Below are 576,716 nucleotides of genomic sequence, written 5' to 3' on the forward strand. Positions count from 1 at the left end.
AGATGATAGATAATAGATAGATGATAGATAGATAATAGATAGATGATAGATAGATAATAGATAGATAGATGATAGATAATAGATAGGTAGACAGATAGATAATAGATAATAGATAGATAGATATAGATAGATAGATAGATAGACATAGATAGATACATAGATAGATAGATAAAGAAATAGGTAGATAGATAATAGAGAGATAATAGAGAGATAATGGATAAATAGGTAGATAGATGATAGATAATAGGTAGGTAGGTAGATAGATAACGGATAGGTACATGGATGGACAGATAGATAGATAATGGATAGATAGATAGATAGATAGATAGATAGATAGACATCTGTATATGATACCCATATGATGCATAGTACTGCACTGAAGATCATAATTCCTCCTCCCGGTATATGCTTCTACAACCTGCTTCTTCATTCAAAACATATATTTTCAATGTGTCTGTTTATCTGCATATTTGTCATCGGTCAACCATAGCATGAGACTGAGTGGATGGTAAAATATTCAGGCAGCAAGTATCTATATTTGATCTCCACCATTACATTTTGCCAACAAACTGATATATTTAAAAATCTTAGCTTATGTCCACTGAAACCCCATTTCCAGTAGCAAAGGGCTGAAAAGATATGAAGGAATAAACTGATCCAAAATAAACAAAAGTCACCTTGAAAGGGGGGAGAGAAAGAGAAGGGAGAGGGCAGGGATGGAAACTTGACTTCTACAAATACCTTTGTTTTATAGTTAGATTGGTCATAATAAAAAGCTGTTTCATAATTTTTAAATTAAAATGTGAAACAAGCAAATGAGTCTAACTGAATATCAAATTGGTGCACAAGCACATAGAGAATTTTTTCAAGTAACTATAAAGCACATATTTTGATTATTCATCCCTTGGGGGACATGTCCTGGGGCGGAAAGAACTACAAAAAGATCTTTCAATAGTTTTTTTTTGAGAGAGATTTGGGTATTATTATTTTGGAATTATTGTACATACCTTGCAAGATTAGGCACCTGGGAGATTGCTTTAGACTGAGTTCCTAGAAAGCTTAAGGCCAAAGGTTTTGTGTAAATATTTAATCTCAGAGCACAATCCTAGGAAAGCAAGAAGGCGTGGATGAGGGAGCGAAGTTAGGAAGGAGAGTCAATGTGAGAGAATGTATTCTAAGAGCAGCCAAAGCTTTACGACATGCTACTTTCTTGGTCCTGCAGAGCATCTTTAAGAAGTTATTGTGACGCAAATATACGAGGGACTACATCAAACTAAAAATCTCTGCAAAAGGAACAGCCTACAAAATTAAAAGGGAACCTACGGAATGGTAGAAAACATTGGCAAACCATCTATCTGACGATAGGGGTTAATATCTAAAAGACACAAGGAACTCATACAACTCCTCAGCAAAAAAAACAATGCGATTAAAAACGGGCAAAGTACTTGGATGCATATTATTTCCAAGACATACAAATAGCCAAGAAGTACATGAAAATGTGCTCAACGTCACTAATCATCTGGGAAAGGAAAATCAAAACCACAATGAGGATATCGCCTCACACCTTTCGAATGGCTATTATCAAAAAGACAAAAGATAACATGTGCTGGTGAGGAGGTGAAGAAAAAGGAATCTTTGTACCCTGTTGGTCACAATGCAAATTGGTGCAGCCACTATGGAAAACAGTATGGAGGTTCCTCAGACAATTAAAACTAAAACTACCAAATAATCCAGCAGTCTCACTTCTGGGTATATTTCCAAAGGAAATGAAATCACTTTCTCGAAGATATCTATGCCCCTATGTTCACTGTAGTATTATTCACCCTAACCAAGACATGAAAGCAGCCTAAATGTCCACCAATGGATAAATGGATTAAAAAGCATGTAAAAGGGGGCACCTGGGTAGCTCAGTCTGTTAAGCGTCTGACTCTTGAATTCAGCTCAGGTCATGATCTCACGATTCGTTGGGTTCGAGCCCTGCATCGGGCTCCATGCTGACAGTGCAGAACCTGCTTGGGATTCTCTCTCTCTCCCTCTCTCTCTGCCTCCCGCCCACACACACTCTCTCTCTTTCTCCCAAAAAATTAAACCTGATTTTTTTAATCAATAAAAATTAAATGATAACATTTTAAATGTAAGCATATATATTGAAATTATTTTTGTAACACACGGTCTTGAATACCTTTCTAACCCCTATGATCATAATCTTGACATACAAGGATAATGTGCAGTTAATTCTCATCCTTCCACAAGAATCTTGCATAAGTGGCTTGTACGACCCAGTCCTTTTTCTGGGTTAACTTAGGCAAGACATCTTCATTCTGTCCCCAACAGAAATGGAGGCTGGTGCGGGCATCACAAAAATCTGCAACCCACAAGAGCACAACTTATGTTTCACTTTGTCGGCGGCCTCATACACGGAGTCATCAGATCATAGTTGGAAAAGAAAACACAGCTACTGAGGCTGTTTCATCTGACTGCAACTGTAGTGTTCAATTTCAGGGCCCGAGGGAATTCCAACTTGAGAAACGCCACTGAGAGTAGCAATACTGAATGAATGTTTTTCTCATTATTCACTGATTCTATGAAAGCATATGCGAGCGTAAAGTGATACTTGTATGACTACGCACAGAGGTAGGCAAAAAGAAACATACTTAAAAATATTTTTTTAAGTTTTTTAACATTTATTTATTGTTGAGAGAGGGAGAGAAAGACAGCGCATGAGCAGGGGAGGGGCAGAGAGAGAGGGAGACACAGATCTGAAGCAGGCTCCAGGCTCTGAGCTGTCAGCACAGAGCCCGACGCGGAAAAAATATGTTTATTAAGACAGTTGTACCAGATTTCTAGTTTTGAGCCAAGCATGATCTTACCAATCTTCCAGTTCAAGGACAATGACGGTTCAGCCATGCAAAGTTTTACCACGTAACGCCACACATTTCTAGCCATTTGGTAATTACCTACAATTTGGAAATCGGTTGTAAGTCGTCTCAGAAGTGAGGGAGAGGAAGGTGGGAGGTTTGCTCCCACTGATTCAATTTAAAACAAAATTTGAATAATTGATCATTTCAGTTCTCTTCACAGATTACACAAGCTCACCATTGGAGCAGTAATGAAAATGGTACATATTCACTCCAATCGAATAGAAGGAGTAAATATTTTAAAACCTAGAAAGAGTTTTCTAAATTTCTCAGAAATTTGATCCCTGTGTCTTTTATTTTTTTTCTTTCTCTTCAGTAGAAAGGGATAGAACCAAATCTTCACCAATTATTCTAGCAGTGCCTAAGTCACTGTTCCCAAATTTTAATGCACATTAAAAAAGAACTTTACACAGACACCTACTTTTAGCAAATAATTGAAAAAAATCAAACGTCAAATATTCAAGGGTTACACATATGTACAAATTTTATTCCTCTCTTAACAGTCAGAGGCAAAGAAAAAAGAAAAGAAAAAATGATTCACGGTTTTGAGGGGACCTAGTCCTTATTGAGCAATGGAAGTCTCATCATTTCTGTTTCCAAGCCCTGTAGGTGAGAAGCCAACACTGGAGTCACGGCATTTGGAAATGGAAGGAATCTTAGAGGAAGGAGTCAGTTTCTATCAGAAAAATAGGGCACTCGCCCTCGTCATTCAATAGAAAAAAATCGATGTGTAAAACTAATTCTCTAGGTGTGTAAAGAGCCGTACAAACCAACAGGGGAAGGTAAGAAACCCCTGAATGTCACAGCTCCAGATGGTTTCTTTACTAGACAGTTTCTTCATCAAGCCTGAAGGGACAGAAAAAAGGAGATAGTGTTGAGTCTAGGAAGTGGCCAGAAGAAGCCAGCTCCCCAGAGGGGGGCGGGAGGGTGGAGAGGTGGGGGGTGGGAGGACGGGTGGGTTAGAAGAATTGAGACTACCAGCTATGGCTAAGAGCCACACGCATGAAGGAGATCTATGGCGATCTCTCTCTCTCTCTCTCTCTCTCTTCCTGGTCTCCAGGTTTTCACTGACATCCCTTCTCCCTAAAACCTAACCAGAGGTTAGCTGGCAACTGGGGGCGTGTACTGTTTACAGACCAGTCCTCTGAGATACAGGACAGAGCAAGGGAGGCCCAGGAGGTGAATCTGAGGATCAAGAAACCAATAACCCGTAGATTTGCCAAAGAGCTTGGATTCACGCCCTGGCTGTGGTGCTGGCGGTGTGATAGAGGGTGAACTATTGAACTTTACCAACTCTCATTTTTTGGAACGGCAAGATGAAAACAATATGTGTGTGTATCTCTCAGAGTTACAGCGGCAGTTAAGTGATACAGGTATGTAAAATCCTAGATGACATATAAAATCAGTGACTGTGGGCTTGGGCCGTGTCTCGCCAGTTCACCGCGCTGCAACTCTTCCTGACACAAGAGTTGGGTGAATGAAGCACTGAACAAAATCACACAGTCCACTAGGTGATCGGTAGTTATTTTAGGTAACCCAATCTCAACTATATCCTGGCCATCGACTTCCAGAGGGACTGAAATTCCGGTTTAAAGCCATCTGAAGAATCTACAGTTTTCACTGCTAACAGAGAGTTGTAGGGCAGGCATTCGGCCGAGGAATCTACGCCATGAAAAAGAGGATACGGGGGGTGCCTGGGTGGCTCCGCCGGTTAAGTATCTGACTTCGGCTCAGGTCATGATATCACAGCTCATGGGTTCCAGCCCCACATCGGGCTCTGCGCTGACAGCTCAGAGCCTGGAGCCTGCCTGGGATTCTGTGTCTCCCCCTCTCTCTGCCCCTAACCCACTCGCATTCTGTCTCTGTCTCAAAAATAAATAAAACATTAAAAAAAAATTTTTTTTAAAAAGAGGATACGTCAATGGAAGTGCAAGTTTTCAAAGGCATGAAAATTTCCGTGTTGTTTTTTTCTCCCCAGATCTGAAAGAGAAAACTCAGTTTGCACTTTTTTAGCAAAATTGCCATGCATTTGAACGTTGTTAATGATCGTCAAGGATTTTTTTTTTCAGAGAAAGGAAATTATCAGGGAAGTGTCCTGATACATAACTACCTGCTTCCTGATGAGAAGGCCCTTATGCATGAGAAAACACTTACAATGGAATTTCGATTTTATTTAAAAGAAAAGTCCCATTTCTAGGTGGCACCTTTTAAAATTCTTTTTTTTTAACGTTTATTTATTTTTGGGACAGAGAGAGACAGAGCATGAACGGGGGAGGGTCAGAGATAGAGGGAAACACAGAATCCGAAACAGCCTCCAGGCTCTGAGCAGGTCAGCACAGAGCCCGACGCAGGGCTCGAACTCGCAGAGCTCAAGATCATGACCTGAGCCGAAGTCGGCCGCCCAACCGACTGAGCCACCCAGGCGCCCCTAGGTGGCACCTTTTAAAAGATAAATGTTTGTGTTCCCTCTTACCACTCAAACAGGAGCATTCCGGTTCTAAAATGGAAGAGGTGAGAAACCAGTTGCCTAGGCCTATCCCACCCCAACCAGCAGAGAGACAAAGATGGAGATAGAGAGATTTTAGAGAAAGAGAGAGAGAGAGAGAGAGAGGGAGAAAGAATGGAAATCAAAAATGCACATTCCGTTTAAAAGGACACTGGGTCTGTAACTCCAAATAACAATACACAGGGAATCAGTGACAAATTCAGTAAAGGAGAAACAAAGATGTGGGAAGATGTCAAAAAAAAAAAAAAAAAAAAAAAAAAGACGGGACAACTGTTCTGCAGATCTCAGGCAAAGCTGACAGCAAAATTACCCAAAGTGTTATTGGCAATCCTGGAGCAGCAAATAATGTATAGGCTGGCTCACTTAGCAACCACGCCAGCCCCCTTTGCCAACGCCCAATGTAGACAGCAAGCAAGGGACTCGGTCCCTCACCTCTCAGAAGAAACATAAAACAATGGAAAGAAGGAGGGAGGAGTATCAATGAACAAGGGCTGTCATCAGGTTTGGAGGTCTGAAGTATACTCAAGTATACTCAAGTGGTTGGTGGCTGGAAGAGGGGAGACCTGGAGGTGGTCACTGCTCTGGGCTGGGCAAACAGATAGAATTTACCAGAAGGGGGTGGGAACAAAGATTGGCCTGAATCCCTGGCGATTAGCCCCCGGAGCCTGTTTACCAAATGGCTTCCCCAGTGACCCCTTCCAGTCCCTTCACAGGCAAGAAATTAATGCTGCCTCTGTGGCTTTGGGTCCCTTGGGGTGGGGGGCGGTCCTCAGCCTCGTGGCCCAGGCTCTCTCTCTTTCTCTCTCTCTCTCTCTCTCTCTCTCTCTTGCTCACACAGCAAATTCTGGTGGCCAAGAAGCCCCACCCATTTTGCAGAGCTCCACAGCAGCCTGCAGAGCCCAGATCTACCTACGCCAAAGCGAAGGTGACCCAGACCGGCCACTGAGACATCGGACATTAGATACAGACGGACAAACCATGACCAACAACAGACACATGAAGAAAGCCAGAAACCAGAAAGCAAAAGGCCCAGGTAAATAAATAAATGACTGAGCCTAAGAGAAATAGATGCATCAGGGAACAGAATAAATTCATTAGAAAATTACAAAAACAAACTCCAGTTCCTGGAATAGGAAGTTACAACTAGAAGTTACAACATCTACGCATTTTACTACGTGTAGTTGATACATTTAAGAGACGTCACTGTATTTAATGTAATACAAAGCAAAAATATAAACACATTTTTTTTCCTCATGAAAAGGGTGAGGACATGGCCCTGGTTTTGCTCTACCACTTACAAAATGCATTTAAAACAATTATAGTGAGGGGCGCCTGGGCGGCTCAGTCGGTTAAGCGTCCGACTTCGGCTCAGGTCATGATCTCGAGGTCCCTGAGTTTGAGCCCCGCGTCGGGCTCTGGGCTGATGGCTCAGAGCCTGGAGCCTGCTTCCGATTCTGTGTCTCCCTCTCTCTCTGCCCCTCCCCCGTTCATGCTCTGTCTCTCTCTGTCTCAAAAATAAATAAATATTAAAAAATAAAATAAAATAAAACAATTATAGTGATTTATAATGTTAACCTCACATCGTTGTTGCACTGATTAGTGAGCTCCTCTGTGTGCACATTTATGCCTCCGCGACTCCAACTCTGTATAAGTGTGGTCTGTTACCGTAACATTCACGGCAGCTTCCGGAACAAAAACCAAATGGCCAAGAACATGAGAGAAAAAGGGGAGAACAGGTCAACGTCATAAAGGATTGTAGTTGAAGGTCCAGCCTCCGACTGATAGGATGATCCCACCCTTTGTGCCATATGTTTAATGTCACCCCCTCTCCCAAGCATAGTGATAGAACTTAGGAGACAGAAGTGAGAGCAAAGTTGGAAGAAAGGATAGGAGTATTCACGCCTTCAGCATCCTTGGTGAGGTGTCAGATGTCGGTAGAATAAGATATCCAGGTTAAATACTCTATTTTGTTTTATTTTTTAAGGTTATTTATTTTTTCTTTGAGAGAGAGAGCATGAGGAAAAGGGGGAGGGAGGGGGGAGAGAGAGAGAGAGAGAGACTGAGAGAGAGCACAATCGGGGGAGGGGGAGAGAAAGGGGGAGACACAGAATCCAAAGCAGGTGCCAGGCTCTGAGCCATCAGGGCAGAGCCCAAGGCAGGACTTGAACTCACCAACCTTGAAATCACGACCTAAGCCCAAGTTGGACGTTCAACTGACTGAGCCACACAGGTGCCCCATATATGTATTTTTAAGTTTATTTTCCAGAGGGGGGGAGGGGCAGAGAGAGAGAAGGAGAGACCCAAGCAGGTTCCGTGCTGCCAGCGCAGAGCCCAACACGGGCTCGAACCCACAAACCGTGGGATCGTGACCTGAGCTGAAATCAAGAGTCAGGCACTTAACTGACTGAGCCACCCAGGCGCCCCTAAATATTCTATTTTAAAATAAACAGGTGACCTGTTTCCATTATCTAGAAATAATAGATTTATCAGAAATTGGCAGAGAGGAAAAAAGGGAGAGCAATCAGTGGTGAAAACCCATCTTTCGTTTGGATTTGCTAAAAGACCAAGAAGTTATAGTGTAAACACAATCAGTGTATAGTAAGTAACCTCCCAAAAGAATGAAAATTGGAGTTGAAATGGTGGCCTCTGGTGAATGGAGTGAGGTGGGAAAAGATGAGATGGAAAACTGGCTTTTTGTTACCAGCTCGTCTGTATTCTTCGGTCATTTTTTTTCCTTGCGTGTCTATTACTTGATATGAAGTGTTATAAAGGAGCCACGTTCTCTTTGCCATAAACTTCCGATGACAGAGCGTGGGTCTCATGCTTTTCCTTTTTCATCGTAATTTTCTTTCTAATCTTAAAAATGCATCTTGAAATGATTGTTTTCCACTTTTTTCCCCCAATGCTATCATTAAAATAATAAGCGATTCTGTGCGTAAGGAATAAATCATTCAAGGGTTGAGACACTGGAATGGCATGATTCAATCACCAGGGAAGAATTAAGGCTGTAATTTAGCTGCTATATATGCAAGAATATCCAAACTTTAAAACCATACGAGTTTTTAAAAATTATTTGTGGATTTCACTGCATTAATTACAAAGTGTTGCTCGTGATGAGAGAAGTGATTCTATGTTATTTTTATCTTATTTTTTCATCTCGTCTTTTTTCTAATTTTTGTAATGTTTGTTTATTTACTTATTTATTTATTTTGGGAGAGAGAGAGACAGAGAGACAGAGAGGCAGAGTCAAGCGGGGGAGGGACAGAGAGAGAGAAGAGGGAGGCACAGAATTTGAAGCAGGCTCCTGGCTCCGAGCAGTTAGCACAGAGCCCGACGCGGGGCTCGAACCCATTTTTTTTTAATCTCGTCTTAAATGTAAATGATGAAGGATTAATATGAGCAGATACAAGTAAGAATATTCAAACTCCACGAAGTAACATGTTTGTGTTACAATAACACGTAGATGTCCCTTCCTAAAAACTGATCTCGCTACCCTGCCTCCGTTTCTCCCCCAGATGCACCTTCCTCAACATTCCTTAATGGTCACGGTTTCCAGCGAGCTATTCTTTGGTTCCTTGTCCTCCTGTGTCTCTCAGTCAGCAGGGGACATAACTGGCCAGTGCCCACTTCTCCATCCTTCTCTGCATGCATAAGGCATGCAGCCTGAGTTAGCTCTTTATTTTTTTTTTTAATTTTTTTTTAAAGTTTTTTTATTTTTTTTTTGAGACAGAGAGAGACAGAGCATGAACGGGGGAGGGTCAGAGAGAGGGAGACACAGAATCTGAAACAGGCTCCAGGCTCTGAGCCGTCAGCCCAGAGCCCGACGCAGGGCTTGAACTCACAGACCATGAGATCATGACCTGAGCCAAAGTCGGCCGCTCAACCGACTGAGCCACCCAGGCGCCCCTGAGTTAGCTCTTTAGACAGAATGAGTCACAGGCTACATCCACCATGATTCACCCGTTTTCTCAACTTCCAGATTACTGCTCGACCACACCACGATTCCACAGTTCCAGATCTTTCCAGATTTTAAGTTCCTCAAATATTTGACTTTGCTTCCTTCCCACGTGGTGACTAGTACAGTCCCGGGGAAATAATAGATCCATTAGCTATTACTTTTTTGTGTGTTAAGCTTTATTTTAAACAGCATCCTGCCCATCTGTATTCTCCATCAGTATCGCAGTCCCAGCCGGCCTACCAGGCCAAAAAAACAAAAAAAAAACCAAAAAGCAAAAACAGCAACAACGATAACAACAAAACAAAAACCAAAAAACTACTCTCTATTTTTGTCATTGTTTTCTCCTCTTTTGATTGATTTTATTTCACTTGTAACTTTTCTCGGTCACCTAAGTGTTTTCAAAAGCGTGATATTTTTCTGGTGGTGGTGCGTACAACGTATATTGATTTTCTTTTTCAAAACCTCACCTAAAGCGATATGCAAATGCAAGTCCAAAACACCAGAATACACGTTAATTTATGACATTCAAAACTTTGAAAATGTATAATGTACGTCCTCATCATATTTTCAAGGCCCTGAGGTCACTTGCAATAAAAGACTCGTATCTAGTAATGTCATTTAAAATGCAATAGGTTTCAGAAAGCCTTACATTTTAGACCAAATACTTAATTTGCATTCTTTTGGCGAAGGCAAGCTTTGGCTTTTCTCTTTTAGCTTGGAAGGATATGACAAAATTCTCATTTAGGAAAACTAGCCTTTTGGGGTTAAAATAGCTGTCTATGGATCTCTAATGTATCAAGGACTTTCAACCTGTGGTCTGCACATGAAAAGATTACATTTTTTCTTTCCGTAAGTGTTCTCGAATTGTGCTAATCATCATCCTACCTTTCCCACTGTGTGCCTTAATGACGTTTTGGCAAGATTCAGTCATTTTCCACTCAATTTCGCCTATTTGAAAAGTCTCATTTTCATCTTTAAAGAGTCAAGACTCCAGCAGCTTGTGGGTAGGGCTGGTGGGGGACCAGCTGGGAGGAGAGGCCTAGGTGCAAGGAAGGACTGCTTTGGACCTATCTGCCCTGTTCCAGGCACAAGCTAGACGCACGTACTGGGGGGATAGGGAGGCAATGGTTAAAAAAAAAAAAAAAAAAAAGTAAACTTCTCTCACCTGGGTAAGCAGAGGGCAGCCCTCTCCTTTGGTCGACTGATACTCTCCTCTGCCAAGGTCCTTCATGTCACTGGTTCCCAAATGTTGCCACTCTTACTAGCAGGAGCCTCTGTAGAGGCCTCTACACTAAAATAGGTAGTTTGAGGGGCACCTGGGTGGCTCAGGTGGTTAAGTGTCCAACTCTTGATACTGGCTCGGGTCGTGATCTCATGGTTGTGAGACTGAGCCTTTGGGCTCTGCACTCACAGCACAGAGCCTGCTTGGGATTCTGTCTGTCTCTCCCAGTCTCTCTCTCTGACCCTCTCCCACTCGCGCTCTCTCTCTCTCCCTCAAAATAAATAAATAAACATTTAGAAAAATAACAAAATAAAATAGGTAGTTCTAACTCTGGATAGCCCTCTTTCATCAACATCTCTTACCACCACCAAAAGAAATCTACCCACTGCCTCTGGATGGTGGGTTTTCCTTATCCTGCAAGTGGCCTCTTGCATGGGGTACCCTAGTGAAGGCTTAAGCTTAGCTATCGGTAGTGTCCACTTGATTTACAGTGAACTTGTATATTCTTGGCATGCCTCTCCCAAACTTCTTCTCTGTAACCTCACTAACTCGTTTCCTGCGTTCTGAGGACACACAAAAAAAGTCATGTCTCCTTGCTAAGCAACAAGGACCACACCTAGACCCAAGTAACGGACAACTCGCTCGTGGATGGGAGGGAAGAAGACAGGGTTTTGACCTTATTGGACTGTGTTTTCAAATTTTCACTCTAGTTAGAGTCTGGAGAAAACTTAATGAATGGGAGCAGACAAAGAGAGAGCGAGTTCCATCACGGTACCGAGAAGTAGCCATCCTACAGGGATATGATTAAAAACAGTTATCCTAACAGAATATAACGAGCAAATAATTGGGTAGATACAACAATAATAAGTCATGATGAAGAAAGACCAGCTTATGGCCAAACGTGAAAGGACAGGTTGCAGATACGATCCCAAACCAGAAAGGTGAGTGATTTCAAGCTCAGGACATAAGGGATTTCTCCAGAAAAAGATCTGAGTGGTGAATCCAAGCTGGTGGAAAATCCAAAGCCTGAGAGTAACAGGAAAAAAAAATGCCTTTAGGAAATCAGAATATGTTTGTAATACGGAGGCTATGATACGAGGCAATAGAACCTAGGTCAGATGGCAGTCTCCTACATGATTCTAGCTGGAAAGAGAGCCACATCCAGGATGTGGCTCACCCAGGAAGCACACAGAGACAGCCTGCTATGCCTGCGAGGTCCTGACAGCAGGCATAACAACGTCAAAGTTTCCAAGGTCATTAACAGAAACAAGGTGAAAACAGAACTCTGCAGAGGGGCATTGTTATCACTCATAATTACACATTTTAGATGTTTCAAACTACCAACGCATTCCAACAAGGAAATTATGAAGCTAAATTAAGGGTTTCTCCTGAGGAGAATGAAGATAATGAAGTCTATGTTGAATATAAACCAAAACCAATTAGCTCCTCAACGCTGCAGTGCAGATTATAAATTCCACTGATGCAGTCTGAACCAGCAAAATCAAAAACTCTATAAACTTATTTATTAACACTAAAACAAGCCAGTCGTGGGACAAACAAGCTATCTTAACATTTAATGGCCCGTCAAACAATAAATCTTTTATTTGCATTTTTGCTCTGCTGATGAAAGAAGCAAATCGCTAATAATCAGATCTCCGGTGACCACTCCAGAGCTCCATAACGATCTCCTTCCCCCGATATAAGTCTATCACAAAAGGGAAGCAGGAGTCTCTAAATTTTTATAAGAGCTAATTGTTGCTCCACTGACAAACTTAGGAGATGCCTCCTGCGTTATTTAAACTACTTCCCCCAGCTCTTAGTTTGCAAGGTGTTTGTGGGAGCCCTAGGCAGGATGCAAGGGCAAAGCGTGTGACCTTGGGCTAGACCGTCCGTTACTTTCTTTACAGTGGTTGGCTCAAGGATGGAAATGTGACCCGGTATAGCCAGAGAAGGAGTGAATACTCGGGCTTTCATAGGAACTACCCAAAAAGACTGCTCCATGGGAACGAGCCAAAAAGACTTCCAGTTGTAGGGGTAAAGTTAAGGCAGCTGCAGCCTCTGGTGACCCCAGGCTCAGAAGCCTATTGCTAATGGAATCAATATGGAAAAAGGGCTGAGAGAGGGAGAGAAACATGGTCTGAAGCCAAACATACTCCTGGACTTTTCAGTTACATGAGTCTGAGGAAAGTATCTTCATTGTTACGGTATTCAATACAAGTGAAGGTGCCCAGTGGACATGACCTCACTCGTCCCATTTACATACTACCTATTATCCATGAACATGGTTCTCAATCGTGGGATCTCACAGGCCACTTGGGGTCAGGGCCCGTGCCACTTGGACTAAACAACAACACAAGCCAAAGTGGGGTAAATGCCAGGTGAACCACACCAGCAACGTGGTGAGTGCCAAGGTTAGAAGAGTACAAACATGATGCCTGGGATACAGCAGCGCCCTTCACCATCAGAGCTGGTAAAATTAGCAAGCCTGACTGTAATGTTTATCTTTACATTCCATGGAATTTTGTGTTTGCTCTATTTGGCGTATAAATAGATCAACTATTAACTCCCACACTGTATATGCATAAAAATCCCACAATATCACAAGGTATCGTCTAAATCCTCTCGACTCAATGCATCTAAAACTTCTAAAAATAACCTAAAGCAAAAAGAGAGCACAGGCAAAACGACATATAGTGAGGACTTGGGTTTCACTTCCTTAAATTCCCCTGAAATTTTCACTACCGCACACGGGAAAATGATTTCTTGGAACTTTTTATTCTGAAATAATCACAGATTCAGAGAAAGTTACAAGACAAAAAAAAAAAAAAAACTATATTGTGAGATCTCGTGGATCTCAGCCTCCCACAATGACGATATCCTGTACAACTGGGGTTCAATGTCAAAACCAGGAAATCGACACCACCGCAATCCACAGAGCTCGTTCAGATTTCATCAACATTGCAGGCACATGCTTGTGGGGGGTGCGCCTGTGTGGGAGAGAGTCACTCTATGCGATTTCATCATCTGTGTAGATATAAGACACAGAACCTCTCCACCACCATCCTCGACAGCCACAACCACGCCTACGTCTATCTTCACTCCCTGGCCACCACCGATCTAGTCTCCATTTCCCCCAATTGTGTCGCTGTAAGAATTCCACACAAATGGGGTCATACTGCATATGACTCTCTGAAACTGACTTTGTTCATTCAGCATAACCCCCAGAGATTCATCCACGGTGCCACAAGCACCACTGGCTTATTCCTCTCGATTGAGCCATGTTCCGGGGTACAGTCTATTTAGTCATTCACCCATAGAAAGACACTTGGCTTCCTTTCAGTCTGGGGCCATTGTGAATAAAGCTGCCGTGAACTTTCATACGTAGTTTGCACGTATGAGAAAATGTATCTTCATTTCTCTGAGGTAAATGCCCCAGGGTGCAGGCAGGGAAAGACTTTTGACAGATTAAATCTTTTAATCGTCCCAAAGACCCCCCTGTTCCTGCCAGTAACATTCTTGGGCTTCAAAAGGCAATGCCACTGCCCGTGCCTTTAAGTTCTGCCAGATGCAGCATCATCTTGGCTGAGCTGAGTGGGACAGCCTGTTTTTCTGATTTTGAACTCAGTATATCGAACATGTGCTGAACCTCCAGCCTAGTAACAAGCAGCTGAGAATGGAACGATCAGATCTCTTGCTCACTCAGAAAAGCTTTAGGTGCCAGCTAGGCTCATTTTAGAGGCTGGAAACAGCCACCAAGCCGGGATTCTTGCTTCACAGGCTGGTAAATAGTTCACAACATCACAGGCAGGTATGATATTTTTGCGATCCTTTATCCAAACCACCGTCTAATATTTGAATTCCCAACACAGTGTATGGCAGTTACCTGGGAAGCTCAGTTCTTTATTTTGTGTTACATCTCCCCAAACTCATGTTTATCAGAAAAGGGGCAAGTCACTGAGATGTGACTCCAGTTGTTGAACCGCCAAAAAATGTCCATTCTATGTTGTGTTGATTTGTTGTTGTTTGTTGTTCCCCTAAGAGACAACAAGTTTCTCGCGCATTCTAGGGGAAACACATTCAATAGTCAAAGGAGGAAGAAAATGCATCTCTTGAAGGGCACGTGGAGTTTCCACTTACTTTATTAACAAGGCAAGATGGTCTCTCTCAATCCTAGTTTTCTATACTTGTCTCTGAACATAAACACACACACAGCAGAGCCCTGGGGTAGGACCCATGTAGGGAACTTTCCGCATTCAGCGACATCTGTCCAAAGTCCCAAGTCATGCAATATCCCCAATGAAAAAGGAGAAAACATGGATCCAGTCACTTCTTCCACAAGTGATAATTGAACACGTATGATATACAGGCTCTGTGATACAGGAGGGTGATTCACAGTGGTGAAGGCAACTGATAAAACCTGTCCTTCTGCAGATGAGACAGGGATCCATGTAGGGTGTTCTAATATCCAGGAACAGAAGGACACAGTGCTTTGGCTGCATGGAGGAGGGGCACAAACTTAAGTTAGGCAGGTGAAGTCTTCCTGAAGGCCCTGACGGTAAGCTGACTCCTGGGAGAGGAGTAGGGAATAGCCAGGTAAAGGGAGAAAAATGGGGCGAGGAGGAAACACATTTGGGTCAGAGGGTGTAGAAGGCCCAGGGGAGGGGCTTTTTCAGCAATAGAGCAGGGGCTTCAGTATGGGGAGCGGGACGGCCTGGGAGATGGCTGAGAAGAAGCTTTTAATCTGTTCCCCAAGGATGGGTTTTTTGGTAGGGTTGTCTTTTTATTTTTAAATCAGTTTCCTTAAATGTATCTTCAGTGTTTTATATAAGTACAATGTATTTACTGGAAAACTCCAACCAAGATGAAATATTGATACATTTTCAGTTTAGGGGCGCCTGGATGGCTCAGTCAGTGAAGCAACCTACTTTGGCTCAGGTCATGATCTCACCGTTCGTGGGTTCGAGCCCCGTGTCGGGCTCTGTGCTGACAGCTCGGAGCCTGGAGCCTGCTTCGGATGGATTCTGTGCCTCCTTCTGTCTCTCTGCCCCTTCCCCCGCTTCGGTGCTTGCTTGCTCTCTCTCTCTCTCTCTCTCTCTCTCTCTCACTCTTTCTCTCTCCCTCTCAAAATTAAATCAATAAACATCTAAATAAACAAATGAATAGATTGTCAGCCTAGATGAAAAACCAAAGACTTAATGGGCAGAAAAGAAATCCACAGGTCGAATTCTTTCAAGGGGCTCCATGAGCTCCCACATCTCCGTGTGTACTTCCCCGCCTTCCACTTGCCTCGTTCAGCCCCAGTCCCCCCATCCCCCAGGATGAGTCGCCCCTTTCTGTGCACCTCCGAAGCATCTTACACATTGGTATTAGTTACCCTAAATACAATAGTAATAACAATAAGTGTGATACTGGGGTACTTGGGTGGCTCAGTCAGCTGTCAGCACAGAGCCCGCCTCAGACCCTCCTTCTCTCCCTTTGCCCCTCCGCTGCTCACATGCATGTTCTCTCTCTCTCTCTGTCTCAAAAATAAATGTTAAAATAATAATAATAATAATAATAATGAGATCTTAACAATTATTTGTATGATTCAATTATTAATAATGATGATGGTTACGATAATATGGTAATTAATTCATTTAGTTAATGAATTAATGATATTCAGATTACTATTGCACACACTTGCAGAAAGTCTTCTGGCTTCTACTGACCTTCATCTTGGCATCTCTGCCTTCCCTGAGAGCTGAGCTCCTTAAAGAAGGACTAGATGTGTATAAGTTCTAGATCTCGATTCAATCATTCATTCATTTACTCACTTAGTATTTATTGAGAACCTGCTATGTGCCCAGTTATGGTCTCAGTTCGGGGCATGTATCAGTGAACGTGTGGTCAACATTCCCTGCCCGCTTGGAGTCGCAGAGTCTATATTACAAGAAGCACACAGTTCATCACTGGAAGGTTCAAAAGGCAGTTGATTTCCAGGAAAGGAGTCAAGAGAGACTTCCAGTTGTCCACCACTGCTGGGCGGAGTTTCTTTGAGGAAGTTTGAGGCTATATGTCAGTATTCTGTTCAGTCTACACAGAGGCATTTTAAAAGCTATGCTCCCTCAAAACAGAGCAGCTCTCTAATCCCTGTCAAAACCCCTCCCCTGTCTTCCTTTCCCTTCCTGCTCTTCCCTTGTGAGAACTGAGGGTCACCATCTCTTAAAACACATGTGGAGTTGGCTGGGTCTGGAGCCAAACTGGGCAGCGGAAGATACTAGCACACATTTCTCCTCACCTGCAAACTGCTCTCTCCCCTCATGAATAATGAGTCTAGGCCCCCACATATGTCTTTAAAAACCACATACCAAGTTGGTCAAAGTTCTTTGGATCCTTTTGAACAGCCATTTTGTTGGTGAGCCAGTCTGCCCCTAGGGAAGCCTGGAACAAAAGGAGATTCAGCGTCTGTGAATTTGGAGCCTTGACATTCTAGTCTGCGGATCAGTGAGTGGACCAGCACACTGATCTCTGTTTCTACCTGTATGATAGTTTAATTTTAGACGCCTTATTGCCATTCTTGGCCACCAGCCTTCTAAAGGACCCATGCGTTTACCTCAATAAGTTCACCTAAAATTTAAATCTCCCATTTGAGAGTTTGGGAGCTCACTCCTTCTCTCTGGGTTCCTGGACTCTTATGCCATTTCACCTGACCCCTCCCCCAGAGCTCCACATTGTACTGGGAGAGGCAACCTTTGCTCAGACCTAAAGCAATGGGTGCCAGATTTCCTTATCCTTATGTAACAAGAGAGATCATCCAGAATATTCCTATTCCAGATTAGTCCTCTCCAAACTGGACTGCATTCTGGATCTCCAGACATCAAGAAGACAAAATAGTTGTTTTCTTCTTTAAAGCCCACCTCATAATACACCCTGATACAATTTCCAACCAGTATTTTCTAAACATGTCTAATGACAATAATCACCCAGAGCACTTTAAAACAGGTTCCCAAACCCTTCCCTAGGTAGAATGTGGCTTACTAAGTTTGCATGGAACCAAAGAGCCCATACTTTGTAACAGGCTCCCAAGTGATTATTACCACCATGTCAGTTTGTGAAACACGGTCTTAACTAGTCATGTCTTGGGTATTGATTTAAAGCTTCCAATGAGGATGGAAATGAAGAATGTTTATATAGATGCATTTGAGTTTAAAACATTTAAGAGGTCAGATTTCTCTTCAAGAGACTGATGGAATTTCCTTTGTGTATATACCCAGAGGTGGGATTCCTGGATCAGATGATAGTTCTATTTTTAATTTTTTCAGGTATCTCTATACTGTTTTCCATTGTAGCCTTACTATGCACATTGCCTCCAACAGCATACAAAGGTTCTCTTTTCTCTACATCCATCAATTTTTATCTTTTGATTTTTGATAACAGCCATCCTTGCGGGGGTGAGGTATATCTCATTGTGGTTTTGATTTTCACTTCCTTGATGATAAGTCATGTTGAGTATTTTTCACATATCTTTTGGCTATGCGTGTGCATTATTTTGAGAAATGTCTATACAGGTCCTATGCTTATTTTTAAATCTGGTTATTGGTGTTCTTGCTATCCAGTTGTTTCGGTCTCTTATATATTTTGACTATTAACCCCTTATCAGATGTATGGTTTGCAAATCCTTTTTCTGTAGGTTGTCTCATCACTCTGTTGATTGTCTCCTTAGCTCTGCAGAAGCTTTTTAGTTCAACGCAATCCTATTTGCCTATCGAAGAGGAATTTTGAAAAAGGCTTCCCAAGTCTTCAACTTCTGAAGTGGACGTGCAGTAGAGAGTGCAAGGGATTTACAGGTAGGAAAACCTCGATCGCTATTGTACGACTTTAACACCAGCCTCCGAGGGTTCATGGTCCAGTGGGAGACAGGAAGTAACAACGATCACTATAAAATGTTGTAGGGGCAGGAATGAAAGCATGCAGTGGACTTAGGGGGCTCACAGAGCGGTTTACTAGGTTGTGGAGATCAAGGAAGGCTTCTGGGAAGAAGTGACGTTTCAGCTGGCTTTCTGGATCTCCTGGCCCTCATTTTCCTCATTCTGTAAAACGGGAAGACAAGCTTTATTGCCCAGGCCTGTTATGTGGATTGAATGAGTTAACCTAGCACATTACCGGCGCTCAACAAGTATTAAACAACCTACCCTCTTTTCTTTTGGTTAAGAAAACCTAAAAACTGTCCATGAAAAGGAATATAGAGAACATAACCTAGAGAGAAGTTTCTCCAAGTATAATGGGGTATAAAGCAATAATGACTAATGTACCTTAACCTTCCATTCTGCATATAAAACAAAATCTCCCCAGGTGCTGCTTCCTCCATTTGGAATTCCTCCTGTAATTATATGTATTTCAGAGCAAGAATTGTCTCCTCTGTGTTCTGTGCGGTGCCGGGCCCTGTTTCCAATATGCAGTTGGATGGGACGAAGTACATTTTATTTAAATTAAATTGACACCCTCACATGCACATTCTCTATTTTGCGAGTCATGTATAATCATTAATCCAATCAAGAACCTTGTGAGGAGGTTATATTCCTTCCATTTAATTATCCTGGGTTTATAATCCATGGTCGAGGAAATCCGGAGATTGAAGCTCTCTTGTTGGCCTAATCAGTAGCTAATGAAGATTTAAACGAAGGCTTCCTGGTTTCTTTTCCTTTAATAGAGATGGCAGACCATTTTCTCAGTTGATGGCTAATTTACTAAGAAAAATCATTTAAAAGACTTAACAATTCCTATCTTCCTGTGATAGACACATATTACATTTCACAAGTAGACTTTAGATTGCTTCTTATAAGAACAATAGATTATTTTTAAATCTGCATCCTGAAAAACAAGCCTAGATTTTAAAGTTGCAAAAAAAACCAAAAATCCCTTTACTAAGATAAAGTCTGTTTCTATTGTTTATGTTTAAGTGATTTATTTGTTATTTTTTAAGCTTCGGAAGTAGCTTCATGAAGATTTTAGGTAGCTGGGGATTTTTGGTCTTGTCTGGGTTTCTGTTTGTTGCTTTTAGCTTGTATTCTGTGACCATGTTTGTAAGATATTCCATCAGGGATAAAAGAAGCATGTTTTGTGATATTTTTAAAGCAAAATTTGCCAAGTTTCTTATAAAGGAAACATGACCTTGGATGAGCTGGAGCACACTGCAGACTGGCAATGCATCAAGTACAATGATTACTGGGGATTAAAGCTGATAGGGACCTACAGACCAATCCAGAGATTACCAGGGTTATCTTGGGATAGATACATCCCACCAATACAGGGTTCTACAAATGCTTAAACAGTTCTGAAACTTAAGTTTTGGAGATTCCACGTAAAAGAAATCCAGATTTCCAACTTCTCATGAAACATAGCTGAATCTGACAATACAATGCCTCCATTCGTGCACGATCGCTTCCGGCTGGAGCTGAGGGACGGTTACCTTCTCTAGAAGGGGTATGGGATATGGCATCAAAACACCATCCCCCTTCCCTCGTTTACTTTTCCTTGCTGCCCTGATGGCAATCGGAATTTGGAACACCAGCCCTCTCCTAACACCCTCGTGTTGCAGAAGAGGAAGTTTATCCAGGGTAAACAGAGCAAATTAGTTCTACGGCCCTCATAATGCTGCACAGTCAACAACCCAAAAGCTCAGCAGCATACAACAATAAGTGTTTGTTTTGCTCACGTATCTGGGGATCAGCTGGGTGCAAGGAATCTAGGCTGGGTTTAGCAGGGGTGGTTTGGCTCTGCTCCAAATGTCACTCGTGCCCTTCTGCCACCGGCAGAGCAGCTGGGCAGCTTCTTTTCAGGAAGATGACAGCAATGGAAAAGGGCGAGGGGATCACACAAACCCTTTTAGTGTCCAGAGTCGTAACTAGCAAGGCTTCACGTCTGTCCCTCAAGTGGGCGAAACAAGCCACCGTCTGAACTAAAGTCAAGGAGTGGGGAAACGCAGACTGCCCCTTTAATGGGGAAGACTTCAAAACCAGGGCATGGACAGGAGCAGGGGCAAGGTTAAATAATGCAAGCCAGCAACCTGATCGGCCCCCGAAGAGGTCTTCAGTCACCCATTGCACAGTTTCCATGAAGCCCCACGTCACGGCTTTGCCTTTCGTTTCTGCCCCAGAACCATCTGATTTGGAGAGAGCTGATCTAACCTTACTATACGGACGGGAACACTTGTGCAGAGCCCCAAGGAAACCCTGCCTCCTAATCCAGTGCTCCTTGCATTTCAGTCTGATGGGGAAGCACTCTTATCTGACTTGAGTGAGACAAAATGATCACTCGGTTTTGCTGATAGAATTCCAGATTTTGAAGGTTTTAACAAAGCTTGGAAGCCAATAGAGAACAGAACTACAAATCACTCGTTAGGATGAGTTCTAAGTTTTCAAAGCAATCTCTTCCTTAGTAATTCTCAGAGTCGCATTTCACCTTATATAATGTATAGAAATATGGCACTCGAGACCTCCATCAGGGAAGCCCAATCATCCTACAAATTAGGCAGCCTTATTTACTTTAACTTGAAAATCTCAACAGGCTTCTCTTTCCTTTCAGAACTGCCTTTTGTCTTGTTCTCTGCTTCTAAGACTTCATGCTATACTCAGAAAGCCAATAAACCAATTGACTCTCTAATGAATGGAGGAAGGAGAAACAAAGCTTAGTAAATGAATTTTAAAATGCTTACTCGTAATGTCATTAAAAAAAATTGCCATTGGGATCCCATAATTCCTTCAGGGAAGCTCCAAACAGGTGCTCATTTTTTTCTGTACCAAGCAGTCCCCCAAAAGCCTGCAGAGCTAGGTGAGCAGTACGCCAAAGGCAGCAAGGGAAGGATTGCCATGGGGCTCTGTTAGCTGAGCCTAGAACTACCCCCAAATGCCCAGCTCCTGGTGTCTTCCTAAGACCTTTGCCCTGTAGCGTAGCTTTCTGGAGGCACTATTGTCATCCAGGCAACATCTACCTTCCATCTTGCAAAATGAAGAAGTACAAATGTGGAAATCAAAGCCCTCAAAGGTGCCAACAGCTCAAAAGCCCCAAAAGTCCCCAGGCCATCTCCAATCTTAAGGTGTACAATGTAGGGGTGCCTGGGTGGCTCAGTTGGTGGAGCGTCTTACTTCAGCCCATGAGTTCATGAGTTCAAGCCCCGCATTGGGCTTTTGCCTGTCGTCATGACCCTGCTTTGGATCCTGTGTCCCCCCTCTCTCTCTACACCACCCCCACTCATGTGCACACACTCTCTCTCTCTCTCTCTCTTTCAAAAATAAACATTAAAAAAAATAATAGTAAAAGTGCAAAATATCAACCTCCCTCCCCATGACACGCACATCACAGTGATCAAACTCTTACAATGTTTTTTAAAAATGTTTTTTAACTTTTTTTTAAATTATCATTTATTTTTGAGAGAGAAAGAGACAGAGTGTCAGTGCGGGACGGGCAGAGAGGGAGACACAGAATCTGAAGCAGGCTCTGTGCTGACGGCTCAAACCCATGAACCGTGAGATCATGACCTGAGTCGAGGTCGGACACTTAATGGACTGAGCCATCCAGATGCCCCTAAACTCTTTCAGTCTTTTGACCTATGAGCCCCCCCAGGCTTATCTTATTTCCATGGAGGAAGGGAGACCATGGAGGAGAGTTTTTATGTCTCTCTCTCCTCCTTCCAAGTCCAGAGTAAACTATTTTTCTTCCTCTAAAGTCTTTCCTATCCATAATATGCATATTTTGTTGACTGCTTTGCTGATTCAAGTCTTTCCCATTTAGCCAACGAGTGGGTGATGCTAGATGTTTCCGTGGTCCTTGGTTACCTCTTTATCTACTGTGAGTGCTTTGTGTTTATCGGGACTGTTCCCCAAGGAGAGTGAAGTGAATAGAGATACAAAGTTTATGTAACAGCTGGGTATTAAAGAATTCCATAAAGAGTGTCTACCTCCATGGATTTCAACATATCCTGTAGGGATGAGAAAAAGAATTTACAGATAAAGCACTTTATTATGTGCTCTCAGGGATTTAAAATCCTTTAAGTCTGCACAATCACAGCCATGCCGAAAGTTTGCACTTTCATTTTGTGGATGGGGTGGGGGGGGTGCTCGGAGTTGAGAGAGATGACATCACTTTCTCAAGGTCACACTTAGGAGCTAACAGAGCTAGCGTCGCGGGGGTAGAGTCGTGGGGCATGTGAAGACCTTGGACACTGCGAGGCCTCTTTGTCCTTGATTGAATTCGACAGTCTCAACTCCTTCTCAGTTCTCCTTCCAGCGCCTGTAAATCATACATAAGAAATTAAATCAAAGTTATCTCCCTCACAAAATGGTTGATTGCGCCATTACAAGCTTCTGCTTGTTTGTTTCTCCGTGGTAGTTTCTGAACATACTTTAAAGATATTTGAGAAAGCATTAACACTGCCAGGCTTCACTTTTCTTCAAGAATTCTTTAGGACAAATCGACTGATGCCAAGAAGCATAGGCTCCAGGACCAGGATACGTTTCCAATGTCTTGGTTTTGGATAATTCCAGAAGTTGTGCCAATGAGTATAAAACCTGCCTTCCTCATCCAACTGTGAGAGAGATAGACAGAGAGGGAGGTTGAGAATGCTTGTGTGCAATAGGCAGGCTTCAGAAAGGCTTGTCACACATGCTTTAGATTTCCATTTGTGCCTCAGCTGCCAGGGTGACCAGGGAAACCGATGACCAAGCTCTCCTGGGCATAGTTGCAGTAAAACTTTCACCATTGCCTCTCCTACTTTTTTTTTTTCTTCCATTAAGGATTAAAAAAATGCTTTTGCAGGGAAAGTAATAAAATATAAAAGTCTGTGATTCAACAGACTTTGTCCTAGTTTTTGGGTTTAATGGGAAGTCTATTCTAAAATCTAGTATCAGCCTCTCTAGTTCTTACAGTTATTTGGTATGCTTTATGAACTTTGCACTCTCTGAATGCAATAAACAGGTTGATTAATAAGAATGGAAACACATCATCATTTGTATGATCCCCTCCCCTTGACTGTGGGCCGGCCAAGTGACTTGCTCTTAACCAACAGGATACAGAGAAGATGATGGGATGTCACTTCCATGATTACCTAACCTAAGATAGTGACTGCTATCTTGCTTGAAGATTCTCTCCCTTTTTGGCTTCGATGAAGCCAGAAGCCATATTGGAGAGGCCCCCGTAGCAAGGAACCGATAACTATGAAGGAACTGAGGCTCCCAGTCCAACATTCTGCCAGAAACTGAGTGCTGCCAGTAACCATGTGAGCTGAGAAGTAGTTATTTCCACAGTACAGCTTTGCAGATGAGATCCCAGCCCTCATGACATCTGGATTGCAGCTTTATGAGAGATCCTGAGTCCGAAGCCCCTGGCTAAGCTACAAGTGGATCCCTGACTCGCAGAAACTTTGAGACAATAAATGTGTGCTGTTTTAATCCTGTAAATTTGGGGGCAATCTGTGAACACAGTAATAAACAACCAACGCTTAGCCTTTAATACTACAAAGGACATAGCAACTACCTTTTGAACCACTAGGTCGTTAGTATAAGCTTCTCTATACTGTATTTTCTCTAATACTCCCGAGAGGAAAAACAAAATTAGTGGAATTAAGTAACAGATGGAAAAATGGAGACACCTGGGTAAGCGGAAATGTTGTAAAGCACGAAAATGGATACGGACAACAGCAACAAGTGAATGCAAAACTTTGGTGTCAATTCACTGTTTGGACACTGAGATGCATTTGGGCAATGCACTGTGAATTTTAAGACCAACTGTCCACTACCTTGAAGTGATATTAGTGGGGCTCTGATGTAAATTTTTTCTGTCAATAATGCAGTTGAAAAATAAACCTGATCCTGACATTCCTTGAAAAAAAAAAGAAAGAAAGAAAAAAGAAATGTCCCTCAGTTTTATTCAGTCCCAACCCAGAAATTCTACTCTTCCTTAAAGTTAAAATAAACACATAGATAAAAATATCTTAATGGTTAATGACCCACATACATCAGGATGAATAAACCCAAAGATGTTTGAATTCTTAACCTCTGGATTCAACAGACGGTTTGCTAGAAATGATGCTAGACCGGCTTGCGAGGGAAAAGTTTACACATCTATTCTCAACTCTGTGGTTAGTGTCCTCATGGTAGCTTGAATTTGGCCATAAAAGGATTCTCTGCAGAAAGAGACTGGATCGTAGGTAATACCTTTGAGCCACTAAGTTACATGAAGCCTGGAACCTGCTTTCTATCTGGACCTACATCCAATCGTTGAAACAACCAAAAAAAAAAAAAAAAAAAAAGCTCCTTATTCTTTTTGTACATTTGAGTTGGATTTTCAGTGTCTCAAACTGAATATATCTCAACTGGTGCCCATTTTGGAGGGAAAAAAATTGGAGATTTCTTCTGCCTTTTGGGTAAGTTCCAAACCACTATGTGCTCTATGCAACCTGCCTTATTCATTGCCTATTCCAAGAAAATAATTTCATGCTAGCTCACAGTTTTGATGAAAAAATATTAAAGATACTTAAAGAATAATGGAATCAGCCTTGTTTCCAAAAAAATAAACATAATTTTTTAGTACTGGAAAGTTGTAGAGCGTTGGTTTGGCATGGATATTTTCACAATTTTTTTCTCCATTCGTGGTACAATTACTTCCATACTCTCAAAGAAATGGGTAAACAAAATTCAGGAGCAGACAAAAGGATCAAATCTTCCCGTGGGAGAAGAGAGACTATAGATCTTGGCCTTGCCACGTTTCGTCGTAGGAGTTTATGAAAATGATAGCTGTCAATCTCATGTTCTACATGACAGCATGATTAACAACTTTCACTGTTATGCAGCCGGCAAAACAAAGCAAATGGGCTGCTAATTCTCCTCCAAGTGGAGACAAAGGGAAGAACTTTCTTATCAGGGAGTTAAGTGAGAGAAACGTTGAAAAAATAATTCAGAATATATTGTGACATGACAAAATAAAACCAAATTGTTTGGGCTGCTCACAGAGCTGTAAGCCTGCAGGGGAGGAAAGAGGTATGTAGAGGTAGGCTGAGAAATGCCCCCTCCAACCCCACCCCCAACCCCACCCCTCTCCAATGTGACCTTGTTACAGCAAAAGTGTTCTTGCAGATGTGATTAAATAAGGGATTTGGGAGATGGGAGAGTTGTGCTGGGTTATCTGGATGGGCCCTAAATGCCGTCACGTGTGCTCGTAAGAGAGAAGCAGAAGATTTCAGACGGGGGAGAGAAGACGGTGAAATGCAAACAGAGCAGAGAGAACTTTGAGACACTCCACTGCTGGCTCTGAAGATGGACGAAGGGGACAGGGACAAAGGGAAACAAGAAATGCAGCTCTAGAAACTGGAAGAAAGTGGAAGCCCTGCCAAACCATGAGTTCAGCCCGGAGAAACTGACTTTGGACATCTGACCTCCAAAACCGAAAGAAGATAAATGCGTGTTGTTTTAGCTAGAACTGGAAACCACATTAAGTTTGTGGTACAACAGCCACAGGAAACTAAGAAGTTTCTAAATGATTTTTTTTCTGAATGCATACTCTTACTACGCCTTAAGATTTACAGCACATTACTCTTCAGGATCCCATCAAATGACTTGACTTTACCAGAAGAGATCATTAATCCCCTGATTGGGCAGAGAAGTAATAACCATGTTTGGTATATGCCGTTCTAAAATCCTTGAAAATATTTCTTCATGTGACAGCAATATTTGCCTCAACTGGATTTTAAGTAATGGGCCAGAAAAGGTGATTTCTTCAAAAACATCTTTCCACGTGTTCACCCTTGGTTTTGGGTCCTTGACAATGAGACACGTGAACTACCAATTTTAGAGTGTTGTTGATGTTGACTGTTAAAGCACACTGGTGAATATCTAAATCACGCCCTTAACTGTTCATTTAACTTTCAAAGGCTGTGGTACAGCTTTAACTTTTAAATGATTGAATTCCGAAAGTCGAGAGTATCTTCTCCCATGACTCTACTTTTGCAGGTGAATGGTAGCTTCGCTTACTTACTCCAAAGGGGGTGCCAGACTCTTATTTCTGACTCCCAAGAAACAAAACAAAAGATAGGAGCTACCCCTAACTTCACAGGAGACAAGTTCAGATTCCACTACTTAGCAATTCTCCTTGACAATGCTTCCCATAACTATAACTAATAATCAATTATGTAATTCCTGATATGATGTCTTTCTCCTTCAACTAGGATCCATCCCAGGAGAGGAGGTTTTATATATATATATATATCTCCTCACCTTCTAGCTCCTGTACCTAACATTGCCTGGCTCATAATAAGTATCCATTGAATGAATGAATACAATAAATGTAGGATAATATTGTTTTTATTGTGCTCGCTAAGTTATATGACTATTATTTTCATATAATTATATTAATATATTTATATTAACTATTACATAACTAAGAAATCTACATCATATGGCATATTCCCCACTGGAAAATAAGTCAATCTTAGTAATACACTTTAAAATAGTTTATTTATAGTCCTTGAATATTACAAGGAGGATAAAGTCAAACGTATTGCGAGTAGATACTAAATGCTCTATCACCAAAACATGACATAACATAGAGAATACAACATCGGCATCCAGCAGTCTGAATATTAAAATAAAAATTAAATTTATAATTTAATATTGTTAATATTAAATTAGTATAATTACCATATAAGAGTTTTTCTCTCAAATAACTTACATATTTACATATCAAAATAAATGAGAATGATATCACATTTTTTTATATATCATAAGAGAAGAAATTATTTTATCTGCCTTTGAGATAAGTAAAGAAAGCTCCCAGAGTAAACGACTTTCAAGTTGTTGTCAAATTCTGATCAACATAATACGTATTTCATTAATAACTACTCCATAAATGTAATTGGTTGAAAATGATACAAAACGGTGCTGCAGAAGATACAAAGAGAAATAATATCATTCCTGCCACAAAGAAACTCAAATTACTCTAGTTGGAAGGGGTTCCGAAAAGCAGCCCTAGGGGCTCTATCCTTTTCCCCCAACTTCTTCCCTATCTCCCTCGGCACCCCCCATCCCTACCCTGCACACCTCCCCAAACCTACCACTGCTAGATACTAAGCAGGGTCTGTTGGTCTGGTCTGGGAAGGAACCAAAGGAAAAGATGGGCTTGTGCCGTGATATGAATGATGGTTGGAAGTAAGATAGGCAGAGAGGAGGTTTCAAGCCAAGGAAATGATTCTGAAACAAGCTACAGAAAGAAGAAAGAGTCATCAAGCGTATTGAGTAATGAAGAGGCTTATGGGACCGTACGTCTCAGTAAGGTTGTGCAGCATAAGCTGTTGAGAGAACTTCTATCCTGTAACAGCTGTTTCAAGACCTGTTTCCCCTTCCTGCCCAAGGAGAGCATCACATTCTTTGAGCCTTTCGGGGCTGGCCTCGCTATTGAGGGTTGGGGCTGGAATTGTTCCAGGCTGAAAAGCTGGTACCTGGATTCGAAACAGCATTCTGCACTGCAAAAATGACACGAGCTTTGCTGTCTTGTGAGGTAAGGAGCTCCATAGCCTGTTCCCGTGCCTCCTCATGCCTCCTCAAATCTGACCAAGTTCGCCTCCTTTCCAACCCTGCCATGGGCCTCCCTCCTTTGTACCGTGGCTGCCCTTCCCTCCCTGCCCCGTTCTCACCTTGACCAAACCCTTTTCGGAAGATCTTGTATAATTTTGTAATTATTTCTTCTGTGAATGTGAGAACTGCCTAGTGAAGTCAATTAGACCTGGAATATTTTTTCAGTGATGGATTCAAATAACTTACCTTAATGACCGATCACAGGACTATTGTGATTTCCTATTGCTTACTGAGTAAGCTTCAATAAGCTATATTTTTCGAGAAATTTTTCCATTGTACCTAAATTTTCCAGTTTTTGCCACAAGTTTGCTTACTAATGTTTTTTTTTTAACTTTTTTAATGTTTATTTATTTTTGAGACAGAGAGAAACAGGGTGAGAGCGGGAAAGGGACAGAGAGAAGGGAGACACAGAATCGAAGCAGGCTCCAGGCTCTGAGCTATCAGCACAGAGCCTGACGCCGGGTTCGAGCTCACAAACCGTGAGATCATGACCTGAGCTGAAGTCAGACGTTTAACCAACTGAGCCAACCAGGGGCCCCATTGCTTATTAAGGTTTTAAATTTCTGGTGGGTCATTAGTAATTTTCTATTTCCTATATCTTCTAGTAACCTACCATGGTCTTATTACAGTGCTGTTTGCACACGTGTGTTCTCTTCTATTTGATCTCCTCAGAGATTTATCAAATGTATTTATTTTTTCTCTTTAAAGAACTATTTTTGGGAGCGCCTGGGTGGCTCAGTCGGTTAAGCGGCCGACTTCGGCTCAGGTCATGATCTCGCGGTCCATGAGTTCGAGCCCCGTGTCAGGCTCTGTGCTGACCACTCAGAGCCTGGAGCCTGTTTCGGATTCTGTGTCTCCCTCTCTCTCTGACCCTCCCCCGTTTATGCTCTCTCTCTCTGTCTCAAAAATAAATAAACGTTAAAAAAATTAAAAAAAAAAAACATTTAAATAAAGAACTATTTTTGGCTTTGTTGAGCTTTTCCATCATACTTCTGTATTCTATTTCGTTAATTTGTGCTGCATTTTTATTATTGGCTGCCTTTTACTTTCTTTGCATTTATTTTGCTATTTTTCTAATTTCTTATAAAGGTGCTTGACTTGTTAATTTTTAATTTTTTAAATGAATATAAGGATACAAGTTTCCTGCAAAGTGCTGGTCTAACCACATCTCATAAGATTTTATGTATAGCATAGAGGTTGTAAGTCAGTTTCACCTATTTTCTAATTCCCATTATAATATTTTGATATCTAGACTATTCAGAAATGTATTTCTTAATTCTGAAACATATGGGGACTTTAAGGTTATATCTTTACCATCAACCTGTATCATTTTTACACCATGAAGGGAAATAAATGTTGTAGGATTCCAAGTCTTTGATTTAACTTGTGTATTCCCTTTTGTCCAAGTATCTGTTAATTTTTATACATGTTCGATGTGTGTTTTTAAAACTGCACAAAATACAATTTACCAAAATTCATGGGACGCAGCAAAAACAGCCCTTTAAAGGAAACTTATAGCATCAGATACATATATTAGAAAACAAGGAAGATCTAAAATCTGTGATCTCAGCTTCCACCTTAGGAGAGTAGAAAATGAAGAGCAAATTAAATCCAAAGTAAGCATAAGAAAAGCAATCACAGAGAAACAGAAATTATGAAATTGAAAATAGAATATCAATGGATAAAATGGATAAAATCAAAAGAAGGTTTTTTTAATTAATTTACTTTTTTTTTAATTTTAAATAGGCTTCATGCCCAACGTGGGGCTCAAACTCATGACCCTGAGATAAAGAGTTGCATGCTCTACTGAGCCAGCCAGACACCCCCAAAAGCAGTTTCTTCAAAATTATCAATAAAATTGTGAAGCTTCCAACCAGGCTAACCAAGGAAAAAAAAAAAAAAACAACAAGATATGAATTACTAATATCAGAAATGGAAGAAGAGATGTCAGTATAGAGCACACAGAGTTTCAAAGAATAGTACAGGAATGTTATGATTAATTCTATGCTGACAACTTTGGTAACCTAGATGAAGTGGACTGAATTCTTGAAAGGCCAGTCTTCTAAAACTCACACAAGAAATAGACCATCTAAACAGGCCTATATATAAATAAATTTAATCAATAATCAATAACCTTCCAGAATAGAAAGCTCAGATGACTTAACTGGTGAATTCTACAGGACATTTAAGAAAGAAATTTCACCAACTCTCTACAACTTTTTTTTTTTCAGAAGATAGGAGCAGAGGGATATATCCAAATTCATTCTATGAGGGCAGCATGAGCCTAATACCAAAATTAGGCAAAGACATTACAAGAAAAGCAAACTACAGACCACTATCCCTCATGAACAGAGATGTAAAAATCTTCAACAGAATATTGGCAACCAGTCAGGAAAAGGGAAAAACTATGGATACAGTAAAAAGATCACTGGTTACCAGGCATTAATGGAGAAGAAGGGATAAATAGAGCACAGAGGATGTTTAGGGCAGTAAGACTATTCTATGCGATAGCATACTGGGACATACATGCCATTACACTTTTGTCAAAACCCATACAACATTCAGTGTGAACCCTAGTGGAAATTCTGGGTTTGGGGTGATAATGATGTAGTAGAGACTCACCAATTGTCACAGATGTATCATTGTGGGGCAGGATGTTGAAAGTGGGAGAGGTTGTGAATTGGTGGGGACAGAAGGTCTACAATAACTCTCCACACTTCTCGCTTAATTTTGTTGTGAACCTAAAATGGTTTCAAAATTAAGTCTATGGATCAGCACAGGAGCTTTGATCGGTTGGGTTTCCACCTGGGCTGGCTTAGGCAACCTCATGGTCCCCCACTCCTGGGAGGTTACCATATTGAAACCGAAGTTAGTGTGGACACCCGATTGGCATAGCACACTACAGCCCAGACCTCCTGGGCTCAAGCAATCCTCCTCCTTCAGCCTCCTGGGTAGCTGGGACCACAGGCATGGGCCTAGATGGGTGATGGGTATTAAAGAGGGTACTTGGGATGAGCATCGGGTGTTATATGTAAGTGAGGAATCACTGAATTCTACTCCTGAAACCAATATTACACTGTATGCTAACTAACTTAATTTAAACATTTTTTTAAAGGAGGGGTGCCTGGGTGAATCAGTCGGTTAAGCGTCCGACTTCAGCTCAGGTCATGATCTCTTGGTTCATGAGTTCAAGCCCCGTGTCAGGCTCTGTGCTGACAGCTCAGAGCCTGGAGCCTGCTTCAGATCTGTGTCTCCCTCTCTCTCTCTGCCCCTCCCCGGCTCACTCTCTGTCTCTCTCTCCTAAAAATAAACATTCAAAATTAAAAAAAAAAATTAAGGGGAAAAATATAAAAAGTAAATGCAAAAAAAGAAAGAAAAATTTAAGTCTACAAAAAAAAAGAATGTATATTTTGCAGATGGGTGCAATGCTGTCTTCAGATGTGTAGGCCTTTTGTTAATTACGTTGTTCAGATCTATATCCTCGTTCATTTTTTTTTTGTCTATATATTACAAAATAACACACACACACACACACACACACACACACACACACAAGCACGTATTTCACCTTGATTTTTCGGGTATCTTTGCCCTCAGTGATGCATCCCACCATTATTGGAAGCAGAAGTTTGTGCTGTGACACTTTCCTCATAAATCTATGCTATTCCCTTTTTCCTTCAAACAAACCTAGTCATCCTATCAAATTCCTACTAAGCCTTCAAGACCTTCTTTTAGGCTGACGTTTCCTAGACCGCTTTCCTGACTGCCTAGCACAGACAGTGACTTCCGCTATTGTACTAATCTACACTCTAGTATTGTATTATTTACCTCCTCAAGGGCAGAACTTTATTGTGGCAAGCACCTCGAAAGTTTACTTTAAATACTATACCCTCAACAATTGCTTGCAGCATAAATGCACGATAAAATTCATTTCGCAGAATTATAATGGAAAAAGGAGATATTTGGCTTATCTCACACCTGAATCCTTTCTCCTCTTGATGTGGAGCTCAGATTTCTATGGTTTCTGTCACTTGTATTTCTCCTACTCAAATACAGAATTGTATCATTTCTAAGCTGGGCGACCAATAGCAATTCTGCCTCCTGCTCAGGTCCGGAAGAAAAGCCCACCTGGAGAGAGGGTCCCCAAGGAAATGTATCAGGGCACCTCAGCAGACATGTGAGGCTGTCTCAGATGTCCCAGCTCCAACAGAGCTCCTGGCTGAACACAGCCACTTGAGTGTTCCTAGCCAGCCATATGAAGGCAGAAGATTCCAATTAACTTCAGAATCATGATAAATAATAAATCATTGTTTTTTCAGTCTACAGCTATAGCAATAGCTATGAGGAATACCCCTGTGTCACTCTGAATGATTGAAGCCAAAAGAAATGTAATAAAAGCCTTACTTTTACCAAAGCATTGGGAAAGCAAGGTAAAGCCCCAACTCAGGGACCCCTCTTGGACTATCAAGTCCAAGGATATGGGTGTACCTCAGAATTGTGATCCAGATGCCAGGAAGCTTTCGAGCCTGCTACCACAGTGGTTACCACAACTGCCTCTTTATCCTCGAAGCTGGTTTCTGGCCCTGGATCTTTGGATCAGACCTCCCTGACTGCCTGCACACGCTCACATCGCCACTGTCTTGCTTCCCGGCCGCCACAACAGCTGGAAGATGGCCGGCACGTTACCACTGCCCCCCAAATCTCACACAAATGTTTCTAATTGCATGCATTGCATTATCTCCAGAATCCTGAACTCAAGAGAGTTTTAAACATGTAGGTTTTAGCTTTTCAACCTCAAAGGCTAGCAGAGAAGTACATTGGATAATGAGAGAAGTCTAGTATCTATGACCACAGTCCTCTGACCCTGCATTTAATCAGTATGACACATAGGAATGACGCACTATTGGGAGTCTGACAAATACGATTTCCTGCCCTGGCTCTGCTGCTTATTAGGTGTCTGACCTTAGTGTCCTTGTCTGAACCTCAGTGTCCCTATCCGTAAAAACGGGAGTGGTTTTCAAGAACTTACCATAGTTTTCATAAAGTTCCTGATAAAATGCCTGGCACATAGTAGGTACTTAGTGATTGATAACAGTTATTAATGGAGGAAGAATAAGTGAACAAAACATTATAGTATGCAGAGGATTATTATTTGATCATGCAAAAGGGACAGCTAACAGATTATGAGGGAAGAAAAAGCATCCTTTCAGAAGGTGATTTCTTATCTGAATATTGAATATGAGCACAGCCAGGTAAAAAATGGAGCACAGGGCACCTGTGTGGCTCAGTGGGTTAAGCGTCCAACTCTTGATTTTAGTTCAGGTCATGATCTCATGGTCGTGGGATTGAGCCCCATATCGGGCTCCGCGAGGAGTGTGGACCCTGCTTGGGCATCTCTCTCTCCGTCTCTCTGTCTCTCCCTGGCTCATGTTCTCTCTCTTTCTCTTTCCCTCTCCTCTCCTCTCTCTCTCTCTCTCTCTCTCAAAAACAAATAAACTTATTTTTTTTAATTTTTAAAAAAATGTTATTGGGGAAAATTGATGGACTATGATGTTTCTCTCCGGGTTCACTATTTTTGAAAACTGACCTCTGTGCTTTGGAGCCAAAATATAAACGAGAAGAAAAAGTTTGGGATAAAGAGGAACAAATAGCTTTATTGCTTTACTGGGAAAAAGAGGCTGCCGCAGGCCATGGCCTTCAAAAACGACAAGTCCTCCAGGGAAAGGGACTGGGGGAGGGGGGCAGTTAATAGGGAAATACAGGATCTAGCCAGTTTTGATGGGAATTGTATACTTGCTACCAGCCTCCTTCCTCATGTCTTTAGGGTGGTACCGGGTTCCTGAAACAAAAGGCTAAGAAAGGAAGAGTTTTGCAGAAGAGAGGAAAAAGGTCACTTAGTTTAAAATCGATCTTTGCTGAAGCATTAGAAGCAGCCATTGGAAGCAGCCATTTTGATTTTTGTTCAACTTTATGCTTTTACGTGGTTTCACTGCCCATGACTCTACAGATAGGACTAGGACTCCAATGGTTCTGTGCTATAAATCTAGAACACTTCATTAAAAGGGTATTTAATTTAATGTCATTAGCCTCTAACTTTCTCCCTTTTGTCTTTCCTTCTATGTGGTACACTGGAATGCAGATTGGATAAGCAATATACCTGGGTAGCATTCTGAGCTTTGCCACCAAGTAGATTTTACTAACTAGCTGATCCTGGACACAACACTTAGTTTCTGGGTTTCTGCTTCCTCTTCTAAAAACAAAAACATTAACAATGTTTTTAAAAAGCAAAAACAAACAAACATGACTTAGATAATTTCCATGGCCATTTCCAGCTTTGAAAGACTCTGAAATGACTTGATCCATTTATATCCAAGCACAGCCCAGCAGTTGTTACCAGTTGACTTATCATCCATACATTAGGCGCTCTACCCCTGTTCAAACTGTGAATCCAACAAGCGAATACACATCCAACAACTGAAATAAAGCCTATCAAGTAGATTTCCATACCAACCACTAGGTTTGGCCTTCATGGACAAACTTCAAACTGATCAACATTGGTTGGATAAATCTTGGAACCAAAGAAAGCAGAAAAGGGTAGTAAAAACCTGGTGCCTTTATGGAATATTTTATTGAGCTTTAAGAATCATCCTCATGTGCTTTCAAGTAGTTTCCAACTAAGCATTTCTTCAATGGAAGACAGGATATGTGGCAGGCGTCAGAAAGGCCTTTTGTTAATGTGAACTTGGGGCTTTGTGCACGTGATGATGCCAATCGTACCCTTGAAAAATATACAAAAGTACTTCGACTTTATTAGGATTTTTTAGACTAGTTGCATAACAACTCTCCTATTGCTTTTAACATTTCTATAAACACAGCGATTTTACTTATTTTTGTCCCTCTAGCAAATAAACAAATAAGGAGAAAGGGGAAAATATTCATTATTGGCTTAGAACAGAAACACACTTTAAAGCTTACACATGAGAAATTGCTAAAAGATAAAGCTATGAAAAATCCTAATCTAGTCATATTAATGAATTCTTGTTTTCTAGTATTAATAAATTCTAATGAGCATGCTGGGAAAAACAAAAGCCCACTAGCTTTCATTTGAATAGATATCCCCAAGACCAGTCAGTCCGCCATTTTTGTTTTGGGCTTCAGAAATGCATGCATAGTGTGTAGTGCTTTCCTTTCTCTGCCTTATCCCTTTTCAAAAATGGAGCTTTGTGCAATGCTATTATATTTCTATTTCACTTCTTTTTACCACAGCGAGAGCAGAGGCAAACAGAGTATATGCACAGGAAATGGTTAGCACGAATGCAGGCTCACACAAAAACCACAGTCTCGAGAAAGGGCTGGGACTACAAAGATAGATTTTCTTAAAAGAAAAATTTCCTGAAATAAAATAGTTTATTTTTATCACTTAGATCCACCAAAAACATCTTTCTCCAATTACCTTCTGCCCACTCGATCAGGGTATGGAATTAAACCTTCGAAAAGCTATACACATAGATTCAGTATTAATAGGCTTCTTCTGACGTTGCTTATTAGGAAGAAAAAAAAAGACACTTCCTATCTCTTTTGGAAAGTAAACAATCACTTGGTATTTGTTAAGTATGTATGTGGTGTAGCATTCTCTTAACTTGATGAAGAGAATACCAAGTGATACCATGACATCTGATTGCTGTTAGCAGAAGGCAGTAGTAAAAAATAACAAATTATATACACATTTAACAAAGGGCTCTACTCAACTACATAATTTGCGTAATGGCTTTTTATTATAGATTTTGCCGTAATGAAGATTTAGGTCTTTATGTATTAAAATATTACAGTTTTTTCTTCTATAATATCTGGGATTCCTGTATTAAGAGAGTATCACCCTAACAGTGAAAAAAATAACAGTAAGATATAATCAAACTAATAAAACCCAAAACCGTTCCTGGAAGAGACTAATAGTTAATTCCCCCTTGAGAACCCAGTTAAGGAAAAAAAGGGAAGAAGTAAAAAAAAAAAAAAAAAAAAAATCCAAGATGAAGAATAAGAAAAACCTGGGCACCTGGATGGCTCAGTCTGTTAGGCATCTGACTCTTGATTTCACCTTAGGTCATGATCTCAGGTTCATGGGTTCAAGCCCCACACTGGGCTCTGCATTGACAGTGAAGAGCCTGCTTAAGATTCTCTCTTCACCCCTCCCCCCACTCATGCTCACCCTCTCCCTCTCTCTCAAAATAAATAAATAAATAAACTTAAAAAAAAGAATAATAAAAACCTTTAGATAAAAAGGAAGAAATTAGGGGCATCTGGGTGGCTCAATCCTTTGAGCTTCTGACTCTTGGTTTCAGCTCAGGTCCTGATCTCATGGTTCCTGGGTCCAGCCCCATGTGGGGCTCTCTACTCTGTGCTGACAGCTCAGAGCCTGCTTGGGGTTCTGTCTCTCCTCTCTCTTTCTGCCCCCTCTCCTCCTCCCACAACCCATATCCCTCACTTGTGCCTACTCACTCTCTCTCTCTCAAAATAGATAAACTTAAAAAAATCCAATTCTTCAAAAAACAAACAAACAAACAAAAGAACAAATTAAATGTCAATAAGAAGAAACAAAACATGTGGGACTACTGGGTCTCTTTAACCAAAGCCATTACCAAAAAAGAAGAGGGTAATGGTTTTAAATTAAAGGCTTAAGAAACATGACAACCAAATCAATACGTCTTCAGTGATTGAATTCTGGATTGATCAAATTAACTATAAATAAAAGGTACTTGGGGAACAGTAGGAGAAGTTTGTATGTAGTGGGTGATAAAAGTCATTAAAAGATGATTGTTGATTAAGTTTAGTGTATTAAATGATATTGTAGTTATATAGAAGAATGCCCTTACTTCTTAGACATAAATGCTGAATTATTTAGAGTTGAAGGGTCATGATTTCTTTAATTTAAAATGGTTAAATATAGCTGGGTGCTATATGGACATTCATTGTTTTCTTTTTGGTACTTTTAAGGCCCATTTAAAATCTTTTTATAATAAAATTAAAAAGAATACACACTAATGGAAAATACATAAATCGACGTGTGCATTTCTAAGGCAAATGTTTCTAAAACATGGAAAAATGGGTGATATTCTTAGTAAAATATAAATTATTAAGAATTAAAAGAAAATGTGGTGGCAACTGGATGGCTCAGTTGGTTAAGTTTCTGATTTCAGCTCAGGTCATGATCTCACCGTCTGTGAGTTTGAGCCCCGCGTCGGGCTCTGTGCTGACAGCTCAGAGCCTGGAGCCTGCTTCGGATTCTGCTTCTCCCTCTCTCTCTGCGCCTCCCCCCACTCACATTCTGTCTCTCAAAAATGAATAAATGTTAAAAAAAAAAAAATTTTTTAAGAAAATGTGTAAATCTTTTTTTTAATGCTTATTTTCGAGACAGAAAGAGAGAGATAGAGCGTGAGTGGGGGAGGGGCAGAGAGAGGGAGACAGAATCCGAAGCAGGCTCCGGGCTCTGAGCTGTCGGCACAGAGCCTGACACAGGGCTCGAACTCATGAACTGTGAGATCATGACCTGAGCGGAAGTCGGATGTTTAACAGACTGAGCCACCCAGGTGCCCCAAAATGTGTCAATCTTGAGTAGGCCAATTATGATAGAAGGGATTTGAAAGTGATCATAGATCTCCCCTTAAAAATGCACCAGGACCAGCTGGATGCACAGCTGGGTTCTATTTCAACCTTTGGAGAGCAAATGATCCCAACGTTATTTAAATCAGTGAAGGCCAATGGAAAGGGACAGAAGTTGCTCCAATCCACTTTAGGAAGCTAGCAAAATCTTCCCCGCAACATGCAATAAAGTTCCTTCCAAAAAAAAAGAAAAGAAAGAAAAAATGGCCAATCTCACTCATGCATATAGATACAAAATTCTCAATAAAATGTTAGGAAACAGATTTATTTTTATATTGCTCTCTTTAAAAAATAAAGGAAATAATTGTTATAATTTTAACACATGTCAAGGTGCATTTTTATGAGATTAGTGGATGTCTGAGGTTATCAATACCTCGGAGAGGAGGGGGAGAAAATCAAAATATCTAGAAGAGTAAAGTAAATGCAGGGTCTAACTATGCCTGGAAGAAATTGAAAAGTTCCCATTCTATACTTGCTAATCATTTCCTTCTTCCTCATATCAAGCCAAAATCTGCCTCCAAATAATTTTTACAGATGGAGAAATGAAGGTCCCGGGACATTAATTCCCTAAGGCTAGACTACAAATTAAAGCCAAAGCAGGATAAAGAACCCAGAGAGTGGTTTCCGGTTTAAACTGTTCTTTTCTTTCAACCATGTGCCTCTCTTTGACATATGCACGCCCCCCCCCCCCTTACAAGGATTCCAGTGGATTAACAGTGCTAGAACACTGTACTGCATGTGGATTGTGGGCAAAATGCACAGCCTGGCAGAGAGCTGCGCATTCAAATCATATTATCTTCAGTGTAATTTTCTCCCAAGGAGGGATCTGTCTTGTAAACACAGTAACAAATCCATATCAAATTTAATATCGTTGCCCATAAACAACATGGAGGCACTCAGCTTTGTGAAATGGCTCTGGCAAGGAGTAATGGATCCCCATAAAAATCACACCTTTCAAACCATATTTTACAATACTGATACTTTCTTTACTTGTTGCTGAATAAGACAAGTTGTATCCTTTTAGCAGACAAATGAAGTTATTTTAATTTACCTAAATGTATCAGGGCAAGCCACCTGTTTCTTTGGACTTGTTTTCCTATTATAAAAACACAGGATAAATACAACTTTTCCTCAATTGGGAATCATAAATGAAGTGTTGATACAGTATTAGAAAATCATTTTAACCTGGACATTTGTATTCCTACGCCTTTGTCCTTCTATTAATAGCAAAATACTCCTCCTAATTTCCATGTTATCAAATTCCCTCTCAGCTTTCTCTATGCACGGGGGGGGGGGGGGGGGGGGCAATATTACCCGCACGTATTTGCCTTTTAGGATGAATGATTTGAGAATCAAATGATATAATGAGTATACTTTGTAAATTGTACAAATTAGACAAACTTGAAATAGTCAAGCCTCCGGACATGCTGATTGATGTCCAGGTTGATACCCAGGGTACTGGACTTGGTATCACTTAGGAAAGGTGGTTCAAGGCCATGGGATTAGTGCAAGGGATATTTGTTTCTGCAATCAGTTAGTATCAAGACTTGAACTGACACCCAGTTCTTCAGACGCCTAAACCAATGACTAAATTTTCACACCACTACACTGCTACATGTTTGGGGAAAGACAGTACAGTTTTCACATTTATACTTCTTTGGTTATGAAAAATGTCCTTTCCTTACAAGGAAATCAGCTTTGGGCAAAGTCATGGAGAAGATGACAGGTGAGGGCTATGGACAACTTCACGCTTTCAGTTGCAGAGAGCTTTGAACCAGGGCAGATAATTAATGCTTACTGCCTCTTAAGAAAGCCACTGATGCTTCTGAATAAGGAGGAAAAGTGCTTGAGCTTTAAAGAGGGAAGGAAGGAAGGGAGGAAAGTAGAAAGGAAGGAAAGATGGAAAGGAGGGAGGGAGGAAGATGCAAATTCCGTAGTATTTTGGACTTTTTTTTTTCAATATTAGAGCCATAAGAATATAAAATATGAACACAGGTCCTAGCTGATATATTCCATTTCCAAAAGCTTACCTCCCACCCACTAATGTTTTATAAGTCAGTTTCTCTGTTACAAATTAAGCCAAACGGCACAGACCATTTGTTTACCTCTAGGCTCCCATGATTTATGGTAACACCCTGCTTGTAGCTGATATTCCATAAATGTCTGTTGAGCGGGGCTATTTCTTTCTGATTGAATGGCTTGCTCCATGCCAACCCAAACAAGGAGGAGACTTACAACTCGATAAAACTTGATTGCAGCCTATGCATCCTAAATACTAAAAACTAGAGAATGTAAAAGCTTAAATTTGAGGTCATGGAACGAAATTTGCTACCGCTGATTCCTAAAATGCCTCTTCTGTGAATTTTGTTTGGGAGCACCCATCTGGAATTACGATCCATCTGAAATTATAGACAATGAGGCAAAAGATCAGTGGGCTGAACAACCCCATTTTACAATGTGCTAACAGACAAATGAAATAATGTGTCATGAAATTGTATTCCAAGCTGTAGCACACTATGGGATTAGTGGACATTATTACATAATAATGGATCAATATTGTAATATATGGATTATATTATTGTTGTAATTCATGAAATCCCAGAGTCATTGGTTTGCGTTAAGATAGTGTCTTCAGAGGGGCACCTGGGTGGTTGAGTCCGTTAAGCATTCGACTTCGGCTCAGGTCATGATCTCATGGTTCATGAGTTCAGGCCCCGCGTCGGCTCTCTGTGCTGACAGCTCGGAGCCTGGAGACTGCTTCAGATTCTGTGTCTCCCTCTCTCTCTGCCCTCTCCCACTCATGCTCTGTCTCTCCCTCAAAAATAAATAAACATTAAATAAAATTTAAAAAATAAAGATACTGTCTTCAGAATGCCCCTGATGTCCAAAGTGTTCTTTGTAAAATAGTATCCTGCTCACTGCAAAGGTTCTTACGAGAAACAAATGTATTAATGTCTGATTACATGTATTGATACATGTATCAAATTATTACAGGAAAGATTTAAAAACTCATCACTTCTCTATGACTCTAGTAACAATGACATTTACCGAAGTCTCTGTGCTAGGTTCTTTTGAAGAAAGTTACGCTGACTTACAGAAGCATCAGTAGCCTGTCATTATCCCTACTTTTCAAGTAAGGAAACTGAGGTTTAAAGAGTTTCTATGACTTGCTGAAGGAAGAAGGAAAATTGGGATTTGAGGCAGTCAGAGTCCGTAGCATATGCTTGTAACCACTATTCTCGATACTGGATGCCACTGAAGATCCACTTGTTTTATTAATGAACTCTTCTCTGAGAAACGGGAACCACGATGAGCATGTTTCTGTATTGATATCTCTTAATTAAAAAAAAATTAATTGTTTATTTATTTTTGAGAGAGAGCACAAGCAGGGCAGGGACAGAGAGAGAGGGAGACAGAAGATGCAAAGGAGGCTATGCACTGAGAGCGGGAAGCCCGATGCGGGGCTCAAACTCACGAATCGCAAGATCACGACCTGAGCTGAAGTCGGACACTCAACCAACTGAGCCCCCCACGCGCCCCTGTGTTGGTATCTCTTAAAAGGAAATAGTGCAGGAGCAGAACGCAGCAACGTGAGGTGATTGAAACAAAGTGGAAGGGGGAAGATGAAGTCCAAACAGAAATGTGAACCAAGAAACCTAACACAGTCCACAACGTTTCTTGTTCGTTTTTTTTTTTTTTTTAGTTTTGAATTTGTATTAACTCTGTAGCCGTGGCCCTTTTCTCACCCTTAATTTTGTATAACGTATTATTTTGTTTATTTGTGATAGGTGATTATTATACATGTGATACAAAACCCAATAAGCACATAGGGTATATAGTATAATACAGGGAATATAATATAATATAATATAATATAATATAATATAATATAATATAATATAATAAATATAATATAATTGATATAATATAATTAATATAATATAATATAATATATATAAATTATAAATATAATAAATATAAATATAATAAATTATAACTATAAATATAATATAAATGTTATAATTATAAATATAATAAATTATAAATATAAATAAATATAATAAATAAATATTCTATATATTATATTATATTACATTATATTATATTATATTATATTATATTATATTATATTATATTATATTATATATTGCAACCTATTATAACATATTATGTTATATGTCTCCCAGCTGTCAACTTCCCCTTCCCAGAAGCTACAACTGTAATCTGTTTCTTTTGCAACCTCGACTACAGTGAATTTCAGGACATTTCATCACCCCAAAAAAGAAACCTTTTATCCATTAGCGGTCACTCCTCATTTTCCTCCAAGCCACTGTAGCCCTACCTAGGCAAGCACTAATCTACTTTCTGTTTCTAGATTTGCCTATTCTGAACGTTTTGTTAAAAAAAAAAAAAAAGAAAAAAGAAAAAAGGTATCATAAACATATGGCCTTTTGTGTCCGGCTTCTTTCACTCAACAAAGCATTTTCAAGGTTCATCCATGCTGCAGCCCATATCAACACTTCATTTTTTTTTCAAGGTTAAAAAACTGTCCATTGCATGGGTATACCATATTTTGCTTAGCCATTCATTAGCTGGTGGACATGTGGGTTGTTTCCACTTTTTAGCTGTTATAAATAATGCTGCTGTGAACATTGTTGTATAGCTCTTTGTGTGAACAGATACTTTCGTTTCTCTAGGACTGGAATTGCTGGGTCACGTGGTAACTCCATGTTTCACATTTTGAGGAAATGCCCGACTGCTTTCTAAAGCAGCTATACCATTTTACATTCTCGCCACCGATGTGCCAGGGTTCCCGTTTTTCCACATCTCCAAACACCTTTTTTTCCACGCTTTTCATTATGGCCATCTCCGTGGGTATGACATCTCACTGACACTTGGATTTCCATTTCCCTACTGACTAATGGTGTGGAGCTTGCATATTTTCTTTGCAGAAATGTATGTTCACCTCCTTTGCCCATCCTTCCGTTAGGCTCCTTGTCTTTTCGTTGTTGTGTTACCTTGATTCTTTGTTGTTTTTTTTAAGACCTTATTTTTTAGAGCAGTTGTAAATTCATGGCAAAATAAAGCAGATACGAAGATCCCGCCCCCACCCCCACCCCATGTTCATAGCTGTCACCATTATCGACATTCCCCACCAGAATGGTACACTGGTTACAACTGGTAACTCTACACTGACACATCACAATCAGCCCAAATTGGTAGCTTACATTAGGGTGTTCATGGCATTTTCATAGATTTGCCTCTACAAAAAACATCTTAGGCAAATCTCTCCAAGGAAGTGAGAGATTGGTGACTGCCAGAGACTCAGAGAGTCCCAAATGAGCAGACCTGAAGGCATGTTCCTGCAGTTAAAGGTGTGTGTGTCTATGCCGTGGCCAGGGGGAGACACTCAGTTCTCTGCCCTTGGCATCCAGAAGGGGACACGACTAAAACCTACATGACTGTCGAGGGCTTAGGAATATCCCAGTGTGCACTGTTATTGAAATGTCTTGAGTGTAAAGGCCACTTACAGCCACCTTCCTTCTAGTGTGACCCATGGGATGGACACCATACAGGGTAGGTATTAGAGCAAATAGGTACTTGTTCATCAACTTTATTCATCAAATCTCCTCACATCCATGCTCTGGGTTGATCCTCTGAAGCTTGAGAAAGTAAGATTCTTAGTAATAAAAATACAAGTGATATTCTGTTACTTGATATGGTTGCAGTTGAAGAACGGGTTGTATAGGTTACTTAGGGTTTTAGATCAGTTCAGCGAGTTGCCCTTCCCTTCCAGCACACATTTCTCTCCTCCTTTCTGTCTTTCCAGGCCTCAAGCACTCTGACCTCTCTGACTGCACCAGCTTATCTAAGCTTAGCCTCCGGAAAGTCATCCAGAAACTGCTATTTATTGAGCGTCTACTTTGTGCCACGCAGTGCTCTGAAAAATCAGGGACAAAGACTAGCCATCTGTTCCTGGAAAGTCCCAGTGTATTTAAAAATGCTTGACATATTATCTCTCTAGAGAGAAGGTGCATTTAAAGGGATCAACACAGACCACACTTGTTAGGGGAGAACGTCGTTGGAAGGAGTTATCCCCCCAGAGATCTTCATTTGCCACCACAGAGGCAACTGCCTTCTTTGCTTACCTTTAACCGTGACACTGTTTGCATATGTGTCCAGCGATGTGAAATCACATAACGTGAGACCCAGTCTTTTCTTATGAAGGGTACTACAGAACCAACTGACATTTCAGATGGTTCTTTCCAAATCTTACAGTCTCTGCCCACTTTGATTTCTAGAATGTGCTTCAATGATGCCCAGTCAGTACCTCTGATTAACTAAATCCCATATAGCTGAGAGCTGACTCAAGTCCATTTGTCAGCTGCTCAAGAAGTTTTTATACCCAAGTGCAACCTTGTGTTAAAATTATATACGGGCTCTGGAAACATGTCAGGATCATGGATCTAGAAAAGGCTGTTAAGGAAAACCTAGAATACTTAGGAGTGGTTGTCCTGGATCTCTCCAGAGGAGTATCCTAGAGGCCAGCACTGCTCATCTACCCAGCCAGCCCCAAACTGAGTGGAAGAATTATTCTGGGGGCGACTCAAAACGAGAATTCTTAGTGGACTTTAGTCAGCTGGCTGGAGACAATTTGCAGACCAGAGTGTGTGGCAAGAGTGGGAGCAGACCACCCCGTTACTGTGTTAAGACCACCCCGTTACTGACCACCCTACCTGGTCACCCCACGAGTCAGCTCTAGCCCCCTCACCCTATCAAACACCACCCCCACCAAGCCTCTTACACTACATTACCCTGCTTTGTTGTTGTCGAGCTTCTATGATCTGAAATGCCCTCGGTCACCACTTACATTCGTTTATTTAACTCGGTCATTTGCTGCCTCCCAGCCTTAACCCAAAAATCCTATCAGCCCCACACAGCCTTAGAGTAGGCCTGATAAATCCCCCTCCTCGTCCCCGGTTTCCAGAACGGTAGGAACCGGCACAGAGTGGGCGCTTAATGAATACCGGTTGAAGGCACGTATGAATTTGTAAGGCCCTGAGGGAGGACTTTGGGCAAAAAAAAAAGACTTCTAAAGGCTGGCTCCTGCGAGGCTGCGGAGCTCCGAGCCACCAGACCCCTACTGAGCCTCTGACCCTTTCCTGAGAATGGAAGGACCATCTGAGCTGCGCCCGCGCCCATTCGCCAGCTTCCGAAGGTAGGGACCGAATCAGGAAAGGCGGCCAGAGCTCCAGCCCCGCCAGGAGCCTCCGAGTGGGGGCCAGAGGCGTGGGCGTGGGCGGGCCCCGCCCGGGGCCCCGCGGCGGCCGCCCCCCGCCTGCCGATCCCTCGGGCGACGGGGACGGTCCCGGCCGGCCAGCTGGAGCCGCCCCACGCGCGCCCCGCGGCCCCCGCAGCCGAGACGCCGCCGCCGCCGCCGCCGCCGCGCCGGGGCCGCTCGCCGAGTTGGCTGCGCGCGCCCGGGGGAGCGCAGAGTTTGCAAAGTCGTCGCGAAGCTTCGGCGGAGGGAAGGGGGTGGGGGGAGTGGGGGTGCGCGCGCGAGAAACCCGCCTCTTGCGAGTAGAGCGAGGAAGAGGGGGGGAGAGGCTCCGAGTTCCGCTTCCTGAACGGCGGGTGGGTAGACGAGGTTGGCGCGGGGAAGGCCGGCGGGACGCGCGCTCCGGGCCCCCGCGCGAGCGGCGCGGCAGGCGATGGCCGGCGAGCGGACCCGCAGGTTCACCCGGAGCCTGCTGAGACCCGGGCAGGCGGCCGAGCTCCGGCACAGCGCCGCGTCCGCCGCCGCGGTGGCCGTCAGCAGCCGGCAGCAGCAGCGGGGTGAGTGTGGCGCGTCCTCCGCGCCTTCCCGCGCGCCCCGGGGCCCCGAGCCCGGCCTCCCCGAGCCCCCGGCGCGCCCCCAGCCCCGACCCCTCCCGCGCCCCCTCCGCGAGGCAGCGCCACCGACGCTTCCCGGCCAAGGGCGCGCTGGGGGGACCGGGGACCCTCGAGCGCAGCGTGGGAGAGGATGCGTGTGGGTTGGGGGGGGGGGGGAGCTGGGGAGCCGGCGGGAATGCCTCCCTAGTCACCCCGGCGCCAGGTCGTGGGGGTGCCGGGGACCCTGACGGCGGGGGAGTCTACGGGAGAGAACCCTTCGGGCCACAGGTCTATGCGTCTCCCTCGCCACCGCGACTGGTGCGCGGCGAGGAAAGGATGTGCCCCGAGGTCCTCGCTCCAGCTGAAGCCGGGAGCTCCGCGTTAACGCTGTCGCGGAAATAAATGGCCTGCGCCCGGTCCTCCCTCCACGCGGTTAAAAAGCCACAAACCACTGTACTCCTCCAGAAAGGGCCCGGGTGGGAGGCGGGAGGGGGGCGGTGGGTACCGGCTGGAGGAGACGTGGGTCATTAAGCATCGAGTGGTTTCTGGTGTTTTTCTAAGATGTTCACGGGGTTCTCCCGCCAAGATCGCTTTACTGGTTACTTCCTTGTTGAAATGCCTTCTAAGTTCTGGGTGATTTCCGCGGGAAATCCCTGGGGCAACAGCCAGGCTTTCCGTCCGATACCCAAATCGTATCCCTATCTCTCCCGATGCTCATAAGCTCCAGTAGGTGTCACACTCTGGGGTGGAAGTGTCAGGAGAGAAAAATCAACGCGGGGGGGAATGGGGAGCGAGTGGGAACCGCGTTACGGTAAGACGTGGGCTCACCAGCCGCACCGTTGGCCTGCCTCTTGCTGGACCGGAATCCCATGCTGTGGGTTTCATTTTCCTTATTGCCAGGAAATATCATTAGGAATTAAATGGCTTCCTTTAAGAGTGTCAAAGAAAGTGTTACTCTTGCCAGTCACCCATGAAGAGGGAGCCAAGAGCTGCCCAGAGCCAGTTCCCACAGCCAGGACTTTTCTCCAAAGCCAGAGGTCAGAAAGTTGAACGGAAGCTAATTGCCTGGCAGAAGGAAGGGGCATCAGATGCCCAAACTGGTGGGGGTGACTGGAGTGTGGCCAGGGTTGGTGGCCAGGGTGCCTTTTCTTTCACTTACCAGTGGCTGTAGCGCGCAGTCACCCAGAGGTGATTCTGACTGTTGGCCATCGCCAGGCCAGGGACCCCCCGATATTCTGATAGCAGCATGCACATTTTTCGGTGGAAAGGATAAACTGCCCCCCCAAAATGACGTTTGGGGGTGGGAGGGGGGAAGGTTCAATTCGAGTAAAGGATACAGTCAGAAAATCTTGAAGCAGGCATAGAAAATAATTTTTACTATGGAATGATCATTCAGGTGTGTGGATTTGTCATTCTCTGCCATTTACTTTATGATTACTTCTCAGATGATTCTGAATCACTTGATTTCACTGAATCTCCAGAATGATCTGGTAGAGAAGTGCAGAGAAATAATTGGTAGGGTGCATTTTGAGTAAACAACCCTAGATGTTGTTTTTGATGTTTGTTCTGTTTTTAGGTGGGTTCCCCTGAGGTTTGTAGCACTGGAATGTCTATCAAGAATATGTATCCTAGAGACCTTTCTATCTACGCACATTACCGTCTCCAAATTTATGTCAGATTTGAAATCCTAGGGTATCTTGTCAGAATGAATAAACTCAGTGTCTTAAAAAGGGCCGGGGAGGGTGTGATGCATTGGCAAAGGTGTCCCTGCTCCCCTCCCCTCACTTCAGCACCTTGGCCAACACTCCTGAATTAGCTTTTGCCAAGACTTTTCACGGGATGTTACACATCGAATCAGGCAGTTTGGGCAGTGATTTTGGCAGCAAGAAGACACGTGCTTTGCATTTCATTCTATCAGATAACTCTTAAAGGGAACCAGGAAGGGGATGAGTTCTCTGATTTGGCACCCAAATTCAGTGGGCACAGCATCCCTTTTGAACCTAAAACCTTCTAATTGAACTGTGTGGAGACTAATCCTGGCTTATGTGATCCAATCCCTTAAGATCCTTTATGTTTGTTGCTTCGAGTCCTCAAATCCTGGTTGTCAAGGGAGAATATTAATAGGATAGAGGAGGAAGATTATGGGTAGCCCTCTTCAGTACAGTCAAGTAGCATTGTGTGTATTCGAGGAAGCTGTCATCTATTGAAGAACATTTGAGAGACACTAGAAAGTCCTGTTGAGAAAAACTGTCTCACCGCTAGATTCATACAGTGTCCTTTCCAAAGTCCCTGTTTGGGGGACCAAAATCCTGCAGAATGTTACAGAGAGATTGTTGTAAGGTTGGAGCACTGCTTCGTCCAATGAGAATAGGCAAGTTTCTTAGATTAACAGGGTAGTTGTGAGTTGTGGACTGAGAGTGGGATACACACACACACACACACACACACACACACACACACACGGCAAGAAGGCTTCAAAATGTGTGCGGCTTATGGAGAACACAGAGCAAAGAAATGCTGAGTGAGAACAGCTGACCAGGGGCCCAAGTTTTAAGGCAGTTGCTGGGGAAAGTACGGGCATGTGCCAGAGCAAACTTGATTTCGGTTTTAACCCAAGGCACTGTGGCAGGCTCATGTGCAGGCAGACTCCTAGCCAGGACCAACCTTATTCTGCATCCCTCTTAAAAACAACGATGAGAAGATACCTACACTCCCATGCTCACTGAAACATTTTCACGATAGCCAGGATACAGAAACATGCCTGAATGTCTGTTGAAGGATGAATGGATAAAGAAAATGTGTGTATATACATATATAGTATATATATATATATATATATATATATATATATATATAATATATGTAATTTTTATATATTACATTATAATCTCTATCCCACACTTAAAAAAAAGAAAGAAATCCTGCCCTTTGAGAAACTGGTTGGATCTAGAGGACATTATGCTCAGTGAACAAGTCAGACACAGGAAGACAACTATGGCATGAATTTACTTACATATGGAATGGAAAATGGCAAAGCTCATAGAAGCAAAGAAGACTATGGTCGTTATGGGGTGCCGGCAGTCAGGGGTGGGCCGCAAATGAAGAGATGGTGGTCAAAGGGTTCCACATTTCAGTTATACAAGATGAATGAGCTCTGGAGATCCAATGTACGGCATGGTGATGACGTTTGACAACAATGGATTGTATACTTGAAAGTTGCTAACACAGACACACAGTGGTAACTATGTAAAGGTGATGGTTAAGTTATTTATCTTCATCTGTGGTGATTTTCACAATGTAAACCTGTCTCAAAACCTCAAGTCGTACTCCTCAAATATATACAGTTTGATACGGCAAAAACAACTCAGGGAAGTTGTTTAAATGGAAGAAAGCGATCATAATAACACATAACCGTTATGAACAAAAGCCATATATTTTTAAAAGAGAAATAGTTGCTCCTCAGTCATCCTAAGTTTTTTTCATGGAAAACAAATGAATCACAGCTCATGCCAAGGCCAATCTGAGGATCAGGTAGAGTTTAAGGAACTTTCCAGACACTCCATGCATGGTAGTCCCACAAAGCAAGCTTCTTTAGAGCAGACTGTCAGTTCAAAAATGATTAGAAACATTTCTCCCATGTCAGTGGGATAGTGTCTTATTGAGTGTTTTATTACTTTTATTACTTAAATACACATACTGTATTTAACCAAAGCTGTAATGCCACTAATTAGAAATTCTTTATAGGAAGCTATTCTTTTTTTAAATTTTTTTAATGTTCATTTATTTTTGAGTGAGAAAGACAGAACACGAGCGGGGGAGGGGCAGGGAGAGAGGGAGACACAGAATCCAAAGCAGGCTCCAGGCTTCGAACTGTCAACCCAGAGCCGGGTGCGGGGCTTGAACTCGTGAACCACGAGATCATGACCTGAGCCGGCCAGACGCTTAACCGACTGAGCCACCCAGGCACCCCTCTTTTAAAATCTATGAAGTGTATTTGTGTTTTTGCATGAATTAGTTCATTTAGACAGCTTTCTACAATTCATTAAGCTATGAACCTAGGATCTGTACATCTTTCTGCATATATATTTGGTAGCACTTCAAAAGAAAAATACTTTTAAAAAATGTAGAGATGACTTTTCTGCTAATACCACGTCAGGTCTGTCACTTGGAGACAAATGGAGCTTTATTTGCGGAACGTGACTGGGTGAGTCAGAGAAATAGAAGACTCTGAGGAACAAATAATCGTTTGGCCAATTTTTGCCTAAAGCCTCTTATGTTATTGCCCAGATCGGAACCACTTTATTAACATTTAGTCTTTAACTCATTTATGACATTTACTCTGTTGTTACACAAAAATTTCTCTTCAAGCCATTTTTGTATTGTAACTAACTTTATTAACTTCTTTTATTTATCTTTACTTCTTTATTACTAAAGTATAATTGACATACAATGTTATATTAGCTGTAGGTGCACAACATAGTGATTCAACAATTCTGTACGTTACTCAGCGCTCACCGCGACAAGTGCAGTCACCATCTGTCACCATATGTCCTTCCAGTGTCACTGACTATGTTCCCTATACTGTCATTTGCATGTCTGTGGCTTATTTTATAACTGGAAATGTGTACTTCTTAATCCCTTTCATCTATTTCATCCATACCCCCATCCACCATCCCTCCTTGTGTCTAAGAGTCTGCTTGTCTGTTTGTGTTTGTTCATTTGTTTTGTTCTTTAGATTCCACATATAAGAAGTCGTAAAGTATTTGTCTTTTTCTGACTTAATTTCACTTAGTATAATACTTGCTAGGTCTATTCATGCAGTCATAAATGGCAAGATTTCCTTCGTTTTGTGAGTGTAATATTTAATTGTGTGTGTGTGTGTGTGTGTGTGTGTGTGTGTGTGTGTATCACATCTTCTTTATCTGTTCATCTATTGATGGATGCTTGGGTTGCCTCCATATCTCGGTTATCGTGAATAATGCTTCAATATACAAAGGAATGCTTGTGTCTCTTTGACTCTGTGTTTTCATTTTCTTTCGGAAAATACCCAGTAGTGGAATTACTGGATTGTATGGTATTTCTGTTTATCAACTTCTCTTAAAGAAGACACATCCTGCCAGAAGTGATTATACTTAACCAGAGTGTTTTCTCCCTCGCTGCTTCCCCAGAAAGCATAAAGGGTAAGTGGTAGAGAAAGGTCAGTACGGACCTCAGGAATCACCGGAATTCCGTATCCTCACTTTGGTTTGATATTTTCTAACTTCCTGTGTCCTCCAGTGATACTGATTTTGTTCTCTTAGGGAGCTTTGAAGAAGCAGCAGCACCTTTGACAGACCAACGATCTGTGGTTGAGAAGTAATGAGTCTGTAAACATGTTTACAGGAGCAGGAGGAATTTCTAGAAGGGAGAATGTTCCTCCCCTCGGAACTTTGTGGTATTTAATAGTTGAGAGTAGTAGGGGGCTTCAGAAACTTGAGTGGGAGATACTAGAATTTCCAAAAAGTCATATGCTGGGAGGAGTAGTGAGTGACAGATGCAGAAAGTGATACTGAAGGAGAGCAGAGCACTTGTCTTACTGTCAGCAGCCGGGGTCGAAGCAATAGGCAGAGCGAAGACCTGTTTGTTTGGCACCCAGAGCCCGGTCTCCTTGGGCTTGGTATGGGTTGGTTTTGACAGCACTCTTCATATCGAGGGTGTTTACTCTTCAGCAGAAACCACAGCCCTACGGGTTTATGTTGTTTACAGTTCTTTGATAAAGAAGGTTCGTGGCCTGGGGAAGAAGTCAACGTGAACTTATTTTACAACCTCAAGGTCAAATGTAATTGATTGTATCAACTAATGTGTTGCTGTTGTTGCCGCCTTACTTCCCAAGGGCATTGCAGAAATAACTTTGAAAATAAATGGTAACAGGGGACCCAGACAACTTCTAGAAAGAACGAGTGTGGTTCTTGGCCGTCTTGTTCCTCACAACCATTTTCTCCGAAGCCTAGCACAGAAAAAGAGGAGTAATACATGTGTTGGGATAAACCATTGGTAGAGAACCCACACGGTGCCTGGCACAGGGTTCGGGGCTTAATTCTCAGAGCCATCCTATGAGGACGTTGCTATTGTTGTTACAAATTACAGAGGAAGCCATTGAGACTCACAGGGTTGAAAACCTCGCTCTAAGTTAAGGAACGTCTCTTGCATCCTGAATAGTAAGCAGCAGAGCATTATGTTCCAGGGATGTTGTGGCTTCAGCAGCATCTCTAAGTTGGAAGACGTGAGGAGTTGAATTCGCTTGATGTTGCCTCCTGATTGTTAGCTTTACCTTGGGAATCCTGTCCTTCCCAGTGATAATGCAGAATGCCCATCAGTGTTCACTTCGGCTTTCCTCTGAGGTCCAAAGCCACAGCAGAAGGTGTTCCCGGTACCCCTAACCACAACAGACCCCCTTAAGGCAACCAGAGCTCAATTAATTGTTCAGTCCTTCATATATAAACTTGGTCAGCCGTCCCCAGGCCGTTTATCTGGCAAAGTCATAAGCATATTGTGAAAGAGGGTGGGGTTATTTCTTCTCAGGCCTGCGTCTTTCTAGGACAGGCTGCTTCTCCATCTCAGTCACTTCACCCCACTCCAGCAAGTGCCTGAAATTTTCCAGTGCATCAGTGTGTCCCTGAGCACGTATTTTCGTTCAACTCGGTTGTGTTGGGATTCGTTTTTTGCACACTTTCTTATTCAAAGGAGTGATTCCAAGTGTCTTACAAGGAAAATGCATGTAAGACACCATTAAAAAACATAGTAAAGGGGCAAATGGCAATATCAGCAACAACAAAAAAGCAATATTAGGAAAGTTAGATGTAGTCAAGAGTATGTCAATGGACTAGGATCAGTGAATATAACCCATAACCGTTAAGTGCTACAGTCTTGCTAAGACTGCTTCCTAACGGCCAAGTCAAAGAGGAATACTTGATCAGCCCTGAGATTAAGAGGTCTACAGTATACAAGAAAATAATTTGCTCTATGTGTGCTCAGCTTTAACTTACACCGAGACTTAAAAGACATTTTTTTCTGTGACTTTTCGTACTGGGCAGTATAGACTTTCAGCTCTTAGAATGTGGCCCATGGGCCGGGAGCATTAGAATCCCATGGAGGCTTGCTAGAAATGCAGAGTCCCAGAGTCCCCTGGGGACGCCGAATCTCCTGGGAGAGAACATGCATTTTAATAAGATCCTCTGGTGATTTGTAAGCACATTAACATCTGAGAGACACAAAAATAAGGTCCGACGTCAGCCGTATTTTTGGTATATATTGTCAGGTAAAGGCAATTGCATGAGGGTCCAAAACAATATAGTTTATTCTGCGACTCCTTGAAAGAGTTGCTTGAGGCAAAAAATAAAGTTCCAATCACCTAGAAATGTATGGAAATGGGATCGGTTCATTGCTAAGTGACTTTGGAAAGTCCCTTGATGGTTTCTGTTATATTTTCTCCTTCATGCGGCACCTTAATTGTGGTGTGAACTTACGCGTCCAGGTTAAGTAAAAAAATTCCATAACGTTTATGAAATGGTTACAATACGAATCTGCACAAGTCTTCACCCTGGTTATAGTCATAAAGATGTGTTCCAGGGTGAGGCCGGTGTTATCCGGCTTAATGAGAATTTTTAAGCAGGATCACTGCAACTCATGAAGGACTCGGAATAAGGATTCTTCGTTGCTATCACTGAAACCCTTAGTGGTTTGAAAATAATTGGTTGTACCGGAAAATCTGATTGCTAGAATCATAAAATCATGCAAGTTTTTTTTTTTCTTATAGTCATTGAGTCTCAGAAAAAAACATGATTTCTCTCCTTCACATAGGAACGCCCTAAGGATTAAATTCTATGCACTACATGCAGGCATATGGTCCAAGGTCCCTCTGACTGGCTGTCCTTCACCCCATTTTGGGATGCTCTTTCCTCGCCTCCACTGGCCATGAGCACTTTGAACCATGTGGCCAATTTGGGAGTGTAGGGAAATATCAGAGACCAGAATTCCCTCCCTGGCTCTTTGCTAAATCATGCTTCTTTTTGAAGTTTCGATTCCTCATCTTGGAAATTAGGGGATTAGATGATGAGGTTCTTGCACTTGCTATCCCTCTGCCTTACAGTTCTCAAGACTCCTCCTTCTCATCCATCAGGTTCTCAAACGTCTCCTTCTCAGAAAGGTCACCCTGAGTCGCCAAGTTGAAATGTGTTCCCCAGCACCCCTGCCACAAACCTCTGTGCCCTGTTACTATCCGTCATTTCCCTTGTAGCTCTGGCGACCGCCTAGGATGATCTTTTTACGTATTTAATTCCTTGTTTCTCTTTTCCAAACTTCTTGCTTTCATGTACATGTGCCAGTGAGAGAAGGAAACTTACCTGTTTCACAGCTTTTATACTCTATTTACTATATAGAAGTAAGCACGGCAGATGAGGTGCTAACAGGAACATCAGGAGGGTGGGCTGGTTGCACATCGGTTAAGAGATTGTAATGGAATGCTGCCTTATGAATGGCTGGTTTGTTCGTATCTGCTAATGATGTTCCTGGGTCACCTTCTTCGAAGCTGTGGAAATGCAATTTATAGAAAGGTATGGATTGAGCACATCCTATGTGCCAGGTACTTGACTCATATAATCTCTTTTAATCCTCCTGACGACCGCATAGCAAAGGATTTTCATTCCTATCATAGAGATGAAGAAGGTGATGTCTAGACGTCCAGCTTGCCCCAGATCCAGAATCTAGTACACGATGAATCCTGGAGGCACGTGCAGGTAGCCCAACTCCGGAGCCTGTGGTCTCCACCGATGCTCGGACCTGCAGACCAGCTCTACCAGGCAGGCAGGCTGGCCTCATTAAACATGCAGTTAGCATCCGTGTAAGAGAGCAAGGACAGAAAAGGAAACCCCAGGGCCCCAGCCATAGGAAGGGGTTTGGAAAAAGAGTTTCTTAACAAGAGATGTGCAGCTCTGCTTAACCGTTCTTCATTTATGACATCTCAGCAACGCGGGATACCAGGAATGACTCCAGCTTTGGACACTGTCCATGCTCAGACATTCCCCTGGGGCGGGACGGGCACAGAGTGGGTTAAGCTTTGCAAACAAAGGCTCCTTCAACTCTGCAAGGGACACCATTGGCTTCTTCTTCTTCTATAGAAATACATTTCTGGCAGATCAACATGGGGTAATTGGGTCGCAACAGTACATCTGTTACATCGTCCACTGTAGTCTTGATTTTGATGTTCATGTTTACAAACGAGAGGAGTTGTTTTTTTTGTTTGTTTGTTTGTTTTTTGGTTTTTTTTTTTCCACTGAAGTGAGATTTGTTTGCCTCTTATCTTTCACAGCAGTGTCAGTCAACTGGAAAGAAATGCTTGTTTTTGCTGGACTCGACATGTTGACCTACATTCAATGATGTAGAAATAACGAAATTTAATGAATGTGGCTGAGTTTGTGGCAATAGAGAAAAACCCTTGTCTTTGAAAATGTTAATATTTGGCAACCTGACTGTGAGGTGGAAACGCCTTTGGGACTAGAAGAATTAATGGACCCAAATCAGCCAAAGTTCCTTTAATTGTGCTGCTAAATGTGAAAATAGTCAGTTTTTCTAATGCAGTTTCAGGAGACCGCCTCTCTCCTGACGTAAGGAATTTGGGAAGCTTGGCACCAAAATGGCCGAGTTTAACAATAGGATCGGGGGGGGGGGGGGGGGGGGGGGGGGGTGTCTTTTTAAAAAAGATGACACCATTTATGATGGCACAATGAGCTTTTCTTTATGTAATGATTTCAGTAATTACAATTCAAGTGACTAATTAAGGCCGTCAAAATGGCCAATGACTTTGGCCTTTCAAATCCCTGCATTCTATATAAAGAATCCCGGCGTGAACGCTTGAAGTGGCAAAGAAGCAAACAAAAAAAAAAGTAACAAAATTCGCTACTCAATGAAATGTGATAATTAAATTAGTTTTGAACATCCGTTGTTTATTTGATTAGCTCTTAAAAGTCCCTTTGTCACTGGTCTTTAGAACAGAGAAAATGGAAATGGATTACAGCTGAGTAACGTTCACGAAAATGAAAAGTGACGTGAGAACCCAGTGACTTTTATGAAGAAGAAAATTTAGATATGGATAAGTGATATTTAAAGTCATTTACCGTTTGTGGGGGTTTTTTGTACATTGTTTACACATCAGACATTGATTCAAAAGAGGATTTCATTTCCAAATGAAAAGTATTCCAGTGTATATGTATCTATGCTTTACTGTATCTATGTACCTAGCTATAAGGTTGTCCTGTATGTGAAAATAGTAGTCATAAAGTTTACCAGCATACTGATCTGGATAGATAAGATTCTTTCAGGACTTTTCTGAGTGCTCACAGGGAAGGTTCATTCGTTAACTTCAGTTTTTTTGAAGTCAAGAGCCATTATGTGGCTGGTGTCCAATCACGTTGAAAAAATGTATCTTTTTACCGCCAGGAAGCAGTGGTTTCCAGGCTGAGTAACCTTGACCAAGTCTTTAAGCTTCCTTGGGTTTCAGTTTTCTTGTCTTTAAAACAAGTAGGTTGGACGGTAAGACTATTAAAGATGTTTCAGCCCTAAACATCTAGGGAGTTCTTACTTTTTAAAAGAGGTTTTCATACGGGATTAAAATATGTACATTTTTTTTTTCATTACAGTAACACCATTATTGATTAAGATGTCTGGTTTTAGCAACTGGAAGAATCAGTTCAAATGAATTACAACCAAATGTGTATTTCAGTGGTGAAAATGGCAGCACCGAATGGCTAGCTGAGGATGTAATGGAGGGAATGAATGGCTTTTTATACATTCTAAGGACAGGCTTAGGGGCTAAGAATTGGCAAAAGGACAGTTAGCAGGGACAAAGATGTGCGAGACAGATTTTTCTGACCTAGTGGGTGCTCCGAAGCGAGGTTGCAATCTCATTTCCCTCTTTGCCCCCCTGCTGAGAATAGAAAGGTCCATCTATGTAAAGAAAGAGAGGATTTCATGGGGCACCTGGATGGCTCGGTTAAGGCATCTGACTCGGGCTCAGGTCATAATCTCACGGGTTTGTGAGTTCGAGCCCCACGTGGAGCTCTGTGCTGACAGCTCAGAGCCTGGAATCTGCCTCCTGATTCTGTGTCTTCCTCTCTCTCTGCTCCTTCCCCTGCTCATGCGCTCTCTCACTCTCTCTCTCTCTCTCTCTCTCTAAAAAATAAACATTAAAATTAAAAAGAGAGAGAGAGAGAGAGAGAGAGAGAGAGGATTCCAGTTGTGTGCCCAGCCTTTGTAATTACAGTTCTTTGGCTTACAGTCCAGGTCCCACGTGACCGGAATGTAGGTGAGTTTGAACTCTCCTGCAAGCCCCACAGCTTCTCACTCCCATCAAAATGGCAACAAGGACCTCTCTTTTTTCTCGTTCTCTCTCTGTCTCTCTGTTTTGCCTCTGCCTCTTCACCTCCTTCTCACACCTGACAAAGGTAGTATGACCTGTCCTCGCCCTAGTAGGATTTCACAGTTGTTAGGAAGACAGCAGAGTCTTTCCCAGATCGTCCACCCAGCAGCCTGATCCCTCACAAGGTCCAGGGTATTTCATTCAGCAGTTAGAGACCAACCTTGAATATATAAGATCGCCATGGACTTATCCCCCCGCAGGTATCCCTTTTGAAGGTCCCCTGATCCCTTGGGACAAAAGGCATAGAAATGGGAGACTAGTGGTATCGGAATAACATTTCATCACTTCGCTGGTGGCCGGTCTGATCTCTGGTACAGTTAACCACAGTTCACATGACCCCGGTCCCCGTTGCCTCTTCTGGACCGGGAGGACAGAGCATGGTTTTACCCACACATTTCCAATACCCTTTCAAGGACCGACACTGTGGTTATCATTTCCATATTTCCAGGGCAGCAAAATGTCTGGCACATAGTTAGCTGCTTGCTAAACGCTTGCTAAATGTAAGAAGGCACGCCCCCCTTAGAGATGGCGGAAGTACAGGAGAGGCACGTTCAAGGCAATCTGAGTGCCTGGTTTGCAGCAAAGAAAGTCCTAGGTATGTCCAAGGAGAAATACTTAGGCAATCCAGTATCAGCATAGAGTACCTGCTCAGTAGTCACCAATTGAATTGAAGTGAACTGAACAGAGTTGAAGATTCCCACGAAAGGCTATCCAAAGACGAAAACAAACAAACAAACAAACAAACAAACAAATAAATAAATAAGTGTTGGTTGGCATGAATGTAGACTCTTGAATAAATAAGATTCAGCTGAGCAGGTGTTAATCATTGTTCCAACACCAGCTCCTTCTCTCGTGGGCGCCCTGCTGGCACACACAGGCCCCACTGTTTGGCCAGGGATGTTATTGTCGTTCCCACAGATGCCGGGAGCAATCACGAGTCCGGGGCAGAATGGAACTCTGAGCTGGGTGCAGAAAATGATTGATTAAAATTCAGGAGCAGTGGGCGACAGAGTTTTGACGGCAGTCCGTTCCCAGTCCCATGATGGAGAGTGGTTTATATTTCCAAGAAAACCCTCGATATATTCACCAAAGCTGTACGATTTTATCAGTGAATGTTCATGCTGTTTTAGTTCTCAAAAACTCTCTATTTCTTTTTTTTTTTTTTTCCTTTAGGTCAGGGGGCTTTCCTGACACCGTTTTAGGATACAACTGCTCTGTGTGGTTTTTGTTTTAATTCCGCTTTTCACTTAATAGTCTCTTTTTACATCTGTACTTTTTAAACTCTCGGGGCTCTTATTAAATTAATAACTCAAAGTCTAGAACGTAAGGAAGAAACAACTCGTGGTAACAGCTTGTAACAGCTTTCGGTGTGTTCATTTGAGACAATTTGTTCACAAAGAAATACTCGTTGGCGTACGTTGAAGCTAATGTTGAACGTTTCAATGTTTGATGTGTGTTAGCTGATTCAAGCTAAATTTTGTCCTGAGGGTTCTGTGTTCTGTATACCAACACTGCCTGAAATACATGTATTGAATAAGGAGAGAGGACTGGAACTACATTCCTTGACGGTTAAATGTGTGCCTCTGGCTTGTGAGTGCAGGGAAGGGTAGAGTTGTGTTCTTGGCTTGTGTCATTTCCTGTAAGCGGACATGATGCCTCTCGTAATCTGAGTGATGGCATGTGATTCTGGGGTCCTCTGAAGTGATCAGAACTTGACCCACTCTGGGTCTCCGTGACTTCGTAGGGATACAAACACTGTCACTAGATTTCCATCGCTGCTGTAACGAGATTACGACAGATTTCACACAGATGTACTATCTTACCGTAGTGTAGTTGCAAAGTCCAGCAGGGATCTTACTAAGCTAAAATGAAGGCGTCTGCAGGGCTTCGTCCCTTTTTGCAGGCTTGAGGGGAAAATCTATTGCCTGTTCATTTGGGTTGTCGGCAGAATTCAGTTTCTTGCAACTGGAGGGCCAAGGTTCTGGTTTTCTTGCTGGAGGTAAACTGAGGGCCATTTTCACCTTCTAGAGGTTACCACATTTCCTGCTCATGGCCCCGTTCTTCCATCGCCAAGGCCAGTGATGGCGGGTCAAGCTCTTCATGCATCTCTCATCCCTCTGCCTTTCTTTTCCGCTGTTAAGAACTCATGTGACTAGATTGAACTACTTGGATAATCCAAGATAGTCTCCCCATCTCAGTGTCCTTAACCTTAGTCCCATTTGCCAAGTCCCCTTTTCCATGAGAGTTAACGTATTCCCAGGTTCCTGGTATTACGATGTGAATATCTCCGAGGAACCTACCACAAACACTTGTGAGGATTATTAAAAGGAGCAAATCCTCCCCAAACACTGTTTTCTGATCCTACTATGAAGTGGAGGAAACAGTCTTTTGTAGGAGACCAGAGCTCGGTTCCAAAACCTGACCCTCTCTATTTGTGTGGCGTTGATGAAGTTAAAAAACCTTAGCTTTTTCTCTTTGTAAAATAAGGAGACACACAATTCTCATGAGGTTTCAATGATATCATGCCTGTGAGTTCCTTAAGCTACATTCATGTTCATTGTCATAGGTGCCGTCCATCCAGGGAGAGTGTTGCTCATTTGCTTCTGTGCCTGCATGCCTAGGAGTGGGCATCCCTGTAACTTAGTAGACAGTAGACTATCACCAGATCTGACTGGAGTGGGGTCTGCTCTGGGTATTCAGGGGAATCTGAACTCTGTCTGAAGCCTGCTTTATCTCTGACCAAGCCTCGTTATCTTTTTCTCTGAGAGTAGCTTGACCTGTGGGTGATCTCAAGCCTAGCAGACCCTGAACTTCCTTTTCTGTATTCTCTCTAGTATCGTGTACGGGAGAGCCTGGTGGATGGGACCAAATACTCTGTGTGTCAGAGCCAGACAAGCTGCCTACAATTTGTGTACATTGGCTCAATGACCACTACTCAGAAAGATAGGCTGAAACTATCCTTTATCTTTTATCATTTAACCCCACGGTTAAATGAACCATTTAACACGTGCAATTTTATTCAAAATGGCATCTTTGATTCACTAGTAAGGAGAGACTCAGTACATTTTTGGTCATAGAGAATGGATCACGTATTACTTAATATATTGTCAGCTCACAGAATACCTTAAAGGAAAATGAACCACTTAATGGTGGGGTTTACCAGGGATCTAGCCTTAGATCTTCTCCCTGCCTTTCCTGAAAAACCTCCCTACAGGATTCATCCGCACACACAGGTTTGCTCTCACCTGTGCACAGATACCTGTGGTTCCGTCTCCACCTTGTGCTCAGCTGCTGAGCTCCGCCCCTTGATGGCTCCATCCTGGAGCCCCAGGGTTGAAGGGTTTTATCCCTACCTTCTAACTGGTCTCTGGTCTCCTCCCACCGTCTATAATCCACCTTCCACACTTTGCCTCTATTAACACGTGAGCACACAGCTTGGATCGTGAATCTTTTATTCCTGAATGCTTCTAATGCTCGTGATTACTTCCTCAAGGGATCCTATCTCACCTGGCTCCAACCTGCCTTTCCAGCCTCACTTTCTAGGACATTCTTTCTTCAACTATCCCCACACTACAGCCACCCAAGGTTCTGGGCATTTCCCACATATGCCATGCACGCTACCAGCTGCCTAGAGAAACCTGCCTTTCTTTCTCCTCTTGTTCAGCTCCTACTTGCCTTCCAGATCCAACTCATTTCTTCCTTTACCCGTTACTTCCCCTCTGAGTCCGTTGATAGACAATCCCTTCCTCGTCTCCATTTCCATAGTACTTCTTGCACACATGGTTTTTTGTTGTAATTATTTAGTCATTGCCTCACCTCATCAGACAGTTACAGAGTTTTCTTATAATGCAACAAACGACTCTTGGTTGGATGGATGGAGAGAGATATGTGTATTTTTATAGTTTTTTGAAGTATGCTCCCCACCCCATGTCATTTTTGAAGGGGAAATGCCCTGCAGATATTGGGGGCAAGAGGAACAATATGGCATTACCTTTCTCTTCCTTACTTAGATGCTTAAATATTACCTAGCTCTGGAAATAATAGCCTGGCATTCAGGTCCACTGCTTTTGACAAAATGGAACAGGTTCCGAGATTTTTTTTAAAGGACCCATTTTAATTATTGCCTTTCAGTGATCTGATGTGACTATAAGGAAAAACTGTATTTTCAGTGTGATTTCTTTGTATTTTGAAGTTGACACCCTATTATCGTTCATTGGAATTTTTAGCGCCCGAACATTTCTACCATTTCTAACATTTTTTTTCCTAGTGGCACATTAAACCGTACATTAAATTTTTATGAATTATCCAGTTTGCTGGGAGAAATAGAGAGACATTGAATTGTACCATTGCTAACATTGAAGACCTTTGATCTAATAGTTCCAAACCCCATCATGCCCTTGCTGCCCAGGTTAAAAGACCAGTGGCCGCCCTTGAGCACCTGGCATGCAATGTGCATCCGTCAGCCATAGGCTTTTGTGTTTGTTCTTTCCCAGCCCAGAAAGCTCTTTCCGCAGTCCTTCCTCAGCTGCTGTCTCATCATCTCCTTGAGGAACCCTTCCCTGATCACCCACCCAACCCCGGTCACTCTGCTTTTCCTCATCCCCAAGTACCCCCCCCACCCCCGTAGGTAACCAACCCCTGGACACCGTCCCCATCAGTCCCCTGCTTCGCTTTACCTTTTCCTTTCTTATTTTGAGGAACATTCAGGTTTACAAAAAAAATCTAAATATATTTTGTTTGTAAACTAGTATAAAGAATCTCATATACCCTTCCCCCAGATTCCTCGAATGTTGCCATTTTACCACACTTAAAATTAATCACCATCTCCCTCCCTCTCTCTCTCTCTCTCTCTCTCTCTTTCTCGCCCGTCTTTCTGTCTCACTCTGTTTCTCTCCCTGTCTCTAACACAAGCGCGCGCGCACACACACACACACACACACACACACACCTTTTGTTTTTCTGAAACATTTGAGAAAAACCGCATATGTGATATGCCCTTTGAAGAGCTCAAAGTAGTTCAAGTATATTTTTTGAAAACACTTCTCTTTTTTAAATATGTTTCTACTGTTTTTATTTATTTACTTATTTTGAGAGAGAGACAGACAGACAGAGCACAAGCAGGAGAGAGGCAGATACCGAGGGAGACACAGAATCCGAAGCAGGCTCTGAGCAAGCTGTCAGCACAGAGCCCGACGCGGGGCCCGAACTCACGAACCTCAAGGTCATGACCTGTGCCGAGGTTGGACGCTCAACTAACTGAGCCACCCAGGCGCCCCTGAAAACACTTCTCTCACATACCTATAACATGATGATCAAAATCAAGACATTAACATTGACACAATAATAAATCTAATTCGTAAACCTGATTAAGATTTTTCCAAGTGACCCACTATTTTTTGTTCCTGGTCCGGGATCCAGAGATTACATTGCATTTAGATGTCATATCCCATTGGTCGTCTTTGATCTAGAAGAGTATTTAGGTCTTCCTGTGTCTTTCTTGAAAGTGCAATTTTGAAAAACACGGGCCCATTGCTTTGTGGAATGGCCCTCAGTCTGGTTTTAGACTGATGCATTCTCCTGATCAGCTACCAGCTTTGCTGTTTGGGGCAGGCATGTCACAGAAGCCATGGGGTATCTTCAACGCAGCCTGTCAGGGGGACACGTCTGCCTTATCTTCTACGAAGTTACTAGTTTCCTGCCTTAGTCAGCCGGGACTGCCAGACCTACGTACCGGAGACCAGGTAGCTTAAATCACAAACACTCGTTTCTCATAGTTCTGGAAGCTGGAAGTCCGAAATGAAGGTGCACACAGATCGGTGTCTGGGGAGGACCTCTTCCCCTTTAGCAGACGGTCATCTTCTCCGTGTGCCCTCACATGGCACAAAGCTGGGAGCGTCCCTTATAATGGCATTAACCCCATCAGGAGGGTTCTACCTTCATTATCTAATTACTTCCCAGAGGCCCCATCTCCAAATCCCATCGCAATGGGGGATCGGGGTTCCAACCTAAGAATCCAGCCACCCATCCAGTTCCTTCTGCAACCCACCAGTAACTTGTAGGGAGATCCTCTGAGACTCCCCTGCTTCTCCTCGGACTTTTGCCACTGATTTTAGCATCTGGAGGTACTTCCTGAAACAGCTATTACTGCGGATGGACTTTCAGGGTTTTTTGTTTTTGTTTTTTTTTTCGGTTTTGTTTTGTTTCCTCGTTTGCTCTTACAGATCTCCTGGTGCCCGAGTGCAGGGCCCTTCTACAACTTTAGCGATGCTGCCGGACTGTTTCCAAAAACACGGTGCCCTTTCGCGCCCTCATATATGCACTTCCTCAACAGTACACGTGTTGTCAGACTTTCTGACTTTCGTTGGTTTTCTGGGTGGAAGAGGGTATCATATTGCTGTGTTCAGCTGTGTTTCCCTTTTTGAAAGTCAGGCATCTTTTTATATGTTTACTGGCTATTCCTGTTTCCTTTCACACTGACAATTTAGCACATATTTGGAGATTCGAGGTCATATCAGCAAGGGTTTCAAAAATTAATGGTGGGGGCACCTGAGTGGCTCACTTGGCTAAGCATCCAACCCTGTTTCGGCTCATCGGGTCATGATCTTGAGGTTGGTGAGTTCAAGCTCCACACTGGGTTCTGCGCTCACAGCATGGAACTTGCTTGGTATTCTCTCTCTCTCTCTCTCTCTCTCTCTCTCTCTCTCTGTCTCTCTCTCTCTGTCACTTCCCTGTTCTCTCTCTATCTCTCTCTCTCAAATAAATAAACTTTTAAAAATTAATGGTAGGGGTGCCTGGGTGGCTCAGTCAGTTAAGAGTCCGACTTCAGCTCAGGCCATGATCTCACGGTTCGTGGGTTCAAGCCCCGCGTCGGGCTCTGTGCTGACGGCTTAGAACCTGGAGCCTGCTTCTGATTCTCCGTCTCCCTCTCTCCCTGCCCCTCCCCTGCTCACGCTCTGTGTGTCTCTCTCTCTCTCAAAAGTAAATAAATGTTAAAATAGTTAATGGTAGGATGATGATTAGAAGGGTTTTTTTTTTTTTTGTAGAAAGAAATTCGTTGAATTTATTTAAGTTGCATTTTGAAGTTTCGTTAGCTTTTTCTCAAAACCACATTGGTAATCAGGAACAGTGCCCTCCTGTCATCAAGCTTATGGCCTTCATTCCTCACTACATGAGTGTCCTGTTCAACATTCTCATGGGATTCACAGTAAATGCAAGCAGGTGTCTCCATAGAGGAAAATATCAAGTGTTTGCACTTTTCCCAAATCTCGGGACAAAATCTCGGGGCTGTTTGGGCCCCAGGCACTTCTTGTGCGAGTGTTTCAGGGAACTCAAACTCAATTATGCGGTATAAAAACGCTTAGTTCATTCCATTTGAGTTGTAGTAAACACCCAGCCAGGAAGACAGATAGAATTTTCAGAATCTCCGATTTTTCCAGGCACAAATTCTCTTGGGGGTGTATAGGTTTTAGAAGGTGCTTTTTGAATCACGAAGTTGAGGTGAACAGCTAAATTCTACGCTTGGAGGAAACTGTGGTGGTGCAGGGGAGTGTGACCTAGAAGAACGACTCGTTTACGCTGCCACAGGGTCACGATCTCACGGTTCGTGGGTTCGAGCCCCGCGTCGGGCTCTGGGCTGACGGCTCGGAGCCTGGAGCCTGTTTCGGATTCTGTGTCTCCCTCTCTCTCTGCCCCTCCCCCACTCATGCTCTGTCTCTCTCTCTCTTTCTGTCTGCCTCTCAAAAATAAAGAAACATAATAAAAAAAAAAATTTTTTTTTAAATGGTGCAAAGAGTACTTGAGCTCCAGAACTCGCAGTCTCAGCTGCTGTAGTATAAAATAAGCTGTGGATATTTGTGTGTTGTGGGCCTGTGTGGGTGTGCCCCTGCGTGTGTGTTAGAACATCACGTATTGTAGGGCATCATGGGAAAAATGCACATTTAGGAAAATGCAATTTAATGTTATTCCGGCTGGATTTGCGTTCTTTCTTCACCTGTTAAATGGAGGAGCAATTTCCACAAAAGCCTATTTATTGTAGAGAACTTACCCAAGTGAAAACGTTTGTAACGTGGTAGAACAGCCTGAATTATTAAATGTCTGGGGCCCATCTTCTGTTTTATGGGAAACTTCCAACTGGCTCACGCGTCCCCAAGGAACTGTACCGCGTCGTCGTACTGACATGACTGTTTATTTCGAGGAGGGGCTTTACGAATACTGAAGTATGCAAGCCCTCGGATTTGTCTGCCTTGGAGAAGAGCCGGGAGGGAAATCGAGCAAACAAACAAAACCACCACCGCAAACTCCAGTGCTGCTTTCTTCTCCCTCTCCCACCCCTCCACCCCCCCCCATCCCATCCGAATTAGGAAATCGAACTGCAAATTCATAAAAGCTAGAATGGACCGACAGGTGTGATCGTTACAGGAACCTGCTGCAGGTACTTGATACGCCCAGCTGGCCCGGTGGGTGCAGGGTCCTATCTTCATGGACAAGTTCCTCCCTGCGTTTATTTTTTTCCCCACATCCCTGCAACTTCATAAACAAATGAATTGGTAAAAACGGGGAAATCATCATAAACGGGCATCCTGATGTGCGGACGTAGGGCCACAGATGGGTGTGAAGACACATGAGTATCTGCTTAGCTTCGGTAGAAATGAAAGACTGAGGAACGGGTGATTTACTCTGCCACTGTGTATAGCTTTCAGGTTCTCTGATGGCCCCAGGGTATGCTGTGGAACAGGGCACTCGTGGGCCCTGCCAGTTCGGTTGCTCAGCACAAGGCGAAGCTCTCCGACTCCCTTCCCCTTTAGCAAACTGCTTTGATTTTTGCCCAGCTGTCCCCAAAGTGTAGTTCCGGGAACAAAATGCTGATTCTTCCATCTTTGCAGATGTGTTTAAAACCAATGAATATAAACAATGTAGTTCTATGGCACACCATGCATTCCATCACATTTATGGAATTGTTTTCATTCAAATGCAAGAGGGGTGTGTGTGTGTGTGTGTGTGTGTGTGCGCACACATGTGTATGTGTGTCTGAAACCCAAGATTCTTGGGAATCGAAACCAATTTCATTTTCCTTACCAGGACGAAATGCTCTAGTGTGTGACAGAAATTGGATTTCTGAAGGTGGAGATTGTCCTAAATGATAGCAAGTGCTGTCCCATTCATCTCCTGTTGAGATGCTCCCAACACATTTTTAGAAAGTTACGTCATCTCATGATTGCCATTAAGTTGACAAATTGTCTTTTAGAATCTTAAAATAGCTACCTCCACTCAGAGGAGAGAAGCCCCCCAGAATATATCCCATCAGTCAGTGTCACTTTTGTTCATCCAAATAATGTCATAAAGCATGCGTGTTTGGAGAACAGTCAGAATAAACAAAATATAGGAGAAAGAAGCCTTTAAAATATCCTATGCTGCTGGGCTAAGTTGTTCGCCAGAATGTAAATTTTTGCTTCATGATTACCTCATTATTCCTCCACTGTTTTGCCAATGTGCTCACCATATTTTGTCACGGTCTTTGCTGTGACTCATTTGTTCTGCTCCATAGACTCTATTGACAACAGACGACCCTAAATGTGTGTCTCATTCTCAACAAAATATCAATGACATATGGTTACAATTTTTATGACCCTCCTTTAAAAAATATTATATACTTTGATATTGATTCAAGACTATTCACTGATGAATCATCATTAATGGGAGTGCTCTAGAATGGGACAGTAAAAGGACATGAAACTGTGGGCAGTTTTAAATTATGAAAAGCCATAAAGGGAAGTGCTCTGTCTACCCAGGCAAATAGTTATGTGTATGTTGAGTCGGTATCTCTGAGCTAGATCCATAAGGAATTAGGTCCAAGAACAACATATGGATTCAGACACGCTTGTAATCGACACCCGTGTCTTCAGGGCTCCAGTTTGTTGGTTTAGCTTTGTCGTTGGGTCACACAGCTTGACGGAAAGCATGGGAACCCGCTAGCTTACACTCGGATGTTGGCTGCTGATCTTCAACTTAACAATCATGCAATCAGTAGACCATGCCTTACAGAGTAATAAGTAATCATGAAAAACTTTCAATCTTCTTGTTCAACCCTCACATCCCAGCCTGATACCAATGCCAGAGCTAAGGGCCGTGTCTGCAAAGGGACTCCCAGCAATGAGAGGGTAAACCCCTGCTTCAAAATGGAAGCTGGGTGTCGGGTAAATGTGTAGCAGGCCACTGTGTTTGACAGAAAATCATAGGCATTGAACAGCTGGATCCAGATGGGAGCCAGGAGGGAGGAGATGCCAGGACTATTAAAAACTGGGTTTAAGGACGAAAACCAGGCAAGAGCATGGGACACTGAAGTGGGTTGGCTTGAGGATTTGTATCGTAGCCAGGAAAAAAAAAAAATTAAACTACCATCTCTTGAGCTTTGAAGTTGTCAGCCCCCAAATTCACAGTTGTCTTCTTTTTCGTCAACCATGAGAGTCTGTTTCAGATCTTGGAAACCCAGAGCCCGGATTAGTCGGGAGTGCGGCATTTCTCCCTATCTGTTCAGGAAACGATCACATCGTGTGGTCAAGGATGATACACTTTACTCATTCAAAGGGCCACACATAAGGCCGGGATCCTGAGGGTCTGGGGGGCTGTGCAAGCGGACAACCTGAGGGACAAAATGTGAGCCCATTGGTCTCCACTGGGGCCCCGCCCATAAGGCTGTTTCCTCTCTTGCGTCATCACCACAGTGTTCTGACCAGTTCAGAAAGAAAGGTTTCGAACGAGCATGGCCCATTCAAAACTAGATGGTTGCTAATTGGTAACAGAGTTTTACATACATTTACAGGACAGCGTGGAAAGGCCTGGGGCTCCCCTGGCTTCAGCAGGAGGTAACAAGCTGCAAGCTCTGTCTTAGGGACAGAGTCCTGGTGTAGGTGGGGCGCACTTTGCTCATTTCACCCAGACCCCAGCTCAGTCCCGCAAGGAGCAGCCCGCTTCCTCCGCCCCGATCTCCCGGTCACTGTGTCTTCCTGCCTGGTGTTCAGAAGCCGAGATCCCAATGGTCCCTATGATATGCAGAATAGAATAAAGGAGAGAAACACTGTTAATAATCGTGCTTCCTCGTGGGCTGCATCTTTCTTTGAAAACGACAAACACTGCATTTGGGAAGAAGTTGTCACACTGGTATCGTGTTCCTTAAAGCTCACTTCTCTGTCATGAAAAATCCAGTCCAACAGGAGTTGTGGGACAGCTCTAACCTAGGGGGCCAGCACCCCCCCCTCCCAACCATGACTGTGAATTCATGTTATTCCAACAGAGTAACTGACACTGAGAGGCAGGGAATGGGGGCTGGCAAGCAGACGATGGCCTCTGTTCTCTGTTGGCAGGGATAAGGAGGAACCGATGCAATTATAAATAGAATTATAGCCCAAACCAGGATTACTTGGATAACTCAGTCGACACAAGGTTTTGTTTGATTCAATTTTCTAGATGATTTCATCAATGATTAACCTAACTTTGTTAGTGGAGATCTAAAAAGAGAGCCAGCTTAAGCATATTCAGCAAGGCCAGCATTTACTTTTTGCTTTTTTTGAACCTTAGGCATATGTCCAGTTATTGACTTCTTTGGCTAGACAGTGCTATCCACATTTTTTTCTTTTTTTGACAAAGCAGGAAAAATTGCTTAGAGACTCTGTTTAGAAACCTGAAAGAAAATGGACAAGCTGGAGAAGTATTCATACTGAATAATGACCTTAGATGCCTTACACAAATGGCATATCAGGTCAAACTGCCGAATCAGTCCGTCCGTCCTTGTCCGTCTCTCTCTGTCTGTCTCACAACAATATCATTTTACTTCTGTCTCTCTCCATATAACATGTAATTCTGTGCCTATTGAGTAGTGGCTTTTGTTCCTGTGGCTCAGCTATCTTCAAAAATAAAATTAGGATGGTTGTTTGCATTCTAAATTGATATCTTTGACTTACCGGAATGCATAGCCTTTGGAGATGCCTATCAAAGGCCCAACACTCGATTGCCCAACCCATCCACTCTTGCCATTTCCTAAAAATGAAATTACTGGATAACAGATTTGATTAGGAAATTCTTTCGGAAGGTTTTCTTGGTTTTAGTCTTATTTGGGCTTAAGCTTGTAAACTTAGAAACTGCAAGTAAGAGGATTTCTTATTTGGGAAAGAATGTACGTTTAGATAATGTCACCTTCTAGATTTCTGATAAAATATTCGCCTTCTTATATCAATCGAAACAGGAAAACCCTCTTTTTTAATCAAAAGCTTCTAAACAAATGCAAATGATAATCAATTAATAAGAGTGGATCTTGAGCATTAAATCTAAGAAGTTTTCTATATGATGTAAAAGTTCAGATAAAAGCAGAGAATCTTAATATGTAGACCACTATCTTATTTTTCACTTTTACTTGCATATTTTATATCAAAAAAGTCATAGTAAGACATTTAAAAAGCGAATTATATGCTAGAGATCAACCTTTTAGCCTACTTGCACAAGGTACCCTGACTCTAATGATGCAGCCATGATAGGCTAGATGATAAGCATAAATAGTACATAATTTTGTGTCTTTATGTTCGGCAAAGAAGTTTAAGATGGGATTATCATAAAATAATCCTATCGCATTTAAGCCGCACTGAAACTCAAGACGGGGACACTGAAGCCTAAAGAGTTTGAGTGAAGTTTCTGGCCAAAATGTTCTTGTTCTAGCTGATTATTTTTCTTTTCAGTGAGTGACATTTTATTGCATTTAGTTGACATTTCAAGGCTTCCCCTCCACCTTTCCTATTCCTACCAAGTGTAAAGATTTTTTTAAATCTTTCAGGTAAAAATAGAAACTAAGCAGAAACAAAAAGCAGTCAGAGGGACTGAAAACAAGGAGTAGTTAGATGGCAGGGATAGTGCCTCTGAGCATCAGATACCGAATGAACCTTATTCAAGGCAGGCATCTGAGACCAAGTTCAAAGCTGGCAACCAGGGATTGGAATGGAGAGTCTCCTTAAAAAGGTCTGGAAAGAGCCACCACCACATTGTCCCATTCCTGACAGCCAGATTCCAAAACACAGCCTCTCAGCCCCGGCCGAGCTACCAGATGGCTCGGGTCTGGGGTCTGTCCAGTTACCTTGTGATGGAATCACCAGTCTAGGATGAAAAATCGGATGGCCCTACCTTCTGACTCAAGATTCGTCGGCGGACTAAAATTTCAGAACAGATGAGGAAAACAGATCCTAAGACAAGTGCCTCTTTAAATCAACAATCAGAAGACAAATGTGGTTCTGGTAACATGTAAATAATAATGGCGATCCTAAAAAGCCTTCTTTAAAAGTACACTAAAACACAGCCATCTTTGAAGAGTGGTTATTGAATAAAATTTCAATCACACAAACTGCCAAGGTGCAGTATTATGAAAATAATGAAATCTATTTTGGCCATCTTCCAGATTCTATTCCAAAAATGTTTTATTTTGGTATTTTTATCATTGAATAGATTCGTAAGTTTCTTTAAAAAAAGAAAAAAAGCAGATCCTGTTCGCAAATTTTGTGACATACTGTAAATTAAGAGAATCTCAAATAATTAGAAAATGCTCCACCCAGACTCCCCCTCCCCGGGAGCTAGTGATTTTTACTCATCCTTCAAATGAGAACAGGTCAATGGTAGAGATCAATCACCAGTTACATTAAAACCACATTACAGTATTTTGCATCCCCTCATAATGGAGTTTGCATTAGAACCTTCGGCAAGTAAAGGAAGCAGGGGCTTCTAATAAAACAAAGCAAATTAACCAGTTGGAAAATCATAGAAATGAAAATAATGTCCCCTGGACTTAATCAGACTGGATCCATTTCAAGAGAGAACTAATGTATTAAAAAGATGGCACTGAATTCACACAAAACAAAATTCAGAGAAATTGGGAGATTAAACATATGAAAGGGGGAAAAATGATGACTTTAGATACAGTAAAATGAGGAGGAGAAATAAAATAGTGAACTTCTAAACCAGCAGAGGAGAAAAAAAAAATTAAAACATATCATTTTGGGTGCCTGGGGGGCTCAGTCGGTTAAGCGTCTGACTTCCTTTCAGCTCATGATCTCACGGTTTGTGGGTTCGAGCCCCAGGTCGGGCTCTATGCTGACAGCTCAGAGCCGGAAGCCTGCTTCGGATTCTGTGTCTCCTTCTCTCTCTGCCCCTCCCTGCTTGCACTCTGTTTCTCTCTCTCTCAAAAATAAATAAAAAATTTTAAAAAATATATCATTTCAACCGAGCATGTAATAAAAAAAAAAGATGAAAAGCATGATTAGTAGATATCTTAAAATAAAATTACAGATATTAATCTAAATATGTCAGTAATCAATTACAATAAATATAAGCTGATTAATCTCACACACTACAAACAGAATATAATTTTAGTAATTTACCAGTAACATAATGTACTATAATTAATGTCCTATAATATTATAACAGAGTTTTATTTTTTATAAGGAGATTTTCTCCCGCTTACTTAGAATTTTGCAGCAACTAAGCTTTTTCTCAATACAGACAGATCCAAGATATCATCTCAAAAATTTTCATTGTCTCCAGAAGATATATAAGAAAATCATTCGGGCTCCCATAATATCTAGTTAGCCTGGGAAGTAGGTGATATTATTTTAAAAATTCCCAGAGGCAAAATGTGGGTTTAAAATTTACATTTTGATGTAAGAATTTTTTTTTTATCCTGCCACAGGCATTTGTATCCAGTGAGTTTTTTAAGTTGTATTTTTAAAAATAACTTTTATATGCTGACTTTTGGGAATTTTTAAATGATATCACCTACTTCTTAGAGTTATGAAATATCATAGTAACCCCAAAATGCCTTCCTCATCTATCTTTTGGAGACACGGAGACATTTTTGAAATGATATTTTGGATGTCCCTGTGTTGAGAACAGCTTAGCTGCTGAAAATTCTAATTAAGTGAAAGTAAATTTCCCTACAAAAAATAGCAAAGGATTTTATCAAAAACTGCTGTAATATGGTAAGATGGAGAGATGATGCCCTCATATAGCTTAATGCTGAAGTTTGATAGAATAAAAGTCATATTTAAGGAGGAAAGAGTCCCAAGTACATCTAAAATTGTGACATGATGATTTCTTGACAGATGTCATTAAAATCCCGTCATTATTACTGTGGAGTCTTTTCTTGAAAAGAAAAACTTTTTTTCCACAAGGAACCATGAGGTTGTGAAAGAGAAAGGGAGCATTCGTATCCAGTGGGAAATCAAACTGCTGTTTACTTTCTGTGCATTTTGGTGAAACTCGGGCAGGGGTCCCTGCTGGGCCTAGTTAGTGATCTCCTACTGGGGCTGAGCTGAGCCAGTCTTCTGCAGGGGTCACTGTGGTTCTCTTACTGGGCATCTCTCTCATCACTGAGAGCGTGTCACACCCTGGGCTTGCACATGGGCGGATGACTGGACTTGAGCCAGCAGGGATTGGTTTGATAAAGAGATTTGCACAATGTCCTGGTAAGAGGAATCAGACAGGGATCTTTCCTAAAGATCTTTAAATTATGGCTGCTGTGTAAGTGGCGGTTTGCTAAAGGACACAAAAAAGAGAAGGAAGAAAAATACGTAAAGGTCTTAAATGTTTGGAAAGCTCAGTATTTCTTGAGCGACTCTACTTTTCCTCATCTATTATTGTTTCCTCCTCTCTTCCCGCTCCCTCTCCCTCTTTCTCCCTCCCTCCTCCCCACCTCTCTCTCTCTCTCTCTCTCTCCCACACACACACACACACACACACACACACACACACACACAAAGCCTTGCAGCCCGCACTGAATTTTCTATCTCAATTCTGTGACATCATTGGTGATTCTGGGGAGTCAGTAATTGAACCGAAGAGCACCCCAAGAAGCTATAAATTCCTCTTTCAAACACTGGCATTAAACACATGTAGGATGCCATCATTGATGCCTATTCCTAAGTAATGTCAAGCACAGATAGATTAGGTTGCCCCAAACTGATCATAGTGAAGCATTGAAGGGTTTATCATCTAAGCAATTTGAGGCTCTAGCTTGATTGATGCACATGTCCCAACTCTCCACTTTTGCTGCAGTGATCTGACCTACATAATTTTATTCATATCAGAATCACGAACTTTCTCTTCATGATCAGGCCAGATAGGAGAAACACAGATTGATGAATGGGATTTACCCGTATTCCTCCTGGAGCGGTTTCTGAGAGTTAATACTTTAAAATACACTAAGCCTTACCACACTTTTTAGACCAGCACATTTAACTCTTCAAGCAACAACAAATGTACTTTGGAGTGATCAGAGGCCTTTATATTTAAGGGGTTTTGATAATGCATGTTATCCAGCACGTAAATGATTATTTTCTTATTTGTCTTTAGGGTACTGAAAATTCCGTGTATTTTCAATAAAAAAGACTGCGAACTGATTTTAATAAATAAATTATCTGTGTACTTTCTTTGATATGAATGAACTCAGAGTATTAATCAAGACTGAATTATTATTTAACTCTGTTGTAGCTAACCAGGAAAATAAGTTTCCAAATATTTTGATATGCAATTAAGGCTCAAGAACGGTAGTGTGTGGGGTCACCTGGGTGGCTCAATCGTTTATGTGTCCGACTTCGGCTGCAGTCATGATCTCTCGGTTCATGAGTTCGAGCCCCGCATTGGACTCTGTGCTGACAGCTCAGAGCCTGGAGCCTGCTTGGGATTCTGTGTCTCCCTCTCTCTTGGCCCCTCCCCTGCTCACACTCTGTCTCTGTCTCCGTCTCTGTCTCTCTCTCAAAAATAAATAAACATTAAAAAATTAAAAAGAAAAAAAAAAAGAACAGTAGTGTCTGTGTGACCTGAGAGAACCTTCCATTTTTCTCCCCTTGTAGAAATGGGCACAATAATCACACTTGCCTTATACGATTTTCTTAAAGATTAATTTTTTAATCAAGTATTTTTAACATTTTCTCTTTTCTCCAGTGTTCGCAATTTATAATTATTATTTTATTTCTGTTATTCGATACAAGCATGAAGCGAGATAAAGGCTTTGGGAATGGGAGGTACCTTGTCAGGTACAAGGAGCGATATGTCCTGGTTTTATTGTTAATATCTCTCCTTTTGAGATCTAATGGGAAAGACAACTTCTCTTGGTGCTATAATTTTTTGAAAACTGAGTATGAAACTGAGAAAACAGAAGTTATTACACAAGCAGATTAAAGGATTTGGGAATTGTCTTCCTCTTTTTTTTTTTTTATTTTGAAAATAAAGTGGAAGCAGATGGAATTTAGCGTGAAATTAGTACTGAAATAAAACGAACTTGGAAGTATATTTTGGAGGTTTTATATAATTGTCATTCATGCCTCCAGAGCTTTTCCAAAGCTCCTCATTTAGCCAAGAGATCATTAAGGATACTTTGAGTCTTTGGGTCGTGTGAAAGGAACATGCCTGATGACTGTCCATTACTGTCTGGTCCAGAGCAGAGTCAGGAAACCCGGATGGGGAGCCTTCGACCTTTCATAGAACCTGTGCAGGTTGGGGGAGCGGGGGCTCACATTACTCTTGGTGAATTCACAGGTGACGTCTTCACTCCGCGACCGAGGATTTCAGATTCTGAATGAGCGGGTCCTCATTTGGGGAAATCTGGGGCCGCGTTATGTGTTGAATTGTTACTGATAGTAACAGTACCAGGTAAAGCCATTTTCAGGTTCTCCTCCCTGCTTAATGGATTTGCCAGTCAAGTCGTCTTCCCCACGAAGCGCCCATGACCTTGAGCTTGTTCCAGGGAGCCACTCTCCGTGGGCCTTGTCTCGAAAGCAGCTTGGGCCATGTTGACACTGGCTCGTTTGGCTCACACTGGAGCTGAGAGCAGCTAGACTTTCCTCTGAAAGCCTGACATTTTGGGTGCCTTTTTATAATGCCTGCACCAATTTGCATATTGACACAGCCTCCCTGTCAGGAGCCAGGTGCCCTGCGAGCCCCCAAGTGTTTCTCTCACTCAGCTCTCCCCAGCTCTGGACCTGACTTGGCTGAGTGTCCTTTGCTAAAGGACAGAGGGCCTTCTGTCTTCTTTTATTCTTTAAAGATCAGGCTCAAGTGAATGCATTTCATTTTAAAAACCACACCCTCACAATTTTATTATATGGGAAAGCCATACGTACACCGAAGTCCTAACTGCAGACCTGTCTTTCCTCTCCTCTTGGCTGGTGACATTGGTCTCAGGAGTTGACACCCTGTGAGAGCTAAGTTAGATTAATTTTCTTCAAGCTGTCTCGATTTATCCCACCTCCTTCCTCGCTGACTAGTGAAAGGGAATCACTTCGAGAAGCTGGAAGTTTCCGGTGCACCTTACCGTTAGCAGGTTTGTCTGTGCGGCAGATATGATGCTTTTATTTAAATTTCTTACCAGAAGCAACCAAGGAATGTGTTACCTGTGACTTCTCTACTTTCCATAGAAACCACAAGTCCTTTCTGGAAACTTCTGCAACATCATCTCTCTTTGTTTTTTTACAGTAGTCTTTATTGGCATCAAACCTTTGAACCCCATCATTTGACAGGAGTCGCTTGCTGTGCAAGAGTCTGGACTGTACCCATGTGCTATTACTGATATCCTATCAATATTTTTCATCACGACTTAACTTTATCAGAGAAAGCATGCCCTCCTGTTAGGCGGAGTGAGTCACGGTCAGGCTTGCTTCTAAAACCTGAAACATTTCAGTATGTTTTCCTTCAAAGTATTTGACTCATCAACCGAGAAGATATAGGCCTCCTTACTCAAGGTTTGGTTTGATTTAGACCAGTGAGGAGGATGGGTCCTTATGCCCTTGCTGTGCTATTTAATTTATTTAAATAAAGCTTAAACTTAAAGCGTACATTTATTTGAATAAAGCTTTATTTAACACAAGCTAGATGCTTCATTGGAAGAAAAGTCTCACAGGATTTAGTGCTGTGAACTTAACTGTTTCTAAGCCTGGATTCATTGACTTGTCTGCTATGAAACCCTTCTGTTTTCTTTTCTCTATCCATTTTTCAAGATTGAATCAATATTCCCAACTCCATTTGGTTCTTTGAAAATGTGGGCTCCTAAAACCGGATGAACTGACTTCAACCAAAAGATGAAATGCTTAACCGATGTTGGAACAAAGAAGTGCCTAAAACCCCTTTCTGGGCCCCACCGAGGCTTTCTATAGCAGAGGTTCCCAAGTGTGTGCCCCCCTAACCCTTCCCACAGTAGCAAGGGCATCACATGGCCTGGGGACTTGTTGGAAGAGCAAATTAGCAGGCCCCACCCCTTCACCCAGCAGTGTGTTTTTCTGTAAGCACCCCCAGGCAGTCCTGGTGACCAGTAAGGTTGAGAGCCTTAGAGTTGATTATACCCTCCCTGTATTCCCCTTCTGAGACTTTCTTTTGCTTTCTTGGTCTTTCTTCCCCTCCTCAAACCCCACTCTTCCAAAGAAACCGCTGTCAGGCATGCGGAGTAGTGATTCATACCTGTGTCTGAGGTATTGGCTGTGTGTGCCTTTACTTCCGGTCAGACCCTATCACTTCCCGTCCCCTGTCCTGGTAAATGGATTGCATCAACCTCCCTGGTTCTTCAAAATCCCCTCAATCCAGGACTGTCGGGGATGCCTTCCCACACTGACTCTGAGCCTGGTGTTCTGACTCGCCGTGGCCAATGAGACAGGAATAAACTTCACCCACATACAGAGGTGGAACAGCCTCCCGGGTGCCCTTGCTTACTCTTTTGTTCCTCCGCTTTTATTTGGAGAAGACGCCTGGGCCAGCTTCTGGAGGATGATGTTTACTGGGAAAGAGGGGCGTCTGCCAAGGCCCCAGAGATTCACACAGCTTCCTGGCCGAACTGTGGCGGATTGCAGACACGAGAGTGAATCCCCGGCTAAGCTCCTTAGCAGTAAAAAATGGTCGCATTTCCGGTAAGGCCCTGAGTTTTGGGGTGGTTTGTCACTCAGCAACGACTAACTGCTACACCTGTTAAAGGAGCCTTAGTGTCTCAGCTAAGAGGAAGAGGGCAATACAGAGGCCCCTCTCAGTGTCTTGGAACCCATATCCGTCCATTTGAGAGGCTTGACCACATCGTTCAGTGTGGGTAGAACCCAAGCATACAGTTGAGTCAAAATGAAAATTCGTGGGTGGGTCTTTTAAGTGGCCAGTTTGAATTTGTGGCTGTTGCAGAGTTTTTCTTGTTAAACTCTGAATATAGTTTGCCAGACTTTTCTTAAACCTCAGGAGTTGCCTTTGTCCCTGTGTCCTTCACACCCTCCATCTGTATTTCTTCTCTGCAGATGTTCTGCTAACATTGCCACAAACCACCCAGGGTGAAATGAGATTTGCAGGGAGACACTGGGATGGATTAAACAGATCTTTTATAGGAAGGACGATTGCAAAAGTAATCTCTTATTTGGTTGAAGTAAATAAATGGATACAGTGAATATTTTAGACTCTTGCTTTTGAAATCTCAAAGAGGGGAATTCCCTAATACTAACTTGGACGTTCAGGCGAGGGGCTCCTAGGTGGCGCAGTTAGGCATCCAACTCTTGATTTTGGCTCAGGTCATGATCTTGCAGTTCATGAGTTCGAGCCCTACTTAGGGCTCCGTGCTGACAGTGCAGAGCCTGCTTGGGATTCTGTCTTTCTCTTTCTCTCTCTGCCCTGCCTACACTCTCTCTCTCTCAAAATAAATAAATAAATAAACTTTAAAAAAAAAGTTTAACTGAGACTACTTTATTCTTCAGACAGCTTCCCTACATAGGTTTCTCTCTTATAGAGCTTCATATCATCTATTTTTAATATTTTGATTCAGCGATTGATGTTTTAGTTTTGGTAGAACATTACACCTTAGCTAAAAATCTAATTCTTAGTTTAGTTGAAAGCTTTCAACCGGTGACATGAAATTTTAACGGGACTATTTAAACTCAGTCATCCATGACCCCTTACTGAGTAGACTTGACTTTTCAAGCAGTCCTCCCTAGAGGGCACCATATCCTCACTTCCCAACTGGGTCCTTCTAACGTTGGCTGCTGGCCCCAATAACATCATGTGAGGCTGAAGTCACTTAGATTACCACATTGGAATCTTTTCGTAAATCTATCTGCAGTGGAGCCTTTATTTCAGCATGATAAATGCATATCTTCTGGCACGTATTTTGTTTAAGCATTACAAGTGAGACCTTGTTTAGGAACAGAGGCAATGGTGTTTATTTGGCATGGTTGGTTGTTCAGTCAGTTCATTCCATCTCTGTGTCCACATACAGTGGCCTGAGAAACATTATGGACCTCTGATGGGGTATCAGATAGAATACTAAGGACAGATTCGGTGGACCTGTGCTTTCATATTGTGTATGTCACTACAGAAGGTACTTACCCCATTACATTTCAGTTTCCTTATTTGTAAGATTGGAGAGCTAGGCTTTTTTTTTTTTTTTCATGATCCCATTAGCTCTGTAATGTGATCTTTGGTACCTAATAATAGTTCTGTACCGTTTGATAGAGGAAGCGATACTAATGCTCCTAACTGCTAATTCTAAGGAAATTTAGGTATGACCCACTGAAATTTAGGTCAGCCTGAAGAAAATATATTAAAGAAGAATTACAGCTGATTATTGAAAGGCATAAATGCTAGTAAATATGTTTTTTTCTTATATGAAATTTATTGTCAAATTAGTTTCCATACAACACCCCGTGCTCATCCCAAAAGATACGCTCTTCAATGCCCATCTAAATGTGTTTTTATGTCTCTTTTAAAAACATGAATGTTTTCCTGAAATCAGCATAAGTTATTGGTTTAAAATACTGGCTCAGAAGAATATGTGTCAATTACCCAGTATCTGTCACTATGCATAACAGAGAGTCTTCACTCAAGAAATAGTTGTTGAATGAATGGCAAGATGGCTAATTCCATTTTTATTAGCCATCAACTTTTATTACAACTTTTAGTACAACTTTTATTTCTAGAACATTCCTTATTTGCGGAATTGGAATTTATTTCTCTGGACTTTGACAATGGCTTTATATTTACTCCTTTGGGTTATATTGAGTATATTGTATTTGCTGGATTTTCATCTTTTCCCGTCCCACTACTAAAATAAATGGTAAGAGTTTGTCAAAGCATAAGATACATGTCACTGGCCACGCTTGTAATTAAGCATAAGTCTTTGTGCATGCTATTTTTAAGTTTTGTGGTTTTTTTTTTACAACAATTAGCCTGTCTGATATAGTCTTATCTTTCCAACTATAATCATCATTCTTTAGAACTTCCTTATGCACATTGTTCAGCATCCTCATTACTGTCTCCCAAATCGATCCTGGTTTGTCTACAACCTTCATACTCTGTCAACTAAGAACTGAACACCATTTTCAACATTTATCAATGTCAAGAAAACCAGGATTACCATTGCCTTTCTTATAAATACTGGTTTTCTGCCAATACAACTTAACTACATGCTGGTTTATATTAATACCAAAGTCTTTTCCATGATGCACAGGTAGATCACATCTCTATAACATCATGTTTGTTTGTTTTTTGTTTTTTTTTTTTAAGTTTAGTTATTTTGAAAGAGAGAGAGTGTGTGCACATGCACATGTGAGTGGGAGAGGGGCAGAGAGAGAGGGGGAAACAGGATCCCAAGTAGGCTTTGCTGAGCACAGAGCCTGACATGGGTCTCAATCTCACAACCACGAGATCATGACCTAAACTGAAATCAAAAGTCGACGCTCAGTCTACTGAGCCACCCCGGTGCCCCTACCATGGATTTTTCGAAATTTAAATCAAGATCTACTTTTACTCTTCATTGAAGTTCATCTTCTTAGACTTAGCCTGCATGAGGGAACATCTTGGATTCGGGATATGCCAACCGATTAATTACTTTTGCTTCTACCTTTATGTCATCTACAACAAACCAGCCTCATGACTTTGTCACATGTTCCATTCACGCATGTGTCTAATTCAACAGAGTCAGGAGAGAGCAGTGATACTCACTGCTAGAAACCACGTTCCAATGTGTCTACAAAAACATCTCTGAGGTCTTATCAGATACCTTTAAAAAATTCATGCAGTCATCCCGTTTCAGGCCTAAGTAAAAGGAAACAAGATTGTCATGACCTGATTCAATGCACATGATTTGTAGTGACTCTTCATGACCAACTTTTCCTCTCCCAAGAGCCAACAAACCATCCTGTTAATATCTACTCTAGAAATTTGCTGGAACTAAACATCAGGCAAGATGGTGGATGACAGAATCTACTTTGCATTCTTTTTATAAATTCTGTGATGCATATGTGCATCTCAGGTTTTGTGGCCTGTCCATAGACCCTCGGAACCTAGGTTGCAGGTGAATGAGCTCTTGCCATACAGTACGGTGTGATTTTCCGGGCTTGGAGTTTGGATCCTCCTGGCTTCAAGTCCTCTACTAAAACCAAAGGCTTTACTTTCCCCTTTTCAAGGTTTGCTTTATACTTGTTAGGCCTAGATCATTGATGTTGAGAAGACACAGACAATAGGAGATGCCAACTTTTATATCCATCAATATTTTTCCTCCACCCTAGCTATAGCTTCCTTGACACTTTTTTTTTCTCCACACATAAATTAAAACTATCAATACAAATAAGAAGTACCTCCAAACAATTCATGTTGGACAGTGTGCAATGGGTATGATAGAGAAAATAGAAACACAGAATAGACAAATTGCTTTGATCACAGCACCTCCACAAATGTGCTTTTTGAGCTGGTCTTTGCAAATGAGTAGGATTTTGACTAGAAGCATTGAGAGTGACTCTAAGTGCAAAAAAGTGACAGAAGCAAAATCATAAATGAGCAAGTGCTTAAATATTTAAGACATGGCGAGGACACTATTAGCTTACCTAGTAGAGAAGAGTTGGATTAACAAGGGCCTTATAGTTTGCTCCTCATTTGAAATCATCTGATAAGGAAGGTGTGGATGTTTCCAGTTGTGATATGAGTGACGTTTTTTAAAGATGTTCTTTGTAAGTAATCTCCACACCCAACGCGGGGCTTGAACTCACAACCCAAAGATCAAGAGTCACACGCTCTGCCAACCAAGCCAGCCAGGTGCCCCTGATAGGAGTGAATTTGTAAACTTAACCTGAAGCAGAGAAAGATTGCAGTGAGAAAAATCAGGAGATTTTACAGTAACCCGTGCCACTCGAACAAAGACTGCAATAAATAGAAGGTATAGAAACAGTCCATACAGCAAAGGTGGGGGGAAAAATGAAGGTGGATTTCATATTAAACTTTTAAAGTATACATATATTGTATTAAAATTACTTGACTTACCTGCTCCCCCTTCCCCCCCCAAATTAGCACTCTTTCCCCAAGTGTGAACTGCCTAGAGCTGACCGTACTCAGGATTTTTTCGGGGGGATTTCATACACAGCTTTAAATAACATCGGCCCCCCAAAAGAAAGAAATAACGTCAACTCACGCTGTGAAAAGTTACTTTCTTTTTGATTCTCTTTCAATGCTCCTGATTACACCAAGGATAAAGTCTCGGCTTACAGTCCGTTTGGCCTTAACCACCTGCCTAGCATTGGCCAGTCTCCCCTTCTCACAAAGAGAGTGCGGGTTTGGGCTTAAACTTTGGTAGGCAACATTTGGTCAGTAGAATCAGTAGCACGGATAGAATTTGGTAGGTAGAATTGAATAGCAGCACGTACTTAATTTTGTCCTTATATTTTCAAATTGCTTTTCATTATTCTGTTTTTGACCACTGATACTCCATTTCACTTATGGTCAAGGCATACGGTTTTACTTGAAAATAAAATTTTATGGAAAAAAAAATAAAGACACTGACTCAAAGGATGTTAAGGATATACTAGCAAGTGATACAGCCGTTTGGCAAAAATCAAGTTGCCGACCCATAGGTAAGTAGCATTCAATCAACATTGCTGGAGTGGAGATCTAATTGGAATTGCATGAACTTTACATGTTTTTTGTTTTTTTTTTAATGTTTATTTATTTTTGAGAGAAAGAGACAGCGTGAGCGAGGGAGGGGCAGAGAGAGAGGGAGACACAGAATGCCAAGCAGGCTCCAGACTCTGAGCTGTCATCACAGAACCCGACGCGGGGATCAAACTCGGGAACTGTGAGGTCATGACCGGGGCCGAAGTTGGACGCCTAACCGACCGAGCCACCCAGGCGCCCCAAAACTTTACATGTTTTAAAGATTTGTTTTGTCCCCTCCATGGATTTACCACTGATTGAAATCATGTGCTGTGTCCCTGAGAGCTTGCCTGGTGGCCCGTGGATGATGGATCGGTGACTGCTGCTCTTCAGGAGGGGGGAGGGGAGCAGGGGAAGCCTGTTCTTAGAGCATCAAGTCACGACTTTGACTACTAGAGACTTGCTGTTTCCCTAGGGCAGCTGTCCCCGATGTAGAGGCAAGACAGATTCTATCTCATGACAACGAAGTTCTTTCTAAAGACAACAGGAAGCCCCATTTCTCAGTTCTCTTCCAAAGTGACTCTAATATACCTGCTGACCTCTTTTCTAAAATTAGTTTCATGGAAGGCGTGATTGATTTCAAGCACTTTATAGATTTAATTTAAAGTTCATTCCCTCTTGTCTTATTGCCCAGCTTGAGTAGAGATGATCATCCGGATGATTAGAGAAAGAAAGCAAAGCCCTGACGGCTACTTTGGGGGCCGAATGCAGAACTCTCTTCTCCCTGAGTTGGAAGCTGGGCCCCACAGAGGTATGGATTGCTGATGGATAGACCCTAATGGCTCTTTTAATGCAAACAATTGATTCTGGAGGCAGGAAGCTGCCGGAAGGGGCTGCTCTGAAACTCTGATCAGCACACTAGGCATTCATGGTTTTCACTTAGGAAAATAAATGCTCTCTAGACTTTTAAGCCAGGCCTGTGGCTTTATGCTTAGAACCCATGTTCTTGAATCAGAACGACGCATGCAAACATGGCTCTCCCATATATTAATACTAGCTGTGTGGCCCTGGGAAAGTTGTTTAACCTCTCTGAGCTTCAGGTTTCTCAGCTTTAAAATAGGGATGCGTTCATTTCCTAGGGGTACCATAGCAAATTAACACAAACTATGTGGCTTACCACGGAAATTTATTCTTTCACACACTGGAAGACTTGAATCAAGTAGGTAACAAGTCGGTGCTCCTTCTGAAGATTTTAGGGGTGAATCCTTCCTTGCCTCTGCCGGTTTCCAGTAGCTCCCTGGAGCCAATTCCTTGGCTTGCGACTGCGACATCACAATCTCCGACCCATTCTCAGGTGGCCCCTCTTCTCTGCGTGTCCTCCACCCTCCTTTTATGAGGACGCTTGCCTTTGGATTTAGAGTCCACCCCGATAATCCAAAATGATCTCACCTTAAAATCCTTAACTTCATTCCATCTGCAAAGACTCTTCCCAAATAAAGTCACCTTCACCAGTTCCACGGATGAGGATGTGGACACGTCCCTTTGAGGGGCTACCATTTAACCCACTACCAGGGATAAGATGACACTCACATCACAGATGAAATGAGAAAATGCTGAGCATTCAGGCCATGCTCAAGAAATGTTAGTCGTCATCACTTTTATGATTATTAAATAGCTCCTTGGTTTTGTTATGATAATATTTGCTTTTGGTAGACCTGACTGAACTTAACAGTGGCTTCTATTATCATTAGACCTGAAGCAACAGTATAAGTGAGACTTCCGTGGCCTTTGAGCAGTTCATGCAACACAACACGGTTTTTCTCCCCCAAGTGGCTTGGGAATCACTGACCTTATTTTATCAGAATAAGTGCATATTACAGAATTTTAAAGGGATGATATTTTTTGTAGTTTCATAGACAACGAAGGCCATTAGGGATGAAAGATGCTAATGGTATACCAAGAACTCCGGTCCATAGAATTTGGAAAAAGGACTTTTACTAGAGAAAACCTTCCCTGGAAACTAACAGCTATGAAAATGTTTTTCTCTGCTTTAGACGTGCCATTCTTGAACGAAACGCTTATTTGATTCAACCCGAAGTCAACAACATCAGTGAAGCATAATTTCAGGACTGTGGGTCTTTTCTCTGATTGTACTTGAGAAAGTTGCACTGCCCAGGGGGTAGTTCTGTTCCTACGATCCGTATCCTGGTGAATCGGTAAAATAAAGGCCTGCTACCTCCCACCAGGGGGAATTCAAACCCTCCTGAGGTGGTAGGTGTGCGGCAAACTCTAACTCAAGCCTGTAACCTTCTGAAATTCCTTTCCGTTCTTAGAGATGGCACTTAACCATTTTCTCTAATTTTTCGTTCTCACTTGTCCACACCAGGGCAGGCCACACTGATACGGTTCATACCACTTATGTGGTGTGCACTGAGCATCTAACGATACCACAGGCCCATTCTGGGAGGGGTGCGTAATGAGATTTCATCTACTGTTTCTTTCCTTTGAGACTGGCTGGTCTGGCTATTCACATACTGTGGTAACTAGTCACTAAAACACTTCCTGTATCCCGTTATACTCGTAAGTTAAAGAAACCTGAATGGTAGACAGATCTCAGCCTTTAAGGCCAAAGAAATGAATGGAAATAATTCTCTTTATTGTCTGTCATCTAAGAAGAAGCAGGTTTACTTCGTGTGAACTCACTGAGAAAGACTCATACGGTTGTTATTGTAGGTCTTGGTCTGTGCTTCCTCTTATTCACCGTGCCGTTCAGGAACAAAAACTTGGATACATGATGCGATGATTGAATAACACCAAGGATGACGGTTTGGTTACTTTTATAAAACAATCTGGCAAAGACGATGAATGAGGGTTCTAACTTGAGGCCTCTTTTCACAGTGGACACCAGGGGGCGACACTTACGCAGGCATATCTCAGAGACCATGTGGGTTTGGTTCCAGACCCCTGCAGTAAAGTGAATACGGCAGTAAAGCAAGTCGAATGAATATTTTGGTCTCCAGTGCATATAAAAGTTATGCTTACACTAAACTGTAGTCTATTAAGAACACAATAGCATTGTGTATTAAAAAAAAGCAAACACAATGTATATACCTTATGTAAAAAAAAAACCTAACTGCTAAAAAATGCTAACCATCATCCAAGCTTCCGGCAGGCTGTCAATCACTTGATCGCAGATCACCATAACAAATACAATAATGAAAAAGTTTGGAATATCGCAACAATTACCAGGATGTGACACAGAGACGGGAACAAATGCTGTTGGAAAAATGGCACCAGCTGACTTGCTCAATGCAAGGTTGCTACAAACCTTCGGTTTGTAAACAAAACAAAACAAAACACTATCTGCGAAGTGCAATAAAACAAGGTACCTGTATTTAGAGATTTCAACATTTAACAGAGAAGTGACATCTGCCTCCAGATGTGGCCTCCAGAAGTGGGATGCCTTCATGAGGGACATTGGTTTTTATGTTCGAAACACTTTTCCTCACTTTACCTCCCAAGTGCCGTTTATTCATCCTTCACGACACAACTCAAAGACTTCAGCCTCTGAGGAACCATAACTAACTTCCCTGGCCAACTTAACTGCCTCTGTCTGTCCTGCCATTGACTTTGAATACAACTGTGTTGTAGAAACCCTATTGTCTACCGTTGCAAGCCTCTGTAAGCCCCACCCATGACTTGCCAAAGCGTCTGGCATCTACTTATTGCTTCCTTCATACTTGTTGGTAAATACACATCACTGTGAGAGACTGCTGAGTCTGTTACCATTATTTCCCCTCTTACTTCTACAATCCCTGTAAAGCCAATAACTTTAAAATACTGATAAGATATCACTGCCCGTAATATTACTTGGCTGCCCACTGTTGACCCGAAACATCTTTTTGGTAGGTTAACTCCTTCAATGCCAAAGTAGCACAACAATTTCTAGTGATCGATCTTCTTTCCAGTAATAGCCACAGCCCTGCGTTGGCATCTTTTTTTTATTTTCCGGAGGAAAGACACGGAAGCCATGGGTGTCTCATGGCGTCTCCATTCGCAATCCCTTCGTCCTTCCCTACTGTTGGCAAAGACGCCCTCAAGGCCTTGGGAACGTGTTGAAATTCTGTTGGCCTCCTGGGGGGATTAGCGTTCTTCCTTGCCACGAGGTGTGTACAGGAAGTCCTTAATACGGTGTAAAAGTGAACAGGTTGTTCTAAAAAAAAAAAAAATAAGTCACTTAAAAGAAAGTACACAGGGGAGGAGAAGAGGGAGAGTCATTGATCAGTGGGTATAGTTTCAGTTCTGCAAGATGAGTAACTTCTAGCCATGCACTGAACAACATCGTGCCTACAGACCATACTGCGAGGTACATTTAAAAATCTATTTAAAGAGTAGATCTCATGTTAAGGGTCTTGCCGTACAATAAAGAAAAAGAAGAAAGAGAGAGGGGAGAAAATGTGGACTGTTTCTTCCTCTGTTTTAAATCACTTACGGTTTGATCCTCCACACGCGGAAAGCACAATTCCATTAATGACTGTAATGAACAGAGTACGTATCTCCAGACACTAGGAGCTCCTCAGAGGTCATGATTTTTTCCTTGTGTTTTTAGAAACCAGCCACACAGACCATTAGAAAGCACAGCAACCATGCATGAAAAGCTAATCATTGTGTGTGTGTGTGTGTGTGTGTGTGTGTGTGTGTGTGTGTGCAGGTGCATGTGTGCGCGTGTGACCTGAGTGATCCCAGTGCTTTATTACAAATGATAGGACATAACTTTTGTGGCTTCAGGAAACTCACCACGCTGAAGCCACCCTGAGGAAGGTTTTCACAAAAAATTTCATACCATGAATGAAATGCCAAGAGCAACACGTTTGTAAGAGAACAAAATACATCGAGAGACTTAGGCCATCTCTGTTCCTTACAAAACCCGTGTCAGAGGGCTGACTGGTGACCCTTTGGTGGAGTGAGTTCAGTGAAGCAAGTGCCAGCAGTAGATTGCCCTGGGTCAAGAGCAAATGGGAGAAGAGGAAGGAGAGAAATAAGGTCTTTAGATGATTCTTTCCAGTTGTTTGCCTGGAAGGGAAGGCGAGAGAGAGTGCTGTAGCCATAGAGATTCCAGGGCTGAGGGAGGTTTTATTCTTGTTTGTTTATTTAATACGCGGGAGAAGCTTTTATGCTGCTGAGGAGAAGGAGCCAGGGGAGGGGAGAGGAACCATCCAGAAAGCAAGAGCCTGGAAGCGGCGATCTGATGAAGGGGAAGCTCCCCTTTGCCTCTGACACCAGAGGGGGTGAGGAGGATGTTGAGTAAATATTTAAAAAGGACAATAATACAAATAACACCAAGGTGCTAAGCCAAGAAAAGCCAGATGCTTCTGAATCACTTTAGTAAGTTGGTTTGCTACTTATTCATTCATTTTTATTCATCCGCTCATGCTGACTCAGACACACAGTAAAAGAGGCACATGTTAAGAAAATACACGGAAAACTGACAGTCGGCAGAACTCTAACCTACATAGATTGCCATTGGGGGGGCGGGGGGCATCTCTATCTGGCTCTTGGATACCCTGAGATGGAAAGCGGCGAGAAGTAGCATCGGGCAGGCGGTGGGGGTGACGAGAGGAATTGCAACAGGGGAGTGTGTTCATGAGTCCCCGGGAGTTCTGAGGGTGCGGAACTTCACAGCTTTTGGAATCCGCATTGGGGAAAACACAGACAGGAGACAGCTGGAGCGACATGTGCTTGTTTACAGAATGTTGACCATGTCCCATGCCTGCACGCTCACATCCTGCTCACCCTTCTGGAGTCCCTTTGGGTTCTTCGCTCTCTTTTGGACGCCCGTCTTCCCTCTGGGAATCTGTCTTCCGATCTAATCCTCCCTGTAGCTATGGACTACATGGCACGTCTACAAATGACTCTCTTTCCAGCTTCCCCTCGGTCCTCCTTGGCTTGCTGGAAGCTCTGGGCTTCAAGTCTTAGGCTCACCGTTCCTGAGAGCAGCCGCCTCTGGCATCAGGCACTGGGTCGCATGGAAAATCCCAACACAGGCTGCTCTCTGACCCCGTCCTCCATCAGCAGGTGCGTGTGACCTGTGCTCGTGCTTGCATTCCCGTTGCACATGGGCGGTAATGTAATGAAAAAGGAGGCAGCAGAGATAAATGGTGCAGCAATTAAAAGCACTAGGACCGTTGCAAGGCAGAGCTGATTCAGAAACAAAGCCCAAAGGCAACGTTGGATTAGTGGGGAGCAAAATATCTAGAAGGAAGTGTGGACCTAGGCATTTGGGGGATGGAGGAGATTTGGAAGCTAGAGGTGAGGTTTTAGGGACTCCAGCTATAGGGCAGACCAAGTTCATGGGTGGTCATATGAACACTGAGGTGGAACTCCCCTTCCCTTCCCTCCCTTCCCTTCCCCTCCCCTCCCCTGCCATCCACTTCCCTTCCCTCCCCTCCCTTCCCCTCCTTTCCCCTTCCCTCCCCTTCCCTCCCTTTCTCTTCTCTTCCTTCCCTTTCCCCCCAGATCCGAAGTCGGTGTGGCCAGTGAAGCTTCAGATCCCGTTTTGTCCCTCGCTCCAGCTTCTCTCCAGGAGTGCATGCTGATCTTAATCTGCTTCTGCCTGCTGCACCCCATCCGTGCTGGAAAGTCGCCTCCATACCTCCCCTGATGTCTGGGGCCTGCAACCCCTCCCATCCTGAAATGAAATGCAAGCCAACCGACCTCCGTGCAGAGCCAACTTTGAAAGCTGCTCAGTGCTGCTTATTTTTGTGTTGTTCACATTGGATCCCTTGACTCTCAGCCCCACTCACACTGCTAACTGACACCCTGGATGCCCAACCCTTGAGTAATTAATTTCGCATGGCTTGGCTTCTTTGAGTTTCACGTTAGAAAATATTTCTATACGTTAGAAAATATTACCCAAATGACCATGTACCCCATTTTGTCTGTGTGTGGCCCCTGTTTATGACCGTAGTCTTAGCATAATTAGTAGTAACACCCCCTTTCACTTTCAAAGGACCCTGATTTGGACAGTGGGTTATATGATCACCCTAACTATTGCTACACTTTCTTTCCTCAGTTTATACAAAAGACACGGAGAAGTTAGATCCCTTCTCCATTGTCACACGGCTGATGCATGGCTGAGCCAGGACTGGGACACAGGTGTCAAACCCTGCTTTGCCAGCATGTAAATCACTGTGTCTGGATTCATGTTTACTAGTCCCTTGGAAGTTTTAATGGATGCCTGACCTTTAAGGATTCATTTCTACTACTAATTTAGTTCTGATATTTCTGATATATTTCAGTAGCTTATCCTCTCTCACCCCTTCCCCACCCCCGGTGGCCATCAGGTCCTACGGTGCCTGATTGGAGACCAGACAGAGGGTGAACTTTCACCACATGGGGCTGTAATAGAGAGGGAGGTGAGGTGCTGGCTTAAGTGGATGGGAGACGTAAGAGAAATTTATTTTTAGAAATGGAAGATGTGGGGGTGTCTGGGTGGCTCAGTCAGTTAAGTGTCCGACTTCGGCTCAGGTCATGATCTCACGGTCCGTGAGTTTAAGCCCCACGTCGGGCTCTGTGCTGACAGCTCAGAGCCTGGAGCCCATTTCAGATTCTCTGTCTCCCTCTCTCTCTGCCCCTCCCCGTTCATGCTCTGTCTCTCTCTGTCTCAAAAATAAATAAACGTTAAAAAAAATTAAAAAAAAATAGAAATGGAAGATGTGGGCAGTTAGGTGCAAGAAACTTGCACGGGATTTTTATTTAAAAAAAAAAATAGTTAAGCCAAGTCATGGCCTACCCCTCTTACTTTGGACAACCTACCAGTTGATTCAAATTATCCCGTGATCGATTCCAGCAAAGCAAATGGTATTGATTATGCAACTGGCTGAAATGCCTCAGACCAACTATGCCAGGTACAAGTCTATCTAGTATATCAACAGACTTGGTTGTTGTAAAAATTGAGGTTGGGAGAATCAATAGTGTCCTTTTCGTGCTAAAGCAAGTTTAGGGCCAAGAGTGTCAGCAACACGTGTTTTAAAACCTTCAAGCTGATGCAACACCTTGTTCTCAAAACAAAACAAAACAAAAAAAACAAAAAACTAACAAGAAAACCAAACAATGCAAAAAAGTCCGAAATGTAGCCATGGTTACTTTTCACATCTCGAAAACAGGGATTCTACGGACATTCACGGTGAGCCGCGCTTTCTTCATCAATGTATCAATATGCATGTCCTCTCATAACTAAAAGTAGCATGAAACCACTCCCCCCTGATTGCACACCGTCTTGTCCAGAGTTTGTCGAAAGTGTGCAGATCAGTCTTTAAATAGAAACAGGTAGTAATCTGAAGCCATGGCTGTATATCCATGCCAGGTGATCTCGCCTTGTAGCAGCGTTCCAAAACAGCAGTTGACATAGGAGATGTACGCCTTTTTAAAAGTTTGTATTGCAATTCCAGTCGGTTAACACACAGCGTCTTATTAGTTTCGGGTGTACAATGTAGTGATTCAACACTTCTGTATAACACCCAAGGTTCATCACAACAAGTGCCTGTCTTATCCCCCATCCCCCCACCTACCTCCCTTCTGGTTAACTATCAGTTTGTTCTCCATGGTTAAGAGTCTGTCTGGGTTTTATCATCATTAGCTCCTACAAAGGCAGCCGTAATATAAATGGATGAGCACTTCTTTTAAAAATAAATTCTATAGTGGCGCCTGGACGGCTCAGTCGGTTAAGCATCTGACTCTTGGTTTTGGCTCACGTCTTGATCTCGCAGTTCCTTGGATTGAGCCCCACGTCGAGCTCTGTGCTGACCATGCAGAGCTTGCTTGGGATTCTCTTTCTGCCCCTCTCCTGCTCACGCGTGTGCACGGGCTCTCTCTCTCTCTTTCGAAATCGATAAACTTTAATAAGTAAATAAGTAAATTTTATGTAGTAAATGAATTATAAAGTGATCTGAAATGTCAATATCCTTATTCGCAGATTACAGTAGTAATCATTTGTACTTTAAAAGCCAAAGTATGTTCATAGGAAATAGCTTCTTTTCATCCCTCTGTTGAGTAGGAATTAGACCTTTATTTATTTTTTAAATTAAATTTAATTTATGTTTAATTTACATCCAAGTTAGTTAGCGTCTAGTGCAACAATGATTTCAGGGGTAGATTCCTTAATGCCCCTTACCCATTTAGCCCATCCCCCGCTCCCACAGTCCCTCCAGGAACCCTCTGTTTGTTCTCCATATTTAAGAATTAGACCTTTATTAAGATTACACTAAGGGGCGCCTGGGTGGCTTAGTTGGTTAAGCATCTGACTTTTGATTTTGGCTCAGGGCACGATCCCAGGATTGTGGGATTGAGCCCCACGTCTGGCTCCACGCTGAGTGTGGAATCTGCTTAAGATTTTCTCTCTCCCTCGCCCTCTGCTCCTCCCCCACTCTCTGTCTCTCAAAAAACAAAACAAAACAAAAGCCCACCTGATCACACCAATATTTCTAAATATCTAAGGGCACATGAAGTTGAGTTTGGGAAATTTCATGTACGGCCAGGTTTAAGAACTTATCAAAGGAGAGGCAATACCAACACGATGGCTGGGATCTCAGCCCATGTAATCCTGCAGCCCTGAGAAAAATCTCCATGCAGGAGCAGCTTTGCGACCAGAAGCTCAGCCCAGTAGCTGGGCTACTTCCTTCTCCGGGTAAGGAACCAGTCTAGACTGGCAGGAAGCCGGCCACAGGCTGATGGGACATTAGTAGCCTGTCCTTTGGTGAAGGGCAGGGCTCGGGTGTCCTTGTTGTGTGGGGGTCAGAGTGGGGTAAGGGGAGGGAGGGTTATGTTCTGTAGTCAGAATTCAGTTCCTTTCCTCACGAAATATGAGTTCCCCTCCTGTCCCTTTCTGCTCTTAAATAGAAAACAGGATGACAATACTTTGCCTAAAGGGTAAACATGAACATCCTGTATTCTGTCTCACATTCTTCTGTTCTAAAATGCTGGGAGCTCAGAGATTTCTTTTTCTAAAGGAGGTTTTCTGTCTTTCCATGACTGCTAATGCCACCCAACAGTGAAAGGGACATTTGGCTCTCTTGGTATATAATCGTCAACTATGGAAGTCCCTGTGTTGAGCTTGTCAACAATAGAGCTTTTCTATTTATTGGGGCCTTCCTATGTCCCCAGGAAGAGTGTTCAGTGTTTTGTTCATATTATTTCATTTATCCCACCATTGTGTAAGGTAGGAATAAATTCCTATCATCTGCTTTCACTGAAAAGGAAACAAAGCCCAAAAGGTCATTTGCTGGGGTGCCTGAGTGGCTCTGACTTTGGCTCAGGTCATGATCTCGTGGTATGTGAGTTCAAGCCCCACGTCGGGCTCTGTGCTGACAGCTCAGAGCCCGGAGCCTGCTTTGAATTCTGCGTCTTCTCTCTCTGCCCCTCGCCTACTCGCACTCTGTCTCTCTCTCTCTCTCTCAAAAGTAAATAAACATTAGAAAAAAATTAAAAAAAAAAAAAAGGTCATTTGCTCTGGGTCACAAATCCAGGTAATGGCAAATTCGGGTCTGTGGCACAGCAGAATGATCATACCTGCGAAGAAATACCAAAGGACCCTGTTGTTACCTTCCCATCAATCTGCTCCTGCTCCAGAAAGCCTTGCTTTGTACCCAGTAGAGCTCACTGGGGTGACGATTCTGTCAATCGGCTGGATCAGGGCAGGGAGCCTACAGGTTAAAGTCCTCCTGGCTTCTTTGGCAATGACTTGATCTCCAAGGAAAGGAAATGCATTTGGCTGAACTTCCTTCTACTGCCTCATTTCTAATATTTTCTTTGTCCTTCTAGCTCTTCAGAGCACTCCTACCTCTTTTTCAGCACTGCTTAGGATGTCCAGTATAGCCTTTTAAAAAACACTGGTCAGGGGGAATGTGGTATATATCAGCAACAAGTCTTCCTGTCTCCCCCTCCATTCCGAAGTCTGGACATCAGTTATTCTTCTCTCGGAATCTTGTGGGTAGATAAAGCTGTTGGACCCTAGACCTAGAAGGAGCCTGGGATCGTCCGTTCTAACTCTCTAATTTTATGGACAGGTACACTCAGATCCACAGTGAGAAAGGTGATCAGATTTGCCTGGAGTCACAATTAGCATCAGAGCGCCAACTCCAGCCACTGCCTCCCCCTCTCCCCCCAAATGGGGCTGGAATGTGGATTATACGAGTCCTCTTGCTGAACCACAGTGCCTTGTTCATCTGTCGGGAGCAGAGACGGGAGATAAGAGGAACGCAAACTTTAAGAATCCACATCCTGCAGTTTAGGGTTTAAATAAAAGCTGAACATTATCTTATCAAGTTAATCCTTTGACTATAGCCCTGCTCCTCCTACTCCTGCTGGGTTTAAACCTTGCTTTGTCCTCCTTTCTTTCAAAACTCTGAGCTGGGTGCTTTGTAGCGACCCTAAAATGATATGTTGGGCCATTCCCCGGGGTCCTGGCAAAGATTGTAGAATTGAGATTTGCTCAGGTTGACAGAGCCCTTTTCATCCTTCCAACTGACTTGGGAGGCACGTTTGCAAATGACTTAAAACACTGCCATTTTCATGTTTGGAGAACAGTTCGTGATTATTGTAAACTAGATTTAACTTGGAATGCTTAGGGTGTGGGTGGCTAATTCCTGCCACAATTCAAAGGGGAAAAAAATGAGCATAGAAAATAAAATAGAACAAGTACTGAATGTACAGTTAATGGCTCATTTATTCAGCCTCAGCTGAGACTATTTTTCATACAGTTAACTTTTGAAGGGAACTTAGTTTACCCCGTTTAATCAGAAACTTGTAAAAATGGAAAGTGGTCAATAGAAGGGTCCCTGAAATATTTCACAGGTTCCTCTTCGGTCTGAAACGGTGGCCACTGGACATAATTTGATGTTTCCTTGAGGCACCAGCACCATGCCTGTGATCGCTCATCATTGTCTGAGTGTGAACACCGTGCAATTTACATCCTTTATGGTATTATGGCCCCCAACATGGTTTGCCCCAGATATTGTGGACATTGGTTTCTTCTCTTTCGTTTTGTCAGACTGTCTTTCATGAGTCCCTCCCTTCCTTTTGTGGGGGGCTCATACCTTCAAGTTAATCTGGCCCAACCATCAACCCAAGACTCCTTGGCTGATAAAAAAGAGCCAATAAGGGGCGCCTGGGTGGCTCAGTCAGTTAAGCGTCCGACTTCGGCTTAGGTCACGATCTCACGGTTCGTGGGTTCGAGTCCCGTGTCGGGCTCTGTGCTGACAGCTCAGAGCTTGGAGCCTGCTTCGGATTCTGTGTCTCCCTCTCTCTCTCTCTCTCTGCCCCTCCCCTACTCATGCTCTGTCTCTGTCTCTCAAAAATAAATAAACATTAAAAAAAAAATAAAAAATAAAAAGAAGAGCCAATGATACTTCCTGTCTCACCTCTCTCTTGACCTTGCCATTTCATTCTAGCACCAAGGCTCTCTTCTCTGTTTGAGTTACTTTGTTTACATGTGACTGTGTTAACCTTAAGCCTTGATTTGTGGGACTGTTACTTACCCTCTTTGGCACTTTCTTAGAATAACAATGATAATGAACATAATAGTTGTATCAGTAATAGTGGCAAAAGAATGATGAGATACCATTTATGCCGGTATTTTATACATAGTGTCTTTTGTTATAATAACTTTGCAGAAGAGGTCATCTTACTCCCATTGTACAGCTGAGAAGACAGAGGCTCAGACAATTCAGACTCCATCCTCATAGCTCCAGAGCTCATGTTCTTTGCTCTGAATCACTTTCTAGAAACCAGACTAGAATAGCATGCCCTCATTCCTGTCCCGGATACAAGCCCCCCACCCCATCTGGTGACTGACACTTGGTGGGCCGATTTAAAGGTTGAGTCTGTCACAGTCCTTTGGAGAAGTCAGACAGCTGTCTGTACTCCTGACTTCAGCAGGGGCATCCTTCCAGCTCTAAGTGGCTACTCCCTATTCCCACTGGGCCAGGGCAGGTCAGAATTATATTGCTTCTGGTCAAAGGCCACCGCAAGTTTTGTTCAGCAACCTCTCTAGAATCCTGTGTAACGTGGTTGTACGTGGCGAATGTATGAAGAGCCCTTCGCCAAGCTGCTCCCATAAGCATCGTGGATTAATGAATCGGGTGCATCTCTTTCTGGCTCTGCGAGTCTTTTCTTGTTGCTTCTCCGGAATTGGCTGTGACGAGAAAAGTTAAGGTTGTAAAATGAATGGCCTCTGAGTAAGTGAGGTATTATTCTATTATTTCAAAGCTGTTTACTCATGGGAGAGGACACAGAAGGGGTTATGGAAATTGTCTCAAGTTACCATGGGAGCTAACTTCAAAGCACAGAGGAGGCATACACAACACCCCCGTCCCTCCATCACCCAGAGAACATTGTGTGTCCCTGAGCAAGAAAACATCAAGAGATTTTTTTTTTTTTTAATATGATTTGTAGAAAGGGGGGGAAAAAGCAAGCAACGTCTGTAAACCTTTTATTTTCTACTGATAACTGACCTGTACTGAATACTCACCATGTGTCTCTTACTGTGCAAGCACCGCCATGGGCATTAGATCCTCATGAATACTCATCCATTCAACAGATGAGAAAACCGAGGCTTATCATTTTGCCTGAAGTCACAAAGGTAGTAAGTGGCTCAACTTGGGATCTGAACTTGGCAGGCTGCTCCCTGAGCCTTTGCCTAACTGCTGCACTATTACGGCCTTCTATTGAAGATGAGAACGGTTTACTCTGACCCAAGAAGAGTTCAGTCAAACATAGAAGCCCGCAAAATGTCAGGTATGATATTAATGGGACATTGAAATTATGCACGCAGTCTGCAGAGAGCTGCTGATGGGGAAGCTACCTTAGCACCGAAGGAGGATTTTCCGACGCATCCAAATGTACCCACGACAGAGCAATCTGCTTTGAGCAGCACCTGTGCCAAAGTTCGGAAAGTGAGGGTGAAGAAGGGCTTGGCAACAGCACCTGGGTTTTTAAAGTGGAAGAACCGTGCGCTTGTTTCCAAAGTGATTAATTGTACAATTCAATAAATGTCAGCAGGTGGGAAGGATGCCTATAAAGAGGAGGCCAGTATAACTAAGTGGAAATGAAGAGACAGACGCTGAAAGAAGAGAACCCTGCAAATCACGGATGTGGGAAAAACAGGTCATGAGTTACCACTGAAATAGACTTGGGCCCCAAGCTCTTGAGTAGAAAGAAGGAGCACCAGGAGAGCAGAGGTACAAGCGGATAAAGGGCAGCCAGGCTCAGGGAGAATCACATCCTTGGCTTGTGTTTTCCACTTTTTAGCTAAGAAAGCACCGATTAACTCCCTACTGGCCATTTGAGTTCCTATATTTAATGGGACTTGCCCATCTGGAAATGATAGAAGTTAAGAGAGTCTCACTGACCCCTGCCCTGGAAAATGGTCAAATCCGTGACCTGGTTTTCCTCAGTCTGGGTGGGGTACATCTGTACTTTAGTCTGGGGGGGCGTGGGGAGGTCTCCTCCTTTGGGGTCATTTTCACTTGGGAACAATTGGTGAGCCTCTGGAAAATTTACAGAGAAGCCCAACAGGACTCGGACCTTGATGATGATGAGGAGGAGGAGGGGGGGGGGGAAGTGGGGGGAGTCGATTTTTATCACCTGTTGATTGATTCACTCCTTCCACGAGTCCCCGAGTTCCCATGTAAAGGGTGTGCTACAGCCTACGTAGCACATGGGGCTTTCTGTCCCCTGCCTTGGCCTCCGGGCTCTTTCCACGACTCTGCACAGATTACCCCTGGTGGTGGGGAAGGTGCAGCAGAGATGTGAAGCAGACGTACTCCCACCAGCTTGTCAGTCACCCCCAATTCTCACCGCTAGCCCAGAACTCCGGCTTCTTGGTGCCACCACAGTGACGCCTCCACCCGGTCGGCCTCCAACGGACTCGAGAATGAGCCGCCACCGCCTTCCTCTTTGACATGTTCTGGCACAAAGGATATGCTGGGGTGATGGCTTCACTCTTGTTGGACCTAAAGTAGCATTTTCTGGGGGGACATCGCGATGCTAACCAGTACCTTCTGTCGCGTAAGGGCAGATGTTGTACCAAGACATTACAAAGGGACCCAGTCATTTTTCTGTATCCCAGCAATAGGCTCCTACGGCCAATTCGGATAGATGAGTCATTTCTGCCAATGAACACTATACACAGTAAATACATTTTAAAATTTTTATCAAATTCATTACATATAAAATGTTTCTCCCCCTCCCTCTCTTTCTCTCTCTCTGTAAAAAAAAGGGAGGGGCGCCCGTGTGGCTCAGTAAGTTAAGCATCCCACTCTTGATTTGGGCTCAGGTCATGATCCCAAGATTGTGGGATCAAGCCCCGCATTGGGCTCTGCATTGAACATGGAGCCTGCTTGGGATTCTGTCTCTCTTCCTCTGTCCCTCTCCCCTGTTCAGCTCTCTCTCTCCTCTTAATCAAAAAAAAAAAAAAAAAAAAAAAAAAAAGTTTTAAATCCCCATCAAAATGCAATGCAAAGTATCACCCCAAAGCAATCTTTTAAAACTGCTAGCTACTTTCTAAAAGTGTCATCCAAAGAAGCATCACGCATTTTCCTGTGAAAGACATAACGGTTCTTGAAGCGGATTTTCCAGGGTTGCCTCACTATACCCTGCTGTGTGCTAAAGATTTTTCTGTTTTTGTCCACCTTTGGAAGACACAAGTGTTACTGGGGGCAGATGTGACATTTGGATTGGTTAAAAGTTCAGACTCTGGAGCCAGACTGGCTAACTTCAAATTCTAGTTCTGCCACTCACTAGCTGTGAGTCGATGAGCAAGTCACTGAACTTCTCTGTGCCCCAGTTTCCTCAGCCGTAACATGAGGATGATCAGAGCCCTGCCTTGTAGAGTGAGGGGTAAATGAAACAATACACCTAAATATTATTTAGAACCCTGCCTGGCCCATAATAAATGCTATGGAAGGGCTTGCTTTATGATTAGTATCATTAGCGACATGATTATTACTCACTTCATGGTAGGCACCGGGCATAGAGTGAACCACGTAATAAGCACAGTCCCGGTTCTTACGGACAGGGGAAGACGTCACATAAAAATTAAATCCGTCAGAATGTAAGCTCAGCTTGTGTGTTAGGAAAGCCTCCCCCGGGGTGCAGTGGTAAGGAGTGAGGTTCAGGGCTGTGAGGCAAGGCCGGCCCGGGGAGGCTTCTCCAAGGCAGTGGCACGTTTAAGCTGAGCCCGGAGGCCGAGAGGGAGAAGACCAAGCCTGTAATGCTCCAGTAAGTGGAAGTGTAAAGGATTATCTTCATTTCACAGTGGATACCTGTGGAGGCCCAGAGAGGTTAAGCAGCTTGCTCAAAAGCACACAGCTTATACGGGGCAGAGCCTGGATGGCAGCAGAAGCCTGACTCCAAAGCTCATCGCGGGCCTTCCCGCGGCGCTCCGTTGGCTGCCTCTCCGACCGAGCTGCCTCCAGGATGACGGTTAGACTGGAAGCATGTCACTCACTATGAACGCTGTCAGTTCTCTATAAATTAACCCAAATATGAAAAGAGATCGACTTCGGGGCGCCTGGGGGCTCAGTTGGTTCATCTCAGGTCACGATCTCACAGTTTGTGAGTCTGAGCCCCACGTCGGGCTCCCTGCTGTGAGTGCAGAGCCCGCTTCGGATCCTCTGTCATCCTCTCTCTCTGCCCCCATCTCCCCGACATGCGCACTCTCCCTCCCTCTCTCAAAAATGAATACATATTTTTTAAAAAGGGGGGGGGATCTGCTTCGTTTGGGTGGCCACAGTGCCCTACCTTCTGGCTCTGGGGGCAGGGGAGGAAGATCATTTAAGGTCCCCTGCTTCACTCCATCAGACAGACCACTGACGGATGAGCTTTTAGGTAACGGGGATACCAGTTGCATTCTTTATTTCAGGGTGTGTGGACCAGGCAGGCAGGCTGAAGGCAAGCCCACCTCCACCTGCCAAGGCCAATGTAATGAGGGTGTTTCTCAGAAGTGCTGACACCTATGCTGGGTGTTCTGGGAACATGTGCCTTCTTCAGAGGGCTGCGGTCCGGTGCTCCAGTGTTTTGTCTGGGCTGGGCATGGGCGGGACAGGGATTCAGTACTCCTCACTCACATCCGGTGCCTACTTTCCTCCAGCTCAGAGCCCCTCTTGGGTTTTGCCGAGAACATTAGCCTCTCTTCCCGTGGCCTCCTTCTGCTGTGTAAATTGTTGCTAATCCTTCATCTTTGATTATTGATCAATATGATCCCATTCACTTTGAATCTTTCAGAAATACTTCCAGAAAACTCTCCTCTACGGAAAGTGTCCCCCTGTCCCCTGCCTTTTTCTCACTCTTGTAATCAATATCCTCCCTCTCATACTGCTTCGTTGACATTTCACTTGGATTTGGGGAAGAAGGGAAGGACACAAGCATACTTCATCCACCACCTTGAATTTGAAGTCAGGCCATCCGGACTCGAAATATGGCGGAAACCATGTTCTGCTGGCCTGGGCCAGGCAAGTCCAGTGAGAAGCAGGTTCCCAAGTGGCTTCTGAACCTTTGTGTCTGGATGCAGGCATAAAGGTGGAGTTAATATAACTCCTCGGGCGAGGAGTTGAGAATCTTTCTCTGGGGAGATGATGATTCATTGGTGGAATATGGTCGTTCTAGACAAGGCCTTCTGTCAAAATCTCAACCATACATTTCTTTTCATAAGTGAGTTCTAGTCATGGCCCTGTTCGCCTCTTGAAATAGTGCCCAGCAAGTCGCAGCAGGTTAAACAGAAGGTGAGGTCGTGTCGGGGGCATCCAAGAAGCACGTAAGCATGTTCTTTGTTTCTCAATTAAAGCATTTTCATCTGAGCTTATGTTGGCTTTTATGAGATAACATGTCATGATCAGCAAGAGCTTTCAGTGAACTTGACACAGGAAGATGGCAGAAAACCTCACTCGTTCCAAGTAGATTTATCACTGAGCGTGAGGAGACTCAGAGGCCTGGGGGCACATGTACAGGTCTTATGGGTGGAAAAGAACATGCACTTCACCTCCATAGTGCCGAAGCACAGTCCAATCCAACCTGGTCTGCATCTCGAGATACGTTTAGACATCCAACTCTTGCGTAATTTAACCACGCTGGGAAAGTCCAGCACTTTCAATAAGCATCATTTAGTTAAGTTAAATATGGATTTTCCTTTCCCGTGGTAAAAAGATCCTTGGACGTTTTATTCCAATGTCAGAGACATCCACACCTAGAGTCAAATGATTCTTAGTCCAAAACATTTTAGAAAACAACACTAAAAATGAAATTCATTTGTCCGGACTTTTTAAAGAGATGCGAGCCTAGTGTTCAGGGATGTTTTGGAGATGTTTTTACTTCTGCGCCTTTGTTTTTTCTTCATTTTGTTTCTCTCTCTCTACACACACACACACACACACACACACTGTTCACTCTCCAAAACTCTTTACGTTTTCTTCCCACATTTGACTGTCAGGTATCCCTCACCTTTTCCATGATTGTGCCTTCCCTCTTCTTTCCACTTCCTGTCTACGCTAAGGCTACTTCTTATCTACACAACACGGCCATCCCTGCCTCGAAGCAAGAAGGTTTTTCACTATACCTGCATTTAAGATTTCATAAGTGCCGAGTGAATGAATACATACATAAAATAACGTTATAGGGGCACCTGGGTGGCTCAGTTGGCTAAGTGTCTGACTTCAGCTCAGGTCATGATCCCGCGGTTCGTGAGTTCGAGCCCTGCATCAGGCTCTGTGCTGACAGCTCAGAGCCTGGAGCCTGCTTCAAATTCTGTGTGTGTGTGTCTTTCTCTCTGCCCCTTCCCTAATCGCACTATGTCTCTCTCTCTCTCTCTCTCTCTCTCAACAATAAACATTAAAACTATTTATTAAAAAAATAACTCAGAATGAAACCTAGTTTCCAACACTTCTTTGGAAAATTTAGTCTTACAAACGTTAGTGACATTATTTCCTCATCTATGACAATAGGTGAAAAACCTTACTTTTATCATTTTACATTTAATAAACATCTTAGTGAGTCGTAAAGTAAAACCTAGCTAGGAGAAGAGGCAGACAAGACCAGAGAGAGTCTCCAAATGTCATTGAATAGTGAGGCCACGCACATTTGATGCTTGAAAGCCAAATTAATAATTTGTCTTATTAATACTTCAAATGAAAATAGCAGATACCTGGGAAGGGCTTTTACCTCATTTTTAAATATTTCCTTTCCTCTGTGTAACATAACATGTATGCTAACTACGAGGAGGGAAAGTGTCCAGTCTCTTCAGGTTGATTGTTATCTCTTCCCCACCCCTAACTTAACTTGCTATGTAAAACTTGGACCTCAGAATCCAACTCCTTTCTGGCAACTTTGCTACACATTTGACACTTTTTCAGAAGAAAACGCCGGGCTAAATGTCTAACCGTGATCCTTGGTTGTTGTCCTCATGGTCTCGTGTCCCCTGGGTAACTGTAGTATATATTGAATTCCCAAGAAACTAATTTTCGGAGATTGTCTTTCCTTGATGATGGAAGTTGAAAGAGAAATCAAGAGAGGGAAGATTGACAGCCCCACAGCAGCCCATCAATAATAGGGGTGAGTCCCTCAGAGGCAACAAAGGGGATCAATGAAGACAGGACTCTAATAGCTAGAAAGCATCTCATTTGTTTCCCCAAAGACTTTGACATCTGCCAAAACATCTGACTCCAAAAGCCACCCCAGAGGTGAGCCGGATTGAGAGAGAGGTGCCTAGATGGGAGTCTGGGATGGCGACGTCCTCTTCCCTGCCAAGCCCATGGGGTATGGTAAGGGGTCCCACTCCCATTGCCAGCCAGAGCTGGTGTTGTGATTAAGTGCCTCCAGCAAGAGCCTTGCTGTTCATTCATGAGCAGATAACCAGAACCTAAGGGAACAGCTGGAGAGCACCTTGTCATGCATGGGAGTGGGTGGGTGGGGTCCCCAAAGAGCCCCGGAGGAGCAATCATACTCGAAGTGACACCTTCACAATCATGGAAGCTCGAGCCATGCTTTGCCTCCCGTGGACACCATTTACATATACATTTTTTTCTTTTTCTTTTTTTTTTTAATTTGTTAATGTTTGTTTATTTTTGAGAGAGAGAGAGACAGAGAGACAGAGTGTGAGCAGGGGAGGGGCAGGGAGAGAGGGAGACACAGAATCCGAAGCAGGCTCCAGGCTCTGAGCTGTCAGCGTGGAGCCCGACGCGGGGCTCGAACTCATGGACCGCAAGATCATGACCTGAGCCGAAGCCGGACGCTCAACCGACTGAACCACCCAGGGGCCCCGATGTCAGTTTTTTTTCAATGCATACAAGCCAGATAGGTTAAACTGCAGCCTGTCTTCAGTAAATGCCCCAGTTGTTTGCAGTAAAAATGGTTTAGATTAGCACCCGGGCACTCTGACAAAGGTCTGGAGGGGTTAGGGCACTTGCCAGCACCATTAGCATTTTTTTCTTCTTTTTCCAGCAGCACTAAAATATGTTTGCTCAAAACAGAGGGAGATGAAAAACTACTGGCAGCCCGTACCTCTTAGAAGAAAAAAAAAAATGTTTTACTTCTCTGGCAAACGTACCAATTAAATAATGCTGTGTTGTGACAGATTACTGAGCAATTAATGCCTAATTGAGCCGCGTGCTAGACGCTCCTGGGAGAGCAACTTCCCCGGAGCTGGAGTGGCCACACCTCGGAGCAAAACCAGCCTGCCTTCACACTTCCTGCAGCACCCTGTGCACTCAGGAGCCCAGAAACCAAAGAAAACATTTTTCCTTTGAATCCCTGAGAGTTACACGGGAAGGATTAGCTTGACAGAAAAGATCCCGGCATTGCAAATCCTACTGGGGATTTCATACTCTCCTCGTTTGTAAGCAAAATCCATTTGCTGTGAGATATTTTTAGTGCAAGCATCCCTTGTTGTGCTATTCTCTTACAGTATACCATTAGATCTTGAAGCCATTCCAAGCAGGTCACGTGATTTCTAAGCATCTCTTCGGTCCCCTCCTAAGTGACTAGGCTCCCAGGAGCCAGGGAATACTAGACTCTTAACTACCGAAGACCTCAACGTCCTTCCTGAAGCCTTGAACGCTTATTGATAGGATGTGAAAATGCTTTACAGCTGCTTTTTCTGAGAGGTCACTTGGCAGAGCTCGCCGAGTGACCTCAGTAATAGAGATATTTTCAGCCCCACGAGCCGCCTATGTAAATATAAAAATGTATTAGGCTGCAGAACTGCGTGTGTGGGAACAGAACAGCCCTACCATTGAAAGGAAATCGCAGGGGGAACACTGGTGTCACTCATGTGGGTTTGGTTAAGGCGCGCATGCTTCTGATAAATCGTTCTGATTCAGCGGCTCCACGTTTCGGATGAGCCCATTTCATGTCTGGAACTTAAGGGCTATAAAAAGTAACACCCCAATCACTTAGTGAGGTGTCTAGCAAAATATCCTTCCCGAAGTGTTTACGCTGAAAAAGAGAGCAATCATTTTCACTCTTTATATGACACTCATTTGCCTTGGGAAAATGTCAGTGCGGAGTTAGATTTCCAGTCGTTTGGTTGAAAGAGAGTTATTTATTCGAGTGTCTGGGTGGAAGTGATGTGTTTATTCCGACCTCTGAAACTAGAATCGGAGAGAATCGTTGCAACGAGCAGGAAGCACGTTCTCGAGATGAATTGAGAAATAACTCTCCGGGCGAAACGCTCTAATATTCCTGAGTGCATTCAGTTTCAGTGGATCAAATCTTTCCCATCTCTGCATCCAAGCTATTTGGCGGTGATCAGATGATCAGAGCTCAAGAAAGCGATTGGAGAGTCAGCTGGCTGCAGCTGCAATGTAGGCTGCTTTCAGGGACAAGGAGCCACTGTTTTTCCAACATAGCATCAACATAGAAGTTACTTTGTAGGCTCCACGATGCAGCTATGGGCTGCACGGCCAGCATTGTTCTGCTTCAGGCTTTCCGCTCTGTGGTCCAGAGGAGCTGTCCACACATTTGTAGACGACGCCAAGAGGAACCATCCCACGAGATTGTGCCTCTGGAGAGCGAGGACGAGATGAGTAGACCCAGAACCCTCATTATCATGGTATGGTACTTGTGGCAAAGGAGCCGGAGTTGATTGAACTGTTATTACCGAAAGGAGGTTGCAATTTAGGGTTTGGGCTGTTCGGCTTTAGATAAAGGAGTGTGCGACCTAGGGTTTACTCCTGTGCTTTGCCATGTGGGGGGAAATCTTTCAAAGGATTTCTATCATTCAGAGCTGGTTTTCTTTCTCTTAGATCTGCCCCGAAATGCGCAGTGTATCGGTCTATTAGACATGCTCTCACATTGTGTATGATGTTACTCACATTGTGTATGATGTTACTCACTTTTGTGCAGAGAGAACGAGGAAACTTGCGGAGTCTGGTTTAATTCAGTGGATTTGATTTTGCAACTCTAGTTTGAAAGAAGAGCCCCAAACGCAGTTTTGGATCGCATGCCACCAATCAGGTTGTGTAGCTGTGGGGGGGGTTAGATGTCTGCCTTCGAGGTATTTAGACTTTTTGTTTCTGACTCTGCAACACAAAGGGCTTTAGAAAATGCTGAACTTAGGCGCAAAATCAGAGTGAAGTTTCTGAGGATTTGGTAGAATGCATGGCATTTTCATTGAAAAGCTGTTTCTGGCACACGTCTGTCTGTGCTTTAGTTACAATAGACAGTGTCACTCCCTTATTTGTACACCTGTTTTGTCAGGAAGAATAAAGTGGAGGGTGGCATCTTTCCTGACTTTGAGGTGCAGTGAGAGATCTGCTTAGTCACTGAAATCCCACGTTAGGATGGTGGTAGGCGTGCTAAAGTTTCAAAAATTGGGGAGGCATTGCGTACCTTCAGCACAATCGACTTTTTTCCTCTTAGATTTTAACGTTCAGATTTCAAGGATGTGGTAAATAATGAATGAAAACCACCTGTTACACTAAAAGTTTTGAGATGAAAGTCATTTGGTTTGGCCTGCGACTCTGAGGGACAGAGTACTGAGCTATACCGTTCTATGCCAACTTCTTCCACAAACTGATATTAGGTGTTTAAAAGGCAATGCTGGGGTGGGGGTGGGGGGGACCTGGGTGGCTCAGTCGGGGAGGTGTCTGCCTTCAGCTCAGGTCACGATCTCGCGGTCTTTGGGTTCAAGCCCCACATCAGGCTCTGTGCTTGACAACTCAGAGCTTGGAGCCTGCTTTGGATTCTGTGTCCAGATTCTGCTCTCTCTCTCTGCCTTTGCCCTGCTCGCTCATACCTTCTCTCTCTCTCTCTCTCTCTCTCTCTCAAAAATAAATACACACTTAAAAACATTTTTTTAAAAATAAAATAAAAAAGCAATACTGTTCTTGAACTGTTGTGCTATGGTTTTCTCTAGGAGGAAATGCTAGTTAGGAATAATTTCATACTTATTATTCCCGTAAGTTTTTCACAAATTAGGTTTTAAAGGGACTGAGACATGTCCCCCCCCCCAAGTTTAACTCTTGTTTATGATGTTAGCATTCTATAGTTATGTGTTCTGCTCATGCCGTCTCGATCATTTAACAGCCTCCCCACCCCCAATGTTACCACTTATACTATAAAATTTAGCAGGTGGAAATTTGCAAAAGAAAAATCAATAACAATGTCTTATTGTTTCAAGGTTTCTATTCCTTTATATGATATCATTATGGACATTAAATAGAGTGATGTTGAATTTACTGGTGAAGGAAACAGAGCTTCAGAACGGTTGCATATCTTGTTCATATCACACAGCTGCCACATTCCAGAGCCTGAAGTCACATTTAGATCAAGGATTACAAAAGCCAGTATAATTTCCACTCTGTTCGTAACCTCTAGAGGAGATAATGATAAAACTCAGTTTTATGAGAAGACTGATGGAAATCTTGGACCACTCCGGGTTAAATATGCACAGACAGAATCACTGTGCGTCCTGAGAGTTTCCTATGGGCCACTCCACATTCATGCATTCAACAGCTATTTATTGGTGGCCCACCATGGGCCAGCCGCTGTTCCAGGCATTTGGAATCCACCTATGAACAAACTCATCAAAGATCCCCGTCCTAAGTTGCCAAGTTTTACGTTGATAGTGTGTTTTCCAAGTCTTATTGTTATGGAAATGCCATATGAGCATTGTGATGTTTAGTGTACAAATTTAAGTCAATGAAACGATTCCGCATCTTTCAAGATAGTAGCTCAAAAGCTTTAATGTGTTTTAAAGTCACCTAGGAATTGTGTGTGAGTCAATCCTTGGGCGCCTGGACCCAAAGGCTCTATATAAGAAGGTGTGGGGTACAGCCTGGGCATCTGTATTTTTAGTCAACACCTCCAGGTGCTTCGGATGGAAGAGCCCCATGGATGGACACCCAGAAACACACAGCTCTGGAAACTGATCATCTACACCTCTGTACCTCACGTCCTTCTTTCTAATCATTTTCTCTAATCATTTTCTTTCTAATCATTTTCTCACTCTGGCTCTAAGCTTCTGAACAAACTGACTTTTTTTTTTCTCTCTCACTTTTCCATCACCTTTTAGTCACCAAATTTGTATATTGATACTGTGTGTGTGTGTGTGTGTGTGTGTGTGTGTGTGTGTGTGTGTGTGTTGAGAGAGGGGTGGGGAGAAGGGGGGGGGGGGGAGAGAAATCACAAACTCTGGTGCCAGAGCCCCTGGGTTGAAATCTTGATTTATCACTTATCAGCCATGTGACCTTCCCCGCACTGTTTAACATTTCGATGCCTCTTTTTCTCACCTGTAAGATGAGGATAATAGTGTCATCAATGCAGAGCTGTTGTGAGGGTTTGATAAAGTAAAACGGATGTTAAGTGCTTAGAATCGTGTCTAGATATATTAGAAAGATGTTCAATAAGGGGCATGTTCAGTACCGGAAAAAAGTGACATTTGGGGAAAGACCCAGAGGAGGTGAGGGAATGAATCATGCCACTTCTCTGTGGGGAAGTGTCTCAGGTGGAAGAACCAGCCGGGGTGAAAGTCTGTAATACGGGGAAAGGCCAAGGGCATTTGAGAAAGAGTGAGGAGGCCATTGTGGCCAAGCAAGTCAAAGAGAAAGGAGTAGCAGGTGAGGTCACGGAGGTGATGGGGGACAGATCACAAAGGCCATCATGAAGACGGAGAGAAAGCTTTTCCCAAGAGTAAGGAAGGCATTGGAGGGAGCAGGCACAGAAAGTCAAGAGCCTGAGCTGTGGAGCCAAAATGTCAGGGTCTGAGTCCTGTCTCTGTGACTTACCAGCTGTATGACCATGACAAATGACTTGTCCTCCCGGTGCCTTCATTTTTTCACTAGTAAAACACAGACAGTAATGGCACCTACCATGTAAAGTTATTGTGAGAATTCAGTAATACTTGCAAAGAGCTTAGATCAGTGCCTGGGGGACAGAAAGTGCTCTTTTAACGATAAGCCCACTAACCCGGAGGCCCTGGCGCAGGTGAGTAGCAGGATCCACGGCTGCAGTGGGGCCAGAGCGGAAGCAGGGACACCACTAATCGTCAAGCTTTGCAGCGGTCCCAGCAACAGAGCTGAATGGTAGTTGTCGAGGTTGTGAGAAGTGGATGGATTCTTAGGATTTCAAAGTAGGGCCAATAGGGCTTGCTTTCAAGTTCAGCCTGAAGTGTGAGAGAAGGAGAGGACTCAGGGATGAGTGTGAATGTGCGGTCATTTGGTTTCGGTCCTGGTTTGTTTGTTTCGTTTAGCCTTAACAGCCAGAAGACGGAGTTGTCATTCAGGTGGGGAAGACTATAGGAGAAGATCTGGCATGACAATCGAAGTTCACCGTAAGACATGTTAAGTTTGAAATGTCTGTTAGGTCTATCTATACATGGAGATTTCAAACTGGAAATGGGATATACAAGTCTGAGTTCTGAGGAACCGTCTACAGAGTAGATAATAATGCCAGACACAGTGTGGATACCAATGAAATGGTTGACAACGGAATAAGTGATCTCTTTTTCTTGTTTTCTGTATTGAACTCGTACTTACTTACTTTCATATATTTTTCTTATCTCACTGGCAGATGGGGGAACCCCATATAGATAGGAACCTCTTCATGCCCCAGGGGTGCCCAGCTCAATTCCGTTCATAAAAGCCTAAACACTGAACATAAGTATTGTTGACCCTTTGAAGTTTTTACGTAATTGGCTGATATGAAAAGCCCCATTGATAAAGTTGCCTACTTTTCATTGAAATGGTGTAAGTTAAGGATGGAGAAAGCTACTACGATAAATACAAGGTGGTGAACATTGATATTCTTCAGGAGGCTTTGGCCCTCAAGACTTCATTATACCAAAGAATCTTATTCCTGACGTCCGGGCTCTGAATTCATGCCTGGATAAGCTTTGGGCTGGCATCGACTGTAGTTTGGCTGTGTAGTCCACAGTGGAAAGCCCTGGTAAACATCAAAATAAACCATTGTGGGTCCTTGGCATTTACAACTGTTTAATAGACAACAGTCTACTAAAATGCAGGCAAGCTGGGGCGCCAGGGTGGCTCAGTCGGTTAGGCATCCGACTTCAGCTCAGGTCATGATCTCACAGTTTGTGAGTTCAAGCCCCGTGTCGGGCTCTGTGCCGACAGCTCAGAGCCTGGAGCCTGCGTGGGATTCGGTGTTTCCCTCTCTCTCTGCCCCTCCCCCGCTCTCATTCTGTGTCTCTCTCTCTCTCTCTCTCTCTCTCTCTCTCTCTCTCAAAAATAAGTACATGTTAAAAAAAATAAAATGCAATCAAGTTTAATGGGGGGGGGTGGAATGAAATTCTTTCAGAGTTTTAATTTCTCTCACTAAAGTTTTTGTTCTGATGGGAGAATTAACAGAAATCTTTTTGTCAATTATTATTTTCAACTTCCTTTATAACATATTTCATTAAAAGGTCTCAGATACTGCCTAATTTAATTTATGTCTATCTGCTGCTTTCTGGGGAATGTTTATAATTTCTTATGTTATTTAGAAGTGGGCCTCCATTTTAAGGCCTGTGCCCTCTCCACCCCCACTCCCCTCCTCCCCTCCCTGCCCCCACCCCCCCGGGCCGAAGAGTAACTATCCCTTCATATATATAGGAGGGTAGAGATGACCCAAGAGGAAGTCAAGAAGCAAGTGCCAGGCAGGCTGCTGGCCTCTCTCTCCGGCTGTATAACAGGAGAAAATGACAATAGCCTAAACTTGTGGTAAGTTAGGGAGGTGAAATCTCTTCTGTGAGTCAAGGACATATGCTTGTAGGTGAACATTTGAGAGCCAGGGTACGTAAGTTACTTCCAGGAGGCCTGTATTACCAGTCCCACTTTGGCACTCTAGAAACTCTAGCACACCAGGTCCGGTGCTAGGGTGCACGGGTCAGATCCTGCCCTTGGTCTGTTTTTGTACGGCCTGTGAACTAAGAATGCTTTTCACAATTTTAAAATTTTATAAAACAAAACATAAAAGAGAGAAGACTGTGTAATGGAGACCATCAATGGGCCACAGAGCCTGAAGTATTTACAGTCTTGGCCCTCTACCGGACCAGTACGCTCTGGTGAATGATGTGGGCTCAACCCAAAGGGAAACTCTGCTGGTTTGTACCTTTGACCTCTGCTTTGTATTTGCGCTTCTGCCTAACACATACAAAGGAACTAGGGTTTTTCCTGGGTGCTTTTTGTTCACCTGAATGCCTGAAAACTGCTGAGAACTGGTGGTGAATTTGAGATTTGGAGTCAGAAGCCCTGTGTCGGCCTCAAGCCTGTCACGTGAGCATCGGTGGGGGCACCTGGGTGGCTCAGTGGGTTAAGCGTCCGACTTCAGCTGAGGTCATGATCTCATGGCCCATGGGTTCGAACCCCGCATCGGGGTCTCCGCTGTCAGCACAGAATCTGCTTCAGATCCTCTGTCCCCCCCTCTCTCTGTGCCCTCTCCCACTCATGCTCTCTCTCAAAAATAAAATAAACCTTGAAAAAAAGAAGCCCATGTGACCTGGACGTGCTGATCCATTGAGCTAGGTTTGTTAAATGGGGAACACTATCCTGTCTGGTGGAGGCACCAGAATATTTATTTTTATGGAATCGTTTTGTAAACTAGTGAGTGTTGTATAAGGATGGAGTCCTGTAGGTTAGTTGGCTAACTTATAGCCCCAAAGATCCACTGTCGGTCACCATGCCCATGAGAGTTCATTATCCTCTGGGTGACTCACTTAGCGATGAAGCCATTTACATCAAGGTTTTACTGGGGCTCCTGGGTGGCTCAGTCGGTTAAGCGTCCGGCTTCGGCTCAGGTCATGAACTCACCATTCGCGAGTTCGAGCCCACGGGGGCTCCTGTGTGGCTCAGTCGGTTAAGCGTCCGACTTCGGCTCAGGTCATGATCTCACCATTCGCGAGTTCGAGCCCGGCATAGGACTCTGTGCTGACAGCTTGGAGCCTGGAGCTTGCTTCGGATTCTGTGTCTCCTCTCTCTGTCCCTCCCCCCCTTGTGCTCTGTCTCTCTCTGTCTCTCAAAAATAAATAAGTGTAAAAAAAAAATTTTTTTTTTAAATCAGGGTTTTACTGTATGTGTTCCATATCTTCCCCAAAAGAGTGGTACAGTGGCCAGGAGAGAGTGGGTGGGTGTGGCCAGAAGAGAGACCTCAACGAGGGTCCTACGATTAAAATCGGGAACAGAGAGGGATATACTATGGGAATTAGTTCCAAGGAAATAAAATGATCTGTCTTCTTATTCTATAATAAATATTCTAGTTTAATAAAACTTTATTACCAAAGGGATTTTAACATGATTTTCCAGTTTCATCTTTTTGAATGGATACAGGAGGAAGAAACAACTTCTAGACATCCTAAATCCTGAATTAATGTTCTTATTTCATTTGAGTGAGGTTGAATCTTGAATATACTAATGTAAGATTTCCCGGGGAAAGGAAGCTTCTGTAATGGAGTGTGATTTTAAATGGTCTGCCTCGGATGATGTAAGCACAGAGGATCTTCAACAGTTATTTTTCCTAGTGAGCTGGTTTTGAGCTGAATTTCAAAGGCGTAGAAGATGAACAAATGAGTTGAATGGCTTCTCCATGGGTATAAGAATTAATTGAATGTGATCAGAGACTTAGTAATTAGCAACAAGAATCTTGAAGGCAAAGGCTTACTAAATTCAGATTACATCTGTTACCAGCTTGTCCAAATGATCGTGCATCTTTCTAGTTCTCCAAATGATAAAGGTTTAGAAATAATAAAGAACAAAGAAAAAATGGACGGAATCTAAAAAGTAATGTTTAAAGTGTAAAGCCACCAGCAATGATAAAGAAAAGCCAAAAATCAGGTGTGGTGGGGTATGCAGAAACTTTTCTCCAACACCAATTAGCAAATTCAACTTTATAGAGATATAGATAGATATAAATATACATCAGAATATAGAGAACTTCATACTTTTAGTAGATGTGAGTGTTTTGGGAGAGGCCATAGTTTGAAGATGAAAAGATTAGACTACCAAGGAAGAAAACGTCGTTATATGACTAGAAAAAGCACAGACTCAACAAATCAGTAGCAATAAAAAGCCCCTTAACTTTTAAAGATAATCAAATATTAAAAAAAGCCTGGTTATACTTGTTTTTGTTTTTGTTTGTTTCTTTGCTTTCCAGAAGAGTGTATTTAAAGCTTATCCCCAAGTACCAGGCTTCAATATAATGAAATCTTGTGAAAACTGAGTAATCGAGTTGAGGACAAAATGCATCTTTTGGCACACTGAACAGGAATACGATTTTTTCCCATCCTTCAACAAATTTCTTCTGGATTGTTGTTTCGTTCCCTCAGATTTCATTTCCACGGAGCTGATTTGCTTAAGGGGCTAAAGTGTAGGATTTTGAAATTCATTTCCCCTAATCTACTTTATCCCACTGGAATGTAGTTCATTGCTTAAAACCTACACATTCCATATGCTTATGTAAACCTGTCATCGTTACATGGCCTACACATCAGAAATTCAGTAGACAACTGAGGGCCAACTGTCCCCTGCATCTAATAGTCAGAAACAGCAGCATACGGTTTCTGGCTCCTGCACTCTGGAGCTTCAAGTTTGCTGGTGGAGACAGAAAGGACTGGAAAAATGTAAAGTTGTAATCATAAGAAGTGCTTCAAGCAAAGAGTTCCCTTCTACCTTATAACTGTATCCTTTGAGCATCCAGCCTCCACAAGCCAGTTGGGGAGGGCTTCCCATAAGGAGGTAGCAATGGATTGGGGACCTGGAGAGCACAGAGATGCTAAGAAGAGAGAGAGGATGCCATGTGCAGTCCTGACTTTTACTGTGTTGCCAGGGGTTGAGAGCCAGAGTGCATTTGCTTGCTGTGTGATCTCTGGATCAATTATGTAAATTCTCTATGCCTTGGCTTTTCATAGAACGGGAATAAAGAGGGTACCTCTCTCTGTCAGTTTCCTACGCTTGCTGAAACAGGTGACGGCACACTTAGTAGCTCAAAACAACATACGTTCGTTATCTTACAGTTCTGGAAGTCAGAAATCCAAAATGGGTCTCATAGGGCTAAAACTGGCAGGGCTGCGTGCCTTTCTAAAAGAGCCTCTAGAGGAAGATCTGTTGGGGTTTTTGGTTTATTTTTTGTTTTATTTTGTTTTGCTTTTTGCCTTTTGTATGTGTGTGTATGTTTTGTTTTGTTTTGTTTTGTTGGCCCTCTTCCATCTTCAAAGCCAACAGCAGTACGCTGTCTTCAGACATCTCTCTGATTCCCACCCTGGACTCTCCTACCTCCCTCTTTCACTTCCAAAGGATCCTACCTGGACAATCCAGGATCCTCTCTTGATCTCAAGGTCAGCAGATCAGCAACCTTAATTCGGTCCACAGCCTTACTTCCCTCTTGCCGTGTAAATAACACACTCGTAGGTTCCCAGACTTTGCACATGGACAACCTTGGGGGGCTATTACTCTGTGTATCCTAGTATCTCATAGGACTCTTCTTAAAATAAAGGTATTCTTAAACTAGGGGACCCATGATACTTCTAAGAACCTGGTAAGAACTAAGTTCTAGCTATTATGATTTCTTTTATTGTCTTGAAACAAAGAAAAGTTCACAAATTTAATAAACTTGTAAGGAGTTATTTTAGGAAAAAGAAATTAAACTAGCAGAAGGAAACTTAATTTGTGCTTCATAGAATGTGGCAAAATGGAAATTCAAGGTGTGTTTATTTCCTGGAGTGCTGCAATACTTACTGAATAGACTATTCACATAAATAGATGGTTCAAAGAACATTTGTGTGCATTGGATACTCTTTTCTGTGTTATCCACCAGTTGTGACTCTTCTGAAATTTAACTTTTGGTTTTTTCTTGTTTCTTCATTTATAAAGGAATATTGCATCTTTCCAATTCTCCAAATTATGCCACATTTCAAAATGATAAGGGACAGGGAGCCTGGGTGGCTCAGTCGGTTAAGTGTCTGACTCTTGGTTTCGGCTGAGGTCATAATCTCACTCTTCATGGGATCGAGCCCCCTGTCGGGCTCCACGCTGACAGCACAGAGCCTGCTTGGGATTCTCTCTCTCCCTTTCTCTTTGTCCCTTTCCCACTCGCACTGTGTCTCTCTCTCTCAAAATAAATAAATAAGCTTTAGGGGCACCTGGGTGACTCAGTCGGTTGAGCATCTGACTTCGGCTCAGGTCATGATCTCACGATTTTTGGGTTCAAGCCCCACGTTGGGCTCTGTGCTGACAGCTCAGAGCCCAGAGCCTGCTTCAGATTCTCTCTCTCTCTCTCTCTCTCTCTCTCTCTCTCTCTCTGCCTCCCCTGCTTGCACTCTTGAATCTCTCTCAAAAATAAACTTTAAAAAATAAATAAATACATAAATACATAAACAAGTAAGCTTTAAAAAATGATAAGGAACAAAGAAAAATATGCAGGATCTTAAAATAAATGATTAGAATTTAAGACCACTACAATAATAAAGAAAAGTAGAGGACCAGGTATTACTGAGAAAGAAAGAGAATGCATTTTGAGTTCAGCAGGGAGAATTGAAGTTATTAACTTAAAGATGCAGCACAGTCTGTATCTTATTTGTGATCTTAAAGTTATTTCAACGTTTGTAGATGCGAGTAGGTTTGCTGTTACAGATTTGTAACAGTTAAGGAACTGAATTCAAAATTGTGGGAGCTGGATTCTTCTAGAAATAGATACTCAGTAAAAGGTTTGATGAATGAATCAATGCACATAAGCCATATCTTATGGGTCATGACGCTTACAAAGTCAGAACCCATGAAATAAAAAGAAAATATGGATTTATTTGGTAGATTCTCAGCATCCCTGCCATTGGTACCTCTGTGTGGGATCAATGGCCTTCTTGGCTTTCATGCACTTCAGGGGAACAGATAGAATATCCCGCAGGATATGTCTTCAAATTCTCCTTCCTGTGTCAGAGAAAGCAGAAATGGAAATGGTGTTCACAAAATAATAGCTCTTTGGAGGGTACATCCAGTTATTTTTTAGGCACTTTCCTGAGAAATTCGCAGTTATCTTTTCTTGTTGTCACAACAACTGCTGTGGAGACTATTTTTTTTTTATCATTGAGGGAGATATTAAAGCATAGCTCTGTACAATTGAAATATAATGCAAGCCATGTAATAGAAAATTTCCTAGGAACTGTATTTTAAAAAGTAAAAACAACAACAACAACAACAACAACATTAATAGTACATTTTATTCAACTCAATAAATCCAAACTATTATTATTTTGACATACAATCAACATAAAATGGTCAATGAGGTATCTCACATTTTTATACCAAAGTCTTCAAGTTCAGTACGTATGATTGCTTATAGCATATGTCCATTTGGATGCTCAGTATTTATCCTAAGAACTGGTTCGGTATATAGGTTTCATAAAGTTTACTAGTTGAAAGAGTAAATTGACATATCTCAGTGGTTTCAGAACTAGTTGGATATTCTCAGATAACTGGAGAGAGTATCCGTTCTTCAAGTTAAATCAGAATTAATTGAAATTAGCCGTCATTAAAAATTCACTTCCTCAGTCACACTAACCACATTTGAAGCACTCTGTATCCTCCTATGGCCAGTGGCTGCTGCCTTGGACCGTGTAGGGGTAACAGCTGGTGAACTTGCGGAAGGCCACTCATCGAGTAACTGTGATTTGAACCCCGAACCATTGCTTGTGGCCATTAGGCCGTCTGTCTCTTGAGACACCAGAGCGGTGAGTGGTGCAAGACTTCTGCCCGACTTCAACAGTGTATGCTCTGTTGCGTTGCACGGGTGTTTTTGATTAAGACAAAACTAAATTACACAAAACATGCCACTTAGTTTCTTTAAAGCATGTAGGGAGGGGCAGGGGAGACCAGGGTATCCATTAATATGACGAAAGATTTGAGATGAATTAAAACTTTATCTTTTCTCCCATCCTTAGAAAATCTTCCTAAAGTGCATAAATGTCATCCTTATCGAATTGGCCAATGAGTCACATAAATAAACAAAAATGCAAAAACTAAAAGTGAAAAGACTACCAAGGCTAGAGATGGAGTCAAGGACAACCCCAGGGTGGCCCTTGTCAAACCTGTGTAATGTCCCTGTGGCCCAGACTTGCCCACCTCTTTAACCCCACTCTCCTTCTCTCCTCTCCGACAGCCTGGCCCCGCTCACCTCTCCCACCGAACCTGCCTGCCCTCCCCTCTCTGTTGACTCAGGTCTGGGATCACTTTCCAGGACATTCTGCTCAGTGTCCAATATTGCAAGCTGTTTGGTACTCTTCTTAAAAATTCAGGGTTTTCCATACATATTATAGAGAATAATAAAATATTAGGGATTGGGGATCATAGAATTCCTCCCTCACTTGAAAGGTGAAACTCAGGCCAAAGAGATAAATTGACAACTGTGACTTTTATAAGAGTTTGTGGCCGAACAAGGACATTTTCCTGGGTCTCACAATGAAAGACGTGCACCCTTTTTAACTACATGCTATTCCCTCCTCATTATCCAAAGATTATGTGTTTCCAGAGTATGTGTGCAATTTCCAGTGAAACCACATATATGCTAACTGCAAAATACTAACAAGTATAGCAAATATTATCCGGTTCCTGACTACTTTTTTCTGATCATTTTAGAGGAATAAATCTCTACAGGGATGAAAGCCGATTCTGTCCATTCTATAAATAAAAGGACTCTTGCTCCAAACTAGTCTCTTGGGGTTGCTTTAAGGATTAAATACAAAGAGCACGAGTCCCAGTTACTCTGTAGCGTAAACCAATAACAGCAGATGCTACAGAAACAGAATATGAGTGTGTGGGTCCCAGGGGTCCCACTGAGGAGAGAACAAAGGGGGAAAAAATAAAGGCAGATCACTTTCTTGTAATCTCTTCAGATTAAAGAGCTCTGTGTTGGGAACAGAAGCGTCTATCTGTTGCCTTCCAGAACCCTCACTCCCCAAATGCTGTGCTGTAACAGAAACAGCACTGACACGTGGGATTCCGTACTGGACCCGTGTCATTTGAAAAACTTGGGACTGTGGGAGGCTTCCCTGAATGCTTTGAGCCTCCGAATCCTGACGGGCAGCATGGTGGTGATTCCTTGCAGTGCCATTGACCTCGATGAAAAGTGAGCCCAGCGTGATGCGTGCCACACCGAGGGAACGTGCCTCTTACTCGTGTGTCAAATGAGGAAAATACTTCCTGCCCACCTGCGTCATAGAAATTAAAGTAATGACTTCTGTATGCGACCACATACTCTGTTTATTATTTTGTGCTCCTGCTAAGGAGACGTTTTGGTATGCATGATGGCCCCTCGCTTCTCCACCAGATAAGGAAGCTGGCATATTAAGAGACTCATCAGGGAAAAAGTTATTCAAAAGGGGGGACTTGGTGGACGAAGCCCGGTGAACCAAGGCATTGTCCAAGTGCACAAGCCATTGGAAGAAGTAAGCGGAGCAAAATGTAGAGATGGGGATCAAGGACAAAGAGAGATTTAAAGTAAAGAGCAAGCTCACTGAGCAGTAAGAGAAATGAAGCGTGAAATGTGTTTTCCTCTTCCAGATCGAAGCGGCACTGGATTGTTTTTAAAAAGGCCTTTTAGTAAGTAAGGCTCGCCCTAAAACCAGTGTGCTTTTGCGCCACTCTCAGACAATGGGACATCTCTGTGCCACTTTTGTGACTCTAGTTTTTATTCCCTTCAATCTATCTGTTCCTCATGGCTTACCATATTTTGTCCCATTTCTGCCCATGCTGTTCAAAAAGAATGCCGATGGGTCTGAGTTAAAGATTGTATATAACGATGTCGTTCTTTTACCTCTGAGTTTGAGCAGAGCCTGGACGGTCTGGAGCTTTCGAAACTGGGGTGGAATCACCCCTCAGGGTCTGATGCGATAGGCAGGGAAGGCTTTTGTTTGGACAAACAAATGAACCACTGAACATTTCTAGAAATGACGTCTCCACAAACAGCCCTGGAGTGCTCATTGGCGAAGAAGTAGGGTCAGAGTCGAATCACAGATTCTTTTTGCACAGCTGAAAAAGTAAAATAAAATGAAAAACTCTGCATGAATTTATCACAAAACAGTAAGGACCTTTGGAATCACCTAAGATATCCTTCAAGTGCTTTCTGAGTCTGTTAATTGGGGAAAGTGTATTTCACTACCCATGGGCTGAAAGTTACTAACAATCATCAAGACTTCAGATGACTTCCTTGAAGACGGAAGAATTGAAAGGAGAAACAGAATCATGGAGATTATCTCTGGGTACATTAGAAAGGACCAGAAGAAGCTTGCTCCCTTAATTTGGGAAAAGTGCTACTTCTGCAAGCGACTGCTCATTGTTTAAACTTCCCCGGGCCAGGCGGAGAACCCGATCTCAAACTGAGACCATGAGAAGCAGAGAAATGGCAGCTGAGGAGATTCACCCTGGGGTTCTGCAGGAGACACTGTGCTTCTCTGAAGGCGTCACTGCCCACATTTGGCAAGCCCTGCTTTCATTGTTCCCTCCCCACCCTCTGCTGCCATTTGGTTGAAGTTGGTGGGGGTGGCTCTGTAGGCACATGTGTGTCTCTGGCTCTGTTTGTTCTGCAGTCAAAGAAACTTTCCAACCTTGTGTTGCCTTTAAACATTCGGCCCCGTTCTATCCATACAAGCACAGTTAGTGTCTGCATGGATGCACGCCGTGTAGTTCTGCGCTTGGATATGGACTCAGCTACGATGTCATAGCCATTAGCCTGGTAACCAGAGTTTTAAATGGAGCCCTGTACGTATGGGAAAGGTAATCTACTGTCCTATTTCGCCACCTACCACTGAGTCTGCTATTTTATTCAGAACCTTGTGCGTACAAAGCCAGTGAGGACAAAATTTGTGTAGTAGAATGCATAAATCTTGGCAGATGTTATTTCGTTTAATCTCTTACCTCCTAGCAATCAATGTCGATTTGTTAACGTCGCACAGAGAATGCTAAATACGCCATACCAAGTGGATTTCTCAGGACCGAGTGGATTAAAAGTAGCTGTGTGCTAAAGACCACAGAGGAAGCAGGAGATTGAGACTAAGGCCTGGGTAGGATGCAGGAGGTGAGGACCGTTGGATGGAGTTGAGCTCTAGGCTTCACATCTCCAATGGCAAAGCCCTTTCTGGCAGGGAAGGGCTTACTTAGTCCCAGAACCTGCCCTGCCTTGAACTCTTTTAGGCTTAGATTCTAAACCGTATTCTTGCGGTTTAACGAATCCAAAGCTTAAACTATTCTTAGTTCCTAGAGGTTATTTTCTGGCACTCTTCTTTAAATACCACATGAGGATTATTTCAGTCAGTAAAAATACTAAACGTATCATTTTCTGTTAGCTTCCTCCTTGCCATTTCGGTTTCACACACGCTTGATTTCCTAGCTCATGCTCTCTTTTCGGTGCACAGTCATGGTCGTAACTTAACAGTGTTTTACCGCCTCAGTGGTGATCTGACTCCCGTGCTCAAAGGTGGAGGTTTAGATGAATCCATTCAAAATTCAGCTGGTGATTCCTATTTAGATGTCTCCCCGAAGTGGGTAATGAATAGGTGTTAGAAAACCGCAGTTACGGAAGAGGAAAAAGCAAGATAGAATAAAGCTTCTCGGTTTTTCCTTTTTGTATTTTTTTTTAAATTGTAAAAGAAGCATGGATTTATGTGAGTTTTTGTATGCGGTTCAAGAGACCTTTTTAATCGCACACTTAACCATGATCACGACCCAGGATGTGTGGGTACAGAGCCAATTTTTGGTTTAATTTCCTACTGTAATTTGATAAGGAGATCTATTATAATCACTGATACAACCCATTTTGTGTCATAGCCACGAAATAAAATGGCAAATTCAGATAACTGATTATAAAATAATATTTGGGGTATATCCTAGCCAATGCCAAGCCACCAGGAAAGCACTGAAATTTTTTACTTACTATGTAGATCAAGTTGTATAAAGGCAAACTTTTTTAATACTGGAGAAGACTAGAGGACAGATGGAACTTTATCTGGGATCATTTCATGAGCTCATTCTTGTTTCAGCACCTATAAGATTTTAGGCTTAAAGGAGTTTCCAAAGATATCGGTGATGCCTGCCTCTTTCATCACAGATGTGGTTAAATGTGAGCCTCTATTTTTTACCTGAATATCTGCGTTAGGATGATATTTAACTTTATATCCACGAGTTAACGGGCATTGAAGGGTTTATTCGTGTTCGTTCACAGCCTCAATAAAATATAATTGGCCATAAACCCAGGAAGTGTCAAGGTCTAGTCCAAAGAGACCTGTTATTAAATAGATAAATAAATAAATAAATAAATAAATAAATAAATAAATAAATAAGTAAATAAAGCTTGTTATCTAGCCCATTATACCCTTTGTCACACTTAGCATTTTTCTGCATCTTTTCAATAAGGGTCATTCTGCTTTGTCTCAGGAATGCTGTGTGGTGACTGCTCAGATTTAAAGCCTGTATGATCAGTTTTATGATTCGAATAGCAAAGGCAGTAGTCCTATTGACGCGAGGGAGGAAATAAACACTTAAGGTTTCTAGAAAGTAGGAGTGAAGCAAACATTTATTTCCCTTTTGCAGTCCCAAGCAATTACATGCGGGAACTTAACAGTTGCAGAAAAATAGAAATTCAGTGTCCCATAAATCTTTCTTTTTTTTTTTTTTAATTAATTTTTGAGAGAGAGAGAGAGACAGTGCAAGTGGGGGAGGGGCAGAAAGAGAGGGAGAGAGAGAATCCCAAGCAGCCTCTGCCATGTCAGTGCAGAGCCCAGTGCGGGGCTCGAACTTTCTATAATGAATGTCAAGCAAAGAGCTAGAGCCATGATCCAGCATTATCCATCTATGCTTTCCTAGCTGCCCAGGTAATTTTTACTTCTCAGGTATATGCAGACCCTTCAGAAACGTCTTTTAGAAGAACTTGGAGGGAAAGAGCAGGCTGAGACTGGATGATGTATGGGCTCAGCACTCTATTTGCCAAATATCAGAAGGCATCAGAGAGTCAGTTGTGCCCACTTGTGTTTTTACAGAGTAACGTTAATCAATTAGCTCAATTCTGCTATAGATAGTAAGTAATTGCATTCACTGGAAGCCACGACGACATGATTAATAATACATTCCAACTTCCGAAATTAGCATTCACTTGGCACTTAAACATGGCTCTTTGAAAAGAACGTTTTTTGGTATGTAAGACACATGGTTGGATCAAAAATTATTTCTCTGAAAATAATCCAGTGAGAACATTCTAGTTTTATATGATGCCCAGGGCCCTTCCTGCATAAATGAGTACAATGCAAGTTTCTTCTTTAAGCATTTTCCAATAAATTCTTAAGAAATAGCACTTTAGACTTCAGACTTAACACACTCTATGGAAGTTTTAGAGACGCCAGTTACATTCTTAATAATTAAGGAGCATCTGCTGCGTGAGAGTTCTGAAACTAAGCTCTCTCAAGGATGGGAAGGTAGTTAAGAAACTAACTATGTCTAAGAAGATACGGCAGCAATAGGGCAGTTGGCTCGTAATAAGTGAATACCACCCAAAGAGAAGTAGGCAACTGTCACAAGAAGAACGTGAAGCAGGTGCCATGGGAGTTCGTCAGGGGGATACCAGGAGGCAAGAACCCGTCCAAGGAGGGCTGCATTATGGGCTGATTACAGGATCATATTGGGAGATGAGGGCAGAAAAGCAAATTGAGGGGTGTCTGGGTGGCTCAGTCAGTTAAGCATCCGACTTCGGCTCAGGTCATGATCTCACGGTTCATGAGTTCGAGCCCCACACTGGGCTCTGTGCTGACAGCTCAGAGCCTGAAGCCTGTTTCAGATTCTGTGTTTCCCTCGCTTTCTGCCCCTCCCCCACTCGCTCTCTGTCTCTGTTTCTCTCTCTCTCAAAAAATGAATAAACGTTAATTTTTTTTTTTTTTAAAGTAAAGCAAACTGAGGCTCGCTTGGGTCTGCATTGACCTTGCCGTGGAAGAGTGCTTAATAGTACCTGTTGTTGGGCATGCAGTCAGCAAATATTTATTTTCACATTTCCTATATGACAGGCTCCACTCTGTCTTCTACACAACATGAAATTTGGGCACTTTTAGGATTGTAGGTCCCCTTCAACTTTGCACACACTGTGAAGTTAAAGCACTTGGCACTGAACAGGCCATTTATTCCACACACTTAGAAGGTTGAATAATTATATTTTCGGGAAAATTCTAATCATCAGATCTGGAATATGATTATTTTTTACTTCCTTCTTTTAACTTGTTTTATTATTTTTTTAAATTTACATCCAAATTAATTAGCATATAGTGAAACAATGATTTCAGGAGTAGATTCCTTAGTGCCCCTGACCCATCTAGCCCATCCCCCCTCCCACAACCCCTCCCCTAACACTCAGTTCGTTCTCCGTATTTATGAGTCCCTTCTGTTTTGTCCCCCTCCCTGTTTTTATATTATTTTTGTTTCCCTTCCCCTGTGTTCATCTGTTTTGTCTCTTCAAGTCCTCATGTGAGTGGAGTCATATGACTATTTTTTTAATAATCAACCTAAGGCCACCTGAGTGGTTCTGTTGGTTGAGCGTCCGACTCCTGATTTGGGCTTAGGTTGTGATCCCCGTGTGGTGGGTTCAGGCCCCATGTGGGGCTCTGTGCTGAGCGTGGAGCCTGCGTGGGATTCTCTCTCTTTCCCTCTCTCTCTCTCTCTCTCTCCCTCCCTCCCTCCCTCCCTCCCTCTCTCTCTCTCTCTCTCCCTCTGCCCCTTCCCTGCTTGATTGCACTCTCTCTCTCTCCTCTCAAAACAAACAGATAAACTTAAAAAATCAACCTAATAATTACTAATATTTTTTCTGAACAATTAAAAAGTCGATTCGTAGGGGCGCCTGGGTGGCTCAGTCGGTTGAGCGTCCGACTTCGGCTCAGGTCATGATCTCATCGTCTGTGAATTCGAGCCCTGCATCAGGCCCCGTGCTGACAGCTCAGAGCCTGGAGCCTGTTTTGGATTCTGTGTCTCCTTCTCTCTCTGATCCTCCCCCGTTCATGCTCTGTCTCTCTCTGTCTCAAAAATAAATGAACGTTAATGAAAAAAAAAAATTTTTAAAGTCAATTCGTAAAAGTTGTTGTCTTCTACCAAAAGAGTTTCCCTTTTAACTGTTGCAATGGTATTGACATAAACCATCAGGGAGAAGCTTTTTCACTCTGGACATCCACCCTAGAAACAGCTTGGAAAGGTAAGTGGGAAGAACTGCCCTGTCTCTCCACTTAATCTGGAATTCTCCCTCTCCTAGTCCTATGCCCATGAGGTGTGGGGTTTTTTTTTTAATATTTATTTATTTTTGAGAGAGAGAGAGACAGAGCACAAGCAAGGGAGGGGCAGAGAGAGAGGGAGACGCAGAATCTGAAGCAGGCTCCAGACTCTGAGCGGTCAGCACAGAGCCCGACACGGGGTTCTCATGAGCCTTGAGATCATGACCTGAGCTGAAGTTGGACGTTCAACCGACTGAGCCACTCAGGTGCCCTGGTGAGGTGTGGGTTTTTATAAAACTGCCCATTAGTCCCTTCTAAGAGAGAAGGAAAAAAAGAAAAAAATACAAAGCAGGGATGCTGGTCTCTTGAGGATGTATTTCTCAAAGGGGAAATTTAAACTTTAATTTGTTGAGGATATTCACAACCAATAATTGCCTTTCTTAGAAATATTTGAAGGCCCAGATCCGAACCTATGGAAAAATCATGTTTTATTCCTGGCCCCTTGGTTCCTAGGCTTCTAGAAATCCTGCAGACGGAATTATTGATGAGTGAGGTGGTATCTATTTCAAAGAGATTTTGTTTTAAAGACCAGGCTATATTAAAGAATTGTTTGCATTTGGAAAACGAATGGCACATTAAATTTTGACTGGTTATGAAAAATATCTTTTATATTTATAGCAACTTATCATTTGAAGAGTTTTCCTAGTTCATTTGAAATTCAATGATGCATTTTTTATTACATCCATCTAAACGCAGGTAGTTGGGGAGCCTGGGTGGCTCAATCGATTGAGGTTCTGACAATTTAGGCTCAGGTCATGATCCCAGGGTTGTGGGATCAAGCCTCGTGTTGGGCTCCTTGCTGAACGTGGAGCCTCCTTAAGATTCTCTTTCTCTCTCTCTCTCTCTCTCTCTCTCTCTCTGCCTCAAATCTAAAAAATAAATAAACACAGGTAGTCTTCTAAATTTTACCAAAGAAAACACCCACAAGAGGCTTAGCATCTTCTAACCTTCAACATCCTGCATTTAGTCCTTCCAACTATAAACTTTTAAAGAGGTCCTTTGAAAAGTAATATATAGGAAATAACTTGTTGAATTTCAGACCAAATTGTAAAAGCTTGATGATGCTGACCCAAATAATCTTTAGGGCCCCGAGATTTTGCGTGGTTCGATCACACACACATCCCAAGTGCCTCCTTGCCTTCCTGAACCTTTCCATCCCTTTTTCCTCTGCTCTGCGATGGATGTGAATATTATATTCTCTCCTAACATTATTTATACATTAAACCTGGCTTCCCACGTATTATGAAACTAATAGGTTTTGTAATAAACAGTGCTAGATACCTTCCAGAGCCAAATAGTTCTTTCCTGAATAAAAATATAGGAGTGACCTGTGCACCCTACGTGCAAGCCCAACCTTGTTAAATCTTATAGTAAGTTCAAGCCTGGGCAGTTACTAATTGTTCGCTGTTAGTCATATATCAAAATAATTTGGGGAAAATGGGCTTGCACCTGCACTGGAGAATTTCAGAAATTCATTATAACTTTGCCTTTCCCTCTTCTCAATCCTTCCTATTGTGATTGCTGTTGTTTTTGAAATAAAAACATCCCATTTGATGGTTACACTATGTCAAACCTTTCAATTACCCATCTTTCGCAGTTTAAGAAAAGCTAGGGGCAATGCCAGATTCTTCCTAACATTCTTCATCTTTTTCCTGATTCTCTACATTTTTTCATTCTTTTTTTCCCCCCCAAGGGGGCAGAATTTGTGTACGGTCCAGCTATTGGACAGTGGGGCCAAGCTATAAGCATTTGTCATTTACTACAAAAGATGTCAGCAACAAAGTCTTGGCATCATATTTGGATTATACTCCTAGGACAGTTTAAAAGTTACATGGTTTCATGTTGAGATCAGAGAGGCCAGAAAGGTGGGCGACTGCGAGATGGATGGGTGCATCAGAGGTGAATTCTCTGCCCAACTTCAATCATCCTAGAAGGAAAACCGTGACTGTGGAAACAATAGAAGAGCTGAAAAAAAAAACGGTGTGGGTGCTTTGGAGGGAGGATTTCGGGGATAAGTCCATTACTAAATAATGTCCTCTGACAGCAGGAGGAAAAATGTCAATACCACTATATGTTGCTAGAGGGTGTGAAGTATGGCAGAATCATCTCTTGACCATCTTACAACATAGAAGAAAAATGCGACCATAGCATTATCTGGAAATAGTATTATGAAATTACTAAATTATTTGAAAGATTCCTCCTACAGTCTTTCGTCATGACTTACGTGATTACCAGTACAGGGACCTTCTATGAAGACAGAGGGATGATATTGTCATAGTTTTCCAGGGATAAATGGAGAGAATAAAGGGAAACATTTGTTAATCTTTCCATTAACTACGTTAATGGAAACACAGTGAATCTCCTCTAACATAATAGAGTTTTGGAATTATCAAGTGTCTCCAAGATTAATTCTAATCTGCCATCCGTATTTTATTGAATGAGGTGCTGACTTTCTTCTCCAGATCTGTGATATGTTCTAAAAATGTATGGGGGAAATAATTTTAAATTATGTATGTATAGTTAAGTAACTTAGTAATATCATTATAACCTCTTATATTAAAGCTCTTAGGATCTTTCTTTCATTGTTAATATAAAATTGCTCATTGAAGACTGTTTGTTTCCACTTTAAAACAAATAGTTTGTCACTTCTTCGAGGTTTTGCTAAGCATCGTGTTCCCATCATTTACATGAAGAGGTGTTGAACCATGCCATTCACTGCCACACCAGTTTTTCACACGAGCCCCAAAAATTGAAAAGTTAAAGAGGAAGTGTCGTATACTCTAATGCTTTCGATGGCTTAACCAATGCCAGAAATACTCTCTTGCCCCATGCACTCAAGGTAGGGATGTTCTGGTAGGAATGTGAGAACAGAAACAGTTTTATTACTACATTAAGGTATCAGTACATTATTCATACTTGGGGAATCTTCAGGACTACGTTATGGATCCCCCATAGACCCAGATTAACTGCGCCCATATTGGCAGTAGAAATCTTTAGGCTTGTTGTTTAATGTAAAGGGATCCAGTAAGGCTTAGATCAGATTCCGAGTTACAACAGCCTTACTAAAAGATAAGATCGTGAATGTGACTTCATGTCAGGGGACTTCCAACTCAGATGCCTAGGGACCACACAGGCTAGACAAGAAGACGATGGGAGCAGTGAGGAGCATGGTAAATTAAAGAAGGCATGACCCACACAAAGGGTGTGGCCGTTATGACACTTGAGCAGTTGTTCCCATGTTAGAAGGTAGGATCCACATCCTACCTTGAATTTTTTTTTAAGAGAAGTCAGTAGCCGAGGCTATTATGTAAAATCTTTTTTATTTCTAAATGCTGTCGACTATTTCCAATGTTTTAAAACACTAGTGGCAGGAAAACACAATTGTGGAACCAAGTTGAGTCATTGGCTGCCTGATTGTCACTATCCTGTAAGTTTTTATTAGAGTTTCACTTTAATTCAAGGTTCCAGTTTCAAGGACCCCATGAGGATTCTGCTGCTTGTAATACATTACAGCATGTTTGACTGATATGAGTGGAAAATGATTCTGATGTTAATGTAAATGTAAGGCTGAGGATCGTATTTAGGTTTCGAAAAACGTGTACTCCGACTCTTAATTAAGAAAGATTTCCACAGGTCTAATTAAATAATACCAAGTCAAATTATCCTTTCTTTGCTGTAAAAATATCAAAGGGGAATGTGGTAATACATATCTGACACTTAACTTAATTTTCAGCAACATAATGCAAGCAGAAGATATGGAAACTAATGCACCGAAAGCAATAAATCCTTTTAAAACTCTGTTTACAAACCACACTAGAGTATCACCAGTTATTGCAGGGAAGGGGCGGAGGGTAGGGACGGAGGGAGGATTCAGATGTCCCATATTTTCACCTTAACTGGGTCATGAATTATTTTCCATGCCAACTCCAGTGCTTATTCAGTGCTTACTACACAACCACAAAAATCTGTCCCTGCCTCATCCTATTAGGCTGAGATTTCACAGAAGCCCAGTAAACCCAGAGCCACATCCCTAAGTAGATGTTGCCCTTTGCCCAGTTCAAGCAAATTGTTTTAAGTTCTGTATCTCCCTTGCTGATGTGCATGAGCGTCTTGATTATTCTGCTCTGAGCCATCATTGCTGGGAGAGGTGGGCGATGCCTGGTGCTCACTCTGGGACAGGAGCAGGGCCAAAACTGGCAGAGGGGACAGAGGTCCTGTCCTGAAGCAACCAGCCACCCTTTGTTTAAAAACATTTTTTTTAACGTTTATTTATTTTTGAGAGAGAGAGGGAGGCAGAGCGTGAGCAGGGATGGGGCAGAGAGAGAGGGAGACACAGCACCTGACGCAGGCTCCAGGCTCTGAGCTGTCAGCACGGCGCCCGATGCGGGGCTCGAACCCACGAGCTGCGAGATCATGACCGGAGCCGGGGTCAGATGCTTAACAGACGAAGCCACCCAGTGTGCCCCGTGCCTTCCCTTTGTTTTAGCACCAGTGCGACCTGGCATCTGCCCCTGATTCAGACTGTCCTGCTTCCTCACATCAACTCCTATGGTTTCCATCTACCCTGGAAAAGATGCCGCTAACGTTTACTTTTTTGAAAATATTTTTGATTCTGTCTCCCCGGTGTCTCACTGGATGTGCGGGTTGTGGAGACCCTTCCCCAGACTGTGTGACGCAGAATATGAGTGCTCTGTAAGAAAATGCTGCAGTGCCCCGAGAAATATTGCCTACGAGACACTCCTCGAGAGATTCCCATTGCATGTTGGCGATCTAAAGCTCTGGGGAGTTCTCAGTGAGGATACCAGGTTAGGTTTGCTCAGTCGGTTGAACGTCCTACTCTTGATTTCAGCTCAGGTCATGATCCCAGGGTCGTGGGATTGAGCCCCAAGTCAGGATCTGCATTGAGCATGGGATCTGTTTGGGTCTCTCTCTCTCCCGCTCTGCCCCTGTCCCCTTCTCACACACACTCTCTCTCTCTCTTTAAAAAAACAAAAATACTTGGGAGAGAAAACAACGAGATTTCTATTTGTTTAATTTTTAGTACTTTCCGGTGCAAACTTCCCTTTACAGCACTTGCCAAGCCAGCCCTTCTAAGCTCTGTAAAGGCAAAGAAGTTGTTTTCTTTTTCTGATCGTCTTAAATACGTAGCACAATATCTGCCCCTGTTTTTGCAGAGTACATAAACAAGTGGCTGCAAACAAATGGTTGCAAACAGAAAATAGCTTTGCCTAAATCAAGGGGAATGAAGAATGAAGGTGGAGAGAGCCCATCAGATTGAAGGAAGAACTCAACAGCAGGTCTTAAGAAGCACAGGAAGGAAGGAGGGCCTGAGAACTATAATGTGCAGGGCTCAGGGCAGCGTTTGGTATAAATCACATTTTCTGCCCTTGGGTCCTTTTTCTCAAGGTTCCCGTCCAGGTATAGTCGTGGCACTTGTTGGATACGCTCCGGAAGGTGAGGGGGTAGAGATGTTCCCCCTAGGAAAATCAAGGAATATCAAGAAAACAAGTGGGTGTGAAAACAGTGCCAAAATTCTCTTCCATGTTCTGTTTATAAACCATGTCAAGGACAATGTCATCTAGTCAGGAAGCACAGCTGTTTACTTCTGAAATGAAATCTGGCTGGGAACAGGGAGCAAGGGCCAGGTAGCGTTGGATGTACCATCTGGACTAGGTGTGGAGAAAGGCATCCGATTACAGATCGTCTTTCTTCTCTAATTGGCACTTGAGGTTCAAAAAAAAAAAAAAAAAAAAAAAAAGAAGGAAAGAAAAGGAAAAAGCTTTTTTTCTCAGCCCAGTCACTAGTCTATCTGGAAATGGATGAGACAAACTGTTTTATTTAAAAAACACAAAAACAGGGGCGCCTGGGTGGCTCAGTCGGTTGAGTGTCCATCTTCAGCTCAGGGCGTGATCTCGTGGTTCATGGGTTCAAGCCTCGTGTCGGGCTCTGTGCTGACAGCTCAGAGCCTGGAGCCTGCTTTGTTTCTGTGTCTCCCTCTCTCTCTGCTCCTCCCCTGCTCGTGCTCTGTCTCTCTCAGTCTCTCAAAAGTAAATAAACGCTAAAAAATTTTGTTTAATATTTTTTTTTATTTTTATGACACAGAGAGACAGAGCATGAGTGGTGTTGGGGCAGAGAGAGAGGGAGACACAGAATCCAAAGCAGGCTCCAGGCTCTGAACTGTCAGCACAGAGCCCGACGCAGGGCTCGAACTCATGAACCGTGAGATCATGACCTGAGCCGAAGTTGGACGCTCAACCGAGCCACCCTTTTTTAAACACAAAAACATAGAATTTTAGAGATGAAACAATGCTCTAGGACAACGAGGGCCAGAGAGGTTACTGTTTTGCCCAAGGTCACTCAGGCTATCAGTAAGTGAACTGACTATGGACTACACACCTCCTGTCTGCCGATGCTCCTTTCCCTGTGAACACAAGTGCACACTGCCTAGAAGAAAGAAGGAAATGACTTCTCAATGGCAGTCTCCCCTCAGTAGTCATGGGCTCGGAAAGATAAGACGTGAACACAAATTCAAAACTGCTTTCTGAAAATATAACCCTGAATGCCAGCCACGCAAGAGAAATGCCAATTTTCAGTGCCACCAAAGATCTTTTGACACAATCTAGGTAATGGATCTGCTTCCCAATCCATGACACCCTTGCAAAAGAGGGCAAAGTCAGATTAAATGTCTCCTTGTCAGTGTACTATGATATCTTGCGGTGGCCTTGAAAAGTTGTGGAATGAGAGAAGGAGAAGATGGAGAACAGAAAGTGCAGTGCCCTTTTCTCCTGTTCACAACGTTGGATTGGTAATTATAATGTTGGTATTTGCCACATGCTGGTAGGAGGCCCGGCACAGTGCAGACATAAAGACGATACTGTTTATTGCTCTGGGAATTTACAGTCCTGCTTGGGCAGAAAAGTAATCATGAAAAGATAAAAAAGCATATGATACTGGTTAAATCTTGGCTTTCTCAACTTCCTTGGCATTTGGGTCTTTTGTGTGGGAGATGAAGGGAGATGACAGAAATAGGATAATTGGAAGCTTTTGTAGATGTGCACAGTGGGGATTCAAAAATGAAATATGTGGCATTGCCAGGAACAGTGAGCACAAAGAGGTCAGTTGTGGAAGGGTCCAAGGTGCATTGGAGGAGGAACCATGTAGCCTAATTGTCCACATCCAGGCCAACGGGGTCTTCTGGGCTCTCCCTTCATTTTGGAATGTCTTCCCTTTCACTACGACTTTCAAAGCTCGTACCCTTCTAATACCCGCCCCCGCCGCTCCTCCTAATGTTCAGTTCACAAGCATCTACGACCATCCACACCCTCAACACACAATACGGCGGCCCAGCTTATGATCACTTATCTCCTCAACACAATGGCCTCCTCATCAAACTCGTAGTTAACATCCACGGAGCATTTGATTCTATTCCAGGCTCTGTGCTAAGCTCTTCATAAATCTTCTTTTATTAAGCCTCAAAACACTCGGTGAGGTAGGTGTAATAGTTACCCTCATTTTACAGTTGAGGAAGCTCAAGTTCGGAGAGTTTGGGTAACTTGTCCAGAGGCTCACAGCTAGCACATGGGAAGGCCAGGAATCACACACAAGCCCACAGACTCCAGCCCAGTGGTCTTACTCGTAAGGGCAAAGACCACATTCCCAACCTTATCCTTCACACTGCTGAAATGTGCTTGCCTCTTGAGTTCTATCAGGTATAAATTAGTGAAGATTATAATGGCTTCCAATCTTTTCCCAGCAAGTGATAGCTGTGCTTTAATAGGGACATCCCAGAACAGTAACAGAAACCCAGACCCAGACTCATTCCAGTAGTGGGGTTTTGAGGGATGGAGAAGTGAAAGAGGGAGCTGACTTGAAGGCCAGTAGTCCTGAGTTCCTTCCCATCAACCGACTGTCAACTTGACTTTCAAAAGGAGCTAGCTCTGATCTTAAGAGAAACCTCCATTATCTGCCAGAAGGTCACTGGGCCTGAAAGCCATCACCAAGGAAATATTGAGGCTGCATTAGCATTGGGACCAGAGATTTTTTTTTAATTTTTTTAAGCTTATTTATTTATTTTGAGAGAGAGAAAGAGAGAAAGAGAAGCAGGGAGGGGCGAAAGAGAGGGGGAGGGAGAGAATCTCAAGCAGGCTCTGCACTGCACTCAATGCAGGGCTCAATCTCATGATCCATGAGATCATGACCCAAGCCAAAATCAAGAGTCAGATGCTTAACTGACTAAGCCACCAAGACTCCTCTGGACCAGGGGTTTTCAAGCAGGTGTGATTTTTCCCTCTTCCCCAAACCCTCCAGAGGCCAATTGGCAATGTCTGAAGATGTCATTGGCTGTCACAGCAGGGTGGGGTGGAGGGGATACTGGTATCTAGTGGGCAGAGGCCAGGGATGCTTGTAAACATCCTGCAGTGCACAGGACAGCCCCCTACGGAAAGAGTGATCTGGCCCAAATGTCAGTATGCCAAGTTTGAGAAAACCTGATTCGGATGATAACTGAGAAACGAGTATGGCCAGAGTTACAAAAGTCCAAGAGATGGCCAACAAAGAGGACACAAAGTCAAATTGACGGACAAATGAGGCCCATCTTAGGCCCAGTTTTCAATGGCTGGTTTCACTCCAAGGTTTTCTCCTCGGTCCCCCAAAGTTCAGGATGATGTAGCTAGTTCGTTCATTCTGCCTTATTGAGTATACACGAGGGAAAGAAACATTTGATTTTACAAATAAGACTTTAGTATGAAGAATAATTTGCACTGGGAGGTGGGGCCCCACGGGTCACTGTTATATGATTTTCTGCCTAAGAAAACTATTAGGTGACCCAGCTTCTGAGTCATGGTTTCTCAAAGTGTAGTCCGTGGAGCATCCAGATGAGTCACCTGGAGGTTAGTTACAAAACCAGATCACCAGGCCCCCGTCAGGCCTGCTGAGGTCCTAGATAAGATCCAGGAATCCATGTTTTTTAGCAACCTCCCCACGTGATTCATGCACTCACAAGAGAACCTCTCCCTTCAGCTTCCTATGGTGGCGACTTCCAAAGCCCTAGTATTGCCCAGGCCTGATTCACATCTCCATGCCTGTCTGAAGTCTTTGGACACCTAGCTTCTGCCTTCTTGTACTTCCGTAGAGTGTTTGATGTGTACCACTGGCTCTCATGAGGACTGTGGATGAGCACTCCGTCTTAACTCTCTCTACCACTGACACCTGGCGTGGACCAGGACCTAGGAAGTATCGACAAAAGATCAGAACCTCTCTGCATTTGCTGCCATTCTCATGAACCAAATTAAACAGATACCGGTGCCCCTGTTAGGGTTGCCCAATCCTTGTTCGCCCGTTCCTCAGTCCTTCCTATGCACCCAACAAGAACAGATAGCAGAGGGCTAATTTGTCCTCTAATGTGGGACCTTGACCTATCACACATCAAAAGGTCAACAATTTACCACAGTGCACGTAGCTAAATAAGGGAAGTCCAACAATTAATTCTCTGAAAAACAGAAAGAAGCTCCTGACGGAAAAGCCAAGACCCTTCCATTATTCTCCCATTTCTACCTTGCAAGGCATTAAACACTTAAAATAAAGTATGCTGTTAGCTTTGTCTCCTCCTGGCAGAGGCCCTAGAAGATATGAATGCATTAAGATGCCATTAAAGAAATGGCTTGTGTGCAGACTGGTTGCCGAGTTACCCTAGGCCGTCTGTAGGACCCACCAGCAAGCCTCGTTAGTCTGAATATTTTGTTGCACATATGCTCAGGGTTTGGCATTTACATGACAATGCTTCCTTATCAAAATTGCTTAGGTAAAAATGCTTCATTGCCCTCCCTTTATAAAGACACATCCTTCTGCAGTGAAAAGACCACCAGGAGAATAAAATACATGCAATGCCAATGTCATATAAATTAACCAGTTTTTCCATCAGAGCTCAAAAGGTTTGAAAGACCTTGGCCTCTCCATAAAACTTGTGTACAATGTGATTTTCAGGGTAATTATTAAACCGTGGGTGACAGTCGTAGTGAAAGCAAGGTAATTAGCAATTGGAGTGACTATAGGAGGCCAGTTTTGGGTGCTTGTTTTATTTTAAGTGAAATAACTCTGGGGTGTAGTTAACTTTGCCAGCAGTGGGAAGCTCCCATGGGATCCAAGCCAGCCAGCAGAGACAACGCCCGTCTCTGGGGGAAAATGGCTATTGGGCAATAGTCCATATGATCAAAGATAATAGCATCGATTCAGAGTCCCTCAACTCCCATCTTCTGGGAGGCTATTGAATGTTTTCATCTGATCGTTTGTAAAAGAAATCATCTGCCTCAACCCAGAATGCCTTTCAGTCTTCTTTAAAAGATGGAAGAATCATTGTCCAGTAGAAACTATGTTGACTTGGGGTTGATTATTTTTTAATGGGAGAAGAACACGAGGTGAAGAATTAGCTGCCTGGCTTTTTAAAAAGCGTTAACCATCCAGCTATATATATTTGTGTGAAACACAAGCCGAGAACACCATATAACAGCTGTGTATGTTTGCTGTTGTTATCGTCAGGTTGTTATGCTCTGGCTTTGAGCATGATGGCAGGGAATCTGGATTAAAGCACGGTCTCCATAAGAACGAATGCTTGCTTCATAGGGGTTCTCCACTTTGCAATAGACCAAGCTAACGCTGAAGTCTTGAAGCCTTTCCCCAAAATTTCAAGGTGAATGATAAATAGCTAACTACCCATCAGGAAATTGAGAAAAGGGCAAACATTAAATCCAGTGTTCCTCATTTCCTGTATAATGTATTAAGAGAGTTTTGGGTGAGATATATAAATATCTCCAGGCTATAGTGTTTCTTCCCTGGAGAAGTTGGTGACCAACGTTAAGTCCACCATAGAGAAGAAAAAAGCTATCACCGCTTCACTGATTGCCATTAGATTCTAAGATGGGCTCATGAGACTCTGTAAGGAATGAATGTTTTCCTCCCTTTCGGTCCCACATCAAATCCTGATTAAGTGGGAAACTTTGCCTCCTAAGACCCATTTAAATTCAGTAATATAACAATATCATTACCACTTGATACATGTTTGAAGGGCTATGAACGGAATACTATCAATTATTTTAATGCAGTGAAGATCACTTACGCCTATGTACACGCACACACACACAACATACACACAACAAACACACATCACGCACACGGTACACACCATACCCACACACAACGTCTGTTTCTCTTTGGGGCAAATTTACATTCTCCCTCAGTGAGATTCATATTTCCCGGCAATATGAAATGCCTAAATCATTTCTACTTTGCTACTGGGAGCGGAAGTTAGGGGATAGGAAAAACTATTGTATTCTACAGACAGAGCCCACTGAAAGCTCTACACTTAGAAATAAGAGGCTTTGTTGTGTTCATTTAAGCCCCTCAAGGCATTCTCAAGGTAACTGAGCTGTTCAGTCCCCACCTTTGCAGCAGGAAGTAATGAACTTCAGTAAAGAGCCCTGCTGCCAGGGGCCAGACTCAGGAGCGACCACAGAGAAGGAGGAAGTAGCTACTTGTGCTTTACTTCCTTGAAACAAGGTGGACGGTGGTGAGCTGAACCCAGAGGTGCAACCCTTCTTTGTCCTCCGTGAGCGAAGCCCGGCAGCGCAGAAACCTGCAGGCAAAGGGGAAAATTGATTGGAAGTGGAAGAGAAAACATGAAAGGAGTTATGTAAATATCCTCTAACAAAGCAGGAGTAATCACGGCAGATGCTGAAAACTTCAGCGGTGGAATAAATTGGAATAGAGAGATGGGCCCAAGAGGCAGCGTGGAGACAGGTGGAAATGCACAGGAAACTGCTCTTATCGTGGGTTCGAACCAGGCTTTGCGGATTCACGCATGGCCTCGTGTGTAGCTGTCCAAGACTTAACCATCAAGGTTCCAGTTACTCTGCAGTAATAACGGTAGTTTCGGGGTAATTTTTATCAAGTTGGTGCAGATGCAGTGTCCGTGAAACCCAGGTTTCTGCCCCCTGGATTCTTAGATTCAGTGAGGATATCATTTGCCCATCATGCAGCGTATTCAAATGTTGTGAAAACGGAGTTAAATGTTTTAAAGATGACCTCATAGCTTGTTGCCTTAGCTCAGCGCCTTTCTTTTCTGTGTCTCTGTGTCTGATTACTTCTCCACCGGTTTTCTTCTTCCGGATTTGTCTCCTTAGCCCTGATGCCCCTCCCCACAGCTACCATTGTCTTTCTCACTCTTATTTCACTGCTAGTTTTTTTTTTTTTCAGGAAATGATCCAAAAGCCATATTTCTGTCGCCTCTCAATCATTTCTTAGCTCCATTGCACCCTGCATCTACACTGCTCAGTGGAGCTGACAGTCAAATGCCAAGTATTGTCCTCACCTAAACCTTCTTCTCAGTACATTCATGATGTTAACTTATTTGTAAAAGATTAAGCACAGGGGCACCTGGGTGGCTCAGTTGGTTAAACATCCGGCTTTAGCTTGGGTCATGATCTCAAGGTTCCTGAGTTTGAACCCGGCATCGGGCTCTGTGCTAACAGCCCAGAGCCTACTTGGGATTCTGTCTTTCCTTCTCTCTCTCTGCCCCTCCCCCTGCTTGCCTGCTCTCTCTCTCTCTCTCCCTCTCTCTCTCTCTCTTTCTCACAAAAATAAATAAATAAACTTTAAAAAACAGAAGATTAAGCACAAAAACCAAGCTGTACTCCAAAATAAGACTGTGTGGGAGACACTTTTCCAAAGATGTTTTCCCAGGACTCTAAAGAGACCATGAGCCAGAGAATGCAGGCAGCCTCCAGACACTGACCATGACCCCTGGCTGACAGCAAGGAAATGGGGACCTCAGTCCTGCAATTGCAAGGAACTCAATTCTATCAATAACCTGAATGAGCCTGGACCCAGATTCTTCTCTAGCACCTCCAGAAAGGGACACAGCCCTGCTGACATTTCGATTTCAACCTTGTGAGACTCGAAGCAGAGAATCACATTGTACCACATTGCACCCAGATTTCTGACCCGCAGCAACTAGGAGATAAATAAATGTGTGTCGATTTAAGCCACCAAATGTATGCTACGCTGTTACAGCGACAATAGAAAACTAATACAGACGAACAGATCTGTTTCTCAAATCTCTGATGTCGTAGCATTCAAATTCCTGTTTCTTCTAAAGTATGGTTAATGTTTCCCATCTTAACTAACTTCTGAATATCCAGACTCTCATGTATTGAAAATTGCAAACTTACTCTCTTTGGGCACCACGGAGCCAGACTTTTGTGCACGTATCTACACAAGAATTTGTGTGTTCGTGTATTTTGTGTGTATATGTATATGCATATATAGGTGTCTCTGTACATAAATACAACCTATGTAGACCTGATAAATACTAACCATACTCAGTAAATGTTTATATATGCAGACATATAGGAATTATGTGTGTGTATATAAAATATAGTTTTTTGCTCAAGGCCAGGTACTACCATGTATTACTTCACAACAAACTTATAAGCTGTATACTCACAGCTCCACTGAATATATAAAAAAACAGGCAGACAGAGGTCAAGTAACTTGCCAGAAGTTATCTGATCGATGGCTGAAGAGTATTCAAATATAGATCTGTCTGGATCCAAGACTGAAAGGTCTTTATTTTTCATCTTGCTTTTCTTTCACGCTGAATCTCTTTGGACATTCTCAGTCCTACATCCCCCTCTGCCCAGATGCCCTGTACCACCTTCCCTGAACTCCTTACCCCGTGCACCTGGGTGCACTACCCTGGTAGTTTTCCCCCTTTATCTCTGTGTCTTCTCAACTTTCTAAATTGCCTTCCCTCTACCATATGCAAAAGAACTTCAAGGCTGTGTTCTCAGGTCTGTGGTCCAAAATTTGATTTACTTTTAGACTTCTCAATTTTAATTCTCCTGATGACTTTCAGCTTCACATCTCCCACACCGACTGTTTTGTGAGTTCCAGGCACACATACAGCAATGGTGCTGGACATGTCTGCTTTCCTATCTTCTTGACCAAAACTCCAATATGTCTACATCAGCATTAGTAGGAAAAGAAGTCCTCTCTCCTTAGTACCCTATGCCCCACAGTCATCCATCTTGATCGCAAACTCAGAAACCTGCTAGCATCTTCAAACCCCCCTTCTGGTTGAGAGCACGGGCTCTGGAGCTGGATTGCTTTGGTTGAAATCCCATCCACACTACTTATTTCCTTTGGGACTTTGGACCAATCGCTTAACTTCTCAGGACCCAAAGAGCTTCCTCTGTAAAAGCGGGGTGATGATAACAGTAATAATAATACCTAGCTCACAGGGTCACTGCATGGTTTGAAAAGGTACTATAAACTTAGATCAGCACCCAGCACCCAGTATTTGCTCAATAAGTTTCACCTACCATTCATTTTCCATTTAATTGCCACATCTTCGTTTATGATTTCTGTGAGACCTAGAATTATGTTTCTGTTGCCAAGTTTTCTACCCTCCACCATTCTGTGTGATCATCTGGCTTAATACAAACTGCCACCAAATGAATCTTCCAAAGGCCTTATTTTCATTGCAATGCAGAAATCCTTCAGTGGTTTCCCATGGCTTTCTGGATACAACGGGAACTTCCTGATCTTGGCATTCAAAGCTTTCCATGAACTGGCCCCTTGCTTCTCTTTTCAGTTGTTCCTACCTCTCTTCTGCCACTGAACCTTGGCTGTAGACAGGATGGACTTCCTACTTTTTTCTTAAACACACTGTTTAGGCCTGCTTGATAGCATTTGTAATAAGTAGTCGTTATGCTTACTGTGTACGACACAATATGTTGACCCCGTTAAGTGTCACATCGTTTACCCCCACCAAAACTCTTGGAGGTAGTTACTGGGCTATCCCTAGTATATGAGGGACGAGATGAGAAAACTGAGCCCTGGAGAGAGTGAGTGACTGTCTGAAGTGTCTATAGTGAGGAATCTGCGAACGTGGGATTTGCATCCAAGTTGATTCCAGATCCCGTGAATGTAACCATTCTGTCTTATGCCTTCTTTATGCTACATTCCTCTTTCCTGGAGGATCCTTAACCCTTCTCCCACCTATTAACCAAAGTCTTCCTTAGGTTCTACCTTCACTATAAAGCTTTCCTAGATTCCTTCAAACTCTGGCGAACTCCTTGGTCAGGTTCAAGCTTCTTCGGGCTAGGAAGGGCCTGTTGTATTTCTCATGAAGCTGGCAGTTCCTTGAGTGTAGTACTTAATAAATTCTGATTATGAATTGGTACCAGATTGCTTTACTGATGAGCTTGACAGTGAGTCCTGGTGGTTGAGCCAACTAACCTCTGATTTCCCTTTATTCCTGTTTTTGCCCTAGGTAGCCTTTTTTTTTTTTTTTCACCCAACACATATCTGAACCAGTGGAAGTCCCCAGTGGTGCCATCCTGTGGGACACCCCACTCCGTGCTACTGGATTTCCCCCTCCTTTGCAGTCACCCCAAGTTATGTCTATCTGACAACTTCATATGTGGCCCGGCAATGCCTCCTTCTGCCAGTACATAAGGGAGCTGCAATGAACAGCTAAGCAAGAGGAGAAATGAGTCATTCTCATTTTGCAGAAGTTGAGGAGTGGGAGGGACTCCAGGATAAAGAGCTGTGGCGCCTGAAGAGGAATAGAGGAAAGACTGGATGCAAATATTGGAAAGAGAGGAAGTCACACAAGAGTTGCTCAATATCATTAAATGCTTCATTACAAGACAACATTCCTACCTTCTAAAATCATGTGTTAGGGATATAGGCTACCATGGGTAAGAGGGTCCGTGGATGGACTTCCAAGATTTGTGACCTCCAACCATGCATGCACCTTTCCTTCTTTTAATTTATTTTTGTGTGTGTGTGTATTTATTTTTTGAGAGAGTAAGAAAGGAAGAGCAAGGGAAGGGCAGAAATAGTAGGAGAGAGAGAATCCCAAGCAAGCTCCAAACCGTCAGCATAGAGCCCAGTGTGGGGCTCAAACTCATGAACAATGAGATCATGACCCGCGTTGAAATCCAGAGTTGGATGCTTAATTGACTGAGCCACCCAGACACCCCCATGCATGCACATTTTCTGAGTACTTACATCTTTCTGTGAGTGAGTCTATAGTTTTTATTAGTTTCTCAAACGGGTCCATAAAAAAAAAAGGGTGGTAAAATACTATTTTCAGATCTTAAAATAGAAACATAATCTTACCCCGGGAAATCAGGTGACCCAGAGGTGGACTCTGATAATGCCGTATAAAGAAAAAAGTAAAAAAAAAAAAAAAAAGTTAAATCTGAAAATTCTCCATGTGCTATGATATGCCTGCTCATCTAACAGTTGCTGAAGAGTTACGTAGATGGTATAATCTGTTTAGAGCTAACGACATACAGTGAAATTGCTAAATATTCAGTGACCACAGATCAAAAGGGCTTCTGCCACATGGAATCTTTGTTTGCCTACTTAAGCCAGTTTTAAAGTAATGATACAGTTTACTTCCCCTTTTTTTATTTTTATCGTCTCTTACTATGTTTCTCATAGTTCTTTAAGGAATCTTCCTCAGTGCCCACACTTGGACAAGGAAGGATCGGCATCTCTCTCTATCAGTTTGCTGCACGACAAGGTAGAGATAAATGAGTTTCTCAAGTCTGAGGTATATGTATGTGCTTCACTTAAGTCCGGTTATTACTGGAGCAAAAGGAGTGGCCTGTGTCAGTAAAACAGCAACTTCTATAAAGATGAAGGCTCATTAAATAAGCAGATGGCTTCTATTTAGGCCATTGGTGTTTGGACGAGCCGGTTAAGTGAGAGTTTTCCTGAAGATCACCACCTTCGCTACAGAATCTAGAACCATGTTTGCAAAAGGGGCTTCTCAGGGTCAGATGAGAATGTCTTATTCCAGTTTCTCGGTGCCCAAAACAAACAAACAAACAAAAAGGGGGGGGGGCAGAAAGCAGAAAGCCACAGTTTTAAGTTGATGGTCAAAGAGTCTTTTCTGGGACCACTCACTTCTGGGTGGCTTCATGCAAGGCAGCCGTCCTGCACCTGGACTCTTAAACGTGTTGAGCACTAGAGAGAGAAGACAAGGCTCTGGAAACAAAAGCCTCGAGAACAACCACAGTGTATTTGCTCCTCGTCTCCCGCTGCCCCAACTCTCCCCCTTTCTGTCTGTGGCTGAATCCTACTTCCGGCTAGGGCAGGAGCAAAAGGTATCAGTGAGTCAGCAGCCTCGTTATTTTTCTTTCTTAAAGTTCAAAACTCTCAGAATACTGGGAACCCTTTGCAAAGAAATTGCTCTCCCGGTTAAGTGTCGTATCTGTATCCGCAGTGCATGTCATATTGGACTCTGCACAGATGTGCCCTTGACAAATGCCTTTGGAACTGACCCTGTCTGTTATAAAAGCATGCATAACGACTCTTCATAATGCTTCTCCCTCAGGACTCACTGCCTGGGAAGGTTGGCAGGGCTTGCTTCTGTCTTGGTGGTCATGGAGATCAGACCTCAGTGGAAATATTCCTTCGACCATCTTTATAACCCTCATAATGTCTCACGGGCAAGCAGTGGTTTCATCAGACTGGTGGGCACCACTGGAGAGTAGGCTCATCCTGCAGTGAAGAAACAAAATCTTTTCGGATCCCATCTTTCAAGTGTCTAATCAATTAATTCCTAGTCCCATGGCCTTCAAATATTTCTTACCTCATGCACCTAGTAGACAAAATTTGCCTACACTCCCATAGTCTCTGCGTATGTATACGAATTCTGTTGTTCTTATCAATAGCTAGTATTTCAAAACACAATATACATATGGGACAAGGTTCATTGTTAGGCATAATAAATGTGAGGCCCTCATTTATTCTTTCATTAAACTTAAGAGTTTCATACTGAGAAACTTCTGGATGCTGAGCTCTGTTGTCATCACTGAAGATATGGTGAATGAAAACAGACAAGGGGCACCTGGGTGGCTCAGTCAGTTAAGCGTCTGACTTTGTCTCAGGTCATGATCACACGGCTCCTGAGTTGGAGCCCCCCGTCGGGCTCAGTGCCGACAGCTCAGAGCCTGGAGCCTCCTTTGGATTCCGTGTCTCCCTCTCTCTCTGCCCCTCCCCAACCTGTGCTCTGTGTGTGTGTGTGTGTGTGTGTGTGTGTGTGTGTGTGTCTTTCTAAAAAATAAATGAACATTTAAAAAAGAAAACAGACAAAAATTCCACTCTCATGGAGCATAGAGTCGAGTGCAGGAAGAGAAATCATAAGCAAAATAAATAAGTACAATGTATGGTAGTGTCACAAGCTAGCAAGTGTCATGGAGAAGAATAAAACAGGAAGGAGAATTCAGGTGCTTCTGAAGGGAGAGTTGCATTTTAAATAACCCCAGAGAAAATACAGATTAGGGAATTAACTATTTAACAGTTTGTAACCATCTGACTGAGAATCAAGGTATCCTCATCAATGTCTATTACATTACATAGCAGTCAAGTACAGTTTCTTTTTTTTTAATTTTATTTTAACCTTTAATTCATTTTGAGAGACAGAGAGTTGCAGAGTGCAACTAAGCGTGGGGCAGAGAGAGAGGGAGACACAGAATCTGAAGCAGGCTCCAGGCTCTGAGCTGTCAGCACAGACCCCGATGGGGGCGTCGAACTCACAGACCATGAGATCATGACCTGTGCCGAAGTCAGGCACTTAACCGATTGAGCCACCCAGGTGCCCCTCAAGTATAGTTTCTTTATTTAGATAACCAATATCAGTAGAATTCTAAGTTCTCCTTGTGTCCTAAAGTGATCATCTTGGAAGACCACTAACTTAATCTACACTTACCTGTGCAACTGCTTGAAACAGATTTCTCAGATCCTAGGTATATTATGACAGTTTACCTTTGGGATCTAGCCAGGATGATGAAGTTAGGTGGCTGTTTAGGTGGCAGACGTGGAGGCCTACAGTCAATCAGCTCTTTGATCCAATCTTGATTTGGTTCCACAGTTGATTTTTACATCATATGGTTTGTTTGGGTATGAGCAATTCTCTTAAATGTCCAAAGCCATTTTTATGTTATTGTCTTACTTTAGACAAGGTGATTAGGGAGAATATACGCACAAAAGCTTACTTAACTCAACAGCTGGTAGTTACAGGAAGCGGTAACTTGGTTTTCTTTTCCTTTCTGTTGAGTTCTGTTAGTGTAGCATGAGCATTTCCCTTTTTACCAGAGAAGGAGGATTTGTTCGGCCTGGTGAAGCTTCAGAAGGAAGGTGTTTAACGAAATTGGTATTGTTAAATATTTCACGACTCGAGGAACAGGATACAATGAGCTTCCGAGGAAAGGTCTTTAAACGGGAGGCCAGTGAATTTCGGAAGAAGAGACGAACAGTGAGGAGAATAAATCAAGAAGAAATCCACAGATTTACCTCTGTAGGTATCCACATGTCAATGTTTGTTTTTCGTCTTTTCTTCAATACTTAAAAAAGAGAGCTCGGTCCTGGGGTGGTGTTCTAACATAGGCTGTGGGCACGGTCCCAGACAGAACAGAATATTCCCTTTGGCTCATGAATATCCTCTTTTACTTACATCATTATTTTTGAATTACTCGTATCATTGTTTTAAAACATATGGAGAGAGGATTGAAATGGCTAAACAATTACTAGAATATTTTCATTTTTAAGGAAAAGCCTACAATGACCTCTATTAAGACTTTGACCAATGACTTGTATGGAATTGTGGTTTGTTTTTTTTTTTTTAAATTACTGCTCTATTTTGATCACATATCACTCATTTGTTTTAAAATCCTGAGAACAGTCCAAAGTATGAAAGAAAGCATAAATAAATATTTGATTAAATGAGCCAAGTAAGAAAGTAAAAAACAAAACAAAACAAAAAAAAACTAATAGGTTTCAAGGGTTAAAACAGTTGGGTTTGTTTATGGCTAAAAATGTTTCTGCCTGATTATTGTTTGCAAAGAAAATGAGTGCTCTGGAAATGTGTACTTATTATGGAATTCTAGATTTCTATCTGTAAGAGCTACCACTGTTGAATGTCAGAGCCTGTTGCCGGAGTGCATCTGTGACCCACATGGAACGCGGAAGGCCCACTTTGTATGATAAATGGCCACGGCACATGACCAGGCAGCTCTTTTTACAGAATGTTCTTTTACAAAGTAGTTCAGGGTTTTTGCTTGCTTTCTTCAGGGTAAGGGTTCTCGACCTCGCCACTATTGCCTTCTTGGATCCGAGATTTCTTTCTTGTTCCAGGCTTCCCTGGGCGTTGTGAGATGATGGTTAACGACATCCCTATTCTCTACCCACTGGTTGCGAACACTCCTCAATTGTGACAATCAAAAATGTGTCCAGACATTGTCAGATATCCCCTTGGGCAAGGAGGGTGATCGTCCTGGTTGAGAACCCCTGCTCTAGGGGTAAAAATATTTTTTGTTCATATAATCGTCTTTAATCTAGAAACGGAGCAGCTTTAAAAAACATTACATAGGTGATGATGTAACGATTATTTATGAATAGTCATTTAATGCATATGAATAATCAAATTAATAGTCACTTAACCCTTGATAGGCCCAAATCAGGTGCCAAATATGTCTCCAGTAATAGTGGTTCTCTTTATATTTACCATCTATTTGGTAGTCATTTAACATGAATAGCATTTATCAGAGGTCTGGCTCATAGCATTGGCGACGTGTTGTTGTTCGATCGGTTTCTGTCTCTGTGTCTCTGTAGTGCATGTCTCCCGTTGAGAAACACGGGCAAATGAGCCTTTCCACCTTGTTCCCATATCTCTCTACCCAGTGTTTCATAACTGGAATGTGCAGAGTCCTGAACCCAACCTCTGGGTCACCATGGGGCCCCCGAGGGTCCCCAGCTGTGTCTTGTCTACTGGCCCCCCAGTAAACATCATCAGTTTTTTACTTTTAGCCTGTGAAAGAGGATAAGTGTTTGAAAAGCTTGTTTGGTTTGGGATTCGTTTAACCTTCAGAACAGTCCAAAAACTATACTTTCCCAGTTGCCTTTCGCTCGGTGGAATTCAGAAGTTCCGTGGACGATGCCACTGTGAGGGTGACTTCCTGTGACCGCTAGGAGATGACATACTGGAGAAGAACATGTCTATCTCACGCAGACCACCCATACAGCTTGGCAATAGGACAGTCCCCAGGGTCTTACCATATAATGAAGCTAATCACTCTAGGAATGATATTAATTGAATTCGAAGGCATTGCTACTAAGCACTATGGGAAAAGCAGCCTGTAAGGACAGAGTTCTCCCACAGCGGTTAGTAGCTGTGCATTCACATTTAATTAAGATCATTCATACAGTGATTAGCTTTCTTCGGTGGAAGGCACTGGGGACTTCCTGCTAGCTACCGCCACCAGCCTTGGTCTTCCTGAGATAGGCTATCTCCTTTTACAGAGTGTCTCTTCTGTTGACTGGGGTGTTTCTCAATCCATCCTGAAGTCTCATTCCCAGATGTCGTTTTTATTTTTGGAAAAAAGAATCCAAAGAAGTGAAGCACGTGATTAGATAGGGGGTCGGTCATTCTGTCCGACCGTCTCACCTACTCTCCGTAGGACCTTGAGTAGATTACAGAAATTACCCTCAACCTCGGTTTACTCTGCCCCAAGATGTTCGTCACAATACCTGTCTATCGTAAGATTGCTTATTGGATTTCAGTTTGACCATGTGCCTTCTGAACGTGATGTGAACACCGTAAAAAGTGGGGAGTAACCGTGTCACGTCTGTCGTATTAAGAAAACCAAGTAAAGTACTTCCATTTCCAAGGGCAAGGGAAGAGGGATTATAATCGTAGTGAGAATGCCTTTTCAGTGACTGTGTATTTACAGCCACTGGACTATATAGGTGACTCCTTCCTCCTGGGGGCCTTGCACAAAGATGAAAGGTGACAGAGCCACTCAGTAGACAAGATGGGCATTCAGGGTCCCAGATCCCTCTATGCATTGCTGGACCCTGCCTTAGGAACGTCTTGTGTTTTTTTTTTTTTCCCCACCCGTGCACTAATGCACACAAAGCCACATTGGACTTTCCACAGCATGATTATCTAAGCTTTCTAAAAGCTAAACCAGTATCTCTAGACAAGCTTCAGAGACAGTTTTGATCGGTGATAAGGAAGAAGCAATTCAAGTGACAAAAGGCCCAACACGTGAAGACATGGCCTGAGGTTATCTCAGAGAATAAAAAAAAAAAACTTTCTTTTGAATTTTTTGGATATACTCATATTGTAGTGAAAGGAGAAATAATGACTGCTCTGGATAATTATGATAGGTTATCTGTTTTTAGAATGGTCATGTAGATTTCGAATGCCACAAACCTTTTCCTGCTCTAAGGCAGATTTAGAAATGGTTTCATTTCACAGTAATCTAGAATACTTCACCAGAACACTGTGACTTCCTAAAACGCACACAACCCAGACTTGGTACTCTCAGGACACAGACCGACAGTTGTGTGTATTTTGTTTTCTTCAGATGCTGTTCGAAGCTGTTTATCTAACTCTGTTGGAATTTTTAACTGTTTTGGAAGTTTCCCTCATTAATCCTGTTTTCAAGTGTACTGGCTAAGAGATGGCGTCACATATTTTAATCCACTTGTCACAGTCAATATACTGTATGAGAGCAACTGCATTATGAGAGAAGTTCAAGGAAAAGGAAACCTCTTTGTTAGATTGTCAAGTAGAGCTACTTCTGTTGATTTTTCTAGTGCGTACGGTACTCTGTAGTTGTTTTTTTAAACTGCCTTTCTACTTTTATTTATTTATTTTTTTAACCAAATCATTCGGTGTGATCTCTGGTACATCGGAAGTCAATAAAAAGATCACTTCCTCCCCAAATCGCATGTCCTAATTCGGAAAGATTAAATACACGATTAAGTTGAATTAGTATATCAATCATCTGCACAGTCAGGGAAAAAAAAAATGAAAAATTCATTTAAATAAATGTGTGTTGTTATTTTTAAGTTATTACTGGTTTGTGGGTCATGAATCGACAGGATTTGAGACTATTTGGAGAACTTTGGATACACATGAAAATCCTTGCTCTCTTTCGTAATAGCCTATTAGCACTTCCAATAGAAAATTGAAAACTGTTGGGGCACCTGGGTGGCTCAGTCGGTTAAGCGTCTGACTTCAGCTCAGGTCATGATCATGATCTTGTGGTTCATGAATTCTAGCCCTGCTTTGGGCTCTGTGTTGACAGCTCAGAGCTTGGAGCCTGTTTCGGATTCTGTCTCCCTCTCTCTGCTCCTCCCCTGCTCATGTTTCTCTCTCTTTCTCTCTCTCTCTCTCTCAAAGATAAACAAATATTTAAAAAATTGAAAGCTGTAGAAAGATAATATAATCTGAACATCTTTAACATATCTCTCACACACATCATTTTATATAAAGTATGCGCTATATATATAGTCTTTTAAGTGCATTTTTAATCTATTTTTCCATGTTTATGTGAACAGCCTTTCTCCCTGGTCATCTGTACCTCCTTCTTACTGCTACTCCTTGTTCCATACAGACATTCACAATTACCTGTTTGAGCTATTTCATAATGAGCCAATTAGCTGAAAGGAAGCACAGGCAAGGGTCCCAGGATTATGCGCGAGGGTAACAAACAATGAAATAGGACTGAATCCGGGTTCACACAATGGAAAGTAGGGCTAAGAGCTACAAATGGACGGTTGAAGAAAGCAAAAAAGCTGGAGTAATGGGTGGGGGGATCTGAATTCAATCCAGGCCATGGAAATAGAGACGTGTATATTGAAACTTGATTTAACCCAACAGTCTAGGCAGGGGACTCTGAGTGTGGCTGTAGCAACAGGGTGTACTTAGCCAGGTAGCTGCAGAGAAGACGCTTCCAAAATGGACTCAGGAAAGGTACCTTCCACTTAAGCAAGAATGAACTTAGTTTCCTCAAGACTGACTGTCAAGAGAAGGGGAAGAGACAAAGTAGAGAAGAACTGCCAACCTGGCAGAGTCATTTCCATGATGACACCCTTTATTACCTCTGAGCAGGAGGTGGACCACTTGTCCGGGAGGGAGTAGGGCACAATGGACAGAAAGCGCCATGATCCCAACAGATCTTTTTATTCCCCAGATGGTGGTTGTGGCCCAAAACTTTTGGAATCTGGAGATTCTCTCAGTTAGTGGCAATTTCCATTGGATTTGTGACACAAACATTAGCTAGCATTCTCTATACACTGCCTTAATATACCTTTCATTTCCTATTCTCCATCCTCCTTACCCTCTTGTAAATATTTTTCTGTCCTCTTCCCTAAGGTGCCCAGTGACTTCACCTTGTCGCAGCTCACAAAGGGAGCAGAAATCATACTCAAAACTATAGCTGTATTTCAGCAGCCTCCCTCCGAGAGAGGGGGGTGGGGGGCAGAGGGGGAAGCTATTGCGTTTCCTCTTCCTGCAGCACTGTGACTGGTGGCGTAGAGAGAATCAGGTTTTTGACACTGAGCTAGGTTGCAATTCCAGTTCATCAGTCAGCCTGCTGACCTAAGTCCTCAGAATCCCAAGTTTCTGCATCTGTACAAAAAAGCAGTGATGATCTCTTCTAGGCTTTATAGGGATGTTCAGTGAGAGAAAGTGTTAAATACTCTCACGGTCCTGGGTGATAGGGCATATGACCCTAGCGAGGCCCATTCAGCACTTCCCTCTAGAACTCTGAATCTTGAGTGGAGAGATGCCAGGATCCCACACGACTGACCTTCAGTTGCAAACATTGAGACTCACCAAGACCGTTCCTAATAGGGGTGGGGAGAGAAGTCCACAGAGGGAAATAAAATGCTAGTACAAAAAAGAAATCAGGGCAGGTGTCGTCTGGGCCAAAAAACAACAAATGCCCACTATCCATATTCAATCTCAAGTAGCCAAAAGTAAGAAAAGAAATAAAAGAAGGAGCTGACTGTCATTATTGGAGAGATCTATTGAAAATATAAGATGCATGTTGTTGACAAAACCATTTACATTCTTGTATGTGTGTGTGGCATGTATGTGTTTATGTATATATGCACACACACACACACACACACACACACACTCCTCGTGCTCAACCCAAAAGTTCATTTGTGTGGCTGTTAACGTTCTAAAATAGTGTCAGAGTTTAAGCCAGTGGAAGCCATCATGACAGATTTCACGTGAATTAATCTAAAATTCCCAGCAGTTGGCTCTAAGGCATTAATTTCTCTGGTATCAGGCAGACTTGTAATTGGGTTGTGATGTATTTTTAATGATATTTATTATCTTTCAAGTGTTTCTAGAAAACTAAATGAGACATGTAATTAAATTTGATTTAGATCTTTTTGGATCTTTTCTACTTCTTTACAAGCCCCCGTGTTAGATGGAGAAGCAAACACTCTTATTTTTTTATTATCATTTGTTAGACAAAGCTGTGTGAATTTTGATGTGCTGCTAAGAGGTATATCTGGTCAAATTTCCTTAAAAAGAAAATAAGCCTGTGAAGGTCTGGTTTCAGTTTGAAAGTACACCTTAAATCATAGTTCCTATAAATCTCATTTGTGTCCTCGGTTTTCCTAATAACATTAAGAGTTAACAAAATGGAATATTCTGATTTTTCGAACTGTAATGTTTCTGTTGAATATGATGACTTACCTTCCTTTATATTTGCAAAGGACTTTATAATTTACCAACTTTAACCTGCTTCGTTTCACTGAAATGGACCGAGACATTTAAAGAGTTACTACTGGTTGATTTCTTCTGAGATCTGTGTCCGTTTTTGTTACCAAGGGAACCATTTCCAAATTCAGCTTAATCTGAGCTTGCCCAGCTGTACAATTCTTAACTTTGATTTAGCTAGTGTTTTTCCATTCTCATGAAACTGTGTACTTCAAGGCAGAGCGAAGGTTAAAGGGTCAGCATAAGATGGCTTATTCCTTACTTAATCATTTCCTTTTTGGTAAGAAAAGCTAGTCTTGTTTTCTGAAGCTCAAACATTTGAGAGGTTGTCCAGTGAAACTCCCTTTGATGAAAGGCTGAATTAAATCTGTCACACGACCACAGGCTGACAGCTGTGGCCATGGATACAGCTGTATGGGTTCTTTCCAATTCTGTCATTTATTTTAAACACAAATAGTGTGGAAGTTGGTTCCATTCCAGTTGTACGAAGGCCAGAGGGTCCTGGATTAAGTTAAGGTCTAAAGAATCCATGTGTCATTTGTATTTTTATTTCCTCTAAGAAATTTAATCAGTTATCTGGATAATGCTTGAATTAGTTAACAGCTGTGTTGCTTCTAATTTGTTTTGGAGATCTTGAGATTGGAATTCTTTTTAGGGTTTCTTTGAAAACCCTGTGGATCCTCCATGTCAGTTATTTGTTTGTCTGTATGCCAAGATGTGAAGAGGATGTTTAAATAATTGGCATCTCATGCCTCCTATATTGGTCCTGAAGTAAATATCAATTTTTATTTGTTTGTTTTCCTGGATCATTAGCCAAAATGAATGGTTTTGTAAGGTGAAGAAGACACTCAGCTATCAATTAATTCTGGAATGAATATTCAAATTAGAATAAATGTTCAGATATCTGGCAAGGACAAGGCTGATTGGGGAAGATTAAGAAAGTCCCGACTAGCATCACGGAGGGCAAGTGTGTCACAGAAAGATTATAAAGGTTCTCCAAGGTAGGGGGAAAATCTTTTTTTCATAATAATGTTTCCTGGAAAGATCAGATTTTTCTGAAAAGGAGAACCACGGGAAACTAGTTCAGATCAACAAACTAGAGTGACCTCAACGGTGAGTAGCGAGTCTTGGCTCCCTAATTACACTTGAAATTTAGAATACAAATCTGTGACCTCCCAAAATGAAGGATCCTAAATCCCATTAACCACTTTCCCTGATTAGGTCTTAGTGATCTTGTTTACTTCCAGTACTGATAAACTTGACCTGCATGAATGTAGGTGAGACCTACAGAAAGACATCCTATATCTCCAACTTGATTGTCTCTACGTATGAGTTTAATACTGAACTAATCTTAAATTTAATCTTTTTTTTTAATTCAGAAGTATAAATATATAAAAATGTTTTCTAGGCTGTTTCTCAAGGTAGAATTTGAGGCAGAATTTCATAGTCACTTTATTTGCTGACGTACTTGATTAGGTAGATTTCCTTCCTTTTTTCTTTGCAGGGTACAGCAGCCTGACTTGATTCAGGCAATTCACAGTGTAGATGCTGCCCTTTTTAAAAAAAAATGTCAGTGTTTTCCTTATGTTATTAGTTCTTTTGTTTCCACAGAATAGCTAGCTATTAAGTTTTTTTTTTTTTAAAGGAAATTTAGATAATAAATACAGAAGCATGTACCATAGTTTCTGGGTACATGAGGAATTTAGTGTAATGGATTTAATTGATTGGTTGGATTGACTTGGTTTTGGTATATGCTTTTGGGTAAAACATGTAGGGTAATTTCAGTGCTTTTCAAAGACAGATCTATATTTGTCTGGCATTCGGTCGTTCGCTTAATACCCTCTCATACCTCATGTCCTTGATCCTTATAATAACACTGCTATAAACAGGAAGTCGCCCTTTGACTCCTTTAAATCAGCTTCACTCAGTCTCAACGTAAGTACCTTGTCCCACTTACACAGCTGGTAGATAAAAGACTGTGGCCCTCCAACTACAGATTCTGACTTCTCATCATTTGCTATAATGACCAATGCACAGAGGTGTTTGAGGAACTTAGCAGATGTCTGTGGTTCCCTCCAGAGCTCAAAATACTTTTCATTAATACATTGCTAATTGTTCTCCTTTTTTGCTGACAGTAGATTCTAGGACCACATACATAACCTGTAATTATTTTCCCCAGTCCTCTTTCCCCAGTGTTTTATAGGTCTTTTTTTTTTAGTTACTTGAGGCTGTTACTGGTTGAACCTCCATGCAAAGTTCCTGCTACGATTTTTGAGGTTTTCTCTCTGGTATGTCTTCAAAGGGTAAACAGTTTTAAAATCAAACAATTCCCCAGTGTTTCCATGAAGGCATGGTAGCTTTGAAAGACCAAGTTCATTTTTTCACCGTGATGAAAGCAATACACGTTCATTGTAGAAAATTTGGAAAATGTGAGAAATCAAAATAGCAAATACCTAAATGTCATAACCCATCCCAATATAATAACTGATCATATATAGGCCTATATCTCTAATCTGCTTTCTTTAAATTTTTTAGATCTTATGCAGATTAAAATTAAGTTTAAATTCAATTCCTCTCTACTCCTGAAACCAATACTGCTCTGTATGTTAACTACCTAGAATTGAAACAAAAATTAAAAAGAAAAAAAGAAACAGGCAGAATTCCATGAAAAATAAAATGAATGAGGGAAACAAAATTTAAGATTGTATCTTCAAAGCACTTAGAATGTACCATTTAAGCACTTTTGAAAAAAAATAATAAAATAAACAATAATTAATACATTTAAACTCTGGTGTGCAATATTTATTCTCATTTTTATTTAACAATAATACATAAGCGATTTTGCTTGTTATTACAAACTTCCAAAAACTCAGTTGAAATGAGCGTGTATTGTTTCCTAGAATGGATGTGCCATAATTTCATTGTAACTCCTTATCCTCAATGATTTACTGTTTCCCATTTTTATTTATTTTTTTAAATGTTTATTTGTTTATTTATTTTTCAATATATGAAATTTATTGTCAAATTGGTTTCCGTACAACACCCAGTGCTCATCCCAAAAGGTGCCCTCCTCAATACCCATCACCCATTTTTAGCCGGCCTTGTCCTTCAGGCCTTACTATCCCTTAGAGGTCTAAATATTTTGGATTCAAACTTTCGTATTGTAATATGCATGCGTCTTAAACAATCGTCTCTCCTTTTGCGGCAAATCTCGCCATCTTGGACATCTTGATCACGGACCCCACCCTCCTATTCCCCACCCCCCCACCCCCCCCCACCCCCCCCCCCACCCAGGCAAAAGCCAATCATATGCAAAACATTGTTACTATCCTTACTAAAGAATTGAAGAGTTACAAGGAGGAAACCGTGGCAGATATTGCACAATCATTCATTAGTGTGTTTTAACCCACATCCTATTTCCAGTGTCCTTCCCCAAGCCCATTAGAGCAGTAAGCCTCTCTCCACTGCACACAAGTCTGAAAAATACCAATCGTTGTTTCTGAGCAGGAACTCCAGTGTCTTCACTTTGGGGATACAGCCTCCATCATCCTGCCTTCCTTTCTTATCCCTCCTGGATTAAGGTGAATATATTTTCTCCATGCCGTTACGAAGATAATATTGCAAAGACACCGTTTTATAAATCTTGGCTTATATGTGGAGTTATTTCTTAAAAACATAGTCTCAAGAACAGAAATTCCTGGGTGAAAAGAGACAAACTTATTGACTCAACAGATATTTACTGAACGCCTCCTATTTGCTCTCTGTACACATTCAATTTACAAGGCAAGTGCTTTAAATTCATGACTAGTGAAAATGTAAACTCACAGACTTTATCTACTTCACACTTATGTAATTAGTACTGTGGGTGTGATGCTATTCTAAAGCATAACTATATTACCTCATTTAATCCTACAATGTAGTTCTTACTAAGATATCCATTTTGCAGTTTATAAACTAAGGTACAGAGATTCTTTTTTTTTAATCCAAGTTAGTTAACATATAGTGTAATAATGAGTCATGACTCACATATAACTCCCAGTGCTTATCCCAAGTGCCCTCCCTAATGCCCATCACCCATTTAGCCCATCGCCCCACCTAACATCCCTCCAGTAGCCCTCAGTTTGCTCTGTACTTAAGAGTCTCTTATGGTTTGCCTCCCTTTGTTTTTATCTTATTTTTCCTTCCCTTCCCCTGTGTTCATTTGTTTTGTTTCTTAAATTCCACATATGAGTGAAATCATATGATATTTGTTTCTCTGACTGACTCATTTCACTTAGTATAATACACTCTAGTTCTACCCACATTGATGCAAATGGCAAGGTTTTGTTCTTTTTGATCACCTAGTCGTACTCCACTGTGTGTGTGTGTGTGTGTGTGTGTGTGTGTGTGTGTGTGTGTGTATACCATATTTTCTTTACCCATTCATCAGTTGATGGACATTTGGACTCTTTCCACAATTTGGCTGTTGTCGACAATGCTGCTATAAACTTTGGAGTGCATGTGCCCCTTCGAATCAGCATTTTTGTATCCTTTGGATAAATACCTAGTAGTGCAATTACTGGGTCACAGGGGAGTTCTATTTTTACTTTTTTGAGGTACCTCCATACTGTTTTCCAGAGTGGCTGCACCAGTTTGCATTCCCACCAGCGGTGCACAGGGTTCCCCTTTCTCCACATCCTCACCAACATCCGTTGTCTCCTGAGTTGTTAATTTTAGCCATTCTGACAGGTGTGAGGTGGTAACTCATCCTGGTTTTGATTTATATTTCCCTCATGATGAGTGATGTTGAGCATCTGTTCATATGTCTGTTAGCCATCTGGTTGTCTTCTTTGGAAAAATGTCTATTCGTGTCTTTTGCCCATTTCTTCACTGGATTATTTGGTTTTGGGGTGTTGAGTTTGGTAAGTTCTTTATATATTTTGGAGACTAACCCTTTATCTGATATGTCGTATGAAATATCTTCTCCCATACTGTCAGTTGCCTTGTAGTTTTATGGATTGTTTCCTTCACTGCACAGCACAGAGATTGTAATTAACATGCCCGACATTGCATACCCATAAGCAGAATTCCAGACAGAACCCCAGGAATTCTGGTTCCAGAGTGCATGTTACCCTCTCTGCTCATCTCAGCATAGAACACCTGTAATCACACTCTACCTTTTGCTTTGGACTCTGTAAAACAAGGCTGGCTAGTCTAGGTTGTTTCTTAGTTAGATTGTACTTCTATTCTGGAGAAAAGGCTAGGTTGGTAACTTAGTCATTTAACTTTTCATTGTTGCATGCTTCAAATGCTTAGGTCTTCGGTGTCATTTTTCACCCATGTAATTTTGAATTATAATTACAAAATTAATTCAGATCCTTGCAACAGTGTACTGTGCTCTTGAAACTTGCATCTTTAACTAAGGCATGGCCAGTCTGCTTTCCAAGCAAATTAAACGGCTCTTGACAGCCTTGGCTATTACTAAGATGGCAGGTTTACCAACTCCAAGGCTTAGATACCGTGTTGGCATTCCATGAGAACTGGTGGAATAAGAAGAGGAAAAGAGAGCATTTGTGTTTGCGACAGGAGCCCGTTCTTCTGCAGTGAAGTTGAATTGGAGGCGAGCTGTGGATTTGGGGAAGTAGATCAAACAAATCTCTCAATACGTAGGAGAAGAACAGGCCCTATTACCACTGTGGCATAACACCAGCCCTGTTGCATAATAACAGATACTGCTGGGTGCCTTTTCCCATGCCTGGAGCGATTGTAGAACAGCTAATGAAATTCATTAGTCATTTGAGAGAGAGTAAGAGTAAAAAGCACTATAAAAATCCAATCCAATTCAGGGCAATCTTGGCACATGCCTTAGCCCAGTTGGTGCATTTCCAAAAGAAGGAGGCACATTAAATTCAGGAGGGACAACCCAACTGTTCTAAAGCTATAAATCAATGCTACTCAGTTCTCATTTGCACTCAACGTCTCTGCAAGGAGCAGTAGTGAGAAATTAACTGATTCCACCATCCTCAAATACATCTGTCTCTTTGACCATAACACTGAACAGACAGCTGTCTTGCTCCAGAGAAAACTGTGGTCCCATGACCTGGATCCTGACCATCGCAGATGCGTAAAGCATTCATGCCAAGCATCAGCAAATCCCAAGCCCTAGGTGCTACGGAATATATCATTGTGATTTTCATTTTTAGACCTCATATCCACAAAATGAAGAAACACCGGATGTCTCGAATGCTGCCCATTGACTGACACATTCCCTGGAAAGACAGAGCTTTCCTAATATATCCCCCGGAAGTAACAAAGGGAATGCATTATTTGAAGCAGCTCTGTTGGGTTTTGCAGCCCCCAAATAACCTCAAAATAACTTCAGTGCAACATTTCTACAGGAAAGGCTTGATAAATGTCATTCATTGATTGGCTGACATACCATAGCCTGAAATGCATTAATAAAAATATACCTGCCAACAGATGTTTGCAGGCTACGCCTTTTATTGGGTACCTCAAGGGAAGTTTGGGATTTCGTCTTTCTATGGTTTTATTAATACCCTGTGACTTGTGAGCTCTGATTTTCCCATGGTACTCATTTAGGTGGGGCTAATTCTAGGTGGAGCGTGGGCCCCTAGGGAGACATCTTCTTTAATGGTCTTCTTGTCTCCAGCTTATTTATTAATGCTCAAGTTTGCAACTAAGGGAGATAACATTAAAAGGATGGTGAGAACAGGATTGTAAAAGCCTCCGAAAACATCTTATGCCATTTGCTTTTAAACCCATAATTTGCAACACGCACAAAGCCACACTCTCACCGTCTTGTTCATGTCTATGTGAGGAACGGGAGCAGAGAGAAAGTATTAGTAACCACATCACGGGCTGTTGGTATATGAGCACTGAAAGGCGTCAGCACGCTTAAGCTGGAGATCCAGTGACAGAAGGGGACATAACCAACCAAATCTGTGGTTCACTTGCTACACATTTCATGCATAAACACAATATTACAAGAAGGAGAAAAAGAGGTTCCCAAATCAGCCATGTGTCTCAGACTTGAAGGCCTGAGGGAGCAGTTGGTAATGCAACGTGTGACATTACAGGGTAAGAGGTAGTAGGTGAGGAGCACTGAGGTCTATAGCTGAACTGGAGTGAATTGCGGCTACTTGAAGATGTTCGAAGCCAACTAAAAATAAACTAAAATAAGGCCAGATCTAACATCTGGAGCCAGCATGTGCCTCTTGAGCTATCCATTTGTGATTCTTGGGCTTAACCTTGGCCTGGGAAACTAGGGAGATGGAACTTAAAATAAGTCTACATAGAATAATCATGTCAAAAGGCAGAAATTCTAGAAGGAGCTTTTTGGGGTTCTTTGGGTTTTTTTTAATTACCCAAATCACACCATAACATCTCTGTGTCTTCTGCTTCAGAACAGTGAACATTTCACACAGGTCTTTCACTAAAGAGGTTGTGTCAGATGACTAACCATCTTTTCTCCAAATATCACAGGGAGTCCTGTGTTTTTATTTGCTAAATCTGGTGATCTTACTTGAAGACCCTTCCAGAGAGAATATTCACCTTGCATCATCCTCAGTTTACTTAAGCATCTGTAAAATGGGTTTCTTTCATTTTGTTTCAATGCAGGAAGTACATGGAAATCCTTGTTGGTGGCCCACTGGGTCACATCTTGTTTTGGTTTTGTTTCTATTTGGAAAAAACACTGCTATTTTGAGGAGCCAATTAGCAATTACTAAAATGTTGGTGGAAGTTTCTAGGACCTTACCAGCGGAGATCTTCCAAAGAAGGCCTTAGAAATCAAAGCTAAATCTTTGTGCTTTGCAGACTGGGAAGGGGTAAGGTTGGCAGGAAACTGTCGATGTCATTGACATGATAGAGGGAAAAAACTGTTCTCCATTTATGACATTCCCTTTAGTATCTAGATTTCACGGTGACCCCTCCAGCTTCCAAGAGCCCCGTAAATAATCCCAAAGGTCATCCTTTTTCATTTAAGTTGCATAAATATTTCATTGAAGAGCTAGGGAACTCAAGACTGTGTCTTTGGTTTTCTGCTTTATCATGTTTTATTCTTTATTTGGGGACCTATTTTTCTCACGGTTTTGGAGTAAACACGTCAACCCTGTAACAAAATAGCCACACCTTCCCCCACTGGTGTTGGTCACTTGGTGGAATAAGCAGTTTCTTTGAAGGAGGTGTCTTTCCTCCCGGTTTCAGGATTTTAATGTAGTGCGATTATCTGGCTGTTTTTTCAGACTCTTCTCCACTTTCACCACACTACGCCCTTAATAGTTGTGTCGCTCAGTTCTGTTAGAGAATCACCCAGCTTCTCTCTGTTGTGGCAAAGAGGCTCCGAGCCAAGCAATTAATCCTGACACAGGATCCAGGCCGCAGTAACAACGAAGACAGCCCATGATACTTTGCTTGCTAATAGGGAGCCAACATTTTAAAATAGAGCCAGGTAAACCTCACAAGGAAAGATCTAATTCAGCAAAACAGATGATGATCATAATACTGTAGCAAGTAGGCAGAGGACCTTTCTTCAAATAGACAAAGAGAAAATTTACATAATTCAGTGGATGTGTTTGGCTGACTCCAGTGAGCTTTGGGGGCTCCGTGTGAACAGCTTGAGTTACTGAGCAAGACGTCAAGTATTTCAGGGTCTTCTCATATTATTTCAGATCTGGAAATGATAGTCATGTGGCTTTGCCCTAAATGCTTGGGGTCCCTGTGACTCCATTGGAAGGACTGCATGATGTCAAAACCTTGGTAATACTAAGAACTGAAATCCAACCGGGCACTGAGAACAAGCAAGATTATGTGTGTCCGTGGTTAATACCCTATTTTCCTTTTCCACAGCAGGAAAAGCCCAGACTTCTCGAGCCTTTGGATTATGAAACCGTCATTGAAGAACTTGAAAAGACCTATCGGAATGATCCCCTTCGAGATCTCCTGTTCTTCCCCAGTGACGACTTTTCAGTAAGCATTATCTTTTCAAGGCATCTAAGTTCGGGGAGGGGCCCACAGAATGATCGAAGACCGTCCCAAGCTGGGTCACTGTCCTCCCTTATAGATTCAAGGTGCAGAGCACTTCTTCCTGTGGCTATCCTACATCACAGTCACTGCAGTGGGAAGCCACATCGATGAGAGAGGTGGTACCACGGTGGCCTTTTGAGACAGGAGATGCACAGAATGCTGCCTGGTTCCAGGCGGTACTGGTATCCCTGCCAATGTCTGGGTTTCTAGCTGCTACCTTACCTGGCCTCAGAGAGCACTTCCTCCTTCCCCCCTTTCTGACCGAAAGCTTCCGAGCAACTGAAACCAACCAATGGCAGAGGTAGGAATCTTCTCGGCACAAAACTTGCAGTTCTTAAAAATCACCCTTCACCTTGGCTGTCCTTTTGTAAGGAAATGTTGAGGCTTGTGTGCAGAGAAAGGTAGGCAGCCATGTTCATGGAAAGATTTAGGATCTGAGGACAATGCCCACCGGCACATGGAATGCTCCTGAAGGTGGGAGAGAGAATGAATAAAAAGGCAGTCCCCCTAGGAGTCAGACACAAGCACAGTAAAATGACAGCTGATGAGCACCCGTGTGTCTTTGGCACTCTATCTGTGGTCCTCTTAAACATTTTTAAATTGTTAGTAAATATCTGTGTAAGCAGAGATCTCAGCGGGCAGATGGTAACCTTCTTCCTAGAAGAAAGGTAGCCGGAGACATCACAAATGAACATCTTGAAGCCGATGAAAAGGCAGCTTCAGGGTCATCTTGTGAAGTAGCCACTGTCCATGGAAACTTGTGTTGAGTGGCTTGGGTCTCATGCTCACCCTGCCTCAGCCAGCCTCACACTTCTGTCCCCTCTCTTAACTTTGGGGCAGATCTGGCTTCTGGTTTCTAAAGGTCAATTATTTCCACCTTCCTCCATGGATTTGTAAGAAAGGAAGTTAACAATTTTCTGTTCCAAGTACAAAGAGGGATGGAAGAAAGGAGACAGATTGGTAGATAGGAAACAAGAAACTCTTTTGATTTGCTTTTTCCAATTTTTAAAGGGCTCCTGATTTACTGTTTGACATACTTTATGAGAGCCTTATCTCGGGCAGAGAAATGTCACTTCCGTGGTTGGACCAGGCCACCGCGGCTTGAACTGCAATCACCAAGCTGAGCCATGTTGTGTTTTTTGTTTTTTGTTTTTTGTTTTTAATTTCACACCCTCACTGTCTTTCATACTGAAGGTAAACTTTTATGAAGACTCTTTCTGTCAACAGGAAAATCCTTGAAACTTGGAGACCTTTGCATTCTAGCTCTGGCTTTCAGAAAGATGGCAAAAGCCACCTCACATGTCCCCAGCTCAAGGAGGGAGTAGAGGATGGGTTGTGACATTTGCACTGAATTTGAATTCATTTCTTGGCATCTTTCCACTCTTGTTTAAGTTAAAGATCGGCTGATTACTACTCTAGGACCTTTGCCATCCTTAATGGTGTAAACCAAGCACATGATAGCTTACATACTTCTTTATTTTCCCAGAGGTGAATGTTCTAGTAAATACACTGAATTCTTTCATCCTATGCTTGCTTAAAAGCTTTCTGTGGCCACCCCCATTGCCTTCAAAACAAAGGGCAAACACCTTAACATTTCCCAAGGGCCTTTCCAAAATCTGGGCTTTGCTCATCTAAAGTTCGTACTCTTCCTCCCCCACCCAATCCCTAACGCTGTCATCACGGGCACCTTCATAGTAAAATACCAGCACAATCCTAAACGTAACATTCTCTCACCCCTCAGACCATTTCCTTCCTTTATTCATTCACCAAATATGTAATATATAATATGTAATAATAGTATATAATACTGACTGTTAAGCATTAATGCCAGAATGGCGAAGCAGCAGCGATTGGACAGAAATTGCCTGGTTTTAGTGGGGATTACCTTTCGGTCAGATGAATCAGGCAGAAATGAGTAAACAGTTTAACTAACAAGATAATTGAGATTGAAGACCAGTTCTATGAAGAAAATGAGACAGGGCCATGTCATAGAAAAAACAGTGACATTTGAACTGAGTTCTGAATCCCCAAGGAAGACCAACCCCACTAAAACCAGAGGAGGAAAGGAGCATCTCAGGCTGAAGGAAGCTGCTAGAAAGGCCCTGGACAGCTGTGGACAGAGTGGTCAGAGACCAGGTCAGGCCAGGACGAGATAAGGCATTTGCGTCTTGTTCCAAATGCAAGTGGCAAGTGGCAGGCCATGGGTCTGTTTCAAGAAGGAGAAAAACTGGGTCTTCTGGGTGGCTCAGTCGGTTATGCATCCGACTTCGGCTCAGGGCATGATCTCGCGGTTTGTGGGTTCGAGCCCCGCGTGGGGCTCTGTGCTGACAGCTCAGAGCCTGGGGTCTGCTTCAGATTTTCTGCCTCCTTCTCTCTCTGCTCCTTCCCTGTTCTCTGTCTCTCTCTCTCTCTCTCTCAAAGATAAACATTAAAAAATAAATTAACCTTTAAAAATAAATAAATAAAAAGAAGGAGAAAAACTGACTTGGTGTATATTATTGGAAGCTCACCCAGCCTCTGTGTGGACAACAAATAACAGGGTGAAGAGGAAGCTGGGGGACCAGCTGGGAGACAATAGCTCTTAATTAGCAGGTGCTCAAAAGATATTGGATGCCACCTCGTCTGTAGGATCAGGAGATGTCATATCATACAGTTAAATCGTCATTTGTATCAAGCACCTGACAAAAGGAGTTTTGAATATTATTACCATGTAAAACTGTCAGTTTTTGAATTTCTTTAATGTTTATTTATTTTTGAGAGAGAGAGAGAGTGGAGGAGGGGCAGAGAGAGAGGGAGGCATAGAATCCGAAGGAGGCTCCAGGCTCTGAGCTGTCAGCACAGGGTCCGATGCGGGCCTCGAACTCACAAACCGCGAGATCATGACCTGAGCCGAAGTCAGATGCTCAACCGCCTGAGCCACCCAGGTGCCCCTCAATTGTCAGTTTTTGAACAAAATTCAGATAGATTGTCTTCCCTCTTTTCTCCTCTACAGAGTCGGGGTTGACAAGCCATGACTCATGGATGGCCTGCCGCCTGTTTTTGTCTGGCCCACCATGAACAAAGAATGATTTTTATGTTGTTTTTTTACCCTACCTTTTTTTTCCTACACAGAACTGGCTAAATCATTGAAGGAAAAAAAGAAGAATATTTTGTAACCCATGAAAATGCTATGAAATTCAGGTTTTGGTACCTGTAAATGAAGTTGTATTTGAACAGCACGGTGCTGCCCCCTTCTTTTACCCACTGTCAGTGGCTGCGTTTGTGACGCTCGGCAGGATTGCAGCAGAGGTAGAGGGCCCTGAAAGATGTATTATCTGGCCCTTTACAGAAAAAGTTGGGGCGGCCCTGCCATAACAAGCAGAACTGTGTGCATTTGGGAGGTTTCTCACCTCCCCCTCTGTAGAGTGAGACCCTTCTCTCAGTGCCCTCTGCCCCCGTCCACTGCATCCACAGCTCATGTCACATTTCAGGGGTGTTGCCCGCCAACAGGAAGCCCCCGTGCCCCCAGCCGGAGGACCATTTTCCAGGCTCATCCTTGAGCGATGAGTAAGGATTCTCCGGGATGAGCGTGGACCGTTCTCCGCTCACCCAGTGGGACGGGGCAATAGAGTGACCACCCCCACCCCCGGGCATGACAGACTGGAAGGAGTGGGGTGGCTCCCAACTTCCCACCGCCCCCCGCTCCAAATGCCCTGAGCCCAGCTGTGCCCTAAGGCCAGGAGAATCCAGCGCGCTTCTGTCTTTCCACCTTACCAAGCGCCCGCACTTGCAGCAGACCTGATTCATTACTTGGTTTGTTTAATCAATATTTATTCAGCACCCACGAGGCGCTGAATATAGAACAGCACTTCCCAGACAAGCGAGGCTGACAAGAAAAGCCAAATCCGTCTAGTTAAGGAGTGTGCGCCCTAATATGGATGAAACGTAAAGTTGATGAAGAATGCTGGCTTCTTAGGGTGAAGAAATTTCAAGAAACAGGGGCTTCAACGGCTACTTGATGCACCTTAAAGGAGATTGTTTTTCACCAAGGCAGGATTCCTGCAGTTTTTCTCCCTATTCAGTTGCTGGCCCCCACCATCACATCCTTTTTTTGCCTCGATGCCCAAAAGTGGCCTTTAACCAGTCTTCCTGCTTCCTCCTATGCACTCATTTAAAGGAAGCTTTGGAAATACAAATCAGACAGTGAATACCACAGCCCTGGTTCGAACTTTCCAGTGGTTTCCCACAGCCTTCAGAGTCCAAACCAGCTTCTCACCACTGTCCCCGTCACCTGGTGCCTGATGACCCCTGTGCCCTAATCTCCTCGTCCTGTTTCTCTTGGTCACTGCGTGGAAACCTAGCATTTTCTCTGCTCCTTGAACTTGCCAAGCTCATCCCCCCTGTCAGGGCAAGTCTGCTCTTGGCACAACCTGTCCCTGTTTTTCATTCACTTCGGTTCGGATGCTGCCTCTCCAAAGAACCATCCATGATCCCAACCATGCTGTGTCACTCTGTCACATCATCCTTATTACTTGCCTTTTTTTTTTTTTAATTTTTTATCTTATTTTTGAGGGAGAGACAGGGTACAGGTAGAGGGAGGGGCAGAGGCAGAGAGAGAGAGGGAGACACAAAATCCAAGCAGGCTCCAAGCTATGAGCTGTTAGCACAGAGCCCACCATGGGGCTCGAACTCAACGAACCGTGAGATCATGACCCGAGCCGAAGTCAGACCCTTGACGAACTGAGCCACCCAGGCACCTCTGATTGCTTGTCTTTATAGCACTTATCACCATCTGGAAAGACTTCAGTTTGCTTTTTTCTCTCCTCTGTCAATTGTTCCTCGCCATTAGGGCGTACCCTCTAGCAGGACAGGGATGTCTTTTTTGATCACTGGGAGACTTCCAGCAACTAAAGTAGCCCTTGGCACAAAGCAGGTGGAAAACGAATATTTATTTCATGAATTATCATTCAGAAACCTGTAGGTTATTATTTTCAAACATAACTGGAATCCTTTGAATACCTGTGGGAACCAGAAGTCCATTGCGAGACGAAATTTGAGAAGAAAGAGGTTGAAGCAGTTGGCTTTGCTTGATGATGAGGAAAGTGATCATTAGTATGATCACTTTCCTCTTCGTATGATCACTTTCCTCTTCGACACAAGACAATATATCCCCGTAAGGAAACAGCCCTAAGGTCATGGTCCCCTCCTGCAGGGGCTCATTCTGTCTGATACAGTGCCTGCCACATAGCCACCATCAACACAGCCTAATTTCCTCCGTGTCGCCCTTCACGTACTTGCTTTCTGTTCCTAGGCATGGGAGAAATCAGTATGTACCTGTGTTTCAAGTACCCAACAGTGTCGGGCTCGTGGGCGTTCGGTGAAGATTACTGAACCTTGAACCAAAATCATCTTCTTCCTGGTGAAGGGGCTGTGGTAGAGGCATTTTGCTGTATCTGGGCACGTCAAGTGCGTGGGTTCTGGGAGCAGGCAGTGTGTTCAGTGTGATCTTCAGAACTTTTTGCATCCTAATGAATCACTAAGAATAAGCAGTCTAGATGCATGTGTTAACGCATTCATTGCAAAAACATGAGCTCCTTCACTCACTGGATTGGCTACTCTTGCTTTTCTCCCCTTTCTTTTGGAAGCACGTCGTGATAGAAACTCGAGACCAAAAAGCGAGGCACTTAGTCACCAAATTGTGGCTTCGTGACACAGGCAAGGGGAGGAAGGAAGGAACACAGGAGCTAACGAACAGTTTCAAGGGCACAGTGAATCATACCGTGGAGTGATTCAGTGTGAGGGGAGACCGATTAAACAAAAAAAAAAAAAATAGGAGAACAAAAAATGAGAAAGCCAGAAATGAGTATCTTGCTGAGTAACAGATACAGACAGGCTGCAGTGGAATCACTTCTGGCTGTAGAAAACCTTCCATGAGAAAATTCAGAGGTCTGAAAAGTAGCCCGCCGTGGAAGGCTGTGCGATCACACCCGGGCTTCAATACCGCCCATGCTGGACAAACTGCTCTATGTCAACCCGGCTTCATGGCCCGCCTTCTGGGAAGTAAGCTGCATATATCAAGGGTGCAGATACGAACAAGAAGCCTTGCTGACGCTTGGGAGGTTACGCCTTTGACCCCGGGCAGTGCCATTTTCAAAGTCGGAGGTCTATGTTGCGCACGTGAGACAGCGGGCCGAGAGAGTTACATGATCCCCTCAAATCTCCTCTTCATCTCACTCGTTCGGAATTAGTGTCTCAGGGCTCCCCAGTGCCACCCGCAGGGCTCGTTGGCTTACTGTCATGACCCAGTGAATTGTGAGTTCTTAACATACCAATGGCTTGTCCTTTTCACAGTATGTTTTTAACTATAAAAAGCAACTGTGTGTGGGGACTTCCGTACTCAAACCACATGGGTCATATTGGTGACAGGAAGTAGAAGGGCCTTCAAATCTTTTAAACTGAAAAGCAGAAAGGTCCTGTGTTGTGTTTTTTTTCCTTCTTCTTCTTCTTCTTGTTTCTCTTACTGAGACCCAGCTTAACGTTTTATAGGACTCTCAATCTCCTTTTTAATCCTTGGCTTCTGAGCCTGAAAAGCAGGCTTTAAATGGCTCACAGCATTCATACCAGAACACTGTAATTGCCATTTAAAAGCTAAGTAATAGTCTTTGTTGAACTAGGTTATTTCTAAATTCTAATATTCCTCCCGTTTATAAGCTAATGAGGCTGAGATTTGCAAAAGGCTCTTGTTCAAGGATGCAGAGCAACTGTGAGGACAGAAATCAAACATGAGCACTTTGACTTGCTGTTAGCATTTCTGTCTACCCAGCATGCTTTTGGCCAGCTGCTTCTTAGAAAAATAAGGTGCACGCTTCGGGGAAGTTTTAACTCCTTGAATCCCACAATGGGTGACATTAGAAAAGTGGTATGGTAGTGAAGAATTCTAGAATGGTTCAGTAAGAATATGTGAGGACTTCTCTGGGCTTGATCAACTAGGAACATATACACATAAAGTACACGGAAAGACTTATACATGAATATTCATAGCACCATTATTTATAAGACCACAAGGGGGAAACAATGCATATATATGTCCATCAACTGATGAATGAATAAATATGGTGTGGTATATCCACACAATGGAGTATTACTCAGCCATTAAAAAAAAATTAAAGACTGGTTCATACTCTAACATGGACGAAACTTGAAGCCATTATGCTAAGTCAAAGAAGCCGAATACAAAAGAGCACATATGGTACGATTCCAATTGCATGAAATGTCCAGAATAGGCGAATCCAGAGAGACAGAAAGTTAATAGCTGCCAAGGGCTCAGGAGAAAGACGAAGAGGAAGTAATTGCTAGTAAATATGGGGTTTCTTTTGGGGGTAATGAAAATATTCTAAAATCAAATAATGATGATGGTCGCACAGCCCTGTAAATATATAGAAAACCACTGAACTCTACACTTTAAAAGGGTGAATTTAGGGCACCTGGGTGGCTCAGTCAGTTAAGCATCTGAGTCTTGATTTCGGCTCTGGTTGTAATCTCACAGTTGTGAAATAGAGCCCCACAAAGGGCTCCATGCCGAACGTGGAGGCACTTGGGATTCTCTTTCTCCCTCTCCTTCTGCCCCTTCTCTCTCTTTCAGAGTAAATAAACATGTAAAAGGGTGAACCTTATGGCATGTCAATTATATCCCAACAACACTCGTGAGTTCCAGCCCTGCATCAGACTCAGTGCTGGCAATGCAGAGCCTGCTCGGGACTCTCTCTTTCTCCCTCTCTCTCTGTCCCTCCCCTGCTTGTGCTTTCTCTCTCCCAAAATAAATAAACTCAGAAACAATGTTTTAAATAAAAGGAACAAATTAAAAAACAATACAAAACATGGGAAAATATTTCATATATTGTTTTATTTTATTCCCAAAGCAGATTTGACGTGGCTTGCTTACAGACCAGCAATATATACATATATATTGGCTGAATTAATCACCAGCAGAGCTTTTGGGTCTAAAATATTCTACAGTTGAGCTGTGGACTTCATATATGATACAGACAGTAAATTTTATAGTTCAGAGACGAGAAAATGTGCACTGGATAAATTAGAGAAGATTTTCAGAAAGAGCTGGCACCTATACTAAGCCTGAGGTTAAGAAAGAGTGAGGAAAGTAAAGGAGAGGGGAGGGGAGGGGAGGGGAGGGGAGGGGAAGGAAGGGAAGGGAAGGGAAAGGAAGGGAAGGGAAGGGAAGGGAAGGGGAGAGGAGGAAGAGACCGCATAATAAGGCTAGTGCAGGAATATGTCTGCAGCAGAAGAAGGAATGTGAGCAGGCATATTAATGATGTGTGGCGGGTTGGCTTGTGTCTTAGGCCATTGCTTGTCACGGGGCCATGTGTGCAGGCCTCACACCAAGCAGGCTTCTTCCCTGTGCCTCCTTGGAAAGAGAACTCAGACCACAGCCTCTGAGTCCTTGCCAAGGGGAGGTCCTGGTGCGATAAGTATGTTGTTGGAGCACGGTGTTCTGTGAGTGCTCACATTCTTGCATATGTAAAATGTTTCGTCCTAACTTCCTCCAGAGAGGAGGCAAGACACGTTGTGGAGCCTGGAAAATAAATCACGGAAAAAGAAGGGAAGTGACTTGCTCAGTGGTTAGCTAATCCAAGGGTAAAAAAAAAAAAAAAAAAAAAACCTAGAACCAGGTCTCCAAACTTCCCTACTTCTATTCTTTTTTTTTTTTTTTTTTTTTACTTTTCAATGTTTATTTACTTTTTGAGAGAGGGAGAGTGAGAGGGAGGGTGAGAGAGGGAGAGGGAGAGTGAGAAAGAGAGCATGAGGTGGGGAGGGGCAGAATGAGAGGGAGACATAGAATCCAAAGCAGGCTCCAGGCTCTGAGCTGTCAGCACAGAGCCCGACGCGGGGCTCACACCCACCAACCATGAGATCGTGACCTGAGCTGAAGTCGGACGCTCAACCGACTGGGCGACCAGGCACTTCCCTACTTATATTCTTAAATACTGTGATAGGTAAAGTCTCAACGCTTGACTTGCCTGGATGGTAGCAACTGTCCAGCGATGGGGAGCTGCTCACTTTTTGTGCGTTTCCCATACACTTTAACTGCAGCAAAACAAGAAGGACCTTCCCCCCTAAAGCACAGGGAATAAGTAATGGGAATAAAGACACAGCATAGGGAATATGATCGGTGGTGTTGTAATAGTGTAGTATGGTGACAGACGGTAACTAAGGTGAGCATAGCCTAATGTATAGACTTGTCCAGCCTCTATGTTGTACGCCTGAAACTAATGTCTGTTGTGCATCACCTTAACTCATATTAAAAAATAAATGAATGAGGGACGCCCGGGTAGCTCAATTGGTTAAGCCTTCAACTTCAGCTCAGGCCATGATGTCATGGTTCGTGAGTTCGAGCCGCGCGTCGGGCTCTGTGCTGACAGCTCGGAGCCTGGAGCCTGCTCCGCATTCTGTGTCTCTCTCTCTCTGCCCTCCCCCCACTTGTGCTCTCTCTCTTTCTCTCTCTCAAAAATAAATAAACATAAAAATGTTTTTTTAAAAGTAAAATAAATGAATGATCGAAGAGGGAATTATTGGTAGGGGAGCACAACAAAGGTATTAAAGTGATATTCTCATGTACTTAAAAAAAAATAAAACAAAATCATGACAACACTCTTCTGAAAGTGGTACAAAATGTTTTTCAAGCAACTAATGTAGGATAAGTGTCTACTAGAATATAAGGCCGTATCAGTGTCTTAATCTGAGAAATTTAGGTGAAGATCATTTTTAAACACATGCTTAGCTTGGAAGGTATTGGGAAATGTTTGTTAATAGACTTTATTGTAAGACTTGTCGAATTCTCAAGCTCAGACTGATTAATTACTATAAACAGCATCATTTTTGCTCTCTTTTTTGAGCAGCTGGGATCTATAGTACTGTCAGGAAGCTTTGCTCAGGCCCAGGATAGGAAAAGCAGCCTCATTTTTTTTTTTTTTAGACTTTGACCCGTGGCTTTTGGCCAATTGCGAAATGGCCGTGATGTGCTTAGAATGAAGTCTTCTGTGGTCATTTTAGCCAGCAGAATGGTGGCTGTGACAAAGCCACAGAGACTACCCACTAAAGAGTGGAAGGAACCAGAAAGTGACAGGGCTGTCGTCGAAGATGTCTGAATAGCATGGACCTGAAATTATAAACACAAGCCTGCATGCCTCGTTTCATAAATAAAATGACAGTTCATGTTTCCAAATGCCTAATCTCTGGACAGTAGGCCCCTTATAAAACTCTACCACCAAAAGAGGACTGCGGCTCAGTTCCAGTGCTGTCTCAGATCCGTTTCATGCAACTGAGCTCTACTAATTGTCAAGCAGAAGGTTTAGAAAAGAGAACAGGAAGTCTGCTGTGGCCAAGGCAATTTGTAGTGGTCTGAAAGCATCTAATTCTCAGAAAAGAAATTCTTTGTAACCATATTAATCCCCTTAACAAATATGACTGCATACTTCGCTTTTTATTTGATGAATTTATTTTTGCTTCAGTGGAGACGCATTAAGGAAATAAGACATCAGTAGAAGTGCCACAGTTCTGAAAGCTGAAACTTTATGGAGGCTCTCTGCTTTTTCAGCCACATGTTCCAGTATCACAACAAAATATAGCTGAGATCAATAGCATGTCACAGGTGTTCATTACATGTGCATTTCTTTTCTTATACCTTGTGTATTCTGTGCAAGGGGTTAGATGTACAGTAAGTCCATGCAAGTTGTAAAATAACGTTTTAGATTTAACACATGGTTACGTGAGGGTGATTCAGCCCCAGTTGTCTTATTAAGAATCAACATGAGGGGTGCCCGGATGGCTCAGTCGGTTAAGCCTCCGACTTCGGCTCAGATCTGATCTCACCGTTTGTGGGTTCGAGCCCCGCGTCGGGCTCTGTGCTGATAGCTCAGAGCCTGGAGCCTGTTTTGGATTCTGTGTCTCCCTCTCTCTCTCTGACCCTCCCCCACTCGCACTCTGTGTCTTTCTCTCTCAAAAATAAATAAACGTTAAAAAAAACCAAAGAACATGATTTCATAACTGGAGGTCATCAGGAATCACTCATAGCCATTGTACACGTGATTATACACATGATTATAAAGTTTTTATAAATCCCAACTTGAGTGAATTTCCAATCTCATACATTACGTATGTATTATGTATTGGGGCTCTATTTTTACTACAAGTAGCTATGTGACCATTATTACTTGAATCCTGAGTCCATATCCAGAAATTGACCATTAAAGAAAACAAAAAATTTCTTAAGCCAGTTCAGTATCCTGACTGTATTATACCAGAAAGCAGTGATCTTAGTGGGGCACTGGGTATAAATAACTTCCTAAGAAATTTACATTTGAGCCGTGTTACTCTGCTTTCCATCAGACTTGGAATATTTTAGAGCAGCTGTTACTACTTTTTTAAAAAACAAGAAACCAATAAGAGACTGCATGGGATAATGAGAAAAAGAAATAATATTTTGCTTTTTTGTATAAAAAATGTATTCTAAAATAATGACTGAAATATAAAATTTTTTTAATTAGAGAAAAAAATTCCTGATCTTGCCAGTAGATTATAATATATAATGTTCCCTGTAAACACCAAGCCGGTGACACTGTGTATCTGAGAATTATCTACCCAAACAGGAAACAAGTTACACCCAGATAATTGAAATCCCGCAATGATCTGGAAAACTCAATTTAGGTATGGATTTTAATCTTTTACTCCAGACTTCCAATAGAGTTTATGTACTGTTTACCTTCTAACAGAGTGCACAACATATAAGAAGCAACTTGAAAGAGGGAACCCAAAAGGAATCAAAAATGTAAAATCTAAATAATACTAAGTCCTAAATCGGCCCTATCGTACTTCACGTGGGTGTATCTGCAGTTGGCTTGATTGGTAGCCATGGCCTCAGAGAACTTCTACACCCTGTTCACACAACTGCAGTGACATCCTGGGGCAGATGCATGGATCAGGAGAGCTCTGTCTACACTGCATTTTAGGATGAGCATTGAATTTTGTCCTAGGATGTACTAGAACTTTGTTTCCTCATTATTTTTTATCCTCTGATTTTGTTGGGCTCACATGACACTCTTCCTCTTTCGCAGCGTCCAAACTATGCACATGAAGGCACCCACACACACACTCACACAGCATACCTGTGCACAGACATGCATGTGGTCACATGCCGCACACACACACCACACGCGCACTGACACAACGTATGCACACTCAAACACAGCACACCATCATCCATCATCCTCATGCACACGCACAGACACGCTCGTGCACTACACCTAATCACACATGCTCACGCAGACACGCACACACATATGCACAGAACCCACACATCCTGATTCACACACACTCAACACATTCGACAAACAAGTATTTAAATGCCCCACTGGACACTGAGGTTAGAGCAGTGAACAAAAGAGATCAAAGCTCTTGCCCTCATGGAGCTTATATTAAGAGCGAAGAAAAAGGAGGGTTTGAAGAAAATACGAGTCTGGGACTAGAAGAACAGGTATGATGCTGCCCTTGGTGGTAGAGCTTGTCACAGAAGCCGTGCTCTCGGAGGACCCCATTCCCTGGACCCCTTTCCTACCCGTCTTCTCCAAAACTAAGGAGGGGTGTTGGGAATCTCATCTGTTTCATTAATGAGTCTAGGGAAAATGCCCTTCATCTAGAACAATTCAAAGGAACTTTAGGTTGTGCTTTAGAAACTCTGATGAATCATTTGTGGATTTGGGGATATACAAAAGGAAAGACCCCAGCTGTTTGGTGCCATGGATGTGAACAGACTGGTCACCCCAACGCTTCTGGAAAGCCACGGAGTGCAGACTAAAGAAAGCTGGTGGCTGGTGATGGAAAGTCACCGTTTTTAGGGTGTCTCATACTTCCCCCAGCTTGATGGAGCTGAGGACTATATGTCGTGTAAAGAGGAAACAATCTATGAAATCCTGTTTTGGACATCTTATTACTTTTTATGTCTGTTCGTTTACTGCAAAGTCGTTTGTTGAGCATTGAAGTTGAAAACATTTTGTTTATTTTAACAAAAATAAAGACACCAAGAACATGAGTCTTTTTCCTCAAGATCCAGGTTTACTGAACATCCTTTCTTTCTTCTCACCCCTAAAATGGTGGCTACACACACACACACACACACACACACACACACACACACACACTCAGAGCTTCTAAAAAAGGTTAAATTTACCTTGTGGAATCTCGAGAAACTATTTACAATAGGATTAAAATACTGATGCTTTTGTAAGGTTTCTCTTTCACTTCAACTGTGTCTCGGGATTCACAACAACAAAAGATACAATAGAAATAAGCTAGGCAAAATATATAGATGCCCCAACTTTTGTTCCCTGCAGGGAAGTGAAAGAGCTTTACGCGATGAGCCTCTGTGATAAACCAGTACTTGTAAGGATGCTGGCAGAGGCAATCTCAGGGAGGTTTGGCTTCTGTCTCCTAGAGATGTAAATTTCTCTGTCTTCTTTTACTCTCCGATGCTAAGATCTAAAGCAGTTTTCTATTGGGTTTTCGGTAGGGTGGTCTACTCAGTGCTTCCAGGTTGGAGAGCTTCATTTCTTTTCATTGTTCTCCCCAGACGGCCACCGTGTCTTGGGATATCCGCACACTGTACTCAACGGTACCCGAAGACGCAGAACACAAAGCAGAAAATTTGCTGGTGAAAGAGGTAAATGCAATGATTCCCATCCTTTACCTTATAAACTCTGTTTTCTCCTGGGGAGGGGGGGGGCTCCACACAGCTCCCTTTTATTATTGTCTTCCTCTCCTTTTCAGTATAGAATTCCAGATGCAATGATGAGCTGTTCCTTTTCAGCCCTCATCATGTCTAGATTCTTTCCATTCTCCTGTTAATTATGTTTCATTGTGTGGTGACTCTTCAAGTTTGGGGCTTTTTTTTTCTTTTGTTTTTACTTCCCTTAAAATCGTCACATTGAGAAATATTTGTGTGTTCTTAACAGAGGATAATTTTATTTTGCTTACCTAGACTGACTCGTGGGAAAGGCCACTGTATGTGAGAATTTTGGATAACAGAGTTTCTATGTTAAGAGATACATTTTTTTTTTTTCAAGTACTGACTATGGAAATAGTTAATGGTAAAACCCTGTGGCTATGATAAAAACCTTTTGGTATAGCATTTGTTTGCATTCTGATGATATAAGAGAGGCCTACAACCTTGCTCCTTCTTCTGAGCAGACTAAGGGATGCTTTAGGGCAGCTACTTAAAAGATATTTGTTGAATGAATAAATGAAGTTAGTCCTTCTTTACAGAAAATGCAATGAGAAAATTCAGCACAGGCCAAACAGAATCCTGAGAGAAAACGGTGTATCCCCAATTAGGATTTAGTTTAATAACAAAACCTTTTCTCAGCTCTCAAACATATGTGTACGAATATAAGCTAGCTTTATTAGCATACATATTATATCAATCTGTATTAATCATGCACATTTTATGTTATACTATTCAGTCCAAATCCTTTGCCATAGATTTATTTATGAGTTTTTTTCCAATTCCATATTTATTTCCCAAAGTTTACATTAAATTACACTACCTTCTAAGGAGTTAAAAGAAAAAAGGAAAAAGTGCAGGTTCAGATAACATCAGGATATCTGAGTATGCTATTTTCACATTGACTGATAAAAATAATATATGTGACATCAGTACCATAATATTTTTTTTACAGTCACCTTAGAGGAAGTCTTTTTTTTTTTCTTAAGTTTATTTATTTTTGACAGAGAGAGAGAGTGCGAGCATGAGCTAGGGAGGGGCAGAGAGAGAGGGAGACACAGAATCTTAAGCAGGCTCCAGGCTCTGAGCTGTCAGCACAGAGCCCGACGCAGGGCTTGAACCCACGAACCGTGAGATCATGACCTGGGCCAGAGTCGGACACTTAACCGACTGAGCCACCCAGGCACCCCCTTAGAGGAAGTCAATATCTGGTAGGACATCACAGTTTAAAAAAGAGTTGGCAAATCATTTTCTACACCAGAAAATCAGAATCACTGAGACAAGGTCTAATAACATTCTTCAGTAAATATGTAAATATGTGTTAACTTAGGTAGGATTTGAAACATTTATGATCCTGAATTCCTCACTAGGAATATTCAACCAATTCTTCTTGAATGTTCTTCCATAAAATATTGCACTTTTGGGTAAAAATCTTCAGCTTGTTGTTAAATTTATTTCCAAGAACTTTATAGCTTTGTTGAAAATGTGAGAATTTGTTAAATCCAGTTCCTTTTTTTGCTTTACATTGCTGATGTTAAAAAAAAATAAAATAAAAAAACTGTTGGGGCACCTGGGTGGCTCAGTCGGGTGAGCATGGGACTTCGGCTCAGGTCATGATCTCACAGTTTGTGGGTTCGAGCCCCTCGTCAGGCTCTGTGCTGACCTGTTGCTCAGAGCCTGGAGCCTGCTTCAGATTCTGTGTCTCCTTCTCTCTCTGCCCCTCCCTCGCTCGCGCTTTGTCTCACTCTGTTTCTCAAAAATATATCAATGTAAAAAAATTAAAAAAAATGAAAAACTGTGGCTTTTGAATATATATGGCTACCTCACTAATCTTCCTTATCCTAATAGTTCTTTGTAATGTTAATTTTTGTTTTCATTCGTTTTTCCTTTATTTTATTTTTTTGCACATAGAAAGACACCATTTATCATTCTTATTTGACGTTTAAGTGTGTAGTCATATCATCTGCAAACAATTAAGATCGTCCTAGTTCCTAATAACTGTATACGTTTTTTGTTAATTCTTGCCTCATTTTATTATCTGATATCCCTGAAACCAGGGATTGAATAATAATGCTCATGTTGGGCATCCTATCTTTTTTCTTTTTTTCTTTTTTTCTTTTTTTTTTTTTTTTTGAGAGAGAGAGAGAGAATGCATTCGGTGCAGGTGCAGAGGAAGAGGGAGAAGGGGAATCTTAAGCAGGCTCCGTGGTCAGCGCAGAGCCCAAAGCAGGGCTCGATCTCACAACGGTGAGATCATGACTTGAACTGACATCAAGAGTCATAGACTTAACCTCTGAGCCCCCCAGAGGCCTCCATCCTGTCTTACTTTTGGTTTTAGGGATAGGCCTTTAGTATCTCTGATGCTCTCTTACCCCTTGAATTTAGCTCTGTGATCCACAGGATCCATATTTGTATTTCGGGTGTAAACTTTCTTATTCAAATTGTATTATTACCTTAATACTCCATTCACATTGCGAGTATTTTATTTCATGTTTTTGCTTTTATATTCATGAGTGAGATTATCTCTAGTTCTCTTCCCTCACTTTGGTATTAAAGAAAATGCTAGCTTAAAAACATTGTGACGCTCTCCACCTTTTTCCATTTTATTCCATTCTGGAATAAAAAAATAAATCCGTGAAATGAAATAGGGTATCTAGAAATATATCCAAGTAAATACGGTTGCATACCAACTGACAAATTATGGCACTTCAAATTCTCAAATATCTCTCAGGTTAGACAATTTCATGAATACCACTTGGTTATTCATTCTGGATGAGAATAAAGTTAGGACTCCAGGTCACGTTAACGTAAAAATTAACTCCAAGTGGATAAAAACTATCTAAATTTTAAAAACAAAAGTATTAAAACTACAGGAAAACATTTTAAGTGGAAATTTAGGGGAAACAGATTTAAGCAAATAAAAAATTTGCATTTCCATATGATTAATGGTACCATAAATAAAGTCAAAAGAAAACATTTAATCAGAGCAATTATTTGCAACTCTTTATATCTTTTGTGACGCATGCACACATTCCTAATTTTCAAACTCTTACAAAGTAATACGAAGATAATAACACAAGAAAATATAAGCAAAAGACAGGAGCACACAGTTCAAAGAGAGGGGCACAAAAAGTTGCCAGCTTCACTTACAGTCATGAAAATGTAAATTAAAACAAATATGATGTATGATACTTGAATGAAGAAAAATTTTAAGATGAGTAATACTTAGTGACAGTGGGAATATGGGAAATAAACATTATCATACAGTGTTTATAATACTCACATATCTGTAACCTTTGAGATGTAATTCTGTAATTCTTTTTTGTAAAGTTTATTTATTTATTTTGGGAGAGAGAAAGAGCATGAGTGAGGGAGGGGCAGAGAGACAGGAGAGAGAGAGAATCTCAAATAAGTTCGTCACTGCCAGCACAGAGCCCCACGTGGGGCTCAAACTCACAAACCATGAGATCATGACCTGGGCCGAAACCAAGAGTCAAGTAAGCTTACTGACTGAGCCACCCAGGCCCCCAGATGTAATTCTAATGTACCTTTTAAGTAGTGCATATACATATGTAACATGTGTGTTATTAAAAAAACACTAGAGCATAAAAGTATAATTACAGGGTTAAGTATTGTTGCACTGACCAAATTGTAATATCAGTTGGTAAGAGTGGGGTTGAATAAATTTTGGCACATCTGTATTTTAAAATAATATGTAACCAATAAAAATTAGATGTATTTATTTTATTTTTAATTTTTTTTAATGTTTTATTTTTGAGAGAAAGAGAGAGCTAGTGAGGGAGGGGCAGAGAGAGAGAGGAAGTCACAGACTCTGAAGCAGCCTCCAGGATCTGAGCTGTCAGCACAGAGCCTGTCACAGGGCTCGAACCCACGAACCGTGAGATCATGACCTGAGCTGAAGTCGGATGCTTAACCGACTGAGTCACCCAGGTTCTCCCAAGCTAATACATTTATATGTACGTAATTTGGGGGCACCTGGGTGGTCCAGTCAGTTAAGCATCGGACTTCAGCTCAGGTTTGATCTCGTGGTTCATTAGTTCAAGCCCTGCCTCAGGCTCTGTGCTGACAGCTCGGAGCCTTGGAGCCTGCTTCGGATTCTGTGTCTCCCTCTCTCTCTGGCCCTCCCCCACTCACTCTCTCTCTCTCTCTCTCAAAAACAAATAAACAATAAATAAATAAATAAATAAATAAATAAATAAATAAATGTATTAGCTTGGATGCCCATGATATGTTGTTAAGAGAAAAAAGTAAGTTGCAGAATATATACTATGATATCTTGAAGGTATAAAACCTGTAAGTATATACATAAATATGGCTTATTTATATAAGCCTTACAAAAGTATGAAAAATGTAGAATAAACTCATAACATTGGTTATGTCACAAGTTTGGGATTGTAAGGGGAAGAGAGGAAATTTGCTCTCAGTTTATATGTTCTATACTGTGTTACAAGGGTATTTTTGTGGTGAAAAAATATTTTGTGAAAAAATTACTGGAAATACATCTTCAAATGCTGTCAGAATTGGAAGCCACCCAAGTGTCTCTTGTAAAATTGTCTCCAAACGTTAAAATCCAACCTTATTCTGAGAGTTGCAAGTCGCCTTAAAGACCATATCAGATTCTTTTTTTATTATTATAATTTGACTTTGATAATGAAAATGTCATATGGAATGATCAAAACCCCTTATGCATTTCACTTTATGAGTCCAACCACTGGGCTTGTCTGCCTGTCATAGAAGCCAGTTAAGTTCATCTGATACAGTCCATTCATAATCACTTGTAATAAAACTACTGTGGATTTATAAACATCTCCACGATTTTAGGGACTATTCATGTCATGATCTTTTTACCTCTTTCTGGGTGCATTGGGGATTTGTCTATTTCCAGGTTTCCAGCAGTCTGTTTTAGGCTGTGAAAAACTTGCTCTCACATGAATCAGGGATTCTTAGCCCTCTGCTCTGGGTTGTCTGCTCCCCGAGGCTTTGAGACCTTGGATTTGGTGGCCAGCCTGCTAATGCCCTTGCCTCTTCCCACCTGCTTGTTTTATTATCTGGTATGCCTTCGTGGTGGGCCCCATGAGCTTAAGTCCTAAACTTCAGGATGATTCAGAAGCCCCACCCCCAATCTCTGGATCCAGCCAAGGTGTCAGGTTTAGCCACTTTCCAAGGAAAAGGCAGCCTAAAAAGAAGATGAGTACAACACTGGAGACTTCTAAAGCTATTCTGGGGGTTTCAGATGTCTTTAGTTTTGTCATTGCTCTCCTGAACTTCTGTACCACGACTTCAAATGGCCAGGTTGACCCCCTTTATTTCTGTAGTTCTCTGAGAATGTCAACTTCGGTGGAGAACAGAACAGGTTGGCCACAAACTCTGACTGTGTCTTGTTATTTCCCCTGGGGTGAAATTTCTTCCCCTTAACTTTGTGCCTACCTTTCAACTACTTGCAGCCTGGGGTTATTCCTCCATTTCTAACTTCCACCCGCAGCTTCTCCTTTCTCCTAAGAACTGCTCCAAAGAGAAGTCAAGTACAGTGTCTTTTACCGTAGATCCCAGGTATCTGTCGTACTTTTTGTGTTGCACGTCTCAGGACAGAGCATTTATCTGGGTAACGTAAATGACTCGTTATGTTGTTCTCAACTGCATGGATCTAAAGTAGAGAAAAGAAAAGAAAAGAAAGAAGAGGAAGCCTGGGAAGAAACTTTTTCTTTTTTTTAACCTGAGAATTTTTTCTGCATCACTAGCTGTGAAAACTGCCATAGCTTGCTTGTTTTAAGGATATAAATAAAGGGAAGCCTGTACTTATAGGGTCGGAAGAAGAGAAATCCCAGTTACAAATACCACGTGATGGTGGTAGAACATGAATACCCAAGCCTGGAGACAGCAAATAAAAAGAAAGGATCACCAGAAAGCTGGGTTAAGACTGAGAAATGACCTCAGAGAATTCTGCTGGCCAAAAGTCTTGACCACGGTAGGGAATAGCAGCTAACGTTTATTGACTACTTTCTTCGTGCCAGATACACTTCTAAGACCTTTCTTTACTTGCAGTAATTATAAGCAGATGCTACAGCAGCAGCAACCTTGTAACGATGAGGCAACTTTTAGGGAAAGATTAAGCAGGTGTTCGGCGTCATACAGGTGGGAAGAGACAGAGCCAGCATATCCCCACCCTTGCTGTCTCCCTGCAATGGCTTCTGGCCTCTTAACCTTGACAGTAAGTGCCCGGAGGATGCTTTACTAAGGCTGCCCTCTGGAAGGAACACGTCCCTCAGTCTTCTCCCTGACAATCCCGCCCCAGTTTTGTCCGGGTGGCTCTGATGCATACAGTTATTGGCCCGCACTTTGAGAAATATCGGCTGTATTTTCGAAACCAGATTAAGCCAGCACTGAAAGGGATTCCTTGACGTTTTGGAGAAACACGTGTTTCCCTTACCGCCGCTGCTGCATCGGGCGAAGCAGCCTTTGTGGTCCTCCCTTGCACTAGATGCCCTGTGGCTCCCCACGGGGTGGCAAGGACAAATACTGTGGTTGCTAGGCAGCAGGCTGGCACGAATCTAATTTAAACACATCCAGTTCAATACTAATTTGGAATGATCTCGCACTTCGCTCTGTTTTGACAATTCTCGGCTCCTTTTGAAAGGCAGCGAGCCTTCTTTTCTTTTTTTAATCTTGAATGACTTCATCTGTTTTCATAGGAGTTTCAATAAAATGAACAGTCTGTCCCTCTTCTGGCTTATCGGCTGTTAATCCTCTCCCCTATCTCGTCAATGTAAGGCTAACTGTTCCCCACGCAAGAGTGCAGGCTTATTTCCCCATGCAGCAGAGAACTTCACAAAGTTATGAGAAATTAAACATCAAGCCACAGTTGAGCAAAATGCACATCTATGTATACTTTTGAGCCCTACCTCGATTTACAGCCTAGAAAACAGGTTCCGAATGATTAACTAAGCTGCTCCACTTCACATAGAGCCATAATTAAGCCTCTGGTCTCTCTGACCCTCAGGCTCCGTGCCCTGACCCACTTGGCTCCCTCTGACTGTTTGGGAAATTCCTTTAAACCATGAAATTAATAGCCTGACCTGATGTGGACATTTCCACTGTTCACAAGGGAACATGCCCTTCATTTTGATAAACATTTAACTTTTCTACCTCAGTTTCTTTATCTCTAAACCAGCATATTCATTACTCCAATGCTGTGTTTCTAAAAACAAATACACCAATGATATGAAAACACTTGGAAAATCACAACTGGGGAGCACTGCCTTTATCTGATTCTCATAAGTGGCTTAAAATCAACATGTATAACTATTTAAAAAATCAAACACTTCCGTGATAGAAAAAAAAAGCACCACCCCCCCCTTCCTCCCACTGGGGGTTAGGGGAACCAGTAAAGGGATCTATAAACAGGATGCAGACTTCTTAAGCAAAGCTTCCATAGCAAAGTTTTTATTTTGATATACACAAAAGAATAATATAAAGCCAGATGCTTAGAACACTAATTAAAGCTAAGCTCTCGGTTTGGTCTCTCAACAAAAAGATGAAAACAAAAAGAATCGAGAATGGTACAGTGGCCCAACAGAGGGTAAGGGTCTAGGGACCACTTGAGTTGAATGGCCAAGAGAGATACCGACAAAGTACTGAGGTAGAGCAAGTTACTCTGCCAACAAAGCCCTCTGCAATTTCTGGAAATCAATCTGCTGTAGGAGTAGAATAATGATGAAATAAGAAGGCATGAATTGGAGAATCCAAGCATCGCTTTGGTCAAGACATAAAACACTCAGGGATTTGAGAGTTATGGAAACATTAAAAGAATAGAAGCAAATATCTACATCTACATCTACCGTTATATATGAATACACACACACATACACACACGCTGATTGTGTACTCTTCTCATCCAGACAATATTAGGTTATTAGGGCAAGGAAAAGTTTAGATCTTAAGCAGGGGTTCTAGACTAGAAATTGTGGAGTTCTCTAGGTAAAAAAAAAAAACAATGAAATAGGACCCAGGACTGAATAGGAAATACAAATCAGACTTAACACAGACAATAAATGTTGTAGAAATCTCTAGGCTTTCATAGGAAATCTGCCCTAAAAATCAGCAGAACAAATGGTTGAGATCAGAGCAGACGCCAGTTTCACATGGGCAGAGAATGTTCTGCAGACAGCCGGGTCTACAGGATGTCCACGGGACACAAACACACACACATACACACACCCTCAGTCGTTAACTTGCTAATACCCACGGAGACTGTCTCAGAAGGGAATAGGGCATATAATATTTCCCATATTTATTTGACCATGGAGAAATTCTGTCCATTTTCCCCCATGTATCTGGAAACATATCTTTGAGAAATGCTGATATAAATCTGATAGAAGGAGATCATCAGAAACTAGGGGCACAATACAGCTCAAGTAAAACAGAATGTATTAGGTGAACCTTGACATGCATTTCATTAAAGCAGACAGTGATGAAGAGAAAGAATATTAAAGCTCCCAAAGTATCAAATAAATTGTGTCTTTCTTTTCATGGATAAAGCTTTTACCATTAGAATCCAAAATGTCTACCTCTGTTCTGAGTGTAAACCTCTTGCAATGCTGGGCCACAACCCCAAATGTGGTTTCCATGTAGCAAATTACAAGTATACACAAGGTTAATTCCAAAGTTTGTCGTAAATAATACTGCTCATAAAGTTCAGAGAAACACCATTTTCCAGCCCTTAAATTTCTTGTCTCAACCCCTTACCTAATTACTGGATTATTTTTCTCTCTGGTCCAAGAAGTAAATGTAAACTGGCTTAAAGCTACTGCTTTAGATGTCCGCGGAAACTGCTTCTCACTTCATTTGGGTGGAGCTAATTACCCTCTGTTTACAAAGGGCTAAATTCTTCACATAGAAAATTCTTCTCCCACTGATTTATGCTGTTACTCTGGATCACATACAAAATGTATTCAGAGAAGGGTCTTGTCCCGCTGCCTGAAACATTGGACTGGATTTATTATTCAACAACATTTATCACTTACTAAGTTGTGATACCAAATGGATGTAACACAGTCCTTGCGTTCAAGGAACACCAGGGGCATCTGGGTGGCTCACTCCGTTAGCGTTAAGTGTCTGATCTTGATTTCAGCTCCGGTCATGATCTCACCATTCATGGGATCGAGCCCTGCATCAGGCTCTGCGCTGACACTCTGCAGCCTGCTCGAGGTTCTCTTTCTTCCTCTCTGCCCCTCACCAGCTCACACACACGCACACACACACACTTTCTGTCTCTCTTTCTCAAAATAAACAAATAAATGAAAAAAAAAAAAAAAACTAAAACAATTAAAAAAAAAAAAAAAAAAGAGCTCACCACCAGGCCAAAATTTAAGAGACCACTGGTCAGAATTTTGCAACACAATCTAATAAGTAACTCAGGAGTACTACTGTAAAATAGAAAAACAAAGTCAGGTTCACCTGTTAGGAAAAAAAAAAAATAGCTAAAGGCAGACAAGAGACTGGATTGATTTGCTTGAGGGGGATGAATAAGACTAAAGGGAAGTTGGACACATAGAAGACTATTTTAATAGGCCAGCTGGGTTAAAGACCTACACGAACATACGGCAGCATGATTATGGTGACAGTAAAGGGCTATGAAAGATGTGACATTGGAGGAAGTTGGTGACTTAAAAGAGAGCAAGGGAGAGGAATATGTTGGGGACTACTCCCACATATCTGGCTTGGGCTCATAGCTAGATAGTTTTACCCGTAATTTAAATAAGACGGCCAGAAGCAAGCAAAGATTGCTCAAGCAGGGATGGATGAAACAAGGAAGAGGATGCCACTGACCAACATGTATATCGAGACGAGAGATGCCCAAGAAGGAGTGAGGTAGGTAGGTGTCCACACAGGAGGAAGGGATGGGCAGCTGCTCTGAATTTGAAAGGTGAGGCTTTAAGCCTGGAAGAGGTTACCCAGAAATGCCACAGGGACCTGGCTGGAGCTGGGACGTGAGTCCTTGGGCTACATTCCTGCTTAAGGGGCTGGTAAAGCGGGTCCTGCTTCGGCAGTGGAAATGGAGTGGAAAGAGAGATGCAGAAAACAAGAAGAAACTGATTTCTCAGAATTAAAGAAGAGTCCTTAGCAAGTACAAATCCATGGCATGAAATGCCAAAACGGTATCACATAAGGAAGAGTCTGCTGGGTTTGGGTATTCAGACTCATTGGTAGTTCGTTAACAGGGTAGTTTCAGAGACTGAGGACAACCTGATTACAGCAGGTTAAACCCTGAAAAGGTGTGTTATCTTATCAGACAAGGTGTTAGTACATTGTTGTCTCTTTATCTACAAGGCATTTTGAGAGTAAACCCAATTAAAGGATGGCAACCCTTCAAAGTAGTCCATGCTGCTGAAGTGAAAAATAGTTCAGCGGGCTGTTACATTGTATACTAAAATATTGCTGAATTTGTTAAGGACACTTTTGTAAACATAAGAAACAATAGGATCAAATGAGCATAATATTGAAAGAGAAGTTTCTTCCTCTTCCTCTTCTTCTCCACCATTTGGGTCCAGAAAGATAGCATTCAGCTAATTCAAGAGAAAATTATAAATCTTCAAGGTAAAAGCCGCATCATGTTGCGAAGTAAAGAACATGTTAGACAATTTGGATCCCGGACATAGCAAAGAAAATTATGGGGAGAGGAGGCTTGGCTATGACTTAAAATGTATTTCATGCTGCCCATTTTTATTACCTAAAAGAAACATATCTAACTAGAATGAAATGTATCCTGTCTCCCGAAAATGGGGAATTCCACTTCTCTTTTATGGTTAAAATAACTTCATGTGCTTCGTGTTTAATTTTGAACTACATATTATGTGCACGGATAAAGAAACCATTCTTTTAGTCAAAACGCCTTTGTACTTTGCACAAATTGTGTGACTCTGATATGTGGAATAATGTGCCCTCAAACTTACCCAGAAGTAAGAATAAGTGTTTTTAATAAATGATTTGGGGCTTTGGTGTTTTTTTTTTTTTTGCATGTATAAATTAAGTAAAAATGAATGCTATTTTCTGATTCTGAATCGTTGGGCAGCAGATGAATGATTCTCATGCATGCATTAACTTTATACCAGAGCACAACAGTAAGCAAGATTTCCCTCACTTTAGAACCAACCTCTATGATACAACATCAGAGCCACATGCACAATTTAAATTACTGAAAGCTATTGGGGAAAAAAACTAAAAAAAATCTCTCCAGGGTGCCTGGCTGGTTCAGTCGAAAGGGCATGTGATTCGACCTCGGGATCGTGAGTTTGAGCCCCACACTGAGTGTAGAGAGTACTTAAATAAGTAAAACCTAGAAAAAAAATTTTAAATAAAAATAAATAAATGAATCTCTCTAGATTAGAAAAAAGCCATTATCCTTTCTGAATAAAATAAGTGTGATTAGAAAAAATTTTGTTTCCGTTTTGAAGACTAAGGCTCTTAGTTCACTAATAAGGCTTTGTTGGAGGCTAAGGGACTCCAATGTTGTGTGTACTTTTTAAAAGTAAGCTTGTAAGTTAAGCTATATTTATTTTGCGACTTCAACTAATGGAAAAATCACATCAAAATCTGTTATTGTCCTCTATTGTAACTAATCTTACTTATGTGTAGTAATTTTGTTTCTATCATGGCCAGAACAAGAATGGATCACCCATTTTATTTTATTTTATTTTTTAATTTTTTAATGTTTATTTATTTTTGAGAGAGAAAGAGAGGCACAGTGCCAGCAGAGGGGTGGAGAGAGAGGGAGACACAGAATCCGAAGCAGGCTCCAGGCTCCGAGCTGTCGGCACAGAGCCCGACATGGGGCTCCAACTCACAGACCGTGAGATCATGACCTGAGCCGAAGTCGGACGCTCAACCGACTGAGCCACCCAGGCGCCCCTCACCCATTTTATTTTTACACTAAATGTATAACACTAAAGATAATAAACATACAAAAACCAATGGGGGGGGGCGGTGTCTGGATGGCTCAGTCGGTCAGGCATCCAATTCTTGGTTTCGGTTCAGGTCATGATCTCACGCTTCCTAGGTTGGAGCCCTGCTTTAGGCTCTGCACTGGCAGGGCAGAGCCTGCTTGGGATTCTCTGTCTCCTAGCTCTCTGCCTTCCCTCACTCACATCTGTCTCTCTCAAAATAAGTAAATAAACATAAAAAAAAAAAAAAAAGGTAATGGGGCGCCTGGGTGGCTCAGTCGGTTGAGCGTCGGACTTCAGCTCAGGTCATGATCTCACACTCGGTGAGTTCGACCGAATCGGGCTCTGTGCTGACAGCTCAGAGCCTGGAGCCTGCTTCAGATTCTGTGTCTCCCCCTCTCTCTGCCTCGCCCCCGCTCATGCTCTGTCTCTTTCTGTCTCAAATATAAATAAAAACATTAAAAAATTTTTTAGATAAAAAAAAACAAGGTAAATTCAAATGCATTTAGTTTTTAGTGCCATTAGGATAAAATCTAATAGAAAACACCGAATAAACAAAATAGTTTTGAGTTTCACATTAACGACCTTGAAGAAATTTATTGTCTAGCCACCAAAATCCCTAGAATAATAGTCTTGCTTCCAAATATGCAAAACTGTTCCCGTTCTAAATTGGCTTCCTCTTCTGCATAATAAAAATCATCCTATAATGTCTGGTGGTAAGTGGATGAAAACACAAAAGGACGAGCCCAAAACCCTGGCATATAAAAAACGTTTAGAAAGAGCCCATTTGAAGTTTGAACCTAAAAATTTCAATGGCATTGAATTACAACCCAGATTTTATGCCTTACATGGAAAGAATGATTCAATCATAATATAACCAAGGTTTTCAGTACCATCCATTTTTCATGTCTTGACAAATTACTTCTGAGATCCAGCTGGGAAATTCGAATGTATGGTCCTGGGTCAGGCACAGGTGTGATTTACGAAAGTCTAATTTTACAGTTTGCTCAACTACCTTAATACAGCACAGCTTAAAAAATAAATAAATAAATAAGCCAAATATTTTGATTCACTTTCAGTTTGGATTACTTGAGGCTGCTCTATCATTCAATGTAATAAAATAGTTGAAAAATGATTCTCATTTATGGTTGGCATTTCATAGGGCATTCTGTTTTACATGGTACATGCACATTTATAGACATGGTGACACTGTCTCATATGAAGCAATAGTTTGAAAGCTCAGACCCAAACTCCATTAAATTAGATGGTACCGTGATTTCTGAAACTGAGTAATATCTGTATTTACATCGCTTATTTCGTCCAAACATTTGTTTCCTTTAGCAAGAGTATAGTAACACGTTGTAAAAACTCACTGCGTTCACCTTATTTTGATACTACAAAAAATAATTATTTCATTGGAAAGGAATACATAAATGTAATCCAATTAAACAAAAAAAACATTTTCAGTGGCTTTTCCCTTTTGCTCTAAAATGTCAACACGGTGAGTGAACCTGTGTCCTGCAGGGATCGCCTCATGTTCTAACTGCCAGCCTGGCTACTAACATCTTCTTTCACATTGTAGTGTCTCGGTGTGGATGATAAGTTATCCAGCCATCTTTTCAATACATAATTTGTCTAAATTCACTTAATTTCATGATGCTGCATTTTCAACATTCATCCGATAGGCATAATTACTTCTCAACTTAATAAAGTCTGGCATGAATGTGAAATTACCACCATCGTGTTACAAACACAGAATTCACCCCAGTGGTGACTAAGGGCCACAATGAACACCTTTTGTGGTTGCATACGTCTTTTTGGCAAGAAACTAGTCCTGGAATTAAATAAACCTCTATGCCCACAAAAAAAAAAAAGAATTTTCATCTGAAAAGCCATTTATTACCTGCTTATTACTCTGTAGCCAGAATCTAATAATCAGCCCTTTTAAGAGAAGGACAGATTACATTGCCAAAGCCAAATTGCTCTTTGAGGTAAATAACATAATTTGAATTGATTCTGATGATTCTCTAAAGAGAAAGGGGGAAAGGAAAAAGATGAAATATTTTCTTTATATTATTTTAGGGTGCCTTGTACAGTTGCTTAACCTTTTCTAAAGTATTTAGATTCCTAGAACTTTCATAGGGTCATGTTTAGTTATTTCCAAAAGAAAAAGGATATAGGAAATACATTCGTTCACATAAATATTGAACGCCCACTGTAAATGGGGTTTACATGCTGCAGTTGATATATGCCCTTTCAGCTAGAGAGTAATGCCGATTTTCAGAGCCCACTGTGTGAAGTCAGGACCCACCCAATGCCTCCAGTCCATAGGCAGACAGTACAAGGACCACATTGTCACTCCAGTAGAATGGCGGATTTGAGGGCCCCGACAGAGCTTCTGAGTTAGCGGATCTCATGTGGGACCCAGGAATCTGCATTTTAATTAACAATCCCTAGTAACTAACAGACACGATGCGTTTAGGAAGCACTGTCCTAATGGTCTAAGAGCCTTGGAGCGTGTTGACCTTGCTCAGCTTTTTTTGTGTCTAAACAACAGCAGAGATAGCAAACATAAAAGCTGAACGAGCAGAGATAGTAAATTAATAAAATGTGAATTGGGGCATTGCTGTTTGGAAAAATTAGCCAACTCGGCAGATTTTTGCTGGATCTCACGGTCTTCACCTTTGAAGTAGCTGGTGGCAACTTCCACTGTAAAGAGGATAGGAGTCAGTATTTTGAAAGCAGTGTTGTGGGCTAGGTAGTTAGTAAGGAGAAAATGGAACCAGTGCCTTACTGTGACAAGCACGGATGGGACCTGTGACTTTGAGTTTGCAACAGGTCATTTCAGCTTGGTGTTCAGACAAAGAGGAGTTGTAGTCATAATTAAAATAGTTCTTAATGAGAGGGACTCTGTGGGCTGGAACAAAGAATAGAGAATAATTTTCTATGCGTAACATTTCCCAAATGCCATTACTCTGTAGGAGAAACATTTATGTGTTTGTAAAATGCACTAGCTTTCTTAGAGTCCAGGAAATCACAGATCTAGCTGGATTTTTAAGGGTCAACTACTCCACCCCAATCCTCAGCTACCCACCTCCACCAGATATGTGAAACATAGTAAATAAATTCAGAAGGAATTGGATTAAAGCAAACCTCTCTGATAGAGCTAAAAATCTCTCCAAAACACTGTGCTTTCATAAATCAAGAAAAACTAGTTGTTGTTATCAACTATTGTGAATGTAAATTATACATTGAATCAAACATGTTGGGAAAACTTACTTTTTTAATGTTTATTAATTTTTGAGAGAGAGAGAGAGAGAGTGTTTGTGTGTATTCCTCCCGTCCCCTCCCCCCCACCGCCCCTGAGCAGGAAAGGGACAGAGAGAAAGGGGACAGAAGATCCGGAGGGGCTCGGGGCTGACAGCAACGAGCCTAATGCGGGCTCATGACCTGATCCGAAGTTGGATGCTCAACCAGTTGAGCCACCCAGGTGCCCCCAAAACCGATTCTTTTTAAAGCAAGTGTTTATTAAGTACTCACCCTTTGTTAGGTGTTTTATAGGAAGTACCTTATTAGATCCTTTTGAAGTTAGTAGTATTTAGACAGATAGAGACATTTAGAGTTAATTAAGTTACTTCATTGAAATCCCACAGCTAACACCAAAATTCAAAACCAGGTCTGTCTGACTCCCAGACACCATACAGACATTTGGAATGATGGTCCAGATGTGCTTAAAAGAAAAAAAAAAAAAGTCTGCAATCATCACACAACTCATAAATTAGCTGAAGGGACTTTTAGAGTTAGACAAATCCAGTTTGAAGTTGTACTTCTATCATGGCAAAGATCTGAGCCTCTCCTTGCCATTGTGATTTATAAAAACGGAACAATAAAATCTCATCGAGTGCTTGTTAAAATCCTATGTAAAGCACCTTGCAGTGCGGTATCTGACAGGCACTTGCCACTCCAAAGCAAAAAAGAGGTAGTTCTTTGCTAGACTATACTAATATGAGAAGGCATTACACTCATTCTGTGAAATTCAGGATATACATACCTCAGATTCGGTAAAAGCCTTTGGCATATTTTGAGTATCATGTGAAATATGCATGAAGTATACGTGCTTATCATGTCTAAACAAAGATACTATCCCTAGCAAGAAAGGGTAGTGAGTCAATCAGTGCATCTTTGTGCCATTTAAACTTCCAGAGTAGGGGGAGTAGACATAGATATTATGGGACAGAAACTTCTAATCCAGTCTCATATCCTGGTTATTCACTAACTAAATCTGAGATCCTAATCAGTGAAATGGTTTGACCAAAAATCATGTGGGAAATCAGTAATAGTGGGTTCGTTCCAGAACAAGAATAAAACACTGTAGCTCCTGGTTCGGTGCTGTTCCCTCTATTTGCCTTTTTCTTGTAACAAATATGTCTTGGTTTGGCGATTTTTTTGCCGAGAATCTTTAAAATACTTTGAGTATTCTGTCCGAAGAAAATAATCCAAACTGGGTCAGACTAGGGAGAGAAATACTCTGAACACATTCATGGTTTTTTTAACTTCTCATTTTTCATAAAAGACTTATTTTTATTAAAATACTCATTTTGGGGGGCACCTGGGTGCTCAGTTAGTTAAGCGTCTGACTCTTGATTTCGGTTCAGGTCATGATCTTGCAGTTCATAAGATCCAGCCCTGCATCAGGCTCTGTGGTGACAGTGTGGAGCCTGCTTGGGACTCTCTGTCTCTCTCTCTCTCTCTCTCTCTCTCTCTCTCTCTCTCAAATATAAATAAATAAATATTTTTTTTAAAAAAAGTGAAGATGGAACTTTTCATCCAAGGAGCACAGTAGGGCTTGGTTCTCTTCTTATTTCCAGAAACATGGCATTTGCGGAATTGGCTCGGGAATTTCATTTTAGGAAAATATTCATTTTCATTGCCGTTTAGTTAAATATTCAGTGTGGTCCCCGTTCCTCTTCTCCATCCACAGCCCACCCTGCTCTCCTGAATTCCCTTTGCCTTTATCCATGTTCATTTGGTTGCTGGTTTTCTCCATTACTGGTTTTCTCCAGCTGGTTTTCTCTAGTTGCTGGTTTTCTCCACTATTCTCTGCCAACATCCTCCTCCTCCCATCTTGGTCCCAGGCTCATGTGCTTTTCAGCCTCAGTCCCCAGCTTGTGTGTGGGTGCTGTCCTGAACGAATAGAGTCATGGTGCCAAGAAAGTTCAAGGTTAGAGAAATCCAGAGCAGCCGAGGGTACCCAACCACTCTTCCTTCTCCCTGCCTTTCCCTGCACTTTTTTTTTTTTTAATTTTAATGTCAATTTTTTATTTTTGAGAGGTGGGGAGAGGCAGAGACAGGGGAAGACAGAGAATCCGAAGCAGGCTCCAGGCTCTGAGCTGTTAGCACAGAGCCCAACATGGGTCTTAAACCCATGAACCGTGAGCCAACATCAGACGCTTAACCGACTGAGCCACGCAGGGGCCCCCTGCATCTTGAGCCAGGTGCCCGCACCCAGAGCTCCTCACCAACCTTTCTGGAGTGCCCTTGGGCCATTCCCTCCCACGTTCTGTTCACTTTCTCTTCTGCAAAGACAGTGGCAGCGTTTCCTTTGCTTCTGGCGCTTCCACACCCCAAGTGACCCTTCTCCCACTGCTTTCCTTGCCTGTCCCCTTCCCGGTTCCAGACAGCCACAGGTCGTTATTTCTCACCTTGTGGGAAGTTCATTGATCCTCGTTTTCTTCACCGTAGAGGACGAGATCTTATAATCCTCATGCCAGATGCTTTATCCCCAGGTTCCTGTAATTTTAGGATCAAAAGGAATCTGAGGGGTGCCTGGGTGGCTCAGTCAGTTAAGCGACCGACTTCGGCTCAGGTCATGATCTTGCGGTTCCTGAGTTCAAGCCCTGCATCAGGCTCTCTGCTGTTAGCACCACGGAACCCCTTCAGACCCTCTGTCCCCCTCGTTCTCTGCCTGTCCCCTGCTTATTCTCTCTCTCTCTCTCTTTCTCTCTCTTAAAAATAAATACTTAAGAAAGAAAGAAAGAAAGAAAGAAAGAAAGAAAGAAAGAAAGAAATCTTAAAAGCCACCTAGTGAAATCCCCATTACCACTCTGTGGTCTACCACTGCCAGGTCCATGGTTGGTGCTTGGGAAATATTTGCCATCAATCAGCATTGCAAAATCAGCCATTATGTACTACTGTAAGATAGTTATTTTATACTATTAACTTTGTTTTTCAAAAAGTCGCTTGTCATGTTTTATTCCTGTCTATCTATAAAACTCAGTGAGTAATCATGGAGAAGGCTAACCCTTAGAAAGCATTGAGGTAAAACTGAAAAACTGATTTCAGATTGACAGTCCGGCTGACATAGAGGGGAAGAGATAAGTTACTGATGCAAGGACAAGAAGAAGTGGTCTAAAGTTACAATGAAAAGATTACATAGAAATAATGATATCTTCTACCAGTAAGAGCTGTTAAATAATGGAAGGTTGCTAAGGAAAACTAAAACGTGACTGTACTTGAAGTTAGTAATGAATATGGTCTGATTCATGGGCTGATTAAATTAGACTTTCCTTGATGGCATAAAATAGAATAAATATGTGAAATGGTTCCTCCTCCAAGAGTCTGGGAAAGGTTAGATTTCCATTTCACTAGAAAATATGATATGATTATCATCACCCAGCCCCTTCCCTACCTTAAAATCGCTAATATAGCTCCCTGTTAACACTACCCCAGAGATGACATGAAGTGTATTCGCTGTGCTTTTTGCCAGGACAGCTAATTTTTTTTAATGATAATTTTTAATTGTCGTTTTTTTCTTTTAGGCTTGTAAATTTTATAGCTCCCAATGGTATGTGGTAAACTACAAATATGAACAATATTCTGGAGACTTCCGACAGTTACCCCGGTAAGAACCTGTCATATATAAATGGGTTTTTCCATGTATAAAATACGTTCTCAGTTTAAGTTCTACAGTTGTTCATGAATACGTGCACGTTAACTAGTGTCAAGGTCTATTTTACAAAATTTAAAAATAGGAGTCATGATACAGCATTTTGGTCAACAATGTACATTTTGTTGTATATGAACAGAGTTGATTGTAAGTTACAAATGTATTCTTATTTAATTTTCTAACAAAGTCTTTTTTTTTTTCAATATATATTTATTTTGGGGAGAGTACACGTTGGAGAAGGGCAGAGAGAGAGGGACAGAGAATCTGAAGCGGGCTCTGCCATGACAGCAGCAAGCCCGATGTGGGGCTTGAACTCACAAACTGCGATATCATGACCTGAGCCGAAGTCGGATGCTCAACAAACTGAACCACCCAGGTGTCCCTGAACAAATTCTTGAAATGTTACTCTATCACTCTTTTGTGAGCTGTTATTTCAATAGAGCAGATACAACAGGACTGGAAAAGAACAGTGTGGACCAAAACATGTTTCTGAGGATATTCTGTATTTAGCATTCAGATTTGCCACTGGCTTCATGTATTTCCATGCTGGGATACCAAGAGTCATGAAAGTAGACAACCTCTGCAGAAATGTTACATGTCTAAGAACAGCAAAAAGGGAAAAATTAACAGCTTTTTTTTTCTTCTGGACTAAGTAAAGTCTTTGGGAGAAGGTATCTTTGTTCTGTACCTGTTCAAATGTCACCTTCACAGACAAGCTTGCCTGACCTACTACCTGAACTAAAGTAGTCATTTATTCAGTGTCTGTGTCCCCCACTAAAGCAAAAATCCCCAAAGGGCAGGGACTTTTCCTTGCAGAATCCCCTACAAGGGAAGAGAATGCCTGGCCTCTGGTAAGTGTGTAATAATGACTTATTGAATAAGTAAAGTAAGTGAATGGCAAATTTTGAAATACAGCATTCCTTTAAAAAAGAAAGAAAAATAATATTCATAGAAGGGATTGGAGTTGCTCGAATTCGAAGAACTGCAATGAATTGGAATCTCTTAACACATTGGTTCATCTAACTAAAACAATGCAAATAATCCAGAAAAACACAACAATCAAAAGCGAAGTTATTAACACTTCCCTCAAGTGAAGGCATCGAGAAGGTACTTGTTGCGTCTAACTTTTTAGTGGGCGTGTGGTTTATTTATTTTTTTTTATGTTTATTTTTGAGAGAGAGAGAGAGAGAGAGACACTGTGTGAGTGAGGTAAGGGCAGAGAGAGAGGGAGACACAGAATCTGAAGCAGGCTCCAGGCTCTGAGCTGTCAGCACAGAGCCTGACATGGGGCTCCAACTCATGACCCACAAGATCATGACCTGAGCCAAAGTCAGACACTCAACTGACTGAGCAGCCCAGGCACCCTTATGTGGACACGTGGTTTAGATTTGGGCACTATTTGCACAAATTTCCCATGCCCCCAGCAGCAGCTGTTCCAGGCTTGGATACTTGGATGGGCTGCTCTCTACCCACAAATGCAGAATTTGAAGGAGCTGCAGAATAGTTCAGAGAAGGTAGCGTCTGAGCTCAGACCTGAAGGGACAGTAGCTCCCAGCACTGTGGTCTTGGGAAAGGATTCCCAGAGGAAACAGCAAGGGCAGGGGCCCTGACCTTGGAACCAGCATGGTCTCTTGAGCAGAATGGGGAGGCTGGAACTGAGGTGGAAAGGTTATAGTGAAGTGAAACCATGGAACGAGGCAAGGGACCTGGCGGGCCCTGGAAGAGAGAGCTTGGATTCATTCCCACTGCAACAGAAGCCTGTGGAAATTTTAGCCTAGAGTGTGATGTGATCCAGTTTAATTCTTTAAAAGATCATTTGGTGTACTCTAAGGAGAATGGGATTGTAGCAGTGAGTATACAGGGAAAAAAAAAAAGAAAGATGTGAATGGGAAGGAGGCTATTCTATTTCTTTATTTCTTTAAGTTTTTATTTATTTTGAGAGAGAGAGACAGAGAGCCAGGGAGGGGCAGAGAGGGAAGAAGAGAGAATCCCAAGCAAGCTCCACGTTATCAGCGCAGAGCCCATTTCAGGGCTCAGTCTCACAAACAACGAGATCATGACCTGAGCTGAAATCAAGAGTTGGACACTTAACCGACTGAGCCACCCAGGCGCCCAGTATTTTTCCGTTGCATTACTGTAAAGAACAAAACAATGTTCCTCCAAAGCAGCAAACCTTTTTGCAAACAGCCAGCATTAACTTTTACCAAATCTCTGGACATCCCCTTAAATTCAGGTCACTCCTGATATAACCTCCCGTATGGACTTTCGTGCTAAGAAGGTCTACCATACCCCCGGCTTTCGTGAGTAATTACTGTGTATATTCAGAGTGTCTGGGCCTTAGTCACACACGTTTTGTAGGCACAATTGAAAAGTATTTTTTTTTTTACCATCGAGACTTCCTCTTTCTGAAAACGGTTCTGAGAAGTGGTCACGACTTGGAAACTGCGTCCAAGCGGTTGGAAGATCTCATATGAAGTGAGAGATTGTAGAAAGTGGCATTTAGCTGCCCTTCCAAGTATGCGCCTTCCCACTGACTTCAGGTCTGTTGGAATCTTTAGCAGCTTGATCCCCAAACATCTTTTCTTTATCTTCATGATGCCATCAAGAAAAAAAAAATATATGAGAGATTTTGCCTTCACGGTATTCGTTCTCCATTAAAACAACAGAGGAACCACCTCGAACAAAAACAAGGTCTGGATATCATGGAGCATGAGAAGAACCTCATGAGAAGTAGACAAAAGTAACGAAAATATCGTTGAGAATTTCCCTTAATTAACTAAAGGAAGTAGAAGTTGATACCACGAAGGGGAAGAATACTCCTGCCACAAAGTCAGAGATTTCAATGAACTATGTGAAAATCAGAAGTTCTAGAATGTAATCTTCACACATCCCCTGAAATGATGAAGACTGTAAGACTGAATGAAAAAAATCTTTTTTTAAATGATTTTACAAAGTGAAGCACTCCCCATTAAAGACTACACACATATTTAGGTCAGTAGTAGAAACAGATCATTTAGTTGGCCTTCAGAGGCTATTAGAAGTAAATCATGTTCGTGCCTCCTGGATTAGAAGAATTCTCCAATGCCCGCTACCAATTTAAACTGATCATTTCTTTTTATGGGTTGCTGAGGCTACAAAATGAAACCTTGCAGTTGTGGAAGAGTGAAAAACGAAGTGTGTTTATTCACCTAATTTTTATTCTTTAAATTTGAAATTGTGTTATTGTGTTTTTAAGAACCTCACTTTTTTTTTTTTTTTTTTTGAGTATCTGTTCATAGACGGATAGTGGAGAGAACATTATTTCAGGCTAGAATGTAAAATGTAAGCCTTCATACATAAAATCCAGCGCTGAATTTGGGATTCACAAGAGACAAGAATGACAAAAACTACATGATGCCAAAGGAGCCAAGTCTATACCGTGGGGAAAGGACAGTCTCTTCAATAAATAGTGTTGGGAAAACTGGACAGACATGTACAAAAGAATGGAAATGGACCACTTCTTACACTGGACACAAAAATTAATTCAAAGTGGATTAAAGACTTGAATGTGAGACCTGGAACCATAAAACTCCTAGAAGAAAACTAGATGGTGACCTCCGGGACATCAGTCTTGGCAATGAGTTTTTAGATCCGACTGCATTCCAAGTAAAAATAAACAGGTGGCCTTGCACCAAACTCAAAAGCTTCAGCACGGCGAAGGAAACCATCAACATAATGAAAAAGCAACCTTCAGAATGGGAGGAAATATTTGCAAATCCTATATCTGATGACTAATATCCAAAATATACAAAAAACTCATACAACTCAATAACAAAAAATATAACAATCCGGCTAAAAAGTGGGCAAAGGATCTGAATAAACATTTTTTCCAAGGAGAGCAGACAGTGGCCAACCGGTACCTGGAAAGGTGCTCAACAACACTAGTCATCAGGAAAATGCAAATCAAAACCACAAGGAGATTCCACCTCCCACCCATTAGAATGGTTAGTATCAAAAGGACAAGAAATAACAAGTGTTAATGAGGATGTTGAACAAGGGGAACCCTCATGCACTATTGGTGGGAATGTAAACTGGTACAGCCACTATGCAAAACTGTATGGGGGTCCCTCAAAAAATTAGAAACAGAACTCCCATATGACCTAGCAACTCCACTTCTGGGTATTTATCCGAAGAAAACAAAAACATGAATGCAAAAAGATACATGCATTCTATGTTCACTGCAGCATTGTTTATAACAGCCAAGACACGGAAACAACTTAAATGTCCGTTGATGCATGAATGGATAAAGAAAACATGAGATATCTATCTATCTATCTATCTATCTATCTATCTATCTATCTCGATATATTTGAGGAACATGGCCACTATTGTGATCCACTATTACCAAGAACAAATGCCTATAAAATTAGTCTTTTGTAAGAAAGAGAAGAAAGGGTAAGTCATGCTGGCAGTAGAGGACAGAATAAGAAGTTCAGAAACAGAATTGTACCAAGGTCACAGGGAGACTAATAGGAAATAATTGGCATAGAGCATAGGATGATGCCTGAGCCAGATGTTGACCTTCCATGTTCAAGTTTATCTGTGCTGCCTCTTCCTTAGTCTTCCCTACGAATGCTTTTATCTTTCACTTAGGATGTTTCTTTAATACTCCCTTTACTGCCCTGCTATCATTTTAAGAATCCTGGAACACTCATGTTCCCTTCTCTGCAGACAAAACGCTTGGAGTAATTGCTCTGAAGTCAGCCATTTGAACCTGCCCCTGAATTTCAGGCAATGTGTTGCCTCGCTGGATGAGGGAAGAGAGGGAAGGGTTGTGTTTAGGGGCTTTATTTTGCCAACCAAATGAAGAGGTGAAAGTGATTGCTTTTTGTTTAGGATTGTCAGGATGTTGTTAGGCTCTTTTGGAGAAAAGGGATATTTTGGGTAGGATAGGAAACATTTCCCAGTGGTCCTAAAGTAACACTGTCACCTGCGACTGGCTCAGCCTTCACATAAGTTGACCATAACCAAAAGAGGCAGAACAAGTTAACATTGGGGGCACTGACACAGATAAGCTCGAGTATCCCTAAGGCTCTGTAAGAAAGAGAATGGAGTACAGATTCACCACGATCCTTTGGAAGAGAATAATGGCTCCAGTCTTACTTAATGTGCTTATTAAAGATGGTTTGATTAACTTACCCTACATACAGCAAGTAGCATTTTAGAAAATAGGACTTCTAGTCCAACTTCTTCCACTGTGTGTTTATGTAACTGTTACGGACTTCGTTTTCTTCTCAATACAACACCCAAATTACACTGGACTGTGAAGTTCTAGTATTTGTACACAAACGTCTAATTACACACATATATAATTCACTAAAAAGCTATATGCTGCAAAGTACATATTTAAACTTAAGTACAGAAGTTCTGCTATCTTGGTATAGAGTTTTCAACTTCTTTGAACTTACAAATAAGTCTTGGAGGAACAAGGCTGCATTATGTATGTATTAATATATTTCTGGAATTTGGAATAATGCATACCCACTCGAATAATTTCATATACATCAGTGGACAAATACTTATTCTGTTCTTACCATGTACCAGAACCTGTGGGGGAGATAAATTTAAAATACACATCTCCTACCACCCTTCTTTCAAGCCTCTGGCTTTTAAATAAGCCTGTTACCATTTACAACTACTTACCTATGGGTCTTGGGATTTCATATCAAGGCTATACAACTGAACAAAAATGGACAAATAAATTGGGACTGGGGCTGAAGGGAGACCCCAGATATCATCCTTAATACGCAATATCAACTACTGTGTACCCCAGAATAGCTTTATTTTTCTTAGCTATTGGTTTTGGTAGCAAGTAACATATAATCTGAACTTATAAAATAAATTCACAATACTAAGATCATTTTTCAAAACCTCTTTTAACACACGGGAGGTGCGTCTTAGGATGTTGGCCACCAAAAATATGTGTTTTGGCGTCCCCAAGATGTCTTCCAAAAACAGTTTTAAATGATACCATGTTGTCTTATTTTGCTTCTCTGTCTCCTTGTTCACCTTGCCTATCACTGATGCAATCAGCAAATGCGTATTGAGCGTCCCTACAGTAGAAAAAGACAAAGCCTGGGGACGCTGTAGATGGGACTTCATTGGAGTCTCTGGCTTTAAGAAACATGTAATCTTGGGGCACCTGGGTGTCTCAGTTGGTTAAGCATCCAACTTCAGCTCAGGTCATGATCTCAGAGTCCATGAGTTTGAGCCCTGCCTTGGGCTCTCTGCTGACAGCACAGAGCCTGCTTCAGATCCTCTGTCTCCCTCTCTCTTTACCCCTCCCCTGCTGGTTCTCTCTCTTTCAGAATAAATAACTAAGTAAATAAATAAATAAAACTAAAAAAAACATGTGATCTGGTGGAGGGAATCAACAGATTCAGGTAAGCGTCATAATAGACATGTACCCAGCATCTCCATGGAGAGAGTCCTAATTTTGAGATTCCAGGGTGTCTTCATGGAAACAACTTTGGGGGTGTGAACTCTTCTTAGACTACAGTAGAATATTATCTGGCCTTGTATAAGAATGAAATCCTAATACTGGCCACGACACGAATGAACCTCGAGGGCATTTTACAATAAATGAAATCAGCCAGACACGCAATGAAACATAAGATGAGGTGCCCAGAATAGCCAAATACAGAGAGGCAGAAAGTAGAACAGTGGTTACCAGGGGTGGGGGAAGGGAGAGATATGGAACTGTTGTGTAGTGGGTACAGCGTCATTTTGGGAACGAGACGGACTTTTGTGATGGTTGCACAACAATGTGAACGTACTTTGTGCCACTGATCTGTACACATGAAAATGGTTAAAATCGTAATTTTTCTGTTATGTATATTTTATCACAATTGAAAAAAAAATCTATTATCAGTTATAGAGAATGTGACTCTGATCTCAAGCTTTTCCATTTTATTAGTGAGGTCAGTGTTCTGTCTGTGCTCCTACCTGCCCTGCTGTGAACCAGGAATGGGCATTTTCAGGTCTTTCAGAGGAAAGGTAAAGAGTATTTTGAACCCACTTGAATCCACTGAATCCCTATGTGAATGCAGTCTGGTAATTTTATGCATACTGAAGTATAAAGAGGTCTTGGTCATGCCCCTTCCTATCTGGAATACCGTCAACATAGGAAAAGATTTGTGACAGGAATAATTCGAAGAGCACCCCTGGACTTTTCTTCTCAATAGTCAGATTCCCAGGTTGCTTCTACACAACATAAATCACCTTAAACAAAATGAATATCCCAGGCCAACTCTACACGTAGGATTCTCTCACTAAGTATCAAGGAATGTCCGAACCTCAGACGCTGTTGACCACTCTCCATCCAGCCATGACTTGTGAAATAGAATCAAGCCAAAGGAAGTTTACCTTTCTCCTGTTTTGCCATTGATAGTATCAGGTGCACACGCTGACTCTTCCGGGCTGGTCAGCATTTCAGGACTACCACGGAAAGGCACAAAGCGAGCACCCTTCGGCTTAATCAAGTTGGGGCAGACTTCAGGGGAGGCCACTGTTAGGGGAACAGCGCAACCTAGTGGCCAGAGCACGGGCTGGTTCTCAGGAACATGGTTTTTCCAATGGCCATCCCGTACCCTTAAGACTCGCCATGTAATGGTGAAATGGAAATGAAAACAGCACTGCTTCATATTCTACTGCAGAAGGTAGAGGAAGAAGCATACAAACCACCAGAGCTTTAAAATTGTCCTGCTTGCCTTCATCTCATTCAAGAAGACATGTGTAAATCTGTATAAATAGTAACTCCACGGTTTAAAACAGAGATTCATTTACCGGAGATAAAATGTAATGGTGTAGCAGAAAGTTAATGCTTCCAAAGGAGATCGGGCCCTCACAAGATTACATTATTTTTTCGAAAAACACAACGGTTGTTACCTAGGGGAACAGCGGAAAATGAAAGTCAGGTCTCAAATGACAAATCAGAAACTCTTTTTTTTTTTTTTTTCTTTACTCTCAGAGCAGAATACAAACCAGAGAAACTTCCTTCACATTCCTTTGAGGTGGACCATGAAGACGCTGATAAGGATGAAGTAAGTAAATTACCGAAAGCTAAGTGTTTAAATCAGGAGGACAATTAGTTCCTGTCCTCCACTAGAGTATTCCACATTCTGACCAATTTTACAAGGAAGCTGCCATAGCTATTTGTGGAAGGGCTTTGAGTCCAAATGAGTCACGTTTGCTTTGAAATGGAACATGATTATTTAAGACGCGTCGAAGAGAGAAAGAGGAGGCTCATTTGTAAGTGCAGCGTCTAAGATGTGGGATTCACGAAAGGTTGCAGTCATGCCCTTGGTTCCTCTTCCACAGGATACCACCTCCCACTCATCTTCTAAGGGCGGTGGGGGAGCTGGAGGAACCGGAGTTTTCAAGTCTGGCTGGCTCTACAAGGGGAATTTCAATAGCACCGTGAACAATACCGTTACTGTTCGGGTAAGGAGACATCAAGGCTCATCTTTGTTTCTGCCAGTTCTCTGGACACCCCCCCCTTTGGTCACAGCACAGAGGAGTGTCATTTGCATCGAGTTTATGTTTCGGGTCATATTTTATTTATGAGGAAGGAGGGCGCTGTTCCCTAGAACAGTGCCCAAGAATGTAGCGCGCCCGAAGGAATTTCAGAATTTCTAATTTCTGTACTAGCACACTGCATTTTGAACTACCTGTCTGTTTCTTCCCCTTTCTTTAGTCATTCAAAAAGCGCTACTTCCAGCTGACTCAGTTGCCAGATAACTCCTACATCATGAATTTTTACAAAGATGAAAAGATATCCAAAGAGCCCAAAGGCTGCATCTTTTTGGATTCCTGTACAGGTGTGGTGCAGGTGAGTAGATATCCCTTTCCTCCTTGAGTTTTGTTTTCCCCTCTTGGATTTGTTGTTGTTGTTGTTAATTTTTTTTTTAATTTATTTTGAGAGAGAGAGAAAATGGGGGGGAGAGGCAGAGAGAGAGAGGGAGAGAGAGAATCCCAAGCAGGCTTCGTGATGTCCGCACAGAGCCCGACGCAGGGCTCTGTTCTGCTCGGGGCTTGATCTCACGAACCACAAGATCATGACCTAAGCCGAAAATCAAGAGTTGGACCCTTAACTGACTGAGCCATCCAGGAGCGCCTCCCCTTTTGGGCTTTTTAATCAAAGAGTGTGTTCATCCAGTCATCATTCATTCAAGTGTTTATGGAGTATCTGAAATGAGTCAAAAACTGTTCTTGACTTTAGAGATCCGGTGGAAAACAACACAACCCGAGTTTCTGCTTTCACAAAACTCACTTTCAACAAAGGAAAAATAATAGAAAATACACAAAGAAAAAAAATCAACGGAATGGAATCAGTGGGTGAAATCTGGAGTGAAGAAAAGAAATGGGGCTGTGGGAGACAGAGAGACAAATGGTCAGGTTGGAAAGGAGTACCAGTGCTCCAGAAGTGAGAAAAAAAAAAAACATCTTCATAGAGAAATTATTTGATCTGAAAACTAAAGAATGAGCGGGGGCAGCAAGTGCAAAGGGCCTGAGGCAAGAGCAAGTCTGGTATATTCAACGAGAAGGAGAAAATGACCACCTGTGTGGCTGCAGCATACAACGCCACTGAGCTAAAGAATTCAATAATATATAAACCGTATAGCTCACTATGCTTCGTAAATCCTATCTTTATTATTGGGTGATAATGAGGTAGTACATTGGCAGCGCACATATAATCTTCTTCCTTCTAAGAGGAGGTTTCCTTCAAAGACGAGGATTACATCGATTCCCAAGAGCTTAATTTCAGAAACAGACACGGCGCTTTTAACGGACCATACTGTTCCGGAAGTTCTTCTTAGCGTGTGATTGTTCTTAGTGTGCGATGCGACATAGACCACTGTGGCAAAGGGAAGCAGAATAACTCCATAGACCTCATCTGGACATCATGCTTTCATTTATTCTTTTCGCTCTCAGGAAGTAAGGAGCCTCCTATTCCCTCTTACGTAACAATCAAAGCAACCAAACCTTACAGCAGCCTCATCTTGAATTTCACAAAAGGATGCTGGCTTGGGGAGGTTGAGGACTGTGTTTCTGGTCACCGGTCACCAGGAGCAGACCTTCTCTTCCCACTCACCTGCAGGCGTCGACGCAGCTGGCTCCAGAGCTGAGATTACGTCTTGGATTAATACCAAGGGGCACTCGGATATGTGGATGCGAAATGGAGCTCTCTCCAGTCACTTAGGCCTGGGCTTTTTCTGGATGGTCTATCTGTTAAAATCTGGAATTCCTCCAGAAAGTACTAATGCTGAACTTTAAAAGGAAAGAATTAATTAAGTGTAGCAGAGTAGTCGGCTAGAAGTGAAAGATAATTGCATTTTAATGCAGATGCCAGCTTTCCATATGGAAAGGGCAATAAGGATCTTAATGGAGGGTGGAGATGGTTTTCTATTGTTGGCCGCAAAGGAAGCTTCGGCTTTAGAAATGCTTTAGAAATGTCAAGTAAAACTTCCCGCAGTAGGTGAAAGATCAACGATTACATTCTCTAGAAACTGAGCTAAAACTCTTAGGTATTTTCTTTTCCATTTTTTTCCTTCAAAGCTCGCTCTAGCAAATGCATTACCATCTTTTAGGCAGTATCACTGTAGCCCGTGCTGTATATCCAGCTCACAGAGATACGTATTACTATGACATTGCTTCTTCGGAGAATCCTATTACCTCGGTGTTGAGCACGCATCTCGGTGCTCAAACCTGACCTTGACTACGGGAACTTCTCCATCACGTCTTAGACTGTACTTCAGTCTCTGCTGAAGTGGTGCCTTGGAGCTGGAGAGTGTCTTCTAGAAGAAAACAAAGTTTGGGGTTCATACAGGTCAGCGTTCAAATCCTGGTTTCACCACTTACTTTTGGAGGCTTTGAGTAAGTTACTCGGACTCTGAGCTCAGGTTCCTCATCTGTAAAAACTCAAACAACGTGCTAGCGTGGAAAAGGATCTGGGAGACCGTGTGCCTTCAGCCTTTCTTCCCTAGTCTTGTAACCAAACTAACGTGATTTCGCTCCTTGGTGAGTCACAGGTAGAAGCTACACCAGGTGAGCTATCTCACAAAAAAAAGACTTCACGCGCAGCAAATACGGAGATCGTGGTGAATAACTCCCCGAGCAAGGGTGAGTGGGATCCCTTTATTTAGGGTTAGGATGAATATTTAGAAAGGGGAACCTTGTCATCGTATGTGGGTCTAAGCATGAGGTCATACAGGTGACTTAAGGAAATATACCTATATATATACATTGTATGTTTTAGAAATGAGGCCTGTGTTCCTCTCGGAGGAGAGATTTTAATATTGTAATGAGGTAAAGGTAATTGTTGGTTACTCTGTGGGTCACTCCATGGTCCATCTGCACTGGTGTGAGTCAGGGGTTGAGTTCAAACTGGTCTGGACCTTCTGGGCCACAGTTCTTCGCCTGGGCAGTTATTGTTTGAGGAGTAGTTTTGGTTTTTATCATGGGGTGCTGTGCCCTTCAGGCTTTTTGCCTGAGTTCAAAGGTAAGCTGGAAAGAAGAGCTTAAGGAAAAATGTGGGACGTAAGTCCCTAAGTACAAGCAAGTGAGCAGTAAAGGTCAGCGCTAGCTGGTGATAGGCTTTCCATCAGGTGCAAAGATCACAACTTTGAGAAAGACATTCCACTGGGGAAAGACCTACCTAGAAAATCTCCATTCACCTTCCTGAAATTTCTATCTAAATATTCTTCTTTATTCATTTAGTTTTTATTCACTCATGTATTCTTTCATTCAACAAACTTATTGAGTGTGTATGACATACTAGGAACTGTGCTTAGGCATTGAGAACTCCCTGCTGAAGTCAAAACCAGAGAGGAACATAGGCTCATTGTTAATGATTACACAGTGTCACAAAAGCTATCAACAACACCTGCTATTGAATGTTCTAGGAGCACAGAACAGTGATGAATGAACTCTTCTGGGCCAGCTAGCAGGATTCGCCAAGGTAGATGTTGCACCTTAAAGCACAGCTGCATTTCTATTTCACTCCCCAGTAGATGGCCATTCAAATATTCGGGAACACTACTATATCTTTGAAAGAGTTTAGCCCTATACCCCTTCATTTCTATTCCTATTTATCAAGAACTTGTAGCCCTTTGGGGAGGGAGGACCTCCAACTTCTTGAGATCACTGGGAAGATAGATGTCTGGGTTATGTACCACCTTGTGTCTGGATCCTGGTTCTTACATATTTGCTTATGGCTGTCTCTGGCTTATGAGGTCTTACAAGTGGAAAGAAGATTCTCAAATAAGAAGCAAGTTTAGTCATTGCTCTCCCAAGCTCTCAGGTACAAAATGTGCCTGAAGACGAAACATGTACACACAGGATCACAGAACAAATGAATAATAGAATGAGTCAGACCTGTTTTGTCAAGAATCATTATCGGTTTCTCTTGAATAAAACAGAAAAAAGGAACAAAAACTTTACCTCAGAAGTGATACCTACCCTCTGGCATTCTTAGGAAGTCCAAGCTCCTAACAGTCTTCTGTGAACAAGCCATTTTGGTTGCTTCATTCAGACCCAATCTATGTCATTGTGTTTTTCTAAGAATAATCGTTGGAATTCTTAGAAATATATTTCAAGGGTGACATCAAGCAGAAGGAAACTCCTACCCAAGTTTCTCAGAGATTTGTGGTAATATTTACGGTTGGAAATTTTTTAGATCTTGATTTAAAAAAAAAATTGACAATAGTTTCCATTTTGTACTATAATCAAATAGTGACATTAGATGTGTTTTATACCCCATGCACTCCCAATCTGGAACAGAACTTCTGGTTTTTGCTGCTTCAGTTTTGATCTGGGGCCAAGGGACGTCTAGGCCTGTATTATCCCATCTGATTCCTTCAGGGTCTTCTTATTCATTCATCCATTGGCCCATCCATCCATCTATTCAAGATCTTGCCACTGTGGAAGAGAATGAATAGTCCAAGCATCCCGTCTTCTAGGGTTCCCACCGCAACATTAATAATGAGCGATGTCACTTTATGCAGGCGTAAATGGGGGGTAGGGGGCCAAATGCTGTTTATTTCCTCCTCGGGGCCGAATCTACCACCTTGTGGACATGGGTTCCAAGACCGTGGCCTCACGTGCTTAACTGAAGTCTAGAAACTTGGATACATTCTGCAGCTCAGGAAGCCCACCACCTGAAGGAAGTGGGGCCAGGTGTGAGACAGCAGGGAGCAGCTTGGAGTGTGCATGCCCACAGAAACGTAGTTAAATCGGGAGGGGAAAACTGCCAAGGAAAACAAATCTAGAAACTAAATCTGACCTATAAACTTCACATTAGCAAACTCCGGCTCTAAAGAATCTCATTTCCGGGGCGCCTAGGTGGCTCGGTTGGTTAAGCATCTGACTCTGGATTTCAGCTCAGGTCGCCATCTCAAGGTTCTTGAGATTAAGCCCCCGGTGGGGCTCTGCTCTGACAACAGGAGCCTGCTGGAGCTTCTCTCTCTTCCCATCTCTCCGCGCCTCCCCTGCTTGCACACACGTGCGCGCGTGCTCTCTCTCAAAATAAATAAACTTCCATAAATAAATAAAATCTCATTTCCAATGATAACAATAAAAACCAGAATGACACTGTACTTTTATCTGATACATTATGTGGCACCAGTTGATGGAACGCGCATCATTATTGTCCCAGTTTATTAAAATAAAACTCAGGGAGATAGAGTGGCTTTCCCAAATCACAGAGCTAATAAATGGCAAAAATAGGTTTGAAGTGGAGGGATGTCCAAAACTACAGGAAGATGCCCAAGGAAATAAGCTGATAATCATACATCCTATGGGCATGCCTGCACATATTCATACATCTATCCTGCATAAGCCACATGGACGGAAGAAGTACTACAAAGATATGCTCATGCGTAGCTTTAAGCAGTGGGTTTTAGGGGGAGGATTTATTTCAGCAAACATATATTGAAAACTTAGTTATGCTAGGCTTTGTGGGAAAGCCAAATATGAGTCAAATGTGGCTTCTGTCTTCAAAGAACTCCCAGCCTGTGGGGCGATGCGTAGAAAGAAAAAATAAATGGAGCACATGCAGAGAAAATGAGTGGCACATCTCAAACAATAGGTTCTGATGACATAATGTAAGACTATCATATAACATATAAGATATATAAGATACAGAATATATCACTGCTTGAGACTTTATTGTACTTTACCTATAGCACATGCATAGTACGTACGCTATATTTCTGCTTAGTTGTTTACGGACACTCCATTACACTGGAATGCAAGTTCAATGAGGGCGAGTGCTTTATTTGAATGTTTTTAATGCTGTGCACCTGACACACAGAAGGTACCCAGTACATTTTTGTTGAATGAAATGCACAAACAAACATGCAGAGAATGGAAAGGACTACATCAATGGTAGCCACCAACCCCAGTAACCTGGATGTGATGTTGTGTGTTTCTTTTGGGAACTCTTCTTTTGTTCCTGCAAAAGATGCTAGTAACGTATTAGGCACAATGGAATATTTTGTTCGGGTAACTTGCTTTGATACTCATTTCTCCATTGGCTTTGGTAGCTTTGTTGGAGTTTCTATTTCGGAACCTTTCCAGATGAGTATTGTGGAAACAGACCAGTTGGCTACAACTCATTAAACATGTCAGTTGGCATTAGGACATATTCACAGTTTCCTGCTTTTTATGAAGCTGTGTAGATGGACTGTGGTGAGCTTTAGTAAACGGAGGAGTCACGTCTGCCACAAAGGACACTGTTTTCAGGGAAACAGGAAAACTGGGAGATCGAAAAAAAAGAACATGATTATTTCCTGATTACCACTATAATGACATAACAACTGCATTTCAAGATTATTAAAATGTCCCATTGATTTTCCTATTTTTGTCCTTTCTTTTTTTTTGTGATTTTATATGCCATTATGTTAGAGATCACAGAGAAGGAGATAGAAAACCACTTAGGCATCACAGTCTTCCCCAGTGTAAGCTTCTCTATGACTGTAAGTAGTTCTGTTCCGCTCCAAATAGAAAAAGATAATTCGGTTTTTGAGAAGCTGCAGATAGAACATTTATTTCATTGATAAATACGCCCTTTGGAGAAATAAGGGCTTGTTACGGTTTGCCCAAATTTTTGCAAAATATTTTTTATAAGATTGTTGACATCAGCAACCCATTTTCCAATTCACTTGAAGTAGAGTATACAGTTTGGAAAATCAAGTTTTAGTGTCTATGTTTTGTCCTGTTTTCTGTCTGGAATTCTCTGAGTTCCTTCTCCTCTGCATTTGAAAGCAGGTCGCAGTTCCATTGACTTTTAAGTCATACAATTAATGTAAGCATTTTACATGGCTTTTCATCTCCTTGTCTACATTATTTATGACATGAGATTAATTAAACAGATTCTTTAATCTGTTTGTTTTCAAGACAACACTAAGACTGGCTTGCATTTTGCTGTGTTCAGATCCTTAACAGTGTTCCAGCCAAAGCTGTGCCCTGAACTCTGAGCGTTTCGAGTTCTTTCCTCTGTATCTATTTCTTTTCCTGTTGTTTTATGAAGGAAAACTATCTCCTTTTACACTTGCTCAAGGCCAAGCTGTCTTTGCCCTTAGACCCTCTGTGTCAGTGCAGGCCGCATGGGGTTTTATGGACCTCCTTCATGAGACCTGCCAGAAGTGTGTGTTAGGGTGTGTGGAGGGAGTCCACCCACACCTCCTGTGGAGATTATAGCTTCTAAGAATTTGCATTCTTTTTTTTAATTTTGTTTTTATTTTTTAAAATTTACATCCAGATTAGTTAGCATATAGTGCAACAATGATTTCAGGAGTAGGTTCCTTAATGCCCCTGACCCATTTAGCCCATCCCCCCCCCCAAAACCCCTCCAGCAACCCTCAGTTTGTTCTCCATATTTAGGAGACTCTTCTGTTTTTTCCCCCCTCCCTGTTTTTATATTATTTTTGTTTCCCTTCCCTTATGTTTATCTGTTTTGTCTCTTAAAGTCCTCATAAGAGTGAAGTCATACAATTTTTGTCTTTCTCTGACTAATTTCACTTAGCATAATACCCTCCAGTTCCATCCACGTAGTTGCCAATGGCAAGATTTCATTCTTTTTGATTGCCGAGTAATGCTCCATTGTATCTATATCCCACATCTTCTTTATCCATTCATCCATCGATGGACATTTGGGCTCTTTCCAGACTTTGGCTATTGTTGATAGTGCTACTATAAGCATGGGGGTGCATGTGTCCCCTCGAAACAGCACACCTGTATCCCTTGGATAAATGCCTAGTAGTGCAATTGCTGGGTCGTAGGGTAGTTCGGTTTTTAGTTTTTTGAGGAACCTCCATGCTGTTTTCCAGGGTGGCTACACCAGCTTGCATTCCCATAAGAATTTGCATTCTTAAAGAAGCTGCCTGTATGTTTGCTTTGCCCCCTAAAGTTTGGGGCCACAGCTATCTTTCTGGCAACCCCCACTGTGTTTATATTGCAGCCAAAATAGCCTCAAAATGCAGCTCTGGCGTTTTATGAGTCAAAATCATCCTGTCCTCTGCTTTCCTAGACCCCAGAGGGTCTTGAGAGAACAACAATATTCTCATATCGCAATAGCTTTCTGGTTCTCAAGAAGAGTTTTTATACCTTAAGTTTACACCTCTTCTTCAGCACATTCACACAGAATCTAAGTATGTTTATCTTCCAATTTCACATTTTTGTGATTAACTGGTTAATGCCTGTCTCCCCTGTTCAGCCAGGGCAGCTAATATGTCTGTTTTTGCACAGCACGAAATCTGTCTTTTTGAAGGAATACCACTACTGCACTGAGTAGTAAGGATAACCAGTCAGCCTCTGCCCATATCAAGTTCATAGACTATTTAAAAAGCCAGCCAGCGAGTGAGTTGTTACAAGGAGTATGGGTCAGAGCCAAGAGCGTGTCCTTGGAAGAATCTAGAAAGTGGCATTTGAGCTATGAAGTTCTACAGTGAGAATCACAGCTGGTTTTTTTAGCTAATTCTTTTTTCTCCTGAATTTTTCTTTTTCTTGAGGTGTATTTGTTACCCTTGTCTATTGTCAGTGCTTAGAGAAGCCATGACCTCCCAGGCCGTGACCAGCCCTTCGGGATGTGATTGTGCCAGGAAGGGGACAAGGAAGGGAAACAGCATTTGGTGAACATCTTTGCCCCTGATCATCTCAGTGGGTTAGAGGATAAAGAGTTTTTTTTCCTTTCTCTGCCACTTGCTACCTGTAGAATCCCAAGCACATTTCAATTTATCTCCCAAGCATCCATGTCATTACATGTTAAATGGAATAATTCAGTCTGTCTCCCAGGGCTGTTGTGGGATGAAACAGAATAAAAGCTATGCGTGCTCAGCACGGTACCTGCCATCTAGACGGCAAGTGGTTAGTAAGTGTCATATTTGTGGTAGTCATCATGATGTTGTGGAAGTTGAAAGGAGGAAGCTATTTGAGGACAGTCTTCTGAGACCATCACCAAGAAAAAAGACCTTACCAGGAGGATATTACAAATTATTTTTTCTTGCCACCAGGAATAGCAATCTTGTCCCGGAAAAGAATCTTATATTTTGATATTCAGCCACAATCCCACACTATAATGTTACTCTCACCTTACGGTTCTTCTCCTATTTGCATTTTACCTGGTTGTCTTAAGCCCATAGACCTCGCACTGTTGTAATTGTGGGTGCTCCAATGGCTTCAAAGCAGAGTTGACTAGGGGTAAGGGTTGACTACCTGTATCAGAATTAACTGAGAGTGAATTAGAGATGGGATATCTTCAATAATTCTTACAACCACTGCAGATAATATAACACTAATATCATCGCGGGCTCTATCATTCCGCTTTGAATTTATAATTCTAATCTCATGGCAGGAATGTATAAAAGTGCCATAATAATTTGCTCTTGTATTCCCTCCAGTTTCAGTGTGCTTCTCCCATCTTGGAATAGTTCAGTGGTTTTACAGATTTCAACTTGGATGCCCCTTCCTGGAAGGCCAGCCTAAAGTGGCTACTCACCCCCGAGCCCATTTTAATTCTCTGCACAGCCCCCAATTTCTGTTTTCCAGTCTTTTGTTCATTCATTCTTCCCTATGAATGTCAGTTTCCCAAAATCAGGAGGCAATCCTATTCCCTTATAAAAGGTGAGTGTTTTGAACCCACTGGTACTAAGCCCTTCTGTGCGACAGCACAGGGTAAAGTCGTGAGTGGAACTGACCTGGTCTTCTGGAGGCAGCCATGAAGGAGGCACATGTTGGTCAAAACAAAGAAATGAAAATGAATACGTATGGACTTCCAAATTGTTGTACGTGCCCTGGAAGACAAGAACCTCGTCCTGAGAAATTGGAGAAACTTCGACTGAGATCTGAAGAGTGACTACAGGTCCCCTAAGTAGATGAGGGACAGACGTGGTGCTGAGTACGTGTGAGGTACACACGGGGGAGGGGCTGCTTCAGGCCTTGCAGCAGCAACAGAACATGTAACCAGAGCACATTCAGGAACTAGAGCCAAGGCCTCATGGGTTTGTCACGAAAGGCAAAGTAGAGATGTCGAATAAGAGAAAAGCTGGGAGGCTGATGGAAAAGCCAGAGCCAGAGAAAGGAATCGGGGTGCCCAACCATGTGGACATCCTTTAAAGCCACTGGGGTCAGATGAGAGAGAAAGGAGTCCAAGGCATGACTGAAAAGTGGTGGCTGACGAAGAAGAAAGGAGACCAGAATAGAGTGTGGTCATGGAAACCCAACACAGACAGGTTTCAAGGAGGAAGTGGAAGCCACCGTGTTAATTCTACTGAAGAGTCAAGGAAGATCCGAAAAAGGAAATGTCTTGGATAATGCAGCAGCATAGAGTTTGTTAGTGACCATGGCTAGTGCTGCTCCGGGGTGTCATGGGGCCAGAAACCCAACTGGAGTGAATAGTGGACGGAACACAAGATGAGAAAGTGAAGACAGACCCTCTAATCAACGATTTGAAGAAGTTTAGAGCGTCTTGCCACATGTGCCTGAAGGTGAAATTCTTGAGCCACCACGATCATCCAATCAACAAGAACCTAAATAAAATACGTCTTAGCACCAAAAGCCCTGAAAGAAACCAAACAGAATGATTCATTCCCACCCAAATTTTGGCCTTCGTTTGGCCCATCTTCTTTATGTTACTCTCCTATAAAGGAAACACTTCGGAAGCACGACCCCCTAAAAAATGTCTCTCGCTCTCTAAGACTTATTATCTGGTGTTTTTGCTTTCTGTCTGTCTTTTTGCACCACAGAATAACAGACTAAGAAAATATGCTTTTGAATTGAAAATGAATGACCTAACCTATTTTGTGCTGGCGGCTGAAACAGAGTCAGATATGGATGAATGGATCCACACCCTGAACCGCATCCTGCAAATCAGTCCTGAGGGGCCACCTCAGGGGAGGAGGAGCACGGAGCTGGCAGATCTGGGGCTGGGTGAGAACACACGCGCCCCCCCTTCCCTTCCTTTGCAAAATGTGACCTGTGTGTTTGGTTCATCTAATGAACCAGTTAACTGTGGTAGCTGTCAAGGCTAACTAGTTAACTGTGGTAGCTGTCAAGGCTAGCTCATCCATCCCTGAGCTCCAGAAAAGCACCCCGAAATGCTTGACTTTTACTGAATAGTGAGGATCACCACACACAGGTATGATTTTGAGTTTACTGGCAGTGATTTGAGGCTGGAAATCATCTGTCAGCAGTACTAAAAATGTACCCATGTCTGATGGGAGGTTACCTTAGATGGGGTAGTTTGTGTTTCATAGCCTTTACTTCACTTTACTTTGATTTAATTAATTAACATGATATTATGTAAAGACAGACATGCATTACTTCCTTTTAATTGAAAGATATCTTTCATGGATACTTCTTGACCATACTGAGATCAGCTTATATGTGACAGTTCCATAAATGTTGCACAATATTAGAGATCTTTATGAAATAAAAATATTTTTCTTCTTCCCATCCTTATTACTTCTTAAAATTCTAATTCATTCTAGGCAAAGAGAGGGCAGCAAGAGCGTGGAAAGGACAGGTGATGAGACACATAGAAAAACAGGTCCATGACCACAGAAAAGCCAAGTTCACTTCCAGAGTGGGTCGTTCCTCCCGAAAGGAAAACTATTTTAGGACATTTTGTCCAGCACCATGGGATCTTAGACACCAGAGTCTTTAGATTCTAGTAGTCTAAGTATCATATTCTATAAAGTGAAAGAGGCATGGGGCAATGAGGAAGAAAACTGTTGTTGACTTTAACACAACTACTATGTACCATGGCAGGCGTTTAGCATTCATGATTTACTTAATGATAATCAACTTGAGTATTCATGTTTATAGAGTTTTAGAGAGTTTAAGTAACTGAAGCCAGAATATGGGCTTGAAGTTGATGGCCAGAGAGTCAGAATATCAAAAATGTACTCACAGATAAGAAAACTTTAGTGTGCATTGATGGAGTAAGTCATGACAACCCCAAGTATAAGTGTGGTATTATAAGGGTCGAGAGTTCTTACGCACATAGAGTGGTGTCATGGAAAGAATCCCAAAATGACCATCAGGAGGTCTGATTTCCAGGCCTCGATCTTGTAACAATATAGAGTCCTGGAGGCAGGATACAACGAAGACATCTGCTCACCTGCATCCATCCCACATCCGGTCTTGATATGCCACAGCCTGGAGAGATGTGTGACTCATGAGTATTACTTATTAACCTGTCTTGGTGTATCTTTTCAAGATTCGCTGGATAATTCTGTAACTTGTGAAAGCACACCAGAGGAAGCAGAGTCTTCAGAGAACAGCCTACACCCAGACTTCGCAAAAGTAATAAAGCTGACATTTTACTATGCAAATAAATTTGAATAACTTATTAGTTATTGTTTTCATGGAAAAGATGGAAATGCTGTATTTTAAAATTTAAACTAAGAAATGCAACACTCAAAAAACAAAAGCATGTTGTGATCGGATTTGCTGCGTGTTAATGGATGATATTAAAAGAGTGATGATACTAAGGGGCAATTTCTTGGCCATGTGGAGGGGGCCAGGCTGTAAGTATTTGGATAGTTGGTTACCGAGAGCTAACACAGTTTTCTCTGCAGTACCTCACAGAAACTGAAGAGACTGTCAAAACAACTCGAAATACGGAGAGGTTAAATCTGTTCTCGCTGGATCCAGATATAGATGTAAGTCGAAATTCCTTCTGAGCAAGCGTGAACTCAATCCACACAACTGTGGTTTAGAATTCAGGATTTCTTTTTTTTATGATGGGCATTTGTTGAGAAAAACCTTCCACCTTTTTTGTAGACCTTGAAACTTCAGAAAAAGGACCTTTTCGAACCCGACCTTGGGATCAAACCATTTGAAGAAAAAGCCGCCAAGAGGATCATGATCATTTGTAAAGCTCTCAACTTAAATCTTCAGGGATGTGTTACGGAGAATGAGAATGACCCAATAACGAATGTAAGTTTCCCCTGTTACATCCAATGCCGATCAGCCAATATCACACCACCCTGGCCAAAATCTTTTCTATTCCTGATAATCCCAGGCACTGAGTTCACACCAGCTAGTGCACCAGGGAGTATGAATGACAGCATTTTCCACATCACAAAAATGCACGAGTTCTGAAGTGGGCATACTACCATAAAATGTTCCTTTTACCTTGAAGAAGTGTCAAAGGGACTGTATTCTAGTGTCCTTTCCATTCAATCTCACAGTGGTTCAGAGTTTCCTAAGGCATTGTTTATATCTACTTGGTGGTGGCTGAGATGGCTTTTAAATCTAATTTTTTTTAATTTTTATATTTATATGTTTGTTTGAACGTATATTAGAGAATAGTGTGGACAAACAAATCAACTCTGAGATTTCACAGCTATCACTGCCTAAGACAAGGCTACATAGTGAATCAAGTAAAATAATATTGGATAAATATTAAATAATAGTATAGGCAAATGGGAGAAAAAAAAAGGTGCTTCACTGATATTTGGGAACCGCCACGGCATTCATTAAATCAACATAAGATTCCTTTTCCTGCTAAGTGGACTGTCTTGAAAGTTCTCTCCTATGGGGGGGGGGGGGAGGGAGGGGAGGATGGGTGATGGGCATTGAGGAGGACACCTTTTGGGATGAGCACTGGGTGTTGCATGGAAACCAATTTGACAATAAATTTCATATTTAAAAAAAGAAAGAAAGAAAATTCTCTCCTAGTAGTCTGGGGACCATTCTATACCAATTGTATAAAAATTGTTTTAATATTTATTTATTTATTTATTTATTTATTTATTTACTTTGAGACACAGAGAGAGAGAGAGAGAGCATGAGTGGGGAAGAAGCAGAAAGAGGGGGGGAGAGAGAATCCCAAGCAGGTTACCTGCTGTCAACACAGAGCCCAGCGTAGGGCTCAAACTCATGATCCATGAGATCATGAATGTGAGCCAAAATCAAGAGTGGGATGCTTAACCGACTGAGCAAACCAGGCACCCCTAGACCAACTGTAAAGTTATTTGTGGGAAGGGGGCATTCCGCGAGCATAAACATTAAATTCTGAACTATAAGGAAAGAAAAATTATACATAATCCCGCCACCAATCCAAGTCAGTGTTGTTGTACTGGTATGTCCCCTTTCATTGTTTTTAGTGCAGTCCATTTTAATTTTTGATAAATCATCCCTCAATTATCATCTCCCACCTCAAAGAAGAAAACTTATTTCTAGATCCATATTATAAGCCATGTTTGCTTTTTAGAAGACAAAACAGCGTTAAGCTTTCTCTCTAGACCGAGCACCACACAATTCCATGCACATCTCCATGCTGAAGTTCAATGAGACTCATTAGCTGTGACAGTGTGTGGCTTGAAGAAAGGATGGACCCTTTCGTACCTGCTGCCCTTGGATCTTCAGGCATGGCACTGGTTCTTTGAGCCCATTTTCCCTGGCGTAACAGAGGGATAATGGTACATGCTACGAACCTCAGATTGAATGAGGAGAATCAAGTGATAATGTGCCTCTCTTGGGTCAGTATGCCTCACCTTCCCATCAGTGAGTTCTGCCACGCTGGGCAGGTAAGCTGGGCAGGAAGCTTACCTTCCCTCTCCTCTTCTATAAATGGGATAATAATAACAGTAGCTGTTTCAAAGGACTGTTGTGAAGAAGTCATGAAGTAATATATGGAAAGTACTTGGATGATGCTTGATGCACAGTAAGCAATCATTACATATTAACTGTTATTTTAATAGGTGGGAAATTGCTTGGAAATTTGCGAATGCTATATATGCAAGGTATTGGCGTTTTCAGTATTGCACATGAGAATCTTGTTGACAAGGTAAAATTGAGCTGACTCACCAGCAAGAATCTTCCCCCCCAATGAAACTTTCTCACATTTTAGAACTATAATTGGGCAGTAGGTATGTGAGTAAAAATGATAGTACTGGAAGTCACGTTTATTCCTTTTTCAGCAAGTACTTACTCTGTGCACCTACTGGGAGCCAGACTTTTTCTAGGTACTCAGGAAACAGCAGGGAACAAGATAACAAGCCCCCTGCCCTCTTGAAGGCTGACTGTTTTTGAAAAGAACAAACAATAAATTTTTTTTAAAAAGACAAATAAATTAACACGAGAGTTGTACATTGTTTACAGTTGTTTGAAATAAATCAGTATGACAGATGTGATGCAGAGGAACTGGGAGATGGGTCACGTTAGGTAGAGTGGTCATACGAGGCCTCTCTCAGGAGGTGACATTTGAATACAGACCTAACAGGTGAGAAGGATAAGTCAGGTCATGGGAGAATATTCTAGGGCAGGAGAACGAGCAAGTGTGAATGCCCTGAGACAACTAAGTCTTGGCAAGTTCTAGGAACAGGAAGTAGGTGCCGAAGGGAAGAGCAGACCAAGATAATGTGGGAAGGACAGTCCAAGGGAAGGTAATGTAAGGTACAGGCTGTAGTGAAGTGTTTGCATTTATCCTGAGTGGAGGCTGTTGAAGGATTCAAAACACTTTCAAATGGTGTGGTTCAATTTCTGTTTTTGTTTTTGGTTTTTAAGATCCCGTCAGAAAAAAGTAATGAATTGGAGGAAATAAGAGTTGACCAAGGATGGTAGATAGGAGTCTGCCACCTAGTTCATTGCATGGCATAGACTAGGACTGGCAAGGAAGGAGGAGAGAAATGGATGGATATGACTGATGCTGGGTAAATTGGACAGACAGGCTTCTCTGATCCATTGGACAAGGGGAAAGAGTATCTCAAGGATGAGTCCCTCGCCTTTGCTTTGAATACTTCTATGCATGGTGGTGCCATTAAAAGGGCAAGACTAGATGAAGAGCAGATTGGGGGGATATTGGCCCCAAATTCCATTATGGGCATGTTAAGCTTGACAGGCTCACTAGATATCCAAACAGAGATGTCCTTTGGGTAGATTCAAATACAAGTTTGGAACTCAAGGGAGTGGCCACGAACTGGGTATAAACTTGGAAGTCTGGTCCATACAGTGACCCAGAGGGTCACATTTAGGAATTTCTGTGTGAATAGAAAAGGGGCCAGGAACCAAACCTTTAAAAGATGAATAGAGGGATTCCTGGGTGGTTCAGTCGGCTGAGTGACCAGCTCTTGATTTGGGCTCAGGTCATGATCCCAGGGTCATAGGATCAAGCCCCAGGATTCTCTCTCTCTCTCTCTCTCTCTCTCTCTCTCTCTGCCCCTCTCCCCCACTCATGCACTTTCTCTCTCTCTCTCTCTCTCTCTCAAATAAATAAATAAATAAATAAATAAAAGATGAATAGAGAAATGACCAAAGGAGACTAAGAAGGAATGGCCATTGAAGTAGAGCTAAACCAAAAAAGATTGGGCTATGAAGCCAAGAGGGAACAGGTCAGCTGTGTGGCATGGTGCTGAGGCGCTGAGTAACAGGAAGCCAGAGAGGAGCCCAGTAGATATGCCAACATGGAGGATACCTGGGACTGTGGAACGAGAAATTTCCATGGAGTGAAATGGTCAGGAGGAACAATCAATGTACTTTCATTGAGGATTAAAATTTAAAAAACAAAAGAAAACAAATCAAAAGCCCTAGAAGCTGCTTCTTGAAACCACTTGGAAATATCAGGAAAATGTAACCCAAATCATAATGGCATTTAGCCATCTTATGAAATAAAAATAAATGTGGTTTTTTTGACCATGCATATCCTCAAGTGTGATTAAAATATCCAATTTGGAAACTGAAACTTGAAGATAATGGGCTTTTCTTTCCAGTGCCCGGCATATGACTCCTTCCACATGGATTCCTTTCTTTGTACTAAAACTCATATTCAGAAGCTTAATGTTTGTATTTGGGCCAGTCTTGCCAAGCACGAGAACACGCCCAAGTTCAGAACCCAGCATCAGTATGCCCTTTTATATCTGTAAAGCCTGAGAGACAAGTTTATTTGGAGTGCTTTGGATGTCCGTATTGTACTTAATTTACTTTAAAATTGATACAAGTGTTAAAAAAAATAGAAAATGACTTTGTAAAAAGCAATTTTATCGTGCTTATAAACAATAAAATAAACACTAAGAAAACAGCCTCACCTAAACTTGACAGCAATTTTTTATGTAACGGCATTGTTTTTAAAAATCTTTGTATATTATTGAGTGACACTCTTTTGTTCATGTAGCTATTTTTAAACTCATTGTTTTTAACTCACAGAGCATTTTTTTTAAAGTGAATCGAAATATTTCTTCAAGTTGCCAAAGATCCAACTCCTGTATTTAGTGAATGAGCTTCTAAAAAGCTTCTTTTGAAAACTTTTCCATAGTGAGGAAACAATATTTGACAGCATGTAATTTTTTAGTCAGTCCGTTGGGAACCAAATTCAAGTTGACGGTATTCTAGTATAAAATATATCTTTGAAAATAGCAATTGATTCCTAAAATGTGAACAAAGAAGCCTGCTTCACAGCAGAGCTACTTTAAAATTATAATGTTCTTGATTTTTATTTAAGAAAATACAGAATTCTAAACATAAGAAGCCTGTGACTTAATTTGGTAGGCTTCCAAGTGCTTGATTAAACGAATCTTTATTGAAAAGCCAATGATTCAAAAAGTAAGATTTGACATTTAAGTTGAAAAAGTGGATTGGAAGAAATAAATGAATCACCACGTGAGCTTTAATTTCTGATGGATTATCAAAGTAGGTAATTTATTTCCATTCACCAAGCAGAAGTGAAAATCAAAAGGCACCAATTCATGGCAAATAATAGGATTTTTTTTCCTTTGACCTTCAATGTGTTTTGAGTTCCTGCCTGAGTTACTTTCATGTAATTTTTGCATTTTCTACTCTTGCAGACCACCACTACCACAAACCAAAAGTTTTTCTAAATTAAATTCAGTTGGTAAAATGGGAAACTTTTACTTTTTGTCTTTTTTTTTTAATATTTTATTGAATTTCATTTTATATGTGTAGCTCTGTTTCTAACAGTAAGGCAGCTGGCAAATATGGCTAGTATTAAGGAATAAAATAATGACCCCATTATGAGCTAGCCATATTACTGTGTTTCAAAGTACATGAGATAACCTATTAAACATTCAATATCATGTGGTTTTGTGTATATCCTGCTTGCCCACAGAACACTGATATATGAGGGGCATCAATTCAAAATTCGGTGACATAAACAAAAGTAAAAATGTTTTGGGGAGCATTTTCCATTCTGAGAAATCTGTAGTTAATGACATGTAATTATATCTATTTGCATGGCCATAATTATTTCTATGTGTATACATGTAACTATGTACATATACATGTATTTATTTATTTCAGTCCCTGTTTTATTTAATAACTGTTGCATTTAACAGTTTTCTGTTGAAAATTTCATCTTTCTGGAATCGTTCTTCTTCAGATTCTACGATACTCTGGCAGCATTTAACATATATATATATTTTTTTTTAATCTCTCTCCACCCCCCAGTCGCCTTACAGCCTGTTTTCCCTACTCCACCTCTATCTTTTGCATGCTGATATTGTTCAGGATAACATTCTGATTCTCTTCTCTTTATCTCATGGCTTAAACAAGAACCACATACAAAACTCTCCCGGGTCCACATCCCCAGCCCAGTTTCTTTGGCCAGGCTCAAAACTCATATATCCAACTGTGATTGGAATGTCCTATAGACAACTCTATGTACCATCCAGAACTCATCTTTGTATCTTTATCTTATATATTAGTGAATGATATTGCCGTCCACTTAGTTTCTTACATCTCCAAACCTGGGAATTTTCTTTTATGCATACCCCTGTGAACACCTTTCTCCGACCAACGAGAACACCCAATGGATTTCTAAGTTCTTTGGGTGTACCTCCTTAATGTTCCTCAAATGCGTCTCCCACAAATGCATTCTTTCATGCCTTTATGTTCTTTCCTGTGTTTATGTCTTTGCACATGTCACTTAATCTACCTAGAAGCCCCTTCTAACCACCGCTTTACCTACTTTTTGCTTTTTTAAAACTCAACCAAGAAACTTTCCCTTTCTTTCCCATCTTTCATTACCTTCCCATTTTCTCTTTATTTCACATTTTCCCTTTCCTTCTTAGCATGGTGGTGAGAGGTACAGAGACAGCTACTCAGAGGCTTGGAATTGGGTAACCAGCCAAGAAGTCCTCATAATGGGAGGCAGAAAGCTATGTGGAGGCACAGAAATGGAATGTGCTTGGCTTTGTCAGGATCTGGGGTACTGTGCAGGGTGGTACAAAGGAGACAATTCGAGAAGGTGGCTGTGGTTGGCAGACTGGTTACTCTGAACAGTAAGTAAATTGATTGAACAAATAAGTAAATAGACCAATGATAACAAGAGCCAATTTTTCACTATTGGAGGAAATAGTTATATGAAATATGAATAGGGAAAAGGCTTGAAATAACCCTTCTTGATTTGAATTTGAAATAGAAGTATCAACATGAACTCATGAGTTTTTCATAATATTTCATAAAATATTCATGTACAGATAGAGTTAAAGAAATCCTTGTAGATGTGAATGTTATGTGTATGGATATGTGTATGTGTATGTGTGTGTGCATATGTGTATGCGTCCCAGTAACAATGAGCATAATGAGCACCGAGATCCTGGTTTCTAAATGTCACCCTCACAGAAAGGTACTAGAGCTGTATGGAGAAATGACTGGGGCATTGAAAGTATCCAATGAGCCTAGAACATCTTGTTGAGTGAAGAAGTGCCCCCAAAATTATGGAATCTACCAAAAAGTCACGGGAGCTACCTCTAGCCAAATCTGAAACAATTTGAGCATCAATGTAAATAATGATAGTAAGAGATTGAAATCTATTGAATAAAATAGTAGTAATCCATGAGTCTATACTTGGAGGTATGAAGAAAGAGAAAGAAAGAAAGAAAGAAAGAAAGAAAGAAAGAAAGAAAGAAAGAAAAAGAAAAAAAGAAAGAAGGAAGGAAGAGAGGGAGGGAGGGAGGGAGGAAGGAAGAGAGATAGAAAGTTTCATCATTACAGAATACCAACTAGTAAATATAGAAAGAATGATGGAACTAGAAAATCACCATTGGTAGCCATCTTAGTGGTAGTTGATTCCAGTGGGAGTTACCAATGGAGAATTAGGTGAGTTAGGTTTGATGAGTATCAGGACATTGGGATAATCTCAGAATGTATCTCCAAAACTGCTAATCACTTACCGCTTAATATATATTGTATATTTTAAAGAACAATATTATACCATATATAAATAGTAATTTCTCTTATCTACTGTTTTATTAAATAATGTACTAAAGAGGCAATTGCATGTATGACGATTTTATATCATAACCATCACTTCTTTTTTTCCTGCAGATTGAGCCTTTTTTTGTGAGTGTGGCACTTTATGACCTCAGAGACTGCAGGAAGATTTCTGCGGATTTTCATGTGGATCTAAATCACACTGCTGTCAGACAGATGCTCTCAGGGGCTTCCGTGGCTTTGGAAAATGGAAACATTGACACTGTTTCCCCAAGACAATCAGAAGAACCTCACGTCAAGGGATTTCCAGAGGAATGGCTAAAATTTCCAAAGCAGGTTGCACTTTTGTTTACTTGTGATAACCCTGAAACTGCTCGTTTCATCATTCTTACCGAAAGAATACAGTTGGTTTCCCAACTAAAAATTCCCTAAAAGCTGTCCCTTTAAAAAAAAAAAAAAAAAAAAAGAAATTTTGTGAATGTCTTCAGTATGCATCCCTAGATGCTTATTAGTTGTTTTCTTCGTACATAGGCTATATTTTCTGTAAGCAATCCACATTCTGACATTGTTTTGGTGGCCAAAATCGAAAAAGTACTGATGGGGAACATTGCAAGTGGTGCTGAACCTTATATTAAAAATCCGGACTCCAACAAGGTAATGCATAATCTTTTCCATAAATAATTCAGGCTGCTTTCAGGATATAAAATCACACTGCCTTAATGAATTATCAAGCTTGGTAAATGTGAGTCTCAAAATAGTCGCTGGTTACTGAAACGAATGTCCATCGGGCAAATTTTAAAGTATAGATTCTTGGTTTGTGTGTTTCGACCAAGCAGCTTCTGACTTCTGATCATCTCTTAGTAGAAATCAACTTAAATGTGTATAAAATTTTCACTCCAAGGATCAAAATGTTAACAATAATGAAAAGTGAGGATTAATCTGACTAAAAGCAAGTGAATACAGATTACTGATGATGAACTAAGTGAAAAAGTAAGACAGATAACTGTAGGTCAAATTATCCTAACACTGAAGTGACAACAGAGTAAAGGATGTGCTGGGAGTTCTTCAAATGATAGGACAACAGAAAATTTTTTCTTTTTTCTCCAACCATATTTTCTTTAATAATCGAATGTTACTAGTTGGTAGGAAATAAATATTAAAAGTCTGTATTTTTCATGCAAGGGAAATGTATTGGGGAAAGACCGCATAAGAATGGAATTTGAGCATGTGTAACAATTTAGGGCAGTGTTTAACATATTCATGAGATTCAGGGTTTGGCAAACTACAATGTGCAGGCCAGATCCACCTGCCACCTGTTTCTGTCAATAAAGTTTTATTTACACAGTCACACTCCATCATTTACGGATCGCCTAATGGCCGCTTTCCTGCTACAGAGACAGAGAAGCCACGACAAAGACCACGTGGTCCACAAAGCCCAATATACTTACAGTGATCCTCTGCAGAATACATTTGCCAACCTCTGCCATAATGAATAAGGGTATAAGATGGTCTGTGGGTGTAAATTTGAAAACACTTTCCATTCAATGTTGTAAGACCTTTCCAGTCTGATAAAAGGGAAGAAAAAGTCGCTGTTCCGAGACAAGCGTATTTTCTATATTTGAAACTTCCAGAGTGAAAAGAAAGAAAAACATAATACAGTAGTTTGAACACAGAGGAGATCATTTGGTTCTTTACAAGACAGAATCGGCAGCCCAGTAAGGCAGACAGACAGACCTTCCGAGTTTCAGTACAAGATAATGTGGACAAGTATCTATTAGTGTTTTCCTTGGACTGTTTGGGAAGAGGTGTTCTAAACAATATTTTTATTTACTTTTCCCTTAGTATGCACAAAAGATACTGAAATCCAACAGGCAGTTCTGCAGCAAGTTGGGGAAGTACCACATGCCGTTTGCTTGGGCAGTAAGGTAGGTTGACATCTGTAACCAACAGAACAGTCATACGTTTATAAGTCTGCGTTGGAAACCCGTTTGAACACCTCTCTGTTGCCTGTTATGTGTGATATACCAAAACCTGGAAAAATATTAATGGTGTCATCTTCATAAATATTCGGGGCTCTCTGGAAACATGTGCTTTACAAGACAATTCAGCAAGACAGAGTATAATAGATTGGGGCTATGATATGTGCACAGTGTGTGCACGACCAGATATGCTATGGCTTCTTGGTGGGATCAAAGTCATAACCTGTTTATTATGCATATTTGGTTTATTAAACGCTTGGCATTATATCAGGCCTGAGAGTTCAGTGTGCATAACATTCAAATGGCAGCATTGTGATTTATTATGCAGCTGCGTATTTTCATCTATGTGTAGGGCATAGGCCTATGTATGGATGTCCAGAGGAAACCATCACCTTGATCATTTAAGCTCTCTTTGATTTTGGCACTAATTAGCATAGCCAGATTTGTCAGTACTGGCTCAGTTTCTGATGGAAATGCTGAGTTATGTCAACACTAAGGACGGAATCATCCTCCCGGACATAGAACCTCTGCATAAAGAACAAGAATTGCTTTTCAGATATGGTTAAAGATCAATTACAGTTGTCCTCCTCAATTTCTTTGCATCCTTATGTGTGTAAGAATTTCTTAAAAGAGGAAAAGCCTGGCATAGACACGAGGACAAAAAGGTCAGCAATGTATAAACCAAATTAACTTTAAAAGGTTGGGGCGCCTGGGTGGCTCAGTCGGTTAAGCAGTCGACTCTTGGTGTCGGCTCGGGTCATAATCTCACGGTCTTGGGATTGAGCCCCATGTTGGGCTCTGTACTGAGTACTGAGTGCAAAGCCTGCTTGGGATTCTCTCTCTCCCTCTCTATGCCTCTCCCCTTCTCATTCACGCTCTCTCTCTCTCTCTCTCTCAAAAATAAATAATAAACATTTTAAACATTTTTAAAAATAAAAATAAATAAATAAAAATAGGTTAATTAGCGTGCCATGAAGTAAGACAGCCTAGTAAGTATTCCTTTGAACATTGGTAACATTGTCCCATTGGTGGTAACTTCAGAAGGAAGACAGCGTCTGTTAATTTTTGCCATTTTTAGGTCTCCCAGTACCCAGGGATGAGCATAACCAGAGTGAATCCACCAATATTTGTTATCATTGTGAGCTTGTTACTTGAAGTGGGGGCCAGGTAGGTGCAGGGGAGGGAAAGGTGGAAATATGAGCGACAGGAAACCAGGACAGACTTGCACAGTCTCTCCAACGCAGCCCTGTAGTGAGGGAGAAAGAGACCAGACCCAGGAGTTGGACAAACACGGTCCAATTCAGGCCACCACTTACGGACGGTAACTTTACTCCAGTTTCCTCCCAGTTCTCAGGGTCCCAACCACACGATGAAACTGACAAGACCTGCCTCGTGGGCAATGGAGGCAATCTCAGCTACGAAAGCACTTGGCATAAAGTGGATCACACATATCACTCTGTCTCTCTGTGCCTCTCGCCCTGCAGGGACAGCTAATGCCAGTACATGATGCCTGGAACAGACATGATCCGAATATACTGAACCTTTATGTTGAATTTCGTTGTTTTTATTTCTCCCAAGCTTCCAGAGAAAGGATAACTAGTCATAATTTTCTGGTTAAACTCTTTCATGTTGATAAGTATTCTCAATTCCCACAAGAAAACCTGTTGGGGCATAATAAGATAGATATCTTTTGGCAAAAGAGAAATATTCCAGTATAGCAAACTTACAACGGCAAACACATTTTCTGTTAAATGGCTGAGCACTGTTGTGAGGTTTTAGAAGCAGTCATTTGAGAGCCAGAGCTGGTTTTGAAATCTATACTGTACTTAATAGCCAAGTGAACTTAGGCAAGTACTCATAGGCTATCTTTACGCTAGCTTTTTTTTTTAATGTACAAAAGAGGAATGATAATACATAATCTACTGTTGCAGAGATTAACAAGCACAGATATGTACCCAGTAAAATGTAACCATTGTCTGAAGTCACTATTCTTACATGATTATTAAGTCACCTGGGGAGATCATATTTTCTGCAACAAGTCCCCCTTTCTGGTAAATTTGGCACAGCAAAGAATATTGTGGGGTAGAGAAGGAAAAGCATTACCCTTTATTGATCAGTTAGGAGAAGAAGTAACAATTGTACAGTGAAGTTGTTTAGTAAGACATGCTGGAAGAAAGACGGATGAGGTTTCTAGGAAGGCTGACAATATTCCTGACTATCGAAGTAATTACGTCTAGGACAAGAAAGTCAACAAAACCACAAGCTCATGCTCCATTGATGCCTGATGAGTGATTTGGCTGTAGGTTAGGAAACAGGAGGCACCACCAATTTGTGCACATAAATACATGGTTTACATTCACGTAAACATCTCTGACATCTCAGAAAAAAAAAAAATGGTTAGCAGCATAGTTTGAAAGATTTCATGTTAAACCCCTTGGAATAACAAATCACAAAAATAAGTACCAGATCCAGCCAAAGAAGATTTTAGTCCCCCTCACAATGTGGAAATTGCTTCAAATAAAATGGCAACTGCATCAGAGGAGGGCTCATGGTTTCTCAAGCCATTAGCTGACATATTTCAATATTCTATTGATTCTGCTGGATGTTTGGCCTCCTTTTTTCCTACTATATTTTCTAGATTGCAGTTTGCCTAACAGTGTAGCTTTGAGTGTACCCTAAAACATTTTGGCCCTTAAGATCAACTGCCACTAAAAAGGGTAGAATTGACAATTTAGCTTATGACTGTAGAGAGAGAGAGCACAAATAGGGGAGGAGTAGAGAGAGAGAGAGAGAGAGACAGAGGATGTGAAGCTAGCTCCAGGCTCCTAGCTGTCAATGCAAAGCCTGACACAGGGCTCAAACCCACGAGCCAAAGTCAGACACCCAACCTACTGAGCCACACAGGTGCCCCAACTCTGATTTCTTTTAACCCACCTTACACGATATTCTAAATGGATTGGCGCACAACCCTGGAATTTCTTTAAAATTGAACAAAACTCAATTAAAAACTTCATTCTTCCATCTATGTGTTTACAAAAGGCACACAGTCTAACAACATCCCCAACAAACGGTTGTCCAACCTCTGAATCCTCCCAATGACCAAAACTCAAGTGCATCCCACAATGGTTCCTTCCTTCTTTCTATAGGTCTAGTGATTAAATAACTCATTTAAAAAAATATATTTTTCAACCGCATGACAATTACTTTTGTGTTTTGTCTTACATTAGCTACAGAAATATGCCCCATTCTTTCTGTGTCACAGCTCTTCATGCTGCTCGTGATTGAGGCTCTCAGGGACACTTGGGCTTCTTTTCCTGCAGCTAAACTCCACATTTTCTTCAGTCATCCCCCAAACGTCGTGGTTTTGAGACCCTCACCATACACGGATCATTGCCCAACTGTGGCAGCTGGAACTGGGCACAGCATCCTGCCATCCCGAAACCATCTGTGTGCATGAGTCAGTTCTCTGTTCTCTTGCCAGTTAGCATATTTATTAAGCAAGGACAGTGTGTAGGGGGCTGTGAGCAGCTCTTCTCCCTGGCCCTGCGTTCTTCACCTTCTTTACAACATGTCCAGTGTAAGTGAGCTGTTTGCAGGACAGAGCTTCGGATAAAAGCAGGAACGAGTTTTACAGCTCACGTCTAGTGACACATTTGTAATGACTGGTTAATTACAAACAACAACAACAACACTACTCAAGGTCAGTTTGACCTCCTCCTGTGTTGAAAATACATCATATTGGTTTCAACATGCCACACACCCGAACAGAAGCCCTGTGTGATATTTAAATAAAATCTTCGAATTAAATGTTTTCTCATTCTGCTTCCCCAGAATGAAAAATTTCCCCTCACTTACCACTTAACAGAGAAAAGTGAGCAGAAAGGTGGGAGGAGTCTAAAAAATATGATTCTGGCCCATTTTCAGTATTATTTGACACTACAGCTCTATGATCAGATATCTATCTAAATGGCCATGTCAGTCTGTGTATTTTGGTTATTTGGTATTTGGAAATCTTTGGTTAATTTCAAGAGTAATAAAATAGTCTAGTCAAGCTCCTTAAGCTAGAAGAAATAAAACTTCAGCAGCTCTATAAGATTACTGGAAAATCAATTATACACGGTTCTAACTTTTTTTGATAGGCACAGAGTATAATTAATTTTGAAGGAGAAAAGCTAACATTAAGCATGTTATGTATACTAGCTTGTATTGCCTGGCATTACTATACTATTTGGACAAAAACAACTTACGTGTTTTAACTAACTCTGTCTAGTTCCAGTGAAATAGACAATCAATGGCTCATGTTCATGGTGCTTTCTTTATGTAATACAAGATTCTGACTCAAGTGTTCCTTAGTTTACCTTTGTCTGTGTCTTAAAATTTAGGACGTGGGCATGTTTATCTCCAGGAGAATGTTTCAAGAGTCTGGCCCCCTAGACCCACATGTACGACCTTACCCCTTTTTCACTACTCATAAATTCCCGATGGCACCATCCAGATCAAAGTAGCCCTAGCTTGCCCAGAAAGTAATGAAAAAAGGACTAACCTGTCCCTCTCCACTCTCGCAATCCTCCAAAGTTTTGATATGTTACTAAATCATAAATGGATGTAGTTGGAATATGGGTGGGCTGCTGTCTGTCTAGAGACTGAGTTGAAAATAAGGAATTAAAGACAACAAATACAGTGTTTAAATGAAACTTTTGTCTAAGGAGTTTTTTTGTTTTTTTATTTCATAAGTTCCTGGAGTTTCTTCCATTACAGATGGGAAATTGAATCATTTGTCACCTTAAAAACACAACCCGGTAAACAATATTCACATACCAATCTGAATAAATATCCTTTTCTTTCAGATCAGTATTTAAGGACAACCAGGGAAATGTGGACAGAGACTCAAGATTTTCACCATTGTATAGACAAGAAAGTAGCAAGATTTCAACCGAGGACCTGCTAAAACTAGTGTCAGATTACAGAAGGTAGGGTGTTGGGATACTCTTGAAATTAACATGAATCAGCTACATTGCTACTATTGATTTATTAACTCTGCATAAACAATACCTGGTTAACCTGATTTCTCAAATGGCCAAACTCCCCCAGAAAGTAGAAGCTTCACAGATGACTTCACATATGCCTCAATGACCTAACAAAAGAAAATTTGCCACAATCATATGGAAGGAGTGTGAAACATAAAACCATGTCAGATAACTATTATCTCTCTGTAACAGATCACACCAAAACTTAGTAGCTTAAAAGAATAATATCATTTATTTTCCATGAGTCTCTAATTCGAGCCTGGTTGAGGGAGGAGAGCTTGTCTTTTCTGCACATGGCATCAGTTGGCAGAGTTCAGCTGGAACCAGAGGATCCACATTCCAGATGGCTCATTTAATGACTGGCAAGTTGACTTGGCTATTGATTGGGAGCTCAGCGGGAGCTGTAGACTAGAGACCTTGGCTCTTCTCCGTGGGAGCCTCTCCATGAGATACTATCACTTCCTCATGGAATGAGAGCTGGCTTCTGAGAGTAAGTGTCCCAAGGGAGAGAAAAGGATCACTACCAGTTTCTTAAGACGAGGGCCCCGAAACTCTCGCAGTAGCATTTCTGCCATTAATATACTGTCAGGCTGTCACAGAGCCCAGATTAAAATAACAGAGACACAGACGCCTCTAATTAGGAAGGATGTTAAGGAATTTTAGAACTATGTTTTGAAATTCCACAGAGAAATTCATTGCTGTGACTATAGTAATTCATAATATTTCTGTCCTTCCAATGCTTTTGGAAAACACAGTGAAAGTTAGTGCTAAAAGAAGAAAAAACTTAATAAAACCCACAACATCTTTTAAATATCACCATGCATTCAACGTCGGGCGATGATAAGATCTTTCATGACGAGCAACTTCCCTTAAACTGTTAGTCCCCTGATACCCAATCCCTAACATCCCTAAATGTTAACTCTCTACCTCTCCCATCTAAGAATCAACGATCTCCTGTCAATTAATTTTGTTTATCCAAAGCACAAATAATGCATTACTATGAAACAAACATAACTAATACCTTCTGTATCTTCAGTAGAGAATATGTTTCTATTTAACTAGAAGGGAAGTTTTCCCAATGCTCGTTTTTTCTTCTGAAAAAAAGAATACAAACTTTAGAAAGCAAAATAAAGGTGAAAAGTAAAATCTTGGGGGAAACTACTGCTTTGTGATCCTACAAGACCACTCCTTACATGAGGAGATGCCCCCTGCTCTTGACTTCATCAGACTTCCCGGTCAAAGCTCCTACCATAGTCTTTCCAAAGGCTCCTGAAGCCACTAAGTGGGAGCGAATAGTGTTTTACCTCTTTACCTTTTTTGCCAGTGTATGAAAGTATGAAAAGTTACAATGCTGAGCAGAACAAAAGGGACAAAATATTTGGGGGTAATCTGATATTCACAGAAGATTATATTCTTGCAAAACCCATATTGTCCACGTATAGGAAAGAAAATTATCACTCTGGCAGTGATAGGGCATCTAGAATACATAATGCCCTACTGGTAAAACATTAAATTATTTCATAGACCCCTCACACTTTGTGGTATTTATTGTCAACAGTGTGCTGATAAACCCTGACTGTCTGACCCTCAAGGGGGAAAAACAGATTTGTACTGATGGCCAATTTCTGTCGTGTAAATGGTAGCATTGCTGATTTCAAGCTCTTGATGGGACTTCACCGAACATGGGTTTTGGAAGAGATGCACGCACCATCATATAACCTTTCCACCAGACAGATTCATGGATATCTCACCATGTAGTAAAATACTTCTAAGTGATCATTTTTGATCACTTTGCTCATTACCTTGGTGTGTCATAGAATTTGTTTAATGGAAATTTGATACAATTTCACTTTTAATAAGGGCTGTATTTAACAACTAGCAGGCAAAGTAATTGAAGACTTAACAGGCAGCTCTCATAAGCTGGGAAGAGCTGGCTCTGACCCACCACTGTAATTATTCTATTAGGTTTTCTAGAAGACCTAACTTGAAACTGTTATCAGCAACTTTCATCTCATTAGGAAGGAGGATAGGCAAAAAGGTTTTGGTAGAGAGGGAGAATGTGGGGTCAGGGATACTTGGTGAGAGGGTGTCTGCACACATTTACAAAGGGGGGGGGTGGGTACAAAAGAGGGAGAAGGCAGAAGAACCAAGGGCAGAGAAAGGCTCTTTGTCCTCCTTGATTGTTGGTGAAGAGGGAAAAAACAGACCGTCCACTTAACAATTGTAGCAAAGACCACCCTTGCCCTTAAGACTTCTAAAGAGTCTTGGGGTGCCTGGGTGGCTCAGTCGGTCAAATGTCCGACTTCAGCTCAGGTCATGATCTCACAGTCTGTGAGTTCGAGCCCCACGTCGGGCTCTGTGCTGACAGCTCAGAGCCTGGAGCCTGCTTCAGATTCTGTGTCTCCCTCTCTCTCTCTGCCCCTTCCCCGCTCATGCTCTGTCTCTCTCTGTCTCAAAAATAAATACAAACATTAAAAAAAAAATTAAGAAAAAAGACTTCTAAAGAGTCCTCATGAAAGTAAATCGCTTAAACCCATTAAAATACTAGTACTTTTTGTTAACAAAAACTATATATTTACTCTTGTACTTGTGTGGCCATTTCTGTACATGGTATCCAAAATAGATGCGAATAAATCTAGACATTCGTCAGAATACCTGTAATTTGAGCCCTCACTGATTTCTATTTTCATTTGCAAGATTACATACACTTTAGTTTTTCAATATAAAACCAGCTAAATGAAATCTTTCACCAGTGTGTTTAGGGTTCTACTGTTTACTCCTATCAAAGCTCAGATTTACAGTTGACTTTTTTCTTGACAACTAGAATAATTCAGTGTGTGTGTGTGCGTGTGTGTGTGTGTGTATGTGTTCGTGTTCCCTGCTTTCACAGGGCTGACAGAATAAGCAAAACGCAGACCATCCCTGGAAGCCTGGATATTGCTGTGGACAACATTCCTTTGGAGCATCCAAGTATGATGATGATGTCATGATTTGCTTGTAGAGTTCTGAATAGTTAGTGGTCTTTTGGTTGGTTGGCTGGTGGGTTGGTGGGTTGGTGGGTTGGTTGGATAGTTGGTTAATTATAATAGTTTGGGAGTTTTTTTTCTCAAAGTTTGGGATAAATGGAATTCGTTATTCTACAGAAATTCGGGGCTTCTTCTTTTTCCATTAAGACAAACTGTAAGTATGATAGGAGAGGAATTATATTCAGTGTAACCTAATATTTATCTGGTTTAACACCATGCATCCAGCAAGGTATTAAATTATGTCATTTAATCCTCAAAACCCTGGAGGGCTGCAAATGAGGAATGGCAGGTTCAGATAGATGGATAAAGCAATAACCCATAATGGGAGAATTTATATTCTATTCAGTTCCTCTGACTCAAAATACAGGGCTGGCCCCCCAACACTGTGCTGCCAGAGGGGTCCTCTGAACACCGTGGGTAGCCACCCAAGTGACCATGTGGTGATTAGAACTGGAATATTTTTAGACTCTGTTATTACCCAGAGAGCATGTATCTTCCTCAGAATATGGTCAAAAGTCCCATTTATGTCAGTGAAAATCTGAATTTTAGAAGGAGCTTTTATTAGACTTATAAATAAGAGTCTCAGAATTTATTTCTCAAGGCATGAGACTGGTTTGTGTAGTTTTGTTACTTCTGATTATGCCTTCTAGTGACTTTCTCAATGATGCAAAGAATGAATAAAGGCATCCTAAAATGAACTACAAACAGAGAGAGGATTATTACTGCAGGATATTGAATTCCCATTAACACTATGAGGTTTTTCATTCTTATAATTTTTCCACAAATCATTTTAATATTGAAATAAAATAAGCATTCTAAACTAAGCCATGGCTGCAGATCACTTTTATATTGATTGGTGTGGAAAAGCAGAGAATAAACTAAGCCATTGCCTCTGCCTGATTTGTGGGATGTGTCTTTTATTACCTGTAGAAGAGTAAAATAACAAAAGAGAAAGCTAAAATAATCTGTTTGAAATGACTATAGGACATTAGAGAAACTTGAACATATAATAAAAATACCATAATTGGTTTTTGGGGAAAAAAATGTAATCTGATTCCCAAGCATATTTAGCTAACCATTTTGCTTTCTTGAACACAGGAAAATTCCAGATGAGGTAAGGAAAGGTAGAAGGCCTTCCTGTCTTCCAGTAACCACAACATCAGCCTCCAAACTATTTAGTGACATAAGTTTTGATTTATAAAATTTAAATTGTTCTTTTTTTGTATTTTCCTTAGGCTGTTCCTACAAGGCTAGATTTTTAAAGATTGTAAAAACTGGAGAGAAAAATAGAATAGTTGTATCAAATAATGCAGAGGGGCTTCAGGCTTGTGTTGTGAAATCACTCCATAGAGAAAACTTACTATCAATCCATTAAGTACTACCCATGATAGACCCATTGGACAAAGTTTTGTTTGGTCATATATCAATATGTGTATTATTTTTATGTTACAGTAAATGCCGGTGGGTTAATCTTTATAATCGCAGGTTAACGTGCTTGGAGAATCATTAACTAAAATTTACTTTCTATGTGAAGCCTAGTGCACAAAGAAAATAGTTATAAATCCATCCAAAAGATTTACCAATATTTTGAGACATCAGTTTGAATATTAAATAGCTTATCTGTCACCTTTACCTCCTACAAATTTTTCATGCTAGCATAACTTAACATAAACTCCTTTACTTGGGGCTCTTGGGTGGCTCAGTTGGTTAAGCGTCTGACTCTTGGTTTAGGTTCAGGTCACGGTCTCACAGTTCATGGGTTCAAGCCCCACGTCAGGCTCCATACTGACAGTGTGGAGCCTGCTTGGGATTCTGTCTCTCTCCCTCTCTATCCCTCCCCTGCCCTCTGTCTCTTGCTTAAAATAAATAAATAAACTTTAAAAAATAAAATAAAAATTCCTTTACAAATGGAGTTTCTATTTCAACTGGATTCATTTTAAAATATGTTAAGTATTGTTCACTTTAAACAATCAAGTTAAATGACAAACTCTTATTTTCTGATTTTTAAAGACTGTGTAACATCGTCCTTTATCCCTGTCAAGCCTTTCGATGTGACGGCTCAACCAGAACCCACGGTGGAGGTGGAAGAATTTGTTTACGACTCAACAAAGTATTGTCGTCCTTACAGAGTATACAAAAATCAAATTTACATTTACCCCAAGCACCTCAAGTACGATAGCCAGAAATGTTTCAACAAGGTACAATATACTTCCAAGATGTTATGCTCTCTCTGCACCCTATTGAGACCATATTAAGAGGGTTTTTTGAAAGTTCAAGTACAAATTATCATAGGTCAATATTTTGGAATAAAATCCATTTGCAGAAAATGCTTCATAAGGGACAGTGATGAGTTTCACCTTAAAGGTGCTTAAGGACGCACCGTATTATAACATATTAATAATCCTTTCTAAAATCAGCCCTAAATTATTTTGTTCTAGACTTCTTTTATTTTCAGTTTCTTAAGATACTCCGAAAATAGCACACCTGCCTCCTTTTGATATGAGTTTTTTCTTCCTTTTAAATAATATCTCCAAATCCTTCTGCTATTTCTGAACACTGTGGATAATGTCACAAGAAAGTGTCGGGTATTATACATTTTTCAGATTTAATTAGAAGCTACTTATTTTAGACGTTTGGATTGTTTTTTGGTGTTATTTAACAGGAAATTACAATTTCCATTTTCCCTCTCTGTAATTTTAGGCTCGAAACATAACCGTGTGTGTTGAATTCAAAAACTCTGACGAAGAAGGTGCCAAGCCCGTGAAGGTGAGCCAAGTCTTCACGGGGACCCAGCATCCAGGGGGAGGGCAGGTGCCCAGGTTCTTTTTGCCACCAAGGAGCTTTTTATCTGAATGTGATTGAAAGAGCAGCAATTTGGGGCACCTGGGTGGCTCACTCGGTTAAGCGTCTGGCTTTGGCTCAGGTCGTGATCTCAAGGTTCATTGGTTTGAGCCCTGCGTCCAGCTCTGCGTTGGTATTGCAGAGCCTGCTTGGGATTCTGTCTCTCTCCCTCTCTCTCTCTCTCTCTCTCTGTCCATTCCCAACTTGGGCGTGTGCTCTCTCTCTCTCTCTCTCTCTTCTCAAAATAAATAAATAACCTTTAAAGAAAAGAAAAAAGAAAGAGGAGCAATTCAATACATCTGTTTTAGATTTCCTAAAATGCGCCTGATCTAATAGCCATCATTAACTGCATCTACTGGAAAGGCCGGACTTGTAGCCTTGCTTAGCTTCTCACCATATGGGAAAAAGGAAACCATTCTAGTGTGACTAAATGCAAAGATTCCCCTTTATTTTTTTTTTTATTTTTATTTTTTAACATTTATTTATTTTTGAGACAGAGCATGAACAGGGGAGGGTCAGAGAGAGGGAGACACAGAATCTGAAACAGGCTCCGGGCTCTGAGCTGTCAGCACAGAGCCCGACGCGGGGCTAGAACTCACGGACCGCGAGATCATGACCTGAGCTGAAGTCGGCCGCTTAACCGACTGAGCCACCCAGGTGCCCCGCAAAGATTCCCCTTTAGAAGACTGCCCTCTTCAGAGATTAGCCCGCCTCTCAATTCCACATCCTTGACTTCAAATGCCACATCCCAGCGGGCCCTCATGCGGCCTGTGTGGCAGGGCTGCTTTGTACGAGCTTGATGGCTGGTGCAGCGGGCCCGTGGGATGCCCACATCCAGGGAAGGAAAGTGTGGCCCAGCGACCGAGGAGCTGGGAAATGGCTCTGGAAAGTCGGTCCCTGCAGTTGATCGCATGATTTAATAAGATCCATCAGACCACGCGGTTTATACAAACTGCATACTGTGACTGGATGTCATTTTTCAAAGTTCACATTTGATGTAGACTGTTTTTCTGTAAGGGACTAAAAACAACAAAGAGTAACCCATAAAAAGAGAGGATAATTCTTTTCAGTGGGCCTGTGGCCAGATCTTCCCAGTTTCTAGGAGTCAGAGGAATGAAATAGTGAGGGACAAAGTGAATTCCTAACTCACCCCTGCAATTATCTGAGATAATCTCTTACAGCACTCTGTCAGGTACCAATCATGTTCTCAGTACCGAGGAGGTTTGCAGCATTATTCAGAAGAAGAAGAATCAATGTAGCGGAGAAAGAGTTCTTTAAAATAGTCTTGAGCCACCATCGGTATCTGTAGGTTCCAAGTTCCGCAGTAACATTAGTGAGCATCAGGAGAGACAAACTAAGCAAAATGGAATTTTCAAGCAAGCAAAGGCAACGGCCAGATGGCAAGCACAGCAGGCCTACTAGTGCAGTGTTGAAGGGGAAAATTCTAGCAATGGCAGGTGTGTGGGTCTCCTGTTGCATTGTGTTCTAAAGGATCACGCGGAGATCGGCAGGCTGCAGAAGAGGGACCCTGATCGTTGGGCGAAGGGAGCTTTTAAGCTAGCTGCCTAGGAAGTGCCATAGGACATCCCCTGGCTGGGAGAGAATAGTAATGCAATATGGTGGAGACTGGAACCAGCCCTATCCTTCCACCTCAGAATTCTTGGTTGCGAGCTGGCATGTCAGGGACTGGGGTCCAGCCAGACCTACGGTCACCGGGGACTCACTACCTTGGACTCTAAACGAGAGCTGGGTACCGTGGGCCCCTTCCAAAAGCCATCCTGCAGGAATCAGAATGGAACAAATTAGCTCTTATCTCCCGGGTAATCAAAAGTTAGGTACTGCACTGATTCAGGTATTCAGCATTGATGCAGTGGCTGCATGATGAATTAAAGCCTTCACATTTTCTTCAGCAGCACCCTGGTATCATAAATACAAGGCAGCAGGTGAAAGAAGTTCAAGGTTAATTAGATGTCAGCTAAGCCTGGCAAGGTGTCACAAAATTCGTCTTTGTTCCAGGATTGGTAACTGAAGGGTTGCGACATTTGTGTGTGTGTGTGCTCGGGGTTAATTTCAGACACTCATAATTATTCACCTCATAACTTTTTAAACAGTGTATTTATGGAAAACCTGGAGGGCCTCTCTTCACCTCAGCTGCCCACACAGCAGTTCTGCACCATTCCCAGAATCCGGATTTCTCTGACGAGGTAAGGCCCAGGCCTCCACAGCCCCCAGCAGCTCCTCACAGGATGGGTGAGTGGGTCAGGAAACTCACGAAGATAAACACTCTCTGGACCACATCTCAGACTGAGAGCCTGCCTTGAGGGTGGTTTGCTTCACTGAGATTTAGAAACTGTATTCACTGACAGTCGTTCAGGGAGTTATGTTGCAAATTCAGACATGTCCGCGTAGGATTGCCCTTCGAAAATGCGATATTTTTATGGCATCGTTCTTTTTGAGAATATTTTTTTCTTTTATCTCACTGGTCAGTGTAATCAAGATTGTGTCCGATAGCTTTACCAATCAATAGCTGCATTTCGGGTCATAATGGAAAGAACGTAGGAACAGACAGGAGTGTGAGCCGACACTCGCTGCTGACCTATGTGAACCCAAGTGATCTTGGATCCCCTCGGCTCTAAATGTAGCATAGAGCAAGACCTGCCCTGGCCAACTCCTAAGCCTCTCTCTCTTATTATGTGCCAGGCCTCATGCCATACTCCATATTTGCATCGTCCCAATCCCCACAGCGTCCTCCAGAGAACCAGAGCGGGTAGGGGGAGATCGATGTGTACAGATGGGTAGATTTATTATACGGGATTGACTCACGTTGTTCTGGAGATGAGAGGTCTCGTGATGTTCTGTCTGCAAGGCTGAGACCTTGCAGAGCCAGCGGTAGTGTCCGAAGGCCTGAGAGCCAGAGAGCCTCTGATGTGATCCCAGTCCAAGTCTGATGGCCTGAGACAAAGGGCACCAAGGGCAGAGAAAATCAGTGTTCTAGTTCAAGCAGTCAGGCAGAGAGGGAATTCATCCTTCTTCTGCCATTGTGTTCTATTTGGCCTTCATCAGATTGGATGATGAAAACCCGCACTGGGGAGGGCCATCTGCTTTGCAGTCCTCCATTCAAATGCTCCACTCTTCCAGAAACACCCTCACTCACAGGCACACCCAGACATGATGTCCCAACAGCTGTCTGGGCATTCTGCATCCCAGTCAAGTTGACATAAAATTAACCTTCACACCTTCCTACTTTGTGGATAAGGACCCTGGGGCTCAGAGAAGTAACTTGGCCAAGGGCACACCACTAATAAGTGATAATCAGAGTTCAAACCAGGGCATGTGACTCTGGGGCCTGAAGCTTCGCCACTCTGCTCTAAGACATGTAAAAGCACTAAGTGAGGGGTATCTGGGTGGCTCAGTTGCTTAAGCATCCGACTCTGGATTTTGACTCAGGTCATGACCTCACAGTTTGTGGAATTGAGCCCCACGCTGGGCTCTGGGCTGACAGCGCAGAGCCTGCTTGAGATTCTCTCTCTCTCCCTCTTTCACTGCTCCTTCTCCACGGGTGGTCTCTCTCTCTCAAAATAAATCAATAAACTTTAAAAAATAGATAAAACTAATCAGGCCAGTGATAAATTACTACACACAGGTCAGCTTGTGTTATAAAGAGACTCAGATAAACAAACTTTGATTAAATTTAATTTCTGACTGCAAAGCAAAGGTGTAATGCAACCTGCTGATTCAGTGTCTGGGTTTAAAAATATCACATCTTTTTACGAGTTTCCTATTGCTGCTATATAGTAAATCACCACATTTAGTGGCATAGAATAACCCATGTTCCAGTTCTGGAGGTTGTAACCCTGAAATGGGTCCCACGGGGCTGAAATCAAGGTGTCAGCAGGCCTGCAATCCTTCTGCAGGTTTTAGGGATGACTCCTTGACTCACCTTTCCCAACTTCTAGAAGTTTCTGCAGGCCTTGGCTGGTGACTCTCCGGCAGATGTTTCGTCACTCTGACTTCTTCTTCCCTTCTCATATCTCTGACTCCAACTTCCCTCCAATAAGGACTTTGTGATTACATTGGGCCCCCGTGGTACTCCAACCCAACCTTTCCATCTTAAAATCCTTAATTTCATCCCTTTCGAAAATCCCGTTTAGTGTGTCTACAGATTCTGGATATCAGAGCAGGGAGGACATATTTGGGGGGAGCTGCTATTCTCCCTTCCACACCTTAGTCCACATCAGTCATTTTTAAACTAATTAAGGAACCTCAGTGAGACCACAGACCTCCCTTCACCTTATCTCCTTCCTCCACATCCATTTAATGCACTTAAACATTTTTCCCTATAGATTCAAGACAGAAGTGAAAAAAATTTAAGGTAAAGGGCTATTACCACATTACAGAATATTTATTTTATTGGCTGACCCCTTGGAAAAATCCATCTGAAAGATGCATTCTCTGTAGACATATAAGATTTTTTTTAAGGATGTTCTCACCGTTAACACTGGCTTTTAATCTCTCTTGCTCTCATGTGCTTCCCGGAATTCTTGTAAAAGCCATGAACTTTTCCACAGGAGAACACGTATATAATGAACAGCCTGGTGAACTGTGCAGTGCCGACTCAAACCTAAAGTTGCATTAATTGCAAAAATTGATAGAAATTCTTTCAAGGCATTGTTCTCAGTATAACGTAAATATTTGCAGTATTTGAGTGAAGGATGTTTACATTAATAGTTAATTGGAATTCTTGAGAACCTACTACGTTCCCATATGCCATTTATGTTGTCTTAAAAAAAAAAAAAAGAAAGAAAATTTCTTCCTGGCATGTAACTAATTATTGTATGCTCTTCAACGTACATTGGCTTTTGTTACCAGGTTAGCATAGGGGCATATAAAGAATGTGTAAGCTTGTAAACCATTCTAATTCTGACGCTCTCAAATTTTACCATTCATCAGAATCACCTGGAAGGCCGGTTACAACACAGATCACTGTAACCCACCCCAGATATTTGGATTCCATGTGTCTGAACCGGGGCCCGAGAAGTTGCATGATACTTGTTAGAACAGGTTTCTAGATGATGTTGATGCTGCTGTTTGAGGGATACCATTTTCAAAATCAGTGTAGTAAATCCTTTCCTGAACAATGTGAAAACATATTAGCCACATAGGTAGATGCACAGAGAGTGTAATAAATGAGCTGGCAGATAATTTGCATGGCTTTCTATCACCCTATTGCTTGACTATTCTGGAAACTACCTAGTTGCTGATACTGAGTTGAATGTAACTTAACATGCGTGAGATCCTGGGATTCCAGCCTTAAGTAGTTATCAAAACACATGATTTCTCGTCCAGACGATCTTATTGCTCATTAGACCATACTCCTCGTGAGTCAAACCCCTGTAACATCTCTCGACTGGGTGCCTACATGTGCATCGTCCTACTTCACAAGGCTTTGGGAGAAATTAAATGACAATGTATGTGGCAGAGATTTGGAAACTGAAAGGCACTATAAAATATAGAGGGTGTCAAAACATTTCCTTTTAAGAACATGGGGTATTCTCCTAAGTACTTTTTTTAATATATATCAACTTTATGTTTTATATTTATTCAGAAGTATTCTTTATGTAGCTACAGAATGACATCTTCACAAAACAGCTCATTACTTAGTCACCGTGATAACACATTTCGTAAGTGTTTTTTTCGTTAGGTTCAAAAAGGGATAGATTCTGTGCTTAAGTTACGTCACTTCCTACTGCCACATTTCTCAGCAGCGTACCTATGAATCGCCTGGGGATCTTATTAAAATGCAGATTCTGATTCCACGTGTCTGGGGTAGTGTCCGAGACTGTGCATTTCTAATGAGCCCCCAAGTGATGCTCATTGGTCCAGGCACACAATCTGCGAGGCAAGGGCTCAGGTCACCCAGTGTATGTGCCTTGCTGATAGGTCCTCAATCTGTGCCTTTTGTGTGTGTGTGTGTGTGTGTGTGTGTGTGTGTGTGTGTGTGTGTGTGCGTTTAATCCATTCTCTACTGGCTAAATTATCCAACGAGAAATACTACGCCTTCCAAATTATCATCATCACCACAGTAAAGAAGTAAAAATATCAGCCTCTTAACACATGACTGCTAGCAGGATAGATATTCATTAAGAGTCAAATCAATGTTTCTACTACGAAGTAGGAAACACGGACCTCAGTTTCAGTAAAAGAATTTTTAAAAGGTCAAGGTGCCTATGCTGTGTCTTTCCCTGACCCTAGGCAAATGAGTTTAATCTCAGTCCAGCTATGATCTCTTTCGTTGCAGGTGAAAATCGAGCTCCCAACACAGCTCCATGAGAAACACCATATTTTGTTTTCTTTTTATCACGTCACTTGTGACATAAATGCCAAGGCTAACGCCAAGAAAAAAGAGACGCTGGAAACATCAGGTACTGACGGGCAGCATTCCGAGACAGCTTCACATGGGGTCTGTGGGACTTGCATTGGGGAGTATTTTAAAGCTACGATTTATTAAAATTTTCAGTGAAGTTTTGTATTCATAAGTGACACACACTTTGTTTTTGGTCCTCACCACGGAGGTTTGTACTCAGAAGTTTTCTCTTTGTTCTTCCTCTGCACAGTTGGGTATGCTTGGCTTCCGCTGATGAGACATGATCAGATCGCTTCTCAAGAGTACAATATCCCAATAGCAACAAGCCTGCCTCCTAATTATTTAAGCGTTCAAGATTCTGCGAGTGGGAAGGTATTGAGTGATGTATAATGTAAGGGAAAAAAGAAATACATGAGCTACATGGCACGAGGTTATCTTCTGTCTGCTGTTTAATTTAACCCAAAGGCCACGGTGTACGTATCCATCGTAGTGATGAGTCACGTACCCCACAATATCTCAAGCGTCTTGCTTAGTTTCTGGCCAGGAGAAATAATCTATTAGAATGACTCGCTGATCTCGGTGTCACTCCCCAATATGGCCAACTATATTCGCATCTTTTCTTTCCCATCCCTAGAGTCATGGAAGATGATGTCATGGGTCAGGACAGCCAATTAACATAAGCTAAATAACCTGTTTAGTTTCTTTTCTCAAATTGCCGCAGCGACAGTAACGCGCCCTTTTTTACAGCATGGCGGGAGTGACATTAAGTGGGTCGACGGTGGAAAGCCGCTCTTCAGAGTGTCAACATTTGTGGTGTCCACAGTGAATACTCAGGTGAGCGTGTTGTCCTTAAATGTCAGCATCAGCCCCAACACGTGCGATCAGCGGGGGGCTCCTGTATTCATGGAAGGGGACTCCCCATGTCACATGCTGTCAGGGAGCAGGTGACTGAAAACTGCCAAGGCAGAATGTCTGCAGCATAATTTTATGCCTCTCCGAGGAGAGAGAGAATGTCCCAACCCTCCAGAACCAGGGGCTAGAGTATCGGAGGTGTCTTTGTCAGGTTGATGCCCACCCCCCTCCTTGAAATATGGTTTGCTTCCACAGACAACACCCCCGTGTTAAAAATGGCGAAGGTCCAAATGAAAGAATTTGGATCTTTACCTCAAAACTAAGTCTGACTCCCAGGGCCTATCCAGTGCTCCGAATGCCAAGGCATCCGCTCCAAATGCAGAATTGCGTCTCAGGGCCTCCTCGGCCAAATTCAGCCTCAGTGACCCTGCACAGGCCACCCCAGCCTTGCAGTCAGTATTTTTGTCATCAGGAGAATGGTGACGATAAAATCTACCTTAGGTTTGGGGAAGGATCGAAACGAGAAACCACGTGTGAAAATATCTCAGAACTTCAACATGCTCTCCAATGGTAATTACAGCCATTGCGACATTACCACAGGCTCGCCCCTTCCGTTGCCTGGCTGCTTATTTTACTACACTATATGGACTTTTATGATGACGAATTATAAATTACAAAGCAGATTCTTACAAGTATATAGACGACGGATTTCTCCGTGAGTTGCTAATTACTTGGTTGCTAAGAAAAATGAAACAATCCGGGGATTACACACATAATGGACCAGAATTTCCCTCGGTGACCTCTGGTTCCTCAAGCCAGATTTAGCCCTCTTGCCCAGTCCTCTACCCAAACTCTTGAAACCCGTTTGCTCTCTGATGCCGTTCCCACCGGGCAAGTCCCACACAATGGTCCTTCCCCACCCAATCGTGCCTTTCTGTACCTCAGAATACCAATGTCTCTTTCGCACACTTCCGGCTGCTTTCCTCCCAGCAGCCCAGGTGTCTGTCTGACTCACCACCACTCACCTTTCTCTTACCGCCCCTTCCACCGGCCATGTACGCGTTGCCCTGTGGGGGATACATTCATCTTTCCTCAAGCACAGGACTTACCTCAGGGATCAACCGCCCAGGCCCTGTCTTGCACCGTGTCTCCCACCTGCCTAGCGTCCCGTTTGACGCTCAGCCCTCCTCGCCAGGAAGGCAGTCTCTCCTTCCCTTCCTCCCCTCCCCACATGGGCCTGGTCAGCGCTTACCCATCCTTCAGACCCAGCCTCAAAGGTCACTTTCTCCAAGAAGCCCCTCCCATTCCCAGACCCCTCAGACAGGCCCCGCCATCTTGTCATACCCCCATGTGGCACCCTGCTTTCCTGTGAAGCACTTACCTAACTGTGACCAAGTAGCCATGTGTTGAAATCGTGGTATGGTGCCAGTCTCCCTGGCGTGATGGAAGGGACTGGGTTTTCCTGGCCCTCCACTCCGTCCTCCGCGCCTGCCAAGGGCCTGGCACAGAGTCAGCTTGCAGTAAGGGGTTGTCCAATAGATGAATAAATGAAGTGAAACTGAAAGTATCACACACACGCACAGGCACACACACACGCATGCACACCAGAGGGAACCTGAGGGAAACCGAAGTCACAGATGCGCTTCTAGAGTCGACAAATTCCAGAGAAACATCCAGAATGTGTATCTTCACTAAAATCCTGTGTCTCGCTTTCTGACTGTATAACTCTGACCCCAGCTCAGAACTCCGAGAATCTCCAAGCTGCCGCCTTCTTCAGGAAATAGCAGGAAAGGATGTATTAGTTTGCTCTGGCTGCGGTAACAAAACACCACAGACTGGGCGGCCTAAACCACAGAAATTTATGTTCTCACAGTTCTGGAGGCAGGAAGTCCAGTATCAAGGTGTCAGCAGGGTTTGTTTCTTCTGAGGCCTCTCTGCTTGGTGCACAGGTGGTCACCTTCTTGCTGGGTCCCCTCGTGGTCTTTCCCTCTGTGCCAACACACATCTGGTGTCTGTCCCTGGGTCCAAATCTCCTCTTTTATAGAGACATCAATCATACTGGATTAGGTCCACCCTAACTGCCTCATTTTAAAATTTATAATTGTCTCTCTAAAGAGCTTAACTTTAAATATGGTTACATCCTGGGGCGCCTGGGTGGCTCAGTCGGTTAAGCATCTGACTTCAGCTCAGGTCACGATCTCACAGTTTGTGAGTTCAAGCCCCGCATCGGGCTCTGTGCTAACAGTTCGGAGCCTAGAGCCTGCTTCAGATTCTGTGTCTCCCTCTCTCTCTGTCCCTCCCCAGCTCACGTTCTGTCTCTCTCTGTCTCAGAAATAAAAATTAAAAACAATTTAAATATAGCTACATTCTGAGTTAGTGGAAGTTAGGACTTCAATGTATGGATTGTGGGAGAACATAATTCACCCCATAACAAAGGGTCCGAGTCATTTTTATCTCATCAGGTTAGTGTGAACTTCCTCATTTTTTATTAGCTCAGACATTTTAAGCCTGCAAGTGTCCCTCTGCATCTTAAGAGTACATCCTCTCTTGTGTGTTAAGAAATATGTAAGAAAACTATCTAGAAGTCTGTGGAAAAACCAGGAAGATGCAAGAAGGCAATTGAAAAAAGGGGCACCTGGGTGGCTCAGTCGGTTAAGCATCCGACTTCAGCTCAGGTCACGATCTCGCGGTCCGCGAGTTCGAGCCCCACGTCGGGCTCTGGGCTGATGGCTCAGAGCCTGGAGCTTGCTTCCGATTCTGTGTCTCCCTCTCTCTCTGCCCCTCCCCTGTTCATGCTGTGTCTCTCTCTGTCTCGAAAATAAATAAACGTTAAAAAAAAAATTAAAAAAATAAATAAATTAATTAATTAAATTAAATTAAATGATGAGGGGAACAGAGCCAAGGAAAGTGCTTCTCCAGTCACTGTCATGTGGCTGAGAAGGAAAACATACCTATGAGGAAGAAATAAGAGAGAAAGCAGGCTTGGTGGTCCAGGCAGAGCCTTCAGTGTGCCAGAATGTCTAGCGGAAATGAAAGCGTTCATTCTCAGTCCTTGATAAAGTACCTGCTCATTGATGCGTCGGTTCTACAGAAACACTCGCACCGCCCATCGCCATGATTGTTACGCCATTTATGCGACACCAGAAATAAACGCTTTCTTTCCTGTTTCAGGATCCCCACGTGAACGCGTTTTTCCGACAGTGCCAAAAAAGGGAGAAAGATATGTCTCAGTCGCCTACCTCGAATTTCATCCGCTCTTGTAAGGTAACAGTGACCTGCAAACAGTTTCAGTGTCTCCAAGGTAGAAACGGGGGAAAGGGGTCTTTAGGGTTCCAGCAAGTAGCAAACTAAGAGGTTACTGCCCTTGAAGATTTTTAGATGCCTTATCAGTTTCAGAGAGTAAATGGTTATGTCTCAGTGCCTAGTTTTTGTGTGTTGCTTAAAAAATTAGCAGAGGGGCTCCTGGGTGGCTCAGTCGGTTAAGCGTCTGACTTCAGCTCAGGTCACGATCTCACGGTCCGTGAGTTCGAGCCCCGCGTCGGGCTCTGGGCTGATGGCCCAGAGCCTGGAGCCTGCTTCCGATTCTGTGTCTCCCTCTCTCTCTCTGCCCCTCCCCCGTTCATGCTCTGTCTCTCTCTGTCTCAAAAATAAATAAACGTTAAAAAAAAAATTAAAAAAAAAAAAAACTAGCAGAGATCAGGGTTTTTTCCCAAAAGAAAAACGGTTGAAAATCAGAATCAGTTGATTTTAAATTACGTAATTATATAAAGTGCCCTCGCAACATCACCCCCATGCCTGTGTGCCTTGCCAAATGCAATGAAGAATAAAGCCAAAGGAAGGTGAGCTACAGCGTTCATATTTGAGTTCTAAAAAACATCAGCAGAATGTGCCTTAAAATTCATCGGTGCCTTTTTTTTTTTCCTACCAATTTACTACAGAACTTACTGAATGTGGAAAAGATTCACACAATCATGAGTTTTCTGCCTATAATCTTGAATCAGCTGTTCAAGGTGCTGGTACAGAACGAAGAAGACGAAATAAGTACAGCCGTGACCAGGTATGTATCACACGGTCTCGGGAGAAGAGATCTCACAGTCCGTGGTTGCACCAAACTGGTTGCAAGAGAATGACCACTACTCGCGTGTGCCTGCGTTTCGTTTGAACACAGATCTCAAATCTTAAGTATTTATCACTCTTGACTTCTTGCTTTCAAGTCATTTGTTAGTATCATTTGGATAAAGTTTTAGACCTCTTTTTTTTTTTACTCTTTCTTCTGTTTTATCATTAAGCTTTTTATTTAGAGATAATTAGAGATTTGCATTCAGTCCTAAGAAATAATGGAGAGAGACCCCATGTTCCCTTTACCCAGTTTACCAATGGCAACATCTTGCAAAACTGTAACACAGTATCACCACCAGGATATTGACATTGATGGAATGAGGATACAGAACAATTTCCATCACCCGGGGAATCCCTCATGTTGCCTTTTTATAGCCGCAGTTACTTCCATCACATCACACCCCCACCCCTATCCTTGGTAACTACTAATCTGTTAAAATTTTAGATAGATAGATAGATAGATAGATAGATAGATAGATAGATAGATACTACTAATCTGTTAAAATTTTAGATAGATAGATAGATAGATAGATAGATATAGATAGATAGATAGATATGAAGAAGAGCTGGGGATTTTCCCAGTTTTTCGTAGATTCTAGGTGAACACAAGATTTTATTTTTCAGATTAATACCCAATGCAATTGCTGGATCATATGATAATTGCATGTGTAGCTTTTAAGAAAACCGGAGTAGCTGTACCATTTTGCATTCACCCTAGACTTTTTTTTTAAATTTTTCTTAAATTGTACTCACTTTAAATTTGTCTATGCTACATTCTTCCAACATTACTAACCTGTCTAATGACTCTGACAATCATAATTTCCTCTCTATAAAGATACCGTTTTAAGTTAGTTAAAGGATCATATATTTCTAATGTTCAGTGTTTTAAAAATATTAGTCACAGAATTCTAGGAAGAAAAATTGCTGTTAACATTGAAATGTGTCCATAACTTTCCTAACTCATAAGCATATTATTAACCTCTTCCAGAATGAGGGTCTTTAGCCCCATTTTTATTTTTTAATTTACATATTTAAATGCAAGTTAATTAATATACAGTGTCATATTGGTTTCAGGAGTAGAACCAGGTGACTCATCACTTACATATGACACCCAGTGCTCATCCCAACAAGTGCCCTCCTTAATGCCCATCCCCCATTTAACCCATCCCCCCACCCCGCTCCCCTCCAGCAACCCTGTTTGTTCTCTGTATTTTAGAGTCCCTTATGGTTTGCCTCCCTCTCTCCCTCTCATTTTTATTTTTTTTAATTTTTCTTTTTACATTTTATTTATTTTTGATAGAGAGAGACAGAGCACAAGTGGGGGAGGGGCAGAGAGAGAGGGAGACACAGAATCCCAAGCAGGCTTCAGGCTTCGAGCCGTCAGCACAGAGCCCGACGCGGGGCTCGAACTCACAAACCGCGAGATCATGACCTGAGCTGAAGTCAGACACTCAACTGACTAAGCCACCCAGGCGTCCCTCTTCATTTTCATTTTCAAAGTAGAGCCCTGAAGCTCTGAAAAATTAATGCCTAATCGTTCCATGAGAGCCAGTTCTGGACCCAGGTTAGAAGTTCCCAACTGTACCTTCAGTTGAGGCTCTTTCCAGTATGAATATATGGGTCTTTGTTGACAAGACTCCTCAATATTTCGGCGGATAGATCTGTTGAAAATCTGAGACATTCTAAAACATCAGTCACAGCCATGGAGCAACTGGAGGTATGCATGTGAAAACAACCAGCCCACACCACTGCTGCTATCAGAAACTCAGCAGCTAAGGAGGGAAATAAAAAACAAAACCCTGAATCTTAACCTCATTGCTTTCCGCAAAAACGTGTGTAGCATCTCTGTGTTGAAAGGAAAGGTCCTCTTAAATGGACTATGATAATCAATTGGAAGTTAAACGTCTTGAGTTTTAATCAGGTACTAAAACTGATCCCTTTTCCAAGAAGGCAGTGTCTTCAAACGGGCAAGCCATAGAAGTCTCCAGTGGGACATTGCAGCCGTAAGATATTACTTCTATCTTAGTGTTTCGAGATTTCAGGGTTGGAAATAGTTAATAGGTAATAGGGATATTAAATATCCCGTATTGGGGGATGAGAGGAGGTATCTGAAATTGGTCCATGCGTTCAGTCAGTATCTATTAAATACCCAGTTTATGGAACATACCAGTGACAAGCCAAGTGGTATTTTCCCGCCTTCTCCAGAAAGGCCACTGAAGTTTTGTTTTTCCAGGGTTCTGACCGACATCGTGGCCAAGTGCCATGAGGAACAGCTGGACCACTCCATCCAGTCGTACATTAAGGTATGAAATCGACACTTGAACACTGGGCATATCCCCTTGTGCTGTGTGGTTTGTCTCATTTCCTGTCTGCAACAAGTGGGAAGTTTCTCCCTTTAGCTGGATGGGGCTTCCCCTCGGTAATCTCAAGCATTCCCCTTAGCTACTTAGAACCCCATCTCTTCGCATTGATAACCCAGACGTGCTCTTTAACTATATAAATAACATGTACATGTGCAAATGAAGATTTATACGGGGAGGAAGAGCAAAGAAAGAGAAGAGGAAATGAAAAAGTATTGCCCTTTTGAAGTCAACATTACAAATAAATGCAATTCCTGTGTATAGTTAAGGAATATTTTTTCCTGTTGGCTTGTTGAATGCTCTGTGTTTCTTCTGTAATGTTTTCTTAGCTCTTTTTATTGTTTTCTCAGGCATTATTTCATTTTCCCAGTTACTGTATATTTGTACCTGCTTCTGGTATGTTAAGTCCTTTATCCTCGGGCATGATCCACTAGCCCATTCCGTCATTGCGCACTGCTCCCTCCTTCGCCAAGTGTTCACTCGGACATGTTCATATTCTCATTTCCGTTGGCCTGTGACTTAATGCCAGTGAACTTGTGATGATGTTTGCACGTTAGAGTTCCTGCCTAAATGTCCTCTTCTTGAATGAAAAGAAAGCATCCATCCGGACATGAATAAGAGTGCCTCATATTGCTTTCTAATGCGTAAAGGAGCTAAATTTCTATTTTTTTTTAATGCATACGATTAAATCTTTTCGAGACACAGACCTTTTTTAATTAAAAGAATTTATTCCATTAATATATACAAATGGACATATACTTATATAATTTAGGTGTCTAGAAAGGTGACTAGAGAAGAATTGGGGGGAAGGGCGGTTGTGCTAGAAATGTGTAAAAGACAAAAACAAAACTTCCCGTGAGATTTCATTCTGGAGGGAACCCCTCTGTGATACCATCGGTGAGGAATTTGTTCATGGCGGTTTTAGATCTGCATATTTTCTACCTGCCAGAAATGTTACATAATCTCCCCAAATACCTAAGTATGAACTTGTTCCCTTCCTTACAATAGTCCATATGCCAAAAATAGCCACTTCACAGTTACTTCCCTATTGTATAATTTTGCCCAATAATATGTACATTTCAGTTGTGGAAAGCCAGTTCGACCTACAAATTCTTTTTTTAGTTTGTTCTCTGAGACAGAATCATAGGGTACTTTGAGCAGGTATTGATGAATTTACGTTCAACAGAATCATCTACAGGACTTTCACTCTCTCAGTGCTTACCCTGAGTTTTCCATTTCAATCTCCAGAGGGGCTAAGAAGAAAACAGTTCCCCAGTCCTTATTACACAAAGGCATCTCCATTTCAACACAAGTATTTGCCTTGTTCCAATGGGATCATTGAAAATTACATTAAGAACCCGTGATGGTGTGACTATTTTTGTGACAGCCAAGGCAAGTCCCTTATAAGTCAGCTCTCAGACTCATTCTGTGATGCTCTTGGAAAGCTTTATGGGAAGGCATCCTGATATGGTCTTTATTTTTGACCAGGATGTTTGAAATCTCCTGATGAGACCATTTGATTTTGTAATACAGGAGACTGCATACTTAGTTTGCTTTGAAGTGGTTAAAATTCAGGAATATACCTAAGTAGAATTCCAAGCTGATAACAATTCCTAAAGATATTTTATAAAATACTTTCACATATCTACAGCGAGCACACCCTAATAAATAGTATCAACAGTAATTTTACTCTAGAAAGAACACTAAACTAGCAAGTGGGAAATTAGATTCCAGTCGAGGTTAAATAGTTAACTAGAGCAATCAGCCTCTCTTGACCTCATTTTTACCCCTGTGAAGTGAGAAGGATGAACTAGATGAATATCCAGCTCTGTGATTCTGTTATTGGACTCCTGTTGCAGTACATGGTTGACTGTCTGACCTTGACCAAGGAGTCTCATTTTTTTTTTATCCTCGGTGGGAAAAAAGAATTTCTTAACATGCAGATAGATATTAAGCCCCATACCTAGGTGCATAATGAAAACTGATGGGCCGATGCCAATATATGCTTTCATATCTTTGAAAGATGTGCTATTCAATGGAACTTATGTATATTCAGAAGCAAACTAAACACCATTTCAAGTTCAGTGGTGCTAAATGCTGCTAATTCACCCCATCTACAATATCCAAAATGCACACACATGCACCATGTCTTTTTCAAAGATGGGTGTCTAAAGCCAATCTAATTAAATGCCATGGGTTATGGCAATTCATGGCACTGACATGTTCCAGCCAAAATCTTAAAATAAGAATATCCCAGGGCTAGTTGTAATGCTGTTGAGGCCAAATAACAGGGCCTAGGACCAGGTAGTTGGGAGTGATATTACCCTCACATGAGTGGTAATTCATGAGGGAAAAAAAATCATACTACTCTGGATTTTAGCTAGTTCCATGCATCTCTTAGCTTTGTCTTTCTCCTCTGGAATGAGCTCGGAGAAGTCAGCCTCCATCAGGGCCACTTAGGTGACAATGAGCTGCGAAGTTCAAAGAAATAATGATAGATCCAAATGTGAATGTTCCTTTGCTTTGAGTTTCTTGCCTGCCTCCACTCTTGACGATAGCGAAGGCTGAGTGGTGAATATTATGAAGAAATGACCTTCCTTGAGGCTAACCCTGCTCATGAGTAAAATGTTCCAATTCAGTGATGAGCATTTTATATTTAAAATATGTGCATAAATTGGTACTGATACCCTTAAAATATATGAAGGGATCCTGAAAACTAAAAACCATCTCATGCGCTCAGAAGTGCATACCAAAACCAGTCTTTTGAGAGAAAAAAAGTAAGCAACATTTGTTATCCTACTGATGGCCGATGTTCATGAACCCTTTGATAGCTGTGTCTGAGCATGACATGATAGAACCTGGGCGTGTGGGGAGCTCACGTACTGGCCTCTGGAAGGCACCTGCTTCCCCACTTGGCTATTTGAGTGGGTGCTCTACCCTTTCAGGATGAAGAAATGCTACCATGCCACCTGTTACCAGTGGAAGGAAGGAGAAGGGGAAATGTGTCCTAAGTAGGTGGGTCAAAGCCCTCCGTGTTTCCTTGAACCTGCTAAATTGCTCTCTGAATCTTTCTTTTGATTTCTACACAAAGAGTTTCAAGGAGAGCTTAGGTGAGCCAAGCCCTACCTGTGCAAAGCCCTAAATAGGAACCGTTGTATACTCCTCTTATCATTGGGCCTTCATTTATTTCATGACAAAATCTGGCATGAGCAGATAATTTTGAGATATGAGTTATTCGTGTAACATAACTGTGGAAACTCTGGTTTTCTGTTTTGTTTTGTTTTTTTTAAGTCTTTAACTTTTTTCCCTTTTTGGATTTTCTTCAGTTCGTGTTCAAGACCAGGGCATGCAAGGAGAGAACTATACATGAGGAGCTGGCTAAAAATGTGACTGGTCTTTTGAAATCCAATGACACCCCAACAGTAAAGCATGTCCTCAAGGTAAAGAATTTAAATGAAATTCAAGTTAACATTTAACAATAAATGTTGTCAAGTTTCACTGTTAGCACAAGGGCTGGCTTGCTCCCACTCCCGGAAGGTGATGGGACTCATCGATTTTCATAGGTCATTTCTCTTACAGTTTCTAGCATAAACGCCATATTGAAACTGCCCCATATAAAAACATTAAGCACAAGAGATCTGTGTCAAAAGAACAGAGCTAGAATAGGCCCAAGTTAAGTCCTTTGGCCTAAAGACAAAAACGAATGACCGTTAATAATCTGAAACACTCAAAAATGCTAACTGTAGCAAAAATAAAGTTTGTTGGGTTTTTAGAGATAGTAAGAGGAAATGTACCAACAGAAGGGTTAATGCTGTACTAATGAATACACTGACAACAGACGGGAAGCGGACAGAGCAACCACTGTTTGACCCGAGAATGTTGAAAAACACATGCATTCGTGGTACATAAAGAAGAGATGGCGTGGGGCGCCTGGGTGGCTCAGTCAGTTGAACACCCAACTCTTGGTTTTGGCTCAGGTCGTCATCTCGCAGTTCGTGAGTTTAAGTCCTGCTGGCAGTTCAGAGCCTGCTTAGGATTCTCTCTCTCTCCCTCTCTCTGTGCCCCTCCCCTGCTCATGTTGTCTCTCTCTCTGTATCAAAATAAATAAACTTTTTAAAAAAAAGCAAAAAGAAAAGATGGCGAGAAGCTTATAAAGAGATAACTCTACATTATTATCGAAGCATGGATTTAGTCCCCAGCTAAATTAATTATCTATCATGGCTTGACAGATGGATGATTGATCAGCAAGTAGCTGGAAAGAGAAGGTGGGATCAATAAACCTCAACATGAGTTCCCTAAACTCAAATTATTCTAGGCCAAGCAGTTTGTTTAAATTAGTCTTATGAGTATATTCATTCTGTTTATGCAACAAAACTGCTCTGAGTGCCCCACCCCCACAGGACAGGCACCAGCCTTAGCATTCGGCAGACATCAGAGGATAGAATAAAGACCTCTGCCCTTGGGAAGCTTGCATTCTGCTGGGGGATGAAAATGAGCAACTACAGACATCAGAACCAAAATAATTAAATTGTGTGTTAGAAGGTGAGAAGTGGTATGGGGGGAAAAAAAATATCCAGCAGGTAAGGGGAATCGGGAACGCTGCGGGTACAGAGTGAGGTTGGCAGTTTAAATAGAATGGTGAGGATAGAACTCATGGAGAAGGTATACTTGAGCAAAACGTGCAAAGGAAGTTGGGGAACTGGCCACGTGGGTGCTTGGAGAACAGTAAAGGTAGAGGGGACTCATGTATAAAATCGCAAGGCAGCAGCCTGCCTGGTGTGCCAGAAGGATGGCCGAGAGGCCAGTGTGGCTGGAGCCAAGTCAGCGAAGAAGAAAGGAGGAGGGTGGGAGTGGGGAACAGTGGTTGGCAGGTAGCCTAAGGCCTTGCGGGCTCCTGCGAGGGCTTTGGCTTCCACTCGGCAAATTTGAGAGCCCTTAGAGGGTTTTGAGCAGGGGAGTGATGCAAGCTGACCTGAGTTTAAAGGGGCACCCTGATGGCTGTGTAAAGAGAGAATCCACTCTAGCAGGGGTGGAGTGACGATGGTATCGGGGGGTACTTGCGGTGGGGGGGGGGGGGGGGGGGGAGAGGTGCCTGCCAGAGAAGGAGGGTTCTGTAGGGAGAGTCCGCGCTCAGTTAAAAGACAAGGTCAAGGGAATGTTCGGAGAAATTACGTCTTCAGGAGATTTTGGTGGTGTTGGGCCATGCCTTCCAGAAGGTGTGTCGGGAGATAAGAAGCAGTGGGATGTAAGAATGCAAAAAGGAATATGTGGTACCTACAGAGAATAGAGGGCAAGAAGGCGAGACTTCTGTTATCAGACAGAAACTGAGACCAAAGGCCTAATTCCATTAGTCCTGGTAGCCTCTAGGTAAACAGCAGAAGCAGACGAGACTGCTAAGGGGTAGAGCTTGATAGGCCTCAGCTGCCTTAAGAGGCAAATGTAGGGACACTTGGCATATCGTTAAAAAGATCATTTTGGACACGATGGGGAAAGGGAATGTTAACAGTGTGCCTTGTATTGTTATTTCTGACAATATGAATTCCATTTCCAATATCCAGTTTACTAAGAAACGACCCCTTCGTAAATCGAGAGCCGTCTTGTTCGAACACAGACCTCCTTTGTCCCTCATCTCAGTCAGATGTCTAGAGTCAGGACCGTGGTGGACTCAGAAGCTCTTAGCAATGTTGTGTGTACCAGCCTAAAGTGGATCTAATTCACATGCCCCTCGATGGTAGACCAGAGAAGTAAATTGGGGTTGTGTATGTGATGGACTTCCAGCTAAATGAGTCAACATAGATGGACCTCAGGACAGGATTTCTTGAATGAAAAAAGCAATCATCGACAATACGCACCGGATGATTCCGTTTATATGGAGCTCAGCGGCAGGCAAAAACTAAATTGTGCTTCAGTATATACTGTTGGTAGCCAAACTTTGAAGTAAAGCAAGGGAATAATTAGCACAGAATTCAAAATTGTTATCAGTGGTGGATAAAATGGAAGGGGAAAAGGACCAGGGAGGTATAGTCTTTAAACTGTACATATACAACATACACTTTTTGTATCTGGGGTAAGTATGACCCTTAGACCTGAAAAAGGGGGACCTTCATCCTAGGACATGTTTTGGTCTTCTCCAGCTGCACCCCTCCCCAGAGGAAGAGGTGGGAGAGGAGCTAAGAGAAATGCCCACTGGGAGCCCCTACCTCCCCTTCTGGACCAAAAGGATTCCCAGGAGCCTCCCACCTTAAGGGCTTATCAGCTTAATCTTAGGCCCGCTGAGGGCCTCTTTCCTAAGTCCAGCCTTCAGAGGGGAGATCTTGATGCCTGAGGGAAACTGTAGACCTACGAAGGGAGCAGTTTGAAGTGGGAGAGAGTTCGTGGACAGCAGTCTCTTATGCAGGCTTGACAGTCCCATGTGGGCAGGTGGTCCGTCCAGGTACGGGACAGAACCTTGGGCAAGAAGAGGGGTTAGGCCAAGGACCTGCTCTGTCTGTGCCCCCACGTTCTGGCCCAGCGCTCCAAGTTGACGTGAAGTTCTATTTGACATGAAGTTAGGGGAATCAGACACGCTTAATTTAACACTTTGCTAGCTTGACTTCAAACTTTTAGATGTTTAGCCATGTGGCTTTCATCTTTACTTTTGCCTCTGGCCCTGAAAATGCTAAGGAGAGGCCCACGTTGATATATTTTAATACAAAAAGTTTTGTTTAGTTTTGTGTAACTGAAACAAATAGAACACTCCATGCATAAATATTTCATGAGATTGCTGTCTAATCAGCCGCATCGAGTAAACCAGTATCTTGTTTTAGTTTCATTCTTTAAGATGATTAAGCTGCTGAAATGTCTGACATTTACTGTCACCACTGGAATTCTGATAAAGATCGTCCTAACCTAATGGAGATATTTTATTTTTCTGGTTCATTTCGTTTCAAAGAATACATTTGAAAATAAAGACTTTGCAATATTACATGTTTTAAAGGACAAAAGCATTGTTATTTTACTATCACGTAATACATTTCTTGCTGTCTTTTCTTTCCCTAACAGCATTCTTGGTTCTTCTTTGCAATTATCCTCAAATCAATGGCACAGCACTTGATTGACACAAATAAAATTCAGGTAAGAACATACGTAATGCAACACAGTCCAACAATTGTGCTGATGAATACGCCCTCGTTAGTTCCATTTTTATTTGCTTTGTGAACCTTAGCGATCTGTGTCCGTTGCTTTTTAAGTGGGGGAAACGATTGTGTGCGTCAGTACAGGTCCTTCAGAAGCAGATGCCAGGACAGAATTAGAGGTGCAAAAGGATAGGAAGGAAGACCAAGACCAGGAAGATCTGACACCTGTGGAAGGAGCTGGAGAAGGAAGGAAAGAGGGTTGGCCAGAAAGAGTTCGGCAGTGAGAAGTTTTTAGCTGGGCCAACGGGCATTCTGAGGGCAGAGAATGTTCATTAGAAGAGTCCTGCGTGGGGCAGATGGTCTGCTTGTGGTATCTCTGCAAGCTCAGTTATGAACTTGGAGAGCCTTGGGAGACCATGGGCTTGGCACGAGCGCTTGGCGTTCTTCCCGGTAGATTTTGTCTCGAAAGAACATCTGAGCTGTGCTCATCCATGGCTGCCATAGTCCATGGCTTGTATCATGCATAGCACATGCTCCTGAATCTGCCCTTCTGCAGTTCCCATGGGCCTCGCTTCCTGAAAGGAAGTTTACAAGAGGGAGGCTGGTGGGATCACCGGAAGCTCCTGTTGTGGCAGTATGTCTCAGGGCGCCACATGATTCTCATCATCTCCATCCTCTCCGTGTCCATCTTTGATTCCCCTCACCCTCAGCCAGCAGCTCTGAAGGTCTTGGTGGCTTATCTGTGGTGTGACCCCAGCCCTCATTCAGACTGGTCCAGAGCGGTCTCAGCCTCTGGTCATCATACTCTACACAGATCATTCATAGTTATAATTGGGTACGAGGACCAAGAAGCACTCAAGTGGATTGATCTCCTGAGTTCCACACAGATTTCTCTGTACTCTCACAGTAGGTAAACCACCACCACCCCCCCCCCCGCCACCAAGAGAATAAATCAGAATATTGCTTGGGGTGGAGCTGGCGGTGAATAGTGATATTGTCTTTGTTCACACTCTTGGTCAGGAAGGGGCAGTGTTGGGGGTTTCCACTTGGCCTTTTACCACGGGCCAAGCATCCAGTGTGAGGTCAGTCCAAATGCCAGTTATGTCAATACCAATTATACATTTGCACCAGGTAAATGTATAAATGACTGTCAGGTAGATCTTTGAAACCAGTGGATCCACATTAGCAGAATTTTAGCCTGGACCCTTTTATTGATTCCTTTTAAGTTCCCACTGTAACAGGGTGGGCGTGATGATTCTCTTGGCCTTCAGATACCAATATCAGCTCAGATCTTGTATTAAATAGTGCTTGAAATACATGAGTGTTCCCCTCCCCCTAGTGCAGTCACCTGAGTCCAAGGCTGTGGAGCCCTTTGTAGAAGGGCTGATAGAATCATTAAAGTATATGCTTAACTGCAGTATTGCAGGGGGCTTTTTGTAGAGACCCTGTCTCCCCTTCGATCAGCGTGTACCAGATCTGAAAATTGACTCAGGTCTAGAGGCAGAGAAAGGAATCGCAAATATTTTTTGGAGCAAACATCGTCATCCTCTGAGATGAGAAGCTGCCTTTTTTGGTAGATTAAGTATTGCCATCGTTGGTTACTGTTTTTCCCAGAGGGACTCCAATATTTTTAACTAGCTCTACAACTATCTGAGGGTCAAGCCCCCTTGGCTGCTCTCCAGCCTTCCTATCTGTTACCGTAATTGCAGCCTTCTGGCTCCTGGAGGTTAAGTACAATCTCCTGGCCTCTGTTATTTGGGTGACCATCATCGCCATGACTGTTAGTGAGCCAACACTGTGACTGCCTGTCTCATCTGCAGACGGGAGACCACTGAACTTCTTAGAGATGTCAGTCCCACCTTTTTGATGGCTTTGGTGTGAATGATGTGACTTGCGGACGTTCCTGTAGAACTTGATCCTCCAGTGGATCTTCTGGTCTCTATCTGTCCACTCTTACGTATCCATTTTCCTCTGTCTCTTTATTCTTTCTTCTATCATCTGCCAGGACACCTCAAGTATTCTCATTTTCACGCTGCTTAGAATGTGCCGTCACCAGGATGCTAAGAGCCATCCTAACAATGAGTGGTCCACCCAAAGGTATCATTTCACTCAAGTCCTGATAAAATGTCAATGAATTTTAACTTATTCACTCTTCTTTCTGGCCCCCTTGGGGACCAGAGGAACTCCCGTGGTTCCTGCTTGGTACATGCCAACTAACTCTTCCAGCTTCTTAGGGTATACTCTCTTTCATACCTTATTAGGCCCAGCAAGTTCATAGCTGGGTTACGCTAGGACAGTTCACCTGGGAGAAATGCAATCTCTAAATAGGGGGAAGTAGGGCACTTGTACCAAGGCTGAGGGTTTAGGAAAGTGTGCGTAGCCACCCGTCCTTGGGCCGTCCACCCAGATCCATGCTTCCAGACTCCAGGTCTCTCCAACCATGGCTTGACCTAAGCATAGCAGATCTGCCTTGGCTGGACACTTAATCGTCTCCAGAGCTCCCTAATTTACCTCTTAGATCATCTACTTGGTTTTCAGCTGTGTCTGCTCTCCCTCTTCCAGTGATGAAAACCTCCTGTCTGGAAGGAAGAGAAAATCTAATGTAAAGATAAGAATTATTCATATGTCTCTGTTACTGAGCTGTGTTGGGAGTTAGGAAACCTCACCACTCCAGTCCTTGCCCCATCACTAACAGGGTAGATGATAAAAAAGACACTTAGCATCTCAGAACATATTTTCTCACCTGTGAGAAGAACGGATTAGACTAAAACCCTTTCATTCCTATCAGTATTTATCTGCTCAGATAGGTCACAGATGCCCTTATGAACAGTTAAAAATAAAGGAACTCATCATGGACGATGCCCTCGTGTCTAACTGTTTATCTTCACTGATTCAGGTTTCTTTTTCATTGTCACCTTCAGGCGCTACCCCAGCCTCCAGTTTCCTCTCAAGGGCCCATCACCTTCAAGTTCTCTTTTTTTTTTTTAATTTTTTTTTAACGTTTATTTATTTTTGAGAGACACAGAGAGACAGAGCATGAGCAGGGGAGGGACACAGACACACACACACACACACACACACACACACACACACACACACACACAGGATCTGAAGCAGGCTCCAGCCTCTGAGCTGTGAGCCCGGCATGAGGCCCGAACTCATGAGCTGTGAGATCATGATCTGAGCTGAAGTCGGATCTTTAACCAGCTGAGCCACCCAGGCGCCCTGCATCACCTTTGAGTTTTCTAACCATCTCCATTCATCACAGACCTGATACCATCATTTCATTCAAAAGCATCCACAATGCACACCTCTTACGCTTTTTGTGTTGTCTTTTCTTTCTTTCTTTTCTTTTTTTTTTTTTTAATTGTGAAATGAATGGCTTCCCCCACCATTAAGACAGTTTTTGTCATCACGGAGTGTGGGAGATTTGAGGAAGTCAGGAGAGGCATCTGGTTTGGTGCCCTGAGAGGCAGACAGCACCTCCACATGCGGTCTTGACAAAGGTGAGTTCCTGTTCACTAGGAACTTATGGATGCCTTCTCTGCACTGATCTCTAGTAGCAAGAGGTTCATGGTACTGGCTGACCTTTTGTTTCCCACCAGCCTCCTTTTCCTAAAAAATTGCCAAGAGCCTGAACTTCAGCCCGTGCATTCTATGCCTGCCCCTGGTGACATATGCCATACGATAGATAGCCCAGACTCTCCAATGTGTTCTGGCTCTTTGGCTTACGATCAGACTGTGCTATTCCTTTGCCTCTTTTCTCCCCCGATTCTGAGACAGAAATCCACAATTCCCAGTGCAGACACTCTCCCATTTCAATTGAGCCTTTGGGATATACTTCTAGAGAACAATTAAAAACACTACTCACGTATTTACCTGTCAGAACTTCTTTGGGTTAAGAGTGGGAGTAGGCCACAGGGAGTTAGAGAAGTAGACAAAAAGAGGGAAGAACCGAGGGAATATCAAAGCCCAAGGTGTTAGCACATGTGCTGTGAAGAAAATGTTGGTGCTGATGTATATAATGCATCTTAGAGGATTAACAAAAGGAAAAGAGGAAATCTACAGATGTGCTTTGATCATTTAAAAAGAATGTTGTTTTCATGTAGGTGAATTGTTTACTTTATTTCCCAAGGTATATGGAGCAGAATGAAAAACTCCCCATGTGATTAAATAATTTACGTTTATTTGTTGTTAATGTAATTTGATTTCCACAGTAAGCGTTAAATATACATAGAGGGTCACCATACTATCCCAAAATATCTATATAGCCATGTCCTGGTAAATGGATTTAAAAATAATCCAGTGCACATAAGCACTTAAGAACTTGGTCTTAGAAAGAAAGAAAAGAAGAAAGGAAGAGGGAGGGAAGGAGGGAGGGAGGAGGAAGGAAGGAAGGAAGGAAGGAAGGAAGGAAGGAAGGAAGGAAGGAAGGGAGGGTAGGAGGGAGGAAGGAAGGAAGGAAGGAAGGAAGGAAGGAAGGAAGGAAGGAAAGAAGGAGGGAGGGAGGAGGAAGGAAAAGCCAGTTGAACCTCTTGTTTGTTCCATGTGATTCCTATAACTTCATCCTCCTTGGTTTTTAATCTCGTCACATGGAAGGCTGGGTGCTGAGAATTTTAGAAGTATATAGAGTTCAGTCTAACTCTAAATTTTGTGTTTCTATCTATGGTGAAAATGTGAGGCTAATTTTAAAGTCAACTTATAAAGATGAATCAATCTTGCCTGTCTTGTGCGAAGGGCTATGTGAATTCATGAAGTACGGCTAGATGGGAAAACTTAGCTGCCCGAAACTTTCCCCTTCTGTGTGGGAGGTCCAACAGGAGCAGAAGATTCCTGGACCGGAGGAGAGTCATTAGGAACCCACAGAGTTTAGGTCAATGAATGTTATCTAATCTCAGAACCAAGTCATTTTGTGTCTGGTGGCAAGTCTCTTAACTGGGAGGTCCCACTGGCACCTGCTGTGGCATATCCTGGGACCGTGACCTTAGGATGAGCTTGTACAAACTTGAAGCTACGAGATGAATAAAGGTGGAGAGGCTGATGTAAAACCTGGTGATTACAGCTAATAACAGTGTGTTGTATGATTGAAATTTGCTCACAGAGTAAAACTTAAATGTTCTTACAAAAAAATAATAAAGATGTGAGGTGATGGATATGTTAACTATATGGAAGGAATCTTTCACGATATATATGTGGTATATGTGTATCAAAGCACCAGTGTGCACTTTAAACATCTTACAGTTTTCTATGTCAGTTACACGTCAATAACGCTGAAATATATTTTCAGAAAAGACTAGCTGGGACTTTACTAGAGGACATTTCAAACCAGTATCTGCACTCATTCAGTTACTCATTCATTGATCTCTTATAGTTGTTTATTGGGGGATACCTCATCTTAAAAAATCAAAATAATTGATTTTTGAATTAAATAGAAAACTACGTGTTAATGGAAATCTAGACTAGTATTTATTATAGTTATATTCTAACAGGGAAGGGGGGGGAATTAAGATGTGAGAGGTCATAGAACATGTTACATTTCTACACTGTTTGAATAGTTTGCTATTAATAGATAATTTACTTTTTAATGAAAAAGTGAGGACCACCTGAGTGGTGCAGTGGGTTAACTGTCCAACTCTTGATCTCGGCTCGGGTCATGATCTCACAATTTTTGAGTTCAAGCCCCATGTCAGGCTCTGCACTGATGTTGCAGAGCCTGCTTGGGATTCTGTCTCTCCTTCTCGCTGACCCTCCCCTGCTTGTGTTCTCTCTCTCTCTCTCTCTCTCTCTTTCTCTGTCTGTCTCTCTCTCTCTTTCAAAATAAATAAACTTACGAAAAAATTTTTTAAAAAGTGAAAAACATCATTGGCCAAGATAGAAGGGAGCGTTAAGGGAAAATGATGGAAATTATAATCTTGAAATTAAAAGGTTTCTATTTTGTAATTGCTTTCAAGTTTTCAAAAGGACTTTTTGTTTCATATATACAAAATGAAGGAAGTCTTTCAGTTTCTTTTTTTCCAGGCTTAGGATTCCACATGCCACATTATAAAGAAATGATCCATTCTTTCCCCAGCTTTCTCGGACTCAAAGATTTCCTGAATCTTACCAGAATGAATTGGACAATCTTGTAATGGTCCTATGCGATCACGTGATTTGGAAGTACAAAGATGCACTTGAAGAAACAAGAAGGGCAAATCAAAGCGTTGCCAGATTTCTTAAGGTACAGTTAAAAAAGTTCACAGTCCCATACAAGCCTTCATGATAGTGAATGCAAGATATTCTAAGTGTTAATCAACTCACATCTCCATTTATGGTAAAAGAATCAAAACTTAGCACTATTAGATGAATACTTTTATCTCTACATCTTACTTTTTAATATTTTGTTTCGATTTGGGGTGCCTGGGTGGCTCAGTCGTTTGAACATCCGATTCTTGATTTCAGCTCAGGTCATGATCCCAGGATTGTGGGATCGAGCCCCACATTGGGCTCCACACTGAGCCTGAAGCCTGCTTGGGATTCTGTCTCTCTCTCTCTCTCACTCTCTCTCTCTCTCTCTTCCTCCTCCCCAGCTCATACACTGTTTCCCTCTCTCTCTCTCAAAGTAAAAAAAAATAATAATAATATTTTTTTCCAATTTAGAGTCACAGAAGAAACACCAAGCTTCAATAAAAGTATCCATTTGAGTATTGTCAAATCATAGTATTTCTAAATATTTTTTAAGTGAGATTTTTAAAGGAAAAGCTGCAATGTGGCAATATTTTCTTGGGCATTTCTGCCCTTGGAGTAATGTTCTGGATTGCCTGTAGCTCTACTGATGATGTCAAATAGCCGCTTTGGGAACTTAGGGTAATTTGGCATTTTTATTATATTACCTCCAGGCTCTTTTATACATGATGAAAATATTATGCACCAATCGCATTTTAAAAATGATCAATTTAAATATTGAGAAGCTACTTTCTAACCTCAGTATATATATACAGATATATATAGTACTAAAGTTATATTTCTTTGGGTTACAGATTGAATTGAGAAGGCAAAAATGCTAGTCAAGAAAAAAAAACAAAGCTAATGTAGAAGGATGGTATATCATTTAACAAATAATACATTCAACTAGAAACATAATGTTTTTCTTCTATTCCTTCTTTTGCCCTACTATTGACTATTATATCCTTGATGAAGCCACTTTTCTTGTATCTTTATGATACAAGAACATACTGCATAAGTGTGAGAATTTATAAATAAATACTAACAATATAAAGCTAAGAGGCCATAAAATTTTTCCAAATCATCTTTGGTGAATTTTAATCCAGTAAAATCTGTTCTTAATGTATTAAACATCATTTCAAACTATACACTGTAGTTGGTCTCATCTCACATTCACTGTTTTCTCCAATATTTTGCTTCTTATTTTTGCTTTTTACTTGCTTTCAGAAAAAAAAAAAAAAGGCATGGTCAAGATTAGGGATGAAGAGGGTCGAGAAAAAATTACTATAGTTTTATACCACATTTTAAGATGTACAGGAATAAAGTTTATTACTATGCTAGTAGGTTATTTGAAGTGCTTGGTAGAAGAGGAAATTTGGAAAAAATGATAAATTGTCCAATTTGTAAGCAAATTGTGTTGAAGAAACATCTGTAATATTCTTCCCTAAATTGCAAAGAATGATGGCTAAGGGAGTCTTTTAAAAGGGGAAAGACCCTTTCTCTATCTTCCTTGGCTTAAATGCTGTGTGCTTGTTGGAATAAATATGTTTTCCTTGGAGCTTATGCATCCAAAAGTTGCCACTTGTACATAAACTAATGTCAAAACTGGGAGCAAGTAAAAAATGTCGAAGATTGAAAGGGACAGCATGGAGTAGAAGCTAACGGTGGTCCCAGTAGTTTTGTGAAATGTGTGGGCGAAAAGCATGGATTGGCAATAGATGAACAAATATGGTCTGTAAGATACATAGATTACATGGACTGCAAATCGAAAGCAATACCTAGGTGAAGTTTATAAGTGAAAAGAGTTGAATATGTTGTACATTGTAAAAGTCCATTCTGCAAGCATTGTTTTCAAATTGTAGTTTTATTTTTTGTTAATTTTTTTTTTTTTTTTTGAGACAGAGAGAGAGAGAGAGAATGTGTGTGTGCATGCGGGAGCGGGGCAGGGGCAGACAGAGGGAGAGGAACAGAAGATACTGTCTGCACCGAGCCTGGCGTGGGGCTCGAACTCATGAACCGTGACATCATGACCTGAACCAGAGTCAGCCGCTCAACCGACTGAGCCCTCCAGGTGCCCCTCAAGTTTTAGTTTTAATGGCATTTCCTTGACACAGAAAACTTTTTTTTTAACTTTTTGTGAAGATTATCAGATGAAATCTTTTGAACTAGGAGAGAAGAAGGGAAAAGGAGACAGAATGATTTTTTGAATGTAAAATTTAATGTAGTCATTTGGCACAATGCCTATGAACTGATGAACGTTGAGCTTTCAGCTTCTCCACTCCCGCTGTTGGCATTATAAATCTCATGTAGGGGCCCCTGGGTGGCTCGGTTGGTAGAGGGTCCGACTCGATTTCAGCTCAGGTCAGGACCTCACGGCAGGTTGTGAGCCTGCAGCCTGTTTGGCACTCTCTCTCTCCCTCTCTCTCCGCCCCTACTCCACGTGCTTGCACGCCCATGTGCAAACACGCTCTCTCTCAAAACAAATAAATCAACATTTTTTTCTTAATCTCTTATATTCCCGGAAATCTGATAAGAGTGATCTGCTCACTTCGGGCTTCAAGTGACTTCTGCTTCTTTTGGTTATTAAATTTTACAGCGGCGATCAAATACTGCGGATTAGTTGGCATTGGAATTTCACAATTGAAAAATAATTGTAACACCGTAGCTGTGTCAAAATTGTTTTCCAAGAATGGAGAGAGCAGTATGTCTGGTGTGGGCATATAAAAATGTCCTAGGTGAGGGGCACCTGGGTGGCTCAGTCAGTTAAGCGTCTGACTTCGGCTCAGGTCATGGTGTCACGGTCTGTGGGTCCGAGCCCCTCGTCGGGCTCTGTGCTGACAGCCTGGGGCCCAGAGCCTGCTTCAGATTCTGTGTCCCCCTCTCTCTCTCTCTGCCCCTCCCCTGCTTGTGCGCTCACTCTCTCTCTCTCTCAAAAATAAATAAACGTTAAAAGAAAATTAAAATAAACACATAAATAAATACATAAATAAACATTTTTTTAAAAATGTCCTAGGGGACAGTGTGCCTTCCTCCATGATATATCATATCATGGGAAAGTAAGATTTTTGCAACAACTAAGCCAAGACCTGTACATTCTCTGGGTATTCCGTCCTGAAAGTAGATGGGTTGCAAATGGGTCCGTGGATACCTGTGTAGCTTTTGTAATTTTTCTTTTTACTGCCAATCTGGGTCACAACTCCACCGTACCCGAGCGAACCCATCTAAGTACTCTTCTGATGCAGGCCTGGTACCAAGGAGAGAGCAAGGGAAAGTTCCTTGTAATTTGTATTTTCCTGCTCAGACAGCCGTGCCTCTTTACCCACGTGGCTGCCTAATGGCTTTATTTCAGCCAGCTTTGGAAATCATCTAATATAGGAGCCCGTTTTAGTTTGGTAGCAAAATACATTTAAAGAAACATCTGTGAGGGGCGCCTGGGTGGCTCAGTCGGTTGAGCGTCCGACTCCGGCTCAGGTCACGATCTCACAGTTCGTGGGTTCGAGTCCTGCATCGGGCTCTGTGCTGACAGCTCAGAGCCTGGAGCCTGCTTCGGATTCTGTGTCTCCGTCTCTCTGCCCCTCCCCTGCTCATGCTCTGTCTCTCAAAAAAGAAAATAAATGTTAAAAAAAATTTCTTTAAAGAAACATCTGTGATATTTCTCTGTAAACATCGACAGAAATGGGTAAGTGAGTCTCTGCAAAGGGGAAAGTCTTCATATTTACTCTATTTGACTTAAACGCTCTATGACTTTTTTTAAAAAATATAATTGATTGTCAGATTGGTTTCCATACAACACCCAGTGCTCATCCCAACAAGTGCCCTCCTCAAGGCCCATCACCCACTTTTCCATAGAGCTCATCTATGCAAAAGTTGCTGTCGGTCGTACCTAAGCTGCTGTCAAGCACAGGGGCAAAGGAAAGTATTCAAGATGAAAGAGGAAATAGCAGGACTAGTGGCTTGAAGAATATTAAAAAAAAAAAAAAAAAAAAGCAAGGACACTCCTCCGGTTTGTTTTGTGATTTAGGGCTTCATCCTCTTCACTGAGCAAATTATAGACTAAAATTGCCATTGTCCTCACAATCGGTGAAATAAAATATTGTTTTTATTAAAATCTGTGTTTGCACGTAGTTTAGAATATTTGGCTTTTAGTTTACTACACGAAACTGAGAAAATGTTGGTAGGTTATAAGTTCTCCAGATGTAGAACCTGCAAACTTTTTTTGTGAACAGCTAAATACTAAACATTTTTAGCAGGACGTACGGTCTCTGACACAGCTACTCAGCTTTGCTGCTGGAACACAATACAGCCCTAAACCATTCACCGTAGACGATAGGGAAGTGATTGAGTGGGGTTGTGTTCCAATAAAACTTTATTTATAGAAGCAGACAGTGAGCCAGTTTTGGCCCCCTGGGCTGTAGTTTGCCAAAGCCCGCTGCAAATTATTTTCTGTTGCTATAAAAGGTTACTATAAATTATTTTAAAACAGAAGCAGAGAAAGGCCCCTCTAGACCTCAGCAACGGGCAGAAGAGCCTCTGTACCTGGGGCGAAGCAGACGTTGGGGTGGACCAGACTCGGGAGACCCATGATAGGAGAGCTGCTTGATGAAGCCTGACCTCAGGAGGGCTCTCTGCAGGCAGAAGGCTGATGCGGATGATCTTGTTTCCTGGGAATGACCCCCTTTTTTCTCTCACTGCCCCTTGGAAAGCATGACAAACTTACCACATCGAAGGTCATTCTTCAAGCTCAGAAAACCCCAAACGCAGCCTTCTCCCCGCCTTCCCCATTCACTGGTCCTAGAGCCTGACCTCCTTCAAAAGCTATCAGGTCTGTTCCTCAGAATAACCACAGTAGCCCCTGGGAGGTGTCAATTGCCACGTTCAGTGACAGGACTCACCACCCTCTCCTCCATCGAGTCAAGGAGCCCTGGTGTCTTCCCCACTGACATGCCCAGGGTTCTTTTCACCTGCTTTTTTATTGAGATGTTTCTCAAGCCCACAGTTACACTGGATGGTCCTTTCTCCGTAACATGGGACCCAAACCCCTTTCCAACACAAAAAAGACAGCAAGAGGTCTTCTCCGGAGAAAGCTCCACATTTCTCTGGGTTTGCCACACCCGCAGGTACCCTGCGTGGTGCACAAGACACAAGAGCCCCTCTCTTCCTCCCCCCCTCCCCTCCTGCTTGACATCGTCTGAGCCTATGATTATGCTGCGTGTCTGCCTCTGGTCACTGCTCTACTGGCAGATGGTAGGACACGGGAGCCATTTCCTTTTTAGTGACTAGAGAGGAATTGAAAGAACTTAAATTCAGATTAAAAATGAAAAGATACACGAGGCAACATACTGACACAGTAATGAATGAGTAGGAACCTCAAAAATCACTACGAAAAAAAAAGAAGGAAAACAAAACAAAAATATAAACGACTTACCAATTGGTAGAACATTATTAGAGAAAACAGCTCTTGTTTATGCCCAGATGTATTTCAGTGGGAGACCTCCCGCTTGGTGTACTACCGATAACAGGATTTTATGTCCAGCCTTTTCTGAGAAAAGAGACTTGTTCGTAAAATTGGGAAGAGATCCACGATGTGCAGAACCGAGGCGAAGACCTTCCGCTGGGCTCTTGGGACAAGAACGAAGCCCTCCCCACTCAGTGGCGCAGCAGCTGAAAGGTTTTCGCATGTGGTAGGCGCTCTCACATGCATTTGGATGGACGGACTTGAACTCACGCGCACCGTGATGACCTCCACGTGGCAATCTGCATTAGCGCCTCCCCAAGACACGGCATCAGGAAACACCGTGTGTGCCTCCGACTTGACACCTGTGCACGGTTATTTGGCCGCTGTTGCTTGGTTACTGGTGACATGGCCATTGGTCTTTTGGAGAGAGCGTGCTGTTCCAACTTGGAATGTCCACCTGCCTCCTCCAGAACTACCTGCTGTTTAAGACCCTCCTTCTTACAGTTGAGAGAGTTTGACCACAGAGGAAGACATGGCAATCTCAGGGTCTCTTACCTTCACTCTTCAAAGTCAAGCTGCTTGCCTGAAAAGAAAGGTTTTCTTTCCTTCAACCTTCTGTTGAAGGAAGCCAGAAAGGTGAAAAGGCTTTCCTGACCCATCGCTGCCACCCCTATTCCATACCCAGTGCTGTACCGCAAAGGATCTGCCTTCACCCTACAAACCCCAGAGTCAGATTACTAAAACACGGTAACAAAATGGAACTAAATGATTAAAGAATAGACAAGTAAAAGCTAAAACCTTCTGTGTCGAAAGGAAAGGAAAGGGCTATGATATTTCACTGCAGAACTCTAAGTGCTGTTCAAATAAAATTGACAAATAAGGGTTTGTAACTTTCTGGTGTGCGCACTCTATCTAGTGTTTTAATTAGTTGCCGTACGTGGGTGAATGCCTAAATATGGTGTCGAGATTTTTTAAACATTTATTACACAATACATTTAGCTAAATATCATTTTACTGCAATATATTTATTCATCTTTTCTAAAATCTGTAACGATCTTTAAAGTAAAAATATCTGAATTTACAATTTTATATTTTTTTAGCGCTGTTTTACATTTATGGACCGGGGCTTTGTATTTAAGATGGTTAACAATTACATCAGCATGTTCTCCTCTGGTGATCTCAAGGTAAGAACCAAGTGCAGGCGGGATTGCTTTCTAAACCATTGCGTTATAAATAAATAAACTAGTCTCTGTGTCTGGCTGCCTAAAACCTTAGCCTGTGCATTCTCCACATCAAAAAATAATGTCTATCCCAGTGAGAGGCAGCCTTTTAAAACGGTTCATCTGAGTTAGGCTCCCAAGTCCTTTCTTAATGGGGAGGCTGTGGCATGTGGAGTGTGAACATGAATGTGTTATGTTTCACTCCTATTTCCGGTGGGTGGTGAAAGGAGGGATTCTTTTCAGCCACAGTTCTTACAGCTCAGTTTGCTTGACTGCCTTGGTTTTAGCACTGAACATCTCACTTTTCTGAAATTGTTCAGTCTGGGGCAAAATAGGACAGTTGACCCCCTCTTCCTAAATAGGGAGGATGTGTCGAGAAAGAGGCTGGAGAGCAGTGATTCTCCAAGTGTGGTTCCCAGACCAGTGAGCTGAGAACTGACTGTGACAGGTGGAGCCCGGAAACCTGTATTCCAATAAGGCTTTCAGGTGATTCTTAGGTACTCTCAAGTTTGAGAACCATTGAGCTACAGATGGGCATATGCTGGAGGAAAATAAGACTGGACATGGGTGAGATCATGAAAGCTGTACCAGTTAAGATTCTCTGGGTTGCAAGCAACAGAAACTTACGCCAGTTTGAGCAACGGGGGAGTATTAGAAGAGCAATGACATCAGTGCAAGAAAGAGATGGAAAGCTGGGCTTGAGAAAGAGCAGGGACTAGGGCACAAGAGTCATTGCAAAGGAGGAACCATGGGCCAAGCTCTGCTACTGCTTAAAAGATACATTGGGACCATTTTCTTTCTCTTAACACTCGGCTTAAGATTTACATTCCAGAGGGGAAGTGTGTGACCAGCCCGCTTTGGGTCACATGCCTGCCTCTTAAGGAAGAAAGAGGGGGCACCTGAGTTAATAGTTCCCCAGTAACCTTTGCCCATTAGGAAGAAGGAAAGTCCCCAAGGGGTAATTATCTTGGTACTGGAAAAGAATAACAAATCTAGAGAGGCCAAAAGTAAATAATGATCTTCTTATATCCTTTCATGCCACGCTTAGGAATCTGAATATTATTTTGAGGGCAGTGGAGATTTACTTTTGACTAGGGGAGTTACATGATTCTATGCCATTTGGGTTTTGAGAATCCAGTTTCCTCTGTAAATATTTTTTGAAAGAATATTCTTTGTTAGTGCCCCAATTATGCATGAAATTTGCAGAATATCCTTTTAGGTATAATTCAAGGAGACCTTAATTATGTACTCTTTTAGAGAGAAAACAGAACACACTCGTTGAAAAATAATTAACAGACAATTTAATTATGCTCCTGTTCACTTTGATGCAAAGGGTTAAGTCAAGCACTCTTCTCGTTTGAAACGACAGTATTTTAAATTATTAACCAAAATTGCCACAAAATAGAATTCTAAAACAATCTGAGCAAATGGAATATGTTTTATTTTGTTAGCTGGTATTAGTGAACACAACCCAACTGAGTCTTAAAAATTGATTACTTAGTCTGCATGTCAGTGAAAATTGAATATTTATGAATGTGCTAATTGTTCCTTCTTATGTGATTGTTTTCAACACATGTATAAAGCTGTCTTAGACCCTGTCTAAATCCATTTATTACTGTCCTAATCAAAATATCATTGAGAGGACAGGCCTGCTTGCAAGACAGGAAAAAGACGAATTTAAGTAACTCAGTCTGAGAACAAAGGGCCTGCGGAGTTAGTCTAGTCTTGGATCACATGCCCCATTGGCATCTTCAGCGCTGGATCCCAAGAGGTGATCACGGGGAACTGTCCTGGGAGCTGACTGTGGTTTTAGAGCTCTGTGCATGTGGTGACGTACAATTCCTTTCAGAATAAACACGTTCTGACAGAAGCCAAAAGAAGTGGAAAATGCACACTGCACGGGATTGGATCTCACAGCGGCTCAATATGGGTTACAAATGGGATCATTTCCTAAGGAGGCCTTGACCGATCTCCAAATTTAGGGAGTCCAGGGGCACCTGGCTGGCTCAATCTCTTAAGCATCCGACTTTGGCTCAGGTCATGATCTCACTGTTCGTGGGTTCGAGCCCTACATGGGGCTCTGTGCTGACAGCTCAGAACTTGGAGCCTGCTTTGGATTCTGTGTCTCCCTCTCTCTCTGCTCCTCCCTCATGGGCCATTAAACATTAAACATTAAAAAAAAAATCACATAAAGGGAGTCCTACTCTATTTACCACTTCAGGGGGACAAAAGCCTGTCAACAATTACCTGGTGGTCACACAAAATTAACTACATCTTCTTTTTAGATATAAGATTCAAGTGCAGATTTTTTTCTTAACCCTCTTGGTGTATAAATAATAATCATTCGGTTTGCTTTTTTTTTTTCAGACCTTATGCCAGTATAAATTTGATTTTCTTCAAGAAGTGTGTCAGCATGAGCACTTTATTCCTTTGTGTCTCCCCATAAGATCAGCAAACATTCCAGGTAATAACTCCCAGAATGTTCATCAGTTCCTGCAAAGTGAACACTCGTATAAGTTCGTTTGTGTGACCTTTGTGTGTTGTTGTTTTCCTGTTTCCTCGGTCTTGATCTCCCCTGAAGCTGTTACATGGGCATTAGACCCAGGTAATCAGGTGAAGACACCAAGAAGTTGGTGTCACGTGGTGAAGAATGTGGCTCCATATTTCTCAGTTTTTGTCTAGATCTCCTTTTCTATTAAAGAGAAAGCCAACAAAATTATAAAATCGGTGAACATGAATCAAAGAATTTTAACCTACAACAATACTTTGACTATACTGGCTCCAAAAGAGAACTCTCCTTTGATTTTGAAAGGCTCAAAATTAAGGGGGGAGAGAAGTTATACTTTGTGAGTACAAATTCACTTGAAGTTATCAATTAGTGTGTGCAATTGTGTTAAAATGCAATTCCTCAAAATGAGTTTTATGCAAAAAAAAAAAAAAAAACTTGTTGCCTTGAAAACGAGGAAGGAAGGAAGGAAGGAAAGAGGGAGGAAAGCGGGAAGGGGGCACCATTGTAAATACTTGGTAACTCTGGATTAGAAGGAGGTGGAGACAGTTGCTTCCCATTTCTATACTTACTATAGCATAAGTGGTCCACCGAAAATATTTTCATGTATAACTTTTATTAATGTATTGCATATATACCAATATGCATAGATACCAAGATGATCATCACACATCTAGCTCTCAGAAGACAATCAAATATCAGGATGCAAAGAAACCATTAAAATGATTTAAGAACTTAAAATACTCTGCTTCGATTTCACCCTGCATCAATATTGAATCATTATGTTGTACACCTGAAATCAATATAAAGTTATAGTCAATTGTACTTCAAGAATGGAAGGAGGAGAGGAAGGAGGGAGGGAAGGCAGAGAGGGAGGAAGGAAGGAAAGAAAGAAAAAAAGACCTTCCTTCTAAGCAGTGAGTAAATTATCCACAAGGAGCAGTTTTGATATTCATGGAAACCAGAAAAAAAGGCCTCCTTACATGTATTGTAGCTTATACTGTATGTATCACACAAAACTAATATTTTGGAGGGAAAATAAAATACATTATCAAGCCTGTAAATGTTTTGTCATTTCAATCTTAAATAAAAGCTATAACATTATCCCATTCTTTCCTAATTTATGAAATTTGGAAATTAAATTATAGGAGATTATATTAGGAGATTAAATTGTATTTAATCTAAATGCCTTCGTAGAAAAAGAGGTAGAAAGGTCATCTTGGACAATAACATTTTTCGCCTTTTGGTTTGTTTTGTATTCCTTTTTATTTTTTTTATAAACTAGGGCCAACTTATTATTGGGTTAGACAGGCTGGTTGAGATACTCAAGAAAAGCAAACCTATTGTACCCTTTTGATTCCAATTGTTTACTGTTGATCTGTAACTCAGGAAAAGGCCTCATAGTCTCCTTGTAGATGTGATATTATCAACCGTGAACATAAAAATACATGTTTCATTGCATGCGGATTTCTGGTAGAAAAATAAGTGTTCAAGTAAAAGGCCAGGAATGAAAATAACTCTGTTCATGACATTCCTTTATAAGGAAGCAACCAACCTATGGTATTTGTCTTCAAACATAAAGCTTTTTTGAGGAGACTCACTTATGTTTTAGGATAATACAGTTTTTCAGTATAAATTACCCATAGTTCATGAATATAACGTGTATGTATGTGTATATCTTAACTTATTTATTTATATTAAATCCAGATCCCTTGACGCCTTCAGAATCAACTCAAGAGTTACATGCATCAGGTAAATAATTATGTTTTATATTAGATTCTCTAAGCATCAATAAGTACATCATAATCTGATAATATTGATTGGTATACATACCACAAATTTCCAGATGCCATTTCCGGATGCCAAAAATAGTCAGGTGTTTAATATCATACAAAGTTGTCAACAAGCTGACTGAACTGTTCTCTTGTCACAGATAATTAAATGCTTCCCCAACTTGAATTCTTTCATAGTTTATTCTCCAGAGTTTGACATTTTTTTTTAATTTCCCAAATCATCTGAAATTTTCTTAGGGTACCTCATAAATAAAATTCCTTGATACATGTCATAACATTATTGTTCATAGTGTAACTAGCTTTATATATTTCTGTCAACACACCACAGCCTGGTTTTTCAGCTAGTTTCTCAAGATTGAGGTTGATTATTATTTTTGCTTGAATTAGGTTCATAACTTAAAATAGTCTGGGCAAAACTTTTCTCTAGTTTTAGGTTGGCAATTACAAAGTTTTGTTCCACTTGTGGCCCCTCACGAGTACTCACTATTTCGTGGAGAAATATTTTAAACCTAACTAAGTCCTTGGACCTCTATCTCCTGACCCTCCCATTCCCTGCTTTTCCACATCCAGTGGCATTTTCATGGACTACAAAACTCCTTATGTTTAATTTGCCCCTAGTCAATCATGGACTGGAATATTCCAAGAGATCATTACATCTAACGGGTAACCGCGAGGATTCACGGACATAACACCTCTACGGTGCTTAGCCTAGTGTTGGCACTCAGTGCATGTTCCAGAAATGGGTGCTGGTCCTGTTGTTAACAGTTACATTTAGGAAGGACATTGGACAACTCTTACTGGAAATTTTGACGTTCCAATTTCTCCCTGATTCGGGCACAAAATTTTGCAGCCCCGTTTGGTTTCCCTCTCCTTTCTCCTTCACGTCCTTCAGCCAACTTACCCTGGTAATTTTTCTTCTACAACTCGGGTCCTTCTGTTCCATCCCAGGCACATCTCACTTCTTCCCTCCCTGCCTTGTGGCCGAGCCTCCCGTATTATAGCCCGCTCCCCACATTTCCCCCACAGAATGACTCATTTATGTCCTGTCACCATGTGAACAAATGAATAAGCACAGGTCTGATCAGGCCGCCGATCTCAATGCCATTGGCGACTTCACGCTTTCTACAGAATTCGATGCCAAATGGAGGATCCCAGGTGCCAGCTAAAGAATGTGTGCTTTAGTCTCTCCATCACCCAGCCCCAAGTGCCCCTCGAGTCTCAATCCCCACCCCCTCCTTGGCTGCCGTGCTGACTGGCGCCCCCCAACCTGTGTTTCCCACACACTGACACACTGTGGGTCTTCAGAAATCTGTGCCATGGAACCTTTGTCCTCCCAACCTCTTCTCTTCCACCCACACCCCCCCCCCCACCACCTCCATTGGCTCCGGGCCCCCTGCACCTCCGACCTTCAGCAGCCTCAAAGGCCCCTCTCAACATCTTCCCGCCAGTGACGTCTCCTGATTCTTCCAGACAGAAAGTGAGCTCTTCTCCTCTCAGCTCCTGTAACACTGTAGACACGCTACTCATGGAATTTGACTATTGGTAGCAGTATACTCTCCCTCATTTCTCCTCTCTGTAGCGAGACTGCTGTAGCGAGACTACTGTTACTGAACCCCTCCCCGGTAGTGAGAGAGGTTGATGGTGGTTGGATAAACCTTTCTCGATTACAGAGTGATCCTTTGACTTTCAATCACATGCCCGCTTTACTCTCCTCCCAAAGATATGCCTGAATATTCGGTCACGAATGAATTTTGCCGCAAACACTTCTTAATTGGAATTCTACTTCGAGAAGTTGGCTTTGCCCTGCAAGAAGACCAAGACATCAGGCACTCAGCTTTAGCTGTCCTAAAAAATCTAATGGCTAAGCATTCCTTTGATGATCGATACAGAGAACCCGTGAGTGATTTTCTTTTCTCTCTTCCCTAAACACCATTTAATGGCTCACTGCATTAAATGCATATCAAACCTACAGTCTATTGATTTTTATGCGAATCATTTCTCTCGGCCACCTTCCCACCTAGGAGAAACAGGCCCAGATAGCAAGTTTATACATGCCCCTGTATGGCATGCTTCTGGACAATATGCCAAGGATTTACCTGAAGGACTTATATCCTTTTACCGTCAACACATCCAATCAAGTAAGTTTACAGACTATTTCAAATGTGCATTTTAACCAAGAGTTCACCCACTTTTTGCCCTGGATAGCCATCTTCCCCCACCCATGAGCAAACAGAACACTGCCGCTAGCTATTTTGAGACGTCCACGTCAGTCTCCTTTGTTCCGGATTGGTCCCTGGAGCCTTCTGCCTCATCCACGTAGTCGACATTTGGGTTTCACTGTCCTCTCTTCTCTGTATCCACCCCCCAGTTCTGTCCAGTTTTTACCAGGTTCCTCTGTCGCGTGCACGGCCCCATCCTCAGTGCGCACCCTCTCCCCCTGCCACCTTTCCGCACGGGCTTTGTGACCACCTGGTGTTAGGGTAGCGGAGGGCCTCAGTCACACCCCAGGAGTGGCCTGTTTGTCCTCCCTCCTCCACTGAGCCACCGTCGTGGTCACACAACAGGCCATGTGACACCAGATGCCTGTTTTCACGTCCTGCATGAATTAATCCGCTGCTGAATGCATGATATTACTCTCTCGAGGTTAGGAGCTAGGCCTTTGGAATGCTCTTTAGAGGAAGACCTTGTGTTCATAGCAGCGACATCAGTTACTAACAATGTAACCTTCGATAAGTCATCCAGTGTCTTTATTTTTTTTTTAGTGTTTATTGATTTTTAAGAGAGAGAATGTGGGTGGGGGAAGGGCGGGGGGGAGGGACAGAGGATCTGAAGCGAGCTCTGCATTGACAGCAGAAAGCCTGGTGCAGGGCTGGAACTCACAGACTGTGAGATCATGACCTGAGCTGAAGTCAGACATTCAACTGACTAAGCCACCCAGGCGTGTCTATCCAGCCTCTTTAAACCTCTGCTTTCTTATTTATAGAGTCGGATAGAATTCCTACATTACAGGATTCTTAGGAGGATTAAATTCTCTAGTAGAAAACACTAGGCCTAGAGACTGGTACATAATAAGTATTTGGAATTAGCTTTTAGTAATAGTAATATACATAAGATAACTCATGATAATCTAGAGTATCATCCATAAAACAACAGTAGCCATTCCAACCAGTTTATAGCTAAAAGATAGTTTCTACTACATGGTGAAAAAAAAAAAAAAACAATCACATAAAAAGTCAAAATGTGACTAAGAGTATGGTTGTGACTGTATTCATTTTCATTGCTTGCTTTGGCAGAAGACCTTTGCTGGAATATAAAAGATCAGATCAGACATCATCAAATTCAAAGTGTAACAAAGAAGGCATATGTGGGTTTACAATGTTGAAATGTGGCGATTCCCATTAATCTCTTCTGTGCTTCGAATACAGGGGTCTAGAGATGACCTCAGCACCAATGGAGGATTTCACAGCCAGTCAGCTATGAAACATGCAAATTCTATGGATACATCATTTTCTAAAGATGTTTTAAATTCCATAGCAGGTACTTAAGACCTTGCAAAAACACTTGTGTTTAACTCTCTTCCATGTTTATATGACATATCATTGTGCTTTTTACCCACTCCATAATCCAGTATGCATAATTGCTGTATGTCAAAGTACACTCTATTTATAGAGCTAAAGAGTCTCTCTACATATTTCTTGGAAGCTCATCCAGGGGCTTCCTCTTCTACTTAGCATTCAGTTTTACTTGGCTCAAAGAGCAATCTACTCAGACGTTACCAAAATATTTCATTCTGGAAACAATCTTTTAAGTTTTCATTGCATACAACCTTTTAAAATATAATAGCCCCAACAACTTCGGAATTTATTTTTAAGAACTATTTTGGAAACGTCATCTTAATTTCTTATAAACTGTCAAAACTTGAAAGCTTCTCCCCGCAAAGCATCCTTATGAACTTGCATGAAAGCGTTTTTAAAAGAGAACCTTTCAAAAGCCGTTTAAGAAATCAAAGGAACAAGCTTTACCTTATTTCCATTTATACTGGTCTAAATTTCCCTAAATCCTTAAGGCTGGCACGGCCACCGTGATCGTTCTTAAAATGTCACATGTCTTCAATGGCAATTCCAGACTCTATCATGTCAGCCTTCCCCAGTGCTCCTACCACCTCAATGATCAACATCTTTTTGGGTCATCGTTTTAGTTCTGTGTGTGTGCCCATTACATCTCATTACCATCTGTGTGCTGTGGCTTGTGTTTGCAGCATTTTCATCAATAGCTATTTCTACAGTAAACCATGCTGACTCCAGAGCATCCCTGGCAAGTCTTGACTCCAACCCAAGCACCAATGAGAAGAGCAGCGAGAAAACAGACAACTGCGAAAAGGTGGGGCTTCTCCTCCAGTTACCCAGCACCTGGAGAGCCAGCGCCCCCCCCCACCCCGCCTCGCTAATTCAGTCTTTCTTGGTTCTTCCGTTCCTAGATCCCTAGACCCTTGTCTTTGATAGGGTCAACCCTTCGATTTGACAAGTTAGATCAAGCAGAAACCAGGAGCCTTCTCATGTGCTTTCTTCACATTATGAAGACAATTTCAGAGGGTAAAGAGAGAGCCCTTGAAAATTAAAATTTTTAAAAAGGAAAAAAAATTGAATTTCCGAGAGTCTCATGCTACATGGTGTTTCCTTCCAGAGACGCTGATTGCCTACTGGCAAAGAGCACCCAGTCCAGAGGTGTCTGACTTCTTCAGCATCTTGGAGTAAGTTATAGAGTTGATTTGTTAACCTGTTTTTTCTGGAAGCTTCAAAATGGTTCAGTATACCATCCTTCATTCTAAGGACCCATATGTCCTTAGAATGTCCTACTATCTATCAGTAGTAGTCATGAATAAAATATGCATAAAATCATCTTTTCTTTTAATGTACTTCTTAAATGAACAGTTTGTATAAACAAAAGAACATGAATAATTGGAATGTGACCTTTTCTTTTCCTTTCTAGTGTTTGTCTTCAAAATTTCAGATACCTAGGAAGACGCAATATAATAAGGTAACAATTTTTAAATTCCACGAAGTTAGTCTGATCTTTAAAAAAATATGGCATCTATTAATGTATATCAGGTTAGACTTCAAGGTATATGTTAGAAATCTTAAGGTGCACATAAGGATCGTAAGGTTGACCTCAGAGTAGACGTAGAAGTTTGACACTTGCCATGTACTCATCATAGATCTAGGACTAGTTAAAAGCTGTCTAGGGAGAAAAGCACAAAACATACATTTCTAAAAGGAAGCCACATTTCCTGTATCGTCCGAGCTAATTTATCTATCATTTTGCATGGATGTAATGTAGAAGATTCCTATGAACCTTCTACATCCAATGTGAATACATCCAATGTGAATAAGTGACAGGAATAAAAGGTACAGCACAGGGAATACAGTCAGTGGTTTTGTGGTTTGGGGACTTATGGTGAGTGCAACATACATAGACTTGTCAAATCACTATGTTGTACACATGAAACTAAATATAACGTTGTGTGTCAACTGTACTTAAGGAAGAAAGAAAGAAAGAAAGAAAGAAAGAAAGAAAGAAAGAAAGAAAGAAAGAAAGAAAGAAAGAAAGAAAGAATATACTCCCAGTAAGCTGAAAAGAAAAATTAATCTAGAATAACTTTGTGTTGACATTGTTTTCTCATGAGAGACCACGAAGCCCCCAGCACTTTCGCTAAACCCCCGTTTCCCATTCCCAAAAGATGATGTGATTTTATCTTTCATAGCACGCAGACTATTTCGTTGTTCAGTAGTCGTGTTGCCAGTGGCCGGTCTTTATTTAAAAATAAATTACAAATACTGAACTGTGATTAAAACCTCAGTTTCCCTTGCAGGAAAATTGCTGCGGCATTTAAATTTGTGCAGTCCACCCAGAACAATGGAACTCTCAAAGGATCTAACCCTTCCTGCCAAACATCAGGTCCCTTGCCACAATGGTAATGTCGCATTTGCTTGATATTTGTAATCATATTGTGTTTACGCATATGTGTGTGTGTGTGTGTGTGTGTGTGTGTGTGCGTGTGGAGGGATACGGATGCTTCCACATGTGCATGCACAAGCAGGCACATGCATATGTATGTATGCATACACTTCAAACCACATGCAGAAACTCTCCTCTATCTGCTCCGCTAGCTTGTGAAAACCTAAGAGTCAAGGATTATGACTTATTTATGTGCCCTTGGGGCACAATGCCATGCAGTGGATGGAGGTTAATAGTACCCTAATTTAACTGAGCCCGAAAAGACATCATTCCAATAAACGACTCATTTAATGTTTGCTAACCTCCTAGTGACATACCAAATGTGAGGTCGTATCTCCCCATACCTTTCAGTCATTGTAATACATTAGCAGTGTCCTCAGAGCTAAAATTGTTTTTTATCTATTTATTTTTTTCATGTTTATTTATTTTTGAGAACGAGAGAGACAGAGTGCAAGTGGGGGAGGTGCAGAGAGAGGGGGAGACACAGAATCCAAAGCCGGCTCCAGGCTCTGAGATTTCAGCACAGAGCCCGACACGGGGCTTGTACCCACAAACCGCAAGATCGTGACGTGAGCCGAAGTCAGACGCTTAACTGACTGAGCCACCAGGTGCCCCTAAAATTGTTTTTGAAAGGGTCACAAGCAGTGAGGAAACATGGATGGCTCCATAAGCTCGTGTTCGATTTCCTAGTCATTATACCGGTTTGACTAGCACATAGGGCCTGGAGTCATCCTTTATGAACCTACCCTGTGGGAGGATTTTGCCCTGAAATCCTACTTTAAATCTCCCCTGAGTCTCATAAATAAGAATTCTTTGCTAAAATTTTCTCCAGTTTGATTTATTCTTCCCAAAGTTACCATAATAATATGTAATATGAAAATGGCTATATTTTAGAAAGAATTTCAGAAATAAGAAAGTAGTATATAACCAAAAAACCATGGAGTAAGTTTTGCCTCTTAGTCCATAGGGACTCCTCGAAGTTGCCCCTTGTGTGAAAGCAAATGAGAAAATGTAATAGGCGTGTTTTCCAAATGGTAATAGGAGAGAAGACTATCAACAATGACTTTCTGCCTTTAAAGACAATAGTAAGGTACCTGAGGTCACTGCAGTTTTGTTGACTTTTGGTGGGTTAAATTGCAGGCTTCTTCCTGAACCATCTAGACACGTCTTGGCCATTCCTACCCCTCCCCTCCTAGGCACCAGGATTTTTCCTCCAGAAGCTCCAGACCAAAATAGACCCAAAACCTGGAATAAATCAGTCCCAAAGGTCCAAGCCATACAAGCCAGAACTCATTTTTTCTTGTAGCTCCAGGGCTCCCCTAACTACTGAAAACCAAAGCTAGGTCTTCTGGGCCTCGATCCATCCAGAGCATTTGATGTGGTCAAAACCAAATAACCCCTTGAAAAGGATGACCAAGAGAAAACCATTGCCTCCTCTATAGGCTTGACTCTTCAGGGTATCTCTTATTGCCTACTTTACTCAAAAAAAAAAATGTTTTATTGCCTTGGCCAAATGATAGTGGAAATGAAAGTCCAGAATGGGAAGTGTCTTTACTCCCACATAACACTGGCTCTTTCCACCAGGTGGGACTGCCAAGGAGACATTGAATGAGAGCTGTTGCAGACCATTATCATCATCCTGGGAATGTAGCTGCACCAGGGTCCCCCCCCCCCCCCGCCAGCTCTCTCCCCTACAAGGATGGAATACCATGGAATTCCCATGAAATCTCATGATTTCATTAAATAATAGTGAATATGCTTGTTCAGGCTTAGTATCTATTATTCTTCTATTACCCTTTGGTACCGCGCATCCTTCTGAACCCTTTTTTGGCTTAAATAAAACCTCTCCAAAAGCACTCTTAAAAGTCCCTTTGATCATGTCTCCTGTAATTAATATTTTTCATAAAACATCTCTGGGTAAAAGTTGTTTATATTTGACTCAGTCTAGAATTTTTGAATGAACATTTGTATCTCATCTCTCTCGTGCTATAACCTATCTTCTTATGTAATTTTCAGGATGCATACCACGTCCGCTCACGAAGGACATAAGCAGCACCGCTCACAAACTTTACCTATAATTCGAGGCAAAAATGCACTTTCTAACCCCAAACTTTTACAGATGTTAGACAATACCATGTCCAGTAAGTAAACGAGAAATAATAGGACCGAGACGGCTAGGGGTGTTTCTCTAGATGCGTGGAAGACATTAAATGCGTTAGAATGTTTCAGAAACGTAAGGGATGTTAGTGTGTTACTGAGACCGTTACTTTTCAGGCTTGCTGTAGCCCAGGGAATTTTTCTCAGAGGAAAAAGGTCAGCAGAGAGGGAGTTTAAAAATTGAAGTGTCCTTATAAGAAAGGAAACAGGCAAATCTCTCAGGATAATGTGCTCCATGTAGCTCCTCTGATGTCAGGTGGATTTGCTATTGTGAGGGTTATGGGGACCTCTGTCAACCAGACTATTACTGTCTGCTGTTTGGGACGAGGAGAGAGTTGTCCATGTCCTAGAAGCACTAAGTGTGATATATTGAACCCGGTGATGCACACATTCCAGCTTGTGAATGAGGAAAAAATGGAGCCCAGTGTTCTGTATTGTGTACATGTTAGTGGTTAGGGACATGTGACCAAAGGCAGATGCCTTCACCTATGAATGTATTTAGGGCCTTTAATGGCCACTCATGCACACTGTCCACTGAGACTATACATTTAGTCTATTAGACTGGGAGCCTAAAACTTGCCCCAGACTGAGTATGAAAGGACTATGACTCTGTCAATGCCTAAATCAACGGAAAAGAAGTAAGAAATAATGGCAAATGGGTCACTCTTGTCTACAGCTGACATATGAAAAGGGCCTACACTCTTAGTTTGAGTGGCTACAAGAGAATTGTCTGGGAGGCTTAAACAACAAACATTTATTTCTTATGGTTCTGGAGGGTGGGAGGTCCAAGGTCAAGGTACCAACAGATTTGATGTCTGATGAGAAGCCTTTTTCCTGGTTTGCAGATGGCCACCTTCTTCTTGTGTCCTCATGACAAAGAGAAAGGCTCCCTTTCTGGTGCCTCTTTTTATAAGAGCACGAACCCATTCATGAGGGCTCCGCCCTCACGAGCTAATTACCTCTCAAATATCCCATCTCCAAATACCATCACACTGGGGATTAGGGCTTCAACACGGGAATTTGGGGCAACACAAACATTTAGTCTATAGGATGTGTTAAAGCCTCTGTCTTTAGACGGACAGTCTTTAGTTTTTGATTCAGCCAATAAGGTAATTGAACCAACCAAAGCACTTTGATTTCATAAATTATTTATCAAAACACCAGAAAACAGTGAAAATGTTATAATAGAAGAAAGCCCTTTATGGAATACAAAGAATTTTCTTAGACATTTATGTATGTTCTACTTCATGTTTTGTAGGCAACTCCAATGAAATAGACATCATGCACCATGTGGACACAGAGGCCAATATAGCTACAGAGGTGTGCCTGACTATCCTAGACCTGCTATCACTCTTCACCCAGACTCACCAGGTAAGTGTGACTATAACATCTTCTGCAACATGATAAAACGGGAGGTGGAAAAGTCATGGGAAGTCGAGAACAAAAAATATTTTACTGGGGCACCTGGGTGGCTCATTCAGTTAAGTGTCCGACTTTGGCTCAGGTCTATGAGTTTGAGCCCTGCTTCGGGCTCTGTGCTGACAGCCCAGAGCCTGGAGCCCGTTTCAGATTCTGTGTCTCTCTCTCTCTCTCTCTCTGTCCCCTCCCCTGCTCACGCTCTGTCTCTCTCTCCTTCAAAGATAAATAAACATTTTTTTAAATTTAATATTTTATGAAATCAATTAAAGTTACATAAATCGGCCTAAGTGTCAGTGGAAAAAGTTTTACAACTGAGACTCAGAGTTTATCAGAAGTTGACTAATGCTCAAATGATAGACATACATATGTATTTCGCTATTGTCAAATAATAAATATTCTTCTTTGCTTCTCCTGCTTCACCCTCAGGCAAGCCGAGCTGACTGAGAGTGGGACTCCACTTTTTCAGACTCAGGGGGAGAGACAAATGATGGCTAGATCCAACAGACTAATAATGCTGAGCGTCTTTTCGTGTGCTTATTTGTCATCTGTATATCTTTGGTGAAAATAATACCTACATAGTGGTAGAATGACTTAAGTTAAAAAGACTGACCATACCACGTTTTGGCAAGGGTATGAAAAAACTGGAACTCTTATCCACCAATGGCGGGCATGCAAACACTCTGGAAAACAGTACGGCAGTCTAAAAAGTTAAACGTGTGTCCGTTATGCGACCGGCCATTCCAATACTAAGCATTTACCCAGGAGAAATAAAAGCATTTGGTCACAAAAACCTGTGTACACAAATGTTCATACAAGCCTTATTTTTAATAAGTGATGAAAACAGCCTAAGTGTACATCAACAGGTGAATGGATTTAAAAAATGGTGGTATATCCATACAATAGAACGCTGCTCAGTTACGCTCGGTTACTGTTTGATGCCATTTATATAAAATTTAATAAACTCAAACTATAGAAACTGTATGCCAGTTATACCTCAATAAAGATATTTGGAATATTAGCTCAACCTAATGAGCTTACAGATGTTCGGGGTTGAAGTACGAACGGCTGGATCCATTGAATAACGTCTACACCAAACACAATGATTATGCCAAAAAATCCCTGCTTTCAGGAAAAGTGTCAGCATGGTGGTAGAAAAAAAAACAAACACCATATTTTAAGTCTTTATTACTCAGTGCAAATGTCAGTCAAATCTCAGACATCTTAAAGGCCCTACCGATGCCTACGAGGACGTGCGTCTCTGTGACCCCGTCTCCTGCCTCTGTCCCGATCTCACCCCATGCTCTGCTCAGGCTCCTCTGCCCTTTGTTTTCTCAACTTTGAACTCATAAGCTTCTTCCCAACTCATATCCCTGGTACTAGCTGCTTCTCTCTTCTTGGGTAGTCCCTTCAGATCTGCCCATAGCCAATTCCTTCAGCTCACGTGTGAGTTCATCCATTAGAGGGTCTTGGCTGCCCACCCTACCTAAAGTAATCCTTGCCCAAACCAGTTACTTTTTATTACATCGCATCATTCTGCTCTATTTTCTTATTTAGTAATTTTTTCCAATCCCTGCTGTGTAAGTTTCATTGGGAACATAGACCTTATCTTCTTATTCAACACTATCTCCATTGCCCAGAGTTGTGCCTACCACATAGTAGGCTCACAGTAAATATCTTTTGAAAGAATACAGGTGCCTTTTCACTCATCCTAAATAACTTCTGTGTGGAATTTCCAGAGACAACTCCAACAATCCGAATGTCAAAATTCCATGATGAAAAGGGTCTTTGACACCTACATGGTCTTTTTCCAAGTCAACCAGTCAGCCACAGCGCTGAAGCACGTGTTTGCCTCCTTGAGACTGTTTGTTTGCAAGGTAAGAGTTCTCCTGGTTCCAGTGAAAGCTCAGGAAAGGATGATAATAAACATGTGTTAATCCTGACATCTCTCAGTATGGAGGAAAGAAAGTCCGTTTCCTTCTATTTTGGCTTATTTGGTTTTATTAGAGTATTTTTATTGATTTTAATAAGCCATTTGATTCCTGGTCTTGACAGTTAACAGTCTTGACAACCTGTCTACTTGGATATCGAAAGGGAATAGTATTAACATGTAGCCATCTCCTGGGGGGATCCTCAGTATTTGTGACAGAGAGTCGGGGAAAATGCACGTCATCATCTGTGATCTCCATTCATGCCAAGTGAGGTTTCCACCTTAAAGTAGACACAGCTGCCAACTTTTGAGGATCCCTGTGGTTTTACAATGTTGGGTGAAGAGGAAACACTTTAAAGCTCTCATTCATTAGTTTCGGGTTGTCATCATTGGTGCCTGGGATACTTACCATGTAGAGAATGATTGTTTCTAGGAAAAAAAGAGAAATATTAATATGGACTTAAATAAATACAATTATATCTCTTCCACTTGCCTGGGTTAAAAAAAAAGGTGGGTTTGTTCTAAGGAATTTTAAAATGCAAGCAGAAACACAGCAAAATGAAGGCATGCCCCCCCCCCCACACTTAACCAACCGTTCTACCTCTATAGTTTCCTTCAGCGTTCTTTCAAGGGCCTGCCGACCTGTGTGGATCCTTCTGCTATGAAGTCCTAAAATGCTGTAACCACAGGTCACGGTCAACTCAGACAGAAGCATCAGCCCTTCTCTACTTTTTCATGAGGAAGAATTTTGAATTTAACAAGCAGAAGTCAATTGTCCGGTCCCACTTACAAGTAAGTGCTGCCAGTTTCCATTAATGCTGTTGTTAAAACCACTCTTCTGTTTCAGCATTGATAAAAGCCTCTAGGCCCCTGGGCAAGAGCAACCAACTCTTCTACTAGATTCCTCCTTAAAGAGACTCAACACACTCCACTCAGGTTCAGAGGAAGAGGGCAGCTGGGCAGAAATCAACACAGCCCATAATTCCACTTTTACTTTTCTTCTGCCAAGGAACAGAATCGAATAGAATACACAACTCAGGAAACCGTGACTATCTCTAGGATGCCAAACCCCACCAGATTCCAAATCCAGACATGTCTTCCTTTAAGGCATCCCAAGATTCCTGCAACCTTCTTTAAATATTTTAAATTATAGGAAACATCCTAGATTACGTGGCCTTCTGAAAATTTTAAGGCATAAAGATGCTATTCTTTGGACCCACAGGGAGGAATCAATGATACATTCATCCAATCCAGTGGGTTTCTTTAATATTACTATTTCTGAGTTAGTACCTTTGGAGTTTTCTTTTTCTCTTCTCTTCTAGCTTATCAAGGCTGTAAGCCAGTTAATCGCCGATGCTGGGATTGGAGGCTCTCGGTTTCAGCATTCCCTTGCAATTACCAACAATTTTGCTAATGGAGACAAGCAGATGAAAGTAAGAAATGCTTTATGGACATTTTCAAAGACTTGGGAATAAACTAAACTGGATTCTTTTGTGAAATATCCAAATCAAAAAAAAAAAAATTCCAAATTCTGTGTTTTGTGTATTGTGACTTAAACTGAGTGCTTACCTTGAGTTTGCTTGCTGAATTGCCAATCAGCTCTAACACTGTCAGTCTATCATCTGTCGCTTGGAATTTCCAAGACGGGTGGTTGAATGAGATATAACAAGAATACTAACCACAAGGGGCGCCGGGGCAGCTCATTGTTAAGGTTAAGCGTCCCACTTTGGATCAGGCCGTGATCTCACGGTTTGTGAGTTCAAGCCCCACGTCCCACATCGGGCTCTGTGCTGGCAGCTCAGAGCCTGGAGCCTGCGTCAGATTCTGTGTGCCCCCTCTCTCTGCCCCTCCCCCACTCATGCTCTGTCTCCCTCTCTCTCAAAAATAAATAAACATTAAACAATTTTACCAAAAATAAAAAAAGAATACTAACCACAAATATCCAGAAATACAGCGATTCTCTCATAATCCTATTGTAGGTCAAATGTATTTAATCTTTCTTTTAGAAATTTCTGAAGACTTCTCCTTTAATCACAGTACTGAAAAGTCCAGGGATCAGGGCCTGGCATTGGGCATGGCTGAACCCAGAAATTAAAATGTTTTCCCATTAATTCAAAAAGATATGTGCATCCCATGTTCATAACAGCATTATTTACAATACCCAAGGCATGGAAACAAGCTATGTGTCCACCCGTGAACGAATGGATAAAGCAGTTGTGGTGTATATATTCAATGGAATAGCAGTCAGCCATAAAATCTGAGGCAGTCCTACCAGTTGTGACCACATGAATGGACACTGAAGGCATTACACTAGGTGAAATAGGTCAAAGATAAACAAGTCCTGTATGATCTCACTTATATGTATAACCTTAAAAAAAAAAAAACTGAAAATCATGAAGAAAGAAATCAGACTCACGGGTATCAGAGGCAGGGTGGGGGTGAGGAAATTGGAGGAGAGTGGTGAAAAGGTATAAACTTCTAATTATAAGATAGATAAGTACTGGGGATGTCAGGTACAACATGAGGACTATAGCTAACATCGCTCTATGTTATATAGAAGAGGTAGTTCAGAGGGGCACCTGGGTGGCTCAGTCGGTTAAGCGTCTGACTTCGGCTCTGGTCACGATCTCATGGTTTGTGGGTTCGAGCCCCGCGTCGGGCTCTGTGCTGACAGCTCAGTGCCTGGAGCCTGCTTCGGATTCTGTGTCCCCCTCTCTCTCTGCCCCTCCCCTGCTCACACTCTGTCTCTCTCTCAAAAATATATAAACATAAAAGAAAAAAAAAAAAGAAGAGGTAGTTAAGAGAGAAAATCCTATGAGCTGTCATCGTAAGGGGAATTTTGTTTTCCTTTTTTCTTTTTTCTTTCTTGTCTCTATACTGCATCTATAGGAGAAGATGGCTGTTAGCTGAACCTATTGTGCCACTCCTTTCACAACACATGTCAATTAAACTGCTATGCTGTATGCCTTACATTTATATAGTGATGTATGACAGTTACTTCTGAACAAAACTGGAAAAAATGATTTGAATAAAAAAACCTTTAAAAATTAAAAAATAATGTTTTCACATCCCCTCCCTACTGCCTCTATTTTTACCTCTCTCTGTCTCTTAGTTCAATTTTCCTCTTTGTTTACTTCATTTACAAGCAGGATCTCCCCATGAGCGTACTTTCTCAGAAATTCTGAGGATATCGAAGTATCCTGTAAGTGGAAGAGGCACTTCATTCGATTGTGTCAGTTAAAGTCCCCAAACTGAACCTTGTTATCATATGCCCATCCCTAAACCAATCACTGGCTCGAGGGATCAAAGAATATGATTGGCCAGGTCAGGAACGTGGGCCACACCCTGGTGCCTGCGAAGGAAGTAGACCTTTCAAATCACATGACCCAGAGCCAGAGAGGAGAGCATCTCAAAGAACAATCAGGATGCTATTACTAGAAGAAGCTAGGGAAGCAGATAAGACGGAGTCTACTACAGTTCTTATGTTCAAACGTATACACAACCACAATACATAAGATGCGCGTATAAAGAAAGTACATGCTTATGAACAAGATAGAGAACGCATCAAACTGTGAGACGATGCCATAAATAATCGCATAACTTGAAGTAACTTATCTTAGGAATTTGAAACCGATAATGACCCAGCCTCTCTCTTTTCCAAAGAACAGCAACTTCCCAGCAGAGGTGAAAGATCTGACAAAACGTATAAGGACTGTTTTGATGGCCACAGCTCAGATGAAAGAGCATGAGAAGGACCCCGAGATGCTGGTGGATCTCCAGTACAGCCTGGCAAACTCCTATGCAAGCACCCCTGAGCTACGCAGGACCTGGCTGGAAAGCATGGCCAAGATTCACGCAAGAAACGGCGACTTATCCGAGGTGATTAGCAAAGGCTCAGTCCTTCTCCATTGGCATTGTCTCCTTTAGCGGGACGATTGGATTTTCATTTACAGTAGGATACCATATTTTCCCGCTCATCTAGATATGACCCGATTATATATTATGTGCATTAAATGTGCACATAGGATTCAAGAATTCCTGACTCCATGTAAATAAATGATACCAAGTAAAAGCCACAGTTGTTGGTATCAGCTGTAATTGGGATATGCAACGTAATTAGGATATGCAATGCAGAACTAAATGTTAAAAGCCTAAGACTAGGGAGGATGGTTGGAACGGTGTCTGGAAATTGAGAAACTGAGTTATGTAAGTTAATCTTCTGTGTTTTAAAACTTCTTCCCTGTAATTGGACTCGGATGGGGAAGCTTGCCTTCATAGTGAGTAATCTCAGGCTGGGGTAATCTGTCCTCATTTGCAGCTGGTCTTAACTGGTGATGGAAGTATTAACACTCTCACGAGCCCTGTGAGGAGAAGGCACTGTGTGAAGATTATAAATCAATAGCTAACTTTTCAATGTCCGTTTAAACACTGGGTGGCTTTTTATGTAGCAGTTCACAGCACCCAAGTGGTTTCTAGACACCAAATGGAAAAGTTTTGCCTTATTCTCAGAAATATGCCCCTTTGGGGAAGAGACCAAATTGTCCGGGATGGTCTTAAAACCCGAAGTTAAACCTGACGTTCTTCTAAACGCGTGTGAAGGATCCTGGGATAGAAAGAGAGCCAATCAGAAGCTGCGGTTGGAGGCAGTTTGATGGGACAAGAATGAGAAACTCCAGTTCCTTGGATTGCCCAGAAAATGGGGAAATCCCTCCATAAAACTTCAAGGGAAAAGCTGAAGTCATTTGGACCCTCAACAGGCCAAGTTCTAGTACCTGTTCAGCAATGCTCAAGGCTTTTCGGGAGATACTAGAGAACGTTAAGATGTCACCATATATTCTGGTTGGCGGGAGCACACATTACATTAGGCCACGCTATTTAATCACGCACCACCTTGTGAGGTGACCATCTTAAAGGCAGTAGAAATTCCAAGGGGGCCATTATTGGAAACAGAAAAGGTAAGAAGATAGCTTAATTTTATTTTCAGTTTAGATCCCGATACCGTAGCGTATAGTTTTAACAAGGAAAGAGAATTGGATTTTAAAATATATACATCAGGGGAGCCTGGATGGCTCAGTCGGCTAAGCATTCAACTCTTGGTTTAGGCTCAGGTCATGATCTCACGGTTTCTTGAGTTCATGTCCCGAGTTGGGCTCTGGGCTGACAACACGGAGTCGGCTTGGGATTCTCTCTCTCCCTCTCTCTCTGCCCCTCCCCCATTCATACTGTCTCTGTCTCTCTCAAAATAAATTAATTTATTTTAAAAAAATAATAATAAAATAAAATATCTACATTAGGCTTAAATAGGAAGGAAGGTAATTCTACAGAAAAATTCTTGAGGTCAGTTCATTCACCCACTTGAAGATAACACCCAGATAAGCACACAAACAAAACTTCCTGAATAGGCATTTTATTCTTGATTGTGAACGCTTTGGAAATCAGACTGATTCTTGTTTTTAACTCCGTCATTAGAAGGATTCCTCCATGTATCCTTACATGGAATACTGACTCATTTAGGAAGGTTAGAGCTGATTAGTCAGCTCTGTGCTGTGCCTTCCTCTAAAACCGTTCTTTTTTCTTACAGGCCGCTATGTGTTACATCCATATAGCTGCCCTCATTGCGGAATACCTGAAAAGAAAAGGTAAGACGACCGTGTGCAGGGAGAAACGTCCAGAAGTGACATGCTGAAGCCTAAATTAAAATTAACTTCTTGATTTTAGTATTAATCTCAGTTATGTTTCATTAAGTAACATTAATGGTCACAGATATTTTTAATTAGGCCGTACTTACCAATTTTAGCTTTCATGTCACTATCATGTTTAATCTGTCTACAAAAAGGCTAACTGGTCAGCTTCTTAGTTCAAAATGAGAATGTTTTATCGTTTACTGATTTATAGTCTCATAAGCTTGTATTAACACCAACCTGTAGCCATGTCTTAACCTCATCTTGCACTACCATAGGTTACTGGAAAATGGAAAAGATTTGCACACCACCCCTGCTCCCGGAGGATACCCATCCCTGTGATAACTACCCATTACTAACAGCTCCCAGCGGAGGAAGTGAGTGCTCTAACTCTCCCGCATAAGCTCCTTTACCCCCAGGGAACAGAGCAGAGCAAATCAAGTTGCCGCTTCAAGTTTACTTCGATGAAATTCTTAAATGTATATTCTTAGAAGCAAAAGCTATCCCAGACCTTCATAACTCACACTGTCAGAGTCTGAGGCTCCTACCATTCAGAAATCCATCCAAATTTATGAAGTTCAGAACCAAAAAGTTCTCAGCAAATAGAACTGCATCTTATCCAATATTTAGGATTATGAGTTATGGCCATATTTGCTTCCAATTTGCATACTAGTCTGCCCTTGGGATTTTATTCTAAAATTGTTTAAAATTGCAAGAGAAATCCATTTTAATCTTGAAATGTAAAAAAAAAACCTACTTGTTGAAAATAAGGAATGCCAAAAATATATATGCGGGACTATATAATCAACATGTTCCATTTCATTTTTATACAAAATTTTTTTAATGTGTATTTTATTTTTGAGAGAGAGAGAGACAGAGATAGAGACAGCAAGCAGAGGAGGGGCAGAGAGAGAGGGAGACACAGGATCCGATGCAGGCTCCAGGCTCTGACCTGTCCGCACAGAGCCTGACTCGAGGCTTGAACTCACGAACCGTGAGATTATGACCTGAGCTGAAGTCAGTGCTTAACTGACTGAGCCACCCAGGCGTCCCTCCATTTTGTTTTTTTAAAATGTTGCGGCGCCTGGGTGGCTCAGTCGGTTGAGCGTCCGACTTCAGCTCAGGTCATGATCTCACGATCCATGAGTTCGAGCCCCGCGTCGGGCTCTGGGCTGATGGCTCAGAGCCTGGAGCCTGCTTCAGATCCTGTGTCTCCCTCTCTCTGACCCTCCCCCGTTCATGCTCTGTCTCTCTCTCTGTCTCAAAAACAAATAAGCATTAAAAAAAATTTTTTTTAATGTTAACTGGTTCTGACAATTTACAACATATAATAATTTATAGCACTGATTTCCTTTAATTAAAAATATTTCCTCTTTAATGTTTGATGAAAGATTTTGTAACAATCACTAAAGAATTACTCTTTGCAAAAAATGGGGCAATATAGTTAATATATTTAATCTGTTTTCTATTGAAAAAGCTTGTTCAAACCCAAAGGATATGACCTGCAATCTACCTCATAACACTATCTTAACTTTCAAAATTCAGTGGAAAACTCAGTGTATGAAAAACACAAACAAATCCTTAGATCTGAAGATCAAAATAATTAAACGAAAGATAACTTGGACTTCAGTTACATATACATATTTAATGAATCCCTTATTTAATTAATTAACATAATCCCTTGTTCTAAAAATGCATATATTTTCTAAAGAATCTCAGTGGATTTTGCAAAAAGAACATATGAGCCAAGTTAACAAAGTGAACCGTGAGATAGTGAGGTCGCTTGTTCGAGGAGGAGGTCACACCTGGCATCGTGGCTTGTGTCCACGCTAAAATTCAGGGATCTTCCTGCCTGGCTCCACACTAACTATTCAGCTTCATTTTTATATACAAGTCATCAAAATTATCACTATTTTGTCTAACATACCCTTCACCCCCGCCTATTTTATATCGGAATCAGACCTATATATATCGTATCTATTTTATATCGTAATACAGCTCCGTAAAGACTATTTCAAATTCTAACAAAAAACAAAACTGAAGACACCTGATAAAACTAGGTGTCCGTTTGACAAATTGTGGAAACTTATATCCCAAAATTTTGCGTGAGACTTTAATATGAAAAAAATTTAAATACCGACTTTTAGCCCGGAGGTAGTACTGGACTATAACATATCCACTGGGAAAAGAATGTATTTGTTTAGTAAACTCTAAGGAAGGTGATTTTTTATGATGCACTAGCATATATTCATATCCATTGGCATATATCTGAAGTCCTCAATCTACTTTTACATTATGATGTTTCCAAGTCATAGGGATAGAGTATCCCTTCACTACAATGTGCAAATAACCAGAATACAGGCAAATATGAGCAACTCCAGAAAGTACAGCTATTACAAGGATCATCATCCTGCAAGAGATGTATCGTGACTTTCTCTGCTCTGTCGGGGATATATATGTCCCTGCTCCTCAGTTGTCAAATATTTTAATATATGTTTAATTACAGAAGGAATATTCTCATTTTTAAAAGTAGGGAAGTAGAATTTCTAATGCAAGAATTAGATTGCAGTAATTATCCTAATTATAATTTTTAGCACATTTTGGAGTGATAATTTAGTTACACAGCCAATGAGCTGATTATTAAAAATGGAAATATGTCACAAAAGTATCAGCTCGAATTCTACAAGCACCTGCTCCAGGTAAGGCCCCGCACTGGGCTCAGTAATGAAAGTACTATTATTACTGCCTCCTGTTTTCGAGTGAGAAAACCAAGAGAAGTGATACAGGCTGCCCTAGAGAGAGAGCATGGTGAGTTTGTGATGGGGCCAAAGTTCAAGGACTGGTCTGACAGTGTAAGCTGTGTCCCTGACTACTCAAATTCAGTTCCAGTCCCTCCTCTGGGGACATGGCCCATTATCAACTGTTTTTATATATTATCTGTAGAGCCAGATATGTTTGTTTTGATCTTGGTAGCCACGGTGCTAAGAAAATTTAAGGAAGTTTCTAGATAATGCAAAGGAGTGAAAATCAGCAAGTAATGAGCATTGTTTTCATAATGCACTGACCATACCAGCTGTTTGCTCAGTATTAATGTTTGCATCCCTTCAACCATCTTTTGAGATAGATAACTAACGTCTTCAGTTTGACAAATGGGAGAAACAGCCTCCACGAGGTTGGCTAAACTAGAATGTTGGAACTGTGTCTATCTACAAATTCTGTATTTTGTCCATGCCAGCTTCTAAAAGAAAATATGTCACCTGAAAAATGATACAAAATTAGAAAACAGGATCATTGGTTGCCTTGGAGAGAATATTTATCAACAGTCATAGTCTACCCATCTTGTTGACGGAGTGAGTTTTATTATGCTACCATGAAGAAAGGCATGCTCTATCCCAAACAGGATGTGGCTCAAATAATAATGTCTCATTTTGCTTGGTCCTCTCAAGGCATGTTCTCTATGGGCTGGCCAGCTTTTCTGAGCATTACACCAAATATTAAAGAAGAAGGAGCAATGAAAGAAGATTCGGGAATGGAAGACACACCATACAATGAGGTTGGATCAATATAATATAGTGCACAGTAACTGAGAAAACAGATGCGTTGAATTGTTACATTAAGCTAAATATGGAGGAGAAAATCTTATTCAGAAATCAAATAAAGTTACTCTAGAATATGACTTAGGCAAAATGAAAGGCAGGCTACAGTTCAGCTGAGAATAATAAATATCAGATTCCACTGATAAAGCATAATTTTTGATGACTACTTAAAACTAAACTTTACTTCTCTAAAATGGACCCAAATATGTCCTATCAGCTCTTCTATAAGATATAAAATCTCTAGTCCTTTGGTAAATACAGTAAGGGATACTGCAAATTTTGTGAGCTGGTCACAACTTTTTTTTTAATGCATTAGAAAGTGTATTTGTAAATACACTTGTACAGAAAGGCTCACTAGTTTCTGCAGAAAACCTTCTGATTTGCAAACCATGGTTATTTTTCATTAATTAAAGGAAGCTTTCTACTGATAATTACATTGCAATAATTCTGATGAAGAAAATAGAGCTTCTTCATCAAGTAAATAAAATATTTCATAAGCTAATTGTTTCTATCTTAATGTTACATCAATTGAAAAAAAAAGGATACAGAAAGCAAGTTTGGGGGCAGAGTTCAATTTAATTTTATAGATGGTTTTATATTAATTTAGTATACCTTGCAAATAAGCAATAAATGTAACTACATATTTAGATTAACTATTTCAGATAATGCTTCAGAGTCTTTTCTGCGAAGACACTGTTGAAAAGATTCCAACAAATAATTGACTTCCTTTAGGGAGTATATAATTTGATTCAGCTGAACATTTATTAGACCACTAGTATATGTGAGGTATTGAGTTAAGGTGGGGAGAAGAGCTAAATAACCCACAATTCTGGCTTTCAAAAAGTGTAGAATCTTGAGAAAGGCGAACGTTTTTCAGTTTAAGACCCATCAAGTATAAATATACGCAACTAAAGGAAAATAACTTCTTACGTGACAGTGGTTGGGATGAAGATGGAGTTTGGACAACCATTCAAAGACCCTAGAGTTTCTATAAAGGCTCAGGGCAGTGGAGAGCTCATGATCAGATGTACGTTTTAGAAAGCTGCCTGGAGAACAACACATAGGACGGACTGGAGTGCAAAATACATTACTAGCAGACCACTATGGGCGTTGGGGGGAAATGAACAGGGTTTTGATCCAAGGCAGTGACCGTGGAATGGAAAGAATGAGACAGACCTGAAGGCATTTCATAGATTCAAATTAGCAAGCTTGCAAGACTAAGTCAGTGATGGAAAAAGAAAGATCCAAGACACCACCATCCCGTCCAGGGTGGACGTAGATGCCAATAACAAAGATAGGAAACAGAGTAACCCCACTATGAGGAAAATTGACACTGTAACAGTTTTGAAAACCAGGTTCAGGGAGGAACCACAATGTTCATCGTGTTGAATCTCCTTCCGATTTGGGGAATTGCAGAAAATCCTGGTGGACCAGCTCTACCTGTGTGCGGAGTTTCTTTGGAAGTCTGAGCGATATGAACTCATCGCTGACGTCAACAAACCCATCATCGCTGTCTTTGAGAAGCAGAGAGACTTCAAGGTACGTTTTCTAAAGCCAGACGCTGGTTAAAATATCCTGCTCTAAATTGGTGATTTACTTACAGTTTTCAAACGTGGAAACTGCCTATTTTTTATGTCAGCATCATCGTCACGGAACTCTTTGATTTATGGTTTCAGAAATTATCAGATCTCTACTATGACATTCATCGGTCGTACCTAAAAGTTGCAGAGGTGGTGAACTCAGAGAAGAGGCTGTTCGGTCGCTACTATCGTGTAGCCTTTTACGGGCAGGTAAGTTTACCAGAAGCTCCGTGGCCTGGAAATTCTGTTAAACAACTAAACTTTATCTTTCATTCTCGATGAGACGGCTGACTCCATGTGCCAGGGGATCAAGAGGATGTGGGTGTGTCTACGTATATATGAGGATTTTTCTGGATACACCAGTCCTATGTTTGTCTACAAGAATGTACTGAACTGGGAGACAAATAGAGAAATCCATGGGCCTTAGTACAGATCGAGTTGAAACCAATGATTTCTAACTTTTTAGAGAAAGAGGACACTTATTTTTCAGCATCCTGAGCTGAGCCACCCAGGCACCCCGAACATTCCGTTTTTTTCATTTTCACAGTTGCGATGACTCCTCCTGCCCTCTCATTTCCTTTTCTTCCCTCCCCTCAGGGTTGCCTATAACTTCGTTTTCTCCTCAGAATCTTTTAAGGCTGCAGCTGAAGAAGTCAGATCCAGCCTGATCATTCTAGATCATTTCCCATTGAAAAATGGATTTTGCCCACCTGATGGTTTCTCCAGCCCATATCTAATCTAGGCATACTGACCAGGTAGAAATAAAATATGCTGCTTTCCTACCAAATTTTAATTTCTTTCGAGAAAAAAAAAATTTATTTTCCTCTAATCACCAACGGCAGCTTAAAGCTAACTTCTTAATTAAGAAAGATAAGCTTCTCTCTACCTGGAAAGAAAAATATCACCCCTTAGCCACTTTCCATGAACAGGTTAATCCAACTCAGATTTTCCTCCTGAGGCACAACAGCATCAGGAGTATGGAGATGGACAAAGCAGGTGGAAATGGCCCACGGATAGAGACTAAACGTGGACATGAGAGAGAAACAGAACTATTTGAAGTGACACGTACATTGGCAGGGAGAAAGCGTAGGAATCCGCAGAAGAGAAGGAGAAAGATAAGGGAAGGGTATCTTGAATATCATGGAGAAAAGAAACAATTTTTGACCTCAGGGAAACATTAGCAAAAAGAAAATGGCAGGACGCCCCATCGAGAAGGGAATGTGGGCATGGAGGGATTTCAGGAGAAAAACAGGGTTTCTAGGGAGTGGCCACAGACCAAATGAGCAGGAGAGAAGTGGCACACACGGTGTGCACTCAGCTAACCAAGATTCGCATCTACAATCCTTCGGGCCGTCTTTCCAATGAACAAGTAATAAACTGCCATTAAGAGTCCGGTCGTGAAAACAAGATTGCCCACCTGATGGTTTCTCCAGCCCATATCTAATCTAGGCGTACTGACCAGGTAGAAATAAAACATGCTGCTTTCCTACCAGATTTTAATGCAGATGTTTATTCTTTTCTTCCTTTGGTCTTGATGGTTCCAGGCTGTGGTAAGTTTTCTCTCTCTCTCTCCATTTGCATGCCCTAATAATCCTCACACTTCCCTCCATATGGTTTTACTGAACCGTAACTTTTTTGTGTGCAAATCAACATTGGGGACGACGCTGGGATAATCCTGCTTCCATTCATTTTGGAGTCATCCGGCATTTCCCGAACTAAATTGTGTTTATTCCAGTTATCTGAATTACAAAAATGTATCATTTATTTTATGTGTGTATTATCATTCCGCACAAAGGGAGATGTAGTTTAAAAACCTACGTAAACACGCATACACTCCAGCGCACGTTCAGATAAATACGAGCACCACGCGTTTGCAGGGCGTGTAGAGTAGGCTTAGTGTTGGAGATTGTCTGCTCATTTCGGACCACTGTGACGCACAGCTGATTATAAAGGGCATGGTGGTCAGAGTCTTAGAGGTTGGAGCAGTGGTCATTGATGGGCACCCTGCCAGTCTCCTGATCGGACCCTCCTCCTTTCCGTACGAGTGTCGTAGAGAAATAGGGCTGTCTTTGGTGGGGAACTCTGAGCAGAGGTGATGGTCTCGATACCCAACACAAAAGATGACCAGTGGGCTAAATCTTTACCCAGTAGGGCAGAGTAGGTCTCTTGAGATGTGAAGAGAAGTGTATGGAAACCAATTTGACCATCAATTTCATATTTAAAAAAATAAAAATAAAATAAAAAATAAAATGATGAAAGAAAGAAAGAAAGAAAGAAAGAGAAAAGAAAGAAATTTTGGAAAGGCAGCAGAGGCAGAAATATCATGTCGGCACCTGGAGCTCTGGAACACAGAAGAATTTTCTCATTCTGTGAACCAAGTGAATGTGCCTATATTCAATCATTTTGTACCTACAAAAATGATTCAACATAATTATTGTCGATTAAGTTGGAAAGACAAATTCTTTCCTTATCCACACATTGTCTGACCGGTACATACCTTTTTGTAATTCTTTAAGCCCTCCCCGTGTCCCTACCAGTATTTTCTACCTTCGTTTATAAAATTGGGGCCATGGGTCCTTAACTCACCTACTAAAAGAATACTTGAAAACCCTTGTACTAAATAGACTGAGGGGGGCAGTGGGGAAGGTCTGGAAAGAGCTACTTTCAAATGACCTTTGTTCTTTTTGCAGATTCCTCAATAACGTGTGCTGACTGTGCACTTGGTTTTTTTCTCTTTTAACGCTGCCAGTATTCTCAAGTGTCTTGCATTAAAAGTTCCAACCTAAGCTTAAACGTGTTTTGGAAAATCTGCAGACCTGGGTACATGCCTAAGCGTGGTACTTTCTAAGCCCAAACCCCAGCCCGCTTTGAACAAAACCTAATGGAGGTCGTCTTGATACACGGCAATGTAGAGCCTCGTTCATCACTGTTCAGATGAAATTCAAAAAGCTGTCCCAGGACCCCAAGTGGAGAGTGTGAACAGGTCTCGAACAGGCGTGGACAGTGCACATCACTTCACACTTGATGATGAAGAGCTACTAACTCGATTTGAACATTTCCCTGAACGTGCGCAGAATGAAAGTTCTAAAGATCTACGATAAACTCTTAACTACTTGATTAGCATAATCCCCGTAGTCAGAAATAATTTCTTTTTCATGATGGCACTTTAGGTCCCTGTAAAATTCATCTTTTAATATCCAAATTGGCATGTCTTGCAATCATGTTACGAAGATTATGGGAATATAATACGCTATAGGCTCTTTGCCTCCCTAAGGCCTTCCGGTAAATATTTTAGCGTCCCGTGTGGGTAGTGCTTTCATCACATGGTATTGGCTAGTGTAGTTATTATGTCTGCAAGGAGGCAGATAATAGAAAACAAGTTGGAAACTCCTTTTTTTCATGGCGGGGGCCTTAAGAACGCAAGTCTTGCATAACATGGATTTTCAAATGCAACACCTGACGTCATTGACTGTGGAAATTTTACTCAGAGCGGCCTATATAAAGCACCCTCCAGAGTGTCCCTGATGTATTCATTTCCAGACTGATGAAACAGCAGTAGTGATCAAACACCACCTGTAATCAATGAAATACTTAGGCCCTGACATTTAGCGTGAAAGCAAGCAAGTGGAATACCCATTGCATAACTTAGAATATCAGCCAGATGCTCTTGGAATGTACAAATGAAAGGCTTGGGGACTGTTTCTTCCGTTGGCCAAAAGATACAGATTTCATGGTTCCCCATCTTGCCTGCATGGGTGTAGATGTGTCTCAGAAACTTGACAGAAAAGAGATTAAGAGGAGGAGAGAAGGCGGATGTGTAGTTTGAAAAACCACCTTCTGGTCGTGTGCTACACCCTTCTGGCTCCCCATGTATATGAAAGTCATTGATATAGAATATATTTTTAATACTTATAATTTGTGTTTAAAATATATAGAGATCTATCTTTAACACATATGTATTTAAAATATATATCGAGAGAGAGGTTTGCGTTTCTATGAAAATGTCTGCATTCTTGTAGCTTAGCTTAGCATCTAGCCTTTTAATACTTTCTGACCCACATTTATACACGAGGTTCCTCTTTGAATGCATTCCTTTGCTTGTGAACTTCAAAATACTTAAGTAGAATAGCAGGGACGCTTATATTTGACATTCCCCGTAATGATGCAGGGGCTTTGTGGATTCTGAAGAATCTTCAGAAACGTCTAATAAGGAGTCAATTTTAGTTACCAGTTCCACTGAAGTATATTTTTATCATCATCTATCGCCTGCACGCTTCGTAACTCATGGTTGTTAACTGCGCTGATTCAGAGTCCTTGTTTAACTGGAATATGTGCTGTTTCCTCACAACGACTGCTCAGAATATGTATCGCATTGTACTGTGACACTTAGCAAGTCAAACCAGCAAGGGAAATGCAGAGATCACATTTCCCATTGCCACGAAAGGCAGTTTACTCGTAACCTTGGGGCGGAAGCAAAAGACAGACGACCCCTGGGTTGTCATCACCTGTGTCCCTACTGATGAATCATTTATTTCAGAGAGCTAGAAATTGAAAACTTCCCTCAGACAGTGTCCTGTGGCTCAGTGGGCTATGCTTTGATAGTTTCTCTGGGTAAAAGGTAAGCACACGTTCCCCCTATTTTCAGAACTGCCATTGAGCTGGCTCCAGAAGCCCTTGCGTGATCCCCAGAAGACGGCAGATGAAATTTTTAATTCTTCCACTCCAGCTTCTTTCTACTTCTTACAGAAAGTAGTCCCAACAGGTGTCTATTTTCAGGCCAAATGAGTAAATAATCACAATTTCTTTCTGATCGGTCACTTACCAAGATATTGAAATCAGCGTCAATAGACCTTTCATAATAATAAGGAAGACTGTAGTTGCCATGCAGAGCAGCTGGAGATGTGTATTTTTAAGCACTCCACACTCAGTTAAGCTGTTTTCCCTGCATGCTAGTCAGAGCTCAGATTGCTCTGCTGACACGGAATGTTTTTCTTTGTTATTGCTGTCCTCCTCATCAGCACTAACACACACCAAGGGCCTATTGTGTACCAGGCACTGTTCTTGGGGTCTCCCACTAGACTTCTGAGTCTGTGCTATTTCCATCATGCAGATCAAGGAGCAGGGATGAAAGGAAGTCACAGGTCATGACTGAGACCAGAGCCAACGGTCAGAGTAATGACAATAAAATCCTGCTTCCCACCTCTCCCTTGCTGCTAACCCTGGACTCAGAAATTTGTCAGTGGAGAAAAATTCACAGTGAAAATGTCTCTTTGTGCTAGTTTTCACAGCGTGGTGAGAAAATCTTTTCCTGAAACTTGGAGACATTTTTCTTATTGAAAAGGAAGTTGCAAATGCGGCTGTAGCGATTGCCCTGTGGGGGTTCTGGTTGATGGCCTCAGAAGTCCTGTTTCTCTGATGTGTCAGTCTGTCGATTTTAGCCACTAACTTCTGACCTTGAACCAGACAAATCTTCACAAAGACAGAGACAGAAAAATCATGGCAGGCTGGAAGCCATGTGGGAACTGGGCCAGACCTCACTACCCCTACCAACTCTTGAGGAATGACGGTGAAGCACGTGTTGAGCTTTCAATACTCTAAGACACTTTTTTTTAGCAGTTTGGGGTCAAGGGACTCCTATATTCAGCTGTGTTTCGTCTTGACCATTCTTTAAAAAAAAATCGTTCAATAAAAACATCTTTATTAGAATCCATGGAATCTTTTCCAGTTATACCCGGTGCAAATACACATGTTGAAGATGTATGCCCTCTAAGAACTATTTCATTCATCTGCTTATTCATTAAACGAAGGTAGAGTGAAATTCCCCTAAAGACCGGGCTCTGTGTTGAACACTGAACATGTACTGTTGGACAAGACACTTCTCTGCCTTTGAAAAGCCCAAAGTCAGTTCTGGAAACGCACAAGGAAACAGGCAATTACCTGCTTGCCAAGAACTCTGCTGATGAACGAGTTCATCGTCTTTAGTTACAGCCCATTTACGAAACGAAGGATCCTGTTCACATGGTCAGACTTAACCTGGCAAAAGTGCTTTGCAAGCATAAAGCACCATATGGTTGTGCATTTTAATCCTTACTCTTAGATCAATCACCTCACGTTAGCCAAAAGTACAGCATTAGAATGCTTGCTGCGTGTGTGTTTTACATACAATGAATATTTCTTTTTTTAGTCAGAAATGGGAAAAGCAGAAAAAGTACAGCTAAGATTCTTTCTGACCTCCGGATCTTCACCTGGCCCTCAAAAGCCATTTTCATGAGGTAAACTCTGCAGTCAGAAGAAACCGTGAGAGCCTAGGTTCTTAACTCCCCACTTAATCCAGTATTCTGAGGCCACATGCATTCCACAGGAAAGATGATGCTGTGTCTCTTCAAAGAGAAGGAGATGTGAAGATTGCCTCACTTGGTTATCCTCAGATGATAGAATCTTACCTTCCCCCACCCCGTTTCAAACCAGACAAATAAAATTAACAGAGGCTGAAACCTCCTTGCTCCTATGGCATAAACATGATGGCATGGTTACTGTTTTCAATCCCCTATTTTAGCTTTGCAGGATTGTAAAAGACCTATTAGCAAAGTAAATGGAATAATGAAATTGCATATGCTTGCATCGGGCGTCTGAAGACATATCACAGTTCTTTTTAAAATAGCAGCACTTGGGAACATACCTACCATATGTCATTCCTGTTAGGACAACGATCCAGAGACTTGTGGCTTTGCATCTGACGTGATGTGGGGTGCATATCGACTCGTACCTCTAGGTACGTTTACATGACATACAGAGTTTCCTCTGCTCGTGCCAAAGACGTGAAGAAGGCCTTATGAAAAAGGCCAAAAATTACTCCAGACTCTGTGTTCTACCCCAGGCTGCCACATGAGGGCATTCTTCTCCCAAAATACGTGCAAGCAGGTGTAACCATGGATTTCTGCAAACAGAGAAAACAGGTGTAAGGTTATCTCAGGAGGGTCTTTGGCCTGGTGGGGAGTGTTTCATTATTGGCCGATTCTAACATGATATTTTGTTTTCTTTACGTTACTTTTTCTTTCAATTTCATAGGGTGCTGACCCATGGCTTGGATAACAACCGAAGACTGGATATATTATTTCAGTAAATAGCTTTTGTTTGTGTTTGTGATTTGCAATTGGAGCGCCCTAATAAAACTGGTGTTTCGTTGTGCGTTTCCCATAGGGCTTTTTTGAAGAGGAGGAAGGTAAGGAGTATATTTACAAAGAGCCTAAGCTGACGGGCCTCTCGGAGATTTCTCAAAGACTGCTCAAGCTCTATGCGGATAAATTTGGTGCAGACAATGTGAAGATAATCCAGGATTCCAACAAGGTAAAGGAAAATCAGCATCCATGCACATGTGAATAACCGACTCCTTTTTTTTAAGTTTTTTTTAGCTGTATCTGTTAAGGTTTTCATTTTCTGCCTGACTGCAAAGTAACCTGCCTCAACCACACGGGAGGTTTTGGCTGTTTGTTTATTCGATGGTTGGCGATTTTTTTTTTTTTTTGGTCAAAAATGTTACGTGTGTTTATTTGAGTAACATTTAGGTAACCTTAGAAACAAGTTACCAAATTCTCTACTTCTGCCATAGATTACTTGCATTTGAATAGCAACCTAAGGGTTAAAGTGATGGGGCCCACTGTTCTTTCCAGAGCTCACGGTGCACACGGGGTTAAGAAGAGGCGGCTACATGCAAATGGTTAATTAAATAGAGCCCAGAGAGTTCCTCGGGAGACAGGTCTAAGTCACAGGGAGAAAGTTCAGGGCTCCCTGAGCAGCTCATTCTTGGCTGGGCAATGCTTCACGGAGGAAGGATGTCTGATCTGGGGATCGCAGAGTGAGAAGCCGTCTGCCGGAAGCAGAGGGCATTCTGAGAAGCCCGGCACAGGCGATGCCAGGGAGGAATGAGAAGGGGACACAATGGCAGGTGTCTGCAACACAGGTTGGACAGAAAAGTATAGCAGAGGAATGCATCTCAAAAAGCAGGTTGGTGCCCACGTGGGGAGGCCGCTGTTGGGCCACCAAAGAAAAGGTCTCTTTTCTCCCCTCCTCTTTTACTCAGCTGGTATTTGGAGGGATCGGGGCATGAGATTCCTGGGTCTGGGTACAATTGTCACAATGTGCCCATCACTCTCTCCCTTAGCTTGAAAGGTAAGATCCCCTTCCCCTTAAAGATGGAAAGAACTCGAATCACCCTCATGGTGGCACTCCTAAATAGGAAACATAGGGTTCCTAGTGAGATGAGAAAAATGCCCAATTTAGTGGCAGGCATCTGCAGTCTTCATTCTATCATGGCACCTTCTATCAGCTGGTGATCCATCTTGGAGAAACTAGATAACCACTCTGAATTTTTTTTTTAATCTGTAAAGTAGATACAGTTATACTCATCTTACAGTATAATTTTAGGAACATCATAAATAAGTTCATGAGCTTCCTCAAATTTCTGGAATCAGATAGGCAGTGAGTATGTAAACAGATGGAGAAAGCTGGAAGAAGTTTAAAAATTCTTCCAGAAATCTTTAGAAAAGAGGCTGAGAATCATCTCTTCCAACCTTGAAAATTCCCTGGCTCTTCTTGGGACCCCTAGCCTGCTTGCTATTTCTGAAGCTTATTCACCAAAGCAGAATTAGTGAAGAAATTATATAGGATGACTTATTGCAGATAAGAGAAGGTATTAGAGAAACTGAAAATAAATATATTTGCAATCATGAGACAGGCTAACCAGTTAATCCACTCAGCCAACAAAGAACCCCCTTCTACCTTACAAGCCCGAGCCCAGGTCTAGGTACATGGCTGAATCATAGAAGGACAAGGAGATATATTTCCACTCTTAAGAAGCTTGTTTTCTCTGGACGCCTGGGTGGCTCAGTGGGTTGAGCGTCCGACTTAGTCTAAGGTCATAATCTCATGGTTCGTGAGTTCAAGCCCCACTGCGGGCTCGCTGTTGTCAGCGCAGAGGTCCTCTGTCCCCCTTCAGGTCCTCTGTCCCCCTATCTCTGCCCCTCCTCTGCTGCGCGCGCTCTCTCTCTCTCTCTCTCTCTCAAAAATACATAAAAAGAAAAAGGAAAAAAAAGCTTGTGTTCTAGACAAAAGTGAGGACATTCACTACAGGAGAGAAAGAAAAGAGGGGCACCTAGGTGGCTCAGACGGTTAAGCGTCCGACTTCGGCTCTGGTCATGATCTTGTGGTCTGTGAGTTCGAGCCCCGTGTCGGGCTCTGTGCTGACAGCTCAGAGCCTGGAGCCTGCCTGGGATTCTGTGTCTCCCTCTCTGCCTCTCTCTCTCTCTCTCTCTCTCTCTGCCCTCTCTCTCTCAAAAATAAACACTTAAAAAGAAAAGAAAGGATTATAAGTGAAACGCCTTAGCCAGGTGTGTATGTTTGGAAGAACGTCACTACCGGAAAGTTTGGCTCCGGTCCTACCTCTGCCACCATCTGGCCGCTTGACCGCAGTCCGGCCAGTTACTCTTTCTGTGGTTCCAGGGCCACCCAGCCTCTGAAAGGATCCGACTGCCTGTTCTTCCCCACGGGGACAGGGACAGGCCGGCAGGGTGCCAGCGGGGGGAACGCCGAGCGCCCTGCTCGCTTCCCGGAGCACCTGCGGCTCACCACTCTCTTCCCCCGTTAACGCGTCCACCCAGGTAAACCCCAAGGATCTGGACCCCAAATATGCCTACATCCAGGTGACCTATGTCACACCATTCTTCGAGGAAAAGGAAATCGAGGACCGGAAGACGGATTTCGAGATGCACCACAACATCAACCGCTTCGTCTTCGAGACGCCCTTTACGCTGTCGGGCAAGAAGCACGGCGGGGTAGAGGAGCAGTGCAAGAGGCGCACCGTGCTGACCAGTAAGTGCCGCCCGCGGCCGGGCGGAGCGCTGGCTGCAACGCGCGCCCCCTGGTGGGGGGCGGGGGTGGTCGCAGTCTCGCGGACAGCCACCCGACGTGTGCGAAATTAGGAATGCCGGCCGGGGAGAGCTGGCGTCCCCCCCTTGGGAAGTCAACCAGAAGAGAAACCGCCCCTACGGTTACCTCATCCGCCCCTTCCCTGTAGACGTCAGGGCCGCAAAGGTCATGGTGCCGGTGTCCCGGGAACAGCTCTGAACTTAACCTCTCGTCCCTCCCTGAGCTCACCCCCGGTGACTTGAGGGTTAGCAGCTCTCAGAATTGTGTGCTTGGGGCAAGATTCGAAACCATTCTGCAGCTGGGGCTCCTCACGTGTCAGCTGAACGCAGGGGATGACCTCCCACATCCCTTCCAGCGCTGTCTAGAGCTACTCTAGGAGCCGGGGAGCCTCTCGCTTCCTGAGCAACCGTGCCGTGAGCGCCTGCTAGGTGCCGGGCGCCGTTCTGGGAGCTGAAACAAATGCAACAGGACTCTTGCCCTCAGGGTTCACGGTCTGGTAGGAGAGAGCCAAGTAAAGCAAGACGTTCAGGTGAGCAGAGTATGAGAGAGAAAATGGGAATACGCGGGAGGGGCCCCTCAGGCCGACGGAGGAGAAAGACGCACGAGGGTATTCTAGAAGAATCTTGATGAGCAGTCCTGGATAGCGCAATGGATACAAGAATAGCAGCGACATCCAGATGACAGGACACATTCATCTTCCGGGAAACTTTTTCAGCACTTTTATCGTAAACGATCGGAACAAAGAGATTATAACTATTGCTATTTGGTGGAGACGGAAGCATTCGTTAGTGTGCTTTAGTGTCGTTTTTATTTGAATTATAAGTTGTGAGGGAAACTGTAATCTTTTCAGTGGTTGGAGACTGTAAAGGCCTTAATCCAGCCCATAGAACGAGGACATGTTGGCCAGCCAGGTGCGTAAGAGCAAGCCAGGCAACATTAGTTGGGCCAAAACCTAAGAGACGTTAGACACCATGGTATACAGGAGAAAAAATAACTCACATACGCAGAAAAAGTGCAGGGTGGAATGTGCTGTGTATAAAAAAGAGATACAAGGGGGGCCCCGGTGGCTCAGTTGGGTAAGCGACCGACTTCGGCTCACATCATGATCTCGCGGTGTGTGAGTTCGAGCCCCGCGTGGGGCTCTGTGCTGACAGCTAGGAGCCTGGAGCCTGCTTCCAATTCTGTGCCTCCCTCTCTCTCTGCCCCTCCCCCGCTTGCACGGTGTGTGTGTGTGTGTGTGTGTGTGTGTGCGTGCGCGTGTGTGCATCTCAAAAATAAATAAACATTTTCCAAAAGAGAGATACAAGATCATCCGGACCTTCAGGGGTACCCTGGACGCGTCCCTAACCCTCAGGCTTTACATTCTCTCGCGTTGCTTTCGTGCAGCCAGTCACTTGTTCCCCTACGTGAAGAAGCGAATACAAGTCATAAGCCAGTCGAGCACAGAACTGAATCCTATCGAAGTGGCCATTGACGAGATGTCCAAGAAAGTTTCTGAGCTGAATCAGCTTTGCACAATGGACGAGGTGGACATGATCAGACTGCAGCTCAAAGTCCAAGGAAGTGTCAGCGTGAAGGTAGGCATTGTCCAGAGCAGAGACACACACAGCCAGTGGCACCTGGTACCAAGTGCCCTAGAAATTTCTGACAGAGGATGTGAGAGCCATTTTTCTGTTCTGATACCATCCGCAACTTTTTCTGAGTCTTGAAAACTTTGTTTTGTTGCCAGTGCGAACACCAGGAGACGAACCTTTTTTTCTTTTCTTTAAGTTTAGCTGAAATAAAATCCTCCTTTCCCATCTTCTCCGCATAAACTCTATTCTATATTCGAAAATCTAATGAGTGAACGAATGAATGAATGAATGAATGACAAATACGGCTGTCTCGTCAATATCTGTCCGTGAGAGCCTCACGAACGTGTTCAGAAACAAATCCTTTAAAAATGTTTATTGGTTCACAAGATGTGTGTCGGTATTTATCTGAGTGTCAGGGGCCTGGTGAAGCAGCAGATGGCCTGCTCACTGTGGGTGATTAAAGAAAAGAGAACAAACAGACTGTTTGCAGAGGTATAAGCAGTATTTAGGACAAACAACAAGGTGGGCACAGGAGCTGACAAGACCGAGGGGCTGTTACCCGCCCCTAGATCCGGAGCTGGAGAGGAGACAAGAGTGGGTTGAATAGAGCGAGAGCTGGGAGAGCCAGCTGCTGAGGCCACCTCTGCCAGATAGAGGACCACACAGAGGAAACCCTGTGGCCAACAAACCCAGCCCGGCTGGGACCAGGGAGATTCGGGTGAGGCACTCACCTCGGGCACAAAATGTAAGTGGGCATCAAAAACCTCAGTACCCAGGATAGAATAATATTTGTGCGATGCCAACAATTTATAATGAGCAAAGAGTTAAAATTTTAAACAAAGGCAGGCCCATAACAATGCCGTGTGGAGCTACATAGGAGCCCGAGGCAAAAAGGAAAAATCAGTGAGGCCGACCCTGATGTTGACCTGCTCTCCTCTTCCCCGCCCACCTTTTCTGCGTGTCCCCATGGCTGACTCGAAATAGTAATAATAATTTTTTTTTTTAAGCCGGAAGGCAAAAGAACCATTGCTGTCCTCCAAACGGGACAGCTTCTCTCAGCATAGAGCTGTGTCAAGGAAGGTGGACGTTGGACCGGGGGGCACGAAAGGGAGCATCCAGAATGTTTACTCATTGTGCCATGCTGGCAATACCTGGCAGGCACGGGCATCTGAAGGCAGCTCGAATACAGTGTTAGCTTCCTTCTGCTGTGACCTTATTCCTTCCAAGCCCCACAGTCACATGAAGAGACCATAAGCACTAAAGGGTACGGACTCCTTCGTGAATGGAAGCCTACGCATGTGTGCGAGCAGGAGTGGGTCCTGGCATCGTGCATTCATTCGGCAAATCTGATCAATGCCTCCTCCGGCCAGAATCTAGGCCAGACTGTTAAGCGGAATCCGGTGAAACAGTGACTCCCAGGGGGGTGCATACGCGAATGGCTGCCATTAATAGTGAAGGGTTGACTTGAATGTGAATAGAAAAAATAAATAAATAAATAAATAGTACATCACACATTTGATTTCACAGATATTAAAATTCAACGTGAGTAAATCAAAACGAGTCTAGTTTTCAAAGATAGTAAGAAAATAACGGTGCAAGCAGAGGGCAGACGTGACAAAAAATGTGAAACGAGGGACAAGTGACCGTTTGAGAGAAGGTACCGTGAGGTATAGCACGCAGCGGGATCCTTCAGTAACTTACTGACTTCTGAGTGGGGGGACAGCAGAGAAGACAGGTAACAAATCGGTGGACCCCACAGCAGCATGAGAGGATGTGAGCGCTGCATGATGGAAGCTACTCCTTCTAGCTGTGGAGAAGGCTCCAGCCAAGGGGGAGATGGGTTTCTCCTCAGACGTTTCTCTTCTCCCCCCACAGGTTAACGCTGGGCCGATGGCCTACGCACGAGCTTTCCTTGAAGAAACCAATGCGAAGAGATACCCTGACAACCAAGTAAAACTTCTGAAGGAAATATTCAGGTAAGCTTTTCTTTGTCGGAATGTTCTGGAACTCCTTCAGGCAGGAGCCACCCGCCCGACCCTCTCCAAGGCAGCAGAGTCTCACCGAGGCCGGGCTTTGAGTTGCCGCTTTCTGGGGCTGGCCGTTAATTTGCTGACTGCTGTCCCCAAAGGCAATTTGCGGACGCGTGTGGACAGGCCCTTGATGTGAATGAGCGCCTCATCAAGGAGGATCAGCTGGAGTACCAGGAAGAGCTGAGGTCCCATTATAAGGACATGCTCAGTGAACTCTCCACAATCATGAATGAGCAGGTAAGACCTTCCTGGAGGCGGCCCACGCTGCCAGTACATAGGAAGTGCCCATTTTAGCTCCGGTGCCAGGAGGCCTGTAAATGCCTCCTCTCTTTCGTGACCACCATGGCGCTGAGTTGCTCCCTCCTCCGCGTACAACACTCCGTGCCTCTCCAAACAGAGATCAGGTTGGGGAAAGATCTATTTAAAAAACAAAAGAGAAGATGAGAACCCAGGTGATTTCCGAAGTTCTCAGATATGTTTAGCCAAACCATATGAGCTACTGGTTTTCTAGAACAGATGGAACCTATTAGACAGTAAGGAACAGCGGGCGACGTTCCGCTAGGTTTGCTGCCACTCCCGTCCGGGATGTAGGACGTCCCAACTCCCAGGCTGTGACACGGAGTCCCACAGTTCCGCCACCAGGGGTCTCTGCACCATACTCCAGAGGAACGCCAGGACTAAGGGCCTGGCTCATCAAGATGGAGACTGCCTCTACACAGGCTGGGCCTCCTGAAGATGTGCAGAACTGGGTAAAACTCGATCCTCTACCCCACCAGCAAGTTATCCATGATTTCTGGCATGTAGCCAGCATGTTCTATAAAGCTGTGCACAAAATCTGGATATTCATTAATCACGGTACTTGGGAGGGACACATAATCAAGTGGTCGAAAGCCAAGCGCTATTCTTTGGCTTCCCAGCATCCATCAACTCTCACGCTGGACCTGGACATCTAGCTTATTACCCGTGGCCCCCTCCAGAAGTTAGATGTGCTCTTTATGGAATAATTGAGGGAGGGGGACAATTTGAATAATCTCCTGATAGTGCCTCATGCATAGTAGCCACTCACTAAAAATGTGTTTCCTTTCGTCTCTTTAAATGGCCAAGCACTGGGGCGCCTGGGTGGCTCAGTCGGTTAAGCGGCCGACTTCGGCTCAGGTCATGATCTCACGGTCCATGGGTTCGAGCCCCGCGTCAGGCTCTGTGCTGACAGCTCAGAGCCTGGAGCCTGTTTCAGATTCTGTGTCTCCCTCTCTCTGACCCTCCCCCATTCATGCTCTGTCTCTCTCTGTCTCAAAAATAAATAAATGTTAAAAAAAAAAATTTTTTTTAAATAAATGGCCGAACACTATCCACACTATTCACAAAGCCTGAAATGTATCACATGAATGTTTTCTTCTGAGTGCATTTCCCACATGTTTCTTTTTTCTTCTTTTCCATTTCCTTTTACTCACATTTTAATTTTTTTTTAATGTTTATTTATTTTTGAGACAGAGAGAGAGAGAACGTGAGCAGGGGAGGAGCAGGGTGAGAGGGAGACACAGAATCCGAAGCAGGCCCCGGGCTCTGAGCTGTCAGCACAGAGCCCGACACGGGGCTCGAACTCATGGACCGTGAGATCATGACCCGAGCCAAAGTTGGACGCTTAACCGACTGAGCCTCCCAGGCACCCCTCCTTTTACCCACATTTTAAACTCTCCAGAGTAGCCAAAAACATTGGTTAATGGACTTACGTTGGAGATCATTTATCTTCCTGGCTAGGATTCCTCAATGAGGGATTATTATTCGTGGTTTCAGATGATTAAGAGGTGATGGGAATTAAAAACTCAAGAGGGATGCCTCGCTTGCAAGGGGTGATCACATCTGAGAGTGAAACAAAAATAACAAGCAATGGATCTTAAAGTTGGGAAAGGTGGTAAAGAAATGCTTGTTTCCAACTATAAATTGCATCTGACCTTGAAACTTCTGGCAAAAAAAATGCTTTTCTCTTTTTTTTCCTGACAGCTTTGTCACGGTCCGTGTCTGTACAGCTTCTGTTCCTCTGTGTCTAGTATTTCCCTCAGTACTATAAGCAAAAGTGGTATGTTTTTCTTTCCTTTTGTCTACACTGTCCTTTGTGGCCTTCTAATCTGCCTACCCCTTCCTACTTGTTCATATTCCCCAGATATCTCCATAGTGGCTAGTGTTCTCTGAGTGTTTCATTAGAAGAACTTTATTTCCATTTCAAGATAGGTTGATGTGGGGTGGGGGGAAGCTTGCCAATCAAAGTTAACAACTTAGCTTTTTTTGTAAGTTTATTTTATTTATTTATTTTGAGAGAGAGAGAGAGCACACGCCTGCAGGGGAGGAGCAGAGAGAGAAGGAACAAGAGAGAGAATCCTAAGCCATGGAGCCCAATTCAGGGCTCCAACTCAAGAACCGCGAAATCATGACCTAAGCCCATGACTTGAGTCAAAATCAAGAGTAGGACGCTTAACCGACTGAGCCACCCAGGCACCCCAACAACTTAGCTTTTAAAAAGAAAATTCATACTCCCCCAATTTATAAAGTGTATTTGATTGAGCTCATTCATATCCTAAACAGAGATTCCATATAAATTGCAACAAAAACAAAATAAAACAAACAAAAGAGACAAAGACAAGAACCAGGTGATTAAGAGGAGAGAAAAATAATTTTTTTTCCCAGGAAACCTTTGCTAAAAGAAGCAAAGTCAAAACAAAGGTTCTGTGCTTCCTAGAAATTGACACAAAGAAAAGAAATGGATGGATGGCACAGATCATATTATTCAGTAAAATAGACCGATTTGTCAGCAGGAAAGATTGACTTTCTCCCAGTCCTGGAAATTTGTGACATCAGTATTTATATATGGGACAATGACTACAATATGTGTCCTGTAACATGTACATGGTATCTTCAAAAAAAGTTTTCCTTAAAACTGATTTACTCTACTACATTTCCACCTTAGATTGAAATGAGGACAAAGTATTAACTCCTAGCTCTGTAAAAGAGATTCTAGAGGAAGAACTGGTTAATCAATAATTATCAGTCATAAGTATAAATTGTCCATAGCAAAACATAAGTTATCTAGAGCAAAATAAGCTATTGTCATGGCAAGTATCAACAAGTGTTATTTGTTGGTTGTAATGAACAATTTCCTGAAATCAGAAATAGATAGCCAGTGATAAAGATCTACAAAGTCCATAGTATTTTAAAAAATGGGTATTTATCTCAGTTCAGATTTACAACAACAACAACAAAAATTATTTGCTTCTTTTCTCAATTTTTCTTAATGAAAAGGCACCTGGCCATAATGATTGGGTTCAAACTGTAGTGGAGGGAAGAGTAGTCAAATTTTAGTGTAATCCTGTAATGCATGAGCAAACCATAATCTGTAATGCATGAATACATTCACATACTTTTATACTCATGACATGTTCTGGGGAAAGTTACATATATAATTACAGGGAAGAGAGAAATTCTACCATTGAACTTTTAAAAATAGAAATAGTGGGCATTCACTTTTGAATGTCCCCTCTCTGAAAGCTTTCCTACCATTCTTCCTTTCTGATCTTATACTCTAATAAACTTTAGCCTGCTGCGAAAGAAAAGGAAAGAAAAGGAAGGAAGGAAGGAAGGAAGGAAGGAAGGAAGGAAGGGTTAGAATAGATACAGAACTTTAGAAAAACAAAAATAGAATTAATTGGGGCACCTGGGTGGCTCAGTCAGTTGAATGTCCGACTCCAGCTCAGGTCATGATTTCACAGTTCGTGGGTTCGAGCCCCTCATCAGGCTCTGTGCTGACAGCTCAGAGCCTGGAGCCTGCTTCGGATTCTGTGTCTCCCTCTCTCTCTGGCCTCCCCTGTTCTCTCTCTCTCTCTCTCTCAAAAATAAAACATAAAACATTTTTAAAAATTAACAAAAAGAAAGAAATAGAATTAATTATGCAACTCATTCCAAGAGTGTCCAGAAAAATCTCAGCTAACAGGGTATCCTAAAGCCACCTAATTAGTGAAAGAAACGTCAGTGTAAGGAATGAGATGGAAGAGGATAAAAAGGATAGACGAGATAAAGCAGTTGGAGTTGCTAAATGACAGGCAGACAATAACTACCTTTATAGGCAGCCGGAACGCCACACTATTTTATAAGTAGCCAAAACATCAAAGCGTCCTTTAATGGAGGCGTGAGACATAGATGTAAGTAACTGGATGAAACATAAATATAAGATGCTCATTTGGAGTCGGCTCCAGCGGTGAGGACGTTAGCATAGTGAAGTCAGCAGCGGGAATGGATCTCAAATATAAAGTACAGAGAGAGGAACAGATCTACTCTGCCACAGTGCCAAGTAGGCAAGATGCAAAGTCATCTTGTTCTGGGAGCTTCAGATACTCTCTGCACACATTATTTCCCAAATTACTGGCGCAGAACTTGTGGCGTTGATCGTAAGAATTTGTTGGCAGTGTAGGGTACCCAGATGCTTGGTGCCTTGTGCAGACAGAAGTGTTAATCTGTCTTAGAAGAAGGTTAGAGCTAAACCACAGTAATTTGTGAAGCTAGTGGGAAAATCTTCATAACTAGAAATTTGAAATATTCATTAAGTCTCTTCTTTACAGAGATACATCTTAGAGATGTCCAGGGGGTCTACTCTTGTTATAATATTTACATTTCATTATTTGAACAGATCTGACAGGAGAGTATTATTTGACACGCTAATATTATTTTCAAAGTCAGGTCAAGGTATATTTTTTTTCGTACATTAAATTTCCATTAATGCCAACATTTAAATGACCTTTCAGATGCTTCCCTTTCTTGTAGATGACAATGTGAATTACAAAGTTTTAAAGTAAAGTAAAATTCTGGAATTATTCAGATACCATCATAAAGCGGTTCACTTATAAATTCATATGTGATAGCTGAAGAGTACCGTGAAGCTATTTTTTTTTCAATATATGAAATTTATCGTCACATTGGTTTCCATACAACACCCAGTGCTCATCCCAAAAGGTGCCCTCCTCTATACCCATCACCCACCCTCCCCTCCCTCCCACCCCCCATCAACCCTCAGTTTATTCTCATTTTTTAAGAGTCTCTTATGCCGTGAAGCTATTTTAAATCTTGCCACAATGCTGACGGCATGGGCTTGGAAAAAAAAAAATTCTTCAGAACTACTCTAATAAGTACATTTCCAAAAGCTTGCAGAATCCTTGTGGGGAAGAAAAAGATCCTTGTTCTGGCTTTTCATTTCGCGTTTGGTGATATTAACATGAAACTCTCGATTTTCGCTATGTTTTGTCCTGTCAAGATTATGTACAGGGACGACCCATCAAAGCGCGGAGCGGAGCGAACCTGTCCACGAGTAATTAGCAGGCCGGCTCCCCCTTTACCCACTGTCTCCATCTCAGCCAGTGAGGACGCTTGAAGGGAGGTCTACTGCATCAGACGCGCCTCGAAGGGACCCTTCTGAATTTGTAGCTCATCTCGGGGAAGAGAAAGACTTAATTTATTTGAAGTTTTTATAGTGTTGATATTTTTTTTTTTTTACCTCGCTAGCTTGAGAATTTCGCCAGCTTTCGGCTTTGCACATTTCTTATGATTTTTTTATTCCTTTGAGCAGCATTGATCAAGCCAAGCTGAATATTTGCCGTGAAATTCCAACGAATGTGTAGCTCAAAAGCAAACCCTAAGTTTGCTGTCAGTTATAATATGTTCAATACCAAGTCCTAGTACACAGATTTTAAAGGTCAAAGTGAATGTTTTTGTAACATTTAAGCATATTCCAAATGTAAATAGAAGATTGTAAAATATATGGTTTTTACCAAATTTAAAAGAGCCTTTTTAGTTAATACTTATGACAGTGCTAAAATTATATGAATAACATTTCAGATACCATTATATTAAAATATTTGTGTATGTGTACAAACATGTTGATAAATACTAATCTCTAAAGTTTGTGGAGTTCCTTTATTTGTAATATATGTGCTCTCAAAAGCAATGGGATGTGAAATTATGTATTTTGTTGTTCATAGAAATAAAAAATACAATTACTTTGCATTTGGTTCCCTCTTGAAGAGTGGGTGAATTGCTCCTAAAAGTGGTTCACTGCTGGACGTCTGCTAACGCAATCTTACACTCACTCCCTGCGGTGCCTTTTCAAGAAGGCAGGAAAAGAACTCAACCAGCAGCCAGGCAGTTCTTCCAAAGATCAATTGGATGGGCCAGGGGTTTCCAAAGTTAGATCACTAGAATGATTGGGGAAGATAGAATGAATCAGAATCTTAAGGGTTGTGGTATTTAATAGGACTCTTCACAAATATTCCATCTCTACACTCTATAAACCTGTGGTAGGAGTGCACGTTCCTGCCTCTTTTGAAGTTAGACTTGACCACGTGACTTGCTTTTGAAATGTGAGCAGAAGTGACGTGTGTCGTTCTCAGGCAGATCCTTAAAAGCCAGTGGGTGGTGCTGCCCAGTCCCTTCACCGAAGCAGTCACATGGAGATGAAGCCTCTATCAGCCTGAGTCCCCAAGTGACCACAATGAGCACACACACACACACACACACACATGCACACACACACTAACCTTGTCGAACTAACATTCCCACTGATAGAGTCTAAGAAATACACTTGGTTGTATTAAGGTCCCCACGATTCAGGACCTGTTTGTTACTGCAGCATTATGAGCTCATCCTGGCCGATCTGTGTTTTCAACAGAGTTGTGACTGATCTCCAGCCGGGTCTGGGAACCACTAACACATCCTACCTCCTCCCTCAGCCACCCCTGTCCCCCAGCCAACGCTGGCAGCAGTGAGACTGATCTGAGCTGCCTCCAGATGCAGAAGGCAAGCTCAGGAATATCATTTTATATTCATCCTCCACAGCCATTCCAAAGGTCCAGCCTCAAATTAGGGTACTTTGGCTGAGTTTGTCTTTCTCCTTCAAAAGTCCGTTGGCCAGGGTCTACAGAGGGCCACAAAGGAAGGTCGAGCTTAGACATATTTAAATGCTGTGAATGCAGAAGGAACAATATATTAGATGAAAATTCTGATCACTCAAAATTTATGTAACTGTTCTTTTCTAAAATAGAACTCACTTAGAACTCACTGCTTTATTAAAAAACAAAACAAAACAAAACCCTGTGATGAGCTAACATCTGATTCAAGGTATCACTCCCAGCTTCATCCTGACTCCAGCTCTCTGGATATCTGTCTGGCTGTGTTAGAATCTTTGCTCTTCTAACCTACTTTCACATCATTCTGGCCCCAGGAACTTGGGAAGACTCTGCTCCTGCTGTTGTTCCCTCCCAATTCCCACCCTTAGCTTCAAGTCCTCGAGCCCATCCCAACACATTCACCCCCCTGCCCTGACACTGTGAAACATGGGATGCCGGTCCAAATCTGCAAATAAAATCTCTAAGGAAGTAATTGGAAATGATAGATTTTTTTTTACTCCCACTAAACAGTGTAGTTTTTGCAACCTCTCTAGAGAAAATCAACTAAGACCATTCTGCCTTCACAGCATCAAAACTCACTCTGCACAATCCCAAAGCATTGTGTTCCTTTCTTCTTTTTCTTTTAATTTTATTTTAGAAAGAGAGAACATAAGCAGGGGGGAGGAGCAGAGGGAAAAAGAGAGAGAGAGAGAGAGAGAATCTTAGGCTGCACACTCATCATGGAGCCCAGCACGGGAGCTCAATCTCACAACCCTGGGATGACAACCTGAACCAAAGTCAAGAGTTAGAGGCTCAACTAAGCCACCCAGATGCCTCTCCTTCCTTCTTTAGACCAGATGCATTGAACTGGCTTCTCAGACTGAAACCAACACACACGTCTTATCTGTTCCACATGGTGTCTTTAGTTTTTTCAATTAGATATCAACACTTAAATATTTGGACACATAAAATTCCAGCTTCTTGGTATCTGTTAAAAGAATCAGGCTCTCTGGCAATGCCGGATTCATATTCCCACATGACAGCAATCAGTTAAAAAGGAGACACTGTGGACCCCATTATATGTGCTTTCCAGCTTGCCAGAGTTGGCACCAGGCCCTAATTGACTTACACCAGATCAGCCCCCCTTATTTTGTATTTCCTGCCTAGACCCTATAAGCATGTGCAGATCCCTATTCAAAAGCGTAGTGATCACTAGATGCGGACAGCAGATCATCTGCTTCAGAATCAGGCAGGACGCATGTTAAAATGCACATCTCTGGGTTGTATCAAACCTCCTGAAATAGAAACCCCTAGGAGCTATAACCAGCTCCATGGGACTCTCAGGCACAACAGGTATAAAAATTCCACTGAGTACTCTAATTAACTATCTCTAAAAATATCCTTTGCAGAAGACTATGCTTTGTAAACCAGAGACCCGATTTTCAGTTGCCAAGACACTGAATTCTTATTTTATATTCTTTTTATCTTTATATAACCTTTCTCAAAACAATCTACAGTATTTTACTCAAATTAATAACTCCTCAAAATAAGCTCTGTAAAAAAAAATGGTAGTAAATTTCACAGTTCTACGGATAGAAAGAACAAAAATAAGACAAGTGGCATCATTTTCCATATTTACTCTGGAAAGTATCCAACACAGAATATGCGGAACTAGTGCTTAGGTTCAGTCCTGGCTCTGTCCACCATCCATTCATCATCCCACCCAGCAGCTACCTCTCTTCCCATTCTCATTTCAAAGTGCAAAATGCACAGCCTATAAAAAAATTAACGTGTCCCTGCATTTTGGGTAACAATTACCTTCCAAACAAGTGTCCATTATCCAAAGTCACCCAGTATGTCCCTATTTTAACTGCGTTCTCTTTCATTTTGAAGCCAATATGAAAGGGCCCCATCAGCCTGTTTCCTTCATAATGACATATAGCTTTCTGAAACATGGAGAACATGTTACAAGGAAATATCAGCTTTCAGAATCCTAAAGGTTGCTCTGCAAGATTTTACCATACTTGCAGACTGATTTTTCATCTCATAGTATAGTCGAACGCCGGAAAGATACAGATAGATATAGATACATAGAGAGATAGATAGATAGATAAATGATAGATGATAAATGGATAGGTAGATATAAATAGATAGATAGATAGATAGATAGATGATATGTACTCTTTGAGCAGTACTCTTATGAGCAATTAGGAAATGAAACAAATTTGAGAGCAAATGTGACAAATGATCCCAAATCACACTTTAAATTTGCTTATAACATGGGGCGCCTGGGTGGCTCAGTCGGTTAAGCATCTGACTTCAGCTCAGGTCAAGATCTCATGGTTTGTGAGTTCAAGCCCCATGTCGGGATCTGTGCTGACAGTTCAGAGCCTGGAGACTGCTTGGGATTCTGGGTCTCCCTCTCTCTCTCCCCCTCCCCCACTTGTGCGTGCTCTCTCTCTCTCTCTCTCTCTATATATATATATATATATATATCAAAAAGAAATAAAATGTAACAAAAAAATTTTAATTTGCTCATAACAAGTGGTCCCCATATCCTTCACTCCCACATTTGTATCAGTGAAAAATAATATATATTTAAAAACAGATATCATATCATATGCTGATAATGTGATATTTTTGTTCAGAAAGTGATGAAGTACGGAAGGACAGGCAGGGCTAATGTTCAAGATTCTCTACAGGAAGCCCCTTGTCCTCCTCCTAGTTTCTTATCCTGCCTGTTTGCTTACATGTACCCTTGACTTAGAGCTACCATGTTCTGCTCACTTGGAAACAAAAACCAAAAAACAAAACCTATCGTGTGCCTCTCCGGACTGAAAGGTCCCTTTTCCTTTTCCCCAACCCCACAAATCCGACCCATAGACCTCGGGATCATGTGAACTGAAACACAGTGCACACTGTGAAACCACCCCAGCTCCATCCCTTTAGGACTGAAACACCCTTTCTGCCAGTTGCTGGTACCCCCTGGAAGCTAAGGGCTCTCAGCTGAGTCCCCCTGGCCCAAGGTCACATCACTCACCCTGGCGAAGCTGACCCTCAATGACTGGTTGATGGTGGAAACTGCAAAGGCCTGGCTTCATTGCCCCAATTCAAGACAGCTCTGAAAGGCCATCTCAGCTCCCGGCTCCTAACTGAGGCCGTCTGGAACTACATCACACTTCAGCTCCCCCCCCATGCCCAGTCATCCTCTGAAGAGAACTCCAAAGAGGCAGATTGGCTCCCCATACATTTCCTGCATGGACACCTCCACATAGACTCTTTTTCCTTGGGAATGGCTCAAGGCAACAGCTTTCCAGAAGCTTTGCTTATGACCCTTGTTCACCTGGATTTCACATCCTCTGCCCTTCGTTGGCCGTATCGCCTTTAATCATCCATTTTCCTTTTCTTAGTTACATTTTCTTTTCATGTGTCCCTGTGTTCTTTCCAACCATGTCATGCCTTCCTCGAAGGCATATTTTGTCTTAATCTTCTTTGTGGTCTTGGCAGTTCAGATTGCTGCACTGCACTTCAGAGTTCTGGAGCCAAGTTCTCAAACTTCTGTCAGGATGGAGCAGTTCCAGAAAAAACGCTAGGGACGTTGCGGGGGGGGTGGGGGGTGGGGGACAGAGAGCAGCGGGAGGAAGAGCAAACTGTGGGATGATGGGTTTGAAACCAGAAGTCACTGTAGGAACAAGTGTCCTCGAATCTCTTTTTTTAATATTTTTTTAATGTTTATTTCTGAGAGAGACAGAGACAGAGAATGTGAGTGGGTGAGGGGCAAAGAGCAAGGAAGACACAGAACTCGAAGCAGGTTCCAGGCTCCATGCTGTCAGCACAGAGCGAACATGAGGCTTGAACTCACAAACTGTGAGCTCATGACCTGAGCCGAAGTCGGACTCTTAACTGGCTGAGCCACTGGTCCCCCTTGAATCTCTTTTTTTCCAAGAATTTTTTTGAAAATATCAGAGTTCACTGCTTTCATATTTCTTTTCAGTTCTCTGTTTTGCTACTGAAATATTTGACACTAGATACATTTATGTACAGGAACAAATTTAGGCAGAATTATTAATGATATGATGTTTTCATTTGGAAGCTTCCCAGTTCCTTTTTGCCCCCAGTTCCCTTATATTCTCATGCCCTCCCCATCACCCAGTCACCCAGGTTGCCTCACTGTGGTCCCTACTCTGGCCCTTCACCCAGCCCTATCCTCCTGAAGCAGAGAGCCCACACCTTCCCCATCTGTGCTTGGAACCATATGGGTTCCAATTCAAATGCCAATTCCAATCAAAGACAGGTTGTTGCCTGGGATGCTGGATTGGGGAGGATTACGTGAGGCCACCTCTGGTCCCAGAAGGTATGAGCAACCAGCAACGTGCTGGGCACAGAAGCCAGGAATGACAGCCTTCCTGTTGTGCCATCTGTGCATGAACCCTCCCCAAAGGTTCATCTGTGCATGAACCCTCCCCAAAGGCTAACATCATGTTATCTCAAACTATAGTGCCACTGACTGGTTATAGGAGAGAGTGCTGTGGTTTCCTGGGAAAATTAATGTCCTCAAACAACAAACTTTAACCCAAGGACGTGAATTTCTAATTGCTGGAGCTGTTGGTCTTCAGATATTCTGCCACTAAAGCTCTTCCTCAACCCACACCCCTCTCCACCATCTCACTGCGTAGGCAATCATCTCTTCCATCACGGCTAAACTCATCCCGGAAAATATTCAGTTAAATTAGATCTAGGTGAAATAGTAAATGAGTTACAAAGAATCATACCTACTAATTGTCCGAAGTCTCAACTAGGTATGCCCTTGGGCAATCACTGGAACTCTCTAAGAGAGGGACATGATCACCACTGAACAAGTTGTTAAGAGAATGAAGTGAATAAAAGAGATGGGTGGGTACTTTGTAGAGTGCTGTACAGATATGTCATCTGTTAGTTGCTAATTGAACATTTTCAGTTATCAATCCCATCATCCCAATGCAATCAGTATCTGATTCCCCTGATTCTCAGATAACATTCAAGGTCTGATGGCTACTGAGAGAGCCACCTGTGGATAATGAATGCCAATAAAGAAGCTTGAAAACATGAGAAAGTTTTTCTCATAAAATACTGAACGTTTTAAAAGGGGGGGAAAGGGAGTTAAAGACATCATAAGAGTAGACATTGGAGAGTCCCTTTGGCATGTCCTTTGCAGCCATACCCTGGTTATGGCCTGAGAATAAAGAGAGCATCTATGGTCTACTTAGAGAACACGGTCCTGTCCTGGCCAGTAGCACATTTTCCCGTAACGGAACCTGATAAGTATACATTTACCCATGGGCACAGGAGAGGAGCTGTGATGAATAGGGGGTAGATAAGCAGATACACAAGTTTGGGCTCAGAACTTGGGTGATTAGGTGTTGTGAGTGAATTACAGAGATGAGAAAATATCAACCAAAGAAAGAAATTCCCATGAAAGCTCTAAACTCCTTTGCCTTCGCCCTGCCTCTTGATTTTCCTGTAGGGAATGCATGGGCTTGGGGATGGGAAGTAAGAGAAGAATAATTTGGTAGATCATAAATCACAAGTCTCAAGAGAAATATTCCAGGGAGCACATAAAGTTGATCTTACAGGAATAAGGAGTGAAAGATAGATCAAAACATGTCCAAATGGGGTTCATGAAGGTCACTTGGAGAAGGTAATGGTGATTAAGCCTGAGTAATTGAGCAAAGGTTTACAAAGAATAGCTTTAAATAACACTAATGTCAAGGATTCTCCAGAGGAATCTGCTTGCAATGCTCTTACATCATTAATATTAATATCCAACTATAAAGTCATTGTTTCTTGGATATATTCCTAATGAATACAGGATATTTGCTTTTGAGGCTTATGACTTCCCTCATATTTCATCAAAAGCAATACAACTATAACTACTAAACCCAGTTTTTAAGTTATAAATAAGATAGTGCGTGGTATTTGCAGGATATTTTATTGAACAGAATGGCCCAGTGACCGAGGAAGTCTGTTTCATAGCACTTGCACGGAGGTTAGTAAGTCTCTCTGGATTCCAAAAGACGCATCTTCTGCAATGTTAGTTTTCCCTTCAGACGGGAAATTTTATTAATGGAGGAGGGGGGATGAGCAATTTTTTAGAAAATAAATAAAATAATAGCGAAGTCCTAGAAATCAACTTAAATCCATTTTATTTTAAAGGAATTTTTACTTTTTAGCAAAAGTCAAGTAAACTAGAAATCTAGCCAGAAAGGCTCTGGAGTGTTCTTTGAAAATATTTCCTAGCAGTGACCCAAGGCCATGACAGAGGCCTTTCACCATCTCAGCTCAAAAATATTCCCTTGGATCCAGAAAGTCCAATGGCCCATCACATTCTATGAGGTAGTTTTCAATATTCAGCCTCTCCCTTCTGAACAGCTGAGCAAAACAGACACTGACCCTCTTAAGTGTATTGAATTAGTTATCCCTAAACTACAGGATCCAGAAAGGGCGTGGTCCTTCACTCTGCCTTTAACATTTAGAAGAACTGAAAATAGGATTCCTTTCTAGAAAGAAACTGTTCCCATTAAGACTTTAAGTTGCAAATGGTGATGCAAATCGATCTGTACCTTTAAGGGATCCTGGTTCGGATACCACGGATAGTTATATTTTACTGCTGGAAAAAGTTGAGAACAAAACAATAACAGGCTTATAAAACCATCACTCACCGCCTCCTATAGCCTAATTCGGGTGTGTAACTGGGCTAACAGAGTCAAGGACTCTGTTAAAACAATCAGGGTTTTTCCCCCATCTTTCTTTCCTATCTTACTGTCAGTCCTGCTTGGGATGAGTCAGAGCCCCAAGAGGGGAGATGCCACTCCCCAGAAATGGGGATTTCCTAACATCATACATTTGGCAAGAAGGAAATGAGATTGAGATGTTTAAAAAATGCATGAAACACACATGAGTCTAGCCCAGCAAAGCAAGCCAGCACTTTCCTGACTCCCAAGCAGATCACCAGCCCTCGGGAGTCTGAGGTTTTCCATTTGCAAAAGCTCCCATCAGATGAGGCATCTGTTTGTTTCTGGGCGATATCATGGCAACATTATTTTATACCTCTCAAAATAACTTCCATTTGGCATGATGCGTAAGTACATCATTAAAAGTTGAATTTTCAAATCGAGCTGTCAGTAAGATCACAGGATGCCTTAATTGGAAGAACAGGTTGTAATATGTTGTACTATCGATTTTTCCAGTCTCATCAAACGTGCAGCTTTTCTCCTCTGAGAAAGAGTGACTTTGGCGAAAATGCAGGGCCCTCGGAGGACTCTGCAGCTACAACCAGTTGCCTCTTCTGGAAGCCATAGAAATAGCCCCTGGTTGGAGTCACTGAAAATTTCCCCATCCTTTCACCTCGCAAATTGACGTGAGTGCAGTGTTCCTCTGGAGTGAAAACCATGCTTTACTTTCTAATTCATCTCACCTCGTTATTGGAATTAGCAACTTCTTAGATGATCTATTTACTATATCAGATGATGTGTCCTTTGAAGTCTGAATGCTAACATATTCTCCTTTTTAAAATGAACAACTAACCTTCTCCTTGTCAGAATTCCTCACTTATATTTTCCGTACTGATATCTTAACATTTGAATATGCAATTAAAATCAGATCTGAAAGACTTCGTCTGGCAGTCCATTGCCACGGGTCCACAACAAACACCATCTCCTGGTCTTATGCAGCTAAGATGTTGCATGGTTCAAGAGTAAGGAAAGAAAATTCCGTAAGGAGACAGAAAAGATATAGTTGAAACGAGCATGAAGACAAAGATTGCATCTTGTGTGTCTTTGTAGTCCAGAGTCCTAGCGAGGTGCCTGGCATAGAAAAGGGTCTCAAAAAGGGAGCCTGGGTGGTTCAGTCGGTTAAGCTTCCGACTCTTGGTTTCGGCTCAGGTCATGATCTCATGGTTCATGGGTTCAAGCCCAGCGTCAGTCTCCACGCTGATGGCACAGAGCCTGCTTATGATTCTCTCTCTCTCTGCCCCTCCCCTACTCGTTCTCTCTCTCTCTCTCTCTCAAAATAAATAAACTTTAAAAAAATTTTTAAAAGGATCTCAATCAACACTTGTATGCATAAGTGAATGAAAGAGTAAATGAAACAAAAAAGCTACCAAAGCTTCCTTGAGCAATTTCATGCCGACTAATGACTCTATTTTCCCTACTCATACCATTGAAAGTGGCTTAAAGTATTAAGTCTGAATGGCATTGTGGTTTTTAGTCTGGGCCTTGGAGAAGATATAAAACCCCAGCTCCACCACTAATTTCCTGTGTGATGTTGAGTGAGTGTCCACACTGAGCCTCAGTTTCATCTTCTGTAAAATGGCAATGATGAATACACCAATTTCATGAGGCTGTTAAGATGATGAAATGAAATAAGGAGCAGAGATGAGAGCACACAGCCTGGGAACAGTAAGCACTTAATATCTGTAAGCTACCATTTCTGGCGAGAAAAAATGGAACTTAAAAAGTCATTTAAGCCAGCATCATTGTTATTAGCATCATTACACAACTTCTAACAAAGGTACTCCCATGAAGATACAGAGTTCCATTCTGGTCACCTATGGCACTTAACTGCTTAAACTTTTATCTGATCCTTTGAGGTGTGACCAAGTGAAATGTTACAGGGCATTGAAAGTCTTTGCCAATTCCTTGGCAGTAAATTCAACTTTAAATCAAACTTCTAGAATACCGCTGCACTCAAAAAAAACTGGCAAATAAATATTTCAATACACACTTCAGTACAGTATTTATTGAAATGCTCATCATCTCAAGGATTAGGTACCAGAAAAGTTCAGTGGTAGATCTGGTTTTTAAGATGGCTACATCCTTAGGATTCCAACTCTCTCCAGCTTTCAGCTCTGACTTTCTTTTTATTGGTCGATGCTGAGGCACAGTTTGCATTCCTATATGGCTGCAAACAGTTTGCCAACTTAAAACCCGAGTGGAGAGAAAGCATATCCCCACATATGATATGTTAGATTACCATTCAGTAAATATTCATGATCTCTCCTCCGGCTTTTATGAGTGCTTTGGATATTGGCCTTGGCCCATGTGATTTGCTTTGGCTGATAGAATATTAATAGATGTGACTGACATGGGTTAGAGCTGCAGTAAGGTCACCCAGTGGGACCCAATCTCTGGCATTTGCCTTTCATCATTAAAGGACTACGTTTGGGGTTGAGTAGCCATTGGAACAGGGAGGATGAAAGACACACGGAGCAGAGCTGGGCTGAGCCTCCAGCTTGGAGCCAAGTCTGGCCAAACAGACTCAAGCAGTCAAATGCAGGACAGTCATCACAGCCATCAGCTGTGTAAAGGAGAAATAAATACATATTGTCACATGCAACTAAGATCTGGGGTAGTTATTCGCATGCAGTTATGAGGCATCAGCTAAATGATGCATGTGAAATTCCAAGAAAATTCTCAGGCTTTAACCTCATTAGATCAGATCGCTGGTTCTCAAAGTATGGTCCCAGGAGCGGCACCAACAATTCCTGCGAATTTACATAAAATGCATAGGTCCCATCCCAGCCCTACAGAATCATAAACTCTGAGGGAGGGGACCAGCAATTTTTGTTTTCGCAAGTGCCCCAAGTGATTCAGATTCACTGGAAAGTTTGAAAAACCACTGACCTAGATCATATGTCCCTCCTTAAACCAATCATAGTGCATAAATCATCCGGCCTGGAGCTGGGGTGTGGGTGAGTAACACCAGAATTATCTCAACCCATGGGACAGGGCCTGAGAATGTGCATTTCTAACCAGTTCCCCAGGTGATTCTGATGCTGCTGGCTTAGCACACTTGGAGAACCCCCATTCAAGGCCAAGAGTGCAACCGGAGTGGCTCATTGGGAAATCAGCATTCTACTAACAAAAGAAGAAAACAAAGAATACCAGGCAAGGAACAAATATAGATCAGAGATGCATTCTTATTAAAACAAAAGAGTTCTTATGGAAGAGATCAGACAACCTCCAATATTCTCCAATAATTCTGCAGGGACAGAGAAATCTGGAGCCAAAAAAAGAGAATCTCATCTGTCTTTTAGTTCGTGAAGTTGATTGAGACATAAACTGATTTTTTTTTTTTTTTGGTCTCTTCAATTTTGCTGAAATTCAATACAGATCTGAGAAATCAAATAAAAGACAGCAGTTTTTGCTGCAGAAAGTCATGTATCATTTCAAATGTGATGTGAGTTGTCACACAAATCTTTCCTAGTACAATTCACTGAAGATAAATATAGTGTTTAAGGAGACAGTGTCTATATATCAAACAATTCAGTCATTTTGATCCGTTCTAGTGAAACCAAGTTTCAAGCCTATAGTTTTGAGTAATCCAAGATACAAAATTGCTGCTATTTTTAATACATTCTTAAAATCTGGAAATCAAAGAATTTGGGAACTCAAAGGACCTTAGAGATCATCTAACCCACATACCGCAAACCACCAAACAGTGGGCCACATCCCACCCAGAAATGCGCTTTATTTGTCCTACACAGCAGTGTTTTCCTTTTATTAAAAGCGCCGCCATATTATTGGTGCAACAGCTGTGGAAAATAGTATAGAGCTTCCTTCAAAAACTTAAAAGGAGAATCACCATATGATCCAGTAATTCCACCACCGAATATTTACCCAAAGAAAACAAAAACCTCAATTTGAAAAAAGTATATGCACCTTTATGTTTATTGCAGCATTATTAACAATAGCCAAGATATGGAAGCAATTCAAGTCCCATCCAGAGATGAATGGATAAAGAAGACATGGTGTATATATATGTACATATATGTACATACATACATATATATGATGGAATATTATTCACCATAAAAAGAATGAAATTTTGCCATTTGCAACAACACGGGTAGACCTAGAGGGTATAATGCTCAGGGAAATAAGTCAGAGAAAGACAAAGACCATATGACTTCGCTCATATGTAGAATTTCAGAAACAAAACCAATGACCAAAGGAAGAAAGATACAAATGAAAAAACAGACTCTTAACTGTGGAGAACCAACCAGTAATTGCTAGAGGGGAGGTGGGGGGCGGGGGGCGGGGACGGGTGAAATGATAGAGATTAAAAGTACACTCACATCAACAAAAACAATCGCCATATTTAAAATTTGTCAACTTTTCTTGTCACGTTGGAAGATCTAACACCACACGAGGTGGACAAAAGTCAATGCTCCTTCATGCCACAGTGCTTTGGAGCTGAGTCCCAGCTTCCTCCTTTTGAAGGAGCACGAATCTCTGCACTCCGGTCTCTGCTGTTTTACAACCAGCCTGCTTCACTCATTTACAAGGCCTGCCTGGGTCCGGTAGGTATGTTGGTTCACCATCGCTCATCTAGACAGACTCCTGTGTTTTTCTGCCATGAGAACTCTGAGGTCCACGGTGACGACCAACTTTAACTCACGTTATCTCTTTAGCGACAGACCCCGTTTACACCATCGGTTTCTCACAATTGTAGAAAGTAGTTTCTCTTACAGACACGTATTCAGCATAGAAAATGGGATTACAAAAGCTCACATTCAAGTTCTGCTCAGTCAACATGGAGAGAGGTGTGCGGCTTAGTCAGAAACCTTATTTCAGCGGGCGGCTGATTTCAGAAACCTTACAGAAAAACAAATCCGTGGACAATGGGAGAAATGACAGGCCGCGACAAATGTAACATGAAATGAGTCTTATTTGTATGGTGTACTCCCGAATCTTTTCAACCCCTTTCATGAAAGTGATTTTTTCCCATTAAAAAATAATTTTTTACACCTCACACCCATTAGGATGGCTACGATTAAGGGGGGAGAAAAAACAGAAAATAACAAGTGTTAATGACGATTTGGAGAAATTGGAATCCTTGAACACTATCAGTAGGAATGAAAAACGGTGCCGCCGCCATAGAAAACAGCATGGCAGTTTCTCAAAAAAAATTAAAAATAGAATGACCAATCTGATCCAGCTATTTCACTTTCCCACTTCTCAGTATGTATCCGAAAGAATTGCAAACAGGATTGCAGAGAGGTATTTGCACACCCATTGTCATGGCAGCACCATGCACAACAGCCGAGAGGTGGAAGGTACCCAAGAGACTATCAACAGATGAATCATTTTATTTAATATGCTAGACGTATATATGACAGAAAATTATCCAGCCTTAATAGAAAGGCAATTCTGACACATGCCACAACATGGATGAGCCTTCAGGACACTATGCTAAGTGAACTAAGCCAGTCACAACAAGACAAACACCGTGTGATTCCACTTTAATGAAGTATCTAGAGTAGTCAAACTCATAGGAACAGAAGGTAGAACGGTGGCTGCCAGGACCTATGGGATTGGGAAATGGGAAATTATTGTGTAATGAGTACAGAGATTCAGTTTTACAAGATGAAAAAATTCTGGAGCTTGGTTACACAACAATGGGAACATCCTTCACATGACTGAATTGTGCACTTAAAAAAAAATGGCTACAGTGGCAAATTCCATGGTATGTTGTTTCTTACCACAGAAAAATAATTGTCTTCAAAATGGAAGTTTTTAGTCAAATCTGCTAGGTTTTTTTAGGATCTGGTATAATTACTTCAAAAGTTAAAATGGCGGGAATCCAAAGATGAAACAGAAAGATGTGTCTCATCCCACAGACACAGACTGAACTGATACCTCTTGGAGTAAATTAAAAGTTTAGGTTAGAATTTTGTCTCCTTCTGAAAAGTACAACAAAGTTTTTCATTTAATGTTTCAAATTTACTTTAAAAAACAATGTGATAAAAAGGTGAGAACCTGAATTGATACAATTAACAAAAGTCAAATATAGAGAAAGTAGAAAATATTTTACAGTATTTAGTTCACCCTTATCTTGGGATTAATAATCTACTTTGGGGGCGCCTGGGTGGCTCAGTCGGTTAAGCGTCCGACTTCAGCTCAGGTCATGATCTCACGGTTCGTGGGTTCGAGCCCCGTGTCAGGCTCTGTGCTAATAGAGCCTGGAGCCTGTTTCGGATTCTGTGTCTCCCTCTCTCTGACCCTCCCCCGTTCATGCTCTGTCTCTCTCTGTCTCAAAAATAAATAAACATTTAAAAAAATGTTTTTTAAATAATAATCTAGTTTGGAGTTTCTTGGTATGGATTAAATTACTCCTATTCACTAATCCTAGAGATCATAGATTTTGGAATTAACAAAAAGGATTCTATTAGCTACTCATATTGTCCTAATTCTCCCTCTGTAGGATCATCAATCACTGAGGAAAGTCAAGGTCAGTGTCAGCGTCCCATCAGACAATCCTGGTGCAAACCACCCTCTGATAATTTTGTGATTGTTGATCTACTTTTGTATGTTGAACAAGGGTATCTGTAAGCTGCTGACGTGCGTATCATCTTGTCTAACTTGCCACACTGTCTCAGTGTCTCTAAAGACAGCCAAAGAAAGAACCACCCTGCCAAATACTCAAAAGGCTACTCAATAAGGCTGAGTTTGGTTCACTGGAGAAGTTGCATTTGGCTCCTCTTAGATAGAGTCTCTCTTCTCTGTGGATACTATTGAGCCATAAATAGTAGATGTTCAGGCCTATGACATGGAAACTGGAATATATCCAGGAAAACAGATTAGTCAGTATTCCAGGGCCAGGCCATCCCTAAAATACAAACTACAGACTCATCTGAAAATCATAAAAGAGCCACAGTTGTCTGTGTCTTGAAGCTTAGCCCTTCCGACAGACATTATCATCATGTGACGATGCTCTCGTAAATGCTGTGAGTGTAGGGGAGGGAACATGGCGGGAAAAGAAGGAGAAACAATGAGACTAGTCTGCCCTCAACAAGTTTATGTCTTAGTCAAGGAGACAAACGCTATTTGATTCCCGAAAATGCATGACCTTGTATAATCAAGGGTCTCAAATGTGTGACGTCTGCTACATTTATTAAAAGAATTCAGGCAAGGAAGAGACCCAGACAATTTAGAGGGTTGAAAAGGATTTCTTGAACTTCACAGGGTTCCAAAGGGACCTGAAAAATAAGACGTAATATGAACGCAAAAATATTTGGAGAATGGACCGCTCACATGTTCTTACTTCCAATTCTACTTCCACATCTCCTATATTTGCTCTGTCACACATCTATCCATCTTTCCATCTCATTTTTAAATTGTGTTTTAAGATAAACTGCTAACATCAGTTTTAACACCCCTACAAACTTCAGCATCAATATCATTAACCAGAGTTTAAGATTTGTTCATAGGTTTGGGGGACAAAATCTACACAAACGAAATGCGTAAATCTTAACTGCACTGTTTGATGTGTTTTTGACAAATGTTTGCTCCCGTGTAAAGTAACCCCTCTTTCAAGACATAACATTACTACCACTCCAGAAACTTCCCTAGTGTTTCTTCCCTGTCAGTGCTCACTCTCTAACTCCCATGAGATAACCACGGTTACAATTTTTTAGCCGCAAAATTAGCTTTGCTGATTGTAGGACATACATGAAATCATATGTTATCTTTGGGTAAGTCTTCTTTTATTTAGCACAATGTTTTTGAGGTTCACTCAGGTGTTTGCATAAATCAAGGATTCATTCTTTTTTAGTGCTGGATAGTATTCTTCTCTAGTGATATACCATAATTTGTTTATCGATTCTCCCATTAATAATCACCCAAGCTATTTGTATTTGAGGTTTATTATGAGTAAAGCTACTATAAACATTTGCATACACATTTTTCATTTCCCTTATGTAAGCAGCCAGGAATGGAGCTGCTGGGTTAAATAAAACAATGAGTTTTATAAAAATTGCCAGATCTTTATTCAAATTGACCTCTGTTTTATACCCCCACCAATGATCTATGAGAAGAGTTCCACATCCTCACCAACATTTGGGATTGTCAGTCTTTTTAAGAGTAGATCCTGGAGCCCAGAATAAGAAGGTAAAAATAACTTTACAGCTTATACCAGGACCTCATTATTACAATAAAGAGTAGACTAAGAATAAAACTGGATGATGGGTTGTAGCAAACTTTCGTGGCTTTAATATTTTTAAATTAAATTTTCCTCTACCATACCCTACGAATACCCATTAAAATTATATCTGTTTCTGAGGGCATGATGGGGAAGGATGTCCTAGAAATATTCATCCCATAATTTATATCTCTGCTTCAAAACAAAAGCTGCCTGAGAAACTTTTGCAAAGGACCATTACAAAAATTGCATCTCATCAAGCAGTAGTGGGGGAAAAAAAATGAGAATAAGATTCAGTCATTAGGGAACATTACGTTTTATATTTGCCCATATTTCATGCAATCATTCTCAAGGTTGTAAAAATTCAGGAAACTGAAGAAACGTGCAAGTCAACTAATTTTTCATTCTATCTGTTGAAAAAGAAAAAAATGGAGAATACGCAAAGATCATTATTATGTTCTGTGTAAATAGCAATTTTATATCCTAGTTAAATGCAGGTAAGAATTTCCCTTAAAATGCTGAAGTAACCTGGAAGAAATGGGTCCATTTTCCATGTTTACTGGTGATTTTTATAAGAAAACTTTTTAAGCTCAGGTATTTTTCTCAAATTACAGTGCTGTGTCTGTAATATTATGGACACCCAGATTTGGGCAACAGCTAGATTACCCCATCCCAGGCATTTCCCTGGGAGATTCTGATACGGCAGGGATGCCATGAGGCCTCAGAACCTATCTGTTTTGTTTTCAAACCTAGTTCCCCCCGCAGATTGGTTCTTAGGCCCCTCCCTGGCTTGTGCTCTCTCTCTCTCTCTCTCTCTCGAAAATAAATCAACATTCAAAAAAAAAAAGGTAGCAGTTGAAATTCTCAGTTACAAATGTTGGAAAATCCACAAATGATTAAAATTTTCATGTGATTATTTTCAGAATCCCAATATTAGATAAAAGCAATCCATCTACCAATCTGAAGAAGCATATGGAATTTTATGTTTCTGTATCAAGTTACTTCTGCTTTTATGTGTTTCCATAAATCTGGTTATTGATGACATTAATCTGAATGCCAAGTACTTCCCAAACTCTTTACTGACACTTTAATACAAACAATACCTAGTACAAAAGGAAAGCTGAGTTGAATTATGTTTATTTCCATTCCACAGCTTCTTCCTGTTTGATGTCTATATTTCTATTATGCTCTTGATAAGCCATATGGCCACAGTGCTCACCACGAATAAACATCCAAAGCTGAACCCCATTAGCCATAAATGCAGAATTCTAATGTATAAGGTAGGAATTAATAAAGACCTCTCTACTTCTGTTGAATGTTTGTAATCATGACTGTAAAACTTCTCAGTCCCTAAGCACGTCCACCTGGACACCATCAGTGGAATAAACATCAGCACCAGGAAGAGTGATACTCACTTACATCATCTGAAAACTTACTGTGTTCTCTGCCCCGCTCTAAACACTCATTTACACCTCACGACCACCCTCTGGTAGGATCATCACTGTGCCCATTTTATGGCAGAAGAAACTGAGCCAGGAAAGGCAAACATCACACACTTTTATCAAAAATACAAACCCCAGCACTTGACTCCAAGTGGACGTGTTTATCCACAACTTTTTCTGCCGCGGGAGGGTTTCGATGACCTGGTTCCCAGAGAAGCAAAAATTAACAGGAGGTGTTCAAGAGAAAGTATTGCAAGGTTGATGTGGTAGAAAAAAGAGTTATTTCGAATCCATTTGTATTAAACAGGGGAAAAGGAAAATTGTGAAGTGAGAGGTAACCTAGAAACTAAGAACTATATGTTTGTATATTAATTTCGAGTAAATAGGTTGATACGTTTGGTGCCGCCCCCCATCTGAATGGCAAGGTTTTTTAATTCAACTAAGTCCCATGGCTTTTATGTGCACTTTTTTATTGAGACAGAATTCATGTGCCATCAAATCCACTATACATGCCGCAGTATAAAGGAATCCTAAAAACACTATCCTAAGTGACACAAAATGCCACGTATTTTATGATTCCATTAATATGAAGTGTACAGAATGTAAGAATCCAGTGACAAAAAAATAGATTAATAGTTGCCAAGGGCAGGGAGGGAGGCTGAAATGGGGAGTGACTGCTGATGAGTGAAGGGCTTCTTTCTGGAACAATGAGAATAATCTAGAATAAGACGGTGATGATGGCTGAAACGTAATGTAACGAAGAAGGCTTGTAAATGACAAGGGCTTGAACAAATCCGAAATAGGACCAAAAGGGTAACTGGCCATTCTTTGTTTGAAAAGAACACTACCCGTAATCTCTTAACCCTTTTATGGAAAGTGGGTAAACATTCAATATTTCCATGCACCTAAAGACAGATGGGAAAGTGAGCTATAGGAAAGCATGAATGTGCAAAGCTCTTGATGGTTAGAAAATAACACACAAAAAAACGTCCAAATCTGTGATCTATTTGCACTTACAATGACAGCTAAATGTGTCTCAGTATTTACTTGCCCTCTGCATTTATTTTAAAAACCTGAAGACATAAGTAGAAGCCCCAACAAGAGACCCTATTTCTGTGACACTTCATTGCCATTCCAATATCTCCACACAGTCACCATTTAGATTCATGTTACCTGAAATCCCATAAAGAAGCAAATAGAAAAACCCAGGGTCATCCTTTCCTGCCAAGAACACACACACACAAAAGAGTAGAGGACCGCAAATGTTAACTACAAAAAAATTTTGATTGACTAATTCCAAATAAATAGACAAAAACAGTAATGGCAACATAAACACAAAAACTTCAATGGAAAAAAAAATAACAGGTACTTATCAGTATCCTCTCGTTCTGACACCTTTTTTTCAAGCCCACCTTCTGATACATTGCTCTTCTCTACAGTACTATACCACAAATTACAGATGAAGGCCAGGTCTCTGAACAAGGCTAACGTGTTTTCCTGCTTCAATCCCAAGAGCCTAGAGCTGGGGATGGCCTCAACACTGCTTCAGTGGCTGAATGGCTATCTAAAAAAAAAATAGATGGCCATTTACTTAATTATAAGCACCTCCAGAGACCAAGAATTTGACTGGAACACAAACAAGAAGAAACTGTTAAATATTTGATGGAAAATACTTTTTAACAAAATCACAGATGCAACCAAAGGCTATATTTTTATTATTTTTTAATTTTTTAATGTTTGTTTATTTTTGAGAGAGAGGGACAGAGCACGAGCAGGGGAGGGGCAGAGACAGAGGGAGCCACAGAATCCTAAGCAGGCTCCAGGCTCTGAGCTGTCAGCACAGAGCCGCACACGAGACTCGAACTCGGGCACGGTGAGATCATGACCTGAGCCGAAGTCGGATGCTTAACCAACTGAGCCACCCGGGCACCCCTTATATTTTTATTATTAATTTCAACCTATGTGTTGCTACAGTCATTGAACTAAATCTAACATAAAACCCACTGAACCAAATATAGACCTCTTGTAAAAAGTAGACCAGAAGTGAAGCAAGATCCAATCACATTTTCACTGAGTTGTAATTCTGGCAAGATCCAAGGAGAGCTCACTCGTCCCCATCACTGTCTATAACAATCCCATAGTCAAACAGCAATTCTGCCACGTGAACTCATTTTCATGGGCTGGCATATGACCTCCTGCTGTAATAGGAGATGTGCCTCAGGCCACCATACTAGCAGTGGAGTTGGGGAACCGAAGGGGTCATAAGATCCCTATTTCGAGACCTTTCAACCCAGCCAGACTGCATAAAACCACATACCAACGACTTCACAGAGACTGCATCCAGAGTTAAATAGTCAAATAGTTTGTGTTCAATCCAGAGTGTTATCCATGCTTACGGAAGAATCAGCCACAGGGCCCATTTGTAAGGACATGAGCCATTTAAAAAGAAAAACAAAAACCAAAAATCAAAATCTGAATGAGCAGTCATTCTTAGTTCTCTGTCTCTTGGCAAGGTACCTTCTATTTATTTTTTTAATATATTCAGAGCAAATTACTATTCATTCCTTCCCTTACCAAACACGCCCTGATAGTATAAGGAACAAAGAATGTTCTTTGTTCGAATACAATGGCAGTAGTGAGAAGAGCGTGGTTTATTTTGAACGCCTCTAATATAAACTAATAAGAGAACAAAAATAGCTCATGTATTCCCCCTCATTGGGCTAAAACTTTCCCATCAAATCACACACAAATCACAAAATTCAGCGAGACATTTCATTTTCAGATAAATCCAAGGACGGCTTGCCGCTTAAAATACTCAGACGTAGTAAATAATATTTCTTGAAAATAAGATTGTTTTTTCTAGCACAAAAATGCAGTCACTCAGAAAGCCAGACCCTTCCAAACAGGGCATAACAAGATCACTGCTGACAAGCTTAGGACTGAAAATTCTTTTACTAAAATATCATTGAGTAGGAGAAATTCCTTATACGACATTACATGTTAACGGATTACAAACATATTTTCTCATAAATCATCCTGTCTCTTCACACCAGTTACTTAATATCTGCTCTAATCTGTTCTCCATCCGAAGCCCAAAAGACCTTTTTAAAACTTGAAGACTCAAAATGAAAGCCAAAGTCTTCCACGTGGTCCGCAAGTGCTTGCAGAACCGAGGGAGCTTTCTTGTAGGGTGCTCCCGTCCCCACCCTTGATGCTATGTCTCCCCTGATTATCCTCTTTAAAGAGTCTAAGTGGCTTCTTCCTAACACAACTTACTGTGACTATAACCATAAGACTATTACAATCTACGTTTTTATTATTTTGTTTATTCATTTATTTATTTGAGAAAGAGAGAGCTCTGGAGCAGGGCAGAGGAGAGAGGGAAAGGAAGGAGTGAGGGGGGTGGGATGGAGAATCTCCAGCAGGCCCCACACTCAGCTCAAAGCCAGACGCAGGGCTCGATCCCTGGGATCATGACCTGAGCGGAAATCAAGAGTCAGGCGCTCAACCCACTAAGCCACCCAGGCGCCCCTTAGGTACTCATTTAGTTGTCTCTCTTATTCAGGCATGAAACCTGTCTGTCTCCACGCCCTGTATAGTACATTAGATAGGTAGATACTTAAAAAGTATGCCCAACATGTAAATGAACGGATAAATGAATACATGAATGAATTGCTTCAGACTCTCAAAAAGAATCGCACACGCACCCACGGGGCATTTCAGTTTGTGACAAAAAAAAACCTCTCCAAGCTACTGCACCCCTGAGTTAAGAACTTCAAATATGCTTTTCCCTTTGTGATAAACTACCAGGTATCCTGTCAGTCTGGAACTAAGAGCGCGGAAGAACCAGGGTTAGATGATGCACTCCCCCTCCCCCACCACGCACACACCACCATCCCCACGTGGAAAGCGGAAATGGCCTGAACAGCAACAGAAGCAAGGGTAATATTTACTGGCACTCGTTACTTGCCTTGAGTCCCTCCATCTGGGCAACTAATGAGAAAAGGGAGAGAGAAAGAATGAGTAAGGAGGTTTTGGCAAACAGGCTGTTTCAGAGGTCAGGCCTGGAAGGAGCATCATTACTTCCTCCCATACTCCCCTGGCCAGGACTTAGTCACATGGTTCCATCTAACTGCAGAGGAAGCTGGGAAATGTAGTTTAGCTGTGAGCCAAGAAGAAAAAATAAAGTAGATTCGGTAAACACATCTAAATAAAAATGCATTTAAGGCATAAATTTTCCTGTGAAGATTGTTATAGTCAATCCCACAAGGTTGCCGTTCATTTTTAATATTCTCAATTTCATTTGAATTTCCTTGTTAAGACACAACTGGGTTTTTTTCATTTCTTTGGGCATAGGAGTAGAGATCTCTCCTTTTGTGGATATTAACTATCTTTAGAGACTATGCCTCATAATTTCCGCTTATTGTTCATTTGCAAAGTTGCTTTACTTTTCTAAATGTTCTATTTTTATATATATTTTGTTTTGTTTCCCAAATGTTATTCTTCACTTATTTTCCAGGAATATTAATTACAGTTAATTGTTTGAATTTTCTTCTTCTCCCTACACTTGTCTCTGTTCCCTACAAGCATCTTTATTCTGTTTGTTTGTTTGTTTGGACCTCTGTCTTTCATGCTGGATAATTCCCTTGTTTGTTATCTATTTCCTACTCATTCATACTCAAAGGGACAAGCTACCATGAACTCAGCTGTATGTGTGATGGCAAGGGGCGGGGGGGCGGGGGGGCGGGGAGGGGAGAGGAGCTGCCTTCCCATGGGTAGAATCATCAACTAATAATATCTATAGATATCAATGTCCCAGGAACCAGAGAAAATTAACTAAGAGTTACAAGTCTTTTTTGCCAAAAAAAAAAAAAAAAAAAGTTCTAGCATTTTCACCCTTTGACAGGTAATACTCACTTAATCCTCTGTCTGCAGTACAGCATTCACACTTTGAACTTGAACTTGGTGTGCCCCGTTCAGAGACCCTTTGGTTCATCCTTCCCCAAGAATAAATCTCCAGCGTTATACTAATACCTGGGAAGTCAACTGGATATGTGGGGCCAGGAGGGCATCTAGGAAGCCAGCTGCTTCAATGATTCTCTTTGTCTTGAGCTTTCCAATAGCTACACATTTATAGGTACCTGACATTTCAAATCCTCAGGGTTTTCATGTTGATTCATCTGTTTCAAGGATTCTACTCAGGCTCCCATGCCCTCTCTCTCTGGTTGGCCGGGTCACTTACCACTTTTCTCTCTGATTTCTGGCTTCAGAAAACTGCCATTGCCTCCTCTTTCTTTCTCTTTGTAGAGCCACACCTTCTTTTCCCTTCTCTTTAATGGAGCTGTGAGAGGGAGTGGAGATAAACACACACATTCAGTCGGCTGCGTTGAATTGGAAGGCCCAGCATAGTACATTCTTGTCTCCTATTGTTAATTTTCTGTGTCATTTTAAGTCTTTCCGTCGTACTCAACATTGAGCTAGATGTACAGTAGCCTACACACAAACCTCAATGTTTGTGAAATTCATCCATCTCTCACAAATTCATCTTTGTGAGATTCATCCATCCATAATTATGGCACCATTGAAATGGTTAGATGTATTTTCTATTTTCTATCAACCAGCAAGTGGGGTTTTTGGTGGTGGTGCAAATTTTTGACTTTAGAGGTTTAGAAGATTATGCATCATGTTGCTCTTTGTCCAGTATTACCTTTACATTTTTAACATGCTTATCAAAACCTATGTTCTCTATAGTTCCATGAAATAAGTCAATATTTATACTTTTCCCTAAACTGGAAAAGAAATGTAGCACTCCATCACTTTACCAGTCCCACATATGTCAGGTCATAAGCTACGGGACTTTGGTTCCAGATAAGTGACTATGAATTGTTTTCCATGTTAGGCATCAAAGATTAATAAGGTAACTCTATGTTTGACTGGTTTTGTTTACCTGTCAATTTCTTATATCTCAGGTGTTACTCTTTCTCTGATTCACTTTTCAGTTTGCTGAAATATATCCTTGAGTAACTCTTTCAGAGAAGGCTTGTGGCTGGTAAACTGTCTGGGTCCTAGCAGATCCTAAATTTTCTTTTTCTTGCTCTTACACTTAAATGTTGTTTGGCTGGGTATGGAATTCTAGAATCAAAATTATTTAAATCAGGACTTAGATAATAATTTCTCCTTTTACTCTATCATCCAGTACTGCCAACGACAAATCTTTTAGGAAAACAGGGGGGCGTTTGTTTTGTTCTTTATCTGTTTGTTTTCTGCTCTGGAAATTTTTACGGTTTTCTTTTCATCTTAGGGATTTGGACAGTGGACGCATTAAGATGTATCCAGATCTGAATCCTTTTTAAAAATTCATCCTGTGCAATACTCAAGAAGACATGCCATTCTTCAGCAACGTACGTCAGATATATTTTCTTCAGGTATGTATCTCCTCTCGTCTTTCTAACCTTTATTATTCCTCTGTTAGTTATCTGTCACTACATAACAAACCACCTCAAAACTTCAAGGCTTGGGGTGCCTGGATGACTCAGTCAGTTGAGCATCCAAGTCTTGATTTCAGTTCACATCATGATCCCAGGGTCATGGGATTAAGCTCAGTATGGGGCTCCATGCTCAGTATGGGGCCTGCTTGGGATTCTCTTTCCCTCTGCCCCTCTCCTGCTCACAGGTACACAGATACACACTCTGTTTCTCTCTCTCAAAAAACAGCAACAACAACAAAAACAAAAACTTCAAGGCTTAAAACAACATTTCGTTATTTCTCACAATTCTGTGGATTAGCTGGTTGGCTCTTCCATTGGTCTTGCCTGAGGTCATTCACGCAGATGCTTTCAGAGGGCAAGTCAGCCAGGCCTGGACTCAACTGGAACACTCTCTCATCTGGGCTTCTTCATCCATCATGTGGGAGTCTCCACGCAGCATCTGAGAAGGCAGAAATGGAAACCTCAGGAACTCCTAAAGTCTGAATGAAGTCACACATCATCTCCATCATTTTCTATGGGCCAAAGCAAGTGACAAGAACAACCCAGATTCAAGACTGGAAAAACAGTCTCCATATCTCAATGGGAGGAACTGCAAAGGATTTGTGGACATATTTAATCTACCACAGTTGTTCTTTACTTCTTTGGGAGCTTTTACTTGACAGATGTTAGACTCCTAGGTCAATGCCCACTGTCTCCAAACTATTCTCTCATTGGTCTAGAAGATGTCTTTGATTGACCTAATCTTTTGGCAAATACCCAAGAATGTACAGGAGTGGTTTACATTCCTTATCCTCTCCTCATCAACAACATGGACTTGTAACCAGAGCTTTTGGAAAGGTGAGGTGCCAGGGAATGGGAATTGGTAGACGACCGTGGCCCAAAAGGTATTAAACACTTCCAAATCCCTAAGGGAACAGTGAACTAAAGATTCTCAGTGTCTCGTGCCTGGAAGAACTATGATTCTGGCAGTTCTATGAGCAGCTCTATGTTCTGGCAGACCTTAGAGAACTGAGAATTTGTTACCTCCTTTTGGGAGCATCAATATTCTTCTTTGTGTAGCCACCTCAATAAATTTCCACCTGCTTATTTTTTTAGTTACATCTTTCTATCGTGTCATCTGGTCTCTTCCCATTAACCACATCATTGTGTTGTTGCAACAACCACAAACCTTTCAATACATACAAAACAGTCTTCTAATTGCCTTGAAATAATTTTCTGCCTGTTCTCTTTCATTTTGCAGATGGGTTCTAGAGGCAAAATAAAATAATTTTGCCGTATTTTCAACTTGGATAATTTAAGCAGACAAATTATTAATGGAAAGATTAGATCAAACCTCCAAAAGATCTGCATACTCCCAAGTGATCTAGATTTTACCAGCTTCTAAATTAATTGTGTGACCTTGGACTTGTTTGTATGTCCTAGTTTAGTGGCTAGCATATAGGGAGGAATTAAGTAAGTGCCTTTTGATAAAATGTAAAAGTAAAATTTGTGTTCATATGCCATGATTTTAATCATAGTTGCCTTCATTTGAGGACCTACTATGAGAAAGACACTCTCTAAGATTCAATACATATGCATTCCATTAATCCCTCCAGAAACCTATGTATTTGACAAACATTTATTGGAAACTACTATGTGCCAGGCACTCTTGTAGGTTACAACGATACAACAAAGACCAAAAGAGACCCAAGGGCCTCCATTCATGATGCCTTGTATTCTGGTGGGAGAGGTACACAGGCATGAAGAAATAAACAAAATAGTATCATGTCGAGTGGATATGTCCTAGAAAGAAAAATGAAACAAGGTGGGGAGATAGGATGTGAGAGTGGCAGCTCTCTTAGACAGTGAAAGCCTGTCTGAGAAGCTGATCACTGAACAGAACAGTGAATGAAGTGACTCTGAGGCACTGTGATCTGACATTTCGGGCCTCTATGATACAGAAGTGGCTCAGATATTCAAGAATGTGTCCAGGATCTTTGTTTTATGGCTTCCACTACATAAATCAATTTTCTCACAATTCTAGAGGCTGGAAGCCCATGATCAAGGGGCCTGCAGGTTCTGTTTCTGGTGAGAGCTCTTTTCCTGGCTTTTAGACAGCCTCAAATGTCCTTCCTATGTGTGCATGGAGACAGAAATGAGACAGAGAGAATGAGAGAGGGAGAGCCTGTGCTCTCTAGTGTTTCATCATGGAAGAATTAATCCTATCAGATCAGAGCCCATCCTTATGACTGTAATCAGTTAGTGCCTTCGAGGTTCCGTCTCCTAATACAGCCCCACTGAAGGGTTAGGGCTTCAACATACGGATTTTGAAAGAACACAAATCTTCAGCCCGTAGCAGTCCTATATCTAGAAAGCGACAGAGATGGAACTGTAACTCAGGGCCACTTAGCAGCAAAGGTCGCATCCTATCCATCATGGTGCAAGACAGCACTCGCTAAGACAAGATTGCTTTCAGGACAAAGTAGGACAATGAATGGGAAAATGCTCTATAAATAGTCACTCACTACACAAATGTAACATGGTATTATTACCTCCAAGAATGTCGCTGTTCCTCATAACATAAACATCTTTTAAAGCACTGCAGTCTCATTTTAGTGAGACTTATCTGTGTGGTCACTGTAAAGAAATAACGGCTGAAGAATCAACCCAACAGTAGATGAATGAAGCATATGGAATACGAAGTGTCCAAACACAGCAACCCTGATATAATTAATTACGTGGGTTTGTTTTTTTTTTTAATTTCAGAACGCTGACAACCAGAAGTCATTACAATGTTGGCTTCTTCCTTCTCTATTTATTTTTTCTCCTCCATTTCAAACACAATTCTCTGTACTCCTGTCCAAGATGCTGGCTGGTGAGAAGCATAATGAAAATACTCGAAGGGGATCTAGATCAACAGAACAGTCGCCATCTTTCAGTAAAGAGAATGTTAATAAGCAAAAGGTTGTCATCATAAAGGCTATTGAAGCAATGACCTCCCGGGACTGGTAGCAGACACAGACTGAAAAGGTGACACTACCCTTTTCGGTGCTTCTATTTGCAAAAACTGGTCCTAGAGGAAAGCTTTGTAATATTCTGCAATATGAGCCAATAGAATGTGACCCTTTGGGAGAAAGAAGGAAAGTCTTTCCAAAGTAAGGAGGCCCTGGTGCAGACATTTGAGTATGTTTAACACTGTTAAAATAAATGAGGTCAAAGCAGAAGCATCATGCTATGCAAGACTCTAAGTGAAATTGGAATTTTTTTCAAAGTCCCATCTCATTAATAATTAATAGTGACCAAGGTTCAGCAAAGCCACGATACAGATTTCTCTTCATCTGTAAAATAGGATAGGCAATATAAAACCAGACACATTTCTGGCAAATTGGCTTCCCAAAGCAGATGTGTTTCTAAATGGGTCACTTTTTTTGTTATTTGCACAACAGTATTCCTCTCAGGAATAGAACTTATGAGTAATGGCCTCCTGGAAAGACACAGCATTCTGCCGACTCTGTGTGAATAATCTTAACAGAGTAGCCCATGACGGTGGATGTTCATACAATCATCATCATGCGACCAGAAAGAAGAATGTCAATGCTCACAGATTGCTTTCAGGATTTTTCTAGCCCAACACACCTGAGAGACCAAATGGGGCAGTCCCCATTGGTCACGGTGGCACCTTGTGACAATAACTTTTAGAGAAGAGAGAGAGCTTGAAAATAAAAGCACCCAGGCACACAGAGATGGCCAACGTGGAGAATCCCTGTCTAGAGAAACAAAGTTCTCTTGAAAAAAAAAAAAAAAAAACATTGAAAATATGGAGTCAGAGAATTTTCAAGAGCCAGTGGGAGATACTTCTTTCTTGTTAGATCCTCCCACGGGATTCTGTGGCAGTAAAAGAAGTGAGGGGAGAGGAGGAAAGCTGGACAGGTCGGGAGAAAGAAGCTGCCTGAGCGTGGGCCGGCCTGACGCACGCTGAGGACTGCTTCTGGACGCAGTAATTTTGCATTCTTCAGAGATTCCTTCAGTGAGATTTTACGTGTTGTACCTGTGAGGGTGTACACACACACACACACACACACACACACACTTACATATAATGTTGCCTGATACAAGCAACATACTCAAGAACAGCCTTGTTAAAGGATCTTCCAGGGCAATGGATGTGCTCTACATCTGCCCGTCCAACACAGGAGCCACCAATCCTATGCAACTGGTGATCTCATCTCAAGATTCTTAATTATATCAGCAAAGACCCTTTCTCCAAATAAGGTCCCAAGGTCCAGGCATTGAGATTTAGAAACTTACTTGGGGGAACCATCATTCAATCCTTTCCAGAAAACAGGCTGGCCCGCAGCCCGTAGAAGGACCCACTCTGACCTCCCTCAGGAAAACCTTTTGTGGGGAGCATTGTTGCCTGGCGTCCCCAGCTGGGGTGCCACAACTCCAGATCTGCTGTGGCAAGCATGTTCGAGCCCCTCTCCCTTCTCTGCACAGCTCCCGGTCAATGCTGAGCCCATCGTTCAGATGCCCGAAGACCTTCAATTAAAAAAAAAACTGGTAAAAAGGGGCACCTGTGTGGCTCAGTCGGATTAACGTCCAACTCCAGTCATGATCTTGTGGTTCAGGAGTTCAAGCCCAGAATTGGGCACTGTGCTGACAGGGCAAAGCCTGCTTGGGATTCTCTCTTTCTCTCTCCCTCTCTCTCTCTGTCTTTCTCTCTCTCAAAATAAATAAATAAAGTTCAAAACAAGCAAACAAACAAAAAAAAACCGGTAAAAGAAAATGCACTAAAGCAAGAAGAAAGATAAACCCTGGGAAAAGACAGGGCAATTCCAGAAAGAGTCACAATATACCATTAAATTTAGTAATCTTATGACTGCAAGAAACAAAGCATTAAAAAAAAAAAACTCTAAATAACAATCACAGGGGCGCCTGGGTGGCTCAGTCGGTTAAGCGACTGACTTCGGCTCAGGTCATGATCTCACGGTTCGTGGGTTCGAGCCCCATGTCAGGCTCTGTGCTGACAGCTCAGAGCCTGGAGCCCGTTTCAGATTCTGTGTCTCCTTCTTTCTGCCCTTCCCCACTTGTGCTCTGTCTCTCTCTCTCTCTTAAAAATAAACATTAAAATAAATAAATAAATAAATAAATAAATAAATAAATAACAATCACAAATAGGAAATATTCAAGGGAAAGTTAAAGAATGTTAGGCTTTGTGGGTATCAAGAGGAAGAAGAAATGTCAAATAACTTCTCACATTATTAAAAAATATACGTGTTTAAAAATTAACAGTGTATGTCAAAGGAATAGAAATACAGCCCAGACATAGTTTTCAAGCCCACAGAGGAACAACGAACACGTTTTGAGGCCCTTCTATCTGCTAGTCGCTGTTGAAGTGCCTCCGGTCACCCTGACAGCTGCCCCAGGAGACAGTGCTCCTGGTCACCATTCCCAACAGGTAGGCGGCCAAGGGCATGAGAAGTGACTGACCCAAGGTCATACTGCCAAAAAGTGGTGAAGCCAGAACTCAAACCCAGAAAGCCTGCTTTCAGAGGCTGTGTCCTTTTCTATCTGTGCTATGGAAAGGCAATTTTAATTTTTTTTTTTAACGTTTATTTATTTTTGAGACAGAGAGAGACAGAGCATGGATGGGGGAGGGTCACAGAGAGAAGGAGACACAGAATCTGAAATAGGCTCCAGGCTCTGAGCTGTCAGCACAGAGCCCAACGCGGGGCTCGAACCCACGGACCATGAGATCATGACCTGAGCCGAAGTCGGGCACCCAACCGACTGAGCCACCCAGGCGCCCCAATGGAAAGGCAATTTTATTAAGCCATCTGAGGACAGAGGTAAAGGAAGAAAAAGAAGGAAAGGAAAAAAGAATTGCAAATAGAGAATAAAGAAGTAAGTCGAAATGTATCAATAGTAATAATTAAGTGCTGGGGTGCCTGGGTGGCTCACTCGGTTAAGCACCCGACTTCAGTTCAGGTCATGATTGTGCGGTTTGTGAGTTCGAGCCCTGTGCTGGGCTCTGTGCTGACAGCTCGGAGCCCAGAGCCTGCTTCGGATTCTGTGTCTCCCTCTCTCTCTACCACTCCCCTGCTGGCGCTCTGTCTCTCCCTCTCTCTCAAAAATAAATTTAAAAAAATTTTTTTAACAATAATAATAATTAAGTGTAAATGGATCTTACAAATTGATTATTTGGAAAAATAATTTCCAAAATCCATACAGTAGCCCAGAAAGGCCACTTACTCCGTCTCCCCCTTTACCTTCCTGACTCTTTCTAGCACTTTCTCCCATTACCCATCCCGATCAAATCGTGCTAGTCTCCGTGATGCCCATACACGTGAAAGGAATGCAGCTCCCTCCGTGCCCGTGTTCTTTCCACTCACTTTGCCAGGCACGCTGCTTTCCCATAGATCTGCGCCCCGCCTTCCTCAGGCCACCTGCAGAGTGACCCCTTCCCTAGCCGCTCTGCTTTAAAATTAATTTAAATTCAAACTCTCACTGCCCTCACCTGGCCTCCTTTATTTCTCTCCACAGCCGCATCCCTTCTAATGTCCTTTGCATTTTTGCCTATTTATTGTGTCTCTTTGCTGTCCTCCCGACTAGAATATAAATTCCACTAAGGTAAGGGGTTCTGTCTGTCTTGTTTTTTAGTAAACGTCCACTGCTGAGCACAGGGCTTGGCACGTGGTAAGGAGTAAATAAACATTTCTTGAATAAATGCGTGCGATGATAACAATAGAAATGACGAGATATTTAGAGCTACATGATAATGAAAAATTCCATAGCAAAATAAGTGCAAGATTCCTGTGGATGAAATTCGGAAACCCCATGGAAGCACTTAATAGGAGACCAGAATAAATGTCATAATAAAGACTTAATATAGGAAAGATGTCGATTCTCTCCAGTTGACCCTTAAGTTACAAGAGGGATTTTCAGAAAGCAAAAATATCAGGGCTCAGCAGAAAGGAACAACTTGCTTACGGTTGCACAGCCTATTAAGTGCCAAAGCTTGCATCAGACAAGACTCTCTTTCCCTCCTCTCCTCTGCCTTCCCATCCCCCCTCCCCACCTCACCTCCCAAGACCTCTCCCTGCAGTCTGACAGTAGATGGCAAAAAGAACAACCAGCAATGTTCCATTTTAAAATCTGATGTTATTCAACTCACGCTTAGTGAGAACCGACCCATTTCAAAGCACTTCTTGTAAAGTCATTTTAGTCTTCACTGTTATCCATGGAGATGACTGTCCTTATGTTCCGTTTACAGGTAAAGATACAGGCTCAGAAAAAAGGAATGGCTTGGCCTTACAGTGAAAGTTCACACAGCCAGATCCTTACAGGATACCTTGCCTGGAGGCTTAAACTGGGCGCTCAGTAGCTCGGTAAACGTTCACTAAAGCAAGTTGATCTTGGAAAGCGAGGTTACTTTTCTGGTCCTTAGTTTTGCATGGGAAAAAGGAAGGACCCTGCATCCTGGAAGACACACACAATGGAAACCAAGAGAATCAATTCATTCCCTCTAATGTTTTTTAGGGGGGCCGAGGGAGGGGGAGTCTTCATGGTCTATTTAAAAGGTTGAATTACGTGCCTGTCTTTAAAAATGTAGAGATCTGGGGCGCCTGGGTGGCTCAGTGGCTTAAGCGTCTGACTTTGGCTCGGGTCATAATCTCATGGTCGTGAATTTGAGCCCCGCGTCAGACTCTGTGCTGACAGCTCAGAACATGGAACCTGCTTCGGATTGTCTCTCTCTCTCTCTCTCTCTCTCTCTCTCTCTCTCTGAAAAATAAATAAACATTAAAAAAAATTGTGGAGATCTTATATAAAATCTGGATTCCCAGCTCTTTTGGGAAAGTCTAAAGAACTAGACTTTAGCAACCAGTGGCTGGAGGTGAGTGGCTGCTGAACTCAACATTTTCCTCATTCATTTATTCTACTGGCCTCTCTGTTTCAGACAGTCGATTTCTAATTTCTGCAATGCCCATACTTTCTGCATAAGATTTAATAATAAGTTAGTGACAGATCAGAAGTTAGGACCTTAGGACCCATGATTTTGCCTTATCCCTTATATCAGTGCAAATTCTTTGCACACATGTCAGTCTTAAGGATGCCTTGAAATTCTTACGCTCATGAGAAACTCATCACAGGTCAACAGTAGCCAATCAGACTGTGGCTGTTCCTCCCCCCTACCTGTCTCGGGGAAAGTTTCTTCATGCTCACAAAGCCAGCTAAGGCAAGATCATCTCCCAACCGGCTGCACAGGGAGGCAGCTGATCTCTTTCATGCGAGTTGACCCAGGGCATCCTTAAACATCCCTCTCACAGACTTATCAGCACTGCATGGATGCTGTGCCCATCAAAAACTTCTCGTCTCCTCCTTCCTTTCCACACGACTGCTCTGCCACTGCGTGGTACTCAGATGTCAAAACAATGGCAAGATGGCAAACTGTCAAATGCGCTCTCTAGTCCGGCCTCATTGCAACACCAGATGCTTCCGGTCACCTGGGAAATCACTCTGACAATAGCTACATATCAAGTTCAAGGTCAAAGTGAATTCTCAGCAGATCCTGCAAAAGTAGAATTTCTCAGCAGCTGTTTAAATAATTTATAACAGCAGGATGGATGCTTGCCTGAAAAGTGAGACATAAGATTTCACGTAAGTGACATCTTCCTATTACGTCTTAGAGGGGAAGGCAATCGGGTATCTCCACGCAGGACATGTGGTCGGGTGGTGATGCAGTTAAAACCCCTGAGTTCTAATCTGACCTTGCTCATCCCCTGTCACTGACTAAGACTGAAGTTTCTGACAGATAAGGAAGCCACATGTCAGCCCTACACAAGGCACGATTGCATGTCCCAAAAAAGGACATGCTGTGTCTTCATTTACTTGAGGAGGATAGAAGGAAGGTACTCGTGCCAACTCTGTCTGGAAAGCAGGCAGCCTAGTGCAGCTCGTCTCGTTTCTTAAACTGTTTCCTTAGATGTGGGAAAACCCAAAGGTCTACTGCATTCCCACCTAGCAGACTCATGCTGAGGGCTGGAGGAGAGTGGTTTATTAGCTGATGAAGAAGACGAGAGTTAGCTACGTGGTTATTTAGAGGGAAACACTCTCAGCCACGGGGACAGCCGAAACCAGGGTCCTGAGGCAGGAATGTGTCTGTAGTGTTTACGGAACTGAGGAGGCCAGTGTGAGTAGGGCGGGGTGGAATGTTGGAGCCAGCAGGAGTGGCAGATGACATCAGGACAGAGCCAGAGACCAGACAGTGTGATACTTTGGTGCCCACTGTGGGAACTTGCCTTTTACTCCCACTGAGCTGGAGGGAGGCTCGTGTGGACTGACTTGATACCCATGTGTATTTAAGTATGTTCAGAACCACTGGAGCGGGCTAATCCACTTTTGCAAACGTCAGTTTTGGGAAATCTGAAAACACAGTCGGTATTTCCAATGAAAATTTAGTGTCTGAATTACGATGGGCTGTTACGTGTAAAATGCACCCTGGATTTTCAAGACTTAGCAAGAGAAAAACCACATAAACGGTCATTTGTGTCCTATCGCAAAAGTGCATATATGTTTAAACATCAATTGAATTTCCAAATGGATGCTATCTGGAATGTGTGCTATTTAAGATTCATACTTTTCACTCCCAACAAAGAAACCCCTTCAGGAAATAGGTAATGAAAGCTGTTAACTGTCACATGTCCTTCTCATTCAAGATGAATGTTCAGCCTATACCTTCTTACGTTCCCAAAATTTCCCTGGGCAACATTTGCCCAAGCAAACACTCTACAACCAAGTAAGAGCAAAAATGCATACCTAAAAGTGACTGTATGGTCCTTGAGGAATTTAAGTGTCATTATCTTTTATTATAATATCACTGCAATAACATGTCCCCTACGGTCACCGTGACTCTTAACCAACAGCTGTCAAAATTAATAACTTACCCCAAAGTATAGAATCACGAGATATTTTCTAGAAAAGACATTTTTATGTGCCAGGTTTAATGTATTAGTGACACTGAGTCTATAAAACATTCTATTTCAGAAGCAGTAACAGAGAAAACTGAGCAGGAAGGTGAGTTCATGACAGAAACAAAAAAACTCTATCCCTCCCCGGAAATTTTTCGAATGCTCTCTTCTCTTCCAACACAAAGCAATATTCCAGAACTGTGGATTGATAGGAAATAAAAGATACAGAGAAAAGCTCTGTTCTGAAAAACAAAACCCAGAATGAATAAGTCATGGAAATCCTTTACCTCCCTGACAGTCTAGCTCCCCAGGTGCTGAAAGCTGGCATAGAGAAGAGTGACATCTATTGTTCAGGAAGGTTTATGGGTGGGATCAGCCAGTCCCACTGAGTAGACTGTGCGTTTGGTTCACGAGCAAAAGGTGACCTGTCTTCCCAGAGGAGCAAATCAGAGCGACCGGAGAAGAGGCGAATGGACGCGAATAGCCAGTTCCTAAGAATTATCCAGGAAATGCGGGCAGAGATCAGCAAGCTGAAGAAAGAGAATCAATTTCTCCGGATGACGCTGACTTCAAGCAGTCTGAGAACCTCAGGCGGCCCATGCAGAGAATCGGGAGATCAAAGGGAAGAGGAAGTCACAGACCCCGGCGACCTCGGGAAAACATCTGAAAAATCTCCAGCAACCCTTTACGGTGCTGTTTCCACCGATGCGGCACCAGCTGGGCGCGAACATCAAGGTACCGAATGACCATGCCTCTTCTGGGCTGTGCCCACCTTTGCAAAGGTCTCCTAAAGATCAGGTTTATTGTGCCTTTTCTATAACTGCATAAATTGGTATTTATCGTGGTGAGTTCCATTCTTTTCCTCCTGGTAGATTAGCTTTAAATCCCCAGGGGAAAAAAAGAAAATCGCTAGCATCGTCAAGCAGCATATATTAGCAGCCTCAAAACTGTTTCCAGATATTCCTGGAAAGAAAAGAATGGCGGGTTTGTGAAAATCAACCACCTTAAAAACAATGTGCTTTTTTCCTTCTTGACCTCAAGCATTTAAATGCCACATGATAGAACACTGAATGGATGAATGCCAAATGGCACGCTCACGTATTAAGTTAACGACATTGCACCGGAGTTAAGTGTATGGATATTACAGTCAGACAAATATGGCCGCCAATGGTTTCTCATTCATTATCCACTTGACTCAGAGACCCTTACTAGAAATCTTTCACCTCCGTTTTCTACCTTTGGGAGTGTGATGACGCCCACCTCACGCGGTTGTAGCACCTGTCTCACGGCAATAATAGACCCAGTGCTTAGTATAGCACCTGCAAATACACAACAAATGGCAGATATTGCTTCTTATCCGTGCTTTACAAAGAACTTTACTGCCCGTAGGAATGTACGTTGCACATAATTCAACCCACTCTACACGCTAAAGACTTCAAACTCAGGGTCAGTGTCTAATATATTCTAATACTCAAGCCTCTCACGTTTTATGGGGAAGAATTTTGACTGCAAAGACTACACACAAAGTCAGAAATCAGCAGAGCGAAAAATCCGTTCTACACTTAAATTGTCAGTGTTTGTCTCCATCCAACATATTCAAATAAAACTGAGGTACATGATTAAATACTCAAATTTCTTAATATCGTCTGGCAAAGGCTTCGGGCAATGCCATTTGAGGTTCTGAGCAGCTCGGCAAGAAAACATGTCGTTTCCACCAGCTGGTTTTCTCTGTTAGAGAGGTCTCTCTCGCGCACGGGGCCCTACATTTCAAAGCTGGGAACAGATTCCAATAAGGATTTTTACCCTTTTTGTCAAGTGAGAGTCTAGATCTGAGTAGTTCTTTCTGCTGCCTATTTAACAGAGCTGAAAGAATAACTGATAAGGAGGTTAGACTTCCGCCTCGTCTAAAAAAAGAAAAAAAGAAAGAAGGATACATCCTTACCCACCCCCCCAAGTTCCTCCACCTCTGCAATCTTAAACATTTTGTACTAAATGTCTCTGTCTTGGTAAGGGTCTTCCTTGGATACTGTAGGATGTTTAGCAGCGTTCCTGGCTTCTAAATACTTTGATGTCACTAGTATCTGCCTCTCACATTCATCATGACTGTCAAAAATGTCTTCAGACATTCCAAATGTTACTTGAAGGACAAAATTTCCTCCGATTGAAAACCACTGCCTTATTCCAAAGGTAGACGACACTCCTTCAAATCTATTTTCTATGATGCTTATCCTAATGAAAAAGTAAGTTGAGTCTTAGTATCTCTATTCTGCAAGTTTTACACCAAAGAACAAAGAGCATTACCCTATAACCTCTCAGGGCCTGAATGACATCAAGCTTAGGGGAGACTAGATTATTATTAAGAGCTGAACACACAGGGGCACTTGGGTGGCTCAGTCAATAAGCATCCAACTCTTGATTTCAGCTCAGGTCATGATCTCAAGGTTCAAGAGTTTGAGCCTCATGTTGGGTCCTGTGGAGCCTGCTTAGGAGCCTGCTTAGGACTCGCTCTCTCTCTCTCTCTCTCTCTCCCTCTCTTTCTGCCCCTCCCTCACTAAGCTCTCTCATTCTCTCTCTCTCCCTCAAAATAAATAAATAAACATTAAAAAAAAAACAAACAAAAGAACCAAACACACAGTTGATAGCATACTTCTTCTGTATATGGATGGTAACTCCCATCAAGAATGTTAGCATTATGGGGTGCCTGGGTGGCTCAGTCAGTTAAGCGTCCAACTTCAGCTCAGGTCATGATCTTGCAGTTTGTGGGTTCAAGCCCCACATCGGGCTCTGTGCTGACAGCTGGAAGCCTGGAGCCTGCTTTGGATTCTGTGTCTCCCTCTCTCTCTGCCCCTCCCCTGCTCACACTCTGTCTCTCTCTCAAAAAATAAACATTAACAATTTTTTAAAAAAATTTTAGCATTAAGTTTGAGAAGAACTGGTGAAAACAGTTGATGGAACTTGGGGAACTCTTGTCAGTTGCATCAATAAAACACAGAAAGAAATATGATTTCCACTGGTTCTTAGAAGCCCAGTTGAAGGACTTCACATGCATTTATCTGTGTCTTCTATGTAATGCACTATTACGGAAGTAAGTGACATTAAGTAGGAAGAACATTGGCCTGACCATGAGGACACCGAGTTGTAGTCCCAGTTTTGTAAAGGTTGATCAGCGCTGAGTAGGACACATAAAATTCCTGGCCTTAGCATCCTCATGTAAAAATGAATGGATTAAACTCGACGCCTTTCAAGGCCTATTCTAACTATAAAATTTTGTGATCCTATAAATGTAACATGCTTTTATGATCACTTGCCTCCTCTGTAAAATGGAAATAGTGATAAAATCTATGTCATATGGCTATTGAGAGCATGAAATGAAATAGCACATGTAAGACTCATCATGAGCTACTTGGTAATAGTGAATACTGTATATTCAATAGTAACTATTGAATATAAGAATATTACATGATATTCTTAATACGCGTATTAAGAATATTCCATGATATTCTTAATATTGAATATGCCAGGAGAATATTATTTGACTTCGACAGAAGTTTTTTATTAGCAGTTTTAATAAGGCATTGCCAATATGCATTGAAATTCATACTTGAAACTGAATCATAGACATTTGCTATTAGAGAGCTACTTTCGAGATAATCCCCTTATTTTATAGGTGAGAATATAAGACCCAGAGGTTAACCTTAACCTGCTCAATCCTCCTTAGAAAACAGGATAATATGAACCTATTCTTTGAGGAGCGCCTAGGCGGCTCAGTCAGTTAAGCATCCGACTCTTGGTTTTGGCTCAGGTCATGATCTCATGGTTTGTGAGTTTGAGCCCCACGTCAGGCTCTGCACTGTCGGTGCTTGGGATTCTCTCTCTCTCCCTCTCTCTCTCTCTCTGCCCCTCCCACCCCTCTCTCTCTCAAAATAAATAAACTTAAAAAAAAATAACTATTATTTGAGAAGGAACAATATGAAATCAGAAATGTGAGTCTCACTTTAAGAAAGGGAACTAGGGGCGCCTGGGTGGCTCAGTCGGTTGGGCGGCCGACTTCAGCTCAGGTCATGATCTCGCGGTCCGTGAGTTCAAGCCCGGCGTTGGGCTCTGTGCTGACAGCTCAGAGCCTGGAGCCTGTTTCAGATTCTGTGTCTCCCTCTCTCTCTGACCCTCCCCCGTTCATGCTTTGTCTCTCTCTGTCTCAAAAATAAATAAACGTTAAAAAAAAAATTTTTTTTAAAAGAAAGGGAACTAATGATTAAAAAGGACTTGGAAGAGAATCACTTGGAACGAAAACTTCTGTTCGTTCTGGGAAATGCATAGTGAGACAAAATGAGATTTTATGAGTGGAGAAGTCTGCTTCCTTCAGGACACAGAGCTACACTACAGCCCAGGGACACAGCTGCTTGGGTGTATAAATATATATATATATATATATGCACACACATATACATATTATATTTGTATATTGCATAATATATATACATATACATATATCCATACATATTTATATTTATATTATACATAAACATACACATATATCCACATATATTTATATATAAAAGTATATATATATTATATAAAATTATATATATCCAATATGTATATATTTATTTACATATATAAAATTATATATATATATATATAAAATTATATGCTATAATGAGAATGCAGAGCACCTGCTTAGAATGAATCTTTGTTGGATAAATTCTCAAGGAAGCATCTGTACTAGCGGATAAGCATTCAGTGGATACGAAATCCAACCAGCACTTTTCAGCCCTTCCCTGGCCCTCCTGCCCTGTGCAATGGCACCTTGGGACTATCAGGGAAGAAGCAATTTGCTGCAAGGAAGATAAAGGGAACAGCTCTTTACAGAGATCCCCCAGCATTGCTGGACCTCCGACTTTCTGCAATGGGTTCCTATCCTTTGCTGGCAAATACCCTGCATTTGGCAGCGATCCCTGAAGTTGTGCTAAGGACCCCATGATGCTGTGTTGAATGGCCTTTCCCTTTTACTGATGAGAAACCAAAGGACACAGACTATTTGTGACCCAGAGAGATGAACAAAGAACCGACTTGCTAATCGGTCAAGCTACAGAGTACGTCTCAAATAAGAATAAACTTCCCTTTGCCTTTCTCCGCATAATTTCCTCTGTGGGGACTTCCTACCATTGAGTACAAGGAGACTGCTTTGTAACTGTTTCAAACAGAAACTTTTATGATTGTTAATAGTCACAAACTTACTTTTAGACAATTATAGAAGTTATCGATCTCGGCCAAAGAAGTGTTTGGAGATAGTTTAGAAATAGTATTTGCATGCAGTTAATCATTTCAGATAGATTTGAACTTAAACCACCTCCCCTTACCCCAAACTCTTGCCTAAAAGTTTCAAACTATAAAAAGCCAGGGATGCCTCCACTTGTTCAATGACCATAATAATTTGCTGTCTGCAGTCTGCATATGTGGGCAGTAAATTTAAGTAAGAAATAACTGTGCTTCTAGCACTCTTAAAACCCAAACACGATACAGGCCTTCCTTTTCTTCTTTTTTTAAAGTTTATGTATTTATTTTGAGACAGGGAGGGAGAGGCAGAGAGAGAGAGAGAGAGAGAGAGAGAGAGGGAGAATCCCAAGCAGGTTCCAGACTGTCAGCACAGTGACCATCGTGGCACTCAAACTCATGAACCCTGAGATCATGACCTGAGCCAAAATCAAGAGTCAGACACTTAACCAACAGAACCACCCAGGAGCCCCAATGCGGGCCTTTCTTAAACATCCATGCTAGTTAATGCCAGAGCTGTGGCAAGAAAGAATAAAGATTTGACAGACGTTCCTTAAGTGCTCCAGAAAATGAACACCACCCCGTGAGGTCCCGGTTCTTAGCCCCCAGGTAATAACTGGAGGTCTGGTCAACATTAGTACAGAGTAACTGCAATTCAGACACATTAACCTCCCTTAAAGCTCTTTTAATCAAAGTGCCTGAGTTACAAGAAAGCGAGAAGACTTAATTCAGATCAAGAGAAAAGTTTATTGGAAGACACTCACGGACAGAAATGGAACTGAGGGGCACCTGGGTGGCTAAGTCAGCCAAGCATCCAACTTTGGCTCAGGTCAAGATTTTATGGGTCATGAGTTTGAGCCCCACATCAGGCTCTCTGCTGTCAATACAGAGCCCACTTTGGATCCTCTGTTCCCCTCTCTCTCTGTCCCTCACCCATTAACACTCTCTCTTAAAAATAAATAAAAATTTAAAAAAAAAAAGAAATGGAATTGAAAGTCCTCCTAAACTAAGGCCATAAATTTCTCTGCCTCTCTCAGAACTCCAGTTTCCCATGCAATGCATCTTTACTTCTTTCCAATACCTGCTGGCCTTCCATTTCTCAATCAGCAGGCTTCCTCATAGTGACTACCCCAACTAAAGTCAAGACACATAATTACGGGCCAGTTAACAACAGCCAGTTCAGTTATGTGTGGCCATTCAGGGGATAAGAGTCTATGAGGAACAGGTCCTTCTACAATCTAGGAGAGAGAAAGAGGAGGAAGGAGAGAGGAAGCTGTCCAGAGTTGGCGTCTCTAGAATATCCATGTTCTTCCCATTTTAAAGTCTTGATTTATTATTTCTACTTGGCCAGATCTCTGTTCTAACACTGCATCCTTTGCAACCACCCTCTTTACACAACTTCCAGACCTCCTCCCTCATCTGTCTCTCTCCCCTTGCCTTTATCAGCCTAACCTGACTTCCCAGGATTGATCACTACCTGAATTTTATCATCTATGGTTTGTTCATCATCTGTCTGCATACAAGAAGGTAAGCTCCACGCAGGCAAGAATTTTGTGTTGGCCACTGCCATATCCCCATCACTATCTCCTGGCATGTGACTGGCACTCAATTATTTATAAGTCAGTGAGTAGATGTCGTTTCTCTGAAGGAAAAAAAGTGATCAAAAGCAATAGTTTTGTTGAGTTAGCTTTAACGAAGTACGATTAATATAATTTGCCATTTGTGGACATCATCAAAGGTAAAATTTTGGGTCTCCCATACAGGCAACGTCATGATTGTGAGACGCTATTCCATTTCTTCACCAGTTCATTCATTTGCTGCACATGACCTCTGGAAAGCTGGGGCAAGACACCCAAAGAGTGGAATTCTAGACGCTCGGGGAAGAGTTAAGCCCCTGGCATGTTCTTCAATAAAGAAGGAGGACAAGGAAGAAGAGGTGTTGGCAGCTGATTCTTTGACCAACAGTAGTTCCAACGGAAGAGCTTTTCCTGAGCGTGGTTTTGGTAATGTAACCAGGTAATAATGTACAGTCTGCCTTGAGCTAGGTTATAGGCACAGGCTGCAATGGGTACCAAGATGTTCTCCTGGATAAGCAAGGTCTTACCTGGTGGAGGAAACAAAGCCAAACAGGCTCTCCGGTCAAAATAATTTCCATCGCATGCATGTCCATTTAGGGAATCAAAAGAAAGAAAAATTTTTGAGCCCAAATGGCGCTATAATAGGTACCTCTGTTAGCAGAACACTTAGCCAGTCTTTACTTACTTATCGGGCATTAATGACAGTACTCTGAGCTGGGCACTGGTGATACGAGATTCACGGGCAAAAGTGACACGTTACGTTCGACACTCTCATTCGGCGACAAAGACACGCAAGTAAACTGATCACTGTGATAAAGTGCCTCTCAAGGAAAAGACACACTCACTTTGGGAACTGGACACAGAACTCCTCTCTGAGAGAGAACAGTTCTTAGAGAGGAAGTGACTCAGTGGATTGCAGGGCATATGAAAATGGCAGTGCTCGGGGGGCGTGGGTGGCTCAGCCAGTTAAGCGTCCGACCTCGGCTCAGGTCATGATCTCACGGTTCGTGGGTTCGAGCCCCGAGTCGGGCTCTGGGCTGACAGACCACAGCCTGGAGCCTGTTTCAGATTCTGTGTCTCACTGTCTCTCTCTGCCCCTCCCCCACTCACGCTCTGTCTCCCTCTGTCTCAAAAATAAATAAACATTAAAAAAAATAAAAAAAAATGGCAGAACCCAAAAGGGCCAAGAGGCAAAGAGAAAAGTAACTTGTTTTGCAAAATATATGAGTTGGTGTTTCGAGAGTTAGGCACAGCCTGAGAAAAAGAGAGATTTGAGAAAACATTTGAGAGACACGTGGGGAGTCTTTAAGAGGAAGGTCAGACAGTGGCCCCAGTAGCAGGTGGAGCCAAGGGCCCTTTCAGAGCAAAATTGTCTGTCAAGTCTAACTTCCGCCTCTACAAGGCTAGAGCATGACCTCCCCTCCCCACACTCGGCACCCTTGCTTTCCAATTCTCACTTATCATGGGGAAGAGAAAATGGAACAAATGTGGTTGTGGAGAGAATAAAGGAGTCATGGAATTCAACAGCGGCAGGAAAACCAAGGGAGGGACAACCAGGGACAGGCCAGAAGGGATGGTCATGAACATTGGAAAGAGCGCCGGACCTCCCACTGGATGTGGGACACGGAAGCAGAGCCGGTTTTATTTGAATTTTGCCAGACAGGATGAAAATTGTATGTCACTCATAGAAAGTTCTATTATAGAAACAGTGAGCGTAGCCTGAGTCGTGGAGGACAGCTGCAGGGGGCCAGGCAAAGAAAAATGGAAAGATCACCCCAGGTAGAGCAGAAAAGACAAGAAGATAGAAGAAGGCACGACTGTGAGGAAAACAAAAGTAGTGAAGTGAGTGAGGGTGAAGAAGGGAGCCAGACCCAGCATAAGGAGACTTCTACGCAATGCTTGTGAGTCCGTGGTTTGTCCTATAATTATGGGAAAGCTAGTAAAGATAATGTCCTTCTGAAAAGTTGTAAAATGCAAAAATATTCAGAAGTGAGTGTTACAAATACCCCTGTTTTCATCTGCAAGAATTCTGTCATACTTTCTACAGATATTTTATATATAACAAAAAAAAAGGAAAAAAAATATTACTAATAAAAGCAAAAATCCAAGGGCGTCCGGGTGGCTCAGTTAGTTAAGTGTCCGACTTCAGCTCAGGTCATGATCTCATGGTCCATGGGTTTGGGCCCTGCGTTGGGCTCTGTGCTGGCAACTCAGAGCTTGGAGCCTGCTTCAGATTCTGTGTCTCCCTCTCTCTCTCTCTCTCTCTCTCTCTCTCTCTCAGTCTCTCCCAAAAATGAATAAACATTAAAAAAAAAAAAAAATTTAAGACAAGGTTCCTATATCTCTTTTCCCCGGTCCCCGGTCCTGCCAATGGGCAAGTGTTATCATGAGTTTCACTTCTATCCTTTTGGCCTATTTTTTTTTTCATACATTCATTACATTCTTTCATGCATTCGTTCATTCAACAAATAATCCTGGAGGTGTACTACCTGTGGGGCAGGATTCTAGGCCATGAGGATACAGAAAAAAAAAAAAAAATTGTCAGAAATCTCTGTCCAAGGGGAGAAGTTTCCTTTGTAACATGATAATCAATAAGCATGAAAATACATACAGTGTATAATTTATGTTACATATTAAGTATGAGAGAGACTAGGAAACCAATTAAAAGGGGAAAAGAACAGCTAACAGAGCAAAGCATTGTTGAAATTTTTATCATGGCCAGAGAACGCCTTACCATTTGAGTAAAAGGGAAAGAGTTCTGACGATATCTGGGTGGGAAAAACTTTCTAAGAACAGAAGACAGCAAATACAGTGGATGTTGGGAGGCGTTTGACTGGTGTTTGAGGAAGGGAAAGGAGGCTGTGATTGGAACAGAGTGAGCGAGAAAGTGGGGGAAGATGAAGGCAAAACTCTAGGGGTGGCCTTGCACTCCCTTCCAATGATTCTGGGCACCTAACACGCTCTTTTCATTAAAAATAAAAATAAAAGATTGTGTAGGGAGTCCCGCTTTAAAAAGACTGTGGGAAAACAGTACAGAAAATTAAAAGACCAGGTTTAAGCTAAAAAAAAATAATCTAGGCGAGAAGTGATCATTTCTTGGCCAAGGGTAGTAACAGCACATATGGTTTCTGGATATATTTTGAAGGTGAAGCCTGTAAGATTTATTGGCAGAGCAGATGTGGGATATGGAAACAAGAAGTGTACATAGTTTGGTGTGCCTGGATGCCTCAGTCGGTTAAGTGTCTGACTTTGGCTCAGGTCATGATCTCACGGTTCGTGGGTTCAAGCTCCACATCGGGCTCTGTGCTGACAGCTCAAAGCCTGGAGCCTGCTTCGGATTCTGTGTCTCTGTCTCTGCCCTACCCCACTCATGCTCTGTCTGTCTCTTTCTCTCTCTCTCTCTCTCTCTCTCTCTCAAAAATAAACATTTGGGGAAAAAAAGAAGTGACATAGTTGTAGATAGTTATATAAAAGCACTAAACGTTCATTGTAAAAATGAACGTGTCCTTTGTTTTAAAAACTTATTTATGTACAATATACATATATACATAGATATGTGTGTACATATTTATGTTTGTATATAATATATATATACAGTTATATAAAGGCACTAAATGTTCATTATAAAAAGAAAATCGCAAATTATAAAACATAAATGCAATATTCAAAGTAAAAAAGTATAAAAAGGAAAATCTTCTATAACTTCACTGTCCGAAAAACCACCATTTAGATTTTGATGGACATCTATCTTTCCAGGCTGTGTCTACATACTTTGAAACTGTGCCGTGCACATATCACAATGTGTTTTTTTTTTGTCCTTAAACCACTACATTCTCATAGACCTATAATGCTGAGAAATGCAGTATTATTAACTTTCTCGTTTCAACTCATATTATTTCTGTGATCATTTAGGAGCGTAGCCAATGTTTATAACGTATTACTTCTCTGAAGCAAAATGTTTTCCCAATTCCAAGTTGCAGAGGAACAGGCTATTTAGAATACAATCCATTGGTAATTTAGAATCTACTTTAATGGGGAAGACTGAGCCAACCGCCAGTTTGTGTTAAAACAAGAAAGTCAGTAATGGCTTAAAATCAACAGCTGGGTTGGCATAAAATCCAGTCAATATGGAAAACTGTTGAGAAGAACAAAGCACGCTATTTTTTTGTTAGAGTTCTTTATTTTGTCTTTAACTTCTTCGGTGATTAGTAAAGTAACATGTCATTACATTAGCCCTCTAATTTTTTTTTGTAAATTCATTTACTTTCTAATAGCTCTCAAAGAATTTTACAAAGATTTATCAGGAACCAATTTGTTTGAACCAGCCTTTGAAGCAATCAGACATCGTACCTAATTTGCTTCTGAGCTTTTTCATTATTCTACCAAGGAAGCGTTTTACAGAACAATGCCAATGTCAATATTTCTAACAACTAATGCTCTCCAAACACCAGAGATAGAATGTTAATTTTTCCTTAATTTTCATAGAAATTAGAAACCTAGAAACCTAATCTTCTCCTGCATTTAAGAAAAAAATCTCAGGCAGGCAGCTGGGTGGCTCAGTAGATTAAGCCTCCGACTCCTGGTTTCAGCTCAAGTCACGATCTCACTGTCGGATTAAGCCCCATGTGGGGCTCTGCACACAGCACAGAGCCTGCTTGGGATTCTCTCTCTCTCTCCCTCTCTGTCTCTCTCTCTCTCTCTCTCTCTCTCAAAAATAAATAAAACATTAAAAATAAATTAAAAAATAAATAAAAAGATTAGGGGAATGGGTCCATATAGAGCATAGCATAAAACACAGAAATGCTAAATCACTATGTTGTACATCTGAAGCTGACCTAACACTGTACGTCCACTACACTCAAAATAAAATCTTTTCATAAAAATGAATCGATTATCAATTTAATTAGAAATGCTGTATTATTCATTTTATTGATAGGAGAAACTAGACACATTAAAATCAAAATATACAGTCGACCCTCAAACCGTGCTGGTCTACTTACATGCGGATTTTTTTTAAGTACAGTACAGTACGTGAATCTACTTTCTCTTCCTTATGATTTTCTTTTCTTTTTAGTATTTCTTTATTTACTTTGAGAGGGAGAAAGAGCAAGCAGGGGAGGGGCAGAGAGGAAGGGAGAGATCGAGAATCCCAAGCAGGCTCTGCACCATCAGCGCATGGAATCTGACGCGGGGCTCGAACCCACAAACCCTGAGATCATGACCCGAGCTGAAATCAAGAGCCAGTCACCCAACCAACGGAGCTACCCCGGCGCCCCTTCCTTATGATTTTCTTAATAACATTTTCTTTTCTCTAGTTTACTTTATTGTAACAGTACAGTATATAGTGCACACAACATACAAAATATGTGTTAATCGAAGCGACTATTTCTGTTACTGGTAAGGCTCCCAGTCAACAGGAGGCTAGTAGTAGTTAAGTTTTGGGCAAAGTTATATGCAGATGTCCCACGGCCCCGGTGTTGCGTGCCTCACCCCTGCCTTGTTTTGAGTGTCAGCTAGATCCTTTCCTCTTCTTACAGCAAAAATGGTTAAGAAGTCAGCCTCTGGAATCCGATGGCTAAAATCTCAACTCCATCATTGGCCTTGGAAGCGTTATTAGTCTGTTTTGTACCATAGTTTATTTTTTTCTTAAAAAAGGAATCGTAACGGCAGTTACCATGTAGTTTTGTAAAGAATAAATGAAACAGTCAAGTGAGTGCTTACAAATGGCAGAGCAGTTATTATTTTATTGATCCCAAAGTATGGAACCAGTGGCCTTTCTCCCAAGGGAGGGAGCAGATGTGTTCCCCTGGACGCAAGTCACTAAATGCCACTCAGTGAAATGATGGCCTTATCTAATACAAAGAGAGACAGAGACCGACAGAGGACAAACTTGGAGAAAAGGCAATCATTTTAAACACCATTCTTTCAACTTTTTCCTGAGAGCAGTATATCCTAGTTTACGTCAAGAGTCTCTATAACACTATTGGAGGGAAACGCAGCAGGCAAAACGGAACAAACTAATCCCTCAGATGACACAAATCATCCTTCCTCTCTCCCTTTTACTGTTCAGGTGGGGTGGATGTAACGTTAATTCACAGTCAATGACTTCAGGTTTATCTGGATTATAAAACAATCACCTCAAATTTCTGCTTCATTTCAGCTGAAGAGCTTCAATGTGAGAGACCCTTCGCCTAAGACAATACGATCAAGGGAAAAACCTCCCTTCGATAGTTTTAAATCTTAGTTTTATCAGCACCTTTCACTGGGCTTAATCAAAAGGCCAATACTCATGGATTTTTTGCATTATTGTGGAACTAAGCAAAATGTATTATTATACGTTTTAAATGAGATTTTAATGCTTCCGGCAGTATTTGGTGGTTTGGAAAAAAATAGTAAATGTTTTATACAAAGGCTCAGTAAAAAGGGTTATGTATATTCTCCTTCTGCTTCCTTTAGGGACAAGATGAAGACAGTCAGTTTCCTGTTACCTGTGGATGTGTCTTCATATTCCAAAAATTCAAGTTCTTTGAAATGCTCACAAAACCAGACCACCAACCAACTAAGCACCATTGCAGAATAGGATTGTGAGGTGGTGAAATTTAAGAAACAGCTGCTTCCCAAGAGACGGGAACACTGAGGCCTCGTTGGGTCAGTATTCTCCCCTACAAAGAGCTCTGGAAAGATGCCCAGTAACACACACAAAATGCTTGGCATCAGGTCAATGGCCTTGTCAGTGGACTTGGCCAAGAAATGGAAGCGATTACCTGATGTCGTTGTTGAATACTAATGTTGATGGCTGTACAGTGACTATTATAGTCTTTCTATGCAGCATGTGAGCAATTAAATGTAATTAAATTAAATTAAATTGCATGGGGTGTTCAGTATCTGCCTTATGCCATCAGAAAATGCTGTTTACATTGTTAAGTGTCACTTTCCAGCTGAAACTATAACAAATCCAGGAAAAAAGGTTCTATTGTTGATTAATAGTATAGAAGCAATAGTGATTATCCTCACAGTTAATTGTGTGTTGATATTTTAGTGATACTAGCTCATTTGGTCTTTAAATATCCTGTGTCACAGGCATGAAAACACAAACACAGCAGACTCTCATAGCATACCTGGTGGGTTCGGAGCATGGGTCCAAGGCTGGCTAATGACAAAGTCACTAAAGCTGGTTGGAAAGAGAGAAAAAAAGGTTCAGCTGATCATGACTTAGGGGCTGGAAATCCCAGAACTCCCTCAATTCCTGAACTTCTTTTCAGGGGAATATCTCCCCCCCCCCCCCCCCCCCCCCCGGTTTACAACAGTCACCTTCTAACACCAATACCCTTTTTAAGCTACTATCTTATATTAAAATATTCAGAGCATTAAAATGCAGATGCCTTGGTCCCACCCCAGTACCAATACTCTTTTTAAAGAAATATCTTGTATTAAAATATGCAGAATGTTAAAATGCAGATTCCTTGGTCCCACCTGCGACCAACTGAATTTGTGGGAGAGGGAAGGGGACAGACAGGGAGAAAACCAGAAATTCCCATTTTAAACAAGCTGTGTCAGCTGATTTCGGCGAGGCCGCTATGCTTACAATTTACTATGGTAAATACTAAGAAGCAGAGCCCAGGGCTTCCAAATCTGGTGCCAAGTTGAAGTGAAAGCAAAGAAGCAAGGAAAAGGTAAGAACAGTCCAATCCATTTTAATGGTCACAGACAGGCTCCTAGAAGGGAGATGAATAAGACAACGAATACCCTAAGGTAAAAGCCACATAATAGATCAAATGCTTCTTTTATTTACAACAAATACTTATGATATTCATTGAGGATTAACAATTGAAGATCAACAATATTCTCAACATTATACAATAGGGCAAAGTTACAACCAGAGGGGAAAGATACAAATAAGATGTAAAAACACATCTCATCTGGGAATAAAGAGACACACCTAGTAGATAATTAAGACAGTAACCTAGGAGATTCCTGGCACTTTAAGTTTACGCACAGTTATAGTTTCTGCCTATGTACAAAATAAAGACTTTTGTGTTAACATCAGTTAAAAGGGACATTTCCCAAACAGTAAAAAAATAATAATAATAATTAAAAATCAAAAAATTTTAAAAAGGCAATAAATCACAACAGCCCAAATTACAAATGTCATAACTGGCAATGTTATAACAAATTGTCCCCAATGTCAAGCTCAATGACTAGTATGTGATTGGCATTTCATACATGTTCTGTGAACTGAACTGAATTAACAATTACGTGACTCTAACACTGCCCAGTAAAAAACATAGCACCATCAAATGTTACACTTTGATACTAAATTATTTATATGGTGATTTCTCTGACTCACTATACTGTTTGATAGCAAATCTTCTGAGAATATTTTTAAATATAATGAACTACAAAGCACATCAAATGTGCCTTAATCATGCTGTGATTGGCCAATTATATTGGTCTTCTTCTAGGCCCCAAACTTCTGTAAGGCAGGAACTCAAATGCCTACTAGGGACTATTAGGAACAGAAATGACCAGGGGCTGGGGAGAACAGATTCACCCGTGCCTCATCCAAAGGGAGTCGCGGTTCACATTTGGGTTCAAGATGGCGACGCAGGAAGACTCTGAACTCCCCTCCTCCGTGGGACGCACCACATTATACTAATTAACAGAACAATTCCTCCTGAGGAACTGAGCACTGAGTATGCAGCTACTGAACAGCCAGAGACAGAGGGAACAGCAAGAGAACAGAGAGAAATAAAGACACCGTAACAAAGGAAACCCCCAACCCAACACTGTGAAGAGCCGTGGAGAGGGATAGTACCGAGGGCCTGGGAGCAGAGCCCTCTGTCCTCGGGTACAGGAAAACACAACAAAACAAAATGTGGTTTAAAAGAACAGCTAGCAAGCAAAGGAAACAACACTAGAACTCTGCCCAGCAGTGGAGGGGCTGCGGGAAAGCTCTCCAGGTCAGAGGGACTGAAGAACGACACGGTTTACATCCCTGCCCCCCCTTAAAAGCCTAGACTGAAGCAGGGTCTGCACATCTTAACAGGCGAGTCTCAGTGAGCTCATGACCTCTGAGAGCCCGGGGCCTTCAAACCCACAAGGGCTCAATGTGGTGTCGGAGTACAGAAAACTAGCTATGGTTTGGTGGCAATATTTTATTTGTACTGTTTTATCCTGTGTTATTGACTTTTTAAAATTTCTGTTGTTTTGTTTTGATTTCTTTTTCTTTTCGTTTTGTTCTTTTCTTTCTGGTTCTCTTTTTTCTTTTCTCTTTCTCCTTTGTTTCTTCTCCTTTTTCCTGTCCTTTTTTTCTCTTTGATTATTTTCCTTTCTTTTTTCACTTCTTTTTTCTTTTGTCATTTTTTTCATCACTCTCTCTGTAAAATGCCATCATTTAAAAGAGTAGCTAGCATATACAGCCACAGGTCCAGCCATCCAGCAAAAGCCACCAAGAACACACAAGTGTGCATGGGGTCAACATACACAAGACCTCTCCTTCAACTTCAGGGTGAAGTAGCCATTTCACCCAACCCATAGCAACAAACACAGAAAGTCAAGCAAAATGGGGAGACAGAGGAATGTGTTCCAAAAGAAAGAACAAAAAGATACCTCAGTAAAAGAAATTAAATAAAACAGAGATAAGTAATATGGCTGATAAAGAATTTAAAGTAATGATCACCATGATACTCACTAGGCTGGAGAAAAGAATGGAATAACTCAGTGAGATCCTCAATAAAGAGAAGAAAATATTAAAAAGAACCAATCAGAGCTGAATAATACAATACCTGAAATTTAAAAACACACTAGAGGGAATCAGCAGTAGATTACAGAATGCAGGGGAACATATCAGCAGTCTGGAAGACAGGGCAATGGAAAGCACACAAGCTTAACAGCAAATGGAGAAAAGAATTTTTTTTTTTAATGAGGATAGATTAAGAGATATCTTTTTTTAATCTTTTTTATTTTAATGATTATTTATTTTTGAGAGAGAGAGAAAGTGAGTGGGAGGGGGCAGAGAGAGAGAGATACACACACACAGGAGATCTCTTGAACAGCATCAAGTGAATAAACATTTGCATCACAGAGTTCCCAGAAGAACAAAAGAGAGAGAAAAGTGTAAAAAAACTTGAAGAAACAATAACTGCCAACTTCCCTAACCTAAGGAGGAAAATAGACATCCAAGTCCAAGAAGCACAGAATTCCAAACAAGATTAACCCAAACAAGACCTCACCACTGCACATAATAACTAAAATGTCAGAGGTTAAAGATAAAGAAAGAATCCTAAAAGCAGCAAGAGAGAAAAAAGTGACCTACAAGGGAAAACCTATAATACTCTCGGCTGATTTTTCACTAGAAACTTTGCAAACCAGAAGGGAGTGGCATGGCATAGCCAAAGTGCTAAGAGAAAAAAACCTACAATCAAGAATACTCTATTTAGGGGCTCCTGGGTGGCTCAGTCGGTTAGGAGTCCGACTTTGGCCCAGGTCATGATCCCACAGTTTGTGAGTTCGAGCCCCGCATCGGGCCCTGTGCTGACAGCTCGGAGCCTGGAGCCTGTCCCAGATTCTGTGTCTCATTCTCTCTCTGTCCCTCCCCCACTTGTGCTCTGTCTCTCTCTGTCTCTCAAAAATAAATAAAAAATGTAAAAAAAAAAAAATGTTTTTAAAAAGTAATACTCTATCTAGCAAGGTTATCATTCAGATTTGAAGGAAAGATAGAGTTTTCTAGACAAACAAAAGATAAGGAGTTTATCACCACTAAACCAGCCTTACAAGAAATGTGAAAGAGACTATTCTGAGGCAGAGAAATGGCCATAATTAGACATAAGAAAACTATGAATAAAAAGACACAAAAAATAGCAACATATACATAAAATGTGGAGAAGGAGTAAGAAGGGAACAGAAGGGGGGAAAGAAGAAAAAAACTTTTTCTTATTCTGTTTTTCCTTTTTTTTCAGAATGTGTTCAAACTTAAATAACCATCAAATTAATATGGACTGTTATTTACTTAGAATATTATATATGAGCCTCATGATAACCACAAACCCAAAACTTATGATACATACACAAAGAATAAAGAGAAAAAAAGCCAAACAAAACACTAAAGGCACTCATTGGTCACAAATAAAGAGAACAAGAGGAGAAGAAGAAAAAAAAACAAAGAAGAACTATAAAAAAACAAGAAAACAAATTTTTTAAATGGCAATAAATACAGGGCACCTGGGTGGCTCAGTCAGTTAAGCATTCGACTCTTGATTTTGGTTCAGGTCATGATCTCAGGGTCATGAGTTCAAGCCCCACATTGGGCTCCCTGCTGAGCAGTGAACCTGATTAATATTCTCTCTCTCCCATGGCCATAAATACATACTATCAATAATTACTTTAAATGTAAATGGCCTATATGCTCTAAACAAAAGATATACAGTGGCAGAATGGATTAAACAACAAGACCCATCAGGATGCCTGGGTGGCTCAATCGGTTGAGCATCTGACTCTTGATTTCAGCTCAGGTCATGATCTCACGGTCATGGCATTGAGCCCCACGTTGGGCTCCATGCTTAGCATAGAGCCTGCTTAGGATTCTCTCTTTCCCTCTCGCTGCCCCTCCCAGGCTCTCTCTCTCAAAACAAAACAAAACAAAACAAAACACAAGACCCTATAAGAAACTCCCGTCAGGCCCAAAGATGCATCCAAACTGAAAGTGAAGGGATGGACAAACATCCACCATGCAAATGGAAGCCAAAAAAGCAAAAGCAAAAGCAAAAAACCCAGGGTAAAGATACTTACATCAGGAAAAATAGACTTTAAAACAAAGACTGTAATAAGAGACAAAGAAAGGCGTTACCTAATGATAAAGGGGTCAATCCAATAAGAAGATATCACAATTGTAAATAGCTATGAACCCAAGACTGAAGCACCTAAACACATAAAGCAAATATTGACGAACATAAAGAGAAAAGTTGATGGTAATGCAGTAATACTAGGGGACTTTAACACTCCACTTACATTAATGGACAGATCATCCAGGCAAAAAATCTATAAAGAAACACTGACACATTGGACCAGATGGGCATAATAGATACATACAGAACATTCCATTCTAAAACAACACAAACCACATTCTTTTCAAGTGTGTATGGAACATTCTCTAGAATAGATCACATATTAGATCATAACACAAGCCTCAATAAATTTAAGAAGATTGAAACATACCACACATCTTTTCTGACCACGAGAGTATGAAACTAGAAATAAATAACAAAAAAAAAAAAAAAAAAACACTGGAAAAAAATATGGAGACTAAACATGATACTAGACAGCCAATGGATCAATGAAATAATCAAAGAGGAAATTAAAAACTACATGGAGAAAAATGAAAATGAAAACACATGGTTCAAAATCTCTGGGACACAGGGGCGCCTGGGTGGCTCAGTCAGCTAAGTGTCCGACTTCAGCTCAGGTCACGATCTTGCAGTTCGTGGGTTCGAGCCCCGTGTCGGGCTCTGTACTGACAGCTCAGAGCCTGGAGCCTGTTTCAGATTCTATGTCTCCCTCTCTCTCTGACCCACCCCGTTCATGCTCTATCTCTCTGTCTCAAAAATAAATAAACGTTAAAAAAAAATAAAAAATAAAATAATCTCTGGGACACAGCGAAAACAGTTATGAGTTAAGTATATAGCAATACAGGCCTAAATCAAGAAGAAAGAATCAAATGAACAATCTAACCTTATTCTCTATTAAGTAAAAAGAGAAAGGACCCTAATAAAATCAGAAGTGAGAGAGAAGTAAATGCCACAGAAATACAAAGGACTCTAAGAGAACACTATGAAAAAGTATATGCCAACAAACAATGTAGAAGAAATGGATAAATTTCTAGAAACATGTAATCTTCCAAAACAGAACCAAGAAGAAATAGAAAATCTGAAAAGATCAATTACAAGTAACTAAATTGAATTGGTAATCAAAAACTACCAAAAGATAAAAAGTCCAGAACTAGATGGATTTACAAGGAATTCTATCGGACATTTAAAGAATGCAAATATTCTCAATGTTCTCAAATGTTCTCAAAATATTCCAAAACAAAACAAAACAAAACAGAAGAGAAAGGGAAGCTTACAAATACATTCTACAAGTCCAGATTTACCCTGATACCAAAACCAGACAAAGGTACCACAAAAAAAGAAAAACTACAGGTCAATATTCCTAATGAAAACATATGCAAAAATCCTCAACAAAATATTAGCAAACCTCATACCACAACACATTAGAAAGATCACTCACCAAGATCAAGTGGGATTTATTCCTGGGATTCAAGGATGGCTCAATATTCACAAATCAATCAATGTCATACACCACATCAAAAAAACAAAGGATAGGGGCACCTGAGTGGCTCAGTCAGTTACGCATCTGACTTGGGCTCAGGTCATGATCTTGCGATCTGTGAGTTCAAGCCCCACGTGGGACTCTGTGCTGACAGCTCAGAGCCTGGAGCCTGCTTCCAATTCTGTGTCTCCCTCTCTCTCTGCCCCTGCCCAGCTCACGCTCTGTCTCTCTCTCAAAAATAAATAAATATTTTTTTTAAAAAAAGGATAAAAATCCTATGATTAGGGCGTCTGGGAGGCCTAGTCAGTTAAGCGTCCGACTTCGGCTCAGGTCATGATCTTGCAGTTCGTGGGTTCGAGCCCCACATCAGGCTCTGTGCTGACAGCTCAGAGCCTGGAACATGCTTCACATCCTGTGTCTCCCTCTCTCTCTGCCCCTCCCCCACTCACACTCTCTCTCTTTCTCAGAAATGAAACATTTAAAAAATTTTCTTTAATCATATGATATAGGCCTCCACTTATGGAATATGTAAGTCACAGGAATAAAAGGCAGAGCATCATGAATACAGTCAGTGACACTGGGATAGCAATGTACGGAAATAGATGGTAACTACACTTGTGGGGAATGCAGCATAATGTATAAATTTGTCAAATCACCAAGTTATATTCCTGAAACTAATGTAACATTGTGTATTAACAATACTCAAATTTTCAAAACGTGCTTACCAAAAAAAAAAAAAAAAAAAAAAAAAAGAGCCACAGGGAGCTTCAGCCACTCTCCCGCTTCATAAATACTGGCAATGTGTTCCGTTTTTAAAACATTATGAAAACCAAACACAGTATGTCTAGGGACCATCTAGGATACCAGATTTCAACTTCTGTCTTAAAAATCAATTTCTTAAACGTAGGGATCCAAAACAAGAAAGTGGACAAGCGGGGGGGGGGGGGGGTGGGGGGGGGGAGAGAGGGGGTGAGGGGAAGAGAGAGAGAGAGACAAACCAAGAAACAGACTCATAACTGTAAAAAACAAACTGATGGTGAGCAGAGTGGAGGTGGGGAGAGGCAGAGGGTGAAACCGGTGATGGGGATTAAGGAGGGTCCTTGTGATGAGCACTGGGTAATGTATGAAGTGCTGAATCACGATATTGTACACCTGAAAATAACAGAATACTCTGAGTTAACTATACTGAAGTTAAAATTAAAACTTTATAAACAAAAAAAAAATCAAGAAAGTGGATCTAGAAAGCTACAATGTGGCAAACAGAAAGGGAAAAGAAGTTTAAGTTTGGGAAAAGGAGATAAGAGGGAAGGAGTAAAAAGGTGGAAGTTCTATATCATCACAAAAACGTAGCCTCGCCTGCATGTCTGAGTCGGTTGAGCACCTAGTTCTTGATTTGGGCTCAGATCATAATCTCACGGTTCATGAGATCAAGCCCCACAGTGAGCCCTGTGTCAGATTCCGTGCTTACAGTGCAGAGCCTGTTTGGGATTCTCTCTCCCTCTCTCTCTCTCTCTCTCTCTCATTCTCTCTCAAAACAAATACACATTTTTAACAAATAAAAAATAAACAAAAACAAAGACAAAAATGTAGCCTACTCCAGAGTCAGTACATACTCGTTCACAGAACCAAGACATAACGCATAAGCTGCGTTTTAAAACTTTTTTCATTATATATTTTTGTTTATTTCACATCTTCCACTTATCTAGAACTTTTGAGGGGGGCGTGTGGGGGAATAATAATACAAGCAGAAGCAAACAATCTGGTTGACTTTTCTTCCTTCTGGGGAGGAAAGAAGTTTCTAAAGTCACAGGATCCTAGAATTTTCCAACACAACCGTGGCTCCAGACCGTAACTTCCAAGAGTAAGTATAGCTCAGGGAAGCTACTCCACCGGTCTGAAGCAACAGTTTGTAGCAAAGCCCGAACCCGTATCTGCTGGCTCCTCCTGTAAGAGTTCTGTACCGCCCCACTGCATGTGTTGAGTCATTCTCGGCAAGCAAAGATGATCTCAATGAGCTCAATGTCCAGGGTAGCCAAAGATCAAATGAGATTGTGTCTATAGATATGTTGCATAAAGCACTAAACAAATACAGGACAGTATTACTTTGTTCCATCCCAAACACAGACTCCCAACACGTCTAATTTTAAATCAAAGCGTGTTATATTGGCAAAAATTTACCCGTGAACTTTCTAGCTTTTGTGTCTTCTAGCTTTTGATTTTCTCTTAGTCAAGTTGATGAGTCACGGGTTAACAGGCGGACAGCAAGACGCTTCCGTAGCATTCAGAGTCCGGCACTTTAACCTGTAAGGAAGAGGAAGAACAAGAGAAAGAAGAAGAAGGAAGCAAAAACTGTCCCGTGATGAATTGTTAATGGTCACCTACACTGCCAATAATGGCATGAATTAATGATTGTGAGCGAGGAAAGCCAAAGGTTAACAACTACATCAATCTATTATCAAAGTACACCTGCATCTGCCAGAAGTATTGGCTTTCATAAATATGGTCTCCTGCAAACCTCTTCCAACAAGCAAGCATGTCGAGGGGCACCTGGGTGGCTCAGTCAGTTAAGTGTCTGGCTTCAGCTCAGGTCATGATCACACGGTGCGTGGGTTCGAGCCCCACGTCGGGCTCTGTGCTGACAGCTCAGATCCTGGAGCCTGCCTCGGATTCTGTCTCTCTCGCTCTCTGCCCCTCCCCCACTTACACTCTGTCACGCGCTCTCTCTCTCTCTCTCTCTCTCTCTCTCTCAAAAATAAATAATCATTAAAAAAAAAACTTTTAAAGAAACAAATAAGCATGTTGAAACAGAGGAAGCCTTAAACAATGTTTTCAGAATCAAATGGAAAGCCCCGGCAATTTTTCGAGCACCCAGTTCTGTCTACTCCCAATCTCCTGAGCTACCTCTCCTTCCCAAGCTGGGAATCTAGAATACCCTTAGTCAGAAATATAGCTGTGTTCAGGGACAGTGTGAAACATGGAGTTCATTTTATTCCTTGATCTAAATTCTAGTTTATCCTGTGGAAGACAGATCTTAGAAATCTCTAAGAATCCTGGCAGGTACAACCAATGAGCTTGACGTTTTTGCCACAACAACAAAAAGCAAAATACAACAGTACCTGCTGATGGTGGAGAACACCATCCATACAACTTAAACAGTCTGGGAGAGACGTTTGTGGCTACAGTAATCAGCAAATAACATTCAGTGATAGTCGTTCCTTAAGAGACCGAGTTCTGCCGCCTGCCACAACACTTAATTTTTAAATGTTGATGCAGGGAAATATTCCTTCATTCCAGCTGTGTTTGAGATAGCATGTGCATAGGGGGAGAATACTCATTCTCATACAGGAATGAATAAAAGACCTATTGTAGCTTTCGTTCTTTGATTCCTGCCTTTGATTTCTGCCTGTAGTGCCAAGACGCAGTCAAAATATTTCATGACTACTATAACCTGCTCGCAATTAGTTTTCTAAAAGCTGAGCAGAGAAAGACTGAGTTTATCCAGTCTCGTACATACCTACGTAACAGTCTGACGTTATTAAAAGTACACTGAAAGTTGAACTTGACGCACAATTCACCCTGAACTGAGACACGGATTAAACGTGTTCCCGGCCAGGTTTTATTAAAAGATAATTCTCTGTAGCCCTCAGGTTTCATTCTGGAAAAAGCTTCTCCTTTTTCTTTTTCCTTTCACTAGGATTTCTCCTCCTGCAGTCACTTCAAAATTCTTACACTTGAGATGTCTGAATCTGAGGACCAAATAGAAGCCTATTGTTAACACTGATAAAAAAAAAATTCATTCTACTCTCTGCTCAATACCAATTTATGAAGACCACCTATATATCCCCTCTTTGTTAAAAGCGTCCCAAGAAACACAACATCCCTCTTCTTTAGGGAACACAATTATCAGTCATAATTTCATTCATTCATGAAAATTGTCCCCAATTCCATCCAACATTGATTCCTAAGCCCATACCCTTCTCCTTTCCTTTCCCCCTTAGCTTTGAGGATTTTTAACTCACAATGGGTTACTTCAGACCAGGAACTCACTTCTGATGGAAAGACGAGGGTGCAAGCCAGATTTTCCAAGTAGGAGAAAATTTCACTCTCTAAAACACCCAGAAGATTCTTGAAATACCATGTTGTTGAACAAATCCCAGTCTTTAAAACAAGAAAAACATTCAGCATTGAAGAACAGGAGAGCGGACAAATAGCTCAGAAGTAAATACAGTAAAACCTTAGATTGTGAGTCACTTACTCTGCGAGTGTCCCAGAGGACGAGCAAACGTTTCTTTTTTTTAATTTTTATTTAATTTATTTTTTTTTAATTTACATCCAAGTTAGTTAGCATCTAGTGCAACAATGATTCCAGGGGTAGATTCCTTAATGTCCCTTCCCCATTTAGCCCATTCCCCCTCCCTCAACCCCTCCAGCAACCTTCTGTTTGTTCTCCATATTTAAGAGTCTCTTACGTTTTTGTCCCCCTCCCTGTTTTTATATTATTTCGACAAGCAAACCCTTCTAATAAATTTTAATTTGATAAGCGAGCGATGGCTTGCAGTACAAGTAGTAGGTGACGCGAAATGTCACGTGATCACAAGTGAGCCGACGGTTCTTGAAACTCGCTTTGATATACGAGTCCTCTGGATTACAAGCATGTTTCTGGAACAAATTATGCTCGCAAACCAAGGTTTTACTATAAATAACTCTTTGGCCCACTTGCGACACTATGCAGCACCCTCGAAAAAGTAATTTGCTGAATGGCCCATGGTCACGTGTAACAGTTAAATGGGTGTCCGAGAAGTGAGCCAATTACACCCTTCCTACTACATGATCTCGTCTATTATGTGGGTGATTTTATATGGTCCACAGTAACTGTGGCCTCTTTCATCACTGCCCTTGCCTTTGGTGATGGTTCATAGATTGTATGGAAACTAGCCATCACATCATCATACACAAGATACTTCTGCTCTTAAAACTGAAACTCCCTCCGGCATCAATGCTGCCCGTAACCAACCCATTTAAGTGTTCCTCCCCCAAATTTACTTCTTTCCCCCTTCAAATGTTTTCCATTTCTAGAGCTGCTAGGAAGCTAGTCTCAGCGGCAGGCATCGAACATTTATAGAAGCCCCTCAAGAGGCCATTCCAAGAAAAGCCAGCTCTCAGAAAACTGGAGCTCCAAAATCGGAAAGTGCCTCACGGTCTTCCCAGCCTTCTCTCCCCAGTTCTTGAGATTTCACGTAAAGCAACAGTTCTCCATCCTGGCTGCAAAATAAAATAAACCAGGAAGCATTGAAAATCCCACTGCTGAGGCTGCCCCCTGAACCAATTAAGCCAACATCCCTGGGGACAAAGCTGGGCGTCTGTATTCTTTTCGGCTCTCCCAGCAATTCTTTTTTTTTTTTTTTTTTTTTTTTAATATATGAAATTTATTGTCAAATTGGTTTCCATACAACACCCAGTGCTCATCCCAAAAGGTGCCCTCCTCAATACCCATCACCCACCCTACCCTCCCTCCCACCCCCCCCCCCCATCAACCCTCAGTTTGTTCTCACTTTTTAAGAGTCTCTTATGCTTTGGCTCTCACCCACTCTAACCTCTTTTTTTTTTTTTTTCCCTTCCCCTCCCCCATGGGTTTCTGTTAAGTTTCTCAGGATCCACATAAGAGTGAAACCATATGGTATCTGTCTTTCTCTGTATGGCTTATTTCACTTAGCATCACACTCTCCAGTTCCATCCATGTTGCTACAAAAGGCCATATTTCATTTTTTCTCATTGCCATGTAGTACTCCATCGTGTATATAAACCACAATTTCTTTATCCATTCATCAGTTGATGGACATTTAGGCTCTTTCCAGAATTTGGCTATTGTTGAGAGTGCTGCTATAAACATTGGGGTACAAGTGCCCCTATGCATCAGTACTCCTGTATCCCTTGGGTAAATTCCTAGCAGTGCTATTGCTGGGTCATAGGGTAGATCTATTTTTAATTTTCTGAGGAACCTCCACACTGCTTTCCAGAGCGGCTGCACCAATTTGCATTCCCACCAACAGTGCAAGAGGGTTCCCGTTCCTCCACATCCTCTCCAGCATCTATAGTCTCCTGATTTGTTCATTTTGGCCACTCTGACTGGCGTGAGGTCATATCTGAGTGTGGTTTTGATTTGTATTTCCCTGATAAGGAGCGACGTTGAACATCTTTTCATGTGCCTGTTGGTCACCCAGATGTCTTCTTTAGAGAAGTGTCTATTCATGTTTTCTGCCCATTTCTTCACTGGGTTATTTGTTTTTCGGGTGTGGAGTTTGGTGAGCTCTTTATAGATTTTGGATACTAGCCCTTTGTCCGATGTGTCATTTGCAAATATCTTTTCCCATTCCGTTGGTTGCCTTTTAGTTTTGTTGGTTGTTTCCTTTGCTGTGCAGAAGCTTTTTATCTTCATAAAGTCCCAGTAATTCACTTTTGCTTTTAATTCCCTTGCCTTTGGGGATGTGTCAAGTAAGAGATTGCTACGGCTGAGGTCAGAGAGGTCTTTTCCTGCTTTCTCCTCTAAGGTTTTGATGGTTTCCTGTCTCACATTCAGGTCCTTTATCCATTTTGAGTTTATTTTTGTGAACGGTGTGAGAAAGTGGTCTAGTTTCAACCTTCTGCATGTTGCTGTCCAGTTCTCCCAGCACCATTTGTTAAAGAGACTGTCTTTTTTCTATTGGATGTTCCTTCCTGCTTTGTCAAAGATGAGTTGGCCATATGTTTGTGGGTCTAGTTCTGGGTTTCTATTCTATTCCATTGGTCTATGTGTCTGTTTTTGTGCCAATACCATGCTATCTTGATGATGACAGCTTTGTAGTAGAGGCTAAAGTCTGGGATTGTGATGCCTCCTGCTTTGGTCTTCTTCTTCAAAATTACTTTGGCTATTCGGGGCCTTTTGTGGTTCCATATGAATTTTAGGATTGCTTGTTCTAGTTTCGAGAAGAATACTGGTGCAATTTTGATTGGGATTGCATTGAATGTGTAGATAGCTTTGGGTAGTATTGACATTTTGACAATATTTATCCTTCCAATCCATGAGCAGGGAATGTCTTTCCATTTCTTTATATCTTCTTCAATTACCTTCATAAGTTTTCTATAGTTTTCAGCATACAGATCTTTTACATCTTTGGTTAGATTTATTCCTAGGTATTTTATGCTTCTTGGTGCAATTGTGAATGGGATCAGTTTCTTTATTTGTCTTTCTGTCGCTTGCAACTGATTTCTGTACATTGATTTTGTATCCTGCAACTTTGCTGAATTCATGTATCAGTTCTAGCAGACTTTTGGTGGAGTCTATCGAATTTTCCATGTATAATATCATGTCATCTGCAAAAAGCGAAAGCTTGACTTCATCTTTGCCAATTTTGATGCCTTTGATTTCCTTTTGTTGTCTGATTGCTGATGGTAGAACTTCCAGCACTATGTTAAACAACAGCGGTGAGAGTGGGCATCCCTGTCATGTTCCTGATCTCAGGGAAAAAGCTCTCAGTTTTTCCCCGTTGAGGATGATGTTAGCTGTGGGCTTTTCATAAATGGCTTTTATGATCTTTAAGTATGTTCCTTCTATCCCAACTTTCTCAAGGGTTTTTATTAAGAAAGGGTGCTGGATTCTGTCAAAGGCCTTTTCTGCATCGATTGACAGGATCATATGGTTCTTCTCTTTTTTTTTTGTTAATGTGATGTATCACGTTGATTGATTCGCGAATGTTGAACCAGCCCTGCATCCCAGGAATGAATCCCACTTGATCATGGTGAATAATTCTTTTTATATGCCGTTGAATTCGATTTGCTAGTATCTTATTGAGAATTTTTGCATCCATATTCATCAGGGATATTGGCCTGTAGTTCACTTTTTTTACTGGGTCTCTGTCTGGTTTAGGAATCAAAGTAATACTGGCTTCATAGAATGAGTCTGGAGGTTTTCCTTCCCTTTCTATTTCTTGGAATAGCTTGAGAAGGATAGGTATTGTCTCTGCTTTAAACGTCTGGTAGAACTCCCCTGGGAAGCCATCTGGTCCTGGACTCTTATTTGTTGGGAGATTTTTGATAACCGATTCAATTTCTTCGCTGGTTATGGGTCTGTTCAAGCTTTCTATTTCCTCCTGATTGAGTTTTGGAAGAGTGTGGGTGTTTAGGAATTTGTCCATTTCTTCCAGGTTGTCCAATTTGTTGGCATATAATTTTTCATAGTATTCCCTGATAATTGTTTGTATCTCTGAGGGATTGGTTGTAATAATTCCATTTTCATTCATGATTTTATCTATTTGGGTCATCTCCCTTTTCTTTTTGAGAAGCCTGGCTAGAGGTTTGTCAATTTTGTTTATTTTTTCAAAAAACCAACTCTTGGTTTCGTTGATCTGCTCTACAGTTTTTTTAGATTCTATATTGTTTATTTCTGCTCTGATCTTTATTATTTCTCTTCTTCTGCTGGGTTTAGGCTGCCTTTGCTGTTCTGCTTCTATTTCCTTTAGGTGTGCTGTTAGATTTTGTATTTGGGATTTTTCTTGTTTCTTGAGATAGGCCTGGATTGCAATGTATTTTCCTCTCAGGACTGCCTTCGCTGCATCCCAAAGCGTTTGGATTGTTGTATTTTCATTTTCGTTTGTTTCCATATATTTTTTAATTTCTTCTCTAATTGCCTGGTTGACCCACTCATTCGTTAGTAGGGTGTTCTTTAACCTCCAGGCTTTTGGAGGTTTTCCAGACTTTTTCCTGTGGTTGATTTCGTGCTTCATAGCATTGTGGTCTGAAAGTATGCATGGTATAATTTCAATTCTTGTAAACTTATGAAGGGCTGTTTTGTGACCCAGTATATGATCTACCTTGGAGAATGTTCCATGTGCACTCGAGAAGAAAGTATATTCTCTTGCTTTGGGATGCAGAGTTCTAAATATATCTGTCAAGTCCATCTGATCCAATGTATCATTCAGGGCCCTTGTTTCTTTATTGACTGTGTGTCTAGATGATCTATCCATTTCTGTAAGTGGGGTGTTAAAGTCCCTTGCAATGACCACATTCTTATCAATAAGGTTGCTTATGTTTATGAGTAATTGTTTTATATATCTGGGGGCTCCGGTATTCGGCGCATAGACATTTATAATTGTTAGCTCTTCTTGATGGATAGACCCTGTAATTATTATATAATGCCCTTCTTCATCTCTTGTTACAGCCTTTAATTTAAAGTCTAGTTTGTCTGATATAAGTATGGCTACTCCAGCTTTCTTTTGGCTTCCAGTAGCATGATAAATAGTTCTCCATCCCCTCACTCTCAATCTAAAGGTGTCCTCAGATCTAAAATGAGTCTCTTGTAGACAGCAAATAGATGGGTCTTGTTTTTTTATCCATTCTGATACCCTATGTCTTTTGGTTGGCACATTTAATCCATTTACATTCAGTGTTATTATAGAAAGATACGGGTTTAGAGTCATTGTGATGTCTGTATGTTTTATGCTTGTAGCGATGTCTCTGGTACTTTGTCTCACAGGATCCCCCTTAGGATCTCTTGTAGGGCTGGTTTAGTGGTGATGAATTCCTTCAGTTTTTGTTTGTTTGGGAAGACCTTTATCTCTCCTTCTATTCTAAATGACAGACTTGCTGGATAAAGGATTCTCGGCTGCATATTTTTTCTGTTTAGCACACTGAAGATATCGTGCCAAGCCTTTCTGGCCTGCCAAGTTTCAAAGGAGAGATCAGTCACGAGTCTTATAGGTCTCCCTTTATATGTGAGGGCACGTTTATCCCTTGCTGCTTTCAGAATTTTCTCTTTATCCTTGTATTTTGCCAGTTTCCCTATGATATGTCGTGCAGAAGATCGATTCAAGTTATGTCTGAAGGGAGTTCTCTGTGCCTCTTGGATTTCAATGCCTTTTTCCTTCCCCAGTTCAGGGAAGTTCTCAGCTATAATCTCTTCAAGTACCCCTTCAGCACCTTTCCCTCTCTCTTCCTCCTCTGGGATACCAATTATGCGTATATTATTTCTTTTTAGTGTATCACTTAGTTCTCTAATTTTTCCCTCATACTCCTGGATTTTTTTATCTCTCTTTCTCTCAGCTTCCTCTTTTTCCATAACTTTATCTTCTAGTTCACCTATTCTCTCCTCTGCCTCTTCAATCCGAGCCGTCGTCGTTTCCATTTTGTTTTGCATTTCGTTTAAAGCGTTTTTCAGCTCCTCGTGACTGTTCCTTAGTCCCTTGATCTCTGTAGCAAGAGATTCTCTGCTGTCCTCTATACTGTTTTCAAGCCCAGCGATTAATTTTATGACTATTATTCTAAATTCACTTTCTGTTATATTATTTCAATCCTTTTTGATCAGTTCATTAGCTGTTGTTATTTCCTAGAGATTCTTCTGGGGGGAATTCTTCCGTTTGGTCATTTTGGATAGTCTCTGGAGTGGTGAGGACCTGGGGGCACTTCCCCTGTGCTGTGGTGTATAACTGGAGTTGGTGGGCGGGGCCGCAGTCCGACCCGATGTCTGCCCCCAGCCCACCGCTGGGGCCACAGTCAGACTGGTGTGTGCCTTCTCTTCCCCTCTCCTAGGGGCGGGATTCACTGTGGGGTGGCGTGGCCCATCTGGGCTACTTGCACACTACCAGGCTTGTGGTGCTGGGGATCTGGCGTATTAGCTGGGGTGAATCGGCAAGGTGCACGGGGGCAGGAGGGGCAGGCTTAGCTCGCTTCTCCTTAGGTGATCCACTTCAGGAGGGGCCCTGTGGCAGCGGGAGGGAGTCAGATCCGCTGCCGGAGGTTTGGCTCCGCGGAAGCACAGAGTTGGGTGTTTGCGCGGAGCGAGCAAGTTCCCCGGCAGGAACTGGTTCTCTTTGGGATTTTGGCTGGGGGATGGGCGGGGGAGATGGCGCCGGCGAGTGCCTTTGTTCCCCGCCAAGCTGAGCTCTGCCGTCCGGGGGCTCAGCAGCTCTCCCTCCCTTTGTCCTCCAGCCTTCCCGCTTTCTGAGCAGAGCTGTTAACTTCTGACCTCCCAGACGCTAAGTCACGCTTGCTGTCGGAACACAGTCTGTCCGGCCCCTCCGCTTTTGCCAGCCAGACTCGGGGGCTCTGCTTGGCCGGCGAGCCGCCCCTCCGCCCCGGCTCCCTCCCGCCAGTCCGTGGAGCGCGCACCGCCTCGCCGCCCTTCCTACCCTCTTCCGTGGGCCTCTCGTCTGCGCTTGGCTCCGGAGACTCCGTTCTGCTAATCCTCTGGCGGTTTTCTGGGTTCTTTAGGCAGGTGTAGGTGGAATCTAAGTGATCAGCAGGACGCGCGGTGAGCCCAGCGTCCTCCCACGCCGCCATCTTCCTTTTCAGAGTTTTGAATCTACTCTCCCCCAGCAATTCTAGCGCACCAGCAAGGTTGAGAATCACAGGCGTAAAGGCGAGGGGTTGCTAGGACCAACCCTGCCCGTCAGAGACCTTGACGAAGGAAGTGCTCCAGCCTGGAAATCAGACAGCCCTGAGCTCTAGCTCCTGCACACCCCTATGATCTCAGGCAACGTCCCCGGGCCTCTTTAAGCTTCAGTTCCCTCATCTGGAAAAACAGAGATATACTGACCTTCTCTGGCAGGTGAAGATTCCATGAGCTAAATTATGCACGGCACCTACTACAGTACCTAGCATCCAAGAAGCACGCAGTGTTCAAACAGTCATAGTAGTGGTAATAGGCCGTATGTATCAGGCATGGCCTTTTGCCTGCGTGGAAAAGTTAGGCAGAGGTTCATTGCCACTCCCTGCCCTGCACCGGGAGCTAGGGGCAGGCCACACCTGGAAACCACGTCTCCCAAGTCATGGGCCAGTACCTTTTCCACCGCACCTCACTTTTGTCCTTGATGAACTCTGCCCTTCTGTCTCTGTTCCGTGGCCGCAGAGGACGTATGCAGTAGGACTGAACAGGATCCCAGCGTTCTCCCCCAGAAGAAACACCATGGCTTTTGAAATCTACTTGTTGCATGCATCCTTAAAGAGTTCCTTTCTTGTGTGAACCCTGGGGCAACTTCAAAAGGTTTCAATTAACTCTGAGCTATTTCACATCAGTTGCGTTCCTTCCACAAGGGACCCACCCCTGCAGCGCCCCGCCCCCTTCCCCCCCCCCCCCCCCACCCCGCGCCCCTGCGCAGGGATGGTTTACAGAGCTGCCGAGCTGAGCTGCAGAGGAGCCTTGATGAGGTTACCACCACCCTGGTGAAGCTTTTCACCCAAGTTTCTACAAAGACGCCCATGTATGTGTCAGAGAACCGCGCCATCTCGCTGCTCAGCGGGACCTCGGAACAAAACGGGGTGTAATTAACTGAATAAGCTCCTAAATGGAATAAGGTCAATGAAATCTATTTATGGAGCAACAATCACGGTGAGAAAGTCTTCGTTAGAGGCAAATAAGTACCTTTTGGTCGTTTTAAAAAGAAGCTTGCCTTCAGCGCTTTCAAAAGAAGATTCCGAGCTTTTAAGGTAATGGGCACTTCCACAGCCACTCACTGATAAGCACTTCGACTGAATTAAATTTTGTTTGGTATCCTAGGACACCCTGCACGACGCTTTATTCACTGTGTCTCCAAATATTCAATAACGCACATCTCAACAAATGCTTCACCGGGGACAGAGTGCCCTGAATGCCAACTCTCATCCTTATCAAACATGACAAGAGCATTCAGAGACTCGAAGGTCACTTACCTACTCGACATCATATCTCAGGATCCACACAATTCCTTGCGATGCTTCCTTTAGCTCCGCTGACTTGAAGGTCAATACAAAGAACGGCGGACATACAGGTCGAAAGCTATTCTGCTGGTGTGAGAAGGTGTTCATTACCACTAAAAAATAAACACAAAGATCATTCTCCCTTCTTCACTGAAGAGTGAGGTGTGAGAGGGGCGCTTGGAACCAAAACAACAATCTTGTCACCATGAAGAGATTAGCCTGAAGTCAAACGCTGAAACCACACTGAGGATGTCAAAGAGAAATTTTATAAAGAATTTAAGACCTTGATGGGGCGCCTGGGTGGCTCAGTCTGTTGAGCGTCTGACTTCCGCTCTCAGGTCGTGATCTTGCGATTCGTGGGTTCGAGCCCCTTGTCAGGCTGTGTCTGTGCTGACAGCTCAGGGCTGGAGCCTGCTTCAGATCATGTTGTCTCCTTCTCTCTCTGGCCCTCCTCCACTCGCACGCGCGCTCTCGCGCTCTCTCTCTCTCTCTTAAAAATAAATATTTTTTAAAAATTTTTAATAAAAAAAAAAGAATTTAGGACCTTGACGATGTCATTATCCCGCTAAATTTAGCGACCCCTGAAACCACCCTACTTCCTACCATCACCCTGGGAAATCCTTATTCGTTTCCCATTGTTGCCATAACAAATTGAGTGGCTTAAAATGGCACAAATGTTATGGTTTGGGAGGTCGGATGTCCTAAAAGGGCTGTGTCGCCTCTGGAGGCTCAAGGGGAGAGTCCCCGCCCTTGACTTTTCCAGTTTCTGCTGCATTCCTTGGCACGTGACCTCTAGCTCTCTTTGTGGCCAGCAGAGTAGCATCTTCAAATCTATGTCTTCCTCCATCTCTCCTACTTCCTTCCTCCCTCGCTCCTTCCCTCCCTCCTGTGCTTCTCTCATCACCTTGCCTTCTCTGACTCTGACTCTCCTGCCTCCCTCCTGCCCTTATAAGACTACTGTGATTACTTTGCCCTCCCACCCAAATACTCCAGGATAATTTTCCCATCTCATATCTTTAACTTCATCACACTGGTGAAGTCCCTTTGCCATCTACTATAACATATCCACAGGTTCCAGGATTAGGCCATGGACATCTGGAGAACGAAGGGCTTTATTCAGCTAACAGACCCCAAGGAAAGGCAGATTTCTTCTGACTATATCATCACAGACGATAAGACGGTTGGCATTGCCCTGGGGTAAAACTATAAACGTATATTCTTATCCCTCCCGTGTGAATGAAAATTGTTTCTCATCTTCTTTTCCATTTGGTTCCAAAAGAATGTGTTTGCCAAATCAATGGCCATATACCATATATCCCAGGTTGTATTAATCTGTTCTAGCAAAGATATCTTATCTTGCTTGCTCAACTTTCGTTGGGGCATATACTGGTGAATTAAATGGAGATATGGTAAGGAACACCAATCCGGCATCCTTTATATCCTGAAGGGTGGCATTAATCCCTCTAGGACCCTTTGATACAATACTGTTTTTGTGTACTCTCTTGTCCAGTGATAGAGATGTAGTTTCAGAGGCTTCTGCTTGAATTTCCTCGCTCTAGAAAGATCTTACTCCACAAGCCAAGGACCCAATGTGAGGGTACAGTTAAGGAAAGAAGAAAATAATATGTGAGCCTTCTCTCTGAAAAGAGGAAAACAAAATACAGAACCTTTGTGAGAAACGACTGTTGACATGATGTATAGAAATGTCTCAAGGGGAAAGAATCAATCTCAGTAGAGTTATTCTTTTTAATCCCAGAAGAGACAGTTCATATCTAAAAAAGTAGAACATAAATAATTTTCAGAAGAAAAGAATGTTCAGGGAAGTTTATCATAACAAAGAAAACAGTAGCTATTTTGTTAAATGCACGTATAAGAAGAAAAAGGGGGAAAAGTACAAGTCTGAGGTATAGGAAGATGAAAAATTACCTTTTTCCTTGACTTTTACTTATCATGTTTTTTTATATGTTCTGTTATTCTCCAGATGAAATAAAGCACTTGGGAGTTTTTATTGTCTAAGGTGTATGTTGACTCTCTCCTGTTGATGAATAATAGCATCCATTATCTATCTACTGTGTATACAACGAGTTATCTCAGAAAGGAAACAGAATGAGGGAAGAGATTCACTCAGTATTTTCAACCCTATCTTCCCCCAGAATCATGGGGAGAACTTTTAGGAAATACAGTACGGGGGCGCAGAAGGGATCCTGAAAACAAGGAAGTACCCAAAGTACCCAAGTGATAACCTGAGTCCATATGTTTTCCTCCCTGACCCCCTCTTTTCACAGCAGCCCTGGGCCCTCTGCAGATCAAGGTCAGTTACCCTGATCTCATGTGGACTCTTCTCGGCTGCCGACCACTGAACAAAAGGGGTTCCAAGTGCCAGGCAGCACCAGTGGCCTTTAATTCAACGGAACCCTTGCCACATTGCCTGGAAAGAGAGCACCCCACTTCGAGGATCAGGGACTCTAACCCTACAGAGCCCAGAGGGGCAGGGATATCAAGCGCCCTAGTCATGCATCAACCTAGCTGCCACAGTAACGCCTCCTGTGCCTCGGGGAAGTGGCTCTCGGAAGACCCAAGTTCAGGGAGCCATTCCCCTACAGGCCACATGAGTCTCTCTTGCTGGGACAGAAGAGGGAGCTTGGTGGGATGAACTGCAGCCCCAGTCACCTGCCCCCTCTTCCACTTTCCATTCTAAATCCCTCGCTCTCAGGTATCACCTTTTGGTGGCTTACCTGGCAGTGTGACCCAGCCCCTCAATCTAGAAGGTTCTCTGGCTCTGATAACATACCCTGCTCAGCCCAGAAGAACCGTACTCGATATCCCCAGGCATAGGCGAGGAAGCAAGAAACAGCCCACACCCTACTGTCCCTCCGTCACTGTTCCTGCAAGCCGACCCCTCTGATCTCCTTCAGCCACACTGTCCCACTGTTGGGCATTTGTTTTTTTACTTCCCTGGTGACAGGAATCATTTTACATCATTATTATTACTTCTACTCCAACTAGTATAGTGTCTTACGTATAGCGGATATTTAGTAAATAGTTTTTTTAAGTTTATTTACCTATTTGGAGAGAGAGAGAGAGAGAGCAGGGGAGGGGCAGAGAGAGATGGAGAGAGACAATCCCAAGCAGACTCCACAGTGTCAGTGCAGGGCCCTTCAACGGGCTTGATCTCACAAACCATGAGATCATGACCTGAGCCAAAAATCAAGAGTCTGATGCTTAACCAACTGAGCCACCCAGGTGCCCCCAGTAAATAGTTTTTGAATGACAGGTTCCCAGTATATAATCTAAGGATATTTTACAATCTATGAGCTCTTCAAGTGATTTATTGACTCATGATATTTATAATGAAACAGCGTGCATATTTTTGTTTCTAGCATAAACAAAAACCATTTGGCTATTTGTAAATTACACATCACCTTTTTGAGAACATTCAAATCTGAATGAGAACTGTGTGGAGGTTCTTCAAGAAACTAGAAATAGAACTATAAGCCAGCAATCACACTATTAGGTATTTACCCAAAGGATACAAAAATACAGATTTGAAGGGGCACATGCACCCCAATGTTTATACCAACACTATCAACAAGAGCCAAACCATGGAGAGAGCCCAAATGTCCATCAACACTTGAATGGATAAAAAAGATGTGGTATATATACACAATGGAATATTACTCAGCCATCAAAAAGAATGAAATCTTGCCATTTGCAATGAGATGGATGGAGATAGAAGGTTTATGCTAAGTGAAATAAGTCAATCAGGGAATGACAAATACCATATGATTTCATTCATATGTGGAATTTAAGAAACAAAATAGACAAATATATGGGGGGGGGCAAATAGAGAAGAGAGGAAAAACAAACCACAAGATACTCTTAATGATAGAGAACAAACTATGGGTTGACAGAGGGAGGTGGCTGGGGGTTGGGATAGATGGTTGATGGGTATTAAGGAGGGCACGTGACGTGATGAGCACTGGGTGTTATATGTAAGTGGTGAATCACTGAATTCTACTCCTAACATTTCAATTTTTAGAAAGGAAGGAAAAAATAAAAAATAAAAATAAAGTCTAAAGAAAAGAAAAAGCAACAAAACAGACAAAAACTTGAATGAGTTGTAGGATGTGATGATACTCAACAGTGTGTGAACACATGTGGGAGTGAATTTGACTATAAGAGAATATGAGAGAAATAATTGAAAATCAGGGTATAGACTTCAAGGTCACTGGCCCCACTGCTGAGGTCAGATACTCTGGAAGAGCTCACCAGCCTTCTTACTCATGCCCACCACAAGGCACTGCACTGTGTATTTCCATGCCCTCCTCCAAAACCATCAGAGATACGAGCTGTTTGGTCATTTGTCTATCCCTACTGTCTTCCGTTATTTGCTCAGTAGGTGTGGAATGAATGAGTGGATTAATGGTTGAAATAGTGGCAGGAATGCACAAAAATCACTTGATGTGTGAAATGAGCCCCACATTCAGAACTACAGGGGAGGATGATAGTGAATAGATCTAGCTTTTCATATAATGTCAGATGTGAGGAACGTCCTTTCTCTGAGGCTCCATTTCCTCATCTGTTAAATAATACTGAAGGGGAAAAAGCTGTTTTGAGCAAGAAAAAGATATATAAAGAACCTAGGGCACCACCCAGATCAAAGATGATTTCCCACATATGGTATTTGCTATTTATTCTGTGGGTAATTTAGATGTTTTTAAGCCCAAGACTATTGTTAGAAACATATGCACGGTTTATTTGGGCCACACACATGCAAAAAGGAAATCTAGATCTCTTCTCTACACAGTATTTATATACATTCAGGGTTTCTGGTGCAAAGGGTTATTGTTCTCAAAGTTCTCCCAAGGCTAGTAGTGTGCCCGATCTCCTTGTAAATGCCATAAATGCTCTGCACTGACCATGGGGCCTACTTAGGAATCTCTCTCTCTCTCTCTCTCTCTCTCTCTCTCTCTCTCTCCCCCTCTGCCCTTCCCTCCCACTCACACACTCTCTCGCTGTCTTAAAAAAATTAAAAATTAAAAAAAAAAGTTCCTACCATTTTCATGGGTTCAGGGAACCCCATACCAATACTGGGAAAATTCCCAGACTCTTCAACCCAGTAACTACACATCTAGGAATTTATCCTGAGGAAACAATCAAACAATGCAAAAAATATTCAAAGACACTCATCATGATGTTATTCTAAAAAGCAAAGCACAGCTTTTACATCCAACAATTGAGGATTGCTTTAATAAATGGAGGGGCATATGGATTTTAGAGTTTTTGCAGAATACTTCATGACATGAGAATATACACATGATATATTAAATGTTACAAAATGGGGTACCTAGGTGGCTGAGTTGGTTAAGTGTCTGACTCCAACTCCGGTCACGATCTCGTGGTCTGCGAGTTCAGGCCCCACGTCGGGCTCTGTGCTGACAACTCAGAGACTGGAACCTGCTTTGGATTCTGTCTCCCTCTCTCTCTGCCCCTCCTGGCTTGTGCTCTGTCTCTCTCCTCTCACTCTCTCAAAAATAAATAAGCATAAAAAAAAACCAAAATAGAGCATATAATCCCATTTTGTTATTAAAAAAAAAATATGCACAAGAAACATCACAAAGGATAACCAAACTCCAAAGCGCTCATCTCTGAGTGGTAGAATTATGAGCAAATTATTTTCTTCTTCACCCTCTTATTTTCCAAATTTTCTACAGTGAAATTTTATGATCTGGGAAATGTCATTGATTACACAAAAAAAACCCAACTCATACCTTACATCATGCTGATGGGGTGAGCTGGTAGCATCACTTTTGTTCATGAATAACAGCATTGTTGAAACATTCTAGAACCTCACATTTCTGGCATGGTTGTTTCTCTTTAGACTGTGGTATCATCCTTCTCTCGGTAGAAAAAAGATTATATATAATTTTACTATATCTACATATACACATCCATAATAAAAATAAAACATAACTTAAATAAAAACACCGTTAATAAACATCTAAATAATGTATATTGAAAATGACTTCAGGGTGTGCAATGTGAAATTAATGGTCAAATCAAATGTCTGTGCTCTGAAGATCAGGAACAACTTTTTTTTTTTAAGTTCGTGTATATATTTTTGAGAGAGAGAATGTGCGCCCACACGAACAAGAGAGGGGAAGAGAGAGAAGGAGAGAGAAAATCCCAAGCAGGCTCTGTGTTGTCAGCACAGAGCCTGACGCAGCGCTCAGTCCCACAAACCAAGAGATCATGACCTGAGCGGAAATCAAACGTCGGCGCCTAACCGAGCCACCCAGGCGCCCCAGGAACTTTTTAGATGTCCGTGCCACTCTGCTTCTCTCTGAACGAGTGAAAAAAGAAATCAGCTCCATGTCCATGAAGTCAATAAACGAGGCTTCCCCCAAGTGTTGCTTTAGCTAAACTGTTTCCAAACCATCCATCAAATACGCAGAACATTCCTTCGCCCAAAGACAGAGTGAGCTGGTTTTCTAGTCAAAAGATTTCTCTGCAGTATGACTCTATCAATCAGCTGGAACCTGGGCTGAGAATGATGGAATTCCACGTTATCTGAGAAACTACTACTTTTATTTATGGTTATCGCCCGCGCAATGTTGATAATACAGGATTTGTTCTTACTCTGTCGACTTTTTTAACATGAGTTTCATATATATCGGTATTGTCATCCCCTCTCCTCAGCTCGATTTGTATTTATTAAATAGAAGGCAGTGAAATGAACGGGATTCCAGATCATGGCAATCCCTCCACCAAGTTACGCCTCAGATTTCTCATCTGTCAAAGAGGGCACTGGAGGGATAGATTTGAGGGTCTTGCCACCACTGTCATTCTAGGATTCTGTGACCTTTGCCACGGCTTGTTACCTACGTTAGGTAGGAAACCCAGACCTGAGCAAATAGGCAACCGCTCATAAGAAATTTTGCTGCAAACCCAAAGGAATCCCATCAGCAAGTCAACACCCGCTCGATGCGTCCTTTTGCCTCTATGTTAGCTTGTGGTGTTTTGCCATTGGGAATTTCTCGGGGATATCGGCGGCCTCACTGGGCTAAAATCAAAGTACTGGCAGGGTTGTATTCCTTTCTGGAGGCTTTAGCGGAAAATATATTTTCTTGCCCAGTCTTGCCCCTAGAAGCCACACGCATTCCTTAGCTCGCGGTCCCCTCCCTTTGTCTTCAAAGCCAATAGTGGGAGGCACTGGAGTCTTTCTCACATGGCACCGTTCTGACCACCAGTTCTGCCTCCTTCTTCTGCTTTTAAGAATTCTTGTGGGGCGCCTGGGTGGCTCAGTCGGTTAAGCGGTCGACTTCGGCTCAGGTCACGATCTCGCGGTCCGTGAGTTCGAGCCCCACGTCGGGCTCTGTGCTGACAGCTCAGAGCCTGGAGCCTGTTTCAGATTCTGTGTCTCCCTCTCTCTGACCCTCCCCAGTTCATGCTCTGTCTCTCTCTGTCTCAAAAATAAATAAAACGTTAAAAAAAATTTAAAAAAAAGAATTCTTGTGATTTCAGTTTGAAGGCAGGGGCTGCACATGCTTTCAGTCCATGGACTACTAGGAAAAGCCCTGTATTCGGACTCTCCCGCTCGCCTCTCACAAATCTAAAAACAACCCCCCCAACACGTGAAAAATTGGGTGGAACCTGAACATCCAACTTTTGGAAGAAGGTTGAAATACTTATGATGTAACATTGACATGTCCTCAATAATATCCAAAAGACATGAAAAAGCAGTCAAAATTTAAAAGCGATTCCCATTGAATGAGGGATTGAATGTATTTTCTTTATCTTGCTTTATGTATTTTCTAGCATTCCCACAACTTCACATATTATTTTATACACAGAAGTGTAAATGATTCAGTAAAAAATTTTTGCTTTTACTCAAAAAAAAAAAAAAAAAATTCTTGTGATTTCATTGCGCCCGCTCAGAAAATCCAGGGTAATCTGAAAGTTTATGAAGCAGTTCATCAAGATTTAGGGCAGAAGCCAGCAGAATCCAAACTACTGAAAGGTAATTCATAGTTTGCTAGTTAGTCTCATATAAATAATCAGTCCAATTTAGCAGTTAATCAACTATCCAAGCTTACGTTTTGATTTAGCTGAAGGGCATATGCAAAATCTACATAGAATATAACATAGTTTGCAAAAACGTTATGCAGCCTGAGAATCAATTCATCTGCTTATCTCGCGCCCCTTAAACTAACTCACCCAAGAGACTGTTAACTGTTAATTGATGATATGAATCATTTAACTTGCAGCTAACTTTTACTTTTAACTGTATACACAAGCCGAGAGCTAAATCATTATCCCAATCTTGAAGGGTTTTTTTTTAAGCTTCCTCCTTAAATTCGCACTCGATTGAAAAGTTCTTGAAACTGAAATGTTTTCTTAAATGCACAAACATTAGCTGGGGGTAAGATAATGAAAATAGATGCAAAAGAGCGGCATCAGCCTTATTTGTAAACGTATTTTAGCTATTGCTTTGTTCTCCTTAAAAAATATATATATTCACAACAGATACTTGCTATTTAAATTAAAGTATTTGCGTAAATACTCTGCCATATGGTCTCAGCTACGTTTGCACTGTTTGGCCGACATGTATTATCACATTCGCTCGAAGAAAAAGAACTCAGTGGATTAAGTAAGAAAATAGCACAAAATGAAAAGTCATACCTCTGGCGCTGTGCCAGGCTAATCCTACTTACCTGTGTACCTGCTGTTCTGTGAGAGATCTGGGCCATCTTAATTCTATCGTACCCCCAAGCCTGGATATTCTGCCAAATACCTTTCACCAGAAGCAGTATTTCTTCTGCACCATTTGTAACAATACCGTACCTGAACATCAGGGTTTTCCAGGTAATGAGGATATTCACATATCCATTTCCCAAGTGACTTCTCACAATGGATGAGATCGAAAATGCCTTTCTAGGGGCTCCTGGGTGGTGGCTTGGTCAGTGAAGCATCCCACTCTCGATTTCAGCTCAGGTCATGAATCTCACAATTCATGAGTTCAAGTCCCGAGTCAGACTCCGTGCTCACAGTGGGAAGCCTGCTTGGGATTCTCTCTCTCTCTCCCTCTCTCTGCCCCTCCCCTGCTCTCTCTCTCAAAATAAATAAACTTAAAAAGAAAAAAAAGAAATGCCTTTCCCTCTCAGAAGTCTCGGGGGAATGGGACTTTCATAGGCATGAAATTTAACCCCTAAAGGTAAAAACCAGGCACCAATATTGATAGGCAGTTGTTCAGATAAGGCAAGTCATTGTCCCAAAGTTATACTGCCACTAAACGATAGAGACAAACTTTGACCTTGGGCAGCCTGACTCCCATGGGATTAACCATTACTCATACCATTGACTGTGTTGTTCTGTGGCCTCGTAAGCCACAGAGATCATGGTCACGTGTGCATACACCTTAAAATAAGTCTACTTATTTTACTGTCCATGCCTTGGGCTGGTCAGGGAGGAAGAACACAGTGTTCCCTGTGCTTAATGATATCTCAAGATGCCATAGAGAGTCCAATTGTAGTCTGACTCCAGCTCAAAGGATCTGAAAGAGTCACATATATCCCCAGAATTTCCAAGCCACACTTAGGTAAACCAGCCAGTGAGGCAGCTCCAGAGGCATTCCAGACTCATTAGGATGATTCAGGGAACAGAAACAAAATCTCACTTAAAAACACACTATTTCTCCAGGGTGAGCCCACTCAGGGAAACATCCTAGATGCTGAGCACATAGGGCCCACATCTTTTCGTACTGGACAGACTTTTAAAAGAGTGGAATAAGAGAATCAAGATGGTCATCTTCCATAGCTTCTCTCGCTTTCCAAGCTGTGTGGCTGTGTACAGATGGTTAAAGTTACCAAGAATACTCAAACTTACTTGTAGAAACATGGCTTTCAAATTCCCGAAGATATAGTATAGCTTTAGATCAACAGCAATTTGCCTCTACAATAGAATGGCCTTCAAGAACGTATGGTTGCCACCTAGCCCTTCCAGAAAGTCCATTCACTTATTCAGGTGATTTTTTAAACATGGTTATTTATTTTTGACAGAGAGAGAGCACGCGAGAGCTGGGGAGGGGCAGAGAGACAGGGAGACAGAGGATATGAAGCAGGTTGTGCACTGAGAGCAGACAGCCCAATGTGGGGCTTGAACTCACAAACCATGAGATCATGACCTGAGCCAAAGTCGCATGGTTAACTGAAAGAGCCACCCAGGTGCCCCTTTTCAAGCAATCTTAATTTAACACCCACTGGGGGGCAAGTGGTCTGTCAGTGCTGAGGTTACTGCAGTGAAATGTACAGGCTGGTCCTTGATGGGATAGCACTTATATTATAGCTGGGGAAGTAGACAAAGAAGTTTACCACCCAGGTAAGCAATGAAAAAAAAAAAATACATAAAGGTCGCCTGGCTGGATCAGTCAGTTAAGCGTCCAGCTCTTGATTTCAGCTCATGTCATGATCTCCCGGTTTTGAGGGGTCAAACTTTTAGCACAGAGCCTGCTTGGGATTCTCTCTCTCCCTCCCCCTACTCATGCTCACTCTCTCTCTTAAAATAGATAAATAAACCTTTAAAAACTACATAACATAAATATTTATTAAGTAAGTAAAGCCACTGAGTGCTGAATCGAGAACAATTAGGTACAGCTTTTAGGAACTAAGGTCAAAGGATGAGACAGAGCCCGCTTTTGAAGAAATGGAAGACGAGCATCCAGGAAGAGGAAAGAATAGTTACATTCCTGATGCAAAATCATAGGCACCGTTTTTCACTACAACTGTCCCATGGTCTTCCATGAAGGAAGAATGAATAGTAGGCAAAATGGCCCTTGAATATGACCTTTCTGAGATCTCAGTCCATAACTTTCATATATATAAATATATATATATGTGTGTGTGTGTGTGTGTATACATGTATGTGTATATATATATATACATATATATATATATATATATATATATATATATATATATATATATAACTTGACTTCATGATGAAGACAGTTCAGCATAGTGTGATGCATCTTCAAGACCCAGCCTCTGGCCTTCGCTCTACCCTTCTCAGGTTATGCCCTACTTAACCGTGCCTCCAATCGCTTAACCAGTCTGGGCTTCTATAAACTGGAGGCGTCAGATTATAAAGTCCCTTTCATCACTCACGTAGCTTGTAATTAACTGGCAATTGCAAGCTTGTACCAGCCCTTAATCTTTTTTACTCTATCACATAAAACATACTTTATTATATAGTTTTATTTCACATTATTGGCTTTTAAGAGCTTCCCCTTGTGGTTTTTCAAATGGATACAATAGGGCACCATTCCAAATGGTCCTTCACCCCAAACATCTCAACTAAGAAAATGATTTTGCCATAAATGTCCTACCTTACACTGGCCCATTATAATTTGTCCTTAATAGTGAGTTGACCTCCATTTCCTGTATCTTTAATTCCATCTGGTATTTTCGGTCTCCAGTTTTGTTCATGCCTGCTCAACGTGTCTCCTCTGGAATTTCTTCTCTACATAAATTTCATTTCTCTCCAGGTACAGGTAGACGGTACCACTTATGACTAGCAAACTCCAGGGAAGTTTATTCCAAACTTGGCCATACAGCACGCTGCAGGGGCACGGGGGTTTCTCTGAAAAAATTTAGAGGCAATTTCCACTAAGATGTTCTAATTCCCACTGAATGACTCAAGTGTTCCCAAACAGGGCAACTTTGTGTCCCCCCCGCCCCCCACACACAAAGTGTGTCAGTTACAAAGAAGTCAGTTACTACTTCTGGGGAGGTAGACGGGGCAGTGATGGGGAAGGGGCAGAAGTAGGGCTCCCGGGACCCAGTTAATGTTCCACTGTTTGACCCGAGGGGTGTTTACTGGTATATCTGCTTTGATAACTCACTTGCGATTTTTATACTGTCTTGTATGTGTGTTGTATTTTCATTTAAAGTTCATTCATAGAGGAGCCACAACTGTTCCCCATACTCTACGTAGCATCATAGTCTAGGTGGGTGATTTAGTGGTTAAGGGTGTAGCTCCTGCAGCTCCGGGTTCCCTTATTTTCCTGCAACATGCTTCTCCTGTCTGTAAATTGCACATACGTTGTTGTTCTGAGTACAGGAAGAGCTACCATCCACAGAGCCTGGTTTTGACGCATTTCCTCAGTCTGCTCACTGACCAAGGTCCACAGGTTATCAAGGGTGACATGGGGCGCCTGGGTGGCTCAGTCGGTTAAGCGTCCGACTTCAGCTCAGGTCACGATCTCACGGTCCGTGAGTTCGAGCCCCGCGTCAGGCTCTGGGCTGATGGCTCAGAGCCTGGAGCCTGCTTCTGATTCTGTGTCTCCCTCTCTCTGACCCTCCCCCGTTCATGCTCTGTCTCTCTCTGTCTCAAAAATAAATAAACGTTAAAAAAAATTAAAAAAAAAAAAGAAATAGTTTAAAAAAAAAAAGGGTGACAGGTGGACATTAGCTCTGGCTCCTCTCTAAGTGGTGATGCCTCGTCCCAACCTTTCCACGGGAGGGGGGCATTTGTCAAAGCTGATCCTGTCGTCATGCACACCGCCAGGATTATCCTGGCCTCCTGGGTGCTTCTGGTGCTTGCCCACGTGGCCATGGCTGTGGCTCATGTGACCCTGAAGTTTCCAAGTCGTCCTCAGCCTGGACGGCATGTCTGTTGGCAGCCCCGACAAAAGAGAGCGAGGGCAGGATTGAAACATCATTTTTCATGTTTACAAAAGATGACTGGAGTCATTAGCACATTTTAAAAGTTCAACATTCAGCATAAGGTCAAAGCCTGAGGTGTCCTAAGGGCCCAGACTCAGTCTCTCTGACCCTGCGATCCCCTAACCAGGCAAAGGTCACCTCAGTAAATGTCACCAGTATTCACCCAGTCACTAAAGCCCAAAGCTTACGGGTCACGTGGGACAGCCTGACCCCCCACCCTTAGCCATCCAGCGATCAGCAAGTGCTCTCAATTGTATGTCCAAATCGGCCTTCTTCTCCTACCTGGACTCGTTCCTACCCGGTCTGCTTATTTATCCCATACGTGCCTCTTCCTGTTCCTTTCTACGCAGCAGCTAAAAACTGTCTTCTAAACTAGAAAAGCTTCTAGGGACGTCCGGGTGGCTCAGCCAGGTAAACGTCCAACTCCTGATTTCGGCTCAGGTCATGATCTCACGGTTCGTGAGATTGAGCCCCGTGTCAGGCTCTCCCCCTACAGTGAGGAGCCTGCCTGGGATTCTCACTCTCCTCTTCTCTGCCCCTCTCCTGCTCACGCTGTCTCTCACTCTAAATAAATAAACCCTTTGAAAAATATATTTAAAATAGAAAAGCTTCTAAAAGCTCTCAAATGGCTCCTCATCACCCTTTGAGGGGCAGGGAGGAATCCCCAAATCCCTCGCCTACAAAGTCTTGTGCGTGACATCCGCCTGCTCTCAGCTACTCTGAGCCCCGTAGTCTACAGGTTAAGGAAAGCGAGGCACAAAGAGGTTAAGAAACTGGCCGCCAGGCTTACGGGGCTAGCGAGTGGCAGAGACAGGATTGGAACAGGCTCCAGCCAGCACGTTTCATCCCCACGCCCGCAGTCCCAAGTGTTTCCTGCCCCAGAGTCTCCACTCACTTTTTGTGCAGCTCATTTATTCTGACCCTTTAGATCACAGTTCCAATGTCATTCTGTCAGCCACGTGTGCCCTCTCTTTGCTTACTTTGCAATACGTATACTAATGGAGACTCGTTTGGTCCCTTTACTTGTTTTTCTCCGCCTTCCCCTGTTAGTCCCTAAGCCCCACGAGGGCGGGCACTGAACCCACCTTGTTCCCCGCCGTTTCCCTGGTTCCTGGGACAGCATAGCGTTCAACAAAGGTGGATGGATCAAAGGTGTGTGATTTCCACACTGGATGATTGTTACTCCCTAAAACGGAGCCCAGTATTGAGCCCACTGGTTTTGTGTGTGTGTGTGTGTGTGTGTGTGTGTGTGTGTGTGTGTTTTAATACCCTTTCAGGTCTTACTGGAAAGATTCCTAAGTTGTGAGTGATATTAGTTTCATTCTACTTGCATACATCTTTTCGAGCGGGCGTTCATTCAAAACCCTCAGCAAAACAAAGCTTCAGGTCCTCGTGAAACTTACGCTCTAATGAAGAGAGTCGGACCATAGACATCAGACAAAATAAAGGAGTAAAATACAGAGCACATTCCAAGGCGAGAGACGCTACAGAAAGAGAAGAAACAGAGTGTGCAGAAGAGTACATTCCCTTGGTGGGCCTCGAGGCTCCTTGTCCACTCTTATTCATGTCTTCGGGGCGTAAGGCCCACCCGCAACGCCTCAAGCCTTGGCCACATGACTCACTTGGGCCAAGGATGATGCAAACAGAGGTTCAGTAAGTGCTTGCGCATGGGGGCTTAACTTTTTGGAATGGTCCTTCTTGGAAGCCGGTGGCCAGCACGCTGCACGCTTCACAGCTGTGAAGCTTGAGTTACACCACACAGCTCTGGAGAGGCAGAGGCCATCTTGGACGTGGAAGCCCCAGCCAAGATGCCTGTTGGATTCGGTTGCAATCAGATCATGAAAGCGGGTCAGAGTCCCAACCTTTGGTGGCAGGAGTTCTACAGCCTAAGTAAACGCGCTAGCCTCTCAGGGTTCCTGCTTTCTCATCCACAAGACTTCTGAGGTAGGTGACCCCTCGCCTCTCCCTCTCAATTCCAACTCTCTAACATTTTGTACGGATGTTTAAAAAGTAAGGGAAACACGCAGAATGTGTTGGTTTAGTAATGGAGACGTGTAATGATAAAAGAGTCCAATTTATTTCCATGTCCAATTTGATATAGAAGGTATTTCTGTTTTTCTTTTGAAAGACAAGATGAGCTTTTGAGCCATGATAAATAAAATATATTCCTTTTGCCCTGGTCTTTCTTCTTTTTTACCCGTTTACAATTTCAACAGAAATTTCAGTGTTGAAAAAGTAAACACAAGATCACTGTTCTAATCCCTGGTGAAGGGGGCGGGGGGAATGTGCCTAGAAAAGTACAACTTTCCACGCTTAAGACAAATTTTTACAGAAAAGTTTGTATCGGTGTCCACATTGGGTCAGTTTCCCCTCCCTTGGGCTGAACAGCATACAGTTCCTTAGTTTCCCCCATTAAGGGGTTAAAATGGGTTCTCTCTCTCTCTCTCTCTCTTCCTTCCTCTCTCTCCCTTCCTCCCTCTCTGTCTCTCTGTCTCTCCCTCTCTCTCTCACTGAGATATAATTGACACATGACATTGTATTAGTCTCAGGTGTACAACAAAATGATTTGATGTTTGTATACACCGCAAAAATGATCACCACGATACCATCTGTTGCCATCTGTCATCACACAAAGTTACAAAGGTGTTTTTTCTTGTGGTAAAAATTTTTAAATTTACTCTCTTAGCAACTTTCAAACATGCAATACAATATTATTGACTAGGGGTGCCAGGGTGGCTCAGTGGGTTGAGCGACCGACTTTAGCTCAGGTCATGATCTCACGGTTTGTGAGTTCGAGCCCCGCGTCGGGCTCTGTGCTGACAGCTCAGAGCCAGGAATCTGCTTCTGATTCTGTGTCTCCCTCTCTCTCTGCTCCTCCCCCACTCATGCTCTGTCTCTCTCTGTCTCAGAAATAAATAAACATTAAAAAAATATATATTATTGACTATAGTCAGCGTGCTGTATGTTACATCCCCATGACTTACTCATTTTATAACTGGAAGTTTGTATCTCTTGACCCCTTTTACCCATCCCCCCAACCCCCACCTCGGGCAACCACCAATCTGTTCTCTGTATCTATCAGTTTCATTTTACTTATTCATTTTTCTGTTTCTTTTTTTTTTAGATTCCACATATGAGTGAAATCATATAGTATTTATCTTTCTCTGTCTGATTTATCTGACTTAGCATAATGTCTTCAAGGTTCCTTCGTGTTGCCGCAAAAGGCAGGATTTTGTTTTTTTTATGGCTAAGATTTCATTGTGTATCTATATCACATCTTCTTTATCCATTTATCCATTGATGGACACTTGGGTTGTTTCCATGTCTTGGCTATTGTTAATAATGCTGCAATGAACATAGAGGTACCACATATTTTCTTAACAGCACGAGTCCTCTTTACCATTTGCCTTCAGAAATGAAAACATATGGGGTTAAAGATATTTGAAAACCTTATAGTTTTCCTTCCATCAGCTCCTAGGAAGGGGGTTGAGCCTCACCAGAATCAACATGGGGTGACAAGGAAAAACTCAAGAGAACGAGGCGGAAAGAAAGGGGAGAAAACAGAAACCATTGTCCAAGGAGAGAATGAATCATCATAAATCAAACCAACCAAGGCCATTGCAGTTCTTGTCCTAATTCCTTTTGAACCTGACACCCCATGAGAATCTGATGGTAAGACACACAATGGAAGTAAGACTTGACAAGTGTCTCCAGGTTAAGTCATTCATGGAAAACTGGGGGGAATAGTCCTCAAAAACTGGGTGGGGAGTGAGAAAGACAGAGTTCTGTGAAAGGTAAAGAAATGCCAGGTCCCCAAGGCATCTGGGCAGAAAAGGAATAGCAAATATTGTTGTCTGCTCTCAGGTATGTTTGGGGAGGGAGGAGAGTGGAGAGGTGATGGCAGCATTCAAGGTTATGTCAAAGTCACCAATGGCTGAACAATAAACCATCCCCAAATTGTGTGGCTTACACAGCAGTAACATGTTATTGTTCACAACGTTGTGAGATGGCTGCGTCGTTCTTCTGAAGTCTTGCCACGACTCTTGCAATGCTCTGCACTCAGCTGAAAGGCTGTCTGAGCTCGGAGGTCCAAGATGACTTCACTCAAATGCCAAGGGGTTGGTGTAACGGTCTACTAGGGCACTTATCTCTCCTCCCTGTGGCCTCTCGTCCTCCAGCAGGAGAGAACATCTTCCCTATCCGGTGGTCTCAGGGCAGTGTTCCGAGGAAGCATGGAGGAAGCTAAGATTTAGGCATCAGAACTCACACTGTGTCTCGTCTGCCATTCTGTAGGTCAAGGCAAGTCACAAGGCCAGCCGAGAATCGAAGGGAGGGCAAGTCAGTCCCACCTCCTGGCAGGAGCTGCAAAATCTGGAGGCAGGGTTTTCCCAATTTAACACACAGTCTACCATTTCAGCCCTCTGCTTTGTCATAATCGAAAATTATCTTCGCACTCTACTAGATCGCTGAGTGGCAGTTAACTCTATGCTACCCAGTAGAATTCCCCGTGATTCTAATTTTGAGAAGAGGCCGCCTGCAAATGGCTGGATGATCAGTGAACAATAACGAGGTCATGGGAAGGCTGGGCTGAAACTTAACAATGAACGTCGCAAGAACTTGCAATGATTTCTGAGGAACTAAGTCTAAATCTGTGAAAACTGCCTCATTTAAAATGGGGATACTCATCCCTTCATTGGCAAAGATCCTTCCAAGAATGTTCTGATATTTAAAAAATTCTGTAACTATGCATGATGATGGATGTTAACTAGACTTATTGTGGTGATCGTTTTGTAATATATACAAATATCAAATTATTATACTGTGCACCTGAAACTAATACAATGTTGCACGTCAATCACACTTCAATAAGAAATTAAAATAATATAAAATAGATTTTTCAAAAAGAAAATAATAAAATGAGCTCTTGCCATTATATTCATCTCTTTCGACAGCATTGTTTTTCTAGAAACATTATTGGCTATGATGAGTCTCTCCTACTTCAATAAGTGAACTCTTCATAACTTGAACGAAAAAGCACAGACTCGGGATTATAATAACATGTTTACTTTTGTGAGCAAGCCTAAATCCCTCCCTTTATAAAATGAATACAAACAGCTGTCTGCTGTTTAAGTTCCTTTCAAAAGCATAATGCTATTTGGTTGGGCTTTGCAGGTTCTATTTGTTTTGCCTTTAAGCAAAATGAGCGCCGCATATGTTCCCAAAGCTCAATGCCATGTGGTTTATAAGGTGCCCTCTTGGAACAATCCTGTGCAATGCCTCTCATCTCAAATCAGTGAAAACAATATGCCCTCTCTGATTATTGCTTTCTTAAGTGTATAGAAGCAGGAATATATTAATTAATTAATAATAATTTCCAATTGCTCCTTGGATCCAAACCTTTTGAGAAACCAACTAGATGACTTTGCTAAATTCATTCAATCTTATAGGTCATTGGATCGCTCTAAATACATGGGAAAAGGGACAAATGTGAAAAAAGTATCACTAATCCAGTGCTGTTATCTCAGAAGCGTCTGATCTTAGATCAGTACTTTGTTTTTTTTACATTTTTTTAATGTTTTTATTTATTTTTGAGAGAGAGAAAGAGAGCATGAGCATGGGAGGGTCAGAGAGAGAGGGAGACAGAGAATCTGAAGCACGCTCCAGGCTCTGAGCCGTCAGCACAGAGCCCGACGCGGGGCTTGAACTCATGAACCACAAGATCATGACCTGAGCCAAAGTTGGACACTTAGCCAACTGAGCCACGCAAGCACCCCTTAGATCAGTACTTCTCAATTTTAGTGTGCATAAGAGTCACCTGAAGAGTGTTAAAATACAGATTCCTGGGCCCCACCCTAGAGATCCTAATCCAGTAGATCTTGGGTAGAGCCTAAAATAGATATACTCCTAACAATTTCTCAGGTGATGCTGATCCTTCTAGTACATAGACCACGTTTTAAGTAAGACTGTCCTAATCCACATCAGGTATGAAGATTCTGCAAACGAAAGTACACTTTTTATCTTCCACCTTTGCTTAAAGGTGATACACAAACACTATGCGACCTGTCCTTCTAATACAATAACCTATAAATCCTCATTTACTTGCTCTATGGAGGAGCTTAACTAGTTATTGCTAAAAGTAGATTCGACTGAGATTTGAATTTTATTGTTGGTGTTCCAAGTAGATGTTTCACACAGTTCTAGCAATGGTCTTTGGAATTAAAATACCCAAATTACCCAAAAAATAATGGCAACCTATGAGACTATCATTGTGGTAGATTGTTTAAAGACCAGAAATTCCTCCCGTCCCACACTGATTCTCCTACCCAGTCTATTTTTCCACTTCCTGAACTTGAGCTGGCCTTGTGACTTCCTTTAACCAATGGAATTTGTTGAAAGCAACTTTAAGAAAGTCTCAGCCCCTAAAACATGCAAGGCCTTGCAGTTTCCACATTTGACTTTTTGGAAAACTCTCCTGAAATTGCCATACGAGGAAGCGAGTCTTGCTTAGGGGAGGATAAGGGACCACAGAAGAGAACCAAGGCACCGCAGGCCATAGGTAGCACCAACTTCCAGGTGTGTGAGTGAGGCCATCTTTCACTTTGAACCCAGATTCCCTCCATCTGAATGCCGTTGCGTGAAGGAACCCAGGCAAACCCAACAGAGGACTTGCCCAGCCAACCCTTAGAAACTGAGAAAATAACAACTCATTGGTTTTTAAGCCCCTAAATTTGGGGATGTTTTCTTAAGCGGCAATAACTAACTGATACAGCCAGCCTGCATGTGTCAGTGAATCTGGGTAAGGAAGGATCCTGAGAATCTATAGGACAGAAATGATAATGTAACAGCACCTCATAGTCTCTAATGCCTGCAGCCATATGGCAGAGTCCACACCAACGAGCAGTGTTGTGATGCCTGGCCCAGCCTCACTCTTCTCTATGCCAAGAGAAAGTACGTTCATCTCAAAAACAAAACATATATATATATATATATATATACCACTAATTATGTCTGAAGGAGTAAATAACAATGTAATCAAACAAATAACCCTCTGCTTTTCCAGGTTCACCATAAGCCTAGACGATCTGTGCAACCTTGCTTAGAAGCATGGTACGTGGGCACCTGGGTGGCTCGGTCGGTTAAGCGTCCGACTTCGGCTCAGGTAATGATCTCACGTTCCGTGAGTTCGAGCCCCGCGTCGGGCTCTGTGCTGACCGCTCAGAGCCTGGAGCCTGTTTCGGATTCTGTGTCTCCCTCTCTCTCTGCCCCTCCCCTGTTCATGCTCTGTCTCTCCCTGTCTCAAGAATAAATAAACGTTAAAAAAAAATTAAAAAAAAAAAAAAAAAAAAAAAGAAGCACGGTACGTGATGGCGTGCAGTAGAGAAGAGGAATTTCTCACCATGCAGTCAGTGGTAAAACAGAAGCAAATTCTTCTAGATCATAACCATTGATAACTTGCATTGACTCTTTCAAGAGAAATGAGTAGGATTTGCATTAAAGCAGTATCTTCCTCTACATCCCTTGCTCCAATGACCTGAATAAAGAAACCTTATAATAATTAGTTTGCCTTTTTAAAACCCTTTGATTCAGGGTGCCTGGGTGGCTCAGACGGTTAAGCGTCCGACTTCGGCTCAGGTCATGATCTCACAGTTTCATGGGTTCGAGCCCCGTGTCAGGCTCTGTCCTGACAGCTCGGAGCCCGGAGCCTGCTTCTGATTCTGTGTCTCCCTCTCTCTCTGCCTCTCCCCTGCTCATGCTCTGTCTCACAAAAATAAATAAATGTAAAAAAAAATAATAATAAAACCCCTTAATTCTTTAATGTTCCTTTTCAAGGGACTTGATTTGAACTTGGGGTGTAAGAGAGTAAACACTGTATGGTCCTCACTTAGAAAACAAAGCAAACAATCTTAAGTCCAGGTGAAAACTTGCCCAACATTTAATTGATACCCAAATCAGTATTCCTCAGTACTTAAATCACCCCGAGTTCAACAGATCACAGTGAGAACGTGGGAGGACTTGAATTTCAGAAGCAAAATCAGTAATAAGGGTATTCAGGTTTTTGCCCCATTTCCCCAGCTTCATGTTCAGTGAGTCTCGGGTAAAACCCCAAATCTGCACTTCCAACAGCTGCCCGTCGGACCAGCTTTTGGAAAACACTGGAGGAATTTAAAAACACACTATTAGAACAACCTAGATCCAGACCCTGCTCTGCCTCTCGCTGGCTGTTTGACTTTGGGCAAGTTTACTTCTCTGAACCTCAGAACCTTCATCTGGAAATTGGGGGTCATAAGATATACTGACTTAGTTTGTTAGGGTTGCTGTAACAAAGCACCCCGGACTGGGAATATATTGCCTCACATATCTGCGGGCTGCAAGTCCATGATCAAGATGTCAGCAGGGTTGGTTCCTTCCGAGGGCTGGGAGGGAGAGTCTGTTCCGTGCCTGTCTCCTAGCTCCCGGTGTTTCGCTGGCAACGATTGACATTCCTTGGCTGATGGGTCTCTGCCTTCCTCTTCATCTCCCTACGTGGGTGCCTGCATCTGAATTTCCCCTTTTTATAAGCACACCAGTCGTATTGGATTACAGACCCGCCCTACTCCAGTATGACCTCATCTTGACTAATGACATCTGTTTCCAAATAAGATCACGATCTCAGGTTCTGGGGGTTAGGACTTCAACACAGGAATTTGTGAACGACACACATATCCATCCCTCAAGATTGCACATCTTTTCAGGAGGAAAATGTGGGGAATGTATTTAGCACACCGTCTGGCATTTATAAGCCCTAATAAATGATAGCCATTAACTATTATTATATTCCGTTGTCTCCCACAACACCGGGAGTGTGTGTCTCCTTTCTATCTTCCCTATAGGTTGTGACATATAAATATCTTTTTAAAAAGAGAACTGGCCTTTTCGAAATGCTGTTATAGGCTAGAAAGAGAAATGATCTGAGATGTCTTCTACATTTTACAGAGTATAAGAAATAGAACAATTATGCAAATCCTACTAATGCAGTCAGGGTCTGGAAGTTGCAAGGGAACAGGACAACCGCCTTGGTGCTTTCCTCTGCTGTAGAACACAATTGCCTTTTTAAATGCTGCATTTAATTATATTACTCATGCTGCAGGGTACTAAGCCTTTTCTAATCTTTTGCCTTTTGTACAAGCGTTTTGCGATTGTTTCCAGGTTTTATTTACTCATTTATACCTCGACTAATAGAATTGTTGAATCTCTTGCAAATTAAAAGTAATTTAAAGAGTTTATTGTTTAACTTAATTAAATTCTCCATGTCCTCCTGTAATGTGGTGCTCCTTAGAAAGAAAAGACCCGCTATTAAAAAGTAAGTCGATTTCGTGTGAGAGCAATTCACAGAGTAACAGTGTCTACTCTCATTATCTCCCAGCAAATTATCCACTCTGCAGATTATCTGCTGAAAATTAAACTCTTATCCAAGAGAGTGAGAGGTAAGGTACTTGTTCTGCCGTTAACTCTCTAGTAACTTTTTTGGAAAAGTCTGAAAGCTCTCAGAATGCAGCATTTCTTGTGAGGGACAGGTAACTGTGTAAAGCACCCAAGTTTTTCAAGAAGTTTTGGAAACTTCCAGCGAGGGTCATCAGCTTATGGTTAGAGTCCGAGCTTTTGCAAGACTCAAAGAAACACCCCCAAACTCCTTCAAAATCATATTGGAGTCAATTATCTGGTAAACTAAAGGAAAGCGGGTATGATTTATCTCCCTACATAGTCCCTTAGTCACAGACCTGAGAAAGATAATATATAATCTTATCCTGCCTTTGTAAAATCCTTTATAATTTTTAATGTTTATTCAAGGGATTAAATTTGATCCTGTACAGTCAAGTAAGGTACATTTTATTGTCCCCTCTTCCAAAAAAAAACAGATTCTAAAGCCCATTAGATTTTACCATCTGGTTGGTGACATCGATGGTTTTATCCTGGCCAACACCCAGCCCTACTCCAAAAGTCAGCCCCTGGCTTTCTTTCAGGGAACTCTCTCTTCCCCAGCTCCTTGATGAGCTGACCCCACCCCCACCACCGGCCCCCAGGCTCTAGAAGCGAACATGTGATTCAAATTAGCCAATAGGTGCCTCCCACTTTCCAGACCACAGTTACAGATTTCGGGGTGGTCCAATGACCCAAGATGTTTCAAGGAGGTCCTTTATTAGAATGGTTGGGAGAGATGAACTGTTTTTCCGGAAGTCACTAAGCTGGTATGATGCCATCTCCACCACAAGGGAGAACGTGCCCAAGAATAAAACAAACATGGAGGAAAACAGATCCAGGTTCTGAGAAAGGCATAAACTGATGATGTTTGGCCGCTGGATTTCGCTGTTCCTGAAATGCTACCGCTTGATTTTTCAGATATGTGGGCAGATATACATTCTCTTTTGGGCCAGTTTAAGTAATATTTCTTTTATTTGATACTGAAATAGGCCCAGGTCTCTACTGTATTTATTAACAATAGCATATGTAAAGTTCCTGTAATAGCAAGGATAGCCATAGATAGGGATCACAGCCACTGAACTGTGATGTCTTTTGAAATGATTTCCACTACTGTGGTCCCATGATGGTGTCATAAAACGTTAGCAGATACCCAAAGTGAGCATGCTCAGGAAAACCATGCGGCTTTGCAAATCAGCTCATCTCCTTCCCTTTGTTCCTTCACGGTCCCATCTCTGGTTCCCAGAAGCCTGACGTGGGGACAAGGATTCACGTGCAAGGGATTGATTGAGGAAGTGCGGAATGAGGTAAAAGAAAGGAGGAAGCCCCGCCAGGTGCGATCCCAGGCAGAGTCCAGAGACAGTGGCATCAGCATGATATTGCTGGCTTGCTCTGGTGGATCAGTGGCACCTCATGGTGGTTCCCATTTGAAGCAAGAAGTTGGGACTTCCATACTCCTGCACCTGTCAGTCACCTGCACAGCCCCCAGAGACTAGAAATTCTGTGCAGAGGCAAAGGTATCCGGTAGCCCAAGGGCAGACTTCTGGAAGAGTCACAGCCTGTTGGGGAACAAGAACAGTGACAAAGAAGGGGATTCAACACCAGGAAAAAGGAAGACACAGGTGTCTGGGCAGATCCCCAATATGATCTGTTACATTTACCCCCACTCTTCCCCTCCCAGTGACTTCAGACAAGTCTTTATAAATGCATACTTAAAATAATAGGGAGACAAAATATCACCCAGTCTTTTTGATCACTGTTTTTAGTTTTCCACAGTTTAATATCCAATATTCACCAGTGTGAAAAAGTCTATCCTCCAAACTTCACGACAATGACCACTGTCAGCTGGGATTCAGAAATTCTATAGAATCATCATGGCAAAAAGCCAGATTCTTCTAGTCCCAGCTTCTCTGTCTAGGAACTTTGAAAAGCTATCTAAAGTCCTTCAGACTCCTTGGTTTTGATTCACAAAATGCTTTGGAAGCCTTAGAAGACCCAGGCCTAATTTATAAACAAAGAATATTTTTATGCTCTATTCGACCTCAACCTTCAATCCCTTTGCAGATTTGCAAAAGCGTGTATTTTCAACCACCATAATACATTGTACAGTCATCATGTATCAAAAAATATGAGCACATTTTACACCTATAGTTATGCTTCACTGTGGTCTGAAGGCAGGACACATAAACATGTATACAGAACTTCCTGAACTTACGATGGGGTTAAGTCTGGATAAACCCATTGTAGATTGAGAACATCAAAAGTGAAAAATGCATTTAATATACCTATTCATCTTAGCTTAGCCCAGCCTACCTAACGTGCTCAGAACACTCACATTAGCCTACAGTTTGGCAAAATCCTCTAACACAAAGCCCACTTTATAATAAAGTGTTGAATATCTCATGTAAGTTACTGAGCAAGTATTGAAAGTGAAAAACAGGCTGGTGGTTTGGGTACAGAACGGTTGTATCAGTTGTTGACCCTGTGGTCATGCGGCCGAGAGGAGGCAGTGGCTGATGGCATCATGAGAGAGTATCACACCACATATCAAAGATCAAAATTCAAGGGACGCCTGGGTGGCTCAGGTGGTTAAGTATCCGACTTCAGCTCAGGTCATGATCTCACGGTCTGTGAGTTTGAGCCCCACACCGGGCTCTGTGCTGACAGCTCGGAGCCTGCTTCGGATTCTGTGTCTCCCCCTCTCTGCCCCTCCCCCGACTCATGCTGTTTCTCTCTCTCTCTCTCTCTGTCAAAAATAAATAAACATCCTTGATTTACCAAAAACTTTTCTGCATATGTTCAGCCACTGAAATCATGCCTAAGAGATCGTCCACCTTCTCGAAACATGTCACAGAGCCTATGAATTGTTTTGCTCTCTAGTTCTAAACGTCTGAAAATATGAGATGGCTGATAAAAAAAAAAATGGTAACAGATTCCTGGGAGCATCTCTGACCCCGTCAGTGCCCCTTTCCCTCTCCTTATTCAAGAACATGTCTTTGCACTTTAGTTAGGAGCCAGCTTTCACTCCTTATACTTGACTGCAGAAAGAGCCAGGCAGAGCCATGGGGTTGGGTTAAGAAGAGGGAGAAGAGAGGAATTCATATGTCTTCTTTTGGAAAGGTTTTCTCTAGATAAATCTTGCCTGAATGAAAAGAAGCAAGGAGACATTGTTCATCTCTGACCCCTACAGTGGAGAGAGGGAGGAAAGACGTTTGCAGGGGTGTGGGGGAGGCATCGGAGTCTCATCCGTCTTTTGACAAACAGTTAAACCTGAGGACTAATGGGATCCTGAAGTTAAGGTCTGAGTCCCCTATTGCCAACAGAAATGAAATCTTTGTTTGAAAACAAACAATTCAGTATCAACTGGCCATCTTTTCTGAAACTGACAGAGGTTTTTAAGGGGATTCTAGCCCAGAGAAGAGAAAATTATGTAATTTTCCAAATACTCGCACAACTGCTCTCTTTCTTACTTTCTCTCTTGCCTATACACTCACAGTTCATTACGTCAATAGTATAGTAGTATTAAGAGATAAATGTGCTGTCACAAGACTTCAGTCTCAGGGCAATCAGTGGGCAATCCTCTCTTACTGGGATGAAAAAAAAAAAAGCTTTAATAAAAACGTTGGTATTCTAAAAAGTATTCATGCCAGGGCACCTGAGTGGCTCAATGTAACTCTTGATTTCAGCTGAGGTCATGCTCCCGGGGTCATGGAATCAAGCCCCGAGTCAGGCTCCACACTGAGCATGGAGACTGCTTAAGATTCTCTCTCTCCCTCTCACTCTCTCTCAAAATTAAAAAAGAGAGAGAGAGAAGAAAAGAAAACATTCGTGCCAACTCTCCTCACTTCCATACAGAAGTCGAAGGTTTCCAGACTTCTTGATTCCTTTGGCCCTCATTAATCACTCCTTCTTAACCTTCTCCCCTCACCCCACCGGCCCCGAGCAAACGCCAACAGGCTCTTAAGCACTCAGGAGAAATTTCAAATGCTTTTTGTCATTTCTCTGTTTTGCCGAAAATAAAATAGAATTACATATACTTATATAGCTATATATACCTCGCGCATTGCTGGCCAGAGCCAAATGTCACTGGGTTTATGTGTGTTTTCTTGGTCCAGCCCACAGAGTGACTGCCAATTTGTGATTGCCCCACAACATCTGAAGAGCTGTTCTGAGCACAGTGCTGAATTGATTAACCCATCATTGACGTGTCTGTTTCATTCCTCAGACGCTGGGGGGCACTACAATGTGCCGTACAAAGCCCAAAACTGTCAGGTTACTCTTGTAAGCATCCCCCAGCCAAAAGAAAATAATTTCCCAGGCAAATCGTAGCAGGATGCAAATCTCAGGAAAAAAATGCAGCTTGTCGGGGCCCCTGGGTGGCTCCATCGGTTAAGCATCTGACTCTCGGTTTCAGCTCAGGTCATGATCTCAAGGTTCCTGAGTTCAAGCTCCGTGTTGGGCTCTGTGCAGACAGTGCAGAGCCTGCTTGCAATTCTCTCTCCCTTTCTCTCTCTCTCTCTCTCTCAAAATAAATAAACTAGTTTTAAAAATTCAGCTGATTGACAACTGGGTTCAATGCCCAAAGCAGGGAACTCAAACTTGATCAGACCAGGGTATGACCCGAGTCCCCCTGTGACACAAAAGTCTTTGCAACATAAAATATTTCTCTACGGGTAGAGCCTATATAATAAAATAAAAGGTATTTTTAACGTTTGGAGATTGCACATTTATGATATCGTGCACTTTTATCTTAAACCATTACTTGGTTGGCCAATAAATGTTACATATGCTACATACATTAGTTGACTAGTCTTAGAGGAAAAAAATAGTGCAATGTGTTGCATGAAGGATAGTGTGTGTGTGTGTGTGTGTGTGTGTGTGTGTGTGTGTATTTACTTGTTGGGCTCAACTTATCACAAAATGTGTCCCAGTCCTTTTATAAATACTAAATATAAAATCTATAACTATTGTCCTTTCTTTTCTAAAAGACACATCACAACACAAGCCATTGTATTTTCCATAGCTTCAAGTGCTTAACAAATCTTAAGTGATTTCCTCACCAAAAAAAAAAAAAAAAAAAAAAAAAACCAATGTATACAAATTTCAGATTAATAATCATTCCATTTAACATTCTGTAAGATCAACAGAACCAATTTCAGGTCATTTTCAAATGTTCCTTCCTTTATTTACACAGCCTTACAAGGGATGTAATGAGAGGAAAATATTTGTCCACATATTACTTAAGTTGCGGTGATATTTACTTCCCTAAAACTATACAAAACTCAGATCCTTGATGCAAAAAGTACTTCTCTATGCATCTTGTTACATTTAAGTCAGCTATCCGGTATTTCTGTGTTTAGCCACTGAAGAGTTTCTTTTCCTCCGGGTTATCCATATCTGTACCCTGAGATTTAAGAGCTATAGCTTTTAGGATGCCTGGGTGGCTCAGTTGGTTAAGCATCCAACTCTTGGCTTCAGCTCAGGTCATGATCACACAGTTCCTGAGTTTGAGCCCCACATGGGGCTCTGTGCTGACAGTGGGATTCTCTCTTTCCCTCTCTCTCTGCCCCTCCCCTGCTGGTGCTTTCTCTCTCTCTCAAAAGTAAATAAATAAACTTAAAAAAAAAAAAAAGAGCTGTATCCTTCAACATCATATCCTGCCTTTAGAGCCTCAGAGTTGTAATACAATTGATGCTCTCTTGTTTACTGATTTTATGCCTGATTCCAAAAATGTATGGTCCAGCTAAGAACCAATCAGCTTTCAGCTCACCTTCAAGGAGGAACCAAAAAACTATTCCAAAATATAACATCTTAAAAGATGCCTTTTCTCGAATGCAACTCTCTAAACATACTGATGGTAAATAGCAGAGAAATCAGTGACCGTCAGTACAAAGCTTCATTTCTTATCTCTTCCCAAGTTGTTAAGGATTCACATACATAAAAAGATTAAATGACTTCAACATTTGATCACTAGCTTGCTTACTAGATGTAAATTGGACTGCTGTGAAAATGACTTTCCAGGGCTGAAAACTTATAAATATGGAAATGAATGCATCGGACCTTCAAGGATCCAAGTGGACCGATTCAAGCGTCTTCGGTGAGTTCCATCTTTATAATGAAGTAAACTTCAAATCAAAATATTCTGCTTTAATCTGGATGCCAGCTTTACCTCTGTTCAAGCGTTCACAAATCTATTTTATTAATTACCATTGTAATTGTATTTTCAAAAAGATTTCTCCCACGCTCCACCGAAGTACCCACGGCTGTGAGTGAGCAAGCCTTTCTCACCCTTAACCCTCTGCCCTTAATTAATTTACTTCAGGACGTTCATAAACAGAGAGGGGCGCAAGCCAAATTTAGGGGACGCAGCATCGAAACACGTTCTGTCCACTCTTGACAAATAAACCCAATTATGAATCCAAAGTGAAAGCAATCACTCTCCTGGCAGTGATGGGAGCAAGTAAATGGAAATGCGCCATCCGTCGCGGATGAACTGTCCTGGCTTTTATTTACCGCGCTGGGACTTCATTTGTCCTTCAAGATTTGCGGCTTGATTTAATTAGAGTAATGGGAAGCATCTGAGGGGAGGCAAGCTGGATCACCTAATTACCTACATCATACTAATTAGCCCCGGGCGGGAAGGTCCCCTCCCCTCCGCAGAATTTAAAAAACGTCCCTTCCCCATGAGGACTTTCTTTGCGTTCTCAAACCCTCACGCCTGGGACTCTTCACCTGCAGAAATCAAACCCGTGTTGCAGTTCGTCTCTGTTCAGTTTGACCTCCAGGGGGCGATCCTTCCTAATTTTAAACGGATCGGATTCGGCGGGGAAGAGCGGAGACTGCCAACCCAACCCCAGAACTCCCAAGTACGGTGATCATGTCTGGTGAAGACTTGGCCGGGGAGAAAAAAAACGATCACTGCTTTCAAGTTACCTGTGACACGCCCGCCACTCCGGCCTTCATGTTGCGCGCTGTGCCCTTTTTTCCGTCCCCTCATCAGCGAAATGATGAACTCACCTTTAACTATGTTGGTGTAAAAACTTAAGTGATTCCCCCAAAGCCTCTTCCAGCTGTATAAATCCTACCATGATTTTTGTTTCTTGGCACCAAGGTAGTCCAAGTTGTTTGCCATCTATCGAAATATTGACACAGTAGGTGTCTTAACTTCAGCGGCTTCTTCCGGGTTTTGCCTGTTTTGCCTAATTACTGTTTTAAGAGTCAAAACGTGCCAGCTAGTAAATGGTAGAGATGACCGTTACTACGGACTCATGTGGTGCTTGATACCTGTCCTGTATAAAGTTTCTAGAAAGTCAAAGAATTATCCAAGGGTCATCGCATTTCTCAGTGACAGAGCCAGAGTTTAATCTGATAGTTTTAAAGTGTTCATCTGAGGTTTGCTTACCAATCTACACCCATCTGTAATTCCACCACTAGGCTCCCTGCGAAAATAAGAGCTAACATTTATTAGGCACTTTCTAGGTACCCAGCACTGCCTTAGGCACTTACCTGAGTTATATTATTATTCCTCCCAATGCAAGGGTATGTTTTGATCCGCTTTACAAATGAGAACCCCAAGGCTCAGAGTTGGTAAGTAACTTGTCCAACATCACTCAGCTAGGAGACTTTACTAGAATATCAAACTACAGCTGTCTAACACAGTCTGTTTTCTTATCTCTGGCCACCTAAAAAGTTTCCAAATCTGGAAACACCTAAAAAGTTTCCAAATCTGGAAACGTTTAAGTACTCCTTTCTTTCAAGGAGGTAAAGAGAATTCAAAGAAATCTCTTGGGGGGGGGGGGGGGGGGAGTTCATTTTTCTCGATAGCCCGCTGGCAAAACTGACTCATGTGGCTTAGAAAACTTCTAAATCCTAATTGCGGGCCATCGCGAGTGGCATTTATGTTCCAAATTCTAAAGCCAGAAAGCCTCGATCAAAACTTCTTCTCATTTTGCGAGCTGAATTACTTTTAACAAATTATTTAACCTCCCTGGGCCTCAGTTTCCTGATTTGGAAACTGGATAATAACATACACTTCAGGAGTGAGGTGTAAATCAGTAATTTCAAGTGAAGTGTTTGTAACAGTACCTCGGAAGTACTCAGTAAATGCAAACGCTTTTTATTTTTGTTTGCCTTCAGAGAAACGAGAGGTTTAATAATAATGGGAACTGTGAGAGAGGTTCATCAACCCGAATAAATAAATAAATAAATAAATAAATAAATAAATAAATAAATGGATGTATACAGCCTTAAGCTTAACAAATAAGACTTTTTAATGACCCCTTGTAAATATGCCAGTTAGGTTTTGGTTTCTGGTTGGTCTGGGTGATGTGACTTCCAGGTTGCATAATGAGGTGGTTTCCAGCCAAAGAAAAAAGTCTACCTAGTTTAACAGGTCATGTGCACATTTCATTCCAAATGCCAGACCCCACCCCTGCCTCTGCGGGGAAACTGAGATGCTTTATTTCTTTAAGAACATTTCAGAAACCAAAGCTCTCCTTGCAGAAAAAGATACCAACTACACCAACCTTACTTCCTGTCTGTCAGACATGTCACGAAACTCTGCATTTCATCTCAATCTCCCAACCCTCACTGCCACTTTATGTCGCCCTCTGTCCCCAACAGCTTGATCGGAACTTCAGGGCAGAGCCTCTCCTTTGGAAATGATAACCTGTACCTTCAACCCAGGGGCGCCGCCTTGTAAACATTGCACCTGACGTGGGTGATGAGTCCACGGCACGGCCGTTGCGTAAACGTCCTCAGCCTCTATTGACTTGTCTTTGGCTTTCCTTTACATTGAAAACATCGGTCAGCAGAGCAACATGTCAAAGTCGATAAACTCTGCCACCTCTTGGGAGCAGTTGGTGGGGAAGACACAACCGGTAGGTCCATTGGGAAGGATGAAGACCCGAGGTTTTGCTCTTCACATTCTATGTGTTTGCATTATTATTGCCCTGGATCTCAGCGTATTAGTCTTTTGGAGGGCTCAGTTTCTTGTTATAAAAGGAGGTAGGTTGCTTCCTATGTACATATATAATCAGTTGGATTATTCTAGCTAAGAGTTCGGGAAGAAAGCAATGTGCTGAGATCACACGTATGCACATCTTTAACCGGGTGCGTGGCTGTCTTTCTTTCATGCTCCTCATTTCATGGCTGAAGTTACTTTCCTACCTTAACCCTCCTGTGAACTGTTTTCTTTCAAGCTTTTGCAGGTTTCACAGCCTTGACATTATTGACATGTTGAGTTTTAGAACTCTGGTGTCGGGGGACTGTTCTGCGTACGATGTTTTGAAGCATCCCGGACCTCACTCCACTGGGTGCCCCTCTGTGCACTAGCACATGCCTCCCTCAGTTGTGGCCACCAAAAGTGTCTCCAGCCATTGTTCCATGACATCCGGGGAGCAAAGCTACCCCTGTTAGGAACCACCGGCCAACCGTATTGCTCTACGACTTGTAAATAACATCAGGTACTTGATTCTCGTTTTCACAATGAGTAGTAATTATTCAGGTTTTATTTTGTTCCCCAGTTTTGTACTTTGCTTTTCTCTGCCTGTGGAGGGAAAAGCATTCCTTGAGTATCATAAAGCCTTAAACCAGCATTGCTGATTTATATAAATCTATATAAAAACTATTAAAAAAATTTATATAAACCTATATAAAAACTATAACCAAATAGCTGTGTGACAGTCCCGGTCACTGAAGCGAAACTAAGCTCTGCCCCCCTATGCACCTGTCGTATAATTCAGTTGGGAGCGCTGGCTTCCATGATCTGGGGCCAGCAGTCTTGCTGTTCATGCTCCCCCTCCCCCACCCCAAAGGCCAGCATCACGGAAGGTCCGCAGGAGCCTCAAGACAAAGGCAAGCAGTTGCCTAACTGCGGATGATGCCATAACTATGCACAACAGGTGCAGTCCGGGCCCCAGGAAGCGGTGGGAATTGAACAATACGTCTCTGTGGAACCTGACTGCCGAGGGAGTAAAAACAACCTGTATATTTGATGTGCAGACATCCGTGGCATCAGGGCCAGCCCTACATCAGGTTCTGGAGTATGCCCGGGTCACCCTGAGTCACATGCTTCACGTCTTCAGCACCCACCTCCATCAGTCACCCAACCTGCCTCCTCCCCACCCCGGAGCTTCTGCCCATCACCCACCTGGGCTCGTCTGCCCCGGTGGCTTCTAGTGCTTAAAGCATTCTCTTAAATGCACCTTTCCTGGATCCCATTTGCAGCTGATCTCACAAATAATCGCAGTAATCTAGATCAAAGTTTCTCAACTCTTGGCCCATGTGCCAGATCTACCCCGTGAAACGTGTATTCCTTTGGCCCGTAAGGCGCTTTTTTAAACTCTTTGGTTTCACTGCCAATGTTTACAGACCCAGAAATTGTATCGAAGAATTCCAGATTTCCAGCTTCTCTTGACGAACTTGCATGTGACCCCACCGGCATGGAAGCTAAGTTGCGGGAGCTAAGCCCTTGCAGCCTGTTTGGGCACATCAGACCACATGCTCCCTGGTTCCTCCCAGGCCTGCTTCCCTCATTTGTTCATGTTACCGGCCTCACCCCTGCAGGCATCTGAGTAGGTGATCCTCTCATTCGAATCCCAGAGAGTCACATGCTAACACTATAATTACTTTTGGAAAACAGAATCAGCAAGGCTACTGAAGGAGGCCATACAATTAGAGACCATCACTAACTTTAAAAAAAATTTTTTTTTAATGTTTTTATTTATCTTTGAGACAGAGAGAGACAGAGCATGAGGAGGGGAGGGGCAAAGAGAGAGGGAGACACAGAATCCGAAGCAGGCTCCGGGCTCTGAGCCGTCAGCACAGAGCCCGACACGGGGCTCGAACTCACGGACCGTGAAATCATGACCCGAGCTGAAGTCAGACGATTAACCGACTGAGCCACCCAGGCGCCCCAATGACTAACTTTTTCATGTCATTAATGCCCTTCTCATAGACATCGTTTTCTCATAATAGACAATCAAGTGCCTCTTACCGAGCGCTGTTTTTAGGGGCTGTGATCAAATGCCAGTACACTTGGAAGGACTTTGCATGAAATCGTTCATCCAATTCTCACCCTAACCATTTGAAATAGGCACCATTATGATCCTCTTCCTGGAGGTAAGGCAACTGAGGCACAGAGAGGTGAGGAAATTTGTTCCAGTGTCAGAATCCACGTGGGGAAGAACCCGGGTGGCCTGACGCTGGACTCCAACTCAAGTTTGCCTTGGCCCTCGACTGCTTCTCAAACGAAGTCACTTCCAACAACCACCCTCAAAGCAGGAAGCCAGGAAGGCGTTTCAAATTCACTCATCCGGGGGGTGGGGGGTGGGGGGGGGGCCGGCCAAGTCTGCTAAGCTGACCTTGCCCTGCATGGTGGTTCCTGCTCTGCGGAGGCTCACAGGAAGTAGCAACGTGGGAGCCAGGGAGCCAGGGGGGTGGTTGCAAGATAACCGAAGCAAAAGTTACCGAGCCACGCACCGCCCAGACACAGAAAGAACACTTGTAGGATTCGGGAAGTGATCTACATGCCTTTCTAGTTCTACCGAATCGACAGCCCAGCCTCAGCTCCTCGCTGAACATCACACGTCCAGACCCAAAGGAGCCCGGCCCCCACGAGACAAGAACTCGCTCCCTCCTGAGAGGCACCGGGGAGCCGTGGAAAAAGCCCTGGATTCCGCACAAAAGGAACCTTCGGCCACAAGGCCGGGGGTCATCCTGGACCCAGCCCTTCTCTCGCTGCCCATGCTGTGTGCCCGCGGGCCCCACAGCTCTTCTCCAAAACCTATCCCAAAGGCGTCCTCTCTTCTCCATCGCGACCACGAAAATCCGGAGCCTGCCACGGGCATCTCTCACCTGGACTCCTGACATAGCCTCTTGGTTCACTGTCGTACACGCGCCCTTGACGGGTGCACCCCTCCAAGCCACTTTCCCAACAGCACCATCAATGCTCCTCGGAAAGCATAAATCAGATCACGTCATTCCGACGTTCAAAACCCTCCCATCACGTTGAGGATGAAGTCCAAAGTTCTTAACAGGTCCTAGAAAGCCCAGTCTGTCGATCTTCAACTCCCATGCTCTACACTCTCGATGCTGGGCGTCCTCACCTTCTTTGCTCCTCAGACACATCGAGCTCCTTTCACTCATATACGCTCTGCCCCCAACTCTTCTCCAACAGTTTTCCATCGCCGTTTCCTCCATGTTTCTCTCCATCCCGTCCCAGCTACTGCTGTGTCTTTACACTGCCCGTTATTATTATTTTATTATTTTTATCTTTCCTGAGCACTGTCTGAAATTATCGCACATATGCATTTGCTCACCTGTGTCTTCTCAGTCTCCCCTCACTAGACTACAATCTCCAGGAGAACATAAACATCGTCTTGGTCAGACTTGTGTCTTCAGAACCCAGGACCACGCCTGGCACATAGTCACTGCTCAACAGATGTTTGTTGAATGAAAGAACAAAGCTACAGACTCATCATAATATTTCCAGCTTTGGGGAGGAAGAAAAAAAGAGAGAGGAAGAAGACGGAGAGAAATGAAAAAGAGAGAAGGGAACGTAGTCATGTGTTTTAAGCCCCTGTGGGGGTTGAGCGCAGTGCCTCAAATGTAGCAAATCCCCAACAAAACGGTAACTGTGTTTGTTGGAACTAGATGCCCACTGATTTACACGCCCAATTGCAGTTAATGCTTTCAGGGATCCTATGAGGTGGACATTAGTGTTGCCATTGTACAGGAAAAAACGCTGATGCGTCAGGTATCAAGTGACATGGGCCAAACGGCTGGAAAGTGATGGAACTGACCAGAGAGCTTTTCCATCCATCACCCAGTGGCTTTGACCGCTGTCCCTGACATTCGCTGCTGGGATCTTATATCCTTGCACTTTCTTTTCCAAAAAACTGGCTGAAAGAATTTGCCTCCTGAATCCTAGGCATGTGGCCAAGGCAAGAAGATGAGACTCAAAACTTGTTTCAACATCTTGGAAGAAGAACACCCTGTGTGCCTCTTGATTATCTGGAATGCCCGCGCAAATTGTGTCCACGTCGATAGAGTGAGGTCAACAACCGAGGCCTGATTTGTCCACTCCTGCCCGTATCCCTCCAACTTAGCCTCTGTATCTTCTAGATTCCAGTTTTCAATTATGATGTCCTACCTTGCAAAAGGAACATAATGTGGTAAGACAGAATGATCACAAATGATCTATCCACAAATTGGCGTTTCCCATTTGAAGCATCTTTATCAAGAATTCATTCTCTCGGGGTGCCTGGGTGGCTCAGTCAGTTAAGCGTCTGACTTCGGCTCAGGTCATGATCTCACGGTCCGTGAGTTCGAGCCCCGCGTCGGGCTCTATGCTGACAGCTCGGAGCCTGGAGCCTGCTTCAGATTCTGTGTCTCCCTCTCTCTCTGACCCTCCCCCATTTATGCTCTGTCTCTCTCTGTCTCAAAAATAAATAAACATTAAAAAAAAAGAATTCGTTTTCTCCTTATTTTTTAAAAAATATTTTTGTAATGTTTATTTATTTTTGAGAGAGGCAGAGCGCGAGCAGGGGAGGGGCAGCGGGAGAGGGAGACACAGAATCTGAAGCAGGCTCCAGGCTCCGAGCTGTCAGCCCAGAGCACGACATGGGGCTCGAACCCAGGAACTGTGAGATCATGACCTGAGCTGAAGTCGGACACTTAACCACCTGAGCCACCGGGTGCCCCAAGAATCAGTTTCCTAAAGAATTGATGTTCTATTTTTTTTTTCCTAGCATGTTATTAGGCAAGTAAAATGGCACAGCCACTCTGGAAAACAGTTGTGCGTTTTCTCTAAAAAACTAAACATACACTTAGCGTATGACCCACCAATCGCACTTATCCCAAAGAAATTAAAATGTCTGTGCACATAAACCTGTACGTGATTGTTCACGGCAACTTTAATTGAATAGCCCATAGGCTGGTGCATTCATGCCATGGACTACCTACTCAGTGACACAAAGTAATGAGCTATTGATGTACCAACATCATGGTCAGGGCTCAAGGGCATTTTAATGAGCACCAAAAGCCAATCTCAAAAGCCCACATCCTATGTGATTCCACTTCTGTAAGTATTTCAAAATGGCAAAATTACAGAAATGGAAAACATTCATGGCTGTCCAGGTTTATTGCGGTGGAGGGAGGAGCAGGTAGCAAGAGGGAAATGTCTGTGGTGTTGGAATCGTTCCTCTTCTAACTGTAGTGATGATGACATAAACCTACACATGTAACAAAATGACACCGGGGCTCCCGGGTGACTCAGTCGGTTCAGTGTCCAGCTCTTGATTTCGGCGCAGGTCATGATCTCACAGTTCATGGGTTCAAGCCCAGTGTCAGGCTCCGCACTGAGTGTGGAGCCTGCTTGGAATTCTCTCTCTCTCTCTCTCTCTCTCTCTCTCTCTCTCTTTCTCTTTCTCTGCCCCTCCCCTGCTTGTGCCCTCTCTCTCTCTCTCTCTCAGAATAAATCAACATAAAAAAAAAAAACCCCTATACACACTGTACCAATGTCAGTTTCCTGGATTTCATATTATACTATAGTTACATAAAATGTAACCATTGGGGCCCAGTTGAGCCTCCTACTTCAGCTCAGGTCATGATCTTTCTATTAGTGGGTTCGAGCCCTGCATCGGGCTCTGTGCTGACAGCTCAGAGCCTGGATCTAATTCGAATTCTCTGTGTCTCCCTCTCTCTCTCTCTCTCTGCCCCTCCCCTGCTCCCTCTCTGTCTCTCTCAAAAATAAATAAACATTAAAAAAAAAGTTTTTTAATAAAATGTAACCATAAGGGAAAGTAGATGCCTGTACAAAGAATTCTCTGTATTGTCTTTGCAACTTTTCTGGCAATCTATAATAAAACCAAAATATTTTTAAAGTGCATATTTAAGTCACTCTGGATACCTAGGGAATGGCTGGGATAAAGCAGGTCACTTACCCCCTAATTAGAGTAGCTAACATGTCATCGATGTATAAGGATTTGTGTTATATCTGTCCCGAACAAAGTTTCCCTTAAATAGCTGACTTAAAGTAACCGTTCTCATTTTCCAGAGCTTTTCACACAAAGTTAGCGTCCATCAGTTCGGCAAAGGCTGGTAAACCCCTGTTCAGTCAGTGCCCGGCACACAGTAGGTGCTCAACAAATATTCATTGAGTGGATGCCTGAATGTAAGATAGTAAGAATGGATGTGTAGGAATACTAGAAGACAAATCACCAGGGTAACCCACATGGGAAATATGGAAAGAAAGTTAATAATGGAAACAACTTCCAATGCTAGGGAATAAGGCTGGGGCAGACTGGGGAGGCTGCTTCTCAGTGCACATACAGAAAACAGGATTCTTCTCTCTAAAATCAGACAACCTAATGGAAACTATTAAGATGAACCACAGTCTTAGGGAAGTTCTAAGTTGGAGTTCCAGGTCAATCCAAAGTCACGGTTCTATATCGACAGATACAAGGATAACCAAGCTTTGAAGGTCCTTCCAATGCTGGTTTCGACACAGCTCTGGAAGTGATGATTGAAAATGGCAAAGATTGGGGCGCCTGGGTGGCTCGGTTGGTTAAGCGTTTGACTCTGGATTTTGGCTCAGGTCATGATCTCACGGTTCATGGGATCGAGCCCCCAGTCAGGCTCTGCAATGATAGGGCGGGACCTGCTTGGGATTCTCTCTCTCCCTCTCTCTCTCTGCCCTTTCCCTACTCACACTCTCTCTCTAAAAATAAATAAAGAAACTTAAAAAAAAAAAAAAGAAAGAAAATGGTAAAAATTATATTTATTCTTGGATGGTGGAAAAGCATCTGTTTTTCTTTGTATTTTTCCTGTATTTAACCTAAATAAACTCAGCCCTTATGTCTGCTTCCTTCTGTGGTTTCGTCTGGGGCGCCAAGGTCAACACCCGTGGGGGCCCAGGCAGGTAAGGTAAATGCATAAAATCACATAGGAGGTGGTGAAGCTTCTAGTGAACAAAAGAGCGTGACTCACCTAAAGCCATTCAAATCCAAATATTATAAAAAGAAAGAAAAACCACACACATTGAGCCAGCCCAACAAATTTGCAAGCTCTGGGCCCAGAGCAACACGGTTACCTTCACGTCAGTAAACACCCTTGCAGGTGTGTGCAGTCACTGAGGTAGAGGTCAGGCTTGTTTGTTTTCTTCTGAATCGGAATGAGGAGGCAGCTTCAAGGAGGAAGTGCTCACTTTGTTACAATGAAACACAGGAGGGCTCCTCCCGAAGCCTCCCACCTGTTGAATGATTTACTTTTTAAAAGAGCAGTGGCCTGAAACTTCAAGGCATCACCAATGCGGTGAAATAGACTAAAACACAGCTCAAGGTTGGACCCATCCGGGAGCAAAAGGTTGCTCCAAAGCAGGCATGATTGGCTTGTCCTTCCCACTGGAAGTTCTCCCCTTGTAGTTTGTAACATTTATATTGTTCTGGGTAAACTATGGCCTTTGAGTCCTGATTTATGATTGTGTCTTCCTCTGTCCCCTCCAAATGGAATGCCTTTACAAATACTTTGCCTTTTCATATCAGAAAACCAGGGATTCTTTGGACTTGATTTTTTTTTTTTTACCCACAGGACGAATAGAGATCAGAGTTGCCACCTTCTGGGTACTAATTCAGTAGTTTATTTATTCAATGGCGTTTGTTCAGCTGTTCCTATTTACTAGCCACTAGGATAGATGCCAGATATAAAGAATGAGTAAAATATGGTACTTGCCCCCAGCAAAATCCAACAGAAAGAGATAGAACAGGCCGACATTGGCAATTGTCTATTTAGCATTCCGTCCCCTCCCCATCCCCCATTAGGCCTTCCAAACAGAGTTCTAGCTCAAGGGTAAATCCACTCCTCTTGTCAGCGATTGGGCCGACGAAAATTCTTGCCAATGAATCATGAGAAGAGGTAGCCCCACGCTCTTCAGAATGAGCTTCCAGAAGCATTTTATTGTCATCCAACGGTGGTGTTGTTCATGGATCACGTGTCTGGAACTGTTGCATCCAAGTCCCTACCAGCCTGAGGATGTGGCTGAGCCACGGAGAGATAAGAAAGGAAACGAAGCCAAGGTCGATGGATTAAGGCAACAAAATATGTCGTGTATCTGGGCTTCCAGTTCCAGGAGTCAATGGATTCCTTTGTCATTTAAGCCACTTTGAGTTGGGTTTCCTTGCTCCTCACTTGCAAACAAGATTGTTGGAGAAGCTTTTACCAACAGCTCATCTCTGTAGATGATCCACGGTTTGTACCATTTTTTCTCAGTGATGATAGTGACATTTCACAGCTCTTGCATTAACTGTGCTTCTTCTGCGTCTCAATTGAGACACGTGAGGTTAACGGGCAACTTCTTCTCTTTCTTTGCCCTTGTATTTGCAGTGTCCCTTCCCTTATTTCCAACTAATTTAACTTGAAAGTACGGCACGAGAAATGGAAGGCAGGCATAGGAAATTTTCTCAAAATGTGATTGTTTCTGTAGGTAGGTGCTAAATTATAAACATTTTTTTTCAGTGAAAGTGTATTTACAATTAGAGCTCAGACGCATTCAGATGGCATGACTTAAAGGTAATTCAACTGAAACAAGGCCATCAAGAATGGAGGCTGATGGAGTAGGCAATCGCTCAAGAGTGGTTCCAGATGGTGACTATACTTATTGTGGGGGGCACTGTGCAAGGGATAGACTTGTCAAATCGTTGTGTTGTACACCTGAAACTAATATAACCTTGTATGTCAACTATACTTCAATAAAAATAGAGAAAACAAGAGTGGTTCCAGCCCTAGGAGCCTGTGCCTCGGGTGCCTTGAGTAGCAGGCACGGCAGAAAGGTTAAACGAATGTCCTTATTACTATCCTCCATTGAGAAGAGGTGCAAGTATAAAAGGAAGAGTATTTGGGAGGCTCAGTTGCAGAATAGGGACCCGTCGCCTATGTGGCTAGTTCCGACTCTGAATATCTGCTCGTCTTGAACTAGCTGTGGCTTGATTTTTTTTTTCTTGTTTTTTACCCAACAGTATTTCTATCACAAATATGAGGGATGTCATTCTGTGCGTAAACTATCGTAGATTCAAAATTGGGAGGGAGTGGCAACAGGGAGTTTATTCCAGAATTGACTTTGACAACATTGTGTTTGATTGCTGGCTCATACAGGGATTAACTGGGGATAATAAGTCCCATCCTACCCGCCATCTGTAATCTTGCTTCCCCTTCATTCTGAGCGGCCAAATTAGTTCCTGTACTAAAAAACAGAGTAGAACGCCTGGGTCCTCAATATCACATCTACCTTCCATTTGGAATAGTGACTGCACGCGATCCCTTACTTAATGACCAAATCCTATCATTAACCATTAGGGAAGTAGAGCCAGCATGTGAAATGCAACAACAAAACGTCAAAATTAAAACAACAACAGCTCCCTTTGATTTCTAAAGTGTTTGATTAAAATTCATTGAGACTAAAATCTTGTACTATGTGGTGTGGCTGTCACAAAGAAATATATTTCCTGAGCAAGGCATAAATGGAATGGAGATGCTGGGGATCGAACCCAGGACCTCATGCATGCTAAGCATACGCTCTACCACTGAGCTACATCCCCACCTGCCATAGTGTTGGCTTTCTAGACTGCTTTCATGAAATAAAACAGAAATTTGCTCCCTTAAAAGAAACCTACTGGTTATAGTAATAGCCAGGAGGTTTTCTTTTCTGGGGGGAAGGGGGGAGGGGGGAGGGGGGAGCAGGTAATGCAGAGGGTGTATATGGGGAGGTCCTAGGAGTTAGAAATGAAAATATTTACTTTGATTTCTGTGCTTCTGTGTACTTGAGTATTTTACCATGCAGACATTACCTACTTAAAGCAAATAAAGACATAAAATAAAATAAAAGAGAAAAGAACCAGAATGAAATCCTGTGATGTTTATAATTTTCCTTTGAAAAGAAAACACTTCATAATAACTTGTAATGCATGTAAAAATATTAAAGTCGCACTCATTCTTTATAGCCTAGGTTGCTAAATAAAGCAAACGATGACAATTCTATTTTGAATATTATTATTTTTTTCTTTTTCTTTTTTGTATTACTAAATCTAAGAAGGAATTGCCATTTTCAGACTATCGTTGCTGGTTCCTCAAGTTCCTGTGGATGGGACACAGCATCTGTTGAGTGTTTTAACGTGCGCTTTCGAGGCTCCCACAGTATTCACAGATTAAACATCCAGAAAAACATTAAGTATTTCTCACCATGAGAATACCACCTTATATTTCTACGATCCTTTTTGTGTGTTTATAACACTTCTTGCATGCATAATCACATTTTATTTTTCATTTGTCTGTGAGCAAGATTTCATTATACTGATATTAAAAGGCGTCAAAAGCGAATGCACAAAGAGCGTGATGATTCACAATTTATTAGTAAACCAAAAAGTGGAACTTGAACGTGAATTTTCTGACTGCCAATTAGTGCCTTTAAAAATAACGTTCTCTTGGGGCGCCTGGGTGGCTCAGTCAGTTGAGCGTCCGACTTCAGCTTGGGTCATGATTTCACAGCTTGTGGGTTCGAGCCCCACATCGGGCTCTGTGCTGACAGCTTGGATCCTGGAGTCTGCTTCATATTCTGTGTCTCATTCTCTCTCTACCCCTCACCTGCTCATGCTCTGTCTCTCTCTCTCAAAAATAAATAAAAATTACAAAAATAAAATAATAAAAATAATGTTCTTGTAAAAACAGCGGCCATCTTGAGGAATGTCATGGACAAAATGCCCTCTTTGAGGGATTCTTCTAAGATGTATTAGAATGGCAGAGGCCGCCATTATTTAGACTGTGATGAGACTATGATTTCAATTTTAATATAACAATCACAAAAAGTTTAAGGACAACACCCGCATGACTTTTCTGTGCCCCACATAGCTTAGCCTAGTGCTTTAAATATAATAGGGTCTCAAATATCCCATGTCTTCTACCTACATAAACAGGACTCAATAGAGGGCACCTGCTAGGGCAACTTCTATCTTCCCCAGAGGCTTCTAGACACATCAGCGGGGTCAACGGAAAGCATGTTGCCTGGATCACCTCCAACAGGGGCCAAAGAAAGCCCCAGATACCCACCTTCATCCAGCCCCTGACATTTAAAGCCTCAACACCACTGTCTTGAAGCCCCCAAGACGTATCTCATTATGTCCCATATCCTTGTGCCTGTCAATCACCCTGAAAAGGCCCAGACTTTCAGGCCATCTGGAATCTTCCTCACTCTACCCCCCAAGGCTCTGCTCAGCCCCTATTTGACTCCATCTTCACTTCCGCCTCAACTCTCTGAACCATTCCCGCACTGCCCTCTGCGACGCACAGCCCATCCTTTGTATAATCCCTACACCACAAGCCTCTCCAGATGGTTCCATCTTTTTCTCACCAGAACTGTAACCCAGGGAGCACTGTGTCCCCTGCGGCTTCTCACCCAATGGACCTCCCATCTCCCGTAGTGCGGGCATCACCTGGATGTCTAACAGGTGTCCCAGGTTGGGGTGCTAAGCAACTCGTGACCCTCCTCTGCAGAACTCCTCTCCTCCAGAGTCCCCTATTTCATTGACGGCAACTCCACCTTTCCAGTCCTTGGGGTCAAAGACCTTGCAGCCATCCTGATAACCTTTTCTGTCACTGTTGGCTCTTCTTTCAAAATATATCCAGAATCCAACCTCTTCTCATCTAGATTTCTGCCATGGCATCTTTAAAAGTCTCCCTGCTTCCACCTGGGTCTATTCTACCTTCCTGGAGTCTCTTTTCAACCTAGCTTCCAGAGCAGTCTCTCCAGTCAGATCATGCCATCACTCTGCAGGAAACCTACTAACGACACCCTGTTTGGACCGGAGTAGCACAAACCGAAGTCCTTACAATGATCTGCTAGACCCTACGGGACCTGCGCTTTGGCCCATCAGATCTCCTCTCCCTGAGTGACTCTGTTATACAGACTTCATGCGCAAATGTTCCCAGGAGGAACAAGCAGGCACTACGTGTCTTAGTGCATTTGAATTGTTTCCTCTGCTTGAAATGTTCCACTTCCAGATGCTCCCGCACCCCCACACCAGCACTCTTGATCCCTGCTCCCCGCTCCTATACTTTCTCCTACTTCTTACCCTTTCTAACATCTACATCATTTTCTCATGGATCACATTTTTGTCCCAAACCTTCCGTGCAAATGTAAAGGCGGGGGCTGGAATCTTTACTTCTTTTGTTCACTGAGGTGTCCCAAGCGCCTGCGTAGGGCATAGGACCGACTCTGCAGATCCTCTGGCACGAACCTGCTTCACCACAAACCCCCCATCTCAGTCGATGGCAACTCCATCCTTCCAGTGGCCCTGGTCAGAAACACTGGAAGCGTCCTTGACCCTTTCATCTGTGACACCCACATCCAATCAGTCAGGAAGTCTTTTTGACTCCACCCTCAAATTAATTGCTCAATAGTTTCGTGTCGAAAGAAGACTGATTGATCCTTATGAGACTGGCTAATAACATGACCCAGCCCCACTCAAAGACCATGAACTAATCCCAATATATCTAAACCTTTCACATACCCCACGCATGGCTGCCCCACCAATTACATGCATATGGATGGGTAGTCGTTCTAAATATTAATTTTGATTCTACTTCTATCTGGCTTGGCTTCAATTCTGTATACACTCATGAACTGCCTAAGTGCTGGGGATATGGGCAAGATGCTTTACAAATCGTATACATCCAGTTCAGTTTTTCCAGCTCTGAGGGCTCAGTGCTCGTTGACTGTAATGGCAGATAGCGATTTCACAAACTGCAGTCAAGAACTCGGAGTCCTTGAGATCCTACGGAAAAGTCAATCCAATTCAACAAATCTTTATTGCGTGGCTATGCTAGGAATTCTACTGGATGTTGACGAGAACAAAATACACAACTCTCAAGACGCACATTGCCTGATACAGAACGCAGTCATTTAAACCAATCGTGCCACTGGAATGTGATAAAGGGAACGTGAGTATTGACACAGGTAAGAGCGATTAACCCCAGCAAGCCGGAGAAAGGCAAGGGCAAGGCAGAGTTCATCAGGAATACCACTGGGGGGAAAGACAACCCAAGCAAAAAAAAAAAAAAAAAAAACAAAACTGAACAAGACTCCTGTTTGTTGTTAAGCTCCTGTTCTTTCTTCTTAGTGATGCGGCTTTTGGCCATAAGAGGGCAGATGGGGAAGGGGGACCCAACTCATAGACCAGAACATATGAATTGGGTGAAAAATTTGAAGTAAACTGTTTCCAAAGTCCCTAGCAAAACTTCTATATACAATGACTCAAATGATCAAAAAGGACTACATTAATTTAGTCAAGTTTCGACTTATAGAACGCTTTTGGCAAGGTTCGCATGAATAATACTATTTAATGTGTCTGATGCCAAATCTGAAATATTAATAGACTGTGTTAAGATTTAAATCTAGTCATAAACATGTCTCCAAGAGGAGACGCGTGACAATTAACAGAAAAAAAGAATCTGGAGCTGTTTCTTTCTGCAAACCATTAGGACTGTGAACAGCTACAATCTGTCTTTGGATTTTCCTTGAAAGTAAAAATCATCAAATAACAAAGAACAAAACCACCTGCACCTATACAACAGCCTGGGTATAATTTTGTTCTAATTCTCTTGTAAGCAATGCTGACCACTTGTCAGGGAAACATTTTCTTCTGGAATCTGTAAATTAGTCTCGACATTGCTTTTCTGACAGGCACGGGTAAACACGTTCTCATCTTCACCAGACTAAAAATAGACCACAAATTTCATCTTTCTTCAGGAATAGTGTGCTTCTTTTTACATCCTTTCAGCGATTCTTAAAAATAGAACTGGATTTGAATGCTGACTCCAGCATGTACGAGGCAATTATAACCGAGATCCTCTGTTCCGCTACCTATGAAATGGAAACGGCAAAACTTGCCGTATCTCACAAAGTGTTCGAATCAGATCCGAAAACACAGCATAAATTCGAAAATGTCATACACAGACAAAAACTTGTATGTGAACGTTCACAGCAGCGTTATTCATAATAGCCAAAAGGCCAAAATAACTAGCTGAGAGCCCCATCAGCTGATGAATGGAGAAACAAAAAAAATAGCACAGCCGTATGATGGAATATTATTTGGCCATAAAAAAGGAGTGAAATGCTGATACATGTGACAACATGGATGAACCTTCAAAACTTCATAGTAAGTGGCAGAAGCCAGACACAAAAAGCCACGTGATATGACTCCACGTATATGAAATGTCCAGAGTAGGTGAATCCACAAAGAAAGTGGATTAGTGGTTGCAAGGTGGGGCGAGAAGGGGGAAGGGAGGACTAGGGAGTCACTGCTAAAGGGGACAGGGCTGATGACAATGTTCTAAAATTAAGATCATGGTGATGGCTGATTGACTCTATGAATATACCAGAAGCCACTGACTTGTAAACTGTAAAGGGGTCAATTTACAGTACATGAATTATATTTCAATTCAATTATTCAGTAGAACTGAATTGAATTATTCAATTGAATAGAATTGAATTATTCAATTGAATAATTCAATTCAATTATATATTTTATAAATTGTACACTAAAAATACAACATACAAATATTTCATTATTATTGTCATTCTTTGGGAGTCTCTTTATTTCCGGATTAGGGGTTTTTCCCTATACTACAGTACTGCTCCTCCTCTCAAAATCTTTCTCTAAAATTCCTACAGCTGCGCTAGCAGGCTTCTGGACAATAATTCAGAAAGCAATTGATAATGAAAAGGAAGCAGGTGTGGAAGGTCACCTGGCTGGCTCAGTTGGAAGAATGTGGGACCCTTGATCTCAGGATCGCAGGTTCGAGCCCCACACTGGGTGCAGAGGTTACTAGAAATAAATAAGCTTAAAAAATATTTTTAAAATAAATAAATAATTTAAAATGCAGATGTGGAAAAAAAGGGTTGGCCTTCATAAGCATAACCACATATACCAAGAACTCCCTTCTTCCTCTATAAGCTGAACATCATGAAGAAAAGAGGTAGAATCTTCTCTTACTAAAAAGTGCCCTCTGGGGGTAAATGTGTTGTGACATCCCTTTTACTCCAGGTTGCACTTCGTGTTTATTTTGAGCTTATAGTTTCACCTGAGTAAAAACGTGTGTGTGTGTGTGTGTGTGTGTGTGTGTGTGTGTAGAAAATGTAAAGACACAACACAATTTAACCAGGGCTCTTATCTCCCTCCAACTAAAGTTCAACAAATTCTTACCATTTCACATGTTTTTGAAGAATTTTTTCTTACTTCCTACGAATTCTAAATATCTGATTTGAAAAAAAATTAGGGCGCCTGGGTGGCTCAGTGGATTAAGCATCCAACTTTGGCTCAGGTCATAATCTCACGGTTCGTGAGTTCCAGCCCCACGTCGGGCTCTGTGCTGACAGCTCGGCACCTGGAGCCTGCTTCAGATTCTGTGTTTCCCTCTCTCTCTGCCCCCTCCCCCTCATGCTCTGTCTCTCTCTATCTCTGTCTCTCTGTCTCTCAAAAATACATAAATATTAAAAAATTTTAAATAATAATAAAAGAAGAGGATGTGGAAGGATGTTGATAGCAGCTGTCAGAGCTATAGATGGTGGGTGGTCTTAGCTTCTCTGAGCTTATGTATATTTGCTCCCTTTTCTGGAATAAGGTTGTAAAAAAAAAAAAGTGGAGTATCTTTATAATAAGAGAAAAGAAGGTATTTGTAAACAAAAACACTGTCATTATTTCAGCTCAATTATACCAAGAGATGCCCTCGAAAATAAGGCCACCTTCTCAATGATTTTAGAGAGATTGATAAAAACTCCAAATAAAACAAGGGCAATTTGCTCAAGACTAAACAAGAGACATACAAAGCAAGCCTTTTCAAGGAAAGAAACTTCTTAAGCCATTTATATTGTTTTACCAGATGTTTTCCTTTTCGAGCTTTTTGATGGTCATTGGGGTCTCTGCCTAAATTACAGAATGCTGGGGCACCTGGGTGGCTCAGTCGGTTAAGCGTCCAACTTCAGCTCAGGTCACGATCTCACGGTCCGTGAGTTCAAGCCCCGCGTCGGGCTCTGGGCTGATGGCTCGGAGCCTGGAGCCTGCTTCCGATTCTGTGTCTCCCTCTCTCTCTGCTCCTCCCCTGTTCATGCTCTGTCTCTCTCTGTCTCAAAAATAAATAAAAACGTTTAAAAAAATTTAAATAAATAAATAAATAAGTTATAGAATACTTTTAGGGAAATGATTTTTTTCCCCTCATTTTAAACTGACATTTTAAGAATAATTTGTAGTTAGAACACAGTATGCAAACAGAAAAGGATCTTAAGTGTATTCGTAAGTGGGTAGAATAGTTTTGTTCACACAACTTTTGCAGTAGCAAAATCTATTTTCATGGAAAGCACAAAAGCAAGGTCCAGTCTATCAAGTGTGTAACATAATCATGAATGTTTAAAGAAGGCCATCCAACACGTATAAACTCAGAGCTCTGTCTTCCCTGACATTAGTCACTTGCCAGAAACTGGTCTTTTGAGATACTGGGACTTATTTTGCCTGTATAATAAATTCCTATTTATCTAGCATCAGATGGAAAAAAATAATTCAAACAACCAGACACTTTTGGCAGATAAGTAACAACTCAATAAAACTGATATCGAGACTTTATTCTGGAATTTATTCAGGAGTTTATCCTAATTACCTACTCACACAGGTACGTAAACTTATTTACAACTGTGTTCATTGCAGCATGAATGGGAATGGCAAGTTACTGGGCACAACCAACGTATCCATCAATTCTCAGTGGTTAAGTTAAATCCAGGTGTAACTGAATGAAAGAATATTGTGCTTTGATGAAAAAGACATAGGTAGATCTCCAAGATCTATCATTCGGTGAAAAATATCAAGTAGAAGGCAATATGGATTGTAGGATCCCATTTGTGTAAAGCACAAAAGAGTATACATATAGGCACATCTGTACATTAAAAACATCTGTAAGGACAAACTTCTGGGGCGGGACAGCCCTTTTGTTCGATCCAGCCCTTCAACTATGCCTTCAACACTGGGCCATTGTTCTAGTCAAAGTTTTTTTTTTTTAAGTTTATTTATTTATTTTGAGAGAGAGAGTGCACATGCACAAGGGGCAGGCGGAGGGGCAGAGAGAGAGAGAGAGAGAGAGAGAGAGAGAATCCCAAGCAGGCTCTGGGCCATCAGCACAGAGCCAGACTCGGGGCTTGATCTCACAAATCGTGATATCATGACCCGAGCCAAGATCAAGAGTCGGACACTTAACCAACTGAGCCACCCAGGGGCCCCTCTAATTTGAACATCGGTCCATCCTGGGTCTTGAGCCTGCTAGGCTTCAGACTGGAACCATATCATCAGTCCTCCTGGGTCTCCAGCCTGCTGACCACAGATCTTGGGACTTGCCAGCCTCCATAACCACATGAACCAATTCCTTGGAATAAATCTCTTTTATTGTTTATTTATTATTTAAAGTAAGTCTTCTTTGGGGCATCTATATGTATATGTATGTGTATATGCATGTATATATACACTATACACACATTTTTAAGGATATATATATATATATATATATATACATATATATGCCATTTCTTTGGAGAACACTAATACGTACCAGATTCAAAGAAACATGGCCCCAGAGAAGCTGAGAAGCCCAGATCATGCAATTTCCCAATTCGTAGAAATGGCTCCTCCTGGCAGAAAAGTGTAGCATAGCTTGGAAGGCGGTTTAGACACATGCTCCTAGCACTTTTACTAGAAATGTTGATGCTAGCTTCTTTTTTTTCTTATTTGTTTCACATATATTCTTGAACGAACCTCAAATTTGTCCTATAAAATAGCAGCTAGTGTTTTTACTCTGCTTCTGCTCATCCAGTGAATATGGACATCTATGAATTGTGTATAAAGGTTTGCTTATAAATAAACAGATTTGCTTGACCCTGAGGAGATACTGATTTTTAACATACATCCTTCCAGTCATGGCACAGAACTCCAACCACAACGGACAATAAACACATGCATTTTTGCAGGCGGGTTATCGATCAAAATACTAGCCAAGTAGCAGCTGGAACAGACGTGCCAGGACGGAGAATTTGCTCAATCCAATTGCGATTGACAAAGCACAGTTTTTAATAAGATCTCAACATTTAGTGACACTCCTGACATTGAGGGGTGGAACACAAGGATATTTTCAAAAGGAATTTATCTTCTCACTCATGACAGAAGCCAAAGACAAATGAAAGTATCTAGGAAACATGCAGTTTTTTTGGGGGGGAGGGGAGATTAACACAGCAATGCTTTCCTACACGTGGCTTCATTGGACGCATCCGTCTCCGCGAGGCAATAGTAGGATCCTATCCTACAAACCGGGACTGCGAGGCTTGGAGGCTTTGGTAATTTCAGAATCCCAGACTCCAAATCAGGGTTACCACCGCCTTCCATCGGAGTCTCCCAAATGTTCAGTTTTTCCTGGCTGTTTGTTTGTGTTCAGTACCTTCTCTGCAGATCCAAAACGACACTAATTGTGTTCTTCCCAGTAAAAGTACATTGTTAGGTAACCCACAGGGGTAGGGTTTTTTGTTTTTTTTTTTTTTTTTTTTTGCTCTTTGTGCCTCTGAAGTATTCACTGTCTGAGGGATGATTCTTCTGGACCCAGAAGCCCCTGATGAGAACTCTGTGGGGGCCAGGGAAGGGATAGGGAGGGAAAGAGGGGCCATGCCTCTCCCTCTTACAGCCCCCACCTCTCGAACCTTTGGCCAAAGCCACTTTGCTCGGGGCTACTTAGTTAAGAATCTCACAAACAACCAAGACAGGCAGAACCATTTGTTACAGAGGGCAATTTTTTTTTTTTTTTTTTTTTTTAATATTTGAATCTGAAGGGTCTTTAAGTGAAACACACACTCATCACAATCCCCAGCTGTCTTACACTTGGCTGCCTCCGACATTTGCTGTACATCTGTGGCCCCTGAAGGCTTTTGAATTTGTAGCTTCTAAAGCAGGTCTTGACTGCCAAGTCACTGGTGTTTATTCCAAAGCTGCTCTGAATAGGGGGTGAGGGATCGAACATTGCACCCCTCATCTAGATGCTCACTTCCCTTAAGCTTCCCTGTGGCTAAGATTTCATGCCTCATTTCCAGGGCAGCGGGATTATAGCCCACGAGGAAGCATCTCAAGCTTTCAGAAGGCGCCATGCCTGGGTCTCCCTTGTTTCCCACCTATGATTGCTCCCTCTAATCCTGCCCCCTCTACTACCCTCTCCCTTGTCTTTTCCCAGTACTTTTCACCCTTCCCTAGGGAAATTACCAGGGAAATCACAAACCCAGGCATTGAGTGCCAAGGCTAATAATCACAATAAGAGGTAAGTAATATGGGTAGAGTTTATACTATGTGCCAGGCACTATGCGCTTTGGTATTTTATATAATGCTCAAGGAAACTCTTAATCCTATTTTACGTACAAAGAAGCTGAAGCTCCAGGCAGAGAAGGACGTTCTGATGTCACAGGCTATGGGATTCCGATGCAGATGGCCAGTCCTGGGCCCTCGACCACAGTACCTCTTCTGTTTTCTACCTTAGCCACCTAGTATCTTCTGCCTTAAAGAGGAAAGAGCTGCGTTTCAACTCAGGCTGTGAAAGTCTGCCCCAGGAAAGGGAAGGAACTGGGGGTTGGGGACAAAGAGAAGAAAGGGAAAGTGGGACTCTTTCTTCCTGGCCGTAACCCCCCCCCATCTACCTCTCCTCTGCAGAGAAGCAAAACTAAACACATCCACCAACACAAAGACTCTCGTGTTCAAAGGTTGGATTGGGGGACTAGAATAAAAATTCACATTCTTCCCATGACTTCCACTTTATTCCTTGCAAATTAATACAGCCCAGTTTTATTAAGCCTAGCATTTTCCCTAGATCACACTGTGACGCATCCCATGGGAACCAGACGGTAAGTAACACAAGACCTGAGCACCCTGCCCAAGAGAGGAGGCCGAGGAAAGGAAGGGAGAAGAAGGTAGGGAAGAGTCTCAAGGTTCCCTTTCAGAGTTTAACATATGGTACATCCTGAATGAACGTTGATGCCTCTTTAATATTATGTCTGTAAAACGCCGCACAGGAGTGCAGGGGTGGCTCTGTCAGTTAAGCGTCTGGCTTCCGCTCAGGTCATGGTCTCATGGTTCATGAATTTGAGCCCCGCATGGGGCTCTGTGCTGACAGCTCAGAGCCTGGAGCCTGCTTCGGATTCTGTGTCTCCCCCTCTCTCTGACCCCTCTCCTGATCATGCTCTGTCTCTCTCTTTCTCTCTCTCTCAAATAAATAAATAAATAAACATTAAAAAAATTTTTTTAAAACTGCATAAAAGAAAAAAACAAGACACCCAGGGGGGACCTGGGTGGCTCAGTCAGCCAAGCACCTGACTTGAGCTCAGGGGTTCATGAGTTCGAGCCCCACATCGGGCTCTGCGCTGACAGTGCAGAGCCTGCTTTCGATTCTGTCTCCCTCTGTCTCCGCCCCTCCCCAACTTACACACACATGCTCTCTGAATAAGTCAATACACCAATAAACTTTAAAAATTATTTTAGAAAAAGAAGACACCCAGAAAATGCAGCCCTAATATAGGGTTCCAGGGATCCAGGAATACCTACAGATCTCAAACCTGGCTCTTTCCCTATACATGGCAAAGAGGTTAGCTTCCTTCAATGGAGGCAGGGACTTTGTGGGCCACTGAGAGAGGCTGTTAAGTGACCAGAGCCTACTGTGACCTAGAAGTCATCCCTGATGGTAACTACAGCGCCTTATAAGAGTTAAACAAATGAATAAGAAAAACAAATAAGGCATACATGCATTCATACATTTGTGATGTACTCAGGGTAGAAAGCTATTCCAAGCTAATTGCTAAGCAAATTAACAGACGAACTGAATTGCCCAGAAATTGTCATTTAGTGTGGGTAACATAATGCAGTGTATTAAATACAAACATCATTGACCCTAGAGGAACTTTTATTTAAGAAGGGGGAGAAATTATGCCTCAGAGCATTCATTTTTTTTAAGCTCTTTACCATCTGTTTGGGTGAGAGACTATATAAAGGCCAGGAATTACCATTATCACCAATTATCGGTCGCTAGACATTTTTTTCCAGTTTACCATTAGCACTAAATTTGAAGCAAGAAATAGGCTTATTAAATCCTAGAATAGATTTTTATTCTCCGTGGAGACATGTAGTTTACAAAACACTTTTGATATTCTAATGTGGAACTCTAAGCCTGAAAACAAGAGGAAGCAAGCAAACATACTTCTGTGCGTCGAACTGCCTGTCCTGTCCTCATACTCGCAGGGCTGTATAATCCGAGCTCAAGTACATGCTGGACTCAGGTAGGTTCCAGCTGGATACCTCCAGGTAGACGCTGGCAACAGGTAGAGTAACAGGTGGGTATCAGAGGAGACTACGGCTGGCATGGATTTCAAAGGCCCTACAACTCTCAGATTTGGCGATCCTAGGCCCTGGAAGAGAAGGTTAAGACATGTTTACTGGACAGTGAATGCATCCTTCATTCACTCACGCTCCTGCCTTCACACAAATGCTTAATACAACGTCGGCCCATAGAAGAAGCTTGATAAATGTTAGTTGTTGTTTGTAGTTGTGGCAGAATGGCTCTTCGTTTCTTGGCTTGATGTGATCAAGTTGTCTCTGGCAATCTACTAATTTTATTTTAAAAGAGTTGAAGGATCAGATAGTCTCTCTTTTTCACTAGCTTCCTAAGTAAACTCCCATTCCATTGCCTTGTGTCTAGATAGTTTAATTTCATGGTTTGATTTTCCTCTCAACTCTCAACACACTGTAAAATCCAATTACCCCACAACTTGGCTCTGGGGCCAAGGATTTACCCAAGAACCAGAAAACATTTGCTAGAAAAACATGGCTGTTTCTTTCCATGATGTGTCCTCAGAGGTAATGGACACCCTGAAAAAATCTAAATGGTTCAGCCAAATGCCTAATGCCCTTGACCATCTGATACCATCTGATTTGTCCACCCTTATTACCTAGTCGTTCCCTGCATGAACCTTTGGCTACAGTAAATCCAGACTATATAATGATCCCTGAACCTCAGAGTTTAATTAATCCAGAAAATGTACTGGACACATATATAAAATACCTTTATTCCATACTTTCATTTGTTCCATCTCCTCTTCCAGTAGTTGATTTCTTCCGTATTCTATTCACACTTGAAGATCACGGTAGACGTGATTCAGAAACATGTCTTCGCAAACTCCCTTTTCTGGAAACGGCCGGCATCCGTTCCTCAACACTTGGACGGCTGAAGGAAGAGGTAGGTGTAGGTGACAGCGATTTTATCATGTGGTTTCTCAATTGAAGAAATTGGGTAGAATAAATAGCTGAGCCAAACTGGACCAATGAGATTCTTTCCCTGGGAATTTGGAATTAACAGTCACTGCAACACAGAACGTTATGTAAAAGCCCAGCTAAGGTTTATTCTTGGGTTTATTCAACCCGAAGCCACGTGCAAGACAAAGTTATGGAGAGTCGGAGACCAAGAGTAAGCAAAGAAAGTTTGTTTGCCAAACAGAAGAGAGTGTGCCTGGAAAACTACGTGCAGAATTATGCCACCACTGAGAGAAAAAGCAGCTATGGTCCTTGGCAGCTCCCAGGGTGAAGCTTCATTCCCAGCTGTGTCTCATTGATGTGAGAGCTCTGTATCCTAAAAATAAACCTCCCTTTCAATTGGAATTAATTTGAGTGGATTTCCGTCCCTTGCAACCATTGAGTTTTGCCTTTAAAAAAAACAAAACAAAACAAAAAACAAAACAAAAAAAACACCCTCACTCAGAGGACAAATCTTCCACGATAGTTTTCTAAATTCTCCCAACTGGAACGATTCTTGTCTCACAATGCTACCTTGTCATGACCTGCCTGCTAGTCTATTCTCACTGCCTTCTAGTCACTGTGCCTCCTCCTGGAGGCTTAACCCCCACCAAAGCCCTAGTGTAGCTTTTTGTGTTTTGTTATCTGCAGAAACTGCTCTAGTTCAATGGCCTAGCACTGCTCTGATGGTATTAAAGTGGTCAGACTTGAGCTTGTTTCTGTGACCAGATTCTATCCTTGTCCTTGCTTTGAGAATCTGGCCTATGCAATCCTACCAAATTGACCCTACCTTGCCCTGACCGGTCATTTTCTGAAAGTTCTCTTTTTTTTTTTTTCTTCGAGATTTTATTTAAACTCAAGTTACTTAACATACAGTGTAGTATTCATCATTTGCATATAACACCCAGTGCTCATCCCAACAAGCGTCCTTCTTAATGCCTGTCACTCATTTACCCCATTACCTTCCCACCTCCCCTTCAGCAACCCTCAGTTTATTCCCTATAGTTATTAGTCTCTTATGGTTCGCCTCCCTCTCTGTTTTTATCTTATTTTGTTTTTCCTTCCCTTCCCCTATGTTCATCTGTTTTGTTTCCTATATTCCACATGAGTGAAATCATACGGTATTTGTCTTTCTCTGGACTTATTTTGCTTAGCATAATCCACTCTAGTTCCATCCATGTTATTGCAAATGACAAGAGTTCATTCTTTTTGATGACTGAGTAATATTCCACTGTGTATATATATATATATATATATATATATATATATATATAGTCTACTTCTTTTTTATCCATTCATTCGCCAATGGACATGTGGGATTTTTCCATATTTTAGTTATTGTGGATAGTGCTGCTATGAACATTGGGGTGCATGTGCCCTTTTGAATCACTATTTTTGTATCCTTTGGGTAAATACCTCATAGTGTAATTGCTGGGTCGTAGGTTGGTTCTATTTTTAACTTTTTGAGGAACGTCCAGACTGTTTTCCAGAACGGCTGCACCAGTTTGCATTCCCACCAACAGTGTAAGAGGGTTCCCTTTTCTCCACATCCTCACCAACATCTGTTGTTTCCTGAGTTAATTTTAGCCATTGTGGCAGGTAGGAGGTGGTATCTCATTGTGGTTTTGATTTGTATTTCCCCGATGATGAGTGATGTTGAGCATTTTGTCATATCATGAGCCATTTGTATGTCTTCTTTGGAGAAATGTCTGTTCGTGTCTTCTGCTCATTTCTTAACAGGATTTATCTTTTGAGCGCTAAGTTTGAAAGTCCTTTATAGATTTTGGATACCAGTCCTTTACTGGATATGTCATTTGCAAATATCTTCTATCCCACTGGCTGCCTTTTAATTTTATTAATTTTTTATTTTGTGTGTGCATGGGTGTTTTGTTTTGTTTTTTAGAGAGAGACAGAGAGAGCCGGGGAGGGGCACAGGGAGAGAGAAAGAGAATCTTAAGCAGGTTCCATGCTCAGTGCACAACCTGGGGTCATGACCTGAGCTGAAATCAAGAGTCAGAAGCTCGACTGAGCCACCCCAGGGCCCCGGTTGCCTTTTAGTTTTGTGTACAGTTCTAAAGCAGGGGCTCTGTCAGACCATCCTAATCTTAGTAACCGGTGGTGTCAGAGCAGTGGTTTTCAAATGAACACATCTGGCAACATCTGTTATCACAACCTGAGGGGGGGAGAGGGGCTACCAGCATCTTGCGGGTAGAGCCCAGAAGCGCGGGCAAACGTTCTACCAGGCACAGGTTAGTACCCTGCAACAAAGAATCATCTAGCCCCAAATGTAAATAATGCTGAAGCTGAGAAACCCTACTTTCGAGTACTGGGCAAATGATCTTGGGAAGCTATTTAACAGTTCAGTGCTTCAGAATTGTCCTCCATAAAAATACAGACATATTTCTTATAGGATTATCACAGAACCTACCACACTGCCTTTGGAGCCTTTGGTACTTTGTCCTCGTCATGTTTGTGTGATGAAAAAAAAAAACCCAAATAATTATGGCATAATGTAACCATTCCTTCTTTATGCTGTCTATACCTTGGGGTTGGAAAACCTCTCAGCAGTAGTGTATTACATGTTTCTTCATCAAAACTTTTGGAATTCTAAGGGCTTTGATCACATTTTTCTCTTGGTTTTTTTTTAAAATAAAACTTTGTTTTAGGGGGTAAAATATACAAAAGGTAAAATTGATCAGCTTAACCATTTTTAAACGTACAGTTCAGTGATATTAAGTACATTCATATTGTTTTCTGTTTTGTTTTTGTTTTAAATGCTTATTTATTTTGAGAGAGTGAGAGCGTGTAAGTGGGGGAGAAGCAGAGAGAGAGAGAGAGAGAGAGAGAGAGGGAGGGAGAGAGAGTCCCAAGAGGGCTCCATCCCACGAACTGTGAGATCATGATCTGAGATGAAATTAAGGGTTGGACACTCAACTGACTGAGCCACCCAGGTGCCCCATACATTCACATTGTTGTGCAAACATTACCATCATCCATCTCCAGAACTCTTTTCATCTGGCAAAATTGAAAATCTGGAAATACTGATTAAACCAAAACTCCCCATTTCCTCCTCTTCCCCAGCCTTGGCAATCACCGTTTAACTTTCCGTGTCTATGAATTTGACTACCTTAGGTATTTATATAAGTGGAATCATACAGTATTTGTCTTTTCAAGACTAGCTTATTACACTCAGCGTAATATCCTGAAGGTTCATCCGTGTCAGAATTTCATTATTTTTTAAGGCTGAATAGCATACCACATTTGGTTTATCCCGCTATCTGTCAATGGCCACTTGGGTTTCCACATTTTAGCTATTGTGAATAACGCTGCTATGAACATGGTCATACAAACATCGCTTCGAGGCAGTGCTTTCAATTTTGGGGCGTATACACCCAGAAGTGAAATTGCTGAATCATATGGTAATTTTATTTTTAATTTTGTAAGGAACGGGAATATTGTTTTCCGCGAGGCTATACTGTTTTACATTCCACCAACAGTGCACGAAAATTCCAATTTCCCCACATCGTCACCAACCCTTGTTATGTTCTATTTTCATTTTCTTATAGTAGCCATTCGGGTGTGAGGTGGTTATTTCACTGTAGTTTTGATCTGCCTTTACCTAATGATTAGTGATGTTGAGCATCTTTTCATGTGTTTATTGGTCATTTGGATATCTTCTTTGGAGGAATGTCTATTCAAGCCCATTTTTTAATTGGGTTGTTTGGTTTTTTGTTGTTGAAGTTTAGGTGCTCTCCATATATTCTTTTTAAGAAAAATTTTTTTAATGTTTTTATTTATTTTTGAGACAGAGAGAGACAGAGCATGAGCAGGGGAGGGGCAGAGAGAGAGGGAGACACAGAATCCGAAGCAGGCTCCAGGCTCCGAGCTGTCAGCACAGAGCCTGATGTGGGGCTCGAACTCACAGACTGAGAGATCATGACCTGAGCTGAAGTCGGACGCTCAACTGACTGAGCCATCCAGGCGCCCCCTCCATATATTCTTAATATTAATCTTTTATCAGAGGTATCATTTGCAAATATTTTTTCCCATTCTTTGGATTACCGTCTTACTCTGTTGGTACTGTCCTTTGACACACGGAAGTTTTTATTTTTATGAAGTCCGATTTGTCCATTTTTTCTTTTGTTGCCTGTGCCTCTGGTGCCACATCCAAAAAAAAACACTGCCAAATCCAGCATTTTGAAGCTTTTGTCCTATGTTTTCTTCTGAGGGCTTTCTAACTTACCCATGTCCTCCTTGCGTTTGTTTTCAGGGCTTTATTTTTCCAGAGAAAGTCTGCAGACTAAAAACGTGCCGGGAAAAATGCACGCAGAGGTATTATTCATCTCCTCGCCTATCCAGATACACACTTACACGTGTTAGGGTATCACTTGCGGCAAGAAATAGAAAAACCGTTTCACACAAATACAGGAAAATGTGGGTGTAGCAGACAGGGTGCACGAATGGTGAAACCAGTAAATCCCCAAATGTAAAACTGTTCAAACAAACAAACAAACAAACAAACACCTCCGAGTTTATGTTTTGTTTTTGCAACATCCAAAACAAATATTTCCAATTGATGGCAGGCTCTCTTCAAAGTAATGATTCAAAGACCAATGCTTCTTCTCTCTTTTGCCATCTTTGATGGGCTCCACGTGCATTTGCATCCAGCTGGTGAAAGGGGACAGAGAGAGTGGAGGAGTCACATTTGCTTCTGAACCACCTTGGTTTAAAAGTGACAGATATGACTTCCACTCCCAAGCCTTTGGCAATACTTAGTCATGTGGCCCTTTCTCGATGCGAGTAGCTGGGAAGTGAAGTCTCCGAGAGCAGAGCTGCTTGCCAATAGTTGTTCTGTCCCTGCAGTGTCCAATATGGTGGCCATCCACCCCTTGAAGCTCTTGGGGCACTTGGAATGTGGTTCATTCAAGTCGAGCTATGCTGTAAGGATAAAGCGCACACCAGAATTTGACACGACTTAGTATGAAAAGAAGGATGTAAATATGTCATTGATAATTTTTATGTTGATTATATATTGAAATGGGACCACCGTGGATATATCGGATTAGATAAAATGCATAGTTAAAATTAATCTCACCAGTTTCTTTTTACTTTTTTACCATAGTCACTAGAAAATTTTAAATTACGTAGATGGCTTATGTTCCGTATCTCTTTAAAAAGAGACCTCTTCCTTTGTTATTTTTTTTTTAGGCTTATTTATTTATTTTGAGAGAGAGTGAATGACCAAGGGAGGGACAGAGAGAGAGAGAGGGAGAGAGAATCCCGAGCAGGCTCCACACTGTCAGTGCAGAGCCCGACGTGGGGCTCAAACTCACAAACTGTGAGTGTGTGACCTGAGCCGTAATCAAGAATCTGATGCTTAATCAACTGAGCCACCCAGGCACCTCTGCTTACGTTCTATTTTTCATTGGCTAGTGCTGCCATGGAAATTAGCCTCCCTTGTTACACGGATAATCACCTAGAATCAAGATACAGAGTGAATCTGGGCCACCCACAGAGTCAGAAGAAATCTGAAAGTTCTGTGGAATGAGGATATGTGCACTCTTTTTTCCTTTCCTCCTCTCTCTCTCTCACTGGAGCCGAAAGGTCACTGCCTTCTGTCTGGATGCCCGCTGACCTTAGTCTTCTTTTTCTCTCCGTCTTTGTCTCTGTTTCTCTAGATGTCTTTTTCATCCCTGTTTCAATCAGCTGCTGTCAGGAGCGTGAGGTCAAATGGCCTGCTGCCTATTTGCTAGAAGCAATGAGAACAGGTTCTCAGGAAGGGGGCACAGGTAGGTCAGACGAACAGACTGACGTGCTTGCTCACGTCATGTGTAAAAGCCACACGAGCTTGGCAGCTGTCAAAGTTCCCCAATTTTTACTCCTAATAGATTATATTTGCTTGAAGGCTTTTGTAAGAACTCTGTGTTGAATAGATGACAAATTTCATCCAGGGTATACTATTCAACTCATGTCATCACCAAAGAAAACATGTAACTGATCTTTCTTTCTGGGGCCTTGTATCAGTGCCCAGAAAGAGTCAACTTGACAAGCTTTGAATTTTCAACAGTGTTCCTTGGACTCAATGTACATTCACATAACGTCAGATTCACCTCATTGAATCAAGCTCATCAAACCATAAGTAGAAATTATATGAGGGTACGAAGTTAATAAATGGAGAATATACCCTGAAATGTTTTCTCCTACAGGGCTAGAACTTTTAAACTTTAGCGCCATTCTCTAGAGTTTAAGAAATGTCTGTAAGTAGCCCCTGTTCAAATATATGTATAAATGTGTAAATATATTTACATATGAGATAAATTTATCTGTACATATATACGTAAATATATATATATACGTATGCATAGATTACCAGATGGTTTTATATTCTTAGGAAGCATTTATATGCCAGAGAGTGTCCTAAATTTGTTATCACCATTAACAATTTATCAGAAATGTTTTTTTTTAGATTATCTTCCACCCAGCCAAAAAAAAAAGAGGGGGGTCCATAAGGAATAGAGTACAAGGTAGTAACTTCTATTAAAAGACGGGTATGGTTAGCTTCAGAGTACGTGCAGGAAAGATGAGTTTTAGTGGGGCCCTGCGGGAGTACACCAGCCAGGCACAGTGTGGCCTTGAACCCTGGGCATCTGGAGGGGCAAGGAAACGATGCAGAAAGAGAGAGCAACAGTGTCACAAGTACACAGTTGGCCTCCTTTATCTTGCTGATGAAACTTAAGCTTGGACAATGGTCTTCTTTTTGCGAGAGGCTATGGGCTTCAAGGTCGGTGGGACCCTCCTGAGGAAGTCCCTGCCCTTCTTCTGGATGCAGGCCATTGAGCGGATGACCCTCCAGCAGTGAGCTGACGTTTCCTGGGGCACTGATAGGGTACCGGATGGGCTGGCAGCGCGCTGAGTTGTTGAGGATGCAGGCTTTGCCTCTCTGTCTCCTGCAAAGCCTGCTCAGAGGCCAGTGGGCGTGCAGGTCTGCCAGGAGACGGCCTCCACTCTGCCAGCACAGCGAGCCAGGCCTAGCAGCTCCCACGAAGATGAAGATCCAGCTCCCAAGAAGTCTAACTTTTCCTGAGGAGGCTAATCTTTCCCTTTCACTGGGTAGGGATGGGGTGAGCGGGCTTCTGCCGGCTGGGACTTCCCTCTCAGCTTGGAATCTAGATAAACAGCAGAGGGACATCTGCCAGAGAGGAGGTGGATGTAATACAAGCAGCTTAGGGACCTTCTCCAACTCATCAATGGCTTCAGGTCCACACGGAAATCTTGACTGAATCATTGGCCTTGCAATTTCCATAGCGGATAGTACTCCTTAGCTCATGTCGTTTCTAGTACGTGTTCCAGAAATGAAACGGATATCTTGCACGTATTCACATTTTCCTAGAACCACATCACTGACACTATGTGGACAGAAACCACTTCTATCTCGCTGGCTTTTTTCCCCCCTCGTGTCTCTAGAGCTAAAAACGGAATGAATGAATCAATGAACAAATGAATTTACCTATCCTCTTGGTATTATGTTGTCTATGTTGATTGCCCATCTTTGTTACCGTCATTCTTTTGGGGAAGAAGGAGGTCCGTTTTACTTTATTCCGGGTCTAGGAGAAAGCTATATCAAGGAACCACTTACTACGAATTATCTGTTAATAAGCAACTGGGCAAGAACGCTTAGAAATCTTAGTTGTAGATGACAGATAACCCTTTCCTCTAAAGCATCAACTCCTTTTGTTCTCTTGCTATATGAAAATAAAATGGAGATCACGTCGAGATAATAAATCGTATTTGCACAGAACTCTATCGTGCTGGAAAAGAACGCTCACCCATATCCTATGCATTTTATTTTTAGAGGATCTTCTCAGAAATGGAGCTAGCATTATAATCTGTTTTCCTACTAAAGGAGTGACAAGGCTCGGAGAGCTGTAGTGTAGTTGAGGGAGCAGATCTCTGATGAAACCAGAAGGGTAGGGCTCACCAATTACGATGTGCTACTTACTTTAACTGTGAAATCTGAATCTAGAATTCTGCATTTTGGCTCTCAGGCTACAGACTTGAGATTGCAGCCCAAACCACATTCGTCTGACTCCTACACCTCCCTCAGATCTCAATTCAAAAGTCTCTTCTTCAAGGAAGTCCTCCCTCTATGCAACAGGCCGGGTCAGTCTCCTTAGCATATGTTCTCCCGGAGCTCGGCAGCTTCGTTACATGGTACTTAACACAGCTGTCTCTCGTGAGCTTTTTTTGTGGCATTATTTGATGATCGTCCTGTCTCCTTGGCCAGAAAGCACATTGCTTGCCAAGACATTCCTGGAGCTTAGCACATAGTAAACATTCAATAAATACCATAGCATTAGTCAGTAAAGGAACCAATAAATGTTAAATGTTCAAAATGGAGTTTAAAGTCCTAGAAGGCATTCAGAGAAAGGTAAAATACAAATTTGTTTTCAGAGAATATGGATTGATGTTTATATTTCAGAAGAATTTTTAAAATTTAAATAAAGGTAGCAAAGAGGTAGATTTAGTTATGACTAAATTACGTTATTTTTATAATTATACATGTACACAGAAAGACTTTAAAACTTTTATTTTAGTTTATTTTATAGAGAGGGAGAGTGAAAGTAGGGGAGAGGGGCAGAGGCAGAGGGAGAGAGAGAGAATCTTTTTTTTTTTTAATTTGTAACATTTCTTTTTAAATTTATTTTTGAGATACAGAGTGTGAGCAGGGGAAGGGCAGAGAGAGGGCGAGACACAGAATCCGAAGCAGGCTCCAGGCTCTAAGCTATCAGCACAGAGCCCAACGGCAAGGCTTGAACTCACCGTGAGATCATGACCTGAGCTGAAGTCGGGCACTTAACCAACTGAGCCATCAGGCACCCTGAAGGAGAGAGAGAATCTTAAGCAGACTCCACGCTCAGCGTGTAGCCCAAGGCGGGGCTCAATCCCACGACCCTGGGTCATGACCTGAGTTGAAATCAAGAGTTGGATGCTCAACCAAGTGAGCCGCCCAGGCATCCCTTTCTTAAAACATTTAAAAACATTTAAAACACTGCTTACCATCCATAAATCGGTGATACAATTCAAATTTATTTTTCAAAAACTTTGTTTTATGCTTTCTTTATAAAAGCACAGGTTAAAAGCTGCATTTCATTAATGTTTCCTCCCTAATAGCCTGAAAATCCTATATTTAAGAAAAAATATTTGATTCATATTATCTGCGGCAAAATATTTTATTAAGCTGATGTTGAGCAAGGAAGAAAATGGCTAGGAAATTTCAAGATATAAAAATACTATCCTAGTATACATGAACTAAATTTATAGGAAACTTTATCCTACCTCCTACTTTTGAAAGTTTTATAGGACAGTAAGACGTTTAAAATTAAAAAAAAAAAAACAACAACAAAAGAACAACCATTGACTAATGAAGGAAAAGAAAGCCTACCGGTTTTTCCAACTCTGCTTGGTCCATAATAAAAACTAAGCACCACTTAATAGAAGTGAAGTGTAAGTCATTCAGGTATGGAAAAAAAAACAATAAACAAGAGGTAAAAACAAAACATGTCGTATTAAAACTGTCCAAATTTTACTGTGGAAGATTATGGTTCATTTTCTTTCAGGCTAAGGACTGATAAAATATTTATAGAAAGATTATAATTTTCTTAATGGTTTTCATATGGACGTGTAATGTTGTGTTAAGATATCCATAGACGCAGAGAAAAGACCTTAATGGGCACTAAAAAAATGGAGAAAAAAAAAAAAGGATTTAGGGGAAATTTTTTGAGAAAATTTTCTTTTTCTTTTTCCTTTTTTTTTTTTTAAAGTAGGCTCCATGCCTAGTGTGTTGCCCAATGCAGGCTTGAACTCATGACCCTGAGATCAAGACCTGAGCTGAGATCAAGAGTCAGATGCTTAACTGACTAAGCCACCCAGCCTCCTCCGAGACAATTTTCTTAATATTAAGACTCCAGTAATAGGTAAAAAGAGACTGAGATCTTTAAATAAGAGATTCAGAGCAAGCCCAGAGAACTGTTTAGGGAGAATAAAAAGGCACAGGGCTCAGGAATGTTACTAGAGTAAGAAATAAGCAAATCTATAGATCTCTGAAGAGTTGGTTTCCCTAAACAGGAGACTCTTCCCTGGTAAGCTGTAATTTCCTACTCGCGTTGTTTCACTTACTTGTAGAATTTTACCTTAATCAAAAAGTTCAGTAGACTTACTAAAATTCTTAAGTGTTTTGTTTAGGTGAATTCTGTAGTTACTATGATGCTGATTCACAGGAGTCTGACATAAATGATACATAATGCTAGAAAATTGAGTTGAAAACACACTTCTCTTTTATATTTTTTTTCCCATAATAGAAGAATAGAAAATCCAGTCTGATGCCGCTGTGTTACTGACACTTCAAATAAGATTTAATTAGTTTCTCTGACAAAGCAGTAAATCTTTAAATTAAAGAGTTCAGGAGTGCTTAGCCTCATAAATTCTCTAAGGAAATTTAAATAGGAATAATAAGTTTTAAACACATCTTTCTTGGTGCTTTCTATGAGGCAGCCAATGTTGTTGGTCCTTGACAAATGGCAAGCATAAATACACCTTGAATCTCTAAAAGTGCGTTTCAGGCATTCAGTAAAATAAATCTCACGGTGTTAAGGAATTAGAAGTCAACTTCCAGAGAATGATATAGACAAAAATATCAACAAATGAATATTATATTCTTCTACAACGATAGCCAATATTTACTAAGTGCTTATGAAACACTATGGCCTGTTTTAAGTGTTTACATGGACTGAATATTTCTTTAATCCTTCTATCAACCCTATGTACTTGGTCCTATTATAATTTCCATCTTATAGATGACGAAGCAAGGACATAAACAGGTGACTTCCCAAGAATACACTGCTGGAGTTTGTCTGTAGCAAAGACTGGGGATATGCCAGCTATATCCCGCTGGGCCTTTTCAATAGAGTTCACACCGAGGCCTCACTTCTAACTGCCAAGGTCTGCTGCAACCCACTTTGTGTTATATGTAAGACAGGCCAGAATATCCAGAGCTAGAATCTGCACTGATGCCCTCCCAGGAGCCCTCAATCAATGACTGACGGCTGGGAGTTCGTGTAAAATGTCCTAAGTCCTTCACTCCTCAGGTAGGATAACTAAGAAACACAAGTACTATATTGGCCACTAAGAGTTCCCAAGGGGCACTAAACTTATGTTACACACAGCCATAACTTGCTTGAATATTCATTATTTACCAGCTCTTTTCCCTCCCCTTTCTTATTGCCTCAATCTTTACTAGTGATTACTGGGATTACCTACCAAGTAAACTGTTTGCACTCATATCCTTTTCTTAGAGTCTGTTTCTGGGGAACCCAAACTAAAAGAGACAATTTGAACTAAAACAGTCTGGCCATAGAGTCTATGTGTTTAAGCAATACAATACATTGCTCGTTCTCCCCCCCCGCCCCCCCAACGGCATATATTTTATAAAAAATTGTCTCAAGACATGGTAGGAGGAAGAATCTTTGTTTTCATTTGTCACCTTGCATCCCAACTTCTTGTCAAGAACCGTGAAGGGTCTGAGATTTTACTCTGCTTGCCAGCAAACAAATTGGCATGCCATAGTTTGATGAAGGCTGGTGGAAGACACAAGATTCCCGGGTCAGACACAAAAGACTGTCTTACCCGCGACAATAGCAGGAGCTAGAGAATCCGGATTTGCACCAGGTCCCGGAGGTTCATTTCCCACTAGGCAACATGGACTAGCCCGGGTGGATAACTATGCGTGGTGGACTGTGTTATGGGAGAAAACCCCCGAGGTTAGAGAACCTCAGTCTTTCACAGGGGACAATAGTTCTGCCTGCTCTTTGCTCCAGAGAGAGACGCTGTCTCTGTCTTTCAAGGCTGTTAGTTATACCAAAATCTTTGAAAAGAGAGTCCATAATAAAAGCAATCAATGCCTCACTTGAAAAGTACGCCAGTATGTGAGAGATCCATGGAGGATTGCCTTCTGTGATTTGAAATTTAAAAAAAAAAATGTTCACGGTTTCATCATACAATGAAACCATGATTGTGTCTTCAACAGAAAATTATAAAATAAGCAAATGACAACATTAAAAAATTGTTTATTATGTTCGTTCTTGGTTTTTACATGTTTGTTATTCTGCTGTCGACTCATAAATACATTTTACTTTGATGTCCACAATAATGCTGTCAGGTAAGTATTTTATAGCTGGTGAAAAAATGGCTCAGAAGATAAGGAGCAGCTTCACCGGCACTCGTCTAGTAAGTGGTGGAAACAGAAGTTACACTGAGGACTTCTAAACCTAAACTGCCAAACATTTGACTCGTAGCGCCAGAGTACATGGTCAGCTATCTGGAACTTAAAAACCTAAAAGATTTAGTGGATCTCTTCATTTCTTCAATGCCACACACACCCTTGCCAGAATTTGGGGAACGGTGTTGAAGACATGAGCTGGGGTCAAGGGAGAGGTGCAAGCAGAGGAGAGGGCATAAATATGTCCTTTTTTGTTTTTTTTTTAATGTTCAACTTCCCTTTTCTATATTCATGGGTTTTTTTTAAGTGGTTTGCACTGAGTCCCAGAAAAGTCGTGGGTTTGGAATTGAGCTGTGAAAAAAAAAAAATTCCAGAATTATCAGAATGGTAGCATTTTAACTCAAACGGATGCAATCCATATTTATTTCAGAATTTCATGCATTTTTCCCACCAGGGAAACATGCACAATTTAAGCGCATTCAAAAGCACAAGCTAATGGTAGATTGTTGGACATACTATTTACAGCATCGGGGTGCCATTGTTTATGACATATACGATGCCTGAAAAGAGTGCATAGATCAATTTCGACTACATCAAATTATAATTAAAGGGTGTTATGGAAATTTGCTCCTTAAAGGAATCTTACAGTGAATCCATTTTGTAAAAACAACAACTGCTCTTAGAGAGACATTATGATTAGTGGCAAAAGCCTTGGCCAAAGAGTAGAAATTCTGGGATTGTAGTGCTACTGACCCTTTGTGTCATTTGTAACAAGGGGTGGGGAAATTGAACTAGATAATCCCTAAGCGTCTCCAATTCAGATTTCCCTTTCGCAGAGCACAGTGACTCAGACAAATGTGGTTTGACTCTCAGCTGTTCTGCTTGCTGGATATGCACTCTCCTGCAAGTTAGGGAAACTTCTTACACTCTTTCCTAACCTGTAAAGTAAGTATGGTAACACATACCTCAAACAATACTGATGAGTGTTAAGTTAATTTAGGTAACACTTATTAAACACTTTGCACAGTGCCTGGAACATACTAGGCACTCAATAATCTCAATTAATATCATTGTTAATTCTACATTTTCATGTATCAAATTCACTTCCTGTGGGACCTCTTGAACTATTCTTTTAACTGAAATCTGATTATAACTAATGTAATCCGCACATTCATGTTTTTCCAACATCTGATTGTAATTTTTCAAATCAACCATAAAGTTGAAAAAAACTCTCCAGTGAGTATCCGTAGCGCCACCACCTAGATCACATAATTAACATGTCACTAGAGTGTTGTCACATATCTGTCTACCCATTCCTTTAGCCATCCAACAAATCTTTTTAATGCATTTCAAATGCAGTGGAAAACATCAGTATACTTCTCTCCTAAACATATTAGTCTGTACATCGTTAAATAGAGTCCAGGATTTGCTTGTGGCTCTTTTTTTTTTCCATAATTTGCAGTGAAATTTAACATACAATGAAAATATTCATTTTTTAAATATTTTGGGGGTGATTTAAATATTCCAATTTGACTCTGGTGGTGACTTCAATATTCAAAATCGAATCACCAATTATATTGTCTATAGCCTGGAACATAACTCATTGAAATGCCTTTAAAATCCTGGTGTGTCCACCCGAAAAACAAATAACCCAGTGAAGAAATGGGCAGAGAACATGAACAGACACTTCTCTAAAGAAGACATCCGGATGGCCAACAGGCACATGAAAAGATGCTCAACGTCGCTCCTCATCAGGGAAATACAAATCAAAACCACACTGAGATATCACCTCACGCCAGTCAGAGTGGCCAAAATGAACAAATCAGGAGACTATAGATGCTGGAGAGGATGTAGAGGAACAGGAACCCTCTTGCACTGTTGGTGGGAATGCAAACTGGTGCAGCCACTCTGGAAAACAGTGTGGAGGTTCCTCAAAAAATTAAAAATAGACCTACTCTATGACCCAGCAGTAGCACTGCTAGGAATTTACCCAAGGGATACAGGAGTGCTGATTGAAAAAATAAAAATAATAAAAATAATAATAAAAAAATAAAATCCTCGTGTGTCAAAGGGCAATCATACCTTATAAAGGTCAGCTGAACTATATCAAGTTTCTCTTTTTTTTTTTTTTAATATATGAAATTTATTGTCAAATTGGTTTCCATACAACACCCAGTGCTCATCCCAACAGGTGCCCTCCTCAATACCCATCATCAAGTTTCTCTTTGATGTGGGTGGGCATCACCCAATCCGTTGAGGGCCAGAATAGGACAAAAAGGTAGAGGAAGAAGGAATTTACTCTCTCCTGAGGGTGGGCTATTCATTTTCTACTGCCCTTGTGTATTGCCCTCCTGGTTATTGGGTCTTTAGACTCAGAATGAATTACATCACTGGTTTTCCTGTTCTCCAACCTACAGATAGCAGATTGTGAGATTCTTGGCCTCCATATATGATGAATCAATTGTTTATTATCTATCTATCTATCTACCTCTACCTTCCCACTTTCTATTGGTTCTGTTTCTCTGGCAAACCCTGATTAATATCACCTGATTCTCAGGTTCTTGTCATTCAATGTTTTGCTGTACATTGTACCACACATTGAGAGTTTTTTCAAAGCAGGGGGTGATCTGGCAGGAGGTCAGGAACATGGGCATTGCAGCCACACACACTTCCCATCAGGGTTCTGTCACCTGCTAGTTATGTGATCCCGGGCAAACCACATCACCTCTCCCAAGCTATGAGTAGTATTACCGTTTGGGCTCATCACTTAAAACTGCAAAAGGTAGTTTGTCAGAGTCTTAGGCATAGACTGGTCATTTGGTGGCATTCAACAATACCCGCTTAGTGCTCTTCAGGTGTAGAGCTCTCAGGGTGATACCGAAAATTACTATTTTTTAGTTCCTCAACTTTTAGAATCTTTATCCTACTCTCCTGTGTGAGTGTTTGAAATAGATGATTCAGCAGAAAAATAATGTAGTTGTGAAATGTGCAGACGCTAGAATTAGCAAAGCTGAAATTAGATATAAGAGCTTGGATCCCTCTCTCACAATTTACGTATGTGGCCACCTTAGACAAATTACTTAATCTCTCTCAGATATGACAAGTTACTTGTCTCAGTCAGATAGGACTTTCTGATCTATAAAATGAGGAAAACAATAAAATGAGAGCGGACATTTACTAAGTGCTTGTTATTTACAAGGTGCTAAGGGCACTTAATGTTTCTTAATTCATTGAATTCTCACACGATCTCATGAGGTAGGAAACGACAGGAGCACCCAGGTCATTCAGCTAATTAGTACGGAGCCTGGGTCCAATCCAGAGGTCCTCATCCCTGGCATGGGACAGGATTTCTAGAAAGACAAACTGAGCAAAACTGAGGAGCGAAACAGGCATGTAATAAACGCTCAATGGTAGCCCTCCTTTCCTCTGCAAAAGTGTATCCAAATAAGAACACCCAGAAACTGTACTTTAGATATTTCTTTTTTTTACTTTTAGGAACTTAGTGAATGTAAAAAAAAAAGGCAGTAAATAGGTCTGACCTAAAATACTAACTTCTATTCCCAAAGAGAAGTTTCCTTGTTACACCATCTCTTTGCATCTTTGGGAGACAGATGCACCTTTACTATCAAACAGTGAAGATGGGATCAAGAGCTTGAAAGCTTCCAGAATGATCAACAAACACTTCTGCATCAAGTGCAAACATTTCTGAGCTAAAAATCCCAATACAAAACCTCACATACCTACTCATTCCCTTGAGGAAGGTCTAAAAGGAGCCTTAGGTCAGATTTCATTCTTGGGAGATGTCATTATTATTTCCATTGGAACACGGAGAGGAGCCAACCTCTTGGTCACAAGCAGGAAGTGGAGAGAAGGTTCCCAGGACCCCCCTCAAGAGAGGAGGAGCTCCCAGAAGTTCACACAGGCTCCTCTCCTTAGAGTTTTAATTTGATGCTTTCTGTCCCATCTATTGACTCATCTAGGGCACGAATTTGAATCTATTGGTCACATTATCTTTCCATGTGCTTTACATAGAGATGCTTGTCTTGTTGGGAATACAGGCAAAATGGTAAAGCAGTTGGTTTTCCCTTTTTAAAGATCCTGCCCGTCTAGGAAATCTGCTTGTTTCCAGGTACACCTCATTTCTATGATCAATAATTAATAACAATAATTAATAATTAAATAATAAAATAATAATTAATAATTAATGCTAAGGTGTTGGAGGCTTGATGTGGTCTTCTTCCCACAGCATTTACTTTTGAAAAGACCTCAGAGCCTAATGCTTTATCCAGTAGTGGAACTGTTGGCTTTGGGGCTCAGAGTGGAGTGTTATGGGGTCCAGAGAGAAAACACGGTGCCTCTCACACCATATCCCATATCTAACTATCTTGCCCACCTAAGCAAATGGCTAGTTTAATCCCTCTGTGTTGTTGTGCATTTGGCTGGCTTCATTTTATTTTTATTTCTTATTATTTTAAAAAAAAAAAATTTTTTTTTAACGTTTATTTATTTTTGAGATAGAGAGAGAGACAGAGCATGAACGGGGGAGGAGCAGAGAGAGAGGGAGACACAGAATCGGAAGCAGGCTCCAGGCTCTGAGCCATCAGCCCAGAGCCCGATGTGGGGCTCGAACTCACGGACCGCGAGATCGCGAGATCGCGACCTGAGCTGAAGTCGGACGCTCAACCGACTGAGCCACCCAGGCCCCCGGCTTCATTTTATTTTTAGAGGGGAGAGTTTGGAGGGTAAAGGGGCCTCTTTATCGCCTATCAGATTGCCTTATGTGGGCAATCACCTTGTCCTCATTTGCCTGTGGGTATCCTTGTCTATAGATCTCATGAAAGCAGGGAGCAAAGAATAAGGTGTCTCCAGCATCTCTGAAAGTGAAGCTTACAGTCCCTGAAAGGAGTGTGCAGGTGTCCGTGTAAATGTGCACGCCCGTGGTATCTTCTTGAAACAAGCTGCACCTTTCCGCGGGTCCCTTGCTGTGATGTGCTTCTCTTTGATATCCTTATCTGTGTTTGAGAGCTATTCTTTCAGTGTATTTCGGAGCCTGAGCCCCCTTCATTAGCCAAACACTCTATTATTCACACACACACACACACACACACACACACACACACACACACACCACTTCTCACTATACTTCCTCAAATTCATTAATTTCCATGTAAAATCTCCTCAGAGATCAATAAATGTACTCTGTACCAATGGGTGGTAGTAGTCGACTCCCAAGATCTATTCTACCCCAGTGATTAGTATAAATTCCACCCCCCCACACCCCCACCCCCACCCCACCCCCGCCACTGTGTGGGTTAAAATAAACCTGTAACAGTTCTGGCCAGTGAGCTATAGAAGAGTCTCCTGGGCTGCTTCTGGGAATAGTTTCATAGCTGGTAACATACAGCCCTAAAAAAGAGCCAGTCTCTCTTCTTCTTCTAGTCTGGACTTTGTGTGGTGAAGTAATACTCATAATGACTACAGTCGCCTCCCCCTGCCCAACATCAGCGTCATGAAAATTGCCACAAAGCTGGGACAGAGACCTGATGGGCCATCCCTGGAACCCATACTAACTCTGAACTTCTTTTATGGGCAATAATAGATTCGATCATTGCTTATGCCAAGTCGAGTTAGGGTTTCTGTTACTTGAAGCAGAAAGCCATTTAGCTAATTCAGATGCACTATGTTTGTGAACAATTTTAGTTGTTAACAGTCATCTAATTTCATGTATTTCCTCAGATGCTCATCCACTCGATTGCGCTGATGTAACCATATGATAATTGCGAATATTGAGTTCAAACTACATGCCAGGTATTGATATAAAGGAGAGTCCGGTGGCTTGCTTTAAAAGTGATGTTGCTCACATTCTGTTAGTGTGTAATCCTTCCCTCTCCCTACCCATAGTCATTTACTACCATATCTCACTGGTTGGTGTAACGTTAGGTGATAGCTTTGTGAATTCACTAAAAGCTGATGGTGAATGAGTTGATCCAATAAGAGCCACATGGACCATTTCTTTGGCTTCTAAAAGTCTGGACACAATTATGGAAAGAAGAGTCTTCTTATCCGTAGACATAAAAATATTGCAGATAATATAACATCATACTATGATCAAAGTCTTAAGGATAAATTTAATTTGTCACGTACTTAACATTGACTCGAGACTCATCATTTTGTGTACGAGACAGGTGTGTATGTATGAGACACGTGACGTGGCAGTGAGGAAGGGAATACAGAAGCACAAATGACAAATTGGACCATATATGATTTACATACCCAAATTTCATAATTTGTATCCTTTAGTGAGAAAGAACACGGCATAAGAAAGATCGGGAGAAGTGATAGTTGGGATACATCGCTTTGTGTGCTTATTATTAAAAGTCCCTTATCTGACCTTAAAATAAGCGTAGCAGCTTTAAAGTTTTAATCCTAGAATTGAGGTCAAACCGCATCTAAGTCAAGGACAGAGAGGGCGTCTTAACGATTTAAAGCTTGTTGAAGACGTTGACCTGGTTTGAAGGTCAAACCATCATTGCTTTTTCTTTCTGTTTGTTTTCAGGGGCCTTGCTGCTCCTGAGTTTGTCCAGAAGGACGGATAATTTGGGAACCTCCTCCCTAGACAAGAGAAAGCTGGCGAGTTGGCCAAAAGAAGGGAAAGCTGCGGGGAAGATGAGTGCGGATTGGGAAACCATGTGACTGACGGGGTGGGGGTGGGATGGGATACAGGTACCAGATATGGATAATGGGGAGGCCATCGTGTAGGGAGCGATGGGGCTGGGCCCTAGAGAAGAGATGGAGCCAACTGGGTGTGGTGGTGGCTACACAAATGCAGGTGTACCTGTAAACCCCATCATTCACCAAACCTAGACCAAAGAGTCAAAACTGGGATTAGCGATGAACCATAAAAGAATTGCTAATACTCCCTGGGTTCAAACTACGTGGCCGCTGTTGTATAAAATACTTTATCTACAGTACTTCATTTGATCTTCACATTAGCCTCGTGAGGTTGGCACTACTAACGACCTCATCTTACCGCTGAGAATCCACGGGACTCATTTGACAGGCGGCAGAGCTCAGATTAGAATCCAGGTGGTTCTACTTCAGAGCTGGCACTCTGACCCACGGTGCTGTATTATCTCACGGTCTCAAATACTGGCAATATGCAGGCTCTGCGAGTGTACATGACGGTTTTCATGAGAGTTAGACAAGGCCAAAGAACCCCGGCCGCCACCCAGAGAAACCCAGCCCCGTAGCTTCACAGCTTAGAGGGCAGTGGCATCTTTGATAAGGAAACAGGAGCTCCTTCCTTCGGGTAATGACGGCACTTGCCGGGACACGTGCCTTGGATATCAGCTTCCATTTACATCCTCAGCAAAGCACCTTCGTTCGGTGCACAGATTTCACAACTACATGAGGGGGCTTTAAAAAACAAAAAAATAGTGTATAGGTCTATTTGACTTCGTCAAGCAAGAGTTTTTGTTTGCAAGCAATCTACACGGATCTTGTTGGCCTCTGCAGATCTATTCTCCACCCTTCTTCACTCTGCTCTGTGCCTTGGGCGGCTGGCCTTTATGGGCTCCACCAATGGGCTGCCGTGCCTTCTGGCTTCCAGGTGAGTTCATCGAATGGAAGCCATCAGCCAGAAGTCCAGGGGAAAGAGGAGACTGAGTCTGCGGTGTTTTTTCCCATGGCTGTCTCCCTACCGAGTCTGTACCTTGGGTCCTCTCCCGGGGCCTCAGCTTGTTAGGCAGTTCCCTCCCATAGCTACAGAGAGAATCCTCTCTCCAGTCTGGTGGCCGCTTCTTCCCTTAGCCCTTCTAACCCAGAAGGGCTGCAGGGTTCCCGACTGCTGCTAATCCCGAGATGCTTCATCAGCCCTTGATCACTCGCTGTCTCTGCCCACACTTCTGTAAATAGTCCCTGAATTAAACTCGCCTCAATTTCCCTGTTCGACTGAGCCATCTGTTTCCTGTCAGGACCCTTAATTGATACGCAGCGGAAACAAATTTTGACTATTTTAAGCAAATATGGAATTTGGGGGAGGCGTGTTTGGAGTCACAGAAATGAAGGGAGGCGGTAAAAAAACAAATGAATAAACATACAAAAGGCAGCAACAGAGCCATAAATACCGAAGATGAACCCGTGGTTGCCAGAGCGCGGGGGAGGGTGAGGGCTGGGCAAATGGGTGAAGGGGAGTAGGAGACACGGGCCTCCAGCTAACGTGAGTAAGTCGTGGGGATAAAAGGTGCCACACGTGGAGTAGAGTCAATGATACTGTAATAATAGTGTTTTATGGTGATGGACGGTAGAACACTTGTGGTGAGTACGGTGTAACCTAGAGACTTGTTAAATCACTATGTGGTGCACTGGAAACTCGTGTGACATTGTGTGTTATACTTAAACTTAGAAATGTATAATAATGAGAATAAAGACACGAGGGAAGGTGGGAGGACCAGGGCTGGAAAACGAGCAGGAACCAGGGGACCGGTGGAAAGCTGAAGAGCAGGAAAGACAATGAGTCATGCAGCAGGAAGAGCCAGGCCACCTGCCACTGCCCGCATGTTCACCAACTGTCCCTGTGTTCTTCAGTCACCTACTCAAGAGTTTCTGGGAGAGACGGTCTGACTGCTGGGTGTACGTTATACATCCCCAGGCCGAGCTGGGAAGCGGAGAAGTGTGATCGGGCCTTTAGGCCGTTGTGGCAGGGAGTGAACAGTACCACCGACTAAGACCCCACCTAATGGGCGAATCCTTGGAAACAAGAAATCAGGATGGTAATAGAAAGCAACCGCCCTCCCCCAAAAGGACAAACAACATTACAAAAATTAATTTAAAACATGTGGCAGTGGCTTAACAATCCAAGCAACTAAAGCAACTTTTCCCAAAGGATAAAGGTTCATGTGGAGATAGGCAACCCTCAACAAGGATTTCAGGAGTAGAGAAATACTATTTCTAAAGGTCTCATAAAAGCAAATTCTTTAAAAGACTTTCAACTGGATTAGAAATAAAGTTGCTACTGAGGTGCCTGGGTGGCTCAGTCTGTTGAGGGTCCGAATCTTGATTTCGGCTCAGGTCACGATCTCAGGATTGTGGGATCAAGCCCCAAGTTAGGCACCGTGCTGAGCATGGAGCCTGCTTGGAATTCTTTCTTTCTCTCTCTCTTTCTCTCTCTCTCCTGCCCCTCCCCTGCTCATGCTCTCAATCTCTTGAAAGAAAGAAAGAAAGAAAGAAAGAAAGAAAGAAAGAGAAAGAAAAAGAAAGAGAGAGGAGGAAAGAAAGAAAGAAAGAAAGAAAGAAAGAAAGAAAGAAAGAAAGAAAGAGTTAGTTGCTGGTTTCATCTTAACAAGATGTCCATGTCCCCTTTCTCAAAATTGCCCATTGATGGGGCGCCTGGGTGGCTCAGTCGGTTAAGCGTCCGACTTCAACTCAGGTCATGAACTCACGGGTTCGTGGGTTCGAGCCCTGCGTTGGGCTCTGTGCTGACAGCTCAGAGCCTGGAGCCTGCTTCGGATTCTGTGTCTCCCTCTCTCTCTGCCCCTCCCCTGCTTGCATTCTCTCTCTCTCTCAAAAGTAAATAAACATTAAAATAAAATTCTTTAAAAATTGCCCATTGATTGGGTCTTCTGCCCAATCCCCAGCCACTCAACAAGCAGAAGATTCAGAAACCAGTAATTTCAAATCAACGTGTCTCTAGGAATTAATTCATGATATCAATTTGCAGCTAGAAATTGGCCCCACCATTTTTTCTTAGTCTTTTAGTTTATTCTTCACCTCTATGAGCACTCTTTTGCTTTATCCATATTTTGATTTTTACTAGTTCAAGATATAGTAAAGAATACAGTGTAACGATGAACTAAAGAAACTTTTTGAAGAAGTCTGAAGGTGCCATCTTATTACATTTGTTGACTGTTGACTATTGTATTTAGAATTCACAGGATTACTACATCTAGCATAAAATTTAAACTATTTTTATAGCTCTTTGGAACCATGCTTTATTATCTCAACTCCAAAACTAACCTACTTCACAAAGAACTGATGAGTTATAAAATTCAACATATACTTTACTCATCATGAAGAAATACATATTCATAATTGTCCCCTGGAGGTTTCTTGACACAGTTACGGCTATCAGTGAGAGCAAATTCCTTTTCCTCAAAATAAATTCTTTTTCTTCGAAATAAAGTTACAAAATTACATGCACTGCCCACACCTGTAATTTTAAATCGAGAATTCATAATCCATTAAATTCGGTTGTATGGATAATTCCAAAATATTAACTTACTTGATAAATGTGGAATAGACACAACACTGTCCAGGCTAAGTGGAAAGTTGCCAAGCTTCCAGTGAGAGGATTTTACTTAGCATGACATGATGAAAAATGGAGATGGGTTTTTATGATATAACAGATATTTAAGACTTTTTTTTTAATTCATGGTGTAACTTGTCTCATACGCTCTCACATCTTATGTGATTCTTATTTGGAAAATAGAAAGGACATAGTAGGAAAGGTACACAGAATGAACCTGCAGCTTTCATATATGTTCGTGTCTGTGTCTATGTTCTCAATGGGATACTCCTATAACACATCCTCTTATAAGGCACATATGAATGCTACTACTCTAAATACGTACAAACCTAATGGACTACAAGGAGACAAGGAAGAAAGCAGAGCTAGCCCTTATCTCCAAAGAAGTGATAACATCTATAAATCTTCCCCTTCCCATTTGAAAATACATCTTTCCCTGGTCTATTCAAAACCCTAGAACCGGTCTTTCTAATTGAATTGGTAGGCTGTCAGCTGTTTTAATAACGAATATCTACACAGTCAAATCAGGTCTGATACAGTGATTAAAGTGGGTTGGTATCCTGGCTACCTAGAAACTCATGGTCAAGAAGGGGGCCATTCCCTGTCACCGGTTTCTCACAGTCTGTGCCATTGTTTTAGACAGGGATGTCAAAAGGGGGCTGGCCCACTCAGCCTCCTGGGTTCTCTGACTGCACGTGGTCCATACAAATAAATGGAAATGGGGCCACTATTCTCCTGTGTCAGGACATGGTCAGCATAAGTAAGAATACCAAACGGCAGGCACGCAGCATCTAGTGAGTTCCTATCCCAGGACTGCTTTCTCTGCTAGATCAGGTGGCAGTTGGCAGAAAAACTAATATTTTGTAAGTTCATTTGCTATTTGCAAATCAGGGAATACCACTGGGTACAGAAGAATACCTGCTTTAGAGAATATTTCATACTCATTTTGAGATTGGTGGTTTTTTTTTTTTTCTTTCGAGCATTCTAAACCGTGTTTTATAGACAGGCAGTTTGTAAGTTTGAACCAAACTTTTGTCCTGAATGAGTCATGATGGAATACTAAAACAGGGGATGTGTGATGGAAATTGATATTTGGAACGTTGGAGTCTCGCCTCATATCTTCCCTCTAAGGATGTGCTAAATCCCATTTTCAGAGGGCTTAGCTTGATTCACGGATTCCAAGACCTATGGAAAAGGCTTTATGATAATAAAGTGCTTTTGCTTAATCTGATGCATTTTTCTCCAGTCTTTTCCTCTTTATCTTCAACGGGTTGCTTGTGAGGAAACTTCTAGATGCATCCTGTTTTCTGTCCGTCACTATTTCAGATTATAAAGCGCATTATTTCCTATGTCCCCATACAAGTCTTCCAAGTAATTTGGGACATTTGTCCATAAGCAAGAAGGTGAGATTCCAGGTACCCTGACAGGAGAGATTGCTGGTTTTCTAACAAAGAAAATCTCTGATTTCTGGGCTGCAGTGTATAGGAAGTTATTGCCAAATCCTACTTGGGTCTGTGGTTTCCAAATTTTGAGATGTGGAAAAGAGTGTATGTTCTGTGATGGCAGGTCTCGTCTGTCTTATTCACCTTTAGTGCCTGACATATAGCAGCCTTAAATAAATATTTCTTGAATGAATGAATGAATAAATGAACAAATAAGTTAGCAGTAATGTCAGTGGCATATTCATTTTGAAGGGTTTTTCTTGGCCTAACAAAAAGATGCCGTTGATAGTGGTTCTTTTAAAATGCAGCCAAATTTTGGGGCGCCTGGGTGGCTCAGTCGGTTAAGCATCCGACTTCGGCTCAGGTCATGATCTCGCGGTCCGTGAGTTCGAGCCCCGCGTCGGGCTCTGGGCTGATGGCTCGGAGCCTGCTTCCGATTCTGTGTCTCCCTCTCTCTCTGCCCCTCCCCCGTTCATCCTCTGTCTCTCTCTGTCTCAAAAATAAATAAACGTTAAAAAAAAAATTAAAAAAAAAAATAAAATGCAGCCAAATTTTGCTTAAGCAAAACCAACATACGAAAATGTGGGTTCACAAAACAAATACTGTAAATTAAAGGGTGATGATATGCTTCACAATTACATGGAAATATGCCTTAATTCAGAAGGTTCCTAAATGCTGGCCCATGATATTTTCTCAGGCTCGTGATGAAATAAGAAAAACCGGGTCAATGTATCATTCTTCATTAGGCTAAGTTAATCAATTTAAAGAACTGTCCTTCATTCAAAAATTACCTTCTCCTGTTTCTGTGGTTAAAATACTTTAAAAAATACTTTTAAAAATTAGGTAACGGGGCTAGTCTATGCTAGTTACTCCTTTCTAATGCCCTACTTGCCAAAATAAAGTTGCCAACCCTATATTAGCTCCTCAGCTTTTTGAAAAATATTTTATTGGTTTGTGAAATCCAAGTGTTGAAGACTGGCTCATCTAGAGGCGCCTGGGTGGCTCAGTCGGTTGAGCGTCCAACTCTGGATTTCGGCCCAGGTCATGATCTCACAGTTCGTGAGTTTGAGCCCCGTGTTGGGTTGTGTCAGCACAGAGCCTGTTGGGGATTCTCTCTCCCTCTCTCTGCCCCTACCCTACGTGCTCTGTCTCTTTCTTGGAAATAAATAAACTTAAAAAAAATTAAATAAAACAAGACTCATTTAAAAAGCATGCAAGTATTTTTTTTTTTTTGAAACCTACATATTGAATAAGGGAAGATAGCACACCCTTGGCCTTAATTACCCATGATAATAATAGCCAACAGGTGTTGAGTGGCTACTCGGTGCTGAGCACTGCTCTCAGGGCTTTTAAAAATGTGTTAATCATCTAAATTTCACAGTAGCCCAAGAAGGAAGTATTATTTTTATCCCCATTTACAGATGAGGACTCTTTCCCCAAAAGACACAAAATATAGCTAGTAAAGTGGTAGTGCTGGCTCTAGAACTTACAGTCTTAAATTACAAAGAAACTGGGCCAAATGACAGTGCAACCAAGAGAAAACATCAGTTGTTATTATATTCTAATGACTATGGAAATAGAGGTCCAATCAACATACAGATTATAAACTCCTATCCAAGACTCCTATTATCTTATATTTAAATCAGAGCCCTTCCCAATCTTACCTTATCAACCCAGTTCTTGATGACCTATTTTTAGCTTCAGTATTTACAGAGGTGTTGCATCAAGCAATATCCTTAATTTTTGAACTCAAGTTTTAATTAGTAGATACCAGAAAACAAAGCAAGAAAATATATTTTCAAAGGGGCCTTCATCTGAACAGTGGATGAAAGCACGACATTCCTAAATTTAGTCATCACAATTAAGTTAACTTAGGGCAAATTCAACCTTATAGCACACAAATTAAAAAGTATATTTCTGTTTCCTTATCTTAAAAGAGTATAAAAACCAGTTTCCAAATGCTATAAAAAGTTTAAAAGCCTAACTTATAAAAGGTATCAAAAAGTATTAAGTGAATGAAGTATTAAACCCTCAGCCTCCAAATGTAGACACCCATCCCAATAATAGGTTCTTATTTAAAAGGAGATTGCAAAGTTTAGTGAAAACTCATACATTACTTTGCTGTCAGAAGTCTAAATATAATATTAATTTGGGTAAAGACATAAGTTAGGAAGTAAAATTCATAATAAATAAACGATAAAAAGCAAAACTGATGAATCCAACTAGACCTTTTGACTAGAATAACAAAAACTCCCCAAATTACAGAAAACTGGAATAAAGGACAATAATTTTGTCTTTCAAAGTCGACAATCCTCTTTGGTAATGGTAAAAATGATTTGGCAGGTTAAAGCCGGTTTCTATCATCCTATCGCCTATTTTTCACCACTTACCAAAATATTGCACTACATCAAGGGAGTTGTCATTTTATTTCAATGATAATGAAAAAAGAGATTTTAACGCTATTAAGTCCTGGGTTCCCCTAGGAAGTATCAATGAATCAAGAGGCCCTGGAACTTTTGGAGTTCAGGGAAATTTTATGGATTAACCATCTCCCATCCCTCAGAGCTGAGAAGTGGGGTCGGTGCATCCAAACACAATACCTCCTAAGGCATACAGGCCTCTAATTTCTAACACTACAGGTGACTCCTGCACAAACTCTTCTTTCAACTTTCTGGCTTCTGCTCAAGTACACCTCCCTAGTCCACATGCCCTAGAAAAGCACAGGAACCAGTTCCAGGACTTGGTAATCCACCTGGCACCCCTACGCTCCTCCCCGAGACTACAATCCTGCGGCCCCGGCCCCGCCCAACCCAGGTCCGGCCCCGGCCCGGCCCGTCGCAGCCCTGCCCAGCCCAGGAAGACCCAGCCCACTACAGTCCCGCTCGGGCTCTCTGAACCTCCCCCGCCCACTTCGTTCACGTGACCACGACCCCCCCCCCCCCCCCCCCCCGCTCCGCGCTCCACCAATTAGCAACCACCCCTGTCCACAGCCCTGTCCGCGACGTTCCCCTTTCAAAAAGGCAGCTTTCTCCTCCCGCCTTCAGCCCCGCCCCTTTCCCCACCTCCCCGTCCTGCTGGTCCCTCCCACTTCTCTAAGTCCCCGGCCCCTTCCTCCCCTCCCGTTGACCCCTCCCGCTCCCAAGCTTCGCCCCGCCCCACTCGGGGCCGCGCGCTCGCCCTCCTCTCGCGAGATCTGAGCGTCCCCGCCGCGGCCGCCCGCCTCCCCCTCCCGTCCTCCCACCCCCCTCCCCCCAATCTCTCCACTCTCCGGCTCTCCTCCCTCCCTCCTCCCCCCTCCACCCTCTGGGCCGGATCTCGTCTCGCTGAGGCGGAGGAGGAGAAGGAGGAGGAGGACGTTCGGCCTGCGCAGTGAGATGTTTGTCCGTCGCCGCCGCCGCCGCCATCGCGGAGGAGCGCGATAAAGGGAGCCGAGCCGGGCGTGAGGGGGACCCCGCGGAGCCGCCGCGCCAGCGCAGCCCCCCCTCAGCCGAGCCCGAGCCGCCGGAGCCCGAGCCGCCGCCGCCCCCGCCGCGGCCGCCCAGGGGCCGGCCAGCTCCTCAGCCCAGCCCGGGGGCCGCGCCGCCGCCCGCAGCGTAGCCCCTCGCCTGCCCGCCCGCCTTAAATGTGACACCGGCGCCTCGGAGTGCGACCCGAAGCCGCCGCCGGGGAGGGGACGAGCACCATGTCGAATCTGAGCAAAGGCACGGGCAGCCGGAAGGACACCAAGATGCGGATCCGGGCCTTTCCGGTGAGTCTCTCGTCGGCGCCTGGGACCCCGGGGCCGGGGGCCCGGCGGAGAGCCGCACGCGAGGCCCGGGCTGAACTCCCCCCCAACAGGCCGCAGGCCCGGCCTCCCCTCCCCCACGCCGCCGGCCGCGGGGCGCGAGCCTTCCCGGCAACGGGGCGGCGCGGGGCCCCTGCGCGGCCGCCCTCCCGGGCCGTTCCCCGCGCCCGGCGCCGCGCACCCAGCCGGGGGCTGCTCCTCCAGCCGAGCCGCGGGCGGCGGCCGCGGCCGGGGCCCCTTTGCCGGGGCCCCTTGGCACCTTCCCACGTCCCTGGGGGTGTAGGCCCGGCCCCTGGCGCTCCCCTCCCGGCCCGCTTCCCGGGACCACCGGACCCGCAGGGACGGGGACTGTGCAAGTCCTCCGTGTGTGGGGCGTGCGTGTAACTTTTCACGTGTGGGCTCGCTGCCGTTTCACAAATCCCCTGGCCTCAAAGATGGCCAACCAAGACCTGTCGGATGATGAAGGGGACTGTCCTCTCCCTCTCCCTTCCTCTCCTCGGGGAGGCTTTTGCCACCGACCTGCCCCCCGACGCAGTGACCGTGGTTCCACGTAACGCTCGCTAGTTGTGGACTAACAACATCAGGTGTATTGATAGCGTCTTTCGTCCACAGGCTTCCGAAGCACTTTACAAACTCTCTTGCGCAGGAATTGCCTCGCCACTCGTAGGAGGGTCAAGGGGAAGCCAGAGAAAACGCACTGGACAATTGTGTCGCCCCTTCTTTAGCCTTGGAAGCCCAAAAGAACGAGTAGTCACCGCCCCGAGTTGCTCGTCTCTGTAGGTTTTAGTGACCGCCAACGGGTTCTGCCTAGAAACTTTTCTTTCTGAGCCTTACGCTGAGTTACAGGCGCTTGCAGCGTTCGGTATACGGGGTATAACTTTGGATGTCAGAGCTGATCCAGGTAGCCAATGGCAAGCGATTAAAATGCACTGTTGTAACAGAGAAACTGGACGTACTTGCTCGTGTCGCTACAGTAACAGGTCTACGTCAAGACAGACAAACTAGCAATTGCACGGAAGATTGTAAAACACCGAAACTGGAGAAAGATCTCCGGTGTCTTAGCATCACAGACCCATAACTTGTGAAGGGGGAAAGGTGTGGTTTGTATGTGCTTCTTAGAGCATGCTTTTGCACGAGGGCGATTTGCAGCGAGGGGAGACTTACTAATACAGTTGTCCCAATTGAGTAAGAAGCCCACCCAGAGAACTTGAGGACTGCTCTGAATTCTTAAAACGTTTAAGAAAAAAAAAAATGGACCTGATGCAGAGTTCTGAAATTGTACTTAACCTGAGTGGTGATGTCACTGCATAGAGACTCCAGGCTTTTAGTAAAGATAGGATATGCTCAGGAAAATTGAGTGTTTTGATACACCAATTAAAGGGATTTTGAGTTTTTGAAGTTTTTTCCCCCCCAGTAAATATGAGAAAGAAAAAGAAAGTGAGAAATGTTGACAGAAGAGTACTCGTGAAGTCGATTAGCATGTTTTCCCTTATAATGAAGTGAGCTGGGTTTGTAATGGGTTAGGTAGTGTTTTGCTACTAAATCAGTTGTGAACATTTTTAGCAGAACTTAGAATTAAAAAGAATCTTAAACAGTTTTATACAGTAAGTTTTCTAGGAAAATTTGCTATTCTTGAAGTCTTGAGTTCTTCTAAATCAGATTTGTTAGTAAAATCTGTAATAGCTCACGTTTGACGTTAACTCGTTTTTGTTAATACTGTGAGTAACCACTTGTACTTTTATTTAAGTGTGATCAGTTTTTTCGTCTCTTTAGGTCTACCCGTTCCTACCTGGTCTTCATTCCCTCATTCATTCAATAAATACTACTGTGTGCCAGACACTGTTCTAGGGGCTTGGGATATGTCAGTATAGCTTGAAGAATCAAGATCCCTTCTTTCTGGATGTTGTGTTATTGGAAGAGGCAAGAGACTTTCATTATTCCTTTAGCAGAGGACTATAATAGATGATACGTTAGCGCTGACTACTGAAACTGATTTTTTTTTTTTTTTTTTTTTATGTAGTGTTATGGTTGTGATCTCATTTGGACCTTTTCTGTCCATCACTTGTTGCCATCTAAGATTTTCTAAAATCCTTTATTGAAGTTTGTAAATGACAGGTGTTTGATATTCAGTGGTTTAATATCTGCTAATTTTTAAAAGCATAATTTTTCATTATTTCATAAGTCTTCATACTGCTAAGTAGTTTCCACTGAAAAGAATCCTGTTTTTTAATACATACATTTTTAAGTCATAGTCCTTTGAGCCTTCACTAAGATACATGCGTTGGTGGTATGGTATTTCACTGACTTATCCTTTGGTAAATGTTTGAGTACTTCCTAGACCTTCAAATTTTTTCTTTCAGGTTAGCAATCTTCTAGTAGCAAATACATAGTATTCCATAAAGAAAAAAGAGTATTTATGTGTATACATATGTATAGTACTTACAGGTATTGTATTTTGCATTACTGTTTGGATATATACTGTAGGTACTGTAGTCTAAGAAAATTGTAGTTTACCAGAGGTCTCAAGTGCTCATTTCAGATTCTGTTTTATAAATTGATGCAGAAAGTGTAAAATATGTATTGAGATTGTTTTGTTTTCGTTGCAGAATAGAGTGGTAGGTGGACTTCCAGGTATTTGATAGATGTCTAAGCCTACTGCAGATACAGTCCCATCAGTAAAGTCAAGTTCCTTTTAGCGTTTTGAGGGCATACTGTAAGTGTGCCCTCATCATTGTTCACAAGAGTAAAAGTTATGCCATACCACAGTTTTATACACAATTTGCATTTTAAGTAGAGCTTTTTATAAGATTTTAAGAGAAATGAGTTCTTTTTAAGATGGAAAACAATAGAGGACTTTTTGGATTTATAAATTGTTGATGGACTTAAAGTTTATCCCAGTTTGTTAGCTTTCCTGCAGTGCACTAAAATATATGGCATTTCACATTCTTTTTTTTTTTTTTTTTTTTTGGTACCCTAAATAACAGCAAGGGCCACAAAACATTTTTAAGAAAGGAGCCTGGAGTTGTGGAACTCCTGGAAGCTCTATGGATTTGGATCAGAGTGCTGCCCCAAGAAGTTCTGCACTTCTTTCCTTGCTGTTGCCGTCTGTCTCACCCCTGAGCTTTTGTTCCGCTATGTAGGATTAGTTGCTGTCAGGTGAACCTTTTGTTCTTCCGTTTGAAAAGCCATTCCTCACCATCTGTACTTTCCGCATGGGTTCTGTCCACATGGGCTTGAAAGATTGGATTGGATTGGATTGGATTGGAGGAGATACGTTTGAATGAAAATAACTGGCCTCTCTTCTGGTATGTCTTTTTTGGCTTAGCCGTCAGAGTAGGAATCATGTTATGAAAGTGATGGTCTTTAGAGTGTGGTCTGGAAATGGTTTCAATTGTTAGTTTATAGACGCATGCTAAATCATGATGAAGAGTCTCAGGTTGTGATGTCCACACCATAATTCCAGATGAGCTTCACAGAGCTCCTGTCTGTGTGGCATGAGCAGTAAGTGACGTGGAGGTTATTGTTAGGTGGAAAGCACAGAGTAACATTAGAGAGAGATGAGTTTTAAGATCATCTGTGATATACCTGTGAGCACAAGAGTTTAATAACAAATGGAGACAGTTAAGGTTTTTGTTTTTCCTGGCTGTAGTAAAATTTGCTAAATTTGGGGGAATAGCTTGATGTTCATAATAGATTTCCCTTCCTTAGAGAACATAGTTGTTGTCTAGGACTACTGGAGTGTATAGACGGGAAAGCTGAATGACAGTCTGACAAATCACACGGGGTGGGGAATTAACTATTTTTTGTTCTCTAGTGTAGAGAAATTAAGGAGTAAGGTGTAACAGATTCATTGAAGTGTCACTTACACTTAGACTGATTCTTTCTAATAGTTTCAGGACAGCCAGTTGTGTTGTAGCTGTTAGTACCTCTCTGGCTTTAGAAGTTAAAAAACAAAAGCATAAAGTAGGTATCTATAAGATGTGTATATTTGCATTATCTTCCTAGATAACCCTTCACAGGAGCCTGGAAAATTATTAGTATCAATATTAAATTTGCAACTATTTTAGAGTGTAGAAATTGACCTTCTAAATAATACTTCAGTCACAAGGTCAGTTCATTGAGACAAAATAGAGAAAGCTTCATTTGTTTGTACGTTATTCATTCATTAAATGTAGCTAAGTAATAACAGCACTTTTCCAGTTTATGAAGATTATATGTTTAAGACTAGAGAAAGTAGTATGCCTTCCCTTTGTATTCTAAGTTGCTCCCAGCTGTCCCTTTGAGATAACTTTTTGCTGTTACTTTCAAGATCATCTGATGTTCGTTAGCAGTTTTGTTAAATTTTTGTAAAAGTTACTGACAATTTGTAGTTTTGAATAATCCAATTTTGAAAGTAGTTCTCGTTTGTTCATTGTAAATGCAACAAAAAAGTAAAGGTGTTACTAGTAAGCACAAATCCTTGAGCTATAAAAGGAATTGCAATTAGTGTCTGTCAGTGTATTGTGAAAACCAGTCATAATCTGTCAAAGCAGCGAATTCATTTTAGTAGATTTTCTAATTATAAAAGTGATGCATATTCATGATAGAAAACGTGAAGTATCTAAATTTATAAATAAGGAAATAAAAATCACCTCTAGGGGCACCTGGGTGGCTCAGTTGGTTAAGCGTCCAGGTCATGATCTCACAGTCGTGAGTTCGAGCCCCACATGGGGCTCTGTGCTGACAGCCCTGAGCCTGGAGCCTGCTTCAGATTCTGTCTCCCTCTCTCTCTGCCCCTCCCCCGCTTGTGCTCTGTCTCTATCTTTCAAAAATAAATGTTAAAAAATTTTTAAAAATTACCTCTAGTTCTACTGCTTGGACATAAGCAATATTTACATTTTGATGTGTTTTCTTTTAATTTTTCATATACTCCTGAACCCTTAGTAAAATTGAGGTACTATGTCATGTTACAAACTTTTTTTAAAATATAGTATTTTCATGTTAAATATATCAATATGACTTGTACGGAGTAACACTCTACCGTACCTCAGTTTGCTTAACCATTTCCCTACTGCCAGGTATTTTGATTAATTCCAGTTAGTTCGTATTTCCTCTGCTACAGATAATGCAACTGTGATTATTTAGGCACATAAATACTGAACCTATCCGTGATTATGGAATTACTGAGCCAGACAGAATTGGTATATGTTGCCAAATTGACCTCCAGAAAGGTAGGAATTAATAATAGCTAACACTTAATGAATGCTTATCATGTGCCACACACACTGTTCTTTGTCTTTTACTGTGCTTTGCGTGTGTAAACTCATTTCATTTGCACAAGTGTATGGAGTACTATCATCATTTGTTTTACAAAAGAAGCCTTGAAAACCTAAGAAATTTTCTAAAGGTCACTGTGCTCGTAAGTGGCAGAACTAGTATCCTAATGCAGACCCTCTGGCTCTAAAGGGAATGCTCTTCAGAATTAATTATACAAGTCAAGGTTATATTAGTGTATTTCTATTGTGTAGCAGTGCCTTAGCCAGCATTTCATATCTTTAGTTTCATAGGTGAAAAAATAGTACTTTAATACTTTAATTTGCATGTCTTTGACGACTCCTGAGAATAAAACTATGGATAGTCTGTAGGGAATTTTCCTTTAGTTTTACTTTATTCAACGTGTGTGTTGGGAGTCTGACTAAAAAATAGACTGAGAATATAATAGAGTGTAGGCTTTGGACTGCCAGGTTTTGAGTGTCATTTCTACCTTATTCTAGCTGCGTCGTCTTTAACAAGTTACTTAACTTCTTCTAGCTTCAGTTTTCCCCTCTGAAATGAAAATACTAATAGGACCTACCTTACAGGGTTGTTGTGAAATAGAATAAAGCATTAGAACACTACCTAGCTCGAAGGTGCGGTTTGTACCACTATTTAGCCATGGTTATGCCACAAGTTAAATGTTAAGATTGAATGTTATTTTTACAGGTTGTTATATTGTAATACTAAATGCTCATTTTAGTGATGCTGCCATTTTTTTTGGTACAATTTTTAGAGCTTACATTTTGAAAAGCCTGCATGGCCAGTTTGAACCACACTGAAAATCAGTCCCAAAGGATATAGGTTTGGTACCGTTGGGACACTTGCAAAGAATGCTACTGGCTCTTGGGGGTAGATTCAGAAAAGTTGTGATAATGATTCTTGCATAATCATTGGAATAAGTATGTCACATCTTGGATAACTTTATTGAGGGAGTGTGATGTACATAATAGAAAGTCCACGCCAAATATTTATCTAAAAATACGTTTTGCTTCTCTTCATTTCTTCCCTTTCTTTTCCGTTCCCTTCTTTTTTTGTTTCTCTCATGAGCTCGGTTGTGGACCCTGCCCAAAGCTTACACCAGACACCCTTTTGAACCACGAAGCACTTAGCTTAGTGTTAGACACAGTGTATGGATGGTTAGCGAATGATTGATTAAATGAGAAACTAGGCCTTTAAGCTAAACCATAGTAATTGATTAATTGGATAAGTTGATGCAAGGACCGCTCTGAAATGTTTGAACTCTCTTTGCGACTGTAAGTGAAGTCTTAAGATGTAGTAGGTCTTTAATGATCTTGTGGCACTTCCTTTGAAGGGTAGTCAGCCTAGTCTCCTGAAACAATAATGATTTGAAAGTAGAGCTAGTATGATGCACTGGTAGTAACCTTGGCTGGAGCTTTTGAAGACCAAACCTGTAGTCCGGTCTTTTTTGCTCACTAGCTGTACTCTGCAGTTGACTCCCTTCTCCATGATTTTTTCTTCTCAGCCGGTTGAGCTGTCCACTGTGAACCCCCATTTTCATTGCAGATTGACTCTTCTGTATCTTCAACCTGTTCTCAGAGTTCTTTGCCTTCTTTGCATCTGAAACCTGGCTTTACCCTGGGAATTCAGGCTTATCTTCTTAAGTTGATGTGTCTGTTTTCCTTGGAATTCTTAAATCATTAGGCCCAGAAACCACTTATTAACCACATCTGTCACGTTTTGTGGCCTGGGCCATTGTGAACTGTTCTTTTTTGCACTCCCTGTGACTGTGTCCTAACTTCTTAAACGTGTTCCTTTAGTCACTGAAGACTTTCATACCTTCCTCACATTCTTTCCAGTTCAGATCTTAATTTCATCCAATACATGTGGCACAGTCATTCATTTACTCAATTTAAAATCAGTTATTATGTGTTCCTCCTGGGGGTCAGGATCAAACAGGATGATCAGACAGACCTGGCCTCTTCTTATTACAGTGGTCTTCACTCTGTCTTAGAGCTTGTCATTTTGTTGCTTTAGAAATCTTAAACTTTGATATTACGTTCTATCTTAGCTTCTCCATTTGTTAGATGTAGTGAGCAAATCACTTGTTTCCTCTTTTGTAAGAAGAGAAAACAGTACCTACTTCTTCAGAATAGTTAATACATGTAAAGCTCTTAGGATAGTGTGTGGCACAACGTAAGCATTCTGAATAAATGCAGGTTGTTATTATTTCATTATTCTGTTGTACTTGTTGCTTGTTTTCCTTCTGACATTAATGTGCTCTTGGATCTCAAGAAGATCCCCTTCATTCTTTTAAGCCGTGGTGCCTCCTTATTCGTTAACTAGTTGCTAGTTACTAGTTGCCTCTTCTTTCATGCTACCTCCCCAGAGCAAGGCCAGAAATTGCACAAAGTGTCTTGGATCATTCCACCCATCTGCCTTCACTGCTTATATTTTTTAGGCTGTTGTGCACTCCTGGGGAAAATTGGACGATGGTGATATCTAAGCTGGACTCCCAGGGCCTCTGGGCAGGTTTTTTTGTGTGTGTCCCTGGTAAGCTCCTGCTTCCTTTTCCTGTGCAAGCTATTCCGAACTTTAATCACTGTCTTTAAGCTCTTTATTGAGAATTCTTTTATCTGTCTTCCAGAAATTTAACCACTGCTTCACTGTGAAAACTAATGTTATCTTGTATAAGTTCCTTCAGCTTTCTTTCCTTTCAGTTATAGCCTTTAACCTCTGTCTTGACTCATTCTTTGCCCCTTAGGGCTCAGCGAAGGAAGATGTTCTTTTCTTGTTTTATCATGGTAACTGGCTATCATACTATTATTCTTTATTTTCAAAAGTCTTCTAAGTATACAGTCTGTATCTCCTTTATTAGAACATGATTTTCTTTAGAGGAGGCGTTAAGTCTTTTTGTATTGATCTTTGTCAGTGTAGCACCATAGTATCCAGCAATGTTGCATGAATCAGTGAATAAATACACTCTTGTTTTATTGTCTTTAAGATGGGAAACTACAGCAGTCTTTCTCACAGGTTAGTTGTGAGAAAGTGCTTTCTGAGAAACAGTGGCATCAATGAGACATATAAAAGAATTTTTTAATCATAAGGCAGAGTTTCCAAACAAAAGTAATACATTTGATGTAGGACAGTCATTTTCAAATACTTACAGGGTCTCCAAGACCTAGGAGGCATAGGAGGAGTGGAGGAGGTGTATCTTCAAAAATCTCCTTCTCTTGTTATTTAAAGCCAACTGTAGTTGTCATTTGTACAAAAGATTTCATTTTAAAAAGTTCTATTAACCACTGCTTTAAAATCACTAGTCGTTAATCCAGCCTTTTTAAAGTCAAGGAGAGCCCTGCTTGCTCAAGTTGGGACAATTACTGACAAATTGAGAACGGATTCCTTTCGTTGGCCTTAACCCCTTATCCGGAGGTTTTGCTACTAGAAAGCATTCCTTTATTTTTTTAAGTCAGTTTCAAGTTGAAAATGTGGTTAAATAAAACTTCTTAAATTTGATTTTCATTCGTTTAGTACTTGCAATCGAGAAAGGAATGGACCCAGATTTACTCTTTAAGTGACAAAGGTTACTGCTAAGCAAACGAAGAAGACTTCAAAGGAATGTCTTTAACTACTTTAAGAAAATACAAGCTTTTTTGGAGATATTTTTCTATAAAAGCAACCCCTCAATCGTAAGAGGAATTCTTTAACATAATGATTGCACGTCATTCTTTTCTGAAGCAACTCTGAACTGAGCAACCCTTAACCTCTCCTATTTGCTCTATCCTCTTGACAGTAATCATGATAAATTCTTTTTCTTTTTTCATTTTCAATTTATAGATAGTATGAGAAATTGCTTTATGAGATTATTACTACAACTTGTTGAATGTCTATTTTATGTTAGGCTGTGTTTTAGGTACTTGGAACTATAATTATCTCAAATCCTTTAGATGTTACTGTTTTAAATCTGTTTAGGTCCGAGAGATACCTGGTAAGGTATGCATAATATCACATGTACGTCTAAGAAAAGGCAGAGCTGGGATTTAGATCCCAGATCTGATTCAAAAATTCATGTTCTTCCCGCTGTACCACACTGCTTGGGTGTATTCTTTTAAGCATTTGCTAGGTTCTGAAATATTTACTTTCTCAATAGGAATATATTGGAAAATTAATTCTAAGATTGCTGTTCAAATTATTAACCAGGGGCAGGTCCAGGGGCCCTAAAATTTATACAGTGCAGTACTCCTGATGAAAAGAAATCGAAATTAGTTTTTGGTCATTGGAAGGAGCCTTTGAAAGTATAAATCTTGCTAGATTGAAGATAAAATGCATCTCTCATAAGACAATAAAAGTTACTAAAAACTTGAAATCAATGGAAGTGTATATTCAGTAAAATTTGTGTTGATAAATTAAGGGTATCCTTATATGTATTGACTTGAATTAAGCAAAGTCATAACTTATAAGAAAGACATTAGTTGATACATTTGTGAGTTAACACTTTCCTTTTTAAACTAGAAGACTGATAGCACAATTTTTTATAAACTTTTTCCAATTAGCAGACGTTCATCTTAAGTATAGGTTTAGAAAAAAGTGATTTTTTTTTTGAAATTAACATGTTATACTTTAATATAATCCTTAATTTTTGTCTTTGAGAATATACTAAGAAGTAGGTTAAACAGTGAAATCAATTTTGAAGCACAAAGAGCAGATACTTTAAAATAATTCACTTTTCCTTATGGTACATGCAAATGAGACATGAAAAAAGTGTTTTGTTTTGTTTTTTGATGAAACTATCCCTAGCCAACTAAACAAGTCATTTATTTGCTCTTGTTTATATTCATATTTTAATTTTTAAAAGCTAAAAGGGATTTTAGAGAGAATCTGTGCCAGTCTTCCTTAATAGATGGGGAAAGGGAGGACTAGAGAGGATGATTTACCCAAGGGGATACTCTCATGACTTGAATTTATGGAAGAACCATGACTAGAAGCCTGATTTCCAGTTTAAAGGTCTTTTCTCTAGACCAGACTGAAACAATCATATAGCCATAATAATTCAGTGTCCACATTAGCCTATTCAGTTACTAAATGTTGTCTTAAAATTGTGCACCCAGGTGATTTGAGTTGACATGGAGGTAACAACAGAAGGACACTTACTTTAGGACCCTGGGATTTCTTCACTGCTCTAATTAGCTGTGTGATCTTGAGTAAGCCACATGGCCTCAGTTTCCTTATTTGTAAAGTGAGATTTTAATTTGTGGTTATCTTATGCTCATTCCAGCTCTAAAACTTTCAGTAAAAGGCGGTGCATTTATACACCAGTCTAGTTGCCGAATGCTGGTGTGTTCTCCCATGGTTTAAAACATTTTCTGTGATGGTGCAGTAGTCAGCTACCTATCTTTTGGATTTAGAATTTTCTTTAAAATCAGAGTGGTGTTAAGGGGTACCTGGGTGGCTCTGTCGGTTAAGCTTCTGACTTCGGCTCAGGTCATGATCTCATGGTTCATGAGTTTGAGCCTGGGCCAGGCTGTGTGTGATAGCTCAGAGCCTGGAGCTTGCTTCGGATTCTGTGTCTCCCTCCCTCTCTGCCCTCCCTGGCTCTCACTCTGTCTCTTCCTCTCTCAAAAATAAATAAACATTAAAAAAATTTTTTTTTTAAAAGTCAGAATGGTATTATTTCAGTGATGATGCTTAAATAGTAATACGAAGCAGTGGGAAATTAGCTCTGGTTTTTTTGCTTTTTTTTGGGCATACTTTGTGTGAATTGGTAGCTTCAAGGAATTTTTGAGCAGATTTGATACCAGGTTTTTGTAGTAATTTTTTTGATGGACTTTTGGTATCCTGTCTCATTTGATTACAGTTTAGATTCATTCAAAGACAAAGCTAACAGGTAATTTATACTTTTTCACATTTTTTCCCTCATCCATTGGACTGTGTATTGCTGATTTCAGGGTAAACTAATTTTCAATTTATAGGGCTTTTGACACATTATCATAGTTTTAAAAAACAAGGTTTACCCGTTTCAAAACCACTTAGTGACCTAGGCTAAAGAGAAGAAAATATTGTCACTTTTGATTAAAATTAATACTTTTAGATTGTTAGGATGGAAATACGGAACTCAAACATACGCTCAGATATAAAGTATGAGTAATTTTCTTGGGGCCCTTGGGTGGCTTTGTCAGGTAAGTGTCGGACTTTGCCTCGGGTCATGATCTCACGGCTCCTAGTTCGAGTCCTGCTAGTTCGAGCCCTGCGTTGGACTCCATGCTGACAGCTTGGAGCCTGGAGCCTGCTTCAGATTGTGTGTCTCCCTCTCTTGCTCTGCCCCTCGCCTGCTCACGCCCTGTCTGTCTCTCTCTCTCTCTCTCAAAAATGAATAAACATTTTAAAAAAAGTATAAGTAATTTTCTTAATGGGGGAAGGTCTCTAATTATGATGTTTGAGGAGTTCCAGTTACAATGAATGTTGTATTCTTTGGGTAAAATGTGTTTCAATGTACCAGGCATGTAGCCTGCCTCCCCCTCCCCCTCCCCCCCCTTTTTTCTTTTTTTCAGTGAGGACAGCACAGTAGGACAGTGACAAACTTCTTGGCTCAGTGAGAATACTTAAAATTGCATCTTACTGTGATTATTATCAGACCATGAAATGTCACACATATCCTTTCTCATATATGCAAAAGTCATTCATGGAGATATATTTGAAATATATTAGTTGTACTCAAGTCATTTGTAACTTACATGGACTTTAATAGGCTAATCTGGAAGTTTGACCTTTGGTATTTGAAAGAAAATATTGTTCCAAATTTCCATATTGATTTTTTTGAACAGCCTCCTCCTGCTGAGTGCTGAAATGCAGATTATAATTGAACCTTCTATTGATGATTTAGCTTTCTCATTATAAACATACTGTTCTGTAATGGTATTAGAGGCCAGCTGAATGTGGATCGGGTTTAGGTTGTGATTTCACAGAATTGTCCCAGGATCCTGTGCCTTTCTAATTGATCATCTTTTTCTCTGCTCCCTTGACATCAGTTCCTACTTTCGGCAGCATGGTTCTGCACTCATCTGATCTCCACTGTAAGCACAGAGAAACTGGTTAAAGAAACATCAGTCTCAACTTTACATTCAGGTTTAAGTCATTAAGTGAGGCTGTACGTCAGTTTTGTGTAGTAAAGAAGCGAATGTATTGAGTAAGTGCTGTGTGCCAGATGCTTTCACAAACTTTCTTAATTGCCACACAGTGCATCATCTCCCATTTCTCCTGCCACAAGCATGTGAGGAAAGTAAACTCTGGAAAGTTAAATAACTTGTCCAAAATATGAATGTATAGCATTGTACTGTTTTCCTTAATACTTGAGTCTTTTGTTGTATTTTTGATGGTTGAGGTTGGTTAAAGATTAACTGATGGATAAATGGGATTATTGCAGATGTCATAAGCCGTTGTGTAGTCATGTCATTGGTCATCAGATAAGACTCATCATCATCATTAACTGTAACTGGACTACATTCAAATCATAGTTTTTGAAAGTCACCTAGGCATTGTCCCATGTATTATAAAGGATACAATAAAATAAAGGGAGAGAGACTTTATATTACTCTAAGTTGCTTATAATCTGGAAGGCAGCTTCCTTACATAATTTATGGCTTAGTTGTGTCTCACTAGAATACTGTCATTCCTCAGATATTTGTACCAGAGCAGTTTTTTTTTTGAGGCTGAAGCTCAAAATTAAGATTAAGCATTTTTCCTTGTTTATTTTTTTTCTAGCTGTGTCATTCTGAATTGCTTGGAATTTCAAATTCTCACCCTTTTCCCCCACCCACCCTGTTCTAAATTTCTTGTTGAAAATTATTCACAGGGGACTAAAGACTTCTTGTGCTTTGTATACAGTGGATGTGAAGAATACAGTTCTCTTCATTTTAGTTTAATTGGCTCATGCTGTAGTTCTCTCCAACTCTTGGTAATTACAGAACCTTCAAGATGTGTAAGTATATAACAGACCGACATCCTTTCAAATTCAGACATTTTAAAGGTTATGTTTTTACATCATTTGAAATAGTGTAGATGAATAACCAAAGATATTTGTGAAAGAAAATAAACACTTAAGGTTATTTTTGCTGTTGATACTTACTAATGAGGGAATTGTAATCCTGGATTAGGAAGATGCAAGAGGGTGGAGGTCATTTTTAAAAATTAAACTCTTGATTTGTTTTTTAAAAGTCTCATTAAACCATAAGCATTTAAGGATACTTAATTATAGCTTTCCTTTTAAAAAGAACTTTTGTTTTCTTGCTAAATGAATTTACCTTCCTTGCTGATCACTTTATGACTTGAACTTGTTGGAGCAGAATACTGTCTATGCCTAATAATGAGCAAACATTACGTGTATGTATGCATTCCATTATTTTATTGTTTTGTTGAGGCATTACATTCCTTCCTGAGTGTATTTGCAATTAATGGATCCTAAGTAAAGCAATTTCATCAGTGAGATCAAAATCCTGCTCAAATAATTTAGAATATCACTTTAAAAAAATGTTACTACTCTTTTTAAAAAAGTATACAATGTTAAGGCCTTTAAGTTTTATAACTCTGAGTGAAGTATATAGACTGATGTTTTTATGGTTAACATATTGATGAAATTTGGGGCGCCTGGGTGGCTCAGTGGGTTAAGCATCAGACTTCACCTCAGGTCATGATCTCGTAGTTTGCAAGTTTGAACTCCATGTGGGGCTCTGTGCTGACAACTCGGAGCTTGGAGCTTGTTTCGGATTCTTTGTCTCCCACTCTCTCTACCTCTTCCCTGCTCACACTCTGGCTGTCAAAAATAAGTAAACATTAAAAAAAAATTTTAAAAATATTGATGAGATTAGAGGTTAACTGGCAGTTAATGTTGTATTCTGTACCAAGGATGGGTGAGAAATTGAGGTTCATCAATAACATAATTATTTTAGCACTGTTACTGACATGTTCAGTAGATTCTAAGACCAAAAGCATGCATATAGAAGAATCTGCTTTTGAAGCCCATTTCCTTTGTTTTCAGTTTTTTGATTTAGGGGAAAGATTGTAGCTTATGGATCCTCTCCTGAAGGGGCTTTTCTGCCTATGATTTTCTTCCTAGTTAATATTTATTAATAAAGTTAATGATTAAGTAGTTAAGTGAATAGGAAAATCTGAAAATACTACTTGATAAATGAAATTTAAGGGTTTATTGCTTGCTTGCACATGATTATACTTTATTTGAAAAGGACATTTGATTATTTTAAAATTACGTTAATTGCAGTAGATAAGCACCTTAAAATATATTTCCATATCCTTATGCTTACTAATTCAGATGTTCGTGTTTTCAAAATTGCATTACTGTAATACAGATAAATCAAGATACTTTCACCAGGCATTTGTTTATGGCCTTCTAAGTGACATTGAAGAAAAATATATAACTCCTTAAGTATCTTGTAGTCTACTGGAGGAAAAAGATGCACAGATAATTATGAAGCAGTATGGAGTGTAGTGATAGATATGACCTGAGTATTATGAAAGAGCTGAGAAGGAGTCCACTCTGCGATAGAAGGTCAGGGAAGGATTCCTGGAGGATAGAGGACATCAGAGCTGTGTTCAGAATCTTTGTAAAGAATCAGATATAGAAGAGGCAGAGGAGAGGATTTTAAGAAAACATGGGAAGATGGGGCGCCTGGGTGGCTCAGTTGGTTGAGCGCCTGACCCTTGGTTTCGGCTCAGGTCATGATCTCACAGTTTGTGGGTTCAAGCCCCACATTGGGCTCTGCAGCTGGTAGCATGGAGCCTGCTTGGGATTCATTCTTTCTCTCTTTCTCTGTCCCTCCCCCGCTCAAGCTGTCTCTGTCTCTCTCAAAATAAGAAAAAGTAAAAAAAAAACAAAATTTAATGAAAAAAAAAAAGGCGACATGGGAGGGTGGTGAATGAGGGGGAGGTGTCTCACTGGATGGGAATAACCACTGATTTAATGTTGTTAGGAATAAATGTAGTAGTGAGTGAAAGATGAAGTTAGAGAAGTAGGAATAGACTAGATTTTGAATATGATTAAAGTACACTTTTAAAGTACATCCTTCCACCCTGTTATTAATGAGAACTAGGTTTTGAACAGGGGCATGATGCTCACATTTATTTTTTAAATGGTGATTCTGAGGAAGATAGATTCTGAGAGGTATTTGAGTTCATGATAGTTGGAATGCTGTCATAGTGACCTAGAGGAAAGTTTTAGGACAGTAGTATGCAGGATGAAAGAATGGGAGCATATTTGAGAAATATTTTGGTCCTACTGTTAGCAGCACCTGATGATTGGATGAGATGGGGATGAGAGAGGAAGAAGAAAAGTTATACATAAATAATTCACAAACCAGCTAGTTATACATGCTTCTAAACTAGCTGGTTTGTGAATTAAAGAATATAGGAGGAGGGTTAGTTTAACAGGGCTTTTGGACATGGTAAGTTTGATCTGTTTCTGGAGCATTTAGTTTGAGATGTCCAGCAGGCAATTGAATACGGTAGTTTCATGTTTTGGAGGAACATCTGGGCTGGCAGTACAGATTTGGGAGCAATTACCACACAAGCCAGTAACTTATTCTTTGAGATGTGGGCCAAACTTCGTGGGAAATCTGAAAGAGCTCAAGACTCATCATCCAGAAAAAGAAAATGCACACAACATTATTTGGTAAAATTTTGTATGCAGTTTTAGGAAGCTTCAGAATCCCTTGCTAATCTGGTGTCTTACAATTTTTTGAACTTTAGATGTGTGGGTAATAACTGTAATCATGATAATGGATGGAAATGCATAGTGACCCAGTATAGAATGAAAACAGCCAAAGACAGAGCCCTGGGGGTTAAAATGCCATTTAAAATGGCACTGGAAGAATAGGAGATATGAAGTAGAGAATACCGTTTCTGAAAGAAGGCTTCATTATATTGACTTGCATTTAGCATAGTTGTACCCTTAAGTATTGTTGTTTTAGCTCATGTTTTTTGTTTTTTGTTTTTTTATTAAGCTTGAAAAGTTTTTTTTTGTTTGTTTTTTTCTTTGTGACAGTTATTCCCATTGATGAGAGCTCAAGAGATTCTATCACTGGAAACTTTTGTTAGTCGACATGTGAGGGATTGTGCTGTGTCCTGGGCTGGGCTAAATTCTTCTGACCTTCTTTAATCTTCATGTTAGTCCTTTGAGCTAGATACTGTCACTGAACCTCCTTAACAAGTGAGGAAATGAAGATTTAAGTAATTTTTCCAAGGTCACATGGGTTGTTAATTTAGCAAAACCATGACACAAATCCAGGCCTTTTGGACAGCAAAAGTTAGATACTCTACTAATATTCCACACTATGTTTCCCAGGAAAATCAGTGACTGACACTGTGATATTACTATATCATGTTAGCACAGTGCAGTGTAATGTGATTCAGTAGTTTGGACTAGATTTGGGGATATATAAATCCTAATTTCTGTGATTTGGGGTAAGTCATTCAGTCTCTCTGGGTCTATTTTCTTTTTATTTACCTGAAAATTTCTACACCTAAACATTGTTATCCTTTTGCTCCATCTCTACTCTGTCCATAAAACATGAATACTGAAGAAAATACTGCATACAGTCTTGGATTATAAAATGACTCTTGGTTTATATATGTAAGAAATGATTTATTATAACGTAAAGGAAATTCCTACAATAGTCAAAGTCTCTGATTTATGTTTTTTAAAATTCTTTAGTTTCTAATAGCAAATTTAGTAATTCATGATGGGTAGAGATATTTTTGTACATTTTCTAGCTTTCGTGGGAACTTATTTAGAGCCTGGAAAGATCATTTGCAGTTTTGCTCAACTATTAGCAGTATAGTTATTACTGGAGTTTATAGTCCACATTAACTTGGTTTTTCTCTGGAATTGTTTTGCTTTATTCATTCGTTATTTAATGTCAAGAGATGTTTTCAGTCTGCTTTTTAATAATCTCTGTATATGCTGCCAGCAAACTAAAACCACATTGCACACATACATGGAGTACTTGAGGCCGTCATTATCACATGGACTTGTATATTTTATTTATGGGAACTTACGACCAGCTACATCTTAAAATATATGGATGGCATCCTATGTGTCAGGATATGTGATAAAAATAGATAGTAGTTTTGATGTTGGGGTAAATTCTCTAAAGGCCATTTTGGAAAAGTTTCTGGTAGACCTGGGATTTGAAGAAGATTTGAGTAGTAAAAAAGTTGTTCTGTTAAAGAGTTCCTTTTTAAGCACCCCAGAAAAGATTAGAATAATAAGACTCAGTTTGAGTCCTCTGCTTAAGAATCCTCTATGATTGAGGGTTGAACTGATATTTTGTTGCTAGGGTGACGGGAAGAACTATTTTGCCTACCTATATTCCTTACTCTTCCACATTCATACCCATTGGACATAGCTTGGAAAGGATTGTGTTTTGTTTTGTTTCATTTCCATAAACCACTTCATTGAGGTGTGCAACTTGATGGATTTGTAGGTAAGTATTCACCTGTGAAGGCTTCAACATAACCTATGCAATTAACACACTCATCATCACCTCCAGAAGTTTCTTCCTGCCCTCTTTGGAGAGGATTCCATTAGCTCAGTAATTTCTATTCAGTTCAGGTCAGAAATATTTGCGGAGCTGACGAGTAATTGTTGCCATGTTTCCCAAGTTGTGAATGCAGAACATGTGGGTTATATGTGGCATAATAACAGCTCCTTAGAGATTAGTAGGAGATCATTCTGTCAACAAGTATGAATGTCTGTTATATGCCATGTATTACTTTAGTTGGTGAGGGATTCCACAGTGAAAAAAATCCCTGCCTTCATGGAGTGGACATTTGGCTGGAAGAGGGAGGCCAGGAAAAGAAGTATGGAATGTAGTATTGGAATTTGGGGGTCACTGGTAAGAGTAGACTGCTATTTTAAAGGCAGTGAGCAGTTAAAGCTTTATTTTATGGTGATGAGCAGCGTTTGTGAGGTTGATAAAGTGATTGAGCTATGGAGATGCCTTAGGGAAGAACAGTTGAGAGACAATAGAGAGTGGCAAATACAAACACCTCAAAGTGAACTTGTTTGACACCTTCAGAAGAATAGCAAAGAGGCTGGTGTGCTGGAGCAGAGTGAGCAAGGAGGAACAGATGAAGTCAGATGATCAGATTGAGTCACATTTTGTAGTTTGTATAAGGACTTTGACTTATAACTCCAAGAGCAATGAAAAGTCACTTGAGGGTTGTGAGCAGAAGAGTGGCATGATAGTGGGCCAAGAGCAGAAACAGACCAGTTAGGGGGCTGTTGGGATGGTCTGAGAGTTGATGGTGGTTCGGCTAAGGCTAGTAGTAGTGGAAGAGGTGAGCAGGAGTTAGATTCTGGGTACATTTTGGAGGTAGAAACAATCGAATTTCCTGTTGGATTAGAATCGAGATGAGGGAATACAAGGGATTACAAACTTTTGGCCTTAGCAACCGAAAGGATGGTGTGGACATTTGCTCATTTGGAGAAGGCTGCAGGGGAAGCAGACTTTGGGGGCAAAGATTAGGATTTCTGTTTTGGACACGGTAAATTTGAGATGCTTCGTAGGTATTCAAGTGGAAACATTGAAAAGGTGCTGAATGTAGAACTCTGACATCAAGGGCAGAAGGCCAAACGAGGTCTATAAATTTGAGGTTAACTTGAAGCCGTGAACATAGATGAGACCAGCTTCACCTGAAAACTGAGTTGTGGTCAGAGGGGTTTAGGGTGGGAGGTTGCTGTGAGAAGGAACCAGTAAGCAGACTGACAAATAGAAGCTAGAGAAATAGGAAGAAAAACGAGATTGTAATGCTTGGAAGGCAAAGCAAGGAATCTGTTTCAAGGAGTAGGCATGATCAGCTTTTTCATTAACTGCCAGATGGGTCAGGTATGATGAGAACTAAAACTTTGACCGTTGACATTTAGCAGGATGGAAGTCGCTGATGAGTTTGTCAAGTAGTTTTCAGTGAAACAGTAGAAATGAAAGCCTTATTGGAGTAGAGTCAAGATACAGTGGGGGAAGTGGGGCTTGGAGTCAGTGAATGTAGAAATCTCTTAAGTCTTGTGATTTCTCTGTAAATGGAAAAGAGAAATTTGATGGTACTGGAGAAGTATGAGGGTTTGTGAGGATTTCTGTTTAACATGGGAAACTGATGATTTTGAATGTGGGTGGAAATTATCTAGCAGAGAGGAAAGAATGTGGTGATGATGAGGAGAAGGGAGATTGGTAAAAGGTTCTTTATAGGTGAGTTGGCATGGAACTAAACTTCGTTCTGTATAGGTATCACCTGGGTTCAAAATGCGGATTATGGTTCTGTAGGTCTGGGGTGGAGCCTGAAATTCTGCATTTCTGTAGTAAGTCCTTGATGATGTCTATGTTTCTAGTCCCTGTGCTATAATTTGAGCAGAAGAACTTGGTACTTTGAGCACCAGGACTAGCAGGGTATATTGATTCATAATCCTATAGATTGGTGGATATGGTTGGGGTTTGTGCATTGTGTCTTCAGATTGTTTCTGTTTTCTCAGTAGAACAGGAAGCAAGTCATTATCCTAGAATGAGGATGAAGGAGATGGTGTAAAATCAGCTGTTTGGTAGAGTTAACGGTCTAGAATGTAGGATGGTGGGGTTGTACTCTGGGCCCACTTGTGGTTAGTGGTTATGAATTTAAACCAAGACCTATTGAATATGGGTGTGTGTGTGTGTGTTACTCATTTACTTTCCGCTACACACATGGGTGAGTGTGAGGAGTTGGTGGGTAGGTGTGGTTTAGAATGGTAAGTATTTTGGAGGGGAGAGGGGCAACTGATTCATGGGTGTATGTATACAAGGTAGCTACAAATGATGGGACTGTGGAATCTGAACCGGGAAAGGAAGAAAATAAGAGAATCCTAGGTTAAACAGAAAATGTGGGGTTTTTGTTTTGTTTTTAATTGCACGTCTTCTTCCAATCTTTAATTTGCTAAGGAGCTCTGTAAATCTTCAGGAGAGGAAAATAGTGTTCATGTCCTCAGTTTCGTTTTTTTTTTTTGTTTTTAATTAGGGAACTCTTTCTGTCTCAGCATCTCTCTGAGCTTGTATTCCACTAAATAAACTAAGGGAAGGATGTCTTAACGCTTTTGGCTAAAGCCAGGTATTAACATCGGGGATTATGATTTCATTTAAATTGGAGGGTTTTGATGCACGTAAGAAAGGAGGAAAGTCTTAAGGATTTTTTTACAAAAATGGCTTTTGTCAGCTCTAAAAACTATTCTTATGTGTATTTTTTAATTTTTGTTAGAACAGACTGTTAACATCCTTATTAAGTAATGCAGATTTATAGTCATAGCCATATAATAAAATAATTACTCTGTGGACAAATACAGAAAGATTTTCAACCATTGGTGTTTTTTTTTGTCTTTTTGTCTCTCTTGGATATTACAGATGACCATGGATGAAAAATATGTAAACAGCATTTGGGACCTTCTGAAAAATGCAATTCAAGAAATCCAGCGTAAGAATAACAGTGGTCTTAGTTTTGAGGAGCTCTATAGAAATGCTTATACAATGGTTTTGCATAAACACGGAGAAAAGCTCTACACTGGACTAAGAGAAGTTGTTACCGAACATCTCATAAATAAGGTATCCAACCTTAAAGGACTGTTGTTAATTCTATGGAATCTAGAAAATCCTTTATATACTATATAGTGCTGTGACTAGCAGTGTTAGCTTTAAAGGCTGTAGGAAGCCTCGAGAAATAATAATTAGCGGCTGTGTTCTAAAACCTCACTCAGAATTTCTAACCAGCTAAGTCACAATTTTTGATAATCGAGGGAAGATGAAATTTGTGATTTATGATAAATACATTCTTTGTAATCACTATTAAGGAAACAGACTTTGATTAACTTATAAATGCTTGTTTATTAATGTGTGATTTACAGATCATTATTTTTTCCTTGAAATGCTTAATCAGTCAGCCCATTTTAGCTTTCTCTACTTCCTCTGTATACTTGAAAGGAATAAAACTACAATGTTTAAAAAATACCGTCTAAGACTTTTCACCAGTTGAAATTGACTGTTTTAACCAAGTTCCATAGTAAACATGAATTTAAAAAAAAAAAAAACAACATAAATTAGTGTTGGGCTGTTAACATTAGAAAATGTTTCTTTGGTTCTAAAATGATGTTTTTGTTTTTTTAGAATAAATCTTTATATAAAGCAAACTTTTCTATTGCAAGTATGTCTTGCTTTTAAGATTGTCTGATGAAATGTAAAATACCACAGATAAATAAAAACTTCTCAAAGTTTTTGTGTGGTAGTAGGGTGTTCGTTTTTTAAATTTTATTTTGAAAAGAAATGGAAAAGTTGCACCAAACAGTACAGTGATCTCTTGTAGATTCAACAGTTGCTAACATTTTGCCAATCTTGCTGTTGATACTGGTTATTATTACTATTATTGATATTACTATTACTGAACAATTAGTGAATAAGTTTTAAAATCGTTTACCCTCAAATACTTTGGGATGTTTGTCCTGAGAACAAGGAAATTCTCTCACTTAACCAAAGAACAATGTTCAAAATTAGGCAGTTTAACATTACTATAATACAGTTACCAGATACAGTCCACATTCATACTCATCAGTTGTCCTCTGTAGCAGTGATGTCCTTAGAGCAGTTCATTTTCTGATCCAGGATCCAATCCAGGATCATACACTCCCTTCCTCAGCTTTTTGTTTTTCAGCACATTGACATTTTTGACGAGTATAGGCCAGTCAGTTGTTTTGTAGATTGTCCCTCGGTTTTTGGTTTGTCTGATTGTTTCCTCATGACTAGTTTCAGGTTATGCATTTTTGGCAGGAATAATACATAAGTGATGTTGTGTCCTCAGTGCATCACATCAGGAGGCACATGATGTCAGTTTATCCCATTATTGGTGATGTTAACTTTGATCACTTGGTGTCCGCCAGATTTCTCCACTGTGAAGGTACCTTTTTTCCCTTTGTAATTCATAAGTAATTTGTTCAGATATATTTTGAGACTGTATAAATATCCTGTTCCCCAAGAAACTTTCATGTGATGGTTTTAGCATCCATTGATGATTCTTGCATGAATCATTATAACTATGGTGGTTACAAAATAGTCACTTTCTGTTTCTACTATTCCTTCCATAATTTCTTTCTCTTAAATGGGATTATGTAAGCAGGTAGCTAGTGTTTCAAGAAGCAAAGTGATTGTGTTCTTCATGCAGTCAACAGGTTTTTTTAGTGCCCGCTCTCCACAGCTTTCTAGGAAAGTGCAGTGGGTGCGAAGGGTTATGATACCCTTGTCTTTACTGTGATGTAAGAGATGATGCAGACATTTGGATACCAGTGTGAGGCGTTACATAATTAAGTGGCAAATGAATTGAATGAGCAGTAAATGGCTTAGGAATTCATAGGAGGGAGAGATTATCCTGGGCTGTAAGATTTCATGGGAAGATATCAAATTGAACTGAGCCGTGAAAAATTTCGGATATAAGTGAACAATGTGGAAGGCATTCCAGGATGGCACATGTCATGTGATTATACAGAAATAATAAATTTGGTATACTTAATGTGTACTAAAGGTGGTAAAGAAGAATTTGAGGTATATAATAATTTGTGGGGATTAATAGATTGTAATGTTGCAAAGGTGGTTTGGGAACAGATTGGAGAAAGACTTGAATGTCAAGCTAAGGAATTTGGACTTAACAGTGGAGTTTTTTTGGAAATTTTTAAGTGGATGACAATGTGACAGAATATTTTAAGAAGATTAGGATGAAAATGATATATAAATGTAGAATTGGGAGGTTGTTTGCTAGAAGCAGGGGAGAACCTGGAAATTTTTGAGTAAAGCGATAGGCTAGAAATGAATAGATTGAGGAGGTGACAGATTTTGTTTTCGGTAATATTAGAGATTTTTATAGTTGGAAGCAGCCTTAGAGATCATTTCACATGTGAGGGAAATTGAGTGTGAGATCATCACAGAATTGTGTTTAGAGATATACAGGTTTAGAGCTTGAGCAGGAACTCCGAACTGGAGATCGAGATTGGACGTGTGGTAGCACGTACTGAGGATTAAGTGTTGGGAGTCCAGAGAACAAACATCTCAGAGCCAAAGGACAAGTCTTCAAAAACAAACTGGTACGTAGGTGTGGGAAACGAAGAAGTCTAATTTAAGAAACTTGGCATCAAAAGAAAGAAGAAATGTGGAGTGGGAGAATTTTGCTTCAAGCTGTTGAAGGGGAGAAGACTGGAGCATCGGAGTTCTTGGATATGGAGAGACTGCGGAATTGAGAACGACTGAGAATTAACGGTAGAACAGAGGCACGTTCTCATTTGCCGGAGATGCCATGGTGAATGATGGTAGTGACTGTGTGCTTGGTTCAGTTCTAGTGCATTTACATGTTTTAGTTCGTGGTCACAAACTAATGAGCCGGATACTACGATTCTCCTCTGTTTTACGAGTGGGGAAACCAAGGCACAGAGACTTAGTGATCTGTCCAGATGAACATAGCTAGTAAGTGGCCTAGCTGGAACAGTATTCAGGCAGTGTGGCTTCAGGCTGAGCCCTTGACTTCTCTGTAGATCTGCTCCTGAGGCACAATGAATGGATCAAGATGCAGTAAACACACTGAAAATGAGGGGATTCAAGTAAATTGCCTCAGTGTTTGTAAAGCTATAGTCCTTTAAATTTTAGCTCTTGCTTTATTTATAATTAAAATGAAGGAGCTGGCAGTAATACCTCCTGAGATTCTTTAGTTCTAAAACTATTACAAATCTAATAATTAAACCGTGCATCTTCTGGAAACGTGATGAAGAGACTCGGAGTAGCCCTTTTTGGGTGTATACTAAGAAATGGGCAAGTGAGGAAAAAGATAGCTCAGTAGGAGTTGGCCTGAATGTGCGATTTGCCGTTTGTGTTTGTCTTGAAGTGCTGCTTTGCAGCTTGGGCAAAGATGCGGAAAAAACATCTGTAGTTATGTGTTGTGTTGAGAATTGGCTCCTCCAAAAAGCAAGGAGAGGAGGGGAGACCGGAGTGGAAAATCCGTGTTTAAGTGATTTTTCAACTCTGAAACATGGTTAGGTAGAAATTGAAGTCATGTGAACATTACTCTGTGCTAACTGGAAGAGTTTCAGCATATTTGTGAGTTGCTTAAGGTGGTCCCATACCTAAGGTTAATTGTTACTTCGAAATATAGGCAGTTAGTTCCCTATAATATGTTCCAGAGAACGTGTAGTCAAGTTAATTGTGCTGAAGAAGTTATATATGCCACGTTCTTTTTATTTCTCTTACATGGGCATTAATGATACATCACCAGCATCTCAACATGTTCGTCGATTTTTTTTTTTTCTTTGACAAACACTCATTTGACAAGTTTAAACTAGGCAATTTCTGACTAGATGTACCAATGCTAGTTTATCTCAGAATCCATTTCTTTATTTCAGCTGAGTTAAGTCTTTTAACCTCTGCTAGTATCTGTGCTCATTTTTGGGTTTTCTACTTAACTTATTTCATTTTTACTCTTAACCACACAAATATAGTACTACTATATGAAGGGGACACGAACAGGGCCATTATACAGTAGTCTTAATGTGCCCTGGTGCAGGAAATCTCAGTTTTTTCTATCAAATGGGACTTGGGAATGTTACTAACATAATGTGCAAAACATAATGTGCAAACTACATTTGCACGATAATTGCTATTACCCGTTTGTTCGTTGAATTCTCTGACAGGAAGGTGAGAGAATGGTTTAGGGTTCTGTGGGATCAAAGTAACCATCTTCAGTCTCACAGAATGTATTCCTTTTTGTGGTTCTGAAAGCCTTACTGTGTGGTCTAGTCATCAGGGGTTTTTTTGTTCACTGTGCTTTTAGCAGTTTGCCGAACTGCGTAAGCAGTAACATTTTTTTTTTTTTTAAAGCAAAGTTATTTCCTACTCAAGTGAACATTTCAGTGCTATGGTATAGGCAGCCAGAACCTATTTTTTTTTTTAATGTTGAAGGTTTCAGATGAAATACATTTTTATGGAGAATTGGGGCTGGTTTATCATAGTTGCTAGTACCCTGGTTTTAAGATGAGAATAGTAAACATCCGGGCAATATCTTTGGTAAAGCAAAGTGGCGTAAGTAAACTATCAGAGCACACGAATGGAGGAACTTCTTTGAGATGAAAGTAACTGATTATTGGCTTTAGAAGTAATTTCACAAAATTGAAGCCGACATAGAAAAGCTAAATGCTTTTCTCTTACTTGGTTAGTATATTCTTCCTAGCTCTGGAAGAATGGTCCCTTTGAGGAAACTGAGATCCAAAGGAATTCGGTAGATTTCTCTAGACCACAAAGCAAAACTTAGGGTGTGATATGGCTCTTGTGCCTTGCCATAAGAAAAAACTCTGGTCTTATTTTAGAAAATATGAAAACATTTCAGAATTCACAGGGATTGGCTTTTCTTTCACATTTATTTCTAAATAAAATAACTTTAAATTCATGGTTATACTAGAGAAAAAAAGTTCTGCTACTTTCTAATTTTAAGGATTTTTAAATTGTAGATCATTTTGTTAAAGCCTCAAAAATATCCACATAAGGTTTATCAGTACAGAATTCAGCATTCAAAACTGTATGTTATTTGCTACCTCTGACTTAGGTGTAAAAAATTAGTTGGGATGCATTTGATCCCTGCACACATGGAACAGATTAACAAGTAAACAAACGTTTAGTTATAAAACATCGTGAAGAAAATGGGCTGTGGCGATAAAGAAGAGGGTAACTATGTAGGCCAAGAAGGGGGTCTCTGAGTAAGTAATACTTGTAACGATGTTTAGACTGGGACTTGAAGAGTGAGAAGGTGCTCGTGACAAAAGTGGGCTGAAGAGCATTCCAGGCAAAGGGGATGGCTGTAGAATATTGTTTCTTTATAGGACCAGATAGTCAATATTTTCAACTTCCTGAGCCGTATGTTCTCTGTCGGCAGTCCCTCAGCCCTCTCCTGTTGTAACACCGGAGGAGCAGTAGACCATATGTAATGAATGGATGTGGCAGTTTTCCAGTACAACTTTATTTTAGAAAGACAGCAGGCCATCCTTTGCCAATCCCTGGAATAGAGAAATTGAAAACAAAGCCTGTTGTGAATGGGGAATTAAGTATTGGCAGTGGGGAAGAATGGGACAAGATGAGGTTTGGAGAGAGGCATTGAAACCATGGTGTAAAGGTTTCATACTTAATTATATGTGCATTAGGAAGTCATTCAAGAATTTTAAGCAAGACAGAGACGTGATCTGATGCAGATTTTTAAAATACTACTCTGGTTGCTATGTGGTGACTAAATCAGAGGGCCCAAGAGTTGAAGTGAGCAGAGCAGGAAGGAGGAATCTAGTAATTCAGGTGAGCGACAGTGGTGATTTACACGAGTGTAGTGACATTGGGGATAGAGACATTTCAGATTCAGGATACTTTGAAAATAGAAAGATTGTTACCTCTGAATAGACTGTGTAGGGAATGAGGAGGAGGAATCCAAGATGACTTCTAGGTTTTTGGTTCTTGAACAGCAAGGTGTTTCTATTTTTTTCAACATAGGTTTGGGGTAGAAAAAGGAGTTTCCATTTGAATATATTAATCTTAAGATGCCAGTGAAATTGGATACGCAAGTCTAGTTCTCTGAGAAATTTTGACTGGAAATGTAAATTTGGGAATTGTGAGCATGTAGATGCTACATAAAGCTTTGGAAGTAGATAAATTCACACAGAAGAAAACAAATGGGGACTTCAGATTTAACCCTGAGGAATTTAAATGTTTCATGTAGATTTAAGGATTGCAATGGAAACTGAAAAATAGCCAGGTACTTTAAGACTCAGCTCTCACCTTAAGTTATAAAATCATTTAATGTCAACATTTATTTAGCAGTTTTGTTTTTCATAATCATTTTGTCTGTGTGTATATATGTGTGCGTGTGTGTGTGTGTGTAATGGCTAAAGACTGTTTTTTTAAATTAATTTACTTTTTTTAACATTTATTCATTATTGAGAGATAGAAACTGAGCATGAGCAGGGGAGGGGCAGAGAGAGAGGGAGACACAGAATCGGAAGCAGGCTCCAGGCTCTGAGCCGTCAGCACAGAGCCCGACGTGGGGCTTGAACTCACAAACCGTGAGATCATGACCTGAGCTGAAGTCGGATGCCCAACCGACTGAGCCACCCAGGTGCCCCTAAAGACTACTTTAAATTTCAGTGTAGTGCCAGTCAGTTCTGTTACTTGTGGGCAGGGTTAGGTAAGGTTAGAACCATCCTGTTTTTAATTTTTTTTCCCCTCCTTCAGCTTTATTGAGGTGTAGCTGACAAAATTGTTAAGATACTAATGTGTTTGGGTTTTTTTGGAGTCATCTTTTAGAAGATTGCTGTTTGGGATTTAAACTTGACAGAAAGCCTTTAAGCTCATAGTAAAGTAACTGAGGACTTCTTTTTCTTCTTTATCCACTACTGAACACTCCATATTTAATAATAAATAACCTAGAAGTAGCTGCAGTGGAAAAAGTACTGGGTAGAAAGAAGGGAGAACTGGGCTTTAGGCCTAATTCTACCACTAACAGTCTTGAACAAATTACTAGACTTTCTCCTGGATTTCAGATTATTAATTTATAAAATGAGATTGGGATTGTTTTTGTTAATAATCTCAGTGAGCTTTAAAATTGTATAATGGCTTGTGTGTCGATAATTTTGGTTTATTAAGACTTAGGAAGATTATAGTTTTAAAGTTTATCATTGTTCTTTCCTGTGCCATAATAAGTATTTAGAATAAAAACATTTTCTTTTTCAAAAATATTTATTTATATTTAGGAAGGAGAGAGAAAAGTCCCAAGCAGGATCCGCACTGTCAGCGCAGAGCCTAACATGGGGCTCGAACTCATAAACCGTGAGATCGTGACCTGAGCCAAAATCAAGAGTTGGACACTTAACCAACTGAGCGACCCGGGCGCCCCTCCCTCCTTTTTAAAATGTTTATTTATTTTTGAGAGAGAAAAACATTTTTAATTGTTTCTTAAAATCAGGGGAGAAACTCCTATTTTAATGTGGCAAGAATTTTATTCTAATTTCGTGATGCTTAATAGTTTCTTAGATTAGCCTTATGCTTAATTTCCCCTCTTTCTCTCAAATTATTAACTCTATAGTAAGAATTGAGTAATGTGGGGGCCTCATAAATGAGCTAATTCTTGTGCTTTGAAAGTTTGAACAAAAAAGATACTGACTTTTCAGCTCTACTAGAAACAACTTCTTACTGCTAAAAAGAACATTTATTTAAAGTCTTTCTGTGAGCACTGGGTGTTATATGTAAGTGAGGAGTCACTACATACTCCTGAAACGAATATTACACTCTATGTTAACTAACTGGAATTTAAATTAAAAAAAGAAAAGAAAAAGAAAAAAAGGATTTGTCCTGTAGATATATTTAAATATGTATATGAAGAGTATGCTACTGTTTATTGTAGTATTGTATTTAAATGCCAAAAAGGCTGAAAACTCTCTAAATGTTAACTAATAGACTGTTCAATAAATGGAATTATATCCACACAATGAAAAAAAAATCCATCCATATAACCTGTGTTTTTCAAATAATATCTTACTTTGGAAGGAAGGCAGATTAGTCAGATTAGAGGTTCCTCCTGCTCACTTTTCATTCATTTAGAAAACTACTAAGGACCTATCATGTGCCAGGCACTCCTCTAATAAGCATTTACGTTATATCAAAGGTCCTTGCCCTTGCCTTTGGGGAACTTAAGTTTTGGACTTAAGCACTTGAAAAACTGAAGCTTTGAAGAATAGTTTGAATTTTTAAATGGCTTTCTTGTTTGAGGTTTTTTGTTTTGTTTGTATGTTTGGTAAATTGAAAAGTCTTTCTGTAAAGTAACACACTACTGTTTATTTTTTGTATGTAGGGTTTCCTTTGCTGAAAATGGTATCTCTGGGTAAACTATTCTTTCAATATATTGATTTTTCTTCCCATTTTTAAAGAGAGAATGAGAAGAGCCAGAATTTTAAATACTGTGTATTCACCAGTAAATTAAAGTGTTTCTGTGAGGGTACTAATTGCATGTGAAAATGAAGTTGGTATTTCCTGGTAAGTTCTGGACTATTTTATAAGTCAGTTATTTAAACAGACTTGACTTTTTATAAGAAAGCTTTTTAGTGCTTTTCTTTCTAGGCAAATGTGGATGAATGTAGGTTTTTTTTTTTTTTTTAATGGCATTTATGTTCAAAATATAAATATAATGATTGCAGTGAGTTACAAGAGGACATTGATAGAAACACTCAGGAATAAGATTTTCCTTAGCAAAGACATTTCATTTCAGAGGCCCACAGATACTGAGTCTCTTGTGTTTCATCTGCCAAAAAAATAATTAAGACACCATGCCTGTCAGCAAGACTCTCCCAGTTTTAGTGGAGGTAATCAGATTTGAAGGAGAATTATTTTGCCTGAAGAATTCAGGGCAGAGTAGAAAGAGGAGGTCATTTTCGACGAGCCTTAGATAATTATTAAAGATTCATCGTGTGAACAAAGGCGATAGTCCAGAAAGTGGTGTGAGTTAAAAAAGGCAGGTAGGTACGATGAGCACAGTCAGGTATGGTCAGTGTAGATGGAATATAAAAGGTGTCTGATGACATTTTTTGGGAATGAGAGTGTTAAAGTTAGTTGGACTCGTTTTTGAAAAACATGGTAGGGGACTTGGGTTTTATCCTGTGGGTGGTGGGAACCATTGGTTTTAACCTTCTAAAAGAGACTGACCGGAGTGGAGGTGGAGTGAAAGATTTAGTAGGCATTCCTTCTTCGGTGCTTCATTGCTGGGCATCTTTCGTTCGCCTGCCATCTTGTCTTGTCCTTTTTTTCTAACTGAAAAGTTGTTGAAAGAAACAGAATCCATTTCATTGAATATTGCTTGGGGTGATGATGAGGAAGAAGGCTCTGAGCTAGAGGTACAAACCCTTAATGAATATGTTTTGGAAGGGTGGCTTGAATAGGAATAGAGTAATCCCCAAAGAGGAAGAGATTACTGGGGATAGCGTAGGGAACAGAGACCATTAGAGAGTCAGGAAGATAGCAACCATGGGATATGAGGGGAGTAGGAACTTGAGTAGCTACTACTTTGAAAGGATTGGCAGAGAAACCATGTTGGGGGAGCGCCAGGCTTAAAGCTTGGCCTAGGTTAGTTGGTAAATTCACCCATGTGTTACCTATCGGCTGTTACCGCTTAAATTGTTAAGTAGCCTGTAAGCACTGTGAGGGCAGGTACCTACCTTTTCTGCTTTCTTGTCTTGTTGTAATGTCTAGTGATGTTTTTTTTAATTATAAAATAAGCAGATGAGCCAAGGGTAAGACCTGTTTTATTCATCTTCATGTCTCCTTCTCCTTCATATAGTTGGCACTCAGTAATTGTCGATTGAAATGAATCCCTGAGAATACTAGCAGTCAAATGGAAACCATGCTTTATATCCACGAACTGCCAAATTCTGTTTTGTCTTCCACATGTGCAGTGATACTTACACCTACCCAAGTTAATTGCTGAATCCAAACCCTGTTTAAGCAGTGTATTTCACCATTTAAAAGCACAGTGTAATTTCTGGGTTGTATATCTCTCATTTTTTGAGATGATTCTGCTGGCAGCCAGATCGTGTGATCCTGTGGAACCGTGGACTTTTTTCCTCCACGTTAACTCAAGAAACGAAAAGACTGATTGCCATATTGCCATGCTTTGTATATGTCTTACTACTTATTCTGTGAGTGGCCCTGTTGTTCAGAGTTTATGATAGTGCTATAATGGTTTTTTATGCATATCTTTTGTTTTAACCATTGTGAATGGAATACTCTACAAATGTTAGATAATTCATGTCCTTCTGTGGTACACTTAGGCTCCATTAAGCAAAAAGCTACCAGTTTTCATGGTACTCCTTTGTGCTCAAAGAGAAATCAGGCTTTTTCTAAGGTGTATTATTTTTTTAAGTTAATAATACTGTGAATTTATTTTTTAAAAATGAAGCCAAATTTAGACAGTTTGTTACTTAAATATGTAGCAGATATTCTTCATGCATGAAATTAAAAAGTATGTTGTCCTAATTCCCACTCTGTGCCCCTACTTTGAGCCTCTCGTGATTCTCTAGTGCTTCCCATCATACTGTACTTTGTATCAAGGTCATATGAATGCTAATGTTAGGCTCCTCTTTTCTCCCTTCCCCCATAGAGACTGTAAAGTGGCTGAATTCATTTTGTATCCCCCATAGTGGCTAGCACCCTGGTTTGTTTGTCGGAAGTAATCATTAAATACTTGAACTGATAGTTCGAAGAAAGATTTTTATGTTACCCTTTTGAGTTAAGAGCTTCGTTTTGACACTTAAACAGCAAGTGAGGGAATATTGCCACTAGGAATGAGTTTTATGTTAAAATTACAAGTAATGTGCTCTTTGTAAAATGGTTAAACTTTTATTACTAACTATGTATACATTAGTAAAAATTACTTATAGAAAAGTCTTCTGATAGCAGTCAAGAAACAAGTTTTCCCTGTAGTCACTATCTTACTGTTTGGTCAGTGATACTGGTATGATTCCTCTGATCAAGACCGCCACCTTTATTCTAAAAGTTAGTGGAAAAAATGAGAAATAACACTGTCTAGGAAATATTGAAAGGTCAGTGATCTTTAGATCATTCAGGAATCTCTTGTCATTAGTCAATGCTTGGAAAGTTTAAGATCTCTACAAAAGTTAAGATGAATTCTCCCAACCTTGGTAGAAGTTTGCTTTGAAATACAAAATTCTGAGGTGGTTATACGTATTATGAGAGAGAGCAACATCTATTCACCAGCCATATATTGAATACACAGATAATAGGATATTAGCTGCATTACAAGTTCCTCAACCTGTAAAATAAAAGGAAACCTTCCAGTTACAGGGAGAAATAACTGTTTTAGAAGAAAGGAAAGCAAGAATCAAGTGGGAATTGAGGCTTAGGAAATAATTGTATAAAGTATTTAAACATACGTATGTATGTATGTTTTATGTTCCATGCTTTCAAAATCTCAAGCACTTGAAAATGCAGATTCTGATTCAATAGGGCTAACATAGGATCTGAGATTGTGCACTTCTCTCTCTCTCTTTTTTAATGTTTGTTTATTTTGAGAGACAGAGCAGAGGAGGGGCAGAGAGAGGGGGAGAGAGAGAATCCCAGGCAGGCTCTGTGCTGTCAGTGCGGAGCCTGATGCGGGGCTTGAACTCATGAACCGTGAGATCATGACCTGAGCCGAAACCAAGAGTCAGATACTTAACCGACTGAGCTGCCCAGGCACCCCTGAGATTGTGCATTTCTAATAAGTGCCCAGGTGATGATGATGATGAATCTTGACGATGACACTGCTCTGTGGACATTTATAGAGTAACAAGATCAAGTATCTGTGCTAATAATATTATGAATATGTAATACAAGTAACATTTTGATACTTGCAAATGCTTCTGTGGCATTTACTGTGGGCTGGGCCTTGTTATAAGCACTATTTGTATGTTAACTGATTTTATCCACACAGCAGCTCCTTGCAACAGGTGCTGTTACTGTTCCTCTTTTGTAAAAACTTGATGCACAAAGAAATTAAGTTACTCACGGTCACGTATCTATTAAGTGTTGGATCTGTCATTTGCATCAGGCAGGCATGCTTTCCAGCCTCTGCACTCTGGTGTTGCCACTATTCGCTCTGTGGAACTGTTGCATAAAAATAGCAAAACATAACACTATTTTTAATCTTTTAATTCAGGAATTCTCAGGAGAAAGGGAAGAGCTGTGGAGCTTTTTAAAAATTGTCCGATTAAGAGACATGTCTTCTGTACTCCATGGTTTGGCTTCTCTGGAGATCACTCCTGTAGGTAGCCACTTCTGTGCAGGTTTATATCACATCACTCTGGTGTGGTTGAAAGGTTTTTGAGATCTTCAAGAATAACTCTTTAATGACATTCCTGGGAAAAATAGGGTTTACCTAACTGGTAAAATTTGTAAAGTGACAAGCCCTCAAATCATGTGTGAGGGACTCTGAAAAAGTTCAAATGTTGTTAAGCGGGAACTTAAACGCTGTTTTGTGATCATGCAAATGTTGCACACTTATGTAAATAGTTCACTCAGATGAGATAAGCAATATTTGTTTTAGAATTTAGAGCCAGAGAGGTACTTTTTAGCAGGTCCTGTGGCTCTCAGGTTTTTTTTTCTTTTCCAAACAATGGGAAGCCCCACTTTTAAAATCCTACAAAACCAATATAAATCATTTGCTCAGTGAAATGGAGCCTGCCCTGCATTGGTGCTAAGACATCTTAGTGGAGCAGGATGTGAATGCCATTGTTCTTGTCAACCCCAGTGATATAACAGGTGAGAGGAGCTCTAGACCAGATAGGTTAAGTAACTTATTCAAAGTCCTAGTTACTAACTTCCCTGGAAAGTTGTTTTCAAATACTAATTTGATTAACTCTTGGGTGACTGTTAAAATCTGACAGATTTCTAGGAGGTTACAGCTTTTAAAGTTAGAGTTTCTCTGTGATATTTTTAGAATGTTCTTTGTGTAATTAGCATGTGCTCCATCACCCATTTTGTGTTTCTAATACACAATGTGTATTTCAATGCAAGATAGTGCTAAATACAATTTTCCATACTTCAGAGATTTGTCTGTATTTGAAATTGTCCTGCATTTTGAGACTTTTAAGAAGGGAGGCATTCATTTTCAGTAGTTCATATCATTGTTAATGATATGGCTCAGTTCTAGTTTCAGCGGACTTCGCAGCCAAAATCTTTATAATTAGTGTTAGCTGATGAATTTCTTTGTGTCACCTAAATATTTAATTAGGATTGGCTGGCTTGGATTTTGCCCAGACATTGAAACTTATAGAGGGCGAAAAAATCTTAATTAATGATTTAATCTGTGTGTGTGTGTGTGCCTGTGTGTGCCCGCCCCCCTCCCCCACCGGGTACTAGTGCTGTTAGAGGGTGGGGGGAACTGTGAGATCATTAATGTCCTTTGATTCTCCAACCAGCCAAGAGTTGCTGGCCCAGGGTTGGCCTCCTTGTCAATCCATGAAGGTATTTGGTTAAGAAAACTCAAGGCAAAGACTGGGAGTTTAGAGGCCTTGCTCATGCCTGCTGGCCTCTCCTGTCATCCTCCTTTCCATCCTTCTCTTCCTTTTGCCAATAATTTGATTGACTTGAGAATGTGTTTCCTGCAACTTGGACATTAATTTATCAGTGAACAGATTTTATCACAATGTTGAAAAATAAACATTTTCTTTTGACTTAGTAATTCCACTTTAATCTTTGCTAAGGATATAATTAAAAGGACAGGAAAAGCTGTGGTCACAGAAATGAAGAATGGAGTATGCCAACATGAATTATTCCAGAGTCATTCATAGGTTTACACTCTCGAAATAATAATTCTTTCATTGTTTGGCATTCAAGTTGGTTTTTTTTTTTTTTTTTTTTTTAAGAGATGATTTTTTATTTTTATTTTAGAGAGAGCATGCTAAGTGGGGGAGAGGGGCAGAGAGAGAGAGAGAATCCTAAGCAGGCCCCATGCTCAGCACAGAGCCCAACATTGGGCTCGATACCATGACCCTGGGCTGAAATCAAGAGTCAGATACTCAACTGACTGAGCCGCCCAGGCACCTCTCAAGTTAGTTTTAAAAATAAGCATTGTGGCATCATAGCTTATGGTTATGATATAATAAAATGGTCTAACTTGAGAATCATAATTGTTGCAAGTTCTTAAAAAGCCAATATCAATAAAAGTAGCCTTTTATTTTTATGTACAGTTTTATGAATTTTAGCCCATATATAGATTCATGTAAATGCTGTCATGATCAGTACAGAACATTTCTTCACCCCAAACACTCCTATTCATTTATAATCACATCGTCCTCCCACCCCAGTACCTGGCAACCACTGATCTGTTTCGTCACTATAGTTTTGTTTTCTCAAGAATATCACGTAAATGGAACAACACAGTCTATAACCTTTTGAGACCAATGTCTTTCATTCAACATAATTATTTTGAGATTGAACCAAGGTGTTGTATGTATCAGTAGTTTGTTCCTTTTCATTGCTGAATGGTATATCCTATTGTATGAATGTACCACAGTTTACATATCCATTTACGTGTTGTATGTAGTGTTTTATGATTATGAAGAGAGCTGTTGTAAACATGCACATATAGATTTTGTGTGAAGAGAAGTTTTCATTTCTCAAGAATAAATACCTAGGAGTGGGATTGCTGAGTCATATGGCAAGTGAATATTTAACTTCATAAGATACTGCCAAACTGTTTTCCTGTCAGGCTGTACCATTTTATATTCCCGCTAGCAATGTATATAAGAAGAGTTCTAGTTGCTTGGCATCTTTGCAAATACTTGATATTGTTAATATATTTTGTTTTAGCCATTATTGTAATGGGTGTGTAGTGGTATCTCATTTTAAAAGTTTCATTTCCTTAATGGCCAGTGTTGTCGGACATCTCTTTTCACGTGCAAAATATAACGTCTTTGGTGAAGTATCTATTCAGGTCTTTTGCCCATTTCTAAATTGCTTGCTTTCTTTACAGAGTTGTAAGAGTTCTTCTCTCCCTGTGTGTCTATATAGAGAGAGATGTGAGAGATTTATTCTGGATACAAATTATTTGGTATTTTCTCCCATTCTGTAGCTTGTTTACTGTTTAAACAGTCTTCAGAACAGAAGTTTTTAATTTTGATGAAGTTCAGTTTATTATTATTTTTTTAAATCAGTTTTAGGTTCATAGCAGAATTAAGGAGAAGGTGCAGACACTTTGTATATTTCCCACTGTCTCCCCCACCATCAGCATCCCATACCAGAGTGGTACATTTGTTACAATGATTAACCCACAGTGACTTATCATTATCACCCAAGGTCCAGATTTTATATTAGAGGTCACTCTTGGTGTTGTACATTCTGTGGATTTTAGTGAATGTATAATGAAATGTACCCACTATTGTAGTGCCATACGGAATAGTTTCACTCTCCTAAAAATCCTCCGTGCTCTGCCTGTTCATCTCTCCCTCCACCCTAATGCCCACTGATCTTTCTGTTGTCTCCTTAGTTTTGCCTTTTCCAGAATGTCATGTAGTTGGAATGATATCGTTAGATAGCCTTTTCAGATTGTGTTCTTGCACTTGATAATATGCATTTAAGGTGCCTCCATCTCTTTTCATGGCTTTAATGCCTCATTTCTTTTTAGTACTGAAGAATATTCTATTGTTTGGATGCACCACAGTTTATTGTTTCACCTACTGAAGGACATTTTGATGGCTTCCAAGTTTTGGACTTTATGAATAAAGCTACTGTAAACATCTGAACGTGGGATTTTGTGTGGACATAAATTGTTAACTCCTTTGGTACTTCTACCAAGGAGCATCATGGCTGGATCGTATGTTTGGAGTACGTGTAATTTTGTAAGCAATTGCCAGACTGTGTATCATTTTGCATTCCCACCAGTAATGAGTAGAAGAGCTTGTTCACTACATCCACCTCAGCATTTAGTGTAGTCAGTGTTTTGGATTTTGGCCATTCTGATAGATGCGTAAAGGATGTCCCATTGTTGTTTTGATTTGCAATTTCCTTCTTTTTTTTAAGATTTTATTTTTAAGTAATCTCTGGGGCTTGAACACACAACCCCAAGATCAGGAGTCTCATTCTCCACCAACTGAGCCAGCCAGATGGCCCCTCAACTTGCAATTTCTTAATCAGAGATTGAATATCTCTCAGGATGCCACCTGGTTATCTTTTTGGTGAGGTGGCCAGGTCTTTTGCCAGTATTTTGGATTGGGTTCTCTTGTTGAGTTTTATGAATTCTTTGTATATTTTGTATAATAGTGCTTTGCCACATAGGCCTTTTGCAGATATTTTCTCCCAGTATGTGTCTTGTCATCTCATTCTCTTCAGCAAAATCTGTTGCTCTTCAAGTGATTCGAATTCTCTGTCAGGTTTGTGATCTGCTGCTCTCGACTGCTGTCTGTATCTTGCTTTTTGCAAGGCCAAGGGCCATGAACAGCCATCAGGTTTCAACTGCTCATTTTAGCCTTGTCAGCTGGTCCCATCCTACTCTCTGTTTTCATGACTTTGTTACTGGTCTTTCCTTGTCTCACGCTTCAGATTCCAGGTCTTCATCTGGACAACCTTCATGTAGCTTTTCTTACATAACAGTGTTGCACATACATGATCTGCAGGTCCACTTGGGACTGGACCACCTCTCCGGCAGGCTTCCTTCCTGCTTGCCTTCGCTGGTGCAAAAACCAGTGCAGGGGTGTGTTAGGGAGCGAGACGAACAGTGTTAATTCACACACAAACTGACCCCACTTTTTATTTCAAATTTTCTGTATTCTGTTAACGATTTGTAAAATAAGGGTTAAGTCTTTTTTCCCCCACTTAATGTGTTTTTTGACTTATGTACAAACATCCCTTCTTTTAAGAACCCCATTTTAATCTTCATAAAGGTTGAATTTTCATCTCCTTCCTCCTTTTTATGGTATGTATTTGAACAAATACTTGCTCACGCTTCATGTCTCAGAGTAGAAAAACATTTTTCTGAGGCAGCATTAGAGGAAGAATTTTTTGCTCACAGAGTGATCTGAATAAGAGGAGAATGCAGCAAGTGTATCCAAGGCATTTATTTTATGTCTTCCAGTCACATATCTGTATTTGTGTGTGCATAGTCATTCAAAAATAAATGTAAGAGTATGTCTGAAAAACAGATCTTCTGGGACACCTCTTAGAACTCCCATGTCCTGTTATAAAAGCTAATTGTGAATGTATTTAATACTGCTGAACTTTACACTGAAAAATTAAGCTGGTAAAGTTTACATCATGTGGAAGTGATGAACCATTTCTGCTTATGTCATTGGCCAGAGCAGATGCATGGCCACGTCTCACTTCAACAGTAGACAGACAAATGAAATATAACAAAATTAACTTAATAGCAGATATTTTCTGCGAAGTAAAATTCATTGTTACTGATATGTCAGGATAAGTTTTTGAAGTATGCAAATAAAGCAGTTTTATAATTTATGACACATTGTGCTCATTGATCACATTTTTCATTTTGTTGAAAGGCAGCAAGAAATACGAATATTACTTAAGTACTTGGTATGTTTTATTTTAAAGTGTATATAAGTTAGTGATTTTAGGAATCATCTTTTTTTAAATAACCTTAAAATTTTTAATTGGCAAGTTTTTCATTCATCTGACAGATATACCAAGCACATTTTTCATTCCAAAATTAGGGTGACGTTAATACAGTTTAAGTGTAACTTGATTTTATAACAAAGGGTCATACCAAAGTTCATTTAAGTCCTTAAGAATAATTAATTGCTAGATATTCTGATGTTTGGAATACAGACATTTTATTTTTGTCATATAGTACGATTTCTCTGGCATTGTCATGATTTTAATTTAATTACTACTCAAAATTTAGTGTTTCAGTGAACGAATATGAAGCTCGGTGAAAAATTTTATAAATAGGTGTATTTTCATTTTGTAGTTTTTCTACCGTTAGCTACCTTGGGAATTTGCATCTGACAAGCGGTAGACTTAATGAGTTGAAATAAATGATACATTACCCACTTTACAAAAATGTATTTAACACAGTACTGTCTACGAACCTACATGAGTGTTTATCACTTTTGATATATATAGTCCAAATATTGATGGGTGATATGTGTTGAAGTCAGGGAACTTAGTCTTATGAAGAAAAGATTATATATAAAATAAAATTCTAAATTACGTCGTATAGGCTAGTGGTTTTCATAAGACACGTAGAGTAGAACAGACATATTGTCTCCTCACTAAAACCTCTTAATGACCATTTTTCCTCTAACATAGAATAAAAGATAGGTACATTTTTCTCAGTTTGAACTTACTTTCTCGTGTGTTGGGAATAGTGTGTTACGTGTATTTTTTTTCGGTCTTTGGTACTTCCAACCACTTGCTTATATTTGTTTATACTAGTGCTAACACACAATGACATTTTATTTACTGTTTATAATTCAAGTTGATAGATCTCTGTATATGTCAACACACGTATGAAATCATTTCTCACAGACCACCATGACTTCAGATTCTCCCCAACCTAAAAATGTTTAACCGCTACTGCAGATGTTTGGGGATAGAACATGTCTGCTGACACTGGAGTTGGGTGTTGAGCTAGACCACAGAGGACTGGTTGGGTTTGAATGATTGAGAGGTTGGCAGTGTGGTCCCAAAGTGTTGTAGGAACTTAGAGAACAGGCACACTGCTTCTTCATGATAAAGCTAGAACCAGAGTCTGCATTCCGTTTTCTAGTCCGCAGTCTTCCCATTGGACTGATCACACGGCAGGAAATAGCAGTGGTCCGGAACCTCTTACTAGAGAAGGTGGCAGTATGCTTGTAGACTGTGGGAAGGAATTCTTGACGGCTGAGTTGTCTTAGCAGGATTGCATTAGGACGGCATTTCAGACTCCGGGCAACTTGATGTGCAAAGGCAGATATCCTGAAAAAGCTTAGGGTGTTGGAGGTGGATCATGGTGTTCAAGGGCAGGGTGAATGAAGTAAAGGGTCTTACAGATGCCAGGCACTGTGAGGTGTGGGAGGCACGCAGAGAAGTCAGAATCCGTGCTGCCGTCGTTCTTACGTTTTAGTGAGAGCAACGGTAAACGGATAAATATGTGACAGAGTAGGTAGTGACAAGTACTGTGAGGAAAAAATTAGGGTTAAGAGTGGAGATAGAGGCTGTTGTTTGAAATAGGGCGGTCGGGGAAGACCTCTGTGTGGAGGTTAAACTTGAGCAGAAAGAAGTGAGGGCGTGAGCTTTGTGAAGCCTGCAGAAGAAAGGGCAGAGCACGGTTGCTGTGTGCGGCTCCGTTGTAGCTGGAGCACACTGCGTTAATAGTTGATGCTCATTCAGTGTTCAGAGTACCAAGCACTGTTCTAAGTGTGTTGCTACTATTTCACATATAAGGAAACTGAAGCACAGAGTTGAAATAACTTAACACAAGGTGACACAGCTAGTCAGGGAGCTGGGATTTGAGCCCGGGTAGTTTGACTCCAAAGTCAGCATTCTCAACCGTTCTGTAAAGATGGGGAAAGGGAGGCGTCGTAGGAAGTTTAGTTGGAGCAGTAGCCTGGGGCCAGTTATGTGGGGCCCTGTAGTTCCTTACGAGTATTTAGGATTTTATTCTTACTGGGATGTTAAGTTGTTGGACGGTTGAGAAATGCCCAGGAGGTGGCTTTCTGATTCTGGCGATCAGGAGATGGGTCTGGACTACACGACACATTTGTTAATTGTCTGTATAGAGGTAATATTAGAGCTTAAGATAATTCCACTGGTCTAATATGTGTTTCTTTGATTGAAAATTGGAGATTTCCACTTTGTTTTATTGAACACATATGTGCACGTATACGTACAAGAGCGTGTAGGCGTGTCAACAAACTGTAATGAACTCTTCTGTCAATAGGTGCGGGAAGATGTACTAAATTCATTGAATAACAACTTTCTTCAAACGCTAAATCAAGCTTGGAATGATCATCAAACGGCTATGGTGATGATTAGAGACATACTAATGTATATGGTAAGTAGAGCTTTTTTGTTTTTCCTTTAGAAGTTAGCCGTTTCAAAACACGGTGTCTTTCTGTCACATTGAGTTGGATGCTACAGGTCAGTGTGGAATGTGTTGTTGTTTTCAATAAACCATATTTCCTTTGCAAGGACCTACCTTAGCTTGTGTGAACTAAAATCTTGTTTATATTTAATGATTAGAATGGAAAACTGAAAGAGAAAGATTTAATTTTGTTTTCTCAGTATCTAGCACTTGGTGTTTCAAAATGGAAAATACTGAAAACCTTACTGACATCTCTGAGTAACAGTGGTTGAATGAGAGCAGACAGATGAAAGCTGAGTATTCTCTTACAAGTTTTTAAAACTTAGTGTCCTTACATCTTCAGTGATGAGGATGTCGTTTTATACAAATATTTCTGTAATAAGTGCACTAATAGCTGCTGACTTCATAGTAAATCTTTGCTGTATATATGTTATTTAGATATATATTCCATTTTTTTATCTGTTGCGACTGTTTTATGTTTTTATGAGTCAAGAAAAATATCTTGTTCGGCAAGACAATTTGGAAAACATTGACTTGAGCTGTTTAATAACTTTCAAAGAGATTAAACAACCAAGTTTTTTCTTACCTTGGTGTGTTCATGGTAGGGAGCCTAATTATTGTGTCACCGCAGAATGATCAAGTCTGATGACTTTTCTTGTTGCTTTAGTGTTGATATTTGGGAATTGGACATAAGATTTTCTTCTCGGTTTTACTCTGCTTTTCAAATTTTTATTTTCAGCTTCTTTAGTTCGATTTTAGCTATAGTGTGAGAGCATGGCCTAGTTTCTTTCACTTGATAGAGTAAAGCGATGGTTGGAAAGAAGTTCCCACGAGAGCAGACAGCCGTGAAGTGTTTCGTTCTGCGCAGAGTCCAGTCAGGCCTGTGAGCCCTGGTTTCCTGGGGCTCAGTGGCAAGACGGGCAGGGAAAGGCCACTTCACTTTTCAGGGCTTTGCTAAAAGGTATAACGCATCGTTTAGCCTTTCTGAGCCTCATTTTCCTCTTCCGGATATAGATTCATCTTGTGCTGACAGTTTGAGGTAAATGACATCACCTGTGAAAACATCCATCGTACTGCCTGGGATATAAATGTGAAACAAGTTAGCTTGTACTGCATAGTCTCATTAAGTTCTGGATTTGAGGAGTCTTTAAATTTTAACACAAACACTAAGCTAGAAAACCACTTGTAATTTCATGGTCCATTACTCTATTGATAAAAGAATATTTTAATATTATACACACCCTCCACTCTGACATAATATTATTTTAAAAACTTCGGTTTTCTTTCAGTTCCCTTTTGGGGTAGGGGGGAGCGGGGAGAGGGTTCCCAAGTGAAATCTCAAGCCTGAATCCTGTTAGGTGACCATAGTCCAGAAACTAGTTAGTTTATTCCTCAGCTTCCTCATTTATGAAACGAGCATCCTGTTGTACTCACCGGGTAGGGGAGCCACGAGGCTAGAAGGTGCCATTCATGCGTAGCACTGACAGCACCTGGACCGTAGCGTCATGTGCTCCGTCACAATTTACTAGGATTAGTATTTCTTGTCCCTTCTTTCATCAGACCCGTCTGATAGTGCCTCGACCCTGGTTAAACCCAGCAAGCTCCCTTTCCTGGGCCTCTGCTGGAGGAAACCCCACACGGGGTGGATCGGTGCTACCGTCTGTCCTTTGTCACGGACCTCCAGTTGACCCTTCACACTGTCCAGCGGTCGTCTCTTCCCTCCACTTACTTCTCCTCAAATGTCCAGCTCTCCTGCTGGCCTCCTCACTCTTGATAAATAAATGATCTTGCCTTCCACTTCCCAGGGGAAAGAGCAAGAAGCATCGGGTAGAACCTGTGTTCGCTTCTTACCATTCTACCCACACTTTTGTCTGTATTTTCTCCCCTTTTGTGTTTTTTTCTGTCCCTCCTGTTTTAACGGAGGGCAGTGTCTCCTCTCCTGGTAAAGGCCAGTGTTCCTCCTGTGCTAAGGATCACATTCCTTTCTACCTTGTCAAAAACCTAAAGTATTTTCAGGGCTCTGCCTTTTTACTGAGTCTTACTCATCAGCATGAGACATGTTCAGGCCACTCACATCCTCAAAATAAAATTCTACTAAATTTTCTGTTGGACTCCCGCACTGCCTCTCAGGGTCTCCATGGCCATCCACAGCCAAGTGTCTCGTGAGAAATGTCGACACTTGCTGTCTCCCTTCTCTCATCTTTCGTCACTTTGGGTATGTTCCAGTTCCACCTGCTTCCTCAGCTGTGCTGTTCAGTCTTGCTCTTACTAGAATCACCAGGTCTGCGCATCTCTGAAGGCAGAGATCACTGTGAATACTACTCTTGCTCTTTGACTGTTTGCAGCAGCCTTTGGCACAGATGGCTACTCTTTTCTTCCTCTCGTGTGCTGGGTCCTTAATTCCGGTGACCTGGCACTCCTTTGGTGTGCCTCCTACCTTTGTGTCTCTTCTCAAGTACTTACTCTTCTTTCTCCTCAGCCCTTTAAATGGAGGCCTTCTTGGGGTGTAGTAACCCACACTTTTCCTCCTCCTGGCATACCTCGTTTGCTACCATAGCTTCAGTTAGTGCCTCTGTGCAGATGATTCCCACATTTTATCTCTAGCCTCGTTCTCTGAGATTGAGTTTGGTACATTCGTTTGTCAGGTTGATGGCTACCTTTGTATTTGTTGTCTGAGAGCTACTTCAAAGTAGGCATTTTCAAATGAACCTGTTGATCGTTCCATTTTCTCTGCCAGAAACCTGGGAATTATTCTTGTCAGTATCTTCCCCGTTCTCTCTACTTCACAGATTTGTAGAATCTGCAGTTTTTCCACTTTCCTCACTACCCAGGATGAAAGCACCTTCGTTTCTCTCTCGGAGTGTTCAGTAACTAGTCTTAGAACATTCACTGTGTCCTTTGCTATTTTCTTTTCCGTATTGCTCTTGGAGTTATTGTCTGAAAGCCACATGATCAAGTTACTGCCCTGCTGAATTTGTGTGGCTCATCTTGAAATTTTCACATATGTCTTCTGTCTGGAAATGTTTCCAGAATGTTTCCTCTCTTTACGTGATTTGCTCCTACTTATCCTTTTAAGTCTTAGCTTAAATTTCTGGGCAGCTTTCCCTGAGCTGTGCTGTGTACTGCCCACTGACTGCAGTTGTCTCACCGTACCCGGTGCTGTTCCTTTGCGGCATTCGTCATAATCATTATTAACTGTTTAGGGCCTCATTTCTCTGCCAGACCAAACTTTTTTTTTTTTTTTTTTTTTTTTTAATGTTTATTTACTTTTGAGAGAGAGAGCACGGGCAAGCAGGGGGAGGGGCAGAACATAGTGGGGAGAGAGAATCCCATGCTGTCAGCTCGGAGCCCGACTTGGGGCTTGATCCCATGAACCGTGAGATCCTAACCTGAGCCCAAATCAAGAGCCGGATGCTCAGCCGACTGAGCCATCCAGGTGCCCATGCCAGACTGAATTTTAGGAGGAGGGGCCAGTGTCCTCGACACGCAACACATCTCTTGGAACAAACCAGGCATTCACGTGTAGTTTAAATAAATTCACACAGATTGGTTTTTAACAGATTATAGATACGCTTTTGCAAAATGCTTTTTAAAAATATGCTGCTGTCGATTTGGAAAGAAATTAAAGTATTGATAAGATATCTTCACCTCCTACAAAATAGAATTCTTTCATTTTCATAGACTTCATTCTCTTTGTTTTGTCTTTTTATATTTAGTGTCTGAGCTTATTAAATAAGTGATTTTTAAGATTAAGGTAATGTTTATACATTGAAATGTGCAGAACTGGCGTGTATAAATTATTTTTGACAAATGTGCATTTATGTAACCCAATACTTCGGTTAATAAGTAGAAATGCTTTTAATTTTCCAAAAATACAAAGATTTTTTTTTTTTTCTATTGATGTTTACATTATTTTCCTTGAAGATTTTTACCCTCATTCCAGACTTCTCAGGCGACTACCTGCTAGATAGTGCATATACCTGAAGAACACTGACTGTACCGTCATGGATCTTAGACAGATATTTTCTTCCTATGAATACTGGCTCTAACTGGTGGAATTTGAGATCTCAGGCTCAGAGAGGGAGGGAGGAGAGAAGATGCTTCACTGTCTACCCACCCTACCACCTACTTGCAGCTGGCTGACTTTTACTCTTAACAAGGAGGTGTCTGGATATAAAATGTCATGCTGCAGACTGGATGTGTAGATACTATGGGACACACTGACTCTGGAAAATGGAATCACTGGTTACATGGAGGCAGCCACTGGTCACAGTTGGTTTCGTGTAACTTTGTTGTTTGGCAGGTGCAGTGTTTCAAAAAAAAAAAAATGTACATGTCTCTAAATGTACATGACTTCTGGTTTCTGCCACTCCACCCCTTCCTAGTGTCTGAAACTTGCCATGTTGAACTTGTAAGATTGGTTTGAGGCTGCTTAGTAAAAGTTTCATTTTCAGTTTTCATTGTGTAAAAGATTAGTGATTGGGGAAAGAGTTGAGCACGTTATGGAGAAAATCTGTCCTAGTTCTGTAATCACTTTGTGAATATAAACCATAAGTATATATTACTACTCAGTTGATTTTTCTTTTTAAACTATAAAAATGAATGTAATAAGAAGGGAAAGTAAATACACGGATGGTATTCTGTAGGCTACTTTTGAGCAGTTAGAGTTAATGCCAAAGGAAATAGAAAAGCATTTCCTGTTGTGATATATAGGGTTACTGGAAGGTTAATAGAGAAATTTTCTGCAGAAAACTCTATGGTGAAAGTATTTGCATATTTTTACTTGAATTTGTCCATATTTCCAATTATTTTCACAAATAGAGCCATGGTAGTAGTGCAGGCTTTCTTGAAAGGTTAGATCGAGGCTGTAAATTCATAGGCATCGGGAGAGAGTTCACCCTGGAAAGGAGGGTCTCACTGCTTGTTTAAGCTGTTTATTTGGAAAGTCGCTAAGGAGTAAAGAGATTAAGCAAAATGTAGCCGCAACTTTGTGAAGAGAGAAGCTGAGGAACTTCTGATGCTCTTAGTCTCCTTAGTAAAGTAGAAGGTGGGACCATTGGCTTAGGGTAACTGAAGTATGTGAGGTGTTGAAGGTCAAGTGGTAGGCCGAGTAACCTGCCCTCCCCCCCCCCCCCCCCCCCCGCCCCCGATATGCCCATGGCTGGTATCTGGAACTTAGGGATTGTTACGTTATAGGGCAGAAGGAACTTTGTAAATGTGACTAGATTAAGGATCTTGAGGTGAGGAGGTTGTCCTAAGTTACCCCAGTGGACCCGGTGGAATCACAGGGTCATTACAAAAGGAGGGTCAGTAAGTGACAGAGGTGATGTGATGACTGAGGCAGGGATTAGAGCGATGTGCTCTGAAGATGGAGGGGGGGCTACAGCTAAGGAATACAGGTAACCACTAGAAGCTGAAAAAGGCAAGGAACTGGGCTCCCCCTCAGATCCTCTAAAAGGAACCAGCCCTGCTGACATCTTGACTTTAGTCCAGGGAAACTAATTTTAGTCTTCTGAACTCTGGAACCATGAGAAAGTAAGCGAGCTACGAAATTTATGGTCATTTATTCAGCAGTAATAGGAATCTCACACAAGGACAAAGTTTGGAATATCCCCTGTGCTGGGGTCCGCCATCTGTAAATAAATGGGTCATCTGTAGTTGTGAGGGGATAATTTAGTTGAGTTGGCACAACGTTTGCATAGTGGAGGCGGTCAGCAGAGTTTATACTTTTTCCAGGTATACTTGGCAGTTTCAGACAAGAATGTTCAAAATAAGGAATACCTACTGATGGAATTAGCCTTATTGGGTATGGGGGAGAATTCTAAGGGTAGTAGCATTATTGAAACGGTTGATTGTGGGTCCGTGGTGTTTAATAAGTAGGCAACTGAATCATAAGATCCTAGAAAATAGAAGTATTAGCTATTAGGGATCAGTAAACCTGGAGACCTAGTGAGAGTGAGGAGCAGCTTCCTTTCAGTGTAACAGAGTAGGAAAGGTAGGAGGAAAAAGAAGATCTTTAGCGCCAGAGATATTTGGTGTCTTGTTAATGATGAGGCTCAGGGTTTACCCATGTCAACATATGGGTGAAGGGAATAAAATAAGGTGGGGGGTGAAAATTTAGGCACCCGTAGAGTGTATCAGATTGGTCATTATTGTCAGTGTTGGAGTTACCAATGACAATAGGTGGCAGGGAACCGACTTGAGAGAAATAAGTAAGCTGTTTGCTGAAGCTACCAAGGATTTATGTGTTTTGGGAGGTCAGATGATAGAATGAGAATATGGAGATGATAGAGTTTGTGTTCATGTATTTTCTGCTAGGTTCTAATGCTTTAGGTCCAAAAAACATTTCTTCTTTACGATATTCTAGATTGCACATTTAGAGAAGTTTGAAAATAGCTATATTCTGGAAGAGCACAGGTTGCTTATGAGTCTTTTGGCACCTTCTCTGCCTTTAAAATGACATCTTAAGTTCAAAATAATAGAAAATAGGATCCAGTGGCTTTGAGATTATTGAGCTTCACACCTGTTCAGTATTTTTTCTGACCCAGGAAAGACACATTTTACCCATATGTACTGTAGTTTTCACATTTACGACTGACAATATAAATACTGAAGTATCCTTTTCTGATTAGATTACAATCCAAGTACCAGGCCTTTGTGTTATAAAAAAAAAAAAAAAAACAAACCAGGGCATCATCATAAATACTGTAAAGGTCAGGAGTGTTGTGCTTGGTAATTAGGATTTCTTCCTTGCCTTCCATCTCAGTTCCTGTTTCTAACAAATTAATAGACTCATAAACGCCTTGATTACCATGCCCTGTGAACTGTTTTCTGTGTTTGTGCAGTGGTGATGTAGCAGTGCATGACGTTGACTTTAGGGAGGTGAGTATTTATTCAGCATAAAGTGGTGCAGTCAGAAATACGGCACATATTTCTTGAGGTAGTAAAGGAAATTAAACCTTTTTTTTTTTTTTTTTTTTTTTTTTTTTAAGAGAGAGGGAGAGAGCTCGAGCCGGGAGAGGGCTGGGCGTGGGAAGAGAGACTGAGACTGAGGGAGAATCCTAAGTAGGCTCCATGCTCAGCATGAGCCCAACGCAGGGCTTGATCACACCACACGACCACGCGATCATGACCTGAGCTGATATCAAGCGTTGGATGCTTAACTGACTGAGCCACCGAGGCTCCCTGGAAATGACACGTTTGTTCATAAAGGGGACTGCTTCCATATTTTGTGTGTGTGTGCCCAGGAAATTTGGAGAACTGGAGAAAAAATATTTAATGATGAATTAAGAGGTCCTCCACTTCCTCTGTTGTTCCTGTGTTGTCAGTTCCTATGTTGTCATTGTTTGCCTAAGTTATTTAACTTCTCCGGGTAAAACTCTTGTTTCCTTATTTGTGAGTAAAATAGATTTGTTGCATAAGAACTCTGGTTTTTATCTTTTTGGGATTTTAGACCCCTTGGAAGAATGGTCAAGAGTCATGGACCGTCTACTAAAAGTAGACATCTGTGCATCTGCACACCACACAACATACACTTTTACATACAGTGTCAAGTGGTTTATGGGTTCCTTGTGGCCTGTCTGTGGGATCTGGTGGAGGATGTGTTGGTTAGATCATTTTTAAGTTTTCAAGTTCTTTGGACTCTGAAGGTTTTTTTAATACCATTAAAATTTTTACTAATGTTTATTCACTTTCTGAGAGAGAGAGAGAGAGAGAGCGCGCGCGTGTAAGTAGGGGAGGGACAGGGAGAGGGAGGGAGACATAATCTGAAGCAGGCTCCAGGCTCTGAGCTGTCAGCACAGAGCCCATTGTGGGGCTCAAACCCACGAACTGTGAGATCATGACCGGAGCCACAATCAGACGCTGAACCAACAGAGCCACCCAGGTGCCCTATACTATTTTAAAACCGAAAGTGAACAGCTACCTGTGTTGTCTGTAATGAAGGAAAACACAGGAGGTGTGAGTAGAGTAGTATTAAGTTGATGACAGTTTCTTTAGGAACTCTTAAAGTGGGTTGATGAAGCCTTGGTTGGCTAGGAGTCTCCCCAGTACTATTCCTTATACTAGCACATAACACTTTCAAAGCCCTTAGCGTGTGCCAGGCACTGTTTTAAGCATATTTAAATATATTTCATTTAATCCTTAAAATACCTTTTGATTGTTGTTTTTAAGCAGTAGTTTGGGAAAGCAATAAAATTTTTATTTTTTTATTAAGAAGATTTGCATTTTTAATTTCTTTTAAAAAGTAAAAATATTTTGGGGCACCTGGGTGGCTCAGTTGGTTAAGCGTCCAACTTCAGCTCAGGTCATGATCTCACAGTTCATGAGTGCCAGCCCCGCATCGGGCTCTGTGCTGACAGCTCAGAGCCTGGAGCCTGCTTCAGATTCTGTGTCTCCCTGTCTCTCTGCCCCTCCCCACTCGCACTCTGTCTCTGTCTCTGTCTCTGTCTCTCTCTCTCTCTCTCTCTCAAAAATAAATAAAGATTTAAAAAAATTATAAAAAAGTAAAAATATTTTTCTGAATATGTAACACATACTATTTACTACATGGCTGTCTCCCTGTGCTAAATGTTTTAAATACCTGACCTTCCAGGGGTTATTATACTCTCCAATTCATGAATGAATAAACCAAAGTTAGAGAGATTAACTAACCTGCCAAGATCACACAGTTAACTATGTTACTGGAATTGTGAATCCAGGTCTTTTTTGAGTCAAAAGCCCATGGTCTTTACCACTTGTGTGTACTACCTCAGTGCAAAATTATGTATATTAACTCTGCTTAACAGAATTTATGATTATTTACCCAGGGTTGAGCTAACATTCATTCACCTTTGTGCTTGTGAGGATAAATTCATTCATTCACCAAGTATGCAGCAAGTGTGTATTATGTATTAAGCATTGCTCTAAACAATTGTGGTTCCTTTTTCCAAGTTCTGTCATTGGGCAGTTGTATGATGTGGACCTCCATTTGGGCAGATAATCCTGGTTCCCTAAACCTAATCGAAGAATAGTGACTTTTTCCATGATCTAAGTGTAAGCTTTTTTTTTTTTTTTTTTTTAATTTTTTGTCTTAAAGTTTGTTTATTTTGGGGAGAGAGAGAATGTGAGCGGGAGAGGGGCAGAGAGAGAGGGAGACACAGAATCTGAAGCAGGCTCCAGGCTTTGAGCTGTCAGCACAGAGCCTGACACGGGGCTCAAACTCAGGAACCCTGAGATCGTGACCTGAGCTGAAGTCGGATGCTTAACTGACTGAGCCACCTAGGCGCCCCCAGTGTAAGCTATTGAAGCATATTAGAATAGTATTCTGTGTTTCTTTTCTCATTTTTTTGTTTGCACCTGATACTAAAATTCTCCTTGAAGAAGTAACTTGGTGTATGATCTTAAGATTCCTGATTGTCATCAGAAGTTACTTAAAACCAGGAATACTGGAATACTTAGAAACTCACCCAAAATATTAGATACCCTAGTGGTTATTTCATCCACTTGGTAGTACACTAGCCCTACAGTGTACTATCTGATTTTTCTCTCCTAATTTTTTTTGACATTTTTGTTGATATATAACGTAAATAAAAGTGCACAAGCCTTTTTTTATCCATTTTTTTTTAATGTGAGTTTTCTAGGATTTTTGTTTGCTTTTTTTTAGTCACTTGTAGGAGCCTTTTATGGATCCTGGATAAAAGTTCTTTGTAGATACATGTTTTATAAGATATTGTCTTCCACTCTGGGCTGGCCTTTTCTCTCTTTATGATGTCGTTGAAGAGAAGTTTTTAAAGTTTTGTTTTTTAATGTTTATTTTTGAGAGAGAGAGAGAGAGAGAGAGAGAGAGAGAGAGAGAGAGAGAGTATGTGAGTGGAAGAGGGACAGAGAGAGAGAGGCAGACACAGAATCCAAAGCAGGTTCCAGGCTCTGAGCTGTCAGTACAGAGTCCGACGCAGAGCTTGAACTCATGAACCGCGAGATCATGACCTGAGCGGAATTCAGATGTTCAACCAACTGAGCCACCCAGGCACTCAGAAGAGAAGTTTTAAAATGTGTTGTTTTTTTTTAATTATTATTTATTTTTTTTTATTTTGGAGAGGGGAAGAGAGAAAGAGGGAGACACAGAATCTAAAGCAGGCTCCAGGCTCTGAGCGGTCAGCACAGAGCCCGACATGGAGCCACGAGATCATGACCTGGGCCGAAGTCAGACGCTCAGCTGACTGGGCCACTCAGGTGCTCTCCGAAGAGAAGTTTTAAATTTACATTAATTACAGTTTTTAAACTGTAGTTGTTCAGTAAAGTGCATAAATATCTGTTTGGTCAAATTTATTAACCATGTTCAGATTTTCCACGTCTTTACTAAATATTGTTGTCTGTCCTGTTAGCTCCTGAGAAATGTTAAAATTTTAGATTTGATCATGGATTTGTCTTTTTCTTCTTTTAGTTTATATATTTTGAGGTTTTGCTAGAAAATAAAAATTTAGGGCTATTTTATCTTCCTGTTGAAAAGACTCTTTTTATGAAATATCCTTCTTTATTCCCTGTAATACTTCTTGCCTTAAAGTCTACTTTGTCTAGTATTGTTCTATGAGCTTTCTTTCGGTTTATGTTTGTATGGCAGCTTTCTTTCCTTCTCACGCTTTTGTGTCCTTGTATTTAAGGTGTGTCACTTGTGAACACCATACAGTAACACGCTTTTTAACCCCATCTGATAATCTTTGTTTTTAAATGGAAGCATATGGTTTATTTATGTTTATATAATTATTAATATATTTGGGGTTAAATTTGCCATTATGTTGGTTTTTTTTCTATTTATCTCACCTGTTCTTTATTGATTTTCCCAGCTTGCTTGCCTTTTTTTGTGTGAATCAAGTATGTTTTATTATCCATACCCCTTCCTCATTAGCTGTTATTTATTTATTCCTTTATTATTATTGTAGTGGCTACTTTAGAGATTATAACATAGATTCCCGACTTACAGTTACCTTACATATGTGTATATTTTAAACCACTTCCTGGATAAGAATTTCAGAATACTTTGACTTCCTGGAGTTTTTTTTCCCCCTTGGCTTTTAGATATTTAACCCTGGGGCGTTTGTTTTGGTGTGTGGGACAGGCCTGGTAATTTTTCTAACATTGTATATAAAAAATTGGGGAGGCACTGGATGGTAGTATCTTTCTTCAAAGGACATGTAGTTCTGGCAGGCAGGTACAGCACGGGCAGATTACCATGGTCTAGTTGGAGCTGACTTTAGGCTTTGTTAAGGTTCCTCTGTTTGAGTTTGTCTTTATTCCAGGGCATCTCTTTGCTCATAGGGAATAGCTGGCTGGGGTCTAGAAGCCTGAGGTGTTTACCAGTTTGCTCTTCATGTTACTGTGCCTTCAATTCCATCTTCTGTCTCCTCACCCCTGCAGGGCTACCCGTGGTGTCTGTTGCACTCTGTAGCCTCCCAGGGCTGCTTTGTTTGTCCCTAGCGTATTGGTGTCTTGCCCACGCTTAGGTAGTAGGTCAGGAAACGTCTTGATGAAAATTACTTGTGGAATTTCTGGTTCTTCTTTGCATTTCTTTCCTTTGCAGACTTTGGCTTCATAAGTCCTAGCTGCTTGATAGCCAGCCTACCTGTGACTTTCTTCTTAGCCTCCCATTTCCAGTCCTCCAAATAAAACAAATGATTGAAGGCGAATGTTGGCCTCCTGTCAGTGTACTTGCCTTTTGTCCCAAATCTTGGCCCCACAAATCCAGATTGCCTTTGTTGTTCTTTGATGCTTTTAAACAGTTGGTGTTTCTTTGTTTAAATTGTTATAAAATGCACATGACGTACAATTTATTATCTTCATCAACTTTAAGTGTACAGTTGGGTGATACTAAGTATGTTCATACTGATGTGCACCCATCACCTCCATCACCTCCAGAACTTTTCATCTTGCAGAACTAAAATTCTGTACCTGTTAAACAGTAACTCCCCTTTCCACTCTCCTTTGAACCTTTGCACCATCATTGTACTTTCTATTTATATGAACTTGACCACTCTAGGTACCTCATATAAATGGAATCAGAGTGTCTGTCTTTTTGTGACTCAGGGTTCATCTCTGTTGTAGCGTGTCTCAGAATTCCCTTCCCTTTTTTTTTTTTTTTAACTTTTTTTTGTTTACACATACTCACTTTTGAGAGACAGAGTGTGAGTGGGGGAGGGGCAGAGAGAGAGGGAGACCCAGAATCCGAAGCAGGCTCCAGGCTCCGAGCTGCCAGCACAGAGCCCGATGCGGGGCTCGAACCCACGAACCACGAGATCATGACCTGAGAAGTCGGATGCTTAACCGACTGAGCCAGCCAGGCTCCCCGCGGATTCCCTTCCTTCTTAAGGCTGAATAATATTCTGTTGCATGTGTGTACCCCATTTTGCTTATCCATTCATTTGTCAGTGAACACTTGGGTTGTTTTCATCTTTTGGCTATTTTGAATACTGCTTCTGTGAACATGGGTGTACAAATATTGCACTAAGCCCCTATTCTCAGTTATTTTAAGAATATACCTGGATGGTGGAATTGCTAGATCATGTGGCATCCATTTGTAATTTTTGAGTAACCTCCATATTGTTTACCATAGCAATGGCACCATTTTACATTCCCACCAGCAACGCTCAAGTGTTCCAATTTCTTCACATATTTGTCAGCACTTGTTATTTTCTGTTTTTTGTTTTGTGTTCTAATAGTAGCTGTTTTGATGGGTGTGAGGGGGTGTAGCTTTTTATTTTCATACAGCTTTTATAGTTGTTCTTGCCAGAGGAATTGGTCTTGTAAAAGCTTTTCTTTCAATATTAGAAGTGGAAGTGAAATAGCATTTTAAGGTAGATGTTATTACGAAGATGTTAAAGTCACACCTAGTAAATGGCTGTGATAGGAATGAAATAACCCATCTGGTTCTTAAATCCGAGCTCTTTTTTTCTTTTTAAGTTTTTTTATCTTGAGAGAGAGAGGGAGAGAGAACGTGTCGAGGGAGGGGCAGAGAGAGAGAGAGAGAGAGAGAGAGAGAGAGCACGAATCCCAAGCAGGCTTTTAGCTGACAGCCCATTGCAGGGCTTGGTCCCACAAACCGCAAGATCCTGACCTGAGCTGAAATCAAGAGTCGGCCACTTAACTGACTGAGCCCCAGGCACCCCTTAAATCTGAGTTCTTAACCACTGAATTATGTTGCTTCTCTGATACAGGTCTTCTTTCCTAAAGTCTTATAATCTCATTGTTCCAAGACCTTGAGGGTGATTACTCGTATGGTTCTAATAGGGACTGTTTTCTAGTGTTGATGCTTTTTTCTCCCACACTGTTGAGATTGTCAAAATTTAGAATAGGGAACATTGTGTTTATTTTATGATTTGGTACAATTAACACAGCTTTAGAGAAACATGACTAGGGTTTTGATTTGTTGGATTGACTAGGATACAATTCTTAAAATAAATGGAAGTTATATATATAATATATATATCATATGTATTATTTTTTTGAGAGAGAGAGAGCAAGTGTGTACACAAGTGGAGGAGGGGCAGAGAGAGAGAGAGAGAGAGAGAGAGAGAGAGAGAGATTGAGAATCTCAGGCAGGCTTCATGCCCAGCACAGAGCCTGATGTGGGGCTCGATCCCATGAACTGCAAGATCATGGTCTGAGTCGAAGTCAAGACTCAGGACACTTAACTGAGCCCCAAATGTTATTTTTAAATAAAATTCCTTAAAACTATATATATATTTTAAAACTGTGACAGCCATGAGAGATTTTGAACTAGTTTTACAGTGGTGGAAACTATGACTTTGATTTAGTCATGGAGCTAAATTTTCAAGCCAACCGTATTCTGTGCTTTTTTCCATGTACTTTACCCAGTAACATTGTTAAGTCCAGAAATGTTAATTTGTCTGCAATTTACTATATCATCTCTTACTAGTGCCCTTTCAGCAGTATAGTCAGACACCAGCATTGCAGAAAATATTGGGACAGTTCTGTAAAATTTGCTGTAATTAGACTTTTTTTTTTTTTTTTTTTTTTTTTTACTATAACTCTGCACTAGAAACTTTTTGTTATTTTTCTGGGTTTTGTTTTGCTTTTTAATTTTCTGTTTCTGTTTTCATAGTGTTAAGTCTTCTTGTATTTATTTCATGGCTTGAAAGTGAACCCTATTTGAAAATACTTATATTTATTGCTTGTTGATAGAAGATTGCCTAGTGATTAAGCTTGGGAAAGCAGGTTCAAGCATGTTCTAACAGACAATAGCTACTTGTTACAGAGTCATTTACTTTTTTTTTTTAATAAGTTAAACTTTTTAGGGTTTATCTCTAGTTTATGAGCAGGACAAATATTTACTATTTGTAAAGATTTTTAAACCTGTTTATATTCCTCATCCTCCTGTTTTTAAAAAATAAACAAAAAATGTTCAGCTGGTTAAAGATACTTGAACTACTTCTTGCAAGTAAATTAAGTAGTAAGAGTTAATGTTATTTTTTGAACTTCATTATCAGTTGTTTCTGTTTTTTTGTTTATTTTGAGAGAGCACACTCGAGTGGGGGAGGGGCAGAGGGAGCCTCGCAAGCAGGCTCTGCACTGTCAGTGAAGAGCCCCACATGGGGCTCGATCTCACAGACCACGAAATCATGACCTGAGCTGAATTCAAGAGTCCGATGCTTAACCGACAGAGCCACCCGGGTGCCCCAGTACTTTTTAATTTCTGATCTAGGTTTTATAGTTGTTCTTGGCAGGGAACTTGGCCTTCCAAAAGCTATTCTTTCAAGACTAGACATGGAAATAAGTACGATAGCATTGTGAGGTAGGTGTTGTGTTGCAGTTGAAGTCAGATGGAAAAGCAGTCTGGCTTTTTCCCAGGTCTATAAAACGAAAGACAAAGAGATGGTCCCATCATTATTTCCTCCTCCTCACCCTTGGGTTCATCTAGCTTGTGAAGAGTCTTGGTTGTAGATTTGCTTGGCCAAAAATAGCAACCTCTGAGACAGAACCATAAATAAAGATTTAAAATGTAATTTATCTCTGTGGTGTTGAAGCTCATATCCCTTTAGTAAATGTAATGTTTTACTCAGACATTAAGCTTTCAAACATGTTTTTTAGAACATTTTATATTTAAAACACTGTTTTGGCTTAAAAAGGCGAATGGAAGCAGCCACCAACTTTCTATCTCTACTTAGCTTTCCTCAATAGATCAATGCCTAATTGTGAACTCATACAAACTATATTTTGGTCAAAAAGCCTGAGATTATGAAAATAATAGTTTTTGGGTTTTTTTAAACATTTTTTTTTCATTTTTGGTATGAGTTTATATCTGTCCTTACTTTGAGGTTGTATTCTCTTAGAGGTTAACTAGTGGTGGGATTTTTAAATAGATCTTTTAAATTAAATATTCACATAGAAACATATACAAAATGAAAGTCCTACAGTGATTTAAACAATTAGAGCTACATTAATATTATATTGCGTAAATCTATCCACTTATTAATTAAAAAAACTGTTTTTTTTTTAAAGTAATCTGTATACCCAATGTGGGGCTCGAACCTACGGCCCTGAGATCAAGAGTTGCATGTTCCATTAACTGAGCCTGCCAGGGGCCCCCCAGCCACTAATTTTTTTAACAGAGACATTCCTGTTAGAATCTGTTAGGAAAATGCTATTGTGTACCCACAGCCTGAATTCCTTCAGATAGTACTAGTAAGCAGTAAACGAGATACAGCATGTTTATTTAGCAAGTACTTTAATATATATTATGCACAGATCATAAGTTTGTGAACGTGTGCATGCGTTTCCATTTAACATGTACACTTATTATAAACACTTGAGTGTATGTGTGCATCACTCTTAATTTTGATTGATGGTAATTAATCATACATACCAAACATTTAATATAAATGACTCTTTAGTATTACTGATTTAAACAGCCACACTCAATTTTGTGGGTTTTCTCTTCTCCATTTATTAGCTCTGTTATCGATAATCAAATTTTGGGGTTGACAGGTTTTAATATTATATGTCATTTAATTATAATCATCATATACACCTTGACAGTCTCACATTAAAAGACAAACTTTGAGGTCTTAACACTAACATCTGTATTTCTTTTGTCTCCAGTCATCTTCCATGGACTTAAATGTTTCGTACCCTCAAACACTCTAACCATGTGTTCCCATCATACCTGGCTTCCTTTACTGAAGCATTGTTTCTCCCCATACAGAGTATACCTGGAGAATTCCATCAGCTGCACCTTTTTTTTTTTTTTTTTTTTTTTTTTTGGCTTTTGGCTTTTGGCTTTTGGCTTTTCTCAGAGGACTTGAGCTAGATGGCATTATAGGCCATAAGGTTATTGATTCACCCACATCACTGTGCCTAGGAATGAAAAGAAGGAAACCCAGGCCAGGGATACTGGTAACAAATAGGAAGGGAATAAGTAATACTGAAGTCTGTTTTGGTCCTTCATATATGTTAACTTTTGATCAGAGAGTAAAGCTCCATAAGAAATCATATTAGAGTTTGAGATTATCTTTACCAACCTTTTGTGTTACCCAGAACCAGAGTGGATAAATGACTTACTCAGGGTCACCCAGCCGGTTAATAGTGATACAGCCAGAGCTCATATGAAAAATTCCTAGCTCCACATCTAGTATTTTTCCATTTAAAAATCTGCTGTAACTGATAAGTCCACTTTAGACAACAGTTTAGCAATTTCCATATGATCCAACACTTCCACTTCTAGAAATCTGGTCCAAGAAGAAGGAAAGCATGTATCCACCAAAGGATTGTACCCAAACGTGCCTAGCAACATTAGTCATAGTAGACAAAAACTGGAAAGAGCCCAAAATATCCATCAGCTGGTAAAATAAACTAAATGTGGCATATCCATACAATGAAGTACTATTCAGCACTACAAAGGAATGAAATACTGGTAAATGTTATATCATTAATGAACCTTAGCAACTTTATACTTAGTGAAAAATCAGATACGAAAGATTATATATAATTCAATTACATTTAAGTGACCAGAAAAGGAAATCTGTAGAAAGAGAAGGCAGGTGTGCTGAAAGTGGGATTGACTACAAACGGGCTTAAGGGACTTTTTTGGGTGATGGAAATAGTCTAGAACTAGATTGTGGCAGTGGTTAGACAACTATAGAAATTTACTGTAAATTATTGAAGGGTACTCTTAAAATAGGTAAATTTTATGGCATGCAAATTATACTGCAGTAAAGCCAAAAAAGGGGAACATTAAAAAATTTCACTCTAAAAAAACTCCACTCTAAAACTCATAATTTATTCTGAAGATTATGCTGTATGTGCCTTTTGTTTTATAATTCTTACTGGTATTGCACCTTTTGCCAAAAACAATAAAATCTGACCTGATTCTCTAGACATTTCTCTTCATTAAGAACATTTGATTTCTTAAAGAGGTTAAACTTGTTAATGTCATATATATATCATATATGGTATATACATATATGACCCCCACACACCCTACAAGTCCCTTGGGCTTGAAGTAGAGTTGGGACTTCCTGTGCTTGCCACAATTACCAGTGTTTTCTATTCTAACTGTAAAACAGCCTGAGTAAAAACTCTCTCACTGCTCTTTCACTACTTTTAGTCTATCTTCTCTATTTTGCTCTCACCAGTCGAGCTTTGTGTTTACTGAGAGTTTTTTGCATTCATTTTCAAACCTGTTTATGCCACTTGTACCTGTTACTACATAATTTAATATTGTGTAAACCAATAAAATGGTGTTAGAAGCAGTAGAATTTCTTGGTAAACAGATTGGATGTTTTAGAAAGACTTGACAAAGGCTAATCACTAAATATTGGTTCGAATTAAGTGTGGGTAATTTAAAAGACTGGAGTGGGGATTGTAAAAATCTAGAAGGACTGTTTTTACATTCATATTGCTTCACAAATGTCTCTAGTTCATGCTCCGTCTTAATGAAACAAAGTAGAAAAGTTTATTAGGTGAGGGTGTGTGTAAGAAAGGTAACACTGAACTCTAATCACAGGATTCATGTTCAAAGACAAAAGTCTTGATATCTCTATGAACACGTATTATGTTTTAAATTAAAAATTTTAAGATGCGGACGTGTGTGTATGCTTGTTTTTTCTCTTTTACCACCTGTCTGCAATTAAGCAGCCAGTTATTGGTTTTGATCCCATAGGGTGAGAGTGATTCTGTATATGGTACTATTCAAAACTATATAAACATCAAATTTATAAATAACTTATGTGATAGAATATTTTGATAATAAAAAGGATTCTCGTTGCTTTAAAAATTTTTAGATTTATGACTGTTTTTATTGAATGTATCTTGTTTTATTTTATTAATGTTTATTTTTGAGAGAGTGGGGGGAGGCAAGGGAAGGGGACAGAGGATCCGAAGCAGCCTCTGTGCTGACTGCAGAGAGCACAACACAGGGACTCGAACCCATGAATTGTGAGATCATGACCTGAGCCACGTTCGGATGCTCAGCCAACCGAGCCACCAGGCACCCCGAATGTGTCTCATTTTATGCAGAAAAGTAAGCCAAAGTCAGGATGATAGTAGGAGAGGACTAAGCCTGCAGGGGAGTAGAGAGTTGCTTCAGTACCTACAAAACAAGGCCATCAGAAAGGGGGAAGGGTGCAGTCAGGAGACACTCAGAATTTAAGATCTTGAGATGGAAGTGTGAAGTTTAAGAATCTCCCAGAGAGATGGGACACCTGCGGGGCTCCGTCAGTTGAGAGTCCGACTTCGGCTCAGGACATTGATTTCAAGGTTCCTGGGTTCAGGCCCCGCGTCAGGCTCTGTGCTGACATCTCAGAGCCTGGAGTCTGATTCGGATTCCATGTCTCCCTCCCTCTCTGCCCCTCCCCCGCCCACGAGTGTGTGTGTGCTCTCTCTCTCTCTCTAAGAATAAAACGTTAAAAAAATGTTTTTAAGAAACATTAAAAAAAAAAGTATCTACCAGAGAAAGAAAACACCAAATGAGAGAAGACACTGGTGCTGCCAGAGGGCCCGTGGCCCTGGATTAGGAGGCCACAGAGTCTCCCTCGCCGGCTTTGGCAGTACCATCGGGGCTTGGGGTCACGACGGTGGTTGGTGGTTGGGGTGAGGCCGGGGCCACGGAGCTTGCAGAGGCAAGGCGGAAAACAGGGAACGGACCCCCATCACCAAGCTGAGCCACCTGATCAAGGACGTGAAGGTCAAGTCCCTGGAGGAGATCTCGCGCTCTTCCCTGCCCACCAAAGAGTCCAAGGTCATTGACTTTTTTCTGGGAGCATCCCTTAAGAATGAGGTTCTGAAGATAATACCTGTGCAGCAGCAGACCTGCGCTGGCCTGCAGGCCAGGTTCAAGGCGTTCGTTGCCATCCGAGATTATCATCGGACACGTTGGTCCGGGTGTTAAGTCCTCCAGGGAGGTAGCCACTGCCATCCTTGGGGTCATCATCCCGGCCAAGCTTTTCTAGTGCCCCTGTGTGGCAAGGTTCCTGGGGGGAACAAGATCAACAAGCCCCACACTGTTTTGTGCAAGATGACCGGCCACCGTGGCTCTTCATCCCTGCCTCCAGAGGCGCTGCCATTGTCTCAGCCCCTGTGCCCAAGAAGCTACTGATGATGGCTCGTATTGACGACTGCTGCCCCTCAGCTAGGGGCTGCACTGCCACCCTGGGCAGCTTTGCGAAGGCCACATTTGATCCATTTCCAAGACCTACAGCTGCCTCACCCCTGATGTCTGGAAAGACTGTGTTCACCAATTCCCTGTCAGGAATTCACTGACATCTTGGAAAGACTCACAGCAGAGTCTCCATGCAGAGGACCCAGGCTCCAGCTGTGGCCACCACATAGTTTTATACAAGGGAAAAAATGTCCAAGCCTGTTAAAAAGAAAAAAAGAAGGAAAGAAAATTTACCGGAGAGTCATCAGTGAAAATTTTGAACCTACTAACTTGGATGCACAGTTTTGAAAACGTGAGCTTGTGCCGAGATGGTATGGATTGTAGAAATGTGAGCGGCGAAGATACTAATCAAAGAGTGGCTTTCCTTGTAGCCCTTCGCTGTGCACCCTTGGGTGAGCTGAATGAAATAAGGTCGGAGGAGTGCGGTCACATGAAGAGAGTGCTACTCCTGGAGAACTGAGTTAAAACTGTCGGGAGGATAGGATGTGGTCAGTGCCATTTTAGTTGCGTCGCTGATAGTGGTCCAGCTTCTGTTAATGTTCACCTGGTAGCTTTGTTTGGTGTTGCTTGCAGTGATAGTGTGCCTTTTAAAAGGTCCAGGATCACAGTTTGCAGTGGTTCTGAACTGGTTTTGGATTGCAAGTGCCTTTAAGAACCTGGTGAAAGCTATGGGCTCCGTTTCTAAAATACTTACGTACCAGCAAACACACAGTAATTTTACAATTTTTAGTTCTTCAGAGACTCACCAAAGCCCAGAGAGATCCTGGTTAAGAACAGAAAGGAATTCTCTTGTTAATCCTTTGTGAATTAAAACAGTATTCCGTTGTGTTTTGGTGTAAATGTGGATTTTCAAATAATGCACAAAATAGGACTTTTATAGCCAATAATTCTGGATTGTATGTGCTCTATAGAGTGAGACACCTGTAATCAAGTTGGCAAGAACTTGAAAATAAGAGGACTGCAAGTAATCTGTTTGAGAGGACAGTAACTAGAAGCGTTTTAATTATGTAATACTTAATGCTGCTGTATTATAAGCATTAGAGCCTTTTGATATTTACCAGTAAGCAGTCAACTTCAGTTACATGGATCGGTATTTCTTTTGGCTCTTCAGAGAACATGATCTTCAAGTATGATATTTAAGAAAGCAAGAACCATGTTTGGGCATGGTATGGCTTTGGAGAGAAAGGGAGATGTGCATGTGCCTACCTTGCTGCCTCCCTTTCTCCCCTGCTTTCTGCTTACCTGATTCTCCCTGCGGCTGGTGCCTTCTTCCCCCACCCCCTTTTTGCTTAAGGTGAAATGCGCGACCAACTATATATAAGCAATTGTTTGTAAATTGTAAAGACCAACTTTTATGTAAGTTGGGAGGTGCTAGAAAATTCTGTGTTGCTTAAGATAGTGTGAAATGTTTCTCACCTAAAAAATGGACCGCTTTTATAATTTTAGGTCCTGTATTATTGTAGGTCACGGTGATTATTTTTATGTTTGCAAGAGTTGTGCTCAGTGTTTCTGTTGTTTTGTTTTAACTGCAGGACCGTGTGTATGTACAACAAAATAATGTGGAGAATGTCTACAATTTGGGATTAATTATTTTTCGAGATCAAGTTGTACGTTATGGGTGTATTAGGGATCATCTACGACAAACACTATTGGACATGATCGCAAGAGAGCGGAAAGGAGAAGTTGTAGATCGGTATAATCATCTCTTTCTACTTCAGTGTTTAGTTTTTTAGTGGTTGTGTCTTGGGAACCAATGTGCTCTCGTAATCCTATTGAAATAAAAGTTTTATTGTCCAGCACATTGTGAAAATCCTCAAAAACCTTTTCACAATTAACGAAGTTACCTAGATTTTAACTTAAAGCACGTATCTATTTTTAGAAGAGTCCACCCTAAGCCTCTGTTTAATTTACTTTTAAAAAAGCAAATCAGCCATTAGTCTTCCCTTTTTATTTTTCATTTATTTTTTTTCATGCTGGCATTTGGTTCTTTTTTGCTGTGTGATAACTTTTTTGTTTCTTCTCTTTGTCTTTTTCTTTAAAAGGCTCTCTAGCTTTCATTCTTAACATATTTGAAGAAAAATGTTGAACATAGTCTACAATGACTAAGAAATACTGTACTCCTTCTGTTAAGTCACATTCCCTCCCCCTTTCTTACATGATTGCAGCCCAGTTTTTGTGACACTGCAGTTAAGAGTGGCTTGAAACATACAAGATTGCGTTCTCTATTTCTCTGTATTCAGAGAAGCTATCAGAGGAAGACTTGTAAAGTTCTTTTTATTTCGGCTCGGGTGCTTGATCAGAATTGCCCGGAAGCCATTTGGTACAAAAAAATTATAATGCCTGCGAGTAGCTGTGTGTTGTGCCCGAGTCAAGTAACTTCTCCTGCCTGCTTTCTCATAGTCTTTTTATGTTCGGTATTTTTACATAAACAGGAATATTTAGACATTTTAGACATGTTTTCTTGCAGATTTTAAGGTTATAACAATGTGAGAACAACCTGAGATCAGTAGCTGTACAGTCAAGATACGCTTTCCAATTACAATGACTCCACATCCTTAGGTATAATAAGTTGCTTATGGGAGACGGGTCACTTTGATTTAAAACATGTTCTCAAAGTCTTTGTAACAAGTTCTGTTAAGTTTTTTTACATGAATATTTAATGGAATTTGGTGATCAAGTGGTTTAACTTCTTTTGACAGGGGCGCGATAAGAAATGCTTGCCAGATGTTAATGATTTTAGGTCTCGAAGGACGATCCGTCTATGAAGAAGATTTTGAAGCTCCTTTTTTGGAAATGTCTGCAGAATTTTTTCAGGTAATCAGTGAAGATCTAAATAAATGCTCTTTGAAGATGTTCTCAAAGTTACTGAGTACAGTTACTGATTTGAATATTTGACCTTTTTCTACTGAGGCCCTTTTGGGAAAGAGGGTACAAAAAATACTCTTTAGCGCACTTACTCCCCACCTACTCCCCATTCTCACGTTCCAGGGAAGGAACCCATTAAAGAAAAATTGAAGAGTGTGGAGTCAGACACACGATTTTTTAAATTATGTGTAGTGAAACGTACAAACTTAGACATAACCTTAATATTTTATTATGTTTATATGTTACAAATTATTTACCATAAATACACAGGCAGTGCATCACTAATGAAGTCCCATTATTCAGTCTTTTGTGAATATAAGTTACTGGTAAAATAAGTATAGAAATACGCATGATCTCATGGCGTGCACACACACACATATATATATATCTATATATCTGTATATCTGTATCTTAAAAACTATTGATGAGGAAATTAGAGGTCGTAAGTATAACTGATAGAAACTTGCAGCAGTATATACCACCCAAAACCAACTGAATTGCTAAAAGTGAAGTTGAACTAGTACTAATTTGTAATGAAATTACAAAATGGAAGGCAGTATTTTTATAAGATCGTGATAACCATGCATCCTCCTGAAAACCTCATTGCTAGTAGGAGCTTTAAGTCTGTTGTTAAAACAGACTTAGCTGAATACTAACTAAAAGTTTTTACTTCAGTAGGAGGCTTTTTAAAAAATAAATGAATACAAAGTTACAATAGTTCTTAATAGTTCAGTAGGTCATTCATAGGAGCCATTAGATGTATACAAAGATGGAAATGGTGAATTTTGGCGTCCTTTACACATAAAGAATAGACTTGCTGCCTTTTTTGTTTGTTTGTTTGTTTGTTTGTTTGTTAAGTTAGTGTGTAGCCCATCAAGAAGACCTTTTGTGGCCTGCACTGGTGAGCCTGGACCGTGCTTTATGAACTATTAATTTCATAATGTAGGAAACAGTTTCTATTTTCTAAGAATGCAGCAACTCATTCTAGATATTTTTGACCTGTGCATTCGTTTTAATTCCCTTTGTTACATTGTCGACATACCAAGAGAAGATTAATCATCAAGATTCCCAGATGTGCTGCAGTAATGTGTACGCATGTATGTATATACGTAGTACATACTGTTGTTAACAGTGAGTGGAAAGATGGTCTTACCTGGAGTTTCATTTGGTGTGTTAATGTCTATTCTTAGAAACTTGATTGTTTTCAAGGACTAAAACTACTTTTTGTCAAAAAGTGGAACGTGTTACTGAATTTTATACATGGTTTATATCAGCATGTCTTCTGATTTGTGATTCTTAGATGTGTTTGTTAATCCTCCTATCAAATAGGTTAAAATCACCTGGGTTAACATTTATAATTTAGTGGAACTTCGGTAAGGCTGGTGTTAGCAGACAAGATTAAGAGTTACATAAAAGCTCTGTTTCTCAATCATAAGTTTATAGACACATGCGCGCGCACACACACACGTACATAATACACACACCCACTCCTTTGAGACTGGGAGTGGGTGGCAGTTGGACTTTAGTAACTAGCAGTGTGTGAGCAAAACTGTATGATAAACATGAAAAATCCTTATAGGCATAATTTATGCACATTAAAACAAATCAGAGAAGAATTTCCTACTCTGACTTGGGGTCAGATGCTCTGTTCTGTACTTTTGACCCTTACTACCATTTGCTCACTTTTTCTGTTATTGGAGGTGTATTGGCAAAGTTTGAAAACACTGATTAAGGATAATGTATTGATTTTTCTTCTGTAATCAGTGCTTTAAAGGATGTAATTCAGCCATGGGGGTACGTGTGATAAGAAACTACATAAAATGTCAATAGTGCTAATGATAGTTAGATTGTAGAAACCCACTTAAAAGCAGAAACGCATTTTGCTTCTACATTTAAAAACAAAAAAGTCATGTTTCTTATTTGCAGATGGAAAGCCAGAAATTTTTAGCAGAAAACAGTGCTTCGGTATATATAAAGAAAGTAGAAGCTAGAATTAATGAAGAAATAGAACGGGTGATGCACTGCCTTGACAAATCAACCGAAGAGCCAATAGTAAAGGTGGTTGAGAGGGAACTCATTTCCAAGCACATGAAAACTATAGTAGAAATGGAGAATTCTGGGCTAGTACATATGCTGAAAAATGGAAAGACAGAAGGTAAGCATCAGCAATTGAAAAATAATTAAATGTTTATAGTTCTACCAGGATTTTAGTAATTTTTTTTTTTGTTTTGCTATAATGAAAGTAGATTATGAATGTCAGTTTTCAAGTTGTGTGTGTCATTAATGTATCAACTGCTGTTACTTTGATAGGATTTAACAGGAAAGCTCTACACTTACTAATGTGGATTTTCGGTGTCTCTTTTAATTAAATGGCTTTTTTTCTCTCTCTTTCATCTTAGTCTCCCTCGTTTTTTGTGTTTTTCTTAACCCAGAAGTCTGTGTTATTGGTGAGACCAATGAGGTCCTCTGTTACTGTCCTTTTTATATACAAGGGAGTTGGACTGTCTCCATTGCCACGTACTCTCTCGTTTTTGTGATTCTTCTAAAATCTGACATTCCAATCATAAAATTTGTATAGGCTTTCCTTTGGGAGTTAGTTGTGATAAGGGTGTTGAAAATGCAAAAATTATGTGTGTTTCATGTGACATTTTAGATAAATGAGTAGACTGGTTTTGAGAACTCCAGAGTTACAGACTTCAGAGAAAGGAAAATTGCATAAAAGTGAAAGCACAGTTTTGAGATAACTGTAGCATTTATTCTTGTTGGCTATTTCCCCCCTTTTTTTTTTCAAATTTTTTAAATGTTTATTCATTTTTGAGAGACAGAGACAGAGCAGGAGTGGGGTGGGGGGGTGGGCAGAGAGAGGGAAGTAAAGAATCTGAAGTAGGCTCTGAGCTGTCAGCACAGAGCCCATCGCGGGGCTCGAACTCATGGACCACGAGATCATGACCTGAGCTGAAGTCAGACGTTCAACCAACTGAGCCACCCAGGTGCCTCTACGCTTTTTTTCCTGAAAACAGTATTTTGTGATAAGTACCTTAGGAGAAATCATAAATAAAAGAATAACAGTCATGTTGTCCTTATTTTTAATTTCTGAAGTTTTCCTTAAAACTATGACTTTAGGAATCACTAATATGCTGTTAAAAAATAGGGGTGCCTGGGTGGCTCAGTCGGTTAAACGTCCGACTTCAGCTCAGGTCTTGATCTTGTGGTCCGTGAGTTCGAGCCCCGCGTTGGGCTCTGTACCGTACTGACAGCTCAGAGCCTGGAGCCTGCTTCAGAATCTGTGTCCCTCTCTGCCCCTCCCCCACTTGCACTCGCTTGCCCTCTCTCTCAAAAATAAACATTAAAAAAAATAAACATGGTACTCTTGGTATTTTCCTGTTTCTTAGATGATCTCTTAGCAGTATTTTAGCCAGCTTACTTATTACAAAAGAAACACATACTCCCTCAAGGTTGTAAGCTTGCAGGGAATGAAAACAATATTTAAGTGAATCACTTAAAACAGAGGTAGGTATAAGAGGAGAGAAAAGTAAGGTGGTAGGAAAGGAAGTTGTTTTCTGTGCTGCCTTCAAGTGTAATTCTTGCTTTCTGTTTTGAGATGCTTATATTTCTATATATTTCTTTCTGAAAGTTGTATGTAAATTTGTTGTTTTTATTCAACCAGAGAAAAGATGCTTCTGGTAAACCTTTTCTTTTGTAAAAGACAAAAAAAAAAATCATTTTTAAATTATGTTTGTCATATTTTCTAAACTAAGCTATCCCTGGATGTCTAAAGTCTAAGTCAAGGGCTGGCAAACTTTTTTGTAAAAGGCCCATACAGTAAACTACTCCTCTCTGTTGTAATAGTGAGAAAGTAGGCATAGACAGTAACACAAATGGATTAACTTGACTGTGTTCCTATGAAACACTGATTTTTTTTTTTTTTTCCCAACCACTTAAAAATGTAGAAACCATTTTTAGTTCATGAGATGCACAAAAATGGACAGTGGGCTGTATTTGGTTCAGGGGCTATAGTTCGACAAACCCTGATCTAAATGCTCATCTAGAGTTAGTGTTTTCTTGTCTACCCTGGGGGAAGGTGGGAGAGGGTGAACTAAATTGGCTGGAGAGTAGAGCTTAGGAAGTGTTTGATGGAGAGGTTGTTGGGCATACCTAAATTACAGTATCTCTGAAATCTGCATGGAGACGTGTTAAAGGCATTAAGTATGCCTGACAACATGGCAAGTGCTTAATAAGTACATAAATGAAGAAATATCAGAATACTAACCATAGTTCTCTAGTACTTAATGTTTTTAGCAAGTAAACAGCTATCTGTGATTGTAAATTAAATTTTAAAACGCTGGCTTCAATTTTTTCAGCTTCCCACTAGGAACCTAATTGCAAAATGTCTTCATTGTGTTAGGCCCTGCTCTGGAGCAGTAAGTCAAGAATATGTCAGAGGCACAACTTAACCGTTATGAAGCCAAGCATCTCATAAATCAGAAAGTGAAACAGCTTTCTGACCATGAATGGAGGCTGAATTGGATTGGCTATTAGATGCAGATAGCTCTATGAAATTTAAATTCAAATAGCACTTCATTTTACTAAGTTTGTACAAAAACGTTTGATTTTTGAATGCCCAAGTATTTTTAATTTTCTCTTTCACGTTACCCACTACACCATACATTTATATATGGTGAATTCAATACAATGAAATTGTATTAATTTCCATACAGTTAAATATGCAACATATAATTGAGCAAAACTGTAACAACAGAGGAACAAAATAGACAAGTCGGGAACCATTTTGTTAGAGATGGGTTTGATATGCCAAATTTACTATAGTAAATCTCCATAAATTACTGTGCGTTTTTATTTTTTAATTAAAAAAAATTTTTTTTACATTTATTTATTTTTGAGAGACAAAGCACTAGTTGGGGGAGGGGCAGAGAGAGAGAGAGAGAGACAGAATCCAAAGCAGGCTCCAGGCTCTGAGTTGTCAGCACAGAGCCCAACGTGGGGCTTGAACTCACAAACCGTGAGATCATAACCTGAGCCGAAGTCGGACGCTTAACCGACTGAGCCACGCAGGCGCCCCAACTGTTGCATTTTTAATACCTGTTTTTAACATGGGAAATTTGGATGTAATTTATGCCAAATGTGAGAAACTGTAAGATTTGCTGTGTGGAGATGACTTTGGACGTGTATTATTGCTGAAAACTTAGTGTTTAATAAAACTTGATTTTGAAAGTCTCTGAAACAAATTTTAGAAGCCCTTTTTTTCTAAAATTTGCTTCTAACTATTTCTCAAATACGAAAAACTTCAGTATTAGGATCTAAATTATAGCCTGTCTGTCAAGCTTGGCCCACCAGCAGTTTGATTAGAGACCCCCCCCCCCCCCATCAAAAGAAAAATAACGTTTTATTGCTTATGAAAACTACATAAATTTTTAGATATCAGTGTCCATAAATAAAGTTTTATGGGAACACAGTCATGCCCATTTATTTGTGTGTTATATGTGGCTTCTTTCTTGTTACAGTGGCAGAACTGAAGTAGTTGCAAGAGAGACCATATGGCCCACGAGTCTATAAAATATTTACTGTCTGGCACTTTCCAGAAAAAAATTTCCCAGCCCCCGATCTAGAAGCTGCTATTCTAACTTCCATTTCAAAAGTTCTTGATGATAAAACTTTTTTTATATTATTGTACAGTCCTTACACTTAGAGTCTCCCAGTAAGTTTCAGAGAAACCCCAGACATACGGGAAACAAAGCATTTTACCTCCACATTTTTTTTTAATGTTTATTTATTTTTGAGAGAGCATGAGCAGGGGAGGGGCAGAGAGAGAGGGAGACGCAGAATCCAAAGCAGGCTCCAGGCTCTGAGCTGTCAGCACTGAGCCTGATGTGGGGCTTGAACTCACTAGCTGTGAGATCATGACCTGAGCCAAAGTTGGGCACTTAACCAAGACTGAGCCACCCAGGCGCCCCTACCTCCACATTTTGGTCTTGTGAAAAATGATATACAAAATGGACAGAGTCCAGAACTTTCATTCTAAATAAAAACAATATAGTGACATACCAAGTTTTAAAATACAAGTATTGGCCTAGGACATCCCCTGGAAAATGTTAGGGATTGTTTTGAGGAAAATACTAAGGAATAGGAACATATAAAACTATAAATATCATAAATATCATATACACTTTACCATGGTGTGTAATGAAATAAATCCTAGTATAGTTTATTTTATTTTATTTTATTTTGTTTTGTTTTATTTTATTTTAATTATCATGTTACTGTTTGAACTTTGATATAGACATACCTAAAAATATCTGTAAGACTTTTCATTGGTTCTTATTATGTTGACTACTAATTAATCCATAAAGTTATCCTTAAAGTTATCCTTTTGATAGACATTTCATAGTATATGATTGGGTTCTAGATTAGAATTGTATAGGAACTCAAAATTACAGTTTTCTTTTTTTTGTGGCTTTCTTATTACACTGTATAGGCATATTCTATGTAAACTGAAATTTGCTGAGACATCTTATTAATGCTCTCAAAGCATCTTATCTGAAAGCTGTATTTCATAAATTGCAATAATAACCATTAGCCAGCCTAATTTTTTTTTTCCTTTTGTCTATTTTGCTGGATGTTTTCTAGTAATTTTTCGCATGGTCAGCGAGTAGTAGTGATAAGCTTCTTTAAGTTTCACAAATCAGAATGAACAGAGATTCACATTTTTTCCCTTAATCTTTAATGTAGCCGATTTTTATGTTCTTTCTGATTGCAGACCTCGCTTGCATGTACAAGTTATTTAGTCGCGTGCCAAATGGCTTGAAAACAATGTGTGAGTGTATGAGTTCCTATTTGAGGGAGCAGGGTAAAGCCCTTGTTTCTGAGGAAGGAGAAGGAAAGAATCCTGTTGACTATATCCAGGTGAGTGAATACAGCAGAATCTCTGTATGTTTGTAGTAACTTGACACCTGCTAATAGAAAGGTCACTTTTACGGGGGCGCCTGGGTGGCTCAGTCGGTTGAGCGTCTGACTTCGGCTCAGGTCATGATCTCACAGTCCATGAGTTCAAGCCCCGTGTCGGGCTCTGTGCTGACAGCTCAGAGCCTGGAGCCTGCTTCGGATTCTGTGTCTCCCTCTCTCTCTGCCCGTCCCCTGCTCATGCTCTCTCTTTCTGTCAAAAAAATAAATAAACATAAAAAAAAAAATTAAAAAAGAAAGGTCACTTTTACTAAGCTGTATGTATTACGTGTTTTTTTACCTTCATTGTCCCAGTGGAAAAGTATGTCTACTTCTCCTAAATAGTTTAGAATTTTGCAAAGTGTGTATATTTATATCTGGGAACCGAACTCAGCGGCTGCTTTTCATTTATTAATTAACCTGCTTGTTGAAGGTCTTATTTACATGGTCTCAAGAATGAAAGTTACTACTTTTTCCTATGCTTCAGTGTTCACACTCCAGGTATTAGAAAAAATAACTTCTCAGTTAAATCCTTTTTGTTCTAAAATGTTTTCTTCTAAGCAATACTGTGAATAAATTATGCCTCAGGTTTTTCATGTTTCAGTATAAATAACCAGCTTTTTTTGGTGCGTTTTTAAAGCTGGTTTTCTTGAGCTGTATCCATTCAGTCAGGACAGGGAAGGATGAGGAGAAGCGGTGCAGAAGCTCTTAGACGTCTTCGGTAGAGTGATACGTGAATAGCAAACAGGCTGCTCCCTCATGGCTGACATTTTGAATACAGTCTTAGATCTAGGCTTGAAAATAATAATGTGGAACCTGTAAGTTTAACACTGAGCGCACACATTTGTAGCCCGCAAACTTAAGGCACACATACCTGATCGTATGTGTCTTGTTTATAGAAAAAAATTATTATGATGTATCCTGATTTCTTTGTTTTTATTTGGAAGGGCTTATTGGATCTGAAGAGTAGGTTTGATCGCTTCCTCCAGGAATCGTTCAATAATGACCGGCTCTTTAAACAAACTATTGCGGGTGACTTTGAGTATTTTCTCAACCTCAACTCCAGGTCCCCTGAATACCTCTCATTATTTATTGATGATAAGCTGAAAAAGGGAGTCAAAGGGGTAAGTATTAATGCATTTGAAAACACATGAAATTTTATTTCTAGATTTAAAATTGTATACAAAATTAGGAACTACAAAATAGAAAATTAGGGAATTTTGTAGACATAAAATTAAGCCTAGTCATTTGCTGTGCTTAAATGTGTGCTGTGATCTTTGAAAAGGATTGCTTAAGGTATTTGAAATGGTCCAAAGTCCTTTGACATTTCACTTAATGTATAATTTATACCAAAACCAAACAACTACACAGTCACAGTTGTTAAACAGTCTTTATAGACTATGAGGGTTAGATACGCTGTAGAGATGAGAGGCGACTAGAAGACCGCACTGTTCATAGCTTGGGATGTTGCTGTTGTCACCTTGGCCTGGGTGTTGTGTATCCAACAACTCTTGGATGCCTAGAATTTGAAGGAGTAGATTAGAATAGCTATCAGAAAGTAGTTTGAGAGCCTTTATTATATATCAGTCTTATTATATTATATATAATTATATATGCTTATTATATCAAGCATATTGTTGTCACACATACTTTTTAGTGTCACACACTAAAAAGTGTCACACACTTTTTAACTTCTTAGAATTTGTGAGGCAAAAGGGAAAAGCAATAAATGCAGGTTTTCCAAGCAGCTATAACGGAAGAACAGACAAGAGGAAGATCACCATAGGAAAGACCATTTCGTCTTCCATATTTTTTAAATATATGCTTAATTGGCTATAATAGCATCTTACCCTTACTTAAAAGATGAGGGCAGGGGCCTTTTTAGTATTTGAGCTACAGCCAATTATTACCCTTCTGCTTGCACGATTGAGATTTTGAATGAGCTTGCATCAAAATACCTGTCTTTTGCCCATATAAATCTCTGCGTAAATACTATGGAAAGGCATTGTAGTATTCTTTTTTGTGATTAGAATTTCATTTCATTTGTTCTCAGTCATCCTTTACTGCAGCCATTATCACCTCATTGCTGTATTCAGTGGTAGCCCTCTAGGGAGGGGAAAGAACTCTGCCCTGGCCCCTGAACTGTGCTACACTAGATGAGGACTTAAGAATGGGGCTGCTCTGAAGGAGGAGGCACTTCTCCAGCTGGGTCCCTCCTTCTGACATCTCTCAACCAGCCTACATTTGTTATCAGTCTTATAACTGCAGATGAACTGTGGTGCGATTTTTGTAGAACTAAAATTTTATAATTACTAAATTGTCTTTTAATTGATTTTGCAGCTAACAGAACAGGAAGTAGAAACAATATTGGATAAGGCAATGGTCCTTTTTAGGTTTATGCAAGAAAAAGATGTATTTGAACGTTATTATAAACAACACTTGGCAAGGAGACTTCTCACAAATAAAAGTGTTTCTGATGACTCTGAAAAAAATATGATATCTAAGTTAAAGGTAAGGTGTATATATAAACTGGAATGATGTGCAGCTAACTAATGTTTGTTATGTGATTGAACGCCAACATGCGGTTAGAAAATGTTTAATTGATGTAAAATATTTCTGTAAATTAATAAAGCTAGATGTTTTACAGCAGATTGCACTTAGATTTGCTTAGGTTCTGAGACATTCAGAGTTTGCTGAAATTTCTCTTGGTGTGGCAGGATACATTCATGGAGATGTGGGGGAGGATTAGTGCAAGGGAAATACTAAAAAGAGTATCACTGTGTAGTTTCATTTTCACAAAGTGCGGTTCATAGACCACCTGCACTCCTATTGCCTGGGGTGCCTGTTAAAAATGTAGAGTGCTGGTCCCTACCTTTGATGAGGTGTATTGGAATCTCCGAAAGAGTCTGGGAACCTGCATTTTATTCGTGGGTTATTCTTAAATACACCGTTCTTAAATCCGCTAAAGTTGGGTGCCCACAGGCATAGAGCAACTATTGGAAAGGTTTAGGAAGGATGTCAGTAATGTGGAAGAATTTTTGTACGTTTGCTCATAGAAAACTCCATGGTTAATTTATTTCTTTGCACATTTGCTGATAGAAAAATCCATGGTTTATTTGTGCATATTTGTGTTTTTCTTCCACAGACTGAATGCGGATGTCAGTTCACATCAAAACTGGAAGGAATGTTTCGGGATATGAGCATCTCAAACACAACTATGGATGAATTCAGGCAGCATCTACAGGCAACTGGGGTAAGATTCTCTATTAATTTCTACTTGTATGTGTGTATCTGTGTGAAGTCTTTTGTAATGGGCATTTTCATCCATGTATCAGATAACTGCTGGTGTCATTTCTTCAAATGTTGTTAGTGGCAACATTTGTATTGTCTGTGCATACTTTAAAGATCATTTTCTGCCATATAAGCATTTTGTTAACTTACTGTTAAAGTAGGTTTTTCTTCCTCTTCTAAAATTTAGTTTATCCTCTCTCCTTGAAGGAGTGTTCTGAAACTTTGATAGAATGATTTCACTGTCGTAACCATTACAGGTTGTGGAAAGAATATGGGGCCTGGGCAAACTTGCTGAGTTTTACACTCTTCCTCTCACCTTACCCCCAGGATTGTGCTATCTTAGAATCGTTGCCTGACCTTCCTATACCTCAGTATTCTCATCCATAAGATCAGCATAAAGGGAGTCTGACATTTCTCAGAGCCCCTAGGGAACGATCAAGAGTATAAAAATGCTGACATTAATGTGTTGTAAATGTGGTTTTGTATTGTGCCTCCTGGAAGACAGTAAAGCTGCAGCTTTAAACAGCTTTGGAGTCTGATGGGGTTTTTGTGAGGGTTTAATGAATGAAGTTCAGAATTTTCTTTTTATTCTCTTTCTCTCCCCTCCCCTCCCCTCCCCTTCCCTCCCCTTCCCTTCCCTTCCCTCCCCTCCCCTCCCCTCTGTTTTTCAGCTTCACCTTAAACTTTCCGTTTAGAGAAATCCACAGGTTTTCCCTTTTTTCTCAAGTGACCTTATACAACTTCGTAATTCAGACCTATGACAGCGGGGGCACCTGGGTGGCTCAGTCGGTTAATTGTCCGGCTTCAGCTCAGGTCATGTTCTCATGGTTCATGAGTTCCAGCCCCGCATTGGGCTCTGTGCTGACAGCTCAGAGCCTGGAGCCTGTTTCAGATTCTGTGTCTCACTCTCTCAAAATTAAATAAACATTAAAAAAAAAAACAAAAAAACATAACAGCCATTTAAAAAATTTGGAGGTCATTTCCTCTGACATTTAGATATGAGACTATCACTTCTATTGGTCATCACAAGCCAAATTATGTGAAAATACCTAATTCTATAGAAATGGACATTTATATATATTAAGGCATTCTGACTTAGAGGAACTTCTGGTCTCTCCCCATTATATATAGTTGTATGATTTGCCTCAAAGTTGATTGTGGAGAAGGGTTGAGAGCAGGAAAGATACAAGTCTGTGACAAATAGAAATTTGGTTGGGCAGGAACTGAATAATATTATCCTAGGTAGTTTTTTCTTTTTTAGATTATTTAGAGATTTATACTTAATTCTGATACACTAATATATTTTCATGAGATATAATTATTTTTCCTGTTTATTTTTTTTCTTCCACTAATCTTACACATATATTTTTTTAAACGTTTGCTTATTTTTGAGAGAGAGTTTGTTTATTTTTGAGTAGGGGGCGGGCAGAGGGGAAGAGAGAGAATCTTAAGCAGGCTTCATGCCTAGTACAGAGCCCAGCGTAGGGCTCGATCCCACAATTCTGGGATCAATACCTGACCCAAAATCGGGAGTCACATGCTCAACAGCCTGAGCCACTCAGGCACTTCTCTTGTGTTTTTATTTTAAAAACTGAGAGACGGGCAGGAAAAACAGACTTGCTATTATATTTCTATTTGTTTATATCAGCAGGTTGTATCCTAACCCGTTAGCCGTTTCTGTTACTTCAGTCTCAGTACACTTGCCCTTGTCATGTACTGCTTTTGAATATACGGTGAATGTCTTCAAAATATTACTTACTGAGACACCTAGGAAGAGGAGATGTAGACCACTAAAGGAATATTTCTTTGAGGTTCTTCCTTTTTTTCCCCTCACTTAATGAATAATTCATTAAATGCCTTCTATGCCAAGCACTGTTCTGGGCACTGGGTATACAGCAGAGAATGGAACAGACAAAATTCCCTCCCACATTCTAATCTGGGTCACAGATGAGAATGAGATAAACAAGCACATAGCACCTTAGCAGGTGACAGGTAATAGAGAGGAAATCTGTAGTGGCAGAGTGGTCAGGGAAGGCCTCCTTTAAAAAATGGCATTCTGAGGAAAGATTTGAAAATTAGCAAGATGTATGGGTATGTGGGAGAAGGGATTGAACCAAGTTGTGGCGCCATTACTGCCACCTGGAAATGTACCGCTGCCACTGCCCACCTCTGTTCGTCATCTAAGAGTCTCCTGTGGTCATCTCTCCTGTGCATTATCTAAGATTATTAGCTTCGGCTGCTTGAGTAGTTCTTCAGGAGATCTGAGTGGGGCATACTTGTTGATATTTATGAAATTTATCTCCTTAAAAAAAAAAATCTGTATCACTGGGGCGCCTGGGTGGCTCAGTCGGTTAGGCGTCCTGACTTCTGCTCAGGTCACGATCTCACAGTCTGTGAGTTCAAGCCCCACGTCGGGCTCTGTGCTGACAGCTCAGAGCCTGGGGCCTCCTTCAGATTCTGTTTCTCCCTCTGTCTCTGCCCCTCCCCTGCTCACACTCTGTCTCTCTCTCAAAAAATAAAGACTAAAAGAATCTGTATCACTAATCATCCAGGTTAGATAAATATGGAATAATGGTTTAAAACAAGCTGTGAATATCAATCACAATATTTCATTTGCGCTTAAGAGTTCCTGTTGGGGCCCCTGAGTGGCTCAGTCAGTCAAGCGTCCGACTCTTGGTTTCTGCTCAGGTCATGATCTCGCAGTTTGTGAGTTTGGGCCCTGCATCAGGCTCCGTGTTGACAGTATGGAGCCTGCCGGGGATTCTCTCTCTCCCTGTCTCTGCCCCTCCCCCGTACTTGCTCTCGCACGTGCGCTCTCTCTCAAAATAAATAAAAACTTTAAAAGTTACTGTTAATGTGCTTTCTTGTTTTCTTAGAAATTTGTTGATAAAGAAGAAAATACCTCACTGTGCCAGTAATGCTAGCATCTGTTTTGTAGAGCTAGTTACCCATTATACAGTATTTGTGGAGCCCACTTTGTAGAACTGGATCTGCAGCCTCTTCTGCAGAGGCTGTTAAAATAAGAACTACACGGAAAACATGAAAGTCTTGATTAATGTAGTGGAAATGTGAATGAGGTATTAGAAATAGGTTGTGTGTTAAGATGGTAAAAATATTTAAAAGTGGATATCCTTAAGATGAAAGATTTAGAATTTTCTCTAAAATGATACTTCCATGACACCTTGACGTTGTATCTAAAAAGACATAATGGCCAAAACTTTATCCTTCTCAGTGATACCGTTAACACTTTTGTTTATATAGTAAGAATTCTCTCTTGGTCATTATTTTAAAGCCAACATCTTAAGCAATCATTGCAAATATTTGCCAGGATAATTAAAATTTGGGAAACACTGATGGATCTAGCCTTTAAGAAGTTAAGTTTTACTTGCTAGATGTTGGACAAGGGGCGAACTACTTGGGTAACTCTAACACAGTGTCTGTATGGAACGGAAAACAAATCCTAGTTAATTTGCGGGGGACATCTTTTTATCTTTTACACAGGTATCTTTAGGTGGTGTTGATCTCACAGTCCGGGTGCTCACAACAGGTTATTGGCCCACTCAGTCAGCCACACCAAAGTGCAACATCCCACCAGCACCAAGACATGCTTTTGAGATATTCAGAAGGTAAACATAGATCAAACTTTGTATTTGTAAGTACACGTAATTGTCCAAAGTTGAAATAAACTTGAGCATTAGTGGTGTTCCTGATTGAGGATGCCTGTACTTCATGTTTTACCTAATGTTCAAAAGGCGAATGTATTCTTCATGCTTTTTAATGTGTGAGAATGAGTTGTGTAAACTCTTTTCAAAGGGCCAGTTTACTCATGTCTTCATCCTTAATGTATTTTGTATCGTGGACGTCTGCCCATGGCTTAGAACAAACGGATTGTTGGGTTACTGTGGAGAAAAGTGGTCTTAGGGACAGTAGCAGCTGATCTGCAGGCCAGGGGCAAAGTGTACTAATAGCAATTAATATTGCCCTTACACATAGACACTTGTTAAGGGTTATTATCCTGTAGTTTATAATTTCAAATATGTAAGTTACATGACTCTCTAAAACCTGGTTTGATTTGCTAAAGGTTTTACTTAGCCAAACACAGTGGTCGACAGCTCACGCTCCAGCATCATATGGGTTCTGCAGATCTCAATGCCACCTTTTACGGACCAGTTAAAAAGGTAACTATTGACAGTTGGAACATACTCACATTAAGTAACTGGAAATTAGTTTATGGAATTGATTTCTGATTTTTGTTGACCTGGGTAATTTATGTATTCCTCTTATTTTCCTGTCTGTTTGAAATATTCACAACAAGGGGAAACTGGCTTTAACTTACTTCCTTCTGTTCTTTATTGGACACTATGAAGACTCAGTAGCCTTCCTTCAGGAATATATAATAATATAATTATGCATTTTATGTATAAGATTAGATTTGAGACAGTGTTGCATAAGCTAATAAAAGCTTATTTAAGAGCATACAAAGGTGTTAGTCCCTTTTCAGAATTCTCACATCTCCTATAATCTTTGTTTCCAGTAAATCAAAACCAGGAAAATTAACATGGCATTTGTGAGATGTACAAAATACTACAAAAGTATTTACTTTAAAAATTAGCGAGGCACTAGTGAATTGCTTTTGTTTAAAAAACGTAATAGCTTTTTTACATCCAACGTTGTGAAGTTTAGACTAATAACTTGCTTGCATTGCTTGGATATCATTCAAATCAAAGTCATTTGCCTTCAAATAAGAAAGTAATAAATAATAAATCTTTTAGAAAAACATTAAAAAAAAAAAAACCTGAACTGTCATCTAGGCAGCAAATAACAGTTTTATTCTGTATTTTAAGAATAGTCCTAATGGTTTTATATAAGTTACTCTAACCCCCCCCCCCCGCTTTTTTTAAATATTGTTAATGTCTACACCTGTTCTAATTTTTATGCTTAAATGAAATGGAAAATATTCTTTACAGTTCATGTTTGACACTATTAAATATTTGAGCGTAAGTAGTAAGGTTATGGATACTAACAAACTCAGCTTTTAATTATTGCTTGCTTTTGTTTTAAAAGAGAGGGTTTTTTCCTAAATAATCATGTTTTCTTTTGAAGTTGGGTTAAATAGATAGTGGGTTTTAAAAAACAATTCGCATGTTAATTGCTGAAGGCTTAACTTTCTACTTTGTACTTAAATCATAGAGCAGAAACAGGCTTAAGGATGGCAGAGATTTTTTTTTCCCTCATCCTGTGCTGTTATTTGATCTTACTGTGATCAGACCACACAGACAGAAACCCCTATTACTTTTGGTAGGAGTATGATGACGGTGTTGTCTTTTAAGTCTTTTATTCCATCCTGAACTGTTAAAATAATTTTAGCTATCACTATAAGGAATCGTTGATTCACTACTTGCTCAGATATATTAAAATGTTCATAATGGGGAAAAAAAAGGACAGTCCTAAATAATGAATGAGTGTGCATGTGTGTGTGCGTGTGTGCGCATACGTACATATACACGTACCTGTTTTTTTTAAGTTCTGTTTCCTTTTTATGGAGGAATAAGTTAGGCAGTTTTATTATGGGGACAGTTGGATATTACAGTGCTTATCTTTCAAACATACTGTTAAAGTTACCACGAGATAATTCTGTCTTGTTTGTATTTTTTAAAAAATGAAACAGGAAGATGGATCCGAAGTTGGTGTTGGAGGGGCCCAAGTAACTGGCTCTAATACACGGAAGCACATACTGCAGGTCTCCACTTTCCAGATGACCATTTTAATGCTCTTTAACAATAGAGAAAAATACACGTTTGAGGTATGTGTCGCTTATATAAATTTTAAGCAATTGTATTGTTTCTGATTCTCCCCGCTTACCAGGGGTCTTTATTTGAATAACCTTTAAAGTTATTATCATTTGAGTATTATTTTTATTAAGTAACCTTTGAGTACCATTAGAGAAAACAACGTAAAATTGGGCGATGGAACTATCTGACCATCACATACTTACTGGCTCACATTTCATTTCATTTTTTTAAAAACCAGCTTTATTGTAGCATGAGTGTTACATGATAAAACATACCCCATCTAAGTGCATAATTTTAGGAGTTTTAACAGATCTGTGAACTTGTATAAGTGCCATCACAATCACGATCTAGAATATTACCCTCTAAATGTGTATACTCCTTTGCAATGTGTTCCAGCTCACTGTCCCAACGTTGCCAGTGATCTGCTCTGTATCACAATAGATGAGTTTCGCCTTGCTAAAATTTCCTGTAAATGGGATCATAGAATATGTGTTGTGCTTGTCCATCACGTATTTTTGAGTCATCCATGTTGGTGTGTGTATGGTTTCAGTAGTTCGTTCCTTTTTATTGCTGAATGATATTCTATTATACGGATTTACTACGTTTTCTTTACCCACTTACCTAGCGATGGGCATTTGAGTCATTCTCAGATTTAGGCTGTTAGGAAGAGAAAGATGGGTTGAACTTTTTAAGAGACGGCCAAACGATGTCCCAAAGTGTTGTGCTCTTTCACGTTCCTGCCAGCAGTGTAGGAGAGTTCCAGTTGCCCCATATCGTCTCCAGAATTTAATACTTTTAAATTGTAGCTGTTTTATTTGGTGTGTAACTGTATGTGACTGTGGATTTAACTTGCCTTTCCTTGATGGCGATCAAGACGCAGAGAATCCTGGGTGTGTTCCTGTGCCACTTATATGTCTTGTTTGGTGAAGCGCCTCTTCTTGTCTTTATTGGGTTGTTTGGAAAGCTTTTTACAAATTTTGGATACAAATCCTTTGTCAGATCTGTGTGGTATGAATATTTTCTCCCACCGTCACTTGCCTTTTCATTTTCCTTAAATGATATTTTTTGAAGAGCAGTAGCTTTTAATATTGAAAAAGTCCAGTTGCCACTTTCCTTTTATAGTTCATGGCTTTTGATATCCTGTCTAAGAAATGTTAGAATTTACTTACAAAAAATAAGGTAAAAATTAAGAATTATTTCCCCACACACACAGATATTCAGTTGTTCATTCCATTGTTCTTTGTCCAAAGCATTGTTCTTTTCCCTTTGAATTACCTGGCACCTTTATGAAAAAAATCAATTCACCATATATGTGTGGGTCTGTTACTGCACTCTGAGCAATCAAATCTGATCGCTTTGTATGTCTAGTGCTAGTTTTACACTATCTTGGTAGTGTCAAATTTCTTTTTTATACCCATCTTTTTTTTCTTTCCTCCACCAAGACCTTTGATTACGTTAAATGCAATTAGTCTTTTCCCATGCCTTTAATAGGTACGTTGAGTGGAAATAAAGATCATGTGATTCTTCCTAAATTTTTTTTTAAATGTTTTATTTTTGAGAGAGAGACAGAGTATGAGAGGGGCGGGGTAGACAGTGAGAGGAAGACACAGAATCTGAAGCAGCCTCCAGGCTCTGAAATGTCAGCACAGAGCCTGATGCGGGGCTTGAATTCAGTAGCCGTGAGATCATGACCTGAGCTGAAGTCGGACACTTAACCGATTGAGCCAACCAGGGGCCCCAAGATCATGTGATTCTTAAGTGTAAATTTAAGATAAAAGCTGTAAAATTATTGCCATATTTATTCTTAATTGAAAGCTAATTTTCAGATACCGTGAACATAGAAATAAGTTCACTTGAAGTTTAGGGCAGAATTGAATTGTAGATATTTTTGAGAGAGAGAAAGCTTAAGAAGGCTCCACGCCCAGTGTCCCAGCACTGAGCCTGACACAGGGGTCAGTCGCGTGAGCGTGGGACCATGACCCGAGCCAAAATCAAGAGTCAGGTGAGCTACCCAGGCACCCCTGTAGGCCTATTTTATACCTACCTTCATGCTTGCATTTAAGAGATTATTGTTTTTATGGGATACACCTAAAGGAAATGCTTTGAAACCCAAGTGTTGTAGGTCTGATGGCTAAGCCAAGAGGTCTTGGTCTTATCTATTTCCAGGTGTGTCTTACCTAGGTGAGTAACCTCAACTGTCCAGCGCAAGTTACATATGATTTAGTCCCAAGGATATTAATTAAGCAAGTATTGAGTACCTTGCTCAAGTTGTAAGCCTTTTCAAACAGGGGTGGACTTAAATGATCTCTAACAGCTTGACTGTTTTAATCTGCAGCTACCATGGGTAATATATTTTAAGCAAAATAAACTGCTGATAAATGCTAATTAATGCTGGTTTTCAGTCCTACTTTATAAAGAGCTGGTGAAAATAATGAGACAAAACCATAAACTCACTTTCTAAAGCCATTATTAGAATTGCTAGTAATTTTAGTGGTTCAGGCTTACTCTTCTCTTTCCCAACCGACTTGGGATCACTGATACTAATGAGCATCATTAAGTAGAGGGTAAAATTAGGCAGAAAATTCCTCTAATATTTCAAATGTTAGCTAAGTAACAAACCAGATGCCTGAGCATAAATGGCATATGTAGAATGCCATTCCTGTGGCTCCAAAGCCTTCTGGCTGCTTGCATCTTGAACAGGGGGCATTGTGAGAAGGCACTTGAAGTTTGTACTCATACCGTATGTTGCATTCTAGTCTGCTGTGTAAGCATTATTAGCTGGCTCTTTTACACAACTCACCTCCACAAATTAGAGAGGATAGTTGAAAGTAATACTTTAAAAGGAGGCTGATTTTTTAACTCTGAATACTCTTTATAAGTTCAGTAAAACGGTGTATGTGTTATTTAATGCTACATAACACATCTCAAAACTTAAGTTTAAAACAGCCTCTAACAATTTATCATCTTTCCTGGTTTCTGTGGATTAGAGGTTTAGGAGGAGCTCATTTGGTGAGTTTTGGCTCACAGGTTCTCATGAGGTTGTGAAGATGTCACCTGGGGCTTCAGTCATCTAATGTTTGTGCCTGGAAAATACACTTCCAAGCTGTTGGAATATTCTTCCTTCCACGTAGCTGGCAAGTTCATTTCAGCTCTTGATAAAAGAGGTCTCCGTGTCTCTTCACGTGGCCCTTACCACATAGCTGTTCAGTTGTCCTTGCATAGCAGTGGGAAACTCTCCCTAACCCGAGCCATCCAAGAGCCCCGGGCAGAACCTGGCATGCCTTTATGACGCTAGCCTTTGAAGTCGCATACGGTCACTTCTTATTTTCTTGATCACCCAAGTTAGCCCCAATACTATGAGAGGATCACACAAGGCTAAAACATACCAGGATCATTATGGGCCATCTCAGAAGCTGCCTGCAAAAGGTGGCATTTATATGTTGTGTCACATTTCATCCGTGGTAGTCAAGCTGCTGAAGCTGTTTCTCTTTTTATGTATTTTTTTTAATGAATAGAAGTTTGTTATGGTTTAAAACAGCTAAAATCAGGAAGTACATAAAGTGGTAGTTTCTACCATAGTTTATAGTAACTAGCATTTGGTTTTTGAAAGGCATGTAGATATTAATTAATATATATTTTTCTGAATGTTCTTTATTATACTTCTTAAATTTTCTTGAGAATGAGTCTGAAATATAAAAACTAGTTATGGATAATAGCAAAATTAATGTTAGGCAGTAGCACTTAAATAGAAATCAGTTAAAAACCAGTGATAATTGGTATCTCATGAAGAAGTGCTAACATCATTAATAACATAATTTCACATAGAAAGGAAAGTGTTTGGGAATACAAGGTGAAATAGACAATTTGCAATCACAGAAATCCTTCACAAATGTCCTGACAAGACAATAAAAAAGATCTTCTAGAAGATTTGAATAATATAATTAGCAAATTAAAATTGAAAGCTATACAGAGAACTTTCAACTCAGAAAGCAAAATACACCTATTGCTCTTGGAAATATGTGAGGTTGACATAACCTTATTACTAAAAGTGAATAAGGAGAATACAAAAAAGAAAAAGCTATAGGTTGTTCAACTTTAAGTGCACAAATCTTGGGACGCTTGAAGTGGCTCAGTCAGTTAAGTGCCTGACTCTTGATTTTGGCTCAGGTCATGATCTCATGGTTCATGGGATCAAGCCCCACATCAGGCTCTGTGCGAATAGCCTCCTTGGCATTCTCTCTCTCTGCCCCTCCCCAACTCGCTTGTGCTCTCTCTGAAAATAAATAAGTAAACAAAAAAAAAAAAAAAAAAAAGAAATGCACAAATCTTAAATAAAATATTGGCAAGTCATACTCAGCAGCATATTGAAAGAATGATTCCGTGTGTCCAAATAGGATTTATCCCTGGAATACAAAGAAGGAATTTGTTAACATAATGAAGGTTTCTTCTCCTCCTTCATCATCATCATGATCATCATCATCATCATAAAGTTAACTGAGCATTTGCTGTATCGCCAGACTTTTCAAGGAGAAAATCAATTAATGATTTCTATAGATACACAAAAAGCATTTGTAGTAGTCAGTCTTCATTTCATATTTCCAGGATATGGGGGACTCTTAGCCACCTAAGAATAGAATGAAATCCCCTTAATGTCATAAGGTTATATCTAACGAGAGACCTAATAAGCAAGCAGTAGTTAGTAGTAAAATATTAGACCTCTGCCCATGAAAGGTAGGAACAGATTTTAGGATATCTGCCTAATGATTACTATTATTCAGCATTGTTCTGCAGGTCCTAACACTAAGAAAAAGTGAAATTTATAAAATATCAGGAGTTGACAAAATTTGTAGGCAGGGTGATTGTCAACTATGATAATCACCTGGGAACATTCTTATAGAAGAGTTCAGATGAAAAATCAACTTTTATATAAAAATCAGTTAATCAGAAAATAACTTGAGGAAAGCAATATTTTAATAAGAATCATCATCGTTTCCTAGGACTCATTCTAGCGAGAAAGGTAGAAGACTTCTACCAAAAAGGTAATAAAGCAAAAGAAAATGAAAGGGTACATGTGCCAGAATGGGAAAAGTACATGTTACAGAGGAGGTGTCCCATTTATATTTAACATTAATACTGTTATATTAATGGGCATGTTCCTGTACATACGCATGTGTGTATGGATTTGTATTCCTGTGTGGGTATGTAGATGTATAGGAAAAGTCCTAAAGGATGCACACTGAATTGCCATAGTCACCTCTGGGAATGATCTGTAATTGTAAAATATCACCTAAGAAGGAGTTTCTAGTTTTCTCTCAGTATGACTAAACAATAGAATATGTGATTAAGTCACTTTGTAATCAACATTGTAATAATAGCACCTATTTAATTTGCCAGGATTTAACATTTATAGTATTTGAAATGGCTAAAGTATGGAGACATACAGAGATCATTTGAGGCAAAGGAATGTGCTTCATCATCACTAAAATTCGCATTTCTTTCACTCCTCACTGATAGTCCTTTAGAGAAACCCACGCTGGTGCTCAGACTCCTGTGAAAGAGAGAATGACTCTCTCCAGATCAGTTACACGATCAGTATGCCTATTCTTCCTGAGCTGCTCTTGAGAAAGAATAGCTTTTACACAGCAAATCAAAGCGATCTGCCCTGCTGTGAAGACTGGGTGGCATCATACATCTGTAGACATGTAGGAACTACATCGTATACATGTACAATTCCCTTCCTGTCCCGTGGACCAGAGAGGAGCATGATGAATCAAGACATTACACATTCATTCTTCTCTAAACTGCTTTTGTTTGTACTATTGCATTTTATTCATACCATGGTAAGAAGCAAAAATTATCACCTGGACTTGAAAACATTTCTTACTTTTTTTCATGTTTAATGTTAATTACCAGGAATTTATGTTTTTTTCATTTGGTCATACAGGCAGTAAATGGTCAACACGGATTGTGAATTTTGATTATGTGGTAGAATGGAATGCCTTAGCTTTGGGCTGACTTTGCTTCTTTCTAGAAAAGAAGTTGCTGAGCAGAAGTAGTGTGGGTCCACTTGTAGGATCGTAGAGCTTTTCCAAAAGCAATCGTGTTTGTTAACACTTTGTTTCGTTTTTTTTTACTTAAACAGTAGAGCAGGTCCCAAATAATCTCTGCTGGATGACATTTTTAGACTAGGCCTTATATCTCCTGAAATAAAAAAGTACATGTCTTTTCAATATTTTGTGATTTGAATCACCTTTTCCTCTAGTTTGTTCAAATAAGTGAGATTTTAGTGAGGTGTCCTAATAATCAGGGAATTCTTTGTTGTAAATTATTTCTTTCATGTAATTATCTCTCCTGTTCGGTTGATTTTACTTAGTAATTAACTGATCTGCTTTAATCTTTCAAAATTTCTAATTCTGTCAATCTGGTGAAATTTCAGGAAATTCAACAAGAGACCGATATACCTGAAAGAGAGCTTGTTCGAGCCCTGCAGTCCCTCGCCTGTGGTAAACCAACCCAGCGGGTTCTCACGAAAGAACCCAAGTCAAAGGAAATAGAAAATGGTCACATATTTACAGTTAATGATCAGTTCACATCCAAACTACACAGAGTCAAGATTCAAACAGGTACCTGGAAGTATATTTTTCCTCTGAAAAAATTATTATCTGTTGGATTTCTTTCTTCAAAAGCAGTACTGCGTTTCTGATGCTGTGTGACACGTAGGTTTAAGGACTAAAGCAGCTCTATTCATATGTGTTCCTGTCAAAATACAGTTGAATCCAAGTACGGTGAGCGTTTTAAAAAGTAATTTGTAGTGTGAACAAGGTATTTATTTCCATTTGGTTTTCAACAGGTTAAATACAATTTTGTTATAGATTAGTATTTATAAAATAATTGTTTTTAATTGGCTGAGTTAACTAATGATGGACATCTTTTTTAAACTGATTTACAAATTTGTCAGAGTTGGGGGTTATTTATCTAAAGTTTGATTTTTAGATGCAGCTATTTATGTTTTGATGGGTATTTTTTAAGTTGCAAAACCTTAAAAACCCATATTATCTCTCATTTAAAGGCTTAGAAATGACCCTATTGTGAGCAATTTTTAATGTGTTTATTTTTAATTAATAATGAGCATCCTGTTTATTATATACTTAACATAGTGTACAACGTGTGTTTTCTATGTATTTAAGGGGAAAAAGCACTTTACCTTTGTTCATGTTTAAACCTCTAACATAGTTTGTTCCCTGATTTCAAAATTACTATTAGATAAGCTTCACAGGACGGACTCATCCATTACAGCTCTGTAGTCTTTGTAGAAAAATAGTATTTTAAAATAAGTTTAAAATGACTGTAGTTTCCTTAACTTTAAAAAATTGTGTTTATATTATAAGAGTCTTTTAAAAATTATTTTAATGTTAAATCTGTAACTGATTACCAGGATACATTAAAAAAACATTGTATACACACTTCTGCTGACCTTTTTGACCCTGATTGGATTTGTATGCCTTCTGAAGCAGGGTGGTGTCTCTTTTAAAGTATTGCCTAATTTGTCCCATATTTGCAGACCATATCATTGTACCTTCATCACCAAAAATAGCCTCATGTTTGGACACAGATGTAAATTGAAAATAAAAACAGAACTATGCTTAAAAAGTCATGGAATAAAATATCTTTTTTTCCCCAGTGCAGGGCATAAGACTTTACAGATTTAGGTAGATACAGGTTTTGGATTTCAGGACTTGTTTGTATTCTAGATTTAGAGGAAGATGTATGGTGGTACATAATCTGAATTACCAAACCTCACCCTGCTTTACCCTAAATAAGTAACTCTTTATAATCCTAGATTCCATTATGTCCAGCAATAATAATTTCAGATACTATTTTTGTTCTCAAAAAGAAATCGTCTTCTCTCCGGATTTTTAATTTGGGGTGGCAGTGGTTGTGTGTGTGTGTTGTGTGTGTGTAGTATTTTAGATCTGATGAAAATAGAATTTTTTATTTTTGATGTTAAATGTGTGTATATAACACTTTAATTAAAATAGGAATACAGTTCTGTATGGTAAGGAATTCAGCTAGATCTCTTAAAGTTCTTTTCAGCTATAAAATTCTAGGAAGAAATAATGTTTTCATTTAGGAATGGCACTTAGATTATCATGGCTCTTAAAAATATTTTGTAGAAGTTAAAATTTTCTTTCTGGTGATAAGTATGTGACCACATGGGTTTTTCCTAAGTTGTCAAAATACATCCTTGCCTTTTGGCTCATAATCGAAGATGCAAAGACTCTGTCCTAACCTAATTATGCTGCTCTTACTATAGTCAGGAATCGAAGTTTAGACAAAGAAGTTAAAAATATTACTCAAATAATACAGTCTTTGAGAAGAATTAGATTTCACTGGGCCCCTGGGTGGCTCAGTCGGTTAAGTGTCTGACTTCAGCTCAGGTCGTGATCTCATGGTTTGTGAGTTCAAGCCCCACGTCAGGCTCTGTGCTGACAGCTCAGGGCCTGGAACCTGCTTTGAATTCTGTGTCTCCTGCTCTCTCTGCCTCTCCCCCACTGGCATTCTGTCTCTCTCTCAAAAATAAATAACCGTTAAAAAAAAAAAAATTAGATTTCACTGTAATCTACAGCAATTTCCATAGTTAACAGTTTTCCCCACCACTGCATCTCACTTTTCCCCCACCCTTTCCCAGATATAGCTAGATACATCTGTACCCCCTTACACAAGCATGTGCCTCTGTTATGTTCTTCTTAAGGGAAGGGTGTTGTGCGAGACTGAGAGTGAGCTTCTGCCCTCACGTTTTAAAAAACCTCCTAATCCAGTGTGTATCACCACAGCCTTCCCATTTATCTTGGAATATACCTATTTAGGTGGTCACATCTAGCAGAACACAATAGATTGTTTTTTAAAAAATTCTTGGGGCGCCTGGGTGGCTCAGTTGGTTAAGCGTCCGACTTCAGCTCAGGTCATGGTCTCGCGGTCCGTGGGTTTGAGCCCCACGTCAGGCTCTGTGCTGACCGCTCAGAGCCTAGAGCCTGTTTCAGATTCTGTGTCTCCCTGTCTCTCTGACCCTCCCCCGTTCATGCTCTTATCTCTCTCTCTCTCAAAAATAAATAAACGTTAAAAAAAAAATTAAAAAATTCTTTTCTCCACCTTTTTATTTTAAATATTTTCAAATCCATAGAAAAAGTGAGAAACACGATAATGGACAAAGGTATGTATGGCCGTCACCTGTATTTATGAGTCATTAAATTTTTTGTCCCATTTGCTCCGGTGCCCTTGACCCCACCCTCCCCCTTCATATGTGTATATATTTGCTACAGCATTTTAAATTAATCTGCAAACATTACACTCCCCCACCCTAATACTTAAGTATACATTTATCTCCTTAGAATAAGGTATTTTCCAAAATAATTGTAATACTGTATCACACCCAAGAAAATTAATAATTCCATAATACTTATTTGTATAAATAAATATTTTATACCACCTCCACTTACTTGTCCACAGTTTCCTCAAAAATGCCTTTCTAGGGGCACCTGGGTGGCTTTGTCGGTTAAGCGTCTGACTTCGGCTCATGTCATGATCTCGCAGCTCATGTCCATGAGTTCGAGCCCTGTGCCAAGCTCTGTACTGCCAGCTCAGAGAGCCTGCAGCCTGCTTCAGATTCTGCATCCATCTCTCTCCCTCTCCCTCTCCCTCTCTCTCTCTCTCTCTCTCTCTCTCTCTCTCTCTTCCCCCCCTCCTCCTCCCCTGCTCACACTCTGTCTCTCCAAAATAAACATTAAAAAATAAAATAAAATGCCTTTCATATCTTACTCTTTAGGTCCAGGATTCAGTTAAGGTTTCCCCATTACATTGATTTTTATTTACTCTAAGTCTGTCTGTCTGTCTGTCTCTCTCTCTCTTTCTTTCTCTCTCTCCCTCTTCCTCTCCTCCTCCCCCTCTCTCTCTCTCTCCCTCCCCCTCTCTTTTTTAATGACGTTGGCTTTTTTTGAGTAAAAGCATTATTCTTTCTTAGGAGGTCTTTTTTTTTTTTTTTTTTTTAATGTTTATTTATTTTTGAGACAGAGAGAGACAGAGCATGAATGGGGGAGGGGCAGAGAGAGAGGGAGACACAGAATCGGAAGCAGGCTCCAGGCTCTGAGCCATCAGCCCAGAGCCTGACGCGGGGCTCGAACTCACGAACCGTGAGATCGTGACCTGAGCTGAAGTCGGACGCTCAACCGACTGAGCCACCCAGGTGCCCCTCTTAGGAGGTCATTTTAATCTAATTCTTCTCTTCTTAAGATACTGATTATCTTTAACTTGGAAAAAGGTACTGAAAGAATTCTTAACCAAGGGATTCTAATTAGAAACTGCTCAGTAGGGGCGCCTGGGTGGCTCAGTTGGTTAAGTGTCTGACTTCGGTTCAGGTCATGATCTCGCGGTCCGTGAGTTGGAGCCCCGCGTCGGGCTCTGTGCTGACAGCTCAGAGCCTGGAGCCTGTTTCAGATTCTGTGTCTCCCTCTCTCTCTGACCCTCCCCCATTCATGCTCTGTCACTCTCTGTCTCAAAAATAAAAAAAAGTTAAAAAAAAAAAAAAAAGAAACCGCTGAGTGGACATACACACCAGAATGATCTTCTGAACTGTACAGTCTGCTCTCTTGTGGATGTGCCCGTGCCTAAGCCAGCAGTGTCTTAGGCGGTTCTTTGTAATTTTCCAATTTCTGCCTCCCAAAACTTCATTATCTATCTCTTATTGATGACCAGATAAACAAAAAATCTGTTACTTTTCTTTTTCTGCTACTTCAGTGAGAGCAAAGTTTTAAGAGAAAGGGACTTCTGTATTTATTCCTGAGCAGTTGCCTTGAAGACAGTAGGCAATAACAGAGTAAGACTTCTCTTCTCCGAAAGGTTGGAATGTACTATGCATTAGTGATAGTGAGATTGTGACATAAAGAAAAATTAAGACGTACGATAAATTGTTTAGATAATCTGTGAGAGGAACAAATAAAGTATTTGTTCTGGAGTTCTTTCAGCTGACATCCCAGTGGTGCTTTCTCATTATTTAAATTGAGCTAACTACATCTTGGCAATATAGAACTCTTTCCTCCTCTTAAGATATCTTGACGTTATGTTGGTAAAGTACGAGTTGACCTCTGGAAGTCACAGCAATGAAAATTATTTACTGATAATTTTTCTATTAAATATATCCAGCTACCATTTTTCTTCCAGGAGAGGGATCATTGTATTTAATAAAAACAAAATTGGTTTTATTATCTCTGTAAAATTAAATTCTTAATACTTAAAAAGAATAAGCGGAATTTTTGTATCAGTGATCGTTACTTATTTAAATATTTGTGAAAATAAACGTTGAAGTAGGCCCCTTTGAATGTTCTTCTTGAATGTTCTCTTCAATGTTCTCTTAAATTAATAAGTGTATGTGTATACTCAGGTTGAAATGGGCCTATGTGGATAATACTAAATTACCTTTGTCTCTAAACTACATTTTTTGCATTACGTGGTAATTACATGGTAAATGTCTTTGTCTTTTAGTTGCTGCCAAACAAGGTGAATCTGACCCAGAAAGGAAAGAAACGAGGCAGAAAGTAGACGACGACAGAAAACATGAGATAGAAGCTGCTATAGTGCGGATAATGAAGTCCAGAAAGAAGATGCAGCACAATGTATTAGTAGCAGAGGTAAGGGCGCTGCGGGGCTAGATCTGGGTCGAAAAGGCAAAATAATACTAACCGTTCAAATTTAGGGAAGAACTATATTCAAGTTATTTAAAATCTAATTTTAGAATAAGGAAACCATAGTCAGGTAACACTTACAAAGTATGGCACTTACTTGATAACTGAGCACAGGGGTACATCCAGATATGTGTGCACTTTGAGAACTAATGTCCTTGTAATAAAAGTAATAGAATATTGTCACTTGAAGATTAAAACAATTTTGCTGCTACTTAATGCTTTGATGTTAAACAGTCTACTTTTATTTCCAAAAATAAATAAACTTACCATTTATTGAGTGCTTACATATTATAAATTTGGAAACGAAGAAGGGGAAGCCTCCTTGAAAGGCCGTTGAAATGATTAGGGCTGCATAAATATTGGTAGAGGGGGGAGAGCTGTGTGAAGACAAATGGGAAGTCACCATTTACCGACTGGCCGTCCGTGGGAAATGAGAGGAGTCGAGCACACGTCGGTTTCTGGCTAAGGAGGAGGAGGGACAGTGTGCCGCTGTGTTCTTCACGTCCGTGAGCAGAATTTTGCACAAGCTGAGTTTATATCACATGGCAAAGGAAGAAAATTACAAGAGTGATCGGTCAGGAATTTTCAAAAAGTGGAAAAAGTCAAACACTTAAGACCTGTTGGCAATTAGGTAACTCATGGGTTTTCCCGGGCATTTGCATTGTTCTGGTAGAGTGGACATCTGCTGGCCGGGCCAGAGGAAAGAAGTGGAGGGGAAACCAGGAGAGTGCCTTGTCCTTCAAGACGTTGGCCCATGGGAAAGGGCGCAGAGCAAACCTGGAGGACTGGGTGTTAAGTTGAGGCGTCCTGGATTTTGTTTTTCTGGTGGGAAGATACTCCCCGTGTCTAAACGCTAAGGTTAAGGAAGGAAGGGAAAGAAGACGGGATTGAGGGACAGTTGACGTACAGAGTCTAGGAGAGGAAAGGAGAGCGAGCTGTGTAAAGAGCACAGGTGGATGGTAGGTGTGTTAACAAAGATGCTACTGATTGCGCCCCTCTTGGGACCCAGGGCAGGATGCAGGGTGTGTGCTATTCAAGGGTGGATACGAGTGTGAATAAATGTGTATGTGTAAGGAGGTGGGAGTCGAAGGAACTGTGTGCTGAAGTGGTCTCTCTTCCCTGCGTGAAACAGGATGTGAGGGGATGGTGCTCAGGAACTTGCTGAACTAGAACACATTAAATGTGTGTTATCAGTCTATACCAGAGATTGGCAGACTTTTTTTTTCAATGGCCAGTTGTGGTGCGAAAGCAGCGGGCTGTATTTGGCCTGTGGGCTACATCTTGTTGATTCCTGGTCTGCCCAAAAGGTGTAAAAACAACTTTACCCTGCAGGGAACCGAGTAGTAGATTTTGAATGATGTCGTAAACGTGGAACGGGTATTTGTGGAAGAGAACCAAAGGAGTCTGGGAGTTGAGGGTACTGTTGACAGTATAGCTGAAGTGATCCAGACCCTGTCAAGGAGGAGGTAAGGTCAGAAGAAGTTACTAGTAGCTCATAAGGAAGGGTCAGAGGGTGAGAGATCTCAGGTGGGTTGGGAACAAGTGTGTTGATAGTGGAGTGATAATACTAGAAAGGAGATAGATTTTAGTTGGAGGGGGAAAGTACTGAAGTTTCAGATTTCAAAGAATTGTCAGTCCATTGTGGTCTTGGGGAAATGATCCAACAGGAGTAAAAAAAGGAAACTGGCTTGTGGGTGGATAGGTGTTCTGCAAGAGAGGCAGGGAGGCAGGGTAGATCAGTGGGGAAAGCATGAACTTTGGGGGCGGAAAGGTTTAGATTCTCATCTCTAACTATTGGTTCGGTTTACTTTCAGTTTATGTCAGTCTTGCTGCCTGGCTATGTTCCTCACTTTGCAGGGTTAAGAGCATTAAATAAGTTAACATATACAGAGTGACCGATACATAGTGCACAGTCAGACCTCGGCTGCTGCTGTCGTTACTGTTTTATTATCAGCGATGTCACAGTACCTAGAATCCTGACAGCAGTTGGAGAAAAGAACAACAGCAGTAGCCCTTACAATGGACCAGACATTGCCATCAGTCTCATGAGGCTAAGTTAACTTTTCCAGGGTCCCAGTGCTAGTAAATGGAAGAGCTGGGATTTGAATCTAGATACCCTGGGTTCAGAGTCTGTGCTCTTAAAGACGTGATGATTCCAAAATTCTGTGAATGGGAGAATAACCCAGAAGTTTAGATGATAGCATCAAAATGGTTAAGCCATAGTGTGGTGTACATTCATGCTAACATATTCCACCTAATTCAACTACTGACCCACCTTAGCATTCATGTTCTGATGAGGTATATTCTAACCCGTACATTACATTTTCAAATAAAACCTATTTTGATTTTCAAAGTCAATTTTTGACTTTAGTAGTCACATTAGTAGAGTTTGATACGAATCTTAAAATGACACATCGGTTCTGTTCAAAGGTAAGAATTTTTCTGTGTTTACATGGAAATGTTAAATATTTTTTAAATTTTCTGGTAGGAATTCGTTGTTCTACTTTCTCTTCTAGGTAACTCAGCAGTTGAAGGCTCGATTCTTACCAAGTCCAGTTGTTATTAAGAAACGTATTGAAGGACTTATTGAGAGAGAATATTTGGCACGAACACCTGAGGATCGCAAAGTATACACATATGTAGCATAAAATGCGTTCAGAAATTTGATTTATTGGACTGTACTTTTCGCATGGACTGAGAAGTTCTTTTAAATCATTAAATATTAAGACGGCCATCTCTGCTATTAAATTACAGTACATGTTCTAGACCATTCAGATCAAGCCTTTACTCCCTTTGAGAGTTTTCAACATCAATTGATTGAGCTTCAGGCTTTACGTTTATCCCTGTAGAGATCATCTTTACAGTTCCTCGGGAAAATGTGAATGTGCTGCGTTTTGTTTTCAATACTGTATGAAAACAGGAAAAAATAAAACAAAAATTTAGAAAATACAGCTCATTAAAATAAAATTGTTGGATTTCATTTCCCCAGGTCTTCAGTGTTGACGTAAATGTGTTTTGTAGTGTTGCTTAGCACTTTGCGCATTGTATAAGTTGGGTAACAAAAATGGTAAAAGAAATGACACAGTCCCCAGTTATCTTGCTCTGCTTAAGACATTTCTTCAGCTAGTCTTGTTTAATTTAAAGGTTTGATAAATATACAAAGACCCAAGCATACATTTGAGCATGCTTTATTCTACCACTTGCACTTACTAATCCTATAGCCTTATGACCAGGAACCTTTATTTCGGGCTCCACACACTCCCTGATTTCGTTTTTCCCTATTGTAATTTGAGATTTCCCACATTAAGTCATAATGATTAGGTTTTGTTCTGCGTTATCTCTAGAGAGAGAAAATATTTTAGTATGTATAAATTGTACAATAATTTTTTGCTGTTGTACTCACTGCTAATAGTGGATTGTATAGGGCAGTGTTTTTATTTCATTTATTGTAGACAAAAATAAATGATTTCGTATACACACACCCACTAACTCAAGTATGTCAGAGCACAAAGTTGGCAGCTGGTTGTATTTAATTCAGACCCTTTGAAAAGCACATGCAGCCTATACTTTGTTTATAAATATCTTAGGTTGCCCCTCTCTTAAATATATATTTTGGTGAAGCTGGGGTGCACTGTTAATTTTCTGTTTTGAAACGCATTCTCAAGATGCAATAAATATGATTACCTTAATATTTTTTAATGAGATCTTCAGTTCTTGCAGCTGTGTTTTGGGAAGTGATAAGCAATATTTTTCAAACCTGATGATTCTTGGGTATTCAGCTATTGTCCTCCAAAGAGTCATCATTTCATGTTCTCAAAGATGTACTTTGTGCTGAAGATTCATGTCAGTTATCCTGTGCTTCCAACTTTCACCGATGTTTTTTACCTGATTGATCCGCCAAGGATTATAGTTTGCTTTAACTTCAGAGTATTTTTATCTTCAATTTTATTTAATTTTGTCTCATTTTGTTTTCATAAGACAATGTTTCAGCTGTGTAATCGGGGCAAACCACTATAGGTTTCTGTCTGATAGAAAAGCGAAATGTTACTAATGAGTTCAAATAACAGACTCTTGGTTGACTATCAGTACTGTTGATACATTTATTAGAATGTATGTCTCGGAAGATGGTTTCTGTTTAAATTTATGGTCAAGTTACAACAACTGAATTCTAATATGGATTAAAAACTCCACGTAAATATTTTTCCCCATGCGTCTTGGGTTATAATTTTCCTTTTAGAGTTGGCAATGCATTGAATTCTGTCTCCTTTTGGACTGTAGAATTGCAAGCCTCAGGCTCTTAATCTCTACATTTTCCACTTTCACATGATGCAGTTAAGATGCAGATGAAAAGTACCATGAGCATTATTCTCAGGGTACTGTTACCACACTTGAGTGACAGTAGGGCAGGTGTAAAATGGAAAGCTGGCGGGCTCAGCCTTCTGATGTTTACATAACTGGATTTCTGTAATGGGAGGGTGTTTGTCTACGGAAAGATACTGGTACTTGAGATGCCACCGCTTTTCTTACTGCTCTCCATTCCTAATTAAATAATTATAACACCTCGGGAACTAGAACAGCTCAGATGGCCAAGTTAACAAATACGAAAGGGGTAAAAACTTCATTTGAAATCTCAGTAAGCAAAAGTTTAAGTGCCATCTTAAAGTACTAAAAATCAGTGGAGTTAAATTTATGTTTTCTTCTCAAGAAGGGATGTACAGATCAAATCTAGAGCTTAGAGACACTTGTCAGGTTGGGAGCACCGGCTTGATACTCTAAATGCTTACAAATACATTGAAACACATTTCTGAGCTACAGTTGAATCAGAATGGTACCCGCATTGAAAAACAAAATTGGGTCACCTAACAGTTTTATGTTTCAACTCGTATTATTTTAGCTCATAACGGTACATGCTGACATTACCTTCTTTTCAGCAAGAGGTTATTCATGCTGTTAATTTCTGGTTTTTAATGTCTTAATTTTAAAGAGGAATACATCCTAACCATTTAATCCTGTTGATGTGAATAAATTTTGGTGACTTACCTGAAGAATTTTGAGGGTGGATACATAGTTTTCTAACGACAAAAATGATGTAATCTGTGTTCACTTGCTGAGTTGTAATTCTCTGCTATCATTTTGAAACCCAGGACGGTGTTTCTTTTGAACTGTTACTATATAGTTATATTATTTAAAGATTGAAAATTCGTTGCAACTAGGGAACACAGCCTCACAAAATAAAATGTGGTTGTGAATGCAAGGATTTCTTTTATGTCAGTGAATTTTAAAAGGGGATGGCAGAAGAGATGTCTGTCAAGGATATGAGAATCACCTGTGTAGACTTGTACACACAGACACGTACCACTCCCAAACCCCCAAGATGCTGATACACCTTCTTGGTAAGAATCCTCGTCATAGTAAAGCCCTGTTGATGGTCCACTCCCCACAGTGTGTGTGTAAGTAGCAGGAAAGGCTTAGGAGACAACCAGCGATCTTAAGATTACACCTACATCCCTAGGAAGCTGTTGGGTTGGCATCGTCTCAGCCTCCGAAATGTTACTTAGTTCCTCAATCTGGAAAATAATTCTGATAAGTTAGATCCAGATAATGCTACTTTTGTTCACAGTTTTAGAGACTCACTTCGAATATACAGGGGTATTATTTTTGCGTGTCTACTGTCACTTAAGACAATTTTTAAAGCCTAATTTTATATAAGCTGTCTGGTATTTACTGGGAAGAAAACTGTTAGGTGTCAAAATTGAAGAGCATACATTTTATTTATACGGTGCATATAGTCTGGTATTTTGTACTCCACGGATAGGAACGTTAAAACATGCCAGGTTAGCAAAATTATTACGAATTATTTCCATTCTCTGAAGCAGGGATAATTAGTGTTAAGCAAACAGTTAAAAACATTTAAGTCCTTATTACCATGTGCCAGACACTGTTCTGAGCGCTTTCTGTGCATTATTTAACTTAGTTGTCACATCAGCTCTATGAGATGAGAACTGTTCATTGTATCAGCATTGCCCAAGGTTACTGCCGGGGAGATGGCAGAGCCGTGAAGTTGGACCTGGGTTTGATCCTGTGTTCTGACTGCTGAGCCTGAATTCCGTGTTGTAGATTGACACGGCTTTCTGTTTATAAACTCACTATTTTACTTCGTATCTCATTCACATGAAGGAAGGTTAGAGAATGTTGTGTGACAAACTAAACTTAAAAGATAATACGTGAAACATCTCAAAGTGGAACTTGAGATAGTTCATCTTCATATTTTACTGATAATCAGTTTGGGTAGGAAGGGAAACAGGAGGTAATGCCTCCTATTCTGGAATCGTAGTGAAACTTTTACATACTTTAGTGGTTGACGATAGATGCTTAGCTCAAAATCAAATCCTGCGTTCTAAAGAACATTTTCTTTATGGTGTGCCTTCCCTGAACCAAATCAGCCAGAAGTAAGGCGAGACCTAAGAGAGACCGTGAATTTAGCAAGTGGGGGTGCAGAGGTCCATCACGAAGCTAGCTCTCAGGAGAACATGAATAGCTAGAAAGTCCTGGAAAGTCCTTGAAAAAGTTGACAAGTAGCAAATTTGTGATTATGTCATTTAAATGTTTTGATCGTCCAATATTAGGGTCTTAAGTTGAACCTCCAGTGAACCATGCAAAAGTGGCCTTGTAATGATCTGAGGAGCTCCAGATAGGCTAGTATCTTTTTTAATAACTTAAATTCTCAAATTTGAATAGTTGGGTAACAAAGTATAGTTCAAACAATACATGAAACCAAGAATTCTTGCAGTGTGAGAAAATTAAAAATCTAAGTCTCAAAACTTTCTGCAGTTACAATTCTTAGCCTCAGCACGTCTGGCATGCGGTGGGCGTAGGCACTCGGCGCGTCGCAGATGAATGTGCTTAATGATCACTAAGTGTCTTAGAAGAAAGTCTTAAAAGAACTTAATAAATTGAAATTTGTACTGCATTATTGGAGGTATGACAATATCCGTGGTATGAACATTATATTTTTTACTTCTATAAATGGAAAGGATTTCATCCTTGGTTTTCAACTAGGGAAAAAGTGGAAAATGTAGACTAATTGTTGGTTCAGATGGTGTTTAACACTGATTTTAAAGCCCTCTCGACTCCCACAACACGCCATGAAAAAACCCACACTTAGTGATATAAAAACCCATTTAAGATCCTACTAATAGTTAATAGGGTGTAGGGATTTGGCCCCAAATCTGTCTGATTCCAAAACCTACGCTTTCATGAGTGTTCATGTGTTCCCAGTAACTGGTTGATTTGGTAAACTATGGACAGAACTTTATAAACTGAATTGGAATCTGAAAGTAGATTTTTTGTGTGTGTATTTTGGTGAAAGTTTGTGTTGATTTATTAGAAAGTGTTCCTTGGAGAATTTGATCTCGTGAAACATAGACTGCGTAAGAAAAAAATCGGTATTACTAGCTGTGTGTATTGGTATATATGGTATATGCAAATTACTGTGTTTATAATAATTTTATATAACTGATGTCAGATACCAATATCTGTAGAATTAATCTTATTTCCTATATGATGCTATCCTCTGTATTAAAAAAATAACCACTGGACTAATTTTTAAATGGAATGGGTTTGTAGGCCAAAAGAGACAGAAGGTTTATCTGAAGGGCACGGGATCCGGTGGGGAGTAGGACAGAATCTGCATCTTGTTCCCGTGTAGCTCTCGCAATGGGCAACCAGTGTAGTGTGTATAACTATCAAATAAGTCTGTTGAAAACCTGTAACTTAAACATCTAAACCAAGAAGTGGAAGGAAGGGGAATGAATGGCCTTCAAAGTAAGAAATCTAGGCACACTGTGTTCATCCCATTTAAAAATTTTCTTAAGTTTGCCTGCAAGCCCATTTTCCAATACTCCTAAGAAAAGCATTCTTAATGATTTTTTTAACCAGAATTGGTATTCTCCAAATTTGTAATAAGGCATCCATATTCACCAAAACTGACGTGAGCCAATTAAAAAATAATGCAGTCCATTCTCAAAGAAATGAAGGGTTGTAATCCTTAAGGTTACACAAGAGTGCCACAGAATTTCAAAAACTGTCCCCCAAAAGAGGAGCCGCAAGTTCCCTGGTGTTTTAAAAACCTAATTGCACACCAGGACTTTCTAGGGAAGCTTCCCAACAGAACCAATGCCTCTTGTAGATTTTTACTTAGTAGGTCCGAAGTGATTTCTTTTGTTCAGCTAAATTTGGGAACCGTTACTTTTGATGATAGGTATTAAAGCTTATAAATTCCCAATTTGAGTTCACTTCATACGCAAGTTGTGAGGTTTTCTTTAACGTCTTACACATAATTAACACCTCAGCTGGTTAAGGTAACATGTTGGTCGAGCCAAGAGGTTTGATCACAAAGTCGAGCTGGTTAATTTCAAGGTAGTCATGGTCACAGATCATAGTACTAATCACAGCCTGCCAATGGTCATCAGTGGATCCTCCCAGGAGTGGGGGTTGGGGGGTGGGGGAGGATGAGTCAGTAATAGTGTCCTCATAGTTGAAGAGCAGCCTGCAGTCCTAAAGGTTTTATAATCAGGCCTTCCCCCCCCCCCCCCCCCCCCCCCCCCCCCCGCCCCAGCCCCGGGAGAAATTGAATCCAGAAACCAAGTATTCAAAGTTCAGGGGCCTTTATGCCTCTAGTCTAAGAACCATTGATTGTGAAGCAGGTAGTGAGATCTGGGTAACAAAAATCGGTGTGTCTGTGCTGGCAACTTCGTGAGGTCACAAAGTATAAGCCGTAGTCTTGGTTGTCATTGGTGTGATCCCGATGGTGTGAGGTGCTCCTGGCGAAGTTCAGGCTTTGGTCTGATGATCATCCGCTCGATCTGACCTGAGGTGACTCCCTTAAAAACACAATGCTCCCAATTCCCTGTTGCCCAAATCTGACTTCGGGATTATTTCTCAGTAATGAGCTTTCGTAGAATCATCCGCATTCTCTTCTTCCCGTATTAGTAATTAAGCAAGATACGTGTTTTTGCTTGTTTTGCTCATTATTGAAAACCAAATTAAGACCCGTAAAAATAGCTCCGTCAGATTGGTGTGTAGACTCAGCAAGATTTAAGTACGTAAGGGAACCCACAAGCTCCTCCACAGGCAAATCCAATTTTCAAGGTTAGTAAAACAGGGAGGGCCCCCTTCCGGCCGGTGCTTGGGTCTCTGAAGGTGCCCTCTGGAGATTACTCACTATCGCTGTTGTGCTCATGACCCTGGCCACGATTATTGCTGCTTCGACCCGAGTGCAGATGCACTCTATCAGTGTTCACTTGTCTTTGTTACTCTTACTTCTCCGTAGGCCTCAACTATGAATCCAGGGGTAGATCTGGGTGACAAACAGCATTGCTGTTCCCGAGGGGGATTTGCCTCAGTAGGGTCTCTTGGAAGATTTGGAGCTTGAATCGAGCGAAGGAGCAGCTGGTAGCATGCCTGTTAACTTCGTTCTCAATAAATGCTAACTTCATTCCAACCCGGCAGTAACAGCATTCCCCCTTCTGTAGTTAATAGCCCTGCATATTAACCCAAGCTGTTACATTAACCTTATTAAATGCATCATACTCTGATCACCTGATTTTATTGCCTAGAAACTTTCGTTTATAAACTAAATTAGTTCATACTATCCTCCCTCTCCTTTGATCCCGTATAACTAAAAATATAATGCTTACGTATTATGAACTTCCTGCAGCCCTTCTTTAAAAGGCCCATTTTTCCTATTTATTTTTTGCAATCAATATGACCAAAAAGCAAGTTACTGAAACAGTTACAATCCGATCACATTGTTGAAATCCAGTTTTGTGCAAATGATCTGCACATGTATGTGTGCATATGGATACGGGTGTACATGTGCACGTGTGTGTGCACATTTGTGTATGCATGGTGAGTGACATTAGATCTTAGAAATAGGAGACGGAGGATGTGTAGATTGATAACTTCTGTTAGAAATTACTAGATACATAGTTTATCAAATGGGAAATGACATAGTAATAAAATGAGTTAAGCTTGTTTTATTTCATTACCTTTGCTGAGAAACAGTGTATTATTAAATATCACTAAAACTATGTTAGGCCAAAAAAAAATGTACGCGTACATGCAAGCCTACGTAGATGGAACTCTTTAGAAAGTTTGTTGACTAAGAAATAAAGTTGTATTTATACGTTAATTCCCCATGGTTAAGTGTGTCATTGTCAGATACAATGATGTGAATAACTTCCTTCTTTGGTAAAAAATGTACTAGAAGCAAATACACGTATAGAGATGTCTACAGTATATACAAAAATGCTATATTTATCTAGCACAACCAAATACGTGATTTATATTCTTTTTATAATTTCAGATGTCAGCTTTCTGCAAGTGTTACACATATCTACAACTTTTGAAAAGAGTTGGGTGCATGCCCAACTGATCTATCTAATGACTGGATCCATGGGCATCAACTACAGTAGTTCAAGTTCTGTGCCTTTTGGATCGTCTGGCCTCTCTCCCGGTCTGGCTGTGAGTTGCCTCCTTATTCAGGGTGCCCACCTCTAAGAGCCCCCTTGCTTCCCCTGTACTGGAGAGGAAACAAAACAATTTGCAACAGCCCATTTGCTGTCGAGGAGTGAATGAGGCTAAGACACAAGTTGGGGAGGAGTAAAGGACCTGACTTTGTGACAGTTTGCCTAGATGTTGGGAGGCAATGTGGGTTTGGGTTCTCAAGTGTAGGGGAAATCTAACCTCCAGAATAACAACGCGTAAGCGTGTAGTGTGAAATTGCCTCTGTATCCTGCGCTCCGATTCCTCAAATTTCAGTCATTCCAGCTTTACTAAGAAAACAAACAAAAGACTTCTTTACAAAGAAGTGAAGGCATCGGAAAGGGACCATGGAGGATAGGGTGACAATACTAAATCCCACAAAGAATTCTAGTTTATTCCTTGATTTACTCAAGACAGAGTGTGTGCAATTTAGAAGATACACATCTTTTCAGCAGTGAATGATATTTGTGGTGGGAACTCCCGTTCATCCCCAGGTGGAGTTGGAATGTCGTTGCTAAATGAACATTCCCCATCTGTTCCATAGTCTGTATATTACGTATAACCTACTATGTTCAAAGAATGTGAAGGTAATGAAATGTTTAAACTATATTGAATAATATTTTTTCATGGAATTCGTTTGGGTAACCATTTATTATATATCTTTAAATATTTAACCATATTTAATATGTATCTTCATATGTATTTATCTATATACCTTCTATATGCCAGATAGAGTTTTAGGCACTGGAGACTCAGCAGTGAACAAAAATAGACACACAGATTTGCCCTAAAGAAAAATACGTTAGGGAGAATTGCCAAATATGATAAATTATATAATGTGCAGACTATGCGTACTTTGAGAAAAAATAAAGCAGCTCAAGGGCATGAGGAATGGTATGGGTGGAGGAGAGGTAACGTTGCAGTCCTAACTAGGATGATCAGCCAGGCCTTCTTCCAAAGGTTACAGCTGAGCTAGATAGGGCCTGAAGGAAGCAAAGGAACAAGCAAGCCATGCCATGGTCAGGAAAGGAAGTTCCAGGCCAAGAAGTAGGACAGTTCAAAGACCTGCCCAGAATGGTCAACAGAGAGGAGGCTGACATCACTGGTACGGGGGGCGGGGGGTAGAGGAGGAAGGGGGGAGAAGTAGGAGACGTGGGAGCCCAAGGGGACGGGAACCTGGAGGGCTCTGCAGGACTTGTCAGCCTGACTCTTACTTGAGGGGATTGGAGAACCGTCGCAGGGACGTCAGCATGGCAATGACACAGACCTCCCTCCCTCCCAAGATTGCTCTAGCCACTGTGTTTTATGGCTACTGCAACAGTCCCGAGGTGAGGACGATGAGCGCGTGGACCAGGATGGTGGACGTGGCCGGGCTGGTGAGTGACCGGATTCTGCATGTATTTCTGTATTTCACCCGTAGCATCTGATGAATAGTGTGTGGGATCTGAGAGAAAGAGACGTCACCGAGGCTCTTAGTCTGAGGAACTGACAAGACAGACGTACCATTACCTAGTCGGGGTGAGTAAGGCGGTTTTGTTTCTTTTTTTTTTTTTTTTTTTAGGTTTTTGACTTAGTTTGCTAGTTATTAATAGTCATTTTTAGGGGCGCCTGGGTGGCGCAGTCGGTTAAGCGTCCGACTTCAGCCAGGTCACGATCTCGCGGTCTGTGAGTTCGAGCCCCGCGTCAGGCTCTGGGCTGATGGCTCGGAGCCTGGAGCCTGTTTCCGATTCTGTGTCTCCCTCTCTCTCTGCCCCTCCCCCGTTCATGCTCTGTCTCTCTCTGTCCCCCAAAAAAAAAAAAAAAAAGTTGAAAAGAAAAAGAAGAAAAAAAAAAAAAAGAAATAGTCATTTTTAGAGCAAGTTTAGGTTCACAGCAGAATTGGTCATTTCATCTTGAGGAAGGGATAAGTTGAGTTCTGTTTAGAGACTTAAGTGTCAGTCTAGTAGACAAGCAAGTGTGGACATCAAGCAGGACCTGGATCCGCCTGGCAGGGGTTTAGGGCAGGGGTGTGGCTGGAAAGACGAATTTCGGAGTTGTGAGTCTGTAGATGGTATTTTTAGCGGGGAGACTGGAAGAACTCACCGAGGTCACGGCCAGTTACCAACACCCCGTTCCATCTCTGCCATCGGATCTGGGTCCTTGGATGGTCTTCCTTTGCCGGCTGACACGGTGTGGAGCTTTGTCCCTAGAGGTACTGATGAGACAGCGCGGGAGGAGTGGTTTCCTGTCCCGGGTCTGGAGTTCACCACCGGGTTTGGGGAGGGCACTTTTTGTGTTTTTCATCCACCATTTCATGCTGCTTGCGTGGTTTTTCCGGTGCTTGGTGCCCCGGGGCCTACTTCTTTCTCCCCAGCATTTGCCCCACCCCCACTCCAGTGCTTTCTTAAGCCCTTGACCTAGGTGTGGCAGCTTGGCTGAGACCCCCAGACACTGGGCCGATACTGCAGCACGGATCACTGCTACCTCACACCCTCCTCAGCCTACCCGGCCCCATGCACACGTGCTGGGAGACATGACAGCCTTCCTGTGCCATAGTCCAGCCGTCGGGGTTGCGCCTGGCACAGAAGTGCACCGGGTCCCAGCAGAGCCAGGCCTCTCCAGCTCCCGGCCCCCGAAGTGCCTGGTGGCCCGACCCCCTCTGCACCTGTAACCCCCTTTGTCCTACTGATTCCCTGTTATCCCATCATCAACCACAGCTCTCCTGCACCTGGGGGTCTTGTTTCCCTTGACCTTCCCAACATAGACACCCAGCCCCCAAAGCACACCTACCCGTCAGCCTCAGCTCACCTGCATCCCAGAGGGCTGTTCCTGCTTGTCCGGTGACAGTGGGCCAGCAAATTTCTCCTCCTTCCAGTGGGCCTCAGCCTCGCCTTCCTCGGTGAGGGCCGAACCCCTGCCAAGCCTGTCCTTCTTCAAGCACTCTCCCTTGGGCTAAGGTGCCCATTAGAGTTCCCTTGAAATCTCCATAGTCTTCCAAGATGGCTTTCTAATTCCTTATTTTAAACTTCTTTCACTTATATTACTGTGTGGTATCCATCACCTGAGTGGACCCAGACTGATAGAGAAGAGCTGATAGTAAAGAGAGAGAAGAAAAGGTCAAGAGGTTTGAGCTCTGGGGGCACCTCGCCATTCAGAGGTTGGGAAAGGGACTCAGATCTGAGTCAGGGTAAGCAAGTGTCCTGCTTCCAAGGGAGGACCATCAAAAGAATGTGGCATTGTATCACTGGAGCCACGCAAAGAACGTATGTACAAAGAAGGAAATTACTGACTATGTAAAAAAACTGTAAGTCATGTACGACGAGCAATGAGCGTGACAATCAGGATGTAGCGACATGAACATCACCAGCTGCCTTCGCAAAAGCAGAAACATTGGACGGAATCTAGAGAGTCTATCAACCTGCTACCCAAGGCGAGACTGCTTTTGAGGTGCCCTTGACAGATCTTCTACCTGATAAACATCCTAATTTGCTTACAGTATCACTATTTACTTAAACGTTATTCTACTTATGAACTTTAGGGCTTTCTGTTGTTTTCAAATAATCGGAGGCATCAGTTATTATGGAGAAAGCATAGGATATTGAGATGTACTCCAATGCTTCCTTATGTGTATTATTTTAACTAATATTTATTGAGTGTCTACTGCATTTCAGGTATTGGTCTAGGAACTGGGATAGGATAGTGAAATAGCAAAGCGAAGAGCCTGCCATCATGAAGTTTCCATTTTGATGGGAGACACGGGTAGTAAGCTAGTGAACAAGTACATAAACTAGGGTGTTTTCAGAGCCATACGTGCAATGAAGGAAATAGAGCAGAGTGCCAGAGGAGTAGGAATTGTATCAGTGGTTAGACAAATCCTCTCCAAGGAAATAGCATTTGAGCTAAGATCTAAATACGAAGAGAGTGGTGAACAAAAATCTACACCAAAAGCATGCTAGATAGAGTGTGTGACAAATAGAAAGAGAGAAGGATGTGGATTCAAGGGGCCAAAGGAGAGCAAGACCTCAAGCAGTGTGGAATCTGGGAAATAAGTAGAAGATAAGGTCAAAAGACAGGCAGGGGGAATTCTAGTTTCCATCACGATGGAGCAACAGGGGTGAGATTTACACTCCAGCCCTAAGCAATTAGAGAACTAGGCAAATTATATATAAGACATTGGTTTTCAGATTTTGGAAAACATGTATTTATAACTGTGATCCTTGAGAAAGGGGGAAAAATGAGTTGATCCCTACGATTGCGCTAGGTCACGATGGGGTGGCAGTTTCCAGGCTTAAGTACAGGGACGGGGGAGCCCCAACAGACCCTGGGAGTTTTGCTAAGTTGAAGAGTCCAAGATCAAAGTTTAGGGTGGTCAAAGATTGGATGGAATCTGTGCGTCCTGGTCCAGAGGAGAAAGCCCTGGACACCTGCAGAGGTGTCCTCTCAAGTCTTTGGCTGAGTATTGACCTGAGCATTCATGAGAGGAGATTACCCAAAGCCAAGGAAAGATCCACCAGAAAGGAGAATGTAGAAGATTCTCAGAGCCCATACAGATTGGGAATCATCTGTGCCCCTATCAGCCAAATGGAAGAGTCTCACAAAACGAAGGCGTTGGATAGAATCCTCAGAAGGGTGTCAACTTAGAAGAAAAGCAAAATTAGCTGTAGACTAACGGCTGCTCTGGACCAACACCAACAAGGATCAAAAGTAAACCTCAAAGTTTACCAACTAAGTCCAAGTACCTTAACTATGAACCAGTGTGTGAAGGAATACAACAAAATTCTGCAATCGATACATGGGATTCACAATATCTGGCATCCAATAAAAAACATAACTAGAGCAGCGCCTGGTTAGCTCAATCAGCGGAGCATGCAACTCTTGATCTCAGAGTTGTAAATTCAAGCCCCACATTGGGTGTAGAGATTACTTAAAAATAAAATCTTTATAGTTTATTTATTTATTTTGAGAGAGAGAGAATGGGAGGGGCAGAGAGAGAGAGAGAAAGAGAGAGAATTCTAAGCAGGCTCCACACTGTCAGCACAGAGCCTGATGCGAGTCTTGAACTCATGAACTGTGAGACCTCAGCCTAAACCAGAAGTTCAACATTTAACCCAGGTGCCCACTTAAAAATAAAATCTTTTTCTTTCTATTTTTTTTTTCAATGTTTATTTTTGAGAGAGATAGAATGTGAGGGGGAGAGGGGGAGAGAGAGAGGGAGACACAGAATCCGAAGCAGGTTCCAGGCTCCGAGCTGTCAGCACAGAGCCTGACGCGGGGCTCGAACTCACAAACCATGAGATCATGACCTGAGCCGAAGTCAGACACTTAACTGATTGAGCCACCCAGGTGCCCCAAAAATAAAATCTTAAAAACATTACCAGACAGGCCAAGAAATAGAATATTGACCCATAATCAGTAGAAAAATAAAAGAAACAGACCCGTAATGTCTGATGAAGTAGCAGGCAAGTAGTTTTGAACAGCTCTTATAAATCCAGTCCACGTATTCTGAAAGGAGAGAAAAAGAAGATCCTAAAGGGGAGAGAAACAGATGATGTGAAAAAGACCCTAATGGAACTTTTAGAGATGAAAAATACAGCATCTGAAATGAAAAACACATTGGGTGAGATTAAAGCAGAAAAGCTCAACTTTGAATACATAGGGGTAGGAGCTATCCAGGAAGCATGGAGACATTAAAAACAAAACAAAACAAGAACAAAGCATCAATGACTTCCAGCACAATATTAAATGATCTAAAATATGTGTAATTGGCGTCCCAGTAGGAGAGCCAGGGAGAGGAACTGAAAACATACCGAAGAAATAATCAACTACATTTTTCAAAGTCTCGTGACTATAAATCGGTGGTTGGAAAACTATCACCTTGTGGGCCAAATCTGTCCTGATGACTACTTTTAGAAATAAAATTTTATTGGAACACAGCGATGCTCATTTATGCACTATTTGCGTATCATGGTTGCTTTTGAGTAGTTGTAATAGAAGCTATATGGGGTGCAAAGCCTAAATTCTTTAACTGTCTAGCCCTTTCCAGAGAAAAATTGCCAGGGGATTGGAAGAGAAGATTAACTGCAAAAGGACCAGGAGAGAACTTTTTGGGTTGATGGTATTGTTCTATATCATGAGTGTGGTAGACATTACATAATTATGTATATTTGTCAAAGCTCATTGAAGTGTACTGTTAAAATTGGTAAGTTTTATTGTATGTAAATTGGGCTTCAATGAAGCTAATTTTTCCAAATACATTAGGTAAAGGCCTAGTCCAACCTCTTTCAGCCTTTGATAAAGAGTTTGGCTTGCTTGCATTTTAAACGTAATCAGCAGGGGATGGGGGGGGGCGGGGTGTGCCTGGGTGGCTCAGTGGGTTAAACATCCGACTTTGGCTCAGGTCGTGATCTCACGGTTTGTGAGTTCGAGCCCCACATTGGGCTCTGTGATGAAAGCTCAGAGTCTGGAGCCTGCTTTGGATTCTGTGCCTCACTCTCTCTCTGCCCCTCTCCCGCTTATGCTCTGTCTCTCAAAAATAAATAAATGTTAAAAAATATATATATGTAATCAGCGGGAAGCCAATGAAGAGTTTTAATCAGGGGAGGGATAACTTGAAATTTTAAGTGGCAATTTAAACAGTAGTGTGGTGAATGAGGGACAAGAGCTAATTTAAAGGGTTTTACAGTATTCTTCTTAAGAGATAATGGTGGCTTTGAACTCAGATGATAAGGTGGATTGGCCATATGTTTTTGAGGTAGATCGAGCACTCTTGCTGATTGGATATGGAAGCCAAGGATGGAACCGGACAGTATTTTAAGGGCTTGGACCAGGAGGAGGGTGATGATGCTCTTTACTGCGATGGGAAAGACCAGGGGAAGGCCAAGTCCAGAAGGTGAAAGCCAAATTTTGTCTGATTCTCTCTGTGTATGCCAGATAAATGATAATGTTTTATATGCACGCTCCTTTTGTTATTGTAGTTGAATACACACGTTCCTAACTTGGCAATTAGAGAAGTTCACTCTCGCTGTGGTCTACTAATGCTTTGAGAGAGAAACCAGCATTTCGACAATCGACAGCTGTGTAAATGGAAGATTCCTCTTTTAGATCTAGTGTAGTCTAGATCATTGTGAAGTCTTACATCATTCCTCTTCCCAGAAGATATTTAAAATTATGTTGGAGCAAAATTAAAACATCAGTGAGGAGGCATTTTGGATGGCAGTTGCACTCACTATAATCAGTAAGGAGATTAAATAAGATAATTTCACTGTGTCGATCTTCAGCAATTGACCCTCCTTTCACACTTTGAGTTCTCTTATCTCCCCAAACCACCTTAGTACCCCCAAGATTCTGACATTCAAACTCCACCATTTGCGAGCTCGTTGTCTTTCATGGTGTGCTAATTGTATTTGGAAAAATGGTTAACCCACGTGTGTCCTTTTAATTTTTATCGTAAAAAGAATTTGCTTATGAGCTACACGTACAGTATGCATCTTACTAATGATTCACACACTTAACTGTATTTTGCGAAAATCGATACCAGCAAATCAAGTTCTTAAGAGTTAGAGGGCTCTCTCCTTTTTATGTTCGTTCTTTGAAAAGGAGTCCTGCTTCTCTCTCCAACCCTCTCCAACCTCCCTCCTGGGCAGCAAAAGCCTTCACCAATTACCTCGTCTTCTCGCGGTGTTGGCCACACCGTACACGGAAGCAAAGCAGAACCAAGAAAGTTAGTTCCGAGTCTGCTGATGTCTGGAAGCAACTTGTCACCTGGAGGCAGAGCCCTCAGTGAAGGAGTGTCTGGGGTTCATCCCAGCCTGACTCCAGCTTGGATCCTTCGATTCCTTGTCCGTGTCCGACGCACCCTTTCGTCTTACGAGGTTCTGATTGCTTCTACCACACGCCTACTGTAACCCTCCCGGTACAGTTTCCACACCGAAACTTTCTCTTGCTGCTTCTCTCCTTTCTCCTACCTACTGAACTTGAGGTCAGGTATATTTCTTTTGTCTCCAACCAGAAGAAGAAATTGGTGCCTTTTGAGGGAGTGAGCTCCCTGACAAAACATCTTCTGCAGGCTGGATATGTCCATTCTCACCATTCAAAAACGAAATTGAGACTTGACTACAGTGTGAAGGGGACAGCTGTCAAATGTAGTCTCCTGGCCTCCAGCTGTGGGATCTGATGTCTCAGTCACATTTAATTCTTCCAATAATTGGCACTGTCCTTTAAAAATTCTGATCTACAGGCACCTGGGTCACTCTGTCGAGTGTCCGACTCTCGATTTCAGCTCAGGTCATGATCCCAGGGTCGTGAGTTTGAGCCCGGCATTGGGCTCTGCACTGAGTGTGGAGCCTGCTTTAAGCTTCTCTCTCTCCCTCTGCCCCTCTCCCCCATTCCCACTCTCTCTCTCCCCCTCTCAAATAAAAATAATAATAATACATTTAAAAAGTCTGATCTACAAAGAATCACAAATATTTGCATTTTTCTTGATTTTAAACTAAGGCCAGTCATTATAAATCAACTCTTTTTGGTTGGATCTGAGTTCTTTCCTGATGTAGAATCCAAGATTCCTAGATATCTTCTAGTCCTTCCCCAGTAGACCTTCAATTTCCTGGAGTCCCCGGATCGACTGCGTAAAGTATTTTCCTGTGCATGCTCGCGTGCACACATAACACATCCTTTGTTGTTGTTTATTGTTGTTTTCTTCATTTCAAATCCATTTGTTCCAGAGTGAAAACTACTACTAAGTGGATTGTGTTTGCCTGGAGGTATGAGTTTCCTATGGCTGCTCTGATAAATTACCACGATACAGTGGCTCAAATTTATGACCTTATAGTCTGGAGGTCAGGAATCCCAAATCAGTGTCACTGGTGTAAGGCCATTGCACCAGCAGGGTTGTGTCCTCGTCGGCACTAGGAAAGAGAATCCATTTCTTTGTCTTCACTAGCTTCTGAAGGATGCCTACGTTCCCGTGGTGTTCTTTGAAATTCTTACATTCTTTCGGTGGGCTCACGGTCCCCCACCCTCAAGGCCAGCATGGAAGTTCCTCAAAACTCTCTCCTCCTCCCCCCACCCCACTTCCCTATCATGTCACCCCTTTGTCTCAGACTCTGACGCCTCTGCTTCCCTCTTACAGGGACCCTGTAATCCTCTCAGGCCTATACTAATGACCCCAGATTACCTTCCCTCTCAAAATTTTTAAAAATTTTTTAATGTTGATTTATTATCTTTGAGAGAGACAGAGTGTGAGCAAGGGAGGGGCAGAGAGAGAGGGAGACACGGAATCCGAAGCAGGCTCCAGGCTCCGAGCTGTCAGCACAGAGCCCGATGCGGGGCTTGAACCCACAGACTGCGAGATTGTGACCTGAGCCAAAGTCAGATGCTTAGCGAACTGAGCCACCTCAAGATTTTTAACTTAATCATATCTGCAAAGTCCCTTTTGCCATATAAAGTAACATATTTGGGGCACCTGGGGGGCTCAGCTGGCTAAGCAATTGACTCTTGGTTTTGGCTCAAGGCATGATCTCATGGTTTGTGGGTTCCAGCCCCACATCAGGCTCTGTGCTTACAGCGCAGAACCTGACTGCGATTCTCTCTCTCCCTCTCTCTCTCCCCCACCCCTGCTCTCACTCTCTCTTTCTCAAACGAAATAAATAAAATTAAAAAAAAAATACTTGGAAATTAAAAAAATAATAACATTCACAGGTTCCAGGGATTAGGATGGGTGTGGACATTTGGGGGAGGGGCGGGGAGGCACTATTCAGCCTGTCACACCAAGTAAACTATTTTACCTTTTTCTTCAAAATCTACATTATAATTAGTTAAATGAACCATAGATCAAGATTTCTTTTCTTCTTGGATAGAAGCCCAGGGAGTTTAAAGACCTCTACAGTTGTGTGATGAGTGTTGGGTAGTGAAAACTCAGAGGAGCTTCTAGATCCCCTGTAGTTTTTTGTCACCTTGACCAGTTCCTTTTCTTCGGTTACTCACAATATGAAACATTACTTTTGAATTATTAAAAGTCCATCCTTTAATTGGGCTGGGCAATTCATTTGAAGAAGACCATGTAAAAGCATTTTGCCAGTAGAAAACTCATGTGAAGATAAGGCCAACGGTGTCATTTCATGTCTTAATTCTCTCCCTGCTGAGGGCAGTGTGTTTGCTAATGTATCCTCTTTGGGTCTGAAATATCAAAAGTAATTTGAAAAACTGGTGTAAAATTAGGCTGATCTAGCTACTTGCCATCCAGAATCTACTACATGCAAGGAACCTAACTACCTTAAAGAACATGCCGTCCAAATGAAAAGACAAAACGGATCACACGACTACTTAGCCATGTGGGGAGTGGGGAGTGCAGGCATTATGTGAGAGAGAGCCAATACAGGGGCGCCTGGATGGATGGCTCAGTTGGTTAAACTTCCGACTTTGGCTCGGGTCATGATCTCATGGTTCCTGAGTTCGACTATTGCATTGGGCTCTGTGCTGACAGCTCAGAGCCTGGAGAATGCTTCGAATTCTATGTCTCCCTCTCTCTGTCTCTGCTCCTCCCCTGCTTGTGCTCTCTCTTTCTCTCTCTCTCTCAGAAATGAATAAACATTAAAAAAATTAAAAGAGAGAGAGCCAATACAGCCAGAAAGGCTTTTATGTTCTTTCTTGCTCCTTCCGTGTTTCACTTGGCTCAATTTTCATTTGGGAAAAATTGAAGGAGAATGGATAGGAAAGTATAGTTTTGTTCTGTTTTGTTTTTGTTTTGTTTTGTTTTTAGTTAATAGACTGTCTTTAATAGACTATTCTTTCAGAGCAGTTTTATGTTTGCAAAAAATTTAGCAGTAAGTTCAAAGAGTTTCCACATATCCCTTCTTCTCTTCATACAGTTTCCCTATTATTAACATCTTGCATTAGTGTGCTACATTTGTCATAACTAATGAACCAATATGGATGTGCTATTGTTAACTAACATTTGCATTTTACATTAGGGTCCACTCTGTGTGGTTCAGTTAAATTGGGTTTTGACAAATGCTTGATATCGTGTAGCCAGTATTCCAGTATCATACAGAATAGTGTCACTACCATAAAAATCCCCTGGCTTCCATTAGGGGCGTTTGGGGGGCTCAGTCGGTTGAGCGTTCGACTTCGGCTCAGGTCACGATCTCACGGTTCGTGAGTTCGAGCCCCGCATCGGGCTCTGTGCTGACAGCTCAGAGCCTGGATCCTGCTTTGGATCCTGTGTCCCCCTCTCTCTCTGCCCCACTCCTGCTTGTGCTCTCTCTCTGTCTTTCAAAAATGAATAAACATAAAAAAGAAATAAAAATAAATCCTCTAGCTTCCATTTATTCATGTCTCCTGCTTCCCTCAAACTTCTGATAGCCACTGAGCATTTTACTCTCTACAGATTTACCTTTTCCAAAAAAAGGTCACATAGTTGGAATTCTATATAGCACGTAGCCCTTTGTGACTGGCTTTATTCGTTTGGCGATACGTATTTAAGTTTCCTCCGTTTAAGTCCTTTCATGACTTGATTACGAATTTATTTTCATCACTGAATAATATTCCATCGTAGGGGTGTACCTCACTTGGTTTATCCATTCACCTAGCAAAGGACAGCTTGGTTGCCTCCAGCTTTTCACAACTATGGAGAAAGCTGCCATAAACATTCGTATGCGGGTTTTGCGTGGACCTAAGCTTTCAACTCTTTTGGGTGAATACCGACGATTTCTGCATCGTATCTTAAGACTATGGTAAGCTTCAGTAAGAATCTGTCAAACTGTCTTCCAAAGCAGCTGTACCATTTGGCGTTCCTGCCAGCAGTGAGAGTCCTTGTTCCTCCACATCCTCGCAGACATTTGTTACTGTTAGTTTCTGGATTTTAGTCCTTCCGAAAGGCGGGTGGTGGTATCTCATCGTTAATTTTCATTTGCAATTCCCTAGTGACACATGATGAGGGGCGTCTTTTCACGTGCTTATCTGCCACCTGTATATCTCCTGTGGAGAGGTGTCTGCACAGGTATCTTGCCCATTTCAAAAAGTGGATTGTTTTCGTATTGCTGAGTTTTTAGAGTTTTTTGCATGTTTTCAGAAGTTCTTTATTAGATACGTGTTGTGCAAATATTTTCTCCCAGTGTGTGGCTTGTCATTTCATCCTTTGAACCATGTGTTAACCATGTTTGCAGAGCAAAAGTTTAAATTTTGGTGAAGTCCATCTTACCAGCTTTTTCTCTCATGGATCAGGCTTTTGGTGTTGAATCTAAAAGTTCATTGCCAAACCTGAGGTCACGTAGATCTCCCCACTGTGTTACACTCCAGATGTTTTATAGTTTCAAGTTGCATTATTAGGTATATGATCCATTTGAGTTAATTTTTGTGAAAAGTGCAAGGTCTGTGTTGAGATTCACATTTTTTTTTTTTTTTTTTTTTTTTTTTTGGGCATGAGGACATCCAATTCTGCCACTAAATATTTATGGAAAAGATTATCTTTTTTCCATTGAATTGCCTTTGTTCCTTTGTAACAAATCAATTGACTATGCTTGTGTGAATCTATTCGTGGGCTCTCTATTCTGTTCCATTGATCCACTTGTCCATTCTTTCACCAATAGCATGCTATTTTGATTATTATAGCTTTATATATAGTGAGTCTTGAAGCCAGGTAATGTCAGGTCTTTAACTAGAACATACAGTTTTTTTAAATTTATGTTCTTCTTTTATGAATATAATTTATTGTCAAATTGGCTTCCATACAACACCCAGTGCTCATCCCAACAGATGCCCTCCTCAATGCCCATCAGCCATTTTCCCCTCTCCCCCACCCCCCTATCCACCCTCAGTTTTGTTCTTTGTATTTAAGAGTCTCTTGTCATTTGCCTCCCTCCCTCTGTTTGTAACTATTTTTCCCTTCCCTTCCCTTCCCCCACAAGATCCACATATGAGTGAAAACGTATGATATCTGTCCTTCTGACTTATTTCACTCAGCATAATACCTTCCAGTTCCATCCACGTTGTTGCAAATGGCAGGATTTCATTCTTTCTCATTGCCAAGTAGTAATTCCATAAAACATACAGTTTTTAATATAGCCCACACGTGCTTCCATGAAATATGACCATTTAGATGAAGTTCTTTCCTTGCGATTTTACATTTTTTCCCTGTTTGTGAAAGTTCTAGGAGATTCTACATTCCGACCTCTTTCACATGCAGAACAATTTGCTGGTACCGATGGGCTTGAGGTAGGAAATTATTATTACCTACTACGAGAAAACAAGGATTTCCTCTTCCTAAACTATTACCCGTTTGCCTTGAATGGATTACGTAATAATATCACACTGCGCGGAAGCTGGTACGCCTCAGTCCCTCCCACCCCCAGCCGTTAACGATCAGGCACTTGTGAGCAAAAGTGCAGTCTAGACACAGGTTGTTTTGATCTTCCTCCCTCTCCTGGCTCCTCACCCAGGACTCCTAATGTGGAAAGAAAATACTCTCTCACCATCCAAACCAGAGATGGGTGCCATCAACAGCGTTCGGTGCTGTAGGTGTTAACGGAGAGGGTACAGATGAGACGGGCCTGTTTACCATCCGTTCTCTTGCAGGGGAAGCTTCCGTACCCAGCAAATTCCCTGTGGCCACTGCGGGAAGAGAATAACCCCCACAGGCTTCCACCGCTCAGGAGGGTCACTTTTAGCTCCCAAGAGATCAGATCACCCCAACACCCTCTCTACCTAAGCTACAGCCTCCTGCGGCCGGACCAACATGGATACCAACAGAGCCCGCATCTCCAATGAAACAACGGGGCTGTGGTATCACAGGTGAAATTGGAGACAGGCAGACAGCAGGATATCTCGAGCAGGTTGGCCACTTGGAAATAGGATGCCAAATTAATAGTCCATAAATGGCCCCGATAAGACAGAATGAATGCAGAAAGCAGAAGACAATTTTTTAAGTCTTTTTTTATTTTTAAATTCTTTATTTTGGAGAAGGAGAGTGAGCGAGCAGGGGAGGTGCACAGAGAGAGAGAGAGAGAGTGGGGGACAGAGGATCTGAAGCAGGCTCCGTGCTGACGGCAGAGAACCCAATGCAGGACTTGAACTCACTCACAGTGAGATCATGACCTGAGCTGAAGTCAGACGCTTACCCGACTGAGCCACCCAGCGGCCCCAGTAGAAGACAGTTTAACCAGATTTAAACATTTCAGGGATATGGCAGCAATAAATCAATCTTGTCATTAGAAAGGACTATTTATAAAAAATAAGAAAGACTTCTTCGAAATAAACCATAACTGTCAAAAAAATTTTAACTTATTAGAAGCAGTGGTGGGGAAAACATTCCCCAAAATGGAAATAATGATTTAGAAGGGTAAATAAGCATTCCAGGGTGCAAAGCAAAAAGACCACGGAAGAGAATTTCTAAAAGAAGAGACATACAGAGTAGACCAAAGGGACCTCATATTTGTGCATAGGAGGGTTAGGAAACCAGCCAGCCGATGGAGAATAAGAAAAAAAAAAAAAAAAAAAAAAACCAAAAAAAAAACAGGTACCTAGAGAACATTTCCCCACTTTTAACGATTATGTGGATTTTGGGGGCGCCTGGCTGGCTCTGGTTGTTAAGTGTCCAACTTCGGCTCAGGTCACGATCTCATGGTTCAAGCCCCACGTCAGGCTCTGTGCTGACAGCTCAGGGCCTGGAGGCTGCTTCGGATTCTGCGACTCCCTCGCTCTCTGCCCCTCCCCCGCTCGTGCTCGGTCTCTCTGTCTCTCAAGAAGAAACATTAAAAAATAAATTTAAACAACAAAAAGAAAAGAATCATGTGAATTTTTTACTCAAAATGCCTCGCCAATGTTGGCGGGACCATTGAGAAAGCGGAAACAAATTGAAAAACACGGATTCGACTTCTAAGGCTAAAAAAAAGCATTTTCCAAAAGAGACGCAAAATATAGTTTGCCTGCGAAGGAAAGAGAATCAGAGTCCCAGGCGAACGCTCGCCCGCAGCGCCAAATGCCAAGAGCAGTGAAGAGCCACGTTGGCAAATCTCTGGGGAAGCGTTTCGCGCGGGTTCCAGAGCAGGCGGCGGGCAGGCCCTCGTCCGCTGCAGCTCGAGCTCAGCAATCCACCCCGCAGCCTTCTGGGGCTGGCTCCGTACCCCGCACTCCTGCGTGTGGGAACCAAGGTGAAGGCCGCATATGTAGATCCTCCTGTCCTGTGAGCACATGGCCCTCCCTGCACCTCCCACTCCTCCCCTGCCTCCCACCTACCCCAGCCCGGGGCAAGAGAGGCCCCATCACCATATCACCATGTTGGCAGGTCTCTTCCCTGCCCTCCCACCCTACCTCCCACCTCAAGCCCCCCACCCCCCCCACTCCCCTCCCATCCCCCCCACCCCCCACCCCCCACTCCCCTCCCATCCCCCCAC

General features: G+C 41.4%; 3 protein-coding genes, 2 long non-coding RNA genes, 1 other non-coding gene and 1 pseudogene across 17 annotated transcripts; 4 read left to right on the forward strand and 3 right to left on the reverse strand.

Annotated features, from left to right (window-relative positions):
- The first annotated feature begins 45,453 nt into the window (after positions 1 to 45,453).
- DOCK10 (dedicator of cytokinesis 10) lies at positions 45,454 to 311,655 on the forward strand. 10 transcript variants are annotated; one of them, XM_053904308.1, is made up of 57 exons: positions 45,454 to 45,695; positions 157,291 to 157,411; positions 171,087 to 171,176; positions 190,012 to 190,094; positions 198,148 to 198,220; positions 198,498 to 198,620; positions 198,874 to 199,008; positions 209,420 to 209,603; positions 210,895 to 210,980; positions 211,256 to 211,339; positions 211,461 to 211,616; positions 218,964 to 219,185; positions 219,381 to 219,503; positions 220,692 to 220,774; positions 225,676 to 225,798; positions 228,746 to 228,825; positions 230,892 to 231,079; positions 231,582 to 231,647; positions 233,834 to 233,926; positions 238,021 to 238,144; positions 238,337 to 238,458; positions 238,834 to 238,920; positions 242,110 to 242,202; positions 242,877 to 242,995; positions 245,291 to 245,360; positions 248,744 to 248,857; positions 252,459 to 252,530; positions 258,603 to 258,749; positions 265,289 to 265,372; positions 267,776 to 267,872; positions 269,622 to 269,666; positions 271,428 to 271,603; positions 271,729 to 271,845; positions 273,133 to 273,244; positions 273,966 to 274,087; positions 274,185 to 274,299; positions 274,391 to 274,457; positions 274,697 to 274,744; positions 275,577 to 275,678; positions 277,739 to 277,863; positions 279,138 to 279,250; positions 281,035 to 281,172; positions 281,835 to 282,017; positions 282,548 to 282,658; positions 284,889 to 285,104; positions 286,807 to 286,864; positions 287,185 to 287,283; positions 290,353 to 290,459; positions 291,919 to 292,041; positions 292,179 to 292,292; positions 299,283 to 299,429; positions 301,739 to 301,949; positions 303,393 to 303,583; positions 305,456 to 305,556; positions 305,709 to 305,847; positions 307,612 to 307,687; positions 310,907 to 311,655. In XM_053904308.1, the coding sequence occupies exons 1-57, from the start codon at positions 45,574 to 45,576 to the stop codon at positions 310,966 to 310,968; spliced, it is 6,582 nt and encodes a 2,193-aa protein (XP_053760283.1). In that variant the 5' UTR covers positions 45,454 to 45,573; the 3' UTR covers positions 310,969 to 311,655. The 10 variants fall into 10 exon arrangements, with proteins under 10 accessions (XP_053760283.1, XP_053760275.1, XP_053760276.1 ...); XM_053904300.1 differs by lacking the exon at positions 45,454 to 45,695 and adding an exon at positions 103,671 to 104,184 and having other exon boundaries at positions 157,292 to 157,411; XM_053904301.1 differs by lacking the exon at positions 45,454 to 45,695 and adding an exon at positions 103,671 to 104,184 and having other exon boundaries at positions 157,295 to 157,411.
- LOC109264976 (uncharacterized) lies at positions 114,203 to 141,945 on the reverse strand. Its single transcript, XR_002078967.2, has 3 exons — positions 141,626 to 141,945; positions 140,256 to 140,415; positions 114,203 to 114,484 (listed from the first exon to the last, which is right to left on the reverse strand). It is a non-coding gene; the product is annotated as an uncharacterized LOC109264976 (long non-coding RNA).
- Positions 311,656 to 332,188: 20,533 nt separating the features above from the next.
- On the reverse strand, positions 332,189 to 368,190 carry LOC128777622 (uncharacterized). The gene is made up of 5 exons (XR_008422833.1): positions 367,721 to 368,190; positions 359,338 to 359,390; positions 335,705 to 335,860; positions 334,176 to 334,274; positions 332,189 to 332,926 (listed from the first exon to the last, which is right to left on the reverse strand). It is a non-coding gene; the product is annotated as an uncharacterized LOC128777622 (long non-coding RNA).
- CCDC195 (coiled-coil domain containing 195) lies at positions 345,839 to 358,799 on the forward strand. Its single transcript, XM_053904316.1, has 4 exons — positions 345,839 to 346,103; positions 352,406 to 352,636; positions 355,772 to 355,779; positions 358,644 to 358,799. Exons 1-4 carry the CDS (start codon positions 345,839 to 345,841, stop codon positions 358,797 to 358,799), a joined length of 660 nt encoding a protein of 219 aa, XP_053760291.1.
- A 50,756-nt stretch (positions 368,191 to 418,946) lies between the features above and the next one.
- Positions 418,947 to 419,018, reverse strand: TRNAA-AGC (transfer RNA alanine (anticodon AGC)). Its single transcript has one exon. It is a non-coding gene; the product is annotated as a tRNA-Ala (tRNA).
- A 40,073-nt stretch (positions 419,019 to 459,091) lies between these two features.
- On the forward strand, positions 459,092 to 553,790 carry CUL3 (cullin 3). 3 transcript variants are annotated; one of them, XM_019445775.2, is made up of 16 exons: positions 459,092 to 459,583; positions 480,301 to 480,498; positions 500,375 to 500,488; positions 521,699 to 521,859; positions 522,866 to 522,980; positions 524,958 to 525,186; positions 529,807 to 529,952; positions 530,936 to 531,112; positions 532,329 to 532,499; positions 533,134 to 533,241; positions 536,781 to 536,905; positions 537,361 to 537,457; positions 538,948 to 539,082; positions 545,508 to 545,694; positions 550,607 to 550,752; positions 553,323 to 553,790. In XM_019445775.2, exons 1-16 carry the CDS (start codon positions 459,518 to 459,520, stop codon positions 553,452 to 553,454), a joined length of 2,307 nt encoding a protein of 768 aa, XP_019301320.1. In that variant the 5' UTR covers positions 459,092 to 459,517; the 3' UTR covers positions 553,455 to 553,790. The 3 variants fall into 3 exon arrangements, with proteins under 3 accessions (XP_019301320.1, XP_019301321.1, XP_019301322.1); XM_019445776.2 differs by lacking the exon at positions 480,301 to 480,498; XM_019445777.2 differs by lacking the exons at positions 459,092 to 459,583; positions 480,301 to 480,498 and adding an exon at positions 481,778 to 481,840.
- LOC109264979 (40S ribosomal protein S2-like) lies at positions 519,421 to 520,395 on the forward strand (annotated as a pseudogene).
- Positions 553,791 to 576,716: the final 22,926 nt, after the last annotated feature.

The sequence above is a fragment of the Panthera pardus genome, unplaced genomic scaffold (assembly GCF_024362965.1).
Source record: "Panthera pardus isolate Hobbes unplaced genomic scaffold, ASM2436296v1 HiC_scaffold_10, whole genome shotgun sequence".
In the NCBI taxonomy this organism is placed as follows: Eukaryota; Metazoa; Chordata; class Mammalia; order Carnivora; family Felidae; genus Panthera; species Panthera pardus.

Excerpts from the sequence above, each read along its gene's own strand:
- DOCK10 (XM_019445760.2), top strand. The coding sequence starts at position 141,989 with ATGAGCATTTCCCTTTTTACCAGAGAAGGAGGATTTGTTCGGCCTGGT. Across the intron at positions 245,361-248,743 it reads CCATCCAGTCGTACATTAAG|TTCGTGTTCAAGACCAGGGC; the intron begins GTATGAAATCGA and ends GATTTTCTTCAG. Across the intron at positions 271,846-273,132 it reads CCGTCAACACATCCAATCAA|GGGTCTAGAGATGACCTCAG; the intron begins GTAAGTTTACAG and ends CTTCGAATACAG.
- CCDC195 (XM_053904316.1), top strand. The coding sequence starts at position 345,839 with ATGGACGCGAATAGCCAGTTCCTAAGAATTATCCAGGAAATGCGGGCA. Across the intron at positions 346,104-352,405 it reads AGCTGGGCGCGAACATCAAG|GCAACGTCATGATTGTGAGA; the intron begins GTACCGAATGAC and ends TCTCCCATACAG.
- CUL3 (XM_019445775.2), top strand. The coding sequence starts at position 459,518 with ATGTCGAATCTGAGCAAAGGCACGGGCAGCCGGAAGGACACCAAGATG. Across the intron at positions 531,113-532,328 it reads TGAAAAAGGGAGTCAAAGGG|CTAACAGAACAGGAAGTAGA; the intron begins GTAAGTATTAAT and ends TTGATTTTGCAG. Across the intron at positions 532,500-533,133 it reads ATATGATATCTAAGTTAAAG|ACTGAATGCGGATGTCAGTT; the intron begins GTAAGGTGTATA and ends TTTCTTCCACAG.